Source organism: Phacochoerus africanus, chromosome 13, assembly GCF_016906955.1.
Source record: "Phacochoerus africanus isolate WHEZ1 chromosome 13, ROS_Pafr_v1, whole genome shotgun sequence".
Lineage (NCBI taxonomy): Eukaryota > Metazoa > Chordata > Mammalia > Artiodactyla > Suidae > Phacochoerus > Phacochoerus africanus.
Genome location: NC_062556.1, coordinates 67,707,357 through 68,245,435, shown reverse-complemented (window position 1 = coordinate 68,245,435; position 538,079 = coordinate 67,707,357). Strand labels below are relative to the sequence as shown.

Genomic DNA, 538,079 nt, shown 5'->3' with positions numbered 1-538,079 from the left:
CACAGTTATTTATAAAGGCAAGATGTACTTTTAAAAAAGTACATCTTGCCTTTGGCATATATTTTTGAAGTGATTTACTTAAATTATTAAAAAAAAAAGTAAGTGCTTAAGCTTTGAAGCCTTCATATATGTCTTTTTAAGCCAGTAAGGCTTTAACATAGTGTTTGCTGCTGTGTGATTTTCACAAAGAGCCATCACTGACGGGGAAAAGGCATAATTCTCTGGTTTTGAGTCCTGGCTAAAATATTTTTAGGTAAAAACAACTCCTCAATAGACATAAGACTAGATGTTAAAATAACAATGTGTGTTTAAGTTTTACCATCATGTCCCCCTTTATAATAAAAATGCCAAAGAAGGCTTCCTGTTGACTTACGAAAGAATTTCAGAAAAAACTGCTCAGTGTGTGCCTAAGTGAGCTATTGGATATTAAAGAACTTGTCATGAAAGACATCAGGATACTCTGAGGATAAGGTGCATTCTAGAAGCCGATGACTAGTGGAAATAGCCCACATCACTGGAACATAGCATTTCATAGCAGCATCTATAACTACTTTCTAAAGTACAACTTAGTGGCAAATGTAATTACAGCCTGAAAACTATTATGTGTGAGCATGTGAGAGTCACATGACTTAACATTCAAATCACAAAATGACTGTCAAGTGAGCTATCCAACAACAGTTCACTGAAACACAGCACTGACTTCATTTTCCACACAAATATTCTAGACATTAGAGTGCAAGAGCCTAGAGCTGAAAAATGCAAAAGTACTCCCTCAAAGCTTATGTTTATATGAACTACTGATGCAAAGCAGGAGAATGGAACCAATCGTGTTTTCTTCTTTAGCAGAACCAACTGTTGTAAAAAATCTGCCATTAAAAAAAAAAAAATCTCTCAACCATTCTGTTCAATTATATCGATCATGGTGTTGGAGATACTACATAGGCTCAGGTGGTCTTGGGTCATGAGCTCAGTATCTCCTGTGATTTTAAACATATTTACTACCATTCAGCGCTCCGCCTTCAACCATCCGTTGAAGACTACCAGCAATGGTGGGGGTGGAGGGCCTGCCATCCCCTGCGGTGTATTCTTATCATCCGCACCTTCCAGCTGCCTGCTGAGGCAACACGCTCATGGGGCCGGGGAGCAAGTGGGTGAAGTGCCCTGCCGTTTACCCGAGCTTGGTTCCTGTCTCTCCACACCACCATCCCCACCAAACTTCCCAGATTATTTCTTTCATGATCAGGTACGGTGCTTCCTTGCCACAACTGTCCTGTCCTGCCTGAACACCAGTCACCAAGCAAGAAGAAACTTTATTTTTGATCCACCACAGTATCTGTTCATGTCCCACAGGGGTTGTTGTTTTTTCACTAGCCTTTGGATTAAGACAGGTAGGGACTTAATCTTAGAAAAGGAAGTATAAATTTTTAACGAGGGTCATTTTAGGAACATCCAAAACTGAACTCAGAGGGAGAAAAACAAATTCATTGAGAATGAATTTCAGGCAAAAGTCTGTACTTCGATCTGTCTCCTGTAACAATTCTGACAGGTGCTTATCAGTATCATATTTCTTTCTTCTCACGTCCCCTGGGCTCCTCACTGCTCCCTTGTCCCTGATGCTCCCCTGGAATTCCCTGGGGATGGTGCCCACCACAGGCTGCCAGGAGCAGCCCTACAACCGGGCCCTTCAATTCCTGCCATTGATCCAGCTGTGTGCATGCTGGCTAAATGCTGCCAGGTCAAGCTGGAGAGCAGGACTTGAAAATTCAGTGTTAATTACTGTGATTACAATCTGTGTCTCAAGCAGCCAGAGCTCAGAGAAACTGTCTACAGGCGATCTGTCTCTGAATCAAAAATCTCAGTTTGAGAGATGCAGAATCTATACCCGAAGACCTTCTAGCTAAGTTACAATATGGGCGTCTAGCTGTTCATGATACCTTCTCCTGAAACACATGAACCAAGGCAAGCCCAGAACAGAGAATATACAAGACAGATGTGGAAGGGAAAGGATCAAACAAACCATAGCCATGAGAACTGCAAACGCCAGCTCTGCAACATGATGCTCAGATGGCGATTCTCTTGAGATGACTCGGGAGTCTCCGAACTCAATCAGGGACTGAATGTGGGCTTAAGGGAACACGCTCACATGCATTTTGGTGCAGAAAGAGCCGGAGCCAAGCTTGCTATGAGAACCTTGAACCTCTAGGGACCCATGCCAGTTGTGTATTTACCACTGAGCTCCCAGTGGCTGATGTACTGGAGTCAGAGAAGGTGATTTCATGAATATATTTACATGACATTAAAGAACCCCCGAAATGGTGATGGGAGGGAATGTGAAGATATCTGTTCATTTTCCTGGGCTCCCCAACATTTCTTTACATAAATTTGAATAATGTGGAAAGAGGCTGAGGAGTAAGGCAGCTATTTTTGCTCTGGAATACATGGCTCATTCTCCTTTCTTCACAGACTATGTGCAGATACGCTTGTTCCTGACCAAGTTTATATAAATAGAGTTCTTCTCGGGGCATGAAAATTAGAACAGAATTAATTGCTCTGAATCATCATGTGGAAAATCTACAGGGATTTCTATTCTCACGGTGACATCACAATGCTAGGTTTCCAGAAGCTGCCCAAAAATTGAGTATGATTGTGAATCTAACCCATCACAACAGTCCTGCAGCTGGCAGGCAACAGACAGACTTTCTATGAGCCCCGAGCAGGGACTGGAGGAAGAAAGGCTTTTCGGGTACACGCCAGCCAGTGGGGCCCCAAGAGAGTAGGCAAAGCCTGACCTGTCATTTTGAGCCTGGCCTGAATCGGCCAACACATGTCCAACACCACAGGGCCTTTATGAAAATATGACTTCAAATATTTTCCTTTCCTCCCCTCATTTCCTTCTTTCAAGTACTCAGTTCAAAAGGCTCGTCTGTAAGTATGTTTATTTGAAAATGAAACCACTTTTAAAGGGCTCAGTGGATAAACAACAAGGTCCTACTGTATAGCACAGGGAACCATATTCAATATCCTGTGGCAAACTATAATGGAAAAGGATTTGAAAAAAAAAAAATATATATATATATGTATAACTGAGTCTCTTGGCTGAACAGCAGAAATTAATACATTTAAATCAAGTATAGTACAATAAACCTTTTTAAAAGATAAAAAAATAAAGGGCTCCGTTGTTTTACACCGAGAACCCTGAAAATAGAAGGCAAAAATGTATGAACCCATTCTACAGAACATCATTATTTAAATTATTTGCTGATTACTCAATCTAAATAATTTTTTTAGAATAGAAGTGACTGTATGTTTTAAGATTTTGGTTAACTTCAAATGGTAATTTTTCTCTTTTTAAAAATTAAATAAAATCACAGTATTAGCAAAACAAACCATTCCTGTATTTAAACAATTTACTGAGCTGTGTCAGGTGCTCTACCACTTAGTGAACAATCTCGTAAAACTTTTGGATACTATAAGTTTTCATTTTTTTGTTTTTCTTTTTTCTTTTTTCTTTTTTTTTTTTTTTTTTGCTTTTTTAGGGCCATACCCATGGCATATGGAGGTTCCCAGGCTAGGAATCTAATTGGAGCTACAGCTGCCAGCCTACACCACAGCAACACCAGATCCGAGCCGAGTCTGCAACCTACATCACAGCTCATGGCAACGCTGGACCCTTAACCCACTGAGCAAGGACAGGGATCGAACCTGCAACCTCAGAGTTCCTAGTCAGATTTGTTTCTCCTGTGCCATGAGAGGAACTCCTGTTTTTGTTTTTTCTGTTGAGATAGACAGCAAATCTCCTTATTCTGTTTCTCAGTCTGGGTCTATAAATAGGAATCTCTGTGCCCGTTTAGTTGGAAGAACACAGCCCCAGAGTTCTTGCTGTGATGCAGTGGGTTAGGAATCTGACTGTAACGGCTCAGGTCGCTATGGGTTCGATCTCAGGCCTGGCACAGTGGGTTAAAGGATGTGGTGTTGCTGCAGCTGCAGCGTAAGTCACAGCTGCACTCAGATTCAATCCCTGGCCTGGGAACTTCCATATGCCATGGGTGCAGCCATAAAAAATAAAAAATAAAAAGAACTCAGCCCTTTGCCTCATATCCAAAATATACAAACAGCTCATACCGCTCAGTATCAAAAATAAACAACCTAATCAAATAAATGGCAGAAGACCTAAATAGATATTTCTCCAAAAAAGACATCCAGGCAGCCAACAGGCACATGAAAAGATGCTCAACATCGCCAATTATTAAAATAATGCAAATCAAAACTACAATGAGGTATACTGTCTCACACCAGGAAGAATGGTCATCCTCAAAAAAGCTACAAATAACAAATGCTGGAGAGGATGTGGAGAAAAGGGAACCTCCTGCACTGTTGGTGGGAATGTAAATTGGTACAGCCACCATGGAAACAGTATGAAAGTTCCTTCGAACACTAAAAATAGGGTTACCATATGATCCAGCGATCCCACCCCTGGACACCTATCCAGAGAAAACCCCAATTAGAAAAAAAGAGATGTACCTCAAGTGTCACAGCAGCACTATTTACAAGAGCCAAGACACAGAAGCAGCCCACATGTCCACTGACAGATGGATAAGGAAGATGTATACGTGTGTGTGTGCGTGTGTGTGATGGACTCTCACTCAGCCGTAAAAAAAATGAAATGATGTCATCTGCAGCAACATGGATGGACTTAAAGATTATCATACTAAGTGGAGCAAGTCCGATAAACACAAATACATTATTTACATGTATAATCTAAAAATATGACACAAATGAACTTATTGACAAAACAGAAACAGACTCACAGAAACAGAAAACAAATTTATGGTAACAAAAGAGGAAAAGGGAGCAGGAAGGATAAATGAGGAGTATGGGTTAACAGACATACAATACGCCACCATATATAAAACAGATAAACACAAGGATTTGCTATATAGAACAGGGAAGTACGTTCACTATCTCTCTCTCTCTCTTTTTTTTTTTTTTTAACTTTTTAGCGCTGCACTTGAGGCATATGGAGGTTCCCAGGCAAGGTCAAATCGGAGCTACAGCTACCGGCCTACACCACAGCCACAGCAATGCAGGATCCGAGCCATGTCTGCGACCTACACCATAGCTCCAGATCCTTAACCCATTGAACGAGGCCAGGGATTGAACCCGCAACCTCATGGTTCCTAGTCGGATTTGTTTCCGGTGCACCAGGATGGGAACTCCACATTCGCTCTCTTGTAATAACCTCTAATGGAAAAGAATCTGAAAAAGAATAGATGTATATGTATCTATAACCGAATCACTTTGCTGTATAGCAGAAGCAAACACATATTGTAAATCAACTACACTTCAATAAAAAAGAACTCAGCCCTTTGGCTCCCGGACATTAACACAGGTCTATCTGAAACCAGCAAGGCCCAGCATGGGGCCTCACCAGCTTGCTTACCAGCTTTCTTCCTGGTTAATGTTGGGACCATCCAAGCCATCATCACTGGGTTTCTCAAAGGATAAGAAACCTTTACATGTTTCCTTTCTCAGAAGGATTCTTCTAAAGAGTCTGCCCTATGCCATACCATAGCCATACTCTGTCCCCTGCAGGCTGAAAAACAGCTCACTCTATAAGACCACTAAATAGAAAACGCACCAAAAATAGGCTGTGATCAATACAAACAGGTACAATGAGGACTGTTCCAGAAGTAATTTCAATCAATTTCATACAATTGATTTGTTCTTGCAAGGAGCCCTTAATTTACTCAATCCCTGATTGAGTTGTTACATGAATCAGGAAGGATTAACTATGAAGATAAAGGCAGCTATTTCAATCAGGGAATACCCGCGATGGTTTAATTAAAGAATTTTTGCATCTCACTTACAGAACATCGCTGCTTAAGTACGGCACGGCATTTATTTAAAATGTCCCAGAGGCAATTAAGCCCTTGATTAACAATAAAATTTTCTTCCTTAACCTCATTCTCAATTAGCATGAAGCTCATTTCTCATTGCCTGGCACTTCAAGCATGTGGCACTCAGTTGCTTTAACTTGCATGTGATTCCACATAAGCCACCAAGAAAGGTTAGAAGGAACAGAGGGACACAGACAAAAGCCTTTTCTAAAAGTTGCAAGTCTTGCGGTTTGCCTCACTTATCTCCCTGTCAGCTGTAGCCTAGCCACGTCCGCGTCTGCGTGATGATTCCACTTCGAGTTACGGGAGGGACAAGTGGATATGGGGCGAGAACACAAGTCCTAACTCAGAGTTGAGGTTTTCATCAACTCAGAGCAGACCTGCATCTGGTGACACCATAAGTATATTCCTAACCCCTCCATCTCAGATTCATGTAACGAACTGGATATAATAATACAACTGTTGGAAGAAGTCTAATGAAATGATGCATGTGACATACCTGATAAAGTGCAGGGCACACAGAAGTCCAAGCAATAATAGCTACTACGATTAAGGATAAGACACGTGGGTCTGGAAAAGAGTGTCACCTAGGACACTGACACAGGTCTGCTGTTTACACACCTACACAGACAGATGGTGGCAGGCACTCTGTCACATTTGGGGAACATACCTACCAAGGTGGCCGGGGAGCCCACTTCCATGCTGAGTGTTGGCAACACAGAAAATAAAGAAGTCAGGTTCATGTCTCCTCTCTGATGGCCCCAAGTCTTCAGAACTGGACAAGCTATATATCTATTTCGACCTGTCTGTGAATTTATCATCAGCTCTATAATAATGTTTCGTAATTATCTATGCACATTAATCTGCAGCTGAAAATTCAGAGAGAAAAATCAAATAATTTTGCCATTCATTTTAACATTAGACAAATTTTCATTCAGTATTTCATATAGATTTCAAACAGATATTGGACCCCTAAGCCAGGCCAGTACATCCAAATGGGAAGGAGAGCCTCGGGGGAGGTTGAGGTCTCACCGGGGAGACCAAGGTATCTAAGGCAAAAGGGCAAATTCTAACACTGGCTGGAAAACAGTGGGAGAGGGGGTTCTGAGAAGGCTTCTCAGAGGTGGGGACAACAGATGGGGCCTCAGAGGGGGAGGACAAACTCCAGAGGCAAAAAGTGCACTGTGGACGCTCTGGAATGGGGAAGACCGAGTTCCTCTCCTCAAGGTCACCAGTGATTTTTTTCTCTTTGCAAATGCCACGCCCACCTCTAATTCTTATCTGCTGACTCTTGCTTGTGGCGGATTTCCAGGCATAAATATCAGCTATTTGAAACATCAAGACAGTGTCCTTCCTCCATCCTTTACTCTGTCACAGATGGTGACCAAAACAGTGACACCCAACATCCTAAAATTTTCTGAACTTTACTCTCCAGTAAGATTTATTTATGCTTTAAAAATCATCTTGGAAACACATGATCTGGCGTGGCTAAAGCTGTGGTGTAGTCTGGCAGCTGCAGCCCAGGTTGGACCCCTCGCCTGGGAACTTCCTTCATATGCCGCAGGTGCGGCCCTAGAAAAAAAGAAAGAAAGAAAGGTACCAGGACTCGTACGTAATAAGGCAAACAAAATTAAGTTCTCAATGGTTGACTTTGTTCTTTTCTTCTTTTTAACATCTATTGAGTCCTTTATTTGCATTATCTCACTTAATCCTTTCAAAAATCCTATGAAATGGGTACTGTAATTGCCATCTATTTTATATAGGGAAAGAGGTTATTTTATTCTTTAACCTCAAATTTTCAAACAGGCAGCAGCTGACACAATTATGCCACATTTCACAACTGATACCATTTTTTTCAGGGCATTGCACAAGCCAAAGAATAACTCACATCCACACTGGCTTTACTCTTAAAAAAGAAAACTGAAACAGATTCAGGCAAAGAATGACAGGAAAAATACCTTTTTTTCCCCTTCAAAATTTTCTCTATATGACAGTTTAGAACAGGGCTCAGAAAACTTTATCTGAAAGGGCCAGAGAGTAAATTATTTCAGACTTAGAGCTGAGAAACAAATTCAAAGATATTATATAGAAACTTGTGTAACAAGAAAGAACGCAAATTTCCACACATTTTTGTAATGACAAAATTGAAAATTAAATTGAGTTCAGTTCAATGTTTTGATCTACAGCTCTACTTATGAGAAGAATGACATTTCTTTCATGGGAGATAATATTTTGCATCACTGGAATTCAAACGTAATACTCCTATTCTGAAATCATTCATCCAAAACACAACCATTCTTAGCTCGAGGTCTGTACAAAAAAAGGTGGCACACAGAATTTGGCCCACGGACCCTGGTTTAGAACATTTCTCTAAGGGTTTAGCCACAGATGAATTATACACACTGGAGATCCAGAGTCTCACAGACACTGGACCAAGGCCACAGAGAAGTACCCAGATTTGAACTGCAGGCTGATACACTCCCAGCTATTCAGAGACATCACCTAGGAGAAAAGTTTACAGGGCTCCTGGCTCTGTTCTCATGAGATTCCCATCTTTTTAATATCATGTTATCTTGGGAGGTTTGAAGTCGCTGCCAAACCTACTAATTTGTGTTGCACTAAAGAAAGGTCAGTTTAGTGAAAATCACAAAAAGCAACTGTATATTCTCCATTTGTGGCATTAAAAAAAAATTTGATCTCTCTTATTCTCCTTATCCTCACACCAGTAAATTTCTTTTCTTGGCAAAGTTTTAACTGATCAGTTTTGTGTTCCTAAGTATATCCAGCATTTCACTCTCCTTTAAAAGATAAACCCCAGAAATTCAGTCTTTTGTGGGTCCCCTGCTCTTTGTGCAACCACAGAGTAGGGGTGGGTGAGGAGAAGGAGAGGGGTAAGTGGGCGGATGCTGGCTCACAAAAGCCCAAACAGTATTTAACTACAAAAATTCAGAGCAGGGCAGAAGAAATGAATCAGAGATCTCACAAACAGAGGAGGTTATTTTTCTTTTAAAAGATTAAGGATTGCAGGAGTTCCCATTGTGGCTCAGTGGTTAACGAGCCCGACTAGCATCCATGAGGACACAGGTTCCATTCCTGGCCTCGCTCACTGGGTTAAGGATCTAGCATTGCAGTGAGCTGTGGTGTAGGTCGCAGACGCGGCTCAGATCCAGCATTGCTGTGGCTCTGGCGTAGGCCAGCGGCTACAGCTCCGATTTGACCCCTCACCTGGGAACCTCCATATGCCGCCAATGTGGCCCTAAAAGACAAAAAAAAAAAAAAACAAAACACTAAGGATTGTAGGTTTTCATGTTTACTCAGATGGAACAAGAAAGTATTTGAACCCCTTTGCCTCATTCAGTTTGGGTCTGCACAAAATAAAGGCCAGGCATGGTCAAAATATCCATTAAAATTTTCTTCTTCCCTTTAAGACGATGAGACAACATCTGGCAAGAGACTCAGGCTTACACTCCGTCCGTAACAACCATGGGGAAGAAAAGTGGAAAGCACAGCAAGAGCGTGAAGGGAGACGGAGCTGGTACCGCTTTCCCCCACTCTTCACAGAGACAGAGATGCCCCAGGTGCGGTCCCTGGCGCGGCAGGTTAAGTTCTCGTTCCAGCATCAAGCGGAACCCTGGTCCAGGTGTGCGGAGCGAGCAGGGCAACGCGCACAGCCATTTTATAAGAGCCTTCGGAGGAGCAGGAGCCGTTCCTTTTGAGGAGAGGAACCATATTTTCCAAATTAGGCCAACTTGTAGCTGACAGGCTGAAGGCCCATTTATCTGCATCTGTAAGGAATGCGTGCTCCTGATGACTAATCATGCCTTCGGGAAGTAGTTAAACGCCACCGTGCTGTACACTGGTAGTGCACAAGATAAAAAGCAAGGGAAAGAGGCAAATGAGGAGAGGGAGGAACTTATGGCAGTAATTTCGACAATAAAGTGGAAAGGGTTTCAAGCATTCAAATTACGACACGGTCCATTCGGTCCAGCTTGAGCAGCCCTCCTTATCTACACAGACAAGTCTGTTAATTTTCCTGATAAAGCCAACTCCCCAGTAATCTCTTAAAGATTTTCTCTTCTTTAACCATCCCTACCACATAGCACATCATTGGGAATCCAAGATCCTAAAAAATTAATCTAAATTACGGGTCACAAGGATGAGGAAGAACAGGAGGTAATATCTGAAAGGGAGGGAAGAGAGACAAAGAACTGACTTTAAGAACCATGATTTTAAGGATATGTGATTTTAGGAAGCACTCTTTTTGCTGACCCTGGTGCTATACCTGGCATATAATATACACTAATTAAACATGTAAATGAGTAAAATATGAATGCAAAAGTCAAACATCTTTCTTTTTTTTTCATCTTATTTCATTTTATTTTGGCTGTGCCTGCAGCATGCGGAAATTCCCAGATGAGAGACTGAACCCAAGCCACAAGCAGTGACAATACCAAATCCTTAACCGCTAGGCCCCCAGGGAACTCCAGTTGGCAGTGTTTTACTTTTTACTTAACCATTAACTTTTTAAATATATTTTTTTGCTTTTTTGCTTTTTAGGGGCAGGGGTGTGGCATATGGAAGTTCCCAGGCTAGGGGTCGAACCAGAGCTATAGCTTCCAGCCTACACCACAGCCACAGCAATGCCAGACCTCCAACTCACTGATAAATATCTTAATTTAGCTTCACATAAATATCCATTCCTTAATCATTAGTCATAATTATTTATAAAGAATTTTAAAAATTAGAAGAACAGGAGTTCTCTTGTGGCACAGTGGGTTAAGGATCTGATCTTGTCACTGCAGAACTTCCACATGCTGCATTTGTGGCAAAGAAAAAGAAGAGGAAGTAGAATTACACTACTTACCTACTAACCAGTGTATTGTGTTAATCATGCAAATGAAAACAGTGACATAGCCAGGAAATTTCTAAGGAAGTCAATGTGTTTTTAAATTTCTCTGAGTGAAGTAGAAAGTTGTCCCGCAGAAACTGAACAGGACGGTGAAGGTAATGAATGCCTCTCTTACTACAAAACATACTTTCATCTTTTAGCTCTATTTTTAGGCTCTCGAGATACTTATAGCCCCTAGTTTACAGCTATGTTCTCAAAGATCAGGAACAGGAGTAGAGGTTTTATTCAAAACTCACTTAAAAGAGCAAAATTACAAGACAGTGAGTCATTATCATAATCCTCAGGTGACACAGCTTAAGATACACAGGAAACGGATACCTCTCTGAACAGTGAAGAAAGGTAAAAAAATCTCTTTAAAACGCTGACATGTAATGCTGAAATCCTTTAAACAATTTGGTCTGAAAGATTCAAGAGTCTTTACATAATATACTGCATCCAGAAAAGAAGAAGAAAGGAAAGAAAATCTCAAATATATACCCCCAATAAAAACAAAGCCCCAGCAGTATATACGGCAAAAATCCAAAACTTCTGACACTATTCATGAACGTATATCTGTGTTTGAAAAATGTGTCATCCCCTCAAGCCTCCAATGGAAAGCAAGTGACAGTTCTACTAAAGAATTGGCAGACGTGTTCCTGAAACGCTAAAGCTATGTGAAACCTTTTTAGTGCGGGGTTTATTACTCAGTTTACTTCTTAGCCACGAAACAAAGAAGTTGGAAGTGACAGCACACGCCTTCTTTCTATCAGGAGACTTCTAGGGCCCCTCCCCCGCCAGCACTCGGGACTGCCACTGTCCGCGTTTCCCACGCTCTGTTCATTACCCACGTCCATCGGTGCTCTCCTGCCAACATTCCCCCACCCACGACCCTGTCTGCCCACACTTCTGAACCCAGGGCATGGCCTTCTCCGTCACCTGTCACACTGCAAACTGCAATGTTTCTGTTCCTCTGGTGGAATTATCAATGGTTTGATGCTGTAAGGTGTTCTTATTTATTTATTTACTTTTATTTATTTATTTTTGTCTTTTTTAGGGCCGCACCCACGGCATACAGAAGTTCCCAGGCTAGTGATCGAACCAGAGCTATAGCTGCAGGTCTACACCACAGTCACAGCAACGTGGGATTTGAGCCACATCTGTGACCTACATCACAGCTCATGGCAACACCAGATCCTTAACCCACCAAGCGAGGCCAGGGATCAAACCTGCATCCTCATGGACACTAGTCAGATTCATATCTGCTGAGCCATGATGGGAACTCCCTCTTTCTTTTTTGAAAGCAAGCTAGAGAGTCATTTACTCTGCTCCTAGGCCTTTTGTGTTTTTTGTTTGGAAAAGAAATTTAAATCATCTTCAGCTTATAAGCAAGTTTTGCTAGCCCTATTTTGACCATACCAATCCTTATAACTTTCCCACCCAAGTTTACGTTTCTTTATAGAGTGCACCCTGACTCTATGTTGACAAGGTACAAAATACACAACCCTCGAGGCACCCCTGAAGGCCTCCTCCTGCAGCTCCCTCTGGGCTCTTGGGGCTTCTCTCACAGATGGGGGCTATGCTGCCTCCCTCTTGGCTGTGGGTTCCAGGTCCTCCCCGCTGTGAAGTCTACCCCTGGTGTCCCTGCAGAATCATCTTGGGCTGCTTTGCTACCCCCTGGGCCCTCTGGATCCCTGTGTGGCCAGCCCTCCTGCAAACCACTGCTCAGAGGCGGCCCTGTCCCCGAGTCTCACAAGGAGAGGGACGCACCTCGTCCCTGCTCTTGGGCTTGGCCTGTCCTGAGGGAAGATGAGCACAAGTACCTAAGGTGGCAGTCCCAGGTCCTCGCTAGCAAAGAGGTCATCAGGCATCCCAATGTTTTCTGCCTGGATTCAGCAGCTGCTGGGGCCGCCCTGCTAAGGTCCATTTTCTGGACCTCCTGCCTGCCAGCAGGGCTGCGTGCTGTCCACGCACTTGGAGGCTGAGCTGTGGTACAGCTTCAATTTGACCCCTAGCCTGGGAACCTCCATATGCTGTGGGTGTGGCCCTGAAAATACTAAAAAAAAAAAAAAAAAGAAAAGACGAAGAAAAAGAACTGACACTCAAGTGGATGACTGACAAAGGCGTCTGACCTAAAAGGTCATAGAAGAAAGGTTTAGTAACTGACTTGTAAGTACAGGCCCTTCAGGCTAAGTTCACATATACGTTATCCCCATACAAACAGCTAAGGACGTGTGCTGGTCACCAACATGTGTAAGGCACACTTAGCACGCAGAAACACCCTTCCCTCCTTGGGTCCTGTGTTTAAAAGACAAGAGAAATCAGGCTGAATCATTCTTTTCAGTGCTGACTGTTTAGGGCTTATGATGACAGAGAACTTTTAATGCAGTCCTTCATCCTAACTGCAGAGAGAAGACCACTGGCTGGTCCCTGCTATTATGCTTTCTCAAGCCCCCAAACAGCAAGGCCCCATAGAACTTTCAGAACATAATTATGCAGAAAATTTTTAGCATTCCGAGGCAGAAGTGACAATGTCTCGGATATTTTTAAAGACTGCTGTTTTAAAGTAAGTATTAAGAAGGACCCAATCATACTGAGTGGGTTTTGAGGAATGCTCATAGACACTAAAAGCAGTATAATGGGATCTGTACTATAAATTCTAACATCCTCTGTAAATAAAAACCAAAACATATCATTCTGTGTGAGATCTATCTTAAGGTAAAAGGACACTTCTCTGCAGCTAGCACTTTGGACAGCTGGCTGTGGGAGAGAGAACAAGGTATTTTTAAGCCCAGATCTGTGACTGGAGTATGTTTCAAAGGCCACGGTTCATTTGGCCTCCTCTTACTACTTTCTAGATCCTAGATGACCTGAGGCTGGTTTGGGGGAGGCTGAAATGTGCTTCTGTTCATTCTTTTTTCCACTTGGTTTTAGACAACAAGGTGCCCAGATGACCACAATCCTCCAGTTTTATGAGAGACCTTCCACCCTGCCTGCCCTGAGACCTTTATCTGAGAAAGAACCAGCAGCCCTGGCAGAAACGAGGTGGCAGGCTCGAATTTGTACAGGAAATGAAGGCTGTGGCCTCTTTCTTCCCAGCATTCACCATGCTGATTTTGTGAGAAAAGCAACATTTGGAAGATTTCCACTGTAGGGAACTATCTTAAATATCTGCAGTTATGCTTCGAAAAAGCAAACGAGGCAGGTATCCTCTAGATCGACAAAAGGCATTTGCCGCAAGAATGAGGTTCTAAGTCCACATCCTTGCTCTCTTGTTGGCGGCGGCACGGAGGCCATGAGCGGCTCATCTCCTGGCCCCTGAGTGTGCACGACGCGAGGAATGAGGATGTAGACGCCTGAGGTCCTGCAGATCCCATTTCTTAGGAATAGGGGTGCCGGTGCCCCAGAGGATCGCACGTAGGACAGCCAGGCGCTGGCCGCTTTACCACATTCAGAGAGCCTCATTCACACGCCAAGCCCTGAGCTCCTGCCTTGCAGGCAAGGAAAAGTGACAGCCTGTGTCCCTTCCGTGACACCTCTCTGCCTCCATGGCTCTCTCCAGTTTCAAATCTGGAAAAATCTATCAATCAAGCAACTTCAGTTAGCATTCCAACAACTATGGTCAGGCCTGAGTAATCTACTCATAGATACACTTCAGAAAGAACACACTCACCCTTCACAGAGAGTTAAAGCTGATTATTAAAAACTAGGACACTTAGGGGTTTCCAATATTTATAATAATCACTGTAAATATAAATCGAAAACCAATTACATTGACAATTATAATAATGGTGATATAATACTATGAGCCTGGCATGAAAGAGGAGCTTAATAAATAGTATTTGATGAATGAACAGATTTGTCTTTGGGCTCTTAATCTGGGAACAGTACCAAAAAAGAATCAGTGAGAAGTCTAACAGCTTATCCATGTAAAAATAACAATTTTTAAAACTCTTATGATTGGCTGTTAAACCTTTGGCAGGATAACAATAATTATCATGAAACCTACTCTAAAATTAGTTCTGAAATCTTGCCTTAACTCGTTTACATAAACAAATCTCACATATAAATTCATTAAAATAAACCCAACTACCCCTCTTTCAAATGAAAAAACAAAAACCAAGCGCTTCAACTGGGAAAAAAGCAATTCTATCTACCCATACCCCACACCTTCTTCCTAAGTGAGGACTGTTAACCTGTTGCATGCACGCGCATGTGCAGTGGCTGAATTAACAGGACAGAAAGCAGCAGCCCTAAGAACCGACCCAGCACACCTAGCGAGTGAACCACCAAGGAGAGGGGGGACTCACACAATCCCAGCTATGCTCCCCTGGGGGCAGCTCTGGTCCATGAGAACCCAAACCTAACTTTTCAATGGCACATAAACACATGGACACCTAAGAGACTTTGCATTTGCAATAAAGTAAATTGTATACCTTTCCAAAATCAGCCTATAAAATATGATAAATATGTGAATAAGTTTTTACCTGAGTTATCCTAACCTGTTTCAGATCACAAGAGCCAAGAGTTAACATTCGCCCCTGGTTCTCTGCAGCATAGTAAACGGCCCCTGTATCTCTGATGGCCTCTCAACAAAGTTGGTAAATAAAAGAAAGCAAGTGACAATAGCATCCAGTTTCCTACCTGATCCTGACCAGCCCGGGGCTAACCTCCCACCCTCCACAGCAGCCTCGGTGGAAGCCCGCACTGGCAGCCCTTCACTTTTCTTGCTTTTGTCTCCTTGGAGAGCCTGGCCGGAAACTTCCCCAAGCTGTGGGAGTTTCTGAGTAAGAGGCAGATGCAGTACCTTCTAAAAAGTTCACCGTGGTAAATCCCCATCATACTTAACTGTTCGTCCTTTCCTTCTCTTACAGCAAGAATTCTTTCTGCCGCCAACCTGAGAGCCGGCTCTTCCCTGAGCCAAGAGCCCAGATACCGGTCATGTTTAAAGACCAGCCCTGCTCGTCAAAGATTAGAGAGCTGTCTGCAGCATACGCGTCTCTTCACCATAGCCAAGTAGGCCCGATAAATGCTAATACTCAGCATGACGCATCAAGAACTTTAAGCCTCAGCAATGGCTAAGCAGAAAGTATCACAAATTTACTGAAATTATCTGTGGCACAAAAGAAAAGAGAAGGAATTAATCAAAGTCTCTCTCTTAGCGCAATGCTTGATTGAACTACCCCAATCCCTTTTTAAATAGGATACTGGTGGCAAGTGACCCTGACGGCAGGCCCTAGTGAGATACACAAGGAACACTTGTTCCATTTTTCTTTTATGACCTCATTAAGGAGGATTTGAAGATTGTTCCTGAATATGAGAACAAAGTGTCTTAAGACATCTCTAGCTTTTTATGTCTTTAGCCTTTTACTGCTGGGATGGCCTTTGGGTCTGTGTTTATAACTAGGTACACTTACGCTCACACGCATCTCCCCTCCACCCAAAACAAGAACCACGCAAGGTGATCTGGATGAAAACAGTCAGAGCTGCACACCTCTAGATGCAGAGATGTGCTGGTTTCTCACACCAGAAAGTTTTGCCAAGACCAAGTTGGGATCCGTTCTTTTTTCATCTCCTCCAAGTTGTAGCTGCCATTAATTAGCTCTGGCGGCTGTTTCAAGGCTCTTATCAAGGGAGGGCGCAGACTGCCAGATCTGCTAGTGTGAAAACAATCCTCCGCCAACAACATTTTTCTGAGTGTTTGTTGACTCCACGCTTCGATTTAATATGGAAGATTTTATTTTACGATCAGAAGCAAACAAACAGATTTATAACCGAAGACCTGAAAGGCAAACAGGGAGAAGGCAGCCAAGGACCAGGCCTAAATGTAGTATTTTTATTGACTTCTTAGAAACCAAATAACCTGGCATATTAGTGTGTGCATTCTGCAACAGACATTCAGCCCCATTGTACTACTTAGAAGAGAATAAAAAGAAACCCTACTGTTTGAAACCCAGCGGAACATCCCCACAACAGGGCACAACTGTTCCCTCATGCATGAATGGGAAGGAGATGAAAGAAAAGATGGACTTCTGAGGTACAGCAAAAAACAAAGACAACAAAAGTGCTGATCATGAGGGAATGACAAAACTCACTGCAGCAAAGAGGAGGAGAGAAAGGAACTCAGACAATGGTGAGGACAGCTAAGTGACACGGAGGAGAATTGAAAAATCTACAGAAGTGTCTTTTCTCTCCACCCTTGATGAAAAACAATTAAATGTTGGTACATCTGTCATAAAAAAGATCCTTGAAACCTGTTACCACCATTATGTCTGGTAAACTCAACTGCCCAAACTGTAACTCTCCAATTAAACGTCGCCACCTCTGTTTCTCACCCCGGCGAAAATGAAAAGTTTTCATTTCTATGATGCTTTACTACATCTGAATGTGCTGCAACAAATTATAAAGGCTGAGACGGACTGAAAATGTGTGTGTACACACGTGTGGGGCCACAGATACAAAGGCTGAAAACACTCTATGTAATAAAGATGGGCTTTAGGAAATTTGTATATAAGCTTAGCTTTTGTTTATATTGTCCTCTTGACTCACATTATAGAGATATTTGCTCTAAATTTTGGATTGGTTTTCAGCTCCAGATATTTTGGCTTTAAGTTTCTTTGCTCTCACACCTCCCTGAGATATTGTTCACAAACACTCAGTATGAATGAAAGCAGCTCATAATTTAAGGCTACTTTTAGGTAAATGCAGCCATTTGTATGTGATGGGAATAATTACCTTTTGATGTTTCTTTTTTTCTTAAACGGAGGCACACCTGTCCACACTTCACTAAGGCTAAGCCCTGCTAATGAAGTGTTCAGTGAGGAAAATCTCATCAACCAAACATACTGAAAAACCTCCGTATGAAATCCCCGCGAGATGTTTATTGCTCCAGAAGTCCACCCGCCTGGGAAAGTCACTCTGTTCTCAAGTGAGCTCCTGAGCGTTATTCCTTGCTTGATAACATGCAGCCTCTCACAAAACCCCAAAAGCAGTTATTGACCCTGTCAGAATGCCTGATTAATGGATAAACGCTGTAATTGATTACCAGAGAAGTGTGAATTAAAACGGGGCATGGCATCAATAACCAGCTTCTAACAAAGGTGGTTGATGGAAAATGTAAAACACGAGCCCGCGGCTATATCTCATCAAAGGCACGCTTTTCTTAAAACAGGGGGAGAGACGGGAAATAAACAGGCCTAGCCTAGCGTCCTGCTCCCTGCGATTCTTTAATCTTTCTCTTGGTAAGGATGCTGTGGAGCCACCAGCAAACTGTATGGGAACTCTGTCAGTCCACCTTCAGAGAAAAGCAGTATGAGGCAGTTAAATGTTCCCATTGTTCCAAAGCTTAAAGAAAAGCACGTGAAAAGTCCTATTCTCTCTTTGTTTTGTTTACTGGGAGCTCTCTTCACTTACGTCCTCATAGAAAAACAAAGTCAGCTTGCTCCAGTGCCCCTGGAGAGAGAAGCAACATTACTCATTAGAATATGCTTCCATCTGCTTCTGGAGATAAAAAATAAATTCAATCATTCATTCAGTCAGTCAGTCAGTCATCGAGCATCTGGTATGGACCAGTTATCCCTTTGAGGTGAGGATACAAAGATGAATAAGGTTTCTGGCAAGCTAAGTGGATGCAGACCCCACTCCTGATTAAAGCACGGAGAAATATCAGATAATCTAAAACAAAAAAATTTTAGGAGTTCCCATGTGGCTCAGCAGGTTAAGAGCCCTGACACTGTCTCTTCGAGGATGCTGGTTCAATCCCTGGCCATGCTGCGTGGGTTAAGGATTTGGTGTTGCTGCAAGCTGTGGCAGACGATCTGGTCCTTCTGTGTGGCGTAGGCTACAGCTGGAGCTCTAATTCAACCCATTGCCCAGAAACTTCCATATGCCACAGGTATGGCCATAAAAAAAGAAAAGAAAAGAAAAAAAAAAGATGAAGCAAAAGGTTTTTTAAAAAGGCTTAATATGTAGCTGAACTTGAAAAAAAAGGAAAAGGAAATCTTCAAGTGCTAAAACAAAGCAAGAACTCCAGGGCCAGAGCTCCTGGTGCTGATGCTGTGTCTACAGAGGGGAATCAGGCCTGAAACAAGGACTGGGGGCCGCAAGTGTCAACCTATGACACCTGGGACAGAAAACACTAACTTGGACTTATGCACAGTGAGAGAAGGGGACAAAAATTGGCCACTTAAAAAGACATTTAATTCACGAATAGGGAACTAGAAGAACTACGCCCACAAAAAAACGGCAAGGGAGCCTGAGGTCTGGCTTGGGCTCTGGGAAGTAAATAGATCTTTTGCTATGAGTCCTCAAAACTATGAGCCTGTGCTAAAAGCAAGTGCAGGCATTAAGTTTAAGCCACCTGAATGCATTGGAAGTCACAAAGAGAGAAATTAAAATTAAAAACTTGAGCTCAAGACCGTGAACTCAAGCGTGGCTGAAAGGAAACCACACAGAACATGGCACGGAGAGGCAGGTGATGGGAGTCATAAAGAAAGGAGAAAGAGATGGCAGAATGAGACACTACAATAAATGTCTAAGAGACAATGGAAAGAACAAGGATTCACAACTGAGAAGTTTTCAGAACTGAAGGAAATGTTTAAGTTCTCAGATGGAAGAAGTATAGTCATGAGCTAAACAAAGAGAAAAGGCTGATTACTCATGAAGAACAATTTTGCCACACAATATTCCAAGGCAGCAAAAGAAACTCAAAAACGATGGAACAATATTTCCAAAGTAGTAAAAAGGAAAATAACTTGAGCCTTGAATTCAACTAAGTTGTCCTTCAAGACAGGGGCAAACTACATACATTTTCCAGACAAAGGCGGAAAAAAGTTACTAGCCTTGTATCTTTACTGAGAAAAGTGACCCAAGGTACATTTCATAGTAAAAGAAACTGAATCTAGAAGAAGGGAGTGGGATCCAAGAAATAACAATGAGCAAAGGGACTGTAAACAGGTAAGTAGATCTAAAAGAGCCTGTAATATAAGATAAACGGCAAAAGCAATAATGCTGCCTCATTTACACAAAGTACTAAAAACAATAACAACAACAAAGAAAGCACTAGACTCTGATAATATACCAGACAGAGAACATGAAAGGCTGGAGGAGGATATGAGAACTAAAATATTCCAGAAGATTTTGTTTAGAAGGAAAATAGAGGTATTATCAGTTAACTTTAAATTTTTTAAAACCCAAACAGGCATATTAAAATTAAGAAAGTCATCACCAAAAAAAAAATTAAATGTATAACTTCAAGATCAATGTAAGCTTTATTCCATTTTATTTATTTTCTAAGTAAATCCAATGAAAAGCAGGAAAAGAAGAAAAATCTAGCAAATAAATAATTCAATAATCTAAAAATCTAAATAATCTAAAAAATTTTGTCCATCAAAAGACAGTATCAATAGTTAAAAGGCAATCCACAGAATATGAGAATATATTTGCAAATCATACATCTGATGAGGAATTAATATCCAAAATATAGAGGATTCCTAAAACTCGATAACAAAAACTAACAACATGATTCAAAAATGGTCAAAGGACTTGAACAGACATTTCTCCAAAGAAGCTATACACACGGCTAAGAAGCACATGAAGAGATGGTCAGCATCACTGATTACTGGGAAGGCAAATCAAAACTACAATGGGCTATTGCCTCACACCAGGTAGAATGGCTACTATAGAAAAAAAAAAGACATAGCTATTGGTATATATACATACAGTAGAATAGTACTCAGCCACAAAAGAATAAAATTTTGCCCTTTGCAACAGCCAAAAAAAAAAAAAAGAGAGAGAGAGAGAGAGAGAGAGAGGAACCAAAGCAGAAAATAACAAATGTTGGTGAGGATATGGAGAAACTGGAATCCTTATGTAATATTGGTAAGACGTATAGCTGTTATAGAAGAGAATATGGTAATTCCTTTAAAAATTAAAAATAGAATCACCATACCAGCAATTCCACTTCTGGGTATATACCAAAAAGCCCTGAAAACAGGGTCTTAAAGAGATATTTATACTCCCATATTTATAAGAGCATTATTCACAATAGATAAAATATGGAAGCAACCTATGTGTGTTCATCATGGATGAATGGATAAGCAAAATGTAGTATATACAGACAACGGAATATCACTCCGATTTTAAAAGAAGGAAATTCTCACATATGCTACAACAGGGATAAAACTTGAGGACATTATGCTAACTGAAATAAACCAGTCACAACAAGACAAATACTCCGAGACTCCACTTATATGACATACTTAGAGTAGTCAAATGATTGAGACAGAAAGTAGAATGGTGGAGGCCAGCAGCCAGGAAAGGGGGAATGGGAGTTATTGTTTAACAGGTACGATGTTTCAGTTTTACACGATGAAAAGAGCTAAAGAGATGGATGGTGGCGATAATCATAATTCACAGAATTAGTTCTCATTGTGGTGCAGTGGAAACGAGTCTGACTAGTATCCATAAGGATGTGGGTTTGATTCCTGGCCTCGCTTTATGGGTCGGGGATCTGGTGTTAACGTGAGCTGTGGTGTAGGTCACAGACGTGGCTCAGATCCTGTGTTGCTGTGGCTGTGGCGTAGGCTGGCAGGTGTAGCTCCAATTTGACCCCTAGCCTACGAACTTCCATATGCTGCAGGTGTGGCCCTAAAAGGGAAAAAAAATTTTTTTTTAATTATGAATGTATTTATTTATTTAATTATGTCTTTTCTAGGGCCACACTGGAAGCATATGGAAGTTCCCAGGCTAGGGGTCCAATCAGAGATACAGCTGCCGGCCTACACCACAGCCACAGCGATGTGGGATCCAAGCCAAGTCTGCGACCTATACCACAGCTCACGTCAACACCAGCAATGCAGGATCCTTAACCCACTGAGCGAGGCCAGGGATCGAACCCACAACCTCATGGGTCCTAGTTGGATTTGTTAACCACTGAGCCACGACAGGAACTCCAAAAAATTATGAGTGTATTAAATACCACTAAATTGGTTAAGATGGTAAATTTTATGTTATGTATATTTTACTATAATAAAACCAAATTGGGGAAGGTCAATAATCATTCATCCTTTTTTAAAAAAACTAGTAAAAGTTCATAATGCTGGCTGGATACTAGATCAAAATACTCAGATCAAAAGCAGAAACATGGCAGATGAACATGTGTTACTCCACTTCTTTTCAAAAACCCACATTAAAGTGGGGAGGAGTATGAACCCACAGAAATAGATGTTATGGAAGAAGAAACCACTTTTAAGATACGTCAACAAATTTGGAGCCTGGAAGGTGAATTAACAGGTGGAAAAGCTAACTGCTAACTGCCCCCAGTACTGGGGCTAAGGGAATGTGGCAGGTGCAAAAGAATGATGCTTCTTTACACAACAGAACTGCAAAAGCTTAGCAACTGAGGTTCCCGGTACATCGGAAGCCAAAGTTGTGGGTCTGAACAAAAGCACTGTTGAAAAATCTGTACAAGGAGCAATAAGACCCTCCCCCTGCTGGCTTCCTCATTTCATTCCAATAGCTAAAGGAAGTAATTTTCTTTGGAGAAAATGAAATAGAACCCTCTCCAACTTGTGAATGCAAAACACAGCCAACAGGGGGACTTAATCGAGGAGTTGAAAATTGGGACTAGGTGAAAGTCAGCACATGGAATGGTGAGCACTCCCCAGGCCTTGTCCTCTTGGCTTCCAGCATGCTGGCAGCCAGATTTTATCCCTGGAGACCGGAGGTTGGAGGATTCTTCTCTGAGAAGAACTGATATTTGGCAATCCCCTGGTAAAGGTGTCAGGTCCCTATCTGATAACCCTGCATGCGGCCCATCAATTACCAAGTTCAAAGAACTCTGTAGTGATTTTTAAGTTCCTCCTTCTTAAATACAGACTGACAGCCACAGATGACCAGACATTTGAGGAAAACCACTAACACGAAAGATAAACAGTAAAACAAACAACAAAGCAGAGCACTCAAGAGAAAGAGAAACCCTGAATCTTGTATTATTTCATAAAAATTTAAATTTACATTCTAAAAAATCAAGCAGCATTCTCACACACCAGCAACAGTCAAGCGCACAAGTCCTGTCTTTATGGCATTCAAATTTTAGTTGGATTGACAGACATGTAAAGAGATAAATCACAACACAACATGGTAAGTGCTAAAAGTAAGTGAGTCATCATTTAGACCCCAAATCAGGAACATGTGTCCTAAAAACCTCGTGAAGTCAATTTGGTATATACAAATTGTGGGCAGTGTTGCAAACATGCAGGCTGAAAGAAGAGTTTGGGAGGGACCATCCTAAGCGAAAAGGATGTCACCATCATTGAGGGGAAAAGGCTCTGAGCAGGATCGTGATTTTAGGATTCAAAGAAGGATGAAAAACCCTTCTGGAAAACCAAGACAGACCATTCAGAAAGCTGGATCAAAGTCCAGGGAGATGAGAATCCTCAATGCAGGCAAGATAGAGTTCTGAGCAGTGCGGCATGATCGACAGCACCAAGAACTGGAGAGTCAGCCACTATGAGGATTAAAAATGGGGTCTTGGAATTGGCACTTCTGAAGACATCTGAGACTCTGGGGGGCAGTTTCAGAGTCAGAGGGATAAATACGTTCCTCCAAGCTGAAAACTCAATAAAAGACTGGGAAGTAAGGAAGTGGACAAAGACCTCCTCAAGAAGTTAAGCATCAAGAAAAGGTGGGAGACCCATCACCAGCTTGAAGAAGTGGACACAAAGGAAAGTCTACATTTGACATGTGGCTCTCCTATCTGTGGATTCCACATCCAAGGATTCAATTAGCTTTGGATCAAAAATATTTGGGAAAAAAATTCCAAAAATCAAAACCTGAATTTGCCATAAGCTGGCAACTATTTACATAGCATTTACATTGTGTTAGGTATTATAAGTAATCTAGAGATGATTTAAAGGGAGGATATGTGTAGTTACATGCAAATATCACATCATTTTATATAAGGGACTTGAGTATCCTTGGGGTTCCTGGAAACCAAAATGACTGTCCTTCATTTATTTATTTATTTTTCATTGCAAATTTATTAAAAACAAAGACAGTCACAAAAAGGAGGAATAGATAATTTACAGTCTATCTCTAATTGTTTTAATTGTTATTTCCCCAATATAATTTTTTCTACTGTACAGCATGGTGACGCAGTTATACATGTACACATTCTATCTTCTCACATTATCATGCTCCATAAGTGACTAGACATAGTTCCCAGTACTACACAGCATGATTTCATTGTAAGTCCGTCCATTCCAAAGGCAATAGTTTGCATCTACTAAACCCAAGCTCCCAATCCATCCCACTCCCTCCCCATCCCCCGTGGCAGCCACAAGTCTGTTCTCCAAGTCCATGATTTTCTTTTCTGTGGAAAGGTTCATTTGTGCCTTACATTAGATTCCAGATATAAGTGATACCACATGGTATTTGCCCTTCTCTTTCTGACTTATTTTACTCAGTATGAGAGTCTCTAGTTCCATCCATGTTGCTGCAAATAGCATTATTTTGTTCTTTTTTACAGCTGAATAGAATTCCATTGTGTATATACACCACATCTTCCTAATCCAATCCTCTGTTGATGGACATTTGGGTTGTTCCCATGTCTTGGCTATTGTGAATAGTGCTGCAATGAATATGTGGGGCATGTGTGCTTTTTAAGGAAAGTTTTGTCCAGACATTTGCCCAGGAGTGGGATTACTGGGTCCTATGGAAGTTCTATGCATAGATTTCTAAGGTACCTCCATACTGATCTCCATAGTGGTTGTACCAGTTTACATTCCCACCAACAGTGCAAGAGGGTTCCCTTTTCTCCACAGCCCCTCCAGCATTTGTTATTTGTGGACTTACTAATGATGGCCATTCTGACTGGTGTGAGGTGGTATCTCATGGTAGTTTTGACTTGCATTTCTCTAATAATCAGGGATGTTGAGCATTTTTTCATGTGCTTCTTGGCCATCTGTACATCTTCCTTGGAAAAATGTCTTTTCAGGTCTTTTGCCCATTTTTCCATTGGGTTGTTGGCTTTTTTGCTGTTGAGTTGTGTAAGTTACTTGTATATTCTAGAGATTAAAGCCTTGTCCGTTGCATCATTTGAAACTATTTTCTCCCATTCTGTAAGCTGTCTTTTTGTTTTCTTTTTGGTTTCCTTTGCTATGCAAAAGCTTATCAGTTTGATTAGGTCCCATTGGTTTATTTTTGCTCTTATTTCTGTTGCTTTGGGAGACTGACCTGAGAAAATATTCATAAGGTTGATGTCAGAGAATGTTTTGCCTATGTTCTCTTCCAGGAGTTTGATGGTGTCTCATCTTATATTTAAGTTTTTAAGCCATTTTGAGTTTATTTTCGTGCATGGCGTGAGAGCGTGTTCTAGTTTTGCTGATTTGCATGCAGCCGTTCAGGTTTCCCAGCAATACTTGCTGAAAAGACTGTCTTTTTCTCATTTTATGTTCTTGCCTCCTTTGCCAAAGATTAATTGACCACAGGTGTCTGTGTTTACTTCTGGGTTCTCTATTCTGTTCCATTGGTCTGTATGTCTGTTTTGGTACCAGTACCACACTGTCTTGATGACTGTGCCTTTGTAATATTGCCTGAAGTCTGGGAGAGTTATGCCTCCTGCTTGTTTTTTGTTCCTCAGAATTGCTTTGGCAATTCTGGGTCTTTTGTGGTTCCATATAAATTTTTGGATTCTTCTAGTTCTGTGAAAAATGTCATGGGTAATTTGAAAGGGACTGCATTGAATCTGTATATTGCTTTATGCAGTATGGCCATTTTTACAATATTAATTTTTCCAACCCAGGAGCATGGAATATCTTTCCATTTCTTTACATCTTCTTTAATTTCCTCAATTAATGTTTTATAGTTCTTGGCACACAAATCCTTTACCTCCTTGGTCAGGCATATTCTCAGGTATTTGATTTTTTGTGGTACAATTTTAAAAGGTATTGTATTTTTGTATTCCTTTTCTAATATTTCATTGTTAGTATACAGAAATGGAACTGATTTCTGAATGTTAATCTTAATGCTACTTTGCTGAATTTGTTGATCAGCTCAAGAAGTTTTTTGGTTGAGTCCTTAGGGTTTTCTATATACAGTATCATGTCATCTGCATACAGTGATAGTTTTACCTCTTCTCTTCCTATTTGGATGCCTTTTATTTCTTTTGTTTGTCTGACTGCTGTGGCTAGGTCTTCCAGTACTATGTTGAATAACAGTGGGGAGAGTGGGCATCCTTGTCTTGTTCTGGATTTTAGTGGGAAGGCTTTCAGCTTTTCTCCACTGAGTATTATATTTGCTGTGAGTTTGTCGTAAATGGTTTTGATTATGTTAAGGTATGTTCCCTCTATACCCACTTTGGTGAGGGTCTTGATCATGAATGGATGTTGTACTTTGTCAAATGCTTTCTCTGCATCTATTGAGATGATCATGTGGTTTCTGACTCTTCTTTTGTTAATGTGCTGTATTTATTCATTTACTTATTTGTCCACACCTGCAGCATGCAGATGTTCCCAGGTCAGTGATTAAACCCGCACTATGGCTGCAACCCGACCTGCTGCAGTGACAATGCCAGATCCTTAACCTGCTACACCACAAGGGAACTCTGACAGTGCTTTATTTACAGTAAAAATATGTGTAGAATAACTCTGCAGGCTGTGGAGAAGAATTGCACAAAGGGGCAAGGAGGAAAACACCAGGAGAGAGAGGGGCTGAATTGGTGTATCAAGATTCTCCAAGATAGAACTGAGGAGAGGCCAACACTGGAGAGGGAGAATGACTTCTCATTTGAGAAAATTAAAGAGGCAGGAAGAAGTTTCCGAGTGGCGGAGTACAAGGAGACACAGAGGTATGACGCTGAGCCAAGGCCTGCACTTCTGGAGACCAATGATTACTCTTTTAAAAAAGGATATTTTTTTAACTTAGTGATTGTTTTTTTTGGCCTTTTTTTTTTTGCTATTTCTTGGGCCGCTCCCGTGGCATATGGAGGTTCCCAGGCTAGGGGTTGAATCGGAGCTGCAGCCACTGGCCTATGCCAGAGACACAGCAATGTGGGATCCGAGCCACATCTGCGACCTACACCACAGCTCACAGCAACACCGGATCGTTAACCCACTGAGCAAGGGCAGGGACCGAACCTGCAACCTCATGGTTCCTAGTTGGATTCGTTAGCCACTGCGCCACGACGGTAACTCCTAACTTAGTGAATTTTATTACATATATAGTTGTGCAACCATCATCACAACCCAATTTTACAACATTTCCATCCCAAACCCCCAGCCCATTCCTCCCCCTACAACCTGTCTCCTTTGGTAACCGTAAGTTTTTCAAACTCTGAGTCAGTTTCTGTTCTGCAAAAAAGTTCATTGTATCCTTTTTTTAGGATTCCACATATAAGTAATAACATATAATGTTTGTGTCTCACTGTCTAACTTCATCTAGCATGATAATTTCTAGGTCCATCCATGTTGCTGCAAATGGCATTAGTTCTTTCCTTTTTATGGCTGAGTAATATTCCACTGTGTATATGTACCACATCTTCTTTATCCACTCCTCTGTCTATGGACATTTAGGTTGTTTCCATGTCTTGCCTATTGTATATAGTGCTGCAATGAACACTGGGGTACATGTATCTCTTTGAGTCATGGTTTCCTCTGGAATAGATGCCCAGGCATGGGATTGCTGGATCAAATGGTAATTCTATTTTTAGTTTTCTGAGGAATCTCCATACTGTTTTCCACAGTGGTTGCACCAATTTACATTCCCACCAGCAGTGTAATAGGGTTCCCTTTTCTCTACACCCTCTCCAGCATTTATTGTTTGTAGACTTTTTTGATGACGGCCATTCTGGCCAGTCTAGGGTGGTACCTCAGAGTGGTTTTGATTTGCATTTCTCTAATAATGAGTGATGTTGAACATCTTTTCATGTGTTTTTTGGCCATCTGTATGTCTTCTTTGGAGAATTGTCTGTTTAGATCTTCTGCTCATTTTTTGATGGGGTTGTTTGTTTTTTTGGTATGGAGCTGCAGGAAGTGTTTATATATCTTAGAGATTAATCCCTTGTCAGTCACTTCATTTGCAAATATTTTCTCCCATTGTATGGACTGTCTTTCCATTTTGGTTAGGGCTTCCTTTACTGCGCAGAAACATGTGGTTTATATCAGAGAGAGTATGGCCTATGTTTTCCTCTACGAGTTTTATAGTTATATCTTTAATCCATTTTGAGTTTATTTTTGTGTATGCTGTTATGAAGTGTTCTAATTTCACTCTTTTACATGCAGCCATCCAGTTTTCCCAGCACCACTTATTGAAGGGACTGTCTTTTTTCCAATGTATATTCTTGCCTCCTTTGTCATAGATTAGTTGACCACAGGTGTGTGGGTTGACCATAGGTTGTGTGGGTTTAATTCTGGGCTTTCTATCCTATTCCACTGATTTATATTTCTGCTTTTGTGCCAGTACCATACTGTGTTGATGATTGTATCTTTGTGGTATAGTGTGAAGTTAGGGAGCCTGATACCTCCAGCTTCATTTTTCTTTCTCAGGGTGGCTTTAGCTATTCTGGATCTTTTGTGCTTCCAAATAAACTTTAAATATTTTGTTCTAGTTCTGTGAAAAATGTCCTTTCTAATTGCATTGAATCTGTAGATTGCTTTTGGTAGTATAGTCACTTTGACAATACTGATTCTTCCAATCTAAGAGCATGGTATACCTTTCCATCTGTTTGTGCATCTTTGATTTCTTTCATTAGTGTCTTATAGTTTTCAGAGTACAGGTCTTTTGTCCCTTTAGGTTTTTTCCTAGGTATTTTATTCTTTTTGATGCAATGGTAAATGGGATTGAAAGATACCACAAAAAAAACCACAAAACTACAGGCCAAACATCACTGATGAACATAGATACAAAAATCCTCCACAAAATACTCGCAAACCAAATCCTGCTATACAGTAAAAGGATTATATATCATGATCAAGTGGGATTTATCTCAGGGATGCAAGGATTTTTCAGTATCGGCAAATCAATCAGTGTGATACACTACATTAACAGACTGAAAAATAAAAACCATATGACCCTCTCAATAGATGCAGAAAAAGCTTCTGACAAAATCCAACAACCATTTCTGATTAAAAAAACCCTCCAGAAAGTGGGCATAGAGGGAACCTACCTCAACATAATAAAGGCCATATATGACAAACCCTCAGCTACCATCATTCTCAATGGTGAAAAGCTCAAAGAATTCCTGCTAAGATCAGGAACAAGTCAAGGACGTCCACTCTTGCCACTACTATTCAACATAGTTTTGGAAGTCCTAGCCATGGAAGATGAGAAAGAAATAAAAGGAACCCAAATTGGAAAGGAAGAAGTAAAACTATCGCTGTTTGCAGATGATATGATACTAAACCTAGAAAATTCTAATAAAGCTACCAGAAAAATGTTAAAGCTCATCAATGAATTTGGTAAAGTTGCAGGATATAAAAAAGGACATTTAATGACAGGGAAATTAAGAGGTGAACCATGAAGAACCTTAACGATCAAGGAGATGGATTTTATATATTCCATGGTAGCAGGAAAACTGATTGGGAGCTTCAGTGACAGTACAGATGAGAAGAGGCAGATCAAAAAAGGCAGTGGTGGCAAGTTCGGAGGTCACTGTAAAGCATGGGAAAGGACAGCATAGGAGAAGGGCAAAGAAAGAGATGGAGAAAATGGACAGAGCTTAGAAAGGCACTACCCGGGAAAGATAACCCCTCCTTTACCTTTCTTTCCGGCCTGGGGAAAAATGATAAAAATCCACAATTCCTTCCTGTCCTATGTTGACTCCGTAAGTCTCAATGACAAAGACCACTGACAAAATGCTGTGCAGTGTAAATAATAACAGCTTTATTATTCCCCTAGCTCCACTGGGGCAGAGAAAAGTAGCAGACGGTCTCTGGGAAGAACAAATGTTAGTGCTGCCCAGTCCAAGATGCAACCCGGCCACATTGCTCTGGGCCTCTGGAGAGGAAGGAAAAACACTGTCCAATCTCAAGTTTCTTTACAAATAAACAAAAACCCAAGCCACCAACTTCAGAATAGGTAAGAGTGACGTCAGCTACTGAAATGCAGTAAGAGGGCTCTCTCCACAACTAGCTCTTTCATCTTGCTTCATTTCAGACAGCGGCTCATCTGCATTTCCTTCTTATTCAAAGAATACACACACACACACACACACACACACACACACACACAAGCCTATAAACTCCCACCTCTCATCAAGAGTTTGAGGTTGGGGCAATCTCTAGGAGTTAACAATTTATAAGGTGTTGTGATCTTTCCAGAAAGAAAAATCAAACTGAGAAGGTGAGAAGGTAAGAGAGAAAAGAAACTTTTCAACTATGTTTTTTTAGGAAGAGACATAGGAATAAAAAGCATGGAAATTTTCTTGAACACCTGTTCTTGCTAGCAATTTTTTTGCTTGCTCTTTCATAAGAAAGAAAAGGGAAAAACACAAGTTGATGAGAAGCAGATGTATTTCCCATTGGCCAGGAAATAGACAAGGCTGGTTCTCAGATCAATGAGAAACATGGTGGGCTGAGGACGACAATGAATACATTAGCTAGGGCTGCCATAACAAAGTACTACCAACCAAGTGGCTTCAACAACAGAAATGCATTCTCTCACAGTTCTGGAGGCTGGAAATCTGAAATCAGGACCGGGCTAGTTCTTCCTGTGAGAGGGGGACCTGCTGCAGGCCACTCTCCTTGGACTGCAGATGGGCAGTTTCTTCCTGTGTGTCTTTACATGGTCTTCCGGCTATGCACATCTACTTTTGTGCCCAAATTTCCTATTTAAGGACACCAGTCACACTGGATTAGGGCCTCTCTAATCTTAAAATTAGTTCAAATAACATAATCTTAACTAATTACACCTGCAGCAACCAGACTTCTAAATAAGGTCACATTCTGAGTATCGGGATCTTAACGCATGCATTTTGGGGAGGAAGGTAACTCACAACAACAGCCGGTATTTGCTGAGTTCTTCCTGGGTGCCGGGCACTATGTAACACACATTTCATGTAATTGTCTGAAATTATTATCCCCATTTTATAAATAAGGAAGACTGGGCACAGAGAAATTAAGTAATTTGCCCCAAGTCAAACAGCTGATAATTAACAAGGATCTCAGAATCCGGTCCAAGTGGGTCCAATGTGCTAAGCACTAAACTTTATGCTCCTCTGTATTTAATAAGAGTGTTCCACCCATTCAGAAATCTTGGTGATAGAATCAGCCAATAAATGGCCAGAGAATGAATGAAGTACCTGAGTGAGGAATGAGCAAATTGGTGGGTGGCTGAGAATTTCTACACATTCAAGGAGGGCCATTGTGCAAAGCACGGAGCAGGTTTCTAGTAGCATCCTTAGGTCCTGGGTGGATGCTATGTGGCACCAGGCAGAGAGTACATAGGCCATGGAGGCCAACAGGATGTGTTTAGCGGCAGGAGATAGGCATTAATGCTCTGTATTTGCCCAACTCTAATGAAATAATTCTGAAATGATTTTTGAACATAGGGAACATGATGAGATTTGAGGAGACAGCCTGGGAAAAACACAAGTTGGGCAATGACACAGATTACCAGGCTTTATCAACACCCAAATGAAAGGTCAGCAATCATTTCAGCAGGAACAAGACTAAATGCCATGACAAAGAGAACTTTTTTTAGTAATAACTAGTGTCTCAAACTTTTAAATGTGTTTCGTTATCGGTCATAGCATTGTAAATGATCAGTCAAAATCATTAATCCAAAAATCAAGGCCAAACCTCGTTCTAAAAAGATCACCTCAGGCTTGCACTTAAGTACTCAAGTTCAACTACATGTGCTTGGAAGAAAAAAAAAGTTGGGAGAGAAATACTTTAAATCATATGTGCCTGGCCCTGCCAGCCACTTAATTCGCTTAGGAACAAAGATGTAAAGTGGCCTGTGAAAGGCTCCCAGACCCTCTGACCCTCTTATCCTAGCTTGGGGGCTAAGTGTGATAACTGTATTTAAAATCCAATTTCAAAACATGCAGTTTTCCAAGAGTCTGCCTCTAAATGTAGCCACCTTCCCCTTCTGACACCTAGCCGAAGGAATGGAGATCTGCTCCAGTGATGGAGAGAAAATAAACCTGTGATCAGTGTAATGACACATTGGTCTAACATAACATCACAAGAAGTTTGAACTTGACTATATGTGACTATCCCTTTACCAACTATCTTTATGCCGAATGCCCAAGAAAAGTGCCATTACTCCATACCGCCTTCACACAATGATACTCTGGTGGGAAGTCTTTGTCTCAGAAACACAAGGCAGAGTAATCCAAAATTACTAAAAATCCAAAAGCCACCTCAACCATAGTGCAGCCCCTGTGCCTCTCCCACAATAGCCTCATAATAACGGGAGCCATTCAGTGAGGGACCTCACAGGATGGAGACCAGGCAAGGCCCCTGGAGGGTGGCAGACTGAATTTACACTAAGTTTTCAGACAGCTTTTCTCTTTCGCTCTTCTGGGTATATTTGGCTCAGGGGCACATTGTATCTTTTCCTGTGGCTCTGCCTTCACTGTGTTTTTGTTCTTTTAATTGTGGTAAAATATACAAAACATACAATTTACCTTCTTAACCATTTCTTTTTTTATTTTTATTTTCATTTTTTGCTTTTTGGGGCCACAACTGCGGCATATGAAAATTTCCAGGCTAGGGGTCAAATCAGAGCTGTAGCTGCTGTCATATGCCACAGCCACAGCAATGCCAGATCTGAGCCACATCTGTGATCTATATCACAACTCATAACAACGCCAGATCCATAACCCACTGAGTGAGGCCAGGGATCGAACCCGCATCCTCATGGATACTAGCCGGGTTCCAATGATGGGAACTCCCACTTTAACCATTTACAATGGTACAGTTCTGTGGCATTAAGTACATTCTCGCTGATGTGCAACTGCTACCGCCACCCATCTGTAGAACTTTTATCATTATCCCAAACTGAAATTCTGTACCTGTTAAAACACTGACTCCGCACTCCCCACTTCCTCCAGCCCCTGGCAACCATTATTCATTGTTCCGGCTTTCACAACTTTTGGTAACTTACATAAGTAGAATCATACAGTATTTGTCCTTTTCCAGTAGGCTTATTTCACTTCATGTAATGTTTTCAAGGTTCATTCATGTTGTAGCACATGTCAGAATTTCCTTCCTTTTTAAGGCTAAATAACATTCCTATTGTATGGCTATACCACATTTTGTTTATCCATTCATTCATCAATGAACACTTGGGTTGCGTCTACCTTTTGACTATTATGAAAAATGCTGCTATGTACCTGGGTGAGCAAATATCTGTTGAAGTTTCTGCTTCTAATTCTTTTGGGTATACACCCAGAGATTGCTAGATCATATGTAATTCTTTATTTAATGACTTCATGGTATTTTGCTTACATATAATATGCAAACATGGTACATGTTGTAAAGAGATGCATCCTTGCAGTGTGTGTTGGGTACAGTGTGTGCTGAGGTTTCTAAATGGCTTACATAAGAGTCCACTCTGCATTTTCTAAGTTTGGCTGTATGTACAACGCTGAAGGAGATAAAAGACTAAGGATAACGTGTGGAGATGAAAGAAGTCTGTCTGTTGACAACAAAGCACTTAATAATCTAGGACAATGAAATGTTCTACCGCAGAGTGCTACTTCCTTTTACGTTAATTTCAGTAATCTGAACAACAACAATATTTAGTAAGTACTGACTGACAAACAGCCTCTAGACCTGGAGTGCGGACCTGTCCCTTCCGGAATTGTCCGCACACTGCTGAGCATCTGGTGTACAGAAGGTGCTCAGCGTGTTCATTGGTTTCCCTGTTCACGTGTCATAAGAAAGAAATGCACTGCATTAGAAAAACAAGTCAGTAAATGGATATATCACTGAATCCTACTTAGCATCCAAATTAGCTTAAAATTATGATTTAGATTTACAGGAAATCAATCTATGCCAATTAGGCTATTTTAAAATTCAGAACAGGATTTTAAATGTTTCAGGAACATCCCTGTAACTGAATCACTGAATTTCAAAAAAGAGAAAAAAGAAAGAAAGAAACCACCACAATAACATTTCTTACTCTTCCATGAAACGTGTTAAAGGAAAAAGACATCTGAAGGCCTGGAGAAAATGAATGGCACACTCACAGAGAAGGAGAGGAAAGATCTGAACGTCATTAACAGCATAAAGAAGGCTAACTTGCTTAATGACGGCTTGGGTATGGACATAAATAACCTCCACAGGTGCTTTTCTCCTTTACAGCAGCTGCTTTCTCTAGACATTATTGACAGCTGTAGACAGAGGAATATTTCTACATACATAAGTTTTGATTTTGTTTTATAAATATAGAATTTATGGAATGTATAACCATTCTACATATCTGTATGCTATACATTATTATAAATGCACCAGTTTTTTATGTCTGTTGATATAAAAGTAGAAAGTTTCCAACTAGTGGCTGGGAGAAGACTAAAGCCAAATTCTCCATTCTACCCTAAAGCCAGAAGATAAGTTTTCAAGGGGGGAGTGGGGAAGCTTTATATAAAAGGGAAAATACACCCACGAACACACAGAGATCTTTCTGAACTATGTCTCCCACGTGGAGAAAAAAACATACACATGAAACAAATGCCATCCAAAGAGATCTGTATATTAAAAACAAGTGTTGAGAATTGAGAGGTAGCAAGAAAAAAAAAAGCCACCTGACTTCCTACCAAGAGGCTACGGTCAATGAGAGGATGCACTATGGAGATAGTGGCCCAGGAAATAAGAGAAGAAGAAATGGAAACACAGACTGGGTGGTACAGGAACCTTCAACATAACAGAATAAATTCACAACTACTGATGTTTGTGTGACAGTCCGGATCCAATAAAACTTTCACTTCTAGGAGATTATCTGAGGTAGCTATTTAAGAGACAGTGTCCTCTTCTTTTGAAAAGGTATTATATTCACACGGTTCTAGGGCACCAGAGTTCATGGTGAAAGTCGTCTCCTCACCCACCAGTCCCCTCTTTCCCCCGTTCACCTCCAGGAAGCCAATCAACATTTCCATTATCTTGTGTAACTGGGCGAGGTATATAGATATACACTCAGAAACTCTAGTGGCATCTCCAGATGCCCAAAGGAAATGAACTGGCGCCACAGGGGGTATTTTTCCATAGCGCATCTTAATCTCTTCCCCTCACCCCTTCTTTAAGGCAAGAAACCTCAAGGCTCTCAGGATATTGTTTTATTCTGAAATCGCAGGGATTCTGCATGAGGCTTTGTGTTTCAATGGTGAGCCAGGTTTTTTAAAGCCCCAAATAAGTAAATTAAGTTAAAGAAGCAAACTTAAAAGGCCGAAGTGATGAAAACAGTGCCTAACACATAATGGCTAACCAGTAAGTCGTTGCTGAAGCAGTGTGAAGGTGGCTCTAAACTCTCTCAGACCTGGGTTCAAATGTCGACTGCCACCTGCCAGGGTGTGACTGAGTCTTGCTTTACCCCTTGGATAAAATGGGGAGAAACACACAAAGCTGCCATTATGTTGTTGGAATTAAATGAGACAATGTGTGTGAAGTGCTTAGAGCTCCGATACACACTAAGTGCTTTGTAAAAGGCTGCTCTCATTAGTGCTGCCATGAGCTAGTCATGACTTCCTATCGACTTTCAGTCACAGAGATCATCTGGGGATTTGGGCCCTATGCCACCCCCAGGGCACCCAAGGCTGTCACCGAAAGGCCTCTAAGCCAGTGCCATGCTGGGGTGAAGCGACGACCGCGGCGGCTTAGGCTGTCTTAGAGCAGCCTCTGAAACATCACCTCTGCACCGAGACAGGAAAAGCCACACTCGGGAACTGACATCAACAAAGGAATCCTGACAATCAGGGAGGGAAAAAACAAATCCAACCTTCCCATAATGAACAGTAAATCACTTGTTTTAAAGTTCTTTCGTGCTGTGCTCCGAGACAAGAGAACAGACTGACGGCGTTGCACAAATACCCTAACACCAAAAAGACCAGCATTAAAATGTTGATTCTTGAGGCATGACGTTTATCACGGTGGCAAATATACATGTGGATTCACTGAAGCCTTGGCCGAAAGGCCATCCATCAGACGCAAAAAGCCGTGACCAGCCGTGTCGTCAAGCGTCACAGTGTGAAAGGGAATAGAGATGCTTCTGTACCCTCAGCCACTGTGTCAAAGTTGTCTGTTGTGATGCTTGGTAGCAGAAGGGCTGTCACAGCTCTGAACTGCAAAGGAGTCACAACTCTAGACTCTACCACCGCAATACGACCACCGCAGGGCTGTCCGCACTTTCCTACATTACGAGTCCCGCGCCCGACAAGGGGGGTTTACAAGTAGCCATTTAGCACCTTCCTTGCAATATTTTTACACCACGCTCTTGGCTTTCCTGTGGAGAAGAGAAGCAAGGAAAATACTGAAAAATAGTTTCTATGCCCAAACTCAAAATAGGAAAATGTAATCACGTTGGATTTGTTTTTGTTTTTTTTTTAATGGCAATGTTTTCAATCTCTTCCGTGTCAATGATGAAGAAAAAAACTTACTCCCTAAAATGACTCTTTCATAGAACATCAGGGTTAGTTTGTGAGTGGCACGTTTTAAAAACATTTAATCAGTGATCTGAATATATGTCAACACCTTCTGGCGGTGTGCTAGAAAATGTGAACCTTGTCAACAGCAACAGAAAAAGGTGACACACTTGGGACACAGAGCTTTTATGCTGACACACAGTAATAATATAATTTTAAAATTTATCATCTGTTTAGCTGCAAGCAACAACAATTAATCTTTCTGACAACTCATACAATGCTTTAAATAACACCTGGGAAGAAAAACAACATATTCTAATATTTACTTTCATTGTCTCCCAGGAATTTGTAGCTTTAAAGGCATATAAAACCACACACAATGGATTTTGTGATTAGGATTAAAATGTTAGCAAAAAATATTCCCCTTGTCACCTCGTGCCCCTCCTTGCCTCAGTTAATAAAATTACTTAACACGAGAACTGTAAGTGAGAGCGAGTCCCAGAGGAAGTGTGGGCCTCTGAGGGTTCATTTCTGTCACATCAAATGACATTTTATTCCCAAATCATTTAACCTACGACTTTGCATGACTACTTATAGCTTGAACGGAATTCTGATGGGGGCCCAGAAATGACACTAATCCCTCTGCCAGAGACTCTACCAGGGTTTGACAATCCCAAGCCCATCTGATTACTAACAATTTAAAAAATACAGCCAGGCAAATTCTCTTCAAAACGCTCAGAAGCATGTGAATATCTGCATGTTGTATGGATGGTGGTTCGTGTGTCCTGTGAGGCTTCGTGGGATTTAGTGTTAGACTACATTAACATCCTTAATTAATCTCTTTCCTATTACACTTTATTAAACCAAAGCATTTTGCCAAATACACCTGCTGACCCAGTGCCCTGCTGACCCTGAGATTTAAAAGCCCACGGGGTAAAGGAAAGGAAACATCAGCACAAAAGAGGGTTGATGTTACTCTCACTAGTAAATCACAAGCTTGTCACATCTGCAGGTGAAACAAAATGGGAAGGTTGTTGCAAATGACCAGCGTCCACACACCTCTTTACAACCAGCCTTCTGAGCGAGACTCTGCTTGTACCCATTTGACAGATAAGGAAATCAGAGTGCTGCTGCTCCAACTCAGGGATTCTCCAAAGCCACATCCAGATCCTGGGTGTTTTCTACTGTCACAAATCCTAAAGTGCAACTATGACTCAAAAAATAAGAAAGTAGCTCAAAGAGCTTGGCGCAGTGAGTTCAATGGCCCATGCTTTGGAAATGTACTGGCAGCAGAAATACAGGGAGAACTATGAGCTCTGCCGTGGAGCACAGAGAAGACAGGGTCAGAGGAAGGCCTGGGTCAGGAGGTGGGGGCATGCACAGCTGCGAGGAAAACAGGGCTGAGTATGTACAGCGCTTTGTCTACAGGTATTGCCTTCTTTTCTAATCTTTGTTTTCATTCTTTTTTTTTTTTTTGTCTTTTTGCTATTTCTTTGGGCCGCTCCTGCGGCACATGGAGGTTCCCAGGCTAGGGGTCCAATCGGAGCTGTAGCCACCGGCCTACGCCAGAGCCACAGCAACGAAGGATCCGAGCCGCGTCTGCAACCTACACCACAGCTCACGGCAACGCCAGATCGCCAACCCACTGAGCAAGGGCAGGGACCGAACCCCCAACCTCTTGGTTCCCAGTTGGATTCGTCAACCACTGCGCCACGACGGGAACTCCTGTTTTCATTCTTTTTCCTTCTTTCCCAAGTGTGGGCCTCCTAGGATGTGATCGAATTGATTTTCACCATGTGCCATGTGCCATAGAGGTAGATGAGGACCTGCATAGTCAACTTTAATTCCAATGATGGTTCCTAATGAATGACCAATACGACATGGTTTTGGTGCTGGATTTTTATATGCCCCATAACTCTGTCTCCAGGTTTCTTAGAAAAAACTGCAAATTCTTTTTCAGAAAAGATTTCCAGAGGAGAGCTTGCCATTCTACACAGAATGGCAGACTTTCTCTAATGGCTATGCTGACTTGGGGGCCATTACTCTAAAATTATATTTTGAGCCTTGAGCAAAAACTTCACGAAGGCCTCCTTTGTCCTTTGTTAATTACTGATGAACTGCTCCCTCATAGGACATGTCCCCAGTGATACGTCCTCTGTGTCCAAGCTCTAATGAGCTGCTTGTGTAGCTTCTGAAAATGTAGCAAGAACTTTTAAATAGGGACCTGTTATTCTGAATGGTAGGTTTCTGGAATGAATTCTGGATCTGTGAGGGGACTGTGGCATACCCAAGCTACTCCGTTCTCACTGTGGGGACCAGGAACCTGAGACGGGGGACGGGGGGGGGGCCCTCAAGAATTTGCTGACATCTGTGCTCCTGGTCTCCCGACTTCTGTCCCATTTCCTCTCAGTGTCTAACCATTTTCCTAGCCCTAAAAGGCATAAAAATTACTTTCCCACCAAGGAGTTCTTCCCTAACTATCAAAAAGGGGAAAGCATCCTCCATACTTAATCAGCTGGTATACAAGCTTCCTTTTAATTATACCAAGTATTAATATTTACGTCTCAGGCCTGAAACAGGCCTCTCCCGCCAGTGGGAAAGGCACTGCCGTCCACAGCACATATGCAAGAGAACAACTCTTAAAATGTGTTTAATTACAGGGAGCCCCGCGCAGCATGGAACCGGAGCACAGGGATCTCAGAAAGCAATTTTCCATTTAGACTGGGCTCCTCAGCTAATTAAAAAACCAAACAGGCCAGCAATCTGGACAAGGAGACAACGCACACTCCAGACGTTACAACACAGGTAAAGGTACGTGTGAGCCTAAATGGAAATGAGAGCTGTAGGAACCCACATGTGAAAAACAGCCATTTATAGCAGTGGCCCTGATGGAGGGGACGTGCCTGACTGGCGAATGACACGCTGCCCTCTCGCCTCGTGGCTGCACCATAGAACAGCCCAGGCCATCTGTTGTATCTGCAGAGATCCCCAACACAGCCGAGAAGAGGAACCCGCTTCGGCTGCAGCTGGAACACACGTGCTTATTAGCGCTGATGTGGGCTCTTGGCATGACCCGGATTTCAGGTTGGAGCCCTCATGACTAATTCCCCCCCCTCCCCGGACTGTTTGATCAGGTTTCCCAGGAATCTGTTTGTGTGCGGGTGTGAGACGAATAAGGGAGGGAGGTGGTCACTGACTCTCACATGAGCTCAGTCCCCCCCTGACTACCGAAATGCCTCACGGATGGAGGACGGAGGTTCCGGAGACGTGGTGCAGGTCTGCGCCCACCATACGTCCTGCTCAGCTTCCTTCCATTTACAGTTTATTGCATTAACATTTCTTTTGTGCCGGCTGCTGCTGGGAGGCTATTGTAAATTTGGGCAATTACAACTTTTGTTCCATCTGTCCCTCCCCTCCTTGGTACTGTAACATCAAAGGTGGCCAATTCAGCAGAGGCTAGCTTTGTCTCTTAAATCCAACCTGAAACGGCTGTTATTAGAAAGAGCAGGCTCTGAGTGAAAGAAAGGTAGCAGAATAAATCATTAAGATGCTGCTCTAGCCTTCTGAGAAAGTCTTAAAATAAGCTTTCTTAAACCCCCTGCACAATGCTCCCAAGCCTCAGCCTGGGTAGGCGTTTGAGGGCCTCCTTGTCCAAATCCCTCTAAAGTAGACATGAGAACCACGCCAAATAGGGGCAGCCCCGGAATGGCAAGGTTGCCACCAGCCCTGCCTCTGCTTGGGTTTCAGTGGTACTTAAAAGAATCTCTCTCAAAGTCCCTGCAAAAACAGGAGCGGGTCCCAACTGCTGCTGTGGGGCTGAGGCAGCCTGGAGAAGCCCAAGATCCTGAGGAAGCCGCGCAGCGGGTAAGGAGAGTCAGCCACCAGCTGGCAAGCTTGATGGACAATCCGTCGAGTGTCACAGAGAAGAGAGTTTGTTTCAGGGGCGTTGGAGATTGCACTGGTCAGCTCCATTCTCAAGAACTTTCTGGAGTTCCCGTTGTGGTGAAGGGGAAACGAATCTGACTAGGAACCATGAGGTTGCAGGTTCGATCCCTGGCCTTGCTCAGTGGGTTAAGGATCTGGCGTTGCCGTGAGCTGTGGAGTAGGAACCTCCACAAAAAAAAAAAAAAAAAAAAAACTTTCTCAGAATTTACTATCCTTCCTTGCTGGGTACTGGGTTGGGGAGAGGGGCTGGGCTCAAAGATGAACAGAAAACAACCCTTGTCTCAAGAAGCTTAAAACCTAGTGGAAGAGACAGGCCTAATGATAACTGACTGTCAGTTGCTTCATAATGGGTTTCATAGCACAGGCACAAAATGCTACACACAGAGGTACCACACGCCCCAGCCACGTGACTCCCAGGTGTACCCAAGAGAAATGAAAATGTCTGCCCGCAAGGTACTCGAACGTTCACAGCAACGGTATTCACTGCAGCCAAAGAGTGGACATAGCCCACAAGTCCTTGAAGGATGAATAGATAAATAAAATGTAGCATATTCTTACAATGGGACATTATTTGGTCACAAAAAAGAATGAAATATTGGTCCATGCTACGACAGGGATGAAGCTTGAAAACATCAGGCTGCAGCGTAAGAAGCCAGATGTAAAAGGGCACAGCTCTACAATTACAGTTATGTGAATGTCCGTAACAGGCAACTCTATACATTCAGACGGCAGATCCGAGCGGAGGGGGGACCGTGACTGCCAACACGGACGGGGTCTCTTTCTGGGGTGAGGAAAATGTCCTGGAATTAGATGTTAGTGATCATTGATTGCACAACTTTGTGAACAGACTAGAAAACTCTGAATTGTACATTTTAAGAGGGTAAATTTGATGGCATTTGAATGATATCTCAATAAAACTTATTTTTAAATGCCATGGGAGGTGAGGGCTGTGAATATTGTGACCAAAGGAGCAGGGCTGTTATCCAGGCCACCTGTGCTTGGAGTAAGAACAGAGGCAGGATTCTAAGCATTTTCTTAACATGAAGGAATGAATGAAAGAAGAAAACAAGTCACTGGGTTCACTGCTCACTTGGATACCTCCTGGCCATGAAGAATGGACACTGGGTTTCTACTGTCTGAGCTATTCTGACTGCAATGTAGGCCACAGAAATAACCTTCTAAAAACAAAGGCACTCGGAGCACTCTGTTCAGTGTGAATTTCAGGCTTTGAGGATTCTAGAAACTCCTATGTTCCCACCACTCCCTGGGCTCTGTTTTCACTATCACATGGAGCAGCTGGTACTTATTTGTCTTTTAAGTGATTAGGGGGCAGTAACTATACTTTTATCCCTAGAACCGGAAGTACAAAGACAGGACCTAACAGGGGATTGTTGTATGGAGGCTGGGAGGGGGTACCGAGGGAGAGAGGGAGAGATGAGTCACTGTTTGCTTATAATGAGCTAATAATAAGTCTAATTCTTCAAACCTTCCTAAATTCTCCATTTTCTTATCAGAAGGTGTCGTTACACTGAAAAATCTGGGTACTCTTAATGCCATTTTTGTAAGTCAAAGGTGGTCGAACAGTGGCAATTTCCTATGGTTCAATTTAATACATAGTTACAAGAAACAATATCATTTTGGTCCTAGGTCATTATACAAAATGTGTTTTACACTTGAGGCTCTGAAAGCTCCTTGGGGAACACAAACTGAGAGGCAAGGGGGAGGGTCTCTGATCCCTAACTAACTCCTCCAAATAAATAAATCAGACTTTCTATACAAGTGTTGGTTTGAGGAGTTACCACTGTGGTGCAGTGGGTTAAGGATCTGGCATTGCTGCAGCTGTGGTGCGGGTCACAGCTACGGCTCAGATTCAGTCCCTGGCCTGGGACCTTCCATATGCCATGGATGTGGCCATTAAAAAAAAAAAGAGAGAGAGAGAGAGTGGGTTTGAACTAAAGACCTAAAGACACGTGTCTAAAAACTAGTAAATACAGCTTATTTAAAACTCTAGATCAACTTATTAAGAAAATGATCCTGGAGTCCCGTTGTGGCTCAGTTAGTGGTTAACAAATCCAACTAGGAACCATGAGGTGGCAGGTTTGATCTCTGGCCTTGCTCAGTGGGTTAAGGATCCGGCGCTGCCATGAGCTGTGGTACAGGTCACAGATGTGGCTTGGAGCTGGTGTTGCTGTGGCTGTGGTGTAGGCCAGCAGCTACAGCTCCGATTAGACTACTAGCCTGGGAATCTCTATAAGCCATGGGTGTGGCCCTAGAAAAGGCAAAAAGAACAAAAAGAAAAAGAAAGAAAGAAAGAAAGAAAGAAAATGATCCTTATGTCAATGAAACAAGGAGTAATGCTTAAGCTTCTTGCTTTTCAGTTCATGTGAAAACCATAGTGCTAACAGATTCTCATGCTGCCTCTCAGGGCATCTAAGAAGCAGCATCTAAGGAAGAAGCCATTGTGTTGGAAATTCTGCATGGGGCAGTGATAGTGGGTTCAAAATTCAAAGCAGTAATCCAAGGGTTAATCAGGAGAGACACTAAATCCAGAAAGTGCTTATTAACCTAAGCCTTTCTGCAATGTCTACACCAGCCTGCTGCCTCTAACCAAATAGGACACTGTAGGTCTCAGTATGACAGAAAGCTTTTGTTGAAGTAGGAGGTTGACAGCTATTTGTGAGAAAGGGTTTTTGTTTATTTGTTTGTTATTCAAATAACTTTTCCCCCTGAGGAAATTCAAAAGAAAAATGTCAGAAGTATGTGATTAATGATTTTTTAAAATAGATGGAATGCCCCCCCTCCCCCCGTGAAATGAAAAGTACATATTGAAAAGGAATCCACTCCATTAAATGTTAGATTCTCATATGTTAAGTTTGATATTAATTCTTTCAAAAGAGTTATGCTTGCAAGCCAGATAAATGACAGGAGGGCCTGTCTAAGCATCAACCTCCTCCAAAGGGCAGCTGTTCAGGAACATTCTCAAATCATAATGACAAACAGAACTGGAACACCAAGGATTTGATCAACTGGGGATGGGGAGTCATCCAGCCCTTTCTTCTCCAAGCTCTGCAGTATCAACGTGCTTCCTAAAATACCTTCCAAATTATTATTATTATTATTATTATTTAAAAGTACATGCTGTGGGGGAGGGGGTCGGAGACACGGGATGATTCCAGAAAGGAAAAACCTACACTAAAAACTATCCTCTATTTTTTTTTAAGGTCCCTTTTAATCAGCTCTTAAAGCAAAGACAGAAGCTGCAAACATTCCATGTAAATAAACAGCAAAGAACTCCAAATGCTTAGCAGACCAGAACACCGGAAAGAGTTTGCTTGGTACCGCCAGGCATGACCGGCTTTAGTGGATTTAACAATAAAAAAGAAGATGGCGCCAAATGACCAAGCTACATGCGACCTTCCCTTCCAGCAAGAAGAGTGGGTAACACTTTCCACTGGGGGTAGGGGGAGGGTCCAGAGAGATAAATTCTACTTAACACAACAATGTGGGTAGCTTTTAGGCCACATGCAAATTTGATCCGCCGAGCTTGCAAATGGAATGCAATTTACTGCTCAGAGGATGTAACCTATTTGAGTTAGAGAGCTAATTAATAAAACCTTCTAAAAAAGAATGCAGAGTTAATTGCCATCCATCTCCTGGGCTATTTCAACTTGGTTCTTTATAGTTGCTGTTAAACAAAATTCCAAATATTGTTATAGCAAATCATGTTTTAGCTATCTTAAGAAAAGGCAAGTTAGGTTTTGGTCAAATTTTAGTCCCTTTTAAAAGCATTTGAAAAGTTGAAGCTGCTTTTCTCCTCAAAGCTTGTTCTGTGGTGGATAAAAATTTCAACCATTATAAAAGTTTCAAGTTAGGTCACATCTAGAAAATAACAGTAAACAAATGTAACTGTTCAGAAATGGTGCTAGATCTTTTTTGTAATTACTGAACTTGAAATATTTGAGTACAACCTTCAAAAAGCATACTCTCACAGAGACAGCTGGGCACACAGGGTGTAAGCCATACTCCTTCTTGCTGTGAAGCATGGAATTAAAGACAGCAATGATTTTTATCTCCAGTCTTCCTCTTGACTTTTTCTTCCCTGGAGCATGCCTACCCTAAATAATTTTTGTTTTTCACTGATAACAAGAGCAGTTTGCACCAAATTATTGCTTTGGGGCAACCTGTCGATGTCTGTAGAGAGTACAATTCAAAATGTCCTACAAATAGTGCACTCATGGCTCATTCCTGATTCTGTTAGCCCCCGAAGCTTGCTGAAGGAAAGCACAATGCCTCCTTCTATCTTGGTATTTGTGCTTCTGAAGCCTGAAATTGAGAAGGAACTATATCCACTTTTCAAAAACTACGTTTAAAATAGGGACTTGAGAAGAGGATGTTGAGCAAAAGAAGATACTTTTTGAATCTGTATTAAACCACATGGACTACATCCTAAGACCCCCCCCCCCAACATTTCAGCCAGAGTATACCTGCTAAGGATGCGAGGGGCAATGCTTGGGAGAGTGAGGCTTACTTTATGGAGAGTCTTTCAAACCTGAGTGGGCAGACCTGGAAAATGCAGGTCTTACCTTGGCCACAGTCCCAAAGGTACATCTGTACCACTGGCTTTTGTCAGGATGAATGATGGGGTTGAGTAACATGAGGAAAGCAACTCATCTGCCAAAATAGGACTGCCAAGATATTTGGAATAATGTAATTTAGCACTTCAATGTAATTTTACTCCCTGAATTTACAAGAAGGAAGAAGTTGCCTCTGGCCACTAACTCCCAGGAACAGCTATTTTCACCATCCTCCATCCCACACAGAAGCTGGAAGAGATAAGGCTGAGCATACTTCTCTCTTTATGCTACCACTTCCTCATTCTCAGCTCACTTGTTATTCTTCTAGTAATGCCAAGTGTGTACACTTAAAATTTGTTTTGACTAAAGAAAAGCTTAAGGAATGATATCGTTAGCAAATGCAAATATGCTAATTCACATTAAAAAGATGATGCTTTAAAAACGCCAACCTGTCAAACCTAAAGTTATTTTAATGACATATTCAAGAAGAATCTGAAGATTACGCTGCCAAGAAGGGTAATACATTTAAGGCAATCTTACCAAGTATATGAAACCACAGGCTGTAATATTCTGCAACTATTTTAATTTTAAAAGCTTCGTTTACAAATATATACCAATATTTTTCTCACTTTTAATCACTCCCCCACTGTTTTAGCATAAGAGCGAAAATAACCTAAAACGGCCCCCTAAAACACACACAGCAAGTCTGTTACACAGATCGAGAAAATAAAAAATATATGAAGAATGTTTTAAATAATCTGAACCAGAGAAGCAAAAAAAAAAAAAAAAGTGTGCTTTCTAGGTTTAAGCTACTAATAAAGAATTTTCCTGGGAGAATTTTACTTTAAAGCAACTCCAAATGAAAATGCATATAATTAAGGGAAAGACCATTGCTTCAAACAGATTGACTGTCTTTAACAAGTTTCTCTCTTTCTAGCTACTCAGATATGCTATATTTCCTAATTATCACCTTTTAAGGGCCATCTGGGCCCATTCCTCCTCATCAGGGGGCAATTCCATTTGCATTGTTCCTGGGTTTAGTCATGATCAAGTAGTCTGGTGGTAAAGTTCATTAGAAATTAGAACAGAAGCATTCAACCCAACACAGTAAACCAAGTATCTGATACTCAGGCACCCACAGGAGAGATGATAAGCACTTCATACATATTCTCACATAACTAACAAGTCTTCCATGTGCATTTTATCAAATTGCTGAAAGAAACATTCAGCCTAGTCCCTGACCAGGTATGTAATGAAAATTTGATTAAGTCTCCTCATACTGCAAAGTATTTCTCAATTACGGTAATATAACCATAGTCCCTTATGTCTTTTGGTTCAAAAGTCTATTAAAAACCCTTTAATGATTCCCTCATTTAGCTCACCATTCACAAGCAGTATACTACTTCCTTCCTGTAGAGAACACACAAGAATTAGCCTAATTGTATTTTCTGTGAAACGAATGCACATTTCAGAGAAAGCGTATCCAACCCACGGACCGAAGCTGATGGGTATAGGTTCCAAAGACATTCCCTTTTGTCCTAATCCATAGATCATCCTATACATTCACACCCTCTTTGCAAAGATGTTTGTGTGCCAAAGGCAAGCCTGGCCCCTGGACATGCGAGATGGTTAGCAGCTGCCCTCAGCAGGGCTGATTGGAAACGGCGTGGCTAATTCAAGGCAGCCACGTATAAGGGTTCCTGCTTCATACCTTGTGAGGTCAGATACATAAAACCCAGGAAATAGTTACCTGCCTCATCTTGCAAATTTCTAAGCCTGGCTTGCAATGGCCATCTTAATCCGAAATGCCAGCCTATAGAGTTTGAGAAGGAGCACTCCCCGCTGAGAACCACAGCCTCATCGGGCTACACCTCAGTCTTGCAAATGAAGACAGCTGCAGCAGACCCTAATCTATGCGAGGCAGGTGTAGCCTGGGGCTCTCCGAAAGTGACCCTAGGAGCTCTTTAGGGCTGTGAAGTTAAGAAGTTACTGCTATAAAAAAAAAAAAAAAAGCTATTTCTTAGTCTCTCATTATTGAAGTTACTATGCTTTTTAAAAGAACAATGGCTTATTTCCTCCCACTTATACCTCGATTGTCTCCTCTGCCTTTCTGAAATTCCTTAGACAGTCCCTAATTCTCACCCCCCCACACTTCAAATCGATGGTATCACCCTCACCTAACCCAGGTTCTCCATGCAATGCTATGTGTAAAAATTCTATGTCAGGCTCTCTACTTTTAAAACCTGTCCTAAAGTCTACTCTCCACATGTTAGTAGAGGCTTCAGGAGAAAAATTTTTGCCTAGAGGATCTTCCTGGGATTCGATAATGAATACAAATAGTTCAGTATTGCTTTGAAAAAAGAACTACAGCAAAACATAGCACCACCGAAACTGAGCCAACAATAATTAACTCAAGAAGTAATCACTGAGTCCCTCTCTCACCACCACCCCCTTCTATGAATGTGTTTAAACAAATACATCTCTGTCCAAGGCCAGTCTCTAGTGTCCCCTTAAGGGCTGAGAAAACAGAACTCCAGAGATGTTTCTGCCTTAAGAGGTACTGGGGTGAACCAGGAGAGTCCCTGGATAGGTCACCAGCAAGGCCACCAGCTGAGCCAGCATATGTGTGGACTCAGCAAACCTTTAAAGCTTATCCTCTGGGAAAACACACGCACACACACTCTCTCTCTCTCTCTCTCTCTCTCACACACACTGAAGGGGTGAAGTGTTACTCGGATGATGCCGCTTAAGTTATTTGGGCTTCAACAAACAGCCAGGTGAAAACCCAAAACCTTATATGTGATTACTATACCGAAAGTTTGCCATTAAGTATCATCTTTAATAGTATTACTTTAGGGCATACTTTAAAAGTCTGGGGAGTTCCCATCGTGGCGCAGCGGAAAGGAATCGGAAAGGAATCCGACTAAGAGCCATGAGGTTGTGGGTTCGATCCCTGGCCTTGCTCAGCGGGTTAACGATCCGGCATTGCAGTGAGATGTGGTGTAGGTTGAAGACTCGGCTCAGATCTGGCGTTGCTGTGGCTCTGGTGTAGGCCGGCGGCTGTAGCTCCAATTAGATCCCTAGCCTGGGAATCTCCATATGCTGCAGGTGCGGCCCTGAAAAAAGACAAAAAAATAAAATAAAAATAAAAATCTGGTAACTCATTTGGATTTTGAAGTAAAGATGATAAATATTTTTAAACATTAAGATTTTCTTGAAGAATTATTTCAGAACTTTTAAAAAATAAGTTCTATTAGATTTTTCAATCCTTCTCCTTTGAAATACACATAATAGGCTTCCTCCCACCCCCCAATTCCTATAGAACTGTTGAGTCTTTATAAAAGTATAAAATTTGAATCAAGTGCAGAAAGCCTGTAAATGTGCCAGAAATACCGGGCTACACTTCCACACCCATTACTTCTAACAATTTCACAAGAAGGAGCACATTTTCATGAGTTGTGTGATGTTTTAGCAACAAGACTCCTATGGGCTTTAATGGAAGTCACACAGCTCAAACTCCATGTACCACTTTGAAAATTTAAGAGTAATTGCTAAGTCCCCCTCAGAGGGTCATAGAAATATTAAAAACCAAAGTATTTTCCTAAGAACTCCAATTATGCCTGAAGGCTTGCATCAGATTTTATAAAATGATTGGTCACATATATAATGTTCTCTAATACTGTTTTATTGGCTGGTTGTTTTCTTTATAAAAGAGGGTCTTTGTGAAGTCCTGTCTGAAAGGGAACATACACTACAGTGAGCTGCGGATCTGGTGTTCACTTAAACCCATGGCTCCATCTTGCAGGGGAGGTGTGTGTGAGAAATAAACGGACTTAGGAACATTTTATCTTGTTATTTGTAGACTCAGAGGGGATCATTTAGTTCGCTGCTGCATCAGGTTGGTAAATTTTGAAGAAATATATTAAGCTGTTGAACAAAACCAGTCTGCTGCCCTGGTCAGCATTCATCCTAAGAATCCCCTGCAGCTGGCTGAGTCAGGACCACCGACCCTCTGTGTGTGATGCAGTGGCAGCCTTTGTCTGAGGAGCCCTGTCAGAAGTCTACTGACTTCTTTCCAGAATTATGCACGAGAGGTTTTATTAATTTGTGGGAAGAATCCAACATTTCTATTTTATTTTTTAAAAATTTTTAATAATTTCAAACTAAAGCTTCAAGGATCCTACCAAAAACTCCTGAATACCCCTCATCCAGATTCACCAATTATCAACATTTTGCCACAACTGCTTTATCATGACTGCCCCTCTCAACTGATTGGTTGATTGATGTTCATATATTACGCACAGGTTTATCTTCTGAACCATCCATAAATTATACTCCTTGTGCCCCCAGACCCCTGAATATTCCCCCAAACCAAGGACACTCTCATACGTAACTGCACTACAATGTTTGAAACAGAGAAATGGAACACTGGTACAATGCTGTTATCTATTCTACAGACCTTATTTTTTTCTGGCCCATAATCCAATCCCAAATCACTCACTGCAGAGTTTTTATGCCTCTCTATAGATGGAGTCTACTGCAATATTACATCCTTTTTAAAGATTTTGTTCATTAAAAAAAAAAAGAAAAAAGATTTTTGTTCACGAACAAATGACTCCTCTCATAATCTTCTCGTGTTATGGCCCTGGTCCAAAATAATCACCAGGAAAAAATTAAAATTTATAGAAAAAAGTATCATTTTTATCTTCCTTTAATGGGATAAGAAGGACATGTAGGAGAGGCCACAGTAAGACATCATGAAAATGTGAAGCATTTTCACAACAAGCTGTTTATTTGGTTCAAGCCTGATGCCAGTCTGACTAAGCTTTCAGCCTAGTGAGAGAAACACAGGGGTCTGCAGATCCTTAATCTCAGCAGCCGCCCACGTCCGTGCCTCCTGGCAGAGAGCAGGCTGGATGTGGAGCACAGGAACTCCGCAAGGACGCAGGAGTAGCACCAAGAGCACACTCCGAAATCCTATCCTGCTGTGGTGGAATCACCATCATTCAATCCTGGAAACACACTGAGTAACTCAGGACCTTACCTCCGAATAAAACAAACAAGTTTTTCTACTAATAATGACAAACTCTAGGTTTGGGATTTGGGGGTGAGAGATTTGGTCTGTTACAGACCAGCTCTTGCCAATGGTTTTTGAAGGCCTCATGCAAAATTGCCTTTTATAAGACTTCTCTGGTGGAGCAGCGGGTTAAGGCTCCAGCACTGTCACTGCTGTGGCTCAGGTGCGGTCCCTGGCCTAGGACCTTCCACGTGCCGCGGACACAGCCAAAAAACAAAAAGGGACCTGGTCAACTTAGGTACCATCCTTTTATTTTAATGGGACAGGAAACTGCCCAGCTAGCTCAATCGGGAGAACACGGGACTCTTGATGGGATGGGACCATCAGGCAGGCAGCTGATATCCACTCTCTACTAATGACCGTTTCACAAGACTACATTATTCACCTTCTAGTTTGATTCACAATATATTTCACAGGGAATCTATGAAATGAGAATATATTTTTATAGAAGGGTGCACTGCATCCTCAGACATGCAGACATGAGTGCAGAGAAGTACAATGGGTGCCTTAGAGTCAAAGATGGTACCAGATATTCCCTTGTACAGGTGTGGAGGAAGATGCTGCTTCAGGAGAATGTCTTCCATTTGTTATTGTAGGCACTGCCATCATCAGATTCTCCCATCAGTAGGTCAACTTCAAACTGCCATTACCCATAAAAAGACCAGCCAGTGAAAGCTACTTTATACCAGTTTGCTTTCGGCCAAAGTCTTTTTTTTTTTTTTTTCCTTTGTCTTTTTTAGGGCCGTACCTGTGGCATATGGGGGTTCCCAGGTTAGGGGTCGAATCAGAGCTGTAGCCACCGGCCTACACCACAGCCATAGCAACGTGGGATCTGAGCTGTGTCTGCAACCTACACCACAGCTCACAGCAACACCGATGCTTAACCCACTGAGCAAGGCCAGGGATCAAACCGGAGTCCTCATGGATACTAGTCAGATTCGTTTCCATTGAATCAGGACAGGAACTGCCTTGGCCAAAGTCTTGAATGAAAAAGTTTCCAACACAAATATTGAAAAACGTAAACCAGGGATCCTAAACTTTCATATTAAATACTGCTCCCAAATAAAACATGGTTATTTAGATACTGTTATTTAAATTCTAAGTATCAGCACCAGAGAGTAATTGCTGTACATTGCTATTTTTTTACTTGTTGGTTGGTTTTCTTTTTCAGCCACACCTACAGCATATGGAAGTTCCCAGGGAAAGGATCAAATCTGAGCTGTAGCTGCAACCTATGTCACAGCTGTGGCAACGCTCAATCCTTAACCCACTGTGTCACAACGGGAACTCCTACCCTGTTTTTTAGAATGCTGTTTCTCACACCAGAACCTAGTGTGCCAAATGTTTTCTTTGAATGAAGTTTAACAACAAGCTCCTGGAAATGTGAGGACAGTTGCTGAATTTTGTATATGATTAATGGCTAAAGAAATCTCTAGGTTAAAAACATTTCTTCCCATTTCTTTTTTGTTTTGTTTTGTTTTTTGCTTTTTAGGGCTGCACTTGCAGCATGTGGAAGTTCCTAGGCTAGGGATCTAATCGGAGCCACAGCTGCCGGCCTACGCCAAAGCCACAGCAACACAGGATCTGAGCCGAGTCTAAGACCTACACCACAGCTTATGGCAATGCCAGATCCTTGACCCACTGAGCAAGGCCAGGGATCAAACCTGCAACCTCATGGTTCCTAGTAGGATTTGTCTCTGCTGCACCACGACAGGAACTCCTTCTTCCCATTTCTAACAGGCATTTCCTCCCTCCCTCCTCCTGTTCTGTAAACAGTAGAAGCATGGTTTATATAAAGTGGGTTGTGCTTTCTCATTACATGAAACTTGGACAGATGTGTCATTTGCAGATATAACAGGTCTGTGCTTCACTAACATCCACACAATTACTCAAATCACTGTCTGAGGAGCTCTAAGAATGATTCAAAAGGTTAAAAAAAAAAAAAAAAAAAGTCCCAGCAATTGGACATCTGAGTAACACTCCGGTAAAGAGAAACCCAGGTCACCAAGGAGGAAGACGAGCAGAAGACCCCAAAAGACCACATTGTTAGATGGGGGCTCTGGGACGTTAAATAGCATTTTCTTGAGGCCGAAAAAAGTTCAGTTCCCTCTTTATAACACGCATCCAGGGCAGAGTTTAACTAGCTGTACATTTAGGTCACAAAGGCTTTTCCTAAAGGAGCAGTGTATCAGCAATATAAACAGTTAAAATATTCCGATTGAGAGAAACCAATCGCCACACACATGCATGGTGGTTTTTCACTGCATGGAGCAAGGATCAGCACTTAGTAGGTCCTCATCAGATGCATGATAAGTGAATGAATGCTGGGAGAATTATCCTATATTTCTCATTTTTAGAGAGTTAACCGCATAAACATATCAGGAGAGTGAAATATTTCACACTATCTCTTAAACCGCCTACTTTTCCTTTAATTATACAAAAAGATGATAGTAACAAACCTCTCCGAAAGTCTCCTAAAACAAAAAGGATAATAATACTTTCCTTATTTTGGTTTGGTTGTAGAAAAGGCAAATTGGTGCATAATTAACAATTTGTTGGTGCAAATTTATCTGCATCTTTTAATTGGTGTTAATTAGATTAGGACTAAAATTTCTTTAATCCTCGTTCTTGCCTTTTTTGATGCAAACTAATTTTCTCAGCTGGATGTCAAAGTTTCCCATTAATTACACTTTTCTAACTGGAGCTTCTTCAGCCACAAAGACTCAACATATAGAATAACAGCAGCTTTCAGAAGGGCTGGGGACCAGCCTTTTGGGGAAAACAAGGCATGGTGAGAATTGACACTTTGGGTGAATTCATCCAAGTTCACTGGTGAAGTAAGGCTGCCACATTTAGCAAAATCAGGGTCTGATGAGAGCCTCTAGCATTTGGTTGCTGTGAATAACATCCTGTAATGTAACTCTGCCACGCAATGCAGATGTAAGAACCAGGCTGCGGTGACAAAATGTGTAGCCTTGCAGTGAAAAAGATAATCTGCTTTTGGATGCCAGCGACAACTCTATTACCTAAAAGCCATGCCGAACACCACTTCCAGTGGAACACAAACACAAATGGACACCACCTTAGGTGAACTAAGTTCCACATTTCATATGGTTTTCCTCCAAATACTATAACCCTTCTGCAATGGTTAACATGTCGGGGGGAAAGCCACATCATACATTCAATATCTTTTATGACAAGGTGACCCGAAATAAAATTTTATGTAGTTAAGGATTTTTGATAGTTCTTCATCCATCACGTTCCTCTCACTATGCAGCAGTGATGATTGAAACCCGATGTGCACTGCAAAAAAGGCTATAAAACATTTTATGTACAAATAAAACAGTAGCCATTAAGTTTTGCTATGATGTCTGAGTAGATATTCAGCATGAAAACCTGATAAAACAACTGTAAACTGATTGTGATCACATGTAATTACAATGACTTGTCTTCAGTGAATGACATGAACCAAACACAGTCACAGACTTCTCCAGAATTACTTTGGGCAAAGAACCAAGAGAACACTATATCCTTTCTTCACTAAAGGCATTTTGCCAAATAAATCTCAAGCACACAAGCTTTAATAACCACGGCCAAAAAAGCACTTGGGAACTCATTACAGAAACGTTTAAAACCACACGCACGCACACACATACAAGCATGTGCACATGCACACACATGCAATCATATGTGATTTCTTTCATAGTAATGTAATTCCACTGAAAAAGTCGCATGTTTGAGATTTTTAATTGGTGCTCCCCAGAAGTAAATCCAAGGACTGATAGACAATTACAAGTCTTTTTTTTTCCTCTCTCTCTCCTTGAAGTCAATGTATTTGGCTGCTTTTCCTGGCATCTTTATTTTGGAGTTTTTGTAGGAAGAGCTACACAAAGATTGTTATACAGCTAAAAGTAAACAATGACCTGGATCCTGAAATAACTTTATTTTTCTCAATAAACCCATGCAGGTAGATTCTCTCCCCTATTCTCTGCCCTTTTGGATGCTGCTTCATTACTACAGTATTACTTTTGAAACAGAACAAAGAAAAATATCCATCCATTGAGCCCTGCAGTATGGATGAACTGTGGCTGAAACAGCTCTAGGAACGCAGGGGCCAAGGAAAGAAAGAGAACAGCATGTGCTCCCGGCCCCCCCGTTTCAACTTCATCTCATTTCTTGACCTCTAGCCCTGAAATGTGGCAATATGGATACAAGCTAATTGGTAATATGAGCAAGACAGTAGAAATCTAATTCCACTCCTAAGAATATACCCCCAAAAACATGTACCCACAAAAACCTGTATTCTGAATGTTCATAGCAGTATTCCTCATAACAGCTAAAAAGCAGAAACAACCCAAACATCCATTAACTGATCAACAGATAAATACAATGTGGTCTATCCACACAACAGAACTTTATTCAACCATCGAAAGAAGTAAAGCACTGATACATGCTGGAACACAGATCAACCTTGAGAAGAAGATGCTAAGGGAAAGAGGCCACTCACAAAAGACCTTATTACATGACTCCATATACAGGAAATAACTAGAAAAGGCAAATCTATTGAAAAAGAAAGTAGACTTGTGGATGCTAATGACTGAGAAGTTGAGAAGGCAATGATTACTAATAGGTATGAGGTTTCTTTTTGGGGTGATGAAAATATTTTAAAATTAACTGTGATGGAGTTTCCACTGTGGCTCAGTGGGTTAATAAACCCAGCATAGTCTCCGAGAGAATGCTGGTGGGACCCCTGGCCTCACTCAACAGGTTAAGAATCCAGTATTGCCAGCAAGACGTGGCCTAGGTCACAGATGGCGGCTCAGATCTGGCGTTGCTGTGGCTGTGGTGTAGGCTGGCAGCTGCAGCTCCAATTCAGCTCATAGCCTGGGAACTTCCATATGCTGTAGGTACAGCCATAAAAAGAAAAAGAAAACTATGCTCCATCTAGCCTCTCCCATCTCATTTGAGGGCAAGTTGTTCCTTCCGGTCACTAGAGCCACACCTTCACCGTCATCCTTGTCTCCTCCTTTATTTCAACCGAGAAAATTCAATCCACCAGGGTATCTTGTTAGCTCTACTTCAGAATATATTCGAACTGTATCTCACCACTTCCCTCTCTGGTTTGGGCCCCCATCAGATCAAGGCAACATCTTCAGACTTGTCTCCCAGCTTCTATCCTTGGCCCCTATAGTTCATCCTCAACACAGGTTCTGGAGGGACCAGTTTACAACAAGAGTCCTTCCATGTTTCTTCTTTGCTCAACACTCTGCAAAGGTTTCCTCTTTGCTGGGAGTAGAGGTCAAAATGCTCACAATGACCTGGCCCTCATGCCCTCCTCATCTCATCTCCTACTGCTTTCCACCCTCTCTCGCTCTGCCAGCCTCCTTACTACCCTTGGACACCTGGTGCTGTTCCCTCTGCCTAGAGCACTGTTCCCCCAGACAGATGCATATGTGTGTGTGTGTGTGTGTGTGTGTGTGTATAATACATATATACACATAAGACATATACATATATACATATACACATAATACATACATACACATAAGACCCTCATTCCTTCCAACCTTTGCCTGCATTTTACCCTCTCAATAGGGCTTATCCTTGCCACCCCACTTAAAACAGCAACCTGCCTCCTGCCCCCAACTCTACCTACGCACTTTGCTCTGTTGCAACTTTTCCTTCACCATCTTCTAAAATTCTCTGTGATCTACCTGTCTATTATCTCTGGTTGTCAGGCTGCCAAAATGTAAGTTCCAGGAGGGTGGAGTTTTGTTCTGTTCACTGACGGAGATCAAGTGCCTAGAACATGATAGTTCCTCAATACGTATTTTTTAGAAGAATGAATGACTGCTGAAAATCCCACTCAACCCATCACCTGCCAACATGTGTTTAGTGGTGACTTTATGAGTCAAGGGTGGGAAACAACAAAAAAACAGTGGGGAAAATTGAGGTAAAGAGTTATTGCTACTGCCTAGTGTTTATTATATCCCCCAAACACTGGGTAACACAGAGGAGATTCTCTCAACTCCATGAGCCCATGTGGATGTTGAGATATTTACACTCATCTAGCAAATGAAAACTCGCAGGTGAAGGAGGAGAATGTGCGATAGGTTTCCCTAGAGCTTAAATCCCAGCACTTGGAGCAGAGATGAAAGGGTGGATTACAGACATGTCCATCTGACCCAAGTGACCTTTGAGATGTTCCAAGTCCTACGGTGGCACTTCTCCTCCCACGACATGTGAGATCGTCTTAAAACGGAGAGACTGACAACAGCCGATGCTATAAAAGGAGAAAAGTTAAAGCGACCCAACTATTTTATTTATAATAACACTGGTCTCCCTGTAAGCAAAGTGCATTGCTGAGTTTAGAAAAAGGAACACACTGGGAGTTCTCATCGCTGCTCAGTGGCAACAAACCTGACTACTATCCATGAGGATGTAGGTTCAATCCCTGGCCTAGCTCAGTGCGTTAAGGATCCAATGTTGCTGTGAGCTGTGGTTGTAGGCTGGAGGCTACAGCTCCTATTCAACCCCTAGCCTGGGACTTCTGTATGCTGTGGGTGTGGCCCTAAAAAGACAAAAAAAAAAAAAGACAGTAAAAAGAAAAAGGAACACACTGATCTTATGACATGCAATTTTAGAAATGTTATATGAAAATTTCCAATGCAACTGTGGAAGCACTGCCATATCTTAAGTCAAAATTTTATATATTCAGCAATGAGATCCTGCTGTGTAGCACTGGGAACTCTATCTAGTCACTTATGATGGAGCATGGTAATGTGAGAAAAAGAATGTATATGTGTATGTGTGAGTGGGTCACCTTGCTGTGCAGGAGAAAACTGACAGAACACTGTAAATCAGCCATAATGGAAAAAAATAAAAAATCATTAAAAAAATTTTTATATATTCAAAACATTGTTATGGAATTTTCTCATTAAGACTAAAGAAATTCCCAAAGAAAAAGATTCAAAGTAGCCACTTACAGTATTTGCTTTTTCTTGAGAAGGGCTCTAACAGAGGCTAATAATAACAAAGTTACTAATTATAATATTCATAATAATAATGGCTAACTGCTAAAAATACTATAGCTCTACATTAAAAGGAGCAGCATCCTCTAAAAGACATGAGACCGAGTCCACACTCCCACATCACCCAGGAGGCCTGCAGCGCCCCTATGGCGGCGACAACTCCAACCGGCAGCATCTCACCATCCCTGTGTGCACAACTGCAACTGGCACAGGTGGTGCCAGGAGTTAAAATTAAAAAATAAAAATAGTAGTGACTGATGACAATTTATACCTCTGGACCTTCAGCACAGCTTGTATCTTTTCTCTCAGCATCTTTTCCTCCTTTTTTCCAAAGTTTTTCTTCTTTTTTATAAAATGTCCATATTATTTCCCAAAACCAGGTCAATGGAATGCGCCCGGGCTACTCAGGAACCACTGTAGTCTACGCTGAGTAAAACTGGCCCACACATGAACATTTTTGACTTTTGCACTAGCTCATTAATCAAGTCCTCAGTATATTCTATATGGTTCTTTATAATATACTTTGGGGCAAACTTTAATGTTGCCCAGAAGTTTCATTTTTGTACACAAATATCATTTTATTTTATTTTTTTTTGTCTTTTTGTTGTTGTTATTGTTGTTGTTGTTGTTGCTATTTCTTGGGCCGCTCCCGCGGCATATGGAGGTTCCCAGGCTAGGGGTCGAATCGGAGCTGTAGCCACCGGCCTACGCCAGAGCCACAGCAACGCAGGATCCGAGCCGCGTCTGCAACCTACACCACAGCTCAGGGCAACGCCGGATGGTTAACCCACTGAGCAAGGGCAGGGACCGAACCCGCAACCTCATGGTTCCTAGTCGGATTCGTTAACCACTGCGCCATGACGGGAACTCCACAAATATCATTTTAAAAGATGAGTAGTAGAGTTCCTGCTGAGGTATAGTGGGTTAACAATCTGACTGCAGAGGCTTGGGTTGCTGCAGAGGCGCAGGTTTGGTCCCTGGTCTGGCACAGTAGGTTAAAGGATCTGGCGTTGCCAGACCTGCAGCATTGCAGCTGCGGCTCAGATTCAATCCCTGGCCAGGGAACTTCCACATGCTGCAGGTGTGGCCATGAAAAGAAAAAAAAAAAAGATGAGTAGAATGTGAAGGATTGTCTAAAACAATAATGCTTATGATCTTAAGCCCCAAAGTATCTGCTACTATCAGTAAACTCTGGATCCCAAATCTCAATGTATTATATGGCCTTCTACACTAATTTTAATTAGAATAAATTCTGATGAATAGTTTCATGTCTGAGTTCCAACCACGTGCCAGGAAGTGATCTTAGAGGTTGGATACTTGGTCTCATTTAATCACTATAACCGTATCCTCATTTCTCAAAGGAGAGAAATGAGACTCAGAAAAACCGAATCATTGCCTTAGTTTCACAGAACAATACGGTCACAGGATAACCACTTCCCAGGCCCAAGCTCAGCCATTAAGCACTCCTGCTGCCATCACGTTAAAAGCAGGGAGTGAAGGAATGTGCAATAACCGCTCCAAGGTCACAATAGAAATTACGCAAAGTTTGCGTAAGTAAGACGCTCAGGTTTGAATTATGTGTTCAGAAGTATTTTCTCCTGGACGTGGAAGAACCCAGTAAGACAGAATCGTTGGCCTTGATGCCCTAGGCCTGTGTGAGGCCCTCCTGCAGGGCAGTGGGCCTGAGGCCAGGGGCTGAGAAGGAAGGGGAGGGAGTGGTGCGGTGGTAGGGGCATGATTTTGGAAACCAGTCCAGGCAGAAGAGGAGTTGCTCATGCATGGCCTCCACCTACAAGACTTGGGTCCCTGTCACCTGATGGGACTCATACGATAATTTCCTTACTTAGGTTTTCTGTTTCAGGGCTTTCCCTTGCCTCCACCAAGCCCTTGACCACTGCCATGGATTCATCTTCCTAACATGCAATCACACCTGCTCCTAGTTTGAAAACTTTTAGAGGCTCCTCCCAGCTCAGTTCTAACTCCTCGGCCCAGGCAGTCCACAGTAAGCCTCTCGTCCAAAACCAAACGAACAAAAACAGCTGGTTCGATCCCTGGCCTCCCCAAATGGGTTAAGGATCCAGCATGGCCTCGAGCTTCAGCATAGGTCACAGATGCAGCTCGGATCCGGCATTGCTGTGGCTCTAGCATAGGCTGGCAGCTGCAGCTCCAATTCGACCCCTAGCCTGGGAACCTCCATATGCCGCGGGAGCGGCCCTAAAAGGAAAAAAAAAGTCTCTCATCCTTCATCAAGGATGGGGCTGGACACGCCTCTTTTTAAAGCATGTGTCTAGAAATTGTAAACAAGTTATGGTTCAGGAAATAATAAACTGCCATGGGAAATTCCATATAGAATTATTTGGATAGTGAGAATCTTTTTAGCATCATTTATACACAGGGAAATTTCTAGCAGACCTTTCACTAAAATTAAATAATGGAATGAGAAAACATGCCTATAAGGAAACCTAAGAGATTGGCTAAAACCAAACTTGTCTTACAGTTCCAGGAACTCCATCTCTAACCCTGACATGCGCACCGTGAGGGGCAGAATACTGTTTGTGTCTCAGCTGTAACAGCTCTTAAAAGCTAAAAATAGAAACCTCCATAGGGATTGAAAGAGAAACTTTATAATATTCATGCAACTGAAGGGAGGCTCTCAGTGAACTAGGAAATCTTTCAGAGGTAAAACAAACAAAACAGTAATTTTAAAACATCACCCAACTTTCCATTTCCTATTTGGAAAAGCAGGGTTCCTGAGGATACCCAACTGTTTTTTAAGGCTTACTACTCTTTTCCCCTGATTCTTAAAGGATCCTGTCAAAAGAGCCTGTGGATTTGTTTTACAAACGGCTAGAAAAGGCTCTGGGAGGAAGGAAGGAAAGACAGCTCACATGTTCATCACAGTATCTTAGGCCCTTAACGCCTCACTCCCCGTTCAAAACCTCGGCCCTATAAAAGCAGCTGGCGCCCCATCTCCTGCCTTCTACCCTGAACCCAGCCTGCCCGGCTCCCGGTGCTGGGAACCCAGCTTCTGACCTTCCAGCTCTTCATCTAGATTAACACCTTGATTCGACTGTACCATGGCCTTTGAGTTTGGTTTTATCCCTTAATCCTATTTCATGGACTGGCTCCAGCACCTTGGACCTGGGCAAGCCACCCTTAGCTCGCCCCTCCCGGAAGGCCGGCTGCAGTTGCAGGGCCAACCTCATATTCCGGGAGGAAGTTCAGTCGCAGGCAACGAGAGTGGCAGGTATCCTCTTTCTTCTCTCTCTCGCAAACACATTCAACTACGCCAAAGGGTCAACAGTTCCTTAACAGGAAAGCTTTATTTTTACTCATTTTTTCATACTTCTTTGGCAAGCATTACCAGAAAATGACGGGCAACAAACAGCCTTAGTTCTCAGATGGCCACAGAAATCCTTCAAATCACACGCACTTCCACATCCACATCCTTTTGTTCTCAAACAGACCATTTGCCAACTGGAATATTGGGGAGAGTTTAGTCTATAGAGGACACCAGGTGAATGTGGAATGAACTGAGGGCAAAACTTGAGAGAATGTTTGGCTATTAGGAATATCTATTCTAGTCAAAATGTAAGAAATTAGCTTTTTAGGTAACATCAACTACATTACAATACCAAGTACATGATACGACTTCATAAAACCAATTTTTAATGTGGATATTAGTCACTTCCACTAAAATGTTCAATTTTATTCTGTAAGCACCCAAAGACTGCCTAGGAAATTGAGGCCAACACACATACACATACACACAAAAGTGTGTCTTACTGATCACCACGGACTCCTAAACCTGTTACCGAATTAGATGCAGGGCAGCCTCTCTAGTCTTCCAGGAGCAGGTTACCATCTATAAAAAGCAATATCCTTTAAGCAGGACTATTCAGCAATCCTTAATCTGGCTCTCCGGGTGAGTATGGGGGTGGAGGGGGTGTGAGAGAGGGAGGGGGAGATGGGGGTGAGGGTGGGGGGGAAGAGAGTGAAAGTGGCAAGATTACAGTAGATGTCCATTGAAAACAACAGAGCATGCACTCGTGTTCGTCTGTTCAGAATTTAGCTGGCTTCACACTCACGGGATGACGACGTGGGGTGGGGGTGAGTTACAAGTGGCAGCTCTTGTATATTCTGGCAGAGCAGTAATTTCTGACAAAATCTGAGTCTTAGAGCTTCCCCCAAACCCTCCCAACATGACTTGTTTCTCTGCTTGCTTCTGGGTCTCCATGAAGGTCATTTAATATCGGCCGGAAACCTCCAAAGAATTGGAACAGTGTGCAGACAGTCGGGGACACAGGACATGGGGACACCTCGCCTCTGTGCTCTGCCCACAGACAAGGGGGGGACATGCCAGCTTCCATTAGCCCCCCCAGGCATGGGCAGCATCATGTGACAAATAAGACATCCACCATGGAGCAGCCTAAACACCAACAAGAACATCCTGAAAGTTGGCAGGGCACTTTACATTTTCTTTTTTTTCCTCTTTGCCTTTTTGTCTTTTTAAGGCCGCACTGGCGGCACATGGAGGTTCCCAGGCTAGGGGCTGAAGCAGAGCTGTATCCGCTGGGATCTGAGCTGTGTCTGCGACCTACACCACAGCTGTCGGCATCGCTGGATCCTTAACCCACTGAGCGAGGCCAGGGAAAGAACCCGCTTCCTCGTGGATAGTAGTCGGGTTTGTTAACCGCTGAGCCATGACAGGAACTCCATTTTATATATATATATATGTATGTGTGTATATATATATGTGTGTATATATATATATATTTGTCTTTTTGCCTTTTCTAGGGCCACTTCCCGAGGCACATGGAGGTTCCCAGGCTAGGGGTCTAATCAGAGCTGTAGCCGCTGGCCCACGCCAGAGCCACAGCAACTCGGCATCCGAGCTGCGTCTTTGACCTACACCACAGCTCACGGCAACACCAGATCCTTAACCCACTGAGCAAGGCCAGGGATTGAACCCACAACCTCATGGTTCTCAGTCAGATACGTTAACCACTGTGCCATGACAGGAACTCCTATATTTTCTTAATATAGGTGGGGTCTGCCTGCCTCTGGTGATTTGGGAGCAATGGAAATTTTTACTCTTTTTTTTTTGGTAGCACCAGAGGCATTTTGGCGGTTTCCAGGCCAGGGATCAAACCTGTGCTATAGTAGTGACAACACAAGGTTCTTAACCCGCTGAGCAACTAGGAAACTCTGGACATTTTTATTTTAATGTATATATTCACACCATATTTTGACACCTGCTACACCTGATTCAAATGCAAAAATAAGACAACTTGGGTCTGCATAATGAAAAGCCATTCATTTTTCTGTCTCCTGTCCCAGTAGGAACAGAAAGCAATTCCAAGCCACTCTGCAAATGTATCCAAGATTAAAAATTTTGGAGGGAGAAGCTTGCTGGTATCTTATGTCCCAAATCACTAAAGGATTTCAGTAGACTGAGTGATTCAAAATAACAATTTAAGAAAAGAAGAGAAAGAAAACCTTCAGGGAAAAACTTTGTGAGATTTCTGACAGTTCTGGTACACAACAGGTTAGTTCTAGACCCATCTCAGACCTCCAGGGTCTGCTCCAAGTCACACCACCAGAGCCATTCCCATTCAATGAGGGTCAGAAGCTCAATGCCAGCCTGGTGTGGTCAGAGTCAGCACTCAGCTCCTGCTGGGGTCTCAGCTGGGCAAAGCAAGAGTCCTCCAGGTGACAATCTATTTATCTCCAGCCCCCAGATCGTCCCCAAATGTCCATTCCCTCTTCCCCTAACCCCCATTGCTACTACTCTCTATGTGGCCTCCTCAGCCTGGCTGCCTAGAAAATGTCCCAGAGCCCAGGCACTCTGCTCCCCGGAGTAGGTCACCCTGGACTGGGAGGTCTCTCTTCCTGTCCTCGGCTCTTCCAAGGGAAGCCCACAGTAAATCCCTCCCCAGACATATCTTGGAAATGATTAATCTTTCAGATTAACCGAATGGGCTCAAATATAAAAATATTTTTTAAAAACAGTAGGGTCGTTAAAGAGTGACAGATTTAAGCGCCATCTGGGCTCGCTGGTCAGGGTGGCGCGAATTCCATCAAACGGCTGAACGGTGCACGATCTGGGAATCCCATCTGTTTTATCTAACATGAATCAGTCCAACGGTTTGGCCATTTTGATGTTAAGAGTTGTTTAAAGAAAACCCCAGACATAAAATACCAATAGGTTTTTCTCCCTCTAAACTTCTAAAATGCAAATTACATGCTTGATTATCACAATTAAAGAAAGAAACGAAGCTTGCTTTGATTTTAAGAGTGGCCCTAGTGAAATTTTAAATAGTCTTTTTTTCATAAAATGATTATTTTCCCAGTTTTACTTTTTTAAAAAACCTTTGGGACCCTATGTGGAGACTTTTGTTAGGGTTATCATATGTAAGTTTACTTATTTTTTTTTTCACTAAAAACTACATTGATAAGATTTTGGATCTTAGAGAATAGGAAATTTGGTGGTCTTATATGTCATTTTAATTCTTCCTTCTCTGCTCCCCTCAATAAAAATATTTTAATGAAAATATGAAATATTATAATGGAATTAGCCAAGAATGTCAGGTAGACAATTTTAACTATTCTTAAGAAACACGTATTTCTTATTTTTTTAAAACGACTGAAGTCTTTTCCTAATTTTTACCAATTGCTTTTAACCTTAAGCACTTTGGACTGCTTCCCTGTCTTGCTGTGCTATAATAATTCTTAGAAACACTAATCAGATTTTCCCGTGCCCAATATCATAGTTTTGTTTCTGAACGTGGCAGTAAATTGTCCCAAAACAAATACTCTGTTTACCTAGCCTTTAACAAGCGGGAGGAAATATTATTATTAAAGTAAATCTATTTTGGCTGTTTTGAGATCTCATAAGAAAAAAACTGTATTTTCAACCACAATTCAAAATATATTTTAATTGGAAAATACTCTTCTGCTATGATAATGTGATTATAATTTCTGTCTTTAAAAATATGGGGGATAATTTTCCTATCTTATTATTTTGCTATAACTACATAGCCTATTATGATATTTTACATGTAAAACATACAAAAACAAAGCAGTACAACCAAAATTCACATAAGTATGTGTCGAAAGGGGGACTGTACCTTATCACATGATTTTATTCCTATGTTTCTGCCACCTTTTATAGCTTAATGTGGAACCAAAATTCTTCAGTCCTTAGATTTGTGGTTTTTAACCATTTTACAAACCAAATGTATTTCCTAAAATACAGAATTCTCTGGAAATACAAAGCTGGCATTATGTGGTATGTTACAAGTATACGCATTTATTGTTTCCTCCTCTGTAAAATCAGGATATCTTCCTAGAGAACTCTTTCAAGGATTATATGTAAGAGTGTTTGTAAAAGTACATTAAAAATTCTAAAGTGCTGTGCACATGTAAGTTATCATCAGTAATCATTATAACAGTAATTTCATATTCTTGTGAAAGAAAAACTACTGAAAAATAAAACATCCTTTTCCCAAAGCCCCTTTATGATTAAATAAAGAGCACATTTACGTGAATTCTTTCTAAAGCAGCCCTTCACAATTGGCTTTAAATATCCACCTCAGGGAATTACAAAGATTCAGAAGAAAACTGACAAATTTTTAAATGCAGAAGCAAAGAGTCGAATTGTCAGAAACTTTATTTGTATCCTTTACATTCCTAAAAGATGCTGTGGCCAGTTCAAAATTCTAAGAGCACATGAAAACTTCTGTCTGAGGGGACTGGTCCCAGAACTGAATTGGGATTTATTTCTCTAAATGTCAGTGCCTAAGAGTTATAATTAATCCATTTAGGTCACTGATAAGGCAAATGCTGGGACCACAGACTTTCCCTCTTTTTGAAGTTTATAAAATCACAAAGAGAGAGAGAGAGTTTTTGGAAGATAAATGCTATTTACAAAGTTCTAAGGAAAAAAATTCTGATTATTAAATGTTCACTAAATTCGTAGTATATCCCTCCCTGCATCACCTGAAACAAAAGGAAAACAGGTCCCAGCAGCGGGCTGCTAGTGTATTTTCCCCCTTCACTTATGGTGACCAAGCCCGCACCATGCTCCTGGAACAGCAGTTGCAAACGGGATCCACCCAAACCCAGCTTTAGTGGCACTGGAGCAGCTCAGGTCATCCCTGTGAGAGGCCAATTGGTTCTGCACAAAGGTGATAAGCTTTGTTTGTTGTTAACTCCTTTGGCTTTTTCAGCATCTCCCAATCATGCAGACACACACTGGACACTTCCATCAGGCGGCCACAGACGTGTGGTCCCCGTAACTGTGTGGTCCCCACATCCCTAGGTGTACCCCCAACTTCAGGGCCTGGAGCCCTCACTCAGTGGGCAAACCAAAAAAGAGATCACTTACATTTACTGCGAGATGGTTCTGCTACCCCACAGCAGAAATGTGAGGACACACCAGGCCATGGGATGGGCTATGGGGGACCGGCAGCGGCGAGTGATTCAGTAAAAACGACAAGTAGTTACAGTCATGACAAAACTACAACAGCGACATTCTTCCTCCGCCAGGTAAAATGACCTTAATGAAGCAGTGCACATTCAAAGATGCCAATTGGAAAATGCTGTTCTTTATATTTGCGTTTGTGGCTAGTATCAAAGCCCTATTTGCTCCAGTTTCATACAGACATACAACTTGTTCCAGTTCAATCAAAGGATGCCTATTTCTAGGGTTTATAAAGTGTAAGAAAATATCCTTCTTGGGGTTCCCCTAAGGAGCACAAAGCGAACCAAGAGAAATAAAAAGTCTGCACTGCCCCATTTGCATTCTAGCATATTCCCTGACAAAATAATCATATTTTGAAACCATAGCTCATTTAACTGTATCTCATTCCCCACATCTGGATGTATCTGAGTAGTTTTATTTAATTTTGTTTATAAAGAAAATGCTCAGTGTCCTGCATCCAGCCTGAGATGTTTTTCCTTTGTATCAACAGTGACAATCTCAGATCTCAGCACTGCATTTTGGGCCACTGAACAGTAGTCCACTTAAAAGTAAATAGAAATTTGGAAACCCCATTATAAGAAAGAACAACGCCAATAAATAAGGAAAGTGCTTGTGTGATCTAAAAAAACACTTAATTCTCAAAAAAGTTTCATTATCCCTTATCAAAACTGGTGTAAACTGCCATGAGATTGGGAAATATTTTATAAATATGCAGCACCTCACACGTTATTAAGTCAGATGGTGGCAAGATAAAATGGTATGATCCATTTGTCAGGTTATCCCATAAATCTGTACTTTTAAATGTGACGATTTGTCAAGTTAGCAACACTAATGAAAAAATAAGCCCTCTCCTTAAAAAGTCTCTATTTTCTACTCATTATAACCACTGCCTGGCCAAGACAATGTTTTAAAGACTTGGAAGATATAAATCAAATTTTCAAAAAATAAATTCCACAAAATAGGACCAATGGTCTAACATCAGTAGCTAATTTGATTCTCTCTTGATGAAAGTAGCTACAGGGGAGGGACGCTTGAAGAGACTTAGAAGCTACTTTGGCTCAAGATAACTGATGAAATTCTACTTGCCTTTGTCTTTAGAAAAACTGTTAGCAGTTTTATCAGACTTTAAGCAATGATTTTGAGTGCTAACATCTAGTCAATTTACTAAAAATCACAAAGCACAATTAAACTTGTGCTGAGATGTATCAAACAATCCCAAACTTTCAAAACTTCTGTGGCTTTGGTAATAGCGTCATGAACTATGTGCCGCCCAGAGTAAACCTCTTTAAAGCGACAAAATAGCAAGGAAAGGTCAGAGAGGCAGGCAGGTCAACCAAGTCCTTCTTCCCCGTTGGGGTCATTCTTTCCTCCAGCACTGATTGGTCTCCCCATAAATTCCACATTAGCTCCTCCCTTCAGCGGCAGCAGAAACACTTGAACTGCCTTCCCTCTCCACAAAAGTTTAGTTTGCTGATTGGGCATGAAACAAAGGGAAGACAGCAGGGGTACAATTTATAAGGGGGCAGGCGAGGTTGACAGGCTATTGTGCTCTGGAGGCATCCACAAGCTGTTAATTCTATTTTAACATCGTTAATAAGACTGTTAACACATCAGACTTTGTTTCGAGACCTTGAAAACATCAACAAACTATTAAACGACCCACCTGAAATAAAATAGTATCCACTTTGGAAGTATCAAAATTATACTTAAAAAAAATCTTTAAAACGGAAAGACTAAAGAAAGGAAATTTACTACTGTAATATGTGTGCAAAGACTCTAAATTCTTATGTTTAACACTCTTGAAACATTCTTTTTTATTTTGATATCATCTTCAATCTATGGATTTTCCAAATAAGGAAGTTATATCAAAATAGAATCATTTCCTTGTGCATATGCAAAAAGGGATTAAAAAATACAGGTTTAATCAAATATTTAATATGAATAGTTTTTCAGATTAACAGCAGTTAATTTTGCAATAGAATAATGTTTTGATCTCAGTCTTTAAAGAATTAGGAAAACACTCCATTACAAAAGGGTAGTTTTTGTATATCCTCATGTCCAACTAAAAAAATTGTTGAGCAATTTCGGTAAGAGTAAAAACTTCCATTCATGACTCAAGGAAAATAAATTCTCTAAAAATCATTTTTCCCTTTTGCTTCACTTAGCTTAATTTTAAGAATTAAAACTATTCCAAGTAAAAAGTATTATATTTAAAATCAAGGAGACCAAATAACCAGTAATCTACATTCAAAAATAAATGTTTGTAAATGAGAGATTTTCATTTGAATTTTTTGGTGTAAATTTATTTTTCCATATTGAAATTTTCAATTAAAATAGCACATTTCTTATGGGATAGTCTACTAAAATTATTTTAAGTGACATTTAACTATCTTTTCATTCTAAGCAAAACAGCCCAGAATATATAGCAAATAATTTGTAATAATCTTAAAAACAATTTTTGGAAACCATGTACATCAGAAATCTAATAACAGGAAAAATTCGAAGCCTTCTGGATGTGGCTTAAGGTACTGATTTTCCAACACACCATAATGAAAAGTATGTAGGTGTCCATTTTAAACATCCTTATAATTTAGAAGAACAATTATTTCATACTCTTGCCAGCACGGGAGAGGAAAACTACAAAGCATAAGGAATTATGATTTATCAAATTATGTAGGAGGGAAATACAGGCGCTTTTAGAGGAGAGCAGAGAGTTCTTGGGGATACTGAAGTATTTTGACTCCTTTGAGTGCTGCTGTTTGTGGGTGGACTTGGGTGGGGGAAGATGGGGAACGAAAAGACCTAGAGAAGGGTCACAAACATGAATTAAGGGCATTAATGTGAGAACACAGAAGTGTAAACTTCTGGGCAAATGCTGAGGCAGCTCTAAACGCATCTCCACACTGAACACTGCTGCTACGAAGTGCTCTCAACAGGTCAAAGGACCAATGCGCAGAGGCTGTTGTGTACAAGGCGTGGCGACTTCGGGGAGCGAAGTCTGGGAAAGCATCAATCACCACATGTTCTGAAAAGTGGAAATCGAGGCAGTAACCCTGAATGGCGACCGCCGAAGGAATAATATTTGCCTGCCACTGTTCACTCGCCTTTCCCAAATACGATGCCGGGCTTATTTCTCCGGCTTCCAGCAATCTTTCATGTTTCAGACACACATATTTCAATCCAAGTGTTTCAGTTGCCATAACAACTTCATAAATTTGCTCTCAGATGTCCCTTTTAATCACATCATTTACAGAAAGCTGGATGGGTCAGGACAGTGCCTCGATTTATTCCCTTCACACCAAGCTCATGAGGAATCTCGGTATTTGTTCCTTCTTGCTAAGAAGCTCAAACACCTGAAAATAATGTCACTATTCCTCTCCCTCCATAGGCAAAGGAGATGGGTTTTTTTGGTTTTTTTGTTGTTGTTGTTGTTTTCTTTTTAAATCTGTTTGTGTGTGGCCTTATTATCAAGTTTTTAAAACCCAGGCGATGGTAATGCCCAGGAACCAGCCCTGTGGTTCTTCTAGCAGAGGGACTGCGGTCACTGCCCAGTCGGGTACAGCAGGGCCCTACGCACAGAGCGGCCGCTTTATTTCCACGTAGCAATTGTTTATGCCGCCAAGCAGGTTGTGGATAGAATCCTAGCGATTTTAATTGGCATCTGGTGACTACTCCTACCTAGTACCTTTAAAATATTATCTCCCTTACGATGGAAAAATACAACTATGCTAATACAGAACAGTTCCAACAGCATGCATTAATTTTTAAAATACTCTGGGATGTTTTTAGATTTCGTTCCAACAAAGAATAAGGCGAGGTATCCCTGGAACTGTTGAATAAATGACTTCTGCCAACTTCAGCAACCAAACAATGGAAAACAAGACTCCACCAACAAATAAAGAGGGGGGTGTCAAAAAATTCAGGCCAGCCTTTTTGCATATGTAGTGAAACCAAAGGCGCTTCCCCAGAAGGTATTGAAATGCGTAGATAAGAACACAAAAGGCCCTGAAGTGGTTTTGAGGGTCACAATTTGCCATTAAAGACAGCAGATGGAAACCTGTGAAAGTCCACTTAAGCGAACTCTAGAAAGCTCCAGCATAAAATAAAATCGAGAGTGACGGACAAGTTAGGATATTCTGTCGACTCTAGCGTTTTATTTTTAATTGCACTCAGTTTGTCAGAACAGAAATACCTATATTTAAACTTAGAGGAATGAGCTGGAGGGGGGAACACTGTTTATAACCCCATCTGTCAAAAATTAAAATGCAGGGTGAATGGTATGCAACTAAGTACCAGCAAAAAGCAAATATTGGTTATATTTAGGAAAGAGCCTAAGAACAGATGTTATATAAAAAGTTAGACCTTTTACTTGAGAAAATACTACACATGACTAGTTCTTTGCCACTGGGGGAAAAAAAACAAATCTCTTTTAATTATGTAAAGAGTGAAGAGAAGGTAGGATCCTTTACCTTTGAATACTAAATTAGGAAACAGCAGCATCAAAGGCGGGCTTGATCTGTTCTGCCTGAAAAATTAATAGGCTTGACAAGACCTTACAATATCTTCTCAAGTGGCAAAAAAAGAGGCTCTAGTGACACCAACAGTCCCGGGAACAAAATGCAGCTGTGGAGGGTGGAGGAGGGTCTGGGCTTGGGGGAGGGCTTTTTCTGTTTGTTGGGGGGGGGCGGGGGGTGTTTTTCTTTCCTCCCCACCGATCGAGCCTTCAGCCACAACCCTGCGGGAGGATCTGCTGGGCGCGCTCCCCGCTTCTCCAGGTGGCCCCCGCCCCACCGCCGGCACTGAAGGGGACAGGGCCTGCGGCTACAGCAGGCCTGGCTGGGAGGCCTGGCCACCCGAACCCCGCAGTTTCAAAGGGCAGGGAGTTGAAAGGAGGGGAGGACCTCGAGAGGGGCAGGGATGCCGAGGAAAGCCCTCAGCGCGGCATTCCTCGGTGGCTTCAGATCTCCACGCTTGTTTTCTTTCCCCTCTTCCCTCCTGGAAGGGTGAGGCGGGAACCAGCACTTCAAAGGGGCAACTTTCTGGGTCTGTGTGTGGAAGGATGTGTTAGCCGGCTCCGGCTCTTCCCGTCCGCATGATCAACACTGGAGGTTGTTAGCATTATTGACAAAAATGATCTTTCCTAAAGAAAGCCACCTTGCCAAAGTCGGCTGGGTCGCTTGCTGATGAAGCTGTTGGCGGGAGAGAGGGTGCGGAGGGTGACAGCACAATCGCTGGGCCCTGGCGGGGGCCCCATCGGAGAAATGCAAGGCACACCGGTGTAGAGCAGGGGCGGCCTTCTGCTGCACAGCAAACTCTCATCCTCGTCTTGGCCCACCACCTCTCTGCACCCCACTCCTGCGGCCCTGAGGAGGGAGGGCCTCCAGGGGCCAGAGCCTCAGCGGAAAGGGGAGGGACGGAAAGCGATTGCCAATTCAATAGTAGGAAACCAAGCGTACGGGGCAGGATAAGGGGGACCACAGACTCGGGCTCCGCGCCTGGGACTGAGAGGAAACGTGGAGGTTCAAGGCAAGTGCCTCCTAATGAAACAAACTTGGCTTAGTTACTGGGAAACGCTGATAAAGAAACTAGCCCAAGACGACTATTTAAAGAAGAAGAACCGCGGAGCTGCTTAAAGCACTCAATAACAACCTTAATTGCTCAAAACAAAGCAGCTGAGTTTCAAGAGCGCTTAAGATGCCTTTCAGATGCAACTTGCAGCACAAAGCCCATGCGATATCATCTTAAAAGAAAAAAAAATTTTTTCAGAATCAAGGATCGAATTAGAACTTTACCTTTTTAAAAAAGGCCTAATTTTTTTTCTATCCATCCCTTGTCCCCCCCCCTTCACAATTTGGTCAAAATTTAGATAATTTACTATGATTTAACTAAAATCCATTAGTTTACTGCCTTTTAAAAAGGAGATGGACACCCAAAAAGCTCAAAATCTGAATTTAAAAGAATAAAACATTCCTGAACAATTACATAGAAAGTCAAGAAGGATTTTTGAAGGAGCTATCAAAAGACAATATTTGTATAGAATTTAAGCATTAGCAGCTAGCCTGACACAGCAAAACCATTGTATTTTCCACCAGTTTTGTTTTGCTATATACAGCTGTGTTTTCACAGATGCAAAGCCATGTGTCTCCACCAAAAGGTCTAGCCTTCCCTTCAGATGTGAACGAAGATCAAAGGTTCAAACACAGAAATACAAGATCCTTTTCCCTTTGGAACATGTTTTTATTTTTCTGCAGTGGCTGCAAACCAGAATTTCCATCTGTTGTCCTTCTGCAGTGTACAGGTTAACCTTAACAGTGGGGCTCAGAGCACTGTTATCTCAGCTACGAAGCGCACAGATGAAGCACGTCTGCACGGACGGGCGCTCCAAACGCTCCCCAAGATGTCCACACAGCTGAGAGAGAAGTGAACCAGGCAGGAGCAGAATCCATTTCAGTTGACAGACAGAAATGTGTTTCTTTACACAGCAGAACAGATTACAGAACGTTCAGATGCAATTCTGCTTTTACACCACATGCACCTTGATAAAGACAACATCCATTGTGACTTCCTGCCTATGCTTCCTCCCTCCTACCCCCAGACATTCTGCATTCGAATCTCAGCGTACGGAAATGCCCCCTTGATAGAAAATGACTGGATAAAATAAATTGCTAACCTTAAGTGATTTTTATTTCTTTACGAGTTACTCACTCATAATTTTTCATAGAAATATTTTAAAATATTTCTTTCACTTATCTTTTTTTAATGACTTTTCCTCTCAACTTCCCTTCCCTTTACTGACACCCTCAAAATGACTGAAGAGGGCGACAAGTTATCCTGTGTTACCTACTCCAAAAATGGATTTACTGCCATGTAAAAAGGTGCTTAGGAGAATAATAAAAATACAGCACTGCAACTAAAAAGGTGGGAGGTGTTGAAGGCATTTTTGGAGGTTTTCAACTAGAACAATAGACTTATCTACTATCCGCATTAGATCCAGAGAGGTTAGAGGGAGAGAGGGAGGGACGGATGGATGTGGCAAATACAAAGCTTTGGCTACTCCCTGGAGAGATTTTACAAAAGCCCCAAGTGGAAAAGGGCATGGACCAGTCCTAACGCTAATGTGTGAGTGCCATCTAGTGGTCTGCCTAGAACTACACCCTAGTCAACCTACACCTAGAAACACTCCATCCTAAGGCTATGGCTTCCTACCCATTTTCCCCACTCTACTTTGGCTGGTTCCAGCACTTCCAACCCTCCTGCCCAATAATTGTAGCTTTTCTGCCCTAAAATAAACCAAAAAAACAATGGCTTCAGAAAATAAAACAATACGAGGGATAATCCCAAAGGTTGGGGGGTCAGCTAGTGTGGGGTCACAGGTGCCCCCAAAAAAGGACTGCTTGTGAGTCATATGGGGAAGCTTAAAGGGGTTGCTTCTACATAAGGAATTGTTGTGACCACACCTGAAGGAGCAGACTAAATAATAGCAAGCCCTGCTGTCTCCACATGCACACCCCTCTGGTGTGACCATGTTAATCTTTCTGAGGGAAAACACTCTAGACTGGACACTAATATTCCTCCATAGGTACAGAGAGGTAGAGAAAGAGGTAGTCTGTGCAGGTGAAAAATCCCTATTCCAGCTCTCACTTTCCACCTCAAGTCACTTGGAAAGGTAACCCCTCCCCCAGGTAACCCAGGGAGATGAGACTTGTTTCATCCACCCTCCTGCTCTGAGATCACCAAGAGGAGGGTAGACGCTCAGTAAGAAGGAATCGGGCACCCATATTCCTTCTGTGACCCACCTCACCTCTTCTCCCCTGCCCTTTCACTAGAATGATAAGAGGACAGAGTTATGTCACACTGACTGTGCTCCAGGCTCGCAGCTCACATGTGCTAATAACAAGCTCTCTCAATCTTATTCCCACGAAAAGTCTCTGAAATCCTCCCCATGTCACAGACAAGGAAACTGGACTGGAGAGAAGTGATGCCAGCTCGCCTCCAGCCTGTGGCAGTGCTGCGACGGAGGGGGTGCTGTGATGGACGGGGGAGGGGTGCTTCGATGGCGGGGGGCGAGGGGTGTACTGCGATGGAGGTGTCTGGCCCCAGGATGTGCTGCCTTCTTGGAAGCATCTTTGCCCTCTGTACAAAAACATGGACACTTAAAGCTTTCAGCAGTTAAAGAGGAGTTTTAGGGACCAACAGGGTCGGCTCTCAGATATGCAGGATGAGGGCTGCCGTGTGGAAGTGCTCCCGGGCTATATGACCTTGGGTGAGCCATGTAATAGCAAGTGATGAACTTGGCCATCTATTAAGTGCGGATGTGCTATCTGCCTATCTGTCTCAGAGAGAATTGCTAGAAATGCGATGAGATCTTGTGCGGACAAGCTCTGCAGAGTCAGGTCCAACGGGAGGGAGGTGGCATCGCTTTGATCGTGAGAGACAATCCCTGTCTGTGGCCACACCACCCTCAACGTGCCTGATCGCGGAAGCTAAGCAGGGTTGGGCCTGGTTAGGTCACCCCTGTGCCTGACGTCCATCCAGAAAGGGCTGTGCCACCAACTGACAACAGGCACCAGATGGTTGGCCAGTGGTCATCTTGGCCAGATACTTACTTTAAGATCTGCAGGGGACAACCCCTCCGACCTCTGCCAAGTGTCATTTTCTGGGCTGAGAGAGGATACCACTGCCAGTAAGCCAGGGCCCAATGTGCAAACTTAGAATTAGGAAGCTTGTCTTATGAATGATAATAAGAAAAAACAGTGCTGACAGTAATCCTATGGGGACCAACACAGTGGCTTCTAGCAGAGGCACGCTTCCTTGCAGTGGCCCCCACCACCAAGTACCACGTCCTGCAGGGAGGCCCAGGAGGAGGGGAGATGCCCAGAGCCGACTCTCCCGGCCCAGGCACTAGGGGCCGCTGTCCTGGCTTCTTTCAGTGAGTCTCACATAGAGATTCCAAAGGAGCACATGCAATCCTGACAGTAACAAGATGCAACACTGCGGCCCTCGCTGTGCTTCCACGGGTTCTTTCCCTCCCAGCTTTTCTGAGACATAACTGACATGTGGTACCATGTACATTTAAGGTGTACAATGTCACGACTGGATCTACAATAGATGGTGGAATGATTACCACAGTAAGATCAGTTGACACAGCCATCGCCTCACACGATTACTATTTTTGTAGGTGTCATGAGAACATTTAAGAGGAGTTCTCCTTGTGGCTCAGTGGGAATGAACCCAACTAGTATCCATGAGGATGTGGGTTTGATCCTTGGCCTCACTCAGTAGGTTAAAGGATCTGGTGTTGCCGTGAGCTGCGGTGTAGGTCGCAGACAAGGCTCGGATCCCGCATTGCTATGGCTGCGGCGTAGGCCAGCAGTTGCAGCTCAGATTTGACCCCTAGCCTGGGAACTTCCACAGGCTGAGGGTGCGGCCCTAAAAAGACAAAAAAAAAAAAAAAGAAAAAAAGAAAGAAAAAGAATGTTTAAGATCTACTTAGACCTGGCGGGGAGGTGAGTTCTTGAGACAGACTGACCACTACACAGAAAGGGTGGGTCTAGGCCAGAATCTGGTTCTGTCAAGCATCTGTGTGATCCTAGCAAGACACTTAACCTCTGGGTCTCAGGCTCATCCAGTCACAATGCCTGTCCTGCAGGGCTGGCATCAGACTTAAAGGAGATGCTCTCTGTGACGGCAGTGTGCCTCGCCATGGGAGCTGTACCATAAGGACTCGGGGCATTGCCCATGTGCCCCTGGCCCACGCTAAACAGGCCAGCTGAGCACAGCTGAATGCTTAAGAACACAGGTTCTAAAGCTGGGCAGACCCGGGCACACAGGTCTAGCTTCTCTACCTGTTCTGTCAGTAACCTTGGGCAAGTTTCTTTTCTTTTCTTTTTTTTTTTTTGGTCTTTTTGCTATTTCTTGGGCCGCTCCCGCGGCATATGGAGGTTCCCAGGCTAGGGGTCGAATCGGAGCTGTAGCCACCGGCCTACACCAGAGCCACAGCAACGCGGGATCCGAGCCGCATCTGCAACCTACACCACAGCTCACGGCAACACCGGATCGTTAACCCACTGAGCAAGGGCAGGGACCAAACCCGCAACCTCATGGTTCCTAGTCGGATTCGTTAACCACTGCGCCACGACAGGAACTCCCTTGGCCAAGTTTCTTAACCTCAGTGAACATATTTCCTAATCTGTAAAATGGAGCTGAAGACAGGGCCAGCCTTACAGGACTGTACTGAGGCATAAAGTAGGCAAAGCACCAAGTACAGATCTGGAATAAAAGTGGCAGCGTGCTGAACTATTAGCTACTGGGCTCGAGCCTATAGAATTACTATTATCCCTGTTATTTTTCATTATTATTATAAGACCAGCTCTTGCATTCCAGCTTTGCCTACTGGGCACTGGCAGTGAGGACCCTAGACGTTTTACTTTTGTTAAAATTCTACTTATTTAATGGAGTTCCTGTCGTGGCGCAGTGGTTAACGAATCTGACTAGGAACCCTGAGGTTGTGGGTTCAATCCCTGCCCTTGCTCAGTGGGTTAATGATCCAGCATTGCCATGATCTGTGGTGTAGGTTGCAGATGCGGCTCGGATCCCGCGTTGCTGTGGCCGTGGTGTAGGCCGGTGGCTACAGCTCCGATTAGACCCCTAGCCTGGGAACCTCCATATGCTGCGGGAGCAGCCCAAGAAATGGCAAAAAGACAAAAAAAAAAAAATTCTACTCATTTAAAACCTGTGACTTGTCTCAATGTGGTTCACCACTGGCTTTGAGGCTAAAGGCTCTGTGCTCTCTCCACCTTGTACCCATTGCTCTGATGGCTTTGGACACCTTGACCAAGGCTATGGTGACATGGGAATTCCCATTGTGGTGCAGCAGAAATGAATCCCACTAGGAACCATGAGGTTCCGGATTCTATTCCTGGCCTTGTTCAGTGGGTTAAGGATCCAGCGTTGCTGTGAGCTGTGGTGCAGGCCGGCAGCTACAATTCCAATTCGACTCGTGGCCTGGAAACCTCCATATACCGTGAGTACGGCCCTAGAAAGCAAAATAAATAAATAAGACTATGGCAACATGGAAGCAGCATAAAGTAAGTGGGAAAAGGAAGAGTCTGGACCAGAAGATTTAGGTTGGACAGGCCCACCCTGCCACATGTGAGGTTTGGGGTGAGGGTACAGAGCGCAGCCAGCCTCTCCTCTTCTCGCTCCCGGCTCAGTCCTGAAGGTGTATGGACACACCATCGGGCACATCCAAGCTCCACGCCTCACTTCCCAACCCCACCCCACCCTCCAGCTACCCAGTGGGTCTGGGGTGCAAAGGCTGCTACTGGTACTGTCTGCCCAGCTAATGATGGCATTTCCAGGTCTCTCCTGTCCACGTATACTCACGGGACAATGTTCTAGTTGGTGAGATGGGGTCAGAGTAAGAAGTATGGAGTCCCATAAAGGGAAGGAGCGCATCCTCCCATCTCCCAAGGCCAGGTGTGAGCAGCCTTCTCCGGTGAGATGTACGCTGTGGGCTACGGATGCAAGAGTCACAGGTAAAAGGAACCTGGGTCCTCACTGAGCCGCCACATGAGAAGTTATCTTTGATAAACACTCGGTGTTTGGGGGCCTTTTTGATCACAACACCCAAACCTATATCCTGACATATGTCAGTTACTGGATGTGTGTGAATGAAATGGGCAGCTAGCCCACTGTGCCTAGCATATTAGCACTCGAATCAATGTAATTTCGAGATGAAACCAGTAGACCAAAGTAAACAAACAAGTAAACCAAACAAGTAAACCACTGTTGACCCCCCACACACACTGGACTAGTATGAGAATCCAAAGTAAAAGAAGTTAACAAAAACTAGCCAGGAAAAGGAGAGAAAAGAAAAAAACAAAACAATAAATAAGACAGGAAAACAAATGGAAAGCCAAGGAGAAAATAATCATAGCAGCTTCACATGTAGTGTTTTAAAGTTTTCAAATGGATGTAGGTGTTGAGGAGGAGATATTTAAAAATGACACATCATCATTTCACTTGATCATGACGATACTGGTGAGTAAACAGAGGCACAGACACTTGCTCAGGAGTTACCAGTAACTCTACGTCCATATTCCAAGCCTCCTAGGTGCTCCTTCCCATAGATGATTTTATTTCTTCCATCCATTTTTGTCCCTAGATTATCAGCTTCGTGTCAGGGACCCCTTAGTGTCCTGCTACTTCATCCTGTTCTTTTGAAACAGCACATCCATCACAATACTCGCATTCTGAACCACCTACAGGTGCTCCTAGTTGCCTACGAAGCAAGAGCGAAAATCCTTAGCCTTGGGTGCAGGCTCTCCAAACTTCACCCCAAAGTGACTTTCCATCTCACTTTCCACCACTGCCGTAGGCACACCTCTGCCTTCGGTCGGCTTGGCTGTCCCAGCACCAGGCACACCTCCCTGTGACCCTGACTGTGCTCACAGGAACCCCCTCCCCAGCACTATCCCCCTTCCACCTCATTCAAAGCCTACTCAGCCTGGAAACGGTATTCTGTCGCCACCTGTTCGTCATCTTTCAGGTTGTGTCTCCCCCAGCTCGTGACTGCAACTCCTCCCACCCTTCTCTCCGCCGCCCCGGGTGGCCGGCACAGTCCTTCCCACTTGGTAGAGCCGTATCCATTGTTTCAGTTGATTGATTTACAAGGAAAAATAAGCTTCAGGAGCATCTATCTCTGCCTCCAAGGCCCATCCAAGAACCTGACTGTTCCCACACAGAGGCCTCTGAGAAGCTTCGCCCACCAGTGTGGGGGTGAAAGAGGACACGACCCCCTGGGGACACTGGGTGGTGTGAGGGGTACTGCGGGCGTCCACCCTGACCTTTCCCCCTCGCCCACAGTCTCCACTTTAGCAGATGGACGCTGACGCTGACAAGCAGGGGCTGCGTTCCCATGAGTATATGCATTTTAACAGAACTTCCCTCTTTTTTGGTAGAAAGCCTTGCTCAGAATCCCTAGCAGGTTACCCCAGACAGGCCAGTCTGGGCGCTCAAATGCTAGAAACAGGAGAGGCAGCCCCATCTGCCTCCCAGTCACTGACGGCCTCAAGATCCACGCTACCTCTTGAGAACCTGCCTCATCTGGCCCGCAGCTCACAGTCTGCTGGAATTACCATCCAGGCACCCAGCGCTCCTGAGTCAAGTGGCGGACACAGTCAGACCAACCAGACACTCCCTTCCTGGAGTCTGCGTGTTGTGCTGGCAGCACATCCATCCTGGGGCTGAGCTGGGACAAGACGGGGGAGTGGTGCTGATGCTGATAGCTGCCCCCTACCCATTCTGTGAGTTCCCAGATCCTGCCAATAATCCCCTCTTTTATGACTGGGACACCTTGCTGTACAGCAGAAGTTGACAGAACATTGTAAATCAACTATAATAAAAAATAAATAGACGGATAACCACAAAAGGGGGAAAAAAAAAACTTCACACTCTTTTGCCTAAAAAAGCTGGATTCATAACTGTTGCTTAAGAATGTTTTTGTTGGAGTTCCCATCGTGGCGCAGTGGTTAACGAATCCAACTAGGAACCGTGAGGTTGCAGGTTCGGTCCCTGCCCTTGCTCAGTGGGTTAACGATCCGGCGTTGCTGTGAGCTGTGGTGTAGGTTGCAGATGCGGCTCGGATCCCGCGTTGCTGTGGCCCTGGCATAGGCCAGCAGCTATAGCTCCGATTGGACCCCTAGCCTGGGAACCTCCACGTGCCGAGGGAGCGGCCCAAGAAATGGCAAAAAGACAAAAAAAAAAAGAATGTTTTTGTTGTTGCCTAAAAGAGCCAGATTCAATATCTTGCTTATCCAAGAATCTTAACTTATAGAAAGTCACAACCCAGAATTCCATTTCATTCAAAAACAAAAATGGATTCAATTCTTGTCATGCGCTCGGCATCAAAGTAAGTAGCTGTTTGAAAGCAGATACAGGCCCATCTCTACCCTCCAGGAGGTCGAATGTGATATGGGGGACCAAATAGGGAGCAAGGAACAACAACCACACACATGAGCAAAGCCATGTGCGATGGCTCTGGAGGCAGAGGAAGGGTGTCTGTTAGCCAGGGTGGGTGTGAGTGATTGGTAAGTCTTCGAAAGAGTAAGGTGATATTTCATCAGCAGGACCTCACCAGGCGGAAAATGGGGAGAAGGAAGAGCATGAAGCAGTGCAAGGACGCGGACAAAGAGCAGGGGTGTCTTGTTACAGTAAGAGTTTTAACGTGACTAGAGGATCGGGTAGGAGAGGGGAAGGAGAGAATTCTGGAAAGGTGATGTGGAATCGGGCTGTAAAGGACATGGTATGGCCATGTAAGGCATTCCTTCTTCAGTGCTGACAGCTATTGAAACTTGAGTAGAGCAACGAGCTTTGTATTCAGAAAGCTCCTTCTGGAAGATGGCCGAGAGGGAGGAGGGACCCGCAAGGGGAGACAGCAATGGGCCAGGACAGCATCAAGCAGGGGGATGGCGGCAGCCATGGCAGAGACATGAGCAATCAAAAGGGTTGGATGGAGTCAAGGATAAATCCAAAGATTTCAGCCACAAAACATGGAAATGTGGCTTCAGAGCCTTGAGTGGTGCAACAACCAGGATAACACAGAGACCTCCCCGCTAACCGGACTCCTCAGAGAGCGCATTTACCTTCGGCCAAACCAAGGTTCAGCTTTAGCCCCGAATGAGAATTTAGCGATACGGTTCTGTCTCCCAGGCAGTCAGAAGTGGCAAAAGTGGACGAGCACCGGATGTTTCTAACACTGTTCTCTATTACTTCCCTCTTGAAAAAAATTTTACATGCGGACTCACAACATTCAACACATAAGTCCTTCTTCACTGTTTCAAATTCCACCTACCTTTCATCTCCTTCAACAGCAAATAAGTAAGATTTGCCAAAGAAACCATGACATTGTAAAGGGACATCTCACTGACGTCTACTTAATTGTTACATTTGTTTAGCTTTTTTGACACAATTTTTAAGGGTGTTTATATTCTTCACAGAACTGCACCTGGACTATCATATGAAAAATGGGTGCCAATTACAAGTATTTTGGCTAAAACCGGTTCCTGCACATCATTGTCTCATGCTAGAAGTGAGCTGGCACGGACAACAAAGGGTTGCTATTAATAGTACAACAGAGAACGCAAGCGGAAAACTTGAGTGAAATTATGTTTTTAAAAACCCACTGTTTAGTGCCCAGAAAAGGGACAGACTGTGCAGCATCTGTGCTGGGGGGATATGGAACTAATAAATCATTGCCATTTTTACTACACACAGGCAGAATATCATGGTACATCCAAAGCCAAACATTTGCTGTCCGAGAAAAACGATTTACGTTCCAGGGCTTTTTTTCACTTGATTTGAAAGTTTATGCATTTAGGCATCCGAAATGATCTTATTAATTTAACTCTCCTGTGATCATTAACAGTTTTTTCCTTTAATTTGGGAGGGGTTACATTTATGAATGAAATATTACTTAAACATATATACATCCTTATGTTCAAACATAAAACAGATTCATTTCAAAATCTGATTTGCAGATACAAAGCCATATAAGATTGGACTGGAAAAAAAATGATAATTTGATGCATGTAAAAAAAAAAGACAAGTTTTTAAAAAACTATTTGTGAAGTAAACTTTCTATTATCCATGAAAGAAAGTTGTAAGAAAAGCGTATCTTTTCACTGAATTAATTTTATCGGATATCAAAGCAAGCTTATAAAAGACTAAACACTGATGACAGTACAACATCATTCTTCAATAAATAACTACCCTAGGACGATTTCTTAAGCCTGAGGCACACTTGGCCATCCTATCTGCTTGGGAATACATGCATGTAATAAAGAGGCGCTTCTAAATAGTAACACGGGCAGTTCCACTAATCAGATTATCGTCGTAATGTATTGCCAGTGAGAGAAGTCACAGAAAACAAGGGCTGACAGAATACTGCTCAGAATTCAAAGAACAATGGACTACTTATTTTGGCATTCCATAATCATTTTACCTACATACTCTTTTAGAAAACTGATAAAATTCAGGAAGCAGAGTCCAGAAGGCTAATACATATTTGGAGTCTTCTGCACAGTCAAAGGCATTCAGATTTTTGTCCTAGGACTTGAAAAGTTAAAGGCATGGTCCTGCCAATTGTGAGATGCCCTCTCCAACAGAGACCACCCACAACTGTGGATTTTCCATCTGGTGAACAAAACAGACAGCTCCCTAATTATTTTTAAAAAGGATTTTTTCCCTCTAACATACTTTCTTTATTTGCCTGTGACCTGGAACTTAATGGAAAACCTGGTGTATGCCAACTTCATTTCTTGTAATGAAACATCCTATTTTATTGTTTTAACTGGGGTTTTTCAAAGGCTGTAAGATAGAAATTACTCCCCCCGCCCCCTGCAACGCTAACATACCAACCCAACAAGACAATTCCAATGAACAACTATTTTCTCTGAACAGATAATAGCTTGTTTTAAATACTAACCACCAAAGTTTTTGCTCACAATGAACATGATGAAAATAGGAGGGAAATTATTTTCAATCATTTTCAACTGGGCACCCATACTGCTAATGTCAAAATCTATGGCTTTTCCAACAAGATGGCCACCTCTGCCAAAAGCATGCTCAGAAATGCCAACTGTAATTAAAATCTGGCACCTGTCTTGGGCACCAAATTTGCTTCAAATATCTCCATGTTGAAATGTGTCTCAGCTTTGAGAGGACGTGAGATGCTTCTCGCCCTCTGCCCTTCGGAAAAACACTCGAGTGGAAAAACTGACAGCTGTTTTCCCGAAAATTACATTTTCATATCTTAACTATCCTAAATCTTCTCTGCTTTCTTTCCTTGGATCTGTTTGTTTAATTAGTCCCAAGAGAATCAACATACATTCCCTTCACACATTTTGTTTTTATAAACCTCAGAAAAAATGGGCAGTGAAATAAGTTCTTCCTAGTATGGATATGTGCTTGGGGGTGGCAGTGTGGCATGGACAGATTTCTCAAAGGTTTAGATACTATGGGATTAGGAGGCTAGAGAAGGGGGTTTGCTTCTCTAAGAAGGTTTTTCGGAGACCAGAGCAATAAATCTTGATGTGATGCATGATGTCCTCTCTGACTGGGTCTATGAACAAGCCTGGGCCCCAACTATTGTTTTGCTGAGGTGGGGCCCTAAAAACCTAAGGCTTTTGTTTTTTAAAGAGTCTGTAACATTTCTCAAGGGAACTCCTCTCTTACAAACCTTTCACGTGCAGCCACCTGGCTCCTCTTAGGCAAGACCAGAGCGGTCCTCAGGTCCAGCTGTCACTTTGTAAGCTTAAATCTACTGCACAGCTCAGCCTCCACCCAGCCCAGAGGACAAAGGGCCAGAGTGTGAGTGAGATGGCCCAAATGCAGGCTCGTGCCTGCCTTGCTCACTGCCAGAGCCTAGGGCCCAGCAGAGTGCCTCGCATGGAGAGGGTGCTCAATAAATGCTACAGAAAGAAGAGGGGGTGAGTCCTGTGTGAGCGTGTCCTTGTGAAGTGCGCCTAATACTAAGACAATGTAAGGCCCCTGAGCTTCACCAGCGAAAGGAACTTGATGGAGTGGATTGTAAATCCTTCAAGTACGAAGATGCCCTTCTACCCAGACTCGTTAGGGGGCGCAGACACACAGACATTCTGACCTTGGGACTTGCCAGCCTTCCTCTCGGGCTGTCGGAAAGCAAGGCCCTAAACCCCAAACCCCCTGAGTTCCTGTAACACCCCACTCCTCATCAGAAATGAGAAAGAGGTAAGGAAGTGCGACACACCACTTAAGGAACAAACAGATTTTACCAGTGAATAAAGCAGAAAGTGAATAAAAGCACAGCCTAATTTATGATTAAATGCTCAAAAAAATTCACCACATCCTTAGAAAAAATTCACTGAGGGAGTTCCCATCATGGCTCAGCGGTAACAAACCTGACGAGCATCCATGAGGATGCAGGTTTGATCCCTGGCCTCGCTCAGTGGGTTAAGGATCCAGCATTGCTGTGAGCTGTGGTGTAGGCCAGTAGCTATAGCTCCAATTCCAATTTTTTTTTTTTGTCTTTTTGCCTTTTTGCTATTTCTAGGGCCACTCCCGCGCGGCATATGGAGGTTCCCAGGCTAGGGGTCGAATCGGAGCTGTAGCCACAGGCCTATGCCAGAGCCATAGCAACGCGGGATCTGAGCCGCGTCTGCAACCTACACCACAGCTCACGGCAACGCTGGATCGTTAACCCACTGAGCAAGGGCAGGGACCGAACCCGCAACCTCATGGTTCCTAGTCGGATTCGTCAACCACTGCGCCACGACGGGAACTCCTCCAATTCCAATTTGACCCCTAGCCTGGGAACCTCCATATGCCTCGAGTGTGGCCCTCAAAAGACAAAAAAAAAAAAAAAAAAAATTCACTGAGAAGTTTCTTCTTTGGAACTGAAAATAAATATTTCCCAATGGAAAAGATTACAAAGGAAAGGAGAGCTCACCAAAGCCCTCTAACCCCACAGCGACCCAGAGTGCTGGTTTAACTACACCCAACCACTCTTTGCAAGTGTGTTCAACGGACGAGAACATGAAATTTAAACCAGGCAAGCCCTCAGCTGCCCAGGACATGGCTCACAGCCTACGAATGCCTCACATACCCTAAACAAGGCCATCTCCCTGGATCAGAAATTCCCCTAAGGCAGCATTTTTTTTTTTTTGTCTTTTTGCTATTTCTTGGGCCGCTGCCACGGCATACGGAGGTTCCAGGCTAGGGGTCAAATCGGAGCTGTAGCCTCCGGCCTACACCACAGCCACAGCAATGCCAGATCCAAGCTGCGTCTGCAACCTACACCACAGCTCACGGCAACGCTGGATGGTTAACCCACTGAGCAAGGGCAGGGACCGAACCCGCAACCTCATGGTTCCTAGTCAGATTCGTTAACCACTGCGCCACGATGGGAACTCCCAAGGCAGCATTTTTCAAAAAAATTTTACTGCAACCCATAGGAAAAAATATTTTATACAGGGAGCCCATAAGCACACACACATCCACCATAAAAAAAAAAAAAGCTTCATCAAATGAAAATCTGTGATGTGCTCTGATAGAACAGTTTCTATTTTATTCTAGTTCATTTTTTTCAAACGCTCATCATGATCCATTAAATATACTGGGTCACTATGGTTGGGACCTTGGTCTAAAACAACGCATCCCTGACCTCAGGGACCCAAACTGAGAAGCAAAAGTGTAACAAGTGGTGGCTGCTGATGTGCCTTCCCACAACTTTTACTGCATGGCTAAATCTTGATGTGATTATGAGCAAAAAGATGAAAATCAGACAACTTCCTGAAAATGCGTCAGAAATGTATGTGTGCCTTGGTTCAGGCTCCCACCTGTTCAAGCAACTCTCACTTCCTTTTCTCCCCTGTTGAACTGTGGGTGTTAGCAGAAAACCTGAGGATACAGATAACTATAGATACGGGATAACCAAGACAGAGTCTGCAAATACTGCAGAGGTAAACCCTGCAGATAGATAAGCTTAAAAAACAAAACCAAACCAAAAACCCCTGGTTATGCAGAATACTTGGATACCACTTAATCAACACTTGGGCTTTTTGCCACCAGAGCAAGGCACAAACTGTGGCTGGTAAAGGGAACTAGTCATTACCATCCACCAGGAGCTGCCTCAGGAAGTGGAGAGCAGCAGAGTGCTCCAGGCCCTCGAGCCCTGGGATAGAGCCCTGCTGCATTTTCTCTCCAGAGAAAAGCCAAAAGATTCTGGGTGAAGGAAGGACTGGTGATGCCAGGACCAAATAAGTACCTAAGAGGAACGCCCTGAGCCTCAAGAAGGCCATGCCCAGAGGGCACCTGCTCTTAGCAGATTCGAAAGGAGCCAGTCCCCTGGTTTTCACCCCGTCGGTGAATTCAAGTCACTTCCCAATGACCACTGCCAGCTGTCCCATGCCTGGTCAGGCTGACAGTGACTGTATAGTCCCAGTGACCACGGCTGTCTTCACAGGAGGTGCACCTTAGCCAGAGCTCTGGTCCTGAAGGGTTAGTGTCCAGGGCTGAGGCCCCCACCCCTTCCCAACAAGTGTAGGTTTTCCAGCCAAACCTGAGGATTCTTAACAATCTCTCAGGACCATTTTGCACTGTGTCTGAGAACCTGGGACCCTTACAGGTGTTCCTTGGGAGGCGGTCCTCCTTGAGACAAGTCCTATGGGTTCTCATCATCACAGGTATGCATTTGCTGCATTCTCTCACATTTTATTTCAAAATTCCATTCAAAAGATTGGAGAGCATTACTAAGAAATTTAATTTTAAAAGGTTTAATTTGACTTAATTCAAAAAAGGAAGTGCACCAGTCCCAGAAACACCTGACTCCACTGAATTCACCTTGTACTTTTTACTTCTGTGTTCTCTTCTGCTGTAGGACTTTTTAAATAAATGAAGTGATTCGGAGCAGTTATAATAAATAATGGAAAGATGCACAGAGTGTCAATACCACAATCTAAAGAGCTTTAGTTCATTTGGGTTCCCACCTTTATCCATTAACAGCTCCTTTTAACCTATAGGTTATAAACGGCTAATTACTCATATTTTAAAATCAGCAAAAAAGTATATCATGTCAACTGGGTTTGTATCAACTGAAAACACTGTATGGTGACTGGCTTATACTGGTGATCTGAGAAAAAACTCCCAGCAGGATGGAAGGCAAGAATTTTCCAAAAAAACTCCATGGAAAAAAATTACATATTTGTTGTTTGGCAATATGGCTTATAAAGTCAATCCATGAAAATCCTATGTTAGAAAGATGATAAATGTGATACGAATAAAACTAGCCACTTATTTTTTTTGTTAGGTCTCCCATAAAAGGAACATTTTTAGGAAACAGATTAGCAGGAGTCGTCTGGATCTGGATCACCCACCATATACTCCTACACGTACATGTGTGTTTATGTATATATGCCCAGGTCTGGCTGCAGGCATGCCTACTCCAGAGCAGGAGCGATCCTACAGTCCCGAAGACAAAATAGCAGGGGGCACCGCCCATTAAGTTATTGGTTCCAGGCATTCACGTCCTAATTGACAACTTCAGGGCTACTTTCATCACTTGTCAACTTCAAACCCACACTCAATTTTTCCTTTTAGATGATGTTGCATCTGTAATACGGCAGTGTTTCTGACATATTGCAGCATGTCTGCTAGGAATATTTCTTCCGAAGCACAGCTTAATAAAGGGTGGAAAGGAAGGAAACCTGCTAAATGTTTTTCACATCTATCAACGACTCAAAAGAACACTGTGGGAAAAAAAACCCACACTTTTACATTTAAAATATTTCCCACTAGCCTTAGCAATAATTCAAAAGCAAGCAGATACGGATTTAAATAAATCACAAAAGTTTTTGATATAGTAAAAACAAAAAACAAAAAACAAAAAAAACCTTCAGCCTAACGTGGTGAAGCTAGTAAAACATTAAAGGTGATATTTTATGTCAATTCACATACAAAAACCATAATGAAATATATTTGGCTCCAAGCTGAATGACTGGTAAAACCCATAAAGAGATGATCAAAGATATTAATTACTTTAGCATACAATTGTCCAGTCTAGTCAATTGCCTGTTTGGAAAAAAAAAATTGTTTTAAGTTGATAGGTGCTTTAAGCATTAATTTTCATGATTAAAAGAACACCAAAAATAAACCAACAAATTCGAAATTTACTTTTTTTTTTTTTTTAATCTTTTTAGGGCTGCATCTGCAGCATATGGAAGCTCCCAGGCTAGGGGTTGAGTCTGACATGTAGCCGTTGGACTATGCTGCAGCCACAGCAACGCTGGATCTGAGCCAAATCTGCAACCTACACCACAGTTCACGGCAACGCCAGATCCTTTAATTCCCTGAGTGAGGCCAAGGATCGAACCCGAGTCCTCATGGATGTACTAGTTGGGTTCGGTACCACTGAGCCACAAGGGGCACTCCCTCAAACTTACATTTACAGTATCAAATGCCAGATCAAAATCACATCATTCTGTTTAATTAAACACTACAATACATAGAAAATAGAAGTTTTCAACTGCATATACATCAATCACATCCCTGGAACTTTCCAGATAATTTCATTTTTAAATATTTTGTCCAACGAGCCAATTCTATAAATATACTCAATTCATGCACTCAAACCCTGTACAGCAATTTGCAGTTCTAAAATTATAGTCGCTTTTAAAAAAATAATAAAACAATAAAATCACAGTCACTTTGTCTAGGCTAAAAGAGTAGGTTTTATGTTTTATTTTGATCTTGTTTTGTCTTTCATTTGTTACACAGAAATGCATTTATTTATTTTTTTATTTTTTTTGGTCTTTTTGCTATTTCTTTGGGCCACTCCCACGGCATATGGAGGTTCCCAGGCTAGGGGTCGAATCGGAGCAGTAGCCCCTGGCCTATGCCAGAGCCACAGCAACGCGGGATCCGAGCCGCGTCTGCAACCTACACCACAGCTCACGGCAACGCCGGATCGTTAACCCACTGAGCAAGGGCAGGGACCGAACCCGCAACCTCATAGTTCCTAGTCGGATTCGTTAACCGCTGCGCCACGACGGGAACTCCCCAGAAATGCATTTAAACAACTGCTAAACCACTGGGGCACTCCTTTAAGAATGATGCTAAATGATGTTCTAGAACTGGGTTTGGCCAAGCATTTATTGTTATGGTTACCAATATTTACGCAACACTGTACAAGTAAAGCAGAGTAATTTCTGCACTTTTAGAGGCTTGATGCTCCATATTGCCACTGTGACCGTAATGGAGTGGGCTAGGACATGGAGAGAATGCGAAACCATTCATTCTTCCTACTCGCCAGCGGAACTATCCTTTTATCCATACCCTAGCCAAGAAAATAAGATCCAAGGCACGCTGTACACAACAAGGTTAACGACCATTAATGTCCTCTGTTAGACTCTGCCCCTTAGCATTAGACATCTTTCTCAAGTGTGTGGGGAGGCAGCAATGCCCAAACATCTCTACTGAGAGGAATGGGTGCAGACAGCAGGGTGCTCAGGCCCATGGGGGCAGCCCACGCAGGCCAGGCATTCTGTGTTCAGGCACACTGTGTTCAGAATGCTTTTGCGGCCCTTTGTGGCCCAGACACTTGCTGACTCTGCATCAGCTGAAACTCAGCCAGATCCAGCAGGTCTTGCCTATGTTTTGAAGCATCACAAGCTAATAATGGGTGATCTTTAGACCACTCAATTCATCTCTTTTTTTTGGCCTTGCCCACGGCATGTGGAAGTTCCCACGCCAGGGACTGAAACTGCACCACAGTTGCAACCTGTGTCACAGCTATGGCAACACTAGATCTTTAACCCGCTGCACTACATGGGAACTTCCAACCAATCAATATTTTCTTAATAGGAGTTGAAGACCTTGATAAAATTTAATAATCCTATATAGCCAGACATTTAATGACTGTAGCAAGGGTAAGTAATGGAGAATGAACTAGGATATATCTACGATAAAACATTTGTCAAAGCTGGGGTTAGTGTTTTGCTTGGGGAGATTAAATTGTTTTTTCAAAAATATAAGTTGAGTAGTTTCTACTAAAAACATGCATAAAGCTCCAAATTTTACATTACATGAAATCTCATTATTAGAGTTAATAATAATCGGTCCTTTAACTTAGCAAGCCCACTCTCAAAACTCAAATTTATCGGTAAGAGTTCAATTCAACCACACTGCTTGGTCTCAAGGAATGTATAAAAGAGAAGACATTTAATCAGGTAGATTCAATACGAAATCCCAAGTGTTAGGAGAGGAATATCCTAACTGTAACAGGTACCATGCTAAGCACTTTACATATCTTTAGACCTTCTGTTTCAGCAAAATTAATAGCAGTACTGCCATCATACATATGAGGAAACTGAGGCTGGGGGTTATTAAATCACTGAGTTCATATAGCCAGTAGATGAACTAGAACCAAAGCCAAATTTGTCCAACTCCAAAGCCTGTCATTATCCCACCAACCTGTACAACCTCTCCAAGGGTAGGACAGAAGCATTAAAAAGAGTTATGGGAGCAGACAGGACCACATGCTCCAGCTTGGCAGGGAATAAGGAAGGCTTCTAGGACAAGGTATCTCTGAGGTAAGAAGAATTTTCTGTGTGAAGACAAGAGGGAATACAGAAATAAGGAATAACAGGAGAAAGGAGTGCAAGTGTGGAAAGGAAGCTGAAATGGTCTCGCTAGAACCTAAAATGTGGGAGCTAAGGCTGGACTAGGAGGCCTGGTGCTAAGGAACACAGACTTCATCCTGGAAGCGATGGGCAAGCGCCCGCTCGGCCGTGGGGAGGCAGCGCAGATTATGGAAGTAACGACAGAGAGAGGAGACAAATCTGAGTAGTATTTAGGTCACCAGCAGAGCCTGGTACTGCATGTATGTGGGGGTTGAAAAGGGGAGGCAAGGAGGACTCACAGGCTTCTGACTTGGGGGACAGCATCATCACCTGAGATGCAAAGCCCAGGAGCAGAACAGCCATGGGGCCCTAAGACCAGCCAGTCACACCTGTGGGCATGGAGCCAGACCGCATGTGGGGATGGCAATGTGAAGGAGAGGATATCAGAGCAAGGAGTGCTTCCCTGGAGTTGTCCCCTGAGTGAGAAGGAAAGTCTAGGGATGAAGAGGATTCCAGAAAGGGAAACAAAATGTCAGAAGGCAGACAACCCCATCACAGACTTAGTCAAATGACTGTCCTATTGACAGTAAGAAAGAAACACAGAATCCTGACTCCTAGTCTAAATTTTCTTCATTTCTGTCAAACGCCTTAAAAGGCAGAGACAAATATTATTTTCACACCTCATACTAAGTATCTCTGTTTTTCCCAGCTATTTTGTGACACTTTAAAATTATTTTTAAAGTGATTCACATACATCATAAAACACTCAAAACAAAATTTTAGTCTCCTTGTCCATACTCCAGTCTCTTTATCTGTTCATTCACTGTGCATATCTTTTCCATTAAGTCCCTAAACATACTCCAGAGAGATGCTTTAAAGACATTGTCTGTTAATTGCAACATCTGGGTGACTTTTTTTTCTTAGGGTCACACCCTCAGCATATGGAGGTTCCCAGGCCAGGGGTCCAATTGGAGCTGTATGTGCCAGCCTACACACAGCCACAGCAATGCAGGATCTGAGTCACATCTGTGACCTACACCACAGCTCACGGCAATACCAGATGCTCAACCCACTCAGTGAGGCCAGGGATCGAACCGGCAACCTCATGGTTGCTAGTCGGATTTCTGCTGGGCCATAATGCAAACTCCTGGGTGATTTTGAATTTGGCTTCAATTAATTGCCTCCTCTCTCCCCTCTATTTCTTTATCTATACAGTGATTTCCCCCAGTTTATTGGACATAATTGACATATAACATTATATTAGTTCAAGGTGTACAACATATACAGTGATTTTTGAAAAGACATTGGGCATTATGGTTAATATGCTGGAGAGACTCTGGATTCTATACATTTCGCTACAGAGAGATTTTTATTCTAGCAGACAGTAACTTGGCTGAACATAAACATCAAACTCTGTCTCCCCTACAGTGGGCAGTAGCTAAGATCTCTGCTCAGTTCTTTCAGCTTCAAGCTGCTGCTTTTTCACCAGTTCCCTTAGGACCTTCCCTACATTCAGTTTAGGGGCTAGCCCAGGATTTGTGCCATTTTTGTACAGAGATTGTGGGGTTTAACCACTTGGTAGCTCCCTCCCCTCTGGATTTCCCTTGTAACTTTCTGGCTGCTCTGCCAGTCTCCACATCTGCCTTCTAATACCTCAATACAGCTGTGGCTTTTTGCCACTTAAGTTAGGTGGATTTGGGAGTGCCTGTAGGTAAAAACTGCAAACGTGCAAACCTTACTCATTGTAGTCTTTCAGGGCGGAATTCTATATTACTCAGCCAAAAGAAAGAACAAAACAATGCCATTTGCAGCAATATGTATGGACCTAGAAATCATCATACTAAGTAAGTCAGAGAAAGACAAATATCATATCGCTTATATGTAGAATCTAGTAAAAGATGATGCAAAAGAACTTATTTATAAAACAGAAACACAAAGTCACAGATTTGAAAATCAGATTTATGGTTATCAAAGAGGAAACCACGGAGGGAAGGGATAAATTAGGAGAGTGGGATTGACACATATACACTACTATATATAAAATAGATAACTAACAAGGATCTACTGCATAGCACAGGGAAACATAATCATCTGTAATAACCTACATGGCAAAAAAAAAGACTGGATATAAGTATATGTGTAAGATTCACTTTGCTGTACAGCATTGTAAGTCAACTATACCCTAATAAAAAAATTTTTTTAATTTGATTTAAAAAAAACACACTTGGCCAGAATTTTTTTTAAATGGGGGGTGGGGAGTTCCCATCATGGCACAGAGGTTAACGAATCCAACTCGGAACCATGAGGTTGTGGGTTCGATCCCTGGCCTTGCTCAGTAGGTTAAGGATCCAGCGTTGCCATGAGCTGTGGTGTAGGTTGCAGATGCAGCTCTGATCCCGCTTTGCTGTGGCTCTGGCGTACGCTGGCGGCTTCAGCTCCAATTGGACCCCTAGCCTGGAAACCTCCATATGCTGCGGGTGCGGTCCTAGAAAAGGCAAAAAGACAGAAAAATAAAAAAATTTTTAAAAATAATAATAAAAACAAAAATAAAACAGAGGGTGGGTGGAATTCTGTTCAAGTTTCTGCCTCATTTTGCTCGCTCTCTAAGTGCCTTTAAATGAGTTCTTTTTTTTAAATGCTTTATGAAGATTATAAATGTTATACAGAGGATTAGAGCAATCAAGCTACTCCACCATTCTTGGAACATGGAAACTACCTTTATTATTATTATTATTATTATTTCTTTTTAAGGCCACACCTGGGGCATATGGAAGTTTCCAGGCTTGCGGTTGAATTGGAACTGCACCTGCAGGCCTACACCACAGCCACACCAGATCTGTGACCTATACCACAGTTTATAGCAATGTGAGACCCTTAACCCACTGATGGAGGCCAAGGAGTCAACCTGCACCCTCACGGAGACTATGTCAGGTTCTTAACCTGCTGAGCCACAATGAGAACTCCTACTTATTCTTTCCTTTTTTGCCTTTTTTTTTTTTTGGTCTTTTTAGGGCTGTACCTGTGGCATATGGAGGATCCCAGGTTAGGGGTCAAAAAGGAGCTGCACCTGTCAGCCACAGCCCCATGGGATCCAAGCTGTGTCTGCGACCTACACCATAGCTCATGGCAATGCTGGATTCTTAACCCACTGAGCAAGGCCAGGGATTGAACCCAAGTTCTCATGGATACTAGTTGGGTTCGTTACTGCTCAGCCACAACAGCATCTCTAGTACCTTATTCTTTTTAACAGCTACATCATTACTATGACTTGACTATACCTTAGTTTATTTAACAAATCCCCCAATTTATGGGCGTTTTATATTAGCATCTCTTTCCATAGCAGTAGAAGAATCCTCCTTTTCAAAGGTGTCCAGACTAGATGGCTGAAATGCAGTGGTTCGGCAAACAGGCTTCGGAAACAGATGTTATGAGCCATTCTTTTTTTTTTGTTTTTTTCCTCTGTTTTTCAGGCCCAGACCTGCAACATATGGAAGTTCCCAGGCTAGCCGGTTGAACTGGAGCTGCATCGACGGCCTATGCCACAGCCACAGCAACACAGAATCTGAGCCACATCTGCCACCTACACCACAGCTCACAGTAACACCGGATCCTTACTCCATTGAGCGAGGCCAGGGATTGAACCCCAACCCTCATGGATACCAGTTGGATTCTTAACCCATTGAGCCACAACAGGAACTCTGCCAATGTTTGTTTTTAAACTAACAAAAGTATTCGCTTTTACTTGTTCCTCTTATAGCAGGGCCCCCTTCCTCTCCACCCGCATTCATGAAGGCAGAAAAGAAAACAGTGTCACAATAACAAGAGGAAATAACTGGCCATTGTCTCCACCTTTTACAGTCAGATGTTTTCATGGGATTTGCCTCCAACACTTAAAGGCACATTTGTGATTCTGATAACCTAAGACTTTAAACTGTACTACAAACTGATTACTGTCCAGGGCCTAAAGCTAAGGTTTACAAGCCTGTTCTGCCTTCCTTCAGGCCCTCCCTGCTTATAAATGACACCTTCCAGTGTCTTAAAGCAGGAGAGGTAGCTAGCCCCAAATTCTCAGGCCGCTAATGGTTTCCCATAAAATGAGCTCCTACCATTTCATTACCATCCTGGTGTGAATTCGCAGGTGAGGGGCCACCAGGGAAAGGATGAGGATATGTCTCTCACTCTTGGCCTCCTGACTTCTCCAACTTTTCCACTCAATATTTCAAATGACTGCTCCAACTCCCAAGGCTGCTGATTAAGCCAAAATGGGCTCCACGCTGTAACTTAGAAAAAGCAGGAGTAAGTCATTAAGCCTCTCTGGAGAGAGAGGGGATGCGAATTCATGCCCTAACTTTACACCTGTAAAGCTGATTAAGTGACTGATCCTTTTTATTTTGACTTAAATATCCATTTAGTGAGTAGCTGTAGATTTGCTTGGTAACTACCGGAAAATATTAAATGTTACATCCCAATCAGATTGGCCAGACATCAGTGTTGAATACATCACACGTGATACATTTATCTCATGACACAAAGACTATCATACTTGGAAAGGTGATCATGTTAGCAAACAAGTAAATATGTCCTGATAGGTTCTGTAAACTGCTCGATCAGTAGCTCTGCATTCAGAGTTAACCACACACGACATGGCAAATACAGAGCCGATGAGGTGTTTTTGAAAGAACTCCTAGAAAGCTTTAAAACAGGGCTGCTTCCCAGAAAATACATGAAATTCACATGCTCAGACAGATCTAACTTTTGTATGACTGTTTCTGTACCTTTAGAAGGGACTTATGATGGGCTAAACAGATAAAGGGATAGATGGCAGATGTAAGAATATTTACAACATAAAGGAATAAAAATAAAAATAAGACCATACAATTAAAAATAATTTCTCAGTTTTCAAAAGCAATTGACTAATAAATAATGAATGCTTAGTGGCGAGGGTGTGGGGATATTTCTCGGTGTCTTTTAAAAATAGTAAAAATAGTAAAGGCAAGTTAACTTTAAAATGTCTAAATGTGAAAACAGTTCAATATGGCATGTTCTAACTACTTTTTAAACTTTAAAAAAATTTCAAATTCAAATAGAACAAAATTCCACATAAATGGCTTATATTTAAAAAGCCTTCAAAAAAGAGCTGAACTTAAAACTTACACACAAAAAGCTTTCCTTTTTAAGACCAAAGATTTTCTAAGATCCTTTGTCATAGGCTTAGAAGTGGTGAAAACCAAACCAGCTGCCCAAAATTATTTACTTTGTAGCACAAACGACTAAGGATGTAACACCCACTAAGTGACCTGCAGAGAAAATACAAGGTTAATTTATTCTGTATGCTTTGGGTTTTACTTTCTGTTAAAATAATCCTCATCACCATATTTAACTCTTTCTTTGTGCATTTTATCTTAATCAAAAATAGAGGTAAAGGAAGGAACACAGGGGGGGAAGTGGGAGTGGCAAGAAACAAATCAGAATTTTGCAGTCAGAAATTTACTGTTAACCTTTCATTAAGAATAAATCTACGATAAAGTATATCATGAACACTTTTTTCCTCTCAAGAGTGCAGGATTAAAAGTTGAAATTATTACAACATCTACTATATTCTCAACATATTTTTATATATGTAGCAGCTTAAGGCTCTTTCTAGATTCAAAAGAACCAGCCAAGATGCAGAGCTAGAGTGAATGCAGTGAATGGAGCCCCTGCCAGATAAGCCCGAATTGCAGACATCCTGCAAGTGTAGCAACAACAGGGCCTGGTTTGTTAGTCCTGAAAATATGTAAGTTCTTTGTGACTGAAGCTCCGGAATGGCATCTGTCTTAAATTACATCCACCTGGGATTGCCTTCCAATGACCAATATAGGCAGATTACTGGAACTTGAAAACCTCACTTTTTTTGGTAATTGACATTTAAACTGTTTGAAGTTTCTCATTAAGGTCTCTTAACAAATTAACTGCAGATGTTGGAAACTCAGTGCATGGTACTCAGAGAAATGAAGTCACCTGAAGGCTCCAAATAACCACAAGTGTTTCAATGTAGTAGGTGCATTGAAAGGCGAGGATGGACTGGCTTCCCCCCACCCCCGCCCCAAACTGCGGAGTTTCATCACTTTTCCTCTGTTCCAATTAGGTTTCCCAGCACATTTTAAACATAATTAAAAGAAGAGTGAGGCAAGAGGTTGAGATGACCGAGGACTACCACCCAGACCACAGAGTGAAGAACTGACTTGACAGAGGCTGAGAGCGACCAAACATCTCCCCTGCCTCCTGGTTACTAACAGGATGTAAATCTGAAATCGTGGGCTGGCCTTAGACACCCTACACAGCCTGACCCCAAGCGACCTGGGCAGCTTCACGCCCAGCCCCTCTGCCACAAGGCACCCCACACTCCACAGTGACCCACTCCTAACTCCCCTCAGCCAGGAATGCCTTTCCCTCTCCTTCCCTTTCCCGGTGAACAGGCCCCACACCCTCTGAAAGTCCCCTTCCCTTCTCTTTTCCCACTAAGACGACACACTTCTAAGAACAGAGTCTGTGTCTTACATGAAATGCATCAACTAAACGCAGGCACCTCTAGGTGCCCAGCACAGAAAAGACCTTAGGGAAATTGCCTCCCATTCCCGCTTCTTCGGAGTGGCTAAGGCTTAGTAGGGGCATAATTCTCATTCTTCACAAAGAATGTATAAATGAATGTCTGAATAATAGAAAGAGTTGTGTTATAAGGACATCTGACTTAAAAAGAATACCACTGATATGTTCTAGAATTTCCTGTTGAAAAAAAATGTGAAATACTTTTCACATTTACCTGCCTAATGAAATCAGTGAGTCCTACAAGAAAATGCTTTTGTCCTTACTCAAGTAAAAACCAAATCTGAAAACCTCAGAGAGAGAAAAAGAGCCAGATCCAGCAGGAAACCATATGGTTATGAAGATAGAAAGATAAGTTTCTCATCCCTCACTAACAATAATCCTGGAAATACTAACATTTTCACTGATTCCTCAAAACCAGTATCCTAATTAGGAAAAGGCACCTGTGTCAACAGTCCTATTTCCATTTTTAAAAGCCGGTTCTTCAGCTGACGCCTGGAGCCCTCACTTAGCACATCAAACGTTTGTAGAGCCTAAAAACTACTCCTCACTGCTGGTCACAGGCTAGTTGCTAATGCTCAGCGGTTCCCACACACGACAGAAGGTATGGAGCCATCCTGCTGGTTTCATACACTTGCCAGTTAGCAGCTCCACCCTGGCGGCGCGGCACCGCGGCCTGGAGGCAGAACACGGAAAGGTGGTGCCTGGTCCTCAGGGAGCGTACAGCTCGACGGGCCTTAGCCCACAGATGAGCAGTAGAGCTCCCGAAGCAACAGGGGATCACCCCAAACCAGCCCCTGGGCTCCTTAACTCTGGACCGAGAAGACATGAGGCTCTTCTCCAGCGGCAGCTCAGCAATCAGAAGAAGTCCACAGCCCAAGTGGGGATCCAGGGTGTCTGGGGTGGGTGGGGGAATGATGAGGACTAGGGGGGAAAAAAGCAGAAAAGAAGATTTCGGAATGGAAGAAATAGTTTTGGATCCTGCTAAGACTCCGTTAAGTTGAAGGCCATGGCTTTTTTTTTTTTTTTGGCCACACCCATGACAATGTGGAAATTCCCAGGCCAGGGACCAAACCCTCCCCACAAGCAGCAATCCCAGCCACTGCAGTGACAGTGCCAGATCCTTAACCTGCGGCTCCACAAGAGAACTCCGGCCATGACTTTTTTTTAATACACTTTCCAGATGCTGAGTTGGTCCTGAGTTGAAGTGGTTTCACAGGTGAGAAATCCCGAAATAAACAGAATGTACCTGGGACAGAAACACTGGCTTGGGAGGTGCTTTCACCACACAGACTTAGACTGACCGGGTTCTCCCGGTGACAGCTCTGTGCTGGGGCAAACTCCCATACTATCATTAAAATCTCATCTCCCTACCACAGCTCATGAAGGCAAATGATTAATGTAGATATGCCCTTTACACTTTTGAAAACTCTTTCCCTAAAAGGAGAATACTGAGGAATCTGAAAACAGCCCTGGACTGTGTTCAAAAACTCAAGCCAAGAAAGAACCTTCAGATTTGACATCTTAAATTAGCAGGAATGTTTAGACACATCTATAATCTAGGAAAACATACATACACCCACACTCACTCCAAAAAAGTGTGCCTTTCCACCCTCTCATGCCAACTGGATAATTAGTAATGAATTCTGTTTACTGTGACCGTATGATGATTTTTTTTCATCCAAGAATTTTAAAATAAGTGCCTACTATGTGTCAGACACTGTGCTGGGCACAGATGCCAAAGGGTGAACATGGAGTTTCCAGGTTCACAGAAGAGACCAAACGTAAGGAGGGAAAGGCACCCATTCGTACCTCACGACTAATCTGTGAGTGCGATGAGGAACAGGATGCCCTGAGAGAGGAAATCAGGGTGGGAGGGAAGACATGCTTGAGATGGTGGAGCTCAGATGGCTGGGGGGGCTTTCTGTGTCTAGCTTACTTACATTTTTCACATCCACTGCTTATTGGTCTTCTTATGAGCAGGACACTAGGTCCAGCATTCGCTGCATCATTCATATAATTCTAACCACTCTCTGTGATGCGTATCATGATCCCCTTTTACAGAAGAGGGAATGAGGGGGAGCTGGCTAGTAAGTGGCAGGGCAAGGGCTCTGTGTGATGTTGACAAAGTGTGTCAACCCCACTGGTCCTCAAAGCTCACAGTCTCTGCCTTCCTCGCTTAAGGAAGCAAGAGAAGGCCGGTGATGCTAGGAGTGGAGTGTGTGAGAGGGTGGAAGGAGGTGAGAAGCAAGACATGGAAGGGGCGAGGCCAGACATGCCCTGGGGGGCCACAGGAGGGCACTTTAAGGGTGCTAAGCAGGGCGGTGAGATGAATCAATTTGTGTATTTGGAAAGAGTCTGGAGGAAACCACAATGAGACACCACTTCACACCCACCAGGATGCCAACACTGGAAAATAACAAGTGTTGGCGAGGATGTAGAGAAATTGGAACTCTTGTGCTTTGCCAGTGGAATGTAAATTGGTGCAGTCACTGTGGAAAACAGTCTGGTGGTAGCTCAAAATGTTAAACATAGATTTACCATATGACCCAGCAATTATATTCCTAGATATATGCTCAAAAAAATTGAAATCAAGTACTCAAATATTTGTGCATGAATGTTCACAATAGCACCAGTCATAATCATCAAAAGGTGAAAATTACCCAAATGCCCATCAGCTGATGAATGGATAAACAGAATATTGTATATACGGACAATGGAGTATTACTTAGCTATAAAGGGGGATGAAATACTCACACATGTTACAACATCGATGAATCTCGAAAACATTATACTGGGTGAAAGAAGCCAGTCACGAAAGGCCACATATTGCATGACAATACTTCTACGAAATATCCACAACCAGCAGATGTGCAGAGACAGAAAGCAGACTAGTGGTTACCAGGGACTGGGAGGAGGAGGGAACAGGGAGTGACAACAGGTACGGGAGTCTCCTTCGGGATGATGAAAATGTTTGGAGTAAATAAAAGTTATAGTTGTACAACATTGGGAATGTACTAAATTGTACACTTTAAAATGGTTAATTTTATGTTACATAAGTCTTACTCCAAATTTTAAAGCTGGGTTGGAGAGGGTAAGTGGATGTGAAAGACCCTTTCACAGTAGTCCAGCTGAGAGATGGCTGCCAGGATGGTGGCACTGGAGACAAAGGGAAAGGGACAGACCCATGAGGTATTTCTGGAGGCAGACCCAACAAGTCCTGATAATATACATCTTACTATCTATGCAGGTGGCATGTAACACGAGAGGTGATGAGGGAGATGAGGCGTGCAGCTAATCAGACAGCTACTCCAAGGGCCCAAACCTGAAGCTAGGAGAGTGGGGTGGTAAGAAGAATAACGGTCTCCAAAGACACCCACGGGAGTCCCTGTCATGGCTCAGTGGTTAACGAATCCGACTAGGAACTATGAGGTTACGGGTTCAATCCCTGGCCTCGCTCACTGGGTTAAGGATCTGGTGTTGCCATGAGCTGCGGTGTAGGTCACAGACGCAGCTCGGATCCCGCATTGCTTGGCTCTGGCATAGGCCAGCAGCTACAGCTCTGATTAGACCCCTAGCCTGGGAACCTCTATATGCCGTGGGAGCGGCCCTAGAAAAGTCAAAAAGACAAAACAAAACAAAACAAAAACCACAAAGATGTCCATGGCCTAAGCCCTGGAACTTGGGAATATGGTAAGATACATGGCAAAGTGGAATTACGGTTGCTAATCAGCTGACCTTGAGCTGGAGAGATTAGTTTGGACCATCCAGATGGGCTCAATATCACAAGCACTCTTAGAAGCAGAAGATGGAGGCAGAAGTGAGAGAACCAGAGAGATGGCAATGAGAGAATTTGACCCATTGTTCCTGGCTTTGAAGGTGGAGGAAGAAAGAGGCCATGAGCCAAAGAATATGGGCAGCCTCTAGGAGCTGGAAAAGGCAAGAAGACGGACTCTCCTCCTCGTGCCTCCAGAAAGGAACACAGCTCTGCTGACACCTTGGTTTCAGCCCACTGAGACCCATTTCAGACTTCTGACTTCTAGAAGTATAAAATAATGAGTTTATGTTGTTTTAAGCCATTAAGTTTGTAGTAATCTGTTACAGTGGCAACAGGAAACTAAAACAGTGGGGAAGAGTTGACAACTGAAGGAGAGAATCAATGGACCTGACAAGAGACAGGGGATGAATGAGAAAGGGAGATGAGGGTGTCAAAGACAACTAGGAGGTTTGATCCTGGATAACCTTAACGGAGGGAAAAGATGGCAGCAGCCATTAGAGAAGATTCAGAAGGAAGGGCCGGATGGCTGCTGAGAGGTCTGGGGAAGGGGAGTTTCAAGGAGGAAGTGGTATTTGGGACAGGCCCAGAGGTGACAGGAGGGGGTAAGAGTGTGAGCAAATCAGAGAGCAGAAAGGGCTGAACGGATGTGAAGAACGGTGTGCATTCCCGCTGAACAGCAAGAGGTGAGCAGTGCTGGGAGATACCCTGGAAAGGAGGGTGACAGATGAGCTGGGCTGCATGTGCCACGTTAAAGGGTCCAGACTTACTGCAGCAGACACTGGGAAACTCTCAGGGAATTTGCGCTGTGTGTGGGGTGGGTAACAGGACTGGAGGCCAGCTTTAGGAAGCTAAGTAAGAAAGGACTGCATGACTATAGAAAACAGTACGGAAGTTCCTCCAAAAACTAAAAATAGAGTTGCTAAATGATCCAGCAATCCCACTTCTTGGCATATATACAGATGAAATTACAGTTGGAAAAGGTATATGCACCTCTATGTTTAGCACTGTTTACAATAGCCAAGACATGGAAACAACCTAAATGTACATCAACAGATGAATGGAGTATTACTCAGCCATTAAAAAGAAGGAAATAATGCCATGTGCAGTAACATGGATGGATCTGGAGATCATCATGCTAGGTAAAGCTTAAGACAGAAAGAGAAAGACAAATACCGTACGATATGTGGAATCTAAAATATGACACAAATGAACTTATCTACAAAACAGAAATAGACTCATGGACATAGGGAACAGACTTGTGGTCACCAAGCATGATAGGGGAGGGAGTGGGATGGACTGGGAGTCTGGGATTAGCAGATGCAAACTATTATATATAGAATGGATAAACAACAACGTGCTACTGAATAGCACAGGGAACTATATTCAATATTCTGTGATAAACCACAATAGAAAAGATTATGAAAAAGAGTATATATATATCCTATATATATATACACGTGTGTGTATATGTATATATATCTGAATCACGGTGCTGTATACCAGAAAGTAACACAACATTGTAAATTAAAAATTAAAATAAGAAGGGGGTGTGTGAGTATAAACAGGGGATGGGAGTGGGGGGGTCCTAAGGGTAAGGCTTCTCCCCAGTCTCAGGCAGGTCGCCAGGCCCCTGGCAAATTCCAGACTGTTCTGTAGCACAGGGAGAGATGATGACCTGAACTCACGGCTTGGACCTTCATTCAGAGGCTGGGGGACGTGGGAGGGGCACCACAAGCCTCTGAAGCCTACATCTGCTTCCCTGCAGAGGAGAAATTCCCTTTACAGGCCGATCCCTTTGTAGGTAAGGTATCTGCAGAAGGCATTCAATAAAATGTATGACACTTGAGTTCCCGCTGTGGCATATCAGGTTAAGGATCCAGCACTGTCTCTGTAGCAGCATGGGTTCAAACCCTAGCCTGGAGCAGTGGGTTAGGATCTGGCATTGCCACAGGTGCAACACAGGTCACAGCTGCAGCTCAGATTTGATCCCTGGCCTGGGAACTTCCATATGCCTTGAATGTAGCTGAAAAAGAAAAAAAGAAAAAAAAGAAAAAAAAAACCCCGTGACACTTGGGTGGGGCTACACACATGACACTCACACATTCTGGTTTTCTTAAAATCTCTAGGTATTAATAGGTAGACGGCTGACCTTGGGACCTAAGAACACTGTGCTTCAAGCACTGAGGCATTTGTGTGGCAGCTTGAGGCCTCCAGGAGGGCCGGAGGAAACTAGAAGGGGATATAAGCAGAAATCATGTCTCTACTTTACCAAGTCAATCTTGTGGATTACACTAATGTAGGACATCTTCCTCTTGTTACTCCTGAATTCTTAAAGGCTCTGTATCCCCACTACAGCCCAGTTATCTCAGAATCACAGCCCCTTTACTGTGGCCGGCCGTCAGCAGCCGCTTGACTGAGGCTTGAAGAGAGCGCCTGGAGAGGTCCCTGCTGCAGAGAGAGAGAAACGGTGAGGACACCTCCTGACCTGAGGATCTAAAGGACAAGGAAGAACAACGTACAAACAAAACTCTCCTAAGATGGCAGGAGGAGTGTAAATCAATTGGATGTGGGCTGTACCCACAAATTTGGGAGAAGCAGAGCTTTTATTATCTTCAATCTCTGGTCAAATTGAGCTGAAATGGACAAAAATAACCCAAAGCTCAAAAAGCCATATATTTTATATTTCTGAATTCTCCAGCGTTCTCTTGCTTTAGGTCAATGATTCCTTCCTAAATTATGGAATGTCAGTGGGCAAGAGACATCTAGTCCACCCTCCTTGTTTTAACTGTGAGAAGAATGAGGCTCAGTTTAGACAAGGGCCTTGAACAAGGTCAAGGGCTAACTGCAAGGTTAGCACTGGACTGGAACCACAAGTAACTACCCAGGATCTTCCTGCCTACAGCATGAGGTTAGTAATTCGATCGTATAAACTAGTTTTTCTTTTTTGACATTTGTAAGAAAAATCTGGATAGCACCAATAAGGCAGAAATTACCCAAGAGTGAACAGTGGCTCACTGGTATAATTTAAAGATGTTATCACTGTTTCAAAGAAATCCACTTTAGACTCAAAACCTTAACATCATGTTTCAGTGTTCTATACAATAGCCAAAGGGAGAAAACAACACTTATGTCCACTGACGGATGAGTGGATAAACAAAATGTGGCATGTACCTACAATGAAATACCAGCCAGCCTTCAAAAGGAGGGGAATTCTGATTTCCTACTATATGGATGAGCCTTTAAGACATTTTGCTAAGTGAAATAAACCAAAAACAAAAGACAAATATTGCATGATTCCCCTTACGTGAGAATACAGCACAGTCGCTCACAGAGACAGAAAGGAGAATGGGGACACTGGGGACTAGGGGTACAGGAACAGGGAGTTACTGCTTAAGGGGTACAGGGCTTCAGTTCGGGAAGACAACACGGTTATTATGAAGATGGATGGTGGTGATGGTTGTAAAACAAGTGAATGTACTTAATGTCTCTGAACTGTATACTAAAGTGGTTAAAATGGTAAATTTATGTTATGTATTCTTTACCACAACAAAAAGGGCATTAATGGAGTTCCTGTCATGGCTCAGTGGTTAATGAACCCAACTAGTATCCATGAGGACACAGGTTCAATTCCTGGCCTCAATCATTGGGTTAAGGATCTGGCATTGCTGTGAGCTGTGGTGTAGGTTGCAGACACGACTCAGATCCCACGTGGCTATGGCTATGGCTGTGGCTGTGGTGTAGACCAGCTACAGTTCTGATTGGACCCCTAGCCTGGGACCGTCCGTATGTCATGGGTGTGACCTTAAAAAGCAGAAAAAAAAAAAAAAAGGCACCAAAATCCAGATAAAGTATTTTTCATTCATTAAGTCTATATATTGGACACTTACTGTCTGCCAGGCACTGTTCAGGGCCAAAGTATAAAGCAATGGGATAAACAGACCAGGTCTGAACATGGGGGCTGGGGATGGGGGGTGCAGACAACCCATAAACAGATAATCATATGGCACAGCAGGGAGAAATGAAAGCAATGGAAAAAATCATCAGGCAGAGTGAGGTCGTGTTGGGGGAGGCAGTTGTGTGTGCTCTGTTGTACCAGGTGCTCAGGAAAGACCTCTCTGATGGGTGACATCTGAGCAGAGACTTGAAGGGACAGATGAACACAAGCCTGGGGAGGAGGCAGGGTAGCTGGAGAGGGTAAGAGGAGGGAGAGGGTAATAAGGAGGTCCAGAGCACAAAGGTGCTTCTTAAATTTCTCATAAACTGTTCAAGGGACGGTTTATAGGTCAGCGTAGAAATATGTCCTCCACATCTAAGTATCTTTCATTCATGTTAAAATGAACTGAAAAACCAACTCTGCTTTCTTTTACTAAGAGGTATGTTTGTAAAGAGACAATTTATATCTTCCATTGCTCGAGCGCCCTCCAGCGTCTCTGTATGAAAACACAGTGTCTCTGAATGAAAACATGGCCAGGATTTTTTCCCCCTAAAGGTTGGTATCTGGCCAAAAGGTAAAGTGGCATATTATCCTTCATCCTTCTCACAAAGAATACTGTGAGATTAAGTAGGAAGACAAGCCAAATGTAGGTACTTTAAATAAGCCTGCTCTATGTGTGAAGTGGTACAGCGTGTAATGTACAGGTGATGATGTTTTATTTTTTATTTATTCATTGTGCTTTTTACGCAAGTACAGTATATGGAAGTTCCCAGGCTAGGGGTCCAATCAGAGCTGCCACTGCTGGCCCACAACACAGCCACAGCAATACCAGATCTGAGCCGCATCTGAGACCTACACTACAGCTCATAGCAATACCAGCTCCTTAATCCACTGAGTGAGGCTAGGGATTGAACCCACAACTTCATGGATACTAGTCGGGTTCATTACCACTGAGCCACAACAGGAACTATAGCAATGATGTTTTCAAATGACAGTAAAGGAGTTTCCATCATGGCTCAGTGGTTAACAAATCATACTAGGAGCCTTGAGGCTGTGAATTCGATCCCTGGCCTCGCTCAGTGGGTTAAGGATCCAGCGTTGCTGTGAACTGTGGTGTAGGTCGCAGACACAGCTCGGATCTGGCATGGCTGTGGCTGTGGCATACACCAGCGGCTACAGCTCCAATTAGACCCCTAGCCTGGGACCCTTCATGTGCTGCCGGTGCAGCCCTAGAAAAGACAAAAAGATAAAGAAATAAAATAAATAAATAAAATAAAATGACAGTATAAATTTTATTTATTTATTTATTTTTGTCTTTTTGCCTTTTCTAGGGCCGCTCCCACAGCATATGGAGGTTCTCAGGCTAGGGGTCTAATTAGAGCTGTAGCCACTGGCCTATGCCAGAGCCACAGCAACGCGGGATCTGAGCCTCGTCTGCGACCTATACCACAGCTCTTGGCAACACCAGATCCTCAACCCACTGAGCGAGGCCAGGGATCGAACCGGCAACCTCATGGTTCCTAGTCGGATTTGTTAATCACTGAGCCACAACAGGAACCCCCGACAGTATAAACTTTAAATAGGTTCATATTTTTTAAATATAGTTTGTTTGTTTATTTTGCTTTTTTTAGGGCCACACCTGAGGCATAAGGAGATTCCCAGGCTAAGGGTCCAACTGGAGCTACAGCTGGCAGTCTACACCACAGTGACACACAGCAACACAGGATCCGAGATGCATCTGTGGCCTATACCACAACTCACGGCAACGCCAGATCCTTAATCCACTGAGAGAAGCCAGGGATTGAACCCGCATCCTTATGGTTCCTAGTCAGATTTGTTTCCGCTGCGCCACAACAGGAACTCCTAAAATACAGCTTTTTAGCAATGTAAAATTTGCAGTTAAAAAGAGAACACAGGAGTTCCCGTTGTGGCACAGCGGAAATGAATCTGACTAGCATCCATGAGGACACAGGTTGGATCCCTGGCCTCAGTCAGTGGGTTAAGGATCTGGCATTGATGTGAGCTGTGGTGTAGGTCACAGATGCAGCTCGGATCTGGCGCTGCTGTGGCTGTGGTGTCGGCCAGCAGCTACAGCTCCGATTTGACCCCTAGAGCCTGGGAACTTCCATATGTCGCAGGTGTGGCCCTAAAAAGACAAAAGAGAGAGAGAGAAAACAGTCTACCACTAAACTGTGACCCTAATTTTACTGGGGGTGGTAAGGATGATAAAGTACACAGTTTATCTTTAAAATTTTTCAATATTTGGGAGTTCTGAATATTAGTATTTGAAAAATGTCCTGCAAATACTTAGAGAACACTAGGGTCACTCTGATTTCTCAGTGAGAATACAGTACAGGGAGACACTTAAGACAGACTTATCCATACCAAGCGTCCTATTAAACAGAGTCCTTAAACTTTCTCATGAAAATTGCCCTTGATTCTTTTATTATGAAATCAGGCACTTTTATCAATCTCAAAGCCTAACCAGAAGGAAGATGTTATGTGTGGTGTAGTTCTGAAGAAAGTTGGCAGAAGTAAAATTATGGGATCATTCACAGAAATACCTGTAGGCTGGGTCAGCGTGATAGCTGAGGTCATCGAAGAAAAAGCCAGGGATGGGGTTCTTTTAAGTTTGGCACTGCCAGCCGTATGACCAATAAGACCAGACGGTCTGTGCTTACTTGACTGTGCATGAGCCTGCTGACGCCAAAGAAAATGGGCAAATAAGCCTCCAAAAGGCATACTGCCATCCAGGAATCACCATTTCTGGAGGCCAATTTGACAGCAAGCACCAAGAGGCTTAAAATGTCCATACTCTGATCCAGCAAGTTCACATACAGAAAATCACCTCCAAGGAAGTAGGTAAAGGTAGCCACAGAGATCTAGATACAGAGACATTTATCTCTGCAGTTCCGATCAAACTTGGAGATAGACCCCGTGAACAACTGCAGTTACACACAAACAAATATATGTGGCAGCTGTGGAACGACAGTGCTCCAAGACTAGGTTAACATCCCGAAACTTAACCAAAACATAAAATCAAGGCAACTAAATAAAAAGCTATCTTAAATCTGGCTCACATTTGGAAAAGGAAGGAAAGGAGGGAGGAAGGAAGGAGACAATGAGACAAAGGAGCAAAAGAAGGAAGGAAGGAAGATAGGAATCTCAATTCGGGGGCCCATTTACTGTCTGCGTAATTCAAGCGAGTTATTTAATTGATAAGCTATAAAATATTCAAGTAACAACATGAAATAAAATCTGTATAATTATAACAGATTTAAATTCATGTCCAAGTACACTATATGAAAACAAAAATACCATTTCCTTGGTATTTTCCTTATTGACTAAGAAAGTTCTAGACCTAACCTGTCAAGATCATCAGCAATGCACAGAGGAATAAACAAGAAACATGTAACCACAGAACACAGCCCAGCTACATTCAGAGGAAAGAAAATGCATTGTTTTCACAATCAACAACTCCTCCAATCTTAAGAATATTCATCAAACCCACCAATAACTGCTCCCTAAGGGGCCTAGTTTTCTCCTCCCTGGCCTCCTAAAATCTTCGCCCCATGCACCAGTGGACTTCCCCACAGGGAGTCTCGCATAAAATGGCAGCTCCTACGGAGTGGCCACTGCAACATTTAGTTAAGGAAACTATGACCAAAGGCTGTTTTCAGAAATTACATCAATCAGACCTTGGCTGTTGCAAAGCCATCACTGGAGAAAATAACCACTTGAGCAAAGGGCCGATGCAGAGTGGTGTCAGCCACTCCGAAAGCTACCTCGCTGGCCACGTACAATGGCTTCCGCCAGCCTCGACCACAGGCAAGCCTATGCGCTCCCCTTCTGAGCCTCGAATGCAATTTCAGAGAATACTCCATCCTCAGTGCACTACTATGGGGCATTTCTAGAAGAATGAGGTACTTAATGCCCTCAAACACTCTGCAAAACTGGGACATTCAGGAGAGTTTCCTGAAAGGAGAGAGACTTTGGCGGCTACAGTTATTCAGAGTAGAGTAGAGCAGAGCAAAGCACATGCGATGAAATTGTCCTCAACTCCCTTCTCGATCCAGGGGGCCCGGGGGGTAGAGGGGAAGGTTTCTGAGTCACGAATTCATCTTCAGGCCCCAGCCTTTCTCCCAACCCTGGCCTCTTCCTCGAGCTACTCAATGTCCTTCCTCCTCCAGGTCTGCACCCACACAGATGGTTCTAGTCCACAGCAAACTCTACACCAGGATCACGGTAGCGTGGGAGTAGAAACCCTGCAGAGCAGGAACGGACCCACAGCAAAGCTCATGCTATTCAGTAGGCTCGGAACGGCCTTGCTGGCAAACGGCATCTTGCTGGGGATCTCTCTACAGCTACATTTTCTCCAGGAGGCACCACCCACAAGCCTTTGCACCTTCCAGTTCAGGCCTAGTGACCACATTCAGTTATTGCTCACCAGCTCAGCTGTTGCCCATTAGTTTGGGCTCATTTTACCTCATTTCCCACCAATTCCTCTGTCCAACCCACCGGCATGTCCCCTGTCCCCAGGCTACTCCTGGTCTATATAACCCTTTCTGGTATTTCCTACTTCCTCAGTCTCCTCCCTCTCCCCCTCCTTTTCAGCCCTAATCCTAAAAGAAGCCCTTTTGCTCCATTAAGGCATTCTGAATAATCTGTCCCATCCCATTCTTTCAGGAGTCTGAATAGAAGGCTCTAGCTCCAATTCTTGAACCTCTGCTCTACCGTCTTAGACCATATTGACTCCACCCTTCACCCTTTACTTCTCTATCTCCAGGGTCAATTACCATCCTGGTTTGCCTGGAACAGAGGGCCTTCCTGGAATGTGGAACCTTCAGTGCTAAAACTAGGACAGTCCTGTGCAAGTTGAGGTGGTCGCCCCATGTCCCCGGACCACTTAAAGTTACTTTCTGCCTCACAACCCACAACAGCATTTTTGTTTACAGTATCCCGTTTAGCTTCTCACCATGCATGTGGGCAACAAAAGTTAATTTCTAATGCTAACAACAAACATTTAAAATACCTAACACCTCACACTGAACTTTTCATACTAATTCAAGTGATAAGGTACACATATCATTATTCTGAAGGGGTGTTTGTTTGTTTTGGTCACACCTGCAGCCTACAGAAGATCCTGGGCCAGGAATCAAACCCATGCCACAGCAGTAACTAAGCCATAGCAGGGAGAATGCCAGATTCTTAACCACTAGGCTACCACGGAATTCCTGTTTTTAAAGAAAATTCTGGTCTTCTTTCAGATGGTGATTCCACCCAGGTAGCTTTTAACTCCATGTTTATTTGTGGGCTGAACTGGGATCTTGCCCTTTATGTAAAAAGGACCAGGATGGAATGGGAAACTATGTGCACTCTGGATTCTGTTAATCTGGCAAATCAGCTCTCTTGTACTGTAGATGAATCACCTCCAAGGAAGATCACCAAAATTCTTCATCTACAACTCTAGCAAATGAAGGCTCCCAAACAAAACGAAAACCCTCTCTGCTATTATTACAAAAAGCAAACACACTAGAAGAGATTATTACAAATGTAAGCCTTCTAACCAGCTTTCTGAGAAGAAGTTTTGAGGGGTCTTTATGAATTCTGTCAATTTTTGTAGAGGCCCTCCAAATACTTTGGCCAAAAGCATTGCCATTGGTCCTTCTAAATGTAAGATCCACCTGTTTTGGGACTCAGAAACTCATACTTTGAAATAGTCATAGGATGACCAATGCACTTGGCTCTTTTTTCTTCTGACAATTGATAAAAGGAGACATACTCCAATATTGCGAAGGCCTAACTGGTGCTATTAAAAGTAACCATGTTTTGGTGGATGGAATTAGAGACTCTCATACTAAGTGAAGTAAGTCCGAAAGAGAAAGACAAATACCATATGATTTCACTTCTATCTGGAATCTAATATAGGGCACAAATGAACCTTTCCACAGAAAAGAAAATCATGGACATGGAGAACAGACTTGTGGTTGCCAAGAGGGAGGGAGAGGAAGGGGAAGGGAGTAGGAGAGACTGGGAATTTGGGGTTAATAGATGCAAACTACAGCCTTTGGAATGGATAAGCAATGGGATCCTGCTGCATAGCACTGGGAAATATGTCTGGTCACTTATGATGGAGCATGACAATATGAGAAAAAAGAATGTATACATGTATGTGTGACTGAGTCACCTTGCTGTGCAGCAGAAAATTGACAGACCACTGTAAATCAATTATAATGGAAAATAAAAATCATTATTAAAAAAAAGTAACCATGTTTTGGTAAAGCATCTTTTCACAGTGCGCCCTTGGGAGATGAAGACTTTAAGCTCACATGTTGCAACCTGGAGATTTCATCTGTTGAAAATGATAGCTCCAGAAGAATTCTCTTTGATCTCATTGGGAAGGCCCCATTAAGTACCATTAACCAACCCTTCTGCCACCAAATTCCGAGGAACAGACTCCTGGATTCATGTAATACACCTAAAGAAAGTGCCAAACCCTGACTGAAACTGCACTTATCTGGTGACCTGAAAGTAAAGATTTCCCAGAATTGAAGCAGATGACATCTGACAAGATAGCTTTCCCCAGAAATCTGGACCACGCCTACTGGAAGCTTATTGTCAAAGCTTGACAATGACCTAACACTTCAAATGATCTCCAATGTTTATGACCTTATTAACATACGGACTCAATAAAAAGCCTGAGAGTTTCCCCTCCTACCCCTCTTCTTACTCAAATGTGATCTTAACAGATTTCCAGCCTGTGTACTTCCCCTCTGACATGAAACACTGTGCCCAAGCAAGGTCCTTCCTGACACTGAGGGACAAAAACTTGACTCTTGATCAGCAATGCTTTCGGAGACAAATTTAGATCAAAAGAAGGAAAATGTAAAAAACCCAATTAAACAGAAACCTCAATTAAATAGAGCTGGAAGACCAGAATGGGGAGTCGTCGTGCCCAGGCACCACAGCGTACCCCAACAGGAAGGAGAACTTGCACATGTATCGCCATTGCAGACCCTGAATTGCAATTCTTTGCTGATTTTGGGAAAAAATCATCTTTGCTAGAGAAATATTTGGCAGTCTATTTCTTTCAGTTCAATACCCCTCTCCACAGTTTGGTGGGAGCCTTGAAAAACAATAGCCACAACCACAGTGAAAACTAGCAGCCTGTCAGATACTGGAGAAGGCAGGGCAGGACTGGAGCTCTTTCAAAGCCCCATTTCCAGAGAACTGTCACTGTTTGACCTGTCTGGTGGTTCCCTGGAAGGCCTCACTCTCAAGGCTGACTGACCCAGAACTGAACAGTAGTAATAGCATTTTCCCCAAGGGCATGTGTCAAAAACCATCAGAAGCAATTATTTAACATCACAGCCACCTGAGATGGTGGGTAACAGTTGGGGCAAACAACAGGCTAACAAAAAAGCTTAAATATAAAAGCTGGAGAATGAGACATCTGTAGGGGGCTTTGAAAAGCTCTGACATATTCCTGGAAACCTAAAAGGCTATGCACATGTGAAGGGCAGTTGATAACAAACCCACCTTATAAGAAATATTAACGGAAATTCTTCTGGCTGAAAGTAATCCCAGACAATAATTCAAATTCACATACATATACAAAGAGCAATGGTAAAGATAACTGTGTAATTATAAAACATGGTGTAAATCACACTTCTTGTTCCTTTCTTCTCTTACCTAATTTAAAAAGCAAATATATAAAAGAATATTATATAATTGTATTATTATTAAGCCTGTAACATATAGAAGTGAAATATATTTGCCAATAACAACACAAAGGACATGGGTAGGAGCAAAGATATTCTAGGCTAAAGAAATGGCACCAGGGAGTTTCTGTTGTGGCGCAGTGGAAACAAATTCGACTAGGAACCATGAGGTTGCAGGTTCAATCTCTGGCCTTGCTCAGTGGGTTGAGGATCTGGTGTTGCCGTGAGCTGTAGTGTAGGCTGGCGGCTACAGCTCCAATTCGACCCCTAGCCTGGGAAACTCCATATGCCATGGGTGCGGCCCTAAAAAGACAAAAGACAAAAAAAATTAAAATAAATAAAATTAAAAATTAAAAAAGAAATGGCACCAGATGGTAACTCAAATCCACAGGAACAAATAAAAAGAACCAGGAACAGTAAATAAAAAGGTTATTATCACAATGCTATAAAATAAGTGTGCATTTGTACTTGCATTTCCTTCTCCAAGCTTCTTTAAAAGACATAAAATTATGTTATAACTATAACCAGGTACTACTGAATTTTTAATATTTATAAATATAATATATATAACAATAATACCACAAAAAAGAAGAAAAGGGAATTTATCTTCTGGAATTAAGTTAGTATAAATCAAAAGTAGATTCTGGTAAGTTAAGATGTATCTGGCAATATACATACAATGAAATATTATCCAGCCAGAGAAAGGAATGAAGTTCTAATATATGCTCCCATACGGAAGATTCTTAAAAATATTATGCTAAGTGAAACAAGCCAGAAACAAAAGGACAAATATTCTACTTACATGAAACACCTAAAATAGGCAAATTTACAGATACTGGAAGTAGTTTAGAGAATAGCAGGTGCTGGGGGGGGAAGGAGTTATTGCTTAATGGGAACAGAATTTCTGTTTGGAGTGATTAAAAAATTTTGGAGACAGTAATGATGGCTGCACAACACTGTGAATGTGATAATGCCACTAAATTGTACACTTAAAATAGTTAAGATGGTAAAGTTTATGTTATATATTTTTTTACCACAATTTTTTAAAAGATTTATATGGTAAGCCCTGGAGCAACCATTAAAAAAATACATATATAGCGAAAAATTATTAAAGAAAAAAAGTACAGGAGTTCCCATTGTGGCTCAGCAGAAACCAACCTGACTAGTATCCATGAGGATGCAGGTTCAGTCCATGGGCCCACTCAATGGGTTAAGGATCCAGCATTGCTGTGAGTTGTGGTGTATATCACAGATTCGGCTTGGATCTGGCATTGCCTATGGCTGTGGCTGGCAACTGCAGCTCCACTTTGACCCCTAGTCTGTGAACTTCCATATGCCACAGGTGTGGCTCTAAAAAGAAAAAAAAAACTAGAAAATATTCTCTTAAGAAATAGAGGGCTAGAGTTCACGTCATGGCTCAGTGGTTAACGAATCCGACTAGGAACCATGAGCTTGTGGGTTCGATCCCTGGCCTCGTTCAGTGGGTTAAGGATCTGGCATTGCCGTGAGCTGTGGTGAAGGTCACGGACAAGGCTCAGATCCCACGATGCTGTGGCTCTGGCGTAGGCCAGTGGCTACAGCTCCGATTAGACCCCTAGCCTGGGAACCTCCATATGTCGCAGGAAGCAGCCCTGGAAAAGGCAAAACGACAAAAAAAAAAAAAAAAGAAAAGAAATAGAGGGCTAAAAAAGACATGAGGCATATAGAAACCAATACCAAATAAATGCATTACAAAAAAAGAAAACTACAGGAGTTCTCATGTGGAGCAACAGGTTAAGTATCTGGCATCACTGCAGTGGCTTGGGTTGCTGATGTGGTGCAGGTTCAATCCCTAGCCTGGGAACTTCCACACGCCGAGGGTGTGCCCCCCCCCAAAAAAAGGGAAAACTACAGACCAATATCTCTCGTGAACATGGATGCAAAACCCTCGAAAAAAAAATCAGCAAATAAAATCCAAAAATGTATAAAAAGAATTATATGCTATGACCAAGTGGGATTTACTCCAGGTATATAAGACCGGTTCAAAAATCGTTAATGTAATCTGCCACGTCAATAGGCTAAAAAAGAAAAACCACCTGATAATATCAACTGATTACAGAAAAAAAGCTTGGCAAAATACTGATTCATGTTAAAAAGAAAAACTCACCAAATGGGGAATTACAAACATCTACAAAACACCTACAGCTAACATCAGACTTAATGGTGGAACACTGGTTGCTTTCCCTATGATTGGGAACAAGGCAAGGATGTGCCCTCTCATCACTCCTATTTAACATCCTACTAAAACCACAACTATGCAACAAGACAAGAAAAATAAAAGGAATATATAGGGAAGGAAGAAATAACACGTTGTTTGTGAATGACATTACCGTCTATGTATAAAATCCCAAAGAACTGAGAACAATGGAATTAATAAATGATTATGGCAAGGTTTCATAATACACAGTCAATATGGAAGTCAACTGCTTTCCCATATACCAGCAATGAACAATTGGAATTTAAAATTTAAAACACAATACCATTTACAACAGTAACCAAAGAATTAAATGCTTAGGTATAAATCTAACAAAACGTACAAGACCTATATGCAGAGAACTATTAAACTCTGATGAAAGAACTCAAGAAGATTTAAACGAATGGAGAGATATTCCATGTTCCTGTACTGGAAGACTCAATACAGATCTGCCACGACTTACAACACGGTTATGTCCTGTTACCCACTGCGTGTTGAAAATATTATAAGTCAAACCGCATTTAATACACCTAACCTACTGAACATCAGGGCTTAGCCTAAGTTAAGCATGCTCAGAACACACATTAGCCTAAAATTGGGCAAAATCATCTAACACAAGGCCTATTTTATTTTTGTTTGTTTTTGGCCATGCCACAGCATGTGGAGGTTTCCAGGCCAGGGATCAAACCCGCACCACGGCAGTGACACACAGGATCCTTCACCCAATGAGCCACCAGGGAACTCCACAAAGCCTATTTTATAATACAGTGTTGATTATCTCATGTAAATTACTGAATACTGTACTGAAAATGAAAAACAAATTGGTTGTATAGATACAGAATGATAGCAAGTGTATTAGTTGTTTATCCTCGTGACTATGTGGCTGACTGAAAGCTGCAGCTTGTCACCTCTGCCTAGCATCATAAGAGAGTACTATACCCCATATTGCTAGCCTGGGAAAAGATCAAAATTCAAAATGTGAGGTATGGTTTTAGTGGAATGCTTATCACTTGTGCACCATCATAAAGCTGAATAATCATAAACTGAAATATGGTTGTAAACCATCGGTGTGACAAAATGTCAGTTCTCTCCAACTTAACCTACAGATTCAAAGCAATTCCAATCAAATCTTAGCAAGCTATTTTGTGGATCTCAACAAATTGATTCTAAAGTTTATACGGAAAGGCAAAAGACTCAGAAGAGCCAACACAACATGAAGGAAGACCTAAGGTGAAGGACTGACACTACCTGACTTCAAATATATAGCTACTTCAAATATATAGCTACAGTAATAAAGACAGCCAGATAGTGGTAAAAGCACAGACACATAGATCAATGTAACGGAACCGAGAGTCCAGAAACAGACGCACACAAATATCGAAATCAAGCATGGCCCTGTGGACCTCCCTGGGCACAAAAGCCTCTCCGTGTCCCCCACTTCTTGTTTTTAGGAAATGAGCCTCATTCAGCCTCCACGACCTTCCCTGAGATCCAAGGGGCAGGTTCAGATGGCTGCTGACCAGGGAAGGGAGGGGAGGCAAAGACTAGGGAGGAACAGTCAAGAAACAATAGTGCAGCCTTGGGGCAGGGTCCTGGTTCCCCCTCCAGGGATAGACATAAAGACGTAGAAATCTTATCAGCTAAAAGAAAAGATTATATTCCTCATGCTCCTTTGGAAGTGAATAGCTGAAAACTGAAAAGCTTAGAGTCCTTGTGTTTCTCTCTCTCTCTTTTTTTGTTTTGTTTTGTTTTGTTTTAGGCACACACCAGTGGCATATGAAGGTTCCAAAGCTAGGGGATTGAATCGGAGCTGTAGCCAATGGCCTACACCACAGCCACAGCCACAGCCACGCCAGATCCTTAACCCACTGAGCGGGGCCAGGGGTCAAACCTGTGTCCTCATGGACACTAGTTAGATTTGTTTCAGCTGAGCCATGATAGGAACACCTCTCCCTCTTTCGATTGCACCCTAAACACAATTACCTGTGAGCTAAAGATCGTGCACCCTGAGCACACCTGCTTGTGAGTTAAACTGTGCTAAACACCTGATGTTTTTCAGGAACTTTGCTCGTTTGTCCTAATCTTTGATCAATATGTCCTTTTCACAAGTACTGTCATTCTAGGAAAAGTCAAGAGGCCGTAACCCAGAAGGCCACCGCCAGGATCACACTGAGATTCCCCCGACACCAGCTTCAATGACTAAGATTCCAGAAAGAAAGGAAGCATGTTTGCCCACCCCTGATTCTTATCTGAAACCCTCTTTTTCTCCTTTTAGACTCTAAAACTCCTGGCAATTCTTCCCAAGGGAGGGCAGAATCTTTAAGGCATTAGCCTGCTGTGGCCGCCTGTGCCTGGCAAAGCAACAGAAGCACCTCCTTTCTCCTTCATCCCAAGCTCTGTCTCTGCATTTATACTTGGCACCAGTAGACAGAGGCCGCGTTCTTGCAACAAATTTTGGGGGCTCATCCGGGATCTGTCCTTGGGCAGGCAGCCCGCAGGGCCCTCAGTCAGGTGGGAAGCCCTGAGGTATTTCTCCACACCAGTTTCCCTTCGGGTGAGCAGGGGGTTGGAGGACTCCTCCACAGGCCAGATGGCTGAGGTCTGCCCTGTGGCAGGGCCATGCCCCAAGCACACCTGGCCAGCCACCTCAGACATCGGAACTCGGGGGTAGAAACAGCGGTCAGAAGACAAGGACTGCCCCAGCAGCTGCCAAGGCTCTCTTAGCCTTGGGGAAACTCATTCCTTCCTTCTGCTCCTGCCCACCCGCACGTCCCACTTGGAGAAGCTGTTCTGGGAAGGAGAAAAGCAGCTTTGGGACTGTGGCAACCATCCTCTCAGCATTCTGGTAAGTCTCCCGGAGTGCACTCCGAGGCCCCTTGGATCTGGTCCATTTGAGGGTTACAGGCTCTGACCTGGAAGGCTGTTTGGAAAGGCGCCTTTCAGACTCAGGTCACGAGTTTAGCAGGACTAGGAAGTCAGTCCATTTCGATTCTTTCCATGACTTCCGTTTGGCTGACAAGAGCTCTCAGTCTTGGTTTCAGTATCACACTCTTAGGGTAAAACTAAGGCAATATGGGAGACATTTCCTCTACAATTTCAACAGATAGTCAGTCCCCTAGGGAAGATCCTAAAGACTTGTCAACCTACAGTTGTGAACCAATGACTAAGAAAATGATGAAATTTTATGGTGATGTGGTATGGCCTATGTACGTTCTTGATTGTGGGGAAAGGTGGCCTCTATATGGTAGTCTAAACTATTATACCATCTTGCAATTAAAGTTGTTTTGTCTTTTTTTTTTTTTTGGTCTTTTTAGGGCCACAACCGCAGCATATGGAGGTTTCCAGGCTAAGGGTCTAATCAGAGCTAGCCTACACCACAGCCACAGCAACGCAGGACCTGAGCCGCATCTGCAACCTACACCACAGGCTCACGGCAACACCAGATCCTTAACCCACTGAGCAAGGCCAGGGACTCAACCCGCAACCTCATGGTCCCTAGTCGGATTTGTTTCTGTTGCACCATGACGGGAACTCCCCAATTAGAGTTGTTTTGTAACCAGAATGGAAAAATGGGAGAAATACTATAGGTCCAGGCATTTATGCAATGGCATAATAAGGAAAGCAAAGAATCAGGTAACAGGTTGATGGTACAACAAGAAGGAAAAGGAAAAAAGCCAGTTAAGATAACTGAGGATTCCAAAACCCCAGATAAAGGGTAAGAAGATGACTTAGTTGCTTTAAGGGTTATGAATCCCTTTAGTCCTAATTTCCAGGGACCCTCAGCCCCTCCTCTGTTGGAGAAAAGCGAGCCCTCATCTGGCTGTTCTCCCTCTCAGGGAAGAGATGCAGAAGCTCCTCACACACTCCCAGACTATGAGTTGGAGGAAGGAATGATCTCCCCATCAAAGACGCACCAGGGCCCTTATTTGGCCAGGGACACCCCAGGATGGGAGAGAGCAAAGCGGCAACAGGACAGTTCCCTTTACATCAATCGCCAATTGGGACAAATGGAGAAGGGAGACGGGCAGAGTATTATTGGACTTACAGAGCTCTGCCCTTTGGGCCTAATGAATTGGAAACGTCAAAATCCCTCCCGTCGGGATGACTTACTTGATTCCATCTTCTCAACCTACGCCGCCTACATGGGCAGACGTCCAATCAGGATTAAATATGATGCTTGCAAATGACGAGCGCCAGCTGGTGGGTACAAAAATCTGAGAAGAGGTTCAAAGCCTCTGCGACGCTGATCTACATCAAGCGCCACTTCTTAACGATGCACTTCCTCAGAATGAACCTAACTGGGATCCTGAGAGCCGTCAAGGGGCCCTTATGCTAAGTCATTACCGTCAGTGTGTGTTAGCTGGACTAAGAAAAGGATTTCCTAAACTAAAAAGTTTAAATAAAATACAAGATATTACGCAAGAGCTAAGCCAGAACCCATCAGCCTTTTTGGAACCTATCCACCAGGCCTACAGAAAATACACAGACATAGATCCAGAAACCCCAGAGAACACGAAAATGATAAACATGACTTTAATCAGTCAGCACTCCAGACATCCGGACAAAGCTAAAGTGAATAGATGGGCAAAAGCAATGAGTCCAGGACTTCTAGAGGCAACTACCTTTAAGACAAACAATGCCAGAGAAGAGCAAGGGACAAAACCTAAGTTCTCAGTGAGGCTCCTGCTAGAAGGATGATTCCCCAAAGAGGAAAAAAAGATAAAGTCGGAGTTTCTGTCATCGCTAAGAGGAAACGAATCTGACTAGCATCCATGAAGACAAAGGTCTGATCCCTGGCCTCACTCGGTGGGTTAAGGATCCAGTGTTGCTGTGGCTGCGGTGTAGGCCAGCAGCTACAGCTCTGATTCAACCCCTAGCCTGGGAACTTCCATATGCCACAGGGGTGGCCCTAAAAAGCAATCAGTCACTCAATCAACAAAGGAAAAGAGAAGGACGGAAACCAGAAAAGGCACAATGTGCTTACTGAGAGGAAGAAGGGCTTTGGAAAAAGAACTGCCCCAAACTAAGGAAAAAGTAGAAAGACACCACTGCAGAAGCTATGGTTCTGAGGAAAGAAAATTCTGAGGAGAATCTAGAGACCATGACTGGGGGGCCCGGGGCTTCTTGCTGTACTGGTAGCTCCAATGGCCAACGCCCCATAGGAGCTCCAGGTTCAACTAGCAGTGGGGAACCAATTAATAGACTTTTTTGCTTGCTTGTTTGTTTTCTTTTTTGGCCTCCCCGAGGCGTATGGAGTTCCCAGGCTAGGGATCAGATCCCAGCCACAGCTTGACAGGATCCTTACCCCACTGTGCTGGGCCAGGGATCAAACCTGCCTCCCAGTGCTGCAGAGACACCACTGCCAATTCCACTGTGCCACAACGGAAACTCCAATAAAAAGACTTTCTAATAGACAGGGTGCAAACTATTCAGTTCTCAACTGCAAACTGACATCAATAAGTAAATTAACCCCATCAGCAATAGGGGTATCTGGACAGACTCAACAGTGCCCCTTACTCCAACCCCTGGAATGTCAAGTTGCAGGAAAAAAATTTTTAAAAAATAAAGCTTTTTCTATGCTAGATTATCTAAGTCTCCTCTGGGGAGAGAGGGCAAACTAAATGCCCAGATATCTTTTTCACTAGAGAAACAGCTTTTATGCTTAGAAGTGCCTCCAGAAAATGCCTTGAGACTCCAAAAAAGCATTAACTCCTAAAACGGAACAGGTGCTGGAACCAGAACCAATACCCAAAGAAAGAGAAGGAAAAGTAAGCACGGCTGCCTGGGCAGGAGCACCTCACCCTAACAAAAAACAATACCCTCTTAGGGAAGAAGCCATACAAGGAATTCAGCTAACAGTAGAAACCTTTCTTAAGTGCAGCCTAATTGGACCTTGCCAGTCCCTACAACACAACCATCCTGCCAATAACCCCCCCCCACAAATGAATATGGAGTTGTACAGGATTTACAGCCATTAACGAGAAACTGGAAGAAATCCATTCACAGTCCCAAATCCATTCACGCTGCTCACCACCATCCCAGGAAATTATAGTCACTTCACAGTTCTTGACTTAAAAGATGCCTTCTTTTGTATTCCATTAAAAAAAGAAATCTCAATTATTGTTTGCTTTTGAATGGCGAGATGTGGAAACCAAGGCCTCCAGCCAATACTACTGGACAGTATTATCTCAGGGACTTAAAAACGCCCACAGTTTTTCAGTGAAATACTAGCCAAGGATCGGCTAGGGCTCCACCCTGATCAGGGTATCCTTTTGCAATACTCTGATGACTTGCTGATCACCAGCCCTGATGCCAAACACTGCTTGCCCAACACCATCACAGTCTTAAATCACCTGGCACGGTGCAGTTTTAAAGCTCCAGACAGAAAAGCCCAAATATGTAAACAAGTGACTTACCTGGGATTCAAACTTCAAAAGGGACCAAGAGCCTAATGGCTAATAGAAAACAAGTCATTTGTGGCCTTAGCATCCCAAAGAAGCACAGACAACTCCTCAGATTCTTGGGCATGGCTGGATTCTGTTGTATTTGGATTCCCAATTCTGGGCTTATCACCAAACCTTTATAGGAAGCTCTGAAAGCAAAGAATCTGAAACTCTGGTATGGACAGGCGGATGTCTAACAGCTTATGATACCATAAAACAAATTTATGACTGCACCAGCGTCAGGATTACAAGACTTACAGAAAGAATTCCAACTGTGTACTCATGAAAGACAGGGAATGGCCTTAGGAGGGCTGAGTCAGATGCCTGGAGAAATCCCTAGACCAGTGGTTTATGTATCAAAGCAATTAGACAACATGGCAGCCTAGATGCCTCCTAGCCTACGAGCAGGGGCAGTCACATGCAATCTGCTCAAGGAAGTAGAAAAATTCACCCGGGGCCAACCCACCACAAGTATATGCACCACATCAAGTTTTGGTGCTTCTGGAACCAAAAAGGGGGTTATTGGGTCATCGCAGGCAGGATGGGAAAATACCAAGCCATTCTCCTTGACAATCTGAACGTCGCCATTCAGTCACCTCCCTAAATCCTGCCACTCCGATGCCTACTCCTTCTGGGGGAGGACAAACCAGTCATGACTGCCTTAGGTATTAGAAATGGTCGTTCCAGCCGACTCAGTCTGTCAGACAGGCCACTAGAAAAGGCCAGTCGGGATTTGTCCACCAACGGGAGCAGCCTCATGAGCAATGGACAGAGAGGAGCTGGATATGCCACAACCACGGAACAAAAGGTAATCGAGGCCACCACCCCATCCCCTGACACATCTGCTCAAAAGGCAGGATTAACTGTTCTGACCCAAGCACTGGTACTGTCAAAAAAGAAAGAGGCAAACAACTCTACTGACTCTAAATATGCCTTCATGGTGGTGCATGCACACCGGCCAATGTGGAAAGAAAGAGGATTATCAACCTCAAATAACAAAGACATTAAACATGCCCCGGAGATCTTGGCACTTCTCAGGGCTGCTCTGAGCCAGAGCCCACTGCCATCATACATCGTTCAGGACATCAGAAACTGACCTCATTTGTGGCTCGGGGCAACCAGATGGCAGATAAATCAGCCGAACAGGCAGCTTTAAGCAAGCCTTTTGTTGGGGCCTTGCTGCCCAGGTAGCCTTATCCCAACATAAAACCCGTTACACTCCTGAAGATAATCAGAGGGCAAAAGATTGGGGTTTTGATACCTACAACCCCAGCCATCAAAAGAAAATGATGGACTAATTTTACTGTCTGCTGCCCTGGTATGGTCGAGAGTAAAACACAGGACAGCACACGTTATAGCAGAGATGCCCTACGGACCTCCTCAGACCTTATCTCTGCGGACCCAACTTACAACAAACTATCCAGAGAGCGACTTGAAGCTGTTATATCTGCTTAAAGAATAACCCTAAGATGAGAAAACAGGGGCTACTGGAAGGGACTCAAAATACCAGGGAACACCCCTGTGCTGACTGGCAAGTAGGTTTTACACAAATGCTGCAAACTACTGGTTGCATAAAATACCTATTAGTATTTGTTGACACTTTTTCACAATGAACTGAGGCATTCCCCATGAGGACAGAAAAAGCACAAGACAGGGAGTTCCCGTTACAGCATAGGGTAAATGAATCCGACTAGTATCCATGAGAACACAGGTTTGATCCTTGGACTCGCTCAGTGGGTCGGGGAACCGGCGTTGTCGTGAGCTGTGGTATCGATCACAGATGCGGCTCGGAACTGGCGTTGCTGTGGCTGTGGTGTAGGCCAGTAGCTGTAGCTCTAATTTGACTCCTAGCCTGGCAACTTCCATGTGCTATGGGTGCAGCCCAGGGGGAAAAAAAAAAAGGAGAGAAAAAAAAAAACAGAAAAAAGAAAAGAAAGCAAAAAAAATTCACGAGAGGAAACCAAGGCCCTCCTTAAAGAAATAATAACAAGGTATGGGCTTCCTGCCTCCATTCAAAGTGACAATGGATCAGCCTTCACGGTAGTTGTTACGCTGTAAGTAAAGCCCTTGGCATTAAAGGGAAACTGCGCTCTGCCTGGAGACCTCAATCCACAGAAAAGATAGAAAAGATGGCCCATTCCTTAGAGAAGATTCTTGCCAAGCTCTGCCAAGAAATCCATCTCAAATGGGACACGGTGCTGCCTACTGCTCTCCTCCATTTACGGGCAGCCCCCAGAAGCAAGTCTGGGCTGAGCCCTTCTGAGGTTTTACAGGGAAGACCATCCCTCGCCTCCACTGAGGGAAATAAAACTTCTGCCTTAGCCCAGGATTTAAAAGTTAAACAATACATTCAACACTTCAGTCAATTACTAACCACAAGTCATGAGTTTAGGTCTTCCAGGTCCCCTCCTCACCCAGAAACTCCATTATACCCCTTCTGAGCCAGAGACAAAGTGTTACTCAAGGTCTGGAAAGAACCAGGAGCTGAAGAACAAGTGCAAGAACCATGGAAAGGGCCTTAGGACGTCCTTCTCACTGCTCACACTGCCCTGAAGCTCCAGGGAGTAAAATCATGGGTACACCACCCCAGGAGAAAGGGGGCTCCCCTTGCTGCACATCCAGATCGCCCTCAGAAAGACAAAAGGAGCCACGAGGAGTGGACGTCTCAGCTGCCGGAGGACATCAAGCATCGGTTCCGACGAAAGAACGGAGCGCCTTAAGCTAGTCTTCTATGTCTCTCATGCTCCCAGCCTCGCCCCTAAACTCTCTTAAATATACTTTCCTACCCTGGGCCTATTCCTGTGCTGACTCTTTTAATTATTCTGACTGCTGGATATGTGGAAACTCCCTATTTCTGGGTCATTTGGGCTACCACAGTGGGTATCCCCCTTGCATGGATCTGATTGGGTGCATGTGGCCAAGTTTATTTCTGAAGTAAGACCGGAATCACAGGGACTCAGCACTGATGTCACTAATCTTCAGCCCTCTAAGTGGCCTATTAATGATACTCTACAAGAACAAGGTCACAACTTCCTCTTTTCCCTCAATGCCGCCATACAATCTAATAGAATGTCTGCCCAGAGATTAGATAAGAAAGGACCTGAAATTACACAAGACCCCACCACATCTTGGAGGGATTCACCACGTCCTGAAGGATGGCCTTTTCTGGCTGACTCCAGAATGTGAGAGATTAAGTTACAAGGCATCTCTATGCTGGGAACAAAGGAACCACACTTTCTATCATCAGACAAACTCCACCAGTTCCTAGGATGGACACCCCTAGAATAAGGTCATAATCTGGTTACATTAAAAAGCAGTGATTTAAATAAGCTATTAAAAAAAAAAAAAAAGGTAGTGATTGCTTTGCCACGGACTGGATACAGAGACCCATAATCTACCAGAGGCTCCTAATGGTACCCAATGGACCTGTGGAACCAGGCATAGCCATGCTTCCCCGAGGATGGACTGGCAGATGCACTCTAGGCTTCCCTTGGGCTCAAGGGAAATCACTGCAATTTACCAAAATTGCTTATCTCCCTTATCTCCATACTAGATGGACACCATCAGTTTTCAAAGGGTATGATTATTTAATCAATTTTTTTGTTCCTAGTGTAGGTCTTGAAAGCTTATCTCTCCATATAGAAGCCCTGGTGAAATTTACTCAACGAGCCTTAAATGACAGCCAGAGAAGCACTGTCTTATTAAACAGTGAGGTCGCCCCAATGAGAACGGCAGTTTTACAAAATCAGATGGCATTAAAATAACTCTCACTGCTTCTCACCATCACCCATTCAAAGTGCTGTACTTTCATACCAGATGAATCAGGAAATATCTCCACTTTACTTGATGATACAAAAACCCAGATACAAAAAGTAAGCGGTGCAGATGCTTTTGCCTCTGAAGTGATGAATGACGTTTCAAGCTGGTTTTCCAATACAATGGCCTGGATTCCTCAGGGCATTCATTCAGTTTTTTCAGTTATAATTAAATTTATTGTCTCAGTCCTTCTCATAGGAATAAGTGCCTATGCTCTGATAAAATTATTTCTATGTCGTATTCCATGTTTACGTAAAAAGACCACAAAAACTATCTTTCAGCCCCATCTGAATGGCACACAGTGTTCATTCCTTCCATGAGAAGCCCCCTTCGTCGCCCCCCATTCAGCAGGAAGCAGCCAGACCAGCACAATTACCTATTTCCCTTTTTCCATTGAGATGGAAGGAATGAATTGACAGTGTGGAATTTGATGCAGACATCTTATGCACCTCAAATAGAAAAATTACACCTCTTATGCCTTTTAGGAACAAATAACTTAGAGCTCTCCCTGCACCTTTTCCTCGCTTGACTGCACCCTGAACACAGCTGCTTGTGAGTTAAAAATTACACTAAGCACCTGAGGCTTTTCTGAGACTTTCCTAATTTTTCACAATCTCTGAAAAACATACTCTTTAGCACGTATATCTGTTCTAGGAAAGGTCAGGATGTCATATCCTAGAAGACCACCGGACTACACCAAAATCTCCCAACGCCAGCTCTGATGACCAGAATTCTCCAAAAGAAAAAAGAATGTGTGCCTGTCCCAACCCTGATTCTTATATAGCCTTCTTTTTCTCCCATAAGACTATAAAACGTCCCTCGGTTTTTCCCCAAGGGAGGACACAGTTTTTAAGGCATAGGCCTGCTGTGCCCTCCTCTGCCTGGCAAAGCAATAAATCACCCTTTTCTACTTCACCCAAAACTCTCTGTGTTTCAATTGGGACTGGGGAGCAGAGGCTGCTTTTCAGCAACAATATAGTCAACTGATCTTTGACCAAGGAATAAAAGCAATTTAATGGAAAAAGGGCAGGTTTTTTCCCCCCCCCAATAATTGGGCTAGAAAAACTAGATCAATATGCAAAAAAAAAAAAAATCAATTAGACAGACCTTACACTCGTCATAAAAATTAACTCACGAAGGATCCTAGACCAAAGTATAAAACACAATACTACAAAATTTCTAAAAGAAAATACAGGAGAAAATCTATGTGACCTAGGATTTGGCAATAAGTTTTTAAATATTTAACCAAAAGCATGATCTATGAAAGAAAAAAAATTGATAAGCTTGTCTTCAGAAGACTTATCAAAAATTTCAGAAGGCTTTAATCAAAAACTTCTGCTGTGTGAAAAATGCTGTTAAGAGAATGAAAAGACAAGTCCCAGGCGGGAAGAAAATATCTGCGAGACATATATCTGATAAAGGGCTTATATCTAAAATATGCAAATAATATTTAAAATTGAACAATAAAGAAACAACCCAAATAAGAAAGAGGCAGAAGATCTGAATAGGCACCTCACCAAAGAAGATACCCAGATGGCAAAAACAAACAAACAAACAAAACATGACAAGGTGCTCCCCATCCTCTGACTTCAGGTAATTTCAAGTTAAAACAAATTTACACCTTAAGATACAACATATACCACTATACACTACACATCTATTACAAGAGCTTTAAAATTTTTAACTAACGATACTAAATGCTGGCAAGGACACCAGCAACAGGAACTCTCAAGCACTGATGGTGGAAATGCAAAATGGTACAGCCACTTTGGAAGACAGTTTGTTATAAAGCAAAATATTGTCTTCCCATTCATTCATACTCGTAGGTACTTACCCAACTGATTTGAAAACGTATGTCCATACAAAACCTACACATATGTTTATAGCAGCTTTATTCATAATCAAAACTAGAACAACCAAAATACCCCTCAATAGGTTAATGGATAAATAAACTCTGGTACATCTATACAATGAAATATTACTCAGCACTAAAAGGAAATGAGTTAACAAACCATGAAAAGACACGGCGGAAACCTAATGCACACTGCTAAGGAGCTCAGCCTAAAAAGACACTGGATGACCCCAATTACATGCCATTCTGGAAAAGGCAGAATGATAGAGACAGTAAAATGAGAGTTTAGAAGGAGAAGAGAATGGATAAATAGATAAAGCACAGGGGGATTTTTAGGGATGTATGATACTGTTACAGTAGACATGATATTATGTACTTCTCAAAAGCCTCAAACTTTATAGTGAACCTTGATATATGTAATTTAAAAAATCATTTGGGAGATAGGGGGATCCCAGGAAAGAATGCAAACTGTGACAAGATTGTTTTAGGGTATTACAAATGTATGAATCAACCTCCCTGCAGTGGATGGGAGAAAAAGGTGACCAGAGCCTCTAAGCCTAAAGGGAAAGGAACTGCACCTGATTACTGACTGGACCCTCGATGGTAAAGTCTTCTCCCATGGAGTATGTATGGTCTAACAATACAGGTACTGCCACACGTGTACACTGAAACGGAATCACTGAGTAACTGGAAGGCATATGGTGGGAGCCAGGTTTCTCAAGGCTGGAGTGACGATTTACAATCAAGGGGAGGAGGCTAGAATGATCCATGTGGCAGTGGGTTGGAATTAGAGACAGTATGAAGTCATGTTTAGTTTAATACAGATACAGATGGTTACATGAGAAACATTTACAGATGTGTGTATGTGCACGGGTTACTATTCACACATACTTGTTTGTTCTGCCAGCTGAGGGAATTTAAAAGCCATCCCTGGCAATAGCACAAATACTCATGGGGAGTTACATTCCCCCAAGTTGAGGGCAGAGTATCTACATAAATCAAGCCGTGGCCACAGAGAGATGCACGGCTGGAGACAGGATGGGCAGGGAAGCATCAGGGACAGCACTGCAAAGGGGCAACTGTTGGAGGGTTGGGAAGAGGGGTCAACACCAGCCTACGAGCAATGGTGCTGAGACTAAAAACAGAAGAAAAAAGCCTCCAGAAGCAGGTCCGATGGCCTGGAGTTGAAGTGCAAACCAACTGGGGTAGAAATTAAGGCATCCCTAGGCGGGCCTTTTAGGTTGGCCTTCAGCTTATTTACTTTTCCCAGCCCCATGCGTTCTGAAGGCGCCAGGACCCACAGGACTTGACCTGGATGCAGGCCTGCATGAAAGCCTGCTGCCAGGGGCTGGGTGCAGTGTATGGGTATACTGAAAATTAGCCAGTGTGCTAAGGGAGGTGAAGAGCATCGTGGGCTGAGCCCCAGAGCCTCAAAAGTAGGTGACTGGGTGTGGCCACTGGACCCACTGTTGAACACACCACAAAAGCGGGCCCCTTCACAGTCCAGAAAAGGGACCTCCTGCAAGGGTCTGGGTATACCCCTTCGGGAGCTCCTCTGGCCCAGGGGTGATCCCATTACCAGGCCCAGGTCTAGGAAATGGGAAAATGGGAAGCGTAAGACTGAGCAGGCCCTGGCAGGGACACCATCGATTCAGGAAACACAGAGCAAGCAGATGTTCCACACCAGAAGCAAAGGATTTGGTTTCTGAACCCAACTCTCCTGTTTTGAGAGTCATGTACCTTCTCTGAGAGTCAGTTTCCTCATCTTTAGAGATGGGTCACCCAGCTCCTTCACATGGTAGTCAGGGAATAAAATCATGTGTGTGCATGATGCCGGCAAACAAGCTAGTCTCGACCAGCGGTTCTCAAAGTGTGATCCGAGGACACCTGAGGGTCCCAGAGACCCTTTTAGAGGGTCTGCAAAGTCTTCCCTTTTCTAACTAATGTGTGCAGGAGCCTGGAATTTTTTAGTAAACTTCTTCCAAAACAGCTGATTTGAGATTCCAATTGTCCTTTATTACACTGAAGAGATATTCAAAAATATACAGCCATGCCACTCTGCTCATTTTTCGGAAAATATATTTGTAATTAAAGATGCCATTTGTGTTCAATATAAATGGGTTTGCTATTTTTAAATGAGTAGTTTAAAATTTTGTCTTTCATTCCCCATGCTGTAAAAATGAACAAATATAAGCAAAAACTCTTCAGGGGTCCTCGTAACTTCTCAGTGTATAAAGGGGTCCTGAGAGCACACAGTTTGGGAACCGCGGTGCTGACAACTAGGGGGAAGATGGCATCATCAGACCAGCCTGATAATTTCAGGCTCCCTTTAATAAAATACCCACACGTTCATGGTTTCCATTTGTGGGGAGACTAGCTTTTTTTCTGGGTCTGAGAAATCCAATGTTTGCACCCATTTTCCGGGCCCAAGCAAAGGCCGGCCCCCAGGGAGGCACAGTCCGTGGGAGAGACCCTCGCGGGCCGTCGGCGACCCTGGCTGAGGTCGAGCCCGCGCGCGGGAGGCGCACGGTGCTCGTGGCCCGCGGGAGTTCCCTCCAGGGACGCGGAAGGCCGCGCTCAGCCCGAAACGCTGAGCCGGGCACCGACCCTGGGCGAGCTCGGCCGGGTGGCGAGGGGACTAGGGACCTGCACTCACAGCCTTGGCAGCGCCGCCGCTGCCGCCGCTCCACGCGCCGCCCTCCTCAGCGCCATCTTCTCAACGCGCGCCCCGCCCCCGCCAAGTCCGTCTCCACTTCGCCCCGCCCTCGTAGCCACGCCCCCACGTTGCCACGCCCCAGGATACCCCTACTTCGCCCCGCCCCGCGCACGGCCCGCTTCGACCTCGTTTCCCAAGCTGCCTGCCCCGCCCCCCGCAAGGCACGCCCTCCCGCTCTGCGCACCTGCCAGCTCGAGCGCTCAGACCTTCCAGGAATGTAACGCGAGGCAGAGTGGAGTCCAAGTGGATGGCTTCTTCTCGAGCATTTTTTTTTTTTTTTGGTGACTGAATCCAACCCTTCCCATTCTTCTGGGCTTTTTTTAGGACGGCTTTCGAGAGACCTTGCATTTTCCCAGCCAGACCTGGCCAATTTTTCTAGAGATTTTTCTGTTGTTTTTGTTAAAAGACTACCTAACAAACTTTGTGAGCCTCACCATGTGCGTGCCTCGGTTAACATTTAATCCGTCCAGGGACATACATGCCTGTAATAGGATCAGAATAGCCGTTGCCGGCAGCTTTCTGGGCTAGAGAAGTGCTTGTTGAGGACATGGGCAGCAAACACAACTCTTCAGCCCAGGTCCTTCCTGCCAGTCTGTCAGCAAATACAACCCCTCCGTCTTCACAGTTAGGAGAACGCTAAGGTATTAAAACGGAGCTTTCCAGATGTGCGACTTAGAGCAAATTTCTTAAGCTCTCCATGCTTCAGTTTCCTCCTTTAAGACGGTAATGGAAATAGTACTCACCTCATAGGGTTGTTATTAGGCTATGTTGAGTTAATATATATAAAGAGCTTAAAACTTCACCTAGCCCAGAGCTTGTGCTCAGCAATGTTAATTACTTATTAGTATTATTATCATCACACCAATTCCTTTCTTAAAACTCTGGCGACTTCCAGTGAAAAGCGCTAAAATAAAAACAAATGGAGACCAACCTTGAAAATTCTGTGAGCAGACAAAAAACAATGTCATCATACAAGCAACATCTGATTTAGCTTATTTCGCAAGACAGCTCAATCTAGGTCATTTCTTGCTATGCCTCTGGAAATCATACCCAAACCTTGAACTATTTCCCAAGGTTGAAATGAGGTAACCACTGACTAGTTCCCTATCATTTAAGAAAATTCTAATATAACCAATCACTGTGAAGAATAAACAATCACTTCCTTCTCACTAAATAAACTGCTTATAACAATATATCCCTGAGCCTTGTTCCATGTTTCAGTTTGAGCTCCCAGTTTGCAAAATGTCTTTTTGGTATGTGCACAATAAGTTTTGCTAATTACTACTTTGGTGATTCATTGATTTTACTTCTGTTATTATGAACTTTGGACAGAAGCAGTTAGAGTAAAACCCCAATTTTTCATCTGAAGTCCTTACTCTATCTGGCCCCTGCCCGTCTCTGCAACAGGCCATCCATCTTCTCTCTGTGCGTTTTTTTATTTCTTGAGTTTGATAAGCCCTCTCCCATTTAAGGGCCTTCACACATGCTGTTCCCTATACCCACAATGCATATGTCTACACCCGTCTCAGCATCCTGGACATTGACCCTACTGCCACCTGTTCAAAGGGCCCGCACGGACAATGCATAGCATTCCCCAGTCTAGTTCACTGGCACAGCCATCTGATCATTTCCATCACAGCCCCCATCACCATGTTTATCTATTGATTTGTGAATTTACTTTCTTTTTTTTTTTTTTTTACGATTTTTATCTTTGGAGTTCCCGTTGTGGTGCCGCAGAAATGAATCTGATTAGGAACCATGAGGTTGCAGGTTCTATCCCTGGCCTTGCTCAGTGGGTTAAGGATCTGGTGTTGCTGTGAGCTATGGTGTAGGTCACAGATGTGGCTCGGATCCTGCTTTGCTGTGGCTGTGGCATAGGCCAGTGGCTACAGCTCCAATTCGACCCCTAACCTGGGAACCTCCATATGCCATGGGTGAGGCCCTAAAAAGCAAAAAAAAAGATTTTTATTTTTTCCATTATAGTTGGTTTATAGTGTTGTGTCAATTTCTCCTGTACAGCAAAGTGACCCAGTCTCATATATATTCCTTTTCTCACATTATTCTCATCATGTTCCATCACAAGTGACTGGAGCTAGTTCCCTGTGCTATACAGCAGGATCTCATCACTGAATTTACTTTCTTATTTGTGCCTTTTCTCTGGTCTCAAGATGGGAGGGAATTACTACCCTAATCAGGTGACCTTTGGAGGCCATTTCTAGGCAAGGCTAGGGATGCTCAGGCAGTCCCACTCATAGAAAGGCTGCTAGTACTCTGGTTTAGAAACTCCATCTACAGGAATAGAATATGAGCTCTTTGAGAACAGGGACCTGATATACCTTGTCATTGCCATGTGTCCCTGACACCTGGCCCAATGGCCTGTAACCTGAAGGTATTTAATAAATATAAGATGAAAATAACCTCTAGCCTAATTATAATTCTGAGAACTGCCAAATAAATAGTTATCCTTATTAAAAATGCCCTGGACTTTATGGCTTTTTAGGTAAAATACAGCCTACAGTGATTGACTTCCTAACTGATTCATTTTCTTTCAGATTCTGCTTGAAGACATTGAGGCTGTGCCATTTTCACCAGGGCTACTGTGGCTTTACTGAGCTTCTTCGTGAGATGTCTAACTTAACGGGTTTTATCGTCTGCTTTCTAATGTTGGTAGACATTTAAATAAAGCTTTAGTAACTTTCTACCTAGCGTGCGCATGTCTGGAGGATGGATATCCAGATATAATAGAGAAAGGGATCAAGAGTTCCTTTCCTGAGACTAGTTGAATCTGGCATTATTCAAACCCCCAAACCTGAAAGAAAAATAAAAGTGCTCCAAGGGCACTAAAATAATATGAAATTTGACAGGCTGAAAAATTCTGAGTCCCATTAGCCTGTTGAGTCAAGCGGTGTGGGGAGGGAAGACCTGGCAGAGTTCTGAGAAGGAAGGATAAGCACAGAAACATCACACTTCCAGAGCACAGCGAGCTGACATGCGGGGATGGTGGGCACCAGACTAATCAACCAACACTGACCACCGGTGGGGCTGGGTGTTGGGTACACAGTGTGTGTGTGTGTGTGGGGGGGTTCACGTGGTCCTCAACTTTGAGTATGTTGAAAATACTTTTTTTTTTCTTTTTGGGGCTACCTGTAGCATGTGGACGTTCCCAGGCTAGGGGTCTTCCCAGCTTATGCCATGGCCACAGCAACACCAGATCCTGGACCCACTGAGCAAGGCTAGGGATCAAACCTGCATCCTCACGGACACTATGTTGGGTTCTTAACCCACTGAGCACAATGGGAACTCCTGAAACTATTCTTAATAAAAACTGAAAACAGGAGTTCCCGTCGTGGCGCAACGGAAATGAATCTGACTAGGAACCATGAGGTTACAGGTTCGATCCCTGGCCTTGCTTAGTGGGTTGGGGATCCGGCGTTGCCATGAGCTATGGTGTAGGTTGCAGACATGGCTCGGATATGGTGTGGCTGTGGCGGTGGCTGTGGTGTAGGCTGGCGGCAACAGCTCCGATTAGACCCCTAGCCTGGGAACCTCCATATGCCTCAGATGCGGCCCTTAAAAAAAAGGCAAAAAACCCCAAAAAACATGAAAACAGTAATCAAGGAATTCCTGCTGTGCAGCAGTGGGTTAAGAATCCAACAGCAGCTCAGGTTGCTAGACGCTTGGTTTTGGTTCTTGGCCTGGTGCAGTGGGTTAAAGGATCCAGTGTTGCTGTAGCTATGGCATAGTTTGCAGCTGCAGCTGAATTCAATCCCTGGCCCAAGAACTTCGATAGGCCATGGATGCAGCCTTTAAAAAAAAAAAAAAAAAAAAGCAGTAGTCAATTCAATTAAGGCCTTGCATAGAAAGAACCAAATGCAAATTTACCAAAGCCAGTTAAGCCTCAGAACTGTTAACTTGCACCGGCCCCTTCCAAGTACCCACCAATGTGTTCACAAGGGCATTTGTTTTTGTAAATCATACGAAAGTAAGATATCTTAATTAGCATTGGTTCTAACTACCTTTCTCTGCCCTGTTCTCTGTTCCTCTCTGACTTCCTTTGAGTTGGGTGGGGATGGAGCGGTTGCACGTATTTTAAGAGTCCATTGAAGGAGCAGTTGAGCTGGGAAATATTTAGTTTAGATTTAGCAGCCTGTGTTTCTGTGATTTGCACTTACTTCCATCTTTAGTTATTATTAGCAGTCCTGGTTTAGGAATGGCTTGTAGGAACTCAACCAGCCACTGTGCTGACTCACCAGCATAAAGGTGTAAAGGTCAGAGGTTATATAACAATAAGAAAATGCCCCCAGGGTACCTGGCACCAGAAGTGTGTGGGTTGTAGAAGAGAAACGAAGTTTGAAAGGCATGGAGCCAGAGACATCTGTGGCAAATTTGTCTGTTTATCAGCAAAACGCAAACTGTAAACAGAGTGGTTCTTATGTGTCTGGTCAACATGGAAGCTCTTTCCTGCCTGGAATATACTCATAGCATAGTGTCCGCCCAGCTCTACCGCTTCTTCCAGAATTTCTCCCAGAATTTTCCTTGCCTGTGTGGCAAGGGCTGGGGTTGTTTGCAAAAGAGATTTGCATGAGATCTGCAAGGTGGAGGTGAAGCAGCAGGTTGCATGGGGTGCCAGGCACTGTGGCTGTGTGTGTGTGTGTGTGTGTGTGTGTGTATGCCTGTCGATCTGTGGGCTTACCCTATTGACACACAGCAGTCAGTGTCAACCCCCTCTCTTTTGAGATTATTTGTAGATCTCATTGCTTGACATTTATATCCACCCCTTCTTTTTCCAACTCGAGCACTTACTGACATGATTCCTAAGCCCAAGAAGCTACCTGAATGAAATTCAGCCACAGGCTACTGTAGTGGGAGGGGGCCAGGCCCTCCTAGATCAAACGGAAGGCGACGTGCAGCACCTGCCAGCACCTGTGTGCACATGCCCAGTTCTACAGCAATGTATCTTAACCTCTATCCATGAGCGCAAGCATATCTATAACTGTCTGCTCAAGATTTACAGAGCAACTTATAAGGGAGACAAAGGAATTTAGATGTGGCGGGAAACCTAAGGGGGTGTATAAGGTGATGCCCCGCTGTGTTCGGGGCTCAGCCTCTGGATACTAATCAGCTGAGCCAGTGCCAGCAGGAGTAAACGCTGCTTCCTTCCTGGTGGAAAGCCTGGGTGACTCGTTTCTCTGTACGTAAGCCCCACTAACACCACCACATGGATGGAACTTGAGGACATCGTGCTCAGGGAAATAAGCGAGTCACAAAAAGACAAATGCTACGTGATTTCACTTACACGAGTCTCCCAGAGTCAAGTTCCTACAGACAGAAAGGAGACTAGGTGCCAGGGCTGGGGAGAAGGGGAAATGGGGAGTTAGTGTCTAATAAATGCGGAGTTTCAGTTTGGGAAGACAAAAAAAGTTCTGGGAGTGGATGGTGATGACGGTTACACAACATGAACGTACTTAATGCTACTGAGCTATACACTTAACATGGTTAAAGTGGTAAATTTTGTTATGTATATTTTACCACAATAAGAAAAGAGATTTTATTTATTATTTAAGCAAAGTATAGTTGATTTACAATGTTATATTTCAGATGTACAACATACTGACTCAATATTTTTTTTTTGGTCTTTTTGCTGTTTCTTGGGCTGCTCCCGCAGCATATGGAGGTTCCCAGGCTAGGGGTTGAATCGGAGCTGTAGCCACCGGCCTACGCCAGAGCCACAGCAACGCGGGATCCAAGCCGCGTCTGCAGCCTACACCACAGCTCACGGCAACGCCGGATCGTTAACCCACTGAGCAAGGGCAGGGACCGAACCCGCAACCTCATGGTTCCTAGTCAGATTCATTAACCACTGCGCCACAACGGGAACTCCTGATTCAATATTTTATATATTATATTCCATTTAAAGTTATTATAAAATATTGGTTATATTCCCTGAGTTATACATTACATCCAGGTATCCTATTTATTTATGCCTAGTAATTCGCACCTCTTAATTCCCCTGTACCTACCTTGCCTTCCCTTTTTTTGTGGCTGAGTAATATTCCTATGTATTTATATATTGCATCTTATTAATCCATTCATCTGTTGGACACTGAGGCTGCTCCCATTTCTTGGCTCTTGTAAATGATGCTACAATGAACACTGGGGTGCATATACCTTTTGTAATTAGTGTTTTCATTTTCTTTGGGTAAATACCCAGGAAGAGAATTTCTGGCTCATATGGCAGTTCTATTCTCAATTTTTTTTGGGGGGGGGAAAGATTTTTAAAAGAAGCTATCCATGAAAGAGGCAGATAGCTAAGCGGGAAAAATGGGTGAGTTCTGAGGTCTGCTGGTGATGATGGGGAAAGGGGTATGGAAATAGATAGGATGCTTCAATTTCCTCCCTGTGAGAAGGGCAGGGAAACCAGGGGGCTCTGCAGGGACCAGGATCGCACTTGGACCTGGAGAGTGAGCCTGAGAGTGTGATGGGATGAACAGAGCACGTAGAGAGAGCAGAGCCTCCAGACTATAAACCACATGAATGCCCAAGGCTCAATGCTGCGCTGGGACAGGTCTGAATGGAAACATTATTACCACCTGGTCTTACAGTTGTCATGAAACTCCAATAAATTCACTGCTAATCTTAGACAGATTGAGTTTTTGTATGGCTCAAGTACACTTTCCCAAAATAGTCACACCCAAGGAGATACTGGATAAAAATACCTAACCAACCAGTGGTTTACTACAACCATTTCAAGCTCAAATAACTTAAGTACCCATTTAAAGCAGTAACGATTAGGAAAATGAAGCTGCGTTATTCTTTTGTTACAAACACCAAAGGCTCTTTATCATAATTCATTTCCCCGTTCTTTTTGGTCTCTGGCAGATGTAGGTTATTTTCACCAAAGTTGTGTCTCAAAGGCTACAGGGCCAATGTCACTGATTTAAGACTTCAGAATGTTGCACTTAGAAAGAGGCATATTAGAAGCTCTGTGGAATAATTTTTCCGCAGTGGCATAGACAGAACTACACTCTGAAACCATCCATCCCGCCTGCTGCTCTGATACAAAACCCTCCCAGCCTTACCTCCCAGCAGGTCCTGCCTTTGATAACACGGTGACTGTGTCTGGCTTTCTTGGGCAGAGAGGAGACTGTCTCTCAAATTTAGGCCAAATGCAAAATAACTAGAGACCACATTGTGGACCTTCTGAGCCTTAGCTTTCTCTTTATAAACTGAAGAAGTTAGACCTCTAAAATTCCTTCTGCCTCCCAAAGGCGGAGTAACTAAGAACCTTGTCTAAGCTCAGCCGCCAAAACCGTGCTGCAGCGCCCCCTAGCGTCCGTATGCGGATGGTTTCCTGAGACCTCTTTCCTGCCCACCCCCACTCCTCCGACCCTTTCCGATTCACTTCTTTTTTCCCAAAGCAATTACCCACTTCGAAGTTACTAAATGATAGGCTTATTTGTGATGTCTTTGTTGAATGGAAGCCCTGTGAGAACAGGGATTTTTGCCTGTTTGTTCACTGATGAATCCCCAGCCCCTGGAACAGTGCCTGGCACATGGCAGATGTTTAGAATTGATTTGTGGAACTCAAAGTGTTGAATCTTGAGGCATCCTCTGCCAAGATTATCCTTTACATAATTTTCCCTGTTATTTCAATTCACTTTGTATGTTAATAATTATCTTCAGTTGCTGTTTCTGAATTGCCGACAAGGTGGGCTAAGCAATAGCCCCCAAGGGAATTCCCACTGGGGCTCATGGGGTTATGAGCAAGACTAGGATCCATGAGCAATGCGGTTAGATCCCTGGCCCTGCTCCGTGGGTTAAGGATCTGGAGTTGCCTTGAGCTATGGTATAGGTGGCGGATGCAGATCGGATCTGGCGTGGCAGGAAATCAAGATCAGAGCGATGAAGGGCCCGAGGCGAGGAATGCAAGCAGCTTCTAGAAGCCGCAAAAGGTGAGGAAGAGACAGCTCCCCTCCAGCCTCCACAAGAAATGCAGCCTTGCCGATGCTTTGATTGTTATCCCCTTAAGAGCTATTTTGGACTCCTGACCTCCAGAACTGTAAAATAATAAAGCTGTGGGTTTTTTTCTTTTTAAAATTTTTTAAAAAGACTAGTTGATTTACAATGTTCTGCCAGTTTCTGCTGCACAACAAAGTGACTCAGTCATACATATACATACTTTCTCTTTCTCATATTATCTTCCATCATGTTCTGCCACAAGTGATTAGATATAGTTCCCTATGCTCTACAGCAGGACCTCATTAAAGCTGTATTACTTTATTTCATTCGTCTTTTTAGAAGCCCTCACCCAAGGCATATGGAGGTTCCCAGGATAGGAGTCGAATCAACTTTTGTTGCTGGCCTACACCACAGCAATGCTGGATCCGAGCTGTGTCTGAGACCTACACCATAGCTCATGGCAATGCCAGATCCTTAACCCACTGAGTGAGGCCAGGGATTGAACCTGTGTCCTCATGGATGCTAGTCAGACTTATTTCCACTGAGCCATGACGGGAACTCCTAAAGCTATATTATTTTAAGCAAGGTTGTGGTCATTAAGCAGTAGCAATAAGAAGCGAATACACCCAGTAAAAAGAAAACCCTCCCAAGCATACCTCCGCGTACAACCCGGTTCTTGAAAAAACTCTTGTGGTTTCCAAAGGAGACAGTTCGGGGGGTGGGAGGATGTGCTGGGGTTGTGGGATGGAAATCCTATAAAACTGGATTGTGATGATCATTGTACAACTATAAACGTAATAAATTCATTGAGTAATTAAAAAAAAAAAAACGCTTTTAATGCCAATTCCAAGTCCAAAGTGACGCCATTGGTTCAAATGACCACAAACACCTCTGTTGGCATCAGAATCAACAAGTTTTCCTCCGGCCAGAGCCTCTCTGACTGAAAATTTCTAAAGAGAGCAGCTTCAGTAATTTTTCAAACGGGAATTGGAGTCCTTTCTGTGTCTGTCATTTGAAAAGGACTCTTCACCTCGAACTGATTAAACAGAGACATTGAGCACCGTCTGAAATCACATTAGACCCGTCTTTGCTCATTGCCTGCCGTCACTGTCATTCCTGTTTATGATGGGTTACTTTCCACTAGAATGTAAGCTCCATGAAGTGGGCACTGAGTTTACTTTGTTGCTACTATATGTTTAATGCCTAAAATGATGCCTGAGACCCAGCAGATACTAAATAAATATTTACTGAGTAAATGACTGGGAAGTTGAGTTATTAAGGTGATGTAAGAAATCATTCAGCACCACTTTGCCCCGCCTCTGAGAAGAAACAAATAATAGCATTTCAAATGCAGCTGATGAGATCAAAGGAAAAAAAAAAAAAAAAAGACAAGGAATTCCCGTTGGGGCGCAATGGTAAACGAACCCGACTAGGAACCATGAAGTTGCAGGTTCGATCCCTGGCCTCGCTAAGTGGGCTAAGGATCCGGCATTGCCATGAGTTGTGGTGTAGTTCACAGACGCGGCTTGGATCTGGCATTGCTGTGGCTATGGTGTAGGCCAGAAGCTGTAGCTCTGATTCGACCCCTAGCCTGGGAATCTCCACATGCCGCAGGTGCGGCCCAAGAAAAGACAAAAAAAAAAAAAAAAAAAAAGGCAAGCAGTCCCAGATTGTTAGTTCTGAATGATGTGAGGAAATGGAGTCACATAAGGATAAGAGTGAAAATGGGGGAGGCAGAGGAGTGACAGCCAGGCTTCAAAATGACCCCTTATCTGTCTCCTTATAATAAAAAGGATGTTTGCCTTCTATAAAAATCTATTAGGTCCAAGGATCTCACTCCTGGGCATATAGCCAGACAAAAGCGTAATTCGAAAAGATACATGCACCCCAGTGTTCAGTGCAGCACTATTCACAACAGCCAAGACACTGAAGGAACCTAAATGTCTATTAACAGATGAATGGATAAAGAAGATGTGGTACATATACATAATGGAATATTACTCAGCCATAAAAAAGAATGAAATAACACCTTTTGCAGCAACATGGATGAACTAGAGATTACCATACTAAGTGAAGTAAGTTAAAGACAAGTATCATGTATCATTCATATGTGGAATCTAAAAAAATAATACAGATGAACTTATTTATAAAACAGAAATAGACCCACAGACAGAAAACAAACTTATGGTTACCAAAGAGGAAAGGGGAGGGGGAGGGATAAATTAGGAGTTTGGGATTAACATATACACACTACAATATATAAAAGAGATAATCAACAAGGACCTACTGCATATCACAGGGAAATGTACTCAATATCCCCAAATTTTCTAATAACCTATAGGGGAAAATAATTTGAAAAAAATGTATGTATAAAGAGATCACTTTGCTGTACACCTGAAACTAACAAAACATTGTAAACAATTATACTTCAATTTTATTTTATTTTGTTCTTTTTGGCTGCACCCATAGCATGTGGAAATTCTTGGGCCAGATATCAAGCCCATGCCACAGCAGCAACACAAGCCACAGCAGTGACACTGCCAGATGCTTAATCCACTGAGCCACCAGGGAACTCCTACACTTCAATTTTTTTAAGAAATGGTCTATTAGGAATTTTGGTTATTAACCTAAGGAGCCAGGAAGAGATGCCCTTGTCTTGGCCAATACCAGGTAGCCCTGTGAAAAGTAAATAGTATTAATACGCTAATGTGCAAGGTTAGTCACTGTATCATTGTTATGGCAAAATATTGGGGGAAAAAACATAGATGTTCATCAACAGGGAACTGATTTTTCAAAATATGGTACATGAAACCACAGAAAAGTATGCAACTGTGATATAATAGACTAATGTTCTATTTTCTTTTTTTTTTTTTTTGGTCTTTTTAGGGCCACACCTGTGGCATATGGCGGTTCCCAGGCTAGGGGTCCAATTGCAACTGTAGCCACAGGCCTACACCACAGCCACAGTAACGTGGGATCTGAGCTGCATCTGCCACCTACACCACAGCTCACGGCAACTCGGGATCCCTAACCCACTGAGCAAGGCCAGGGATAGAACCCACATCCTCGTGGATGCTGGTTGGGTTTGATAACCACTGAGCCATCATGGGAACTCCAATACTAATATTCTAATGTGCTCACATAATGTACTAATGTTCTTATGTACTAATATAGAAGCTATTTTGTTATGTGTAAGGGAAATATTGCTAGAGGAAAAAGACAAGCCACAGAAGAATTGTATTATAATCTATCTTGGAGTTCCCATTGTGGCGCAGTGGTTAATGAATCCGACTAGGAACCGTGAGGTTGGGAGTTTGATCCTTGGCCTCGGTCAGTGGGTTAAGGATCCGGCGTTGCCATGAGCTGTGGTGTAGTTTGCAGATGCAGCTCAGATCCTGCGTTGCTGTGGCTGTGGTGTAGGCGAGCAGCTGCAGGTCCAATTCGACTCCTAGCCCGGGAACCTCCATATGCTGCAGGAGCGGCCCTAGAAAAGACAAAAAGACCAAAAAAAAGTCATTTGTGGGGGGAAAAAAAGAGTAAAAAAAAAATAAATGTTTCATAGTTTCTTATAGTCAATTATTTCAAAACCCTGAAAGGATAACATGATGTTGCTGACGACAGGGGTTACCAGGCAAAGGAGGCAGGAACAAAGCAAATGGGGAAAGGGAAGGGAAGGGTTTTCACTTTATCCTTTTTTGCAATTTTAAAACTTTTGAACCATGTGTATGTATTAGTTTTTGAAAGCACCAAATTTAAATCATAAACAATAAGGCAAAAAGAAGAAAAGAGAAACGGCAGTCTCGCCAAACTTGACTTGGGTCCCTAATTCAAGCTGACGCAGGAGCCCCCTGCACCGGCCTTGTATGTGGACAGTCGAGTTCCACATGCCCTCGGGCATCTTTGTGGCCACTGTGTCTGTTCCATATCCCGTATCGGATGAAAAACTCACAAAGTGCCAGCCTCTGTCCCAGAGTTAAGGGCTCCGTGATTTGCACAGTTGACAGAGTCTTCACAGCCTGTGTGGACAGGAGACTTGAGAAAATGTGGAATATGGAACCATATAATGAAGGCTGGTTAGTTAAGACCCTGTGGGTTTTGTGGAATAATCTTTAATGCACAGACAAGAAGATTGTTAACCAGCCTTATTACTGACAATTTCCTAATATCCCTGGTGGGGCAGGCAGCTGATTTGAGGATTATCCAGACACTGACAAATCCCCTGGGCCCTGACAATCTCATTTACAAAAGAATCAAATCTGTGTATTGCTGATAATAGACGGGAGGCCCTCAGGTTGGCTTGTAAGTAACTCGTGCCTGGCTTTTTTTTTTTTTCTTTTAGCAACAGGACCCAAACTTGGATTTATCCCGATAAACCAGGCACGTGGGACTTTATGTGACGAAATTGCTCTGAATGATTCCTTAATCCCCATTTGCTAAACCCTTGGCATCCCAGCTCACGATGGCATCAACGGCCTTGAGCCAGGGGCAAAATGGTCCATCTAACAAAAGTGCCTGTTCTTGTGGCTAACATTCTCTAGTGCTTTTTCTCATGTTTACCAGTTGTCCTGCTAATTATTTAAAACAAAAGGCCAAAGCAAATTTTGAACTTGTCTGATAAGTCGAACTCTCTGAATGCAAAGTCCATTATCTTTGTTTGCCTCTCTATTTCCCCCAACAGCTACTGCAGATGCTCCAAATCAATCGTGGGATTGTCTTGCTCATAAACTATCATCATCTCTCCTGTGAAAGATTCTCAGATATCTACATTTTAGCAGACTACATTTGGAAACCCAAAAAGAGAGTAATTAGTTCTGTGATTCCTTTTGATTTATAAGAAGTAAAATACCACCTGTCAAATTCCAAACCTATGCATGTTGTTAGTGTTTAATCTTATTCACAATACCTTTTGGGGGCGGGGAAGACCATGCCCATGGCCTGCATAAGTTCCTGGGCCAGGGATCGAACCCATGCCACAGAAGTGACCCAAGCCACGGAAGTGACAATGCTGGATGGTTAACCTGCTGAACCACCAGGGAACTCCTGTTTAAATCTTTTTCACAATTTTTTCATAATGTTTTTTTTTTTGTCTTTTTGCCTTTTCTAGGGCTGCTCCCGCGACATATGGAGATTCCCAGGCTAGGGGTCTAATTGGAGCTGTAGCTGCCGGCCTACGCCAGAGCCACAGCAATGCCAGATCCAAGCCACATCTGTGACCTACACCACAGCTCATGGCACCGCCAGATCCTTAACCCACTGAGCAAGGGCAGGGATCGAACCCGCAACCTCATGGTTCCTAGTCGGATTCGTTAACCACTGCACCATGACAGGAACTCCAATGTGGTTATTTTTTGAAGTATTGCTGCATAAGAAAAAATTTTTAGGATTTCCCTTTGTGGCTCAGAGGGTTAAGCACATGACGTTGTGTCCATGAGGATGTGGGTTGAATCACCCCTGGCCTCACTCAGTGGACTAAGGATCCAGTGTTAACAAAAGCTGTGGCATAGGTGGTAGATGCGGCTCGATCTGGTATTGCTGTGGTTGTGGTGGGGGCTGGCAGCTGCAGCTCAGGATTCGACCCTAGCCCAGGAATTTCCATATGCTGCAGGTGCAGCCATTAAAAAAAAAAAAAAAAAAAAAAAAAGGAGTTCCCGTCGTGGCGCAGTGGTTAACGAATCCAACTAGGAACCATGAGGTTGCGGGTTCGGTCCCTGCCCTTGGTCAGCGGGTTAATGATCCGGCGTTGCCGTGAGTTGTGGTGTAGGCTGCAGACGGGGCTCGGATCCCGAGTTGCTGTGGCTCTGGCGTAGGCCGGTGGCTACAGCTCCGATTCAACCCCTAGCCTGGGAGCCTCCATATGCCGCGGGAGCGGCCCAAGAAATAGCAACAACAACAACAACAACAAAAGACAAAAAAAAGTAGGAAAAAATTTCTAAGCATAAGTTATATCTCACTTAGCAAAATCTGCCTGACCCTTGCTTGGTCTTATGACAGTTTTCCTGTGTAAGTTGCACCTGACACTGATACAAAGGGCCAGACTCTGAGCACCTATACTTCTGCGCTTTGCATGAGGACCTGCGGGAGACGAAGGCAATCGTTGATAACCATACTCATCCCTTCCCATCTCTAATTTGCTTCATTCTAATTTTCTGCCTATTGAAATCAATACAGAAGTTCTGCTGTGGCGCTGTGGGTTAATGATCTGGCTTGTCTCTGTGGAGGTGCTGGATTGTTCCTGCCTGGGCAGTGGGTTAGAGGGTCCAGTGTTGCCACAGCTGCTCCATAGGTCACAGCTGCAGCTTGGATTCAATCCTCGGCCCGGGAATTTCCATATGCGGCTATAAAAAAAACCCCGAAAAACCAAACAGCAACAACACAGCCGGCCATACAGTTTCCAGCATTCAAACAACAACCCTTCTAAAGGTTTTGTCCTTAATTTTTCTCAAACTTAGAGGAGTTTTAGGATTCCAAAGGTTAAAAAGGCCCAACTGTTAAATCTCTCTCTTCTTTTTGTTTTGTTTTGTTTTGTCTTTTTTGCTATTTCTTTGGGCCGCTCCCGCGGCATATGGAGGTTCCCAGGCTAGGGGTCCAATCGGAGCTGTAGCCACCGGCCTACGCCAGAGCCACAGCAACGCAGGTTTGGATTCATTAACCACTGCGCCACGACGGGAACTCCTCTCTCTCTCTCTTTAACATATGACCAAATGAAACATATGGCAATAAATCGATAGAGACTTCAGATGAAAGCTAACATTCAAAGGTAATTGTTAATATTCTGATGTCTTTATAGATGTGTCTTTATGCATTTTTCTACGTGTATTTTTTTCTCTCTCCATAGATGAATAGATGATAGACATATATATATATATGTAGTTACACACAGCCATATAGATACACACACTAATATACACACACATATATCTCAACAAAAACAACATCACATATACACCATACTGGTTTGTTTTTTTTCTGTTGCACCCTCATCATCCAGGGATTGAACCCACGCCACAGAGGCAACCCAAGCCATACCAGTGACAATGCCAGATCCTTACCCTGCTGTGCCACCAGAAAACTCCCATACTGTTTTAAAACTTATTTTTTCCCTCTCAATAAATTACTGAGACGTATATTTAGATAATACTGTAACACTCCAACACACATAGAGATATTCAGATTTTGGTGAAAAAGAAACAAAATACATATATAAAAATACTAAAGACGGAGTTCCTATCGTGGCTCAGTGGTTAACGAACCCGACTAGGAACCATGAGGTTGCGGGTTTGATCCCTGGCCTTGCTCAGTGGGTTAAGGATCCAGTGTTGCCATGAGCTGTGGTGTAGGTCCCAGATGCGGCTCGGATCTGGCATTGCTGTGGCTCTGGCGTAGGCCAGTGGCTAAAGCTCCGATTAGACCCCTAGCCTGGGAACCTCCATATGCTGCAGGTGCGGTCCTAGAAAAGACAAAAAAACCCAAAAAACCAAAAAACAACAAAAAAATAAAATAGAAATATTAAAGACAAATATAGGGAGAGGCCCTACATAAGCTGTGAAAATGAATTCATAGTATTAAGAAATTAGTTTCTTCTAATTCCAGTTTTTTTACTCTGGTAAACTTTGAAAAATATTTTTCAGACCATAACATTTTTTACAGGCACATAGCTAGGAAATTCTCCTATTATCATGCAAAGCTTAAAGTTTGCAAAATCTGGTTTTTGCTGCTTCTTTTTCTTCTTCTTCTTTTATTTTAAGCCTTTTTATTTAACTTATTGACCCCGGTATTTTTGCTACATCCATTCCTAGGATCAAATCGTTATACTTTTCAAAAGCATTCCTTTACCTGGGGTCAAACAAATGTGAAATATGAGGAAGTTATAAATAGACTGAAATCTAGAACAACCATAACCCTGATGTACTTTATCTAAATTTTTCTAACTTTGAAGTGCACCAAATACAGAAAGAATGCCGGGCTTTTCTTTTCCAGTCAGAGAAACCACACACACAAAAAGAATAAAAACTGATCTCTTTCTCATTTCTGCAGTCATTCTCTCAATCCCAAAAAAGAAAGTGGGGGAGGATTTAGGTCAATCCAATAAAAATAAACTCTTGCTACCGTTTATTGAGAAAATAATTCCTTGAGATTTTTTTTTTCCCCCAAAGAACTAAAAAAAAAAAAAAAAAAAGAAAGAAAAAACCAAAAACCATAAGAAGATCTCTGGCTTAGTTTATCTCCTAGAAGAAAAATTGTTTACCATTTTTTTATTTTGCAAAAATGACCAATAACAAGTGGGCCCATAAAATTCCCCCCTTTTTGTGTGCGGTGGGAAAGAAGCAGGGCCAGGCTAAGTCTGGCCTGCAGCTGGAATATAATTTGCTGTCTGGAATTGCCCAATCTCACCTGATTCTATGAGACTCCCAACATCCATGACCTGTGTCCCAGATGAATAGCCCAAGTGGGGGCTTGGGTTGGATGATTGGCGTGGGTCCAGGCAATGGAAGACTGTGGAGTCTAGACTTGACCCTTGGTGCAGGAGACTGGCTGATGGCTCCAGTGGTCCCCTGCCCCTTGCCCTTTGACTTTGAACTTGGCCACTGCCAGTGTGTCAGCTCCAGCTCTAGGCCTTTGGAGGCCTTACGTTTTTCTGCCACCATCATGAGAAGAGCACGTCCTGGCAAAGCCCAGCAGGGTGAGGAGGAGGCGGGGAGAGCAGCTCCATGGGAGCTGTTCCGGCAATTACTGCCGATCCCAAGACAGACCACACACTGGGGAAAGTTGCAAGATGAACGCTTTAGGATTTCAGCTGCTTACCTGCTTAGCGCATTTGGGAACCAGGTACTCTCTGGCATGTGTTTGGAAGTGTTATGTTCTCAAGGGAAGAATCTCAGAAAATTGCCTACGTTCTAGAGATTTACCATCATTGCCTTTTTAATTTTTACTGTTTTTGTCTTTTTAGGGCCACACCCACAGCATGTAGGAGATTCCCAGGCTAGGGGTCAAATCAGAGCTGTAGCCGCCGGCCTACACCACAGCCACACCAATGTGGGACCCAAGCCACATCTGTGACCTACACCACAGCTCATGGCAACACCAATCCTTAACCCATGGCCTGAGGCCAGGGATGGAGCCCACATCCTCATGGATGCTGGTCAGGTTTGTTAACCACTGAGCCACGATGGGAACTCCCTGCTTTTTCTTTAATAAAGTTGGAAAAGTGGGGGGGAAAAAAAAAAAAAAGACCCAAGACCTGAAATAGAAACAAAGCTGTCCCAGCAGGAAGCAGAGCCTCCAGCCCAGTCCTGTCTGGCTGAACCTCAGCCGACATACAAACACTTCCCAGGCATGAATACTCATTGTTTTTAAGACTCTGAGTTTTGGGGGGCTCGGCTGTGCTGCATCATTGCAGTAATACAAACGGATACACTTTTTTTGTGTGTGTGCTATTTTAGGGCCGCATATGTGGCATATTAAAGTTCCCAGACTAGGGGTCGAATTGGCCCTGCAGCTGCTGGCCTACACCACATCTACGGCAATGCCGGATCCTTAACTCACTGAGCAAGGCCAGGGATCGAATCTGCATCTTCATGGATACTAATAGTCGGGTTGGTTACTCTTGGGCCATAACAGGAACCCCCTGATACACTTTTTAAACCAAAAGATCATTTTAAAAACTTTAAGAACCTCTACTTTAGGGAGTTTAAGGGCTGGCCGTGTACGGGACAGACTGAGACGGGGCACAGAGAGTACATTTATATGGATGGCAGGTGATAAGCCCAGAACGAGTGTGGAGACAGCAGGTCAGGGAAGCGGGGATTGGCCGTGGGATGAAAGAAAAGGCTGAATCAAGGAAGAAGACGGCAACATTTTACACCAGAGAGACAGCGGAAAGGGCAATAACTTTTGAGGAGTTTGAACTTTGGACATGATTTTGGGAAAAATGAGCTCACTCTGTGCCACGGTGGGTTTAAAGTGACATCAGCATAATCAAAAAGAGGCCGGCTTTGGCGTTCCAGCTGTGGCTTAGTGGTAATGAACCTGACTAGTATCCATGAGGATGCTGGTTTGATCTGTGGCCCCACCAGTGGGTTAAGGATCCACATTGCTGTGAGCTATGGTGAAGGTCAAAGACATGGCTTGGATCTGGCATTGCTGTGGCTGCGGTGTAAGCCGGCAGCTGCAGCTCTGATTCGACCCCTTGCTTGGGAACCTCTGTATGCTGTGGGTGTGGCCCTAAATTAAAAAAAAAAAAAGTGGCTTGCTTTTTTGTGTGTGTTTTGCCATTTCTTGGGCAGCTCCCACGGCATATGGAGGTTCCCAGGCTAGGGGTCGAATTGGAGCTGTAGCCACCAGCCTACGCCAGAGCCACAGCAACGTGGGATCCAAGCTGCGTCTGCAACCTACACCACAGCTCACGGCAACGCCGGATCGTTAACCCACTGAGCAAGGCCAGGGATCGAACCTGCAACCTCATGGTTCCTAGTCGGATTCGTTAACCACTGAACCACGATGGAAGCTCCAAAAGTGGCTTGCTTTAACATGGACAGACCGGGTTGCTAATGGGCCTCTTGCAGATTATGGGGCTTTTCCGAGTGGCCTAGACTCCCTGGGTCTTAGTGTTGCCCTGCAGCACTCCTCGGGGCTGTGAGGAAGGTGGGAACCAGCAGGCGGGAGGCGAGATGGACGTTTTGGTCAGCCCAGGCGCTCTCCTTTTGGGAATGCCCCTCCCCTAAAACCAGTGGGGCTGCCATTCACACGGCCACCTTCTCTGCCACCATGATTGACCCGGGGGTAGGCATGGACCCAGTCAGGCAATCAGAGTCCATTTTGGGGGGTGGATATGAAAGTTTGATGACACAGTAAGTCCCTGATGGTACCACCATCTAGGCTGCTTTGGGGAGAGAGATTACCTGAGAATGCAGGTAGCAGAGAAAAGCAGAGATGAGAGGAGGAGAGAGAAGGAGAGAGAGCCTTAATGATGTTATTTGAACCCCTAGATCGAACAGAGCAATTCAATAGCCTTTTCAGCTACATGAGCCAATGTGTGTGTGTGTGTGTGTGTGTGTGTGTGTGTGTGTATTTTTGGCTGCCCCAAGGCATATGGATCCTAGGTCAGGGATTGGATCTAAGCTGCAGTTATGACCTATGCCTCAGCTGTGGCAACGTTGGATCTTTAGCCCACTGGGTGGGGCCAGGGATTGAACCTGCTTCCCAGTGCTCCAGAGATCCTGCCAATCCCATTGCCCCATTGCACCACAGCAGGAATTCCTGTGTGTGTGTGTGTGTGTGTGTGTATACTTTTTTTTTTTTTTTAGGGCTGCACCTGCGGCAAATGGAAACTCCCGGAATAGGGGTTGACTTGGAGCTGCCGCTGCCAGTCACAGACACAGCCACAGCCACATAGGATCTGAACTGCGTCCGTGACCTACACCACAGCTCACAGCAACACTGGATCCTAAACCCACTGAGCAAGGCCAGGGGTCAGACTCGCATCCTCATGGATACTAGTCGGGTTCTTAACCCACTGAAGCACAACGGGAACGCCCAGATATTTTTAATTAATGTAGATTGAGCTGGGTTTTCAGCTCTTGAAACTAAGGGTCCTAATTCAGCAGGTATTCGAGAAACAATAGCTAAACAACACTTAATAGGGAATTGCCACTAAGCGCTTGCCTGACTTCGTATTTCATGTTTCCTTTTGTAAATGACTCGAGACCAGGGGGCAGCAGAAAAGGTAGAGGAGTCTGCATCAGTGAAACAGATGTGGATTCATGGGCCTTGAAAACAGTCATGACAAGAGTCATACATTGGATATGAAGATATACTGCAAAGCCATAGTAAAAACAAGACAAACCAAAAACAACAACGAGGTGTTGGCAGAGGGAACAATAAATAAATGTGTGACAGAATAAAAAGTTCAATAAACGATCCGTTTAAACATGAGATCTGATGTATGATTGTCAACACCACAAACCTTGGGGAAAGGACAGCCTTTAATGGATAGCGTTAGAAAAGCAACTTACTACGTGGAAAAAAATACACACTACACACAGGGGTCAATCTGGGATCATCTAAAATGTGAAAGGCAAAAACAGAAAACCAACAGAAAAAAATGTCAGATACATTTGCCATCTTGAGGTTGAGAGGAACTTCCTAAATACATTCTAAAAGCGCAAAGGGAGACACAGATTTGAAGCCATCAAGATGAAAGCGTTCTCATCAACCAAGGACACCACAGACAGAGCAGGAGATAAGAACTGTCACATCAAAATCCAGCAAGGAAGAAATAGGTAGAACAGAGGTCAGCAAGCCTGGCTCAGAGGCTAAACGCAGCTCTGCCACCTGTTTGCACACAGTTTTACTGGAACGCAGCCTCCCTCCCTCACTATGCACCACCCATGCCTGCCGCATGCTGCAGCCGTGGGGCTGAATGAGTGCAGCAGAGAACATATGGCTTGGAAAGCCTGAAATGCTCTCTGGGCTTTTACAGTAAAGTGCGTTGACATCTTATCTAGAATATACAAGAAAATTAACCCAAAAAAATCAGGGATCCAGAATTCCCGCTGTGGTGCGGTGAGTTAGGAAACTGACTGCAGTGTTTCAGGACATTATGGAAGTGTGGGTTCGATCCCTCCTGCCCGGGGCAGTGGGTTGAAGGATCTGGTGTTGCTGCAGCAGCTGTAGGTCACAGCTGTGGCTTGGATTCAATCCCTGGCCTGGGAACTTCCATATGCCACAGGTGAGGCGGGGGGTGGAAATTCAGGAACCCAGTAGAAGAATGGGTCAAGGATATAAATGGAAAAATAGGAAGACATGCTCAAACCCACTGCTAGAGACAAGCACATATTATGTAAAACAAGATTCCAGAGTTCCCGTGGTGGCTTAGTGGAAATGAATCTGACCAGTATCCATGGGGATGCAGGTTGGATCCCTGACCCTGCTCAGTGGGTTAAGGATCTGGCATTGGCATGAGCTATGGTGTAGGTTACAAAGGCGGCTAGGATCCCGAGTTGCTGTGCCTGTGGCTGTGTTGCAGGCCAGTGGCTGCAGCTCCAATTCGACTCCTAGCCTGGGAATCACAATATGCCATGGATGTGGCCCTAAAAAGACCAAAAAAAAAAAAAAAACCCAAAAAACAAGATTCTACTCTACACTGGCAACATAGGAATAATTAGAAAGTCAGGTGATAGCCCAGATGTTTAGAATAAAGAAATAAACTTTGTATTCACTACTAAAAAAAAAAAAAGTCAGGTGATAGCAATTATTGAGAAAGGTGTAGGGAGGTGGAAATTACCATGCAATTCAGATAGGACTGTAGACTATACCGCCTTCTGGAGAGCAGCTCAGCAGAACTCAGTAAAACTCCTATGTGTACACATGCTTATGTGGCCCAGGAGTCTCACACCTCGGGGCAACTCAGGAAGTTTGCCCAGGTCTCTAAGGGCAGGTGTATGAGGATGTTTGTCCCTGCAGTTTGTGGGAACAGGCACTGGAGTCAGCCTAGCAATATCAAAGGGAAGGGCAGAAAACTGTGCTGGGTGCGACCTGTGGGGGCTACGCAGCCGTGAGCAAAGAACAAGAGGTACCCACAGCTGCATGGGCAGGTCATGCTGTGCAGGAGAGAAAAATGGAAACAGAATGAGACCCAGAGCCCAACACTATGCACATGGACGTATGTATGAGTGTGTATAAAATACATACACAAAAAACAATTCTGTGTACTTTTCAGAATTCTGTACGTATTCGAGGGCAACACATAATATACTGCAGGAGAAGAAAGTGGCAGTGAGAGGGAGGCTTGGAAATTGAGAAAAAAATAAAAGGGCTTTATATATATATACACACACAAGATGGCAGTAATGGAATTAGCTAAATTCCGAACAGGTGGATGTGAACTTTCATCAGAGAAAGTGGGGGTGGCTTGCAGGCTGGACTAGAACTTGGGTGATGGGTGGGACGAGAGATGCTTTGCGAGTTCTCCATAGAAGGTTATCCCTGGAGTTCTAACGTGATGACTTCCCTAGGTATAAACATGAAACTTTATTGGCTCCTCCACTGCAGGATATTCCATTTGTACAATTTATGGCCTCAGAGCTCCACCTCCACCTCTCTTCACCCTGCCCTGTGACACTGCAGCGGGATCCCAAAAGCATTTCTGCTTTGCCTCCTGTCCCAGCGGTCAGTTTTATCAGGCGCAGGCATGGGAAGGACACTGAAAGCAAAAGAGACCTTTTTTCTCCCCTGACTCCAGCGTCTTTCTTGCTTTTACAGAATAAGAGCCATTGGGGAGTTCCCGTCGTGGCGCAGTGGTTGACAAATCCGACTAGGAACCATGAGGTTGCGGGTTCGGTCCCTGCCCTTGCTCAGTGGGTTGACGATCCGGCGTTGCCGTGAGCTGTGGTGTAGGTTGCAGACGCGGCTCGGATCCTGCGTTGCTGTGGCTCTGGCGTAGGCCGGTGGCTACAGCTCCGATTCGACCCCTAGCCTGGGAACCTCCATATGCCGCGGGAGCGGCCCAAGAAATGGCAAAAAGACAAAAAAAAAAAAAAAAAAGAGCCATTGGGACCAGCGAGAGACCCAGTAACACACACCCTCCAGGAAGTTTCACTGTCACTCCAGGATATTTCACCAGCACCCCAAATGGTAGTTCCCTGCTTTTCCAGGCCCCCCCCGTACCCCAGCCAACTACTACCCCATCCAGTGGCCACAGTCACCCCCTCTCCAATGAGTCCTTAATCTGTCTGTCTTCCGTGGATATTTTGCCTCTGCTCTAAGAGGTAGTGCTTGCTCCCTCCAGCTGTGACGCCGGCGTCTTTAGAGTTCTCGTTACACCTCTTTAGAGTTAACTCCCCTTTATTTTTTTTATGATTTCGCCATTAAATTCTCCCTGTTCAAATTACTGCTGTGGGTTCTACCTTCTCACAATAAAACAGCAAACAACAACACAGTGCAAGACTTTCCATACTTCTCACCCTTCACAGCTGACTTTCACTGCCTCCTTTGCCTGTTTTTCTTTTTTGCTTTTTTAGGGCCGCACCTGTAGCATATGGAGGTTCCCAGGCTAGGGGTTGAACCAGAGCTACAGCTGCCTGCTACACCACAGCCACAGCAACGCAGGATCCCAGCCGCATCAGAGACCTACACCACAGCTCATGGCAGCGCTGGATCCTTAACCCACTGAGCAAGGCCAGGGATTGAACTCGAAACCTCATGGTTCCTAGTCGGATTCCTTTCCCCTGCACCACAACGGGAACTCCTGCCTGTCTTCTTGGTTCATTGCAACTGAAACGGAGATATCACTGATAAATTCCTGTCCCAAGAGGCATACGTCAGACCTTTTCTCTTTTAATCGCTTCTCCCTGATACCTACCATGTTTCAGACCATTCCTTTCATTAAAAATTTTTTTTAAATTAAATCACAGTTGATTGACAGCGTTGTGCCAATTTCTGCTGTACAGCAAAGTGACTCCGTCATACATACACATACATTCTTTTTTATGGTTTTTCCATCATGGTCTCTCCCAGGAGATTGGATGTAGTTCCCTGTGCCATGCAAACAACCTGCTTATCCATTCTAAACGTCATAGTTTGCACCCACAGACCCCCAAATCCCAGTCCATCCCACTCCTTCCCACCTCCAGACCATCCCTTTTAAAGCCAGTGTGACATGTTAGCACACGTGAGGCTTCAATGACCACCACCTTCACTCACACAGTCACCAATTCCTCCTAGACCTCTCTCCCAACCCAGAGAGGGGTCTGGTGTCGCCTGAGCACCTGTCAGCGCCCACGGCTCCCTTGCGAGCCCCACAACACCGAGTCATCACTCGCCTGTGCCTCCACGTGTCCTGGCCAGCGCTGAGCAGCCAGGGGCTGGCACTCCAGCAGGAGCTGCACCTCCAGACTGGCCTCGGCAAAAGGGGGTGACACTGGAGACGCAGTCGGCCCTCCCTGTGGGCTCTTTCAGTGTGAGATGGAGAGGAAGGCTGCATTGGCCACCAGAATGGAAAGGAGACAAGAAAAGCCAACCTGCAGAGTCCTGGTGGCGCTCACAGCGGGGGGGGAAAGCAGCAGCACGGAGACGAGTCACAGAAGGAACCGAGAGGCAGCGGCGCCCTGTCGCATGTGAGTGGAGTTCCTAGAACCGGCGGCGAAGGACACCCCAGGCTGGGCAGCTGGAGCGGCTGGGAGCTTCTGCTTGCCATGGAGAACATGCCAAGGACATCCACAGGGTCTAGATGTTGAGATGATTTCCTGCCTTTTTTTTTTTTTTTGGCTGCACCTGCAGCATATGGCAGTTCCTGGATTAGGGATTGAATCCAAGCTACAGCTGTGACAATGCTGGCTCCTTAACCCACTGTGCCGGGTGAGGGCGGGGTGTTGAACCCGCACCTCTGCAGTGATCTGAGCCACTGCGGGCAGGTTCTTTACCCACTGCGCCTCAGCAGGAACTCCCCTGTCTCTCCTAGTTCTCATGCCTCTCTCCGTTCATTCATTCATTCTCCCTCTCCCTCTCTCCCAGAAAAAGTTTTCTTCAGCCTTTTCTCCCCGTGATTGTAGTAAGAGATGCTCATTATCATGGTTTCTTTACACTAAATGCTGCCACCTGGGGAAAGAAACCCAAAACCAAAAGGGTCTTTGCTCCTTCCAACCTGAAGGGGCTTAACAACATCCCCTCCGAGCTTCAGATCCATCTACAGCCATCTACCAAAATGCCTGTGGGAGACCCTTTCCTGGACGTCTGTTGAATGACTGTGTGAATGTACTCAAAAGCAGGCACATAAAAGAGGAATGAGCCAGGATGGGATGTGGTGAAGCAGCAGCTGGACAGGCAGGTAAGTGCCTTCAGACTACGCCTTGCTGCAGATGGCAGAAGATTCAAGTTTGGTTCTCAGCCATCAGTGGCCATCGGGGACACCTTGATGGCTTGTTGACCCTCAGCGTGCAGGGCGCCCCCCGCCCCCCCGCAGAGTTTCTGAGCCAGCAGGTCTGGGGCTGGGCCTGAAGATGTGCATGTGTAACAAGCTCTCGGGGGATGCTGATGCTGCTGGTCTGGGAACCAGGCTGAGAGCCACGGGAGTTGCAAGAAGTGAGCTGCTGAGAAAATCGGGTCCCTCAGAGGCTTGGCATGAAGTCCTGGACAGATTGGGAGAATGTCTCTGTTGTCAGTGCAGATAGTAATTTCCAGAGAAGAGCAGATTGGTAGCTTCCTGTGCCCTGAAAAAAGACCCCCAAACCCTCCGATTCCTGTCTGCTGGGAATACCCCATTGTCAAAAGCTGCAGGCAGCATGGGGTCCTCTTCATTAAAGCTGTCGTCAGTGGCACTGCCCCAGCGCCCAGCCCCGACGAGGACAGGCGGAGTGGGTTAGCCGGCCAGTCAGCAGCTGTCGCCTCAGAATCCCGCACTTTTAACCAAACCCTCAGGTCAAAAGCCTTCAGTGCAATAAAGGCATTCGTGGTCTGAATTCATATTTCAATAGAGCAGAAACTGAAAATAATCCCAATCCCTTTGAAAGGTGATGAAGAGAGTCACCCCCTGCAAACAGTTATTATTCGTGGTCCCTCTAGGCCAGAGTCAAAACAGGAAGGAGGCAGCGAAGGCTCTAGAGCGCCCTCAGGTGGACATTTTGATTTTAATTCTGTTCCCACTTGGGAGCACATTGTCCTCACTTACTGAATAAGCCCGCTATTGTTTGCCTGCTGGTTGAATTTCCTAGAGCTGCCGTAGCAAATGACCACAGATCAGGTGGTCTTAACCAGGAGTAATTTCTTCTCGCACAGTTTTGGAGGCTAGATATCCAAAATCAAGGGGTCAGAAGACCACGGTCCCTCTGAAATTGCAGGGGAGGGTCCTTCCTTGCTTCCCCCAGCTTCTCGAGACCTGCTGGCCCTCCTTGGCATTCCCTGGCTCTCAGCATCAATCCAGTGGCTGACTTAGTTGTCACACGGCATCTCCCTGTGTGTTTCTGTCCTCACAGGGCGCTCTCCTCTTCTTAGAAGGTCACAGGTCATGATGGAACAGGGCCTGCCCAGCACCAATATAGCTTCATCTCTATTTTTTTTTTTTTTTAGGGCCACACCCTCAGCATAAGGTATTTCTCAGGCTCGGGGTCGAATTGGAGCTGGAGCCACTAGCCTATGCCACAGCCACAGCAATGCCAGATCTGAGCCGTGTCTGCGACCTCCACCACTGCTTACAGCAACACTGGATCCTTAACCCACTGAGCGAGGCCAGGAATCAAACGTTCGTCCTCATGGATATCAGTCGGGCTCATTACCACTGAGCCAGGACAGGAACTCTGTCCTCATCTTAACTGATTACATCTTCAAGGACTCTATTTCCAAACAAGGTCACATTCTGCGGTACAGGGTGGGGGTGGCCATGGCTTGTCCCAATAAGTCATTCCTTGTACACAACAACAGGTACTCGAAGGAACTCACAGGCTGTGTGCTCCAAGGCTTACAGCTATGCAGAATTTGGGCAAAGCAACAGGCCTCTAAAAGGTGAGGGCATCAGAAGGCCATACGTGATGGTGGCATTTCTCAGATCCTCAGTTTGCTAATGATCTATTTCCTGGCTGTTACCCCCCAGATTGGAAAGGCTTTAGAATAAAAATCTATCTAAGCTCTTATTATAAAGCCTAACACAGAATAAGCACTCAAATTGAGTAAATGCTTCAAATATTGTTAAAAATGTTTATAGTGCTGGATCCTTTTTCTGCCCCATTGTGAACTGTTAGCTGCCTATGCCACAGAATGAGCGAGAAAGTATTGTACTAAAGGAGCAGATATTGGTTTTCCCACCCCAGAATGAAGGACGTGGATGCAGAGCATGAGGGAGGGCTGTGGGTGATTGAGCTGGGACCACAAGCAGCGTTTTGCCACAGGTAGATTAAATACGACAAAGTAGGAAATGCTGAGGCAGAAAATGCTGGAATGTTGGCAGAAGTTCAAGTAATAGTGGGTGCTCGGGGATGTAGACGTGAAGCTCAAGTGACCTTGGAAGGAGGTCGGCTAAAAGGGTGACTTCCGCTCAGCCCAAGACAGGTTGGACCAGACCCACAGCGTTGGCTGCAAACTCCCCCACTTAACACACTGCAAAATAGAGAGGCTAGGAAAGCTGGCCAAGGTTTGGAAATGGGCAAGCAATTATTGGTATCCTTCCCATGAAATGCGGGGTTGTTGTTCCCCAGACCACCCAGGAGCGCCAGATCCTCTAAGATTGTCTCTGGCTGGACTAGTATACAAGGGTTAGGGTTAGGGTTATCCACAGGGTATCCTTAGGGATAGAGGGAAAGGGAGGAAAGGGAGAGTCATGCAAACATGTCCTGTCTCTAGCAATGCCGCTGGGTCCCGCTCATGCAAAAGAATCTTGTCTGGTAGAAAATATAAATCCTGTAGGTCTAAATCTCATTTGCACTGGTTTCTAACTTCTTAATTGTTCTTTCATTAATTAACATGTTAAGCAAGCACTTTATATTTGTCTGAGTCACGTAACCTTTCAGAATATTACACTTTAATGGGTAAAGAGGGAAACAGGTGTGAAGTGAGAGTGCTGTGGGTGCCTGGAGGCTCAAAGCTTCCACAGGGAAGTACGGAGCTACGGAGAAAATCAAGCCACGGTTGGGAGAGGGGGTGAGAAAGGAACCTGCTGGGGGAAAAATTGAGAAGAGTTGAAATCTCTCATTGGACTTTTCCGAGCCTCTTCCCTCTGACCCCCTAGCACCCTAACTCTCCTCATCTCACTTCTTGAAGCCACACCAATCTTTTCTCTCAAAGACTCCCCCCCCCATTCATTGCCAAAATCCCAAATTCCATCTTCCTTTCCCAGTAAGACCTTCTGCTCAACTAGGAGGCTGAAAATGTCTCAGTACAATTCATTTTTGAGAAAAAAAATTTTTAACTTTAGATTTATGCCAAACTGGTAAAGTTGCGATAGACTATGTAACAGATTATTTATCATTTTTAAGAGCATAGTTTAGTGGCACTGAGTATAGTACTAACATCGTGTAACTGCCATGACTCTCTGTACCTTTTCATCCTTCCAAACACCAACTCTACCCATGTAATAGGAACTCCCATCCCTGGTAAGTCGTCTTCTACTTTCTGTCTGAACGAATTTGACTACTCTACGTACCGTATTAATGAAATCATACAATATTTGTCCTCCGTGTCGGGCTTATTTCCTTTAGCAGAATGTCTTCGAAGTCCACGCACATTGTATTGTAGCAGGTGTTGGAATTTCCTTCCTTTTTAAGACCGAATATTCCGTGGTGTGGTTACGCCACATGCCATCTGCTCCTCTGTTGCTGATTCTTTGCGGTGTTTCTTTTGGCTGTTGTGAACACTGCTGCTCTCAATTTTTTCTCTATTAAATTACTTGGTTAGAAGTAGCTTAAAAAGATCTCTCACTGGGGCAATGTGTGCAATTTGAGGAACAGAAATTCTGCTTTGCCCTGCCCTCATCTTCTCAGAAACCAGGCTCTGCCACCTGGCATCCCGCTGCTGGGAGATGGCCATTCTGAGCACACGTTCCTGCAGAACATGCCAAGGGGACATGCGCTACCTCCTTTCTGTCTCCATCTTATTAGCTGGTGTGTTCGTTTCCTAGGCCCGCCGTAGCAAAGTACCACAGACTGGGTGGTTTATAAACAGAAACGATCTCCTCCCTGTTGTGAGGTCGTTAAATCCAAGATCAAGGTGTTGGCACGTTTGCTTTCTCCCGAGGCCTCTCTCGGTGGCCTGTAAAGGGCTGTCTTCCCTCTGTGAGTCTGTGTCCTCACCTCTTCTTATAAGGACACCAGTCATATAGGATTTTCGCCTCTTTAAAGGATCTATGTCCAGTCTACATGGGAGAAGAATCCGAAGAAATAATGAACATGTGTACACGGATAACTCAATCACTTTGTTGTACAGCAGAAATTATCACAACCTGGCAAATCAACTAGACTTCAATAAAACTTTATTTTTTTATTTTTTTGTCTTTTTGCCACTTCTTAGGCCGCTCCCGGCACATGGAGGTTCCCAGGCTAGGGGTCAAATCGGAGCTGTAGCTGCCAGCCTACACCACAGCCACAGCAATGCCAGATCCGAGCCGCATCTGTGACCTACACCACAGCTCATGGCAACGCCAGATCCTTAACCCACTGAGCAAGGCCAGGGATCAAACCTGCAACCTCATGGTTCCTAGTTGGATTCGTTAACCACTGTGCCACGACAGGAACTCCAATAAAACTTTATTTAAATAATAATAATAAAAAAAGGACCTGTGTCCAAACGCAGTCACATTCTGAGGTCCTGGGGCTTAGACTTCAACATACGAACTTCTGAGCAGCTGGTAACCAGATTGAGAGCAAACACCTCTCACACACCCTGGAGGTTTTTAGTCTGCTGATGTGGTGAAACAGGGTTTATGGAGTAGGTGCTCACTTTTTTGATGTAGCCTGGAATCTCCTTAGTTTAGTTTGCTAGTCTGGTCTTTTTCTTTTTTTTTTTGTCTTTTTGCCATCTCTTGGGCCGCAGGTATGGCATACGGAAGTTTCCAAGCTAGGGGCAAATCGGAGCTGTAGCTGCCAGCCTACACCACAGCCACAGTAATACCAGATCCTTAACCCACTAAGCAAGGCCAGGGATCGAACCCGTATCCTCGTGGATACTAGTCAGTTGATTTCTGCTGAGCCATAATGGGGAACTCCAACGGGACCAGACCAAAACTATAGAAATTCCTGAGAGGAAACTGCACTAATTCATTGACTCAAATGCACCCTAGGGCAGGGCTGCTTCCTGAGAAGAATGTCACTTTCCCTAAGCAGGTGGTGGGGGCACGTGCTGTGCTGGCAGTGAAGGTGGGAGGGGAGGTGGTGGCGGACTTGGTGATTTTGGCTAAATTGCTTAACTTACCTGGGCTTCTGTTTCCTCCTCTCAAACACGGGCCAGGAGCCAGCAGCACTGCGTCACCTGGGGCCGAGAAGACGTGCAGAAGCTCTGGGCCTGTTCTAGGCCTCCTGAATCAGAATCTGCACCTTAAGATCTCCAGGCAATGCACATGTGAAGAGGAGTTTGAGAAGCTCTGATTTAAGGCTCACTGGGTCCGGAGGTCACAGAGGGAGATCCAGGAGCAGGTCCCTATGAGGCAGCCTCTCCCCTCCCTCATTTCCTCCCGAGACAGCAGCTTGCGGCAAAGACATTCGTCCCCGCTCCTCAGTCACTGTGAGCACACGCAGGAAAGGCTCCCTTCTCATAGGCAGCTGTTGCCCCACTCAGAGCAGAAAGCAAGGGTTCAAGTGCAAGGGCCCCCCGCCCCCTCCCTGCTACTAATGCTTGGTTAACAGACCCGAGGAAGGAGCGAGACCAACAGGATTACTGGGTTAACCTCAGGACCTCCACCCTCCCATCGGCCATAGACCCGTGTTATAAAAGTGGAGAACTGAACCCAACAGCAAAAACCCAACAATCCGATTAGAAAACGGGCAACAGACATAAACAGACATTTCATCAAAGATGGCAAATAAGGGAGTTCCCATGGTGGCTCAGAGGGTAAGAACCCAGCATAGTGTCTATGAGGACACAGGTTCAATCCCTGGTCTCACTCAGTGGGTTAGGGATTTGGCATTGCTGTGGCTGTGGCATAGGCCTCAGCTGTAGCTCCAATTAAACCCCCGGGCTGGGGAACTTCCACATGCCACAGGTGCGGCTGTAAAAAAAAAAAAAAAAAAAAAGGCAAATAAACACATGAAAAGATACCCAGTATCAGTAGCCATAAGGAAGCTACCAATTAAAACCACAATAAGGTGTCACTTCACATCTGTCAGAACATAAAAGACTGGCGAGCATTCCCCAAATGGTGGCAAGAACGTGGAGAAACTGGATCATTCATGTGCTCCAGTGGGGATATAAAATAGTACAGCCTCTCTGTAAAGCAATTTAGCAATTTCTCATAAAACTAAACCTGTAACTACCACCTGACGCTGGGATTTCACTCTTGGGCACTTATCCCAGAGAAACAAAAACCTACGTTCACATACAAATCTGTACGGAAATGTTCTGGGAGGCTTTATTCCTAACAGCCCCAAACGGAAAACGGCCCTCGTGTCCTCCACACGGGAAACAAACTGGACCATCCGCCCTCTGGAACGTCACTCAGCAACAGAGCAGAGTGAAGGGCTGACCCACGAAACAAGCAGGATGACTTTCCAGAGACTTAAGCTGCTGAGTGAAGAAAGCCCGTCTCGTAAAGTCACCTAGTGCTTGAGTCCATTGAAAAGACTTTTTTTTTTGCGTTTTAGGGCTGCACCTGCAGTGTATGGAAGTTCCCAGGCTAGGGGTCAAATCAGAGCTGCAGCCACTGGCCTACATAGATGGAGACCCATTCATTGTCCTCCCTCTGCCTCCCACCTTCCATCTCATGGACAGTGGCCACCCAATGGCCACATCCTCTCCTATATTTTATTCACGTTTTCTGTTCACCAGAAAGCCAGCAGACCTGGGCTCCTCCACCAGCAAGATGCCGTCAATGAACATGGCTTGGTCAACCTCCAGTGGTTTCCACCACTGTCCCCGGCCTTGGACTGGAGGGCACTCGGGCTTGCCGCCACCACCTCATCAGCAACTCAAACCTGCAAAACACACTGCAGGCCAGCTCCCAGCCGGGAGCAAGGTCAGCGTCCGGCTCTCCATCTGCCACCAGGGCTCACACCCTCCAGCAGTTCCCCTCCTGCCTACCGCGGTCACACTAGGATCTTAAGGAAACGAAGAGTAATGCGCCACTCTTCATAATGCATACATACAGCATCTAAACATGGCAGAAAGCCTGGTAAAACTAGGAGAAATACTGCAAAGCCAAACCATTGTGTTTATGTAACTAGAACATTGAGAGGACCACAGATAACTGCGGATTAATAGAAAATGACATCTTCACCCAATTCCCATTTAGCCTTTCTGTCACCTGCTGACAGAACTTCACACACATTTACTCACACGGCTTCCAGCAGCCCAAGGTTAGATATTTGAACGTAAATGGGAGTCAGACAGGATCAAAGTAGATTTTACAGACTTTTTTACAGCTCTAAAATCTTCCAGGGCATCTTCCCGTGGAAAAGGGCGACTCACGGGCACCGCCTGGCTCCTGCCGTTCCTTTCCTCGGGGAGCATTTTACCAGCCCCCCTGGGGCTTTGACTGGGGGGCTCGCCACAGCCTCCTGGGCCTGCCCCGGGCGGCCCGGGCGCAGTAGGATGCATCTGAGGAATTGCTGGAACCTGGAGCCTGGGCTGGGAGTGTCTGAGGCACCCTGGCCCTGGGGCTTCAGCCCCCGCCAAGGGCCAAGGACAAAGGCGGGCGCCCCCACACTCGGGGCGGGGTTGCTCCAGAGCGGAGAGCTGGCCACCTCAGGGAGCAGCGACAAGGCCGCTGAGATGGAACCGCTCCCCAGCTGTTCCCCTGGAAACTAAGCTCATTCCACAGTTTATCGCATGGTTAAAAATGCAACCAAAATTTTGTTAAACCATAATTCGCACGTGAGGTAAAAAAAAAACCTTTTCCTGAAATTGTGCTTTGATGAGACTAGGAGCAGGGGTGGGGGTGTATGCAAACTGTCAAGGGCACAATTTTGCCAGGCATCAGGTAGATTTTAAGGTGTTTTTCAAAAGCCAGTAATAAGGGCCCACATTTCTGCACAGCAGCTCATGGAATTACATGATGCATCCAAGAGCTGGGCTCTTGTGTTGGAGCCTTTGTCACTGAGCCTGTCTCTGGACAGTTGAGTTGGAGCCACTACCCAGCTACAGAGCAAGAGAACTTCCTCTTCAAATTTCTTTCCCCAAACAGGTCCTAAGAGGTGGCTTATGCCACTTGACATATTACTAAATATCAATGAGGTGTCTTTTATAACAGTGATGCTTTGTACTAATATACCAAACATACTCTGGCCAATAAAAACACCATCTCCACAGCTGCTTTTTTTTTTTTTTTTGTCTTTTTGCCATTTCTTGGGCCGCTCCAGCAGCATATGGAGGTTCCCAGGCTAGGGGTCGAATCGGAGCTGTAGCCACCGGCCTACACCAGAACCACAGCAACGCGGGATCTGAGCCGTGTCTGCAACCTACACCACAGCTCACAGCAACGCCGGATCATTAACCCACTGAGCAAGGGCAGGGATTGAACCCAAAACCTCATGGTTCCTAGTCGGATTGTTAACCACTGCCACGGCGGGAACTCCCACAGCTGCTTTCTTAAAACTCTCAGGCCAACTCTGAAACCAGACACTATTAACACTGCCAGTTAAACTGGTATCAAAAAGAGGTTTCAAGCAGTAAATTAAAATTTTAATTTTCAAGTAGTAAATTAAAAGCAAAGTTCAATTTCTGGAGAGAAATTATTAACAATGATTATCTCCAGGGGAGAGAAGGCAGGGACTGGAGGTCGAAAGCAAACCTGCTTTTCTTGATATCCTTTTTGCACATTTTAAATTGCTTACCCTGTGCACGGATTATCTATTCCAAAGAAAAATCGGAATAAGTGAAAATTAAATATTCAGAATTTAAGCTGAAACTGTGAACACGGACTCTTCCTGTTAAAGTGCTTCTTCTGAAATCTTCAAAATAAAGGGAAACAAACTCTATTTAAAAAAGCCCTCTCTTGTGCAACCCTCCGCATTTCAAGAGCCATATATAATTCCCTTAAGGAGCAGAAAAGCATGTGTGGGAGTTAAAAATGCATTTAATCACCCCCCCCAATTTAACAGAAGTGCGGCAAGGAGGGCCATCTGTTTTGTTTGAATGAGAAATGACCCAGCATTCTGATTTCAATTAGCCTCTTTGTTGCTTTATGTTCGAGCTGGTTCCACGGGTAACAGTTCAAACTAAGTGTAGAGAGAAGCTGGCCAAGTTCTGCCAGTGCTGATTTGTTTTAACAACTGTCTATGAACACGGAACAAGTGTAGGAGACAATGCTGCCGGATGTGCATGAAAATGCAAAATTTTACAGGATGAAGATAGATTGTTCTGGAATCTGAGAGCTAAACAAAACGTGGAACTGGTGTTTTTATATCATTATTATCAATGGGAACATTTTAAATCAATTACCCCTTATCATTTAAATTCCTGCTTTCAACCGAGAAATTCTGTTACACCAAACATGATCCAAGCAGTGATCCCTGCCCTTGGGAAGACTGTCATCTATTTGGAAGGATAAGCTTGCAAAGCTACACAAAAATGTGAGTAATATTTAAGACAATACAGGAGAGCTGTCAGACATGAGTATTTAATTATTATGAGTTCTGAGGGAAAGGGAACATTGAGTCAAAGGCTTCCTACTGGAAGGGATCTGCTCATTGGTGTAACACACCCCATCAGACACACCCGTGTGCCTTCCACATCACCGCTACCCACCTTTTGCGCACGCATGCACGCGCGCGTGCACACACACACAGCAGGTAGGTGTACACCCCCTAGAATGGTCACAGGTAACCAATGAGGCACCACTTCCCATGGCTGTAGGAAGCCAGCCTAAGCCTCATCTCTGGCTGTCACTGCCTCCCAGGGTAAGTTAGTCAAAAACACCCGACTCCCGAGCCCCCAGCCTGCACAGGCTGACCGCCCAGTTCTTTGACAGACTCATGTGATGGGTCTCAAGGCAGTCACGTAGAAGGGGAGGGAGTCTGCGCAGCTCTTCAGTACTGACTCACTGCCCCAGGGCACTAGGGTGTTCCCAGTCCTTACCTGTCCTGAAAGGCTGTCCTCATGTCCCCAAAGAAGATTCTACGACCTCGGTTCCGCAGCTTCAAGTTTCTCATCATATCCCTCCTCAACAGGCTGGCGAGTTCTCTAAAGCCACATCGTCCAGGGCACAGGAGTTAGTTAGGTGTCCTCTGAGTCACAGTAGTGATGGCCACCAAGAGGGGACCTGTGCTGGGGTCCTGGCTTGGTGGCAGGATCAAGGGATGGATTCTGAATACCCAGCTCCTTCCACCCTAGCACCACTGACCAGGGAACAGGCAACCCCCAGGGCAGCTACTCCAGCCCCACCGGCCCAGTGAACTGCCCACGAGGAAGTCCCAGTCAGCATGCTGCAACACAGTTACTTCTTGACCCTGAGAAATCCAAATTGAGACAATATAATCACAAAGAGGAAGACCTGTTCGTCATTGCTAGTGTACAGATCATAAAAATTGACTTAAGAATCAAAAATACTGTACTTTGAAAAACAGGTAAAAAAAAAAAAATGAAATCCATAATGGCAGCACAGTAAGGCTCATATTAACTACTATACTTACAGAATTTATCTGGCTAGAAATGCATGACTAAAATTTCTGTTACTAATAGTGGAAATTTTAGTTTTGCTAGGCTGGAATTTCATTTTGATCAAAGCTCAGAAAGTCTATTACATTAGCAAAAATCAGCAAAATCTGACAAAATAGTATGTAAACCATTTGAAAACACTACTGGTAAATAAATTTGTATTTACAGAATCTCTGACTATATAACAGGTAATGATGCAATGGAGACGTTTTTACAATATTTATTAAGATAACAAATTTATAAATTGAAAGACTCAGAGGCACATAGTTTAAAAGGCCAATACCATGGGAATAATGAAGTCAACACAGAAGATAGGAACACTTACAACAATACAAGGTTTTTTTAAAGCCACATCCCCCCAGTACACACCATACGAATCATCCTTCAAAATTACCATGATAAAAAGTCACTTCCTTCAAAGAAAAATAATTCTTCCCACCTACCGAGCCTAGAAAATCCTATTTACAGGGAACTGTCCTGTATTTCATCAGTATTGTTTAATACGGCCTCCTCTATTTGCCATTAGAAGTATGGAAAACTTTATAGCTATTGTATTTACAAATGCACATAATATTTAAATTTGCTCTTCATTGAGAACAACTGAATATATGCTTAATCAAATCACAATACAAATGTTTTAGTGTTGAGAACACATTCTGTGGGGACAGGTGTACGGGAAGAGGTTTATTTAGAATTACGTTGTTTCTGAAGGATTACTAGGCCAATAAGTCTGATAAAACTCAAGGTAGTCACAAAAACAAGTCTTTGTTGATGAAGAAGTTAATTTATTTCTGTTTTAACCAGACACACCGGGCTTCTTCAGTCAACCTTCACCACACTGTATATTTTGGTAACAAACCAAAAGCATGCAAAGAAGCCAATTGTTCCTATAAGAGAAAAAACAAAAATAAACCCCTTTTCAAAGGAAGTTTCGTGATTTACACAAAAGTACAGACTTAAAGTGATTGGTTCCCTGAGAAAAGCAATTCAACTATAAACTGTCACTTACCAGGGATATATCATAGCTGTGTGAACTTTGAAAAATACAGAACTACTCCAAATTTCTTAGAGAAATTGATAGAAAAACTTTTTAAGTAATCTATAAGATTACTTAAGCTTTCTATTAAAACATTCTTTTTTATTACATGGAAAAGGCTTAATTTAAAAGACAAAGAGGACACCTGTTTTACTTTCTTACTTAAGAATACTTTATCACAGGAGTTCCCGTCGTGGTGCAGTGGTTAACGAATCCGACTAGGAACCATGAGGTTTCCGGTTCGACCCCTGGCCTTGCTCAATGGGTCAAGGATCTGGCGTTGAGTGAGCTGTGGTGTAGGTTGCAGACGCGGCTCGGGTCCTGCGTTGCTGTGGCTCTGGCGTAGGCCAGTGGCTACAGCTCCGATTGGACCCCTAGCCTGGGAACCTCCATATGCCGCGGGAGCGGCCCAAGAAATGGCAAAAAGACAAAAAAAAAAAGAATACTTTATCACAAAATGGAAAACTGCTACTTAATTAATTTAACATAAGATGTGAACAGCTTAAATATCAGAATATCAGATTCACAAAGTGGTTAAATGGGGATATTTTCTAAGTATGGTTGCTGGGAATGATCAGTTAAAATTAAATAAGAATTAAAATAAGTCAGGAGTTCCGTCGTGGCTCAGTGGTTAACGAATCCGAGTAGGAACCATGAGGTTGCGGGTTCGATCCCTGGCCTTGCTCAGTGGGTTAAGGATCTGGTGTTGCCGTGAGCTGTGGTGTAGGTCGCAGATGCAGCTCGGATCCCGCATTGCTGTGGCTGTGGTGTAGGCCAGTGGCTACAACTCCGATTAGACCCCTAGCCTGGGAACCTCCATGTGCCACAGGAGCAGCCCAAGAAATGGCAAAAAGACAAAAAAAAAAAAAAAAAAGAATTAAAATAAGTCAAAAAGATTTTCCAAAGTGTTCAAAGTGATATGATTCAGACAACAACAAAGACCCCCCTGTGAAACGAGAGGTGGTGTGCTACCACAGGACACAGCAGCTCTGCCCCCAGACACTGTTACACAGAGCAAAATTCAGGGGGAAAAAAAAAAAAAATATATATATATATATATATGCCTTGATTTTCAGTTATATTCATCACTCTAGATTCCAAAAAATTTAAATGCCAGACAGGCGATAAAAATGAGGCTCCAAGGGGTGGGTAACAGCCTAATGGCCTGTGGCTCGTATAAAAGACCAGAACTCAAGTTCACTTTTTCTGACTTCGGGTGCAATATTCATTTAAACTACACCATGCTTAACTTTCCTAAAATATCAGAGACACTGTTTTGCAAATTGTGAAACTGCCTAACACATTTTAAAAAACTAAGGCACAGGATTTTTTCTAGATTACCCTCTGAGAAATGGTCAATAGGTAGGGTCAGGAGAACACAGAAGGGAATATACATGCTCCTTGTGGAACTTCTATATTTAATGTGCCAATGAATTCGGAGTGGGGCAGGGGTGCTGCACCCACAGCAGACAGAAGTTCTGGGGCCAAGGATCAAACACATGCCACGGCAGTGACCTGACCCACAGCAGTGATAATGCAGACTCCTTAACCCACTGAGACAACAGGGAACTCCAATGTTCCAATAGCTTTCACCACTGTTTTAAATGTAATTTAAACAGAGTATTAGATTTTCTAAGTCAAACTATACATGGGACATTACTACAGAAGTTATCAACCTCATACTCATTCTTACTTCACACATGTACTGAGTACCTACTCTGTGCATGTCACTGTGAGTATTTTGGAGGACACACAAGTATATCTTTTGGGTATTCAAAGGGTCATTAATAAGGCCTGGGAACAGGCTGGGGCTAATTTCAGAAAATGGAACGTATATATTTATGTCTGTGTATTTATACTGTATGCGCATTAGCAAGAACGTCCAGATAACAGAGAAAGGTACTCTGAGATCAGAAAGAACATTTTATCATCATACTAGCAGCCCTAAGGAAGTTTATTTTATTCTTAACAAAATACTTGCAGTATTTTATTTTGTTCTTAATGTTGGATATAGTGTACACACTAAAAGTGACATCTTTCCTTATGTGATGGAATTATTATTTTGCTCTATAAAATAGACTGACTTATTAAATTTAATGGTGTCAGGTCAGAGTTCTGAAATAAATATGGATGTCCCCCACTTTAGAAAAATGCAAGACACTGAAAGGGCTCACCATCCTATGTAGAAACCTTTTCCAAAAAGAGAAATAACTAAGTTACTGACTTCACTGGTTGATTCAATTTGATACAGCTCCATAATTTAGATTACAAAATTCATTTTACTCTAGGTAAAAACGCAACACTTTAAAAATCAAGAACAATAAGGTTGAGGTGATGGTTTAATTATCATTATATCATATGCCTAGAAAAACAATAAGATATTCACCAAGATCATTATTTTTTGTGTGTAGCAAGGAATAAACTGTTCTATATATTCATTCATGTTACAAATACAGATGAACAAAGCCAGGACTCCTGGTTTCAAAGGCTTTGACAGTTTCGCAGACGATTTATTAAGACTTATGGCTATGGACCAAAATCTCTCACACAGCCCCAAGAGAGGCACAGCCCCCCCGCCCAACAGCCCAGGTGGGAACCGACAGAAATGCCCAAAGCTTGTTATGCACAGTGATAGAGCAACAGGGGCACTTCAAAACCTCACCTAATTCTCTTAAATATTCGTAGATGAATAAAAAGTAGAAAAGTTATAATTAAAAAATTTTTTTTCTTTCTGACCCTTGTACTTCCTCACATAACATGCAATACAACTTAGATAAAATTTTAGATGTGCATTTTTTATGACAAAGAAAGGTCACCTGATTTCTTTTTTTAGTTTAGTCATTCCACAAATGCTGACCAAGTACCCACAGGGCTCTGAGATACAGAAAACTTATCTAGGTGGACAGAGAAGATATGTGAATATAAATACCAATATTAGTCACCCTGTATCCCATTAGGTGCCTGGATTTTTGTGTGTGTGTGTGTGTGTTTTTTTTTTAGGGCCACACTCATGGACCACAGAGGTTCCCAGGCTAGGGGTTGAATCAGAGCTGTAGCAGCTGGCCTACACCACAGCCAATGCAATGAGGGATCCGAGCCACATCTGTGACCTACACCACAGCTCATGGCAACACCAGATCCTTATCCCACTTAGCGAGGCCAGGGATCGAACCCCTGTCCTCAAGGATGCTAGCTAGCTGTGTTCGTTACTGTTGAGCCACCACGGGAACTCCAGGTACTTGGATTTTAAAGTGGAGACATGAACCTGTAGTTTAAAACTCCTAGAATAAGGGATGTACTATTGATTACTCTCTTTTTTTGGCCATACCCATGGCATGCGGAAGTTCCCAGGCCACATGCTGAGCCACAGCAGTGACGAGGGATCCTTAACCCACTAGGCCGCCAGGGAACTCCTGACTACCTTTTCTTACTATCATTTAATCTCAATCTCTTGACTCCACCTTCCCAATCTCTACTTACTCCTAAACTTAGGTAGCCAGAGCTTTTTACCCTTTTTCTGAAATGAGCAGAACAAAGTCTGTTCCATTAAGAGAGTAACAGGAGGAAACCCTGAGAGGTACTGGTGGAGGTGCGCCTGTACTTTCAGCACAACAATGGGCCCTGTTTAGTCCTCTTCCTTCAGGTTCTGTTTTCTCATCTTTGGCTTACTGATATTCACCTCAGGGCCAGACCAAACCACTTGGCGGCACTGAGAACTAAATATAGGAGTATTGAATAGCAGAAGCCTTCATGACTTTTATAAAAGCACAATAATTGTAAATGATTTGCTTTAAAACTTATTAACTAAAAATAAATCATTCTAATTCTTACCTGTAAAAAGAAAGAAGATCAGAACCATTATCATGGTATAACCAAAGTACAGAATTGTACTTGCTGTTCCTGTGATTTGCAGTTTTGAAAAGAAGTAGTGTATTGCATATATTAAGAAATAAACTGCAGTAAAGCCACTGGTAAGGAATGAACGCCATTGCCAATGATAATCCTGGGTAGAAAAGAAAAAATTAAAGATCAAGAATTACTTTCCAATTAACAGACAACATGTGGCAGAATAAAGTTATAAAGCAAACACGGCGAAGGGAAACCGCTCCCTAAACCTAATTTTTGCTGTTGGTTCCAGTCCCTCGTTCATACTGAACTTCGCCAATTTTTCTCCTCATTAAAGGTGCTGAGAAGCACCCCTACCTCTGATGGAGCTAAAGACTGGCTAAAAGCGTGTGCAAAAATCTTAAACAGTTAATGAATAATGAAGCATTTGGCTGTATGTTAAAATGTATGTTTCCCCAAAAGAAAAGAAAATATAAAAGAGCTTAGTTACATAATTCAAAATGGATATCACTCACAGTCTAGTCAACTCTATGTTAGGAAAAAGATCATCTATGAAGACCTAGCGGAAACCCATTTTCAGTTATTACTAACATAATTTAAATAAGATAGGTTTTAAAAACAGCTTTTTTTAAAAAAATTTTTACATAAAGTGGCTTATAGCTTAGCAGGAAATCTCATAAAAGAAAATACTTCACCATCTCTTCTACCATTTGGAATGTGCGAAAAATAAACACATTTCAAAAAAGCATACCAAGATTAGAAAATCCTGGAGTTCCCGTCGTGGCGCAGTGGTTAACGAATCCGACTAGGAACCATGAGGTTGCGGGTTCGATCCCTGCCCTTGCTCAGTGGGTTAACGATCCGGCGTTGCCGTGAGCTGTGATGTAGGTCGCAGACGCGGCTCGGATCCCGTGTTGCTGTGGCTCTGGCGTAGGCTGGTGGCTACAGCTCCGATTGGACCCCTAGCCTGGGAACCTCCCATATGCCTCAGGAGCGGCCCAAAGAAATAGCAAAAAGACAAAAAAAAGAAAATCCTGAAAAGCCTACACACAGAAACTAGGGTAGTAATAAATGAGTTCAGCAAAGCTGCAGGGTTCAAGATCAACGTGAAAATCAGTGTTTTCATACAATGAACAATCCAGCAAAGCATCTGCACTAAATGTACGAACAAAAGAAGACTGGTAGTTGCCAGGGTCTAAAGGAGAGAGACAACGAGGAAGGAACAGCTTAATGGACGTGGGACTTTATTCAGGGGTGACGAATATATTTTGAGACGGAAACAGTGGTTGGAGAACATTGTCTATGTCATAAGTGTCACTGAATTGTTTACTTTAAAATGGTGGATTCACTGTTACAGAATTTAACTTCAATTTTTTTAAAAAAGGCATCTCAAGTTTAACAGTAGATTTTATCTCCTTATAGAAAATAACTATAAAAAATGATTTAATACAATCTAAGCCTTTAAAAGTTAATTCTACCATCACCTAAGGACATCACGATTTTGTCATGCTGCCATGAACATAATTCATTACAATGTAATCTCTGAAATAGTTTAATAAACTTTTCCACATGAAATGTTTATTTTCGGGAGTCCCTGTTGTGGCTCAGCGATAAAGAACCCAACCAGAATCTATGAGGACGCAGGTGTGGTCCCTGGCCTTGCTTGGTGTGTTAAGGATCCAGTGTTGCCGTGGCTGTGGTGTAGGCCAGCAGCTGCAGCTCCAATTTGACCCCTAGGCTGGGAATCTCCATATGCTGCAGGTGCGGCCCTGGGGAAAAAAAAAAGTTTACTTTCATTTATAAATATCTGTGATACAAAAAGAATATTCATTCTAAAGTTAGTTAAAAAATAGAAATTCAGCACCTTCACAGAAAATTAACATTTGAAAGTTAAGCTCTAAATAAATATACTGAACTGGGATACCATCTTAGTTCAATCGTAAAGGTTACATATGGGAGTTTCCTGGTCATCTAGTGGTTAGGACTTGGTTTCCCCACTGCAGTCCAGGTTCAATCCCTGTCTGCGAACTGAGAACCCACATCCTGCTGCATGTCTGCAGCCAAGAAAAAGAAGAAAAAGAGGAAGGCTATGAGTTCCTGCTGTGGCTTGCGGTTCAGTAGGTTAAGGACTCAATGTGGTCTCTGTGAGGATGTGGTTTCAATTCCTGGCCTCACACAGTAGGTACAGAATCCGGTGTTGATGTAAGAGGTGGTGTAGGCTGCAGGTGTGACTTGGATCCAGTGTTGCTGTGGCTGTGGCGCAGGCCTGTAGCTGCAGCTCCAATTCAACCCCCAGCCCAGGAACTTCCATATGCCACATGTGCAGTCATTAAAAACAACATCAACAACAACAACAGGCTATATCTATATTTAAGAACACAGTCAATTTCTACCTTAATAACACATATTTACAGAAATTACTTCAATTAATAGCATTCAAAGCTGCCTTATGCCAAAATTATAAACACTGCCCACAAATTAACATAAGTGAAAATTGCTAATGCATACCTCTGCACACAGGTGGAAATAGCAAAGAAGTATAGTTGCTTCAGAACAAGTAATAACCAAAATGATAAACACCAGGAACAGGAAGCCAAACATGTAATACATCTGGTGTGACCTATAATCAAACATGTCAAGATAAGTACTTCCTCTTTGACACAGTAAGTGATACAATCTTTTCATTTCCTTAAACAGAAAATATCTGCTTTTTCTCCCGACGAATCAAAGAACAGTTCTCCTCGGTTTAGAAAGTGATAGGGTGGGGCTGGGGAAAGGGGGACAGGAACACAGCAATGTTACTGGACTCCGTCCTCCTGTTCAGGTAGGATCTGAAACGTTCATTTACATCCAAACATGCTTCGTCTGTCTACTGGTGAGTCAGACACATTTGATAAAAAATTAACGGAAAGGCAGAGCCAAACATTTTATCATACATGATAAAATCGGCTGAATTTGAAAAACATGGTAATAATCAGGAAGGGAAGATAAGGTTCTAATCACTAAAAAGCTCAAATTTAGTTCTGGTTACTGCTACCTGGAAGCCTGGTACTTTCTGTAACATATGTCAGTGTGATCTAATAAGGATCTGAATATTCTGCAACATATACACCCGAGCTCAGTGGCTCAAAATGACCACTATGAGATTCTTCATGTGAACAGAAATCAGAGGATCTTGGGTGAGAAACGATGTTAAAGGCTGTCTAGCTCCATCCTTCCTCCAGGGCTTGCATTCTTGAATCCCCTCCATCAAGAGCTCAGAGCGTCTCCGAAGCAGCACGGATCACTTACTAGAGAGCACAGGTCTGGAGAGACTGTGGTTAATTTTCTGTCACGTGGGAGCTGTGTGACACTGGGAAATTACTTAACCTCCAAAGCCTCATTTTCATCTCCATAAAATGGGATAATATATACCTCGCAGAAGTCAGAATTAAGTGAGAATTAAGTAAGAGTGAGAAATAATAAGCCCTTGATTAGTAATAGCTGCTATCACAATAGTTCTTTCCCACATGGAAAAGATAAACTAACCCTTGGTCTCTTAAGATTTCTGATTATTTGAAAATGGCTTAATTTACAAGGTCTAAAGAGTAAGCCATAGAAACAAAAAGAGAAAGCTTGCCCTGCATATCATGATAATGGAGATAAGAGGACGTAGTCCTTAGCTTACCAAATGCTATTCAGAATGAAGAAAAGCTGTATAAAGATGCAGCCAAAGGGCAAAATCCCTCCCATGACAATACCAGGCAGCGGCTTTGTGTAGAAGGACTGTTCAGGAATCTGACGTGGAATCTGATTGGTTCGAACTGGGTGTTCAATAGCCTTTGGTTAAAAAAAAAAAAAAAAAAAGGAAAGGATTCATAATTATATATTTATTTTTAGAAATTCTTCTCTGTACTAGATTTGCCTGCTTTTTGTCATCTTTCACAATGGCACTAATGGCAAATCTACTTAAGTCGTCAAAGTGAAATTTGTATTTAGAGCAACAAACCAGACACATCAGGTACAATATTCAGTCCGTCTAATGAACAAGCCACCACTGTCGCCAGCAGTGATCCAACGACTAATGGCTTTAGACAAAGTAGGAAACACACACGAGGGGATATAACACAGTACTCAGAAAACAGTAGTTAATAAAAAGGTAAGAATTAGGTTTTTCCTTTAATTATATACTTACTGTAAGAAATTGGCTGGTTCTGAAACTGCTGTCAGTGTAATTTTTTTTGGAGATGGACAATATCACCTTTATTAAAATTTCTCAATTTTACTAAGACTTAAGAACACAAAGAAGATAATGAATAGCTATAAGAAAGAAGCTTTACGATCACTAGTTGTTGGTGATGTTCTCAATTATTCTCCCTTTCGTAATATAATTTTACAATATGTGTGGTAGTACAAGAATAACTGGAACCTAAAGTGCCTAAACATACTTCCATGAGGGGGAAAGAAAAGAGTATACAGCAGAAATTCATTTCCTTGGAAAAAAGTTCAAAAACATACTTCTACAGTTTTTATGAAGATATATCAAAACTTAAAACTTGATATTCGCATTGATGTTCTACTTCTACGGACTAGATTATTCTACATGAAGATTTATATGCGTAAGGCAGAACATCACTATACTGTTCTCCAATTTTTATAACGTCCTTATTTAATCTATGTAATTAAACAATTTCAAACTACGTCAGTTTACTATTTACGCTATACAGATTTTACTTTATTATTTTTTTAGTGGCTGCACCACAGCATATAGAAGTTCCTGGGCCAGGGACTAAATCCAAGCCATAGTGTGACCCACACTGCAGCTGCAGCTACGCTGGATCCTTTAACCCACTGCCCAAGGCCAGGGAAGGAACCCACACCGCCACAGCAACCTGAGCTGCTGCAGTCGGAGTCTTAACCCACTGTGCCACAGCAGGAACTCCTATGCTACACAGATTTTAAATCATAAATTCAACAAACGACAAAGAACTGAAAAATCCTTTAGTAGCCTGGCATGGTAGGTGCAGTGGAGACTCTGAGGTCTCTAAAAAGTCGAAGTAGATAATTTTTCCAGGGCAGGACAGGTCCTGTCACAAAATGTACTATAAATCTTTCTTTTAACCTTGTGGACTGGGTGGGTACTTTCAGAGAAGAGCCAAGACAGTGAAGTTAGGAAAGGATACTGAACAATAAATTCTCATTTTCCTCTTGGGCCTGAGGGTGGAAAGGGGGCAGCAGAAGTGGAGACAGACAGACTGGAGGGAGGGACTAAGCCTTGATTATAATCTTTCTTAAAGTCAAATATTAGCAGGTAAGCATAAAAGGTTTACTCCAAAACAACACATTAAAAACACTGCTACTCTTACTATATAGTCACTTTTCTGACAGCTTTATTTCCTAACCTATATGTAGTTTTACCCAGTTTTATTATTTATTTATTATTTCTTTTTTTGGCCTTTTTACCTTTTTTTTTTTTTTTTTGCTATTTCTTGGGCCGATCCCGCGGCATATGGAGGTTCCCAGGCTAGGGGTCTAATCGGAGCTGTAGCTGTTGGCCTACGCCAGAGCCACAGCAATGTGGGATCCGAGCCACGTCTGCCACCTACACCACAGCTCACAGCAACGCCGGATCGTTAACCCACTGAGCAAGGGCAGGGACTGAACCCGCAACCTCATGGTTCCTAGTCGGATTCATTAACCACTGAGCCACGACGGGAACTCCTACCCAGTTTTAGTTAAGTAAAATAGACCAGAAACACTTACTGCTAAGAAAAAAAAATTGCATGTACTTTTAGGTTAAAAAAAAAGTAATAATTTTTCAGTTCCCTGGTGGTCTAGTGGTTAGGACTCAGTGCTTTCACTGCTGCAGCCCAGGTTTGATTGCTGGACTGGGAACTGAGATCCCACATCAAGCTGCATGTCACAGTCAAAGAAAAAAAAAGTAATAGTTTATTTTTAATGCAATAAATTCAAAGTTTTCATCAGTTTAAATTAGCATTTCATTTCCTGTTAGTCTATTTTAGTTTCCATTTACTTATAAAACTTCACAATTTTAGTTTACATCCATAATCTCTCTCTACCACACATTCTGAGTATATTTTAAGAATGACTGCAATCGAACTAAGAAGTTATCAATCTTCGGAGTTCCCGTCGTGGCTCAGCAGTTAACAAACCGGACTGGTATCCATGAGGATGTGGGTTTGATCCCTGTCCTTGCTCAGTGGGTTAAGTATCCAGCATTGCCATGAGCTGTGGTGTAGGCCACAAAGTGGCTTGGATTTGGCATTGCTGTGGCTGTGGCATAGGCTGGTGGCAACAGTTCTGATTCGACCCCTAGTCTGGGAAACTCCATGTGCCATGGGTGTGGTCCTAAAAAAAAAGACAAAAAAGGGAGTCATCAGTTTTCTATGAAACGGAGACCTTCAAAGAGTAGCCTCTTTTAAACACATATCTTTTAAGGTGGCATAAGCTAATTTCCACAGTTGAAAGTCATTTGAAGAAATCAATACCTATAAACTTACATTCTTCTTAAAACCAAAGTATGCACCAATAAATGTCAGAGGCACAGATATGCAGAACCAAAGAGCCAATATGGCAACCAGCGTCCCAAAGGGAATAGCTGCTGAAGATCCTTCTCCCCACAGAATCAGATTCATTATAAAGAAGTCAGCAAATACAATCCTGAAAGACACGACAGGCGTTTGGGTAAAACACGAAGTAGAAGCAAAATGGTACAGTAGCAATCATATGTAGTTAATGTCACAATTTCTGTGTTATACGAGTCACAGGGTGTGTGAATTTAAAACTTTAGTAGAGGAGTTCCCACTGTGGCTCCCAGAAATGGACCCTGCTAGAGACTAGTATCCATGAGGATGCAGTTTTGATCCCTGGCCTTGCTTAGTGGGTTAAGGATCCCAGTGTTGCCATGAGCTAGGATCCTTCATGGCTGTGGCCTGGTGTAGGCCAGCAGCTTGCAGATGCAGCTCGGCTCCTTCATGGCTGTGGCTTGGTGTAGGCCGGCAGCTGCAGCTCCGATTCAGCCTGGGAACTTCCATATGCCACGGGTATGGCCCTAAAAAACAAACAAACAAATAAATTAAACTTTAGTAGAAACTGCCAAATCACTCTGTGGACTGGTTTTGCCTAACTTAACCCCCTAGCGGTAATTCATGAAATCACCTCTTTACACATTTTCATCATGCTTGGGACTGTCGATTTTGCTGTTTTAATTTGAATTTCCTATTGACAACTGCAGCTGAGCATCCTGCATTTATTGGCTTTGGAGGTTTTACCTTCATGACTTGCTGGTTACGTTCACTGCTCTTTTTTCATGTGAGTCACAGGGCTTTTGTAAAGTCACATATGTAAGTTATTTATACACTCCAGCAACTAACTCCTTGTTAAATATCTTTTTGCTGGTTTATGCTTTTTTAAGAACCCAAACATCCAAATGTGTGTACTTAATTCTTTACATGAACCAAGTGTATGTACATGAGTTCATTCACATGAGTGCATTTTAAAAAACATGGCTATAATAATATTGTAATCATTTCTATATACCCCGCAGGTTTTTTACATTATCAAAGGCATCAAAATTTTCTTTTATCTTTTATGTAACTTGTTTGAGAAAACAAAGCCTTTCCTAATCTGGGCTCATAAAAATACTCTTCCATTTGTTGTCTAAATCTTACGCTTGCTACATTTAGGTTTTAATCCACCTGAACTGATTTCATGTGTGTGAGGTAGGAACAGAACTGTTCTCCCATCATTCGGACGATCAACTGTCCTGGCATCACTGAACAGATCCTCTGGCTTGTGATGCCACATCTAGCATCTTCCATCAGCCACCGGACCTCTCAAAATACCTGTGCAATACTTGGTCTTCTCATCAAGCAACATGGTGAACTTGTAGCTCTTACAAGCTTTGTAGACTTGGCATACGGCCCATGCTTGCTTTGAGATGTTATTTCAGGTGCTGCCAAGATTTTCTGTTGCTAATACTCCTGAGACTTCTTCCCATACAACTACCACTACCAATGAAACCGTTCATTTGTTATTGGTGGAATTCATAATCTTGAAGTATTAGCTGATATTTAGCCATTTTGCCCAAATTTTACTAATTCTACAAGTTTTATAGCTGAAATTTACGTTCTCTATATACAAACTATACACCAATAAATAATAATACAATCTCCACCTTTCTGAAATGTATTCCTTGTTTCATGACTTACTGTAACTAGAATTTAAAGCCATAAAAGTGATTTAATGAAATCTTTAGTATTATCAAATGCCATTTGTGTCTACTGCAATAATTATATAAAGTGCTTATTTATAAAAAATTACATGAGGAGTGCCCATCATGGCTCAGTGGAAATGAATCTGACTAGTATCCATGAGGACACAGGTTCGGCCCCTGGCCTCTGTCAGTGGGTTAAGGATCTGGCATTGCCATGAGCTGTGATGTAGGTCTCAGATGTGGCTCGGATCTGGAGTTGCTGTGGCTGTGGCTATGGCTGGCAGCCATAGCTCCAATTTGACCCCTAGCCTGGGAACTTCAGTGTACCACGGGTGTGGACCTAAAAAAACAAAAACCAAAATCAGCGTGAGTCAATTTCGTATTATCAAATGGTCCTTCCTTTCCTAGGTGAGTGGCAATTCCCTGTGCCCTGGGCAACTTGGGTTCCTGCTCTTTTCTCTCTCTACTTACCCGATAATCCCATTAGTGAACACCTATTCTCATTTGTTTTTTGTTGTTGTTGTTGTTTTTTAGGGCCACACCCTTAGCATATGGATGTTTCCAGGCTAGGGGTCAAATCGGAGCTGTAGCCAACAGCCTACACCACAGCAACTCAAGAACTCAGCCATGTCTGCGACCTACACCACAGCTCATGGCAACGCCAGATCCTTAACCCACTGAACCAGCGTCCTCATGGATGCTAGTCAGGTTCGTATTCGATGAGCCACCACGGGAACTCCTGTGAATGCCTATTCTTAAGGATGGGATGAGGACAATAAATCAGAGAAGGTCTGATCAGAGATGTAAAAGAACATAGCATACTTTCTATGAGGACAAAAAAGGAAGGAGTTTCAAAGAGAAGGGATCCCAATGTTAGTGTAAAGTGGCAAAGACTGAGAAAATGGTTTCTAGATCAGAAAATGGGAATGTCGTTGGTCATCTTAGGGACAAGTTCACTAAAAGATGGGGGCGGAGACAGATTACGTGGATTTTAAATGTAACCGGGGGCTACAGAAATAAGGAGTATAGTCCATTTTTTCAAGGTATTTGGTTGGGAATGGAAGAGAAAGAGAGTAGACTAGAAGATGCCTCTGGGAAGTTCTTTTTAGACTTGGGAAACCTAAGCATATCTGTAGGAATAAGAGATGAAACACAAATGAGTCTTCAATGGAGGTGAAAATCTGAGAATATTTATTCCAATCACGTATAAAAATTTCAGCTACTGTTGTTCTTTCATTTCTGGCCTGCAGACGGAACAGTCCTGGCTTCTAGATTCAACACTTGGCTTACTTTATTGTCGCTGACTATTCAGAGGCCAGTGCTTGCCTACCAGGACCGTGAGCTGGGGAGCTGGGGATAAACTGGGTTCTACTTGTAGGACTAGATGTACTTCAGATACTTGGTATCAGAAGCTATCTTCCAAAGCATCATGGTTGTTGTTTTATGCGGTGGTTGCTTTTTTCATTTTTGGCATATGTTGCTCTACTTAATGGATTATTCTAAAAAGTAGCTATAATTCTTTTTTTTTTTTTGTCTTTTTGCTATTTCTTTGGGCCGCTCCCTCGGCATATGGAGGTTCCCAGGCTAGGGGTCCAATCGGAGCTGTAGCCACCGGCCTACGCCAGAGCCACAGCAACGCAGGATCTGAGCCTCGTCTGCAACCTACACCACAGCTCACAGCAACGCCGGATCGTTAACCCACTGAGCGAGGGCAGGGACCGAACCCGCAACCTCATGGTTCCTAGTCGGATTCGTTAACTACTGCGTCATGACGGGAACTCTTTTTTTTTTTTTTTTGTCTTTTTGCCTTTTCTAGGGCCGCTGCTGTGGCATATGGAGGTTCCTGGGCTAAGGGTCAAATCATAGCTGTAGCCGCCGGCCTACACCAGGGCCACAGCAACTCAGGATCCGAGCTATGTCTGCGACCCACACCACAGCTCACGGCAACACCCAATCCTTGACCCACTGAGCGAGGCCAGAGATAGAACCCGCAGCCTCATGGTTCTGAGTTGGATTCATTAACCACTGAGCCACGACGGGAACTCCAAAAGTAGCTATAATTCTGATAAAAATCTGAAACTGTATAGTGCCTGAACGACCTTCAGGTGAGAATTCTTTTCTGTGATTAGGTCAAAAGCTTTATTTTTATACACACAGCGTAATATGACAACATGCCAGATTAAGAAATAGATTTTTTTTTTTGTCTTTTTGCTATTACTTGGGCTGCTCCCGCGGCATATGGAGGTTCCCAGGCTAGGGGTCGAATCGGAGCTGTAGCCACCGGCCTACGCCAGAGCCACAGCAATGCGGGATCCGAGCCGCATCTGCAACCTACACCACAGCTCACGGCAACGCCGGATCATTAACCCACTGAGCGAGGTCAGGGACCGAACCTGCAACCTCATGGTTCCTAGTCGGATTCGTTAACTACTGCGCCACGACGGGAACTCCAAGAAATAGACTTTTAAGAAAAAAAAAAAAAATTTCCTCATGTCTAAAGATACTTTTTCCAGGTAAGGGACGTAGTAGTCATTTTGCAAATGTTTAATACATATTGACTTCTTTCATTGGCCACACCCACAGCATACAGACGTTCCCAGGCTAGGGATCAACTCTGAGCCAAAGCTGTGACCTATGCCACAGCGGCAATGCCAGATCCTTAACCCACTATGCCAGATCAGGGATGAAACTTGCACTGCCACAGTGACAACGCCGGATCCTTAACCCACTGTGCGACTTCAGGAACTCCCATATTCACTTTTTAAAAATTAAATTTTCTTGGGCATATGGCTTAAAGATAGAAAAGATTAGACTTACAGGTTAGAAAATTTGGGAACTAAAATATGATTATGCTAAAGTTATTACTGAAAAAGTTCACTTACCCAGGACAAAGAAATGATGTCAATAAAACGTTTGTTTTCCACTTCTCACCTCCAAAGGCTGTAGAAGAAAATAAAAGTGGCATAAGATAAAAACTTTCCTTCAAAGCAAACCAAATATCCATACTGCAAGCCTGGTATGGGGCAAATTAACAGATGGCAATGGGAACCAATTCCTAGAAAACGACACTCACAAATGTCCTAATATTCCCTAATCAAAGAATCCAAATCAGAAATGCACATCGCAGACCTGCCCTGGACGAGTCCTGCTCGAAACATAAAATAAATCTAGTTATCAAAGGAAAGTTATCCAGATGAGTCTTTCTTTTCTAACCTTCTTCTTAACTTCAAAACAAATAAAACAAACTCTTAAATTCTAAACCAGTTTCAATGATTCTATAAAATGAAGGATTTTGTGACTAGGGCCACGTGACAATACCTCTCAGAATGCTCTGCCTGATTAATATGCTACTTGATGGGCAGCTAGAGACCAGAAGGATGGGGAAGAAAGAAGGGGAAGTGTGTCTGGCAGGCAGGAGCACGGGTCCGAACTCAGGCAGAGCGAACAGCGTGTGGGAAGGCCCTTAGGCAGGAGTGAGGGTGCACAGCCTGACTGAGAAGCTGAGAGAAGCCAGTACACAGAGCCAGTGAGAAGGGGGACAGTGCCGTGCAGCAGAGACCCACTGTATTGCAAGTGTGTTCAAACCCGCATGACCGCCCTAATAAAGAAAGAACAAAATTCACGGAAACACACACATACTCTCCCTCACACACACACACAGACGCATAAAAAACTTGACATTCGCTACATATCTGGCAAAGTCTAACTAATATTTCTCCTTGGGGTTGATTCTAGCCAACCACACCTTAAGGCCACCCATGTAGCCCTACTCTGTGTGTTTTAGCTCAAACCTCATTTCTACGAGAAGGCCCTGGGGAACCTTGGCCCCAGGTCCTCACCAACCTGGCATTTCATACCCAGAGTACCTGCGGGACCACATCAGCTAGACTACAGGACTCCTAAGCAGGGCACACTCTGGCATTTACTACTCCTGCAAAGCTGCTTTCTAGGCCACCTAGTCATACCCCATCCTTACTCCGAGGTCCTGAGCCTTTTGTTCACTAAACTTTATTTCACTTCTAGAAAAGCAAGAATACAAAAGACTGCTATGAAAGTCACTAACTTCAGGGCTTTTTATAGTGAGATCTAAATTCACTTTATTTTATTTGTATTTTTTGGCTGCACCTGCAGCATATGGTAGTTCCCTGGGCCAGGGATCAAATCTGAGCCAGAACTGCGACCCAAACCACAGCTGCAGCAACACCAAATCCTTCTCACTGCGCCCGGAAGGGGATCAAACCAGCGCCTCCACAGAGACAAGCTGGATCACTAACCCACTGCTCCACAGTGGGAACTTCTCAATGTAAGCACAGTTTACTTTTTTTTTTTTTTTGGTCTTTTTAGGGCCACATCTGTAGCATATGGAAGTTCCCAGGCTAGGGGTCGAATCAGAGCTGTAGCTGCCAGCCTATACCAGAACTGCAGCAACTTGGGATTTGAGCTGTGTCTGTGACCACAGCTCATGGCAACGCCAGATCCTTAACCCACTGAGCGGGGCCAGGGATCAAATCCACATCCTCATGGATACTAGTCAGGTTCGTTACCGCTGAGACAACAGGTACTCCAAGCATAGTTTACTTTTATAAATATTAAATCATAACGTAAGTACGTCCCCTTACATAAGGTACTTCTGCATCTATTCTTTGTTTTAGGGAATAAATCAGTGACACTCACTTATATACCTTCCTCCTTTATTAGCCTAAAGATGTTTCTTTGGATGGAGCAAATCTAAGTTGTTCAGCCAAACCTGTTAAGTCAAAAGTGAAGGCCAGAGGGGCTGACGGAGAAACAGCACCTGAATTTGCTTCTCCCATATTCAAATGTTTGGGCATATCTGAACAAGTGAATCTAGGGACATTCATCCACTTCACAAGCTTTTTTAAATAAAGAAGCAAACCTACAATACTTACTATTTAAAGGGCATCAACTACCAGACTCAAAGGCTCAGACCCCTGATGGAGCATTCTAGAATCTGGAGCTGACACTCAGCAGGGTGGCTTTACTTACACTTATAGAATCTGGCAGCGACATAGCCCGCAGGAGTGCCCAGCAATACCCACAAGACCACAGCACAAGTCATCAGTGCTCCTCTGTTGGCAGGTGACAAAAATCCCAGGCAAGCAAAGACTAAAAAAATAAGTAATGTAAAGTTAGAAAAATTCTATTACTATTTCCTCTGATGTGAAGTGACACAAGGCCCCTCTCATTTCTTAATAAACACAACTTCATGAAAATACGTGATCTGACCACAGAGCCACCTGAATGTTAGTGTGTTTCAGACACTGCATCATCAGGATGACACGTCTCCATCTGGAAGTTTCCTGTCAGAGTATCCGTACGACCCGCCTTGCCTGCTATCAGGGAGGTTAACCCAGATGCTCATGAGTGCTTTCGACTCTTGTGAGATTCAAGCACAGCTTTTAAAATTACCATCAACGAAAATATTCCCACTGTAAAACCTTCTCACTTTTTGTTCCTTTTAAAAACAATACTGAGTCCTTTGGGGTGAAAAGATCCTTATTATATTCAAACACAAGAGACAAGACAGAATCTAATCCAGGAACAAAATAGGGGAAAAAAGATTTCGTAGTACCATTAGCTTTTTGAACACAAGTTACTGAAGGACTTGGTCAACAGCTTGGGAAAATTCTGGCTCCTACCCTTATTCAGTTGGTTAGTTTTATTTGTTCTTTCCTATATAATCCTCCCGACTAATAAGAAAACACAATGCTATCTTATATTTATAGTAATTCCTAGCTTAAACTGGAAGTCTGACGTTATAATTTTTTTCAGAAAGAAATCCAAAAGCAGATGCAGGTGGCTTTCTAATTCCAGGAGCACCAAAGTTCCCAGTGTCCCCTCACCCACTCCCGGGGTGCACATAACCAAGCATACACCACTGATCAGCACTGAATGAAGAGCTGAAAGAGCAAAGACTCAAGACCACAGGATCAGGGTAACTTTAGACAATTAGAATTTCAGTTAAGGTGCACCCCTCCCCCAATTCCTCCCAGGCCTGAGAAATGGACTGCCCTGAGGCAAAACCCAAAAAACCCAAAAAAACAAACCAAAAAAAAACCTCTACTGGAGAACTAAAGGAAAACAGCCCCTATCATTTTCTAACCTAGACTCTGCAATTTCCTTCCTTATAAGTTCACTTTCTAGCTGACCCCAACAAAAATCAGAGAAGAGCAGAAGGCAGCTCTCAATAAAATTTTAAAGCAGAATTTCACCCTCCAGCATCCACTCTGCTCTAACTCCACCCTGGCTCTCCCGGGATTCTGTGCAATCATGGATCTGGCTGTGTCTAAACCTCTCCCACAACACGTTCTCCCGACCTGCCCTCTTGAGGATTAACATGCTTACGTATGCTAGCCTCACTCTTCACAGCAGCAGCTCCTTACCTAGGTGCCAGACACCTGGAATTGATCATTCTCTTTCCAAATATGTATGTGGTTAACTGCATCATAAAAACTTGGGACAATTTTACTAACAGAAAATTATTATTCCATTATGTATTTAATATGCGATCAAACATAAGAACAAATGTTTGCCAACAAAAATTATCGAAAGCTCAGTGGTTTCTGAATTCTAGTAACATTTCATGTGTGACTATTCATCAGTAGCAGGCAACAATAAAGGAAACATGGGGGAATAAACGCAAAATTTAGAAAATTTCTTTCATAAAGATTTTTTCTCTTATAAATAGGAAAACTGGAAGACCACGGAATTAACGTATCTCTAGAGGGTAGTCTCAGATTCACTCCTGTTACCTCTAAGAGAGTTCTATTTCAAAAAGAAAAGAAAAAGAGAGTCAAGTGTTTTCACTGACAAAAACTTAAGTGATGAAGTCTCTGAAGGTGGCACGAGGAAGAGTTTTGGGTTTTTTTGGTAGGAAGATCTTTCCTGAACACTGTCAGAGAAAGAAATCTGGCCAAAATGGAAAAGCCCACCAACGCGTCCTGCCCCACTCCTTTCTCCCTTCTGTCCCTCTCAATGGAAGCTGATCGCATGCTCGGGCGGGGCAGGACAGCCAGCCTGCCTGGCCCTGCTTCCCGGCTGCCCAGACCTCAGACCCAGGTGGCCTGCGAGGATCTGGTCGTCTGCAGCTCCAGTGTTCCCACGACAAGACCTGGCCTCTACAGAGCTGTGAGAGGTCCCGAGTCAGCTTCTGGCACAGCTAACCCTGCCCCAGGTCCCTGAGAGCCACAGCGCACAGACCCTGAAAACCAAAAGGACTCTCAGAAACAATCTAGCCTCACTACCACTTAGGAAAACTGCCTTCCGATCATTATTTAGAAGACGTATTTCCTACACTTTAATTTTCACTTCACACTTACACAGAGTCACAAAAGTCATGATTAAAATCTGCGTCCCTGATCCCAGAAAGACTGAGAGCAGCATCCCTTTTCTTGGAGGACGGAATATATCACCATGAACTAGTTTCCAGCCAAATTCTTCCTGGGCATCCTCCTGAAAAGGAATGACATCGTTTAATCGTACGTCGTATCACCGAAAAAACTGACCAGTTTCTTCACTGTTGAACATGCGGATACAGAAAAAATCTTTAAAAACTTATAAATATTAATGTTTATTTCAGTTCTGAAGTACAGAGCTTGATTCATGGAGTTTTATATGGCTTTCTTGATTTTAAAAGAATGTTGTGTGTTAAGGTCCAAAAATATAGTTACTGAGAACCCTTACTTTTTAATTTTTTTTATCTTTTTGCCTTTTCTAGGGCCGCTCCTGTGGCACATGGAGGTTCCCAGGCTAGGGGTCAAATGGGAGCTGTAGCCGCCAGCCTACACCAGAGCCATAGCAACGCCAGATCCAAGACACATCTGTAACCTACACCACAGCTCACAGCAACACTGGATCCTTAACCCACTGAGTGAGGCCAGGGACTGAACCCGCAACCTCAGAGTTCCTAGTCGGATTCGTTAACCACTGAGCCATGACAGGAAGTCCAAGAAACTTTAAAGATAATGTGATAGCTGGTTCTAGCTGAAGTCAAGCTTTATGTCCAACTTAATGACAATTTTTAATCATACCATATTCTTTTTAACCTACACTTACTAATCCCCAAAATAAGCAGTTGGTGTTAGGTCTCAAAGCTCCTTTGCTTGTGGGCTTGGCTTTGAAAATACTACAAGCTTGTGTCAACAGCCGAGACTGCTTCCCTGATCTTAGACACATATGTACACCTGCTTCGCCACCTGGTTGTTTAATGGACACCCGGAGCAGAATCACCCACACCGGAACTGATGCTCTCCCCGCCTCCACTTGCTCTGCCTGAAGTCCTCCTAGCAGATAAACGCTATCCTTCCAGTCACTCAGTTCCCAACCCTTGGACTCATCCCTGGTGTCTTTTCTCCCTGTACTTTACATACAATCTCCCTACAGCTCTGGCTCCAACATATATCCACAGGATCTACCACCAGCCCCTGGTTTAAGCGATTACCTCCCGCCTGGGTATCACGGCGTCCACTAAACTGGTCTGCTTCTGCCCTTGTCTCCATTGAGCTGATCCTCAATACAGAACAGGAAAGATCCTTTTGACTAACGGCGTGGTTCAGACCAGAAACGTGGGGTCATTCACTGACTTCTCTCCCTCTTCCGCCTTCTCCAGTCGACCTCTCCAGCAGTATCCCACCCGGCCTCCTGAACCCCTCTCTATCTCTGTGCCTGCTCCCCACTTCTTCCCTGCCACCACCCACCTCTGCCTTCCCTCTTGCCTGGCCCTGAAGCTTTCTCCACGTAATATTAGAGTGATTTTCCTAAAACACGAATGTGGCCATGTCACTACTGCTCAATATGCTTCGACAGTTCTCGATGCCCTTCAGACTGCACGGCTTGTAAGTCCTTCAAAATCTGCCCCCTGGGAAGTTCCCGTTGTGGCTCAGCGATAGCGAGCCCAACTAATATCCAAGAGGATGCCAGCTGGATCCCTGACCTCGCTCAGTGGGTTAAGGATCCAGTGTTGCTGTGAGCTGGGGTGTAAGTCACAGATGTGTCTTGGATCTGGTGTGGCTGTGGTGCAGGCTGGCAGCTACAGTTCCAATCTGACCCCAGCCTAGGAACCTCCATATGCCAACAGGTGTGGCCTCTTCTCCTAACGTCTCCTTCCGGGTACATCTGCATTCCTCCCTCACATTGCCACTTAAGTTTCTTTCTTAGCAAATAGTAGACAAGATTTAAAAATAACTCCCCATGGAGTTTCCATCATGGCACAGCAACCACGAATCCAACTAGGAACCATGAGGATGCAGGTTCAATCCCTGGCTTCGCTCAGCGGGTTAAGGATCTGGAGTTGTGACGAGCTGTGGTATAGGTCGCAGAGGTAGCTCAGATCTCTCCTTGCTGTGATGTGGTGTAGGCCAGTGGCTGCAGCTCCAATTTGACCCCTGGCCTGGGAAATTCCATATGCCGCCGGTAGAGCCCTAAAAAGCAAAAAAATAAAAAAATAATTTCCTATGTATTCTAGTATTTTATAGTTTCACATTTTCATTTAAATCATTTAATCATTTCAATATAAGGAATAAAGTTGGAATCTACCTATTTTTTCCCAGATAGCCAGTTCCACTTTATCCACTACTATTCATCAAATCTGTTTTTTCTTTAATACACTTTTTGTTACCCACCTAATTTAGACTCATTTTTATTATATACAGAAAATGTTTACTTGGAATTTCTTTGTTCACCAGTCCTTCTAAATCTCTCTTCAGGATTGGTATTTATTTATTTACTAATTTATTTTATTGCCTTTTTTTAAGGGCCACACATGCAGCATATGGAAGCTCCCAGGCTAGGGGTCGAACTGGACTACAGCTACCGGCCCACGCCACAGCTGCAGCGACTCAGGATCTGAGCTATGTCTGCAACCTAGAGCACAGCTCTTTGCAATGCTGGGTCCTTAATCCACTGGGCAAGGCAAGGGATCAAAGCCACAACTTCATGGATCCTAGTTGGGTTTGTTACCGCTGGGGCACGAAAGGAACTCCCACTCATTTATTTTCTACTAAAGTATTTCTATAAAAATTTCTTCAGTGAGGCTTGTTTGCAGTCAATTGTTTTTGGTAACCTAAAAAAGGTAGTTCACTTTCATTCTTGAAAAACAGCATTGCTGAGTACATGATTCTATGTAAATAGTTTACTTCTGGAGTTCCCGTTCGTGGCTCAGTGGTAATGAACCCAACGAGTATCCATGAGCACAAAGGTTCAATCCCTGGCCTTGCTCAGTGGGTTAAGGATCTGGCGTTGCCATGAGCCGTGGTGTAGGTCACAGAAGCAGCTTGGAGCCCCGTTGCTGTGGCTGTGGCATAGGCCAGCAGCTGCAGCTCCAATTCAACTCCTAGCCTGAGAACCTCCATGTGCAGCAGGAGCAGCCCTTTTTTAAGAAGAAAAAAAGTTCATTTCTCTCACCGCCAATTTAAAGATATTATCTTTTTGCACTTCCATTGCCACTTTGCTTTTCCTTTGCAGATGCTGAGTCTTTTTTCCCTCTTGCTGATTTTAAGAGCTTCTCTTTTCTCTGGTGTTCTCTGGTTCTGCCCAGTTGATCTACGTATGGGTTTCATTTTATTTATTCCACTTGGGATTCACTGAGTATCCTTTATCTATGGATTCTTATCTTTCATCTGTGCTGGAAAATCCTAGCTGTTATTTTTCATATATCTTATACTCTGTAACTAATAGTACTAATATGTGAAATCCTTGGGACTTGGTCTAAATTTGTGGCCTATGATAATTTTTTGTGAATTTCTGATTAACAGATCATATTAATTGACCTTAAGTCGGGGGGGGGAGCTATTCTGCAAACCGAATTTGGGAGACTTTCCTTCAGAGGATTTCTACTTGATTCTGCCAAGAGTCAGAAGGCATTTATTAACCTAGAACTGTTCTGGCCCCTCTTCAAGAATCCAGGCTTAATATAGGCGGAGACCAAGCTTTACCGCTGGCCCAGTCTTCCAACTGGCTAAGGACTTGATCTAAGTGTTGACCCAAAGGAGAACAACTTCAGCCTCTCGTGCTTGCCCGGCTTCCTGCTCTGGCCCCAACCCACTTTTGGAGGGAGGGGGTGGAGTTGGAGGAGTCCCGAGATACCTTTTTCTACCTATCATAAGCCCACTGATGCATCATTCTGGAACATCAAAGACTAATTATTCGTTCATTTAGCAAAGTTATTTGTTGAGCACCAACTCTATGCTTGGGACTGTTTAAAACACCAGACATACTCTAGTGAGGAGAACAGAAAAATTCCTCTTCTCATGAGAATATGTTCTCATTGGAAAGACTATAAACATGTATATAGTACATTAGATGGTGATAAATGCTAAAGAGAAAAATTAGGAAGTGTGGCTCATATGAGGGGTGTGCGCAGGAAGAGGATGTCTTTTTTTTTTTCTTTTTTTAGGGTCTCACCCACAGCATATGGAAATTTCCAGGCTAGGGATGGAATCTGAGCTGCAGCTGCCAGTCTACACCACAGCCAGAGCAACGCCAGATCCTTAACCCACTGAACGAGGCCAAGGATCAAACCCGAATCCTCATGGATACTAGTTGGGTTCCTTACTGCTGAGCCACATGGGAACTGTGGGGAGGCTGTAATTTTAACAGGATGGTGAGAAGGGAAGATCGTGTCCCAGGAAAGACCAGAAGGATGTGAGGAACAGACACTTGAGGAAGAGAGAAAAGCAACTGTTGGAGTTCCTGGTGTGGCTCAATGGGAACGAATCTGACCAGCATCCATGGGGATGCAGGTTCGATCCATGGCCTCGCTCAGTGGGTTAAGGATCCGGCGTTACCGGGAGGTGTGGTGTAGGTCGAAGATGTGGCTTGGATCCAGTGTGGCTGTGGCGCAGGCCAGAGGCTACATCTCTAATTAGACTTCTAGCCTGGGAACCTCCAAATGCTGTGGGTGCGGCCCTAAAAAGACAAAAAAAAAAAAAAAGGAAAGAAAGAAAGAGAAGAGAAAAGAAAGACAAACAACTGTAAAGGCCTGGAGGTAGGAACATGCCCAACGTGTCTGAGGAACAGCAGGGTGACCAGCACAGCTGGAAGCAAGCTCCAAGAGCCCTAGGGCCACTGTAAAGACACTGAACCCAACAGAAGTCACTGGCAGACGGTGATGGGGATGAAGTGACCTGATACATGCGAACAGGTTTGCTATGACTGCTACGCTAAGAGACCAGTAGGAGGAAAAGAATGGGAGCAAGACTGGACATAGGGTTGCCCTGGCCTGTATCCCAAGGCACTTCTGTTCAAGTTAAGAAGAACGTTCCACTAACTCAGTAATTATCTGGAATCACCAGTTATGCACAGAGTATTGTGAAATTATTATTCTTATTTTCATTTTTTTTTGGTCTTTCTCGGGCTGCACCCTTGGCATATGGAGATTCCCAGGCTACGGGTCAAATCAGCCTACACCACAGCCACAGCAACGGGGGCTCCAAGCTGCTTCTGTGACCTACACCACAGCTCCCTGCAACGCCTGATCCATAACCCACTAAGTGAGGACAGGGATCAAACCTGCATCCTCATGGATGCTAGTCAGATTCGTTTCTGCTGAGCCACGACAGGAACTCCTGAATTATTTTAATAAAACTTTTTCCTTTATCGGCGCTGCCCCTGCAGTGTACTTAAGTTCCTGGGCAAGGAGCGAAGCTGAGCCGCAGCTGCAGCATAACCCCCTTCGCCAGGCCAGGGACTGAACCTGTGCCTCAGCAGTGCCTTGAGTCGCTACAGAGACAACGTTGGAACCTTAACCCGATGCGCCATAGCGCAAACTCTTAATCAAGTATTTAATAAGACATACAGTCGATAAAAATCACGTAAAAGAAACTATAGCATATAAGTGCTAAAAAGCTTCTAAATATTTATATGTTCCTTTTTCTAATTAGAACAGGAAAGAAAGACTGGGGGGGAGGCTAAGAAGCTGAGGAAGAAAAAAATCTGAGTTTTATGGATTCATTACAAGTCACTGTGATTGTTGTGGAAATTTTGTTAAAGGGCTGCTATAAAATGAAAAAGCGTAAAATATGTACAATACATCATGCACTTAAAATGAAAATAAATGAACCTGACATATTAAACTACTTTATACACCAAAAGGCTGAAGTGATAAAGATTCAGTTAAAATTATTTTAAAATTAAACATCCACACAAAGAGCTGTGCACCTGCACCTATTCTGCATCCTCTACTGAGGCAGATGAGCCTGTGAACCATCAGCTCTGAAAGCTGTGGTCATTAAATGTCTACAGAATACCAATACTTAAAAATCATTTTCTTATTTGAAAATGTAAATGCAGGATAAATTTTGAGAAGAAATTTTTTTGCCTTTTAGGGCCACACCACAGCATATGGAAATTCCCAGGCTGGGGGCTGAATCAGAGCTGCAGCTGCTGGCCCACACCATAGCAACGCCAGATCCAAGCCGCGTCTGTGACCTACACCACAGCTCATGGCAACATCAGATCCCTGACACACTGAGCGAGGCCTGGGATTGAATCTGTGTCCTCAAGGATAATAGTCAGATTCATTTCGGCTGCGCCACAACCGGAACTCCTGAGAAGAATGTTTTAAAGGAAGATTCTAAAGAATTTTTTCCAAAGGAAAAATAAAGACTATCCTTGGCAGACCAAAGCACGGCTCAGATGTTTCACTCACTGTAGAATCCATCTGATTATATCTGGCAATATCTTTATGCAGTGTCCGTAGCATAATCATAGCCACCATTCCAGACAAGAAGAGGACAATGACCAGGGAATTCATGATGCTGTAAAAATAAGCATGTCAGCTTAATCTTCGGAACAGCAAAACTCTTTTTAAAAACTACTTATTGAATAACATTAAAACAGCATTAATCAAATTAAAAACTTAACCTAAAGTCAAACAAATTCAATGAGCTGTGTTCTGCTATGTGGTCTTGTAGTGGATACATAGCTTTATATACTTATCATAATATAATTTTGTGGTCTGTTAAAATCTAGAATTTTTTTTTTGGTCCATGGTCAATATTATTAAATAACTATTGTACCCGAATCAGGGCCACATAAGCTGCAACGATCAACAATGGACTAGTCTGCACCCTCAAGAAATCTACTAAAGAACAACAAAAAAATTTATTTAATAAATTAATGAGTATCAAAAAGATTAATCAGCAAAGTAGGAAAAGGAGCATGATGGTACCATGAACGGCTTTCTAGATAAAGGTTTTAGGTCATGCTTTGAAGAGATAGCAGTAATAATAAAAACAATAATAAACAGTGATAATAGCCACAGCAGCTTGTCTATCGAGCTCTCTTCCATACCAGGTAAGGTGCTCAAATTCTGTTTCATTACTTCCCTCAGTTTTCAGACAGTCCCATGAAACAGGTTATTTCTAGATAAAGAAACAGACTCTGAGGAACTGGGTGATTTAGCCTGCCTCACAACCAGTGACTGAAAGCCAGGGACTGAACCCAAGTCCATCCAATTCAAAAGCCCAGCCTTTTGAAGAACTGGAGAGAATCAGAGGGTGAAGGAGATATTCAAAGGGACAAAGAACAGAATAAGGAAGGACAAAGCATAAAGGAAAAACTCTATCCTCTTACCTAAACCACTGAATGTGGGTATGAGGCATAGATTCCAAAATGTAGTCCCATCTAGATGCCCATCTGATCTTCTTATCTTCCTAGAGGGATTTAAAAAAAAAAAAAAAACCCAAACCCCAAAAAACTCTTTAAATAAGAATTTGTCAACAAAGTGTATTAGGAATCTAAAAATTTCCATTCACAGCTTAACCCTAAATACAATTTCACATTATCATAACCTGGGTTAGTCATGAGACTCATGGAGCAAGAATTACTCAAGTATCAGGAAAACTGGGATGAGATTAAGCAGTAAATAAAAAATAATAAGAGTTCCTAAAAGTACCTGGCTCCTTGTATTATTTTTAAGGTCTTATTTTAAATTTTAATTAGGAAAGGCCATTTTAAAGCTCAAGACTTCGAGTTGTATTTAATGTCTTTCAGAAAACTGAATGGAGTGGCTTATCCTTTCTTCTCTTTGATGCTACTATTTATTTCTATGAGACACCTAACCAGACCAGCATCATAACCTAGGTACCCTGAGCATCTGGCAGGTGTCACCCACATTGAGCTCTTAATACCTAGCGAGAAATATGTACTACTTACTGCACTAGGCTTGCAAAATCACACACTATATGGGGAAAGTAAGGGTCATAACTACACTGGATTGCCAAGATAGTTTATTAAAACAGAGATGAAAAAATTGCCCAAGATTCTCATAAAATCAACATTTACTTTCCTCCTAAGAAAACCTTCCCTGAATTCCCTAGGAACCAATATAGATCATCCACATCAGGAAACTCTCCATTTAAGTTTATACTCAAATCCTGACTTTTATTATTTTTTTTTTTGTCTTTTTGCTATTTCTTTGGGCCGCTCCCGTGGCATATGGAGGTTCCCAGGCTAGGGGTCCAATCGGAGTTGTAGCCTCTGGCCTACGCCAGAGCCACAGCAATGTGGGATCCGAGCCGCGTCTGCAACCTACACCACAGCTCACAGCAACGCCGGATCGTTAACCCACTGAGCAAGGGCAGGGACCGAACCCGCAACCTCATGGTTCCTAGTCGGATTCGTTAACCACTGCGCCACGACGGGAACTCCTCAAATCCTGACTTTTATAATGGTGTTTCCCCCAAATGCTTGTTGCAATCTCTGACATTTTCACACCTCCCTCTACGTCTATTTCTGACATTTTGTCTTGTTTGTAGCTCTTAGGGCCTAAACACAATCAGGCTCAGCTCTCCAACTTGCTATACCTCTGATTTAAATGAAGACTTAGTCTTGAGTATGATTATGCACTGACAAACTATTTCAAAAATCAGCTCATTAAAAGCTTATCTATTTGTAAAACTGAATCATTTATATTTTTAATTAAAGTAATATGAATTTAAGATCACTTTCTGTGTTATACTAAACATAAAATCACACTCACCTCAAAGCTAACAGAGTAAGTATAGGCAATTTTGATCTCCCCAGAAGCCTTGTTACTTATATCCATGGGGGGCCCGGAGCAGTCTGGTTTATCTATGTGGGTGTGTTTGAAGCTGTGGGAAGAAACATTTTGGCAAGATGCTGATAAAGCAGTTTTAAAAATGGGGTAAAGTGAAGGTTAGAGATTTTGTACATATTTCACAATGCTGCTGACAGTCGAAGGTGATTCATGTCACAATGAACAGTACAAATATTTACTTCATATAAATAAAAGGCTTAGTTATGTGTACAAAATTGTCACTCAAAATTGGAAACAAACTTTTGAAAACATTACTTGAAGAGCATTAACTAATCTTTAAAAAAAAACAAAACAAACACTGGCGAGTTCAACTGCCATCATATTATGGCATGTGTTTCTCCACCACATGAGAAAATGGCTACATCAATTGGCCGGGGAGGTGGGGGTACAATGAAAAACAACAAAAAAAGAATACACAATCGGAAAAGGGTCTCACAAACAACGTAGGTATTTTCAGACTAAAAAAAGCTGACAATTTGAAGAGATGCCCTTTCAATGACTTGTCACATACTGGCATCTAACCGCATGGAGACTTTGGAAATGACACACTAATTAGCTCATCTGGGCCTCATGAGAGGTCAGGTTGCAAACATCCGGGGCAGTGCTTTTGCCGCGAAAGGGAACACACTGTCCTAACCACTCACGGCCTCCAACCTAGGCTGACACGGAAAGGCTGTCAAAAACTGTCCGAGAAACCAAACAGAAAGGCATCTTGGGTTTGCCTACTTACTACAACAGGAAGATACCTGAATGGTTTCTTTGGGAAATCCACAACTCAATAACAAATCACCAAAATCCAAAAGACCAGATCACACGTCAGAATACTGATTAAGGAAAAAGTTAATTTAGCCCCAAATATTTATTCTTTGGGTCCAAATTTTACTTACAGTTATTTACTTTTTTCTATTGTCTAAGTTACCTTTTTGGTTCAAGTTTAGCAGCCACTAATCTTGCTCCCATGGATCCAGTTTCAACAACATGATAGTGTATCTTGATGTCAACATGGTTGAAGATGTAAAATGTATCTCTTTCGTGGAATTCTGACTGTGGAACAGAACTTAAAGTTAATGGTAGAAAATGGACTGCAAGAGTCAAAACATAAAACTTTTTTTTTGGTCTTTTTTTTTGCCATTTCTTGGGCCGCTTCCGCGGCATATGGAGGTTCCCAGGCTAGGGGTCGAATCGGAGCTGTTGCTGCCAGCCTACGCCAGAGCCACAGCAACGCCAGATCCGAGCCACATCTGCAACCTACACCACAGCTCACGGCAACGCTGGATCGTTAACCCACTGAGCAAGGCCAGGGATCAAATCCGCAACCTCATGGTTCCTAGTTGGATTCGTTTCCACTGCGCCACGATGGGAACTCCTATTATTTGTAAACTCTTCGATGATGGCCATTCTCACTGGTATGAGGTGATACGTCATTGTGGTTTTGATTTGCATTTCTCTAATAATTAGCAATGCTGAGCATCTTTTCATGTAACTATTGGCCATCTGGATGTCTTCTTTGGAAGAAATGTCTATTTAGGTCTTCTGCTCATTTTTTATTTTTATGGCCACACTTGCAGTATATAGAAGTTCCCTGGCTACAGACTGAATCTGAGCTGCAGTGCTACCTAGACCACAGCTGCAGCAAGACCAGATCCTTTAATCCACTGTGCTGGTCTGGGGATCAAACTTGCACCCCTATAGCAACCCGAGCAGCTGCAGTCAGATTCTTAACTCACTGTGCTACAGTGGGAATTCCATTCTGCCTGTTTTTTGTGTTATTTTTGTTTTGTTTTGTTATTGAGCTATATGAACTGTCTGTATACTTTGGAAATTAAGCCCTTATCAATCATATCATGCGCAAATATTTTCTTCCAGTCTGTAGGCTATCTTTTTGTTTATGGGATTCCTTTTCTGTGAAAAAGCTTATATATTTGATTAGGTCCCATTTGTTCGTTTTTGCTTTTATTTCTACAGCATTGGGACCCAAGACTGATGTAAAGAAACACTGTGTGATCTACATCAGAGAATATTTTGCCTACGTTCTCTTCTAGTTCTATGGTGTCATGACTTATTAAGTCTTTAAGCCATTTTGAGTTAATTTTTGCGAATGGTGTGAGGGTGTGTTCTAATTTCACTGATTTACATGCAGCCATCCAACTTTCCCAATACCACTTGCTGAAGAGACTGTCTTCTTGCCTCCTTTGTTGAAGATTAATTGACTGGAGGTGTGTGGGTTTATTTCTGGGCTCTCTGTTCTGTTCCACTGATTTGTATGTATGTCTTTGAGCCAATACCACAGTGTTTGATTACCATAGCTTTGTAGTATGGTATCAAGTCTGGGAGGGTTATGGCTCCATAAGATTAAACTCTTTATAAATATAGCCAAAACTAACTGGCAGAGGCACAAATTATACTTCTTTAATGCTTTACATCCTACATAAATCTTTAAAAGTACTTGAGAAAACATCTAATATTGTTTAGCTTTTTCCCTTATGATAAAACAAATAAAATAAAAATTTAAATAATACATGTTAAGAGCATGGTCAGTGTTACATATGTGAACACTTTTCCTCTATGGAAGTTTAAAACTTCAGAACAAACCAATAAACTAAATTATTCAAGAGTCCTTGGTCAACTCTCACAGAAGCATTAATCAAAATAACCAGTTTCATGACTGAGCTAACTTCTACTCCAGGTCATATTCATTAAGAGATTATACAACATTATACAACATTTGATATATATAACCCAATAATTTTAATTACTTTCTAAATTAATGTCTTTGTTATTTTGATTTTTTAAATTATAAAATAATGTTAAGATTTGTTACCTTTTTAAAAAGGCATAATAGGAGTTCCCAGGGTGGCTCAGTGGTAATGAACTCAACTAGTATCCAGGAGGACGCAGGTTCGATCCCTGGCCTTGCTCAGAGGGTTAAGGATCAGGCGTTGCCACAAGCTACAGTGTAGGCTGCAAATGCGGCTTGGATCTGGTGTTGCTGTGGCTGTGGTGTAGGCTGGCTGCTGCAGCTCCAATTTGACCCCTAGCCTGGGAACTTCCATATGCTGCAGGTGTAGCCCTAAAAAGACAAAAAAGGCATAATACCAAACTTTTGCAATACAATATTTTATGGATTGAAACTCGTAATACAAATTTCATGGACTTATAATGAGGTTTTTTGGGGCAGTCCTCTATGAATATATTTTTTTAATATGTAAGATTTATGAATCTAACTTTTTTTTTTTTTTTTGTCTTTTTAGGGCCACACCTGCAGCATATGGAAGTTCCCAGGCTAGGGGTGGAATCGGAGCTGTAGATGCTGGCCTACACCACAGCCACAGCAACATGGGATCCGAGCCACGTCTGTAACCTACACCACAGCTTATGGCAATGCCATATCCTTAACCCACTGAGCGAGGCCAGGGATCAAACCAGTGTCCTCATGGATACTACTCAGGTTCCTTACCACTGAGCCATGACGGGTACTCCTGAATCTAACTTTTAATACAGTTAGAACATACAAAGTCTTAGCCCACAGCATAGTGTTTAGTATATAAGAGTCAATGCCAGTAAATGCTGAACTGCACTCGAATTATTTTAGTTCTAGAGCTTTTTGTTTAAAAGGGTTGCTAGATTTGACCTTTTTTTTTTTTGGCCAAGCTTACAGCCTGTGGACATTCCTGGGCCAGGGATCGAACCTGTACCACAATGCAGGATCCTTAACTTCTAGGCCACCAGGGAACTCCTAGAGTTAAAAACTGTTAATCTGGTTTAAATTTAAAGATCTAAGTAGCTGTCCTTCAGAACATCTGAACTGTACTTACTTGGTGGATATAACAATTTTTGTCCAGATAAAGACTGACTTTTTCTGGAGTTTCAGGGTGGCTTCTTGGGTTAACAGTCTGGTAATGTTACTGTAACAGCTTGGGTTGCTACTGTGGCCCAGGAACTTCCACACACCACAGGTGCAGCCAAAAAAAAAAAAAAAAAGACGGACTCCTTCTACCAAAAAGTATTTTTAAAAGTAGTACAGGGTTAGTTCATCAGCAACTTACATTAATAACACAGGCATCTTTTGCATGGCCTTTATCTGTAATGTAACAGCCAATAGGAAATCCAGGATTACAGTACCTCTGACCATCTTCAACATCGTAACACCATGTTACAGGCATATTATCCACAATCCTATGCAACAAAGAAATTCAGGTTACAGATCAACAAATATGACCAAGAATTACTCCCTAAAAGTGTGTCATCACTTTGTAAATTTAAATGTCTACAAATGCCTTAAGATGTCAAAACTACAATCAAAGAATTTTGATAAAATACAGTATTTTATAAGTAAAAGTATTATGCTAATACCTGACACACTGTAGTGAGGAAAAAATTACAGCTTCTTTGAAAGAGTTTTACAAATTAATTTATTGCAATTACTTATTTAACAATATTATTACCTAGACACCTGAGGGTAATTTATCTTCAGCACAACACACAAAAGCTCTAAATAGATACAAAACAATACATTCAGTTCCTTGGGAAAAGTACAGAAACAAATGTCTTTTATTACTCAGGCAATTCAATAAAAAGGAGAATAATATAACCACAAGACATGGGAAAATGTTCAATTTGAGGGCCAGGTGGAAAAGCGAAAATTATAGTATCATGTATTAAAACTGTGTAAACCTAACTTATGTCTAAAAGAAATGCTGCTATAAAACTAGAGAAACAAAGCTTTCAAGTTCCATAGTGAAAAGAAACATTTTAAAAAAAGGATAAAAGAGAGGAACAAAGTGCTGCAATACTGTAAACTACATTACAGTCCAAGCATGGGGTCCCTATGCCCAGAACACACTGCGGGATACAGATTTTAAAATTTACTAAAAATAGACTTGCTGTATTATAGTCATAAGACAACATTCCAGGGCATGTTTTATTTGTTAATTAATGTATGCCTTAGGAAGTAAAATAATGATTTTATATTCACCCAAGGTGTACATTAATGACCTAATAAAACACGTCTCATCACATAAAATGCTATTTAATAGTACCCAATGCATTAAATTTTAGAATCACCTATACTATTAAGCTGCTTATAACCAGGTTAGTAGTTCCCATGAAAAGACTATAAACTATTAGAAGCATGAAAAACATGCTACATAATATAAATAATACACATTTTCTGGAAGCCTCAACAATCATTTTATTTTATGATTTTAATTTTTTCCCTTACAGTTGATTTATGGTGTTCTGTCAGTTTCTACTGTACAGCAAAGTGACCCAGTCATATATATATATGTGTATGTATATGTATGTATATATGTGTATATATATATATATTCTTTTTCTCACATAATCCTCCATCATGTTCCATCAAAAGTCACTGAATATAGTTCCCCGTGCTATACAGCAGGATCTCCACTTGCTTATCCACAAGAATCACTGATTGCTTTAATTTTTTTAGACAATGAAGTTCAATCAATGAATATATACTAGCACTATATTAATTAAACTATTTATATGCTTTCATAGCAGAAAAAGCACTATAGAAAGTTATATTGCTAGTTACAAAATGAGAAATTAAGGATCAATTTAGGTTTTTTAAAGAACATCCTAAATTTATCACTTATATAATGGCTTGACATAATAACCTTTTCCTGGTTGGAAACATGAAAACAACAAACAAAAATAAACCTTTGGAAATAAATGTAATAAAATTTAAAGAATACAATTTTCAATTACTGTCTTGCTAAATTCAAAATTAGTAGTTATTGGAATCTGTAACACCATGAAATAGTAAGAATCCTATTTTCAACCTGATACAGTGAAAAAAGTATAAGAGGACTCAAAAGGTTAAAGGTCAAATGACTGGCCCTAATTTTTACCGTTAAGGACTCCTTTCCATTATTTCCCTCTACCCTACATGAGCTCCACTGAAACACTTCTATCAATCAAGCTTCATCTATTAATAACTCATTTTCCCAATAAATTACTTTCTAGAGTTTCTGATCAGAACGGAATAGCCAATGCTGCCACAATATACTCAAAAAGAAACGACATTTAGGTTATTCTATGTAGTTTTAACATAAGTTAATTTAAACTATCCATTAGGATTGTGAATTTCTGAAAACTGCACATCATTCCCCTTTGCCAGCCTAAGGGGATCCAGGATTGGAACTCACTAGACTAAAATATCTCCAAAGACCCAATTTCTGTCCAATAAGCCAGTCTGATGGTTCTATTACACACAAAAAAAGCACTTTGGTAATTAAACAAATTATACTTTTATAAATAAAATGACACAGACTTGGAAACAGGCAAAAAGTATAATCACAAACATGCAAAGTAACAAGTAATTCAAGTGTCTAGTGCTGATATCAAAACATCACAGACAGTACAAAGAATCAAGAAACAGCCTAGGTTATTGACAGAACAAGCCAAGAAGATCCTCCAGTTACGTTCTAAAGTCCCAAATATGAATTAGAAGTATTCATCAATTTAGATATGAAAATTAACTACTGTTAACTGTTCTTTATAATGAGAATGAGTAGGTGCCCCAATAATCAGTTATTTTAATCATTCGAAAGGTAGAATGGTTAAAATGCTATGGAGAAAAAAATTACACTTCATTCAAGGGATTGAATGCTGTACAATTACGAAAAGAATGAGGTAGGTATAGATCTACAATGTGCTTTACGTGAGAAAAGTGCCCATATTTTCTTAAACAAAATGACCAATCTGCAGAATAGTGTATACAATATTTCAGTTATTTTAAAAGGTACACACTTTTTTTTTTTTTTTGGTCTTTTTGCCTTTTCTAGGGCTGCTCACAGGGCATACGGAGGTTCCCAGGCTAGGGGTTTAATCAGAGCTGTAGCCGCCGGCCTATGCCAGAGCCACAGCAACACGGGATCCGAGCCCCGTCTGCAGCCTACACCACAGCTCGCGGCAACGCCGGATGGTTAACCCACTGAGTAAGGGCAGGGACCAAACCCGCAACCTCATGGTTCCTAGTCGGATTCGTTAACCACTGGGCCATGACGGGAACTCCTACACACTTTTATATACCTGCATGTGCACAGAAAGTCTGGAAATACCTATGAGAAATAATAGCCCTGCCCCTAGGGAGTAGGATTAGAGAAGCCGAGGGTAATAGAAAGCTCTCATTTTTTTATTTAATATTTTCCTTCATGGCTTAGGTTTTTTTCACAGTCATGTAGGTATTGCTTTGTAACTTAGAAAACGATGTTCTCTTCAAAATGTCTTAGTGCAAAGGTTAAATTAGATGTGCTACATTCACAATAAAATTCCCTAACAGAACATTGTACTTTTTTAAGATCTCCCAGATTTCTAAAGTGGCATGCTATTTTATCTCTAATTAACTCCGCCGTGCGTGCTTAAAATCTCATTAAAGAGTGAAAATTTCTCAAGGACAGAAATATACTCAACTAATGGTTTACATAAATTCATCACTGCGAATCAACAACTTCCGAAAGTGTAATGAACTGATCTAAGGATGAAACCCATTGCCTAGAATTACCAGACTGTATATTTGTGATGTGGCTTAGATTTTTTTAGGCAGAATAGTTTAAGTTTGCAACTGATAACACCTATCACAAATTTACCATCAAATGCTTCCTAACTTGGTAAACCTTTTCTTTCTTTTTTAGGGCCACACTTGCAACGTGTGGAAGTTCCAAGGCTCGGGGCTGAATGCGCGCTGCGGCTGCCAGCCTACACCACAACTCAGGATCCAAGCTGTGTCTGACCTACACCACAGCTCACCGCAACACGGCATCCTTAACCCACTGAGCGAGGCCAGGGGTGGAGCCCACATCCTGACAGATCCTAGCTGAGTTTGTTCCAGCTGAGCCACAATTGAGATCATGGTTCCTGATCTCCCAGAGTGAGAGCAAATGGGCCAATCTGGGAGAGTGATCAGACAAGCATTCCAGAGGAAGTGTATGAAGATGGGTTTTCTGATCACCACCTCCTGCACCTTATACTTCTTGGAAGAGGCAACACATATGGAAATCATGACCACCACAGAATTCAGGCATTTAACTGGAAAAATAACAAGTTGGTTTTTTGAGACTCTTTTTTTTTTATTTTAATATTTTGTTTGAATCTTGTATATAAGTAAATACTACTTGGGAAGCTAAAAAAAAGTTTTAAATGCTTTTTGATTATGCTACAAACTGATAAAAACCATGTTAATGTTTTATTACATTTATAAAATAAAAAACAGAATACACAAAATACAAGTATTTTTATTTGAAGTAGATGCTATTTCTCAAACATCAAACTAAAGTTAAATTTTGTTTTCCTATGGTCTTTTTCATGGCCTGCAAGTATAAAATGGTGTTTTGCCAGAAAACTGATCCAGGTCTATTCCCCAAAGTGTAAATATGCTCCTTTTAACTGTGTATGAGCAAAAGAAGTGCTCTAGATACCCGGTCTATGTACCAAAACAAGTAACAGATATTACAGTAATCTAAGCACAGTTAAATAATGATACTTTAAGCTAACAACCTTAGTAATCCTCTGGCAAGCAGAAATTACTACTTCATATTATTACTAATAACAAAAATAGGGCATAAATTAATCTGCTATGTTTTATAGAGTCAATGAAGTAATTCATACATTCAATAAAACAGGGTTCATCTTAAAAAGGAAAAAGCCCCAAATCCCAAATCTCCATGTCTTACCAGTGATGTTGATAATTCAGTAACATGCTTTTTTTCAAGAATTCTAATTTTTGTTTGTCTTCAGCTTTCTCTGTGTGGTATGTTTTTGTACAAACAAGCTTACAGGTCTCCTCCTGATTAAATTTGAACTGCATGAAAATAAAGTGGAAAGCAAATTTAAGAAAAAATATCCAAGTCCTTCATACCTATAACATAGAGTAAAAACACTAGTCTCATTAAATTACTTAAGCTCATTAATATTGATAATAAACATTTAAAAATTCCTGGAGTTCCCGTCGTGGCGCAGTGGTTAACAAATCCGACTAGAAACCAGGAGGTTGAGGGTTTGGTCCCTGCCCTTGTTCAGTGGGTTGACGATCCGGCGTTGCCGTGAGCTGTGGTGTAGGTTGCAGATGCGGCTCGGATCCCGCGTTGCTGTGGCTCTGGCTTAGGCCGGTGGCTACAGCTCCGATTGGACCCCTAGCCTGGGAACCTCCATATGCCGCGGGAGTGGCCCAAGAAATAGCAAAAAAAAAAAAATCCTCATAGCTCAGATTTAAACTTCAATCTTATTCTGTTTCTCTAAAAATTGAAGTCATCAATTTTTCTTTTGATAAGTGATAGTTTTTATCTTAATTTTGATAACTTCAATCTACCCATCTTTTAAATGTAAATGAACTCTAGGAAGGGAAAAACCCCACAGGCAGAACAAAACAACATCAGTCTCTCCATAGTAATGGCCCCTGAAAATGTTTCAGAAATTATGGATTTGAAGGCTTTCTAGTAATGAACAGATAGTCTTTATGTCTCTATATTCATTCAGTGGATATTTGTTAAGGGCCCCCTATGTACCGGGTGATGGAGATTCAGCAGTGAATAAACACAGATGTGGTGACACAAGAAAAACTCAAATCTGGATTCTATAATCAGAATAAATGTGATTTTTACTCACTTTTGAAAAGACTGTCAATTTTCAGGAGGTTACGTAATGATAAAGTTGAAACAATTTGATAATTTTTTTAAACGAAAGTTTAAAATCTAAGGATTCCTCCCATTTTGGAGTCCAAGACTTATTTCATAAGCGTGGAAACGCACATATTAATATTATTCACAACATATTATATACAGGTTTACGTTACTAGGGGCTCTTTATTTATTTAGGCCATACCCACAGCATGCATAAGTCCAGGGATCAAACCTGTGCCACAGTGTGACCTGAGCTGCAGCAGTGACAACATACCCAGGCCTACTTATGCCTTAATTTAAAAAATATATTTCCTAGTTTTCTTAAGGCTGTAATTTACTACACTAACTATACAGAGTTTTACTTATAACATAAATATGTATAGTCCAATATACCTTGTAATAAATTCAAATGTTATTATAGGGAATTAAACCAATTTGCGTATGTTTCACTTCAAAGTAATCCATTCGTTTATACATTATTGAATAAAATTCCCTAAACCAGTTTCTGGACATCAGCTGACAAACCAACACTGCAAGTGTAGCCCACTGCTGCCACCTGTCAGCCAACAGTTTCATTCTGGTCACACTGCTACTTCCATAAATATCGCAATATTTATGTAAATACCTAGTATTTGAAATCTTATATGAACCTTACGACTTCCAATTTAAAGAATGGGAAATGAAAAAATAAAAGCGTACCTACTAAGGAATCTGAGGAGTAAGTGTCAAAGCAGACAGACATCACTAGTTACACCAAAAGCGGCAAACCTTACACCTCAATCCAGCTCACTGGGTTCAGGCAAGTCAACTAGTGTTCAATTGTGAAGGAAAACAGGAAACCTAAAGATGACACTTAATCATAACAATAAACACATATTTACTATCTCATGCAACCCTCCCAACAGCCTATGAGGAAGACTCCTCCTCCATCTTCCTGGTCAAGTAACACCAATTACCCCAAGGCCCAGTCCTTGGAATTCTCTTCACTAAGCATATCCACTCCTTCCACCAATTCCTGGCTTTAAATACCACCTATACACTATTGACTCTCAAACATACCTCTCCTTCAAACTCCAGACACATCTTCAACAGCTAAGTCGACATCCCTGCTTCACACCATGTCCAAACTAACTCTCTCCATTCTCTCCAAACATGCTCTTCCCACTGGCTTTCCCCAAAGTCTTAGAAAACAGAAACTCTAGACCCCACATCTTAGCCCTCAGCAAATTCTGTTGGTCCAGTTTCTGAGATTCTGACCACTTCACAACCCCCTCCCTTCCTCCAATGGTCTGAGTCACTATCAGATCACACATATTTTCATGACGGATTGTGAGAGCCCCCTAACGGGTCTCCTGGCTTCTCATTCTCCAAGCAGCAGCCCTGGTGACCCTGTTAAAATCTAAGCCCACCCTAACCTTCAAAGCTAACCACCTTGTCTGATGCACAGGTCACCGTCTTTCCAGTGGCCGAGGAGACATGACCTGATGGGGTCCCTTTACATCTTTGCCCTCATTTCCTCCTGTTCTCTATCTTGCTCAGCTGCTCGAGTCACACCAGTCTCTTCTGGACCTGGCTACATCAGACAAGTGGCCCCAGGACCCTGGCTTCTGCTGCTCTCTTCACCTGGAACATCGCCCCACCGCCTGCCCACATAGTCACACAGTTCACTCCCTTATGTGCTTCAGGTCTTTTGCCCAGATGTCACCTTCTCAGGTGAGACTTTCTCTGGCCCATTTAAAACGGCAAATTCTCCATCCACCTTTCCTGATTCATCTTCAACAGTTCTTTCATCAACAACTGACACGCTGTGCATTTCAGGAACTCATTTTGTTTCCTTCCTCCATCAGAATACAATATCCATGAGGACAGAAATCTGTGTCTTGTTCAAGCTGTATCCCACACCTACCACAGTGGGCCTGGCATGAGAAAGGCATTCAGCAGCTGTGTGAACTGAATGAGTGAATGAATGAATACGGGTAGTTAGACTTGAAATTTTTGTGATCCTATGATAAATAGCTCCAGCTTCACATAATGCACACAATGTCTTGCCTTGTTTTTCTCCTGACCTCAACGAGTCATAGATAAAAGACAGCAAAGCAGATTTGGGGGTTTTTTGGTTGTTGCTGCTAGTTGTTACCATTGCTTTTATAGGCGATCTAAAATCAGGCAAAATTCTTTGAAAATGAAGGACAAAGAATCAATACTGAAATCAATACTGAAAAATATGTCAGTATATTAACAGCTGGCTTGGGGGAAAAAAATTTAAATCTTAGCTCTACATTTCTGTTAACCTATGCCTTAGTCTTAAGAAATGCTTGCTGTCTCTTTAAGCTTGAGGCTTAAAAAATTTGTTTCAGCACTAACCTTGATCCTAAAAAATTCTAAACAACTCATGGAAAATGTTACATGCACATTCTCTCTCCATTTTAATGATTTCTTTTTCTTTTGCTATTTCTTGGGCCACTCCCTCGGCTTATGGAGGTTCCCAGGCTAGCTAGGGGTCGAATCGGAGCTGTAGCCATTGGCCTACGCCACAGCCACAGCGACACGGGATCCGAGCCGCGTCTGCAACCTACACCACAGCTCACGGCAATGCCAGATCGCCAGATCGTTAACCCACTGAGCAAGGGCAGGGACCGAACCCGCAACCTCATGGTTCCTAGTCGGATTCGTTAACCACTGCGCCACGACGGGAACTCCCTCTCTCCATTTTAAAACACTCCTTCTGTTCTTCTATTTTACCTTAACTCCTGGGACGAAATTAAATCTGAAAAGCACTAGACCTAAACGAAGGGTCTTCTGTATAAGCAAGGCATGGTCTTTACATATAAGTAAGTGTCCCGTAGTGGAGTCTTACTAATAAGAAATAACGTGCCTTTCAAGTCTGTACCAAAGGGACAAAACTTCTCCGTGGACTTGAATATTTTGCTGTTTACTGCTAGAGACTCCTGCTGCTCCTCAACTTCACTGCAGGTGTTACTCTTTCCGCATCATTTTTTTCCTTTTTTTAAAATTTATATAATGATTTTTGTTTTTGTTGTTGTTGTTGTTGCTATTTCTTGGGCCGCTTCCGTGGCATATGGAGGTTCCCAGGCTAGGGGTTGAATCGGAGCTGTAGCCACTGGCCTACGCCAGAGCCACAGCAACGTGGGATCCGAGCCGTGTCTGCAACCTACACCACAGCTCACGGCAACGCCGGATCGCCAACCCACTGAGCAAGGGCAGGGACCGAACCCGCAACCTCATGGTTCCTAGTCGGATTCGTTAACCACTGCGCCACGACGGGAACTCCTGATTTTTTTTTTTTCATTATAGCTGGTTTAGTGTTCTGTCAATGTTCTACTGTACAGCATGGCGACCCAATCACACATACATGTACACATTCTTTTTTTCTCACATTATCACGCTCCATGGTAAGTGAGTAGACAGAGTTCCCAGTGCTACATTCTATCATTTCTTAAGGTCAGGGCATAAATAAACAGAAAGATGGGACTGAGAGACCACAGGAATATCTTAAGGTAGATATACAATTTATAAAATGCCTGAAAACCACCCTTTGCTACAAAGGGAATACAACAATTTCCAAAGTAATCTTTCAAAGTATCACATCAGGGAAATGTTACATAATTAATATGCTTGCGCCATATCCATATATTCTGAGTTCCTTCTTTCCATGACTTCATTTCATTAGGCCTTCAATCTACTGTCTTTGAAAATTTTCTAAAAACTTCTGCCATTTTTAAGGTACAAAACCTCAAATTAAAATATTTTACGAGGATATACTTATGGTTAAAAATTATAAACCTGTAGTGGATTAAATTGCACAATTATATGTCTTATCCCCAGTGCTTCCTGGTGCAGCTCCGGTGTTGGAGTAAGAAGGTTAGTGGGACTAATCTAGGCTTGGGGATTGGCTGACAGATGCTCAATGTAGTAAGTGCTGGGGAGACAGCTGGTGGTGCTTAGGGAGAAAGCCAGGGAGCTGGCTAATCACAGGGTCACAGAAGAGAAGGAAGTCCCAACAAGAGAGGGAGCTGTTAGGCTGGAAAATAAAACTTGGGGTCAAGTTACAGCCATTAAAATGAACGTGCTCACGTGGACAGATGCCCAAGGCAGAAAGTTAAAGAAAAATGCACAGTGCACAATATGTTTAAACATAAACACACATATTTAATTCTATTTACACGTGCTTGTAAGTACAGGGAAAATTTTAGGACAGATTAACAAGAAACTGTGATGTGAAACGGGGGGAAGGGAAATTTACTTTTCACTTTATATTCTTTTTTTTTTTTGCCTTTTAGGGCTGCACCTGCAGTACACGGAAGTTCCCAGGCTAGGCGTTAAATCAGAGCTGCAGCTGCAGGCCTACACCACAGCCACAGCAATGCCAGATCCGAGCCGCGTCTGCAACCTACACACAGCTCGCGGCAACACCAAATCCTTAACCCCCTGAGCGAGGCCAGGGATCAAACCCAAGTCTTCATGGATCCTAGTCAGGTTTGTTAGCCACTAAGCCACGACAGGAACTCCTTATTTTATATTCTTGATGCTTCGTTGTTATTATAAACTGGTTTAATTTTTCTAAAAGAGAGATCCATTATCCTTTGCATAGCAGGAGAGCAGATATAAAATGAACAGGGGACTATGAAATTCAGGATAATAGGCTTAAAAGATAACATTTAAAAGTCAGAATAATCTGTGTAATGATGAAGTTCACATCCTGAAGAGTGTATCTTATATTGTGCTTAAGCCTGGTTTAACTGATGTTCTAAAAATGTACCAAAGATGAACCAAATACACTTTCACTGGTCAAAATAGAGAGGTGAGCTCTCCCCAAACCCAGTGGGAAACATGAGGTAATGCTCTATTTGCTAATAGAGAGGATCTAGGGATACTGTTTTCAAAGAGGGGGAAGGAGATGTGAGCAGCGGGGGCAACTCTTCATCCTTGAAGGCTGGGTTCCAGGTCCCTCACAGGGTGAGGCAGGGGGTCTGAGCTCCATCTTTTAGGCCCCCACCTTACCATTTGCAATACTGATTGCACAAACGTTCCTTAAGCTTATCCGTGACATATCATGAGAAGGGGAGGGATCCTTTTAAACTGTGACTTCAAGAAATTATTCCTGGATGCAAAAGAGATAGTAATCCCTTCTTAGCCATAAGAGCTAAGTTATCTTGGGCTTTTCTGTAAGGGAGTAGAAAAAGAAGGATGCAACCAAATAACTTTTATATAACACAGAATACAAACCTTATATGGTGATGGTTCAATTCTTTCCCCGAATAATACCTGACCAAGATTTTCAGATGGGCGTTTTCCTTCTGACGCTTGGCAAAAATCAAACCTGCAGGTGAAAATATTTAAGTTTTTAAGCATAAAAGGAAACAATGAAATATCAAACCACTAGCCAATCTAGAGAACAAATTACGTACTAATCTTTTCAGACATTCTACTAGATGAATAAGAAGTACATGTGCACCCTGAGTTCCATGTACTGTATCTCCCAAAAATAAAAAACAAAGACATCTGAAAATTATGCCTTAGAATGAGTTTGATTTTTATTTATTTTCTTTAAAAAAATTTTATTAAAGTTGATTTACACTGTTCTGCCAATTTCTACTGTACAGCAAAGTGACCCAGTCATACATCTATAAACACTCTTATATTATCTTTCAGCATGTTCCATCAGAGCTTGATTTTTAAATAATACTTTTATTAAGATGTAAGTTAGAGACATTCCCATAGTGACACAGCAACCTGACTAGGAACCGTGAGGTTTAGGGTTCGATCCCTGGCCTTGCTCAGTGGGTTAAGGATCCGGCATTGCCATGAGCTGTGATCGCAGATGCAGCTCAGATCTGGTGTTGCTGTGGCTGTGGTATAGGCTGGTGGCTACAGCTCCAATTAGACCCCTAGCCTGGGAACCTCCATATGCTACGGGAAGCGGTCCTAGAAAAGGAAAAAAAAAAAAAAGACAAAAAACACAGATAGATGTCCACACAGAAACAGTGAGAAAAACAAGGTGCAAATAAAATACATAAATCTACTTTTATTTAAAATGAAAATGTATAAATGTGATTATGTACATTAGAATATGGCGAGAAAAAAAATAGGGAAGGCAGACAATAAGGCAGTTATTTCTGGGAACTGACCTAAGGATTTTGTTTCAAATTGTGTGGGTTTTTCAATCATTAAAAAAATTAAAGAAAACAAAATGGCTACTTGTCCAGTCAGATAAAAAAGGAAATTCACTGTTTTAACTGGTGTTTCTGCTATGATGCAAAACAACATTTCACATTTTAACCCGACCTTTGAAATAAAGAATACTCCTTTAAAAATGTTTACAGGCTCTGCACATTTTTAAAATGCATGTGAATTTATCCATAAGTGTGGAGAAAATAAAGCTCTAAATGTACAAAATTCTGGTGAATCAGAAAGTTGTGTATAAAAATCAAGATGAAAAACTTACGCTGTATATTCATAGGGAAGAACAGATTCCACTGAGTCAAGCCTGTTCACAAATAGTTCTATTTCAGCCTGACAATGAGAAAACACAGAATTAGAATGTAAACTGGAGACCAAACCTAAGTCATGCTTAGAATTGAAAATGAACCTGACATTTGAAATGTGAAATTCTACAATACTCAATTTAAACAATTCTCTCATAAACCATTCACTGAGTAGATTTATATGCAGTTAAATTATGACAAAATAATCTTCAAAGTGGCAAATGTCTTCAATATTTTCTAAATGCTTTTTAAGTTCTAATAATTTCTATTTATTTATTTTGTCTTTTTGCCTTTTTCTGAGGCCACTCCCAAGGCATATGGAGGTTCCCAGGCTAGGGGTCTAATCAGAGCTGTAGCCACCGGCCTACGCCACAGCCACAGCAACGCCAGATCCGAGCCGTGTCTGCAACCTACACCACAGCTCACAGCAACGCCGGATCCTTAACCCACTGAGGAAGGCCAGGGATTGAACCCGCAACCTCATTCTTAACCACTAAGCCTCGACGGGAACTCCTAATAATTTCTAAAAAATTAAGTAAGACATTTCAAATAAACCATTCATCACATCAACATAGATGCTATTTTAAAAATCTGGTTTTCAAGTTCATTATTTCATTCTACAACACAAAAATCATTTTTATTTTTAAACAATTAAAAAAATATTCTCACAGCATTCAAGAAATATCAAAGAGAAGAAAGAGACGATGCATCCAAGAAATATTTTGAAAATAAACGTGATAGGACTTTGATGATTTGTATGTGAGAGTATGAGAGATGCCTTAAGTTTAGAGATGAGAGATGCCTTAGGTTTCTGATTTGGACAAATGAACAAAAAGGACACTATGAGAGGATCGGGTTTGGGGAAGAGAGATCATGACTTTGTTTTTACCCATTTTTTGTGCCTTGGAGATATCTAAGTGTAGAAGGGTAAACAGTCATGGCATTCAAAAAAAGGAAATCTGAGAATGAGTGAATCTGAGACATCCACGTTCAAACTGAAGATAAGACACCACCAAGCTTTGGCTAAAAATCTGCAAAACCTACATCTATGGCTCTTTAAAATGTGAAGTAGTCACAGCCTTTCGGAAAGCGAACTAACAGCATTTTTAAATTAGTAACATATTCTTCTACCCAGTAAGCCTACTTAGGAGAACTCATCCCCTAGAAATAAAATTGTCTGTGCGTAAGAGATCATGTACAAGAATGTACATCGCGGAGTTCCCGTCATGGCGCAGTGGTTAACGAATCCGACTAGGAACCATGAGGTTGCGGGTTCGGTCCCTGCCCTTGCTCAGTGGGTTGGCGATCCGGCGTTGCCGTGAGCTGTGGTGTAGGTTGCAGACGCGGCTCGGATCCCACGTTGCTATGGCTCTGGCGTAGGCCGGTGGCTACAGCTCCGATTCAACCCCTAGCCTGGGAACCTCCATATGCCGCGGGAGCGGCCCAAGAAATAGCAACAACAACAACAACAACAACAAAAAGACAAAAGACAAAAAAAAAAAAAAAGAATGTATATCGCAAACGTGTTCATTTTAACAAAAAAATTAGAAACACACTGCAGTATGCCTATTGACAGTAAATTAGCTATTAAAAATAAACACCATGGGACCATTAAAAAAAAAAAGAAAGAAATGCTGCCAGGTAGGAAAGAAATTTCTGAGGCCTGTGGCATGCATACGTTCCCAGGCCAGAGACCCAGCCCTCATCATAGCCAGCGACTGAAGCTGCAGCCAGGACAAGGCCAGATCCTTAATCCATTGCACCACAAGGGAACTCCAACATGGTTTAACTTTGGAGGACTGCTTTGATCAATTTGAGAGTGAGGAGCTACAAAGGTAATAACAGAGAAGAAATTCACAGAGACCAAATCAAGTTCAACCACATGGGAGAGGGAGAAAAGAGGTATCAACTTCCTAGTAAATATGGGCTAATTTAAAGCCATACCTTCCTACTAAAGCTCCCAAAATTTCTTCAAGGTGCTTCTGAAGTCCTAAAGGATCCAACAGGAGCTCATTGCTTTTCAAGACAGAATTCTTTACTGAAAAAGTAATTTGTGCCCTGAAGTACTTTTGATGCTAACAAAAACAAACAGGAGCCATTTACCTGTATTTTTATAGGGTTAGATCACTAACGGCTGCCTCTGGACCCTGATCATGAGGCCACCTGGAACGGCATAAAGCCACACTTGCCACTCTGATCTCATTCCCTAGTGCCTCAGCAGTCCTCTACAGCTGTTTACACCCTGAACGTGAGACAGGAAGTTCAATGAACAAAAACTAGTAATACACTATCACTGGAAAAAGTGAAACACAGCGGCAGGAGCAGACTCTGGGGCCAGCGGCCTGGGTTAAAACCCCAGCTCAACTGTTTATACACCAACTATTTAACATCTTAGTTTCCTCGTGGAGGCTTCAGTTTCTTTATCTGCCAAATGCAGATAACAGTATTTACCTCACAGAGGTATGAAGAGTAAAGGAATTAACAGTTCCTAATACATGAAGTGCTATGTATTTGTTAAATAAATAAAACCAAATAAATTTAATGACATTCAGACTAGGGAATGCCCAAACTGCACTGCTTATCCATTAAAATGCTAATCCAACCTTCATGATATACATGGAAGACACTGGCCTTTGTATACAGTCCTAAAAACAGTATCATATAAAACCCTTAAAACTGGTCTCTAATCAATGACTGCTCAATGGTTAACACTATCAAAGACAAAAACACTTTGTCTCCTTGAATAAAATATTTAAGACTATATCATTGGTCGTTTTAGCAAAATAGACTTACAGAATGCTTGAGCAATTATCATATACATAAACTTTTGTGAAGGCAAAATTCCCAGTTGAGTGCTCTGCGGAAATAGTTTTCACTAATTATAAGGGGTCAACACTGCTATGAACAAACACCAGAATCCAAGTGCTCTATTTAATATATCTCAATGAAGACTGAAAGTTCCTAAAAAGCCAATCCAGTTCACATCTTTAGATTTCTAAGAAGGAATGTAGCTATTGTATTCTATACAACTTTCTATGTTTAGAGTTTCAAAATCATACAGCCACACTTTCAGTACACAAGCTAACTCCTCTGTGCTACAATTAAGCATCCTCACTCTCACCCTTGCTCAATACAAAGTGCTTAAGATACAGACTCTGAAATGAGCCTGCCTGGGTTTAAATCCTGGTTCTAACAGTTCTTAGCTGTCTGATCTTGGGCAAGTTTCTTCATTTCCTTATGCCTTGGTTTTCTCATTTGTAGAATGGCGGTAATAATAATCCCTGCTTCATGTGGTTTTTGAGAAGATTCAAGAGCAGTGCCTGTCACAAAGTACTATTTAAGTATTTACTGTCATGTAGGAATGTCCAATTGAACTTTAAGCAATGATAAAAACACTCTTTATCGGCACTGTCAAACACAGTAACCACTAGCCACATGGAGCCACTGGTCACTTGAAATGTGGTCAGTGTGGCTAAAGAACTTAAACTTTAATTTCCCATTTAAGAAGTCACAGGCGGAGTTCCCGTCGTGGCGCAGCAGCAACAAATCTGACTAGGAATCATGAGGTTGTGGGTTCGATCCCTTGCCTCACTCAGTGGCTTAAGGATCCAGTGTTGCCGTGAGCTGTGGTGTAGGTCGCAGACATGGCTCGGATCCCGAGTTGCTGTGACTGTGGTGTAGGCTGGCAGCTGTAGCTCTAATTCGACCCCTGGCCTGGGAGCCTCCATATGCCATGGGTGCGGCCCTAAAAAGACCAAAAAAAAAAGAAGTCACAAGAGGGTAATGGCTTCTGTGTGGGACAGTACCGTAACTGAAATGAATAAAATGCTGCTCGGTGCCATTTATATACCTTCTTCACCTGCTTAATATTTTTACTCTACTTCATTACACTCTTTACCTAGAAAAAAAAACCTCGAATGTTAGTCTATTCCAAAGGCTGGCAATTTTTTTTCTTTTTAAAGGGCCAGAGAATAACATTTTAGGCTTTGCTAGACAAGCAGTCTCTGCAATTATAGTGTAAAAGCAGCCAGAAACATGATATAACTGAATGGGCCCAGCTACAGCCCAATAAAACTATCTACAGCACTGAAATTTTTCATGTAATTTTCTCTCATCTCTAAATATTCTTCTTTTTTTTCTAATCACTTAAAAATGTGAACACAATTCTTAGACCAAGGACCCTACGAGACAGACAGCAAGCGAGATTGGACTCCTGGTTATACTTGAGCTCTGTTTTCTAGGTATTTTTCCTTTTTTAAAAAAAAACCTTTTAGGGCCACACCTTCAGCATATGGAAGTTCCCAGCCTAGGGGTCAAATCAAAGCTACAGCTGCTAGCCTACACAACAGCCAAAGCAATACCAGATTCCAGCTGCATCTGCAGCCTACACAGCTCATGACAACACTGGATCCTTAACCCACTGAGTGAGGCCAGGGATTGAACCTACGTCTTCATGGATGCTAGTTAGGTTCATCATTGCTGAGCCGTGACAGGAACTCCTCTAGGTATTTTTCAATGTTCTCTTTATGCAGCCATGCCTGAGGTATGCATACGTTCCCAGGCCAGGGATCAAGCCTGAGCAAGCCTGAGCAACCGCTGTGACAACTCTGGATCATTAACACACTGAGCCAGCAGGGAACTCCCCAGTAGTCTTTAAGTTCACACCTTAGGCATTGCTCTGGCTCTGCTGCAGGCCAGCAGCTACAGCTCCCATTCAACCCCTAGCCTGGGAACCTCCATATGCCACAGGTAAGGCCCTAAAAGACCAAAAAAGACCAAAAAAAAAAAAATTTCACACCTTAGGGGACCCAAAACAGGGCAAAAGGTCCAGAGATCTGATACCATGTAAAAAAAATTCAGGACACTGTTCAAGAGGATATAAATTTAGTGTAAAACTTTCTTCCATTTCTACCCATGGAGAAGGCAAGAATTTCTGCTTAGCCTATGATGTTCTCTGAAGTTTCATGGTACATCTTTCAGCTGTAGGATTATAACATTGAGGGAAAACCCTATTCTCATTTTCTGACTTCTCTTATCAATCCTTTTAAAATCTTTTTTTTAAATCTTCCAAAATGAAAAGGTCTTAATTTTCTGAGTCATCTATCTCCTTGATCATGCCGGCTACTTTTCTCAGAACCTCATTCAACTCTCATATCTTTCTTAGAAGGTATATCATTGAGAATTACAGGCAGAATTCAAGGAACAAACATCAAAGTTTCATACATGTGTACAGAATGACACTGTTACTTTTCACTAGCCTTTTTACCAACAGCATAAATTTTTCAATGACACTCTTCAACTCTTTCCAATGTTCTGTAACTGATAGCTTAGGACTCATCATTTCAAAAATACAATTGTTAATCATTTTTCTTCAAATATACTTTAACTTGTCCATGACCAAATTAATTTACTACTTTTTGTTTTCTGATATAACTTTAAGAGGATTTCTGGAAGCATATTCCCATTGGCTATATATTATGTTAAATACAATAGCTTAATACCACTAGCACATTGAAACATTTCATATTAATTCTCTTGGCTAAATTTCAGATCCACGTTAGCCTTAGGTACTCGTTCTGGAAGTCCGTCTCCACTTCTACCACTCCCCAGGGTTTATTCCCTACTCCATTCCACCCTCAGGCTAACCCACACCACTTTAAATTCCAATTTAATCCTTTTAAAAAACACTCTTGTCAAAACTTCTGTAATCAGATTCACTGGCTCCAAGTCTACTGTAAATCTCTGATTCAAGCTCTGGAAGCCAGGAAGAGTTCTCTTCTAGCCACCGTACTAGTCTCCTGTTTATATAATTTAACATCATTTGTGATTATTACCACATCTACTCCATTTTAGTCTCTAACCCAAAGACCCACACACCCTTCCCTATTTTCCTATTTGCACAGTATTAGTTTTTTTCCATCTTACATTTAGCATTTTGTCTATTACCAAATCCCCACTAAATCTGCCCAATCTGTCAACTTTTCCTGACCTGGTGAAGTAGCTTAAAATTCTACTCCTAATAACAAAAATGTTAACAATGTCACCTAACAAGCATGTTTCAGCCTTGCTTCGTGATTTATAAAGATGCCTACAATTATCAAGGGCTGTTCACAAAGTTTTCCAAAATAGCAATATGCAAAAATAATTCTCACTAATCTTTCACCTAAAAACAAAATTAATTTCATTTTTAAATTTTATTTTCTATTTTAGGGCCGCACCCATGGCATACAGAGGTTCCCAGGCTAGAGGTTTAATCGGAACTGTAGCCACTGGCCTACGCCAGAGCCACAGCAACGTGGGATCTGAGCCGCGTCTGCGACCTACACAGCAGCTCATGGCAATGCCGGATCCTTAACCCACTGAGTGAGGCCAGGGATCTAACCCACATCCTCATGGATCCTAGTCGGGTTCGTTAACCACTGAGCCACAAAGGGAACTCCAAAAACAAAATTAATTTTAACATGCAGCATATAAATAGGGAACACAGCTTCAGTTTGGAGGCAGAAAAGCATCAGACTGCTGAGTTCATTTCAAATCCTAGGTCTGTTGTTAATGTACATGTGCTCAGGGGCAAGTACTTTTGAATGTAAGGAATTAAATAAAAATAAAACAGAAAATACAGAAGCTGCTGTATTTAGTTGGCATACAATAAGTTAAATATTTAACTATAAGCTAGATAAAGACAACTGCTATCTCCTCTTTTAGAGAACTGGAAATTCTTCGATTTTAGTATGATAAGGATAACTTTGAGGGTTTCTATGAGAAGCCCTCACATTAAAGGACATTAAGGACAGTAACTTCTATTTACTGTTTATGCCTATTCATTACTTACTTCTTGGCTATTAGCCTAGAAAATGGGAAAATAATAATTATCAAGCTAGGGAGTACTTGCTCTACTTTAGGACATTTAAAAGACTGGACTACTGGCTCAAAAAAGTAAGTAAACACAACTGCTGCTACCACTGTTAATTCTGCTGTTCTCAGTCCTCCACGTTTCTTCCTTCTACTCTCTTCTGTCACTTTTCCACACTTACTTTTACAGGAAAGTTAGTCCATCATCAGTATCACCAATAAATTATGGACCTTTCTTGTTGTTCAGTGAACTAATCAAAACACACCTAGGGAGTTCCCGTCGTGGCGCAGTGGTTAACCAATCCGACTAGGAACCATGAGGTTGCGGGTTCGGTCCCTGCCCTTGCTCAGTGGGTTAACGATCCGGCGTTGCTGTGAGCTGTGGTGTAGGTGGCAGACGTGGCTCGGATCCCGCATTGCTGTGGCTCTGGCGTAGGCTGGCAGCTACAGCTCCGATTAGACCCCTAGCCTGGGAACCTCCATATGCCGCGGGAGCGGCCCAAGAAATAGCAACAACAACAACAACAACAGACAAAAGACAAAAAGACCAAAAAAACCCAAAAAAAAAACCCACCTAGGATAGTCAGTTCATCTTGGCTATTTTTGTAACACTTTCATTCATTCTTCCTTTTTTAAATTGTGAGAATTTGAAGATTTAAGATTTAGCTTATTTAAAACAAGCTTAGAAATGTAAATTAAAATTAATAGCATCTTTAGTACAGAATAGATTTACAACATACTTGTAAGTACACTACATGTACAATACTGTTTTAAATGTCGACCCTTATAGTGAAACAAGGAAATTTCAAAGTGTCCTAAGAATAATAAGATCCTCATAATATAGTAGAAGAATAAATGTTAAAAACTGAAAGAGAAGTTCCCGCTGTGGTACAATGGGATCGGCGGTGTCTCTGCAGCGCCAGGATGCAGGTTCAATCTGCTGTCCAGCACAGTGTGTTAAAAGATCTGGCACTGCCACAGCTGCAACTGCAGGTCAGATCTGATCCCTGGTCCCAGAGCTCCATATACCACAGGGTGGCCAAAAAAGGAGGAAGAAAGATGTAAAAAAAGTTGCAAGAGAGGATAGAGAAGAGATGGAGTGGGAGTACAGAGTTAGCAGATGCAAACTAGTATATAGAGAAAATGGATAAACAACGAGGTCCTACCATACAGCACAGGGAGCTATATTCAACATCTTGTGATAAACTATAACAGAAAAGAATATAATACGCACACACATATATACATATATAAAACTAGATCACTGTTGTGCAGCAGAAATGAACACAACACTGCAAATCAACTATACTTCAATTTAAAATTGCAAAAAAGGAGAAAGGAAATGAGACTACTAGTGAGCTTATGCAGTTTCATGAAGGGCAAAACTGTGCTACAAACATCATGACATTCATCCCCCAAAAATATAAATACATACACAGATAAAAACAAATAGGGAAAAATACAAACAACTGTTGCCTCTAGGTGTCTAGGTGAATATACAAGTGATCATTACACTATTCTTTCAACTTTTTTGAATTCTGAAAATTGTCACATTTAAAAGTTGGAAAAAGCAAAGGCTGTAAAAGTGAGAGGAGACTTTATTCATATTATGATGTGATGGAAGCCAAATCAAAGCAATAAGAAAGACTAAGGAGTAAAACTTAGTATGAAAAGATGTTAGAAGCAGGAAAGAGGATTTCAAAAAATACACAGGGGGAGACAGTAGAATTTGCAACATATGTGAAAAGTGAAGAACATTCACAGCAACAAATCCTGAAAAACCCTGAGAAATTCATTCAATCAACACATTTATTCAACGCCCACAATGTCCTATATAGACACTGTGAATGCTATAATAAAACAAAATACATGAAGGCTTGCCTTTCAAAGAATTTATAATCCAGATGGGGAAATAGGGCATACATTCAAGGAAGTAAAAGAGAAAAGAAACAAATCTATTTATATGTTCTTGGGATAGTTACTGAATCTCTATGGGGTTTAGTTTTTCTTATTAAAATAGCAATGTGCTATAAGGGGGCAGTATTTCATTAATTTTAGGTCATTTTCCACTCTAAACATCTTCTTTATTCCCCATCCAAAAGTTAAGTGCATCTCCTCCTGGAAATTTGCCTTAAATAGAGACAGCCAACTCTCAAATATCACCGACATGACTTGAAAGAGCCTTAGAGGTCACTTTCTCACATTCCTACTTTCACACTGTTCCAATGAGTTATTACAATCATGAGAAGTTGTGACAACATTAAACATTTTAAGAAAGTTACAGACTAAGCCTAAAACAAGACTGTAAATTCAAAAGCAAGACTTAGATAAAGCAAGGCTGACTGCAATCCCACTCTAAGAAATTTCTCATGGAAACAGTTTATTTAATTTAGATTCTATTGTCTCCCTTCTAATTCCTCTTCCTCCCAAACGTACAATTTTACTTCCAGTCCCCATCTGCCTGCTCTGCGTAAGATCCCAACTTCGGTCAAACCACACCCTATTTTATTGCCTCAGGCATGTCATGCTAGAGGACTGCAACTCTCCCCTATTTCCTTGTTCCTTTGTTTGGGTTCAGCTTTTACAACCACCATCCCATTTGTCCTACCTACAATTGTTTTTCAAGGTAGGAAGGAACTCAGTGAAGAAATGTATACATTGACTTTATACACAAATATGTACAAGGTATACAAATGACTTTGCATAATGATCAAAGGAAGTAACTAGTCACAAAAGGGTCTGAGATACAAAGACACAGCCATAGAAAACCATGGAAGCCTGCACCTTATGCTACATTTAAGTTCTCGCCTCCTAGTTTACTTCCTGTAGAAGTAACAAAAGAATACAGCTGTCTTTTGCCCTACCACTACTTTTTTTTTTTTTTTTTAATCTTTTTGCTATTTCTTGGGCTGCTCCTGCGGCATATGGAGGTTCCCAGGCTAGGGGTCTAATCGGAGCCATAGCTACTGGCCTACACCAGAGCCACAGCAACGTGGGATCCGAGCCACGTCTGCCACCTACACCACAGCTCACGGCAACACCGGATCCTTAACCCACTGAGCAAGGCCAGGGACCGAACCCGCAACCTCATGGTTCCTAGTCGGATTCGTTAACCACTGCGCCACGACGGGAACTCCTACTTTTTTTTTTTTTTTTAAACTTTTTGTCTTTTTAGGGCCACACCCTTGGCATATGGAGGTTCCCAGGCTAGGGGTCTAATTGGAGCTGTAGCCGCCGGCCTACGCCAGAAACACAGCAACGTGGGATATCAGCCGCATCTGTGACCCACACCACAGCTCACAGCAACGCTGGATCCTCAACCCACTGAGCAAGGCCAGGGATTGAACCCACAACCTCATGGTTCCTCGTCACATTCGTTAACCACTGAGCCACGACGGGAACTCCGCCCTACAACTGCTTTAATATTGGAAAAGTCTATAGTGGGAAAAAGTCTGAAGAAGGAAAACCTTAATTCAGATATAACTGTACTATCCAAATAGAAATGCTGAAACTCACAAATGCATGTTCATGAGCTTTGAGTTATCCTCTAACCAATAAAGCCCAGAAGCTGATCTCCTAGATACTTAGGTTCTTCTTCGTCTCTCCCATCAAAAAATAAAATTTCAACTTTAGACTGTACTAAAGAAAGGAATAAATATAAAATCTGGCTGCTTAAAATTGATTACATATGTCACCAGCTCTTTGTTGATAACTGCAGTAATTGTGGAAGTCCAGGATCATGGAAAGTAGCCAGGGATCTGCAGGGCAGGGCAGGAGAAGAGGCAGAGGGCTCAGCACTATCCCCATACAGTGAAGAGCCCAGACCTTGGACTCAGACACTCCTGGAGTTGCACCTTAGCTTCGCTATTTACTAGGTATCTCTGCTTGAGAGAGTACTGCATCTTACTCAGCTTCAGTCTCCCTGTCTAAAAATCACAGGGTTGTTTCAAAGATTAACTAAGGTTAATTATATACCTGGCACACATAAAATACACAAACTGTAGTCTTTATCATTAGCCAAGGTTTGAAAAGTGAGAATAAGAAGAGCAAAGAAAAAATATTCACAAATTTCTCATAAAGATTTTCATAGATAGGAGTTCCCGTCGTGGCGCAGTGGTTAACGAATCCGACTAGGAACCATGAGGTTGCGGGTTCGGTCCCTGCCCTTGCTCAGTGGGTTAACGATCCGGCGTTGCCATGAGCTGTGGTGTATGTTGCAGACGTGGCTCGGATCCCGAGTTGCTGTGGCTCTGGCGTAGGCCGGCGGCTACAGCTCCGATTCAACCCCTAGCCTGGGAACCTCTATATGCCATGGGAGCGGCCCAAGAAATAGCAAAAAAAAAAAAAAAAAAAAGACAAAAAGATTTTCATAGATAGTTAATTTTCACAGTAATAGAGAACAGCGTTGTAGAGCACAATTAAAGTATAATTAACTACAACACTTACTAAGAGGCCACTGTGATAGAAAACTGCAAGGAAGAAGAGGAAGGAAGGTTTGGAAACTGGGCGCCAACGTTGACTAAGCTCAGACCAGTCTCTAGAATTTGTGAGCGTCTGCAGGCAGAGCATACCTCTGCGGTTTTGTTTCAGAAGGTCAAGTAACACCCTTGGAAGGGCTTCCCCTTGTGGAGAGAGCCACAGGCAGCAGGACAGAATTTCATCCAAATGGACCATGCTTGCTTTCCTAATCCTAGCTCTCAGATCCACTATCTGAGAGCAATCAGCAACAAGCACAGGTTCAAAGTAATTTTATTCAAAAATTTAATTTCTGAACAAAGACCTTCTAACTCAGTTCCACATACTTTTTCACAGGAAAAAAGAACAATCCCTGGAATGTGAATTTATCACGAAGTCACTCTTTCTGATGCCAGATTTTGTATTTGAAACAGTGTTAGTAATCCTCACACACTGATTAGTTGCCAGAAGCTTAGAATCAGTGCTCTTATTCTAGGAAAAAAAAAAAAAAAAAACTATGAAAAGACAAAACTAAATATAAGTAAATTATATCAAGTACACTGTTAATTTTACATGTAAATTATATATTTTTTAAATATTTCAAAATCTTCAATCTATCTCTATGGTCAAATCAAAACAGGTAGATATACACTCATTCTTGTATCTGTTCAGAGCAACATTCAGAATTGTTTTCTTAAATTTGACTAATTCCATATACACACTGCTCCCCAAATAAAAGACAGAGAATTCATTAAAGCTTCTAAAAATAACTACCAGGGGAGTTCCCTTCATGGCTCAGTGGTTAATGAACCTGACTAGTATCCATGAGGACTCGGGTTCATTCCCTGGCCTCGCTCAGTGGGTTAAGGATCTGGCACTGCCATCAGTGAAAACTCAGCTCAGAATCTGCGCTGCTGTGGCTATGACGTAGGCCAGTGGTTACAGCTCCGACTGCACCCCTAGCCAGGGGATCTCCATATGCCATGGGTGCAGCCTTAAAAATAAATAAATAAATAAATAAATAAATAAATAAATAAATAAAAATAACTACCAAAAAAGGAAGTTTAAAAGCACAATTTTGGGGAGCTCCCGTCGTGGCTCAGTGGTTAACAAAGCTGACTAGTATCCATGAGGATGTGGGCTTGATTCCTGGCCTTGCTCAGTGGGTTAAGGATCCAGCGGGGCCCTGAGCTATGATGTAGGTCGCAGCCATAGCTTGGCTCCAGCATTGCTGTGGCTGTGGCACAGGCTGGCAGCTGTAGCTCAGACTGGACCGCTATCCTGGGAACCTCCACATGCTGCACGTTCCAACCTAAAAAAACTAAATAAATAAAAGCATGATTTTGATTTTCTTTTTTTATAAAAAAGCTATGAAACCAATTCATCGAAAACTTTTTTTTTTTTTAACCACCAGGGGGTATATTTAGTCATTTTTCCTTCCTAGACAGAAAGAAAATCTTAATCTTTCATCTAAGAACATGACCTATATATCAAACAACAAAAAAGTGGCAAATGTTTTCTAGAATTTAGTTGTTCATGTTGTCAAGCCACTAAATAACTGCTTCAAAATTAAAAGCAGTGTGAACTGCTCACTGATCTTCAGGTACTAGCCATTAGAATGCACTCAGCACACATAAGACTCAATCTAAAGCTAACTGAAATAGTCAAGAACCTGCCCAGGGTAGATTAGAACGGTACATTTTACTACGAAGATCAATTCACTTCTGATCAGTGCTGATTCTACTTCTTGCCATCAACATTATCATCCCTTGATTTTAAGAGAGTAAAATGGATCACAGAAGAAAGGAACACCACGGTTCAATTTCTTTAATGCTGTGGTCTCAAAACCTAACAAAAATAAGACAAACGAGAGAATAAAATAAAAGAGGAACCTCAATAGCAACAAAAGTAATGTGGTATTAAAAGATATCTTAGGTACTCTCATGAAGCTATTAAATTGATAAATAAAAACTATAAATACTGTGGCGACACAGGGAATTAGCCAGCGAGTAGCACAGTGAGTCACACCTATCTTTCTTCAGAGAAACCTACCAATACTAAATAGAACTATAAAATCACTTCTAGCCTTTGACCTAGCAATTTGTGAATATGCTAGTAATTCCTGCTAAATACTTGTTGTACACCTAGAAATGTAATAAAATTCATTAAGTAATAAAATAAATAAATAAATACATTCTAGCAAAGAATTTTTTTTTCTAGAAAAAAAACTAGGACCAATGTAAATGCTCTACAAGCAAGAAACAGTAAGCAAAGTATAGTAAGTAATGGAATGAAATACTACGTCATCAATAAAAACCAGCTGATATTCAAATATATATGTAATGACAGCAAGTTTTTAAAACTTGCCACAGAACAGTCATACTATAAAGGCTAATAAGGACCATAAATCATAAGTTAGAGGAATATGAACAGAATTTTATGTTCACTGGACTTTTGGTTCTATGCTAGTAAACTGAATATAAAATAATTTAAGGAGGAGAAAATGACTAAATCCTCAGGGTTCTTTTGACTGTCTTTCAATATACATAACGAACTAAGTACTGGACTTGGGCTTCACAGGCTATGTAAAGACTACATTCTATGATACACTTATGTTAAAGATAAACGTGTTTCATCTCTACCCTTATGAATGTCTCATTATATTACGACAATGATAAACATTGTACTTTCTCCCTAAGAAATGCAAGATATCTTTAAAGAGGAATATATAATAAGCAAATGTGCTTATCTTTATTTCACAGACGGAAAAACTGGTGGAAACAGTATCAGTGACCTGCTCAATTCATCCAACTCCTGGTACCATAAACTAACAGCATCTTCTGGAAATAATTACTCCCAGTTCACAATGCCCACTTTTAATTTTTAAATTCTCTTCAAGTTTTCTAATCGTATACACAAGACTGTACTCCTTAACAAATACGGAATGGATGAGAAAAAAAAAAAACTGTTAATACCCTGATTGAAGTAATGAAAATTTGAACTATTTACTCTTTTTCTCCTTTGAGAGGCAAAGAGAAGAAATATTAAAGTGTCCTTCAAATTCCACAAGCAAGAAATTCTAGGGAAAAACTGCTAAAAGTACATCTTCCTTAAGATCTGTTTCTACTGACCAAGCTGTAAAAGCAGCTGGCAACGAAGAGGAAATTCAAACATTTCTGAAAAATGATTTGTCTTGTCTGTTTCATCCTTATACTTTTGGAAATTAAAAATCAAAAGGACCCCTGAAATTAATCAAACGTGAACTAAAAGTAGCTACCTAAAGGAGGACCTGTTGAGGAAACAAAAATTATCTAACTGGCAGACTACCTGTAAATTTCACTCATCCTCAAGTTTGAGGTCCCTCTCAAATGTCACTGCCTTTGTAGCTTTCCCTGAAGACTCTAATACATAGCTGTTTCCTCGTTGGTGTTTCAGAGCACTTTGGAGGGACGGCTTTTGGAACATATCAGATTTTGATAATCTGTCATATGCTTATGACATTTACTTTGACATTCCTAGAAGAAAGAAACACATTTTTTTGTCTCTAAGGCACTAGGAATACAAGACTGCTATTAAATTTATATTTTTGGGGGAGTGGGGTTGGTCTTTTTAAGGCCCCACTCGCGGCCTATGGAGGTTCCCAGGCTCGGAGTCGAATCAGAGTGGTAGCCGCTGGCCTACACCACAGCCACAGCAACGTGGGATCCGAGCCGCGTCTGCGACCTACACCACAGTTTACGCCCCACCGGATCCTAAACCCACTGAGAGAGGCCAAAGACAGAACCTGCTGTACTCATGGATACCAGTCAGATCTGTTTCCGCTGAGCCACGACGGGAAAGCCCGATTGCTGTCAAATTTAAATTCGAAGACCAAATTCTAAGTTTTAAAGGCTGGTAACTAAAACATTTAATGGAAAAACCAGGGTGCTTACAGGACTCGCGCTCTCCTCCACTTGGAAGCACTATTTTCTTTCAGTCATAACCCCCAAAGAGTGAAAGCTTCCTGCACTGCAAGTGTATGGGAGTCACAGTATTCAAGTGCTAACTGTTGAGTAACCCATAAATATCCTTAGACATTTTTAGAGATCCAAGTTTTGAAACAGAAACTGTAAAATGCCATGAAAAAATTTAATAGCTTCTTTAGTGCCCTAAAATAAGCTCAAAATTCACAGCTATAGTAAAGTTAGCAGTAATAAAATAAACACCAGCTTTAAAAAAAGCAAACTTAGTAAATAAACCTATTTATAGATTGTAAAAGATTGCTAAATGATTACTTGAATTGTTAAAATTATTAATGGTTTCAAAGAAATTCTCATGCCCCAAATGTTAAGTTTTAGCAATCCAAAATAATTGTATATGTTTCCTGTGCTGCCCTATGCCCAATAATCTAGAAGCAGGTCACTTATTTCTCTTTTACTAGTGGCTAAAGTGAAAAGCTTGAGTTTGAGGTCGTAAGAGGTCAAAGTTTTCAAGGTTTAGCCTAGAAGAAAAGGCCAGCTTCTCCTGTGGTCTGCTCCTTTTAAGTGTTTCAAACAACCTCAGAGAACTAAACAGCGTCATCTTATGTATCTTCTGCATATTAAAAAATCTTTTAATTATGTCAACCATCACAACAATTCTTTATTAATGCACTTTACGCGGCTCTGGGCGTTAAATTCCACAAATAAGGAAGTAATCGCTAATCGTGAGGTTTAAAATGCCAAAAACCTAGAAAGAACGAGCTCGTAACCAACCAGGAGTTCTAGAAAAGTAGCAAATTGGAAGCAATGAACTTAAAAGTTGCTGGAAGATCTGGCCGCCCCCTTCCTTGCAGAGCGTGACCGGGCTGTAAGCGAACACCCCCACTCGTGGAACGCTCGCTGACCTGCACGCATCCAACTCCAAGGGAGCGCCGGACACGCACAGTCCCCGTTTCGGGACAGCTGCACACACACTAGCTCTCTGCCAGACGGGAGGAGAACCCGAGGCCCACCGAGTCCTGCAAAATCCACCCCGATACCAGGCCGTTCCGGAGCCTCCGGCGCACAGCCGCGCCAACCCCAAGCGCTTCTGGGGACACTCGACCGCACCCACTGCTACGCCCCCTTCCCCTCGGGCCCCAGCCGCCCAGGCACGGAGAGGCTTCCCCTTCCGACAATGCACCCGGGGGTCCGTCAGGCCGCACCCACCTTGCACTCGTCGCTCTTTTTTAATTCGTCGCAGAAGTTGACGGGCGCCAGGCCGGGCAGGTAGAAAGCGGCGCCCCGACGCGGGCCCGGGGCGGCCCCCAGCAGGAGCAGCGACAGCAGCCACAGCCGCGGCCACCGAGATGGAAACGACGCCGACAGCCTGGCGCTCATGACGGCTGTTGCGGGGAAAGGGCAGCCGAGCCGCGGGGGTGAAGAGGGAAGGAGGGACGGGGAGGCTCGGAGACGAGGACCAGGCCGCCGGAGCTGAGGGAGGCCGGCCCCGCGACGGACAGTTCCGGTTGCGCTGGGAGACACCACGGGTTCCGCAACAGAAACCGAACCGGGCCTCGACGGAGCATGCGCAACGCCGCCTGCACATGCTCCGTGAGAGCGGCCGCAGGCGCCCCCAGGAGTTTCCGGGAGCCGGAGTGCAGGAAATCCACTTTCCAGGTTTTCAGCGGTCCGGCTGGAGTGGTTGCTGTGAGAGAGGTTCCAGCACTCACGTTCCGATTCCAAATTCCGATCTAGACCTCCCTTGGGGCCCGGCGCCGCAAGCTTTCTGCTTTGTCTCAGTTTCCCGCGGTTTCCGCACCCCAGTAAGCAAAGCAGTTCCAGCAAAATAGGAATCTGGTATCATCATCCTTGAGCACGTTTCTGTTGCTTTTCCTATTGAAGTGATGCGATGCCCTTCTTTGCTGTATACAGACGGATTTGTGTGTTTGTGCGGTGCATTTTTTGAGTATTTTTCAGGGAGAAACTTGTGTTTTTTGGTTTTTGGCAACACCTGAGGCATGCGGAAGTTTTGGGGGCCAGGGATCAAACAGGGGCCACAGCAGTGACCATGCCAGGTCTCTCACCCGAGGAACTCTGAAACTTGCTTTTGGTGACCAAAAAAAAAAAAAAAAACAGAGACAGGGAGAAGAGAAAAAAAATGCACAAAAGTTGTGAGTTAAGTTTTATTCAGGAAATTTACTGAGGACTGTAGCTCGGGAGACGGCCTCTAAGCTCTGAGCAACTGCTCTGAAGAGGTAAGGGAGAAGCCAGGATATATATGTTTTCCTGCTGGAAAAAAAAATAATCAAATATTACTGATATCAAAGATTACTGCTAATCAGGAAGAAAAGACATCTCAAGTTAAGGATTAGTGCTTTTCTAGGTATGAGAAGATGCAAGAATCTGGGTTCACTGAAATTATTCCCTAGATATCCTCTTAACTATCCAGGGTCAGTATCCAGAGCACAGAATACTCCTGTTTTTCTCCATCCTGAATTCCCCTCAGGGCACCCTGTCGGTGGGGGACTGGTTTGATCATTGTAGAAATGGAATGGTGGACAGTCTTTGTTTAAAAAGTCAATTCAGCTGAACCTTAGAGTTCAATCGAATACTTCAGAAGATGGTATTCATGTAGACTTTCTAGCAAGGAATCAACCCAGAAGTACTTCAGCTGAGAAATCAAACAGGGGCACGTTTACTAGATGGACAATTCAGAAATTTGTGGGGCCCCAGGCAATCCTATCTAAATTCTTGTGGGTATCTGCACGTTTTCTCCTGGACAGTTTATAACATTAAATTTTCAAAGGAATCTATGTGCAAAACAGGCTAAGGACCACTGTTCTATGCTGGGGAGTAAGCAGAACATGCTCACAAAGATAGTTCCCACTAAGAACTCCAGCTTTGGAACAGCACTATTAACTTATGGGGACCTTGAGCAAGTTAAATCATCAAGTCCCAGGAAGTATAATAGGATGTCCATTGCGAATGAAAAATGGTACCTGCCATATCTGTCATCAGAGGATGTTGCAGCCATGAAGACAGTACAGCCCCAGCTGACAGTGAGCCCTGAGGGAACTCAGGATGGAGACAAACTGCCAAGCCCTCAGCCACTGCAACTACCGCCAACTGTGCACCCCGAGGGGATTCCGGATGGGGAAAAGCAGGATACTGGTCCTGGATAGCTAAGGCGCATACTGAAGGAGTATTTCCAGTGAGGCCAGACTCCTGCATCTTCCCATACAAAGAACAGTGCTAAATTTAATTAACTCAAGATGTCTGATTTTCTTTAACCGTAATCTTTTAAAGTTCTTACTACCTGGTCTTTCACAAAAACAGCCATTATATCCTGGCTTCTCCCTTGCCTCTTCAGAGCAGTCCTCAGAGCTATCTGAAAGGCTTAAGTCCTCAATTCTGTCCGCCAGATAAAACATAATTCTCAACTTTAAGGTGGTGCATTTTTTTTCAGTCAACACCATATTCTTTAGGTGGTTGTGAAGATTAAGGGGCAAGGGTTAAGCACTATACAGAGGAAAGGCATCAAGTGTTATAATAGAAACTGCAGGTGTAGGGGGTGGGGGTGGTTGGGGGGCCTGAGCAGTTGGATTGTGTTTAGGTCACTTCTCCTTTGAGCAAACAATTAATATATTTGCCCAATGTATTTGGTCTAGGGAAAAAGAATTTATAATGTTCTATTGTTGAAGTCATAGAGATTTCCAATATAATACGAGGAAGCGATGTTTCTCTCCATTTAGAAAGGTAGCAGAAGAAAATTAACATTATTATTATTATTTGCTTTTTAGGGCTGCAATTGTGGCATGAAATTCCCAGGCTAGAGGTCCAATCAGGACTGTAGCTGCTATCCCACACCGCAGCAACAGCAAAGCCAGATCCGAGCCACGTCTGCGACCTACACCACAGTTCACAGCAAGGTAGGAGGATCCTCGACCCACTGAGTGAGGCCAGGGGTCGGACCTGTGTCCTCATGGATACTAGTCGGGTTCTTTTCCACTGAGCTGAGTTACAAGAACGCCAACATTTTTTGTTCACTACCTTCTGTTTATCCAGTACCACTAAATACTTGAACTTCACTATCTCAGTGCCCCCCATCACAAGAAAGGGCACTGCTGACACCCCCCGCCCCGCGCCCCCTTGCTTCTCAGGCCTCAAACCTGGGAGATAACCTAAATTTCAAGTTCCTTCACTCTCCACAAACAGTCCTTCAACAAGTTGTGCTTGCTGGACCGCTGAACTAGACTAAATCCTCCGTACTTACCATGTCCACAGCTACAGCCTAGTTCAAGCCAAAATCTTAGTTCTCTTGAACCTGTACTAAATGCAATAGCCTCTCAGCTTGCACTCTTGACAAAGCGATCTTAAATCTTTAAATCCCTCCGTTCTACTTTCTGCTTAACCCACCCCCCCAGGCACTCCTCACTACTTTATCACTACCTGGAGTTAACGTGGTTATTTGTTTACTGCCTCACTCCTCGTTTATACGTACACCCCGGGGGAGTAAGGACCTGGTCTCTGCACCCCAGAGCCTAGAGCAGCGTATGGCACATAAAGGAGACAAGAGCAGCAAGTAACTAGAAAGTACTGCAGGTTTGGTACCGGCTGGACCATGTAAATTCTAGATCTGAATTCAGAATCGAAGGCTTTTGAGCGCTGAAATAAACCTGAGGTTTTCCAGATGCGTTTAACCTCTTCCACTGACAGAGGAAAGAAGGCGGACTGAGCGCCCGCAGACGGTTACTCCTTGAGACTCAGCGGACGGAGCCGGGGAGTCTATGGCGGGGGGTGGGTCCTTCTAAATCTCACCGCCCCCTCGATCCTCCGAGCTCAGCATCAGCAAAAACCCGGATAAGTGGAGTTCTTCCTCAATAAAAATGATCTCCGGACTTCAGACGCAACCCGGGCCGCCCAGCGCCGAATCGCGCGTGCGCAGGGCCGGCCAGCCTCGCCTCGCCAACTCCTACCCTGGCGACCTTCTCCCCGCTTCCGCCTCCAGAGTTCAGACACGTCATCCCGCACGGCCGGGGCCTGGTGGGAGGGGCCGGGGGCGGAGCTCGGCCGCGGGGCGGGGCGGACTCCTCACTTCCGCATCCAGCCTTGCCAGGGTTTCTTTCTGTTACCTGGGGCAGGTGACACCCAGGTACCGGGAATCTGGCGTGGCGACATTGCTCTGTCCCTCACCCAGGCAGCAAAACGGAATCCCTGGCTTGTGGGCGCCTCCTCCCTGGGCGCTGCCACGCAGAAGGGCTGAGTGAGGATTCTAGTTCCAAACTAGGAAGAAATGAAGTTTTCCTTCCACCCTCCCCTTGACTGTGACGCTCCCTTTCTCCAAGGACTAAATAACACTTCTGACTCGGCCATAAAACTTGAGGGACAGGATTTTCTCCTTTGCTACAGTAGCATTTGCTGGCTCTGATTTAAAGCTGTTAAAAATCCGGTGTTTATTTTTTCCACGGCTTTATGCCAAAATTATTTGGACAGCTGTTTTTCTGAATTTCCCATGGCTTCTATGTATTTCTTCGCAAGTGAAAGCATAGGCTGCCCAGTTAGATTTTAATTTCAGATGAACAATGAATCATTTTTTGGTCTGTGTATGTCCCAAATATTCCATGGGACATGCATATGTTTTATCTGGCAACCCAGCTTCTGGACACGGTGCAGGAAGCATAACTGTAGTCTGCTCATTACATGCCTGTAGCGATTTTCTAGAAGATAAAAATCACCTCATTGCCATTCTATTTCTGATATGAAATTGTGATAGTTCATGGAACCAAAAGTCACCCATAGTCCTTTTTCCTCCCAGTCTAAACACTGTAACTTGGGGAGTTCCCCTTGTGGCACAGTGGTTTAAGAACCCAACTAGTATCCATGAGGATGCGGGTTCAATCCTTGGCTTTGCTCTGTGCATTAAGGAGCCCACATTATGGCAAGAGGCAGTAAGGGTCAAAGATGTGGCTTGGGTCGGGCACTGCTGTGGACAAAAACACCAGAACTTAGAAACGAAAGTGGCCCTTAGGCTATAAACACAACCCTTGGTAGCTCAAAGCCAAGGGTATCTTAAGTTTTAAGATGAAAAATGATTCCCAGGACAACATGATTTGATGTATAGGCCAAAAGTAGGAGAGGTAACCAGAAGAAGGATTATTTGGCCAGCAAAACCTTGAAAAATGAAAGCGACAGAGGCAAATACCGAAGTATAAAGACTCCACATCTGCAATGGTTGTAATCTCTGTGATGTAAACGGAGGTGTTTTAATTGTGTGGCCAGTTCTGCTTGCTCTGAATTTATGCCTTAACCGACTTTCTGCTCACAGGGTGGCTTGTCACATAGTTTGCTTACAGAGAGAGGACATTTGCTGGATTCATGTAGCTGATCTCCTCTGGAGTTGTTGTTTTAACAACTTTATTGATGTGTAATTTACATACCACGCAGTTCACTTACTTAAGTGTACAATTCAGTGGGCTTTAGCAAATTTATTGTTATGCAACTGCCGCCATAATACAGGTTTAGAACATTGCTCCAAATAAAAGCACCTTTAACATTTAACCCCCTTTTCCACACAGCTCCAGGCAGCCACTAATCTACTTCTGGACTCTATGTAACTTTGCCTTTTCTGACTCTTCTGGGTTTTTTAAAAAAAAATTATTAAATAATAATTTTATCTACCCATCAATTTCAGTGTCTGTGGCTAATGTAAATTCACCCTAGTGATAGGTCTGTTTTTAAAGTCTTGACAGGGGAGTTCCCTTCGTGGCGCAGTGGTTAACGAATCTGACTAGGCACCATGAGTTTGCGGGTTTGATCCCTGGCCTTGCTCAGTGGGTTGAGGATCTGGCGTTGCCGTGAGCTGTGGTGTGGGTCGCAGATGTGACTCAGATCTGGCGTTGCTATGGTTCTGGCGTAGGCCGGTGGCTACAGCTCTGATTAAACCCCTAGCCTGGGAACCTCCATATGCTGCAGGAGTGGCTCAAGAAAAGGCAAAAAGACAAAAAAAATAAAAAATTAAAAAATAAAAAAAATAAAGTCTTGGAGTTCCCGTCGTGGCGCAGTGGTTAACGAATCCGACTAGGAACCATGAGGTTGCGGGTTCGGTCCCTGCCCTTGCTCAGCGGGTTAAGGATCCGGCGTTGCCGTGAGCTGTGGTGTAGGTAGCAGACGTGGCTCGGATCCCGAGTTGCTGTGGCTCTGGCGTAGGCCGGTGGCTACAGCTCCGATTCAACCCCTAGCCTGGGAACCTCCATATGCCGCGGGAGCGGCCCAAGAAATAGCAACAACAACAACAACAACAACAACAAAAGACCAAAAAAAAAAAAAAAAAAGTCTTGACAAGAAAATAATCTCTGGCTGTTAGATTATCCTGGATTCCCCAATGTCAATGCCCTCCAACCAAAGACCATGAGGAACACACCAGGGGTTGAGTCTATCACTAGTGGAGTTTATTGTCTGATACAGTGAAGGGAAATGCACACCATGGGGAACCATGAGGTCAAGAGGGGGTGAGGAAGGGGCTCATCGGATTTGGTGCTTGTGCTGGATGATTTGGGGGAGTGTTTAAAGAAATGGAGCTTTGCTCTGGGTTGGATGCTCCCAGGAAGCTGGGGTAATTCTTAAGACTTGATATCTTCTTAGGAGTTCCCTGGTGGCTCAGTGGGTTAAGGATCCAGCATTGTCACTGCTTTGGCTCTCGTTATGGCAGTGGCACAGGCTCAATCCTTGGCCCAGGAACTTCTGCGTGCCGTGGGCATGACCAAAAAAAAAAACCCCAAACCAAAAAATATCTTAGTAAGTCTTGTCTAGAAGGAGGGCAGACTAGTCTGAGGCTAAATCTATAAAACTGGTACAGAAACAACAGTCTCTACTCTTAGTCAAAGTGGGGGATGTGTGGTCATTTTGTGGTATGGAAAATGTTCAGGGTTTTGCCTATGGTCTAGACATAATTACAAAGGGTTCCTGTTTTGTGTTGATCACGGTCAGAGTGGTTCATGTTCTGTGAAATGGTTTATACCCAGCAAGGCCTCACTGTGATTACCAGGCCAGCTCCTGTCAGGGTCTGCTTTTCGCTTGTTCACCAAGATAGTGCCTTGTCTGGAAAACTAGCCAGCCATTCACTCGTCTGTGCCACTAGATATATTTGCCCTTTTCCTGAAACTTTTGCAAAAACTATAATCCTCTGGGTAAAACCCCAACCCTCAAACTCAGATTGATCATTTTTATGAATTTCTAAATGGTTCACCTCCATCTCATAAGTGAGGCAGTGAACAATATCAGCGTTCTACTTGTTTGCTTTCTTTCATGACATGTATCTCTTTTTTTTTTTTTTCTTTTTTGGCCACCCCATGGCATATGAAGCTCCTGGCCCAGGGATCAGATCCGAGCCACAATTGCAACCTAAGCCGAGGCTGTGGCAATGCCAGATCCTTAACCCATTGTGCCAGGCTAGGGACCAAACCTGCGTCCCAGTGCTCCCAAGATGCTGCCAATCCCATTGCACCACAGCGGGAACTCCCATGACCCTCTATCTTTTAAATATAGTTTACCATTATTTGCTGTGCATATAACAACAAAAGGTCCTATCCAGGATACAAGAACTCTTATAAACTCTTATAAAAGATAACTAAATAGAAAAATGGGCAAAAGATAGAACAGGTGCATGAGAAGAGTAGACAGCCCATGGTCAACATGAGTGAAAACATGTTTAACACCATTAATCATATAAGAAAATTGCATATTAAAACTTCAGTGAGATATAAATACTCACACAGCTGAAGAACTAAAATTTAAATTCTGACAGTACCAAGTGTTGACAAGGATGTGGAACAGTTGCAACAGTCGTACTCTGCCAGTCGGCATGTAAATTGGTGGGAAATTATTTCGCCTGCAGGTTCTATAACCCAGAAGTTTCACTCCTAGATCTAAATGCTTACTTACATTCACCAAAAGATGTGTTCACCAAGAGGGAACTCTCTAGTCCATCTATGGTAGAATGGACAAACAGATTGTAGGATAGTTCTACGATAGGATACTACACCACAGTGAAGACAAATTATTGTTGAACACAGCAACGTGCCTTCATCTCATTTGTATGGTTCCACTTATATTAAGTTCAAAAAATTTCTACGATGTCAGAAATTAGGGTGGTGGTTACCTTTTGGAAGCTATGAAGAGGGAGTGAGTAGGCCGGCCTGTGGTGGGGACTGCATGGGGCTGGATAAATGGTCTATAGCTTGATCTGGGTGGTGGTGACCTGGGTGAAGTCACTTTGTAATAGTACATAGCTCTGTGCTCTCATGCACTTGTCTGTATGTATGTTATACTTCCAAAGAAGTTTATTATTATTGTAAATAACATCATCAAGAAGTCGGGAATCACTGAGGTTAGGTGTTGGGTACAGGAGATGCAAGAGGATACCCTTCTCTCTATTCTCATGCGTTTGAAATTTTCCATGGTAAAAATTAGTGTATGTATAATATATATATATATATATATATATATGTTTGTGTGTATGTATACATGTGCAGACAAATGTGTATATATGTATATATGATTATTTGTAAATATTTGAGTTGCTCCTTGACTCGCCAGTCCCTTCAAAAGGGAACAGGATTTTCCAGAAACCATGGCAATATGACTATGTAATAGTCACGTAATTCTTTTATACTATGTTGAATTTGGAAATTAGCATATCAGAAGGCCAGCATGTTTAGACAGTATTAACCAATGAAAGCAATATATCTAATATGTGAAAAAAATTTAGTGAACATTTTTATACATGTATTAATGTAAATATGTTTAATATGTATTATATGTATATAGATAAAAGATATATTGAAGAGAACACAGTATCTTTTACTAGTAAAAGACTAGTAAGCCAAATCCTATTAAAATGAACTTTAGCAGGGAATACAATTTTTTTTATTTCATTGTTTTTGTTTGTTTGGGTGGCTTTGGGAGGGGGCCTGCACCCATGGGATACAGAAGTTCCTGGGCCAGGAAACAAACCCATGCCCCTGCAGTAACCAGAGTCACGGCAGTGACATCGCTAGATCCTTAACCCACTGAGCTACCAGGAAACTCCTGGAATGTTTTGAATATACTAGAATTCAATGAGATTTGAATGTAATTCATGAATTGTGTTTGAGAGAAATCAATACATCATTCATTTTGTTTTTTTATTTTATTTTAATTATTTTTGCTTTTTATGGACGTTCCCAGGCTAGGGGTAGAATCAGAGCTGTAGCTACTGGCCTACGCCATAGCCACAGCAACGTGGGATCACAGCTGCATCTGTGACCTATGCCACAGTTCTGGGCGACACTGGATCCCCAACCCACTGAATGAGGCCAGAGATGAAATCCGAATCCTCTTGGATCCTAGTCGGATCCATTTTTGCTGTGCCACAAAGGGAACTCCCATTCCGTATATTTTGATTTGGACTCCTGACTACTGATTGATTTGAAAATTCTGAGTATCCCGAGGTATATTTCACTAAAGTAAAATATTGGGCAAGGTTTTTAGAAAAATATCGAGAAAGAGAAATTAAGAGAAAGGGTATGTGAAGAAGGGGAGGGACTGGGAGTTTGGGATTAGTAGATGCAAACTATTGCATTTGGATGGGTAAGCAATGAGATCCTGCTGTATAGGGAACTATATCTACTTACTTGTGAAGGAGCATCATGGAGGAGAATGTGAAAAAAAGCCTGTGTATATTTATATGTATGACTGAGTCACTTTGCTGTATAGCAGAAATTGACAGAACATTGTAAAGCAACTAGAAGAAAAAAAATTTTTTTAAAAAAGAGAAAGGGTATGTGAACCAGGACATGATTGCCCAAAAAACCACATCGGACTGTCACCACGGTTCCTCTTAAGCAGCTGTTGATTGATCCAAAATATACAAGTTCCCCCCAAAGAAAAATACTTGAGTAATTTGGGGTTAGAATGTTTATTGAAAATAAAACGTGGACCGAGGGAGTTGGGGAGCGTAGATTGAAGGGTAACTGTCTAAAAATTCGGTGGCGTCACTGGGTGGTCACGTTTTTCTTGAGCGCTAACTTTAGAACATATTACCCCTGTGAGATGAACCTCACCACTGTAACTAGATGAACCATTACAACTACCTATAAGCACTGCTGAAACATTTCAGAAGCCTGATACAAAACAGAAAAAGCCTGTAGGCAAACAGGAACACCTGAATACCCGCCCCCTTACCCTCCCAAACCCACTTGTCAAGAGGGAAATGGTCTGATGACCAGACTTTTCTCTTACTCCTGAGAAGTTCTTCACCTCTTGGAGCCTAAGAATTACCATATAAAGTCGGCCACAGTACTCCATGCATTCTGAACTTTGAAAGCCACTTAAAGGACTTTTAGGGAGTTCCCGTCATGGCTCAGTGGTGAACGAATCTGATTAGGAACGGTGAGGTTGCGGGTTCGATCCCTGGCCTTGCTCAGTCGGTTAAGGATCCAGCGTTGCCATGAGCTATGGTGTAGGTTGCAGATGTGGCTTGGGTCCAGCGTTGCTGTGGCTGTGGTGTAGGCTGGCGGCTACAGCTCTGATTAGACCCCTAGCCTAGGAACATCCATATGCCGTAGGTGCAGCCCTGGAAAAGGCAAAAAGACCAAAAAATGAAAGGACTTTTTTTAAAAGGCACTTTGGGGTCTTACGAAATTTTTGCCAAATGTGCTGACTTTAGAACCCAACACCCAATTCAGCCACGTTCCACTGCAGTGTTTCCTCCTAGTTAGGGGTGTAGATAAAAGGTAACAGGACATCCAGTTACCTTTACAATTCAGATAATAATTTTTGAGTATAAGTATATATGCACCATGTCTACCTGGAACTAATTATCTAAAACGTATTTGTGGTTTGTTTTTTTGCTAAATTCAGCAACCCTAACACTGATGGATCCTTGGTTAACAGAATCACACAAGGACTCAATAGGGGCTTCCCAATTAAGGTACATTAAAATAAAACTGGCAGGGGATTTTGTAATGAAAGAGTTATTATAGAATAAGAAAAAGATGAACTAACCTTATATAAAAAGGTACAGAAGTGAAGAGACACTTCACACACATACAAAGATATACAAACAGCAAAAAGCATTTTAATATTCAGCCTTGCTTGTAAAAAAAAAGATAGCAGATTAGAAAAAAACTTTTTCTTAAGCTACCAAGGAAGAAAAGATAAAAAGTAATGATAGTGCCCAATGCGATTTCATATCGGATCATGAGACTTAAATATCCTTTCTGGAGGACAACTTAGCATTTCGTTTTTTTTCTTTTTTTTTTGTCTTTGTCTTTTCTAGGGCCGCACCCGTGGCATATGGAGGTTCCCAGGCTAGGGGCCGCCAGCCTACACCACATCACAGCAACGTGGGATCTGAGCCACGTCTGCAACCTACACCACGGCTCACGGCAACCCCAGATCCTTAACCCACTGAGCGAGGGATCAGACCTGCAACCTCATGGTTCCTAGTCAGATTCGTTAACCACTGAGCCACAACGGGAACCCCTGTGTATTTTTTTAAGACTTAAAAATGCATATAATCTGATAGAACAATTCTTCTCAGGCTCTTTCCTAGAGAAATACTTCAATGTGAAAAGATTTAGCTCTAAGTATGTTCACTAGCATAATGTTTTATTTTAGTAAAAAACAAACAAAAAAAGCCTACATGTTCGACAGAAGAGTTTATTAAATAAGTTACAGTACACCATTCATGCAAGGGAATGCTCTGCAGCCATTAAAAACTATGTTGAGGAGTTCCCGTCGTGGCGCAGTGGTTAACGAATCCGACTAGGAACCATGAGGTTGCGGGTTCGGTCCCTGCCCTTGCTCAGTGGGTTAAGGATCCGGCGTTGCCGTGAGCTGTGGTGTAGGTTGCAGACGCGGCTCGGATCCCGCGTTGCTGTGGCTCTGGCGTAGGCCGGTGGCTACAGCTCCGATTCAACCCCTAGCCTGGGAACCTCCATATGCCGCAGGAGCGGCCCAAGAAATAGCAACAACAACAACAACAACAACAACAACAACAACAAGACAAAAAAAAAACTATGTTGAGAAGTAATAACATGGATAGAGGTTTAAGATACATTGAGAAATGAAACAAGTATATTATTAAAACAGCATGTGCATTCTGATTTCAGTTTTGTTTTTAGAAAATGTATACACACTGTTAAGAGAATGAAAAGACAAACAAAAGACTGGGCGAAAATATTTTAAAATCACTTAGCCAACAAAGAACTCGATTTCAATATATAAAGTACTCTCAAAACTCACCGGAAAGAAAACAACTCAAAAAATGGTGAAAGACTTAACAGACACACTGTCAACGAGGGTGTGTGGCTTGCAAATAAGCTTGTGTTCAACATCATTAGCCAATAGGAAAATGCAAATTAAAACTGTGATGAGGAGTTCCCGTCGTGGCACAGCAGTGGTTAACGAATCAGATTAGGAACCATGAGGTTGCAGGTTCGATCCCTGCCCTTGCTCAGTGGGTTAATGATCTGGTGTTGCCATGAGCTGTGGTGTAGGTTGCAGATGTGGCTCGGATCCTGCATTGCTGTGGCTCTGGCGTAGGCTGCCACCTACAGCTCTGATTCGACCCCTAGCCTGGGAACCTCCATATGCTGCAGGAGCGGCCCAAGAAATGGCAAAAAGACAAAAACAAAAACCAAAAAGCCGACCCCCCCCCCCAAAAAAAACCAAAACTGTGATGAGATTCCACTATGCACCTATCAGAATGGCTAAAATCAAACACACTGGCAATACCAACTGCTCACAAGGATGCAGAACATCTAAAACTCTTGTAGTTGCTGTTGGGAATGTGAAATGGTCCAGCCACTCTGGAAAACAGTTGGGCAGTTTTTTATAAACATACACTTACCATATGATGCAGTAATCCACTCCTAGCATTTAAAGTCTAGAGAAATCAAGGTGTTCCCTCATGGCTCGGAGATTAAGAATCTGGTGGTGTCACTGAAGTGGCAGGGGTTTGATCCCTAGCCCAGGAACTTCCACATGCTGAAGGCATGGTAAAAAAAAAAAAAAAAAAAAAAAAAAGAAAGAGAAATGAAAAGTTATGTTCACACAAAAATCTGTACATGGGAGTTCCCATCATGGCTCAGTGGTTAACGAATCCGACTAGGAACCATGAGGTTTCGGGTTCGATCCCTGGCCTTGCTCAGTGGGTTAAGGATCCAGCGTTGCCATGAGCTGTGGTGTGGGTCACAGACACAGCTCGGATCCTGCCTTGCTGTGGCTCTGGCGTAGGCCGATGGCTACAGCTCTGATTGGACCCCTACTCTGGGAACCTCCATATGCTGCAGGAGCAGCCCTAGAAAAGGAAAAAAGACAAAAAAAAATCTGTACGCAAATATTTATAACAGCTGTATTCACAATCACTAGAATTAGAAACAACTCAAATGTCCTTCAATCCATAAACACATAAACTGAGGTACATTCGTACAATGAAACACTACTCAATACTCAATACTACAAAGTAATGAGCTGTTGATACACACAACATCTTGAATGAATCTCATACACACGGAGTGAAAGAAGCCAATCTCAAAAGGTTATAGACTCTATGATTCCATGTATATATTCCCCAAAACCAAAGCTAGAGTGACAGAGAAGTGTTTGCGAGAGCCAGGCATTGGGGCTGAGGGTGTGATTACAGAGGGATAAGGAGGGAACAGGGGGAGGGATGGCACTGCCATGTACTCTGCTTTTGGTGGGGGTAGCATGAATCTAGCTATGTGTTAGGATGCCTAGAAACAGGTATTTAAAAATGACCAAAAAAATAAACAGAAAAAAAAATGGAAGGACACACATTAAAATTTTTAAAGTGGGAATTTTTTCTGTGCAGTCCAATACAGGCAATTTCCTTCCTCTAGATTCTGTAGTATTTCCATTTTTCAAAATAATAAATATTTGTTTCATTTGTAAAAGGATTTCATATAGACAGATGATATATGGTTACATATATAAATATATACTGTATATTTACACATATGTAAATGGATTTTATAGGAAAACTTGAGTGATGCCTGCCATTATTACACATTGGTTCAGCCTTTTGGGGGCCAAGAAGTTTCACCGTGCTTTTGGAAAAATATATTTTAGAGAAGATGTTTCTTTTACTTTTGTAGGAACTGGCAGTGCCATCATCTTCCCAGAAATCTGGTACTTTGTCATAGACCATAGCACAGTGCCTTGGCCTCTGTGGCACCATGAGGTTTGCATTAGCATCCATTAACCAATTTCCACTTTGTGGTATGCAGCCAGAAATCCTTTTGAAATAGATAAATGTGGAAGTGATGATGCCATCATAGACTAAGTATTTGTTTTCCTTTCTTATCAGTTCTAGCATGTCTTCCAAGCGGATCAGAATCCTCATCAAAAATTAAGCATCAGGCAAAAAAAAAAAAAAAGAATTAAGATTTAGGAAGCGGCCAGACGTTTCAATAGCACTTGGCTTATTTGATTTTGCTCTGCAAAAGTAACCAAAGTTGGAGTTCCTGTTGTGGCTCAGCAGAAACGAGTCTAACTGGTAGCTATGAGGATGCAGGTTTGATCCTCAGCCTCATGCAGTGGGTTAAGGATCTGGCATTGCTTCGAGCTGTGGCATAGGTCACAGATGTGGCTCTGATCTGGCGTTGCTGTGGCTGTGGTATAGGCTGGCAGCTGCAGCTCTAATTCGACCCCTGGCCTGGGAACTTCCGTATACTGCAGGTGTGGCCCTAAAAAGACAAAAAAAACAAAAACAAAAACAAAAAAAAACTAACCAGACTTATGCTAGGTGAAATTTCTAAATGGTTTCATCCAAAAAAACCAAAGTGAAGAGCTGAAACCAAGAGCATGAGGTCCCCTTAGTCATTATTTGCCACTTCCAAGACAGAAGCCTGAGCTTCTGACTGCAGAATCTTTGGCACTGAGAAGCAGACTCCTGCTGGGCTATGCCAGTCAAACCTAAACACTCCTTGAGGGATCCCAGCCTCCCTCATCCACGCGTGCCTGGGGATGGGACGGTCCTAGGCTGCCAGGGCCCTGGGGGACAGTGCTTCATCTGTGCACTTTGGCTGATATGAAACTCCTGACTTTGTGTATAGCCCTCTGGTCCATTTCATGAAACCATTTCTCAGCCCTGTTTTCTAAATATATATGGAGGAAAAATAAAGCTATTGATTTTCTTAAAGTTAAAAAACAAAACAAAACAAAACAAAAACCCTGCCATGGCCTCTAGCAGGAAGTGAAGCCACAGGAAGTGAGGCCAACTTGTTTCTCAAAAATCCACAGCTGTTATCAGACATTATGCCTCCCTTTGGCTGTTTGAAAAAATAAAATAAAAGACCAAACCCTTAAGAAATGATACCCTGCCCGTCCTAGCCTTTTGTAATATCCTTGCCCCATGTGGTAAAGTTTGACTGTGAGTCATTGGCTGTCTTGAGAACTTTACCACACGGGGCAAGGATATTACAAAAGGCTAGGACGGGCAGGGTATCATTTCTTAAGGGTTTGGTCTTTTATTTTATTTTTTTGCCACACCCTCAGCATGCACAGGTAGTTACTGGGCCAGGGACTGACTCTATGCCACAGCAGCAACCCAAGCCATAGAAGTGATGATGCCAGATCCTTAACCCGCTGAGCCACCAGGGAACTCCATTAAGGGTTTGGTCTTGACTCCCATTAATAGCTTTAGAACTCAAAAAATTCTACATATTTCCACAGCTATTCCAACATATATGTACATGCATAGATAATGGTCTGGGAGTATACCTGCCAGTCTGGTGACAAGAGTGAAGATCTCGGGGTGGCGGGGTGGAGGATTGGGGGGGCTTTAAATTTGTCTCTAAGTATCCATGTTTTTACAGCTTATATTGTCTGTGTAATTTAAGTCCTAGAATCCTTTGAGGGGGTGGAGAAAGATGGAAAAATTCACCATTCGGTCATTTTATAAGAGTCGCTGCTCTGAAGGCACCACAGACAGGTGAATTTGAAAGAAGTGAGGGGTCTTCCATTCCCTCCTCAACTGTGGCTGTTGGGAGGAGTAGCTGGCGCCGGAAGAAGGAGCTGGGGTTTGAGTAGCTCTGAACAGGGGAGGTAGTTTCGTATTCAGGGAAAGAAAGCCTTGGAGAAATGATCCAGCAGGGGTGGATGGTCTAGTGATCAAATAGTTCCCAGACTGGATTATTTCTGATCTAATTGCTGAGTGCAATTAAGATCCAGAACAAAGTGGGATCACAGGACAGAAGGAAAGAGATGAACCCTGGAAAGAGGGACACACTCGGGACGGTCCATGGAGGCAGGGAGGCCAGCTGGGCACGAGAGGCAGGGGTAGCTTCAGAACCACCCACAGCCACCTGAGGGTCTAGACTGCACCCGAGCCCTTGGAGAAAGAACCTCACAGAATCTGTGTGTCAGCCGGGAAGGAAGGAGGCAGCGTTTTACTGGTAGAAAAGTGAAAAGAAAGGGCTTTCACTGACTCCACGCTGAAGGGAGAGGTCAAAGGCTCCTGCCCTTGAGGAGCTTACTCTCTAGTGAGGAAGCCTGACAGTGACAGCGATTCATTGTGACACATTCCATAACGAAGTGCAAAGTGAGGAGGGAACAGAGGAGAGACTGTGACAGATGTATCTGGGCAAGGTTTTAGGAGGACTTGATCCCTGGGCTGGTGCTGAAAGCTGAGTGTGATGGCAAGGCATGGAGGATTCCACCTGCAGGAGAAGAGCCAGGACCACCGGGACAGGACAGTCCGACCTGGTAACAGAGTTTCAGAGGTTCTGAGTAACAAAGAAGAGCCTGAGTTTGCTTAGAGGAACCTGTAAGAGGTGGTGCCTGAGATGTTAATAACTCCTGCAGCAAAGAGGAGACTGAATGAAAGACTCAGTCTCACGAAAAAGCTGAAGGCTTGAGTCACTGCTTTGCTTTTGGAGAAGCTTGCTTCCGAACTGGTTCAATGATGCTAAAAGCAGAAAGGCAGCAAGAGGCTTCTTTTTTTCTCCCTCCTTCCTGTCCTCCCTGTCTCTCTTCCTCCTTTCTTCCCCCCCCCCTCCCCCGCCTTCCATCATTAAAGAATTCTTTTTTTAGGAGAATCGGGAATGAGAATATTTCAAAGGGACCAGGACAGATACATGTAAGGACCTTTTATTATGCAATTACAGTCAGTGATTCAGGGCAGGAGAAGGAGGGGCTGTCTTAAGCTAAGAGCAATAGAAGTTCACAGGAGAAACAGGGGTGAATGTTCCACCAGGGAGGGAACAAGTCACCAAAATAAAATACCATGACTATTGCATACCCCCCACTGTTATGTACCCAGAATTTCCCAGTAAGAAAATCAACTCCTTGATGATGCCTTTAAATTCTATTATTTGTATTCTGGGGACAGTCTGACATATTTATTAAGAAAAAAATAAAGTAATGGAATAGTGAATATGACTCTATTTGTACACACATAATTGTATTTTTACCTTTATTAAATTTTAAAATTACATACGTATCCTCAGTATCTCACAGAAAACAGCCTTCCAAGAATGGTGATGGGTCCTTCTCTACTTGAAGAAAAATATCTGTTTTTTAGAATGTAAAATATCCGTTTTCTTCTTGAATGCATTTATATATTTAGTTTGTTCCTTCAGGTCCTCTGCATGGTTCTCTTTGGTAATAAAATGAAGGAAATTATCCAAAGAGTAATATTTTCTTGCTGGTCTCGGGGGCATAATACAGCTAAATGTGCAGCTGTGGGCACAGAGCTTCAGGGAGAGCCTTATATGGGGGTCAGAGGAGAAAAGCAGCTCAGAAAAATTACTCTCCTAGGATTCCCCATGTTTACTCTCTCCAGCTCCCTGAACTGCTTTCTGTCCTTTTTTTCCCTTTTTCAGCCATTCCCGTGGCATACAGAAGTTCCTGGGCCAGGGATCAAATCCAAGCTGGAGTGACACTGGATCCTTTGCCCACTGCACCAGGCCACCGGGCACCTCCACAGAGACCAGCTAGAGCATTAACCCACTGTGCCACAGCGGGAACCCCTCTGTCTAATTTTAAAGGCTTCCATTCTTTTATTTGTTTTTAGCGCCACACCCTCAGCATATGGAGGTTCCCAGGCTAGGGTTTGAATCGGAGCCACAGCTGCCGGCCTACACCACAGCACAGCAATGTGGGATCCGAGCCGTGTCTGCGACCTACACCACAGCTCATGGCAACGCTGGATCTTTAACCCACTGAGTGAGGCCAGGGATTGAACCCGCAACCTCATGGTTCCTAGTCGGATTCACTAACCACTGAGCCACGACGGGAACTCCAAGGTTTCCATTCTGTTGAAGAGAAAAAACATGAGCTGAGTAGGAGGGCTGCTGGGAAGCTAAGAAGGACACCGAGCAGACAGGACAGTCAGTGTCCTCTGAGGGCTCATGATCTAATGAAGGAAAAGGACTTCTGATTAAGATGATCATTAGAGATAAGCAGCAGAAAGTCCAATAATCAGAGGTACAAACGGAAGACATCTGTCTGTCCTAATCTCTTCTTTTCTCTCTCTCTTTTTTTTTTTGGCTGCATCCTCAGCACGTGGAAGTTCCCAGGCTAGGGACTGAATGAGAGCCGATGCAGTGACAACACCAGATCCTTAACCTGCTGTGCCACAAGGGAACTCTTGCACCTTTTCTTAAGAAGCTACTAAAGGAGTTCCCGCTGTGGTACAGCAGGTTAAGAATCCCATATTGTCTTTGTGGCAGGGCGGGTTGGGTCCCCAGCCTGGCACAATGGGTTAAGGATCTGGCTTGCTACAGCTGTGATGTGAGTTGGAACTGTGGCTCAGATTGAATCCCTGGCCCAGGAACTTCCATATGCTACAAGTGTGGCCATAAAAAAAAAAGAAGAAGAAGGTACTAAAGTATGTCCTTTTTCAAAAGGAAAGAATAGGCCAAGAAAGGAAAAGAAATAGAACTAGATTATGTGACACAGAACAAAAGGGGAAAACAATTCTCCAACAAAGAGGAGTTCCCTGATGGCCCAGCAGTGAAGGATCCAGGGATGTTCCTGTGGCTTGGTTCACTGCTACGGCACAGGTACGATCCTGACCCAGGAACTTCCACACGCTGCAGGTGCAGCCAAAACAAAAAACAAAGGATCAAAGAACTCTAAGAACAACAAGCAAGAAGACAAAGGAATTTATTTTTTCATTTTTTTTAGGGTCACATCTTCGGTATAGGGAAGTTCCCAGGCTGGGGTCAAATTGGAGCTACAGCCGCTGGCCTACACCACAGTCACAGCAACACCAGATCCGAGCCTCATCTGCAACCTACACCACAGCTCATGGAGATGCCAGACCCTTAACCCTCTGAGTAAGGCCAGAGATTGAACCCAAGTGAGTCCTCATGGATACTAGTTGGGTTCGTTACCACTGAGCCACAACAGGAGCTCCTGACAAAGGAATTTTAAAAGGAGAAAAGAGATAAGTTTCCATGTATAAGACTAATAGAGGTTGGAAGAACATTATAATACAAGTACATAGAAACCTAAGCAAGTGGGAAAAAAGTTTTTAACTCTAGGACAGCCAACAGTTGTGCAGGAAAAAAAAATAATTACAGTATACCCTGTGGCTCAATGGGAAGGAATATTTACATTGTCATAGAGTAAGTTAAGTGATGTCAAATTATTATTTTGAGAGGATTATGGAGTGTTTGTGATGATATAAGAAAGAAAAATACTCTTTGACATAGTAGGAGTCAATTGATACCTCAACTAGAAAAAATTTTAATTTATTATATGCATATTGTTTAGCTATTCAGGCATAAATACCAGAAGAAATAATGAGAAATGTTTCAAGTGGCTGCCATTGGGAATTTGAAGTACAATAGCGACCAAGCCAGACAGAGTTCCTGCTCTTATGGAGAATGGAATTTAGCGAGAATTGCTCACAATTAAATGAGCAATTGTAAATTAGTGTGATAGTAATATGAAAAGCACAGGAAGCAAAATGGGCCACTTGAGAAGTGATTGCTCTGTTTTATTGGGTTCTATGTTAACCTAAGCTTTGCCAAGAAACTGTTTTTATTTATACCCTGATTGCTGAAAAACTTCGTTAAAAGCATCTGTTCCTGTTGGGGAGCGTCACTGCGGTGGTGCCTAAATGTTCACACGCAGGTGATGAAACTGTGGAGGACTAAACACACACACGAGTGCAAGTAAAACAGGAAATCTGAATAAGGTGGTTGGACTGTATCTATGTCAATATCCTGGTCGTGGTATCCTATATAATTTTGCAGCTTGTTGCCATTGAAACCGGGTAAAGTGTACACTGCAATCTCTCTGCAGTGTTTCTGAAAACTGCCTGTGACTCTGTCCCTATCTCAATAATTTTTGGTTAAAAATATTGTTCCCTTTGCAGATCCGGGAAGATCTTTCAGGTTGTAAGGAACCGGGCCACGTTCAAAGCAGCTCAGGTAATGGGGAAAGGTCTTGGTATCGAGGCCAGCAAGCATCAAAGGAAACCAAAACAGTATGCAAATCTTAAAAGACATGGAAGTTGGGAGTCTGTTGTCCCCTATGTTAGGGCCCTGTCCTGTGGATACTCAACCACCAGCATCTCTTCATCCAGTGCTCCTGTCACTATGGATCTACCAACTCACTGAGCCCTGTCACTCTGAGAGACAGCTGATTTAGCCATCACTGTCCAGTAGAGGGCGTCTGCGGCAGCGTTCTTGGTTGCATGTAAGAAGCTGTGTTCTTTGCTAGGGTTGCCCTGGCAAAGTACTACAAACTGGGTGGCTTAAACAACAGAAAATCTATTATCTCACAGTTTTGGAGACTAGAAGTCTGAGATCAAGGTGTCTTCAGGGTTAGTTCCTTCTGAGGGATGCCAGGGAAAGATCTGTTCTAGACCGTTCTCTTGCAGATGGCTATTTTCTTGTTCACATGACATTCTCCATGTATGTGTGTCTGTGACTGAACTTTCCCCTTTTATAAGGACACCAATCCTCCTGGATCACAGCCCACCCTAATGACCTCAGCTTAACTAATTACATCTGCAGTGATCTTATTTCCAAATAAGGCCATATTCTGAGGTCCAGCAGCCTAGGGCTTCAACGTATGAATTTGGGGTGGACATAATTCAATTGATAACACAAGTCCAGATCAAAATAGTTTATGTTACAGAGTGGCCATTATTAGCAAGTCTGCAAATAACATGTCGGAGAGGGTGTGGAGAAAAGAGAACCCTCGTACACTGCTGAGCAGAATGTAAATGGGTACAACCACTTTGGAGAACAGAATGGAGGTTCCTCAGAAAACTGAATATAGAACTACTGTATGACCCAGCAGTCCCTCTCCTGGGCCTATATCTGGATAAACACTACAATTCAAACAGATACATGCACCCATATGTTCATAGCAGCAGTATTCACAGTAACCAAGACATGGAAACAACCTAAATGTCCATCGCCAGATGAATGGATTAAGATGTGCTTCATATACACAATGGAATACTACTCAGCCATAAAAAAACAAAATAATGCCATTTGCAACAATATAGATGCAACTGGAGATTCTCATACTAAGTGAAGTCAGAAAGGGGAGAACAAATAGCACATGATATGACTTATGCGTGGAATCTAAAATATGGCACAAATGAACCTATCTGTAGAACAGAAACAGACTCACAGACATGGAGAACACACGTGTAGCTGCCAAGAGGGAGAGGGGAGAGAGTGGGATGTACCAGGAGTTTGGAGTTGGTTGATACAAACTTTCACATTTAGAATGGATAAGCAATGAGGTGCTGCTGGTCAGCACAGGGAACTATATCCAATCTCTTGGGATAGAACATGATGGAAGATAGTATGTGAAAAATAATGCATACATATGTATGACCGGGTCCCTTTGCTGTATAGCAGAAATTGGCACAAAAGTGTAAATGAATTATACTTTAATTCCCTCCCCCAAATGGTAAAAAATATAGTTTAAGTTAAAAAGGGATATGATTGCAGATCTGCAGGAAGGATGGGGGACCCAGGAACAGTGGGAACCAGAGCCTGCAGGACCGCCTTAACTCTTCATTTCTTTATTTCTTCTTCGTTTACTTCTCTTTCACATAGTTCACATCCGCAGGGCAGGGGGTGTGCTGACGGACAGCTCCAGGGATCCCCATTTCCATCAGCAGAGAAGAGGTGAATCATAGACCCTCTGGCCCCAAATCAAAACATCTCCAGATAAGGGCTGTGATTGGTCCAGTGTGGATTCAGAGGCTACCTCTGGATTAATTGCTGTGGTCATTAGTTCTTTCCAGATACATGGCACATGGTCAGAAGGAATGTGTCTCAGAAGAAGCAGAGTATTTCTCCTTGCAGAATAAACAAAAAAAGACCTAATATCTTGTGCCTGGTGGGTTGAGTTCTCACAAAACACCACCTCCCAAGCTGCTTCCTGCCACTGGACCGGGCCCCTGATAATCATCTAATCAAAGTGGCCATGGCCATGCTGTGCTATGAAATCACATGGTACCAAGCATGGCATCCCATATACAGGGAGCACTTTAGTAGGCATATGTGGACAAGGCAAGCATCCTAAGATATCTCAAAACCGCACGACACAGCCAGAAAGCCCATCATATGGATGGATTTTATAAAATCAGTTTACAATCACTTATTTTCTTATATGTTTGCACTCTCTACAAGTCAAATGCGGAAGAAAATATCCTGGTTAATTGAGCATTGCACATGTAAATTCTGCTTCATTCAGGTTTTACCATGTTTTATCTGGCTTATTCTGAAGTGTTCGGGTGACTCAAGATGATGTAGAGGAGAAAACCAAACACTCCATTTCCAGAAAACTGAGGTCCACAATAACACCTGTGCACAAATGTTTATAGCACCTTTAGCCATAGTTGCCAAAACTGGGAAGCACCCAAAATACCCTACAACGGGAGAATGGAGAAGCAAACTGTGGTCCATCCAGACAGTGGAATGTCATTTAGTTCTAGAATGAAATGATCTGTCAAACCAGGAAAGGACCTGGAGGAAACTTAAAGGCATTTTGCTAAGTGAAAGAAGGCAGTCTGAAAAGGCTACACACTGTGTATTCCAAGTATATGGCACTCTGGAAGAGGCAAAACTATGGAGACAGTAAAAAGATCAAAAGCCGGATGCTAGTTCAAGCAATAAGACAGATTTTAGTCAGTTGCAATAGGGAAAAGAATTCAGTGTGGACTGAACTCAACCTTGACCTGCACAGAGGTGACTGGGCATTTAAAGGGAGAATGAGGTGTGTGTGGGAGGGGACTTGAGAAGAGTCAAAGAAGTGAAAAATTGCAAAAAGCAGGAAGGGGGTTGGTCCATGTGAAACCACCCGGTTTGCTAAAGTTAGGCTCCTCCCCTCCCACAGAGGCTGGGAGAAGGGGCCCTATCTGGATTGTCATTTCTTTGGGCAGCTTTGCGTTTTCTCAGGCAGGCACGTTTGGGGGGGCGGTCATCCTAGGGTGTGACCTTGAAGTGTTAGAAACTGTGCTAGTGTTTATTCAAGTCTTTAAAAAGTTAAAGTATAGCTGATTTACAATGTTGTGCCAATTTCTGCTGTACAGCAAAGTGACCCAGTCATGCATGTATATACGTTCCTTTTCTTGTGTGATCTTCCTTCATGGTCTTTATGGACCAAGGTTGAGGCCTGATGGAGAGAAGAGCTCAGAGGAGCCTGGCTAGAATCTGGAGAGAATTATCATCAGCGGTTACCAGGGCTTTTGGTGGTGCACAGGGCACTTTGGAGGCAGTGAAATTATTCTGTAGAATCCTGTCGCACGGTGAATACATATCATTATACCATATATTTTTTTTTGCTTTTTAGGGTCACACCCAAAGCATATGGAAGTTCCCACGCCAGGGGTGCAACCGGAGCTGTGGCTGTGGGCCTACACCCCAGCCACAGCAATGCAGGATCCGAGGCGCATCTGCAATCTACACCACAGCTCACGGCAACGCCAGATCCTTAGCCCACTGAGTGAGGCCAAGGATCGAACCTGCATCCTCATGGATGCTAGTCATATTCATTAACCACTGAGCCACAACGGGAACACCTCATTATACCTTTGTCAAAACTCACAGAAGCTACACCGCCAAGAGTGAACCCTGAAGTAAGCCATAGGCTTTAGTGAATAGCAATCTGTCAATATTGGCTCATCCATTGTAAACAAAGGTGCCACATTAATGCAGGATGTTAATAATGGGGACAAGATGTGTGGTGAAGAGGGAGGGTATGGACAGACTCCGAATTTTCTGCTAATTTTTTCTGTAAATCAAAAATTGCTCAAAAAATAGTTTATTTAAAGAAGGGAATTTTCAGATTTTTTTTTTTTATGTGTTCATGAGGTTTGAACAGAACCATTAAATTTGAAGTGAACAATACTAATTGTTCTATTTAATATGTCACAGAACATATGAAGATTCCCTTAGCACGCTGTGTCAAGGAGATTATGGCTGAAAAGTGGGTTGCTTCAAGCATCCTGCATCATGTTAAAAACGCTGAAAGCAACAGGTAGCTCCTTATCCCACACAGGTGACTTCTCTAATCACACAATTTGAAATACATCCCCCCCCCCGCCCCACCCACCTCCACTGCTCTTGTTAATTTGGTCCCCACAAAATCCTTGTGTGTGTGTGTGTCACAAGCAGGGACACTATTGCAGTTCCTGCTCAGAGTTGGTGAGACAGTTTTCAGAGGGTGGTACCCATGAAAAAAACACCCAAAAGGCACCTGCTCAACACCTGGCACAGAGGTCCTGAGCGGATAATATTCTCTCTCTCCCCTGTAATGAATATTGGAAAATGGATCTTTTCATTTGAGGTAAAGCATTTTAAAACATGCATCAAACAAAAAGACTGAGGCTCTATGAGAAAAGGGTTTACACAAGCCTGTATCTCAACAATGCTTCAATTACATAACACAACATAAAAGATGAGCACAAGTAGCGAAGGGATTTAGGAAGAGGAGCGACCTGCTCATGTCCCTCTGGACGCAGTGTAATTGTCCTAAATAAAAAAGAGATACTAATTGTGTTCTGGGGGAGAAAAAAGCAGGAAGAAGAAAAAAGTTTTCCCCAAAAAGGAGACAAGATGCTGAGGAGCTGGCCAACCTCCTTCTTCATTTCCAGGGACTAACTCTAAGGCATTGGTAGACCCAGTGCCAGGAAGGCATGGCCTTTTGAATGAAAATACCCAGTATTCGGCGAACATGCAGGGGGCGCCCTATTTGGGGAATGACTCCGATTAGACATCCAGCCGTCAGCAGTTCTAGCGTTTGCTTGGCTTTATCACATCTTTTACTGAATTCGATATTCTGGTTCAGGTCTTGCTTTCTCAGTCTCCACCTGTCTGTGGGTAGATTTTTATGACTGGTGTGGAATTCCTTATTTTACATTTACTTACATTTCATGCACGTATTTGAGGAAGGAAATTGCGCTGCTCTTTCTGCTACCTTTACGAGCAGGAGACCCTGGGGTGAACGCTGCTGTGTGACAAACCCGGACCCGTAGAAGGACTAAGGAAACAAGCTTTGAAAAGAGAGGTAATTACCTAAAATTAGGTCAAGCAAGAACTATTCTATTAGGTAACTCCTGTTGGTAAATTGCCTACAGCAAGCTAAGCATGGGCTAATACTGTATTCTACTGGAAAAAAAATTTTTTTAAAGCCACAGCAACAGGAAAATGTGTCCAATGTCAAGTGTTATCAAATCCTCTCCTATTTTTCTTGATTATTTCTCCAACCCGAAAGACGACATGGCAACTTATAGGGGCAGTTGATTCAGGGCAGGGGGCAAGATGACCCCGTTTTTAAACATGTTCAGAAGTAAACAAGTTAGTCACTTTGAGATGAAGTGATGGTTCTGAGAAGTGCGTGATCTTTTTTTCTAGAACTTAATGGAAGACTCTGTTTTCAAAATTAACCATTTGTTCTAGTTGCCCTACTTTCACGGTAATCTTCGTACTTCTACAAAAAGCTCTGAGGCATCGTGGGGATTGAACATCCCCAAGAAGAGGGCTGTAAAACGAGTAATGTAGAACCAGGAAAAATCGTAATTACAGCTATTTGCCAAGTTCTACAGGCATTTCTTCCCTTGGCTGTGAACTTAGCCCAGTCGGAGAACTTCGGAGGACAGACTGTGTCTAGCTCTCTGACACCTGCTGGGGAGATCTCTAGGCTGAGAGGGGCCCCAGTCCAGGAGGATTTATTGTATTGGTTTTCTTTTCTCTCTTCCTCCCACCCCAACCCCCCATAATGTTTATAGTCATCTGGCTTAAGTCAAAGTAAGATCTGATAAATCATTAAAATAATAATGTTGAAAACTGCACACATTTGGGAAAAAGCTTATGACATCATGTTACCCCAAAGAAGCAAGACACACAAAAAAGGAATCTGCTGTGATTAAAACCATATAATTACAGAGACATGAATTCAGTCTCCAAGATAGCAGGGCAAAATGAAAAACACTTGATTTCTGGGGAAATCTGAAAAAATCTTTGAGTTGCATTTGCAAGATTAATCTTGCTGTAGTGGGTGTGAAAAAAAAAAAAAAAAGACAAGAACAAGAAAGGCAGGGTGACATCCAAAATCTTGAATAACCTGTATTATACACCACGGAGGCCGCTCCAACAAGCAGCTGCCATAATTACAGGGGGAGCCAGATGGTGGCAGGTAAACACAGCCTTGCAAAGCCAGGTCCCACAGGGCCTGGGGGTTGGGAGGTGTTGCAGCCCCAAGAGGAAGCTGGTGGGTAGATGCCTCCCTCCGCCCAATGCCTTACCTGGAGCCAGAGTGGCAGATGGGGTGGGTGAAAGGCACTTGGTGGACTCAGGCGTCCCCTAGCAAGCAACCAGCACTGTGGGAATTCCACACTTGAACAACTGGCACAGCTGTAGCAGTGCCTGCCGGCTGATGGGAGTCCTGATTGAGAACCACCCGAAAGGGAGAATGAACTACTACTACCTGCCGAGCCCTGGCGATCATGGCCAACACCTGGTAAATACTGCATACACGTTAGCTGCTGTCACAGTGCTGCATTCCTGCTCACGCAAGCAAAAGAGCACACAGCCTAGAGGTTCCTCGAGGAAAGCATGGAAATAGGGTGTGGCCACGACGCCTTTCTTTTTTTTCTTTCTTCCCTTCTTGTACAGAAGGAGGCTTGGCATCATTAGTCTCACTGTCCCTTTCCCCCAAATCTGCCAATTAGCTCTCGCCTCCCTCATCAGGCCTCTGGTCTTTGGTGCGGAGATGGGGACAGAGAAGAAGGGACTGCAAGGCTTCTGAACCTGGCAGGTGATCCCAGCCACGTAATGTCAGCATCGTCCTTCTAAACAACATTCACAGAAATATGTGTCCATACACAATTGGGACAGAGTCCGGGAGCTGGGGAAAAGCACCTCAGAAAAGCAGACACGAGAGTTCCTATTGTGGCTCAGCGGGTTAAGAACCCAGCACAGTGTCTGCAAGGATTTGGGTTCGATCCCTGGCCTTGGTCAGTGGGTCAAGGGTCCGGTGTTGCCGTGATCTGTGGTGTAGACTGCAGAGACGGCTTGGAACTGGTGTTGCTGTGACTGCGGTGTAGAGCGGCAGCTGCAGCTCCGATTCGACCCCTAGCCTGGGAACTTCCATATGTCACAGCTGCGGTCTTTAACAAAAAAAGAAAAAAGAAACTACTATATACTGGGGGCTTAAATAACAGACATTTCTTTTTCTTTCTTTCTTCCTCTTTTTTTTTTCTTTTTAGGGCTGCACCCGAGCCCATGGAGACAGAGGAAGTTCCGGTGTCTCTTCCTCTTCCTATGAGGGCAATTATTCCATCATGAAGGTCCTGAGCTTATGAGCCCATTTAAACCCCAATACTCTGAGTTACTTTAGTAACCAGAAGAAAAAAAAAAATCTCATTATAAACAGGTATTTGCTTTGTGGACAAAAGAGTATTTTCCTTGAAACCCCTCACCAAGACACAATTCCACGAGAGAGGTATTATTAATTGCATATTATAGATAAAGAAACTTAGGATCAGAAAGTAATTTACTCATGTGTCTTACACACTTGCCAGATTCAGGTGACACCCTTCTCTGGAATAGGTATACTTTGATTCTCTCTCTCCCAGACTTTTTTTTTTTTTTTTTTTTTTTGATTGAGCTCACAGCATGCGGGAGTTCCTAAGCCAGGTATCGAACCCACGCCACAGTAACACCCACGCCACTGCAGTAACACCAGATCCTTAACCCACTGCACCACAAGAGAACTCCTCTCCTAAACTTTTCATTGTGGAAAAATTCAAATTACACATACATTGAGAGAAACTAGAAGAAACTTCCATGTACCCATCGCCCAGCTATAAGACAACTCATGGTATGTCTTCTTTCAACTAGGATGCTTTTATTTATTTATTTATTTTTGTCTTTTTGCCATTTCTTGGGCCGCCCCTGCAGCATATGGAGGTTCCCAGGCTAGGGGTCGAATCGGAGCTGTAGCCACCGGCCTACGCCAGAGCCACAGCAACGCGGGATCCGAGCCTCATCTGCAACCTACACCACAGCTCACGGCAACGCCGGATCCTTAACCCACTGAGCAAGGGCAGGGACCGAACCCGCAACCTCATGGTTCCTAGTCGGATTCGTTAACCACTGCGCCATGATGGGAACTCCCTAGGACGCTTTTAAACACTCAGGGAGATGGAAGTTTCTGCAGAATGATAAGGAGCAACTGGTCACATGGGTGGTGTAGTATGCCTTTTTTTTTTTTTTTTTCCTTTTAGGGCCACACCCGCAGCATAGGTGTGGAATCAGAACTATAGCTGCCAGCTCAGGCTACAGCCACAACAACGCAGGATCCAAGCCATGTCTGCAACCTACACCACAGCTCATGGCAACACTGGATCCTTAACCCACTGAGCAAGCCAGGGATTGAACCAGCATCCTCATGGATACTAGTCGGGTTCATTACTGCTGAGCCACAATGGGAACTCTGCCTTTTATTTTCTGTCTCGAACAATTTGCTCAACAAAATCTAGCCTATATCTATATAATTCTCCAGCTCCTTGCTCTGAGATGAATCTTCCAAATGTCTAAGCCCTTCAGGGACTCTGCTTATTTGATCTTAGGGGCAGATACAGAAATGCTGCTTGTGACTCAGAGCCAAGCTCTGAGGGGAGAGCAAGGTGCCAGCTTCAAAAAGAGGAAGGGCTTAATTCCCCAGAGGAATTAAGGGCAGGAATGATGGGCCATGTGACAGCCAGTCAGAACTCTAAATGAGGAGTTCCCGTTGTGGCTCAGTGGTTAACGAATCTGACTGGAACCATGAGGTCGTGGGTTCAATCCCTGGCCTCACTCAGTGGGTTAAGGATCCGGCATTGCCGTGAGCTGTGGTGTAGGCCGCAGATGCGGCTCTGATCCCGAGTTGCTGTGGCTCTGGCATAGGCCGGCGGCTAAAGCTCCGATTAGACCCCAAGCCTGGGAACCTCCCATATGCCGCGGGAGCGGCCCTAGTAAAGGCAAAAAGACAAAAAGACCAAAAAAAAAAAAAAAAGAACTCTAAATGAGTATTTCGAGCACTTTGGGTGGACATGTCCTTGTTTATTCTTTAGCAGAAACATGCAAACAGTAAGAAACATTTATAGACATACTGTAGCATAGGGATTTGGTGACTCTTATGCAATCTCTTTTCTCACTGCCATACGTATAATTTATCTTCTGAAAAAAGACATAGTACTGTGGCGTAATATACCAACATACAACAGTCACGATTTGTTCATCCTTTTTGTTCTTCACAAAGAGGGAAAAAATCATTAGCTGTATTTAATTTATAAGCTTATAAGCTTATAGGCTTTTGGCCAAAGTGTTTGGCCAACAGTCTTCCAGAACATAAGCTCCCATCGACAAGCAAATGGCACAGACGCAACTGGATACCAAGGGACGTCTCTCTCTGCACCTTTCAGCTTTGTTAGAGTCACAAATGGCCCCTGTAGAGAAGGAAAGACGTTCCCTTCTATTCTCTTAGGCTCTCTCCCTGTGGCATGTGAATTAAACTGACAACCGAGAGATAAATAGGAGGGAAAAATAATTTACCTACCTGTGTCGCCTGCGTGCACATGGGAGAACAGCGTGGCTCACACAAAGGGTTGGTCAGAATCTGGGGCTTACGTCCCATCGTGGCAGGAGAAAGAGAGGGGAGGAAATGCACTTATGGGGACACAAATGGCTTTTTGGAAAGATGCAGGGTTTTCAGGAGAAGGAACAGGAGACAAAATGTGAAAATATTGGTCTAGATAGGCATGATGGATAGGTCTTGCCATCTCCTTCAGGACAAAAAACTCCCCTGGAAAGGGGATGTGGGGAAGGTTTTTTGGTCTGTTTTTAACTAGAGTATGACGGACCTACAACACTACGTTAGTTTCAAGCACACAACATAGTGTCCATACGTTACACAGTGGTCACCACGGCGAGTCTAGTTACCACCTGTCTCCACGCAGAGTTACGACGACACCGTTAGGGACTCGGTTCCCCACGCTACACAGCTCAACCCTGTGACTCATTTATTGTATTTGGAGAAGGTTTTGTTTGTGTTTTCCCTTCGAGGAGTGCACCTGCCCTGAAGAGGAACTAAGGCGGTCTTATTTCCCAGAAGCTGCTGTGCACCTCCCCCCCATCTGTTGAGTCTCAAATGTCTTCAGCTCAAATCATCTTTATACCAACCCCGGGGTTCTGCGTTGGTTCCCACACCCCCAAATCTTGGTGGCTTTTAACCACAAAGGTTTATTTCTCAGTCCTGTTGCGTGACAGCTACTGCCATGTGTTTCCTTCACTCCAGGTTCTAGTCTGAGGGCAGCCTCTCCTGGGGACATAGGGTTTGTTATGGCAGAAGGATACCACATTTCAGGGTCTCTCGCCTTCTGAGATGGCCCACATTCTGTCTACCTCTCAAAAAAGCTACTTTTTTAAACTTTTAAATTTTTTTTTTTTTTGCTTTTTAGGGTCGCATTTGCGGCATTTGGAAGTTCCCAGGCGAGGGCTCGAATTGCAGCCGCAGCTGCTGGCCTACACCACAGCCACAGCAAGGTGGGATCCGAGCCGTGTCTGTGACCTCAACCACAGCTCATGGCAACACCGTGTCCCCACACCACTGAGAGGCCAGGGACCAAACCAGCATCCTCATGGATACTAGCCTGATTTATTTCCACCGTGCCACAACGGCAACTCCCTATTCAGACCTTTTCAAGCACAAAAAGCAAGTTATAACATAGAACATAATACCATGAAAACAACATATAAGTGTAAGTAAATAAAGCATTAGCAGGATGCACATTAAATTGTCACAAGTTTTAAAGCTACAGCAAAATCAGTAGGTGACAGAAGTGGTACAGGACTTTACTCTCCACTCCAAATACTTCTGGGTTATTTGAGCCGCTTATGAATAGAATATATTCATGTATTATTTGGTGTAATTAAATTAAAATGCCTAAAATTAACATAACACCAACTTGTTTTATTATATTGTAAAAGTCAGGAAAAAAATAAAAAGATAATAATCACTAGAGTCATTGGAAAATGACCAAAAGCAAACTCATTTGAAAGATTGGTTTCATATAGGATTTTCTTGTTCTGCTAAGCTTTATTCTGAAAATCGGACACTGATAAGATAATATGTCATGAAACCCACCTCTAAATGGCTTTAATCAGTTGACTTAATTTGGTTAATAGCGCATAAAGCCCAGTTTCAAAACACTTCTTGTAACCACAGCTGATGGAAAGTATTGAGGGAATATTGTGATAGAAAATGGAGCTAAGAGGTGTCTCATGCAAGAGAAATTTCTCAACTGGTGTTTAGAAGAGTTTGACTAAAGCTGAAGCCCACATGGCCCAGTTCAACCAATCACATGTGGCATTCCAGCCAGTTGATTACTTGCTTACATCAAATCAATAATCTTGGTTATATAAAACACAGTTCAGTGGTTTCAATTTTCTTTTGTCATCAGAGGGACTGAATAAGAGCTGGAGTAACTCATGGAAATTCCTTTCATTCTTCATCAAGCCGAGTTAGAGATTTCCTGAAGCCAGATTGTCTACCAACCCTATAAATTGGTAAAAGCCTCGTGCGCAGAAAGCCGTTCGCCTCTGTTTTCTTCCCTGACACACTTCTCCTTAGACCTGCTCTGGGCTCTGCTCTATTAGCACCGTTGCATTATTCATTTTCAAAGTCCCGTTCCTCTCATTAGTGTCTTGGGGCTCGGATGCTTCTCCAATGCACTTTGGATGGCTCTCCCATTTGCATATTTATGTCGTCTCAGCCAAGAAATCATCCTTAATGGCACCATGTGACAAATCCAATTTTATCAGATGTCGAGGTGCTAGGACTCCTGTGATCTTTAGAAAACACCCAGCACTGTCCACAGGAAGAAAAGGAAGCCCAGGGAGCCTGGGTAACTTGTCCAGCTCCTGGCAGTCAATGTCTGACAAGTGTCCAGCTTTGAAGTCACTTCACACCAGCACCACCTGGATTCTGGTCCGGGCGCAGCATGGTGCATTGACAAAGGATGGAGGCTGGCCCTAAACCCTAGCACCTGGAGGCAGTTTTAAGTCTCTCTGTACCATTTATTAAAAACAGCTTTATGAAGGTATAATTTCCAAACCATAAAATTCACTAATTTTAAAGGGTTCCAATTCAATGATTTTTTTAACACTTTGTGAAAGTATTGTGCAGGCATCACCACAATCCAATCTGAGAACATTTCCATCAAAAAAAGGTCTTCCAGCCCATTTATAGGCTCTTCCTGGTCTCCCCGCCCCCATGCTCCATGGATCTACCTCGGGTCTCCGTAGATGTGCCTTTGCTGGACACCCCATGTAAACAGATTCCTACAATACGTGCTCGTCATTTTTGTCTTTCTGACCACACAATGTTCAGATCATCATTTTGGCATGGCAGTGTATTCTGTTTTTTGGTTTGCTTTAGGGCCACATCTGTGGCACATGGAAGTTCCCAGGTTAGGGGTTGAATCGGAGGGGTAGCCGTCAGCCTACACCACAGCCACGGCAATGCCAGGCCTGAGCCACGTTTGCTACCTACGCCACAGCTCATGGCAATGCCGGATCCTTTAAATCCACTGAGGGAGGCCAGAGATGGAACCTGCATCTTCAGTCAGTTCCTAACCTGCTGAGCCACAGTGGGAACTCTCGCAGTGGCTTCTGCTTGACTGCTCTTCCTGCCACGTGGTCACATCTTGTCTCCTTGAGACTTCAGCCCCCTGAGGGCAGGTAGGCACGGTTTCACAGCCCCTGTAGGGCCCTCTCTCAGTGTCCTGTCTCTTCCTCCTGTTCAAACCATGAGGAGTAGTGCATGCCAGCCCAACTTAAACTGGCAGAAACTTCTTTCTTTCTAAGTGGAGGGCTGTCCCTGGCTATCTTCACGGCAGGGGCAGGGCATTGGCTTACCCTCCGGGAGCAATCTCAACCAACGGCCAACTGGACACGGGTGTATAACTACCCCAACTCTCTCACCTCTCAGGAGATCTTGTGCTGACCCTCAGAGAGTTCCTCTAGAGGCCCAGCGCCCCCTGCCCACTGTAGCTCTTGGCTTGATCGCTGACCCCACAGTGGCCACCTTGCCTTCTGCGTCTCACTCTCCTCCTCTCCTCCCAGGGTCCTCTTTTCTTTCAAAATACACTATTGCACTGGGATCTCTGTCGCGGTGTCTGATTCTGAGGGAGCCCAAATTCGGACCATCCCCCACCAGGTGCTCAATTCATGGGGGGCCCAGTGTAGACGTCTGGGCCACCCCAAGCTTCCTGCTCTGTTGCTTTCATCAGTGGAGCCGGTTACCTAACAGCCAGATGGGCTAGGAGGCTATAATAAAAAAGACTGGAGCAACATGTGTTGACAAGGATAGGGGGAAACTGGAGCCCTATCTATTCCCATCCGAGGTTCGTGCCCCAGAAAAATGAAAACATACATCCAAACCAAAGCCTCTGCATGTATATCCATAGCAGCATTATTACAACAGTCAAGAGGTGGAAACAATTCATTTATCTATCAACTGGTAAATGCAGAAATAAAATGTATTGTACCCAGACAATTACTGTAAAAAAGACTGAAGTACAGATTCGTGTTTATCACATGGATGAACCTTGAAAACAATGTACCAGAGGCTCGTCACAAAGGCCCACATACGATATGCTTCTGTTTTTATGAAATATCAACACAGGCAAACCTACGGAGACAGAGATTAGCTGACGAGTTGCCTAGGGTTGAGGGACTGTGGATGGAGGGTTTGCGAAATGCTGACCAAGGGGAATGATGTTTCTTTACGAGGCTGATGAGAATGTCCTAAAATTGACGGTGGTGATGGCTGCACAACTGTGTGAACCTAGCAAATTCACACGGAATTGTACATGTTAAATGGATAAGGCCTACAGCATGTGAATTATCGTTCAGGAAAGGTCTTTTTAGTTGCCAAGAAGTGCGGTTATTTAGGCAGCTGCCCAAGCCACACTCCAGTCACATTCACAAACATGCCTCTGCATCCTGGCTCTCAGATTTGGCATCAAGACATACGGATGGATGTAAGTACGTGAAAAGATGTTCATAACATCATTAGTCATTATTTTTTAAAAATTTTTATTTATTTAGTCTTTTTTGCGTTTTCTAGGGCCGCTTCCCACAGCACATGGAGGTTCCCAGGCCAGGGGTCGAATCGGAGCTGCAGCTGCCAGTCTACACCACAGTCACAGAAACACCAGATCCGAGCCTCATCTGCGGCCCACACCACAGCTCACAGCAACAATGGATCCTTAACCCACTGAGCGAGGCCAGGGATCAAACCCGCAACCTCATCATTCCTAGTCGGATTCGTTAACCACTGAGCCACGGTGGGAACTCTTTGAAATACAGTTAATAAACAAGAAAGCTGTGTAAGGATGGCAGCTAAGGCATGGTGTACCATGGTTTCTCCTTGTATAAACTTTAATTTTCTTGAATTTAATAATTGTCATTTTTGTTTTTGTACTGTACCTATCCCAAGGTTACCCCCACATTTCATATTGGAAATGTAAGTCTTTTGTTAATTATGCAAACCTATTAACTACTTTCAATTTGCTTTTTTTGGACGCTCTTGTTTGCTGAGCCAATGTTGTTCTTTTGTTATAAGGGAGGTCCTTTAAGCAGGAGGAGCTAGAGCTACAAGGAAAACCCAGAGCTTCCCAGGGAAGTGCTTTCTGTCTCATCGCCCTGTCTCCCTGCCTCTCTCCTTTCCTTCCTTCTTTCCTCGTAATGAGTTAGATAGTAAAAATAATGAAAATATTAATAACACAGAGGAGGAAAAATAATTTTTCCCTGCCCTTCCTGGTTCTCAGCTGCAACCTCCCTTTGTTCTCATTAACAAATGACAAATGAACAAGAGAAAAACAGAAGTTTATTAACCGGTATATCTCATGTATACACATGTGAGATATCAATGGAAGGATACGTAGCTCTCAGAGGTGGCTTAGAACTCAGGCTTAAATACCATTTTCAGCTAAAGACAGAAGGGAGAAGGGTCTGGAAGAGGCCACTTCTGGGCAGGTGTCAGGAAAAGCATGGTAAATAGAAGTAGATTTGAGTTGATGTCTGAGGAGTGACCTTTGTCCTTCCTGTTGGAGGAGGGAGGAGGGACACTTTTATACATTTGTGTCCTGCTTTTCGGCAAACAGTGGGAAGGCAGAGAACTTTTCTTATAGCTATTTCTTCTCAATTGCCTTCGGCTCGAAATAATTCTTATGCCAAAGTGGCATATTTTGGGGTAGAATATACTCCTACCCTTCCATAGCTAAAAACCATTAAATATCGGAAAGATCTGTGTTATGCTGGGGGCACGACATATATTGCACGCCCTTGTAATGCAATAGATCGAAACCAATTCTGTGTCCTATTATCACACCCTAAGCGATGTCAGGGCTTCCGAAAAAGAGAAAAAAGTGCATAGTGGTCCTTACATAAATATTGGAGACTTTTGCCGCAGAGAACCGGGGCGTGGTCTAACACACGACACTGAGGACAGTAAATCTGCTTTACTTAGAATCAAGTCCTTAACATTTTCTACTCCTTAAAAGACAAGGGAAAGTAAAAAGTACAAGATCCTTGAATTGGGAGCTGGTGATCCCACATTTATCACAACATACACTGAATGTATACATTACTCCATATAATTCTAAATACTGTTACATTTCTAAAACTACCTTGAAAGATTTCAAACATACAGCAAAGCTGAAAGACCTTTACAGTAAACACCTATATACCCACCACCTAGATTCTACTATTCCCATTTTAATATATTTTATCAGTATCTGTCCCTTTATTCTCCCTCCACCCATCCATTGGCCATCTTTTCTTTAAGTGAGAATTGTAATGATTTTCATTTTTTAAAATTTATTTTTATTTATTTATTTTGCTTTTTAAGGGCTGTATCCTCAGGATATGGAGGTTCCCAGGCTAGGAGTCAAATCGGAGCTACAGCTGCCAGCCTGCTCCACAGCAATGCAGAATCTGAGCCACATCTATGGCCTACACTGTAGCTCATGGCAAAGCCAGATCCTTAACCCACTAAGCAAGGCCAGGGATCAAACCTGCAACCTCATGGTTCCTAGTTGGATTCATTTCTGCTGCGCCACGACGGGAACTCCAAGCCATCCTTTTCTTTAAAAGACAAATTGCAAACATCAGTACACTTCCCCTTAAATATTTAATTAGAGTTTATTAGGTTTAGCTTTTTTTCTTCTAGTGTAAAATTTACTTTCAGTGAAATGCACCTCTTAAGTGTGCATTCACTGTGTTGAAAATGTACATTTACCTCTGAGAGCCTCGATTCATAAGCAGCAGTGGGGCAAAGTTTGAGATGCTACCTGCCTGCCTGACTTTTATGTAGGCTAGATGTCAGGACCACGACTCACCTTCGGATCCTGCATATACAGCTGGATCCTCTTTTTACTTAAAATGTTTATATTTTGTTCATTATGGGTTGTTTGCATTGATTTTGGTTTCCTAAAATTGTATGGAAGTATTATTCACCTTAATTGTGGAATTTTTTACACCCTGGTGCCCCTTAAATTTTGCATTAAGAGCAAATGCCTTATCCCCACACTCTACTCCCTTCTCGGGGAATTAGGAAGCCCAAGGGGAACGCCTATTTGGAGCAGAAAAAAAAAAAAAGTCTGGAACAGTGGCTGAATGCACTTGCTATTCAATATACAAGCCAGGTGGCTTGATCAATAAACACCAGGGCTCCGCATCACTTCCCTTGTGTATTTAACTGCTAACCCTGAGTGATAAACAAGGCACTACCCGGCAGTGACCGTCACAGACCAAATGCCCATCCATGGACAACGCGCAGGAACCGCTTTAGGACTAACATTTCACCATCTCAGGCATGGAGATGGGAGGGTCCCAAATCAGTTGGCGGGGCTCTGTGGTAAGTCCCAAGAATTGGAGAAGACGCAGGGGAAAGGATTTGTTCTGTATTAGGAGACTGATAGAGCTAGAAACTGGGAGCTGGTGGTGCCGCTGTGCTGCGCGGAGAGCCTCACCTGAGGAACCCGCTGGGCGTGAAATTGACTAGGAGCCGGCCTTGCTGGTCAATTTCCCTCCCAGTGGGCAGAGGGCGGCCGCTTCGCGTGGGGCCGATCCGGCAAGCAGCCCACCTGCCCCAGCTGCAGTCCGGACACGGAAGACGAGCTCTGGGGGCCAGAGGGGCTGTGCGCTCGCTGCTGGGGCTTGCTTTGTTGCAAGGCATTGATTCTTAGCAAACAGCTTTGTTTGCCCCTGGAGCCCGGGACTTGATTTTTAGTGATTTCACAATCTGGGCCCCAGAAGGGTAATTTCTGTATGATCCAATTCTAGGAAGTAGGAAATGAAAACGGAGCCCATTACTGCTACACACTTTCAGCGATAGGGGAAAAAAAAACAAGTGTATTCTAATGGAAAGCTATGCCGTGTCGTCTATAACACACCTTTCCGTCTTATCTGATTCTGATTGTTTTCCCTTCTGATTCTGATTTTGAGCTATTTTACAATGCAAAGAGCTGCAGATAACTGGTAAACATGTAAATCCCCATCCTGTCTGGAGAGGTCCAGCTGATTCCCTTCTCCAACTGGTGGGAAAAAAAACCAAACAGGGTTGCTTCCTTTATAATTCATTTCAACATTTCTTTTACTCCATATCATGTGAGGTTCTTGACTTCTTTATTGAAACAGTTATAAAGTCTACCTGACTCCCTGATTGAATGAGGGGCCAAATAGTATCTTTAACATTTGTCCATTTTTTTTTTTTTCTTTTTAGGGCCACGTCTGTGGCACATGGAGGTTCCCAGGCTAGGAGTCCAATTGGAGCTACAGCTGCTGGACTATGCCACAGCCATGCCAGATCCAAGCCTCGTCTGCCACCTACACCACAGCTCAGGGAAACAGTGGATCCTTAACCCATTGAGCAAGGCCAGGGATCGAACCCACAGCCTCATGGTTCCTAGTCGGATTTGCTTCCACTGTGCCATTACCGGAACTCCAACATGTGTCTGTTTTTATACTTGAATGAGAGTCATGGGTTTATCTTTCCCTGAAATTTAGCTTTTAACACCCCCTACTTTCTAAGACTCTCCAGGACCATGAGGTAACACTCAAAGTTGATCTGTGCGGCTCTTCCAAGGGGAAAGCATGTGTTTTCGAAAAGCTGGAAGGGATGGGGGCTCTCACTGACTGAATATGTTTTCAAACAAAATTGAAAACATATAACCTCATGAAACAGTTGTTGCTATTCCATTTTATGGAGAAGACATCTCATGTTCAGAGATAATTTCAGAGATAAATAGTATTCACAGGTAAGTATTATTGGAGATAAATATTACTCAGAAATAATGCTCAAAGATAAGTAATTTGACAAATACCACTTAAGATTTGCAGTTAAGATTTGAAGTCATATCCATCTAAACCCCAAATTATGCCACAGTGTTGCCATAACAGTGTGAGAAGGTGGCCCTGCCTATGTAGAGTTTTATAGGTTTGGGGACTATTCCTCCATGTCCTGGGCCATGGGATGTGGGTTTGACATGCTGAGAAGACAGTTAATTTGTTAATCAGAGGCTTTAACAATGTTAAAAGAAGGAAAAGGTGGGGCTTACCTGTTAATTGCATTTCCTTCATTCTCTGATCCTGTTCCACCAGAGAAACCAGGCAGAAAGCTGTCTGTGGTTTGCCATCTGTGAAGGGCCATGAAATAGAGGTTAGACAATGGATGGGAGAAAGAGGACAAACAGGTCTTGTCTTCAGATTGACCTCCCTAACAAAGCTGTTGTGTAAAGTAGGTGGTTGAGTAGCCGAGCACCCAGTTCACTGGAGTAATTTAATAAATGTCAAGGTGATCAGAGTCTCTGACAAAACACAACTGGAAAGGGTTTCTTTTGGCAAGAAAAAAAGGAATATGTTATGTACACTAGGAATTCTCTACATAATGTTCTAGGTGGGATGGCCAAGGTCGCAGAAGGCGTTCCGTGCCATTATCTCTATGGATCACATTATTTGGCACTTGGTATATTTTTTGTGTGTTTGTAATATGGTCAGTCTATTCTTTTTTTTTTTTTTTTAAGGCTGCACCTGTGGCATGTGGAAGTTCCCAGGCTAGGGGTCAAATCTGAGCTATAGCTGCCAGCCTACACCACAGCTACAGCAACGCCAGATCTGAGCTGTGTCTGCAACCTACACCACAGCTTATAGCAGCACTGGATCCCTGACCCACTTGAGCACGGCCAGGGACTGAACCCGCATCCTCATGGATACTAGTCAGATTAGTTTCTGCTGCACCACAATGGCAACTCCTGGTCAGGCTATTCTTTATGTTAATTTCCATTTTATACTCACTGCATACTTTCTTTTTTTTTCTTTTTTTTTTTTGTTGTTGTTGCTATTTCTTGGGCTGCACCCGCGGCATATGGAGGTTCCCAGGCTAGGGGTCGAATCGGAGCTGTAGCCACCGGCCTATGCCAGAGCCACAGCAACGCGGGATCCGAGCCGCGTCTGCAACCTACACCACAGCTCACGGCAACACCGGATCCTTAACCCACTGAGCAAGGCCAGGGACCGAACCCGCAACCTCATGGTTCCTAGTCGGATTCGTTAACCACTGCGCCACAACGGGAACTCCTCACTGCATACTTTCATTTAGGACACAGACATTACGAAGCAGCGCCAGTTATAAGATCCAGTTTAAAAATAATTCAGTACCAACTGTTCATTTAAGCATTTAAAAAATGGTATGGCAGACTTCTGTTGTGGCTCAGCGGTAACAAGCCCAATTAGTATCCTTGAGGATGCAGGTTTGACCCCTGGCCTCACCCATTGGGTTAAGGATCCGGTGTTGCCGTGAGCTGTGGTGTTTGGTCACCAATGCAGCTCATGTCCTGAGTTGCCATGTCTGTGGTGATGGCCGGTAGCTCCTGCTCTGATTTGACCCTTACCCTGGGAACCTCCATATGCCACAGGTGTGGCCCTAAAAAGAACAAAAAACAAACCCCCCCCCAAAAAAAAGAAGAAGAAGAGATTAGGACACAAGCACACGCAGCGGGACAACCACGTGAGGACCTGGGGGGAGAAGATGCATCTAAAAGTCAAGGAGAGAGACCTCGGAGAAAACCAACCCTGCCCTATAAGATACCCCCCCAAAAGTATGGAAATTCTAAGAATCAGCAAATAAATAGGATAGCATGCCTGTAAGCATTTCCATATTCTTATCACTGTGCATACATTAATATTCTAAAAATAATATGAATTTACAGGACATTTCTGTTTCTGCAATGAGGGAAAATAATAGTAAAACAGGCAGTAGCTTATACGCAGCTTTGCACAGGTGCTCTAGTGTCCTCTGCTGGCTACATTCAGTACTGCAGGCCAGGCTCTCCAGGGTCACGGACTTTGACATTCTGGTGATGCCTACCCGCTTCTCAGAATCATGTTTTCCAAAGCGTAAAATAAGAGAATAACAAAGAAAATAATCACATTGAAAATGAATGATGAAAATCTAAAAATGGTTTAAAGTAAATGCATAAGTTATGTATTATTCCATGAAATAAAAAGATCTAGCTTTGGATCTAATTTCATTTTTTTTTTTTTGTCTTTTTAGGGCTACACCTGCAGCATATGGAAGTTCCCAGGCTAGGGGTTGAATCGTAGCTGTAGCTGCTGGCCTACAGCAACGTGGGAGCTGAGCTGCCACTGCGACCTATACCACAGCTCACGGCAACCCTGAGCGAGGCCCACAACCTCATCATTACTAGTCGGGTTCGTTAACCACTGAGCCATGATGGGAACTCCTAACTACTTTCATTTCAAAATAGTGATGATCTCAAGCAATATTTTGAGATGTGTTCAGCAACCATAATCTTGCATGAAAATATCTGCGATTTCTGTTGGTGACAAGGCTTTTGGTCGTGTGTGTTTTACTTTCCTGGGGCTGTGAGGATGAAGGACCACACCTTGGGGGCGCTTAAGGAAGAGGAAATTTTCATCTCACAGTTGTTGTTGTTTTTTTTTTTTTGTCTTTTTGCCTTTTCTAGGGCCGCACTCACAGCATATGCAGCTTCCCAGGCTAGGGGTCTAGTCGGAGCTATAGCCGCCAGCCTACACCACAGCCACAGCAATGCCAGATCTGAGCTGCATCTGCGACCCACACCACAGTTCATGGCAACGCTGGATCCTTAACCCACTGAGCAAGGCCAGGGATCGAACCCACAACCTCATGGTTCCTAGTCGGGTTCATTAACCACTGAGCTGTGACGGGAACTCCTCATCTCACAGTTTTGATGGCTAGAAGCCTGAAATCAAGGTGTCAGCAGGGCTGGGCTCCTTCCTTAGCCTCTAGGGGAGGATCCTTCCAGCCTCTCCCAGCTTGTGGTGGCCTTGGCCTTTCCTTGCCTGATGGCAACGTCACTCCAGCACCGGCCTCTAACTTCACTCGGCCGTCTTCTCTCTGTGGCTGTATGCGTCTCTCACTTCTTATAAAGACATCAGTAATATAATTAATATAATATGATAGGATATAATCTTTCATTCTAATTTAGGATTCCCTGAATTCTATCCATGGAACATAGGCTAAGAAACTCTAAAAGTTATTTCCAGTTAATACGTATTTGTAATGTTCATGCTTGGTTCATGCTTGGTTTCCAGGAGAGTCTTAGATGGTGAGAAGAGCATGAAAAATATCCCAGCTTCCTAGAAGGGATGAGGTGTCTGTAAAACAACTAGAAAACAATATTGGGCAGTGGGAAGTTTTGTAGGGTAAATGTCTTTATCTTTCTTTCCTGTGTGTGTGTGTGTTTTATTTTATTTATTTTTTAATTTATTTTATTTTATTTTTTTGCTTTTTAGGGCCACACTCTCAGCATATAAAGGTTCCCAGGCTAGGGGTCAAATCAGAGCTACAGCTGCCAGCCCACACCATAGCCACAGCAGCATGGGATTCGAGCCGCACCTCTGACCTATACCATAGCTCATGGCAATGCCGGATCCTTACCCACCAAGAGGCCAGGGATCAAACCTGCATCCTCATGGATACTAGTCGGGTTTGTTACCGCTGAGCCACAACAGGAACACCCTGGAGGATGGAGTTCACACTCGCCATGCTCAGAGGCTGAAAACTGGGAGGAGTCATGTGGATGGGAAGAGCTGGGCAAGTTTTGTTAAGGTCGCGGCACTTAGTGTGGGTTTAGGATGACGGCAAGGTGCGAATGATCCAGATGCTTGTCAGACCATGGAAACAGCATGAGCTAAAATAAAACCTCCAGAAAGAAAGTCAGACTCCACACAAAGATTTCATAGTTAACTAACTTCAAAATTAAGTTCGGGGAGAGTTCCCTTGTGGTGCAACTGGTTAAGGATCCAGCAGTGGCCCGGGCTGCTGCTGTGGCACAGATTTGACCCCTGGCCTAGGAACTTCCACGTGCTTCAGATGCGGCCAAAAAAAAAAAAAAAAGTTTGGAAAAGCTTACCAATTATTAAAAGCTTGTCATTATAATCAAAACTATTAGGGAGTTCCTGTTGTAGCTCAGTGGGTTGAGAACCTGACTAGTATCCATGAGGATGCAGGCTTGAATCCTGGCCTTGCTCAGTGGGTTAAGGATCCAGGGTTGCCACAAGCTGCAGTGTAGGTCGCAGATGTGGCTGGGATCCCGATTTGCTGTGTCTGTGGTATAGACCAGCAGCTGCAGCTCCGATTCAAACCCTAGCCTGGAAACTTCCATATGCTGCAGATGAGGCTGTGTTTAAAAACAAACAAACAAAAAATAGACCGGAGGTCCCTTCATGGCTCAGCGGTTAATGAACTTGACTAGGATCCATGAGGATGTGGATTCAATCCCTGGCTTTGCTCAGTGGGTTCAGGATCTGGTGTTGAGCTATGGTGGAGGTTGCAGATGTGGCTCAGATCTGGCATGGCTGTGGCTGTGGTGTAGGCCGGTGGCTGCAGCTCCTATTCAACCCCTAGCCTCAGAACCTCCATTTGCTGCAGAGGTGGCCCTAAAAAAGGCCAAAAAAAAAAAAAACCCAAAAAACCAAAAAACAAAAACAATAATGCATGGATATTCTGGCTCATATATGCATAAAATATTCTGCAAGGATACACACAGTCTGGTTGCCTCTACAGCACCTGGGGGCAGGGGACATGCATCTTTTGCAACTTCTGAATTTCCAAATCTGTGGGTTCGTGACGGATGCAATAAGCAGAATGCATGCTGGTAAGATGTTCAAATTACAGCGTTGAAGTTCATGTATTTTTGCTTCTTTATCCACCCAGCCAGTAATTATGTGGCGGGCAGGTAAGCACAGTGGGAAGGCCCCGTGCGCTCCCGGGAGGGCAGCTTTCATTCACAGGTCTCTAGAGTGTCAGGCGTCTCAGAGGGGACACCAGCCCACTGGCCTCTTGTTTCCCGCCTGTGGGGGCTGAAAAATGACCCCCAGAGGTCTCTCCACGTGATAAGTACCTGGAAGCTGCAAATGCCCTCTCGTTTGGGAAAAGCGTCTGCAGCTGTGATTAAGGAGCTTGCGATGAGAATCGTCGTGGACCTGAGTGGCCCTCACCGCCGTCACGTGTCCTTACAAGACCGAGGCAGAGGAGGTCCCTGGTGGCCTAGTGGTTAAGGATTTGGCATTGTCACTGCTGTGCTGCAGGTTCAATTTCTGGCCTGGGAACTATTTATTTTTTGTTTTTAGCAAGGATTTTTATTTTTTCCATTATAGCTGGTTTACAGTGGCCGGGGAACTTCTGCATGCCGCAGGAGTGGCCAAAACAAAAATTTTTTTGAAAGAGTTTGTTTCTTTTATTTTTAAATTTTCTTTTTTGGCCACACGTGGAAGTTACTGGGCCAAGGATTGAACCTGCACCACAGCAGCAACCTAAGCTGCTGCAGTGACAACGCTGGATCCTGAACCTGCTGAGCCACAAGGGAACTCGTGTTTGTGTTTTAAAAAAGAAAAGAGAGAGGCAGAGGGAGGTTTGACACACAGAGGAGAAGGTGACGTGAACACGGGGGCAGAGATTGGAGAGTTGCAGCCACGGGAACCTGGAAGCAAGGAGTGGGTTTCTTCCTAAAGCCTCCAGAGGGAGCAAGTCTCCAGGATACCTTGATTCTGGGCCCTGGGTCCTGACTTGAGGCTTCTGGCCTCCAGAGGAACAGAGAGAAGTCAATGTTTTTAAGGCGCCCAGTTTGTGGTGCCTTTGTTACAGCAGCCGCAGGAAATGAAGGGACCACCCAGGGCATCTCTGGAGCCTGGTGCTGGGTTATAGCCCCCGGGGGACCCCTTGACAAGTGGGGTACGGGATAATGAGCCAAGCAAGGGATGGCCCTTTCCCACTGCTGCCTGGGCAGGTGCCAACCCCAAGATCATTCGACACCCCTCGCAGTGCGAGCTGGATTTGTGGGGTTTTCCTCGTCTCGTTCCCCCTCCCCCATCCTTTACACCTGCCTCCCGGGATCACATCCCATCAGCCGGATTAACCGCAGCACACAGCCTCTGTCTCAGCTCCGCCCTGGGGGGACTCTGCCTAAGGCCAGTCTGCACCTCCAAGGCTCGGATTCAAAGGAAATCCAGGAAAAGCCTTACAGAATTAAAAAAAAAAAACGAGATTAAAGGGCCAGCCAGTCAGGAAGGGTTCTGTGAGCTCTATCAGACCAACCACTTTCTTATAAACGTGTTTCTCACACTGGCAGAGTTGATGGAGGAGGCAGTGCCTTGCCCACATACCCTTGGGCACTAAATTTGGCTATGTTTTCATTTCAGTGATTATCTTAAAAAAAAAAAAATAGGTTTATTCTGGACCAAGGGAATGGCCCTTTCCAGGGAAGCCCTGTGCAGGGGGCCTTTGTGACATCTGGGTGTCTGTGGTGGCTGTGGTTACAGGGCTTTGCGTTTTTGTAGTTGTTTTTTGGCTGTGCCCACGGCATGTGGAAATTCCTGGCCAGGGATCGAAGCCGAGCCACAGCTGTAACTAGAACCACAGCAGTGAAAGCCTTCACCTTAACCTGCTGAGCTGCGAGGGTCCTCCTGCAGGGTTTCACTTTTAACTCCGCTTCTCAGAGAAGTCTCAGTTTTTTGGTTCACAAGAAAGGATTTCTTTACTTATTGTCTCTTTAGGGCTGCACCTGTGGCATACCCTGGACGTTCCCAGGCTAGGGGCGCAATCAGAGCTGCAGCCACCGGCCTACACCACAGCCCCCGGCAACGTCGGATCCTTACCCCACTGAGCGAGGCTGGGGATCAAACACGAGTCCTCAAGGACACGGTCGGGTTCGTTACCGCTGAGACACGACGGGAACTCCAGGACTTTCTTTTACAGGGGTCCTCTTCTAACTCAGATTTGAGAAACACCACGCTAACCAGCTGTGGTGGGACCGGGCGAAGTGGGTAAGTGGTTAAGGCCTCAGGTGACGTCCTAGACCCATTTCGTAAGAGCTGTGTGACTCTGGACAAGTTACTCAGAGTCTCTGAGCTGTTGCCTCCTGCCCTATAAATGGCAGTGCTGACACCCATTACACTACAAGGTTGCTGTAAATCTTTGATGAATTAAGCATGTGAAGTGCTCACTTAGCACAGTGCCAGGATGTATGGCCACTAGTGTCCTCAAGAATAGTAACATTCAACCAGTAGAAAATGTAGTGGTAACAATACTACTACTACTACTACTAACAATAATAATAATAATAGAGATAAGTCACATTCACACAAGGAAACCTGTTCGGTGCCACAGACCAATCACCCGGTCGTGCTCCGTTTCCACCACAAGGGGGCAGAGGCGTGAGTTCAAGGCGACTGAGAAAGAGGGGGACTCTGCTTTCACTTAGGTAGCACTTTCGAATCACCACTCTCCTGGGTGTCATAATCGGTCTGAACTCCTGGGGCCTCGTTTTGTTCACGCTGGATCTGGATTCTAAAGGTGCAACTCTCATCCAAAAAAATCACAACAATAATAGCTGTAACCTACTGCCTACCTGCAGGGAATGGAGTCCAGACGAGAGAGAGAGAGAGAGAGAGAGAGAGAGAGAGAGGGGGCGGGGGGGACAGCATGGAACTTCCTTAAATAACTGAAAACAGCGTTACCATGTGATCCTGCAATCCCACCCCTGAGCACGTATCTGGAAACAAGGAAAACTCTAATTCAAAAAGATTCATACGCCCCAGTGTTTATAACAGTACTAATGGCAATGGCCCAGACGTGGGAACAACTCAAGAGCCATTCAACAGATGACTGGCTTAAGAAGATGTGGTACATACGTACGACTATTGCTCAGCCATAAAGAGAGTGCAGTATTGCCATTTGCAGCAACATGGATGGACCTAGAGAACAGCATGCTTAGAGAATAAGTCAGACAAAGACAAATGTATGATGATATCACTTATAGGTGGAACCTTAAAAAATACAAATGAATCTGTATACAAAACAGATATAGACTCACAGACATAGAACACAAACTTACGGCTGCTAAAGGGAAGAGGAAAAAGGAGAGGGACGAATGAGGAGGATGGGATTAACAGATACCAGTGACTCTACGTCCACTAGGTAAGCAACAGGGATTGACGGGCTAGCACAGGGCATGCAAGAACCTACAGTGGAATAGAATCTGAAGAAGAAACACACAGCACTGAATCACTTTGCCGTATACCTGCAACTAACACAATATCGTAAATCCACTGTCCTTCAATTTTCCCACCAAGCCAACTTCGATGATGTGAGCATCACCCACCAAAGCCATGGTTCTTTTCTCACTTCTGGTGTGAAATTGTGGCCCCTGCCCCAAATCAGAAGGGATGCAGGGCAGCTCTGCTGGAATCCACACCTGTCTCACACCTGAGCGAAATGCTCTTTGCATTATTTCCTACAGAACCTTTGGATCGGATTGATTTGCCCAGCCCCGTAGGCCTCCCGGCTGGGTGCCCTGGTTGACTGTCACCCTTGAGAGGTGCAGGGGTGCTGGCACCAACAGCCTGCCCTCTGCTTTCCTCTGTGAAACCTGATCTGGGGAAAGGACCAGCTCAAGGGCCCTGCCGCTAGTTTCTCCTCCACTGGACTAAAGCCCAAATTACTGTTTCTTCATCTAAACAACGGCACAGAAAAAGATGCCAAGAAACCCAGAGAAATTCTTATCTCTGAATCATCTGCCTAACTTAAAAGGTACTCAGCACAAGCTGCCACGCTGGAAATATGCTGGCAGCTTTCTCAGTTGTGTTTTTGATACGGGAGTGATTTTACTTCCTCAAGGCAAGAGCGTGAGATGGGTTTCGGTCTATACAGATATTTCAGCTGTTGGGAGTCAAAGATCATTCCGCCACAGGTAAGGGCTTGTCTCTGTGGCCTTAGATGCCGAAGGGTTTCTCTGCAATGTTCTGGGGCAAAGGTTCAGGCAGCTGAGTAACAGAGACTTGGCTACACACACGCGTAGAAAAAACACCGCAAAGAAAGACCGCAAAACATTAACAGTGATAATCTCTGGTTGTTGGAGCTGGCTATAGTATTTATTTTCTTCTTTATGCTTGAGTGCCTGTTCCGAACTGAATGCAAGGAGCATCACTTTGATCAGAAAAATAGTTTTGTTTTGTTTTTTGTCTTTTTCGGGCGGCACCCATGGCATATGGAAGATCCCGGGCGAGGGGTCAAAGCAGAGCTGCAGCTGCTGGCCTACACCGCAGCCACGCAGATCAGAGCTGCATCTGCGACCCACACCACAGCTCACGCAGCGCCAGATCCCCAACCCACTGAGCGAGGCCAGGGATTGAACCTCACCCTCATGGATACTAGTCCGATTCATTTCTGCTGCGCCACGATGGGAACTCCCTTCATTTTGTTTTTTTAAAGCATGGTTTATTTACAACGTTGTGCCAATTTCTGCTGCACAGCAAAGTGACCCAGTCATATATATATATACACACACACACATACATATATATACACACACATGCTCTTTCTCATATTACCTTCTTCATGTTCTATCCCAAGGGACTGGACACAGTTCCCTGTGCTGTACAGCAGAACCGCATTGCTCATTCATTCAAATGCAGTATTAGTTTGCATCTACTAACCCCAAATTCTCAGTCTATCCCACCCTCTCCCTTCTCTCAGAGAAACAGTTTTACATTCACCGTCCTCAGGGGTTCCTTGGTGGCTCAGGGAGTTAAGGATCCAGTGTTGTCACTGCTATGGCTCAGGTCACTGCTGTGGCGTGGGTGTGATCCCTGGCCTGAGAGCTTCCGCATGCTGAGGGCACGTCCCCTCCCCCCAGCCAAGTTTCCCCTCTTCAAAGGCTGTCCCGGATGAGCCAGACACAGGTGAGTGACAGGTGGAATGGGGGTGAGACCAGGACATCGATTCATCAATATTCTTTTTTTTTTTTTTTTTTTTTTAGGGCGACACCTACAGCACATGGAAGCTCCTGGGCTAGGGGTTGAATCACACCTGTGACCTACGCCGGAGCTTGAGGCAACGCCAGATCCTTTACCCACTGAGCCAGGGACTGAACCTCATCCCCATGGAAACGTCGGGCCCTTAACCCGCTAAACCACGACGGGAACTCCCATCAACACTGCACCCTGGTCTCAGCGTGCACCAGCATTGTGCTGGGCAAGGTGGGGGGAGCCCAGGAGAAGCCACGGTTCTGCCTTCAAGGGGCAGGATGGGGAAGGAAGGAAACAGACCCTGAGTATTTACTAGCCTAATTCCTGCACAGGTCCTGTGGCTGTTACTATTTTTCTGCTCTTTGCAGAGGAAAACAGAGGCCCCAAAAGTGAAGCGATGGGGCCAGGTAGCCGCAAACCCTGTACCTCCCGCCCTGGAAGATGCAGGCCGTGAGCGTTCACTCACCTGGGCATCGTGGCCCCCGGGGAGGTGACCCCACCTGCTGTGGGCTTCTCGCAGGACTGCGGCCACTTACTGCGGAAACCAACAAAATCGCCTGGACTTTCTCAGGAGGCAGAGGCAGGTTCGGGCTTAGGCAAGCAGAGCCCAGCTGGAGGCTGTTATTTGCCCAGCAATTTAAGGCAGAGGGAGCTGGGGTGGGGGCGTGAGGGGTGGGGCGGGCACGTGTCCCCAAAGCCCGCAGAGGCACTGCCGGGTCATCAGTGAAACGCCCTGAAATTTAAAGTGCTGCCGAGTACCTTGTAAAATGGCAAGGTTGGACTTCATTGTATTATTCTCTCTGTGCTGTCAAGTCAGGCACATTTCTAAAAACCCTGGTCAAAGCCTAAGGCAGCCATGAGTTTTTTTGTTTGTTTGTTTGTTTGTTTGTTTTGTCTTTTTGCCATTTCTTGGGCCGCTCCAGCGGCATATGGAGGTTCCCAGGCTAGGGGTTGAATTGGAGCTGTAGCCACTGGCCTACGCCAGAGCCACAGCAACGCGGGATCCGAGCCGCGTCTGCAACCTACACCACAGCTCATGGCAACGCCGGATTGTTAACCCACTGAGCAAGGGCAGGGACCGAACCCGCAACCTCATGGTTCCTAATTCGGAACCATTGTTCCGGATTCGTTAACCATTGCGCCACGACGGGAACTCCGAGTTTTTTTAAACTTTAAAACCCACGAACCTCCCCACAGACGTCAGCCCTTTAACGCAACTCTGGACCCGTGGTTCTTCTTCTCCCCGTGGAAAATCTACATGCGCCAACATCAGCTTCTGCCGAGCCTGGTCCTCTGACATCAGCAAGAGCACGTTGTGCTTCTGGGAAATTCAAGCTCTGAAACCCTGGTTGTCAGTAAGGGCGTCACATAACCAAATAACCATCTCCGAGTCCCGAGGCCTTTCTGACTTATGAGTCTTTGAAGGGCACTTCTGTTTACTCGTCCCTCGTGGCCACAGAAGAGTGTGGGCTTATCTCTGGGAGCTCACTGCAACCTTCACTGAGTGAGGTCATTTGAATGAGTCGGCTGGCGCTGTCATAACAGAGGCCCACAGACTGGAGGCTCCAGACAATGGAAATTTATTTCCTCACCAACCTGGAAGCTACAAGTCTGAGGTCAAGGCGTCAGCAGGGAGGGTTTCCTCTGGGGTCTCTCTCCTTGGCCTTTTGTTGTTGTTCTTTTTAGGGCTGCACCTGCGGCATATGGAAGTTCCAGGCTAGCAGGATCCAAGCCGCATCTGTGACCTACACCGCAGTTCATGGCAATGCAGGATCCTTAACCCACTGAGTGAGGCCAGGGATCAAACCTGCATCCTCATGGTTACTAGTCAGGTTCTTAACCCACTGAGCCACCATGGGAACTCTATAATCTCCTCTTCTTATGGGGACATCTGTCATATGGGATTAGGGACCCCTTCTGTGACTTCATTACAACTTAGTCACCTCTTTAAAACCCTGTCTCCAAATACAGTCACATTCTGGGGTGCCAGGGGTTGGTTAGAGTTTCAACAGGTAAAGTTGGGGTGGGGGGGGACACAGCAGAACCCCTAGCATTGCCGGGAGGAGAAGTGTTGCCATAGAAATGCCCTGCCTTATCCTTTATGGATCAGGGACCAGCCTAGGTGAGGCGCTGGGAGGAGGCGCCATTCCGCACCCACTGTGAGCTCAGGACAAGGCTCTGGGGAGGGTGCTCCCAGCCCCCCACTCCCACAGCCCAGGACTCATCCTTCCTGCTCGGACTGCGCACTCTCTGAGGAAAGAGATCCCTGATCCAGGCAGCTCAGGCGCCCGCTAGGACCCTGCAGGTCCCTGCGACAACACCTTGCCACCCTGGAAGAGGGCAGAGACCCGTTCACACCTGAGCAGCCCAGGTGCTGGGCACTCTACCTGCTCACCGCCTTGATGCACTTCCGTATCCCTGGGAGTCTGGGGGTGGGGAGGGGGTCTTCCTGGTCATCCAGAGGTCAGGCCACCATGGAGATCCGGGGACACAAATGCCACGCAGAGAGGCAGAGTCATGGCCCCTCATCCAGCTGCCCGCAGTAGCCCCGGAAGGCTGCGGCGGGATTTATTTACCATCGCCACGGCCATTTACCATTCTAGTCAACAGAAACCTGCAGGGACCATATCTGTGCCAGGTGTGATTCATCAGCAAGTGAAACACAACAATCCGTGAGCTCATGCAGCCTTCATTCCAGCGCCAAGGGACAGGAACAGGTGCAGGCTGCACCCAGGGGTGCTTCCTGTGAAATGTCCACTCAGTCCCAGGGACCTGGGGACTCCCAGCCTCCTCTGCTGAGGGTTTCTGGGTGGTTTCCTGTTTCAGCCCCACAGCCAGGGGAAATTTCTGCTTTTTGCTCTTCTGAACGCTCCGCTGAGACACGCACATGCTTGATGAGGGAGTTTTTTTGTCTGGTTCAAGGAAAGTTTTACGTCCTGTGTGCACTTCTTAATATATCCTGAAAAACTCAGTTCAAAGGTCACTTCCCGTGAGAAACCCTGTGTGACCCTGCCATCCCCTCTCTGCGCTCTCACCGAGTGAATCAGCATGCCCTGCACAGGGTGTCTGCGCTGCGTGCCTCCCCCAGGCCCGGGTTCCTCTGGGCAGGCTCTGTCTTACTGTCGTGGTACCTGGCACCCAGTGCAGAGAATGCCCTGGATAACAGGACAAAATGGAAAACCAGATGGAATCCCACCTCCTTGACCTCGGTCTGGTCCTCAAGGCTCAGCACCATTGTTCTGATGCCCAGAGGGTGGGTCTATGACTGTGTGCCTTCAAGGCAGCAATAACTATCAACAATACCTGAGATATGGACGAGAACTCAAGTGTGGTATAAAAATCTGTTATTTCTTGTGGCGCGGCTAAAACTTAGAAATTGTCGCCTGTGTTCGTAGTAGAAGGTGAATGAAATTTCAGTTAGAGGAGACTGCAAATAATCATGTAAATTTTTCTGGAGTTCCCCTTGTGGCTCCGAGGGTTAAGAACCTGACATAGTGTCTCTGAGGATGAAGGTTAGATCCCTGGCCTTGCTCAGAAGGCTAAGGATAAGGCATTGCCTCGAGCTGTGGTGTTGGTGGCAGATGGGGCTTGGATCCTGGGTTGCTGTGGCTGTGGGGTAGGCCAGCAACTGCAGCTCTGATTTGACCCCTAGCCTGGGAACCTCCATATGCCGTGGGTGCGGCCATAAAAAGAAAAAGTATGTAAAATTTTCCCATTTGAGTTCATGGGAACTGTCTACCCTTGAAAGGATCCACAAAAACGTGATTAAGATCCTCCAGACTTGAACTTTTATCTCCCAAGTCATACTTAGCCCTTTCACCTTGTGACCCCCCCAGCCAGCTCCAGTGCAAGGTTCTGCTACCTCCTTGGGGTGGCCTGGAAGTCAAGTGCCCTCAGCTCCTGTGTTCCTTAGCTCATGGTGTCCCCCAGCTGCAGACAGAGCTCAGACCTTGTCCTGCTCCCCCAGTGGACCCAGAGTTGTTTGTTTGTTTGTTTTGGCCTCGTCCATGGCATGCAGAAGTAGTTCCCGTGCCAGGGATCAAACCCACGCCGCAGCCGTGACAACACCAGATCCTTAATCTCTGGGCCACCAGGGAACTCCTGGACTCAGTTTTGCCAAAGCTTCAGCTGTAGGGACGGGAATCACAGCAAACAACCTCAGAACCGAGGAGAGAGAGTAGACAGTCCCTTCTCCTCGGCTGCCCCAGAGCCAGGGTTTGCTTCCCTTTCTCTTCCCCCTTTTCCCTGGCCCTGCCCAGCCTCTCTGGCTCCTCCTTCTACCTTTTCTTCACCTCCTTTTCATGCCACAGACATAAGCCCCAGCCCTGTCCATTCCAGCAGCTCAGGTTCTCAGCCCAACATGAGGCTCTTCTTGGGTAGACAGTTCAACACGTGCAAGTAATTTATGCCAGTGTTTCTTCCAGACACACTCAGAGCTCCTCCGGGAGATACACTGGGGTGAAAGCAACACTCTCCATCTTAGCCCAGAGGGGTGGAGGCTTCTTCGAAGAACTGCTCCTTTGGGATTTCTCCCCAGGGATGTGCCCTTTTTGGAGCAGAGACACGATCCATACCCATCACTCTCTCTCCTGTTTCCTTGGCCAATGGCCACCTGTTCTTTTGGGGTGATCCAGACGAAACACTGCTACTTCATGACAAGGAGGTTTATCCCACAAATACGGGAAGAGGCTTTCATAAGAGAATCTATCAGTGTAATTCACTGCATTGAGACATGCGGTTATCTCAATGGACACACCCCAAGTTTTGACAAAGTTGGATGCTGTTGATAAACCCTTAGCAGTGGCGGCACAGAAGCCACATTCTACCAGAGCCTTGCACAATCATGGCATGTAATAGTGACGGTGGAAAGAAGGCGTACCTGCCCCACCACTTCTCTTTGATCTTGTAATGGGGGGTCCTTGACAACATAGGAAAATAAGAGCAAGGGGCTCGAGTCTAAAATGAGAAAAAAACGAGTATTGCCGCTATTGCAGGGGATGTGAGGAACTTCCGAGAGAATCCAAGACCCCAGGTGAAAAACTAGTGGGAGAATTGGGGGAGGTGGCTGGGTATGGTTTCTGTTTGGGAAGATGAAAACATTCTGGAGACGGAGGTGATGATGGTTACACAAAAAGGTGAACAGAGCCACAGCCACTGAACTCTCCACTTAAAAATGATTAAAATGGTCGATTTTATGTTATGTGCATTTTACCTCAATTAAAAAAATCTTTTTTTTTTTTTTTTGGCTGCCCTGACGCACATAGAGTTCCTGGGCCAGGGATCGGGGATCAGATCCCAGCCAGTGTTGCGACCTAAGCCGCAGCTATGGCAACACGGAATCTTTAATGCACTGTGCCGGGCTGGGGATTGACCCTCTGTCCCAGCGCTCCCAAGGCACTGCCAATCCTGTTGAGCCACAGGGGGAACTCAATTTTTAAAAAAATCTCTAACTATAACCAACTGGAAAATGTAGAGGGAAAGGGAACCTATTCATGAGAGCAACAGAGTCCGTATGTAACCAAGAGTGAAACCACCAAGTTTCATTCACGTTACAAGAACGAATGTAACCTCCTGATACAGACATCACAGCACCACAGGCTTGGAAAGAGGCAAATAAGTGAACGAAGCGGGATGCAGAGTCCAGAACTCCCAGACATTCTACTTCCGAGAATCCACCTATTAACCAAAAAAGTGGACGTGTGTACGGGTTTATACACATACAAGGAGGCTCACAGAAATGACACTTGCAAAAATGAGCAACGCTGAGGGCAATGCACGTTTTCCTCACTGGAGGCTCAGTGCAGAAAGTCACCTCCCATTTTGCAGCTGTTTTGGAGAGGAAAAAGATGCAGGTTCTGACATGCAATGATCTTAATGATATCCTAAGAAACAAGTTTTTACATAATTCCTCGAGTATAATCTCTTTCGTTTATAGACAAAGTAAAAAAGCTATGTAGTCGCATATTTACCTAGAGAGGTAAATGCATGGAAAGGTATCTAGAAGCATACGTGGCAGACTGTTGTGACTAGTCCTGGGGAATGTGTCCTTTGAGAATTTTCTACAAGAATGTATTCAGGTAGTACTTGTGATTTTTTTTTTTTTTCTTTCATAATATAGGAAGAACCAGCCTTCCCAGTCCTGTGTCAAGCTGGCCTTGTCTGTGGATCCACCAGGCTCAGCATCAGGGCATTGGTGGAGGAGGTGAGGACAATAGCTCCCTCTCCTGGTGGCCTTCCAGAAGAGGAGGTTTGCGTGGGCTGTTGGGGGAGGGGCAGAATCCCACCCTTGAATAGGAGGCCACCAGACCCTCCCTTCTTGTAAGGCAATCAGTCGATTATCTGGGTGTCCTGTAAACTTTAATACAGCCATCCTTGACTTCGACCTTGGCTGTACGTTGAAATCACGTGGGAGGATGGAGAAGCTTCTGATCCTAATCTAAACCAGGGGATTCCAATTTCTTTGGTCTGGGGGCGGCCCTGGCCTTGGGTCATGCTGATGTGTAGCCAAAAGGCCACCTCTCCCATGACAGCCCCCAAGGTGTTATCTAGCCTGGCACTTCCCACTTGTTCAAGTGATATTTGAAACCAAAGGAGAGATTTTCTGACATTTGACCTAACTGGTTTCTGCTTGTCACTCTATCCCATGGGGATGGTTTCAACTTTTTCCATCCAGTGATTTTTTTCCATGTCTGCATCACCATCATGGGACATTCTCTTGGTCTGCCAGGCACAGAAACCTCACCGGGGCCAACCTCCCTTTCAGTTGGGTCCTTGGAGGAAGGCATGGTTTCTGCGTGACTGAAAAATATCTTTCCATTAACAAGAAACTGAGGCCCAGGAATACCATTCAGCAACAAGAAGAAACAAACTGCCAACCCACACATGCTGCACCATGACCCTCAAAATCATTACGGTCAGGAGTTCCCGTCGTGGCGCAGTGGTTAATGAATCCGACTAGGAACCATGAGGTTGCGGGTTCGGTCCCTGCCCTTGCTCAGTGGGTTAACGATCCGGCGTTGCCGTGAGCTGTGGTGTAGGTTGCAGACGCGGCTCGGATCCCGCGTTGCTGTGGCTCTGGCATAGGCCGGTGGCTACAGCTCCGATTCAACCCCTAGCCTGGGAACCTCCATATGCCGCAGGAGCAGCCCAAGAAATAGCAACAATAACAACAACAACAAAAAAAAAGACAAAAAAAAAGACAAAAAAATCATTACGGTCAGTGAAAGGAGCCAGAGGCCAAAGGCCACATACTGGATGATCTCATGTACATGAAACAGCCAGAAAAGGTGAATCTATGTGCAGAGAGAGCAGATGAGAGGTTGGCTGGGTCTGCAGTGGAGGCGGGGGTGTGTGGCTGAAAGTGGACACAGGGATCTTTTTGGAGTGTGGATTTGAAACAAATAGACTGCCAGATGATTCTCCATTAAGGATGGATTTATTCGGGATCAGCAGAGAACTGTAATTCAGCATCTGCAGCCATGGAAAACCACAGGCAAGTCCCCACACAGCAAGGGAAGGAGAACCTTTTATAGAGGGGAGAGGAAGTTGGGAGGGCTGTAGGAAACAGGGCCCACTGCTTTTCATTGGCTGAAACCCTGCCAGGAAAGAGAGCTCCCCCTGCTGGCCTCGTTTATTTAATTGCAGGTTCCATCCTTTTTTTTTTTTTTGGTTATTTTTGGCTGCCCTGCAGCATAAGGAGATCTCCAGCCAGGCATCAAATCTGAGCCACAGTATAGACCTAAGCTGCAGCTGCCACAAAGCTGATCCCTAACCCACTGAGCTGGGCTGGGGCTCGAACCTGTGTCCCAGAGGCTCCCGAGGTGCCACAGATCCCGTTGCACCACAGCGGGAGCTCCTGTTCATCCGTGTTTTACAGAGGGAGGAGGATGTTCCAGAACTGGATGCAGTTGATAGTTACACAACTCAAAATGCACAAAACATCACCGAATCACACTTTCATGGTTTACAAATCATACTTCCACTAAGTGCAACAGGCCAATGAGGACCAGGCCCTCTTGCAAACGGATATTCCTTGATAATGTCAGACAACGGGGGGCTGTGGCCGCTGCTTGGTTGAAGGGTGCAGCTTAGGATCTAAAACAGGTCAGCCTCGGCTCCCAAATCACACACTCCTCTCAGCAAACCCGAGCCCTGGGTCAACGGGACCCCCACCTTTGTACACTGCCCCCCGGGGCCTCCCTCTGTGCCCCGCCACCTTGGCAGAGGCCCCCTCCTAACCCTGAACCTCAGGCAGGACTCCCCCCAGGCTGTGAGCTTCTGCATCTCCACCAGGTCAGCAGGGCCTAGCCCGCCTCTGGCCGGTGAGGAGTGTCCCTGCGAAACCCGTGACACTTGTTCTCTGAGGACATACCACCCACTGGCTACAGGCTGACTGGTTAGAACAGGGGACACGGTAGACTGGTCTTCACAGAGTGACCGGGGGTGGAGGGGTGGGTGGTGGGGGTAGACGGTGGGGTGGGGGGAGCTGCCCAGTTCTTGCTGATAACCAGCCCTGCCCCTCCCCTCGCCCGGTCTGTCCTTCCCTTTCTCCCAGCACCCCCTCTTCTCCCCTTCCTCCCCCTCCCCCCCTCCCCCAGTCCCTCTCCCATCCCCTTCCCGCTGTGTAAAGTACTGGGCATCATCTCCGGGCCAACTCTGGGCTAGAAGGAGGGCATACGGCCGTGAGCAAAACTAACCTGGACCTGTCTCCAGAGTTCCCAGTTTGCTGGGGGAGAGAGATGAATCATCACACAGATCAAAAGCTGACTCACATGGAGTTCCAGCTGCGGTGCAGCGGGTTAAGGATCCAGTGTTGCTGCAGCTGTGGTGTAGGTCACAGCTGTGGTTCTGACTCCATCCCTGGCCAGGGAACTTCCGTATGACTCGAATGCGGCTGGAAAAAAAGAAAAAAAGAAAAAGCTGACTCACATACATGAGGTGTTGGTTGGAAGGAAGGGCCCATCTGGCAACAGGGGTTCTAATTTCTCTAATTTAGAGGGTCCTTGAAGAGCCCAAGGGGATGCCAGGTTTGAGGCTTGAAGGCCGAGAGAAGCTCCTGGTGAGGAGAGGGAAGGCCCTGGGGATGGAGGTTCACCGAGAGGAGTGAAAGGGGATCGGAGCACAGGTGGGGGCAGCAGGTGTCTGGCCCCTCCCCCAACAATCGCCACGAGTTTCTGCCTCTCCCCACGAATGCCAGCCGCCCAAGGAAACATACACTCCCAGTAAAAACAGGGGATGCTGCGCAAATATAGCCTCATCTGTCTTCCTGCCTGCTGCGCCTACCTGGTCAAAAATGATGGCTTGCTATCTACGGGCTGTGGGCGGAGTTTATTCTAAGACTATGGGAAGACGCTGCAGAAATTTGACTTGGGTGTGGCACACCTAACTGATGTTACGACACCACTGGCCAGGTGAGGGGCGAATGCCTTTTGATCTGGATGACCCTGGGAAGCTCAGGTCCAACATGGGACAGTTCCCTCTCCTCGCAGGGACTGCCTTGGGTGGACTTGGCGTGGTGACTGGCTGGAGCTAGGCCGTGGGGACCTAGTCTCCAAAACCAGAGCGCTTGGCGCCAGCCATGGTTTTGATGATGGGGAAGGGCCCTCTGAAAAGCCCCACCAGGGCCCTAGGTTTGGCGACTAGCAGGTGTTCAGAGTACACTTCCGCCTCCCCCAGCCCTCCCTCCCCCAACCACTGGGCCACTTCTATTTATAGTGCTTCCTCTCCAGATCTCTGCACTTGAAAAGTGTCCTTGAAACACACACAAAAGAGAAAAAAAATTCTGAAAAATGTCAAACCACAGGTCCTTTCCCCACTCTTTCTTTTTAAATTTCGAGGTTTGTACTATTCCTGGTTGACCCTAAAGTAGACAGAGTCAAAGGGTGCCCTGAGTTTTAAAGGTTTGGAAGGTGCTGGTTGCTGGGTCCTGGCTCCAGCAGCCTACTGGGGACCAACTCAAGGGGCAGGGGACTTGAGATCCTTTCTCACCGCTCAAGTAGGAGGCCGCACACAGACTGCTCCACCTCGCCTGCAAGTTGGACAAGATCAGCGGCGATGACCTCAGCGGGGGAGATGGAAGGTGGAAAATACACTGAACGGGAAGCCAGGATGTCACGGTCTAGTTCAAGCTGTCTTTGGTAATATCGCTTAGGTCTCCGAGTGTACCTTCCACTCCGTAACTTTAAAAAGTTGGACGAAGCCCAGTGTTTTACAAACGTTTTTGGCACACCCAATAATAACGAAATAGTATTTATGCTTACTGCCGTGCGTTTTCTTTTGTATTCTGTTCCACTAAAAAAAAGATTCTGATCATGGACCCACTAAAATAACCTTCAAAACCTACTATAAATGATTAAAATAGTAAATTTTATGTAATGTGTATTTTACCACAATAAAACTTTTTTTTGAAAACTTATTGTGAATTTCACAATGGTCAAAAAGTACTGAACTACGCAATATCTAAGTTCTACTCCAAGTATTATTTTTAACGTCTAATCGTGGGAGTTCCTGTTGTGGCTCATTGGGTTAAAAACCCGACACAGTGTCTATGAGGATTCGGGTTCCATCCCTGGCCTCACTAGTGGGTTAAGGATCCGGTGCTGCCACAAGCCGTGGCGTAAGTTGCAGATGTGGCTCAGATCTGGCGTGGCTGTGGCTGTGGTAGAGGCCAGGAGCTGCAGCGCCAATTTGACCCCAGGCTAGGAAACTCCATGTGCCGCAGGCAAGGACCCACAAATATATAAATGAATGAATAAATCAATATAATTGTGCAGTCACAGAGGGAAAGTGCCTCTTTGATAAAACATTGATTAAACTTAAAATTTTTTTGGAAATTAAAAATGTTTTCTCCCTTGCCCTCTGCTTCTTCGAGATATCAACCAAGTACGGCAGTAACTAAAACTGCACCCACGCATATTCTGTGGCCCAGCATTTCCCCTCCGGGAACATCCCAACGAAATACGTGTGTCTGTTCACTAAAGGGGGCGCTTGGGAACGTTTGTCGCGGCGCTACTGGTAACAGCGTCAGCGGGATACAACTCAGATGTGCATCAGCAGGAAAATGAATAAATTAGTGTTGATAGATGCAAACAAAGGAATAATGGGAGGGAATAAACAATATGGATGCATTGCACCAAAATAATGTTGAGTGAAAGAGGCCAGAGCTGGAAGTACACATACCATGCGATTCCATTTATACCAAGTTCAAAACCAGGCAAAAATAATCTAGCGCATACTAACCTTGGGAGATAGTGACAAAGGGGGCTGCCAGGGTGCACAGAATGTTCTGGGTATTTCTTATCTAGCTGCTAGTACATGGGGTGTTCAGAACGAAACCCCCCTACCAATGTGTCATTTTTGCATGAGGATTATTTTGAGCTAAAGGCCATTGAGACCCTGTAGGTTTTAGAGTAATTACTGCCCCTCCCCTAACTACCTCGAAGAACTTACACTGGGGATTTTTTTTTACAGAAAAAGTTGTTACCAGAGACAAACTTTACCTAAGTGGCCTCATCTCTATATGTCAGGGAAAACACATCTACTGACCCAACATCTGCTCTTCTTCTTATCACCATGTGAGTGGCCCTCCTGTCCTCAGAAACCCCAGGCCCCTATTCCCCTGCTCAGCTGGGGACGGCCCACCGACCTCCTTTCGTCTCAACCTCTCATGGACGTGGGAGGTAAGAATTAAAACGAACCCAACTAGTTTCCTTGAAGATGCGGGTTCGATCCCTAGCCTCGCTCGGTGGGTTGAGAATCCTGCATTGCTGTGGGCTGTGGTGTAGGCAGGCAGCTGCAGCTCCGATTCGACCCCTAGCTTGGGAACCTCCGTATGCCACAGGGGTAGCCCTGAAAAGATGGAAAAAAAATTTTTAACGCGATTTTCTCCTGTTAATCCTCATGTAAATTTAATTCTTAGACCAGCCAGCTTTTCTTCCTTCCCGACAATTTAATGAAAATTGACTGGGTTTATGATTTGCATCCTTTTCTGTTATATGTATACGTAACATATAGGAAACAGATTTCAGCAAAAGCTTACTATAAGAACAACAAAAGTTTAAGGAGATACTTTTTTTCCCCGCTTTTTAGGGCCGTACCTGTGGCGTATGGAAGTTCCCAGGCTAGGGGTTGAATTGGAGCTGCAACTGCTGGCCTACACCACAGCTCACTGCAATGCCGGATCCTTAACCCACTGAGTGCAGCCAGGGATCGAACCCACATCCTCATGGATACTAGTGAGATTCGTTTCCACTGCATCACAACAGGGACTCCAGGAGATACTCCTTTTGAGGTCAACCTCTGCAATGGAAAAACCTTAGAAAGAAGAAGGCGTGCATTCGTCACACATGCACACCCACCTTGATTCTTGGTGACAGAGTCAGGTGCCCCTGGGGGCCCTGGGCAGGACAGCACCCCCATCCTGCCGGCAGAGCGCGGGTCTAGGAGAAAGCCCGACACAGGGATGTCAACATCATCTAATTTTGTTGATTCTGCGCTTTTTCAGCTACAGGCTCGTCGGCGAAGTCAGGGTTGCAGGTGGGGGTTGTCAGGGCTGGGAAATGAGGAGACCCCAGGGATCTCCCTGGGAGCTGCTTTTCTAACTAAATCTCCCCTGGGGGCATTTTCTTGTGAAAATTTTGCAAACTATCTTCCTGGTCTGAACCATTGGGCATTTCCCTCGCATTCTTGGTTAACATGCAGCCACATGGGCTCATCCCCGCCTCCCGCCCCCCCCCCCCACCCCCCCCGTCCCCTGTCCCCTCCGGCCGGCCTGAGGCAAGACGGGTGTTTCTCGTGGATCACGGGCTGCCCCCAGCACAGCACCTTGAGCCTGGACTGTGCTTAAATAGCAATACTGACCGAAAGAGAGAAAGAAGAAAGAATTCAATTAAATCATGGTTTCCTCCTAAAGGAAGAGCACGGGGTTGGTTCCAGTAAACTGAGGGCTTGCCTGCATTCTTGGGGTGTCCTGGAGTGGGAGGCACCCCTGCCTTCTTGAAAAGCATTTGCATGGGAGGCTGTAGCCTGGACTTCAGGGTCCGTAGTGACCTGGGTGACGGCAGGTGACTCACTTGACCTCTCCCGGCTTGCTTCCCCATCTACAAAGCGGGCAGGAGGCCCTGTGGAGTTCCTCTGGCAGGTGACTCTGCAAGGTCAGGAAAAGACAGAAGGGTGGCTGTTGTTCCAGGTTCCACATGCAGCGTCACAGGGCTCTCACTGGCCTCAGGGTACCACACTTCCCACCCAGACCAAAAGCTCCTGTGGGCGTGGACTACACTGCCTCTCTGCCCCTGGGGCCAGCACAGGGTACCAAGCAGGGGCTTGATGAATCTTTTTTTTTTTTTTTTGTCTTTTTAGGGCTGCTCCTGTGGCATATGGAGGTTCCCAGGCTAGGGGTCAAATCAGAGCTGTAGCCACTGATCTACGCCAGAGCCACAGCAGAGATCCGAGCTGCGTCTGCGACCCACACCACAGCTCATGGCAATGCCAGATCCTTAACCCACTGAGCAAGGCCAGGGATCAAACCCACAACCTCATGGTTCCTAGTTGGATTTGTTTCCATTGTGCCACAACGGGAACTCTTAGGCTCGATGAATCTTTGCAGGCAGAAGGCTTTGGACGTGATGGGAAGATGAGCCAGCAGCAGCTGTGGCAGGAGGATCTGGGGCAGCAGTACCTCACCACTGGTCCTGTGTTTGGTAATCACTTACCAAGCACCTCTTCCATGCCAGCCCCATGTCAGGCCCTTGAGAGACTATGCCTGAGGGCTCGTCACTTCCCACAGGGGCCCACAATCCCACCAAGGGTGGTCATTTGCTGTGTCCACTGATATGGAGACAGGCGGGCTGCTGTGGGAGGTCAGAGGAGAAGCGTCTGGCTTAGGCGGTGGGTGGAGGCAGTCAAGGTAGGCTGCCTGGAGGAGATGGTGCCAGAGCTGTCTTGAGCAAGCAGGAGTTAAGCGGAGTGGACCAGGACACACGGAGGGGGCAATGCATTCCCGGCAGAAGGAGTAGCAAACTCTAGGTCGGGGAATTGGGATCGGGCCCTAAGGAAAAGCAGGGCCATTGCACTTTGCAAACAGCCGCATACGGGGATGGGGAACATGGCGGGGACTGGAGGGTCAAGTTTGAGAGCCAAGACTGGGACATAGGAAAGCTGTGGCTGTCTTCCTGGAGAGAGATGGGAGACCTGGAGTTCCCGTCGTGGCTCAGTGGTTAACGAATCCGACTAGGAACCGTGAGGTTGCGGGTTCGATCCCTGGCCTTGCTCAGTGGGTTAAGGATCTGGCGTTGCCGTGAGCTGTGGTGTAGGTCGCAGACGCGGCTCGGATCCAGATTCGACCCCTAGCCTAGGAACCTCCATATGCTGTGAGAGCAGCCCAAGAAATGGCAAAAAGACAAAAAAAAAAAAAGAGAGAGAGAGAGATGGGAGGCCTGGACCACGGCAGTGGCCTCCAGGAGATGGAGGGGGTTCAAGGGCTTGAATATGCCAGCCTGACCCCAGTGTTCCAGGTGGTGGTCCCACGAGTCCCGGGTGGGAGATGACAAAGTCTGTGTGTGAGAGTCTCTGGTTTCCTGACGTTACTCCCCTGCACTCGGCAGGAATCCACCTCCCTGCCCCTCAAAGATCTAGGTGTGACCCATGGGTCAGTGAAATATCAGTGAAAGTGACACAAAGAGCCAGTGCCCAGGAGTTCCCCCTGTGGCTCAAGGGGTTAAGAACCCAGGATCCATGAGGATCCTGGTTTGATCCCTGGCCTTGCTCAATGGGTTAAGGATTTGGTGTGGCTGTGGCCAGCAACCTCAGCTCCGACTCGACCCCTAGCCCAGGAACTTCCATATGCTGCAGGGGTGGCCCTAAAAAGACCAAAAAAAAAAAGCGCTAGTGCCTGGCTCCCATTCTCTCCTTTCCTCTGTTGCTGTGGCCGGAAAGGTTTGGCAAATTGTTTCTCATCCTTGTCAGGGTTCAGAACAGGCTTCCCCAAGTGTGCCTCTTTTGCATGAGGATTATTTTGAGCTAAAGGGAATCGAGACCCTGCGGGTTCGAGAGAAACTGCTGCTCTCCCCAAATTACCCAGAAGAGTCGAAATTGGGGATTTTTCCCAGGAAAGTTATTACCAAAGAGAAATGTTACCAAAGTGGCCGCAGCTGCATGTCAGGGCAACATCTGTTTCCCCGTCATCCGCTCTTCCCATCGTCCTGCCAGTGGCCCTCCTGTCCTCGGGAGCCCCTGGCCCCCGCCCCTTCCTCAGCGCAGGGTGGCCTGTGGCCCTCCTGTGACCCTTCCGGGGCGGAACCTCTCGTGGACCTGGGGTTCCCGTAGGTAAGAATTAAAACATGATTTTTCTCCTGTTCATCTGCCTCATGTCAGTTTAACTCTTAGACCAGCCAGAAGAACACAGAAGGATGGAGGAAATTTCCTTCCTCCCAGCATCTGCAGCATTTGTCTCTGGGGGACCCCAGTGCCTGGTCCCTTGGTGCCCTAAACTCGCTCTCTCCCCTGTGACTGCCTCTCCATACGGGTCACCTCCTGCTCTCTGTCCATGCTGGGGTGTCCCTGGCTGCTTCGGGAAGTTCAGCAGAGTGAAGGCAGTCACCACGGCAGAGGGAATAAATATAGAAGTCTATCAACGATTAAATGGATTTTAAAAACGAGAAAGAAACAAATATCACTGTTCCCACGCCCAATCCTTTTCTTCCTCCATCACTTGGGAAGAAAAAAAAAAGGATAAGGGAGTTCCCGCTGTGGTGCACTGGCTTAGGAATGTGACTGCAGTAGCTTAGGTCCCTGTGGAGGCATGGCTTTGACCCCTGGTCCAGCGCAGTGGGTTAAGTAAGGATCCCGTGTGGCTGCAGCTGTGGTATAGGTAGCAGGTGTGGCTCGGGTTCAATCCCTGGCCTGGGAACTTCCATATGCCTTGGGTGTGGCCATTAAAAGAAGGGGGATAAAGGCATGAGCTTCCCAGACCCCTGCCCCCCACCCCCACCCCCGGGGGATGGCTGAACCTGGTACTAAACCACATGGTGCCTCTCTGCTTACGCTCTGGGCTGCAGATGCTCATGGAACACAGATGAACAAACCACAGAGATGAGATAGGGGCGCCACGCCTGCTTTCCTTGGGCAGGTACAGATTACATCAGAAATCAGTGCCCTGTGAAGCTGCTGTAAGGGTAACACCCAGGGGGTCGCCAGGCTCAGGTGTCACCAGCCACAGCTGCAGGGGCTCCACCCTCCCCAGGATCAGCAGGCACCGAGTCTTTCTGTCCTCCGGATCTGGATGACACTATCCCTTGGCCACCTCCTTCACCTCCAGCCCTGGCTGCAAAACTCCTGGTCATTGGACCTATTAAAATGTGCATCTGGATCTTTGATGCAACGGGCTGTGTGGCCTTAGACAAACTGCTTAACCTCTCGGAGCCTCATTCGCCTCAGCTGTAAAATGGGGAAAACAGCCGTAATTACATAGCAGTGACAAGCATACATTATATCTCAAAGTACCTAAATCACCTGAGGAGTCATGACGTCTGTCAGGGACAGAGTCGCAGGTAGGCTTCATGCCGCTGTGTCGGGCCGTCCTCATCCGTCACTGCAAAGTCACGTTGCATTGAGAGCCTGGCGGGAGTCAAGAGGTAATTGTTCTCCTGCCCATGTTCACGGGCCTCCTGAATCCTGGCGCCCCGTGGACTGGGTGATGCCTCCTACACCTTCCACTGTAGCAGCCCCTAAAGATAGAAGAACCCGAGCAGTATCCACCCCTGCAGAGCTCATCAGCTGGTTGAAATGAAACAGCCCTGCCCAAGAAACAGGGTGAAATCCAGGTGATAGGCACAGGGTGGTGGGTGCCAGGGGTGGGGGTGGGGGGACTGCTCCTTGGTCAAGGGCATAAATGAGCGGGCAAGATGCTAAGTCATAAAGGATCTGCTAGGTTCCAGGCCAAGGTCGCGTGAAGGGGCTCACAGCTGTGTTGCTATGAACACGATGAGGGCCCGCCCAGTGCTGTCCAGTCTCACGTCCCCGTGATGGAGACCTGAATACGCCACCCACATGTGCCACTTGGGCAAAAGGATTACTTTGGGCTGAGGGCCATTCAGAAAAACAGCAGAAGCAGAGATCTCCGCCCTCTGCCTATCTGGCTAAAAAAAGCAGGACATACATTTCCCTTTGTGAGGGCATTCTGCCCCCAGACCAGGAAGAGAGCAACTCTTCATGGCCGGAGAGGGCCTGAGATGCAGCCCTGAGCCGTGCAGAGGAGTGTGCACTGCAAACCTGCCCGACAGGCCTCCCCCCCCCCCGCCACCCCTCTGCCCCCCTCTCCTCTGTCTGTTAGTGTCCACCATGCAGCAGCGCGCGTGTGATCTGGGCCTGGGCCCTTGGGGTCCTCACGTCTTTTCTGTGAAGGCTCCCAGGCCACGTGGAAGGGAACACGAATGCCAAATAACATGGGGGCGCCTCTTCTTATATTAAGCTGTCTTTCGTCAGTTTAATGGGCAGGGCCCCAGCCCGAAGCCCAGGAGGGCAGAAGAAAAATGTTTTCCCTTCCCTGCACACACACACACACACACACACACACACACACACACACACGCGCGCATGCACGCACACAAGCCCTCCTAGCTCGAAGTTGGCGCTCAGTAAATACTTGGTGAATCACGAATGACCAGTGTGGGAGGATCCTATAGCGTCTTGCACTTCTTGGGCCTCTAGGCCTCTCCTTTCTGAGGGAGAATCCTGAACGCCTGGAGGACACAGATGAAGGTTCTTCTAGGGTTGAAGTCAGGCACCTGCAGAAATTGCATTCGTTCTTCTGGGCTGTGGGAGGGAAGTTTACGGTCAAGGTTGCAGGGAAGACAGGGCTTCTTTACTTCTCTCCAACAGATCTGCAGCTTTAGGGGGTGTCTTTCGGGGCCCAGTGCACACAAGGGAACATCAGGGGCCCTGTCAGTGGGAGGCCAGTTAGGGGAGTGTGTAACCCACATTCTGCACTGGGGGGACCGAGGCAGGAGTGAGGCCTTGCCAGACACACAGAGCTCGGGGGCCGAGAGCGTCTCTGGCCTGGCTGCTCACCGAAGCGGCTTCTCTGGGTGCTGGAGACAGCTCAGAAGGAAGCACACACTCACAGCCCCAGGACGACAGGGAAATGAGAAGAGGAAAGTGGTGGCAGGAGGCAGCTGCAGACACCTTGGAGTCATTTGCCGTCCAGCCCACCCGGCCCCTGCCGAGAGCAGCCCTCGCATCAGGGCTGCGAACGGGCTTCCAGGCGCCTGTTGCCTGGACCACAGACCCAGGACACCCCGAGCCGGGCTGCATCTCCCCTCGCTCCCCGGTCCCCCCAGCCTGGGCTTGGCAGGGTCCCCAGACTTGGCAGGCACATCTTGCTTTGCTTTGCTCCTCGCCCCCGGGTTTTTGGCTGCTTTTGAAGTTCCTGGCTGGGGTGTCGTCACAGCTAGGGTCTGATGCGGGGGCAGAGAAATGGCACAGAAGGGACCCTGGTTGCTCCTTCTCGGGAGAGCAGAGGCCAGGCCCCCACGGGAGGCCTTGTGGCTGAGCCAGCTGGTCCTGTGGCAGGGAGATCACTTTGGCTGATACCCTGGGTGGTTTCTTTGCCTTTTCTTCTTCTTTTTTTTTTGCAGCAGGACTGGGTGAACGGAAGAGAGTGTGGAGTCCAGTGCGGGAACTGATTCAATTCCTGTTGAGGGGCGCGGGCTCGGGGCCACCTGGGAACGCACCTGGCCGAGGGACGAGGCCCTGCCAGGCGCCCTGCGTGTCACCCTTGGGAAACAAGGTAAGCGACCGGGTGAGGCTGGCCGAGCAGGGGAGAGGGCGGCCCGCGGGGCTGAGAGAGAAAGGCACAGGTGGCAGCTGTGCCTCACACAACCCTCTTTCTGCAGCAGGTGCAGCATCCCTGCCCAGCCCCCAGCACCCCCCACCGTTTCCTGACTGGGCAGAAGGACCCAAGGCCTGCATCAGCCTCACGACACAGAGGGACACCGCTGCTAGGACCGGGCTGCCTTCCTTGGGCCGGACCCGGGGGTGTAACCCTCAGAACCCTCTGGACGCCCTTCTGATCTCTCTCCTCAGCATGGCTGTGCTAGGTGATAAGCCCTTAACGAGGGCACACCTTGGCCTCCATAATCACAGCTGGGTGAGTCTCGAGAGGTAGATACTCCAGGGAGTGGGAGATTAGCGGTCACTTCGTGTTAAGACGGGAAAGACTGCAGGGGTGGGGACATGTCCCTTCGCCCCTTCTGGCTTCTTCGGCTGACCTGATCACTGAGTTGACAAGAGACAGCTTCACAGGAGAAAAACAAAGAAAAGCTTAATGACAGGTAGCCTGGGAACGAGCCAGGGAAGCCGAGTAACTTGCCGAAATGGCTGGAGCCATCCCCACGAGCGCTCCTTCCGCTAAAGACGCGGTGGGGGCCGTGGGGGTGGGAGAGGGACCAGGAAAAGAGCACAGCAAACAGCGCCGGTAGCTCTGCATGTCCAGGTTGTTGCCTCTGCCCCTGCTAGAGTTGCTAGATCTTGGGTCCAGCAAGGGAGACACTTCCAGATCGAAACGCCTTCTACCAAGGGTAACTTCACTTGGTTTTCAGAGCTTCTCCTGGGCCTGTGGTTTCTTGAAAATAACCAGCTTAAAACAATCCTTAGGCCGAACGAAGAGCTGCATTTTGGGATGGAAATTCCGCTCTTCTGCGAGACCCGCAGTGGGACATGACCTGGAGAAATGTGATGCTCTGTGCTTGCGGCGGGGACCCCGGGATGGGGACGACCACGCCTAAGGGCTGGGGAGCGCACCTTGGGCAGGTGTGGGCCAGCGCCCACGGGGCACAGACTGACAGGCCAGGCCCTGGGCAGCTCGTGCCCACGGTGGGCAGGATGTTCATCCCGAGGTTCGTACCTGCCTCAGTGAGCAGGGGGAGGGAGGACAGGCCAGCAGGTCGGAGGCGTTAGGGCCCCTCTCTTGACCACTCTTAGTTCGGGTCCTATCCCCAGACTCAGAGCTGTGACAGCATTCGCCCAGCCCTCGGGGGTGGATGTGACTTCTCAGTGGGTGCCCTGGGAAGGGGCATTGCAGGGCTTCCAGCGGCACCCACCGTCCAGGGAGCTTGTTTTTGTGCCATATACCAAAAAGGGAAGAAGAGGCCCACGGGCCAGGGTTGCTGAGGTTGCAGGGGCCCAGCCGAGGAGTGAGTCAGGGGAGAAGGGACCTGCCAGTGGCCCTCAGATGCTGCACTAGCGTGGGAGGGGGGTGAACACTGCAGCGGCTGGAGGATTCGGGAGGAGGTGGCACTGAGTGGGGCCCCGGGGTTATGCCTGCCTGAGGGGGCATCTCTCTAGGGACCAGTCCTGTTCTCATGCCCAGTGAGTCCCCAGCAGACAAGGAGGGGTTCCCCATTACTGCTCTGTGATTGCAACTGCTCTGTGATGTGGCCTGAGGACCGGATTGTTCTGGGAAGAAAAGGGTGAAGAAGAGCCTTCCCTCTCATTCGGGGCTGGCAACACCTCTGGGGAAGCCCAGGCCTGGTGCCCAGGCCACATGGCACATGGATGTGTGAGAGGGTGTGTGACCACGTGTGTGTGTGTGTGTGTGTGTGTGTGTGTGTGTGTAAGTGGGTGTGTGAGAGGGCGGGCAGGCAGGAGGCTATCCTGGGGCTGTTTCTCCAAAGACCTCTGGGCTCGGGGACTCAGAGGCAAGGGCTTTGGGAAGCATGGGGGTCAGAGCCCTGGGCTGGGAGGCGAGAAGGGAAGCGGTCCTTTCTCTGGAGGGTCAGTCCCTCCCTAACTCCTGAGCTGGGCAGGCGCAGTGCTCCAGAGACCCTCCCTCCCCCGCCTCCCCTCCCTGGAGGCAGCTCAGGGACAGAAGTGGGAACAGGTGAGCCACCTTTTCACTCCGGTCCTCCAGCCCGGCGAAGGCGGCTCCTTCAGCACCGGTCCAGACGCACACGCCTTTTTACACACTGAAGGGCTTGGGATGCTAGAAGAACAGCCCTCTTGCGGGAGCCTATTTTTTTTTTTTTTTTTAGGTTTTAAAACCCAACAATTTTAAAAAATTAAAGTGTAGTTGATGTACAATTTTGTGCCAATTTCTGCTGTACATTCCTTTTCTGATATTATCTTCCCCCATGTCCTATCCCAAGAGATTGGCTATGGATGTGGTTCCCTGTGCTGCACAGAGGACCTCCTTGCTTGTCCATTCTAAACGTAGTAGTTTGCATCTCTCATTTTTTTTAATTATTATTATTTTTTTTAATTTTTTTTATTTTCCCACTGTACAGCAAGGGGATCAAGTTATCCTTACATGTATACATTACAATTACATTTTTCCCCCACCCTTTCTTCTGTTGCAACATGAGTATCTAGACAAGTTCTCAATGCTACTCAGCAGCACCTCCTTGTAAATCTATTCTATGTTGTGTCTGATAAGCCCAAGCTCCCGATCCTCCCACTCCCTCCCCCTCCCATCAGGCAGCCACAAGTCTCTTCTCCAAGTCCATGATTTTCTTTTCTAAGGAGATGTTCATTTGTGCTGGATATTAGATTCCAGTTATAAGTGATATCATGTGGTATTTGTCTTTGTCTTTCTGGCTCATTTCACTCAGTATGAGATTCTCTAGCTCCATCCATGTTGCTGCAAATGGCATTATGTCATTCTTTTTTATGGCTGAGTAGTATTCCATTGTGTATATAGACCACATCTTCCGAATCCAATCCTCTGTCGATGGACATTTGGGTTGTTTCCATGTCTTGGCTATTGTGAATAGTGCCGCAATGAACATGCGGGTGCACGTGTCTCTTTTAAGGAGAGTTTTGTCCGGATAGATGCCCAAGAGTGGGATTGCGGGGTCATATGGAAGTTCTATGTATAGATTTCTAAGGTATCTCCAAACTGTTCTCCATAGTGGCTGTACCAGTTTACATTCCCACCAACAGTGTAGGAGGGTTCCCTTTTCTCCACAGCCCCTCCAGCACTTGTTATTTGTGGATTTATTAATGAGGGCCATTCTGACTGGTGTGAGGTGATATCTCATGGTAGTTTTGATTTGCATTTCTCTTATAACCAGCGTGCATCTCTCATTTGTAAGTAGAACAACATAAAACAAAATAGCAGAAGAGGGATTACATGGGTTCCAATGTATTGATTATTTACTGGTATTTTACCAGTCAAGCTTAGAAGAAAGCAAAGTATAAAGAGTGCTGGTAATGGCTTCTCTATTTAGCAGGTTTTCACCTGCACTCTTTATCTTTTCAACCAGAGCATAACCTCCAGGCGGTGAAGACTCGATTCTTTTGCATCTTCTGACTGTAGCCAGTAGCCGGCATAGCTCTGGGGAATGTCTTGATAAAATCTAAAATGTTTCTAAATCATTTTTTAGGGAATCTGACTTTATCTACAGTCTATCTACCTAATCATCTCTATATTTATCTAATCGCTATTATCTATATCATCTATCTATCTGTCTTTTATCTACCATCTATTTACCTAGCTACCTAACTGCTTATCTATCTATCATCCTTCCATTCATCCACCCACCATCCTGAGGTTTGAAGGGCTTTTCAGGGCTTCTCTATCTACCGCCAGCCTGGCTCCTCTTACTTCCCATTTGAAAGCTGCCCCTTCTCCATCTGTAGATGCTGGACAGAGCTTCCTATGCTTTGATGGTATGAGGCACAATCTACAGCAGGCTCCTTTCCAGCCAACCTCCAATCAGTAAAGGAGGGGACAGAAAGCTGTGTTCCGACTCAAGTGAGGTTTGGGGGCTTATGGAGCTGGTGCCCTGCAGGCCAGCGCCTGGGTGCACAAGTTCAGCATCTCCACCTGGATCTCTGGTCTGGGTTCGAGGAGCTGCCGCGGCCCCTGGATAAGCCACACACCTGAGGCACGGCTCAGGGCTCACATGTTCATCACCTGGACTGTCACCCAGGCTGCACCTGCTGCATGGAGAGCATGGGGTAGACAGGGCCTACTAAAACGAAACCACCTGCGACTCACCAGCCCCTCTCCTAGCTACGTACTCAGCAAAATGTACACTTCTGTGTCACCAAAGACACAGGAAGGTACATGCGTAGCTGAACCTGATATAACAAAGGCAGAAACGTTCATTAACTGTAGGACGGCTGTATCTAGTCGTCATACAGCGGCCCGCCACACTGCAATGAGCAGGAGTGAACCACAGCCACACCCCACAGCGGGTGAACCTCACAAACTGACGCTGACCCCAAGGAGCTCTAGGTGTAAGAGGGCACAGGCACAGAGCGTGTGATTTCACAGACTCAAAGTTCAGAAGCAGGCACGACGCGCTGTGATTTTAGAAGTTAGGGCAGTTGCCCTTGAGTGGAGGTAGAGATTGGGGTGGGGGCCCAAGGAGAGCTTCGGGGGTGGGGGCGCTCGTGAGGTAGTTCCTGATCTGGGTGCTAATCACACAGATGCGTCCACTCGGCAGAAATGGTCAAGCTGTACTTTTATGATTTGTACCCATCCTTGCATGTGTGTGGGTTGTGAATTTCAAACGGCTGCAAATTCCTTGACATTCCTCCTATGGAGAGGGAGGGGCTATGTCCCCTCTTGATTCTGGGTGGGCTGTGACTCGCTTGTAATGGATAGAAGGCGGCGGAAACGATGATGCCACCCTTCCGAGGCTAGCTGAGAAAAGGTGAGGCAGTATTGCTCTTGTGTAAATGTATGGCCGCACCTGCGGCACATGGAGCGTCCCAGGCCAGGGGCCGAATTGGACCTGCAGCTGCAGGCCTACATCACAGCCACAGCAACACCAGATCTGAGCCACGTCTGGGACCTACAATGCTGCCTGTGGCAACACCAGATCCTTAACCAACTGAGAAAGGCCAGGGATCGAACCTCGTGGATAGTATCCTCGTGGATACTATGTCAAGTTCTTAACCCACTGAGCCACGATAGGAACTCCGACGCAGTGTTTTTAAATACGGTGTGTTAGTAGAAAATCTGAGAGTCAGTAAGGCCAACAGATCAGCAGCTGATTGCTACTGAAAAAGATAACTTGTTGATGCCAAGAAGAGAGGGCAGGCTACGTCACGGGGGTGACAGGGGAAGCGCTGGGGTCTGTTGGGAGATGGAGGGGGAGGAGCCTTTACTGTGCTTTCTGTGGGAGGGAACAGGGCAGGCAAGGCAAGCACGCTTAAGACTGGCTAGGCTGCATCATCTCAGGGGGCTCTGGACAGAGGGGCCGCCCCTGGTACCTGGCTCTGGGGTGATCAGGGCAGGTGGATAGCAGCCCAGAATGTAAGAGCCTAATACAGGAGGTGGCTGGGGTGTGACCCTGGAATGGTTGGTTTGCATTGGAAAAGTGTGCTCAAGGAACTGGCTAAGCCAGGGAAGGGCCGTCCCTCCAGGGCCAGCCAGGCCCCAAGGTGTCAAAGCATCCGAATACAGAACATGAAGGACGTAACTAACACGTGGAGCTTCCACCTAGTTCCTGAGACACTTGACTGTGGAGCCGAAAGCTGCTGTGTAAGAAATCGAGCTCCTTTCAGGCCGTCATGCTGTGAGGAAGCCCCCACCTTGTGAGGCACCCTCAGGAAGGTGCTTTAGCCCCAGGTGAGGCTTTGGCCAAAAGCCAGCATCGATCACTACTCGTTAGAGTAGAATCACCTCCAGATGGTCCCAGCTTCTCCTGTGAGTGACCCTCAAAGACGGATTCTTCCCAGCTGAGGTTCCCAATGTCGGGGAGCAGAAAAAGCCATTCCCACTATGTTCTATTCAAACCCTGACCGTGAAGATAGTAAATATATATTTTAAGCTGATAATCTGGGGAGAGATTATCTTTTACACAGAAACAATGCTGGAATAGTATGTTACACTTTAGCCAAAAGTTTTCTTGAAAAGAGCTATGTGGTGGTGTTCCTGTCATGGCTCAGCAGTAACGAACCTGATGAGCATCCATGAGGATGTGGGTTCGATTCCTGGCCTTGCTCAGTGGATTAAGGATCCGGCGTGCCACGAGCTGTGGTGTAGGTTGCAGATGAGGCTTGGATCCTGTATTGCTGTGGTTGTGGTGTAGTCTGGCACCTGAAGCTCTGATTTGACCCCTAGCCTGGGAACTTCATATGCCGTGACTGCAGCCCTAAAAATACCAAAAAAAAAAAAAAAAAGAGCTATGCTTTTCATAAAATTATGATTGCTTCAGTAAATTATGATTACTACATGGAAGCAGAACTCCCCCCCAGATGCAATATTACATTTTAATTTCTTTGTCTCCCAAGGACCTCTATGCCCCGGCCTCCAGCACGGCTGACCGTCTTGTCCACCAGGCCAACTCCTGCCTCTCTCACCACCCACCCCGGGCGGTCAGCGTGGCGCTCTCTCTGTTCTACGCAGCCCTCCTGGTCTTCAGCGCCCTGGGAAACATCCTTGCCCTTTGCCTTGCCTATCAAAAGGGCAAGAAGATCAACTCAACGGGCATCTACGTGGTCCACCTGGCGGTGTCCGACCTCCTGTTCACCCTGGCCCTGCCCGGAAAGATCGTCTATTACATGCTGGACTTCAGCTGGCCTTTTGGGGACGCCTTCTGCAGGCTGACGGCCTTCCTCCTCTACCTGAACACCTACTCGGGGATCTACCTGATGACATGCGTGAGCGTGGACCGGTACCTGGCTGTGGCCCGCGCCCGCCCGTGTCCCCGGCCCCGCGAGCCCGGGCGGGCCAGGCTGGCCTGCGTGGCTGTCTGGGCCCTGGCGTCCCTGCAGACGGCGCCCCTGCTCTTGATCCCCATGAGCAAGCGGGTGGCCGGCAGGCTGACCTGCATGGAGTTCGAGAGCGTGGAGCCGGTGCTCGGGCTGCCCGTCCTGGTCCTGGGGACCTCGGCCGTGAGCTTCTGTGGGCCGGCGGGCATCCTCCTCTTCTGCTACGTGAAGGTCACCTTGAAGCTGTGCCGGACGGCGCAGGACAACCCTCTGACGAGCGGGAAGCGGCACTACCTCCGGGCCTGCCTGCTCACCCTGGTGGTGCTGGTGGCCGTGGCTGTGTGCTTCGTCCCCTATCACCTCAACGTCATCCAGTTCATGGTGAGGAAGCTGCTCCGCCGGCCAACCTGCCCCGAGCAGAGGGCTTTCAAGCTGTGCCTCCAGCTCACCGTGTGCGTCATGAACTTGAACTGCGGCATCGACCCCGTCATCTATTCCTTTGCATCCACGCGGTACAGGAAACGGCTCCTCGGCATTTTGAAACTCAAAGCCTCAGCGTCTTCCTCCTCTTCCTCCCTGGGGAAAAATTCCTCAGAAACAGGAAGTGTCAACCAGACGGGGGGCTCTGCTCCCTTAGAGGAGAACGAGGTCTAATAGGTCATGGGCTTTAAGACTGGATCCCAGGCTGGCTGGCTGGGTTTGGGGGCCTGAAGCTTATATACTTTCGAGGGTGGGTTCTTTAAGAAAAAGGATAAAAGACAATAGGTGCAAAATCAGGTCCAAGGTCTTGGATGCTAAGTGAGGAGCCCAGAAACGTGAACTCACCAGCTCCACAGTGAATCCACCTCTGATGGGGCCTAAGAGACGCCTTGCGTCCTTGGCCTCAGAGGGCTGTGCCATTTCTTCCAAGAAAAGAATATTTTTCACAGCAAATGCAGACAAGACTGGGGCTTGGCTGAGCCCCAGACCCGCAACTGAGACTAGGTTTCCAACGTGGGGCGGCAAGCTGGTGTGGAGAGCGAACATGCTCCTGCCTCCACAGGGAAATTTCCAGGAGCTTAGAGTTAACATGTACAAAAATGCCAGAGTTTTCCTGAGAAAGTCAGAGAACGCGGGGAGGACGCGCTCCAAGTTGTTGCCCTGGGGCCGCCTCTGGGGTCGGGGCGGGAGGTTGGGGGGATGGACAGGGTGTTTGCTTTCGTAGGAAAAGTCTGGATCTGGTGCAGGGGCGACGCATGTCCCGCCCGTGTGCGCGGGGACAGGGTTGCGGAGGAAGAAAGTGGGAACGCGGACCCGGGCTTTTCACGTGTCTTGTGCGTGTCAGGGGAGTGTTGTTTACATTCGAGCAAAGAACCCTTTCACGGCACCTGCTTGTGTTTACAGCAAAGCACAGAGCATTTCGACCCGGGCAGTTTCGAGTTTTGTGAAATAAAACACCCGTTTCCCTGCCAAAGTGTGGGGAGCGCCAGGGCGGGTGTGGCGTCTGTCTCAGCCCGACCTGTTCACCGTCCTCACGGCCACCCCCCATCCCCAGACCTCGTCAGCCCCTTGCTCCCCGCGTCTCCCCAGCCCTCGAGCTTCAGACGGGCCCTCCTTGAGGTCATCCCGGCCTCTAGCCTACAGGGACCCTCTTCTGCTCCGGGTGAGGTGCTTCCTGCATCTCACAATTTCAGCAGGGAGATGCGCGTCATCATTACCGGGACCACAAGGTCCCAGGGTTCAGTCTACACCAAGGCCTCTAGAGCAGTGGTTCTCAAAGTGTGGTTCCTGGACCAGTAGCATCAGCACCACCTGGAGACTTGTTAGAAATGCACATCCGGAGTTCCCATCGTGGCACAGTGGAAACAAATCCGACTAGGAACCATGAGGTTGTGGGTTCGATCCCTGGCCTCACTCAGTGGGTTAAGGATCCGGTGTTGCCGTGAGCTGTGGTGTAGGTCGCAGATGTGGCTTGGATCTGGCGTTGCTGTGGTTGTGGTGTAGGCCGGCGGCTACAGCTCCGATTTGACCCCTAGCCTGGGACACTCCATATGCCCTGGGTGCGGCCCTAAAAGGACAAAAAAAAAAAAAGAGAAAGAAATGCCCATCTTTGGGCTGCAGCCCAGACCTGCTGAACCAGCTGCTGTGTGTGCGTGTGTGGGGGGAGCCTGGCCTCAGCGTCTTAACAAGCCCCCTGGGTCATCCTGCTCAGGCCTGAGCAGCACCGGTCCTCCTTGGAGATGTGCCAGCCTCTCTCCTGCCCACTGGAGGGTTTGCAGGGGCTGCTGTAATCAAGTACCATCAACTGGGTGACTTAAAACAATAATGGACTCCCACAGTCCGGGAGGCTAAAAGTTCAAAATCAAGGCAATCCGGGGCTGGTTCCTCCTGAGGCTGTGAGGGAGAACTCGGCCCCCGCCTCTCCGAGCTCCCGGCGACTGGCAGCATTCTCCGGCTTAGGGCACCATCCTGACCTCTGCCTCCATCTTCGCCTGATGTTCTCCTCGTGTGTCTCCATTGTCATGTGGCATTTTCTTGTTCTTTTTTTATTTTTTTTTGGGCTGCACCTGCAGCATATGGAGGTTCCCTGGCTAGGGGCTGAACTGCAGCTGCAGCTGCTGGCCTACATCACAGCTCATGTCAACACCGGATCCTTAACCCACTGAGCTGAGCCTGGGATTGAACCCATGTCCTCAGGATACTAGTCTTGTTTGTTATCACTGCGCCACAGTGGGAACTCTCCAGGTGGCATTTTCTTCTCTTCCTAAGGACCTGGTCATCCTGGATTAGGCCCACCCTAGTGACCTCACCTGAACTTGACCACACCTGCGAAGACCCTCTCCCATTAAGGCCATGCACACAGGTATTGGGGGTAAGGGTGTCACCCTAGCGTGTGGGGGTGACGAAAGTCCAACTCATCACACCCGCCCTTTCTGAGCACCCCCTCTTTCCAGACACTCTTCTGAGTCTCACCCTACCCCCTGAGCCCTCCCAGCTCTGAGCCCCTGTAACCACATCAGAGCCCCACGGCCAAGGTGAGACTTGGAGGGAGGCGTAAATGGTCTGCCTTAAATGCTAGGTGGGTAAAAAATAAAGCCACGGTCACGGTTTGTTTTTCAGGTCCAGTCGAAATACTCCCATGTTCAGGTGGAACCGTCAGAGTGACCCCCTGGGAGGGTCCCCTCCCCTGCGTGTGGGAGCTTCGTCCAGAGGAAGGCACAGGCCCAGGGGGCCCTGTAGGTCGGGGCTCTATAGCGAGGTCCCCGAGTCCCAATCCTGGGGCGTGGGCAAGCAGCAAGGCGTCCGGGAGATTCTACCCTTGGGTGGAAGGTCTCGTGACGACTTCTAAGAATTTTAGTCACTTGACATTTTCAGGAGGAAGAGCAGAGAGTTTCATAAATGTCGTTTGTAGGTGCCCAAATGCTCCTGCAGGTGCTTGGCTTTCTCCAGAAAGCACGTGTCCACTGAGAAGTCCTCTTCCTCGGCATCGCCACACGCCGCAAGTCAACCACTGCCCAGCTTTCACTACGGTTTTCCTTCTCACCTCGCCAAGGGACAGCACGCGGGACAGGCACAGAGATGAAGTCCCTCTGGCGGTGCGGGGGTTGAGGGCAGCCAGGCTCAGGACTGGCCACACACATCCCTCACGACAGGGACGCCCTGGTTCCTCTGCCCTTCAAAGCTGGTTTGGGAGTTCCCTTGCGGTGCAGCAGGTTAGGGATCTGGCATTGTTGCAGCTGTGGTGTGGGTTTTGATCCTGGCCCAGGAACTTCCACGTGCTTGGGGTGAGGCCGAAAAAAAACAACCCCCAAAACCCCCCAAAAAGCTGGCTTGCCACTTGCGGTTCCCAAGAGGAGGGGCGGCTGGGCCACGCAGGGGAGCAGTGGGGGAGGGAGGGTCCCGGGGCAGAGGGAGGGGGCGAACATGGGCAGGAGCTTTTCCCGTGGGTCTCTCGGGAAAGGCAGGGCAGGCTGACGACTGGCTGGTGAGGGTCGCCGTGGGGGCTGTTTCCCCGGCCTGCTTCTTGGCCCCGCGGTGCCCGGTGCCCGTGGACAGCGGCCTGGAATGTGAGTCTGATAGAGGAGGTGCGGACGCTCAGGGCCCCGGGTGGGAGGTTGGCACTCGGACAGTGCACTCAGGGGTCCTTTACCATCTCAGGAACTGGCTACGGAGGCCAAGGTGCAAAAGCCCAGGGCGAGGAGCGCACGAGGGAGAGGGCCAAGCGGTCTGAGGAGGGGCCTTGCGTTTGGGGACAGAAGCCAGATGTTGGGGGGCTGAGAAGCTGGCCACAGCAAGGGTCCCCATGTGTTTGGAGAAGGAGGCAGAGGGGATGGGGGTGGGGATGGGGCTTTTTCGCCCAGAGAGAACTTGTGATGGTTGGAATCTTTTTGTTGTTGTTGTTGCTATTTCTTGGGCCGCTCCCGCAGCATATGGAGGTTCCCAGGCTAGGGGTTGAATCGGAGCTGTAGCCACCGGCCTACGCCAGAGCCACAGCAACGCGGGATCCGAGCCGCGTCTGCAACCTCACCACAGCGTCTGCAACCTACACCACAGCTCAGGGCAACGCCGGATCGTTAACCCACTGAGCAAGGGCAGGGACCGAACCCGCAACCTCATGGTTCCTAGTCGGATTCGTTAACCACTGCGCCACGACGGGAACTCCCTGATGGTTGGAATCTTGAGGGGAGAGACCAGAGAAGAGAGGCCGCTGATGACAGAGGCGCAGGCAGGAGATGGGGTGGCGCCATCCGGGGGCAGCTGCTGCTCTGAGACACACTCTGGGGGAGGAGAGAGGGGCGGGCAGGGGTGGCGCCTCTGTCCTCCACCCCGACTCTCTTCTGGTCACTTCCAGACCGAGCTCAGCCAGTGCGGTCACACAGTATGAACTGTTTCCAAGTCTTTTCTATTCGTGTTCAAAACCAGATCACGGCTTGTTGTCAGTATCCTGGCACGTAAAGAATATCCCGCACATACGGTGGTAACAGTTTAGGAAGCCGGTCCACGCTCCCCTGGCACCCTGTGAGGTGGGCAGAGCCGGGCAGGAAGCCAGCCCATCCCTGTCTCACAGCTGAGGGGGCCCGAGGGTGGTGTCTGGGGAACCAGCCTTGTTCACACGCCCGGCCTCCTGCCCTGCGGGTCCGTGGGTCCAGTTCTACCCGGGCTGGAAAGTGCCCTGCCTCCTTTCCGCCCCAGCGAGCAGCCTCGCGTGGAGGGCGTGGAGGTGTGTTCTGCCAGCAGGCGCGTCCTTTCACGTCGGCCCCACGGGATGTGTCACTGGGTGAATCGCGCCCCAACCCCATTCACGGGCTGAGGCCCTGATGCCGGGTCCCCCGAATGGGGCTGTATCTGGAGACGGTCTTTCAGATGAGGTCATCAGGTCCTAACCCACTGGGACTGCTGTCTTTCTGAGAAGAGAGCAGAGAGTTCCTGTGTGGCTCAGAGGGTGAAGTAAGGATCCAGTGTTGTCACTGCAGTGGCTCAGGTCTCTGCTGTGGCATGGGTTCGATCCCTGGCCTGGGTACATCCACATGCTGCAGGTGCGGTCAAAACAAAGGAAAAGCAAAAAAACAAAAAACGAAACAAAAAAAACCCAAGAGGGAATGAGGACCCAGGGGCCCACAGAGGGAAGACCAGGTGAAGCCGAGAAGGTGGCCACGTCCCAGCCAAGGAGGGGGGCTTCAGAGGAAACCAACCCTGCCAACACCTTGACCTCAGACTTCTAACCTCCAGAGCTGGGAGGAAATGAGGCCGTCCAGTCTGCCGGCTTCCTTACGGCAGCCTCAGCAAACTGACGTCAGTTTCTTCTCCTCTCTGCCAGATTTAAGGAAACCACGTGGATCCTGGTCTCCCTTCAAAGTTCACACCTCCTACCATCTGCTGACAGAATGACAGAAGCCCAAAGAGAGTAAATGTTATTATTCCCATCAGCTTCCTCAGGCACCTCCAAGAACTGAAAATGTTACAGTTAAAGGGAGTGTGGTGTTTGGGCTGTGCGTGAGCCTGTGGTCGAGCCTTCCAGAAGGTCAGGTGACCCCAGAACGTAGGGCCAAGCGGAGGCTGGAGCAGTGGGAGGAGCGGGGACGCCCGCAGTGCCGCGTGTACACAGGTCAGGTGGCCGCGCTTTCTCTCGCTCGGTCAAGTTGATGACCCAGTTTAAGGGGCAGCCTTCCTGCAGTGCCCTGTCCATCCACGGCCTGAAGATGATTTTCCCAGCTTGCTCCACGGCCTCCTGCGCTGAGCCCACTCATCATCTCTCTGGTTGCATCCCTGTGCTCATCTTCTACATTCACAGAGGGTTCTGCTTCCTCGTGTGGGGACGTGACAGAGGGACCCACGGCAACGGAGGTCCTTTCCTCAGACACTCCCGCAGCAGCCCTGCCGCCGAGCTCGTGAAAGCAGCCGACTCAGGAACCGGGAAGGAGGTGGAGGTCAGGTCCCTAGAAGCACCTTCCGTGGGGAACGTGGGCTTGAGCTCAAAACATCTCGCCTCAGTTGTTATCAAAATTAAATGATTACGTAAAGTGAAACGTGTAAAGACAAAAAGGAAGAGGTGTTTCGATAAGAACTAAGTTGAACGCTTTGGAGAGTTTGAGAAAGATGACTTGCTGTACTTAGTCTTCGGAGGCACCTTCACACTGTTCTCCATAGTGGCTGTCCCAGCTCACATTCCCACCGACAGTGCAGGAGGGTTCCCTGTCCTCCGCACCCGCTCCAGCATGTGTCATTTGTAGACTTATTAACGATGGCCGTTCGGACTGGTGTCTGTGGTTTGACGTGCATTTCTCTAACGACTAGGGAGGGCGACCATTTCTCCACGTCCCTGTTGGCCTCCATAAGTCTTCTTTGGAGAAATGCCTGTTCAGGTCTTCTGCCCATTTTTCAATTGGGTTGTTTGTTTTTTTTGCTGTTGAGTTGTATGAGGTGTTTGTATATTTTGGAGATTAAGCCCTTGTTGGTTGCATTGTTTGAAACTATTTCCTCCCATTCCATAGGTGGTTTTTCTATTTTGTTTTGTTTTGTTTTTTTTTAATGGTTTCCTTTGCTGTGCAAAAGCTTTTAAATTTGATTAGGTTCCATTGGTTTCTTTTTGTTTTTATTTCTACTGCTTTTGGAGACTGACCTAAGAAAATATTTGTATGGTTCCATATGATCCAGCAATGCCATTCCTGTGCATATATCCAGACAAAACTTTAATTGAAAAAGACACATTCACCCAAGTGTTCACTGCAGCACTATTCACAAGAGCCAAGGCATGGAAACAACCTAAATGTCCATTGACAGATGAATGGATTAGAAAATGTGGTACATGTACACAATGGCATACTACTCAGCCATAAAAAGAACAAAATAATGCCACTTCCAGCAACATGGATGGAACTAGAGACTCTCATATGAAGTGAAGTAAGTCAGAAAGAGAAGGACAAATGCCACATGATATCACTTTTATCTAGAATCTAATATACGGCACAAATGAACCTGTCTACAGAAAAGAAACAAACTCATGGACTTGGAGAACAGACTTGTGGTTACCAAGGGAGAGGGGGAGGGAGTGGGATGACTGGGAGTTTGGGGTTAGCAGATGCAAACTATTGCATTTGGAGTGGATAAACAATGAGATCCTGCTGTGTAGCCCAGGGAACTATATCTAGTCACTTGTGATGGAACATGATAAAGATAATGTGAGAAAAAGAATGTATATATATGTATAACTGGGGCACTTTGCTGTACAGCAAAAGTTGACAGAACATTGTAAATCAACTATAATAACAAAGTAAAAAAAAAAGATGACTTCAAACCTGCTGTCAAAATAGATGTGAGTGTAACATTTATGGGATGTTTGGAAAAATGTTAAAATTCAAGATGACACACAATCTGATTGCTTTGCTGAGTTCTGGGGCTAACTTTAAAAAACCTAAACTGGAATTCGTAAATGATGCAATATGGGTACGGACAATGAAAGAGAAATTTCTAATCATTGATTATTACATTATATCATATTATAATATATTATATTATCAGCAATTTTTAAAAAAGGCCTTGGTAACAGTAACACCAGAAGATTAGTGAATTAATCACATTGACATGTTTTAACCTAAAATATTTAATATATGGGCCTCTGTGTATATGTATATGTGTACACACACACACACACACACACACACACACACTCACACACACGGATCTTCCCTGGCTTACGATAAACCCATTGAAAATAGCCTAAGTCGAAATGCACTGATACACCTAAGCTACCAAACACCACGGCTTAGCCACACCTACCTTAAACACGCTTGGAACACTTACACTAGCCTACAGCTGGGCAGATCACCTAACACAAAGTCGATTTTCTTTTCTTTTTAGGGCCACACCTGTGGCACATGGAAGTTCCCAGGCTAGCGGTTGAATGGGAGATGCAGCTGCAGGCCTATGCCACAGCCATACCAGATCCGAGGTGCATCTATGACCTACTCTGAGGCTTTCGGCAACAGTGAATCCTTAACCCACTGAGTGAGGCCAGGGATCAAACCTGCATCCTCGTGGACACTATGTCAGGTTCTTAACCCGTTGAGCTATAGCAGGAACTCCTTTTTAAAAAAGTGTTAAGTATCTCATGTAATTTACTGAATACTGTACTGACCATGAAAAACGGAATGGTTGTCTGGGCGCACAGTGGTTGTAAGCGTATCAGTTGTTGACCCTCGTGATCACGTGACTGAGCAGGAGCTGTGGCTGCCGCCACCCAGCATCACGAGAGAGGATTGGACTGAAAAGAATATTGCCAACCTAGAAAAATTCAAAATTCAAAGTATGGTTTCTACTGAATGCATGTTACTTTTACATCCTCCTAACATCGAACAATTCTAAGTTAAACCACCATAAATTGAGGCTCATCTGTGGTACATGTTTTGCATTTTGCCATGTGTTTTACTATTGACTACCAGTTCCCAGCCTAGGAGAGCCTAGGAAAGAGAGCTTTTGGCATGTGCCATTTATTTTATTTTATTTTTCTTTTTTTTCTTAGGGCTGCACGCGAGGCATATGGGGGTTCCCAGGCTAGGGGTCGAACTGGAGCAACAGCTGCTGGCCTACACCACAGCCACAGCAACACAGGATTTGAGCCATGTCTGCAACCTATACCACAGCTCATGGCAACGCCGGATCCTTAACCCACTGAGGGAGGCCAGGGATCGAACCTGCATTCTCATGGATACCAGTCAAGTTTATTCACCACTGAGCCGCAATGGGAACTCCTGCCATTTACTATAAATTAGTGCTGCAATACTGTGTGGTTCATAAGAAATTCATGTTTTGTCATTCCGGTGACCAAACTTATTTCTCATATATATTTGGTTTTCATCCACAATCCCTGGCTTTGGAATGTTCTAAGTGGCGGAAATGACGTAGGTGTCTTTCGTTACATGAATGAGGTGATTTTTGGAAGCACCTAAGGATGGGGGTGGATAGCCAGGAGAACTATATGATTAGAGGGTTGGAACTTTCCGACACATTCCCCGACCTTCAAATGCCAACAGCTCGCAATTCAATCAAGCGCACTTCTGCAATGAAGCCTCCATAAAAACCCCAAAGGACCGGGTTTGGACAGCTCCCGGGCTGGTGAACTGGTGGAGGTTTGGGAAGAGTGGAGCCCAGGGAGAGCCTGGAAGCTCCTCGCCCCTCCCCTGCCCCTACACACCCCTCCCTCGGGCCATGGATCCTATCCTTTCGCACCTTCTAAAATAAATCAGTAAGCTAGTGAGCAAATGGGTTTTCCTGAGTCTGTGAGCTGTTCTTGCAGATTCATCAAACTCGGGAGAAAGTGGTGGGAACTCTGATTTATAGCCAGTCGGTCAGAAGTACAGGCGACAACCTGGGCTTCTCACTGGCCTCTGAAGAGGGGGCATCGTGTGGGACTGAGCCCTCACCTGTGGCATCTGATTCTATCTCCAGGGAGACAGTGTCAGAACCGAGTTGAAGTCCTGGACACCTTACTGGCATCTGAGACTTGTTTGTTGGGGTGGGGAAGCCTCCACACACGATAGAATTGGGGCCAGGACCCCTTTAGAGTGGCCTCCCCCGCAGGGGGCAGGGGAGGCACATGAGGGAAGCCTGGGCAGAGCCCTTGCCCACAGGGGGTTTCTCATGGTGATTCCAGCCCTTAGGCGTGAGGCGGCCAGCGCAGGATCACGGCATTTGTTGAATCGCCGGTCCCTTGAGCATCACTGAGCTCAGGTTCTGGGAGGATCCCTGGAGGGCTGGGCCTTGTTCTGAAACACTGCACCCTGCTCTGTGGGGTGCTGGCCACTGGCCCCAGGAACCAGCCTCTCTCCCAGTCCCAGCAGATCTGTGTCCCACCCGAGGCCCTTCTGGACCCCTGCGTGGTTAGGCTGGGAGCATACATGGGGCCAAGGTGCATTAATTCCCACCCAAACCACAAGCCTTGCCATACATCACAGTCCAGGGACAGCCTGGGTCTGGCAATCTGAGGATATGGATGGAAGGTATAGAGTTTGGGACTGTGGAGGAAACTCCTGCATCCAAGGTCAGGTCTGAGGACAGGTTGTGCCCTCCCCAGGGCCCACTAGGGGCTCAGCTGAAGTGTCTTGGCGGTGAAATGAGGGGAACAGTAAGAGCAGTTCCCCAAGGATGTACCTGCACACACCTGCAGACACAAGGTCTGCACCTGTAGCATATGGAAGTTCCCAGGCCAGGGATGGAAATTGTGCTGTACTTCCAGCCTGTGCCACAGCTACTACAGCGACATGGGACACTTAACCCGCTGCATCACAAGGGAATTTCTGCAAGCCCTTGACGGGGGATGAGAGATTTCTTTGGAGGGCTTCAACTTTTTAATGACCATTTCATAATACAAAAGATTCCCGCTGGGAGGAAGAAAACTTTCCTCTGCCTTTCAAGGTCCTTCTGGCTGGTCTAAGAATTAACCTGACTTGAGACAGAGACAATAAAATTTAGCTTTGTACATATGGGAAACCCCGCCTACATGAGAAGGTCAGAAATCCCTACATATATGAAAGGCACAGCGCCACACGGGTCATAGGCGCTCTAGCTGCCATCCTAGCTGAGGAAGCAGGGGGTGGCTGGGCGCTTCCGAGGACAGGATCACAGGAAGAGCAGAGATGCTGGGTCGCCAGACGTTCACCCTGACATACAGCTGGGGCTCCCTCAATAAAATTTATCTCTGGTGATACCTCTTTCCTGGGAAAAATTCCCCAATTTAAATTCTTCTAGGTGGTTAGGGGAAGAGAAGTGGTTTCCACTGAACCCAGGGTGGCAACTGCCTAGAGCTCAAAACAATCCACATGCAAGAGCAGCACATTTGGGGAGGCTCATTCTGAACCCTGACACCATGCATAGTATTTATGCAAGATATTTTATTTTTTGTCTTTTTGTCTTTTTAGGGCCGCACCTGACGCATACGGAGGTTCCCAGGCTAGGGGTCGAACTGGAGCTATAGCTGCCAGCCTACACCACAGCCACAGCAACACAGGATCTGAGCTGCGTCTCCGACTTACACCACAGCTCATGGCAACACCGGATCCTTAACCCACTGAGCGAGGCCAGGGATCGAACCTGCAACCTCATGGTTCCTAGTCGGATTCATTTCCACTGCACTATGATGGGAACTCCTATTTTATTTTTATTATTATTATTTTTATAGCCGCACCGGCAGCGTATGGAAGTTCCCACACTAGGGGTCAAATCTGAGTTGCAGCTTCTGGCCTACACCACAGCCATAGCAACGCCAGGTCCTAGCTGCATCTGTGACCTACACCGCAGCTTGTGGCAACGCTGGATCCCTAACTCACTGAGAGAGGCAAGGGATCGAACCTGCGTCCTCATGGATACTAGTCGGGGTCTTAACCCGCTGAGCCACGAGGGGAACTCCTCTATGTGAGATACTTAAAACAAGAGGGAAACAGATCCCTACACACCCAGGCCCCCTCCTCATCTGTCTGCTTCCTTTCTCTGCTCAAAGCAATGGCATCCTCAAATTTGTTTTCAGCATTTTGGAGTGGTTTTGAGCTCCGAATTTAGACACTTCATAAATATTTAAAACGGCCCCTCACGCAAACAATCAGAAATAAGACAGGCTGGGGGTGGCTGTTGGGCTTTATTTGCGGCTCTGCTCACATTGGGGCCGCCCACTCTCCCGAGGGGGCTGGTTGGCTTTTTAGTTGTTTGCTTGACTGTTTTCGTTAAAAATATCAGTGCGCTTTCCCCCTTTAAATAGGTCCTCACGGCACCAGCAGGTGTTGAGGTCACACTGATCTCTGCAGATTTAAACCGGAAGGGACCCAGCCTGCTGAGGAGGAGCCCTGGCCCACTGTTCTGAGAAGACCTCTGAGCCTGGCCGCTCGGTGCATGAGGCTGGGGTCGGTCACAGGATATGGAGATAAGGGTTTACACAAGAGCTGTAACACAGTACTCGGCCCAGCATCAGTACATGCTCTCACAGCAAATACCAACCAAGCCCCCAGCTCTCAGGGTAGCAGGGCAAAACCGACCTCGGTCCCCTGGGAAGAATGACGTGGACATCTTGGAGGACAGAAAAGCCAGCTGCCTGGGGCAGGGGGGTCAGAGGAGGCCAAGAGGCACGGAGTTGGGACCCCCTTTTCCACCACAGGGACCCTCTGAAAACCCCTCCTCTTTTGTGCCAGCCTGCAGCTGAGGGGGAGGCGGTCACAGGGCTTAGCTGACAGCCACAACTTCGCACTGAACTCACATGCTAGGTGCGGAATGAGGGGCCTACGGAGGCTCAGGGGTGGACACCAGGGACCCAAGGTGATGGGTTAAAGGGCCCAGAGATGCTGAGTCCAGTTTGCCCTTAAGGTTCCAAGTCAAAAAGTGGACTTGTCCTTAATGCCCGCCTACGCCCCTGGGGAGACACTGCATCGCCACCAACGTTCCTGGGAAGCCTGGTCTGGGGGTTAACATCCTGAACTTGAATCTCTGCAGTGTTCGGAGAGCAGCCGCCGTTTCTCAGGAGCATGCTGGGAGATGGGAGCAGCCTGGGGAGAGCGGGCTGGGCCTGGCTTTGGGCACGTTTAGCGGTTTGGAAAGAAATTCTGGCCCCACACGGAGGAATCCTGGCCTCTCGCAGTAAGAGAGGGGGGGCCCGCAGCAGCCCTCAGAGGCCCCGTCTGTGCAGGGAGCGGGGCGCCAGCTCGCAGGGAGGGCCCTGCGCCATGGTCGGGGCAGGGGGAGTGGGGCACTTGGCAGGCCATCAGGACGGTCCCCAGGCAAAGTTTGGAGGTGGAACCCGTGCAACTTTCCTTCTCTCCTGCCACTGCTCCTGTAGGCTGCCAGGGGCTGGAATTCTCTGGCAGGACACCGGAGCTCAGGTCTTGAGCAGAATGTTAACTGTGGGGAGCGTGACCCGGATTCCCTGAGCAGCCCTGGGGAGGGGGTGGGGGCACACGGAGGTTCTCAGGCTAGGGGCTGAATTGGAGCTGTAGCTGCCGGCCTATACACCACAGCCCCAGCAACTCAGGATCCGAGCTACAGCTGCGACCTACACCACGCGGCAACACCGTATCCTTAACCCACTGAGTGAGGCCAGGGATTGAACCCGCATCCTCATGGATACTGGTCAGGTTCATTTCTGATGAGCCGTGGTGGCAACTCCGATGCTACTTTTCCAATTCCAAACTCCACCAGGGATTTGGAGGCAGGTTTTCCTTTGTCTGGGAAGAGGGCGTGGTTCCCTGCACACAATTTCCCCCTTCTTCCTCTTATTTTCCAGCCTGGAAAATTTTCATCTGAAAATGAGGCCCAAACTGCTACTTTCCGCACAAAATCCAAAGCCTAAATGGGCTTTTCTTGACCTTAGGAAACCAAAGCAAAAGGCTTGCCGATGCGCCGCTGGCACAGGGCCCCAGGCATGGCCCCCCCTCCCCCAGCCTGGGATTCCCAGGTGTCTGGACAAGGCGTGGGTGCTCTGGGAACTTGCTTTCCAGCCTGGGTGCCAACTGCGTCCCATGCACAGGAATCGAGAGCAGGCGGGGGAGGGGGGGAGGTGCCGTCAGACACTCGAGGGTTGAGGAGGACCGGGGTGTCCCAGAGGGTGGTGACAGATGAAGGGGATGCTGGCCGGAAACTGCAGGAAAAGGATGGACGGTAACGGACCACCACTGGGCAGGTGAGACCTCAGGGCTGCAGGGAGCTGGAAAAGAGGCCGGAAGAAGCCAGGACAAACCTGAGGGGCCTCCTGGCTCTGCCACCAAGGGGCGTGGCCACTGGTCACGCCGCCACCGCCACCGGGACCTCAATTCCCATTAAGTTAAAGGGCTGAAGAGGCGGCGGCGAGGCTTTCAGCCGGACAAAGCTCTGTGCAATGTAAGCACATTCGCGAGGGAACCCTGGCCAGAAAACAAGAGCCTGGGGTGGCGGTTAATCCTCTTTAGCTTCGGCCTCACCCTGTGATCCTACGGGGGGCTCTTTGCTCTCCATCCTCTGGGAGAGCAGTGAAGTCTCGAGAGAGAATTTTGCCTCTGGTTTGGTTTTGCTTTGCTAGGTGCTGTCCGGGGGTGGGAAGGAACGGAGGAGACGGTGTGTTTTGGGACACGGTTGCTCTTTGCTGTGACCTCTGGCACTGGAAGTGCACAGGGTGCATTGAGATTTGCCTCGGAGATGACACACATAACTGCACTCTGAGGCCGTCTTGTCGCCCTGCCAGGGAGCGCGGTCGAGGATGTCCCCACAGCCTGAGCTGTTGACACTTGGGTCAAGTTGAGGTCTGTGCTTGGGACCAGCTAGACCCCCCCAGAGTCACCTCAGTTCCTACTCTGAGCAGCCTGACGGCCCCGACAAGCCTCAGGATGGGCCTCCCAGGGCCAGTCCTACTTACAGAAGCAAAAGGGCCCCTCTCACTTCAAAAAGAGCAGCCATAGACATACAACTCAACAACGACAAAAACAACCCAGTTGAAAAATGGCAGAAGACCTAAAAAGACATCTCTCCAAAGAAGACATACAGATGGCCAGTAGGGCACATCAAAGATGCTCCACATCACTAATTATTAGAGAAAAGCACATCAAAACCACAATGAGGTACCACCTCACACTGGTCAGAACAGCCATCATTAATAAGCCTACACACAACAAATGCTGGAGAGTGTGGAGAAAAGGGCATGTAACCCGGTACAACCATGATGGAGAACAGCACGCAGGGTCCCCAGAAACCTGAAAACAGAACAACCCTAATGAGCCAGCAGTCCCATTCCTGGGTGTGTATCAGGACAAAACTGTCAGTGAAAAAGATCACATGCACCCCAGTGTTCACTGCAGCACTGTTCACAGTCGCCAAGACACGGCAACAACCTAAATGGCCCTCCACCGACAAACGGATTGAGAAGATATGGTACATATTTACAATGGAATACTACTCGGCCATAAAAAACAATGAAATAATGCCATTTGTAGCAACGTGGATGCAGCTAGAGAGTATCATACTATGTGAAGTAAACCAGAAATACCATATATCACTTACATGTGGAATCTAAAATATGGCACAAACGAACCTGTCTACAGAACAGAAACAGATTCAGACCTGGAGAATAGACTGGTGGTTGCCAAGGAGGTTGGGGGAGGGAGTGGGATGGACTGGAAGTTTGGGGTTAGTAGCTGCAAACTGCTGCATTTGGAGTGGATAAGCAATGAGGTCCTCCCTGTACAGCACAGGGAACTGTACCCAGTCTCTTGGGATAGACCCGGATGGAAGATAATAGAAGAAAAGGGATGTACCTATGTGTGTGACTGGGTCACTTTGCTGTACAGCAGAAACTGACACACATTATATTTCAACTATACTTTAATGAAAAACAAAAAGCCCCAAACAAACAGCACCCAAATCTTCTGAAGAAAGATGAGCAGCCTGGCAGAAATTTTTTTTTTTTTTTTTGGTGGTAAAGAATAGATCAGCCTAGAACAAAGTTTTATTTAGTGAGTCTAATAAAAAATACCAAAAAGTAAAACACATTAAAAAGTTTATTGTATGTACCACACATGTCTAAATTTGCATCAGTCTGAAACATCTCTGCTCGCTCCGCAGAACACAATAGTTGCACGGTTTCCTTAAATCTTCCTAGTCACCTGCTTTAGATCTTTTCAGGCTCGTCGGCTCTGGCCTCCCCCCCACCTCCGTGACGGCGTCCTCTGCAGCCTCCTCTGCCCCAAGCTGACATCCGACAGCCCCGGAGCCAGGGAGGACCTGCACCCAGAGGGGCTGGCCTCGCGGCTGGGACCCGCACGGGGCTTTCTCCAGGGCTGCGCCCACACGGGGCTGACGACGGTCTCCTCCAGGAAGCCCACTCTTCTCTTGGTTTCCTCTTTGTTCCATTTTTACCCCAGCCCGAGTGGCTAACGGTGGATATTCTACGCAAAATTAACTCCAGTTAAGTTTCATGGAATATGCCAGAACCTTGAATTGGCACCCGATTACCATCATCGTTCTCCAGTGGAAGCGGGGAGAGGCTGGGGAAAGTCCCCGGGACTGGAGTGGGCTGGAAAGAGGCTGAGGAGAGCCTGGCTCACTGCCTCTCCCTCGCCGCCCAGGCCTGGCCAACACTGCGTGTCGCACACACGAACTGCTCGCCCCCAGGGAGTGGGAAGCCTCAATAGCCACTGGGGTTGGAAAGCAAATTCGAGAAAAAAAATAGCAATGAAAAAAGTCCCTAAAGAATAAAATTTGACAGGTCCCTTCTGAATAGCATTCCCCTTTCTCCTTTCTGGCCCTGGGGATCAGATATAACGTACGAAGATGCAGTACAGTCAAAGGAATATTACAGTAGCAGTAACTTCCCATCGGGAGGGCTATTCAACCACTTGCAGAAATCTGCTATTTTAATGCATTTAAAACACATTAGGAAGGAGGGATGATTCTCAAACCAAGGAAAATGCCCCATAAAAAAATAAAGATAGAAAATACATGCTACTTTAATGGCAAACTGATTTTTGATACTTAATGGTAATGACCTTGGAATTAAAGGAGGGAGCAGTGGGGACCACCCTTTGCCCAAGGGGACAGTGAGAACATTGCTCCAGGGGGTGCTGGGTCCTTGGGCTGGTCCGGTGGCATGGCGGGGACGGCGCCCGCTGTGGTCAGCAGCCCGGCCAGTCCCTGTGCTGTCGGCTGGGACGTCACTGCTGCAGCAGGAAGTTGGTAGCCACATTAAGGTCATTGTTTGAAGCTCTCAGGGCTTCCAAAGCGTCACCTCTGGAAAATCCCATTTCCATGAGCCGGGCAACCTGAAAACAGAAATAAAACCAGAAGCCTGATGAGGCTGACGACACCGCCACTGATCTACCAGCCTCTGAATGTTGGTCACGTGAGTTTGGCAGGACAGGTTAAAAAACCCCACAAATTTTCATTTCAGTGTGAAATCTGGTGTTTTTAACAGGACAACAGGTACAACATTATAAGGTGCTCACTATACAAAGCCAACAGATGTGCACCTTCTCACTGAATCCTTAGAGACGAGGAAGGGGGGCTTCCGAGGGTCAGCGACCTGCCAAGACGAGCAGAGGGTGGCCAAGCTTGTGGCAGGCCACCTGCAGAGCGGTCTGCACAGCACCCATGCTCACTGGCCTTGCACACGCCTTCAGGGTCAGACTGCATTCTGGAGAAATAACTTATCCAAGTCGAAATTCCCTCTGCACGTGAAGAACTACTTAACTGGGGATTTACTCCTGATGCCCACAGATTCCGATGACAAGTATGCCCTGGAGCTCCTGGTGTCGCACAGGTGGAGCAGGGCCCAGGGTGGCCGTCCCTCCCCAGCTCCACAGCAGGTGCCGCATCTGTAGAGTTCGCTGGGCTATGGGCAGCAGGCGCACAGAGAGGGTGAAGTCGGGGTAGAACCGCGAGGGGGAGGCAGCTAAAGCCGCCAGGGGTAGGGAGGACGAGGCTTGTATTTGTTCAACCACAAATCCTGAAGCTGTGAATGTAGGGGTTTCCTGTACTTATACACACAGGTGGGCTCCAAGGTCGTAATGGGCAGTGTTACTGTGGTTTATTCACAACCTACTTTCCCACTTAGAAATGTATGATACAAACAGTTATGACCTTGGACTAGCCACAGGCATCAATCTTTTGCACTAATGTTGAAACACACTACATTTGCAATAATACACAGTGAAAGGTGATACTCTTACACATAGTGAGATTTACTACACGGTGTGAGTTAACAAGGGACTGGGGACTTGGTCACCACTTCTAACCTTTCCTGGGCAGCTTGGAGCTGCCCAGTGGTAAAGCCATGCTTCCTCTCCTGCCGGGTGAAGGGCAGGGGGTGGGTGGGTGGGGTGTCAGGGGAAGGAGGTGCAGAGTCCTCTGAGCGGGACACAGGGCCACTGAGACCCCAGACTTCTCGTCCCTCAGGGAGCCTTTGGGAGACGCTAACCTGGATGAGAGGAAATTCAGAAGCTGGGGTTCTGGCCAGTGTTTTTAAAATCGAGGCTGTGATCCGTCATTTGTGGGTCATGAACAGCAGTGCAGCAAGGGTCTTCCATCCAGGGACCCCCCCCCCCCCCCGCCGACCCCAGTTCTCACCACCGCACATGCAGGCTGCACATGAGCGAGGCAAGGCGGTTTCCCGTGCTGATGGCTGGTCCCAGCACAAAGGCAGGGGTCTCTGTTTCTATCTCCTGCTAAGGAAAGAATGGCCTTTTCTAGAATATCAGGAACACTCCACTCATTGGCCAAGATGGAAAGCTCTTGCTCACGTGAGCAGAAGCTACATCTCACTAGCCTACCCATGGGACTTCAAAGTCCCTAATTTCCCCTTTGGAGCTACAGGAAACAGCCCTGTTCCCTTCTCTGCACGACGCTCTGAGTGTCCTTCTCTCCTTGGCGGGCACCCCCCCACCAGGTCCGGCCCAGGCTGCATGGTGTCCGTCTCCCACCTTTGCTGGGAGCGTGTCCTCTGCTGCAAGACTCTCCCTTCGCCCTTGGCCTGGTTAACTTGTCTTCATCCTCTGGATCTCAGGGTGCGGGGCCCTTTTCCACGTCTCCCAGCCTGGCGGAACCTACAGAAATCTCGTGGCTCCACTTGACCTCTGTCCTGCGCTCCTCGCTGCTGTGCCTTTTACCTGGATCTGTCGGGCCAACTGCTCCTCACTGAACCGTAAGCCTCCTGAGAGTAAGGGCTCTGGCTGCCTGTGTTCACTCCCGTGTTTCAGCATCCAGCACTTTCCCGCCAGCCCCTCTCCTTCCAAAGCCCGCCACTTACGGCACTATTGGCATGGTTTGCCAGGGCAAAGGGCAGACTGTGCTGTCCTGTGGTCCCAGCTCTTGTCACAGAGGATGTGCACGCGTGTATGTGCATGTACACATGGCTGGAGTGTGCAGCTCCAGCAATGGGGTGCGAGTCAGGCTGGGGCTGCCATAAATCCTGAGTGAGATGTGCTCCAGCTGGGCCCTGCTAAGTTTACACCCCATCTTCTGGGCTCTGGACCCAGCAATCTCTGTCGAACTTCTCTGGTCAACCAAAGCCATGCACACACCGAATTCCAGCAGTGACCCCCGTCTCGGTCAGTGCCCTCAAACTCGTTTTGAGCCTGTGGCTGACGAGCACACGGTGCAAACCTGTACCCTGTCACTCAAGTTCAAATGTCAAGCACACAAGATCAAAGGCAGAGCCCGGAGCTCATTAGAGCCCTCCCCTTTCTATCCAAGTGGCTCAGCAAGTTTTGTTTCGTTTTGTTTTTAACTTTAACCAGTTTCAAACTTACTTCATATTATTATTGTCCACTGCGATGTCACCAACATCTTCTCAAAGTGACAAGAAGTGCAGGTGTCTTGGTGGCATCCTGTGTCAACTGGCTCACTATGGTGCCTCAGACCACAAGGCTCTCTCTCAAGTCATGAGGCTCCTGCCAGACACGAACTGTCAGCTTTGCCGTCAGTTCTCAGAATCCACACCTTCCCGTCTCCTGGGGGGCAGTTCGCACCGCGTGCCCCTCGGGGAGAAGGAGCCACATGACTCGTGTTGGACTCGAGTCAATGAGGAGAACCCCTCCCTGGTGCACGTGCTCTTGCCAGGCTACTTCTTCTCCTGGACTGAAACAACCTCTTAGGACCTTTACACCAATGACTTCCTGCTAAGGACACGACCGTGGAGCTGCCACGGCCTGTGAGGAGGCGGGCAGCTCTGCCTGCCTGGCTCTGATACCCCCGGGCAGGACACCACGGCTCAAGGCGGGGCCGTTCTCAACGATGCTGAAGGGTGCGGTACACGCTACACTCCTGTCACCTCTGGCACCTTAGCAGCACAGCTAAGGCTTGGCTGCTTCTTTGCCTCCAGCTGGCAGAACAGAGCTATTTGCTCGGCAAATCATGATTCATAATCTGGAGCTGCTGATGTGTGAGCCTCGCCCCGGCGCCAGGGCCAGGTGCGGTGCCAGGCCACAGCTTCCACCTTCCTTGGCTTTCCCCTCCGCTGACTCTGCCCTGGTTTGGAATCCAGGAGATGCTGAGGATGGGCTGCTGCACACGTGGGGCAGAGGGCACTGTGAGCCCGGGTCTGGGGTGGCCGGGCTGCGTCCTAGGTCGTGACATCCGTGTGAAGAGAAACCAACGTGTTCTCTGCACGCAAGGCTGCCTCCCGAGGTCATTCGCTCTCAGACACGAACGACCACATGTGCCGTCACTGGTTCTGACACCTGAGCTGGGTTTTTCTCAGGTCTCTGTTGCAAAGGGTGTTCACTGTTCCGTGTGAGCGGCTGCCCGCCGCGCCCCCGGGGCTGAAGCGGCTTCGGAGCTTCTGCCATTTCTTCAAGGGGGAGAAGGAACGTGTGATGAGAGATTTGCACTGCTGAGTGACCTGGTGCTGTGACCAGAGGAGAAGGCTCACAAGGCAGAAACAGGGTTCACACTATTTAAAACTGAACAATCACACGAAGAGAGGGCACCTGCACGTTTCCCTCAGGGTCCAAAACTGGAAAGGTCCACAGAAAACCGAGATGGGTGTGGGCACGAGGATAAGTGTCAGAGAACCAGAGGAAGTCGGAGCGCGGTCCCACTGGGCTTGTCTAGCTGTCCCACCCCTCGGGACAGCACCGGCTGGGGCGCCCGCACCTGGCAGGGGCCATGCCTGCTGCTGCCCTTCCCAGGCAGCTTACGGCCTGAGTGGCGAGGAAGGTGGCAGGAGCCAGCACCATGGGTAGCAAAGGTGCAGCCCTTGCAGTGACACTGAGAATCACTGCCTGGACCGTCACGCTCATTGGTGCCTGGCTTGCACAACCCTCATGTGTTTGTAACCGTCTCGGTGTGTGACGCCTTCCTGATCAGCACGTGACCATGAACGCCTGTGCTCAAGAGCAGCAAAGAGAAAACGGCCCCGTGAAGACCCGCGGCCCGGTGAGCAAGACGCGGGCAGGGCTCTAGAGGGTCCCAGCTCCTTACACGTGAAGCCGCGGCGGAGGCGGGCAGCAGGTGGAGCATCACCCAGCCACGGCCGCTGGGAGGCAGGGACCCTGCCAGGCAGCAGAGGGGGCTCCGAGGCTTCACAGTGGGACCCCTGGCCAGGGACTAGAGCCTCGGGCTCTTGGCTTCCTCAGCGTTCGGAGGCTAACAGGGACGTGCACCAAAGGCCCAGCGTGGGGCTGGCACATAACACCGGCCCCGTGAGAATTTCTGTCCCACTGGAAAGCGCTCGGGCCGGTGTGTGAGGCTGGCTCCCCCTCCAAACCTCTCTGGCCTCAGCTCAGCCTCCAGGGAGACCAAGCTGCCCTGGGTTTTGTTTTCAGCATTCATCTGGACTGCTTCACTTCGCCAGCCTTGTATCCTCTGTTGGTCCAAGCAGTGACATGTCTTTTCAAATACCAAACACCGGCTGGTTGCTGGGGCGGGGGGCATGGAGCGTGTAGAGTGTCTGGAAGGAGGTCTCGGAGCAGAAGAGCCCCCTCCTGGCTGCCCCCACCTCCCAGACCCGAGTCCCCGGCATCCAGGGAGAGGCCCATGTTCACCAGATGACAGGGCCTGGATCACACCCCAGCTCCACAGCAAAGGCCACCCACACGCACACCTACCTCCACGCCCAACAATGAAGCAAGTGACTTTTGCGACCTCTTTCTAGGGTTTAAATCACAGAAGTCAGAATCGACCTAAAAGCCTCAGGTGGACGGTCTGAATGAGGAGGGACAGGAGAGCAGCAGAGTCCAGAGCGTCTTGGTGCGCGCCGGGCTGGCGGGTCTGCGGCTGTCTGGAAAACTCACAAAACGCCCCAGGAGGACCTTCCTAAAAGGCATCTCCTTTAACAGCCCTGCTCCATTTCTGAGCCTGCTGAGGGCTCTCCTCCTTCTGCTTGTGAATCACAGGAGTTTCTGTCGAAAACTTCTCACCACAAAACATCAGAATAGAGTCCATCTTGGCTTCTAGTCTAAAGGCCAAACGATCTTTTTCTCTGACTTCTTGAGAAACCAGGGGTAGGTGGGTGAACATCCAAAGAGGATGGCATGTTCCTCCCGTTTTCTCCATCACATCTTCATAAAAACTGAGGTTACTCAAGTGCAACATCTCCAAGGCCTGATTCTTGTGATTGAAAACTCAACTACCCAGAGGCGAGATCAGCGGCACAAGACGGCAAGGAGAGGCCAGCCCCGGAATTCTAGCTCAGCCTCATCTCTGGGGTGGGAATGCCTCTGTGTAAGGTCCCCCCCAGTGACTCCTGAGGCTTCCAGCTGGCTGGCCAGAGGTACAGGAGCAGGTGACACAGCCCTGCCATCGGCATCTGACAGTGCTGCAAAGCAGGACAAGGCAGAATGTTTTTCCTAAAATAGGCTTTCCAAGCAGAGATGACACTGGATGGGAAAAGAAACCTTTAGAGACAGGAGATAAATCTATTTCCTTCCTTTTTTTGTCTTGTTAGGACCACACCCGCATGTACAAGTCCCCAGGCTAGGGGTCAAATCAGAGCTACAGCTGCTGGCCTGTACACAGCCACAGCAACACCAGATCCAAACCGCATCTGTGACCTACACCACAGCTCACAGCAATGCCAGATCCCTGACCCACTGAGCAAGGCCAGGGATCAAACCCGCATCCTAGTGGATGCTAGTGGGTTCATTATAGCTGAGCCACGACAGGAACTCCCTTTTCTTTCTTAAAGAAAAAAAAAAAAATCCTCTGTGGTTGGGACACATGTCCCTACTATCTCAAGATAATTCTTACTCAAGAAAACGAAGAAGATCCCTCTGTAACATTCTGCTTGCAATTCAACTACCCTGGGCCGCAAATGAAATGGGATAATCACTGTGATCCCTCTCAGTGAAACACCCCTCTGCTTGTTTTGTTCAAATAACACTGTGGTTTTCTTTAACTTCCCTTTTCTAAGGGTGTCAAAAACAAATGGTTTCTTGGGTTCTTACTTCCCAAATTCTGTTGCTTGCAGAAAGTAATGCCCACCTGAAAGGTGGTCCCGACCAATCCCAGGCTGGGCTGCGCTGCCTACGGTCGAGGCCACTGCCCAGGCTGTGTGTGTACCGTGCCAGGAGGAGCAGCCCAGAGACGTCCTGGGAGATGTGACGTGCCTTTCCCTGACCTCAAGAGAACTGTCATTTGTCAGCTCCCAGGGCAAGCTCAGTGCCAGATCCCTGTGGGTCTGTGCTGCTCTCTTTCCCTCTCGGCTGACGCCTCTCTCGTCCTCTTGGGAGCTGCTGAAACCCTTTGGTCACGCGGTTGGCTGAGCAGACTGCACCTGGTTATCCTACCTTCCCGGCTGGCTGCAGGTGGAAAGTGGCCTGCTGTCCTCGCACCCTCCTGCCTGCCTCAGGGTCTGGTCCCAAGAAGGCCCTGATACAGGCTGGAAAGCACCTCTGCTGACTGCTTTCGGTACTCAGTGGAACTAGACACCCCGGAAAGGTGGTTAATTATTGGACAGCCACTCAGTATTTCATTCTAACAAACGCTGCGCTCTAAGACCAGCATGGGAGACCAGAGAGGAAAGCTGGATGCAGTACCACCCGCTAACACATTTTTAAGTGACAACACGTGGCCTTTTGAGAGAACAGCCCTCCAACCACACTTCAGGCTTAAATGCCGCCTGGGCACCTGCTGGGTATCGGGTTCTCTGTCAGGCGGGAAATGAGTTGGTACCAGTCCTCGTGGAGTCACCGTCCACCAGGGAAACAGACGACATGGGTGTCTCATTCCAATGGGATCAACACTCAGCTCACTGCAGGTCCATATCCTCGGAGCAGAAGCACGAAGGGAAGGCATGGTTTCCATAAAGTGAGTGCTCTGGAGCTCAGGTGGGTTTTGGGGGGAGGGTGGTGAGGATTTGGGGGATGAGAAGGCAGCCTCCCTGGGATATGGAGTCTCATACTGAATACACCTTGCTGGTTATCAGCTAAGACTGAGTGTCTGTGTGCCACCCTCTCCCTACTTGGCTGATGGGTGTGTCAGACGACGGGAATGGAGCCCGCAGGGGTGGGGGGGGGAGGGTCTGTGGCACCATATGTCACATCTCGTCTGGGCAAGAGCCGCGTAAGCACCTGGGCAGAAGCTACAGCGGTGATTATTGTGATCCTAACACGCCCCTCCCTCCGCATCCAGGATGAATGATTCCCTGTTGAAAACCCTGCGACCAGTCCTACAGCACAGATGCGGAAGCCCTGCTCTGCCGAGGGCCGCCGGGGGGCTGTCCGGCTTCTTCCCAACGTGGTGCCCCTGCCGTCTGCTCACCCTCCACTCCAACTTCAACCACCTGCGCGCCCCCAAATCCGCTGCACTTTCCACCAGGCCCCGTCTTTCCAAATGCCACTGTCCCCAACCCTCCCAGCACTGGCAACCCTTCAACAGCCCCAGAAGACTTGTCTATAGCTGACGAGAGCTGCCCTGCCCTGTGCCTGGCTCCCCACACTGGGCTCCATGCCACATGAGGGCAGGAAATGGAGCCTCGCTTATCTCTGTATTTCAAGAACCTAGCCCAGGGGCTGGGCCGGGCAGAGGGACCGCTGATACCTGCTGGCTGACTCAAAGAAAGGACGGCGTTGCCGTCTGGGCTCATCTTCCCTTTAAGTCCCAGCACTGGTTTAGTCGGTCTTGGTGAACGCCCTTGTCCGATTTCACCTGTGCGCCCCATTCAGCTTAAACCAAAGGGTCACTTTCTAAGCTCAAGAGAGACAAACTTGTAAGTTCTTTTCCCTTTTGATTAAAAAAATTTGAGGCCAATATGACAAAATTTCATTATTTGCTAATTCTGAGTATGGGAATTACATGAAAATCCCCAGTTAAGAAGAAAAAAATAAAAAGAGAAGCACAGTAATGCATATACTCATTTTTAAGACAGGAAGGGAATGGGTGGCATCGGGCAGAGGTGCTCATTGAAAAGCAGGAGGAGTGGGCTGGGAAGAACTAAAAATTCAGAAACTTAGCAGCAAAAGTGGAAAAGGTGGCAGCCATTTCTGCGGCTGTGTGTTAGACCCTGAGCAGACTTCCTGAGGGAGGCACATTCTTTCTTAGGATATTCTTTGTTTTCAAAACAGACATTTCCTATCCTAAAGAATGCTCACTAAAATTCCTAAAGTATTTGCTCATATCAGAAAAACACTCACAAGTAATCATTTCTTTTTTTCTTGGTTTAGAAAATTACTGTTTCTTAAGGCATTACAATCATATGACTGATATTTAAATGAAGAAACACAGCCTATTTAAATGAAAAAGAAAAGCTAAACATAAAAAGGTTTTGTTAATTTAAACTATCTTAAAAGGTTACTAACAAATACCCTTTTAGACAGAGTCTAGCCTCAGGTTAACCCAGAGATTACACATAATTACACATCTGTAAACATTATTATAAGTGTCTTGAGGTAAGAACATCTTTCTTCCCTTTCAGTCTCTCCAGCACCTACCACAAAAACTACTGAGCGCCTACATAACTAACGCCAGGAGAACCCCAGGGGTCTTACTGGGTGACAGCCTCTAACGGCCATTTCAGGATAATCAAGAAACGCAAAAGATAAGAGTTAGAAAATCAGTGAATAAGGAGGCGTATGTTAAAGACAACCCCTCAAGCATTTACATCTTTTCATAACAGAGCCAAGAAGAAGTAAATGTTATTTTAAACTCATACCCACACCATGCTAACCTCACTCTTGTTATTCTGGGAGGATCAAGGAAAATGATTCATTAAAACAACCCTAAAGACTTGAATTACATTCACCTTGTTATCAGTTTTTGACATTTTCCCCGCCAAGTGTCAAAACTAAGAACGATTTCACCTTTAAATACTTCCTATCGTTAACGGCTGCTCTGGGAGGGATGTGATCTGGGTTCTATCCGGTAAACAGTAGTATAACAGAACTTTCTTTTCATCTCATTTTAAGAGTATTAATTCATTTTTTAATCTGTCACCATAAATACCTTACAAACACTGAGTTTAGTGGCTTTATTTTCTTATCATGGGGCTGTGTTTTTGGACATGCGCTAACAGAGGTGGAAGAGAATGACGGCTTGAATCCATCTCTCAATCCTACCGAACTGCTGAAACGATCTGTCTGTGCTGAGAAGGTGCAAGGGCGAGGGGCTGGGTCAACGCCTCAAGCACATTGGGTTGCTTGCTTTCAAAAGCTCTTGTCACGACCTAACCCAGAGAGGCCCGGTGGGGGGGGGGGCCCGGCCCAGGAGCCCCTCCTGAGTTCCAGAAAGAGTCAGAATACATACAGCTCTGCCACAGAGACTGAGTGCCTCGGGTCTGACTGGCGTGTGTGTGCTCTGGGGACAGATGGGGGAAGTGCGTGGTGTGGTTGCAGCTATGAAACACTGACCTTGACCTGCTTCTATGAGAAGAAAGCACGGTTTGCAGAACAAAATTTTAAAGGGTTGTTATTGAAATGAAATGCTCTTATTTTTATAGATTTTCAAAAACTTTGTTCTTGTGTGGAATAATTACAAACTTCTAGAAAAACGTCAAGAGGAGCACTAAGAACCCAATTACTCTTCATCCGGATTTGCCAATAATTACCTCTCCACAGCTGCTTTCTGTCTAAACACACACACACACACACTCACTCATGCCCATGTACTTTTCCTGAGCCACCTGAGATAAAGCCACATGCATCCTGCCCTTTTACCCCTTAGTACTTAAGTGTGAATTTCCTGAGAACAAGGATATTCTCTTTCCTAACCAGTCAGAATAGATATCAAATCCTGGAAACTCAACACTAATACAAAATTATCATCTAATCTACAATCCCATTCCAACAACTTACTCGGAACTGTCCTTTCACCAAAACCTCTTGCAGTCGAGCCCAGCCCGGGACCACGTGTGGCAGTTGGTCAGCACGTGCTCTACCATCGCCTCCTTTAATCCGGAACTGTCGGTGGCATCAGTATTGCTGAAGATCAGGTTGGGTATCGTAGAGAATGTCCCTCAAACTGGGTTTGTCTGCTTTTCCTTTATGATCAAAGTTAGGCATTTTTGTTTTTTTATTTATTCATTTTTAATTTTTTAATTTTTTGCTTTTTTTTCAGGGCTGCACCTGTGGCATTTGGAGGTTCCCAGGCTAGGGGTCCGATAGAAGCTACAGCTACAGGCCTACATCACAGCCACAGCAACGACAGATCCAAGCTGTGTTTGTGACCTACACCACAGCTTACGGCAACGCCGGATCCTTAACCCACTGAGTGAGGCCAGGGATTGAACCCCTGTCCTCATGGATGCTAGCTGGATTCGTTTTCTGCTAAGCCACAAAGGGAACTCTCCAAAGTTAGGCATTTTTAAATGTAAACTCAGAAGGACTGATGTGTCTTTTTCAGGGCATGCCCAAAATGCCTCTTTGTTCCATTACTGATAATGTTAATTCTGACCACTTAGGTAAGCAGGAGTCCAATTTCTCTCTGTATAGTTACTGTTTTCATTTTATAATTGATAAGAAACTTGTGAGGAGATACTCTGAGTTTATATAACAGCCTGTTCTTCAGATATTGGAGATCTTCCCCTGGGTTGACTTTTACTCTGAGAGTTGTAAAACTGTGATTTTCCAACACCATCATTCTTTCTTTTCTTTTCTTTTTTTTGGCTTTTTAGGGACGCACTTGCAGCATATGGAAGCTCCCAGGCTAGGGGCTGAATCAGAGCCGCGGCTGCCGGCCTACACCACAGCCACAGCAATGCCAGATCCTTAACCCACTGAGCGAGGCTGGGGATCAAACCCACAACCTCATGGATACTAGCTGGGTTTGTTACCGCTGAGCCACAATGAGAACTCTTCCAACACCATCATTCTCTCTCTATTTGCTACTTTCCATTCTACAGAAAGGAAGAGCATTCCCTTTCCCTTGTAGGAGTACAAATTTATGTAAACATTTGTTTATTACTATCAGTATGAACGCATGGTTCTTTTTCTCCCCCAGTGGATTATAGTATGGCTCTGTCGTTATTTATTTTGATGCTCAAATCTGATGTCCAGTGTCCTTGCATCCTATCCCCTCAGATATGGAGCACAAGGTGGTCCTGGGTCACCTTGTCCCCTCCCTGGGCCTGGGCCTCACCACTTCTCTAAATGGTTCCTATTAGAGGGCAGAAGTATGAAGAAATTAGATCTGGGCCGGTGAGCTTAGTGCTACGGGGATGCCACGGACGCTGAGTGCTTCCGGTTGACGAAGCTAAGGTACACATGTGCGCTCGCACATTTCCTAACGCGTGAGCCTGTGCTGGCATCTCTAATCCCAATCCGGCCCCACAGGGCTCTTCCTTGTCTTCTGCTGTTCTGTAGTTTGCACTTTTCTTCCTCCACAATAAGAGCATCCTATTTCCTCATTTGCTCAAATCTACAGTATATACGACATAATTTCGGAATTGCTATGGTCATCCCACCATGAAAAATAAACCCATGAAGAGTTTGAGATATGTTTCCTGTTCTCTTTTGCTTTAGACAGAGGGCATGTTATGCTCAAAAGTTACTGAAATTAATCTCCCCCCTTCCTTATGATTATATTTAAGATATGTTGGGATAATGTCAGTTTCTTTTTTGTTTTCTGGTTGTCTCCGTCATGGATTTGCTTTTTTTTTTTTTTTTGTCTTTTTGCCATTTATTGGGCTGCTCCCGAGGCATATGGAGGTTCCCAGGCTAGGGGTCGAATCGGAGCTATAGCCACTGGCCTATGCCAGAGCCACAGCAACACGGGATCCGAGCCACGTCTGCAACCTACACCACAGCTCACGGCAACGCCGGATCGTTAACCCACTGAGCAAGGCCAGGGATCGAACCCACAACCTCATGGTTCTTAGTCGGATTCATTAACCACTGCGCCATGACGGGAACTCTGGATTTGCTTTTTGAATATGTAAAACATTAACTTGATTCCTAAAGTTAAAACGACACAAACGCACTCAGAGAAGCGCCTCATCCTTCTGCCTCCTTCCTTCCCAGCACTTGCAGGGAAACAGGAAATATTATAGATTTATACAATCACAATGCATTTCTTTTTTCAATCTATGCTTTCCTCAAACATATAAGACCCCCAATAGCCAATAAAGGGCCCATGTGTCCATCACTGGTATAGGTGGTGGTTTATCTGATATCAAAATCTCTGGATTTATATGCTTGATTTCTTTCAAATCTTGTTTGCCCAAATTGCTTGATGTGTGAGGCATGGGTTTAGGGTAAGTACCAGGCATTACTGATTACCTGCTCCTCTGAAACCTCTAGAGGAGGGGACGCTTGTGGTTCAGACCGCCGACCATCCTGATAGTTGACATTCCGTCGCTGTCGTAAAGGAGGGAAAAGACGATTCCAGTTGATCATTCCTCCCTGAAAAGAGATCAGTGCACAGTGGTCAGACACAGAAGGAGCAGACCCATCACAACGCTCGGAAGAACGTTCTCTTGCATCCAGTCCCAGCTACAGGCTGGGAAACTAAGCGCCAGATGGATCTGCTGGAAGGATCCAGATGGATCTGTGTGCAAGCTGGGAGGATCCCATCGCGCTTCAATCAGCAGGCTAAACTGGCAGCCTGCAGATGCAGAGACACAAAAGAAGGGAATGGGTACTGCCGAAACGATTTGTGTGGTTTGGCTCTGGAAGGCAGTGCAGGACACGTGCGGACACTTCTAACCTCTGTCCCACTGCGTTCACACCAATGCTGCCCCAACTCGGCTGGAGTCGGAGAGGAAGACGGAGAGGAGGCCAATTCGGGGCGGGCAAGCAGAAAGCCGGAGCTTCCTCCAGCAGCTCAGAGAATGCTCCTCTCCCCTGTCTCTGCCTGCCCCTCGGCTCCCGCTCCTTGGTTTTTGTTTTGTCTTTTAATTTAAGTAAATCCTGAGCACGGTCAGGGGAGAGAGTCTGCAGGTGGAGATAAAACCCAGGCCGAGGGACAGGATTGAGAATCTGAAGGTCAGCCTCACACGCAGGGACAAGAGTTCGGACCTGCCCTCTTCTGCGGCCTTATGGAACAGCATTGATGGGGATGTCACTTCTCACTTTTTCTATATCATCAGTGAAAAAATGCCACGACATGAAGAAAAAAACGTACCCCATGGAATGCCTTTAAAAAATGAATTTTTAACCTATATGTCAACTTTTTAAGTTATCCACTTAAACCTGTTTCTAGATGTCTTCTAGTTCTAGAAGATTTAGAGACTGAGAAAACCTAAAAAAATTTCTTACTATAAATACCTAAAAATGCTAGATAAAATTTAAAAGGATTTCCTATTCATGGGAGAACGTAAAGGGAAGAAATGGAGGCCCTTGTAAATCAACTATACTTTAATTAAAAAAGAAAAGAAAAGAAAAGAAAAGCCCCGAGGGTGCCAAAAGCAAGCTCTGGAAAACCAAAAGCATAACGAAGCGAGGCCAGGGCACGAGGAGAGCATACCTGGCTAACCCCGAGCCTCTTAGCTTTTTATCACCCATTTGGTTCAGGAGGTGAGGCTCTGGGTCTGAAAGAGGCAGTGACTTTTAAGCTCATTTCCTACTTAAAGGCATAACCCCAAATGGCAGCACCCCCAGTGAGACAGGATGAGAAAAAACCACCCAAACAGCAGGTCTTCCTGAGGGAGACAGCAGGATTCTCAGTCTGCCCAAGGATGGAGAACTGCAGGCAAGTCTGGGGTTCAAGTTATGCTCCCCACTTGCTCTGAGAACCAGTCGAAAAGTGCATAAAATTGGTTCTGGGATGGAAATGGATACACCTCAGGAGTCAAGCAGAAGTAAATCTGAAGTTACGCTGCAAAGACACTCTCTCATCCGGGGATTACCTGGGGTATACGGGTACTGCTCCAGTGGGAGATAACTCAGAACCCAAACTACAAAATCCAGGAGGAAAAAACCCATCACAAAGCAAGAGTAGGTGTGTACAGTAAACAGGAGGATTAGATTCCCAAGAACTTAAATTTACAACATTCTAAAACTATAAAAGTTTTAAGATGACAGATATAGAAGGAGTAAAAAAAAAAAAGAATAGGATACTATTAAAAAGAAGATTTAAAAAAAATAAGGGAAACTTAAAATAGGAACATTATACAAAACTGTTCTGGAGAAATACTGGCAGAAATAAATTCAAATATATTAGGGATCACACGAAATATACACTGGCAAACACACTGGCTAAAAGGCTGAGATTGTCAATTTTGAAATCTCTCCCATCCCTCCCACACAACAACAAACCCAAAATATAAAGACATCGATAAGTTGATGTATAGAGATAGAAAAGGAAAAATCAAAGGAAAATGATGCTGCTACATTTATGTCAAATAAATAGAGGCATCATTAGGGATAACACCACTAGGATACATTGATATTTTTTATATATAACAAGAGGGTCTCAAAAAACAGAAAGCAAAAATTAATAAAACTACAAGGGAAGTGGAAACATTCAGAAACATACTTAACTTTTAGCATGTATTGCTAGAGCAATCAGAAAGGAATTAATGATACAGAATATAAATAACAAGATCGTCTAAACGGACATTTACAGCTTACACTCAATTTTTAGAGAATATTATTTTCAATTATAAGTGAAATATTTTTTTAAAAAAGTAAAGAGCATTACGTCCCATATAAAATGTCCAAAAATACCAAAACATAAATGTCACACATAAGATATTCTCTGACTACAATGGAATTAAATTAGAAATAAATATCAAAATTATAATTCAAGTAAAAACAAAAATTCACACATTTGGAGATCAAAAATGAAAAAAATCACAATGGAAATTAGAAGATACTCAAAAGTGAATAAAATTGAGGCTATTGTAATTAGTTGATATAATTTTAAAATACTGAACTTAAAGAAAATGAAGATTGAAAATTAAACAGTTAAATCCAATTTAAGAAGTTAGAAAAAGTAACAACAGTCTGAAGGAACTGGCAAGAATGAAGTGGAAAGTTGAGAGCAAATGCTAATAAAGTGGAAAACAGAGACACAACAGAAAGAATCAGTTAAAAACCCAATTTTGGTTGTTGAAAAAGCCAAATGAAAGGAATAAACCTGGCAAGCTTAGTGAAAGGACAAAGAAAGAAGCATAAATTATATTAGAAATAATACAAGGAGTATAATAATAGATATTAAAAAAATAAGAATACTTTATTCATACCAATAACTTTGATGAAACAGAAATTTTCTAGAAAAACATACCTTGCTAAAACTCAAGAAGAAATAGAAATTGGCAATCAGTTTCGAAAATGGTTCAAGAGGGTTGACCAAAGCTGGATATGTGAATGCCTTAGCAAATTCCAGTCCTGGACAACAGAATTGCAAGCACATGTTTACCAAGGGCAGGGACTAGAATGTTCTGAACAGCGTTATTTTGTAATTGTCAAAGACTGGAAGATACCCAAATGCCCATTAAGTAGGATGGGTACATTATGGTAGAGTCACACAATCTAAAACTATACAGCAGTTCAAATGAACAAACTACGAAATATGCAACAATATGGCCAAATCTCTCAAATGTAATGTTGAATAAAATAAACATAAAAAAGTACATTTGCATGAATACTTTTACATAACGCTAACTTTTCTCTATGTTATACTTCAAACAGAAAGTTATAAAAAGAAATAGAAAACCAGACTAGACCATTATCCATTAACATAACACAAGTAATACTTAAAAATCCTTCCACCAAAGATCTACAGGTGAAATCTATGAAAAATTTAAGGACCTGCTATCTTATACAAATTATTCTAGAGAACGGAAAAGAAGAGCTCCCCACCTAATTTTTTGAGACTATATAACACTGTTTCCAAAGTCAGAGAAGGAAAATGATATTATGAGAAAGAAAAATTACAAAACAACCTGTTTTTCATTTATGGACAGATGTAATTGTCCTAAATAGAATGTAACAAGCAGTCCACAACACTGTTCAAAGAAATCATCTTATCTGGTTTGATAGACTATATTAGGATTTATCTCAGGAATCTAAGAAAATATAGCAATGTAATACACTAATTAACAGATTAAGAGAGAAAAGCCAGATGCTCACTCAACAGATATGAAAGTAATTTGATAAAATTGGATGGAGAGACAAGAATACCTATTTACCACCTCATACATCAACACAAGTCACAGCATAATGAGGACAAAACCAACCAGTCATGAAGAAAATGCAGCAAAGGGAGAAATAAGACTGTCATTACACATGATGACCGTCTACCTGGAAAATGACAACTAAAAAGAGTATAAGATAAAAAAAAAAAAAATCAGGAACATTCCTTGCCTGTGATCCCTGAGAAAATTTAAGTGGAAAAAACTACTATTTACAAACAGAAATAAAAACCTTTAGGTACACAGGAATTAAATATAACAAAAGATTTGGAAGACCTCAATGAAAAATGGTAAACTTGATTTTTTTTCTTTTTTATAATGATTTTTATTTTTTTCATTATAGCTGGCTTACAGTGTCCTGTCAATCTTCTACTGCACAGCAAGGCGACCCAGGCACACATACATGTTTACATTTTTTTTTTCTCACATTCTCATGCTCCATCACAAGTGACCAGACACAGTTCCCAGTGCTACACAGCAGGATCCCATTGCTTATCCATTCCAAAGGCAACAGTTTGCATCTATTAACTCCAAAGACGGAAGGATATCAGAAGACCTAAATAAGTGGAAAGATGGCACATCTCTGCCTGGGAAGATTCAAGACTGTCACTTTTTTACACTCTGCTAATTCCAGGCTGTAACGGTGAGCACTGGGTGACTCTCAACTTCCACGTTCCCTTCGCTTTAAAAACAGGATTTCTTTCGGTGACTCGCAGTTACTGCAGTTCTCAGCTTCCCCCAGGGGGCTCAGCTCTGCCAATGGTCTGCAAGCAGAAAGGGCACCTGGCACCTACAGAAGAGATGCTGGAGGGAGGGACACACCCTTCCTGGTCGCTTCCTCCTCCTCTCTGGAGCCCAGGCTGCCATCCTGGCCCCGCGCTGAGGACCCAGGACTGGGCAGCAGCCGGAGGAAAGGAGAGCCTGGGGTGGGGCAACTTTCTGCGGCTGCCCCACCAGCCAAGGGCTGTCAACGCCTGACTTCTTTAACATGAGACAAACTTCTACCGTGTTTAGGGGTCTGTTATTTTGTGCTTTCTGTCATAGGGAGCTAAACCCAAATGCCACATGCTCAAAATTCATGTGTGTGCGTGTGTGTTTTGGAAGACTGAGACAATCTGAAGTTAAGGGTCAACACTAACCTGAATATTTTCAAGATGTATAAGGGAGGATTTTTCTCTACCATTTATGAGGACTTATAGTTAGACTTCAACTAAAGCAGAATGGTTTTAGCAAATGATAGGCAAACACTGCAAGGGAAGAGGAGAGACAGATGAGAAATCAAAAGTGGGTCACTTGGCTGTACAGCAGAAATTGACGGAACACCGTAAATCGACGACAATAGAAAAAACAAAAATCCTAAAAAAAAAAAAAAGGAAACCTGGGGGAGTTCCTACTGTGGTGCAACAGGATCAGGGGCATCTTTGCAGGCCAGGATGCAAGTTCGATTCCTGGCCAGGCACAGTGGTGTGTGCTGCAGCTGTGGCTTGGATCTGATCCCTGGCCTGGGGTGGCCAAAAGTGAAAAAAAAAAAAAAAGGAAACTTGGGTACTCAGGATATGATGGAAGAGGCATTGAAAATCAGCAGGAGGGAGTTCCCGTCATGGCGCAGTGGTTAACGAATCCGAATCCGACTAGGAACTGTGAGGTTGCGGGTTCGGTCCCTGCCCTTGCTCAGTGGGTTAAGGATCCGGTGTTGCCGTGAGCTGTGGTGTAGGTCGAAGACGCAGCTCGGATCCTGCGTTGCTGTGGCTCTGGCGTAGGCCGGTGGCTACAGCTCCAATTGGACCCCTAGCCTGGGAACCTCCATATGCCACAGGAGTGGCCCAAGAAATGGCAAAAAGACAAAAAAAGAAAAAAAGAAAAAAAGAAAATCAGCAGGAGGAAAAACGACCATTTAGTAACCAGTTTAGAGACATGGAAAAATATAAAATTAGACCTTCACTTCACACAAGAATAAGTTTATTTAGAAACAAACCCCACAGATTAGAGATTTAAATCTGGAAAGCTAAACTGTGAAAATTTTAGAAGAAATAAGAGAATATCCTTTGTGGTGTTGGGCTAGGAAAGGATTTCTTTTTTTTTAATTCCTTTTTTTGGCTGCCCTGCAGCATACGGAGTTCCCAGGCTAGGGATCAGATCCAAGCTGCAGTTGTGACCTACACTGAAGCTTGGGCAATGTGAGATCCTTAACCCACTGCGCCGGGCTGGGGATGGAACCTGCATCGTGGCGCTCCAGAGACACTGCCGATCCTCGTTGTGCTACATTGGGAACTCCTAGGAAAGGACTTCTACACAAAAATATAAATCATAAAAAAGGATTGCTAACAATTACTGCAAATAAGAAGTTTCGATTGGTTTAAAAGAAGAGAGTTAGAAGACAAAGTACAGATTAAGAGAAAACGTGTGTGGAGTTCCCACCGCGGTTCAGCAGAAACCAACCTGACTAGTATCCGCAAGAATGCAGGTTTGATCCCTGGCCTCGCTCGGTGGGTTAAGGATGCAGCGTTGCAGTGAGCTGTGATGTAGGTTGCAGGTGCAGCTCAGATCCTGCATTGCTGTGGCTGTGGCTTAGGCCGGCAGCTGCAGCTCTGATTTGACCCCTAGCCTGGGAACTTCCATTTGTTGCACCTGCTGCCCTAAAAAAAAAGAGAGAGACAGAGACAGAAAGAGAGAGAAAATGCTTGTAACATAAAACTGATGAAACAATATCCAAAATATAAATATAAATATATATATAAAGAATCAATGATGAAAAAAAAACACACGAGAAAAGTTGATAATGTGTATGAATACCAATTTCCAGAAGAGGAAACCCTGAGTCAATAAATATCAGACAAGATGAAGTTCAACCTCACTAACATTAGGAAATGCAAATCAAGACAGCAGTCAGTCATTTCATACCCGTAAGACTAACAAAAATAAAACGTCTAACAATACCAAGGATGGGGATGATGTGAAAGAAATGCAAAGCATACACTGCCAGTAAGAGTATAAATTGGCAAAAGCATCTTAGAGAGCAATGTGTCAAGATCAGGTAAAATCGAGGATGTTCTATGACCCAGCAATTTCAGCTGCAGGGAGCTGTGAGTGCCTAAAGCGCATTTATGAGGCTCTTCTGTGAAGCACTGATTAGAACATTAAGGAAGAGAATGTAAGAAAGCCAACTGTCCTCAAATAGGGAAATAAATTCATAAGTGGTTCTTTTTTTTTTTTTGTCTTTTTGTCTTTTGTTGTTGTTGTTGCTATTTCTTGGGCCGCTCCCGCGGCATATGGAGGTTCCCAGGCTAAGGGTTGAATCGGAGCTGTAGCCACCGGTCTACGTCAGAGCCACAGTAACGCGGGATCCGAGCCGCGTCTGCAACCTACACCACAGCTCACGGCAATGCCGGATCGTTAACCCACTGAGCAAGGGCAGGGACCGAACCCGCAACCTCATGGTTCCTAGTTGGATTCGTTAACCACTGCGCCACGACGGGAACTCCCATAAGTGGTTCTATTATATAAAAGACTATTACATGTAGAGCGAGAATAAATGAACTAGATATAATGGATAAATCTCAAAAACACAATGGTGAATGAACAAAGACAATTGTGTAAGAATATGTGTACACAATACCATTTACATAAATTGTAAAAATATTTAGAACTGTATGTACAATTTAAACTATTTTAAGGACATTTACATACCAGTGGTGATTGCTGCCCCCGAGGGGCTATGTGGCAATGTCTGGGGCCTTTTTGGTTATCCTGGGGGGAGGTAGGAGGATGGGGAGAGCATGGTGGTGCTGTTGGCACTTGGTGAGTAGAGTCCAGGGGTCCTAAAATGCACAGGACAAACCCCACGACCAAGGCTGGACCAAAACGTCCATGCTGTCCAGGCTGAGAAAGCTGTGGCGTGCTTACAGTGGTGAGGATACAAACCCGGAAGGCAGTGGACCCCTTCCAAAGGCATCAGACACGGCCTGCCTGCTCCAGGATGGTGGCAAGAGGAGTGAACCCTTTGGTTCAATCTGTAACATGTTATTATTCTTCAAAGGGAGTGAGAGTGAAAGAGTAGGCACAACAAAACAAAAGCCTGAGCTGTGATAGTAAAAAAGTGCTTAAAAAGCAGAAAGTTACGGGAGCTCTAGGTTCGGGGCTGTTTTGACAGAACCCTTTGCGAGCCTCTGCAAACAGGAAACACTTCCTTCACTTTGTCTTCTTCAAAAGCAATAACCACATATTTAAAAGAGGAAAAAGGAAATGGCTTGCATTTTGAACAGCCACTGTATGAAAGACATGTTATTAGCTAGTAAGGAGATTGTCAAATAAAGTAAAATTTCTTGTGAAAATAAAACAACTACTTTCCCCACTGAGAGCAGTAATCATTTTTTGGGTGTTTTATCAAACGGAAGTAACGTAGATCAGCACGCCACCTCTCAAGGCTTTGGCAGGTTCTGGAATGGATGATCTGTTCAGGAAGTGTCCGTTCTGTGAAGAGCTCCCCGGGGGCCTCGGGGCCCTGGCAGCTCCCACGGGGGAGAAGGGCAAGGCGTGCGGTCTGGTGCGTGCTCCCGTGGAGCTCCCCATCTTCTCAGGCAGACATCCAGCGAGAGAAAAACCGGAACTAGGCGGGGTGGCATGTGACCAAGAAAGAAATGTTCAGAATGGGCACTGACCATCCGCAGCCAGAGCTGGAGGGGAACCTTCAAAAAGGATGGGGGCCTGGCTGAGCTGTATTTACTTTTGGCCACGCCCATGGCATGCAGAAGTTCCTGGACCAGAACTTGAACTTGCGCCACAGCAGTGACCACGCTGGGTCCTCAACCTGCAGAGCCACCAGGGACCTCCTTGGCTGCATTTTAAAGGATGGGGGTGATTTCAACAGTGGAGAGGAGAACCAGGCCTTTCTGTCAGCCTGTTTGAAGACCGGCGACTGAGAATGGGTCCATTCCTCCTTCTTGGGCGGAAGCAGTGCTAGGGAGTAGTGACAGCGGAACAGAAAGCTGAGGACCTGAGTGCTGAGAGCAGTCTCCAGAGGCAGAATACTGGGTTCAAATCCCAGCTCTGCCGCTTCTCATGTCACCTTAGGCCCCAGGGTTTTTTTTTTTAAACTTCTCGGAATCTCAGTTTTCTCATCTGTGATATGGGAGTAATAATGACACTATTTCACAAGGATATGAGAAATAAATGAGTTAATACTGTAGAGCATTTAAAACAGAGCTTGAGAATATCTAAAAGCTTATTACATATATAACCTATTCTTACTATCTAGTATCTGCATCACATCGCACAGTCTTACTCCTTGTCTTCCCAGCTCGACCACAGGACCCTGGTGGGCTGTGCTGGGGGGAGATGTGCATAGAACCCCCCCCCCCCCCCCCCGCCCCAGCTGGCCGGCAATGCGCTCAGCCCCAGGCAGCCTGAGCTGACTCCCCACCAGGGAGGGGTTCCACCGAAGAGTGAAACGGAGAACAATCACAGAGTGGGCGTGATGAACGGGACGGTTGAGATCAATTACGTTTCTTCCCCAAAGCATCTTTATCTTATTTTGAAAAGGTTGCTCACTGGGAAAAAAACTGCACCCTTTCTTCGCAGTCTTCAGTGACCTGTGTGCTATCAAGTGGGCCACCTCCACTGCACTGCCTGCCTGCCTGTGGACCGAGTCGGGAAGGTTCCAGGGGAGGGGGTGGGTTCATCAGGAAACAGTGATGTGACCGCTAATGATTCTTGCCTTAGGCATGGAGGAGGCAAGGTGGCACCTCTACAGGAATTACTAATCCTGCGACAGACTATGGCAGATACAGGAAGACAGATTTATGTGACACACGGGACAGCCAGAGCTGCTGGCAATTAGCCTGGCAGCTCTAGGCTCTTCCTAGCTGCCCTGGGGGCTGCGGGGATGGACATCTCAGCCCATCTGTAATCATGACACAGTGCTGGGGAGTTCTGCCAGACCCTCGGGGACCACCTGCACATTTAATGTGTGGGGATGGGCTAGCATGGAGTTCAGAGGCAGAAAAGACCAGAGTGTTTCAGCTCATCAGTTAAGCTAAAATCAATGGAACTACTGAGTGTCCACTCAAGTACCCAGCAGTACCCAAGGCCACAAGCTAGAAAGAGAACTAAGACAACATCCGGCCTTCTAGAAGCTCCCTGTCAGGTATCTGACCTTCTAGAAGCTCCCAGTCAGGTATCTGACCATCTTTGCTTTGTCACCAGGTTACCACTAACACCCGCTGCCTGACCAGTGGCGCCTCCTCTGGTCTCAGCCCAACCCCTGGCTGCTCCCTCCACCCCCACCTGATGCCCCTCCCTGGCTTCCGTGGCATCACACCTTCCTGGTCTCCGAGCCTTCTGGTCACACCCTCAGAGCTGCCCTCGCCAGCCCGTATCCTTTACAGGTTGCTGTCCCTCAAGGTTCTGATAGGCGTATTCCTCTTCTCCTTCCACGTCTGGACCCCGACCCCTCCACCCCAGACTGGGTTCTGTGCCTCAGAGCCACAGAACTGGCCCTCCCCACTACTTCCCCTGAGATGCTGCAGCGCCATCTGAAAGGGAACAGGTCCCAGACAAAACTTATCTTCAACCCCACATCTCTTCCTGTGTTCCCAGCCTCAGCAAATGACATCAACGTCCCCACTGCACAAGCCAGCTCCCCAGGCTCAGCCGACTGTAACTCTCAAGTACCTCTGGGGTCCATCCAATTCTCTCCACCCTGACTCTCCCTGTCCTATGTAAACCACCATCATTTGGGGGCTGGGGGGAGGGTGTTCAGAGTGATTTCTCTGAGTTATAAGTCTCACCATGTCACCTCTCTATTTAAAAACCCTTCAGTGGTTCCCTGCTGCTTTTTTATTCATCTTAAATTCTTTCTTCATCAATAGCAATCACAAACGCGCTACTTGCTAACGTACTTTTATATAAAAAAAATCAGTGTTCTCCAAAACAGAAAAATACTTAATGAGAAGAATATCACTAGTTTCTATTTTTGTAAATCTCTTTAATGTCTGACTTAATGGAAGATGGCTGGACTCCTATCTCCTTTTGCACTCAATTCTGTTACATGCTACTCTGGCTTCTCCAGTAAATTAAAAAAAAAAAAAAATCCAGCCACATGTAGATATACAGTCAGGGGAAAAAAGCAGAGCACATGAATGGCCTTTTCGGATCTCTGCAGATACTCTTCTTTGACCCTCCTCGGGCCCCGCTGGTGTTAGGACAGACTTCAGGCTTCATCCCAGAGCCGCCCGGCCGCCCGTCTGCGCTGCACTGGTCCCTCCCCGACTCCAGACTCTCGTTCTGGACTCCTGGCAGAGCCCTGTCTACGCCGTCTGGGGTACGTGCCCTCATATCTCACTGTTCCTTTCCAGGGAGGGGACATGGCACATTACACTTCGGTGATGGGTTCCCAGGCAGGAACCTCACGGCAGGGACGAGCTCCCTGAGGCCCTCGGCCATCTGTCTTGTCCCCGTCGCCGCAGCCTCATGGGCACCTGCGCGTCTAAGTCCTGAAGAAGTGCTGGCTGAGTGAACACACCAGCGGACGTGTCCCAGAGGGAAGTTCTGTGGGACTGTCTTGAGCAAAGAGTTCCCGGTGAGCTGTAACATGGGGCGCAAGTGTGGGACGGACCGGGACGAGGGGCTGCAGCAAGGGGCCCGAGAGCAGACACACGCTGACAGATCTTGAAGGCAGGCCGGGCTGCCCTCTCCCTCGGACACAGGAACCAGCAGTTTCAGAGGCAACCCCCCCTCCCGCCCCCGGGAGACCCGGTGGTGGCAGTGACACTGCACAGGGGACCCTGGGAGAGGAGGGCATCTTAACGCACAGTGCTGCTGCCAGGGCCTCTGGAAGCCGCAGCTCGCAGTGTAGGCATGAACACGCTTTGCCGCAGGGCTTATCTTCTACATGCCATGCAGGGCCCTGCGGCCAGGTAGACGGGGCTGTGACTCACAGAGAAGTGACTAATTTCCTAGGGCCTGAAAGAGCTTGGCTGGGTTGACGAAGCAACGGCACATTAGCAACTAAGCCAGAAGCGCCGAGGCTGCAGCATGTGACTGAGGGCTGGGGAGGTGGCTGACTAGACGGAGGCCCGACAGTGAGCGCTGCTAACGCGGGGCACAGCAACCATGCCAGAGGCTGCTGCCGTCAGCAACAGCTTCGTGGAAAACAAAGAAAAAGAACCCCCCCCCCCCAACACACACACACGCAGACTAGCAACCCGTCCATCATGGGGACGAAGGACAGAGGGACAGTCTCGAGGCTCGGGAGAAAGCCCATCAGGCATCCGGAAACAGCTCCTCAGTCCTGCCTCGGGAACACGCGGCAGCTGCCACCTCCTCACGCTTGCGTGGCCGCCACAAGCGGTCCCTCCAGCATCCTTCTGGGCTGCGGGTGTTGGGAGAAAACCATCAACTAGAGGGAAATGAGCCAAGTCCCGGGCTAGTTCTGCGGTTTCACGTTTTCCTCCCACTGACTAGTTCTGGGGGCTCAGACACCTGGGCATCCAACAGAGCGGTTTTGCCAGGAGTAAGATCGGCACGGTCTCCCTGCGCGGCTGCCCTCTGCCCGGCGCCTCCTCCTCCTGGCTCTGGTCCTCACGTCGGCTGGAGCTCGGGGCCCTCGGCCTCTAGAGCCCACCCCTTCTTGGCTGGGAGGTGCCGGCCTAGGCACTGAAGGGGGACCCGGAGAGCCTGCGGTCAGGAAGCGGCGCGGCCCCCAGACGGTGCCCTGAGGCCGGATTCTGCGGGAAGCAGGCTCGCGCTTCCCAGAGGCCGGCCGCGCCCCCTCCTCCGACAGGGACCTTTCTCCCCACCTTTTGGGGGGAGGCTTGGTTTTGCGCGTGTGGGGGGACGGGAGGGCTCCGTCTCTTGTGAGGAGGGAGGGGTGGCGTGAGGGAGGCAGCGAGCTGCCCACAGCCCGGCCCGGGTCGTGGCCTCCGGGGGAGGAAGACGACGCCCCCTCCTGCTTCAGGGCCTTTTGACGGTCTTAATTTGATTCACCGGCAGGTGAGCGCGAGCTGCGGTGAGGACGGCGAGGAGGGCGGCTGAGACACAGCTTCCTTGAAAATACGAAGGAAGGAGCGTCTCGGGGCGCGCGGATAACTGCTTCCTGTGTGACTTCTTTGGCTTCCTCCCTTCTCTGTCAATTTTTTTTCCTCCTCAACTTTAGCTCTACATAAAAATTATTAAATAAAAGCCCAAACTAAAACTAGGTGTGGTACTTGTTACCAGTAGGTGTTTGGGTAGAAGAGGTGAGGCTGGTTATTAAAAGTGAGACTGGGAGGCTACTCACGACGCCCCCTCTCTTTCACGTCTCTCCCCAGAGAGGTCACCCACCTCACCCTGCAGTGATCTCCTCTCGTTGCCTCACTCGTCCTTCAGCCAACGCCGGGCCCAACGCCTGAGGGCCTGCTGACTCTCTGGGACTCACGCTTTGCTTTGTACATCAAATCTGGCCAATCCTCAAGTACCACCGATCTCTCCTCTGAAGGAGGGAGCCTGACACTGTTTCAGTCTTCATGGCCCCTCCTGGGACCATACCAGCAGCCTCTGGATGGCATCACTTCTGTGAACGCAGGCGTATCTCGATTTGCTGGGCTTTGCAGGTGCTGCACTTCTTACACACTGAAGGTCTGTGACAGCCCTGCACTGGGCAAGACTAGGCGTGACATTTTTCCAATATCACTTCGTGTTTCTGTGCCACATTCTGGTACTTCTTGTAATATTTTAATCTTTTTCATTTTCATCCTATTTGTTATGGTGATCTGTGACCACTGAGCTTTGATACACTGTTGTAACTACTGGGGCGCCATGAACACTGCTGTGTCATTTTTAGGAACTGCTACAGCCGCTCCACCCTTCAGCAACCACCACCCTATCCCCAGCAGCCACTAGCATCGGGGCCGGACCCGCCACCAGCAAAGAGACTGACTGATGGTGCTCACATGGTGGTTATGAATGTGTGTGTGTGTGTTTTCAAGCAATAATGTGTTTTTTGATTAAGGTATGTACATTTTTAAAGACATAATGCTACTGCATACCTGCCAGACTACGGTATAGTGTAAACCTAACTCTTACATGCACTGGGAACTAAAAATGTCACAGGACTTGCTCCATGGAAGTTCCTGCCTCAACGCGGTGGTTCTGAATGGAACCTGCAGTTATCCCCAAGGTGCGCCTGTACCGCCCCAGTCCAGTCTGTATGCCAAGGCAGGCAAATCGAGCCTGTACGGCCTCTCACAACGCCACTGCCTCAACTCAAAGTCTGAACACATCGCATCCAAATTATTCTGTCCTAGAGTTCCCTCATGGCTCAGCGCGTTAAGGATGTGGCGTTGTCACTGCTGCAGCTCTGGTTACAGCAATGATGCAGATTCCATTCCTGGCTCAGGAACTTCTGAGGGCCACGGGTGCAGTCAAAAAAATTCTTTTGTCCTGTTTTGTAGGTCCTCCCAAACCAGCCTCATCCTAATTACTTCTTACCTCTCCCTGCGTGTTCCTTGTGCTCCTGTGTCTCTACTTCAGACTCCATCTGCTCAAATCGCACCTGTTGCTCAAAATGCTTCCCCAGTCCTCCGACCACCCGCTGCCCTGCAGTCTGCTCCTTTTCCATCCATCACTGGCTTCTTTCTTGACAATCCAAACTCTTCCTGCTCCCCTCCCCTCCCCCCATCTGTGGAACTTGTACAGAACTCAGTTACGCTGCCCATCTAAGAGGACATAAGGAGGAGGCGGTTTCCTCCTCTGGAAAAGGGAAAACTGGACTAGAGGATCCCGACCAGTAATCACGTGCTGCTTCTTCCTAATCAGTATGTTAGGGCCAAGCAGTTCTCCCACAGAGATGACACTGCTGTGGCAGGAGCCCAGTGTCCACGGGCCGGAGCCACTGTAGAAGGGCCGCCTGGGCAGACGGGTCTGGAGGGCCTCCACTTGTACGCTCCAGTACTGCTTACAGGTGCACCTGCCCTGATCGAGGCTCTCTAACCAGTATCTCTAAGGATCAAGGATTCTTAACCAATCAGCCAACTAGAATGGCAGCGATGAACAGCTCCCTAATGAGGAGGGCGGATCTGCTGGGTGAAGAGCTGGGCTGTCACAGCCCGAAGCTCAGAAGCTCACGCTCGGAAACACCAACAAGCCTGCACCTGCGCCCACACCTGGACCCCCCCCTCACCCTCCCGCCCAGGAATCCAGGCACAGCAAGTGCACACACCACCATCACTTCAAGAGTATGCTTTTTAAAAAATCTCGGTGCCGCTGATCTGAGCCCTGATCTCAGACAGGATATCATGACTCATGACTCTGGAAATTCCTGAGTCTGTCACCCTCAGCGTCAGGCTGCAGGGTCTGAGGTTGGGGTGGGTTCTATGAAATTCAAGCCTTCGTGAGACGATCAGAAGGATTTTTCCTGGGAAACTCAGGTGGGCAGCCCAGGGGTCTGTCCTGCACTAGAACTGTCTTCTGGCTTTGAAAACCTAGAGGGATGGCTTTTTGGGGGGAGGAAAAATTTGCAAAGTGATTATGGGGACAATTTTTCTAATATTCCCTGTTTAACACTGCATCTGCTTCAAGGTACATCTCTGAATTCATTCTGGTTTTAAAAAGTGATTAATAGGTGAGAAAATAAAAGACTATGTAAAGATTTAGAACTGGAGATCGTTTTTCTCTCCTCAAACACCATGGGCATCATCGTTTACCTGTTTCTTTAAGCACCATGAGACTGTCCCACACTCTTCTTTCTCATGAAGACCAAGGCAGAATGGAAAATAGAAACGATTTTCTCAAGGTCACTTAATGAGTCAGTCTTGGAACGGGATTAGAATGTAGATTGATCCTATCTGCTCTGAATTTTGTCAAAAAGGTAAGTCTGATCAACTACATAACAGCAGTTTCTGCAAAGATGTACAGATTGAGATAAACAGCTTAGCTTTAATTTCACTTGAAAATAGAGTTCTTGCACCTAATTTTCATCTCATTTGCAGATTTTTATCAACCAAGCGCTAGTAACGTATTCTGCACCATAAAAGAAAGAAGTCATAAAAGAACTATCTCTAACTGATTAGACTGCTTTGTTGACAGGGCAGCACAGCAACCTGACAGGAATGGTTTTTAAATCAAATTGCACCAAAAAGTGAAAGAGCAAAGCTAAAAAGGAAAAGTGCTGAAAAGCAGGCCGCGTGCTCGTGTGTTGTCTTCAAGGACACTTGGGTTCATCTAAGGCTGAGAACTTGCTCCCTCTGGGCTCAAGGTGGACGCCTTCGCGGCACACACACACACACACACACACACACGTGCGCACACACATGCACACACACATACACGTGCACACACACACGCACACACACATACACGTGCACACACACATGCACACACACACACACACACAGGTTCAGGGACAGTTTTCAGGGCTCCACTCGAGACGTGCGTTCTTGACCTTCGCCGGCTGGGCGAGGGGCTTCTCCTATGGGGCGCTGGTGCCTTTCTCCTGTAATTATCTCTTCCTCCTCTCAGCTAAGGGCGAGGAAAGCTCTGGCCGCCTTGTTCGCTGGGGTTACTCCCCAAGAGCCTGGCTGAGCACTGAATCTATTCTGTGAGAAGGATGTTAACGGAAACTGTTGGGGAGGCCGAGAGGTGAGTAAGCCGCTCACTCAGAGACCTAGCCAGAAGGGGGGGCGATGACAGAAGCTGGCTCCATGGATGGCACCTGCCAGGGTGAAGGTCTACTAGGGGGTCTTGCTGCTGAAACACAGTGCGGGATAAGCACGCTGCACCATGGGCAAACCTCAAAAACATGAGGCCGGGTGAAAGGAACCAGTCACATAGGCCCAGACTGTATATGGTTCCATCTTACGTACAGAATAGGTAAATCTATGGAGCCAGGAAAGAAATCCGTGGTTGCCTAGGGCTAGGCGGGTGGAAGGATTGGGGAGTGTCTGCTAACGGAAACAGTTTCTTTTTGAGGCAATAACTCTAAAATTGAAGGTGGCGATGATGGTACAGCCCTGTGCATATACTAAAAATCACTGAGCTGCACACTTGAAGTAGGTCAACTATACGGGGTATGAATTTTAGCTCAGTAAAGCTATTCAGAAACTCAAAAAACATACTGAGAACTTGAGAGCACTTTTCATACACTAAAAATCTTTTACTAAATTAAAAATCCCTGATTAATGAAAGCAACTCTCATGATTTGCAAGGCAGATATGACTCATAATAATGCAAATGTTGACTGCTACCTAACAACTGTTTCTGGGGTGGCTAAAGAGAGAAACAATTTTCGCAGCCACAGAATGTTACTAAGAAGAGGGTGAGAGAACACAGCGAACTCAACTCAACCAAACACGGAGAAACTAACTGCAATGCAGGTGTGAATAATGGTGAGCAGCTTAGGTATCAACATCCCCTCTCCCCACACGTCCAACAGACCGCTTGTTACCGAGACAGAGGTGATAATCAACCAGCACTCACAGGCGGCCCGGGGAGGTGAAGGGGTGATGAAAAACTCAGCACCAAGCGACTTCAATGCTTTCAGACACAATTCCTGCTCGGTTTACACCAGGCATGATGCATTCATAGGGGGCTTCAACATAATTCCACTTCTAAAGTAAATGGAGACTTTAGGGAAATGTCTTACGGGAAGCTTCAGCACCAAGTTCATGCCGTGCTGTACGACGGCAGCATCACCACCAGCCAACACAGAGAATGGTGGGCACACAAGTAACGGATGACCCAAACTCTGAGGATACGGACTTCCTGGGAAACAGAGCTGCTCTGAGAGTTGCTGGCTACATAATCTTCTAGAGCTGGGTGTGTGTGTGTGGGGGGGGGTGTGTGTGTGTGTGTGTGTGGCGCGGGTGGGTCAGTTAGGAAATGTTTTCGGTGTTGAAGACCCACAACAAACAATCAAAGATGTGATGTACACACTTACAGAACCGCTGAAAATGTAAAGACCATTCTCAGCGTTGGGCCTGGAGCAGGGCCGCAGCTATGGACCCTTGTCCCAAAGGTTACAGGGCTTTATGAACAGAGTGACTATCAGGTTAGCTCCTAAATCAGGACTCTCTCAAACTTCCTGAGAGCCAGAAGACAGATGCCCAACGCAATCATACTTACTAATATTTGACAGATCTTTCTGGTACAGCAGCTAATTTTCACAAATTACTTAACCCTCATGACAAACCCATTACACAGATTGTGCACAGGTCTTCCTGGTCACCAGGGGTGACTCCTTAACTACAAATGCCTTCCCCTTCTCATTTACACCCTGCTGCTTTTCCATCGTGACGGCGCCGTGACCTGCATAAAGAGGGGAGGACACGCTCGGAGGCTGCAGCCCCGCTGTCCACACGCTGCTCGTCGTGGGGGGACTTCAGTGGCTGTCCTGGAGGGCCGGCCGCCAGCCTGAGGCTCCGCAGAGCCTCACCGGCTACACCCCCTCCCGCCACGGCCTCACCGCCACCTCGGCCTGGGAACCTGGAGAAGCCCCGCTGCCTCCCGACGCCTCTTCTTCCTCCAGCACCAGCTTTTCCAGGGACCTTCACGTCATGCCCGGAGTCGTCTTTCTTACAGACAAATCTGACTGACTCTCCTGCTTGAAAGCCTTCACGGACTCACTGCTCCTTACAGGACGAAAGAAAAAAACGACTGCTGCTGGAGCAGAGACCCGCTGTGTCCTGGCCTTGGCTTTCTCCCAGCCCCACCCTTCACCGCCTCTTCCTGGGGAAACCCTGGGCTTCAGCAAATGCACTGATTTGTTCCCTGGCTGGCTCAAGCCCTGCTGCTTTTCTTGCAAGGTTCTCCAGGCTGCCAGGCCTGCCTGAATGTCGGCCCCTCCAGGTTCCCCGGAGACATGCGGGGCTCTGCTGGGTCCCTCAGGGTGAGCCGGGACTCTCTTGCTGGTACCAACTCCCACAGAAACCCAGCACCGGGCACGGACTCATCTCCCCCCAGGCAGCAGGCTTCCTAAAGGCCAGGCCAGGGCCCTGCCACTCTCTCCCTCAGGCTGCACCCTGCGGTGGCTCCAAGCAAGGCCTGAGGTAGGCAAACGCGCAGCTCCTGTCCCTCAAGGGCATAAAGGCTACTGGGCGAATGAATAAAGCACGAACTCGTGGAAAGTTATGTAACAGTCCCAGCAGTGGAAAAGTGACCCGCAGCTGCTAGCACCAAAGTGACTACGATGTCCCCAACCCTGGAGGAGGCACCCTGGTTAGGGCAAGGAGTGAGCCTGAAAGCAAGGAGCTGGTGGGAGTTGGGGGAGTGTGCAGCTCGCAGGCCGCCCCTTCACCGACGTGCAGAAGCGCGGAGAGCTCTGTGCCAGGAGGGCAGTGAGACAGAGGGAAGGATGGCGTTGTGACAGTCACCTCGGCCTTCCCCACCATGCGTCCATAAGACCATCGCCCAAGAGCTTCTGCGGAGTGACTACCGTGGAGTGACTGTGCCTGATGACGAGCTGAAAGACACTGGACACTGACCCTGTGGGCATCTGGTCTCAAGCTCCAGATGAAGGAAGGTCTGTGGAGCCGTCCCGCTGCTCACCGCCCGCCCTTTAGCGCCGTGGAGAGTTGGACACGCTGCAGAGCCCGGTAAAAGCGCTTCAGGAGCTTAAGGGCAGAGCGCCCTTTCCAGGAGAAGGAATGTGACTTCTGCAGCCATGGCCCGGGACGAGGCCAGCTGTCAGAAGAGAAGTGCTGCTTGTCCTTCCTCTGCTCCCAATCCACACACTACTTTTTTTATGGCTGCGCCTGTGGCATATGGAAGTTCCCAGGCCAGGGACTGAATCCAAGCTGCAGCTGCGACCTATACTGCAGCTGTGGCCACACCGGATCCTTTAACCCACTGCACTGGGCTGGACCCTGCACCTCTGCAGGGACCTGAGCCGCTGCAGTCAGGTTCTTAAGCCACTGTGCCACAGTGGGAGCTCCCACACATGACTTCTTAACTGCTGCATTCCCACAGGAACACCTTTCGAAAGAGAACCAGCCCCTGCTGCCTCCTGGGGTCTGTTCGCCACCGTCACCTCTGCTGGCTTTTCAGGGGAGGGGCGGTAGTAGAACCTGCAGAGCACCCGCTCTCCCATCCTCCCCACATGCCCGCCTCTCCAGGCCACCTGGGCCCTGCCCTCTTCCACACTCTCCTCTCCGCTCTCTCTAGACACGGGTCTTGCTTCATACTCATCCTCTCAGAATGTCTGAACCACTTTCCAGCCCTGATGATTCACCTGTATTCAGCTGGCACATTAAGAAATTCTGTTAATATTTATTGTATACACACTGAGTCACTAATTCCTCAAATACATGAGTTCCAACCGTGTGCCAGGCATTATTCACAGACTGGAGACCCAAAGGAAACAGCCTTCTGCCCCCGCCCCAGACACACTGTCTGCAGAGACAGGGCAGTGAGGCACAGTGAGGGCGACAGTGGCGAGCGCCAGGCGAGAAGCAGGGGCCGTCGGAGGGGCACAGCTGGGAAGCTGGAGAAGGCTTTCCAGAGGACTCGACTTCAGAAAATACTAAAGAGCGAACAGGGGTTGGGCAAGCGAAGGCGGTGCATGGGCTGGGTGTGGTGGGGAAGTTGGTACAGGGGAAGTTTGTTGTTGGCAGAGGAAAGGGCAGATGTGCAGGCAAGAAGTGAGAAACAACTGGGCTGAGATCAACTGCAAACAGTTCAGCATGATTAGCCCAAGGCTGCTCGGGGGCCCTGAGGAGGAGAGGGGCTGAAAAGCAGGAAGGCGCCTCTCGTAGCCTTCACCACCCTAGGTGCTCAGGAGGGCCTCTGATGGATTTGGGTGGGCGGGAAACAGTCAGATTTGTGTCTTCACGGAGGTCCCTCTGGGGCTAAGTGTTGTGGGTGGGGCGGGGAGAGGGGGGCAGCTGGGCTAAGACTGTATTAGGTAATGATGGTGGCCTGAACTAAGGCAGGGGGATGAAGAGAGAGGAAGGGCAGGCCTGTACCAAGAAGGCAGACGTGGGGACTCAGATGACTGAGGGAACGAGAGGGACACGGACGCCTGAGGGAAGAGGCCAGGGGAAGCCACGATGTCCACGTCTGGGCCTCGGGGTAGATGACGGTGCTTTTCACCAGGGAGGGAGGGAGCAGGAGAAGCAAATACAGCAAAGAAACGGTACAATTCTGGGGCCTGTGGAACAGCCCTGTGGAGATGCCCAGCAGGTGGCAGGATGTCCAGGTCTGGCGTCCAGGACAGAGGAGGTCCAGGTGGCAGGCCTAAGCCCAGGAGATAAGCTTAGCACAGGTGAGCCAGGGTCTGGGCGGCCACCTGCTGCGTGTGTGTGGGGAGCGCACAAGCTGGGTCAGGACAACGCCGGGAAGGAGCCACTGCTCTGGCCCTGCATCTGCTGGCTCCCTGAAGCTGAGCACAAACTCATCAGGGAAAGGATGTGTTTCCCACTTCTTAGGTGCCCACGGAGTCCCCGCCAGTCTTGGTCAGAGTCTCAGTAATGAGACCTGAGACAAGTTGGGACCACATGCAGGTGGCTGAAGGTGAGCATGGAGCAACTGCCAGGTGGCGAGACGAAATCCCACAGAGGCAGGCGAAACAAGCATAATGGCTACACTGAAACAAGACTGTGGCATTAGTTTGGAAGTTAAAAACTGCAGACAGGGAGAACCCACTAAGGTACAGTGGGTTAAGAATCCAACTGCAGCAGCTTGGGTGCCTGTGAAGGTGCGGTTCGAGCCCTGGCCTCACACAGTGGGTTAAAGGACCCTGTGTTGCTGTGGTGTAGGTCCCAGGTGTGGCTTAGATTCAATCCTCAGCCCAGCAACTTCCATATGCCGTGGGTACAGCCATAAAATTAAAACAACCAAAAAACTGCACACAGGTCAATCTAATGTATAGGAACTGAACGGTTTTTTGTTTGTTTTGATAGGCAAGAAATTTATTAGGATAGGACGCTTGTGAGAGATGCAAGGAGGCAGGCACAGAAGCTCTGTGCTGAATGGTTTTTTGATCAAATCAATTCTGAGTTCTATGGTAAGCATTTAAAAACCCAGTTGTAAACCAATGACAGACTTATCTTAAATGCAATAACAGAATCTGAGGGTGCCTATAGTAAAAGATACAAGGACCCTAAAACAATCAAAAAGATACTTTAAAAACATTGACGATGGAAGCCAAAGTTCTAACTTTGGGTTAAACAGTTAATTTGACTGAACATTAAACCTGACACTGAGTTTCCTGCCAGCCGAAGCAAAAAAGGAAAGAAAAACAGTCAGCAGGAGTTCCCCTTATTGAAGGCAGTCCAACAAAGGACCGGGCAGAGGCCCTGGAGTCAGACACATGTGGGTCCTGTGGCAGGCATATGTCTCACCCCAGCCTCAGGGGACACAAAGGACACAGCTGGATCTTGAGCCTGGCAATGGGAATAAAGGAGGAGGGAACCGTGTGAGCCCAGGACGGCAGGGCCTGTGTGCCCTCCACTCTCCAGCAGACCCCTCGTAAAGCCCATAGCGGAGCCCAGGGGCTGGGCTTCCGACCTGGAGGTAAGACCAGCCTTGGACAGTGGAGGAGCCTGGCGGGCAGTGGGCAGAACCACAGACCCAAGGAAATCACTTCTCAGCTGCCCGGCTGGAAGGCTCCCTCCAGGAGCACAGGGCCCTGGGTCTGCTGTATTCATGGATGTTTGGGCTGTGCCACCTGGCAGGTGTGCTGGGGAGACACTGGGTGGAGCTTGTGGCGGCCACAGGGGATCCCTAGGGTGCTCAGGCAGGGGCACCCGCAGCAGAGGATCATACACCTTCGAAAAACTGCTGCTGGACCCTGGGGACAGAAGTGCCTGAGCACAGGCACAGAGTGAGCAGTGGTGAGAAGTGTGCGACCTACGTCAGAAGGAAGTGGCGTATCCAGGGCCAGCACGAGCAGGGCCGGGGACACAGGTGAGCTGCCCAAGCAGGTATGCTGAGACACCATGTCACCGCTCTGTTGCACAAAAACCTCTTCCCCGGTTCACACCTCCTGCCACATGGGGGTGGGTCTCTTACAACCGAGTGACAGAGGAGGCAAAGCCAAATTTGGTTCGTGGATGGGTTGGCTCGGTACATAAGTGAAAGCATACAGCTTCGTCCACTCAGAGGTCACTTTAAAAGACAGTGACAAGGACAAATGCTCCCAGTGGGTAGAGCCTGGGCAGTGCATCAGGTCATCCACTCTGCGTGGAGAGAGAGGTGGCCTGAGGTCACAACGTCTGTGGATTCACTGGACGTGGTGAATGACTCGGTCGGGGACCAAAGGTAGGCGACAAGGAGGCTGGGGTGGGGGCAGGCACGAGGACGCAGCTGAGGAACGGCACGAGTGCGACATCTATGTGCTGCTGGTTCACGTTTACCAGGAGCAGCCAGCCCAGAGGACGAGACAGAATGACTCGGCAGAGTGACGTCTGCCAGCCTCTGCCACCGGCCACCCCAGGGCTGGCACGTGAACAGAGCAGCCAAGGTGGCAGGGACGGTGGCCAGCCATGGACCCCGCTCTCTTAAGGAGGACCTGGCTTCTGAGAGGAATGAGACCAGCGCTGTGCCCTGCCATGCCGCCACCGCTCGAGGAGAACCAAGCATCACCGAGGACTGGCTCTACTACACTGGGCCCTTCTCGCTCTGCAAGGGGCACTCATGTGGACTGAACCACGTCCCCCCAGAACTCCTAAGTTCAAGTCCCTAAGCCCCAGTGTAACTGCACTTGGAGACAGGCCCTTTAAGGAGGTAGTGAAGGTTAAAGGTCATGAAGATGGGGCCTAACCCAACAGGACCGGGGTCCTTATAAGCAGAGACACCAGGAACACGCGTGTGCCAAGAAAAGGCCACGTGAGGACACGGCCAGAAGCTGGGTGCCCGTGAGCCAAGTAAGGTCCTCACCGGAAACCAAGGCTGTCAGAACCTCCGTACCGTGGTCCTGGACTTCTGGCCGCCGGACACTGAGAAAAAGTTTTCTGTTGCCTAAGCGCTGAGTCTGTGTATTCTGTTAGGGGAGACGGAGGTGATTGACACAGGCAGTAATTCATTTTAACCAGAATTGACACGGGTTCTGAATACAGGGCTGCCTGCCTCTTCTGTCACTCGGCACTACCATCTGTGAGGACGTACTGACCTGGGTTCCAAATGACACCACATCAGACCATGAGGTCTGCTTACAGCCCAGGGGGCATGGCAGTCACAGGACTATGGCACAGCCTGACCCTCACACGGCATGTGACCAGCTTGCCGGTCCAATGGGCCAGCCAGGTGGAGGTGTGAGATGTCAACCTGGAGACAAGGCCCCGCGAGGACCTGGCGTGCAGTGCAGACCTAGATCAACACGCACAGTGCGGGTGCCGCGCCCCCAGCCGTGCGGACCCGGACCGACACCCGTGGCGCGGGTGCCGCGCCCCCAGCCGTGCGGACCCGGACCGACACCCACGGCGCGGGTGCCGGTCCCCAGCCGTGCGGACCCGGATCGACACCCACCGTATCGGTACTGCGTCCTCAGCAGCTAGAACACACAGATCTTGGGACAAGGGGTGGAAGGAGAACGGACCCAGATTAGCCTGTCCCCCAGTGACCCGGCTGGGAATCTAGGCTTCCTGTCCTGCAACTCTGGATTCTACAGTTTACATACCTTGGCTCACAGGAAGGGAACGCGTCCATCAGGGGACAAAGCAAGAATACCACGACATTTTAAATTTCTGCCGTTGCCCGGTCCTTGTGGGATTTTGTGTCAAAAGACCAGCAGGCAATGAGAGGAGTCATTATCCCGGCAAGAGCGATTAACCGTGATCAACACAAAGGTTACGGCTACGGGCACAAAAAGAGGGGAGAAGACCGGGTGGCCCTGGGTGACCTGCTGGGGCATCTCTTGTACCTCCTTACCCAGTGTTTACAGTAAAGAGCAGACACAGCCTGAGAAGGGCACGGGGACCCGGGACCCGGGACCCAGACCCCCGGGGATGAGAAGATGTGTCACTTCATCAAGGAAGCCCTCCGGCCAAGGCGAGGAACTCTCAAGTGGACAAGAGCAGCCTTGAGACCAGCTGCAGCAGAAGGGGACGCGTCTGTCCTGCTAACCTTCCCCTGGAAGGTGTCTCCTGGGAAAAGGCTGCCCCTGTGACCTTGGTGGTGCCGCTTCCAGAACGTATAAACCAAGAAAGAAGATCCAAGCAGCGCCCTGCTGCCCCCATCCCCCACCTCCCGCAGGCCTAGCACTCCGTCTCCCGTCTCCCCGCGGCGGGGGTGCTGGCGCCCGACGGTGCCTCAGGGACAGCCCCTCTGTGGGGCGTGTGCGTCTGGGGACAGCGGTCAGTCTGCACGAGGCCTGCTGGGGTCCGGGATACCTTAAGGGCACTCCCGGCTCCAGCGCTCGCCGCGAGGTGGGCTCAGGCCTTCTCGGCGATGCTGCTCCGAGTCGTCCTCTGTCCTTCCCCCACAGATGCCGGTCCTGACCGCGCTCCCCGACAGACTTCACGCACGAGAACCTGCCTGGCGCCGCCAGCCTCTCCGCTTGGCTCCCCAGCACCAGACCGCGGCGATCCGGTCTCCCAGAGGCCTCGGGCAGCGCGCCTCCCCTGTCCGATCCTCGGTGTCAGCACGACGGCGCTGGTGCTGGCATCGCCTAAGCCGGGCCTCAGAGCCACGAGTTCCTTCTTCCCCCCCCTCACAGGTGAGGCCCTTCTACCTGGAAAATACTTAGACTCACAATTACTCGGTTTTTTTGGACACTGATTATTCTGAGTTCTCATACTTTTCATTCTCCCTCTGCTTCCGCCTCTTGCCAAGTGCAGGCTTAGCCCACAGCCCACGTTCAGCCTGGGTGTGATTCCTTGACAGACCGCGTGCCAAGCCTGCACCCTGCCTCTGCCGCGCGCCCCTCAGCTCTCTGCCCTCCGTGTTCAACTGCGTCAGGGCGACAGTCCAGAGTCACGTCAAATTCAAGCACACCTGCAGGGGACGGTCTCCGCTTCTCTCTCTCACCTGCATACATGACCCACTGAGAAGGGGCCCTTCTTCCCACCCCGGATAGAAAGCCTGGGCCCCTCCAACGGGGCACCAGGGACGTCACACCTGATTTCACTTTCCCAGACCACACTCAGTGAAGACTACTCCTCACAGGCTACGCAGGCAGCGGACCGGGAGAGGACAGGAGAGGACAGTACCCTCTCCCACACCCCAGAAGGGAGAGGGCTGGAGACGAGAGACAGGAGCCCAGTGTGCTGGGTCAGAGACGTGTCAACAAAGGATCAGCGGTGGGGGTCCGGCCTGACACGGAGTAACCCTGGAAAGACAGGTGTGGCATGGGACTGTTCAGACATGGCAGTTTTGGCGGATAAATGCTCAGAATTTCTCTGCTCTATTCCTTGGCTGTTCCCTTGAGAATGTTCTTACTTTCATATTCTCTTCATTTCAACCAAGGAAAATCAAGAAGTTCGATACTCACTCTTCACTCCAGAGCACATGATAAAAAGCATTTTAACAGGAAGACACTGTGGCTTTTTACAAGATTATAAAAACAGATAAATATCATGTCTTAACTAGGTTGGTGTTTCTCTAAGAAGTAATGCTTATTTAATAGAAGTGGAACAAGAATGTCCAGTTTGACCCGTCTCTCAGCTGCAATGTACTTTTTTTTACCTTAAAAAAAACACCTAAGAACAGCCACTGTCAGAAACTTCTGTTTGGAAACAAACACGCACATCGCACTGCACGGGAGTCAAATGCAGTCTCTTTTGCACATTCGGTCGCAGAGGAAAAGGGTACTTGGGCCACTGAGTGTGTCTGAAGGTGACTGTTCTCCTTTACCTGTTGCTGCCTCTGCCGCCTCGAGTGTGCAAACTGCGCCAGCGTCAGCTGCCGATCCAGCAGCTCCATCCTCTGCTGCCTCTGGATGTCGACCGTGGCTCCCATGCCGATTCGGGCCTCGGTGGTGGGTTCCGAAGATGAGAAGATGGGCTCAAGGGCCCAAGAACAGAACTTTGCCATCCAGCTCGGAACACAGAGCACCTCGTGCACTTGCAACACTTGGCTGTTGTAGCAGATGCCAGAAACCTGCAAGGAGAGATGCCAACTTTTCTGGATTGCTGAAATGTCATCAGAATTTAAAGCCCATGTTTGATGCAGGAATCGATAACCACCAAATACCTCAGATGGTGTTTTTCTTCACTTTCGTAATGCTAGGTGATAACCAAAACCCCTACCAGGTTACAGAATTCTAAGCAGTACAAACCAACAAAAAATTTAATTTACTCAGTAAACAAATTTGTTCTTATTAAGTTGGAAGAGAGAGCAAAATCCTAGCTGCGTGACCCTCAGAGTACTGGTACAATATTTAAAAAAACAATGTTTTCTTTTGAAAAAAGAGCCATGAAATATCTGATCATCAAAGCACTTTCACACTGTACTACCTCTGTGGTTACTCTTATTGGCAGATGGCCATCGATGAAAGATACTGGCAGAAAACAACTAATAGCCGATGATGTGACCCAGCCATATAATAAATTTATCAGAAAATAAAGATAATAAAAAATGTATACATAGTTTTAATAGATTTTTCAAATATTGATTTTTTTCCCAAGATTTTGAAGTCTTTGCCAGTAGTCAGCAATTAACAATTCTGTCTACAAATAAGCCTATCTTTCATCTCTACGGCAATTTATATGGCCAGAGAAAGTCTAAAGAGTTTCCATTGTTTTCCAGATAAATATGAGAGTGGCTATTCCTTGGTTAAAGAGAAATCTTTCATACTGTGATCTTGATTTTTAGGGTCAGAGTTTATGTGTACCAAATTAGAGCATATTTGACAACTTTCTGTCAAATACGGAAAGTATACTTTAATGTTTTACTAATAAAATTTAAATCAGGGAGTTGCCATCATGGCTCAGTGGTTAGCAAATCCGACTAGGAACCATGAGGTTGTGGGTTCGATCCCTGGCCTTGCTCAGTGGGTTAAGGATCTGGCGTTGATGTGAGCTGTGATGCAGGTCACAGATGTGGCTCGGATCTAGCGTTGCTGTGGCTCTGGTGTAGACCAGAGTCTGTGGCTCCGACTGGACCCCTAGCCTGGGAACCTTCATATGACAATAAATAAATAAATAAAATTTAAATCCGGCAAAAATTTATTCAGTATCTGCTCTATACCAGGTGCTCTTCCAGGCACTTAGGATACAGCAGAAGCCAAGCTAAACAAAGCCCTCTGCTTACAGAGGCAGTCAACTGTGTTCAATGTGGATATTGGAGAGTAAACAGACCAACGCATGGCGCAATTCCAGACAAGTTCTATGGAGGAAATACATGGACTTGGAGTAGTGACCTTCTTTATGTTGGGTGGTCATGGAGGCTTCAGAGGAAGTGGCACTCGAGCAAAGGTCTTAAGGATAATGAGGTGCCCGGGACTGGATGAGCTGGAGGGAGAACATTTCAGGCAGAGAAGGCAGCAAATGCAATGCAGGAATGAAACTGGGAGTACTGATTAGAAGTCTTAGTGGCACTATCCAGTGGATTGGAGAACTCAAGGGAGGAGGGAGCAAAGAGAAAGATGTGGGAGTCCGTGGTAATAGGGTGGATTGAAAGCAGCGGGATTAGATGAGATAATAATGAGAGTGGCGGATGTACGGCAGAAGAGAAAGGACTTGGGATTGGGCCTGGCGTAAAACAATCTTGGGGACAGAGTAGGAGAAGTCGGCAAAGAAACCTGAGAAGGGGCTGCCAGTGAAAATTAGGAAAACTAGGAGAGTTTAGTACTGCTGAAGCCAAGAGAACAGTGTTTTAAGATGGGAAGAGTCACCTATGTATAATGCAGCCAGAGTTCAAGTAAGGCAGAGAGAGGAAAGTGACCGCTGGATTTGGCAAAGTTAAGAGCAGTATTGGTGCAGTGGTCGGAGCAAAAGACACACTGGGGGAGTAAAGAGGGAGTGGAAAATAACCCCTGGTTTCAAGTAATTTCCATGCCACTTCTCTCAACAATGGTATAAAACAACAAAGAAAATGAAAACAGAAACCAGCTCCACATTCACTGAAACCAGAAAGCCTCCGTAATCCTCAACCACACTAACAAAATGGAAAACACACTGAGCAGCCGAAGTCGCCTGGCATCTGCGCAAAGGGGGAAATCCAAATGCAGGCGGAAGGTTCCCAGGACAGAAGGACAGACGGCGAAGGCAGGAGCCACGTGGAGGACTGTGTACGTCTGTGCAAGAAGCCACCCCAATTCCGCCCCGTCCGCCCTCTGCGTCTCTAGTGCGGGAAGGTAAGGGCTGGGCAAGGCCCGCGCCAGAAAGGCTCCCGAGAGGCGAGGCCCGGGGCTCTGCACAGGCGGATTCCACATAGGCAGGCCCTCTGCCTAGGTTCCCCAGACTTTCCAGAAGAAGACAGCAGAGGAGATAAAGGAGTAAGAGGAATACATTTCAAGAGATAAGAGCTGAGAGGTTTCCAGAATTAAGAAAGAAACACTCAGATTGAAAATGCAAGAGTCCCAAGAAGGATAATAAAATGCACTTTACATCTGGATCTATTAGGGCGAAACGGGGAAAGAGATCCTTCCAAGTGTGAACAAAAGAGAACTAAAGAGCACACACAGCTCACTGCACAGGGGTTAAGCCAGTGGCCCTGCCATCACCCCGAGGAGAATCCAGGATGAACACATAGGATGAGGCATCTGTGCTCTAGATAAACAGGCCCCTAGGTGCTTAGATCCTTATCTCAGGAAGAATTTCCATGACTCCAGATTCCTGTACCTTCACATACATAGAAAAGCACTAAAATTAACTGCAGATAACTGTTCCTTGTGATTAGCAGACTCTTTTACTGAGAGGTATGCTCGACTACCTGTATTGCCTAGCCAAAAAAATTCTCACCAAGGTCTTCAGAGCAGTTCCTCCAGCTGTTTCCGGGGCTAGAGTCTTCTGAAAGACCCTGAATCAAACTTAAAACTCGCAACTCTTATCTTGTGCATTTTTCTTTAAGTCAACAAAAGGAACCAGAAACCAAATACTGACTGGCTGGAAAGGAAATACAATTAACTATGAGCAGATAACAGCAACAAACTATGAGATTCTTAGGAATAAACTTAATAAAAAATATATAAAGCCTTTATGGAAAACTAACAAATTGTAATTGGGGACATGAAAAAAAAAACTCTAGTAATAAATACAGATATCACAACATCACATTGACAAATGGGAAGATGCAAAGTTAAGATACCAATTTTCACCAAATTAATAGAAAAATTCAATACAATTCAAAATAAAGTCTTAGGGCTTCTTCATTAGAACTTAAATCCCAATCCTAAAATTCGTATGGAATATTAAGGTTTACATTTTTAAAAACATAATGTTGAGAAAAAGAAGCCAGGCACCAAAGACTGCATTTACTTATTTACTTACTTATTTGTCTTTTTAGGGTCACACCCATGGCATATGGAGGTTCCCAGGCTAGGGGATGAATCGGAGCTGTATCTGCCAGCCTACACCTCAGCCATGGCAATGCGGGATCCAAGCCGCGTCTGAAACCTACACCACAGCTCACAGCAACACCGGATCCTTAACCCACTGAGTGAGGCCAGGGATCAAACCAGGCCAGAGATTGAACCTGCGTCCTCATGAATGTTGGTCAGATTAGTTTCCGCTGAGCCACGATGGAAACTCCAAGACTTCATATATTATAGTTGCACTTTTGTAAACAGATTGGTCTAAACTAGATATCCAGTGGGAAAACCATAAAGTGAAGCATGGAACTGATAACCATAAATGCCAGGAGGGCAGTCACAGGAGGGAGGGTCACCAGGGCTCCAGGAGTGGGCAGTGCTCTGACCTGCGGGTGGTTTTCTAGGTGTGTCCACTGCATAGGGCTCTGTTTGGCTTCATAACATTTATTGTGGATGCACATTTTCGTGTGTTATATATCATAATAAATAAATTTAAAAATAAAGAATAAAGGGGAGTTCCCATTGTGGCCCAGCAGGTTACGAACCTGACTAGTATCCATGAGGACGTGGGTTTGATCCCTGGCCAATGGGTTAAGGATCCGGCATTGCTATGAGCTGTGGTGAAGGTCGAAGATGTGGCTTGGATCTGGCGTTGCTGTGGCTGTGCTGTAGGCTGGCAACCATAGCTCCAATTGGACCCCTAGCCTGGGAACTTCCAGATGCCATGGGTGTGACCCTAAAAAAAACAAAAACCAAAAACCAAAAAAAAAAAAAGAATAAAGGATCCAGAATAGTCAAGATAATTTTTTAGGGAAACATAAGGCCTATGAGATTTCAAAGTACACTATAAAGTTCAAGTAATTAAAACAGCATGGTCTTTATGTAGAGCTACTCAAACAGATGTAAAAAGTAAGAATGCAGAAATAGACTCCTGAGCACAGGGCCCCTGGTACTCAGCAGAAATGGGAATGGTGGGGAGGTGGAGGGGAAGAATACATTGGTGACACAGGAGGACAAAGACAAAACAAGGGCCCTCCTGACACCACACATAGACTCCCAACGTATTAAGGAAACAAATATAATTTTCAAAACTATAAATCTTTCTGCAGAAAATACAGAAGGATTATTTTTTTGGCACTGGGATGGGAAGGATTCTAAAATAAGGAACATAAAGCCCAAACCATAAAAGAAAATGTACATTCGTCTGCTTTCCAATTTAAAAGCTACAGAGTGCCCCAAACTACCATAAATGAAGTGAGACAAAAGCGTCTGGAAGAAGGCACTCAGGATTCCTGTCCCAACAAAGGTAGCATCAGAACATAAAAAAATGCCCAATTTGTAAGAAGAAAAAGACAAGTGATTCAATTCAAAAATGCAGATGAAAAGGCAATTGCAGAAAAGGAAATCCAAATGGCCAAAAGACACAGGAGAGGATATTACCCTCCCTTGTCTCTAGGGAGATGCGATCTAAAATGAAGAACGTGAAGTAGAACAGTGATTGGCAGACACTAAAAAATGTGGTTTCAGGTTTTGGTGAGGCTGAGGGGAACTGAGAACTCACACACACAATCCTGAGGGACGGGAAGGTGGTACAGCCACTCAGGCGGGCAATTTGACAACAGCAGCAGAGCTGCGGGAGGCAGGCTTCGGGAAGTACTCAACGGCAAAAGCTCTGTGTGACGGCTAGGAAACGGGACCGTCTCCCAGCAGAGGAATGGCTACAGAGAGGCTTATGCATCCCACAGAACTTGAAACAGAAGTCAAATAAACTGGGTGCACATGTATTCATGTTTCCATAAAGGTGTCACACATTGTATACATCTTTTTGCAAAATTTCAATACACAAAATGCTAGTATTTGCTGTTTATAGACACGTCCTTATGTAGTAAAAGCAGAAAACCATAGAGAGTGGTTTCTTCTGCAGCAGGGGGGCAGCACTATGTGTAATAAATATGTATGTGTATTTTTAACAAAGAAAGAGATAGGAAATAAATACAGCAAAAATATGTAATTCCCACTATGGCTCAGCTGTGACGAATCCGACTAGTATTCATGAGGATGTGGGTTCGCTCCTTGGCTCAGCAGGTTAAGAATCTGGCATTGCAGGGAGCTGTGGTGTAGGTCACAGATGCGGCTCGGATCCCCCGAGTTGCTGTGGCTGTGGTGTAGGCCTGCAGTTGCAGCTCTGATTAGACCCCTAGGCTGGGAACTTCCACATGCTGCGGCAGGGCCCTAAATAGAAAAAAATATATATATATACACACATACACAAATAAAAGGAATTGGAGGTAAGGAAGTAAGAATTCCTTTTGTGAAGATCTGGGTAGAAAGGAAAACGGAACGGTGTAACAGTGAAATCACACTGATTTAGCTGAAGTCGGCAAAATGTGGTTATAAATATAACAAAACATGAAAAAAAATTGATCAAATCAGGATGGTGAGATTTGAATTAAGTAAAAAATTAAACATTTTTATTTTTTAGTCTCAAAGTACACAACTGTGTGAATGTGTCCATTTCTCCCTTTAGTTCTGTCTGTTTTAACTTCATGTATTTGGAAAGTGTGTACTGGGAAGCTGTTATGAGGCACACATACGTTTAAAATTGAACTTTTTAGCATAATAAAGTATCCCTCTTTGTTTTAAGTGATACATAGAAGTCTATTTTGGCCATTTCAGCTAACTGCATAATTAATCTTTCTTCAGCTTCTTACTTTCAACCTTTTTTGTGTGTCTGTGTTTAAGGTATGTTTTCTAAATACCTTATAGCGGTGTCTTACTTTTGAATCCAGTCTGACAATCTCTGTCTTTTGATTAGAGTGTTTAGCTATTCACACCTAATGTACTTCTCTTGATATAGTTGAATTTTGCTATTTGGTTCTATCGCATCTTTTTTTTTTTTTGGTCTTTTGTCCTTTTTAGGGGTACACCTGCAGCATATGGAGGTTCCCAGGCAAGGGGTCGAATCGGAGCTGTAGCTGCCGGCCTACACCACAGCTCACGGCAACGCCGGATCCTTAACCCACTGAGCAAGGGCAGGGATCAAACCTGCAACCTTATGGTTCCTAGTCGGATGCGTTTCCACTGCGCCACAACAGGAACTCCATATCTCATCTGTTTTTTATTCTTTTTCCTTTCTTATTTTCTTTTGTGTTAAGCAAATATTTTTTGGTTTTTCATTTTAAAATCATTTAACGGAATTTTTCAAAGCAACGTCTTGTATTTTTTTCTTGTGTTGGCTCTAGGAATGACAATACACATCTCTATCACAATGTGCTTAAACACGGAATTACCTTATCACACCAGAAGCTTGCAAGAGTGTAATCCCATTTAACATCACCCCCATCCACGGCACTCCTTTCCTGTCTTATATATCATACCTACATGCCTTAGGAACCCACTGACACCGTGTTCTTTGTGCTTTATGCCATCATGTGTCTTTTAAATAAAGAAGGAAAAAATAATGAAAAGGAATAACTGTTGTTGTACTTAAGGAGCCCACAATTTAGTGTGTGTGGGGTTCTTAATGGGGGTGGGAAATAGGTCACAGATTCCTTCAAGGAACTGACCAAGGTGAAAGAGTCTCTTTCTCTTGCCTCATCTATCCTCCCATCATACATACAGTCATGACATTACGTACCCAATGTTAGTAGGAACATCCTATGAAGAATCAGGACATCCCACCCAGGAATAAACATACGACTGCAAATTCTGGCAGGGATAAAACAGGGCTTTTGTGCTCACTGGCTCAAAGTCCTATTCTAAGGGTTACTTATTAGAATGAATGCTCTGGAAGGGGAAGAATTTTGGTGGGTCTGGATCACTGTTTGGCCTCTGTGTCTAGAACTGTGCCTGGTACACATTAAGTACCTTAGAAGTAGCTGCTGGGACAATACGGTGTTTGAATGAATGAATGAATGAATGCTCCACAAAAATAAGTAAGGCATCTTAGGGTCTTTTAAAGGAAACTGGAAAGGTGTCAGAAGACATACTTTTTTGGTTCATACTTTCTGTAGGATGAAAAGGCAGGGTCTACCTGTCTAGGCCTCTGGAACATCAGCAGGACCTCAGGGTATCAAATAAACAAAGTGCTTCTGTAAAATGTTTCAGGTGATGAGACAAAAATTCGTATTTTAAGGCAAGACAAGAAAAATTTAAATGCAAAATTTCCTCCGCCCTTTGGCCTCTCCCTCCCCTCCAGTGCGTGTTGTGCATCTGTGTGATGTGTTAACCAGACTCCCCAATGGCAGAAATACCTGCTCCACCATAAAGATCCATTTTCCTCCTCTGGCGCCATTTGTGTAACTCCTTAGAAGATAACACTTCCTTACTCAATCCTGTAGGAGCCACAAGGACCGGGCCCTCGCCTTGTGCATGCAGACACCTCTGGTGAACCGTATGGACAATGCGCCAATAGACCATTTCCCTTAAAGACAGGGGTGTGAGCAGAACAGATGACCTGGGGAGATCCTGGGCTACCCCCAACGGAAATTCTTAGCTGAAGTGCCTCCTTATGATCTTAGTAATTTCACTGGCTACATGACTTGATTCTGCCCACTTTAAAAAAGATGACTGTTTTTTGCATTACCAAATGTGTAAGCCTTTGATAAAACTAATGATGACTAGGTGACTTGAAACAGTTGACCAACGCAGTCCTATGAGGTCAGCGACTGTCACTGGGTGAGTCTATATTTGGGAAGAGGGAACAAGACGGAACCCTTCCCTGCACCAGAGACACAGGTGGTCCAGAGGCGTGTGGGGCTGAGGGACAGCACCGGGTGACCTGCCAGCAAAATCCTCGCCTGACCTGGGAACAAGCATACCTAGCACCGTGGGAAAAACTGGTCACGAAACGTCTCCCCAACCTTGGTCAAAATTAAGACTGAAAGGGAAGGCACTGTAAAATAAAGGAAGCTGCCCACTACCCAGTTCTCCAAGAATCGAGCCATCAGCCACTGCAGCCCGTGACCTCCAGCACACTCGGAAAGGAATGCAGGGCGAAGGTCAGGACGAGGCACTTTGTGCTCTGGGAAAACTGACGGAACTGGCCCTCAGAGAGTGAGATATTCCAGGAGAGAATGGGATGAACAGTGTTTTCGCATGTCCCCATACTTAGAAAAGCACTCAAACCAGTAACTAAGGTCTCCGTTCCCTGTGAGCAGCAGAAACCTTCTACCAAGCACCCTTTGTCAGGACCAGTCCCCATCGCCTCTGTGGAACAGCTCTCGGAGCTCCCTGGAAGAGTCTCCTGGCTATAAGCCTCAGGTTGGCTTGGATAAAATTTCCATTTCGTTTTGCCTTCTTCTTTAAAAAAAAAAAATCCCCTGGGTGTATGTTTTGTTCATCCTTTTTTTTTTTTTTTGGCCACATTCACAGCATGCAGAAGTTCCCAGGCCAAGGATCAAACCCGAGCCATAGCAGTGACAACACTAGGTCCTTATCCCACTGAGCCACAGGGGATCTCCTCCATTTTTTTCTTTCTTTCTCTTTTTTGGCTGCTCTCATGGCACATGGAAGTTGCTGGGCCGAGTTGAAGCCGTGACATACACCATGACTGTAGCAATGCCAGATCCTTAACTCACTGCACCAGGCCAGGGATCGAACCAGTGCCTCCACAGAGCCAAGCCAGGTCATTAATCCACTGCACCATAGGGGGAACTCCCTCCATTTCTTTCTTAGACTGATTATTAATTAATGTTTGTATCAACACAGGTATTCACAAAGGATTAAAATATAGGGAGCTTTATTTAAGAGCATAGACTGCTGTAAGTATGTGATAATCACACCACCCTATTCCGTGAGAAGATGGACGATAAGGACATTAAACTTCGCCCACGTGAGACCTCATGACTACCAAAAGCCTTGAGAATACGGGTATCACTTACTTATTCGCCTACCTTACATGGAGCATTACTTTCAACTTAATTTTCATTATCTCATAAACCCTTCTTATACAGGGACTTCTAAATGTGAGTTTTTTTGAAACCCACAGAGTTTGTCAAAAAGAAAAAAAAAGAAAAAAAAACACCTTTAAAAATAGACCATCTGCTCAGATTTGCATGTCAAGAGGCCAGAGGAAATTCTAACTGGGGGGACCTGGCAGACCCCCAGAGCTGAAGCCCAAGGTCAGGCTGAGAGACCCAACAACAAGGGATGAAGCAGCAGCAGTGGTCTCGGGCAGCCGGGAGTCAGGCCCAGGGGGCTCAGACACAATGGGAAGGAAGAGGAGGGCTGTGTCTGTGAAGCCAGCTTCAGTTGGAAGCAGGGTTATTCAGGCAGCAGGAGGCAGGAATCCTGGCCAGGAAAAGGGCCCCCGAGGTCAGGGAACCAGAGAGCATTCTGGACCACTTGCAGCTGAAAGTTCAGGCCAAAGGGCCAGGCCACAGCTCTAGGATAGAGCCAGGAGCTCCCATGAGCCAACAGTAGAAGCTGTGACCCCATATATCTAACTGAGAATGTAAAACAACAGGAAGCTGATTTCTTTGGGGCCACTAATAAACATGAAAACAAAACAAAACAAAAAAACCCCAAACATGGAATCAATTACACAGATCTGATTTTGTAATCTAATGACGAAAATCTAATTTTGCAGATTATTAGCCCTTTTAAAAAAGGAATCATGAAATAATGCTCTTCAGAAAAATAAAGAATTTAATTTGCTGGGCGGAAACATGTGAAACTGTCTTGATTAGAGAGTAAACCTCAACTGTCCTCTGGTCTTGTTTAGTGTTAGCGTGAAACCACAGGCAGCAAAGGTGAGAAACTATGACCTGGCCCCGACACTCAGGTTTCTGCTGATCTTGTTCTCCAGCCAACCATGCCTGAACAAAACCCAGGGGGCAAACTGCACTGCCAGGGCCCTCATGAACCGTGGCTCCAACCTGCAAGAAATCTGTCACCTCAAGGGGCACTGGGACAGGCACAGGGGCTGTTTTCCTGGGGGAAAACACTGCTGTCGAAAGACAAAGATGAGCCAAGGCAACAAATGTCCCTTTGAACCTGGACCGCTTCACATGGACGTCACACGAAGTCAGACTTCGGACTTCACAGATTCCCTCAAGTCCTGAGGCAATCAGGCCAAAGGAGGCCTCATTTACTCATTCAATGCACATTTACTCATCTCCTTCAGGTGCCAGGCTGTGTCCTAGACACTGGGATGCAGCAGGAAGCAGGACAAAGAAAATCCCTCCCCTAATGGACCTGACATTTTCCCATTCCTCTTTCTTCACTGAAATGCTAAAGAAAGAAGGAAGACACTTTGGAAAGTACTTATTACACAAATAATATTTATATAAATTAGAGATGCCCAAAGTTATTCCTGCCATTTGTGATTAATTATGAAATAACTGTTCTCACGACAGACGGAATTACGTGGGTTTAGCACTTATCAAAGAGTCTTGCTATCATGTTCTTTGTCAAGTACAACAGTAATTCGGATGAATTTCCTATAGCTCTCTTCTCTCTCTCTTTTTTTTTTGTTGTTGTTGCTATTTCTTGGGCCGCTCCCGCGGCATATGGAGGTTCCCAGGCTAGGGGTTGAATCGGAGCTGTAGCCACCGGCCTACGCCAGAGCCACAGCAACGTGGGATCCGAGCCGCGTCTGCAACCTACACCACAGCTCACGGCAACGCCGGATCGTTAACCCACTGAGCAAGGGCAGGGACCGAACCCACAACCTCATGGTTCCTAGTCGGATCCGTTAACCACTGCGCCACGACGGGAACTCCCCTCTTCTCTCTTTTAATATCATTTTGAAGTATCTATTTAAAATACTGGGTACCCATCTCTGATTCCTGGGAAGCTGAATCAGAATAGGAACAGGAGTTACTTAGAGTAACAACAGATTGTTTCTAACAAATTGTCTTAGAAAACTGCTCTAAGCTTCTTCTTTTAGAAAATCATGCACCAGGAGGATTACATTAACTGCATAAAGCAGAAAACTGCAAATAACAGTGAATTAAATACAACAGAAATTTATTTCTCCCTTAGGTTAGAAAAGTTTTGACCATCTTAACGGCATTCTAGGCAGTGGGGAGAAGAATGAGGAAGGGCAAAAGGACAAAAGGCTACTTTAAGAAGCCTTCCCAGAAGTCCTACCAATATGGATGCTTACAGCTCGGCTCATTGGCCTGGACGCCAGAATTTAGTTTGACAGCTATACCTAGATGTAAAGGAAACTTGAACATGTGATTTTTTTTCTTTTTTTTTTTTAGTTGCCCCAAATAAGATGAAGGTTCTGTTACCAAGGAGTCTCTAGCACATGGAAAAAAGCCTTAATCAAGTAAGAAAATGTAAATACCCTTTAATATCCCTTTCAACAAAAAGACCATCCCTGCCCCCTTTAAAATTATATTCACTGTCATAAACTGATTCGACAAACTAAAACTACGTGGAAAACAGGTTTATGCTGAAATTTTGAAATTTGTTTCTTACACTGGATTAAAAATAATAAATTAAAAACAAGTGTAAAGATCAAAGACAATTTATGCATTTACAGATATACAGTCAACAGGGAAAAACTCAATGCTTCCGAAGACCATGAACAAGGTCTATTCCCTACTTTTATTTAACATTATTTCTAGAGGTCTTAGCTTGTGTAATAAGGCAAGAAAAATAAAAGGCACAGATTAGAAAAGAAGAAGTAAAACATTATAAACCAAACATATTTCCTGATTATATATGCAGAAAACCATAAGGAATCCACAAATAAACTACCAGAAATAACAAATTTAGCAAAACTGCAGGAAACAATAGCAATATACAAAAGTCAACTGCATTTCTATGAAAAGCAACAAGCACTTGGAACAAAAATTATAAAAATAACTTCATTTAAAATAGCATGAAAACCCCACAAATACTTGGGAATACATTTAATGAAAGCTATGTTGGGCTTGTACACTGAAAAATTAAAAATTAAAAAGAGGAATTAAAGAATTGCTAAATCAATATAGATACATACTATGTTCATGAATTGGAAGACCTAATATTGTTAAAATAGTTGTACTAGTCATCTATTACTGAACAACACATTACCCAAAACTCAGTGGCTTAAAACAATAAGCATTTATTACACATACAGCTTATGTGGGTCAGAAATCTAGGGGCACCTTAGTTGGGTAGCTGTGGCTCATGGTCCCTTAGGAGGCTGTAGTCAAGATGTCATCCTACATGCATTTATTTGAAGGCTCGACTGGGGCTGAAGGAGCAGCTGCTAAGGTGGTTCAAAAACAACCGGTTTTTGTGAACTGTCAGTGCTAACTGTGGGCAGGTGTGGGGAGAGGACAGAGAACAAAAAGAATGAAAAAAATGTGTGGGGTAAGGGACTGGTTTCTATCTTGATGGTGGTGGTAGTTACACAACTGACATTCACCAAACTATATACTTAAAATTAGTAAATTTTATTGTATATAACACTCAAACAAAAAATTCATAAAAAAAGTGAATGTGAAGACCTAGAAAGATTATGACATTTCTGGATATATAAATCTTCCTTTAAAGTATATAAAAGAGGTGGGACACTAGCACACTAAAACCAATCTTTAGCAATAAAGAAGTTCTGGTACCTTGAAAATATCCCCAGCTACCATAAACTAACATAAGAAGAGTTTTTGATAATAAGCTACACTGTTGTGTATGATGAGTATATTCAAAATCACACGCATAGATTGTACCATAGTCCTTTCCTAGAGGTTATCATCAAGATACAATATCAACAAAATCAGCTCCAAAGAGGAAGGAACACTGGACATATCTATTTTAAAAAATCATTTTAAAGAGATAACCAAAACAGATTCAAGGCTTTCCATCTCCTGATAGGAAAACAATGTGAAGACCCTGTGGGAAGCTGCTGTGTGTGGTAACAGACATGTAATCTACCAGTAATCCTCTAAAATGAAGCAGCAGAGTGCTTTCTTGGTCACCCCTTCCTTATCTCCCCTTGTTTCCTTTGACCGCAACAGCACTGACCCAGCTTAATATATTTTACACTGTCCTTCAAAACTTTCTCAAAGTCATACTTTACTTCATTTTCTTGTACATGACAATGCCAGGAACACAAAAAAATGAGCTCCATTTTTAATCCATTCAATAACTGGAGGGCCAGTTAAACATCTCTGATGATCTTAGAAGAGAAAGTCTGCTACAGCTACAGACTAGATTCTTCACATCAGGAAGAAAGTAGAGGCTGCCAACATCGTAAAGCTTTCTTGGAGGCTGGTCAGCCCACACAATTCCTAACACGGGCTGCAAGAAGCTGCTGTGGATATGTGCCCTTCAGGACCTCTGGGTACTTTTAAAACTTCTTCATGGCCAAGATCTCCCTCCTGAATCGTGTTTGCATTGATGATGCACAGGGTCTCGTCTTAGCGGTGCAGTCAAGGGAAGAGCTGGGAATAGGTTTGTACTTGGGTATCTGATGGTTGAAACAGATGTGGATGAGAGCCTTGAAGTGTGCAGTGGGACGCACCGGACCCACTGGACCTCTGAACACTGAGCTCTATTACCCACCAGCTGTGCAGCCTGAACTTCTGCCTCCTCATCATTTAAATGGGAAGCCCAAGATTTCCACCACCACAGAGAGCATGCCAAGTACACGCTGACAGCATCCTGACAGTTACACAAACTTACGGTGTTTTATAGCATACAAAGTATTACTTTGATAATAGAGAATTTTAAAACTTAATTATTTAAAGAATATAGATTAAATGTGAGACATTCTGCTAGGCACCAAGGATTATAAAAAATAATGGATAATTTCTAAACTGAAGGGGCAGACTCAGAAAAGGTTTCAGGGTCAGATCTTAATAACATTTTTCAAAGAAAGGACCTAACGGTAAAGGAATGGATGTAGTTGGAAGAAACTGCACATGGTTATGCAAAGCTACCTAGTAAGAGTACAGACCTAAAGCCCGAGCTCCTTCATCTGAATCTTGTCCTCACTACTTATCGGCTTGCATTCTTGGCAAAAAAACTAAGCTCTCTGTGCTTCAGCTTCATCATCTATAAAAGGGGGACAACAGTTCCTACATCATCAGGTTTTTAGGAGGACTAACGATGTACTATTTGTAAAGCGCTCAGAAAAGAGCCGCGTTAGACCGCTTTCTCTAGGTTATACTGTGGTAACAAATGACCCCAAATTTCAGTGGCTAAAACAAAGGTTTATTTCTCCCTCATCTTACGTGCTGGCCTTAGCCCTGCTCTGTGGGTCTTCTTTGTTCTGGGGTCTGAGCTGAAGGTGCCGTTTGCAGCGGCACACGCTTTTCTCATGACCGAAGGAACAGCGCAATGGTGGAGCTGTGAGGCATCCAGCACTGCACTCAGAGTCTAGTGGCTCTTGGAAGTCACCGAGTAGGGCCTGACGTGCCCGAAGAGCCCTGTAGGGAGGGGCCTGCAGGGAGGGGTCCCTAGGGAGGGGCAGCACATATTCTCAACAAACAAAACAGCTGAAGAAACAACAGAATCTACCACAAGTGCCTGGTACGGAGTAAGGGCCATGTGTGTTAAAAAACAATAAGCGATGGCACAGAACCCTAAGAAGGCCCCGCGTGCCTGGGGTACCGGTGCACAGGCCAGAGAGGTGTGTGAGGAGACCTAATTCTGAAAGGAGGCTTGGTTTTTGCCTGTAAACAGAGGATAAGTTACAGTAATGAAAATGTTACAGCTCTATTTTAGGAGGCACTTTGGTGCCAGTTTTATCCGGGATGAAAGTCTACTAGCTGCTCCCTGTGTAACACTTGTCCAGTAAGACATTCTCTGTCACCCTGGGCTGAGCGGCAACTGCCACAACAAGGCAGAGGACAGAAGGTATATTTCAGGAGGTCCAGGTTACCTAAGGTCAGGATAGGGAAAGAGGGCACAGAGAGGAAGGGAGTGGAATGGGAGGGGGGTGGGGAGAAGGTATGAATGAATCCGTGGAAGAGAGAGGAGAGGATGTGTGTGTGTGTGTGTGTGTGTGTGTGTGTGTGTGTGTGTTGTACAAGGAACTGATAAGCACTCAGCTCAGCGCTGGGACTGTAAACACTGCGTTAACTGTAAGGTGAAAGCACCCTCTAAACACGGCTGCTTCCGAAGGATCCAGGTCATCCTCTACACTAGGTTCTTTCAAGCCCAACCCACCTCACAGCTCGAACCAGCCTTGACGTCCCTCGGTAGCTTCTGTCCTCATTTTCAATCAACTGCTGGAAAATCATCTCAGTCTCTGGAGTTCAAGTGAAAAACCTTGGGCATCAGATGAGTTACCTGACCTGCTACACTGTACCCTGCGTTGGTCAATCGGAGGGGAAATCTACGGGAAGAAAGAATAAGGAAAAGAAGAAAAGCAAGGGTGGAAAGCGGAGAAAGACAGGCACCATGGGGGGAAGCACAGCGGGCCCAACGCCCCAGCCTCACTCCCTCGGGACACAGGGGAGGATGATGCTCGTTCCACAGGTTCCCTCTTAATGATATGCCACGATTTGGAAAGCCCAGCGACATAAGGTCCTGCTTGACGCTTTTCTTCTATAGCTACCATAAGGCAAATTTTTTTTTTTTTCTTTAGAACTCTGTGGAGGGAAGAGAGAAACACAAATCACAGCCCACAAAGGGGCCAGCCCGATTTCTCTGAGATTGCTCAACTGTCCCCCTTCCTCTCATCTGTGACTTACCAACCCTAATAAGACTTCTATAATCTTGCACCATCATGAAATTATTTGTTTGAAAAGCTTGAAAAGCTCCCCACTCCCTACTGAGACCAAGTACCAACTCAGACCACATCCAAATTATCTGGTGTGAATCTATGTCTCTAATCTTGTTATTGGGACAGATTTTCTTTCACACTCAGACTGTGTGACTGCCAGATAATCAAAGTCTGACATACTGTACAGAACAGGTACCCAGTGCAGGAAATGGCAGATCCTAAAGGCAGCTGAAGGGGAGAAGCCTGGAGTCTGAGAAACACAGGCCTGTGTGTTCATCTGCTCCCAAACAGCTTGAAAGACGACCGACTGATGATAAATATGCGAATTGGAAAAAGAGAAAATTGGCAAAAGCAGGCTCTTTCTATTTTAATCATGCCAGAATCAGCTCAGGGCCGAGACTTCAGCTTCTGAGATTAGGGTACATCCCGGTGGTAATGACTCACTACTATGATTCATAAAATGGCAGAAAATGAAGAAGTGCAGGAACGTGGATGGACCGAGGGCTCTCTGCAGAACCGCAAAAAGAACTTAAAGTTCAATAAGTAACCAACGCTTTCTTTAAGGAAAAAAGTGTTAATGTGTAACGGGACTAATGGAACTGTCTCTCACCAAAGGCATGACGAATAGGTAGACATGGGGTGGGAATATGGTGGAGGAAAGTGTACCCTGACATTTCTGAAGGACTTGCTTAAACTGAAACATTTCACTTGGCTACTATAGCTAAGCTTTCCAATTGTAATTTGGCAACCCTTCATGAAGTCAGTCTCATTTTAGATATTAAATGTTAGTATTAAAAACTAGACTTGCCAAGGAGTTCCCTGGTGGCCTGGCAGTTAAGGACCTGGCATTGACACTGCTGTGGCTCAGGTTGCTGCTATGGTGCAGGTTTGATCCTTGGCCTGGGAACTTCCACATGCTGTGGGTACAGCCGCAAAAAAAAAAAAAAAAAAAAACTCCCAGAGGAAGAACAATACAGCATTAAAACATGCATCAAGGGAGTTCCCTTTGTGGCTCAGCAGAAACAAACCCAATTAGTATCCATGATCCCTGGCTCTGCTTAGTGGGTTAAGGTGTTGCCATGAGCTGTGGTGTAGGTTGCAGATGTGGCTTGGATCTGGTGTTGCTGCGGCTGTGGCATAGGCCAGCAGCTGCAGCTCCGATTCCACCCCTAGACTGGAAACTTCCATATGCTGCAGGTGTGACCCTAAAAACAAAACAAAACATAAAGACCCCAAAACCATGCATCAATGATAGATGTGAATAACCTCAAAGTAATCTTTATGCAAAACCGAATGCCCCTTATCTTTTCTGGGCAGCAGCTGGAATCCCTGCTGGATTGCAGAATGGAACTGTAGAAGCATGGCTGTTCTAGGCAAGTTAACTCATTATCATTCCTGGTAAGCCAAACACACTTCCCCAACCCCCTCGGCCCAGGAGGACTATTCAGTCCTCATTCTTTTCTGTGGTATCACTCAAGACAAAAAGTGGGCTCCCATCTGCAAAATACCAAATTGATGTAATTTACCCTCCTCTACCTTCTTTAATCAGTGGGCTATTTTAAAGTTACGTACTCAGAAACATTTCTAATCATGAAAGAATAGGTGTCACAAGGAGAGAGGAAAACCAGCCCGAGCAAAATAAATCCACCAATAACTAAATATAATAAACTAAACCCCAAACTGGCGGCTTTCCAGAAAAGCATGAGTAAAGGTTTTGGTTTCTATGACAGCAGATAACACATGACTTATGTTTTATACAAATGTCCTTTTATGAAAAAAGCTCTTTCTCTTAAAAACACAGATTGAAATAAAATTATTTCTTCACCACATACAGTATGGTAAGAGACCTCTCCGTTTCAGCGCTAAAAGGTGACACTTCATCAAAAGCTTTTCTAACTTTCCTCCAAAACACTGAATACCATCTGTCTGTTTCTTTTTGGTAGTAGTTAAAATTTTATTTTCTTTTTAGTATTTTATTTAGCATAAAAAAGGGGAAGTTACTTGATAAATGTGGGGAGAGGAGAGGAGAAGTCCTGTTGAGCAAGAGGCATCTGGGACAAGCTGTGGCTGCGTGAATCTCAGACCTTGATCCCTTCATCGGTGGTACGTAAACCGAACATCCACAAGTAATTTTAATACCCTCCTTCGTAATGATCCTTATCCACTAGACCACATTATATTAAATATCTCATAATAACAGTGTGATTTTCTGGAAAAAGTCAGAAATAAGATATTCATTAAATTCAAAACAAGCACTAACATCTACTGATATTAATCACTTTAAGTAAACACAGGTGGAAAAACTATGGTGAATAATAATAAAGGTTGATATCAAGATGTATCAGATTTGTATAATGGTAGGAGGTCAATAATACCGGTTGAATTAATTACGATAAAGTGAAAATTCAACTGGCTCAGAGGTGTTTATTAATAATGGGATTATTCAAATGCTAAATTCATCTGGGAACTATATGCCAAATACTGAGCAATTCTATTCACTCTTCTGAAACTAGGAATTTTAATGTTAAAAATATGTTAAGCTTCTGATCCCAATAAAAAATTAAATCAAGCACCTTACCACCTGTTCAGCATGTGTACTAGAAAAGACTGACCACAACATGCATACTTCAGAGTTTCAAAAGACTAGAAAGAGATGAAAAATGCAACCTCCAATTCTAGACCACTAAGTGTCAAAAAATGAATCTTTCTAAGGGGATAGCAAGAACTCATTTTAAAACCAAGAGTCTGAAAACAGGATAAAGAAAAAAATGGGATGTCTTAGAACAAATGAGTCACCTAAGTTATTAAAGAAGGGCTCGGATAATGAAAGCAAATCCATCAATGGAATATAATATGATATTTTTCAAGTTTTTGAATGCTCTAGGAAAAAAATCCAAAAAAGGACTCAGGATTATCACTGCCAAGAGAAATAGAACATATCATGAACGAAATAGTAAATTCTCATGATGCTCTCATTGTGAAAGCTGGCTGGTTACTGTGCAGGCTGGTTAAGCAGCCGTCAGTCAAGCTGGCAGTTCAAGCAGGGATGAGATTGGACTGGGCAGAGCCTGGGCAGTGCCCCCATAGGATGGGTATGACCCCAGGCTGTCCTTAAGTCACTGAAGTCTCAGGAGTGCCAGGTGGCTTAGATGGTTTGAAGATCTCACAATAGCGTTCGGCTCTGCGGTCCTGAAGCAAAGCTGGGCCTCTGAGAAACAGGTTTAGGCAGCGGGAAACAAAGTGACTTCAGTCCCCAGGATTTGGGCTGGAAGCCGTGAGGAGTGAAGGATTAAGAATCAACAGAAAAGGAGTAATACAGAGAGCATAAAAGAAGGAGAGGAGTGAGCAGGCTTAAAGGAATGGCCCAGAGGCCCCAAATACCATTCATCCAGGAGACAAGAATAAGTGGTGATAACTTACTCAAAATATCTGCAGTGGAATACAGAGTTTTTCCAAAGCCTTTCCCTCTGATGGTATTTACACATATTACCATGCATCCAGTCTGTTAGTTTCTTAGTCTTTTCTAAGAAAGAAATTAAAACTATACTCCACATATCCTAGTTATAAATTTCTTACATAAATTTGGGAGTTCAAATTTAAGCCATGGATGAAAACTAAAGCTTAATTTCATGTTCTAGATTTTTTCAATACCTTATAGAGTTTAGGACACATGCTTATTAAGATAGAATAAAATAAAATAGAGCAGTGTGGGCCGGAGGAGAGGGAGGCGGTCTGGCACACAGACGGGACGTGCCCACACCCTTCCACTCACCCCCTTCCCTTCTCCAGCCACGCACCCTGATGAGTCTTCCGTCAGTTCCAATCCACCTGACTTTCCACTTAACCTTGTTTTTCCACTTGCACGACAATGTCCCTTTCTAAAACAAGCAGACTCTCTCTCACTGTTTTCAGGAAATCCAACTTCTTCATTTTTTTTTTTTTTCTGTCATTTCTGTCCTACTATGAGTTCGACTACTCATGTAATTTTAAAATAACATTGACAAGAAACTCAGCTAAAACGTTCATCAAATTGACCTTGAAAACTGAGACAAACGGGCCTCTTTCATTTCAACTATCCATGGAACTGACTTTTTCATCACTAAGGAAGTAGCACTGAGATGGGATCTGACATCTGAAGACAACTGAGTATGACCCACAGTCAAAATAGGACATTTTCCCTAAAGTTTCTTCAGCAAAGAGGGGGAATGAGGGGATGGCAGAAATCACACTTACAAGTCCACTTATGGCTACAATCCAGATGTAGGAACCAGAGGTGAAAAGCTATAAAAGAAAAAAAAAGGCAACTAAAAATGAAATTCAACTGCCAATCACAGCACACTTATTTTTATATAACTATAGTCATAGCCATTTGTTAAGTCTTAATTATATATCTTAATATAAACTAATAGAAAATTAATAAATATCAATTCTGCTATTTAAAAGAAAACAATACATTAATTTTTCTTTTTTTTTCTTTCTCTCTCTCTCTCTTTTTTTTTTAACCAAGACCTCACCCAGCCTTCCAACAGACTTAAAACAGACTGGTTGAATGCGGCCCACTCCCATGCAAAGAAAAATAAGTAAAATTCAAGCGTATTTGTATTTAAAAACATGAGTTGGTTTCAACAAAGTAAAACACTATATAGAAAGAAATTATTAGCATTAACAACATACAAAAAAAAATAGGTAGTCACCATCCAATGACTAAGTATGACATGTAATATCTGTCTACATAAATCCTCTCATTTCAATTTCCCGTCACGGCTGCTCTAGTTTTAGATGAAGCCATCTGCCAGCACACAGATCCACGTCCGGTGCTGCTGTGAGTAACCACTGATATCCAGTTCACTCAAGAGCAGACCAAGGAACAGGGTCAAAGTTCAGTAATGGCAAAGGTAATTAGAAGTGGGTCTCGGGAAATTTCTCCCTTTGCTTTCCAAATCACTGACATCCAAGGGTTGTGCTCAGGGTTCCAAAAAAATAAAATAAAGTCATGAGACATCTCAAGGTGTTCCTGCAAGAAAGAAAAGATTTGTAGCCTAATAACAGGATATTTTGGGGACAATTGGTGAAACGTGAATGAGATAAAAATTTGAATAAGATTTTATCGACATAAATTTCCCACTCCTGTTAACTGAAAAATGGTTATGTAAGAGAATGCCTTATTTATAGGAAATATACACTGAAGTGTTTAGGGATAAAATACAGTCATTAAAATACAGTCATTTAATACAGATTAAAAAAAAAAAAGATTTGTAGCCAAAAGTTTATTCATGTTTTTTTTTTTTTTGGCCCTGCCTAGTCCAAGTCTAGGGATTGAACCTGTGCCACAGCAGTGATAACGCTGGGTCCTTAACCTGCTGGGCCACCAGGGAACTCCGCTGTTCTTATTTAGATCATTAGGTGGGGAATTTAAACACTTCTGCTTTTAGAGAAAGACGCTGGTTCATTGCTGACACTGTGCTAGAGGCAAACTTGAAACTTCTGCACATTTATCAAGCACACACAGGAGAAAGATCCATAGAAGACAGACACGAAGGTAAGAGATGCCAAAGCCCAGGCGAAAAGGAGTCTGACAAGCTGTGCTCTCACGTTAGCTTAAGTAGAAATGAGCACTGGTTGCAACCTCAAATTCAAGCCCTCGATCTAAAATGTCATCCTTTGTTCTGGCATGGACGCTCGCTCAGTGTGAATGACCCGGATGATGACAAGGAGGGGAATGACGTGGAAAAATATTTTTCTGTAGTTTTCTCCTACAAATATAAAGATCAATGAAAAAGCTTACTTTTGAAGCATTTACTCTGAGCCACACAGTGACCAAATATTAAACTTAGGACTCCTCCTCATCACCCCAGTAGGTTGAGTCTATTATTAACTCTATTTCACCCATGAGAAAACTGAGAAAGTTGAGCAATTTGAAAGAACTAGTGGGTGGAGGAGCTGGGAGTATTCCCAGGGGGTCTAGCCCCAAGGCTCATGACCTCGTTACACTACCACGCTGCATACACAAGCACAAAGAGCACACTATTAATTCTGTCAGTAAAGATTTATTTCATTTGGACTCTTAAGCCCTCTGCCTTACTGCACTTTGGTCCCAAGCAAGTCTGCTCATATTATGACTACGTGTCCTCTCTCGAGCCGGGGCTCCTTGTGGGCAGGTGCCACATCCCATGCTCCATCTTCTCCTCCACGGCCCTCAGCGCCAGGCAGTACAGGACTGGCTCTTGAACCATATAATACTTAAGTGACCCTTCACAAACATTTTCGCTCTTCTGATAATGATCAAAGTCATTCATTCTCTCATCTGTTCATCCAACAGACAGCCCCGGTTTCAAAAGCCGTCGTGTGAGAGACAGAGGCACAGAAACATGTGCGAAGGTCCGGGGGTGGGGAGGATGGAGGGAGAGAACAGAGGTTTGGGGATAAAAGGTTCATGCCCACGTCAAGGTGGGGAGAGTGGGAGTTGATAGTGGGTAGGCAATTAGAAGCCCTGGTTGCCAGTCATGCTAAGAATGGTAGATTATATCAAAAAGCCAGAGGCATCACCACCTCTATTTTCTGATACCAACTTCTACCTCACCAAAAAGAAAAAAAAAACAAAAAAACAAAAAACCTCACAATTTCAGAAAAACCAAAGGTGGCAGCTAGAGAGACATAAGTTATAAATAATAGGAACCGAATGGCTTACTGTTTAGATTATGCTAAAAATCCAATACTATAATCTCTAATCCTTTAAATGACCGTGTAAGTTAGATACTGTTGTCCCCACTTTACAGATGGGCAAATGGGGGCTCAGAGAAAGTGACAGAGAAGGAAAATAATTACCAGAGCAAGTACTTGAGCCAAGGCCCACTTGGCTCTAAAGACTTTCCACAGTGCTCCCTTGAATTCCTACCCCAGGATTAATAAAACAGTGTTTTTCACCATCGAAGATGCTCTATAACTTTAGAGCTGGAAGGAACTGTAGGATCAGCATGAGGCTCAGCAGCTTCCATAACTTGACCCAAACATCCAGCTAGTGCTGCCATGTCAGAACGAGAACTTGGGTCTCCTGCCCTGGGTCCAGGGTACTCTCCTGCCCCCTGCATTCTGCCTCCTATGGCAACATCTTGAAAAAATTCAAGATGCCACAGCAAACCCTAATGATAAGACTAAAATGCAGAAACGGGCCCTGGGTTCTCTGAGCGCTGGGAAGGACAGGGGAGAGTGTGACGCTATGCAGGTCCAGAGACCAAGAATAAACACATTTCATGAGAAATGGTTGTAAAAGCGGTAAGGAAACACCCACCCCAGATGAGCCATTGATAATACATGACAGCAGAGCAGTGAAGTTAGAGGAAATGCTAAAGGTTAAAAGGGGAGGGAGGAGGGCATCTCACAGCGACCTGAGTATCCGGTTTGATGTGTGTGGGATAGGGAATGTTATGAGTATTAACGGTGGATCAAAAGGCCAAGCGACACATGGTACCACAGGAAACAGCAGAATAAAAGTTTACATCAAAAGGTGTGAGAGTGAAAGAAAAGTGACAAGTATTACAGGTAGAAAACTGAAAATCCTACGTATCCTCTGTTACCGGGCCTGGAACCCAGCAGAGAGCGATCAGCATGCACGGAATACTGGTGGAGAAAGCCCTCCTCGATTTAAGTCCAACAGTAAGTCCTCTCCTGGTCTTCATGGAACCATTTAGCAGAAGCTGACAGGCCCATCAAGCCTGCGCAGCATAGGAGTTATGCTGCTGGCAAAGCACATCTGGTTCCTGCTTCGAAGCTTTATTTGCGACACTGTCTTCAATACATTAATTTTGAGAATGGTTTTCTACTTTCCACCTGACTGTTCTCAATTGTTTCCACTTCATACTATGATTTTTTAAAAGCACTTACACACAACTGTACAATGAAATTAAATATTTTCCACTGATAAAAATTACAGTGAAAGCTCTTATCAGATATCTAAAGGCTCTGAAAGTATTCTAGTACCTTATATACCTTGATGTTCTTGTTCTGTATCACTTCCTTTGAACATCTGATACAGATCATGAAGCCAAACTTATGGGGAAAAAAATTGTTTTCAAGGAGATCAAAAGAGAAAAGACCAAAAAAAAAAAAAAAGATCTGATTAAAGAAACGTGAGCATAAAAATGCATACTGTACCTGTAGTCCCAGTATATAAATCAGTGTCTTGTTTGTGATGGACAGCGGGCCCAGGATGTGTGCCACTTGGACTCTCGGGATGGAGCAGTAAAATGGTACAAACAGAGCAAATACAGGTGCCAGGCTATGTAAACAAACAAACAAACAAAAAAAACACTATGGTATAATACTCAATTTAAAATACCAATGGCAAATGTTTATTTGAAGTTAACACTGAAGTAAAATGAATAACATCATTTTATTTTGGTTTGAAAGCATGATCTTAGATACACAAGTTGGTTTCTATATGTACATCAACATCTGAAATAATTTGTACGTTATATTTTATGAGAACTCTATAATTATCTAATCCTTATCAACTCTCCCAAAATTACTGCGAAGAAGTGGTTTGGCATCTATTAATTATCAGGCACTGTGAGAAAATTTAAAGTTGATGCATTAGTTTTCTTCTCAGAAGCAACTTAAAATCTAATGAAAGAGACTAGACAAACCAAAAGTAACAAACATTATAATTCATGAAGGTCAAATCCAAAACTTGCATCTCAGACTTTGTCCAATTATACATCACTATAGCACGACACCGATCACCACTCCTGCCCTCCCTTCCTCAAATTTCTCCCTCCCTTTGTTTTTGTTTTTTTTCTTTTTTTGCTTTTGCTTTTTAGAGCCACACATGTGGCATATGGAGGTTTCCCAAGCTAGGGGTCAAATCAGAGCTGTAACTGCCAGCCCTACACCACAGCCATAGCAATGCCAGATCTGAGCTGCATCTGAGACCTATACCACAGCTCATAGCAACACGGGATCCTTAACCCACCATTCGACGCCAGGGATTGAACCTGCGTCCTCACGGATACTAGTCTGGCTCATTACTGCTGAGCCACGATGGGAACTCCCTCCCTCCTTTTGTCTTACACCCTGTCTCTTGCTGGTTTCCCCATGATTTCTCCTACCACTCTTCTACCCTCTCCAAGGTTCCAAGACAGTCTTCTTTTTCTTGCTCTAGTCTTTTTTTTTTTTTTTTGTCTTTTCTAGGGCCACACTGTGGCATGTGGAGGTTCCCAGGCTAGGGGTCTAATCGGAGCTGTAGCCGCTGGCCTACGCCAGAGCCACAGCAACGCGGGATCCGAGTTGCATCTGCGACCTACACCATAGCCCATGGCAACGCCAGATCCTTAACCCACCGAGCAAGGCCAGGGATCAAACCCGTAACCTCATGGTTCCTAGTCGGATTCGCTAACCACTGCGCCACGACAGGAACTCCCTCTAGTCTGTCTTTGTATACCTGCAACTATGGCTTCAACTAAGAAAATGAAGTGAGTCCCCAAACTGTCTGCCTGTCCCCTCACCTTGGCTGTGAAACTCAATTTGATAGCTTCAACCTGACATTCAAAAAGTCACAAATGTCCTTCTTCTTAAAGTCTTGTTTCTCCTTAATCCATCGCCTAACACTGCCAACATGTCCTTCTTCTTAAAGTCTTGTTTCTCCCTAATCCATCGCCTAACACTGCCAACAGTATTCTCTTCCCCAAACACCACTCTGTTCACGACATGCCTTTGTTTAAAACCCTTCCTTCCACAAGCGCCCAGTATCTAAAGAGGAAATTCAACATCAGCATGAAACAGCAAGTCCTGCGATTCCTTCTTACCAGTGTGGATTCCCACAACCTCCCCCTTCCCTGGACCCGGCCTCCCCCACCCCCGGCCCATGCTCCCTGGAACCTTGGGCTCTGTTGACTATTTGCTGACACAGGTTATTCTTTCAATACAAAATATCCAGTCCACCTCTCTGCTTAGGAAGCTTATGCTAATGGTGTAGGACAGAGCTCAACACTTCAGCTCAGCAATTTCTCCACCCTCCTGGTGGCGGGCTCTGTTGACTATTCAACTGAGTGAGTGAATCAGTGAATCACCTGGGCACCACATGAGAGGCAGTGGGCCAGGGACAGGAGTTCCATCCATACCTCCAAGTAAGAAGTGGTCCCTGACCTCCAGAATTGAAAACTCAAGGTGACAAGGGCGAGGCGGGCAACCTGATGAATGCTGTGGTTTGGACATGCAGTCACGTCCATTCGTCATTAAATGCCTGCCTCAGACTGGAGCCACCTAGGCTTGAAAGCTCCTCAGAGGAGCTGAAGGCTGGGCCCCATTTATGGCTGTGTCGGCTCCTGGTTCCCGGCCCTCAGCGGCATGGTGTGCAGGGCTACAGTGAAACAGCCCGTGGAGTCCCAGGCTGCGCTGCTGAGCCCTGGCTCCCCTCTGCCTCTGCCCGTCCCCGCTCCAGATCTCATGCCCTGGGATGCCCAGCCAACACCGCCACTGCTTCAGACACAGGCCCTACTGCCCAGTCTGGCCTGGCAGAGAGCGGTGCCTTCCAAACTCCAAAGCAAATTTTTCAGAACATAAAATAAGAATACGGGAGTTTTCTGATGGCCTAGCAGTCAGGGATTCGGCATTGTCACTGCTGTGGTTCAGGTTCAATCCCTGGCCTGGGAACTTCCACATGCCATGAGCGGGGCCAAAACAAACAAACGAACCAAGAATACAGTCAGTCATTATGAGAGGTGGAGACATTAACAACTTCTTCTTCTTCTTTTTTTTTTTTTTGGCTGCACCCACAGCATGCAAAAGTTCCTGGGCCAGGGATCTAATCCAAGCCACAGCAGTGACAATGCCGAAGCCCTAACCACTAGGCCACCAGGGAACTCCATGGTTGTTTTTAATCAGTGAGGCTTGTATTTCAGAAAGTCAGCTTCACTCCTCAGCACTCACAGCACCTATTCTCCAGGTTCCTCTGAATGAAGGAGGACAAGGTCTCTTTACCCTCTGACAAGTCCGAATAGTACCTGAGCACCTCTTAAAAGGTTATGAAGATTAAACGACTACATTTAGAATGGATAAGCAATGAGGTCTTACTGTATAACACAGGGAACTCTATCTAGTCTCTAGGGATAGAACGTGATGGAAAATAATATAAGAAAAGGAATGTGTATATATATATGTATGACTGGGTCACTTTGCTGTATAGCAGAAATGGGCACAAGATTGCAAATCAACTATACTTTAATTTTAAAAATGTTTAAAAAGAAGTATGAGCAAATCCTGGGAGTTTCCGTCGTGGCTCAGTGGTTAATGAATCCGACTAGGAACCATGAGGTTGCGGGTTCGATCCCTGGCCTTGCGCAATGGGTTAAGGATCCAGCCTTGCCGTGGGCTGTGGTGTAGGTTGCAGATGTGGCTCGGATCCCGAGCTGCTGTGGCTCTGGCGTAGGCCAGCGTCTATAGCTCCGATTAGACCCCTAGCCTGGGAACCTCCATATGCTACGGGTGCGGCCCTAGAAAAGGCAAAAAAAGACAAAAAAAAAGTATGAGCAAATCCTTAATATGACACTAGCAGAACAGCATGAATCTTTTGTGAAATTCACACATGTCAGATTATGTGACGATATGGGACAGGGCCAACAAACTCTGTGTCCTGAAGCTTTCTTGTACATCTGGGTACCAGGTTTGAGCTCAAGGGATGATCCACTTTTTGCAGCTGGTTTGATATCGTCTTTCAGCTCCAACTTTACATCCTTAAGCGTTTCTGCAGGTCCATTTTATACAACTTGAAAGATCTTCAAATTTTCTGATTATCATAAGCATATCTGGGAGTTCCTATTGTGGCTTAGTGGATTACAAATCCAACTAGTATCCATAAGGACCTGAGTCTGATCCCTGGCCTCGATCAGTGGGTTAAGGATCTGGCATTGCTGTGTGATATGGTGTAGGTTGCAAGTGCAGCTCGGATCTGGCATTGCTGTGGCTGTGGCACAGGCCGGCAGCTGCAGCTCTGATTCAACCCCTAGCCTGGAACTTCCACATGCTGTACCTGCAGACCTAAAAAGTAAAAAAAAAAAAAAAGAAAAGAAAAGAAAAAACCAAGCATATCTTTCTTTTCTGCTCATCCAATAAACAGTGGTGCTCTACTGTGATATATTTTTCAAACAAAAATATCTGATGAGCAGCAGCTTAGCAAAATATGTCCTGTGGCACTCAACAAATGGAGTTTCCCCAAGCACAGCTCTGTAAGATGTGGCTGTGGGAGCGTGTGTACACGTGTGTATGTGTATTTTAAGTTATTATTTGCATTGTGCAAATTTTGTTGATCTTGGGGATTCTCACTGTGAATCTGATGCACGACAATTACGGCTGAAAGCATCTGCTTGGCCTACAGAAGATCATTAATGTTTTGTGACCACACAGGTTGTAAGAGTGGATTGTTTTATGTGTAAGTATTACTGTTAAATACAGGAACCGATTCCAGCCACAGAACATGAATCATAAGTTAGGATGGACATTACATGTGATCATGACGACACAGCAAAGGTCAGTGGTCTTAGGGCTACAAATGCGTGATGAGGAATTAGAACAAACTAGAGACAGGCCATTTGACACAGGATTCTTCCTAGTCGTTCAAGAAAATAACTTTGACTCCAAGCCTTAAAAAACCACGTGGAGCGGAGTTCCTGTTGTGGTGCAGTGGAAACAAATCAGACTAGTAACCATGAGGCTACAGGTTTGTTCCCTGGCCTCGCTCAGTGGGTTAAGGATCTGGCGTTGCCGTGAGCTGTGGTGTGGGTCGCCGACGTGGATCAGATCCTCCATTGCTGTGCCTGTGGTGCAGGCCGGCAGCTGTAGCTCCGAATGGATCCCTAGCCTGGGAGCTTCCATAGGCTATAGGTATGGCCCTAAAAAGACAAAAACAAAAAACAAAAAAACCCCAGGTGGAGTCTGTGCTCACCTCATTCACACAAGGAGTTCCCGGGACACTGAAGCTCTAAGAAGAAAAAGTGTCCTGCAGCAGGAGCAGGGTTTGCGTGGGGGTGTAACAAGGGGAACACAACAAGGGGAGCGCCGGGCTGGGCCTGGCCCCAGAGGCCCCGCTACTTGGGAGGAGCCACTGCACCTTTGCACGGCTGTTGAAAATAGGATTTGGATCCTTTGGTCAGGTTCCCCCAAGTTCTTTTAAAAGGTGTCCATGTTCAACTGCTTGAGCTTTGTTTTGGCACCCCTGCCCCAAAGTGCTTATGGACTGTTGTCCACCTTGCTTCCAAGGCTGAGGAACAGAAAGCAGCCTCTGTTTGGAGGTGGTGGAAGTTAAGTATACACTTATTTTTTACTGTGACTTGTTCAGGACCAAGTTTACAAAATGCCTTGTTTCCTTTATTATTGTTTCTGGAAAGGGACGTTCTATTAAAATTGTTTTAGTTTGAATAGAGAATAGTTTGTTTTTTTTTTAATTAAGACTTATTTTGAAAAACTCTTAAGTTCAATTCAAACGTATGCCAGGACCTTGCAAAATAAGGTAATATTCAGATACAAATGTCCTGATCAGACGGCTCAGCCCCAGCCAGTGGATACCTAAGTGCCAGGCACTGGTCAGAGCTGGGGACACAAAGACTGGTCAGATGCAGCCCCTCATGGTCTTGGAAGGAGACGGCGGGGACAGGATAGCTGAGGTCTGCAGACGGCACAGCAATGGGGCTGGAAGGCTTCCCTTCTCTGGCCCCGCACAGGGTTTTTAAAATCTCCCTTGAGGAGTTTCTGTTGTGGCTCAGCGGGTTAAGAACCTGATGGGTATCCATGAGCATTCGAGTCTGACCCCTGGCTTTGCTCAGTGGGTTAAGGACCCAGCGTTGCCGTGAGCTGTGGTGTAGGTTGCAGACGCGGCTCAGATCCCACGTTGCTGTGGCTCTGGCGTAGGCCAGTAGCTACAGCTCCGATTAGACCCCTAGCCTGGGAACCTCCATATGCCAGAGGTGTGGCCCTAAACAGACAAAAAAAAAAAAAAAAAAATCTCCTGTGAGATTACTGATTTTATGAGGAAGCACCACGTTCTAGTTAGTATTCCATCTCCCTAGTGCCTCATGCAGACCTTACACAGAATCAACCCTCACGAGGTATAGGATTAAAAAAAAAATAACAAAGCTACTGTAATGAATAGACTTATTTAAACTGTCGTACAAATACTACACACACACCAAAAAAATCTGTTTTTTTTTTCAATTAAATTCATCTAAACTCGAATACAGTTATGATGCAGCTGTGCATTCTTTTCATTAAAAAGTACAAGTTACCATTACGGAAAAGAATATGGAAAAGAATACATATATATGTGTACACACATGCGCATACATCCATCTACATACACATATATGCATATAGAACTGCTCTGCTGTTAACCAGAAACGAGCACAACACTGTAAATCAACTATACTTCAAAAAAAACCAGTTGATCACTCCGGGCTTAAAATCCTCCTCCCTAGAGGAAAAGCCGAAGTCATGACAAAGACCCACAGGCCCCACGTGGGCTCTCGCTGCTCCAGCCACACGGGACCAGAGCGCATCTCCCTCCGGGGGGACCAGGCACGCGCACCTGCTTTCTCTCTCCAGGCCATCCTCCCACAGGTAAGTGCGTCACTCCCTTCCTCACACCCTTCCCATCTCCACTCCAACGGAGCCTTCTCTGGGAGGCCCTCCCTGACTGCCTCGTTCCAAACTGCAGCCCCTGCCCACCTCACAGCCCCACCCCACTTTGCATTTTCTATTTCCTTTCCTCATGGCACCCATAACCGCCTAATTTTACTAATGAATCCATGGCCAGAATGGAAACTCCACAAGGGCAGGGATCTCTGTCAGTGTGCTGCTCTATCTCTATCCTCTAGAGCCATGTCTGGCACAGGGTAACTGCTCAATGAATAGTTGCTAAATAAACTTCTCTTTAAAATGGCAAAACCATACAGCAGAATCTGTCTTTTGCTTTAAAAAACAAAAAAAAAAACCCTTTCTTGCTTTATTATTTTTAATGATGTTAAAACAACAGTTTCATACATACACTCAAAATACGACCTATTGGTCTCTTGGTAGCAAAATTCTATTTTGGTTGCACTTGAGTTTCACACTATAGAACTTATCTTTAGGTACTTAATTTATAGAAGTTCTTCTATTTACATTTAGCAATAAAGTATAAAGAATCTGAAGAAGAGTCCTTGCTTGAAGTTACATGTCAACGTAAACTAAGAAATAACGATAGGAGTTTTAATGACCACAGCTCACACCTTATGTACTAAGAGAAGAAGCTGCAAAATTCCTTAGAAGTTATTCATCACTGTGTAGTTTTAAACGATGACTAAATACTAAACCACATCTACCCATAATATAAAAGCCCGTATTTCAGACCATGGTTATATAGGTTGTTTTGCAGAAAATTTCCATTGCTATTTCTATACACACTGAATGTTATTAGTCAGTGACCCGTTTTTTTCTTTTCCTTATTTTATGACAACATTTGTCCTTTATACTGTCAACAGTATCTCAGTCTGACCTTTTTGTATTGTGAACAGCTGACTTTTGAAAGCCCTACCTGGCTTAAGCATTTAGGGCTGAGATAGAGAAAAGAGGAACACGGGTTCCAAAGAATTCATTTATTCCTTCAACTAAAGTCACTAATATTTCTTGAGCATCTACTATACACTCACAACTGTGCTTGACAGAACAAATATAATCATAGAAACGGTCCAGGTCACAAATGTCCATTTTATCTCTTCTACAGAAAAGGACGTTGACTCCACTTGTATAGCACCACTAAAGGAATCTTGGTAACTTTCAACAACAATAAAAATAAGGTTTGTGAACTCATGAAATTATCTCACACTAAACACCAGCAGCATCTCAGAAGACAAATTACCCCACCACTTCTTTTTTATACACTTGATGACTCTAATACCAAAAAAAGGGGAGATCTAGTTTGCTAGAACATTTACTTTACCTAGTTGGGTTCGTGATATAACAATGTTTGCTTAATAAAAACTATTTTGAAAATTAAAAACCAAACCCCCCACCAGGATGACTTTTCAACAAACTAAAAAACTTCTCAACAGTGTCTTTTTCAAGGATTCTTCATTCCGAGTTTGAAAGGAACTAATTCTAGAAGATTTTATCATAATGATCCACCAAATCATAAAATCTCTACACTTCCCTCTTGTAGAATTTTTGGGCAATCTTGGTGATCAATACTTCAATACTTTTATTTTAGAGGCAGTGGGGTAGGGGCCCAAGGAATTTGGGTAAGTTGTTGCTCTTCTGTTTGACAAGGTTTCTCTACAGATCTTCAGGACTTTGGAGCTTCTGAGAACGTACCAAGCTTCCCAACGGAACATCACCACTGAGAGGCTAACGGTACTCGGTCACTTTCACAGAATCCTGGAGTGGAAGGGCCTCTGAGGTCACAGAGTTACAAACTCCCACCAAATGACTCAATTCTCTCTACATCATTCCTCAAAGCAGTCATCTGGTTTATGCAAGCACCTAAATAAGAGACAGCCTATGTCATTTTTTTATGATCCCAACTCTTGGGAACTACTTTCATATTTTGATTTGAAAGCTATCTCCTGTAACCTCGTCTCACCGGCCTTCCTTCTCCTCTCTGGGGTTAGGGAGATTGATACATGCAACCTAAACCCTTTTCCCTGAGAGCTTCCTAATGCACAAGGATACGTATGACGTCTCCACTGAGCCCAGACGTGCTCAGTTTATTCTATCATTTCTCCTAACACCCGATCAAGACCCCTCGCCACCCAGGCATGCTCTGGGTCATCTTGTAAAATGCAGCCCCCTGAGCTACTGGGAAAGGCCTTCTCTCCTATTCTGAGCACTGTATTTCCATTAATTCAGCCTGCAAATCAACCGCACTTTGATAGTGACATGACATTGTTGGTTTAAACTGTGTCAATGAAAACTCTAAGGCGAACAGGGCAGGACTCCTTCACCTTGTGCACAAGAGGCAATTCTAATCATAAGATGCTCCCTTTAACAGTCATGGAGTCAGTCGGTTGGTCTCTTGCCTGAAAACACCAACTAATCATTGTACTTATGCAAAAGAGCATCTTTCTTCCACTCACCACAGAAACTTCTATTTCTTCCTCACAAGCTGTTGATAAGATACAGAATGAGTAAACTACTCCTTGGGCCAAGTTTCCAGGCAGACAGAACTGTCAAAATTGACACTTTTCCCTTAAAACATTTTAAAATTCAAACTTTACACGTAATATGGGTACGAAAGCATCAGTAACTATGATTCTCTTTTTTTTTCCTGGTTAAGGTTTATTACTTCCGTCTCTCCCAAAGAATTTTTTTAATACTTAAATCTTTACAGAAAAATTTATAAAGTTCCATAGATATCAACAATTCATAAATTCCAAGGGGGTTTTGGATAACTCTTTAAAAAAAAAAATCACTAACAGAAAATTTTCACTTCCCATTTAAAAAAAAGTGCACATGCACACATGAGGCTAACTGATCATTACTATGCTCAGTCACAGGGTGACAAAAAAAAAAAAAAGCCACCACCATAAAAGGATGTCTGCATAATCTCTCTTAAAACAACATGCCAAAGGTTAACCTACTTCAGTTCGGGTGAATACTGACGGCTACCACACAGAGGCCCCAACAAGGCACTGAGAGGTAAGTACCAGATATTTTGCTTTTTCAGCAAAGTCTTGTGAGTTAAGAAAAACCCTGAAAGCCTAAGGTTTAAGATAGTAAAGAATCTGTTCAACAAAAACTATAAACGTTTCTAACAAAAATTATGTCACTAATATAGTAAATATAGAGACTCTCTGGTGAACAGCAATTCTAATAAGTTGATATTAAGTTGGGTGAAAGCAATGGATCATGCCAGAAATATCTGACAAAAAACAGAGCTTACTTTGTACTTCTGCATGAACTTGCAGTTACAAAAAAAAAAAAAAAAACAGTATCCAGAATTAATCATCAAACAATGCCAGCATTTCAGGATACTTTAAATATCAAGAGAAAGGAACAAAGTTATTTTAAAATGGAGTTATTTTAAAAGGAACAAAGTTATTTTAAAATAATTTTTAAGTTATTCAGTACAATTTAAAACAAGAGTTAGTACATTTTACTACTTGACCATGTATCTCTGTACATAAAAGTCTTTGCTACACTTCTACTACTTCTATACTTTGATACTTTCTATTATTTCTCAGGAGAGAATTCCAGAGGTAGAGTTCTTGGAGCAAAGGGTACAGATACATTTTTTTAAATTTAGATATAAATTGATACTTTTCAGTTTACAGAAACCTTTCACCTATTTACCCTCCCATCAGTGACAGTCTGGGCTTCAACCGCTTCTCAGTCAACATGAGCATCTTAATTCTAAATATAAACTATTAATCTAATAAGAGAAAAAAGAATATCTTTGTTTTATATTTATTTAATGATCAGTAGGGCTAACCATATCACCATATTTTCCCTAGAACTTCTGTGTGCCCCAAAACTTCTGTGTGTCACAAAACAATGAATTATATGCAGTGAACTGTCACTGGTTATGTCCAGGATAGGAATGAAGGTAATACAAAGTCTTGGTAAAACAGAGGCTGTGCAGAGACTTCCTCTACAGGAGGGTGTGTTTGGGGGTCTTTGGTGGGGAGGCCTCATTTGAAGCACACTGTAGGGTACTGGGTAAGAAGAGCCTGGGCTCTGGAGTCAGGCTTGAATTTGGGCTCCGTTATTTCCCAGCTGTGTGACCCTGGACGAGTTACTTCTTGGGCTTCAACTGCTTCATTTGTGCAAAGGGGAGTCATCCTACTGCCCAGGGCTTAGAACACTGGCTGTCATAGCAAGTGCTGGAAAACTGCATGCTGTCACTGCTCTCTCCTCGCTCGGCCCATTAAACCAACAGGCAAGGGAAGGACCAATCCAACTGGCAAAGTGTCCCTGCCCTCTTGTTTCTGTGGGACTTATTTTTCTTGGACTGACTTGCAGATCTTCAGGGAATATTTTACATATGACTGGGTCTATGCTTGCTGTCCGGACTTCGCGTTTACTAGCATGTCAGTGCATGTCTTCTCTTGGGGGGTTGATCGTACCTTTGGACGCGCGGCTCTGCAGAGCACCCTGCTCCGCAAAGCAGCCTCACAATGCCACCTCTCATGTGCTGCTGGTGGTGGGGACTCCTTTCACAAATCACTCTCAATTGGCTTCTGAGAGCTTTTCGGTAACTTGACCAGTCATTCAATGGAATGAAGATTAACTCAGGTCACTACATGGCTTTAATTTGTTTATGTCTTCTATAGGCATTTACTGCATGTCTGTTGCCGGCCAGTTCTGAAACACTCAATGGGATAAAATGTATATGAGATAAAGCCATCATCCTTAAGAAGTTTACATTTTAAAAAAAGAGTTCATCACCAGTTAGGGAGTTTACTAGGGGTAGTTTTCTCCCTGCTCCAGCAAAGGGGCTGCTGGAGCTGTTAAAAGGCCCTGGTTGTCTATGTCCTGAGGGTGTGTGGTACCCTCCAGCCCACAGAGCTGCCTCACTTCCCAAGAGGTTTGTAAAATACAGGGCTTCCATGCAAGATGAAATAACACTGGTGAAAACCTTCTGAATACTACAGAGGTGCCAAAGATCCTTGTGGTATCTCCAGCCCCAAGAGAAGAATAAAAATACTTTGGTAAATATCTGTGAATATTTAAAAAGCAGTGTAAAAATAAATTAACAGATAAAAGTATCCTAGGAATGTATCATCTTCTTTCAATGGAAATTTCAATCCAAACTGTCTTACAGAAATGTTGTTACAAGTAGCAAAATCGAAATTCAATTATAAAACTTTAGTGACTTTAAAATATGCTATAAATTAATGAATTCCTCATTCATATCAACGTATTTTCCTCCTCTTCCCTCTGGTTCAGAAAGGTGTGTGAGTTGGTACGTGTTACAAGTTTTGAGATGCCTTCCTGTCTTACTCGTTTCCTACCAATAAATGTCAGACCGTGGTGGAAATATGAGCTAGGGATATATTACATGAAGTGTGATTTCTGTTGCTAAACTGCCTGGATTGAATCCTGACCCTTAACAGCTGTGTCTGAGGGCAGGCTCGTAAGTGCTGGTGCCTCAGGGTCAGCACTGGAAATGGATCCGTGAAAGTTTTGTGAGCTTCAGAGAGTGAATACACGCAGAGCGCCTGGGGTAGTGCCTGGGACACGGTCTGTGCTGAATAACACTGGTTGCTTTTATTAATCTAATGCTTCCTATGGTCTAATAAGGAACCTATGATTGAGGATCAAGAGAGCTGCGATTCTGCTCTTGGTTAATGGGTAGTTACTGAGCTTCCAGTGGGGGCAGCTGGATATAGACGGAGTTTACCACACAGTCCCCACTCACGGGGCTGCATAGGCTACTGGGAAACAGGAAAGAAAAATCGACAGTACAGATGCTATTGCAGAGCTGCGGGGCCGCGCAGGACACCCCACCCTGCCTTTCAGCACGGCGGGGGAGGTGCTGTCGAGGGAGCAGGAGAAGATAAAACCGGGACGCTTCCAGGAGCAGCAGATTCTGAAGGAAAGAAGGCACTAGAGAGAAGGAGGGGGGTCAGAGCCTGCAAGCCACCCAGCAGGGCCGGGGCAGGGCACCGCGAGAGGGGAGCCTCCAGCGCTCCCGCAGAAGAGGGAAGCAGAGCCCCTCGTGGAGGAAACAGTGTGTCACGACAGCCAGCTTTCAGTTTCCCCGGGTCCACTGGGCACACTGGGAGGGCCTGGGGAGGGCTGCAGCTGCAGTGACGGGTGAGGGTGGCTTGGGGGGAGCAGCACACAAACAGGACAGACAGAAGTGCCCGGTGCAGGGGACAGGCCAAGGGCCAGGGGGCTGAAGGCCCAGGAAGTGGGCCTGGCAGGACTGGCAGGAGGTGGCGGGTGAGGGAGCACACGGAGTCCCAGGGACTTCGTGGCCCCTGGCCTGGCACCTGTCTGGAGGGAGGACCCTGAGCAAATGACCTATTTTCCCTGGACTTCTGTTCATCTATAAAAATGAGGATACTTAATGTTTCTAATTCTATGAGGTAACAGACAAAACCCTAAATTTCAAATTCCCTTGAACTTTAAGGACGAAGAGTACGTGTTAGTTCTAGAAACACTCTGGATTCAGAGGATAAATATACGGACTCAGTCCCTCATTCTAAGGAGTCCTTATATATTATGCAGCAGGTTAGCCTACCCACAGGTCACATGATGTCACAAGGAGACACGTTATTTGTCTTCTTTACACTGGAATCAGTACTGTGGTGAGATTCTTTTTTCTTACAGTTTCTTCTTTTTTTTTTTTTTTTCCCGTCATTTCTAGGGCCACTCCTGCAGCATACGGAGGTTCCCAGGCTAGGGGTCTAATCAGTGCTGTAGCCGCCAGCCTACACCATCAGCCACAGCCGCGTCTGCAACCTACACCACAGCTCACGGCAACACCAGATCCTTAACCCACTGAGCAAGGCCAGGGATCAAACCCGCAGACTCATGGTTCCTAATCAGATTCATTAACCACTGCGCCACGATGGGAACTCCTTTTTCCTTACAGTTTCTAAGTATTATGCCATCTATTTCAAGTCCTGGGAGCTACCAGCTCCTTTGTCTTCATCTCTGATAACTTTTGCACCATCCTGGTCAGTAATGAAGGTGACAAAAGCCACACAAGGAATAAATGATCAGAGAAAGGTGAAAGAAAAATAGCTGGACCATGTCACACCCCAAATGTCCAAGTGGGTGTGTGACTCCATAACACACAGGTCAGGCACCTTTCACTTGCCCATCACTTCCAATGCACCTGTTTACAGAAAGTGACATGTCTCCGAGTGCCCACTGGGTCCAGGACACCACAGCAGCAAAGTGCAGACTGGGCAACACTTTTCTGCTTTGTTTCTGTCTTGCAGAAGGTCCCCGTGCACGGTCCTATATATGACCCTGGGCAGACCTGCTGAGAGGTGGTCAGGACTGGGTCACGGGGTCAGCAGGAGGGTCACCCTTCCCCCGGCCAGAGAAAGCGCGCTCCCCAGGAGGCAGGGCAGAGAGGTGCCCTCAGACAGACTGACCAGACAGCTGGACTCCTAACACAAACACCCGGGCACATGTGAGGTTCCGGCGGAGAAAGTGTAGGCGGCTGTCAGTGTGTCACCATTCTGGACAATGTTCCCTATGTACCCTCCAAACACAGAACAAAAACAAAATCTTGGACACAGCTATCAATTTAGGACTCAAAGCTGGTTGGGGAAAAAGAAACAAAACACCTGCTAGTGTAGAAAGATTTCTAGGTTAGCTGGGTGTGTCCTGACTGTCCCCGCAGTTGAGCAGCAGCATGCTAGAGGGACGATCTGACCTTGCCAAGGAGGTGACGGGAGGCTAGGCCTGTGCTGGTCACAGCCTGTCTGTGCCTTGAGCTCTTTCCACAGTCAGGAATGAAGGGTTTGCACCTGCCTATTCTGCAGGCCGTGGGACACATGACTGCTCAGGTGGCAATCGTTCAGTTAATTTAAAAGTAGGTGAGAAACACCACGGGTTGAGTGCTAGGCCCTGGCGTGTGTGACAGTGGATCAAACTCAGATGTCCCGGTTTGCTCAGCTTCAAGAACAAGGGGGCTTTCTGAAATAACTGACAAATACTTATAACACTAAGAAACCGGAGGAAGAAGCAATGATTTCTTTCTTTTGCCTCAGGGGCACTGGACAGCCTCAGCCTGCTGCCCTGATCCACCCGTTTCCTCAGGAGACCGAATCCTTGGGACTCCACCGAGCCCTGAGCCTTCCATGGCCCCCTCCTTTCCCAGTGACTTTATTCCCCCTAACCAGAAATAGTCCTCAATCTTACCTCTCCTCAACAAAACACCCAAAGGACAGCGTATCAACAGAAATCAGAGAACCACACCAAACGATGTCATAAGTCTTCATCATTTAACAACAGACACATGCGACTGGTACCGGCACGTCCATCCTATGGCCTTTGGGGGAGCGTGCCCCTGGAGCTTCCTCTTTGGTGCATACGCCACTGTGGGCACCATGAGTCATATTATCTCCAGGTGTAAACACGGGCCTGTGCAGACTTCACCGCACAGAGAAGTCACCTTCACTAATGATCATTTCAGCATGACCCACTTGATTCACTACTAACGCCTGCATTTAAACAAAATTACTAGAAGTTCAACCCCTTCTTGTTTTAAATGTTGATGATTATTAAGTGAACAAATATTAGGGGAAAAGGTGACATTTCAGGAATCTTAAAGCTAAATGCCAAAAGCTGGTATTCTAGTGTTTTACTAAACCTTTGAATATAATAAAATTTTATTGTTTCTGCCACAAAGAAGAGCTAAGAAAATAAATATTCAAACAAGTAATTGAGGACTGCAGAAAGTATACATAAGTTCCCTATGAAAAACCACAAATGCCTCCATGTTGGCATCCAGGGTAAACAGCTCCAGAGCACAAATTACACTGGCTGAAACTTACATTTAAGTTTTCTTAAGTTCTAATAAATGAGTTTGGGGAGGGCCTTTTATTTTTTCCTTTCCGTGGCCAGAAAGTACTTGACAGTTCATGTCAACATGTCCGGTTATGCAAAAACGAGACGATAGTATCTTAAGAAACACTAGCTGCTCTACTAGTAATGAAATCAACTCTCGAGAAAACTACGTAGAGGCCCACTTCCAAAGACATCAGTGAAAATACTTTGGAGGATATTGTGCTGTGGAAGAACCTGCTGATTTACACGTTAGGATAACAGTAAAACTAAAAGGACCAGCACCGCACGATCGAGACAAAACCACAAAACCGAGAGCGCCTCCTTCACTTATTAACAAAAACAGCAAGAGAACGGGCACAGATGGCCACCACGGTGGCCGTCGCCCAGTTCAGGAGGAGGTGTTCCTTGAGGGGAACCTGAACAAGGACCCACACTGCCTGCAGCTCAGGTCCTATCTGTGTCCTCAGGGCAAAGGTCACCACCCTCATCCTTGTCGCTCAGCTGGGAGGCACTAAGGTGCGCTGAGGCACACTGCGTGTCGGTGCATTAGAAAGCATTATGAAGAAATTCAAACTACAGGTATAGGTACTCTTAGGAAAAAAACTGAAACTTCTTTGTGCTTTTCTCTAAGCCATAAAATGATGCACCATACTACTTTCAAGTACAATCAGCATATCTATCCCAAACAACAGGTCAGATGCTGCTAATGATTATGAAAATGGAACGCAGTTAAAATATAGTCTAAAATAGTCAGATAAAGAAAGGAAGGATTTAGTTATGACTCAAAGAGGAAGGATTAAAAATAGTTAAGAGTCCCCTGGTGGCTCAGTGGGTTAAGGATCTGGGGTTGTCACTGCTGTGGTTCTGTTTACTGCTGTGGCACAAGTTTGATCCCTAGCCCGGGAACTTCCACACATCACGGGCAAGGCTTAAAAAACTAACAAACAAACAAACAAAAGTTAAAAGAGGAATTTGCAATCCAGAGGTTGATAAAGGAGCCGAGTAATGCCAGCAGAACCAGGGGGTCTGTGAGAAGAAACACAGCAGAGAATGCTGAGCTAATACGTCATTCAGTGAACAGCAGCACATTCCCAACAGCATACCTGCGCCAGTTTTAGGTCCTGGGACATTAAAAGGTATCACTTCTGTATTTCCAAGATTTAGCACATGGAGAATGGACTAAAAAAATTTTTTTTTTTTTAATTTTTATGGCCACACCCGCGGCCTATGGAAGTTCCCAGACTGGGGATCAGACCCATGCCTCTGCAGCAAGTGCAACTGAATCCGCTGCAGTCAGATTCTTTTTTTTTTTTTTTTGGTCTTTTTGCTATTTCTTTGGGCTGCTCCCACGGCATATGGAGGTTCCCAGGCTAGGGGTGAAATCGGAGCTGTAGCCGCTGGCCTACGCCAGAGCCACAGCAACGTGGGATCCGAGCCGCATCTGCGACCTACACCACAGCTCACGGCAACGCCGGATCGTTAACCTACTGAGCCAGGCCAGGGATCGAACCCGCGACCTCCTGGTTCCTAGTTGGATTCGTTAACCACTGCGCCACGACGGGAACTCCCCTGCAGTCAGATTCTTAACCCACTGCACCAGGGCAGGAAAGCCTAAAAACAATTTTGGCTGAATAAAAGAATGGAATAAGAGAGCAAAGAGGTCTTGCTGTATAGCACAGGGAACTACACCCAATCACTTGTGATAGAAATGTGTGTGTGTGTGTATATATATAGAGAGAGAGAGAGAAAGAGAGAGAGAGAGAGAGACAGAGAGACAGAGACAGAGAGACAGAGAGAGAGAGTGTGTATGTGTGAGAGAGGGAGAGAGCGAGCGAGCTGGGTCACTTTGCTGCACAGCAGAAATTGACAGCCCACTGTACATCAACTACAATAAGAAAAGAATGGAGTAAGGCAAGGTTCAGGAAAGGTATCTTGAATCCTAAAATGCTTAAAGGAAGGTATGAAATAGTATCTCTCAGGGAAGATAATAAATTGGGATTGGCTGATGAAAGAACAGGATAAAAGTCAAGTATGTGAAAGAATTTTTCTCTCCATCTGGAAAAAACAGAATGTACTAAAACTAGAGCATTAATAACAGAGGATACGCAACACTTAAGGAAACAGAGCAGAGCTGCTGACAGATGGACCCAACCTTCAGAGGGGACTAAACATCCGAATGCACCTGTTTCAGGACAGCCCAGAGCCCCCTTCACCTGAGCTCATCGGGTCAGCTCAGTGACGCGTCCAGGTTGTGCAAGCGCCTCTCTCTGGCTCAGCGGCCTGAGGGCGGGCAGTAACAGGCCCCTGGACGGTCCCTCCCGCAGGGAAGACGCTCTATGACACAGCGTCCCCAGGCCTGGCCTCCCACTCGGGAAGGCACCTGTCCTGGAGCGGAAGCCCCGCTGTCTTCTCGGAGGCTCCTCTCCTGCCCCGGAGCCCCCGGCTGCCCTGTGCACAGGTGAGGCCGGCCCTAGGGCCCAGCCACCCTGAAACCACGACGTCTCCATTCCTGAAGGGCGGTGGGAAGCGGCTGCCCGGGTGAACACTGGACAGAGTGGGGGCTTGGAGCCAGGTGGGCAGAGAGAAGGTTCCGGATGGCTTTTACCTTCTCTGGCAGCGGTCCTCTCGCGTGGAGCGTGGGTAGGTGACGGCAACACTCTGCTCCCAGGGGAGCTGTGACGGTTCCTGCAGACAGAACCGAAGGCAGGCTCCGAGCAAGAAGGAAGGCGCAAAGCTGCCTGACGAGCACGGAGGGGCTGGCTCGGGAAAGAATGTCAGACGACAGGGCTTTGGCGAAAGAACTGAATTTAAAATAGATTTCCTCAGATTGAGAAAAATCCTTTACCTAGTTACTCATCTCATGGTTAACTCAGGCCTGGCGTTAAACTGCCGAACATATGAATGAAACTCTAAGATTACTCGTACAAAATTATGTTTTGGCCTATACGTCCACGCAGGTGTGTGTACAGCTGCTTTTTCTCCCCTGAAGGGGTCAGTTGTGCCATCTGCCTTCCTTCCTTAACACGCTTCCCTGTCAGAAAGCAGGCGTCTTGTCTACACGGCCATGTTCAGCGGCTGCCCAGGTCTCCACTCTGCGGCCACACCGTGGCATGCCTAACCAGCCCCGACACCGGGCATTTGATTCGGCAGCAAATTTTCACTTTTAAAATGAACACTGGGCCAGACATCTTTCCCTTACGGTGAGTGTTCTGAAACCGCGGGCATTGCTGGCTCTGGCGGATGCTGTGTTTCGTTCAGGGAGGCAGACGGGCCTGCACCTCCAGCGGGCGGGCAATGGCACATTCTTCTCCGGTTCACACGCTTCCTCATCTCCGCAAGAACTGCTGTTCGTGCGGAGATGAGCAGACTCCGCAGTGTGTTTCTCCCCACCAAGTACGTCAAAGGCACTTCTCATGAACCTGTATGGGAAGAGGCCTCAGAATACAGTATATGCATTGTATATACATTGAGATTGTCCGAAAAAAATTTTTTTAAACAGAAATTAGAAAAATAAAGGCAGCTCTTAATGCCTGTTCTGAAGCTGCGACCTGTGCCTGGAATTTCCACCTCTTCCCTCGAGTCCAGTCTCAGTTCTTAAAAAGTTATTTCTCACATGAAGCCTTTCCCAACTAACTGGAGAAAGATTTTTGCTATTTTTATTCTACCATTGCAATTCCCACGATTTCCCTTTCAAGAATCATTCCATTTTTTTTCCCCCCACACAAAATATAAACTCCACACTTACTGGGTTTTATTTTTTTGGTTTCTTTTCTACTTCATTAATACCTGCAATTATTTTCATTATTTTTTTTCCGTTGGGCAAAGTGAGTTCTTTTCTAGCTTCTGGAGCTGAATATTTAACTTATTTATTTCCATTAAAAATAAAAATGCATTCAAGGTTTTGCATCTATCTCGGGTTAATTCTTAGCTGCGTTCCACAGGGTTTTGTTTTGGTTTGTTTTAGTTATTTTTGTCATTTAGTTCTAAAGCACTTCAAAATGTGCACTGTGATTTCTTAATCCATGAGTTCCTAAGAAATGTACACTTTTAGATTCCAAATGTATCCTTTGTCTTTTTATTGTTAATTTCTAATTTAGTTGCACTGTACTCACAAAAAAAAAAAAAAATGTGAGCTGCCAGCTAATGATTTTCTGAGACGTCTGAGATAGCTCTGATGACTAGTACATGGCTAAATTTGAAAATAATGCTCATGTGCCTCAAGCACAAATTCTTTTCGATTTTAAGTCATGCTGGGTAAATCTTCTTTGTCGTATTTTAATGAAAGTGTGTTAAAATCTCCCATTATTTTTGCGGATTTGTCCACTTCGCCTTTAAATTCTGTCAAATTTTGCTGTAACATGCACAATTCATGATTATTTTTATGTCCTTGGTGAACCACACGAGGTTTTTTTTTTTTTTTCAACTTGTGACATTTTTTTTTTATCCCTATTGACTGTGCCTTGAATTCTATTTTTTCCTGATGTTAATACTGTTACTCTAGTTTTCCACCGGGGGGGTTGCCTGGTATGTGTTTTCCCACGCCTTTATTTTCAACCTTTCTGAAGCACTCTGACTTCTCTCTCTTCTAAGCAGAATTACAGCTGGATTTTTAAAAATCCAAACTGACCATCTCCATCTTCTAAGAGATGGGCTCAATCTGTTGTGAACACTCCTACCCTCTTATTTTGTGTTACCTACCACCCTCACCGTCTGCTTGTCCCCAGTCTCTTTTCCTGTCTTCTCTTGGATCTACTTCCTTTTTTGCTCCCTTTTGCTTCCGGTCGGTCGTATTTGTATTTTCAGGACTAACTTACCGTAGGAAGTGCACACCTATGGTATCAGTGCAATCCTCTGACAATTACTCTTGTCTGTGGACATCACTGATTTCAGACTGTCAGAACTACGTTAGCAGAGATCCAATTCATTTAATGCGGCAGTCAGGGAGGCAGATGGGTAGTCGGTGCTTTGATAAAGCTATTAGATAGTGTTTTTTAATATACAGTATCGGTATCAACAGATACATTGAAATTGTCCCTCCATTTGGGGGACTCTCATATGAGATGAGTGCCTAGAGTCAGACCTATGAGAAAATTATTTTTCTTCTAAAAATAACCCCACAGAATTTATTGTTCTGCTCTTCCTTAGTTTTACCAAAGTTCAGCCTCATACAGGGAGGTTTTTCCACTTTTCAACTGAGGATGTGAAATTTCAGCTTGGACATTATTTGTAACAAGAACAAACAGCAGGTAAGCAAGTTACGCATTCACACGGTGGAATACCGCAGAGTATCTTTCAGACGTCTCCAGAGAATCCACAGAGATGACAAGCACATTACACTGACCCATGAACACGTTAAGTGAATAAAGCAGAACACAAAATACCGCACGTAATGGTTGCTACTACACGTGTGTGTAGGGAGGTACACTGCAGGCATCACTGGGCTATCTGCAGAACGACAGAGTTTAAACTTAATTTGAAAATTTTCCCCTTGAAGCACTTAAGTTTGTCTTTGTTTCTTTTTCTTCTTTTTTGTTTTTGTCGTGGTTGTCATGGTCATCACCTTTTCTTTCGTTCGTTTTTTTTTTTTTAAAGAAAACCCAACTTTCAGTTCCTAACAAAGGCCTTAGCTTATTTCTCATAATCTTGGGGTTAACACAAATCAGATCACTGTGGTAAATTCATATTTCACTACATAAATGTGTGACTGATTTCATTTCCTGGCAGTGATACACATTTGGAGGGAAAAAAAAAAAAAAAGTCCAACTGATATTCAACTTAAAGGCGAATAAAAGTGAAGTTTTACGCCTGTCCTGTCTGAAATGTGGGTTGTTATATGTGATTTTACTATAAACCAGATAATGATTCAGAAAAAGGAAGGGGAAATTTCTGCCCCAGAAAGCTAGTGCATCCCCTCTAGTCACAAAAATACATTTGCCCTGTTTTGATGCTTCTATTTCCTCTGCCAGAGCTTTGCCCAAATTGCCAAATTGTGAGAGTAAAACTGTAAATTTTACTCTGTTCTTCCTGTTACTCCATAGTATGTAACTACATACCATAGATTTTTAAAAATTATAGAAATCTTGAAATTTTAGAAATTAGCTCTAGAGGAGGCAGTTACACTGCTTTTAGTTAAATATGCTTTTCATTAAATGCAGCCTTCCCGGTTTTTTCCTAGAGACCCTGAACACTGCCGACGGATATAAAAATGGACAATTTCACGACCCCCTCGCAAGCTCCTCAGGAAAGTGACTGTGACCTTTACGCCCACCATGACACAGCCAGGATCCTCATGCCTCTGCATTACAGCATCATCTTCATAATCGGGCTCCTGGGAAACTTGTTGGCCCTGATTGTCATTATTCAAAACAGGAAAAAAATCAACTCTACCACTCTATATTCAACCAACTTGGTGATTTCGGATATACTGTTTACCACTGCTCTGCCTACACGGATAGCCTACTATGCGCTGGGCTTTGACTGGAGAATTGGCGAGGCCTTGTGCAGGATAACTGCTCTCGTGTTTTATATCAACACATACGCAGGCGTGAACTTCATGACCTGCCTGAGTATTGACCGGTTCTTTGCTGTGGTGCACCCCCTGCGGTACAACAAGATAAAAAGAATTGAACATGCAAAGTGCATCTGCATATGCGTCTGGATTCTTGTATTTGCTCAAACACTCCCTCTACTCATAAACCCCATGTCAAAGCAGGAGGATAAAAGGACTACGTGCATGGAATATCCAAACTTTGAAGAAACACAATCCCTCCCCTGGATTCTGCTTGGGGCCTGCTTCATAGGGTATGTACTTCCTCTCTTAATCATCCTCATCTGCTACTCTCAGATCTGTTGCAAACTCTTCAAAACGGCCAAACAAAACCCGCTAACTGAGAAATCTGGTGTAAACAAAAAGGCTCTCAACACAATCATTTTTATAATTGTTGTGTTTGTTGTCTGTTTCACACCTTATCACGTTGCCATTATTCAGCACATGATTAAGAAGCTTCATTTTCCTAATCTTTTGGAATGTAGTGAAAGACATTCATTCCAGATAGCTCTGCACATTACAGTGTGCCTGATGAACTTCAACTGCTGCATGGACCCTTTCATATACTTCTTTGCGTGTAAAGGGTACAAGAGGAAGGTCATGAAGATGCTGAAACGTCAAGTCAGCGTGTCAATTTCTAGTGCTGTGAAGTCAGCCCCTGAAGAAAACTCCCGTGAAATGACGGAAACGCAAATGATGATCCATTCGAAGGCTTTAAATGGAAAGTAAAGAGGAATCAAATCTTGGATTTACAGCAAAATAAACTATGTGAGGAACTTTGCAGGACTTTTCTCATAAAGCAAAATAGTTGTTCCACTTCCAGTGAGGATTCGGTTCCATTCCTTTCACTCGGTACCATTTCTCACCTCCAACTTGGAAGTAAAATGGTATTTATGTATTTTTTACACTTACAAGAACAACATTAAGCAAAGTTCTAATTTGTAAATGAAGTCCTACACCAAAGGGAGAGTATGTGAATAACTCTCAGCGAAAAAAGACAAGTTTGGTTTTAATGAAAAATTTAGTCATTAATATTTCCCACCAATACCTTGGCAAAAGAAAAAAAGACTGTTGGAGTTCCCGCCATGGCGCAGTGGGTTAAGAATCTGACTGCAGTGGCTCGGGTCCCTGTAGAAGTGCAGGTTTGACCCCTGGCCTGATGCAGGGGGTTAAGGATCTGGTGTTGCTGTGGCTTGGGTGGCAGCTGTGGCTAACATTCAGTCCCTGGCCTGGGAACTGCCACATGCCATGGGTGCAGCCATAAAAAGAAAAAAAAGAAAAGAAGCAGAAGAAAGACTGTTAAAAACTGTATATTGCCAATGTAGAAATGTTAATATTGTAACATCTTTCTTTTTTCTTTTTTTTTGGGGGAGGGGGATACCATTTCTTCAATTTCTAGTTCTTTAAATCTTAGACTTTATCTCCTCAATAATAACAGTCTTGTTTTGTTCTGAGTCATAGAATTTTGTTTCTAAGAACTCTTTTGGAATAAAGAACAGGATGCTACAAAATTATGAGTATGTCTTTCAATGCTGTCAACTCTCAGCAGAAGTTTCAGGGAGATTATAAGTGGCAGTAGACAGATCTGGGTAGCAACGTTATATGATGATGTGACAAAGGCGATGAAAGCACTGAACTCTTCCCAAACAGCCAGCACAGCATTTAAGGGCCATGGCTCAAGAATATGACAAGGGCTTCATGTGGAAGGAGAGTCCACCTGCTAAACTTCTCTTGAGAATAAAAAATACAAATAAGCTTGTCTTTTCTGGGGTCCCTAGGGTATTGTTTCTTCTTTATTCAGAGGTTGGCAATATCTATATGTCAATGGCTTGGGTCACCAGAAAGGACAGGGAGGATGAGCAGCGGGGGTATAGTTGTTGCCTGCCTAAGACAGACAGGGAGTACCGTGCAAACTCATAAACTTCAGAAACCCCAGGATTCTTTGTAATATTATACATTTGCTCAGATAAATACCTTATATAACCTCTGCAAGTATAATCACCCATCTGTCAGCTTGAATTTGTTTTACTGAATCCCCAAATTACCCCAATATAGTATCAATGTTGACAATGATACCAATTTTGATAATGGAACATAATGAAATAAAATATATCATGAGTTATACTTAACATTTTTATTAGGTTTCTGATCCTATAACTATTTCTTATCTTACTCATTTTCAACTTTTACCCTGTAAGAAAATTAATATTTTTTAAATTAAAAAAAATTTTTTTCATTTTTTGCTTTTTAGGCCTGCACCCGTGGCATATGGAGGTTCCCAGGCTAGGGGTCAAATTGGAGCTACAGCTGCTGGCCTACCCCACAGCCACAGCAACGCCAGATCCGAGCCGTGTCTGCAACCTACACAACAGCTCACGGCAACGCCAGATCCTCAACCTACTGAGTGAGGCCAGGGATCAAACCCACAACCTCATGGTTCCTCATCGGATTCGTTTCCGCTGAGCCACGATGGGAACTCCAAGAAAATTAATCTTAATGGTGGATTCAACACAATTTACTGAGTGCTTTCAGATCTGTATTTTGTTAATTTCAAAGATAGCTACTTGAACTTAAAGCCATTGTCAAAAGTAGGCACTGGTATTTGTAACACCTTATGGAGACAGATGAGACCACATGGACGGAAGTTAGGAACTTAGGTCCTTCCCTTCACCCCATCTATAAACCTGCCTAAGTGAAGGAGAAAAAAATGGCAAAACACTAAATTTTGGAGTTCCCGTTGTGGCTCAGCGGAAACAAGCCTGACTAAGTATCCATGAGGATGCGGGTTTGAGCCCTGGCCTTGCTCCGTGGGTTAATGATCTGGTGTTGCTGTGGCTGTGATGCAGGCTGGCAGCAGTAGCTGTGATTTGACCCCTAGCTTGGGAACTTCCCTATGCTGGGGGTGCAGCTCTAAAGTTAAAAAAAAAAAAAATTTAAAAAAATTATGCAGAGTGACACTTATGTAGTCATTTGAGTTATCGCAAAAGAGAAACCATTGTGAAAGTTACTAAAGGAAATCCAGAAACAAAGCTTCCTGAATTTCAGAGCATATCTATGGCACATTAGTTTTATGAGTACGTTCCAGCACTGACTCGGTGTGTGTGAGACATCACGCTGTTTCTGAGCAGATGAGAGAGTCCTCACTGTGTTCACTCGTTTGAAGACCCTTCAAACAAGAAAGTAAATATCTATGACACCTGACAAAGGAATAACACATGCTTTTTTCTGATTAGTTTTCTGCCTCCTCCTTCCATTGTATCACAAGTTCATATAAATGATTTTACCCAATTATCGGTAGCCACACTGTCAAAAAAGGTAAAACTTTAAACCTACCTTCAACGAATGTTTTAAAAAAAGGTCTGTGCTCTAGTCAAACTCAGTTCTTCACCCTCCTTCCAAAGGCCCTTATTGCCTATTTCATTCGTAAAGTCAGCTGGTCACACATGGCCGTAGGGCACCCTCCCATTGTTCTGTATTAGTGGTTGGCTTTAGGTTTATTTCCCATGCATCTCCCTCAGGAATAGGTAAACTTGGAGAATAGGGACAATGCTGTATAATTTTTGTATTCTGTTAGAGAAAAAAGGAGGTGGCCTTACATATAATACATTATTTGAAAATCACAACCTATAATTACTTTCTAAATCCATCAGAAGATATATTATTAATCACTATGATAATAGGGAGCTAGAAAAACTCATATAGGAAAGCTGACAGTTAAATGTCAGCTAACCATATTTAAGTCTTTCATAATTTCATTTTTATTCCTAAAAGGATCATTTGGTTAATTTAAAAAACTCTCAAAGCTATTTAGTTTGAATTAGTATAGAAACAGACTCTTCAGTGATAATCTAGAATAAAGAGTATAGACTAGGAGTCCCCATTGTGGCTCAGCGGAAACAAATCTGACTAGTATCCCTGAGGACTCAGGTTCCATCCCTGGCTTGGCTCAGTGGGTTAAGGATCTGGAGTTGCCATGAGCTTCACTGTAGGTTGCAAACGCAGCTCAGATCCGGTGTTGCTGTGGCTGTGGTGTAGGCCAGCAGCTGTAGCTCCAATTCCACCCCTAGCCTGGGAACTTCGATATGGTGCAGGTGCAGCCTAAAGAGAAAAAAAAAAAAAAAAAGACATCAGGCATGTATAAAAAGTGCAATAATCCACAAAATAACCCATGCATTATATAATGTCTTCCTTTTCACAATCCTGTGAAACAGGATGAGCAGACTGTATCACCCACACTTTAATAAGAAACCTAAATTCAGAAAAAGCACCTGGCAAATTAGAGGCAGCATCAGGAACAGAACCCTAACTTTACATCCGAGCCATGAGAAAGACAACTGAGTAACACAGACCCCGAAAAAGGTATCAGAAGGCTTGTTTCATCATAGGTAGACCAGCTAACCCTTAACTAGGACAAAAAAGCAACAGCAGGTAGATTCTGTACTCAGCTAGGCTGTGAGTTCATGAGAATGAGGATGTTGGAGGTTATATACCCAGCACCTGGTACTGCGCCTGGACCGCAGAAAGCTCTCAACCATCCATCTAATTGAACAGCACTGTTTTGTAATATTACCAACAAAATACTAAAGCCCTACTGAAATATCTGCAAGTTCTTCATTTCTCAGTGAAATGAAAAAGAAACACTCTAAATGCTTAATGATATATGCTGGAGAATACGTAATTGTGTAACTGAAAGCAGGGACCCTCTAGGACTCCTCAATTTAAACTCGACATGTTAGAGAGCAGAATGAATCACCCAAGAAGCCAATTTAAATCTAGACTGAGAAACATGTTCTGCTTGAAACCAGTTTCACATTTCAAGAGGCAGGGGCAGTGACTCCCACCAACCAGTAAAAAGTACCGGGCAATTTTAAAAGAGGAAGCATTGATCTTAAATTAGCCTTTCAAATGCTCTATTTGGGTCATTCTTAGCCCACTGTAATTTGCTATTCTTTGAAAAGCTAAAAACATTTGCTCATTGACTATTCAGGTAAGGATGACAAAATGAAAAGCTAATCGGGTGACAACACGGCCCACCCTCCTACATCCAGGGAGGACTAAATACGCGCGTGGGAGCCACTGCCACTGGAAGTTTGTTTTACGTTAAACTCGGAAGAGCTGATCACTTAAAAGATAATCCTCAAATTTCTATTCAACTAAAAGCTCAATTTGCTAAGAAGGAACAAGTATTGACATTTACTACATGCCACTTTTCCCACCACCTGACAGGCACGTTCTCACTTAATCCTAGTCACCTGAAGAGGTGGGTATAACTATTACTTCCACTTCGCCCAAGAGGACACTGGAGTGCCAGGCCATGTGGAGAGGTGGAGCAGGAATTCAATCCGACCCCGGTGCCTGCAGCCTGACTCTTGGTAAGAGCACGTCCCCGCTTACAGAAACATGCTCACCAAGAGATGGCTCCATTCCTCCCCTTGCGGAGGCGGCCTGTGCCTCGGACACCTCCAATCACCGTCTCAGAATTGCAGCTCCTTTTCCCTCCCTGCTGGGGCCGTGTCATTTCTCTGCAAACCCAAACTCCATTCTCTCAGTCGCCCACCCTTGACCACCACTCTGCTTCACCGCTTTTGGCCCCGAGCCCTGCTTGGTTTCTCCTCTTGCGCGCAGTCTTGCCATCTTTTCTTTTTGCACAACATCATCCTCCTGGTCCAGACTGGCTGGCATTGCACACCTGAATCACTACCACTTCTTTCTCACTGGTCCCCTCAACCAGAGTCAGAAACTTGAGCCTTCCTTTCAGACGCTAAAGTGGAAGCCAGCAGATTAATGCTAACAACAGCAATGATAAGTAACGGCTAACAATTACATGGCATAATGCTCTACGCGCTTTATGCATATTCAAGCCTTGAAATAATTCTGTGAGGCTTGTCCTATTACTATCACGGTTTCTACAGATGAGGAAATTATGCCCCAGAGAAGTAAAGTAACTTCCCCAAAGTCACACAGCTAATAAGTGGAGGGAGACAGGCTCTAGACTCTGGCAGTCCTGCTCCAGGGTCTGTTACCCCCTTTTTTTTTTTGGCTTTTTAGGGCCATACCTGAGGCATATGGAGGTTCCCAGGCTAGGGGCTGAGTCGGAGCTGTAGCTGCCAGCCTACACCACAGCCACAGCAACACAAGACACGAGCCATGTCTGCAACCTACACCACAGCTCATGGCAACACCGGATCCTCAACCCACTGAGCAAGGGCAGGAATCGAACCCGCATCCTCATGAATATTTGTCAGATTTGTTTCTGCTGAGCCACTACGGGGAACTCCCGTGACTCTGAATCACTATGTTACCTCTCTTAAACAAGAAGAATTATGTGTCCCAGGTCCTTAGAGAACTTTGAAAGAGACACTTTACTGATCACTGAATAGCCTCGACTTCCCTCTGGGGACACACGTGATTACTCCTAGCCAATGGGTTGGGGACAAAAGTGATACTTCCAGGCTAGAGCTTTGGGTTGCTGGGAGGAATACTCCCTACTGCGAGTCTCTCCCGCCACAGTGACCTGCGAGGCTCTCGATAGTGGGATCTGTGTCAGCCTGGGTCCTTGAATGAGTAAATGGAGAACTCCCCACCTCCAGCCCCATCCACCTGTGGTGGCCAAGCAGCACACACAAAGAATGTGTCTACGTATTCAGCCACTCAGATTTCAGGGTCAACTTGTGACTACAACACTCGCCAGCCTTCTGATTAAATCAAGGTTTAATCTATATAGAATGAAACTGACCAATACCCTGAGTGTAAGATAAGAGAAATGCACGCACTGTGCAGTTCTCCCGGGAAACAAACCATCTTCCTTAATGCCACTTTCATTCTGTCATTTCACGCTCCCGGACTGAGAGCAGTTCCCCACCGTCTACCACGTGAAGTCCAAGTTCCTCTCCCACACTTTCAAGCCCCTGTAACCTCATTTCTCTCCATTGCCCAAGAGGCACCTTTCAAGACAGTCTAGTGGGTTTCATCTGTGCCATGAACATAACAGATATTTGCTTCTCGCGGTGGGGTATTTCTGCCTCTGCCACTGACCCCTGCCTCTCCCGTTCCAATGGCGCCTCCCCCTCTCATTCTCCTTTGACTACTCAAAGCCACCCGGCTTCCCTTTCCTCAGCTTATTTTGCTTTTTACAGCCTATGCCACATAGTTTTCACTTTAGACAAATATTATCTTGCAACAAAGGAAGAGGGGAAAAAAACCAAAAACACTGGCCTGGAAACCTGTGGCCTGGTTCTGGTTTGACTACATATTGGCTATGTCAGCCTCTGTCCAGTCTTTCAGCCTTTTCTAGATTGCAGTGGTCTTAGCAGTGAAATAACAGTGCTAGATAATAGGTACGCTCTGTGCCAATCATCACACGGCCTTGGGTCTCTTATTTCATGTGCATCACCCTTATACCCCTCAACTGAAACATAAGCGCCACTGGGCAGAGACTGACTGACTGCGACTCCGGGCGTCTCTGAGCACAGCACCTTCCATGAAGATAATGCTCAAAAAATATGTCGACTACAGATCACCAAATATTAGCTGAGGATACTATAGGACTAGCACCATTCAAGGATGATAGATTAGACAGCAATCAACGACTATGGTATGTTTGGTATTGAACTGTTAATCCTGGAAAATGTATTAGGTTGGAAACTGGAATGACATTTAAATTAGTCAAGATTTCTTTTCCGAAAAGAAAGTTTTCTGTTGAGAATGGACTAGGACTGCCGCCAGCCTCCCCTCTTGTTCCACATACAAAGAAGCAACAGACGACTACATTTATTTAACTTTTCCCTGATAACACATATCCAAACTGTTCAAACTTAGAGAAAGCTCTGCAACACAGGAGTTGTCAGAGAAGAAACTGTGTGAGAGGGTCGTGTACGTGGGAAAATACACAATTTTCTTTTATTTTTCAATAGTTCATCTTGCTTCCAAACGGTTACGCCCTCCCCCTTTTCTTTATTTGCACGTGTACGACATTGCTGCTCACTGTTGACAGCACTGCGCTCTTCAGAGGTCCCGTCTCCTCCAGTGAACTGCAAGCCACTCTTAGGCAGGAACCGCACCACCTTGTCTCACGTGGTACCCACCACAATGGGTCCAAGCACTCAGATAATTTTTGATTGGCTTTCACAGTTTTCTCAGAGTGTAAGAACGTTTATTTCTGGTTTCCATATCTTGTAAGAATGACTTTTCCCATGCAGGTTTTGAGAAGAAAAATGTATGTCAGAATGAAACTATACAGAGGCTACAAAAAGTTTTAATCCTACTCTACAAAAAAGTAGCATTTTGATGTGTTCTTGTTGCCTGAGTTCCACAGTTTTCCCCCTAAGTCCTATACTGAAACATCAGCTTTTTTGTAAACACATAGTGAAAATACATGGGGTTACTGCCTGTATTGGGGTTTAAAAAATTCAAAGTGAACTATACTACCGGTCTATCACATAATTCAAAGAAGTCCTAGTTTTGAGTCCCAACAATCTGGTAAGGGCTCTAGCTGAGACAGAGCCTTCAATGGGGTCTGAACTCATACACTCAGGTCCCCAGAGACCCAGGGAGGGGGGACTCTGAGAGGAGAGAGAGACCCCGGGAGGAGAGACGCATGGAGAGGTCGGTCAATTAAAGGCAGAGCAAGGCTGAGGGATAGTATAGGTCTTGGCCGTGAAGAATTTAGGAAGCAAGTGGCAAAATGAAAAAGAAAGAGAAAGTGTCCCATTAGAGAGCCAGCTGTCGAATGACTTGAAGTTTGCAGGTTCAACGAAATGCTAAAAGGTTGATGGGTATGTGGTGTTCATTACACACTTCTCTCTGCACTCACGTATGTTTGAAATTTTCTGTAATAAATTAAAACGATTGGTAAGTGTGGTCTCTAACACATTTCCCATCCTGCTGTTACATCAGAGGTGGAAGCAGAAATCAAGGGATGGATTCAGAAGGGACTGAAAAGGAGAGGCAGGTGGAGGCACGAGGAGGGCCACCTCAACTGACCTACAAGAAGTCCTGGTAGGAGACGGCTTTTGGTGACAAAGGCACCAGCCAAGAAGAGGTTATTCCAGAAATCGGCATGAAAAGACTGTCAGGGTTTCATAGACACATACACGCACAGGCTTAATGCTCCAAGAGTAAGCTGATCTAACACAGACAGCTGCTTCCTTTCCCTCAATCCATGACCCAGTTCAAATCTAAATGGTTCCAATTCAGGTATGCTGCTCCCTAGAAACACATCTGAAGTCAAAGATAAAAGTTACATTCTTCTGATGACCAGTTCTGCCAGCCAAGGTTCACTGCCACGTAACAGAACCCCCTTGAGCTGTTTGGGGCAGGGAAGGAGTACACAGAGCTAGGTGCTTATAAAATTCTCAAAGGTCCAGAAGAGCAGACCCAGGCTGTGCCTCCGGGAACAATATATAAGGACTGATCGACCATGAAAGCTGCGTCCTCTGGCACATTCAGGGCGCTGAGAACCAGGAAGTCATCACATCACTTCAGCAGAATCAAGGAATTGGGAAGCTGTCTGAACTGTCAGCTCAGGGCCCTGCTGGGTCCGTAGAAATGGACTGGCCAAATGGCCTCCTCACGTGCTGCTGCCTTAGCTCGCACTCATCTCAAGCACCATTCACGTTCTTCTGATTGTCAGAACCTAAATCATATCCAGAACTCTGGATGCAAGAGTTGAAGAATGACGGCATGCAGCTTTCCAACTTCTGTTTTACATGGAGATACACGAGGAGGACCTGAGCAGACAACGAGCAAGCCAATCCAAGCATATTCATCCTAGCATACAAAATATTGCAATACCAAAAGGGAGGATGGAGTGTCTAAAAAAGAGGGAGAAATTTAAGAGGTATCATAGCCAAATGTAAAACCAGATATAGAGGGCTTTTCCGAAGAGGAAAAATGGAATATCGGAGAAATTTGAATATAATTTTGGTATTATGTAATATTAAGGAATTTAAAATAATTTTGTTGGGTTAAAGAAGTATGTTTATATGAGCAAAAGTCATTACTTTTTTTTTTTTTTTGCTTTTTAGGGCTGCACCTGCGGCATATGGAGGTTCCCAGGCTAGGGATCTAATCAGAGCTGTAGCTGTTGGCCTATGCCAGAGCCACAGCAACGCTGGGTCCTTAACCCACTGAGTGAGGCCAGGGATTGAACCCACAACCTCATGGTTCCTAGCAGATTCGTTTCCACTGCACCACGATGGGAACTCCAAAAGTTATTACTTTTGACTTCACTTAAATACGGAATTCATATGTAATCAAGGTCCAGAAATTGTTGCAAAATGCTTAAAAATGTTTCATTTTTAGAAGAATAGGGTAAGAATAAGTAAGTGTGGCAAAAATATTGATTATGAATTCTGGGTAGTAAGGCTCATTTTATTATTCTGCTTCTGCGATTGAAATTTTTCATAATAAAAAGCTTTAACAGAGAGTTCCCACTGTGGTGCAATAGCACTGGCGGTATCTCTGGAGCACTGGGACACAGGTTCGACACCTGGCCTGGCACAGTGTAGTAAGGATCCAGGCTTGCTGCAGCTGCAGCGTAGATCACAACTGTGGCTCAGATCTGATTCCTGGCCCAGGAATTCCATATGCCATGGGGCAGCCAAAAAAGAAAAAAAAAAAAAAAAAGCTTTAACAGGTTATACCTAGAGAAACAAGTACAAATTATCTTCATCTAATGCTTCCTTCAAAAACTTGTATTTTGTTGCACTAGAAAGTGATTAGCTTAATACTCTTCATGTTAAATCACAAAAGACAAAGACAGCCAAACACTCTCTGACATAAACGACAGCAACATCTTCTCAGATCCACCTATCGGAGTATTGACAACAAAACAAAAATAAACAAATGGGACCTAATCAAACTTCAAAGTTTCTGCACAGCAAAGGAAACCCTAAACAACACAAAAAGACAACCCACAGAATGGGAGAAAATCTTTGCAAGTGAATCGACGGACAAGGGATTAATCTCCAAAATTTATAAACAACTTCTGCAGCTCCATACCAAAAAAACAGACAACCCCATCAAAAAATGGGCAGAAGATCTAAACAGACAATTCTCCAAAGAAGACATACAGATGGCCAAGAAACACATGAAAAGATGTTCATTCAGCGTCACTCATTATTAGAGAAATGCAAATCAAAACCACAATGAGGTACCACCTTACACCAGCCAGAATGGCCATCATCCAAAAGTGTACAAACAATAAGTGCTGGAGAGGGTGTGGAGAAAAAGGAACCCTAGTACACTGTTGGTGGGATTGTAAATTGGTGCAACCACTGTGGGAAACAGTATGGAGATGCCTCAGAAAACTAAACATAGAACTACCATTTGATCCAGCAATCCCACTCCTGGGCATCTATCCAGAGAAAACCACGACTCGCAAAGACACATGTACTCCGATGTTCACTGCAGCACTATTTACAATAGCCAAGACATGGAAACAACCTAAATGTCCATCGACAGAGGAGTGGATCCAGAAGATGTGGTACATATACACAATGGAATATTACTCAGCCATTAAAAGGAACAAAATACTGGCATTTTTAGCAACATGGATGGACCTAGAAACTATCATGCTAAGTGAAGTCAGCCATACAATGAGACACCAACATCAAATGCTTTCACTGACATGTGGAATCTGAAAAAAGGACAGATGGAACTTCTTTGCAGAACAGATGCTGACTCACAGACATTGAAAAACTCATGGTCTCCGGAGGAGACAGTTTGAGGGGTGGGGGGATGTGCCTGGGCTGTGGGATGGAAATCCTGTGAAATCAGATTGTTATGATCATTATACAACTACAGATGTGATAAATTCATTTGAGTAATAAAAAAAAAATAGGAAAAAAAAAGGACAAAGACAGAATGAGGACCGTTGCAGATTAAAGAGTAAAGGCACATAGCTAAATGCAAGATATAATTCTTTTTTTTTTTTTTTTTTTTTTTAGGGCTGGACCCTCGGCACATGGAGGTTCCCAGGCTAGGGGTCAATTGGAGCTGTAGCCACCGGCCTACACCGCAGTCACAGTAACACAAGAACTGAGCCTTGTCTGTGACCTACACCACAGCTCACGGCTCGGCATATGGAGGTTCCCAGGCTGGGGGTCAATTGGAGCTGTAGCCACCGGCCTACACCGCAGTCACAGTAACACAAGAACTGAGCCTTGTCTGTGACCTACACCACAGCTCACGGCAACGCCGGATCCTTAACCCACTGAGAGAAACCAGGGATCAAAACTGTGTCCTCAGGGATGCCAGTCAGATTTGTTTCTGCTGAGCCACGATGGGAACTCCACAAGATATAATTCTGAGTTATCCCATGGACCAGACTTTTTCTTTTTTGCTATAAAATAGGGTGTTATTTGGACAACTGCCAAATTTGAATAAAGTCATACATACTGATGTATTCGGGGGTAAAGGGGCATTACACCCACAACTTTCTCTCAAATGATTCAGAAAAATATCCTATGTACATAGAGAGAAAATTAAAAAGCGAAATGTAAAAAATGTTAATTAGGGCATCTGGGTTTTGGTTCTATTCTTGTAACTTTTCTATAGCCTGAATTACTTCAAAGTTTTTTTAACCAAGTATAAAACACAGTGGCAGCACTGGGAGTCTCTGAGGAGAAAGAGCACAGTTTTTTTCTGTCTTATTAAATTAAAATGAAAATTAACAAGCTAAATAACTGGAATACTGTGTAGTTAGTGCTTTATTCAGATACCATTTCATGGGGGATTATTTTTGTACTTCTCATTTTAGCAGCAAAATTTGAATGTAATCATAAACTGTCTTTAGAGACTAACATTTACTTTCATAAACATTTGCAACACTATAGCTGAAAATCCATATAGGAAGCCTCAGTTGGATGAGTGTATACATTCAAAATACTTCCTAACAGAGTGAACAGGTGACCATTAACTGGAGGTTTTACCTAAAAAAAAGAAAACAGCATTATGGCTGCGTTGCACAAAGAGAAATCTTGTGTCAGACAGGCATGAACTTCAGTCTAGGCTCTGCCACTTCAATAGCCATGACCCCGGAGACTCAATCAATTCTCAGAACCTTCGCTTTCTCGTGAAGGACACAACAGTATCAGTGTCTACTCTTGCAAGACTGCTGTGGATGTTCATTTAACTCAGGAGCATATGTAAAATGGGGCTCTATGGTACACAACAGGCATTCCATACGTTTGTCAAGAGCACCAAAGAAAAAGAATAAATTCTGTTTTGTTTGTTTTTTTTTTAAATCTCCCAAGGGAATGTCTAATCTTAACATTTCATAACGTTACTCTGTGCTTTTTCTCCATGTTGTTGCTGATATTAAGGAATATATCCTTTGTCTAGTAACTTATTTATACAAAAAATATTTCTTTTTTCTTTCTTTCTTTTCTTTTTTAATGGCCAAACCTGCCGGCATATGTAAGTTCCTGGGCTAGGGGCTGAATCGGAGCTGCGTCTGCAGCCTGCATCACAGCCACGGTCACACAGACAAAAAAAATACTTATTGAGGCCCTACTATGAGCCAGGTACAAGGCTGAGAGCTGAAAACAATATAGACCAAGAAGCCTTCAGGAAATTTTTGTCCTATAAGCCAACATAAAATATTAAGCAAATAATTATCAGTTTAAGGAAAGGGATAAGTCCGAGTGTCAATTATGGTTTTGTTGCATCCAAGGCTGGTTCTATACCCTCTCAAGCAGTCTCTGAAGTACTTTAAGAATAAATCCCCTTTCTGCTAAATAAGTCAGACTTGATTCTATTACTTCAACTAATAGGTATGCCTGTATCTTGTAACCGAGAAAGGCTTTTTTCCTTTGACCTCAGATAATAAAAGCAAATTAGATACTTCAGAACCCAATACACACCACATACAAAAAATTTCTAGCCTAAGATTATCTTGGTGTGCTAGATCACATTTTGCTATGGTTACCAAAACGTGGTTAGCATTCTGAAATTTTTTTCTTAGAATAATACAATGATCTGAATCTAAAATCTTTCAAAAGGTGCAACTTTCCAATGATAAACAAGAACAGGAAGTGAATCTTGAAGAAAACCAGTCTTCGAGTTCCCTTCACTGCCGTCTGCTCTGCTGTCATCCAGCCTGATTTAACAACATTAAACTTTTCACCATCCCATCCTAATTTAAAGTTATTGACATTTTCATTTCTATTTGAATAAAACATATTTCCTATTGAACTGGAAAATTTGACATATATTGAAATATTTTAAGTCCTAAGAGGAAGATGGCTAAAATAAAGGAATTGAGTAGCAAAGCAACTTACAAAAGCAGAAATGAAAACAGATGTTAAACTTCTTTGAAACAAAGTTTTACTAAGAACCTCAACCAAAAGCTATTTGAGTCAACTACTAGAAATATTCTACCTAGCCAAAAGGTCTCAACAAGCTTCACAGGCCACTGGCTCCTCAAGGGTGTGGGCTAACTCTTTTCAAGGTTCTATTTAGCACCCGAGCACTAGGCATGTTATGGGACGTCAAAACATAAATGACAAGCTCTGCAAAAGCTGAGTTTCGCTCAGTGGCCCTCCATCAGAGGTGATTTTGTGTCCCCGACGTCATCTGGAAATATATGGAGACATGTTTAGCTGTTATGACTGAGGGGATGGGTGCTACAGGCATTCCGTGGGCAGAGGCCAGGGGTGTTTCTCAACATCCTATGAGGCACAGGACAGCCCCCACAGCAAAGAACTATGCAGCTAAAAGTGCCAGTGGACGCTGAGAAAACTGGTTTAGGCCAATGTATCACTGCCCTTCACATTCAAATATAAAATCACCGATCCCGTGGTGCCTTTGCAAGCCCTGTGCTGAGAGCTTACAGATTCTTTCAAACAGGATACATTAACTCTGTTCCCTGGAAAAATGCTCTGGCCACTGAAACTGTCACTAAAATCCCTGTGGATGAAAAACCCGAGTCTCCTTCACAATTAACCAAGGGCAAGAACTTGCTATTTATGCCACTTTGGAGACACTGGGCCCCACTGTTACTGATACTCTGATTACAGTGAATAGCAACCGAATCATCCCTTAGACAATGTCACATGCATTGTCTAGTGAAGCAACAGAAGCCACTTCCTCTCCTTACGTACCTTCTAACATCATCATGATTTTCCTTTTACCACTTTACGGAAAATGGTGCTCGAGATTTCTGAGGCTGCTTCCTCAAAGACGAGTTCCCACTGCAGAGAGGATTAAAGTGACATCAGTGTGTAAGTGGAGCACCTGGGACGTGCTTGGTGTGTGATTCCTGATGGGTGACGTCACACACACAGCACTAGACACCCAGACACTAAACTGGCAGGAAGTCTGAGAACTTTCCAGTGAAGAAAAGAGGTATTCTGAGAATGTAAGAATGAATGGATTATATGTTTTTCTCTAGGTAAGACCCTAAAAATTACTTTATAAACCTGTAACCATTCGATCCTTTAAATACATCACTGAACTCAAATCTGAAATTCAGTGTTTACATTTTTCTTCTAACAGATATGAGGTGACTTACCAGACACACAAAAAAAGGCAAAGAAAAGAAAGGAAAGGTGGAGTTCTCGTGGTGCCTCAGTGGTAACGCACCTGACTAGGATCCATGAGGACGCGGGTTCAATCTCTGACCTCACTCAGTGGGTTAAGGACCTGGCGCTGCTGTGAGCTGTGGTGTAGGTCACAGCCATGGCTCAGATCCCGCACTGCTGTGGCTGTGGTGTAGGCCTGTGGCTGCAGCTCACATTCAACCCCTAGCCTGGGAACCTCCAAATGCTGCAGGTGCAGCCCTAAAAAGCGAAAGAAAGAGAGAGAGAGAGAGAGAGAGAGAGAGAGAGAGAGAGAGAGAAGGGGGAGGCGGAAAAAAGGAAATGGCATTAGTACAAAAGAAAAGTCAAAGTAACCTGCGTGTGGCACATCACAGCTTCAGTCATAGCCAGATCTCTCCAGTATTCAAGAACATTCTCTCACTCGCCACGGTGTCTCCCAGAGGCTCCACGCTGAGGGAGCTTTAATAAAAGGGAATAAGCTTTTGTTCCTACAGGCACTAAGCTGAGAGAAGAGTCAGTCAGGTAAAGAATTACAAAACTGAGCAGAAAACGTGCTCTGTAACTCATAAGCGGAAAGTCAGCTGTGAGCACAAAAGGACGGAGTGGCTACGTCGGGCTGGGGAGGGTCGATGGAGTAGGGACAGCCAAGGTCAGCCCTGAAGGACACGCAGAATTCTGCCAAGCAAAGGGGAGGGAGGATGCTGCAATCACAACCGTCTGACTGATTAACAAACGGAGGCATAGAGAAATTCGTAAATAAATTCAGAGATGTGAAAGGACACAGGAGTGCCGGGCAGTAGTAAATAACGTCGTTTCGCTGGTATGGCGAGCACACGGGGGAGTGAGAGCAGACGAGGCTGGAGAGGTCGGTAGGAACGCAGCTCTGAGGTGCCTCACCAACAAGGTAAACTTCTTAAAACTGCACCAGGAAGGGACAGGTTCATGAGGGTGTAAAGGAATGAAGGCAGGATCTCCTTTGGATGTAAAATCATGGGGGGGGTGGGGACTGCAAATGACAGCTCTGAGTTGGCGACAGGGAGAACAGCTGGGAGGCTACTGCAGCAGTCCAAACAGTCCAAACGTGAAAGGAAATCCAAAGACCAATGACTTTTCATTCACTTACTTACTCCACCCACCCGCCCACCCACCATCATTCACTCATCTATCCAACCACCCAGCGAACACAGTGCCCGCTACATGGGAGCCACTCTGCTAACTGAGGCACGGTCAGCAGGTAAGGTTGGCATGACCCCTGCTTGCATAGAGCTTACATGCTGATGGAGGAGACAGATACTCGACGTTTACCACACAATTATTTAATCTCTGTGGGGACAGGTGTTACGAGAAATGCTAAGAAAGCATATCACAAGAGACTGCAACCTGATCTGAGGGTGGAGGTGGTCAAAGAGAGCTTTGAGAAGTGACCTTTAAGCTCTTTCTGAAGCCTCTGAGTTGGGACTCTCACCTCTCATTCTAAAAAAATTCTGAGGAGTTCCCATTGTGGCTCAGTGGAAATGAACCCAACTGCTATACAGAAGGATTCGAGTTGGATCCCTGGTCCCACCCAGTGGGTTAAAGGATCTGGAGTTGCCATGAGCTGTGGTGTAAGTCGCAGACATGGTTTGGATCTGGCATGGCTGTGGCTGTGGTGTAGGCTGGCAGCTGTGGTTCCAATTTGACCCCTGGCCTGGGAACTTGTGTATGCTGCAAGTACACTCCCCCCACCCCCTCCCACCCCCCAAAAAAGGAGTGGGGCATGGGGGCAGGCAACAGAGCTCAAGATCCAAAGGCTTTACCTATGCAACAATAGACTTTTTAAAGAGTGACTCATTAAGGAAAGAAAGTCTAAACCTTTGCTGTGACCAATACTCAGAAACATAATCCTCTGCAGACTGATAAACAGGACAAACCAGAACCTGTCAACTTCCATTGCTTCATTTTGACTGGGAGGCATTCTGTTTTCAGAGTGGAGTAATCTAGGCCAAAATTCCAATGGATTTATGTGCCTCTAAGCAGATTTTTTAGTCTCCCCGGGAATCAGTTTTCTACCAATAAAACAGATACAGTCATACCAATTTCAAAAAGTACTTTTGAAAATAGGAATTCAAGAGGTTTCCATGTTAAGGATGGAACAGCAGGTTAAGGATCTGGCATTACCGCAGCTGTGGTGCAGGTTGCAACTGTGGTGCAGGTTCAATCCCCAGCCTGGGAATTTTGACATGCTGTGTGTGTGGCCAAAAAATAAATAAATAAAGTAAAGTACGACTCAAAGGAGATACAATATTTTAAATATCTATTCATTCAACTCATATATTAATCTAAACACATTAATGTGATGACTTCAAATCTGGAGGCCCTACTGGCTCTATCTTTGAGAGGTATCACTTCTAACATAAAGATATTAATCATTATTCAAGCTATGGAGATTATTTGTGTGTTAAATATTTAGCCCGAGTTCAAACCAGAAGGACAAGTAATTTAGAAAGCTAACTGTCACTTATTGTTAACTTTGCCCACAATACCCACTTCCCTTAAAATATCCCAACGGTTGATATTCAAGATGACCACAGATGATTATAGGTGTGCTGCTACTATCCAATTGGCCCTCAGTGCGAGAGAACCCAACCCCTTAGCACTGTTAAGATTAAAAGTTAAAACTATCTCTTGGTACCAACTCTGTGACTGCAGTTAACACTGCAGCCCAAACGAGTTTCATTTAGAGCAAAACATTAAGAATTACATTAAATATCTCTGACTGATTCTTTAATATAGGTCTAAATAACCAAGTTAATCCACCAAACAACTACGGTGGTACCATAATACTTGTTTCTTAGCCTCTTGAATCAATTGTACCCAGTCCTAGAAAGTTTTACCCTTTGCAATGCCAAGAGGCAGGATCAGATCCATGTCAAAAATAGAATCTGATCATCAAGAACAACAGGAAGGTCCCTTTATGATAAGACCGGCAGGAAATTTATCCTGTTGGTAGCTGTGTATCTGCAGAAATTCGAAGAACAGTAAATTCCAGTAGACAGATCCTAAGACAGAGTGTGTGTGTGCATGTGCGCGTACACACACACACACACACACACGCGCGCGCGCGCTCTCGCCGGCTCCTTTCATCACCAGCTCTCCAGCAGATCGCAGTGAGTAGTATGTAGGTACCTAAAACACAGCCTGCAAAGAAACAAAGGAGCAGCCCTGAAGAGATCATGGCTCACTGTTGCCGGGACTGGGTGAGGGGCTGGGATGAGATAAAACTGACTGCAATGCTCAGAGTCCAAGGAAATAGGCTCATGGAAGTTAAGACAAAATAGAACTGTGATTACAAAGTCTATCTCACTTTGCGTAAAAGAATACTGTTGGAGCATGATATATACACAATGACTTTAATGAGATTTCCGAACGCTTATAGAGGTAACCTGATATAATAACAGATGGAGAAAAAAATCATTTGATTTCACTATTTTAAGTGTTCTTAAAACACACACACTTTAAAAACCACAACATTGCCAGTTAAAGAAGGTGGATTTAGCACACGTACTTCCCTCCCTGTTTCTCTCCTAAAGCCTCATGAGAATGGCATTAAAAGATTTTTTTAAAGGCATAAACCCACAAAGAGTTAACGACCTTAAAATTTTTTCCAACTGGAAAACATGAGTAGAGTGATAACTAACCTGAAAACCTGAGAAAAGGAAATGCTAAACCAGCAATGGTCAAATCTGAGACACAAATGGAGTAACACTGGAGCTTCCTAAGGGTGGCAGGATTAGCAGCGCCACATTTTCCCAGATCTGCTGAGAGGTGGGAGGTGGGTGGGAGCACTGACCCCTCCCAGCCCTCTGCCCACCTGCGACTCTCTGGCGGGCAAGGGGGAGGGTAATTATCTAGAAGAGGTAACAAGGAGGGGCTTGGACTGGGGGACTCCTTTGCATGGCCAAGCATGCAAATACAAGACTAGAACTCAAAGTTTACATACTAAATGTGCAGACCCCCAGACCTACAGCCCAGGTTGCAGACTGGAGAGCAGGCCCTGGGGAATGCGACAGTTCCTGAGGGAAGAAGGGGGCGTATGTTTTAGATTCTGATCCTGGGGGTTCACTGAGAACAGCCCAGGGAGGGGACTCTACCATGAAGCCTGCGAGGGGCATTCCGGCCTTGGCACCCAATCCATTTCCTCAACCAGCTTTTTCAAAAACTGGGTCTGTTACATATAAACAGCCAAAGGCTCAAAGGTGTTTAAGGAAAGCCCCTAACATCAAAAGCAGAAAACAAGGAGGGAAAAAAGGAACTCAGAAGAAACAGACATGGTGCAGGGAAATGAAAACCTTGAGGTGGGGCGGAGGGTTATCCTTAAGCTCACGAGAGGAGGAAAAGACTGCATCCATGAGACCCAAACAGGGCGCCCGCAAGAACAGACACTCAGAAAATACGAAGGAACTCCTGGAAACTGAAACTAAGATAGCACAAATATTTAAAAGGTACTCAAGAGAGGAAAAGGTACTTAATGTCATTAGCCGTCAAGGAAATACAAAGTACAAGCCCACTCATCTGTCCCTGCCCATCCACTAGAATGACTAAAATGAAAAGAGCTGCTAAGTCTTGGACCGGCCGCGCTGGGGGCAGGCAGCTTCGTGCGGGGGAGGAGAGGCTTCCTGCTGACAGCCCTGTGACGGCGAAGTTTTGGAAGAGGGTCTTCCAGGCAAGGCAGGCCTTCAGGTGACCATTCTGACTGCAACCCCACGAGAGACTCAGGGCCAGGGCCACCCGGCTAAGCTGCTCCCAGATTCCTGACCCACAGAAAAACTGGCCAAAGGTTCGTACACCTTCCAACTCAGCTTTCAACTCCCAGGTACACCCAACAGAAACGCAGACGTCCACCTCACAAAAGACAAGTTCAAGGATGTCCACGGCAACAGTACTGATAACCATCCCAAACCAGAAACCACCCCAATGTCCACCAACAGTAGCAATTCATAAGAGACACCACACGATGATAAATAAAGCGGGAACTACCACCACGGGCAGCAATGTAAACATGATGTTGAGAGAATGACACCAGATACAGAAGTCCCCATCTTCATTTACATAGAGGTCAAAGCCAGACAAAATTACACCAGGGTTCAAGTCAGGACAGACTCTGGGGAGGAAGCATGCCTGGGAGGCAGCACAAGCGGGTCTTTTAGGATGAAGTGATGCTCTGTTCCTTCATCTGGACAGTGTTTAAAAGGGGGTCACTCCGTAAAAATTCCAGGAGCTCCAAACTTAGATATGGACACTTTTCCATGTACATGTTGTACTTCAGTAAACGTTTATTTTAAAATAATAATTACAATAGGAAGACAGAGTTCAAGATGTCCCCTGGCAAGGAGAGTAAAAATACGAAAAGAAAGAAAAGAGAAGGAAAAAAAGATTAAACTAGTCCTGTCCAAGAGGCTGAACACCCAGACGGTAGGATTTTTCAGAAAGAGAGAACCAAGAAAATGGAAGAGAGATGATAAAAATAAATCAGGAAAAATTCAAGAAGAGAAACGTGGGAGTTCCCTGACGGACAGTGGCCACCAGGTGGACAACCAAAAGAGATGAAAGCAGAACTGCCCCAAAGCACCTCATCACAAATGGCCACAAAGGAGGAATGAGCAGATCTCCGGGCAACCTGTCAACTCGGCAGTTCTGGTGACAGCACTCCCTCAGCTATTTCTCCCTCCCTGCCCCCACCCACCCCCGCCCCATACACATTTCCATGTAAAAACTGCTTCTTCTCAGCACTGTTTATTTCGGAGAGCTTGAAGGTGAATCCTCAACTAGACTGCACGTCTGATGGAATGTCAGCAAACAGGCTCTATGGTGACTGTGGGCTCTCTCTCCTGGGGGGCTCACGCACCCCCAGCTGCTCTGACATTGCCAAAGAGGTTCAGTGGCCTTAGTGGAACATGAGTACAGAGGCCAAAATGACTAGACAGCCTCAGAATAAACCACAGTGAAGGAGAAACACAAGCTGAACAATATTATTAATGAAAGCAGAATGTTGAGACCAGATTAACCCCAGGTTAAAATATGTTCCCCATTATACTGATGTAAGAAACAAAATATTAAAATATGAAATCAGACTCAGAAACATTAGAGATAACTTATACATAGACACATTATGGTGGTATTTAAGAAAGACAAGGGGATATTCTAAAAACTTCCAAACTTTTGTTATAAACAAATGACAAAGGAACAAGGCCAACCTCAAATTTCTCAAAAGACACAGGGAATTCAATAGGGTAGTACAGAAATACTATTAAAATGTTGAAGAAAGAGAATTTCAACCTAGAATTTTTATCCATCCAAATTATTTAAATGTGACAGCAAGTGAAAAAATACCTTCATGTATACAAGGACTCAAAGCTTTGCCACACAAAGGCTAACTTTGAAAACACTTGTGAACAAAGTACTCCATTAAGAATTAAGGAGGTCAGTTGATTCAGCAATCCCACTCCTGGGCATCTATCTTTCCAGAGAAAACCATGAGGTGAAAAGACACAGGTACTCCAATGTTCACTGCAGCACTATATACAGTAGCCAAGACATGGAAACAACCTAAATGTCCATCGACAGAGGAATGGATAAAGATGTGGTACATATACACAATGGAATATTACTCAGCCATTAAAAGGAAAAAATGACAGCATTTGCAGCAACATTGATGGACCTAGGAATTATCATGCTAAGTGAAGCAGACAATGAGACACCAACATCAAATGCTATCACTGACATGTGAAATCTAAACAAAAGTCACAATGAACTTCTTTGCAGAACTGATTCTGACTCACAGACTTTGAAAAACTTATGGTTTCCAAATGAGACAGGTTTGGGGGTGGGGGGATGCACTGAGGGATTGGGATGGAAATGCTATAAAATTTGGTTGTGTTAATTGTTGTACAACTATAAATGTAATAAAATTCATTGAGTAATTAAAAAAAATTAAGGAGACTACAGAAAGCTGAAGTTTAGTCAAAAAGAAGAAATAGACACATTCACAATTAGAGTTCAAGTACTCAACATTTCTTGCTCTGTAACTAACAGAACAGGTGGACAGAAAACCAGTAGGGTTACAGAAGATTAAAAACATATCAACCAACGTGACCTACTGACATTCACAGAACACCAATAATATCAGAATACACACACTTTTCTTTCCTTTTTTTTTTTTTTAAGGGCCACACCTGTGGCATATTTAAGTTCCCAGGCTAGGGGTTCAACTGGAGCTGCAGCCGCAGGCCTACACCACAGCCACAGCAACCCCAGATCCGAGCTGCATCCGCAATCTACGCTGGCAGCTTGCGGCAATGCCAGATCCTTACACTGAGCAAGGCCAGGGATTGAACCCACATCCTTATGGATATCAGTTGGGTTCTTAACCTGCCGAGCTACAAAAGGAATCCCAGAATACACACACATTTTCAGTGCACTTGGAATATTCAGTAAGGTAGACCAAAAAACAAACTTCAACAAACTTAAAAGAATTGGAATCATAAAAGTAAGTTCTCTGTCTACACAGAAATAAATTGGCATTCAATACCAGAAACATATTTGGGATATCTTGGAAATTAAAAACTCTTTTGAATAATCCATGAATTAAAGATCAAGTCCAGGGGATACCAAAAAACATTTTTAGTTGAATGAAAATAAAATACAACATAAAACCAGTGGGATGCAGCTACAGCAGTGCTTAAAAAGAAATGTATAGCACTGAATACTTATATTAGAAAACACAAGGTTTTTGTTTTTGTTTTTTTGGTTTTTAGGGCCGCACCTGTGGTACATGGAAGTTCCCGAACTGGGATCAAATCGGAGCTACAGCCACAACCATGCCAGATCCGAGCTGTGTCCGCAACCTACACCACAGCCCATGGCAACGCTGGATCCTTAATCCAGTGAGTGAGGCCAGGGATCAAACCCACAACCTCATGGTTCCTAGTCGGATTCATTTTGGCTGTGCCACCTCGGGAACTCCTAGAAAAGCAAGGTCTTGATCAATGAGCTAGGCATCTGGTTTAAGAAAATAAAGAGGATCAAATTAACTCCAAAGCAAGCAGAAGGAAGGAAATAACCTAGGAGCAAAAATCTATGACACTGAAAAAAGAAAGTGGAGAAAAATCACTGAAACTTTTTTTTCTCATAAAGACTTTACTCTTTCTAGAGTAGTTTTAGGTTCATGGCAAAATTGAAAGGACGGTGCGGAGGTCTCCCCCAGACGTGCAGAGCCTCCCTATTCTCGCTGGTTGACACTGATGGACCTACACTGACACACCACTATCATTCAGTCCAAAGTCACATCGTGGGCCACTCTGGGCAGACATTCTGTGGGCTGGACGAATACATGAGAACATGTATCCACCACGACGGTATCATGTAGAGTATTTTCACGGACTAAAAATCCTCTCTGCTCTGTCTAGTCATTCCTCTCTCCCCCTTAACTGCTGATTTTTTTTCCCGTTTCCACAGTTTTACCTTTTCCAGAATGTTACACAGGGTCATAGGGAGGAATCATACGGTGTGCAGCATTTTCAGATTGCTGTCTTCCCTTAGTGATATTTATTAAGGTTCCCCTCTGTCTTTTCATGGCTGGTTAATTTCTTGCTAGCACTGAGTAACAGTCCCCATCGTCTGGATGGACCACAGTTTGTCTGTCCGTTCACCTACTCAAGGACATCTTGGCTGCTTCCAAGCTCTTAGATGGGAAAACTTAATAAAGGTATCAGTTTTCTCCCAAATCAATCTATAAATTCAATACCATCAAATTCCAACTGAATTTAAGATATCCAAGGACTCACTCTAAAATTTATATGTAAAGTACATGAGCAGTTAGGTTAATTTTGAAATAGATGAGTGAAAAAGTGACTTGTTCTACTAGATATTGACATATACTAAAAAGCAAAAAAAAAAGGACGTTAAGGTATGGGGCACACGATCGAATAAAAAGACCAATGGCATAGAATAGAGAGCAAAGAAAGCACACACGCATGCACACACACACACACCCCTATGACCCTATACTTCTGCTCCTGGATGAATAGGCCAAAGTGAGTCCATTACAGGTCGATTAGAATTACATAAGCGTGAGTGAGGATATAATAAAACAAGATGTTGAGGTGATCACTGCTGAAGCTAGATGAGATTAAAACGAGTCCATTACACTTTCGCATATACTTAACATTTTCTGTCATAATCCCAAATATCAGAACAAAAACAGAAATCAAAGCAAGTGCTGCTTCAGGGACCTCCAAGGGATGGAAACCAGATACAGGCCCCTGGTGCTGGGGGCTGAATTTTTCAGCTTAGGCATAGCCTAAGAAAGAAGACACGGTCCCCACCTGCCTGAGGAAGAAGAGCTGGGACTGAGCACAGATGCTCAAAGACCTGGCCTTTGACAGAGGGCTAAAAATATTCCATTCAGTCTGCTGGAGTGGGGTAGACATTTAGCTTACAAGAATGGCCTCGGGAAAGAAAACTATAAACTGTCCCAACAAATAATTGAAATCCAAGGCCAATATCATATGTCAACTTGTAGTCTAGATTTACCCCCACTTGAATGGCATGGAAACCATAAGGTAAGAAAATAACACAAAAGCCAGACCAGGACAACAAAACCCACTGGAGACCCAGCAGGAGCAAACGCAAAGTCCCTTGGAGAAATACTTTCATGAGCTTAGGCACTTGGGGGTCCCGACAGCAAACAAAACCCAGGGAAAGTGAGTTCATGATGAAAAATCACAAACCACAAGATGCAACAGAATGCCCTGAGGGAGAACTTGATAATATGAGAACCAGAAGGAACAGAACAATGTGTAAATGTGCAAAATGATTACACACTTTTCAAAAGGAATAGGAGCCATAGTAACAATTAAAAAAAAAAAAAAAGGAGTTCCCCTTGCAGCTCAGCAGTTAATGAACCTGACTAGGATCCATAACAATGCAGGTTCAATGCCTGGCCTCGCTCAGTGGGTTAAGGATCTGGCGTTGCCGTGAGCTGTGGTGTAGGTCGCAGATATGGCTCAGGTCCCGAGTCGCTGCGGCTGTGGTGAAGGCCAGCAGCTGCAGCTCTGATTTCACCCCTCGCCTGGGAACTTCCACATGCTGCAGGTGCGGCCCTAAAAAGCAAATAAATAAATAAATAGTACAGACCAGGGTGCCTCTGACCCCCAAAGAGTCATGACTGGCTCCTAGCACGCTCTGAGTGCAAGCTCGAGTTGGCACAAAGGCCTAGGAGGCCTGGTGACCTCTCTTACCCCAGTTTCATCACCCCCCTCCACCAACACACTCTGCTCCTCACACAGCTGCCTGAGGGAGGGCCTTTGCACTGGCAGTTCCTTATGCATGGAAGACACCGCCTCCAGATGGCCTCACGGCTCACTCCTCCAGGTCTCCTTCAAATGTCACCCACTCCCTATGGCCTTTCCAGACCATGCTGTTTGAAGCGGTATTCCCTTCCCCGCTGGCTGGCTGGTTTATTTTTACACGGAACGGATCATCATCTGACGTGGCCTCTATTATACCCCCTCGTTTACTGCCTTCCATTCCCAGTGATAATGTAAAGTCAATGAGAAAGACTGTCCGGTTTACACAGCATAGCGTCCTCAGCCCAGAGCAGTCTCTACCATAAAGCAAGTTCTTCATATATTTGTTGGATGGAAAGGTGGGGAAATCAGGGAGCTTCAGCTGTGGCTCAGCAGGTTAAGAACTCATCTAGTATCCATGAGGATTCCGGTTCAATCCCTGGTCTCGTTCAGTGGGTTAAGGATCCGCTGTGGCCATGAGCTGTGGTGTAGGTCGCAGACACAGCTCGGATCCCGCGTTGCTGTGGCTGCAGTGTAGGCCTGCAGCTGCAGCTCCGATTCAACCCCTAGCCTGAGCACTTCCATAAGCCACGGGTGCAGCCCTAAAAAACAAAAAAAGAAAAAAGAGAAAAAGGAAAGATGGGGAAATCACGGGAAGCTAACCACTCTTGTAAAATGCAAGGTGGACTTCTCTCACTCGTTCATGAGTGTGTATTGCACACCCAATCACTAAGCTGTTACCTCACACAAGGAACACCTCAGGGCATGCCTTTCCTCATTGTGGAAATTCTTCCTTCTTTTCCTAAAAATCAACTAAAATTGACTTTTCAAAAATTTACATAAAACATTAGCACATTCTGTAAGTTATCAAAGTTCACAGACAGTACAGTAAAAAATCACCGTTCACAGTTCAGCTTCCTGTTCCTTATTTTTATCCTTCCTTAGAACTCATATGTATGTCCACGCCATCAACCAGCAATTTCTATAGAATTATGCATCTTAAGTACAAACTCTTCATCTCCTACTTCTTCAGTTTATGGGTTTTGGGAATATTCTGCTTTTTTTTTTTTTTCCTTTTTTGGCTGCATCTGGTATTCTCAGGCCAGGAATCAGATTCGAGCCAGGACAGTGACTTACACGACAGCTGCAGCAACGCTGGACTCTTTAACCCACTGTGCTGGGCTGGGGACTGAACCTGTGTCCCAGTGCTCCAGAGACACCCCTGATTCCACTGAGCTGCAGTGGGAACTCCTCCTACGTGTTTTTGATACCTACACCCTTGGATATTGATATAGAAATGCTAGGAGTGGGCATTAAAATCTACCACTCATTCTGTGCCCAGGAATAAGCTAAAGCACATTATTTGGGAAGACAAAAGCTGATGACTCTAACATGGTATTATACTATTATCTCTGCTAAATTCTAAGTGTTTTCTTATTAATGTTTATGCACATGTGCATTCTGGTAAAAATATAGTTTGTGCCTCATATAAGACTTCAGAGATAAAAAACATAAAACAGGAGTTCCCGTCGTGGCGCACTGGTTAACGAATCCGACTAGGAACCATGAGGTTGCGGGTTCGGTCCCTGCCCTTGCTCAGTGGGTTAACGATCCGGCGTTGCCGTGAGCTGTGGTGTAGGTTGCAGACGCGGCTCGGATCCCGCGTTGCTGTGGCTCTGGTGTAGGCTGGTGGCTACAGCTCCGATTCAACCCCTAGCTTGGGAACCTCCATATGCCGCGGGAGCGGCCCAAGAAATAGCAACAACAACAAAAGACAAAAAGACAAAAAGACAAAAAAAAATAAAAAAATTAAAAAAAAAACATAAAACAATATTACCATATCCCTTTGACAAAAATCTGCTTATACCTCTCTTTGGTTAGCCCAGATAATAGTACATTTTTTCCTTGAGGTTAGTATTGGGGCCAAGTAGGGTACTGCCTCACTCTGCATAGTTAAAAATTTGAAATTGTGCTATATTGATTCCACTCATAATCAGAACATAAAATTATTCTTATATTACATCATAGGCTTTTCACAATTGTTATAACAATGTGTTTGAAATAATCTGCCATGTAATTTAGGAAAAAATAAATACATACAATACCAGTTCTAAATTCTAACTATAGTATACATGCTCTAAATATTGTCACAGAGTATCCAAGATGTTCAGGCTGTTCGTATAAACTATAATACTTCTCTTTTATTTATTTGATTACAAACTATTTCACCATTGAGCCCCATTTAATAACTTCCAGAGTAGATTTACATCTTTTATCAAGGCCTGTCTAACACTGCCATCTAGTGGTTCAGAGTGTGACTGCAGGCAAAACCAATTAAATTGCTGATGCACTTATTCTGAAAGGGAAAAATATCCTTAAATAGTTCTTCTCAGGGTTCTGTAAGGCTTAGTAGATCCATTTAGAATGGATAAGCAATGTGGTCCTACTGTATAGCACAGGGAACTATATTCAATCTCTTGGGATAAAACATGATGTAATTATAATAATTGACAATATGAAAAAAAGAATATGTGTATATATACATGTGTACGACTGGGTCACTTTGCTGTACAGCTGAAACTAGCACAACAGTGTAAATAAACTATATTTTAATTTTTAAAAGTTCTGTAAGAATTGGTAATAATATATGAAAAACAAATTATTTTGGATATTCTATTTTACAAATGTTTTAAAGATGTTACAGTACCAGCTCATTATTTACAGCCAGTCCTTTTACCTTTAATTCTAACTTTTAAAATGTTTTGCATTCTGTTCTTCTTTAATTTCAAGTATTTATAGATGATTTTCTCAAAGTATACACCTCAAAAATTGTTAAATATTTTAGAGTTCCCTGGTGGCGTAGCAGTTAAGGATTTGGCATTGTCACTGCTGTGGTTCAGGTTTGATCCCTGGACTGGGACTTCTGCATACTGTGGGTGCATCCAAAAAAAAAAAAAAAAACGAAAACAAAAAACGAAATTAAAAACATTCTTTGCTCATGAGCAAAATCAATTACTTAGATTACACAGGAAAAAACTCTTCATTTTCAAATAGTTTGTTTCACTAGTGTAATAATCCACTGCAATGAGCTATGTCCTTGTTATTTTGTTTTTGTTGAATATAACTAACATCTTATTAATTTCAGCTGTATAACCCAATGATTCAATACTAGCATATACTGCAAAATGAACACCACAGTAAGTCTAGTTAACATCCACCCACCATACATAGTTACAAAACTTCTTTCTTGTAATGAGAACTTTTACGATCTCAGTGACTCTGAAATATGCAACACAGTATTATCAGCTACGGTCACTATGCTGTACACTGTATCCCCAGGAGTTACTTATTTTGTCACTGCAAGTTTGTACCTTTGACCCCCTCCATCCATTCTGCTTGCCCCGCCTCTGACAACCACCTACCTATTCTCTTCATCTGTCATCCCATTCACTTTGTCATGTTGTCAGATTCTGCGTATAAATGAGACCATACAGTGTGTCTTTCCCTAACTTAGTTCACTCAGCATAATGCACCCAAGGTCTGTCCATATTGCTGCAACTGAGAGGATTTCCTTTTTTTGTGGCTGAGTAAGTATTACTGTGTGTGAGAGAGTGAGAGAGAGAGAGCGTGTGTGCATTTTCTTTGTCTGTTCATCCTTGGATGGACACTTATGTCTTTGTTACTTAGAGACCAGGAGAACAAATTTGCTGTCGTGGTCCCGGGCTGCAGAGCTTCCTGGCAAATACTGCCCCTCTGCTGGACTCCTATTAATGCCTCTCGTTCTCTAGGTCTACCGGTGGTTCCCACAGTAAGAAGCAGAGACCCAGAGATGCTCAGAGGGCTTTCCCAGGATTTCCCTCCTGCCGCCCACCCCATGTGGGGATGTCCTGCCCATCCCACCCCGTGCTTTCCCAGCCACTGCTCGAGCATCTTCGGATCCGCGAGTCAGCAACTCCCAGGGGAATCACTCTGCCTGGAGACAGGGAGTGCCTTCGAGTTACTCCTCAGCAAGCCCAACAGCTTCCTGCAGCATCTCTGTAGTCTCAATTCACCCCGGCCTGTGCCCCACCCCCGCCCCTTCATGGACAGCTGAAGATTGTTCTCCCGCCCCATCTTCTCTTCTCCAGCATCAGCCTGCCTGTTCTCTCAACTGTTCCTCGCCTGGCAGGTCTGCATCCCCTCCCTGTCCTGATGCTGACCAGACCAGGACAGGACCAGAAGAGCCATGCCTGCTGCCCTGCAGTACTACCTACGGCATCTAGCAGCACACCGGTGTTAATTGGCAATCACGTGGCAATGCCATCTCACAGGCTCCCTGGGCTCTTCCAGGCACATGGCTGCCCAAGCAGCCATCCTGCTGCTGGTGTCTCTGCAGGTGATGTTTGGGGCTAAAGAACCTGGTGTTCCTTCTCGTCAGCATTTTATCCACCAACTGCAGAGCCCTAACTCCATCGTGCTAATCTGGTGAATGTGTTACAGCTACTGCTCTTGGAAGCCCACTGCTAGCAGTTCCCCCTCACACCCAGGGATCTGGCTGCCTCACTCAGGACACTTTCCCAGCCTCCCTATGATTAGATGTGGCCACACGACCATGTTCCTGGGGTGTGAGCGGGAGTGACATTTACAACTTCCACAGCCCCTGGTCAAAGGGCAGCCCCTTCTCCTGGGCTTCCCTCTGACGGCTCCCTGTCAGCTGGAAATAGAAACAGTGGAGGCACAAGGTGAGGGTGCCAGAGCTGCCACCAGCTCAGTCCCCAGCGACTTCCTAGAACACAGCCCGCCCGCCTGCCCACCAGGGATGTGACAAAAGAGAAACAGACGCCTGTGTCCTTGGAGCCACTGTTTTCGGGGGTTTCTGTGCTCTGCTATTACTAAAATACCTTCGGAAGCTGCTGTAACTCGCGAAGTTGATGAGCATGCTATGTTTTCAAAGCAATCATTGACACATATTAATCAGGACAAGCAGGGGACAAGCAGGACACTGAAAAAGGTAAATGTTGTCCCTTCCTTTTCATATTACTGTCATGATAGACACAAACAATTTCCAGAGCCTAAGAAAGACGCCCTTGTAAGTGGACGGCTCTGAAGGGAGCCAGCTCTGGAACACGGCTGCTTCTGCTCACTCACCCTGCTTCACGTCCTCCTGGATGAAGGGCAGGTCTTGAGGACTGGAGAGAAACACTCTTCAGATTAAGTCCCTGAGAAAAGGCCCTAAAAGACAAATGGATTCTGAGGAAGACCTATCCCACCCTCTGGTAACACGTACAAATTTAAAGCTTTTCAGTTCATCCTTATCATGAGAATATGATAAACGAGTGGACCTAAAATCACGCCAAAAAAACTTTCTTACATCAAAGGCCACAATCAGAGTAAGAAGCTAACCTATGGAATAAGGGAAAATATTTGCAAATTACACTGTCTGATAAAGGGTTACTACACAGAAAACAAAAAGAACTCCTACAACTTAACAGCAACAGCAAAAAACTGATGAAAAAATGGGCAATAACAGTTCTTGTCGTGGCTCAATGGAAACGATTCTGACTAGCATCCATGAGGATGCAGGTTCAATCCCTGGCCTTGGTCAGTGGGTTAAGGATCCAATGTTGCCATGAGCTGTGGTGTAGGTCTCAGACGCGGCTTGGATCTTGTGTGGCTGTGGCTGTGGTGTAGGCCAGCAGCTTCAGCTCTGATTCGACCCCTAGCCTGGGAACCTCCATGGCGACCCTAAAAAGATAAAAGGGGGGGGGGCAATAAACTTGAACAGACATTTCTGCAAAGAAGATACACAAATGGTCAACAAGCATATGCGAAGATGCTTGAAATTAATAATCATCAGGAACTGGAGACCAAAACTACAATGAGCCATCACCTCCTACCCATCAGGACGGCTATTATCAAACCCAAACAGAAAATAAGCGTTGGCAAAGATGTGGAGAAACTGGAACCCTGTGCATTTCTGCTGGGAATGTAAAGTGGCACAGCTGCTGTAGAAAACAGTAAGGTGGCTCCTTAAAAAATTAAAAATAGAATGACCACATGACTCAGCAATTCTATTTCTGGACATATACCCAAGAGAGTTGAAGCAGGGTCTCAAAGAGATCTCTGTACACCCGTGATCATCACAGCATCATTAGTTACAACAGCCGAAAGGCCGAAACCCAGGTGTCCATCAGCAGGTGACTGAGTAAATAAAATACAGTATATCCATACAACCAAGTGTTATCCATCCTGAAAAAGGAAGGACATTCTGACACCGGTCCCACTGGATGAACTCTGAGACATTATGCTCAGTGACACAAGCCAGTCACAAAGGGCAAGTACTGTATGACTCCACTTACGTGGTGTATACAGAGTAGGCAGATTCACAGCGACGGAAAGTAGAACAGTGGTTGCCGGGGGCCGGAGAAGGGAGGGAGGGGAGTTGTTTAAGGAGTGTGGCGTTTCAGTTTGTGAAGAGGAAAGGAGTTCTAGAGACGGCTGCTCAACACTGTCAACGCACTCAACACCTCTGAACAGTACCTCGCAGACGAAGACGGGAACTCTCATGTTGTCACGTTTCACCACAATTTAAAAAAAGTTTAAATGTGTTCCAAGGTGACTTTTATGTTTGACTCTTAGTAGCATATCTGGCATAAATAACATCGAAAGTGGAATTTGGAGTTCCCGTCGTGGCTCAGTGGCAATGAATCTGACCAGCATCCATGAGGACGCAGGTTCAATCCCTGGCTTCACTCAGTGGGTTAAGGATCCAGCACTGCAATGAGCTGTGGTGTAGGTCACAGACGCAGCTCGGATCTGGTGTTGCTGTAGCTATGGCATAAGCCAGTGGTTACAGCTCCGATTGGACCTCAGCCTGGGAACCTCCATGTGCTGCGGGTGTGGCCCTAAAAAATAAATAAATAAATGAAGTGGAATCTTCTCAAGGTCCTAGCCCAGAAGTACATGGTTCTACAGAGGAAAACAGTGCTCTAAAAACAACAGGAAGTTTCCAAACGCTTTAGAGGAATGAGGACATGTCTATTAGAGAATACTTAATAATATAGGAATATTTAGAAACTAACAGTAAAATATCTGTACTATCTTCTACCAGTGAACAGCTTTTTTAAAACATTATTTCAATCTCAACAAGACTTCACATCAGGTTTTGCGAAGAGCGCCATGACCGGCTGTCACCTGTAGGTGGCAGTAAGAGCACAGTGTTCGTGTCAGAGCAGCCTCGCCGGACTGTCCATGGGCACGGGAGCAGCAGAAAACAAAGAGGAGCGATTGTGTAAGTTCTCCCACGTTAAATGAGTTGTACTAACTGCTCTGGTACAACAAACGTTTATCTTGCCCAAACATGTTCGCCCAGGCCTCTTCTCAACCACCTCGAAGCGCTCTCCTTTTGGTCTCATTCTTTTGCTTGATATGCCTTTCCGATCAGAGCTGTTTGGAAACATGAGGCCTTCATTTTGGGGGGACCTGGCATAGTTTTCTGTCTTGTAGAAAAAGAAACACACCAACACTAGTTGAATGAAGAAGGCTCTTTCCTGAGGGCCCACTGCGTGTGAGGACGTGCTGGGGCTGGTTATACGCGGGGCCGTACGTGCCACACTCTGGTCAACAAGACAGATGCCGCCGCAGGTGAGACACAGGAAAGACGAGCAAACAGTCAAGGGCTGGAGAACAACACAACTGTGAAGGAGCGAGACACCTAAGTCTGCCTCTGGAAACCCCTGGCCAGTGACCCCCGATGAAGAAGTGCCCCCCCCAAGGAGCAGACTCCTCTAGTAGAGGTGGGCTGCAGCCGCCCGAGGAGCCAGGTCCCCCCGTGCCAGCGCACACCAGCAGGCGGCCCTGCAGGTCTCTGAGGGCGCTCCTACCCACCCAGGTCCTTCCCTTTTCTGCTAAGGTTCCGCTCACACGGCATGGCTTGCTGATGGCAAGAGGAGTAGGAGCTGAAAGTCCAGCTCCTGGTGAAGAACGCCCATGCGAAAAGCATTAGCAATAAGAAGGTTAACATGGTCACAAGAATTCAACTGATTTGTCGCAGTGGCTAGACTCATTTTTAAACATAAGAGGGAGAGTATGGATAATCCTGAGTAACCCAGATCAGTACAGATTTGTCATCAAGAAAATTAAAAGCCCGCCCAATTTTTATGTCTTCCTCTGCAGGCTGATGAGAATGTCCAGGAGGCTTGCCGTCACCAAGAATGACAGCTCTCCTGAGAGAGGGGGAGACAAAAGGGACCAAGGGCGGGCTCATCCTCACAGCTGCACTTCCTGCTTGTCATATACAAAAGTAATAGTTAAAGGAAAAGGGTTAAGAGTGGACAGGAGTTTCTGTTGCAGCTCAGCGGTAATGAACCTGACTAGTATCCATGAGGATGCAGGTTCAATGCCTGGCCTCGCTCAGTGGGTTAAGGATCCGGTGTTGCCGTGAGCTGCGATGTAGGCTGCAAATGTGGCTCAGATCCCACATTGCTGTGGCTGTGGTGTAGGCCGGCGGCTACAGCTCCAGCTCGACCTCTAGCCTGGGAACTTCCATATGCCATGTGTGTGGCCCTAAAAAGACAAAAATAATAATAGTAATAATAATAAAACTGGATAGGCAGACTAGCTGGAAGAATTGAACAGACTATTAGAAATGGATCAATGTCTAGACAACAAATAAAATCAAATAAATATGTTAAGAAGCTGACTTAAAGATACATTTTAAATAAGATTAAAAATAAACTCACTAAGATAAACAACGATGTCCCATGGTACAGCACAGGGAACTATATTCGATCCTGTAATAAGCCATAATGGAAAAGAACATGTATGTTTCTGTATAACTGAATCACTGTGGTGTATGCCACAAGCTAACACAACACTGTAAATCAACTACGCTTCAATTAAAAAGAAGCTTTTCTTAAATACACAGCACAGAAATCAATACAATAAAGGATGTGAAAGGGAGGCAAAGGCCAGGACTTAAAAGACTCCCTCTGGGTTCTGGGTGCCTTTGCGTGGAGTAGACCCCAAATACCCACACACGCACTCAAGGCTCCCTGGGAGGAGGTCCAACTAAATGAATGGACGCGCTCAGGTTTCCAAGCAGAAGATGTGAGTCCTATGTCTCTCATCTCCAGGCCCGTGGAAACTCAGAGGGAGACAGAGCTAAAATACTGCAATGGGAAGCGTTACAAGTGCAGAACGCTGGAGGCGAGGCCCTCTGGGAAAGCCTCGACCAACGAACTCCCTTTCTTCCAGCTGGGAAGAGTCATGATCAGCGAAATGAACGGGTCAGTTTTGGGTTTTTTTAAACATTAACTCAGCTAATTAATTAGCGGCATAGACAGGACGCCTGCAGTGCTGTCCCTTTCCAGCCTGACAAGTCCCAGGAAAAACTTAAATATGCTGTGGGGGGTGGGGGGGGGAGAGAAAAAAAAGGACATTTCAGGCAGGAGAGAGATGAGCATTAGTATTTGGTGCCTAAACCATGTACAAACTATAAGAATGAGATGATTCATAGGTAAAAACCGAGACTCAATTTACTCACAGAAACAGCTCAGAAGAAGCAGATACTCTCAAACCCAGGTCTGCGCCACTCAAAGCCTGAGCTGCGACATGAGCTGTGACACAGACAGAAAAGCGCAGGTGGAAAATCCGCTTGCTCCTTCTCACTCGCTGGCCCTGTTCGGTTCCAGAGGCTGAGGTACGGGTCCCACCCAAAGGCTCCAGGGCCCTGGGGGTTCTGCTGAGTTCTGCTACTAAGAGGCGCCTGGGCGGATCTTTACGTGAGGAGGAACCTGGGGCCGGGGTACATATTCCCCTGGTTCCTTCCTGCAAGTTCCTTCAGGCCGAGCAACCCTCAACAGAAAGTCACTACTGTCCCCAAGGCAGCTGACTCAGCAGGGTGCCTCTCCAGGTTCTAGGAACCTCTCCCTGGCCTGAGCTCTCTGGGCATGAGGGCGCTGGCACAACAAGGCAAGAGCCCTGCCAAAGGTTCCCCTTTTGTCATCAGGTTCCACTTCTGTCATTAGACCTTTATAAATAAGCCCTCCTTGAATTATTCCAGTTTCAGGGTGCCATCTGTTTTCTACTGAGACCTTTAGAGGAGGACAAAACAAAAACAGACGCTTAATGAATTATCGCAGAACAAACCCTACAGCAATTAGCACTCAGGTCGACACACAGAACCTGCCAGCATCCTGGAAGCGCCCCCATGCGCCCTCCTTGCTCCGTATGACGTGCTCCCTCTGTATGACATGCTTTATCGCCTGCGCCTGAATCCCTACACATTTTATCTCATTTGGTCTGCCTTCTGAAAGTCAGATACGTGGAGTGTACATTATGAACGCCTTGGTGTCTGGCTTTTTTCACTGAATACCGTACACAGGAGATTCGCCCACTCTGTTACGTGTGCCTTCTACGTGATTTGTGTTGATTATGAAAAGCACCCAATGTTTGTTTACACAACTGATTTATCCACTCTACACCTACTGAACACATGGGCTGTTCTTAATTTGGTCCGATGAGAAATAACGCTGCTGTGAATATTCTTACCTATGTCTACCTAGGAGTGGAATCTGAGGAGGTGTGTGTGTCTTCACGTCAGTTCTTAATATCCAACTGTTTTCAAACTTAAGCCCCCACTGGCACTGCACGAGAGCTCCCAGGTGCCCTTGGCCCTTGCCAACACTTCACCTTGTCGGTCTTTTTCTTTGCACCCGTGTTGGTGAACAGGGAGTAACACCTTAAGGTTTCAATTTTCATTTCCCTGATTACTTCTGTGGTTGAGCATACGTACAGGTTTACCGGCCATTTGGAGATACCATTTCGGGGGTGCTTAAAAAGTCTTGACCCACGGACTGGCAGAGATCTTCCTTCCAAAATTGAGTTTACAGGCTGACGGAAGCTGCCGCCGAGGCTTTCCTTGGGAGCATCCGCTCATGAGGGAGAAACAGGGAAAGGACAGGACGGTCTACTCTCTCAGGAGGTGTTTTGTTTTTTTTGTTTGGTTGGTTGGTTTTTTTGCTACAGATCACATTACCATTCTGATCATTCTCTGTTAAGAAGGACCAACTTCAACAAAATGCACTAAAAGAAATACCATGGTACCACAACATAGAAAGAGCACAACACTGGAGTTCCCGTCGTGGCGCAGTGGTTCACGAATCCGACTAGGAACCATGAGGTGGCGGGTTCGGTCCCTGCCCTTGCTCAGTGGGTTAACAATCCGGCGTTGCCGTGAGCTGTGGTGTAGGTTGCAGATGCGGCTCAGATCCCGCGTTGCTGTGGCTCTGGCGTAGGCCGGTGGCTACAGCTCCGATTCGACCCCTAGCCTGGGAACCTCCATATGCCGCGGGAGCGGCCCAAGAAATAGCTAAAAAAAAAAAGAGCACAACACAATCTCGAAGTCATGAGCAAATATCTCTGGGTCACACCATCCACACCACCGCTGTATCCTTAACGTACTCTGATGTGGGCACGAAGATGAAATTCAGGGACGTGTGTAAAGCACTCAGACCTCTGCCTGATGCTTACTCACCTCTGATAATGCAGCTAGGAGTAAAGGCAGAGATAACAAAAAATCCCAAGTAACTCTCTTTAGACCTTCAACCTTACAGACATGTAAGTACTTGTTAGTACACAGATGCTTGTACACTAAAACCCTCCATCGCACACATTAGAACACAAGTTTGGATTCAAGTACCTCAAAACACACCTCTCATTTCATTCCCGAGCCCGGACTCTGTTCTTCTAAACAGCTCCTTCAGCATATTACCAGACATTTTCCCCTATAAACGCATCTCTCTATGTATGTAATTGTCTCTTTAACTGTGAGCCCAGAATCTGCAGGGGGCGGCTGCGTACATCACAATAACCAGAGTTCTGCTCCATCAGTGCCCTGGGGACCCCGAGTGGACTTCCAGTCAGTAAGTGAAACATCACCCTGCAAACTCTTGGCCTGGCATCCTGTACGATTTCAGTGGGCCCAGGACTGATTTTGCTGCCACGTGGCAGCCTTCTCCTAAGATCCTCTCAGTGAGAGAATCCTCAGGTCTCTAGGAAACTACTCTCACTGTCAATTTAGATCTGTTTTAACTAGAACTATCGACTGCTTTGATTACCAGCGTTCAACGTGTTTGCTGCAAGTAAGTAATCGTCTGATTGTCCATTTGTCTGTAAAATCATGAAACTGCACAAAAACCGTCAAGGAAAAGGAATGTGGCAAATGCCGAACTTATAATACAATTCAGGAAAATAAGTGGAAAGGAGGTTCATACTCATTTGGCTCTAAGATTATAGCTGTAAGTTGTCGCTTTAAAAAAAAAAAACAGATTTAGACAAACAATATCTCAATCTTCTTTATCCAGAAATCACTATTCAACATGACTGCGCCCTAAAAATAAAGAGCAGGCAGTTTAGGTGCAAGTTTGAAAAAAGAAAGAGGTGGGGACCAAAGCTCCCACATCAAAGGCAGAGGCCATCAGGGCCAAATGCTAAGACTCTCGGCCTAGTTCGGGCTCCCGCAACCCTCACCACCTCTTCCTTCCAGGGACTGGCTGCCGCCCAGCCGCTGTGGGCGTGTGTGCTGATGGTCACCAGCGCCAGGACACATAAATAGGACCTGCCTGGTCCTCTCATCACAGGATAAGCCGGGCAGGGAGAAATGTGTGAAGAAGGAGAAATACAATTTATCTGTGGCAGAGACAAATCTCTGATCTAAGAGCATCTTTTTACAATGGGAGTTACTGTGTGGGTCTATTATCTACATCCTTTCTAATAATTATAAAACTGGAGAAACTAAATTATATTCACCCTAAAACTGGGCTTGAGTGCTAAAATAAAAATTGACTTAGGGCTTTTAACATCTTAACAGAATTCAAAAATGGAGCTCTTAAAGTGAAGGGATGATGATTTCTTAAAGTGAAGGGAACGCTGTGAAATCCCTCTTTTGCAAAGTGAAAAATGTTTTCACCATATTCCAAAATAAGTGAGGAAATTAAAGCTGCATGAATGGTCCCCGAATACGGCAAGTTCTCCTATTTGAATAAGCAAATCCATGAGGTTCAAGTATTAAAGAAGCAAACTATAAAAGTTTAATTCTTGATCCACTGTTTACTGACCTGCTGCCAAATGCCTGGGAGGAATTTTTTTTAACTGAAATTCTTTTCCAACATAAAATTCCCGGGACAAGCCAGGAACACAGCAGTGCCGGGTGCTGCAGGGTCATGGAGAGGAGGAGGGGTCACTGCTGGGCGGGCCCTTGTGTTCTGTCTGCCTTGACTGGCAGGTCACAGTGGCCCTGATGCCGACACTGGGCTCCACTGCCACAACGCCCTCAACCCTCCACGTCTTCACCTCCTTTCAGTATTCACTCAATTTCCAGGGTCGACTCAAGGCCTGATGTACTCATGCAGCACACACAAACCCTCAGGGACCTCAATGTAGTGGAGGATGCAAGGCAAGCAAATACACAATGAGAATACAAACACGGGCCACTACAGGGCTGAGAAACCTTACAGGGGTGCAGAACCAACTCGCTTCAGAGGTCAGGAAAAACTTCATTTAAACTAAAACTTTAAAAAGTAGCCAGTCAAGCCAAGGGATGGGAATGCGGTGGGAAGGAACGGGTGGGAAGGGATGTGATGGGCTGGTGGGACAACGTGTGAGCGGCCGGGAGTAAAAGTCCCCGTGTGGCTAACATGCAGAGGAGGCTGGCACCGCCCTAAACTGGGCCCCTGGCTGCTTCTCTCTGAGTGAGACAGGGGCACTGGTGAGTCTTTTACGAGACTTAGTAAGACAGACGCCATCATTCTGTCTACTTGAGCAGCACAGGGAACACTAATCGGCACTTAATTTTAGAAGACTGGTTACAGGCTCTATGAAATTAAGGCAATGGCCTTTTCTGTCGAGGGCGGCGTGGACTCGGCTCATGAATCTCTGAGACCCGAAAATTAAGAGTTCTTCTCGTGCCCGCGGCTGTGCCGGGTGGCTCGGCGGCTGTCACCATGCCACAAAACGAGCATCTTGGGTTACACCGTAAGCGCGATGGATACCGTCTGGATTACCACGAGAAAAGAGAGAAGAAGGAAGGCCGAGAGAGGTTCGTGACCGGTCAATGAAGGCAAAAAAAGATGACTGGTCTGAAAGCTAAGCTCCACCATAAACAGCGCCATGCTGAGAAAAGAGAGATGAAGAGAACTATGAAGATGCATGAAAAGAGAAACACCAAACAGCAGGATGATGAGAAGACTCCACAAGGCGAAGTCCCTGCATGTCTACTGGACAGAGAGGGACAGTCTCAGGCTAGAGTGCTTTCTAATGTGGTTAAACAAAAACGAAAAGAGAAAGCAGGAAAATGGGAAGTCCCTTGGCCCAACGTTTGTGCCCAGGGAGAAAGCGAAGTATTCAAAGTCATTCGAACGGAAAGGAGAAAGAAAGACGACAGCCTCGAAGAGGATGGTCACTGAGGCGCGCTTTGCTGGAGACGCTTTACTGCAAAACCACCTCATGTGAAAGACTCATTGGGCCAACGGGCTTACGTCTCAAGAAGGCCCATGTAACACGCCCTGAAAGCCGTCTTTTGCCTGCCAATACTTGGCGTAACGAAGAATCCCTCTTCGCCACCGAATACAACTCTGGGGGTTACCACCAAAGGTACTGTCATTGAGGTGAGCATGAGCAAGCTGGGCCTCGTGACGCAAGGAGGCAAGGTCATTTGGGGAACATATGCCCAGGTTACCAACAATCCTGAAAATGATGGATGCATAAATGCAGTCATAACTGGTTTGACAGCAATTACTTACAGACAACTGCGTATAATTACTGAGGACTACACACCATCAGCAAACCATTAGTCTGATGTTTCTGAATACTACCAATCAGCCTTACAAGTCTGCTGTCATCAAGAAACTATTCATTCTAGTGTTTAAAAAAAAAAAAATTAAAACAGCCTAGTTTTACAAAGAAAGAAAAATTAAAGTAATGAAGAGATGGGATCTGTACATAAGAGGTCCCAATCTCCAAGGGAAAAATCAAACTCCTATCCTGCATGTGAAACAAAACTCTGCAAACAAAAAATCGATTAATGTAATTCAGCAAGGAGCAAACCAGGTCCCGTGAAAAAAATCAATGTAGTCCCCTTACCGGAAGTCAGCGTGGCAGCTGGGGCAGGCAGGGGCGGGCACTGGACTGGCACCTGAGGAGGCAGGGCCTGCTGTCTGGCATCCTCAGGAAGTCACTCATCAGCGGCCCTCTCTGCCTAGAATCCTCATCTACACAAGAAATCAGCCTTACAAGTCTGATGGTTGCCCAAGCTTCTAAAACCTATTATTCTGGCATTGTCACAATCAAAAGTACTCTAATCACCACAGGAAAGGACTTAACTTTTCTTTCCTTTTTTTAAAAAATTAAAAAAAAAATTTATTATACTTGACTTATAATGCTGTGTCAGTTTCTGCTATACAGCAAAGTAACCCAGTTAGACACATACATACTTAACTTGTCTAAGCCACAAACTTACTACGGTTTTATCTGAGGAAGAAAAAGAGCACGCGCTCTCAAACTTTTAAATTAAAAAACCGTTAAGTTCATGTACATTTTACAAGTTGACAAACCACACAAAATCAAATATAAAGATAATTAAAATTTTAGAACACGCAAATGAAATCGTAATTTTTTTTAAAGAAAAAGTAAAAAAATTATTAGGCAAGCAATGACTGGGTTTCTCACTTCCTTTTTCACTGGTTTCATTTCCTTCTTAGGTTAAAACACTCCCAATATGTAAATTACTCCACTGAAGACTTTCAGAGTCCTTTCTTAGCAATGTGTAGGCACACTTACACAAAAGGAATTACTACTAGACTTCCTGTGACAGAAAAGGGATCTGAAGCACAGGGGACTTAAAAAGCAAAGTGAACTAAAGGAGATAAATGCACATGCAGAGCAGAAGCAAACAAATAATTGGATCCTACAAATGTAACCATTTAGAAACAGTTTTGGAGTTCCCTGTGTGGCTCAGCGGGTTAAGAACCCGACACAGTAAGTCCGGGAGGATGTGGGTTCAATTCCCAGCCTCACTCAGTGGGTTAAGGATCTGGCATTTGCAACAAGCTGCAGCGTAAAGTCACAGATGCATCTCGAATCTGGTGTTGCCGTGGCTGTGGCACAGATCCCTAGACACAGGTGCAGCTGTAAAAAAAAAAAAAAAAAAAAAAAAAGAAGGGTTTTGGCAGTAAAAAGTGGCTATTCCATGATTCTAAGAACTTTGTAGTAAAGGGTTAACTGTCTGGGCGGGCGTTACCTACTAAGTGCCAGGGTAGCACTTGGTTTTTTCTGGTTTAATGTTCTCATAATCCTATCAGATGGGTATTATCTCAATTTTAGCTCTATAGGAACTACATAGGAACAAAGGCTCAGAGTGCTTAAGTGATTAGACAAAGTCACACAGCTTAGAAAGTGAAGAAGTTCTACTACGAATTCCATCCTAGTCAACATCAAATCTCATTCTCTTTCAACAGATGATGCAGACTTTAAGCACCAAAGGAAAACAAATTGAAGACATTTCCCCCTTTTTGTATGATCCTCTTAAATATAAGCCATCATGTCAAAGGGAGCTTATGCTATGCATGACTTCATAAACAAATCATTTGTGAAAGAGAAAAACCACATCCAGGGTAAAGTCATAAGCTGAAAAGCCTTATTTCACAGAGTACTTCCTGAAAGAGACAAAGCAGCAATTACAGCTGAACAAGTACCAACTCCTACCGAGTATTATATTTGAAACAACCTTTTAAAGCAACAGAAGATCCTAAAACAAAAGAAATACAGCATTTCTTAAATACACCATTTCTAGAAAGCTATTTTGACACAAGCGACTCAAAGACGTCTCTTTTACAGAGCTGGGTGTACTGAAAAACCTTCCTAACACAGCCTTTTGATGGACAGGAGGTGAGTAACATTTCATTAACTTCATCGCAGATTATCAGAAGTAATGCTGTACTTACTAAATCTCGAAACACTTGTTTTATTTTAATACGTTACCAAAGTGTGTTGGTGAAGGATCTTCAAATGGGTCATACTGTCGTCTTCCTGCATTACTGATATTTTTCATTTATTTTCAACCCTGTTTTACATTAATAGTAAATGTAATCTTTTTCAACATAAAGAAAACGCAGGTATGAAAAACCCTCAACATCTCTGGGAGTCTTTGTCACTTGGTTTCAATTACACTGTTTCACAAAACGTACTTAAAGGCTTTTAAGAGAAGGCTATAGCTAATCATGGAATCTAAAGCTTTTAAAATGCTGGCTTAACAGTCAATTGCTTCAATTTATCCAAAAATTTATGGGCTCTGAGTACAACTTGCATTGGTAATGCCTTTAAAACACATGCATCACAAATATTTTTTTCAACCCTAAGCAAATAAACATGACTGTTGGTGACAAAAAAGTAATTTGAGCCCAATGAGGAGAAAAGATTTATTTAAAAATGATTCGTAAGTAAGGAATTTCTGCGACAAAATCCGGAGATTAGAATGGGTGGAGGGAGTTCTGATACAACATTAAAAGAGGAAAAAGGACTCAAAATGTCATTTACATTACAATTGCTACTATTTAAAATTTCACTGAAAGTTAAAGAGTCAAGTCTCTAAATTTATTTTCCGTTGTGTGATACTGGAGATGTAATTTTTCTATGTAATATTTTTCTCATTTGATAGCAATTAATATTCTACTCACACAAATATTTGGAAATTTTAATTAATATGTGCTTTTAAATATATAGAATTCTACTCCAAAATCATACTTAACCCTAAATATTTGGCAAATTCACCACAGTCAGGAAGGTAGGAAGGAAAGGAAAGAGGGAGGGAGGGAGAAGAAAACAAATTTTTATCTTGTGTTTATCCACAGCAGTTGCTCGAGTTAATTCTAAATTACCAACAGCCCATGATGCCACTGACCAGATGGCTAATCTCCGCCCACAGTTTTCACTAAAGAGAGATTCAGGCTGAAAGAGAGAGAGACAGAGAGAGACCATTCTGCAAAGTGACATTTTTGAAGGAAACTTTCCTTAACACCTCCATATTTCAACCAGGTTGCCTCAAGGTTCCATCTCTTTGTAGCGAGTCTATTTTTAAAACCACTGTTGCTGGCATTGCATTCTGAGTAATGCAAGTTTCATGCTGAGGGGGGGTTAATGATATTTACAATCACAACCGGATTCCTTTCCATTGGAAATGGACACGTGGGGGGTGGGAATTAATTTCTGCAAACACATAAAGTCAACGACTGACTTAATAACTACTTGTCTTTGATGGTCCTTTTTAAAAATTAAATTTGACAAATAATATGTACGCTTCTGTATCTAGGCAGAATGAAGGCATGAAAGTAATGTGTGTGTGTGTGTGTGTGTGTGTGTGTAGTAATGTCTTATTCCCGAGGCGGTGCTTTCTGCACACTATTGCAGCAGTGAAATCTGCTTCCAGGACACTGGAAAACGCCATCTGGAAGACAGCACTGGCGCTCCCAACTGTGTACGAAAAAGTAGCCCATTTATTGTTTTGAGAGTCAAGTTGTTGATGTGGAGACCTTGGCACAAAACATGGCTATTTCTAAACCAATGATAGTTGAGAGAGTACATAATACTATGAAGAAGTGTTTACCCCTTGAAAAACATAGGTTTAGTGGCCAAGTAAGCAGGTCTTCATGGACAAACCAGAGTCGCTGCTGTGGATCACTCTGCCAAGCTCCCCTCCTTCACTCATCCATCAATTCAGCAAATATCACTCATTGAGTATCTACTATGTACTCACCAGGCAGTGGGGATAAAGCAGTAAAGAGGAAACGTTCCTGCTCTCAAATGAGTTTACTGTGAATAATCAGCAATCAATCAGTTATATGGTTCCTTTATTAGTTTCTAATACATATTTTATATGTTAAAATTATATTTAATGAGTAAAAATTCATTACTTGAACATTACTAATCTGGGTTACCAAATATTTAAAGAGAAGGAAGATGATAAAAAGTGGCAAAACTCCTTTGTAAGATTCAAAATTCAGCATGGCCTTTCCCCAGTTAGTCCCAATCAAAGGATAGCTATTACAGGAACAACTGCTACCCAATTCCACACTTTGGGGGAAAAATACCATAAAGAAAAGGTTATTCTTTAGGGGAGAGAGGGAGGTAGGCAGGAAGAGAGAAAAGGAATAAATTTGCCAGCCTTATGACACACCAGGCCATTTAATAGATTAGTACCTACTAGTAATAACACCTAGGGAGTGTGTTTCTTAAATACCAAGACACATATATTGACTCATGACATGAAATGTCTCAAAATTAAAATCCACTGACATGCCCAGTGGAACGTGAGAATGTTCAGCATTTATTTTTCAACACAGGCTTTTATTCCTCCTGTTCTTAACTATTTTACAGTTTCTAAGTGTCATGCCTACCAACAAACTATAAGATGACCACCCCTCACAACCAAACTCACCCTGGCCCTTCTGACAACTCACATCCCGACGAATACAAAATCGCAGCCCTTGTCTTCTACAGCTGTATCTTCATAATTGGATTATTTGTTAATGTCACTGCATTATGGGTTTTCAGCTGTACCACCAAGAAGAGAACCACTGTAACCATCTATATGATGAATGTGGCGTTACTGGACTTAATATTTATATTGACCTTACCCTTTCGAATGTTTTATTATGCAAAAGGTGAATGGCCCTTTGGAGCGAACTTCTGCCAGATTCTTGCAGCTCTCACGGTCTTTTATCCAAGTATTGCACTATGGCTTTTAGCTTTCATCAGTGCTGACAGATACATGGCCATTGTACAGCCCAAGTACGCCAAGGAACTTAAAAACACGTGCAAGGCCGTGCTAGCGTGCGTGGGTGTCTGGATAATGACCCTGACGACCACCACCCCACTCCTACTGCTATATGATGACCCAGACAGAGCCTCCACTCCCGCCACCTGCCTCAAGATTTCTGACATCATCCACCTAAAAGCTATAAACGTGCTGAACTTCACTCGACTGATATTTTTTTTCTTGATTCCTCTATTCATCATGATTGGGTGCTACTTAGTCATTATTCACAGTCTCCTCCATGGCAAGACGTCTAAGCTGAAGCCCAAAGTCAAGGAGAAGTCTATACGCATCATCATCACACTCATGGTGCAGGTGCTCGTCTGCTTCATGCCTTTCCACGTCTGCTTTGCTTTCCTGATGCTGGGAGGGGACGAGAACAGCTACAACCCCTGGGGTGCCTTCACCACCTTCCTCATGAACCTCAGCACCTGTCTGGATGTGATCCTCTACTACATTGTTTCAAAGCAGTTCCAGGCTCGAGTCATCAGCGTCATGCTGTACCGCAATTACCTTCGGAGCGTGCGCAGAAAGAGCTTCCGCTCCGGTAGCTTGCGGTCACTGAGCAACATAAACAGTGAAATGTTATGAATGGTCGTTTTTTGTCTCCCATCTCTTTACGTTCACTTAACTATCTTAGGGTCAATGGATATTTGTATGATATTATCGAGTCCCTTCTCCCCTGGAGGAAAAAAATTAAAAACTTTAAACTCTTCTTTGTAGAGTCTTATTATTGTGGCAGCATAATTAAATATACTTAAGTATTCTAATAAATTCATTATTTTTATTTTTAAAAGTTGTACAAACTGTGTTCAAGAAGTATTGGGGAGCAAAACATCCAATTTGTCTTTCATACTCAAGCCTTATCTAAATACACGGTTGACCTGACTTCTTGGATTTAATTCTATGTGCGAATCATGATGTCAACCAAGCCAGGAGGCAAAATAATGGAGCTGCTGATTTTTGGTTTATGTGGTTTTTTGGCCACACCCACAGCATATGTAACTTGCTGGGCCAGGAATCAAACCCATGCCACAGCAGGGCCTGAGTCATTGCAATGACAATGCCAGATCTTTAGCCCACATAAAAAAACTCCTTGAGCTACTGTCTGAAATACTTTCTAGCTAGATGTAGCTCCTCTTGTTTAACTTACATGCAGAATTGGTGGTCTAAATCCAGTATTTTGTGTTCTAAACACCAAACTTCCAGGATTCCTACACTAACAATTATTTTCAACTCAACACCTGCAGCAGGACAAAATTTGCAGGAGCCAGCAGCTGAGGGTGCCTGTAAAGGCCATGGCCATCAGCCACCCCCTACTCTGAATTCATTTTCCTTTGGAAACAGACTATAGTCATCACAAACTATTACAGAGAGCCCAGAACGCACCACACTCTACTTAAGACCAGTGAGGGGAACCAAACCAGAGATCCAATTTCTGCTCAATAGTCCAAGTTCATTCCTATGACATGGGGTTTCTACTCTAGGGTGAAACAGCTTCCTCTAATCTAAGGAGTTTGCTCTTATATGATTAAACATCACATTACAGAAGAGTCTGATTTTTTTCCAGGCCATATGTCACAGTATAAATAGTACTAGGGAGGGACCTTGAATTCTTCTCCTGGCCTTGTCATTTAATTCCTCCTAATGAAGTAATTTCTCCACTTAAAATGGAAAGGAAGGAGTTCCCATCGTGGCGCAGTGGTTCACGAATCCGACTAGGAACCAGGAGGTTGCGGGTTCAGTCCCTGCCCTTGCTCAGTGGGTTAACGATCCAGCGTTGCTGTGAGCTGTGGTGTAGGTCGCAGACGCGGCTCAGATCCCACGTTGCTGTGGCTCTGGCGTAGGCTGGCAGCTGCAGCTCCAATTAGACCCCAGCCTGGGAACCTCCATATGCCGTGGGAGCGGCCCAAGAAACAGCAAAAAGACAAAAAAAAAAGGAAAGAAAGTAAACTATAATCTGTAAACATATTATTCTAAATATTATGGAAGACAACAAATACTCAACCATAACTTCCTCTTTGCTGATCATCTGTATTATTCTTCACATTTAAGGATCAAATAAACACATTAGCTATAAATAGATTTCTATAACCTGGGCAAATTCATATTCTTTAAAAAAACATAAACACAAAGGAGTCCAATCATCGAATAGCATTTTAGTACGAGAGGATCCCTTAGATGATCTTCCAATCCAATTCTTCTGCTTCAAACATAAAGAAAATGAGGTCCTAAGAGGTTATGTACTTTCTCAGCTAAAGCCCCAGGATCAGAAACCAAGCTCAGTTCTCCTTTCACGTCAACCACCACATTTTCAATAATAAAAAGTAAACAAGCTCACAGCAAGTAAACATTCTCATAGCCACACATAGTAAAGGAGTTATCAAGACGGTAGTAGGACGGAGCTCTTCAACACAGAGAAAACTTTTTTTTTTTTTTAATCTTTTTTAGGACTGCAACCATGGCACATGGAGGTTCCCAGGCTAGAGGCTGAATCAGAGGTGCAGCTGCCGGCCTACACCACAGCCACAGCCACAGCCACAGCCACGCGGGATCCAAGCCATGTCTGCAATCTACACCTTGGCTCACTGCAAGGCCAGTGAGGGAGACCAGGGATCAAAACTGCATCCGCATGGATGCTCGTCAGATTCCTTTCCACTGAGTCATGACAGGAACTCCCAGAGAAAACTTCTTGAAGTTTTAAGCTTGACTAGTCAGGTGGCAAGATACTTTAATAAGCATCATTAAATGAATTCTTATTTCAAAAACAAGGGAAATTACTCCTGTATTTGATATGTAGGTTTACGGTATATGTAACAACAGTCATTTGCCTGCTCTCCACTGTGCAGATTAATCTGCTCTTACATAACTGATTAAATGATGAGTTCTTTGCAATGACATTTTCTTGATGAGAAGAATCTGACAGCACAAAACAGAACTAAAGACTCTGTTGACACAAAGTCCAAAAAGTGAAAATGTATGTCATGATTCTCACGATAAAACTTTTAAGAGTTCCCATCGTGGCTCATCAGTTAATGAAGCCGACTAGCGTACATAAGGACGCAGGTTTGATCCCTGGCCTCACTCAGTGGGTTAAGGATCCGGTGTTGCCCTGAGCTGTGGTGTATGTAGGTCGCAGACACAGCGCGTATCCCACATTGCTGTGGCTCTGGTGTAAGGCGAGCAGCTATAGCTCTGACTAGACCCCTAGCCTGGATACTACGTGGGCGCAGCCCTAAAAAGACAAAAAGACAAAAAACAAAAACTTCAGATAATCTAGAACAATTAATTAAAAATAATTTTATTCAGCATTCTAATGATAATGATGCTATGATGCTATAAATGCTAATAGGGATCTTAATGTGTTGGGCTATACATAAAAGGACAATTAACCCTGCCAGAGGGCAACAGGGTGCAGAAAGAAAGCCAAGCAGGCAGGAGAATACAAACACACAGCATGTTCAGAGAGCTGAAGACAGATGGGGGAGTGGCTTGAAACACTGGATTGGGGTCAGGTTACCAGGGCTTTGAAAGGAAAGAAAAAAAAATTTATGCCTGGAGAGGTTGCTACTGCTAGGCTCTCTCCATAGATGAGCTTATTTAATGCCCTCCACTGCCCTGTGAGGTACAGAGTATAGTCCTCAAGTCACATATGAAGGTCATCTATAAACTGAGCTCAGGAAAGGGAACTTGAGAGAAGTAACTTGCTCAGGAAGACCCACAAGTAGTACATGGCAGAGCTGGACCCTCAGATAAATCTGGTTTATGTAATGGCAAAGCTTCTAGCATTTGCACTGCCTTGATGACATTCTAGAAGAGTTGATTTTTATTCTGAAGAAAATGGAGATTTAAAGGCTAATTTAGGAGTTCCCGTCTTGGCGCAGTGGTTAACAAATCCGACTAGGAACCATGAGGTTGCGGGTTCGATCCCTGGCCTTGCTCAGTGGGTTAAGGATCCAGCGTTGCCGTGAGCTGTGGCGTAGGTTGCAGACGCGGCTCAGATCCTGCGTTGCTATGGCTCTGGTGTAGGCCGGCGGGTACAGCTCCGATTAGACCCCTAGCCTGGGAACCTCCATATGCTGCGGGAAGTGGCCCTAGAAAAGGCAAAAGGACAATAACTAAATAAATAAATAAATAAAATAAAGGTTGATTTAAAGGTTTTGAAAAGGATGGTCAAACTTGTATTTTAGAAAGATAACTTCCAAAAACCTTGCATAAAATGCTTTGGATTGATAGGAAGACTAGTTGGAGAATTAATGCAAAAACTAGGCAAGAAAGGATTAGTTAAGACTGAGATAATCACATGGAGTTCCTGAGTGGCCCAGCTGTTGAGGACCCAGCATTGTCACTGCTATGGCGCAGGTTCGATCCCTGGCCTGGGAACCTCTGTATTCCATGGGCATGCCCCCCCCAACAAAAAAAAAGACTGAGATGATGACAGGAGGCATGAAGCAAGTGGGATGAAGGGATGGTTTATAGGGCTTTGAATGAATACATGTTGGTGCCCTACTCCAATGATGAGAAAAGGGAACCATTTTCAGCTTAGGTGACTGAGTAGATGGAAGTGCCATTGAATTAAAGAGTACAGAAGGAGGAAGAGATGAGAATAGAGAAAAGGGCCATCAGATGTACAGGTATAACCGTATCACTTTGCTGTACCACCTGACACTAACACCACATTATAAATCAGCTATACTCCAATAAAATTTTTTTTAAAAAGAGGTGATCAGAAGAGACAGGAGTGTCTGAACATGATGGGTTTTCTTTCAGCCTTAGAAGTCTTTAGGAAATATGTCCAAAGAAAGATCAGAAAAATTACACAGACTAGCAATGGAGAGCTGGGAGACAAACAACAGATGCTAAGGTGGCTGAAGTCGTGGGAGTGGACAAGATGGCCCAGACAAAGCACCAGGGGTAAGCTTGAGAAACGGGATGTCAAAAGCATTGAATGTGCTACTGAAAGGTCAAATAGGACATGTGAAAATAAGCCATTAATGGCTTCAGCAATCACTTGGTTAATGGTGACCTTTCTAAGAGAAGTTTTAATACCAGTGAGATTAAAAAAAAGCAAGAGAGAGAGAGAAGTGAAGAACTGGAGGGAATGAGAATAAAGTTGGCTGAGAAAGAGAAAGGCAGCAAGAGGTTATGTGGAAAACACTGTAAATTATAAAACTCAGGAGAGGAAACACTCTTTTTAGCCAATGTATTTTATATTTACAAAATGCAGAGTTTATTTAAGAAAAGATTTATGTTCCAAGAAGTCTATGTTTGAGGATGCTTCAAGATTCAAAAAAGCCATACTGCAATGTTTCGTGATTTAAGAGGAAGGAAATATACATTCTCACTCAGGTGATGTCTAAATTAACATTCAATTGTCCTTTAGCAGGAATCCTGTAACTTCAGAATTTACTCAAATTTGCCAATTCTTGCTACAACCCAAGATTTAAATAGGTAGATACCGTCTGGCTTCAAGAATTATTAAAAACATTGCCACCAACTTCAAAACTGAATCTTCGTTATGTGTACCAGTTAAGATTCCATAAAGAAATAAATGTCATTCATACAAAGATATACCTGTCACGTGACTCTATATGCAACAGAGAAAAATTATCACACAAGGGGACAACGTAAATAAGGATTAAAAGACATGTTACTCCTCGTTCCCCAAATTTATTCTTTTTTTTGTCTTTTTGTTGTTGTTGTTGCTATTTCTTGGGCCGCTCCCGCGGCATATGGAGGTTCCCAGGATAGGGGTCGAATCAGAGCTGTAGCCACCGGCCCATGCCAGAGCCACAGCAACGCGGGATCCGAGCCGCGTCTGCAACCTACACCACAGCTCACGGCAACGCCGGATCGTTAACCCACTGAGCAAGGGCAGGGACCGAACCCGCAACCTCATGGTTCCTAGTCGGATTCGTTAACCACTGCGCTACGACGGGAACTCCCCAAATTTATTCTAACACAAATACACAAGACACACACGATCCTTCCACAAACTCGGTAGGCCATATAAAGAACAAAAAAGAATCAGCCTGAATAAGAAATATCTAGGAAAAACCAATGATTTGTGATTTTGCTTCATTCCTAATGACCCACAGTATTTTCCACAATAGCAAAACAGTCAAACTTCTCAGTCTAATGGCAATTACAACCTGTAGAACTCAAAAACTGCTTGATAATTATCACACAGAACTTTATGGGTGTCCACTAAAATATTATTCAGAATTACATACAATTAAGACAGTTAAAGATCACTCGTGCCAGTCACAGTTGAGTAAATCTCATGAAGGGCAGCTACAACCACTAATATTGACAATGTAAGTGTGAAAACTATGAGATCACTACCCATATTTTAAAAAAGAGATCCAAACTGAATTTTTGAATTAAGATACATTAAACAGTCTAATAGTTCTCAAAAAAATACATACTGAAAATTAAAATAAGGCTGACGTTAGTATACACAGAATTTTTTTTTTTTTTTTTTTTTTTGCCTTAGCGTGCAGAGGCTTGATGTGGGAACTTGATTCCCAGACCAAGGACTGACCCTAAGCCACAGCAGTGACAAACGCTAAGTCCTAACCACCAGATCACCAGGGAACTCCCTGCACACAAAGAATTTTAAACATGTACACGTAAGTAAAATTTGTTCTTCACAGTGTCTCATCCCTAAATACAGTCTCAGATATTTAATTCAGATATTTAAGGTCATTTACACGTACTCGCAACTCTGCTCCTAGACACCAGTTATCATAAACTAAAACATGTTTTTTGGGGTTCTGTTTTTAAAGAAGACCAACACAACATGAAAGCACAGACGCTGGGAGTTAGGCTGCCCATTGCAGGTGCCTACAAAGTTCTAACCTCTGCAACACTTTTCTTTTATCTTTTGTAGAAACATATAAACAGTATCATTTTAAAAAGCATCATTCTGCAGAAACGTAACTTCAGACAAATCAATTTTGTTTCCTAATCTAATCCAATTAAACTTTGTACTTTTGTGTTTAATTAGTTCACAAAGTTACAAAGACAAGATTTCACTATGAAAACACAATTTTATCTTTCAGACCAGAACAGAAAATTCATTAAAAATTCTCTAAAATACGGGATTTCAAAGTTGAAAAAGTGGGTGTAAAAACAGATTCTGTTTCAAGAACATAAAGAAAATGTTAAGTATATACCGGATTTTTTAAAACACAAAATCAATTTTACTATATTCAAAAGTTGTAAATATTATTTTACTGACTTTCATGTACAATAATGCTCTGCAGCAGATTTAAGTAGTTAGGAACCGACCTAAACTTTTGAGAGCTACTTACAATCCAGAAGGCAAATTTCTGGCTGCAGTGATACCAAAGGAATACTGCACAGCTTCCACGAGAATGAAGTCACCCACGGCTGACAAAAGCCAGGAGCCCAGCAAAAAGGACTAAAAATAAAACAGGAAGAACATTACAGAGAGGAGTCTTCTAAAAATAAACTAACTTTTATTTAATTAGAATCAGCTCAGGTATATACACATTTACACTTTTGAAGTCTGAACAGATTTTTCAAAATGAGGGAGTAAAACCAAACTGGTTAAATATATTAATAACTTCCATAATTTCTAAGTGCATTGAAGAAAAGACATTTAGAGCATGACATTTTTGTAAGTAACACATGAACCATTACCCAAAATAAGTGATCAGAATCTTATTGAAGTAAAACTCTCATTTTTTTTTTTTAGGGCCACAGCTGCAGCATATGGAAGTGCCCAGGCTAGGGGGTCAAATCCAAGCTGCAGCTGCCAGGCTACACCACAGTCACAGCAATGCCAGACTGGAGCCTCGTCTGTGACCTTATGCTGCAACTTGAAGCAATACCAGATCCCTAACCCACTGAGCAAGGCCAGGGATCAAACCTGAATTTTCATGTACACTAATCGGGTTCTTAACCCACTGAGCCACGACGGGAACTCCAAAAACCCTTAATTAAAATTTTTACTGCCCATTTATACTAATATTATTATCTATTATCATTACCATCATTATTATTTTACTAGTGACTTAAATTTAATTATTTCCTTGAGGTAATGTTCATGTTCCAAACCTGAGGATCATGTAATTAAAAGATAATTGTTAGGAGTTCCTGTTGTGGTTCAGTGGTTAACAAACCCAACTAGTAGCCATGAGGACACGGGTTTGATCCCTGGCCTTGCTCCGTGGGTTAAGGATCCGGCATTGCTGTGAGCTATGGTGTAGGTCACAGATGCGGCTCGGATCCCGTGTTGCTGTGGCTGTGGTTCAGGCCAGCGGCTACAGCTCTGATTCAAGCCCTAGCCTAGGAACTTCCATATGCCCTAAAGAGACCAAAAAAAAAAAAAAAAGAAAGAAAGAAAGAAAAAAAAGATCATTGTTAACAGTAACACTAAGTTTAACCAAATAAAACTTTTTAAAAATGATGAAACAACTTTTTTTCTACAACCTAAATAGCAAAGGGAAAATACATAAAAACTTACTGCAAATTTCCTGCTTCCATATCTTCTTTCAAATATCCTAAAATTATAAATAAGCAGACTACTGCAGAAAGTATCTTTCAAATCGAGGCAAATTATTCTTCCACATATCAATCTCCAAATCTAGAAAGGAATTTAAAAAAGAAAAACAAAAAGAGTAAGATAGGTCTCTTCCTTAGCAACTTATTGTATTTACTTTATACTGATTATTTTTTTATACTCTAAACAAAGTAATGACGCCCACAAAAAAGGTAAACTGTTACATATGTGACTTCCCTAAGAAATGAGATTGACTCTCTCATACTAAAATCCCTTCCATATAATGGTACTCAAAATTTTGTGTTTATTATAACAGAATGTATTTTCATTAAGACAACAACAAAATTTCCTGGAAAAAAATTTAAGCCTGTGTTTAGTAAGATTAAAAAAATTATTTATGGGAGTTCCTGTCGTGGCTCAGTGGTTAACGAATCCAACTAGGAACCACGAGGTTTCGGGTTCGATCCCTGGCCTCACTCAGTGGGTCAAGGATCCGGCGTTGCCGTGAGCTGTGGTGTAGGTCGCAGATGCGGCTCGGATCCTGCATTGCTGTGGCTCTGGCGTAGGCTGGCAGCTATAGCTCTGATTAGACCCCTAGCCTGGGAATCTCCATATGCTGACGGAGCAGCCCTAGAAATGGCAAAAAGACAAAAAATAAATAAATAAAATTATTTATGAACTGGAATGAAAGGCTACCAGATCTTCATTTTTATGTTACTAAATAAAGCAAAACCATATCTGAAATCAATTTAGAGATAAACCCAAAAATACAAATTTCTGAGTTTAATTTTATTCACATATTTTTAAAATTTCATTGATTTATTTAGGCTGCACCCATGGCATGCAGAAGCTCCTGGGCCAGGGAATGAACCTGAGCCACAGCAGTGACAATACTGGATCCTTAAGCACTAGGCTACCAGGGAACTCTGAGCTTAATTTTAATGATCAACCTACTTCATAGCAATTTAAGACAACTATTGTTAAATATTACTAGGTTCAAAATTTTAAAATGACTTTTAGTTTGTTTAGATCATTCTGGTTGGATAAAAAACATAAAAAGGGATACAGAAGGAAGAGCTATTTGAAGACCTATATGAGTCTTTTTAAATATTTTCTACACTTTAAAAGATACACCCAATGACCCCTGCAAAACATTCTGATCTTACTTCCCCTTCACAATTACCTTATAAACAGGTAAAAGAAACATTAACCCTGTTTTTCGGTATTGGTTTTATTTTGATGAAATATACATAAAACTTATCATTTTAATTATTTTTAAGTGTACAATGAATGCCATGGCATTAAGAACATTCACAGGGAGTTCCCTGGAGGCTAGCGGTTAAGGATTCAGTGTTGTCACTGCTGTGGCTCAGGTTCAATCCCTGGCCTGGGAACTTCTGCATACCATGGGCATGCCCCTCCCCCCAAATAAAACAAAAAACAAAAACATTCACACTATTGTACACTCATCAACAGAACTGTTTCATCATCCCAAACAGAAACTCTGTAGCCATCAAACAATAACTCTCCATTCTCTACTCCCCTCAGCCCCTGGTAACCATTATTCTACTTTATGTTTCTATGAATTTGACTATTCTAAGTACGTCCTGCATATAAATGGAATCATACAATACCTGACCTTTTGTGTTGGCTTATTTATTTCACTTAGCGTAATGTCATCAAGGTTCATGCCGAAGTGAGAATTGGAACTTCATTCTTTTTAATGGCCAAATAATATTCCACGTACGTGGAGTTCCCGTTCTGGCTCAGAGGGTTACAATCCTGACTAGTATCCACGAGGGTGTGGGTTCAATCCCTGACATTGCTCAGTGGGCTAAGAATCTGGCGTTGCTGTGAGCTGTGGTGCAGGTTACAGATACACCTTAAATTCTTCATTGTTCTGGCTGTGGCGCAGGCCAGCAGTTGAAGCTCCAATTAGACCCCTAGCCTGGCAACTTCCATATGCCACAGGTGCGGACCCAAAAAGAAAAAAAAATCCATGTATGTATATACCACATTTAAAAAATCCATCTATGGCTCTAGTCACTGTTGTGGCATGGGTTCAATCCTTGGCCCGGGAACTTCCGCGTGTCACGGGCGCAGCCAAAAGAAAAAAATTCCGTTTGTCTTCAATGGGCATTTGTATTATTTCCATCTTTTGGCTAGTTGTGAATAATGCTGCTACGGACACTGGTACTACTGGCATACCTTGATTTATTGTGCTTCACTTTATTTTGCTTTGCAGATAATGTGTTTTTTACAAATTGAAGGTTTGTGGCAACACTGCATGGAGTAAGTCTATTGGCACCTTTTTTTCAACAATATCTGCTTACTTCCTGTTTCTGCTCATATTCTGGTAACTCTTACGATACCTCAAATTTTTCTATTATTTTATTTATTTTTTGTCTTTTTCTAGGGCCGCTTCCCCATGGCATATAGAGGTTCCCAGGCTAGGGGTCGAATGGGAGCTGTAGCCACTGGCCTATGCCACTGCAACGAGGGATCCAAGCCGCATCTGCGACCTACACCACAGCTCACGGTAACGCTGGATCCTTTACCCACTGAGCGAGGCCAGGGATTGAACCTGCAACCTCATGGTTCCTAGTTGGATTTGTTAACCACTGAGCCACGATGGGATCTCCAAACTTTTCTATTATTATTATATGTGTTATATTATGTGATTATCAGTGATCTTTACTGTTACTATTGCAGAAAGATTACAACTCACTGAAGGCTCAGATGATGGTTTGCATTGTTCAGCAATGAGGTATTTTTAATTAAGGCCTGTGCACTGTGTTTTAGACATAATGTTACTGCACACTCAACAGACTACATACAGTGTAAATATCACTTTTATTTGCACTGGGAAACAAAATAATTCATGTGACTTGCTTTATTTTTGTGATATGGAACCAAACCCAATGTATGCCTATGTTCATTCTATCTTGAGAAGAAAATTGAGGCACCAAGAGAGTATTTCACTTGTATCAGGTCATCCACCTGTGCTCTTGCTAACAGAAATAATAACAAGAATACAAATGCAAAATGAACTATCCCAACTGTCAAAACATTTTGCATCTGTCTCACCTCCAAGCAAGGCAGCAGGCTGACTTTACTCAACAGTAATGAGTAAACTATCGGGGCACTGGACCAGTTCAGGGACGGCCACTAGAGTTCATTTCACCTGCCAATCAAGCCAAATTGGGGATGGCTGCCTACAAATCTGTGCTAAGGCCATAGCTGTGTTCAAGAAGAAATGGCACCATGATCAGTTAGAAATGACATCATGGACACACACGTGGAACAGAGGTGACATCTCCAAACTAAATCTCTCCTCCCTCAGAAATTCCCTGACTTTGCAGCAGACTCACATTGGGACTTTAGAACACTTTAGTGTTCTATGCCACTGTGATGGTGTGAGACAGGCTGCATGAGAGCTTTGTAAGCTGTGCAGTACTCTGCAAATGTCCGAAGCTGGTGTCTATCGTCTTTGCAGACTGGCAGATGTAGAAACCATGGAAGAGCGCCAAGTCTCCTTCCACACGTTTAAAGTTCCAACGAAGGGATTCTACTCAGGGCCAGGCCCTGAGAGCCGCTGGGAAAATCTAGGAGATGAAGACTTCATGAAGCAAGACAAATTGGGGCTACAGAGGCCCGTTTCTTGTTTTGTTTTCAGTTAGTGACACATGATACTAGAAGCTACATTTTAAAGTGATCTGTGTTTTCTAACTACACTCAAGGACACACAAGCCTGAGACCTGGTATGAGAAGAAACCACCAGGTACTGGCGGGAAGGTGGCTGCTCCCTGTGAAGACGGACCCACAAGGCACTGCTTCTGCATTTCAACCTGAGGAAGATCAAAGGCAGGGTCGCCCAACCACCAAGATCCAGGAGATGCTGAACTTGCAACATAAAGGCCTTCATCAGCTGCCCTCCTGTCCTCATCCAACCTAATCTCACATCAGTCTCCAACCACACCTCCCACCCAGCACTCCTGAGAGTCTGAAGTTCTTACTGCTTCAGCAAGTCAAATGCTCTCCTCTCCCAACTGGCAATTGACACTTACTCCTCCCTTTAGACCAAATGGGGAACTCCCATTGCTAAGGCTCTGCAGGGTTGCGTCTGCCCCCGCCCCAAAAAACATACACGCTGGTCCCTACTTACCAGTCACAGAGGATTTAACAGGAACTTGTGCCCTACCTTCTTGTGTATATGCATGCTTAGATTTCCCGAGGCAGAACTGAAACTCTCCGCATCTCTGCAGCTCTTAGAAACACACAGCGAGGCTTCCTTCCTAAGAGGTTCCAGCAGCAGAATATGGCTACTCAGCCTTGTGGACACAAGGGTGGCTGTCCTCCATCCAGGCAGGTTACCACCTCTGAGCACAGATGCCCACAAAGTGGTGCAGTAGAAGGGAACTGCTGCCAATTTAACCAGTTGAATCAATTGTGTTTCTTTTCTTTTTCTTTTTTTTTTTTTTGGCCATGCCTTTGGCATATGGAAGTTCCCAGACTAGGAGTCAAAACAGAGCTACACTTGCTGGTCTACACCGGAGCCACAGCAACTCAGGATCCAAGCCATGTCTGTTACCTACACCACAGCCCATGGCAACGCTGGATCCGTAACCCAATAAGAGAGGCCAAGGAGAGAGCCCACATCCTCACGGATGCTAGCCGGATTAACTACCACTAAGCCACAACAGGAACTCCGCAGGTGAACCAATTTAATCTCCCCAAATCAGAAAGGTACCAACTCAGGGGCAGAGGCCTTACGTTCCCTTACAGAAGTGGTTCTCAGGGCTGGCCATACACTAGAGTCCCCCGTGGATCTTTCTAAAAAGTACACCAATGCCCAGGCCCCAATCACTAGGCTCTGTGACTCAGACTAGGGTGAGGTCTTGGCATTAAAAAAAAAGCAAAAAACAGGAGTTCCCGTTGTGGCTCAGTGGGTTAAGAACTCAATTAGAATCCATCATGAGGATGCGGATTCCATCCCTGGCCTCGCTCAGTGGGTTAAGGATCCAACCTTGCCAGAAGCTGCAGTGTAGGTCAAGATACGGCTCAGACCCACTGCTGCCGTGGCTGTGGTGTAGGCTGGCAGCCACAACTTCTATTCCACCCCCAGCCAGGGAACTTCCAAATGCCACAGGTGAGGCCATAATAAGGAAAAGAAAAAAAAGAAGAATGTTTATCCAGGTGATTCTACTGTGCAGCCGGGGTTGAGAACCAGAGCGTCATAGTAACTAAAATCACACTCTACTGTATTTGGACAGAGGGCAGTAGTGTAGATAAATAACCGAATCACAGAAACTTGGTGAAGCTCACTTGAGCAATGACAAAAAGGTGTCAGTGTTCAAGAGTGAGTGGTTATCCTTCAAATGGCTAATCAAGCATTTAGTAAAGAAAAAATGGCACGTTATAACCATGATTTGCATTCAAACTCTGTGACATAGTGATTTATAAGAAATGTATGTTTGGTCTCCCCCGCCCTCTGCCCCAACTCTTAAAATCCTTGGAATTTCCAAAGTGAAGAAAAAATGAGGAATAGCGGCTGGCTTCCAGGGGAACCAGTCTTTCAGCCCCATCCCCTGACCTCTGGCCTCACCCCCTGACCTCTGGGGAAGGAGTGGGGTCGAGGGTGAATCCACTGCCGATGGCCAGTGATTTAATCAGTCGTGCCTAGGTAATGAAGCCTCCATGAAAACCCAAAGGACTGGGAGCTTCCTGGCTGATGGACACGGGGGGAGTGGGGCTCAGGGAGAGCTCAGAAGCCCCGCACCCTCGCCCCTCATCTTGCTCTGCACGTGCCCTCCATCTGGATGTTCATCTGCGTCCTTTCTCACATCCTCTAATAACAAACTGGTAATCCAGTAAGAACAATGTTTCTCTGAGTTCTATGCACTGTTCTAGCAAACTGACTGAGCCTGAGGAGGGAGCCATGGAAACGGATTTACAGCCAACCAGTCAGGAGAGGTGACAACCTGGGCTGGGGACTGGCATCTGAAGTGGAGGTGGGGTGGGCACCTTGTGGGACTGAGGCCTCACCCTATGGAATCTGATGCGGGCTCCAGGAGAAGGTGTCAGAATTGAGCTGAATTGTAGGACAGACAGCCAGTGTCTGCGAATTGCTTATTGTTGGTGTGGGGAAACCCCTGCCAGGTTGGACTTGGTATCAGTACACCCCTTTTGGACCGCAACTCATAGACAAGACCCAGCACCACCATTTTCAATGAGATCAGGCCATAAATCTCAAAAGTCGTAGACTTCCGCTCTTCCCAGCAACAATACCCAAGAGCAATTTCCTACTTGGTTTAACCACCGCTATAAAAGTAACTCACAGTAATTCACGATCTATTAGAGCTGAAAGAACTTGGCTCACATATTCAAACTAAGGCAAGTTTTTTTTTTTTTAAATGTTAAATAACATACGAATCATTCAAAAACCAGATCTGACATTAATTCTCCTGAAATTAAAAATTGCATTTCCATTAAAAAACTGCATTTCTGTAAGCAAAAAGTGAAACTGAAAAGATGTGTAAAAGCAAATATTGCAACTAGTTCATTCTTATCTGCTTTGCTAAAATTACCAATAAATGCAGGGAGAAAGGTTACTTGTTAACGGAACATTAATAATACATAATATTTCTTACAACTTGAGAGGCTTTGAGAGACCAAGAATGGCAGAAAAGAAGGTCAATCAAAGAAACAAGTCCACCTTCTCCCCTCCCAGAACCAGCGGGGCAGAGCTTACCTGGAATTCGTCCTTGACTGCCTGGAGGTCGTACACAAAGAACCTCTGACAGTGCGGCAGGAGAAGGGCCAGCAAGAGGGACAGGGCGCTGGGGACCAGTAAAAGGCTCTTGGACAGAGGTGCCTTGTCTGCAGGGAGAGAGAAAACTGCTTTCAGAATGACTGTCCCTAAGATTTTAAAAACCACACAAGTGAAAAGCAAGAGAGGTCACTTCTTTTGAATTAGAATGAAGACAAAGTTCACAGAGTCTGGAATTTAATCCTTATTAATGTATTGTTTCAAAACATCCTCCCGCAGAGCTAAGTGATCGAGGGGCACTGGGCAGAGTGGACGTCGCGGTGGTGGCGCTTCACTGGCATCTGGCTCTAACATGAGACCAAACCAAGTTTACACTTTGAGAACACGGTCACCAAAGCGTAAAGGAGTAGACAGAGGCGGATGTTCTCCGTGGAATGTGGCCAGTGAGCTCCTGAGCATGACTGGGATTCACATCCATAAACATTTATTTTAAGAAATTTAAAAAGCCACTAACAGTGCCGACACTGCAGAGACAGCGGCCTGCAGAGACCTTCCACGGTCCTCCTGGGGCCCGAGTCTGTTTTCCAATCAAGAGCCTGGTCTAAACCTCATGTAGCCTTCAGAGCATAGCTGGGTTCCACCTCCTCCTTCAGCGGCAGAACCTCCCATGTTAGCCTGGGGCTCCCCCCCCACCCCCGCCCCCATGCTCAGGTACCACTTGAGGAGTCTGGGTCTGGAACCTGCTTGGCCTTTCCGACTACATTAAAGAGTCCTGAAGGAGGCCCTGCCTTCTCTTCCCTATGTTGGCCGTGAAGCCCAGCACAGCTCCTTGGGTGGATGAAATGTCCAGATCAACAGGCCAGACCCCACGACAGTGTCACCGACAGGGACACTCTCAGACTGTGCGAGGTGCACTTCAACAGCACTCATGAGAAATTCCCTGGGAGTGAATCTACTAGTCACGGTTGGTGATGTGGTTACCGCACTTGGTCGAGTATACAAAAATAGCCCAACTGTTTCCTCTCTGGTAAGGTCTCACTAACATCTGAACTGGTTAAGGGGCTGCACGCTGTCTTCACCACCAAGACGGCTAACAGAGGCCCCCCACCCCACCCCGGGAAAGCACTGCAGCTGTGAGCTGGACCAACCCAAATTCTAACTAGATCAATTTAAGCCTCAGTTCTCCGCAAAATGAAGGTAAGAGGAGCTACCTCAAAAGTACTATGAGAAGTAAAGGCAATAAAGAATGGACATGGGGAAACTGCTCCAACCGCCGCGGTCACCACCCCAGGGGAATGGGCCTCCCTGGTTAAAGACAAGCTTCTCCTTCATTATTCTGCCAGGACCAAAGTCGGAGCTGGGGTGCTGGTGGTGCACTGTGAAGGGGCAGCTAAGATCACGTTTCCTCTTCAACTTGGCCTTCATCTGCCTCGTGAAATGGACCCTGTCGTTCATTCCTGCCTCTTCCTTGCTGGCTTCTGAGTGACTCGATGTTACTGGGGAAAAAGCACACAGCTGAGCTGCAAGATGCCCCTGCCAGGTCCTGGTCTCTCATCGCCACTGACCAGTGACTGTACTGCTTTTCTCTGGAAAGTGTGCTCTCTCCTCAAACCTTCCTGCTCCACACTGCCAATGGCTTCTGTGTCACCACATGAATAAAGGAGTGATTTGCTCTGGCATTCTCCCTCCTTCTCTGCAATTCATGAGCTCCTCCTCCTGCAGACCATGCATTATCCTAGGCCCTGGGACACAGCGGCAAAGGATGGACAAAGTCCATCCCCTGGTGGTACTTACAGTCTAGACAGTAGAGAAAAGAAAATACCCAAAGCAAAGTAAATATGCATCATGTCAGAAAGAAACAAATGCCACAGAGCGAGGCTGTGTTATCCACCACAGACCTCCTGCTCTCTCCACACACCCGACAGGGCTGCGACCCTCACACCTGGCCCTAACTGAAGCTGGCTATGACAACGTGACTTGCTTTGGCCAAGTCAACGTGACAGACATCACTTCCAGGCAAACACTAAAGAGCCAGTGAGCGGTCCTTCCCTGGGCCGATGCTCAAGATGGGGGCTAAGCTACCTGCCCGATCCTGGAGTTGAAGACAATATGGAAGAGGCCCTCCCAGGTGACTCTCAGTGGCAGGACAACATCAGTGAGAATCTACCCTTGTCATTTCAGGGCCCTGATATGTTAGAGGTGTTTGCTACTGCAGCACAACTACCCCATCCTGGCTTAGGGGAAAGCAGAAGGGTCATTGGAAGGCCTTTTGATAAGGGGAAATTTGAGCAGACACCTGAGGACGCTGGCCTTGCAGATATCTGGGAGAACAGAATTCCAGGCAGAGGAAGGAGCAAGCACAAGTGCTCTGAGACAACACCACACTCAATGACTAAGAAACAGTAAGGCTGCCAAGGCAGCTAAACCCAGAATAAGCGCAAAGCACAAAGGTAGGTCAAAGCTGGGAGGGAACAGAGCAAACAGTGCAGAGCCCGACAGGCCGTAAGGACTTTAACCTTTCCTCGGAGCCTGGTGGGGCGCTTTGGGGGACGTTGAGCAGAGGAGCAACATGATCAGGCATGTTTGCAAAGGATCGCTTTGGCTGCTAAATTGAGAAGACGTTACAGGATGGCAGCACAGAAGAAGGGAGACCCGTCTGGAAGCCACCGCGATAATCCAGACAAGAGAGGATGCCGGCCTGGACCAGGGTGGTCTGGGTGGGGACGGTGAGAAGAGTCAGAACTGGGGTAGGTCTGGAAGGTACAGCAGGCAGAATCTGCAGGCTAACTGGGTGCAAAGTATGGGGCAAATGGAGAAAGCAAAGACGACTCCAAAGTTTTGTTCTGAGGAAGTAGAAGAACTGTTGCCAGTTTTTTGGGGTTTTTTTGCTTTTTAGGGATGCACTCGCAGCATATGAAGGTTCCCAGGCTAGGGGTCCAATCCGAGCTATAGCTGCCAGCCTATACCACAGCATCACAGGATCCTTAACTTGCTGAGCAAGGTCAGGGATCAAACCCACAACCTCATGGTTCCTAGTTGGATTCATTTCCACTGTGCCACGATGGGAACTCCTGGGCCCGGTCTTAAGATGGGAAATTCTGTGAGCCTCACTCTTACCACGCCTACAAGATCTGGGCCCATTTTGCAAAATGTTCCCAAACCCCATCTTCACTGCCACCTACCAGGGCTCTACTGGCTACACCATTGCTACTCAGTCACATCCACAAGCTGTTACCAGTGCACAGTGAGAACCAGAAGGTGAACCAACACACGACATCCTTCAGGGAGGAAGTCCTGCTATGAAAAAAATATCTGTACTGAACACGTGCTCTGCTCAAATGTCACCTTATTTGTAGATACCCTATGTAACTCTCTATCCCTTCTGTTCTGGATTATCATCTTTTTTTTTTTTGTAGCACTTATCAACAACTGACTTATCAGTGATTCACCAAATCTATCACTCCAACTGACTGAAATACATCACTATTTTAGGTGCCACTAAAAAAAGAAACACTGTCAAATATAATTCTAGGATGTCATCAATTGTGAGGTACGACCCGATACTAGAAACACTAAAATGTGAAAAAAATTTAGAATCAAGAAATACATTTATTAGGAGTTCCTGTTGTGGCTCAGTGGGGACAATCCGACTAGTATCCATGAGGATGCAGGTTTGAGCCATGGCCTCACTGAGTGGGTTAAGGATCTGGTGTTGCTGTGACTGTTGGCATAGGCCAGCAGCTGCATCTCTGATTCTACTCCCAGCCTGGGAACTTCCATATGCTGCAGGTGTGGCCCTAAAAAAGAAAAAAAAGAAAAAGAAAGAAACACATTTCTTTGTGTATTGTCCATCTCCCCATCCTCAGTCCCCATGAAAAAATATGGTTCCCGAGGGCATCAATTTTGTCTGTACAGTCCCTGCTGCAGTCTCTCTCTTGCCTATGACAGGATCAGGTCCACACAGGCAGTCAGTAAGTGTCTGTCTAATCAAAGATGCTCAATAAATACTGGTGAAAGCAATCCAAGCGTTCACTGATGGATAAGTGGATGAGCGAAATGTGGTACATTCATACAATGGAACACAGTGAATTATATTCAGTTTCTAAAGGGAAGGAAATTCACACATGCTACAAGATGGGTAAAATATTTTGGACATTATACTGAAGGAAAGAAGCCAGACTCAAAAAGAGAAACACTATGATTTCACTTAGATGAGGTACCGAAGTAGTCAAATTTAGAGACAGGAAGTAGAACGGTGGTTGTGAGGGGCTAGGGGGTGGGAGGAATAGGGAGCTGTCTAATGAGTGCAGAGTCTCAGCTTTGCAAGATGAAAAGAGTCGCAGACACAAAAGCACACAAGGTGAATGTACTTAACGCCATGGAATTGTACACCAAAAAATGGTTAAGAGGGCAAATTTCACTATATATATATAGTGTTATATATATAACACGATTAAAAATAAGGACTAAAAATAAATAAAATATTTACTGAATTAATAACTGATTCTATTTATACAACCATTTTAATTCTGCCTAGGACTAAATGCCTAAAAATACAGACCTAATTACTTAAATCAGATATCGCTTCCATTAAGTCCTCCTAAGGTGAGCAAAAATCAGATCCAAGAAACCTAGGAGGAAAGCAACAAGATAACATACAAAAGTGCAGGAAGTCCCATATCACAGGACAACTATACAGTATTGCTACAGATAGCAAGATTTACTGACCAACGGAAGCTCTGTACACTTCACCATATGAAAAGTTTACCTCAAAACAACAACAAAAGAACTTCAAATAATTATTAAATTCTAGTTAACATTTCTGCTTAAGGATTTAGAGATAAAGGGACCACAGCTCACTTTGAAATGCATCAAAAAATATGAAATGATGAAAAAGAAAATGGATATTTAATGCAGCAAATATGTAACATGTTAATTGTAGAATCTGGGTGGTAGGTCTATGGTGTTCACTATATCATCCTTCAACTTTACAGCATGTTTGAAATTTTTCATTATAAAACACAGTGGGGAAGGCACATCATGGATCACAGAATTTGAGGGCTGAGAAAAGACTTCAAAAACACAAAGCAAAAACTTACAGAGACAGATAAATCCGCAAACACAGTAGGAATCTTCAGTACCCCTCTCTCAGTAACCAATAACCCAAGTAGACAGAAAATTAGTGTCACAGACTGCAACCTCCCTCCCCTCCAGATTCAGAGGCTGAAGCCCAAACCCTCAAGGGGACTGTATTTGGAGAAAGGATCTTCGAAGAGGAAATTTAGGGTTAAGGGAGGCCCTAAAGACGGGGCCTTAATCCAATCTGTCCTTACAGGAGAAGGAAGAGGCACCAGGGAGTCACACGCACGTAGCGAAAAACCAGGAGGACACACGGGGAGAAGACGACGGCCATCCACAAGCCAAGGTGCGAGGCCTCCGGAAAAACCAAATTTCCCAACACCTTGATCTTGGACTTAGAGCCTTCTGACATGTAAGAAGATAAACTTCTGCTGTTCAAGCCACCGAGGCTGTGGTATGTTGTTGTATGAATCACCAAGATTATGGAAGATTTGAAAAACACTATCAATCAATTTGACCTGATTGACATTCACAGAACACTCCACCCAACAACAGAAAATTACACATTTTTTTAAAATGCATATGGAACATTCCCCCAAAGAGACCATATTCTGGGCCCTAAATATCATCTCAGTAAATTTAAAGAAATTAAAATCATACAAAGTATGTCCCCTAACTGCAATAAAATTAAACTAGAAAACAATGACAGAAAGATGGATGGAAAATCCTCCAAATACAGTCAACCCTGGGACAACACAAGTTTCAACTTCAAGGGTCTACTTATAATTTTTCAATATTTATTACAACACTACACAATCCATAGTGGGCTGAATCCATGGATGAGGAACCTGAGATATGAAGAGCCGACTGTAAAGTTTCCCTCGGATTTTTGATGTCATGGAGGCTGGCACTCCAAACCCTCACACTGTTCAAGGATCAAATGTACTTGAAAATTAAACAACATACTTCTAAATAATATCTGGGCCAAAGAGAGTCACAAGGGAAATTGGAATATCTTTTAAACAGAATGAAAAGTAAAAGTACAACCAAGCAAAATTTGTGGGCTGTAAATAATGCAGTGCTTAGAGAAAGTTATAGCATTATATGCTTATATAGGAAGAGAAAAAGTCTCAAATAATGACAGGGTACAAGCTTCAAAAAAAGCTAGAAAAAGAAGAGCAAACTAAACCCTAACTAAACATATGGAAAGAAATAATTAAGATCAGAAAACAATAAAACAGAAAACCAAAATATAATAGAGTGAAGTTAAAAAGCTAATTCTTTTGAGAACATCAGTAAAATTAATACACCTCTAGCAGGACTGATCTAGACACAATTAACAGTATTAGGAATAAAAGAAGGGATATCACTAGGGATGCCACAGATGTCAATAGGCTAATAAGGGGCTTACAGCTTTGTGAACTGCACTTAATGCCACTCGTCTGTACACTTAAAAATGGTTAGAGTGGTAGATTTTATACATGTGGTTTTTAATCCCAAATAAATAATTTTTAAAAGGATAATATGGGAATATCAGAAACAACATTTTGGCCATAAACTTAACAACTTAGATGAAATAAGCAAATTCCTTGAAAGATACAATCTATAGAAGCTCACTCTGAAAGAAATGGAAAACCTGAATAGTCCTATACAAATGAAGAAACTGAATTCATAGCTAAAAGTCTTCCGACAAAGAAAACGCCAGGCCTGATGGAGAACTGTAACCAAGCATTTACATCAAAAAGAATACCAATCCCACACAAACTCTTCCACCACATGAAAAAGGAGAGAACACTGACTTCCCAATTCATTTATGAAGCCAACATTACACTGATACCAAATATAGACAAAAATGTTAAAACAGACCAGTATCTCTTAGATGCAATATTTTCAGCAAAATATTAGCAAACAGAACCCTGCTATAAAAGGATAATACATCACAACTAACTGAATGCAAAGCAAATCAATGTAACTCACCACATCAACAGAAAAATGTACTGTGCAACTCCGTTCACATCCTATGCATATTCTATTGAGCCAATTTTTGTCAAGTGATGACACAAAACTGACTACTTACTGCCATGTAGTTAGCGACAGTCTACCCCTTTGATCTAATCTTACTGCTAATACTGTCCAACATTTATTGAGCCCTTAGCAAGTGCAAAGTCCCATCCACAGCATTCTGTGTGCACTACCTGCTCCTGAGGCTCCTCCATCTCGGGGCCTTTACACCTGCTACTCACTCCACTCAAAATGTTCTCCTCATGTCCAGTCTGTCCTCATCATTCAGAGAGCATCTCCTCTGAATGGCTTTCCCTCGTGACTTTTTACTTATTTCACAGCATTTTTCTCTATTTGAAATTCTTCTTTGTTTACTTCTTTGTCTGTCTCCCTCATCAGAATGTCAACTCTATGAAGGCAGAGTCCTGTTTCTCTTGCACACTGCTATATTTCCACACCCAGGATAGTACTGGGCCTGTAGCAGTCTTTTAACAAGTATTTGGTGAATGAAAGAATTATATGAGGTAGACACTATCCTCTCCAAATTTATGAGAAAACTGCGACTCAAAGAGTAAGTTACCTGTCCATGATTGCAAATGACTTGGCCTGGGTTCCATTAAAGTAAAAGATAAAACAAAGGTTAGCAGGCAGGTAGTTCATTTTGGAATGTGAGTGCAGGGAGCAGGAGTGAAGGACTCGGGGAATGAAATAGGGAGGGAGAGTCAATACAAGGATCCATTAGGAAGCTGGTCACCACTCTGAGTGACAGATGTTTCTGACAAGTGCTAGATCCCACAGGATTTTCTAAGAAACCTCGTGAATGTATCTCAGAACCATCACCCAGAGAAGGAACAGAAGGTATTTTTATCCATTATCCCTCAAACGTCTGGAGTTGCCACAGAAAAGAAGCCCCAAGGGAGGAACAGAGAAATAAGCTTTACCAAATCCAACCAGCTTACACCAAACAAGAGTATACAAATACATGGAATAAGAGGTGAGGCTAAGCACACAGAAAGGCTGTGCAAGAGGAGGTGTCTGATCTAACGGCCAGGGACCAGGTACAAACCCTGACAACCTGACTACAAATACAATTGCTTCCTATGCTACACAGCCACAGAGCTCCATGGTCCAAAAGGATTTTTGCCTGCATGGTGGGTATTTAGTAAAAGATATATGTCATCACTACCAGCAATAACAGAAATCAAAGTGGTACCCTGTGTAACAAAAGTAAATGCAATTATGAATGGAAATATACAAAGACGGACGTCTGGAAGGATGCACCACAGAGCGGGGTGCATATTAAACGCTAAACTGAACAAACGTTTGAAAAATATATGTCAACGCTCTGATCCAAAAACAAAACAAAACAAAAAAACCCTACATCTAAGAATTTAGCCTACAGTTAATCACCATGGATATGTACAAATTCTGCTGCAAAGACGCTCATTACAGCATTGTTCATAATAGTGAAAAAACCTGAAACAACATGGATGTCCAATAAGCGACTGAATAAATTATGCTCTATCCATAAAATGGAATAATAATCAATTTTAACAAGTAGGTTACAGAGGGAGTTCCTCTGTGGCTCAGAGGGTTAAGGACTCAATGTCACTGCAAAGGCTCAGGTTGTTGCTGTGGCACTGGTTTGATCCCTCACTCAGGAACTTCCACACGCCACAGGTGCGGCCAAAAAGAAAACAAAAACTAGGTTATGGAAAAATATTTCATGCCTTGGAAAGATGTTTCTAAATAGTAAGTACAAAGTATTTCTAGTAGCATTATTATATGGTACTTTAAAAAAACAGTCCATAAATATATGTGGTTTTTTAAAGCACCTATCAAAATATTAACAGTGGTGCCCTCTGAATTATCTGTTCATAGGAGGTTTTAATTTTTTATGAAAATATTTTAAGAATCAGAAATGTAATTTTGGTTTAACTAGTTACTAATTCAGTGAAACATTTCGTTAAGTCTTTGTGCACTGAGATACGGCAAGTCACTAGCTGTCTTCCTTGCCCCTCTGTGAGCAAGGAAGTGGTTCACACATGAAGAGCTCAAGCAGTGATCAAATGGAAGGTTTAAAAAAAGTCACTGCTTTGTAATGAGTCCTTCTACTTCTGAAAATAGGGATATGTCTCAGATTTTGAGAACAGACAATGCATTTAGCTAAAAGTAAAAATGCAAACCATTTACAGCAAAGACAACACAAAACACCAAAGTTTAGGGTGTTTCCTTCTGGGTCATTTACCTCTTGGGTCTATGACTGCACATGGCCATCACTCTGTGGCAATGAATAGCAATCAGGCTGTGGTGACTGTGTATTCTCCTAAAATAATTATTACATTATATGTGGGTTACTTAATGCCAAGCACTGTACTAAAAAAACCACTTTCTGTGTAATGCCATCTCAGTGAATGCTTACACTAAACCCCGGGCAATAATTAGTTACCTGCATGCTCTAGGTGAAAAGAAAAAAAAAGCGTTTCTAATATATAACAAGGAAAGCTGATATCTTTCTACCTTGGTCCATGGTCCAAAGGGATTTTTCACTATTACTATTTTTAGTACTTGACTTTTATCTTTTGGTTCCTCAAAAAGTTTAACATAGAATTACCATAAAACCGTGCTCGCTTCGGCAGCACATATACTAAAATTGGAACGATACAGAGAAGACTAGCATGGCCCCTGCGCAAGGATGACACGCAAATTCGTGAAGCGTTCCATATTTTTACCACCAAAAAAGAAAACTATCGGCCAATATCATTGATGAATATAGATGCAAAAATTCTCAACAAAATCTTAGCCAACTGAATCCAACAACATACCAAAAAAAATTATACACCATGACCAGGTTGGGTTCATCCCAGGTTCACAAGGATGGTTCAACATACGCAAATCAATCAGCATCAACAAAAAAACCACATTAACAAAAAAAAGTCAAAAATCATATGATCATCTCAACAGACGCAGAAAAAGCATCTGACAAAGTCCAACATCCATTCATGATCAAGACCCTCGCCAAAGTGGGTACAGAGGGAACATTCCTGAATATAATCAAAGCCATTTATGAGAAACCCACAGCAAATATAATACTCAATGGGGAAAAACAAAGCCTTCTCACTCAAATCTGGAACAAGACAGGGGTGCCCACTCTCACCACTGCTCTTCAACATAGTGTTGGAAGTCCTAGCCACAGCAATTAGACAAACAAAAGAAATAAAAGGCATCCATATAGGAAGAGAAGAGATAAAACTGTCACTGTATGCAGATGACATGATACTATACATAGGAAACCCTAAGGACTCAACCCCAAAACTACTTGAACTGATTCATAAATTCAGCAAAGTAGCAGGATATAAGATGAACATTCAGAAGTCAGTTGCATTTCTGTATACCAGCAATGAAATATTAGAAAAGGAATACAAAAATACGATACCTTTTAAAATTGCACCTCACAAAATCAAATACCTCGGAATACACCTGACCAAGGAGGTAAAGGACCTATATGCCAAGAACTATAAAACTTTAATCAAAGAAATCAAAGAAGATGTAAAGAAATGGAAAGATATTCCATGTTCCTGGATTGGGAAAATCAATATTGTAAAAATGGCCATACTACCCAAAGCAATCTACAGATTCAATGCAATCCCTATCAAATGACCCAGGACATTTTTCACAGAACTAGAACAAACAATCCAAACATTTATATGGAACCACAAAAGACCCAGAATCGCCAAAGCAATCCTGAGAAACAAAAACCAAGCAGGAGGCATAACTCTCCCAGACTTCAAGAAATACTACAAAGCCACAGTCATCAAAACAGTGTGGTAGTGGTACCAAAACAGACAGACAGACCAATGGAACAGAATAGAGAATCCGGAAATAAACCCTGACACCTATGGTCAATTAATCTTTGACAAGGGAGGCAAGAACATAAAATGGGAAAAAGAAAGCCTATTCAGCAAGCATTGCTGGGAAACCTGGACAGCTGCATGCAAAGCAATGAAACTAGAACACACCCTCACACCATGCACAAAAAGGAACTCAAAATGGCTTAAAGACTTAAATATAAGACAAGAAACCATCAAATTCCCAGAAGAGAACATAGGCAAAACATCCTCTGATATCAACCTTACAAATGTTTTCTCAGGTCAGTCTCCCAAAGCAATCGAAATTAGAGCAAAAATAAACCCATGGGACCTAATCAAACTGACAAGCTTTTGCACAGCAAAGGAAACCAAAAAGAAAACAAAAAGACAACTTACAGAATGGGAGAAAATAGTTTCAAATGATGCAACTGACAAGGGCTTAATCTCTAGAATACATAAACAACTTATACAATCCAACAGCAAAAAAACCAATCAATCAATGGAAAAATGGGCAAAAGACCTGAATAGACATTTCTCCAAAGAAGATATACAGATGGCCAACAAACACATGAAAAAATGCTCAACATCGCTGATTATAAGAGAAATGCAAATCAAAACTACCATGAGATATCACCTCACACCAGTCAGAATGGCCATCATTAATAAATCCACAAATAACAAGTGCTGGAGGGGCTGTGGAGAAAAGGGAACCCTCCTGCACTGTTGGTGGGAATGTAAACTGGTACAGCCACTATGGAGAACAGTTTGGAGATACCTTAGAAATCTATACATAGAACTTCCATATGACCCCGCAATCCCACTCTTGGGCATCTATCCGGACAAAACTCTCCTTAAAAGAGACACATGCACCCGCATGTTCATTGCAGCACTATTCACAATAGCCAGGACATGGAAACAACCTAAATGTCCATTGACAGAGGAGTGGATTCGGAAGATGCAGTCTATATACACAATGGAATACTACTCAGCCATAAAAAAGAATGACATCATGCCATTTGCAGCAACATGAATGGAACTAGAGAATCTCACACTGAGTGAAATGAGCCAGAAAGACAAAGACAAATACCATATGATATCACTTATAACTGGAATCTAATATCCAGCACAAATGAACATCTCCTCAGAAAAGAAAATCATGGACTTGGAGAAGAGACTTGTGGCTGCCTGATGGGAGGGGGAGGGAGTGGGAGGGATCGGGAGCTTGGGCTTATCAGACACAACTTAGAATAGATTTACAAGGAGATCCTGCTGAATAGCATTGAGAACTATGTCTAGATACTCATGCTGCAACAGAAGAAAGGGTGGGGGAAAAAATGTAATTGTAATGTATACATGTAAGGATAACCTGATCCCCTTGCTGTACAGTGGGAAAATTAAAAAAAATATTAAAAAAAGACATAAAACTGTAAGCTATTTCAAGTATACAATGTAATGATATGATTTAAATATACATTTTTTTAAATGGAAAAAAAAAGGATTATCATAAAACCCAACAATTCCTAGTTATATACCCAAGAGAACTGAAAACAGATGTTCAAACAAAAACCTGAACATCTATCACAGCATTATGACAAGAGCCAAAAAGTGGAAACAACGCAAATGTCCATTGACAGATGAATTTTTAAAATGTGGTATATCCATACAACGGACTATTAGACGTAGGACAGGTGCCACTGACTCATGCTACAACATGGAAGAAGATTCTTGAAAACATCAGCTAAGTGAAAGAAGCCAGACACAAAAAGCCACATATATATATGATTTCATTTACATGCAATGTCCAGAATTTAAAAGCCCACAGAGGGAGTTCCTGTCATGGCGCAGTGGTTAACGAATCCGACTAGGAACCATGAGGTTGCGGGTTCGGTCCCTGCCCTTGCTCAGTGGGTTAACGATCCGGCGTTGCCGTGAGCTGGGGTGTAGGTTGCAGATGCGGCTCGGATCCCGCGTTGCTGTGGCTCTGGCGTAGGCTGGCAGCTACAGCTCCGATTGGACCCCTAGCCTGGGAACCTCCATATGCCACGGGAGTGGCCCAAAGAAATAGCAAAAAGACAAAAATAAATAAATAAATAAATAAATAAATAAAAGCCCACAGAGACAGAAAGCAGATTAGTGGTAGGGAGGGGGAGGGAATGGGAGGCAATGGGAGGGACTGTTTAGTGGGTACTGTGTTTTTTTGGCTGGACCCACAGCATGCAGAAGTTCCAGGGCCACGGATTAAAGCTGTGCCACAGCAGAACCCGAGCCGCTGCAGTGACAACACTGAATCCTTAACCTACTGAGCCTCCAGGGAATTCCTTCAGGGGTAAAAATGGAATTAGATAGTGCTTGGTGATGACTGCACAACAATGTACACCTGCTGGAAGTCAGTAACTGTACACTTTAAGATGGTTAAAATGGTGAGTTTTACATTATGTGAACTGCACCTGGATAAAAATTCTATGCATTTTTTATGTACTAAAGACACTAACCACAGGTCTTGCAAAGCTTAGCCATGTGGGCTGTTAGAGAAGCACTGTGGCAGACGATATACACAGGGATGGATGAGGCGAAGAAAAAGGCAGCAAGCCAGCCACTCCGCCCAACCCCACAAATCAGCCGTGTCAAAGCACACCCATCAAAACCCCCAGTGTGGTTCACACCGCTGCAGAAGGGGCCTCCATATGCTACTACGTTGGTTTTCCTATTATTGACTACTTAACTATCTGGTAAACTTCTCAGGGGTCCCACAAGAATGGGGTGATTTGGTGTTTTATGACGTTAACTTCTTTAAGGTTCTTCAGCCCAAATGGGCTAAACCAACGTATGGAAGTCCACAAAAATGCAGAAACCCTTATGTTGCAAGGGACACTTTCTGCACCCACCATGCTTTATTCTTGGGCTCCAGGAGCTTCCTGGAAGAAAACTTAAGGCAACTTAACCTCAGTGACCAAGAGATGGAGAGCAAGTGCCTTCTGGTGACCATCTCAGCAAAGACATCCATTAGACGGCCCAGGATCGAAAGGTCCCAGGTTTACTACTGTTGTGCTCAGTTACCTGCAATGTTCAGAAGTAAAACGCTCTAAGCCAGCCATGAATGCCTGTTACTGGACCTATGCTTGTTAAAACTTACCCAGAAAACGAACAGGAGAAAAGGCTAGAAATTTCCAGAAAAGAACCCCCCAAAAAGGCAAGAAGGAGGAAGACGTGCCCTCTAGATACAAGAATGCATTCTACATCTAAAATATTCAGGCAGTAACACAACATTGTAAATCAACTACACTTCAATAAAATAAAATTTTAAAAAAATATTCAGACAATGTGAAGGGGTACGGGGAGAGAATGAGCAATGAAATTGAAAAAGAAAGTTCTAAAACAAAGCCAAACACAAAGGCTCCCATGCCACAGAAAAGTGTGTCAGACCCGCCCATCATCAACAACGGCACTAGGCGCCTACACTTTTAATTTTGGTCCTGTCGCTACAGTGAACACTTTACTCTTCTTGGGGCAATTTTACACAAACATGTAAGTGTAAAAATAAAAAAGGCAGTCATCGTTAAAAGAGCTAATTAGATAAGGAATACAATTATAATGAAACAATAATTTTAAAGGCCAAAAGAAGTAGTAAAACTATAAATGTTATACATAAATAATGATGTTACTCAACAGTAGGAACAAATCTGAAAAAGTGCATCAAGAAGCTTGTAGATAGTTCTAGACCCATATGATAAACTATAAAAGAAAAGAATAAAACATTTAAAGAGAGGAGTTCCCATCGTGGCATAGTGGAAACAAATCCGACTAGTATCCAAGAGGATATGGGTTTGAGCCCCCAGTGGGTCAGGGATCTGGCGTGGCCATGAGCTGTGGTGTAGGTTGCAGACGCGGCTCGGATCCTGCGTGGCTGTGGCTGTGGTGTAGGCTGGCAGCTGTAGGTCCAATTCGACCCCTAGCCTGGGAACCTGCATATGCTACAGGTGCGGCCCTAAAAAAAAAAAAAAAATTAAAGAGAAAATGTGTGGCTATTGGCAAGAAAGTGTGTTGTAAATTCCAGTGCCTAAGGAAGCCATAATGCACCAGGGGAGGAAGATGGCAAAAAGTGCATAATCATGGGGTTTTGTCACATAACAATTCAGCCCTGGAATTCCCAGACTGTCCCCTCAGGAGATAAGAGGAATCTGGATTTCTGTCTGAAAGACTCCAACTTTAAAATGTTGGAAGGCGATTCTTCTCCCACCCTCCACCCTCCCGATCGACCAGAGGTCAAGCAAAACACGTCTGCGTGGCCTGCCAGTGTTCAGTCTGGCCTAGACAATCATCACGGAGCTGAATGCGTATCAGAGAAAGGCTAGTTTAAGGGAAGGCTGGAGTCATAAAGGCCAAGGCTGGTGAAGGGGCTGCCCTAACAGTAACAGCTTCAGGACAAAACAGGGATGGTTCCGTATGTTCAAAGACCCTATGAATCTTTGACTCGACCAAGGTAAACTGACAAGTAAGGATCCCATACATATAAAGACATACACTAGAACATCTGGGAAGATAAACAGAACAAGGAGCTATCTGCTCAGCAGACTTTTAACATAGACTCATCTGGTTTACTGGAGGGAAAGATGCAAACAGAACATATGTCTGCAAGGCGGAAAAACCCAAATCTGATGTTAAAGTTTGATAATCCAAGGAACCTCTTCCATTCCTATCAGGTGGACAAGCCTATGAAGAAAAACAAGCTTTAATTCTTTTTTTTTTTTTTTGGTCTTTTTGCTATTTCTTTGGGCCGCTCCCGCGGCATATGGAGGTTCCCAGGCTAGGGGTCCAATCGGAGCTGTAGCCACCGGCCTATGCCAGAGCTACAGCAATGCGGGATCCGAGCCACATCTGTGACCTACACCACAACTCACGGCAACGCCGGATCATTAACCCACTGAGCAAGGGCAGGGACCGAACCCGCAACCTCATGGTTCCTAGTCGGATTCGTTAACCACTGCGCCATGACGGGAACTCCTCTTTTAAGTGTGGATGTGCACATGGCCTTTCAGCACCTAAGCCACTTATGAGGAGAGATGCTACTAAACATCTTTAACCACTGGTGCCAAGACTGGCTTGTTGGTGGAGACCAAAAGCCCCATTGAAACTCTGTAAGTACGAAAACTAATTCTAAATGGATTCAAGAATTGAGTAAAAACAATGAATCCAAAAAGATAGCTAGACAAAATTCCAGTTCAGGATGACAGACTCTTACACCTGTCCATTTTCCCTCCCTTTCAAAGTCATGTCGGAATAAAAGAACTGCTAAAACACCAGAGAAACCTCCCCTTCCAAATGAGTCCAGGGAACTAATCAAGAAATACTAAGACCTAGGGAGGCGTATGAACAAACAGAATTACCCACCAGAATAATTTAGAGTATTTCTCAAGCTTCAGTCATTCCTTTACAGCACCACAATTTTTGCCATATCTCAGTATTATCTAGCCTTGATTCATTTAGTATTTATATCACATTACTATGTTTTAAATAAAGGTATCTTAAAGGAAACTTCGAGCTCCTACAGTGCTCTGACTTCAGTGGCCCAGACTGCTGTGGAGGGGCAGGTTCGAGCCCCAGCCCAGTACAGTGAGTTAAAAGGATATGGCGTTGCCACAGCTGCAACTTGGGTTCAACCCCTGGCCCAGGAATTTCCATATGCTGTGGGCAGGGCCATTAAAAAAAAAAAAAAGGAAACTTCCTATCACTACAGTAAATGTAAAACAAGTATCACTTTGTCATCAGTAGGTGGGAACTATAAATACATTCTATTACATTCTAACATTGTTGTTGACATAAAAATCTGAGCCTGCCTCCCTTTCTCTACGTTACACTATGAAACTAGCTGCTATTAGCGGTTTCTCAGACTAGCACCTGAGACTTTCTCTTTGTTACAACTAAGAGGAAAAAGAACTGAAAAGGGAATTATTATCTTATGTTTGCTTCAATGGCCCTTGGTGTTGGGCCCACATCCTGTTTAAACCATCAGGGTACAAATGCCACACGTGTCTGGTGCTTTGACAGCTGGGCCAGGCCCTTCCACAAAACCCCGCCCCCAGTTCACTCTTTTTTTTCTCACACACACAGCCATTCATTCGACCACCCCAGCTGAAAAAAAAGGCTTTGCTTCCAAAATAAAATCGAATAAATGCTCCGAAGAAAGTGGTCATCCACCTAGGACACCGTAAGGGTCTGAGGGTTGAGAAAGAGAAGAAAAGAGCTTGGGCATCATCAGACTCCCACAGGAGATGCCAACCTGGGTGACGGGGCACAGGGGGAGGGGGCGGTGAGAGGAAGGGTGGCTTTACTCAAAGTGAGATTCGCACACTCACCCACCAATGCCAAGCCCACCTAACCTGGCCCACGGTAGGGGATTTTCACTGTCCTTTGCTCGCCTCTGCTCCCCACCTCTGCACCCTATAAGGAAACCAGCCTGTTCACAAGCTCTGCAAACCTGAACAGAGTCTACACTGCTGTTTGAGGTGTGGGCCTCTTGGGGACAAAGACCTACCCACAAATAAAGAGAAAACCCACACCAGCTACTTGTGAACCAGCCTTTCACTAAGTACAAGGACAGCCAAGGGAGCATCTGGAAAGCCACCAGTTGTGTCCTCTACACCAAGACCATCACTGCAGGAGGGGTGCCTGGGAAAACACGCAAGACTCCAAGAAGAGAAAGAAGCAAGGGCCAAGAAACAGGAGTAAGTGTGCGTGACCTTAAGGAGTGAAGAAATCGCAAAAGAATGAATGAACTCCTTGAAGCAGCACAGGGTTTCTAACCTAAGGCTCTAATTTCTTCTGTGGCTCCAACAATAAAGACCTCGGTTCAACAATAAATACACAATCATACTCATGTTAATATAGCTATTTTTATGATCTTCCATATAAAAATCAACCTACAGACAAAGCACAGAAGACTTTATTATCATAGAACAGACTGTAAACACAGCATATTAAGAATTGAAGAGGACAAAAGACTACATGTTCTTGGGCTAATTTTTCTCATTTTCCTGGTGGAGTCTACTGACTATGCCCAAAATTGATAAATCAAAAAAAATAAAGGGGTTTTGTCCATTGTTTAAGATTATAAAGGTAACCACTACAGGGGGTAACCAAATCAAAACTAAAAGATGGGGAGAGAAAAAAAAAAAAAAGATTAAAAAAAGGGGGATGGAGTTCTGCTGTGGTGCAGTGGAAATGAATCCAACTGGGAACCATGAGGATGTGGGTTCAATCTCCAGCCTCTTTCAGTGGGTTAAGGATCCGGCGTTGCCGTGAGCTGTGGTGTAGGTCGCAGACGCAGCTCAGATCTGACGTGGCTGTGGCTGTGGCTGTGGCTGTGGCCCAGAAAAGCTACAGCTCCGATTCGACCCCTAGCCTGGGAACCTCCATGTGCTGTGGGTGTGGCCCAGAAAAGCAAATAAATAAATAAATAAATAAATAAATAAAAGATGGGGAGGTTGGTAACATGCAAATTCCTCATCTTTCATTATGGGGAATCTATAAGCAGAACCAGTAGTTGACAAATCAAGAAAGGAATAAATACATCATTTAAAGCTTTAATAGTAGAGAAACAAAGAAAGGGGAACTCAAAAGCGGCTACTCCTAGTGAAGAGAATTCCTATCACCTCCTTTAAATTTTTATCACGTGCTTATATTAATCACAGATACACATTCATACACACACTGGATTCACAGGGGAAAAAACAATCTACAGGATTGAGAAGAAAGAGTTCACATTTCACTTTCTCCTCTTCCAGATAGTCTGAATTGGTACCAACAGTATATATTATCTTCATAATCAGAAGAAAATAAGATGCAAAAAATAGTAAATGAATATTTAACAGATCTTAAGAGGCCCAGGACTTGTTAAAGAAAAAATGAATTTGGCTAAATAAAATTTATGAGCTAACCCATTTATTTTAATGACTATGAATGAAAAACTTTATGTGAAAAAAATTCATGAATAAAATTAAGAAACAATTAACAAATGGTTAAAATATTTGTAACATATACCACAACTAATGCTAGTACCCTTAAAGGGCTTTTAGAAATCAATTTGTAAAAACAAAACAAAACACTAACACTCTAATAGGAGGGGAAAAAAAGGCAAAGGATATAAGTAGTCAAACCAGTTCAAAAAACACATTAAAATCACCAATAAATATGAAAGATGAAAATAAGTTCATTTTCCCAGGCATTCAAAGAAATGCAGATTAAGACAATAATGAAACATCATTTTTCAATCTCTCAATTGGCAAAAATTATTTTAAATTATCATACTCAAGTGCTACAAGAGCTTGGTGAGAAAGATACCCTTCTAAACTGCTGAAAGGTGTAAAAGTGTTACATCTTTTTTGGAAGGATTTGACAATACAGATCAAAAGCTTTAAAGTATTCCTATTCTTTGACATTATAATTCCACATGTGTGACAGTTTCTTCAGGATGAAGTCAAAGATGAGATTAATACTTAGTTCTAAAGATGGCCCCCAAAATGCTGTTTAAATGGGTAAATACTGGAGACAAACATTTTAATATAACATGTTATAATCCTTGGAAATCATGATTCTGTACCTAAGATAATGTTAGGGGAGCATAACAAAATGTTTATTTGACCACCACACACATACATAAGTGTATACACGTGTGTGTCTGAGAGAATGCATAGGCAAGCACTTGCATACAAAGTGTCTAAAAGAATGAGGACTAAACTATCACAGGTGGTTATTTAAGTGGGAGAGTAACGTGTCTATTCCTTTATTAGGTTGCACTTATTAAAATTCTACAGAAATGCTTTTTTAAAGTAGCTTGATTTAAGGTAGATTCCACCCTCACTACTAAAACTAATACTAAGACAAGGTGAGAGTGGAAAAAGCTGGAGAAGGTAGAAAATAACTTGACTAATACGAGAAGAGTTGGGAAAATGAAAAACATGCAAGTAAAAACAGCTATAATGCATCAGCTTGTACAAAAAGATCCTAATTAGGACAAAAAAACATCTCTACTGAAAACAGAACTGGATCCTGGTTCTGATTTAAGAAGAAAGAGGCGGGGCTCATGGACTGAAATCCATCAGAAGGAACACGGTGGACAGACGCACGAGGAAACAGCTGTGGCGGTCGCAAGGGGAGGAAGGAGAAGCAACCTGCCAGGGTCCAGAATGAGCTTTCAGTGACCAGGAAGTAAGCTCTGCTGCTAAGCTGAGCTGCTATATTCATCATCAGCCTATGAACACAGTGGTCAAAAAATGTAAATACATGTCCTCGAGTCTGAGAAGCATTCAGAACACACAGCATGGAGCCAGACTGGGTTCAAATTCTAGTCCTGCTTATCACCAGATGAGCAATCTTGGGAAAATTGCTTAAATATCTGTACCTCACCCTCCTCATCTGCAAACTGGCCAGAATAATCCCACTACCTAACAAGGTTGTTCTGAGAATTAAATGAGTTAATACATATATAAGCTGCTTGGACAGAGCCTAGTAGTGTTACATAAGTAAAATTTACAGTTACATGGAGAAGAGCATGGAGGTACCTTAGAAATCTATATATAGAACTACCATATGACCCACCAATCCCACTCTTGGGCATATATCTGGACAAAACACTCTTTGAAAAAAACACATGCACCCACACGTTCATTGCAGCTCTATTCACAATGGCTAAGACATGGAAACAATCCAAACGTCCATGACAGACATTTGGATTATGAAGATGTAGTATATATACACAATGGACTACTACTCAGCCATCAAAAAGAACAACATAATGCCATTTGCAGCAACCAGAGACTCTCATACAGAGTGAAGTAAGTCAGAAAGACAAATACCTTATGATATCACTCATATCTGGAATCTAATATAAGGCACAAATGAACCTTTCCACAGAAAAGAAAATCATGAACCTGGAAAATAGACTTGTGGTTGCCAAGGGGGTGGGGAAGAGGTGGGGTGGTTGGGGAGCTTGGGGTTAACAGATGCAAACTATTGCCCTTGGAATGGATTAGCAGTGAGATCCTGCTGTGTAGCCCTGGGAACTATGTCTAGTCACTTATGATGGAGCATGATAACATGCAAAAATAGAATTTGTACATGTATGTGTAACTGGGTCACCATGCTATACAGTAGAAAAAAAAACTGTATTGGGGAAATAACAATAAAAAAATAAAATAAAATAAATGAAACACAAATTTCATCCTATGTACTAAAAAGGAAATGTCAAGATATCCTTAGTGGAAAAAAAAATTTACAGTTACAATGTTACCGTAAAACGAGTAACTCATTCTTACTGTTGATTGAAAAGTTATAAGAAATTATAGAGGTATGTAGAACTCCCATATACATTATAATTCTTTTCCCCAAATGTTTTTCCTAAGGCTTAGAAGTCTTACTACCATTGCTCCTAGCCAAATGGAAAATTCCTTAAAGAGACTAAGTTCACATCAATTTAATCTCTATAGGAGTTCCCGCTGTGGCTCAGGGGTAATGACCCAGACTAGTATCCATGAGGACACGGGTTTGATCCCTGGCCCCACTCAGTGGGCTGAGGATCCAGTGTTGCCATGGGCTGCAGTGTAGGTCATAGATGCAGCTCGGATCCTGTGTTCCTGAGGCTGTGGCAAAGGCCGGCGGCTATAGCTCCAGTTCAATCCCCAGCCTGGGAACTTCCATATGCCACAGGAACAGCCCTAAAAAGACAAAAAAAAAAAAAAATTTAGTCTCTTTAATGTAGCATGACTCAGTGGAAAAAAATTAAGGCTCTTAAAGGAAGGGAAACCTGAGTTCAAGTCCTAGCTTTTCAACATATTAGCTATGTGATTTTGGACAAATTATGTTCTGAGCCTCAACATACTCATTGTGGAAAAAAAAACAGAATAGCAATACCTGGAGTTACTGTGAAAATTAAATGTAATAAATAAAGCAATCTTTTCTCTTTTAAATTGCTGGTAAAGTCATAGGTGGGGCTAGATTTGGCAGTATCAAAAGTTATAGTACACTTTAATCTTCTTTTACTTCTCAGAATATCTGAAAATTAAGATGCTCTCAGTGTTACTATAAGAGAAAGAAAAGAGGGAAGCACCAAGCTAAGTGTGAGAAGAGCATATGCTTATGACAAGGAGAGAAAAGCAGAATACACAGTGTCATTACAATCACATTTTAAGAGTATTATATGAAATAAAAGCAAGTTACAAAACAGTATTCAAGTGTGATAAATTTATTTTTAATTATTTACTTGGATATTCATTTTTGCAATGGAAAAAGTATGAAGATAAATACCAAGATGTCAATAAATGATATTATTTCTTCCTACTACTTTCCCATAATTCAGAATTTCTTTGGTGAACATGCATTTGTTTTTATAACAATAAAATCAGTCCATTTAAAACAAAAACATAAATGTATGGGGTGGGAAGATGAAGAAAATTAACTGAAATCCTAACTGTGGTTTTTCTCTATCTTGCAACCTTTCTATAATGTGGTTAATCTTACTTTTAGACTGAAAAGAAAAACACTTTTTAAAAGCATCCTCCCTCAGGCTTGCCCTTCAATACCTGTCTTCCTTCCTCAACCAAAATTCTTAAATGAAGAGTATTGTATTTCTCAGTTTCAAAGATATACCCCCCCAAACTTAAGAAATGTGGGACACAGTTTATCCCCAAGAGTCAAGCATTAAAGACAACTGTGCAGGAGTTTGGGTAACCTAGGCCTGCTGAGCTCATCCTTTGCTGCAACAAATGAATAAGTTAGAGCAGAATTACATACATTCTAAAGCCACCCCTAAAGAGGCCTGCCAGGAGATCCTACTGTGGCGGGATCCTGGAGTTAAGGATCTGGCACTGTCTCTGCTGTGACTCGGGTGACTGCGCAGGTGCAGGTTCCATCTCCAGTCCACGTGCACTGGGTTAAGGATCCCACATGGCTAGAGCTGTGGCTCAGATTCAATCTCTAGCCCAGGAACTTCCACGCTGCATGTGCGGCCAAAAAATAAAAAAATAAAGAGGCTGGACAGATGATCCCTGGCCTGCAAAACAGAAACCCAAGTAAAACAAGAGGGTAAAATTGCAGTCTCCACAAGGGCTGCTGCATACCAGAGGCAGACTCCACATCAAAATGCAGATTCCACAAAGAGAACCAAAAGTACTGCCACAAGTCAGGCTCCTCTCAGCCAGATCATGACTATAAAGAGTAAGTGGACGGCTCAGAGTCCTGCCCACCACTGATGCGCTGTGGGCACATCCAGCAAGAGGGGGGTCAAAGGACCTACGCGGTGAGCTGAAGGTATGACCCCTGAGGGGCAGTTTCTACGGTGCAGGAGGAGGAGAAGCCGTGCTGATCAATGAGATTAAAATGCACAACCGGGGCAAAGGATCGGCAATTCCAGCAGAGCAGAGGTGGGCCACGTGCCAGAACCAACAGAGGGGCCATCCCTGATTCATTCCAACGGTGCCCTCAGGCAGGCCAAACAGGCTCCAGAAGGAGGAAAGCCGTGGGTGGACCTGAGTTCCAAGGAGCTAAAGATGCAACCCCCCCAGGTCAGGGGAGTAGCTGGAAACTCCACGGCGCCCGCTGGCCAGAGTCAGCTTCCACCGCGTGCCAGGCTCAGAGCCAAGGAAGAACTACCCTAGTTCCTCACCATCCCATCTTCCTCCCTCTCCGGAACCCAGTAAGGTCACAAACAGGAAACCTGAGGGTCACAGGGGACACAAATGGACGGAAGCCAACTACACCACTTTCTTTGATGGCAAGTGGCTGCCAACGACAGATCTTAACTGGGAGACGAAGCCTTACCTTCGAGTGAAGACCAAGTGTTAATACACAACCGGATACTTTTAATCTTTAAATTGAGCCTACGTTTTGTGACTTCTAGTTCCTGAGATCACCGCCATGAATGTACCTTCTGTCCTTCATTTATTACTAAATTTCCAGCACCTACAAGAATGGCTGGGTCACAGGTGTGCTCGTTAAACAGTGGCTGAATCAATAACTTGAAGAGTAAATAAAAAGTTCTGGGGCCTGATGCCTTTTCATAAAGGAGAAAAGCTTTCCACGCTGAGTGGATTTTAAAGAGATGGTGAAAGATAAAAATAAAGATTTATTTTGATCGTCTCCCACAAGCTATGCATTCAACACACTTAAAACATACCTAAAGAAAGAATACATCAGTAAGAACATGGTTTGGCCTCTCCTGAGAGCACAGCAGCAGCTGCAGGAGGAAATTCTGCAGGTGTCCACTTTAGCATGATGCTGGGGGCAGGATATTCGGCAGGATCCTAACGCTGAAATGAAGGTGGGGGTTGTAGAGCCTGACTGACTCCCCTTAGAGCTCGCCCACCTCTAGAGTGAGAAGAATGCCCTTACCACAGGCTGGCACCACTGGGCCTCAGACTCTTCAACCTTCTCTAACTGCATCTGACTCCAGGCTCCCTAACTAATGTTTCGGATCAAAAAGAGCTTCACTCAAGGGAAAGCTCCAACTTAGTTGAAAACTGTATTTCTCACTCTGATAAACTTGCACTGGTTCCCACCTCAGGGCTGCGTGTGTTTAGTTAGCCTGAGACTCTAGATGCTGACTCCAGCTGTGCTCCCTTACATTTACCCAGCTGGCCATCCCTGCCCTCCGCGCTATTTCTGCTCTACCTTGTTCACTCCTTACCTGGGCAAAAGTCGGTTTTGGCCTTAATGATCCACGGAAACTGCTCTTCTGGGTTTTTGTTTTGTTTTGGTCTTTTTAGGGCCGAACCTGAGGCATATGGAAGTTCCCAGGCTAGGGGGTGAATTGGAGCTGTAGCTGCTGGCCTACACCACAGCCACAGCAGCGCCAGATCTGAGCCACGTCTACAACCTCCACCACACCTCAAGGGAACACTGGATCCTTAACCCACTGAGCGAGGCCAGGGATCAAACCTGCCTCCTCATGGATACTAGTCAGATTCGCTTCCACTGAGCCACAACAGGAGCAGGGAAATTGCTCTTCTTAAAGTAATAATAACTTAATGCCAAATCCAGTAAGCCCTGAGAATATGAAAGAAACTAAATAAATGTGGTCAGGAAATAGGAAGAAAAAGTCAAAGAACAAGGAATTTTGGAAAGGCACAAACTCCTAGGTATAAAACAAATGATTCCATGTGTAATGTACAGCACAGGGAATACAGCCAATATTTTACAAATACTTTTACATGGAATATCGTCTATAAAAGTACTGAATTACTATGTCACATACCTGAAACTAATATAATGTTGTAAATTAACTATACTTCAATTAAAAAAAAAAGAATTTTAGAAAAAAGTGTTCATCAAGGCCAGTGAAAGAAAACATTCTACTAAGATAAGGACTCAGAGGCACCCACAGATCTGTCAACAAGGAAGTCCCCAGTCATCTTACCCTCAGTGGTGTGGTGGGGCAGAAGCAGGCTGCAGGGAGACAAGAACAGCATCACACCACAGTGTCACAAGTGGGTGACCATCAAAAAACACATTAATTGCAGAGGGCTAGAGAGTGAAGGGAAGTGAGAAAGAGAAGACATTTTTTTTTTTTTTCTTTTTAAGGCCACACCTGCGGTATGTGGAAGTTCCCGGGCTAGGGCTTGAATTGGACCGTAGCTGCCAGCCTACACCACTGCTCACGGCAACACCGGATCCTTAACCCACTGAGCAAGGCCAGGGATCGAACTTGCATCCTCTTGGACACAATGTCAGCTTCTTAACTGAGCCACAGCGGGAACTCCAAAAGACATCTTTCAAGAAGCTGGGTTGTGAAGAAGAAACCAAGGAGTCAGCAGCTGGGCAGGTAGAGGACTTGGCCAATAGATGGAGGGGTTATGTGCCTGTTTTTTTTAAGAACAGACTCCAAAGAAGGATGCAGCTAAAAATACTTAACCCTGACAAAACTCCAGGAGCTTTACACATAGGAAATCTTTCAATCTTCACAAACCACCCAAAAACACAGGAATACTACCTCCTTCCCACAGATAAGGGATCTGAAGTACTCTGGAGTCTCTGAAGAGCCCAAGCATCAGCTTTCACCCTGTGCCAGGCAGAGAGGGAAGGAGGCAGTGTCACTAGAAAAGGCAGCAAAGAATGACTTAAGAACAGGTAGAGGTTGGGCCTGTTAGGGGAGGGGTGCCTCCTTCTCTGAGACTAGAAAAACGGAACTAGATTCACATGCCTGACAAACTTACTCATCCCTCAAAAATCGGCTCAATGGCCGACATCAGGATGTCTTCTCTAACAACCGTTACAGTGTGGCTGCAAACAAGACAGCGAGAAGCCGTGCCCAGGCGGTGGCCCTCACAACTGGGATGGGTTAAGAGTGGGATGGCTGGTGGCAATGGTCCTGACAATGAAACAGGAAGAGCACAGGGAGATGATCGAATCCAAGGGACCTAACTGAGCGATCGTGCCAAGGACTCTGCTCAGACTGGACACCACACCTGAACATGAGGCTGGGGTTTTGCTGGGTGAGCAGAGCAGGTCCCAGGCGGCCAGAGTCTGGATGAGAATGCAACACGGGTAACTAACCATGGCTTCCAGACTGGATGTGGAAGATGCTAGAAATGGGCTGTAAACAGGAGACAGAGGCATCAAGAGTCTGATGATCAGAGTCATCGTGAGAGACAGTGAAGAAGCTGCAGGAGTTTGTTTACAATGAAAGAGGGCAAATCAAATTAGGCTGGGGAAGGCGGTTTTCTCCTAAAGAACCACCACCTTCGCCTTCTCTACCGTTGCCTTTCTCCATCAGGCCGTAAACACAGGACTGGAACTGCTTCAAGTTCTGTCCTCAGCCTTCTAACTCCATGCACTGCTTCCGGTGTCCTCAGTGACACCCACGGCATTCCTCCCACCGAACCACCCACATCCAGGCCAGCTCCCTCTCTCCAGATGTCCCTGTGAATCTCTGAATGGACGTTTCAGCTCCTCTGGCATCAAATATCTTCCCCCAAAGGAGCTGCTCCCTCTCGACACCCCCCCACCTTAGCCCCTTCTGCTGGTGAGCCTCTTGCCTTGATCTAAATCTGTCCATCAGAACCTCCCCCTCAATGTTTTAAAAATTCAGATTTAGGAGTTCCCGTGGTGGCGCAGTGGTTAACGAATCCGACTAGGAACCATGAGGTGGCGGGTTCGATCCCTGTCCTTGCTCAGTGGGTTAAGGATCTGGTGTTGCCGTGAGCTGTGGTGTAGGTTGCAGACGCGGCTCGGATCCTGTGTTGCTGTGGCTCTGGCGTAGGCCGGTGGCTACAGCTCCGATTCGACCCCTAGCCTGGGAACCTCCATATGCCTCGAGAGCGGCCCAAAGAAATAGCGAAAAAAAGACAAAAAAAAATTCAGATTTAAAAACTGCCCACACTAGCCCTTCTGAATGTGACTCTCTTGGGAGGGGACCCAGGAATCTGGACATTGGGATGCTTTATGGCCGCCGTATTGCAGCAGGACACAGGGAGCAAACATGGCAAACCCTGTTCACATGCCCAACAATAATCTCTTGCCTCCCCCGGCAACATGACGCCTTCCCAAGGAGTGTTTTAGATCTTCACCTGTTTCTGCTTCCGCTCTGCCATCCCGTCCCGTCTGTGTTCCTGGTGAGGCAGCACAGCCACGCCTCTTCTCTCTCTTGAGTGCTGTTCCCAGCTCTCAACTCACCTGCCCTCTGAACGCCGTCACTGCACCCCCTCCGTGCAGGGACTGCCCCCTTCAGCCATAATCAACGCTCGCCTAATGCCTGACCCCCTGCCTCGCTGCCAGGGTTGCCCAATCTCTGCCCCTCCGAGAAGCCCTCTCCCCACCTGCACGCCTGACAAACTCTAACTCATCCCTCAAAATCAGCTGAAATACTGCCCACGCTGGAAGTTAACAGTGCCTCTCCCCCACCTGCCCTCCCTCTGCAATAAAGCCACAGGTCCTAGTACAGAAGTCATTTCATTTCTTTTTAAAACACACTCCCCCACCAGACATGGAACTCCTTGAGGGTGGGAAGGACACCTGGACTCCCTTAGACACACAGTTAACCTCAGTTGAGTCCACTGTTACACAGTGACTACACTGTGAGGTGACTACCTCTCAGGAACACTTACTGATAAATGTTAAGAAATGATACATCTATTACTCAACATGCAGCTGAGTGGCAGCACTGGTCTCCAAGCAAGGATCTAAAATAAGGCATGAACACGATGTCTATGCACTTCTATCCTGGCACAGCTACATGCCAGGCGGAAAGCAATACAAAGACATGGCCGCAAATGCCCTTCCCCTGATTTACTGCCTTGGCGGCACCCGGAGGACGCCCTGCTGGGCCTCTTTGAGAGTTTCTGTGCTGCTTGTTCCCTCTCTGCAAGGTGCACACTTTTCAACAAAAACTGACATGCTGGCTCCGTCACACCTCTTGGGTCACCTCCCCAGACACCTTCCCTGACCACATGTGTCGCAGCAGTGTCCCCGGCGCCCTGAAGCATCCTGCTGGAGTCCTTTGTAACTGCAGCCTACACCACGCGTTTCTTCAGGACACGATGTGAATCCCGAGCTAACGTACTGGATGTTGCTCTTCCTTCTCCTGTCTTCCACTTCATCCTCTGTGCACGAACAGTGTGGGGGCTCAACAGACACCAACTGTGGAATAACTAAATGAATGGGGGCGAAGCAAGTGTACGAGGAAAGCACCACCATCCCGCAGTCACAGATGGGAGAAATGCACAGGTGGTAGGAAATGGCCAGGATTTTTCCCTCGAAAAGACAATGTTATTCAGCATCCCGAGGGGCTGCGCTTGGCGGATTATTCATCCTCAGGACACTCACTCAGGATCAGAACTCTGACTTCCCAAAGGGCCACACGACTTATCATCAAAAGGAACTCACTTCCCTCTCAGTGGGTAGCCTTGCAAAGAAAAATTTCTCACCCAGACTTGCCATGAGATGTGGGAAAATGGTGCCTCAACACCACTGTATGCACTGCAAACACTGGCATCAAGGCTTGTCCAGTGTGGCCATCTGAGCACCCAGCAGTGTGCAGCCCACAGCAGAGGTTCAAAATGTTTGTTGAGTGAGCATATAAGACATGGCCTTCTGAGGAATGGCCATTCTATCAGTTCTTATGCTGCAGATACATTTATTTCAAAACAGGGCAAGACAGCTGAGGAGGAGCCTTTGGCCTTGGCCTCTCCCTAAGCATCAGTTTGGCTCCTAGAATTCAATACTCATCAACCATGTGCCACAGGTAATCAAGCATTACCTTCCCCAGAGTCACCCTGTATCAAATTTGCATAACCTTTGTCAAAATCATGGCTCATACAGAATAGTAACCAATAACAGACTTTGCTTGCCAATTAAATTTTTAAGGTGTTTTGGTCAGCAAGGAAGGATACTTCCAAATGATTAAAGAAAACAAATACAACTGAAAACTACCGTTCATTTCACATTCACAATGCACAGCTCACGTTATGATTCCAGGAAAATCACACCCCACCTTCTTGACTATCAATTTCAACAGTCATAATGTTCTTTACCCAAAGGGCAGTTTGGGGAAGATTAATTACCTAGTAGTTGTAACGTACTCTGAGGCCAACGCTTGAAAGCTGCCATAAATCAAATTAATTATGAAACCCAGGAAATCACAAATATTAAGCCCGCTTCAAAACATAAAAAGCTGAGAAGGCAGAGAGATGCAAAATTATGCCTGTGGCCCTGATACTCACTCCCAAACTAAGACAGGTATTTTCAGGAAAAGATTCCTAACATTCACAACAGTTCGTTAATATCTGGAAGTATCTACTGCCTCCGCAAGATTGACTTCAAACGTACAGACATGAAGTACCAACAATGACACCAACTGCAAAAACTATAGCTGTTCCAAGAGTTCACTGCAGCTGATGCGTGCCTAGTCTCGGCACTGTTTAGTTAGCATACATGGCACCTTACCAAAAGTCAATGAAGCCACTTTAGCGAGAAAAAGAAAGTTCTTTAAAAAGCTATATATACTTCTTCGCTCTCTATCTTCTGACCACCACTGACAATCCAAAAAAAAAAACATCTAGCAGAAATGTTCCTGCTTTCCTGCCAAACTACCTCCAAACTTGCTCCCACTTTGAAGTACTTTAATTAGTTTTTGTTTATCTAAAAACTCCTAAGGGAGACGGGGAGGGGGGGCCGTAAAAAAAAGTCAAAGTAAATCTAAAGGGTCAGCTCCAGAAACAGAGGCTGTAATTTGCATCGTTTGGGGAAAAGCCAGCTTGGTCCCTCTGCAGCCTAAATGAATGGAACAAGGTGATGGGGAAGGGGGCGAGGTTCCAACACCACCTCCACTCGGACAGCCTCTACTTTCTACCTGGCAGGCGCGCCGCTGAGGGCAAGGGGCAGGGCCAGGAGAACACCAGAACAACCCAGCCCGACCCTAACCGCCTGGCCCACCTGCAGCAGCCCCGGGAACACCTGAGCATCGCACCTGGGGCTCAGAGGTGGGGGGGCTGGGAGCGGGACTCACTCCCACTCGTCCCTCCAGGCCGAGATGGGGGCGGTGTCCCCTGCCCCGCCACAGACAGGAACTACCAAGGTTCTGGCAAGGGGATGGAAGATCGGCCCCCAAACCTCCTGCAGCCCTGAGAGTCCCCGCAGCCACCAGCCTCCTCAAGGAGCTGCCCAAGGTGGCGTGGAGGAGCCAGCCAGGATGGCGGCGGCCGGTACTCACAGAGCCCACTGGAGCCGGTGCTGGTGAACATGGTCCCGCCGGACCCAGAGCCCCAGCGGGGGACAGGGGGAGGGGAAGCGGAGGCGGAGGGAGCCCGGCGACCGCGCAGGCGCACTCCCGGCGGGGCGGTGAATCCGGCAACTCAACTCCACTCCACTCCAGGGGCCGCCCGCGAACAGCGCATGCGCAACTCCTTCTCCACCTCCCTTCCTGCCGGGGAAGGGAAGTGCATCCGCGGCGAAAGGGGCCGCTTCTCTGGCTTTTTCCGACGGCCGCGGGAGCCTTGGAAAAGGAGTAGGATGGTTTGGCAGGAACAAGTGTAACTCCTGGGAGCCTCACACTAGTGCTTAGCGCTGTCCCCAAGCCCCTCGGAGCCGCGAAAGCAGCGGGTCCCCCTGGAATGCCGGTGCGGGCGCATTTCCGGCGGCGACCTCTAACCTCTCGCCGGACGGGACGCCCGGCGCGCACCACGCATGCTCAGTCCTCCCGTGCCGGCTCCGGCGCTCGCTCCCCTGCCGACTGCTGACAGCTTGTGTCGAGTTCCGGTGTCCAGCGAAGTGCGAGAGGCAGCTCTGCGGACGGAAGGGGAGCAGAGCTGGGAGGCCTTCCTGGTCGCTGAGAGTAGGGCTGTCCTGCTGCCCCTCCGCGTTCCCATGTCGGTTCCGCGCGAAATCCCCAAAAAAGTGCTGAGGGTCGTGGCCCCTGGACCCTCGTTCCTCTCCGCCGCGGTGGCCGGTGTCCAGGTGTCCCAGGCGCAGTGAGTCTGTGGCGGAGCAACGGTGCTCCCCACATCTCTGCCCTGGAGTCCTTCTGGACCCATGCCATTTAAATTGTTTTCCCTTGCAAAAATTTTACTCCCTGCTAAAGCAAAGTTACGGTTTTTTAAGTGAGTTTGAGCTTGGAAACTTTAATGTTGTGCAGTCTTTAAGAAATACATACGGTGGAATTGACCAACTACGAGGCTGAACGAAAAGGATAGGCTACAAAAAAAGGTAGTATTTGACTGCTTGTATGGGCCAGGCACTGGGCTAAATGTGAACTTTGTAGATCAACAGAATACAGTTCCTGCCCTTAAGGAGAGGTGCCAGTGGGCCAAAATATTACCATTTATACTGTGTAAAGTGACTTTTCTTTAGGCTTTATTTGTAAAGTTTGTTCACACTTTTGAAATACATATTATGTTTAGCTTGAGATTCATCCAGTTGACTTTTTTTGCCATAAAAATGATACTTTCAGGGTATCATGTTTGCAGAAAGCCCTTGGCGGTAGCCAGCATAGGACCTCCTGAGTGGTTCTCATAGTAGGTGTGGGGACCACCATCCCTCCACTTAAGCAGTACAAAAGGCTAAAGGTATCTTTACAGTGGTACAAAGACATTGTTTGCCATTTACTCTTAAATCACTCAGGAGTATACAGAAGTTTCCTTCCCTCTGTACAGTTGGAAAGATTAACTTAACCAGTATTTTCCAGGTGACCAGTACATGATGTCACAAAACTATGCATGGCAAATGAACCTATCTACAGAACAGAAATAAACTCAAACAGACATGGAGAACAGACCTGTGGTTGTCCCAAGGGGGAGGGGAGGGAGTGGGGTGGACTGGGAGTTTGAGGTTAGTAAATGCAGACTATTAAATTTAGAATAGATAAGGAATGAGGTTCTGCTGCATAGCACAGGGAACTATATCCAATCTCTTGTGATAGAACATGATGTAAGATATCAGAAAAAAAAATACATATATATATGAATGACCGAGTCACTTTGCTGTACAGCAAAAGTTGACACATTATAAATCAACTGTATTTTAATTAAAAAAAAAAACTCAAAAAAAAACCCATTAATGGGTAAGAGATCAATTCAAACTGCAAGTTAAACCAATAACTTTTAGGTTTAACAGTACACAAGATAAGGTTGCAGATTTCTCATTGCAACAAACGTTTAAGAAACCTTAAGAAACTACTTTTGTTAAGCTATGGTGTTATATCAAAAAAGAATATCCATATTATCTGAAGTGACTATGCAGATGCTTCCTTTTTCAATCTCATATTATCTCTGTGAGGCTGGATTTTTTTCGTGTACTTCAACCAAAACAATGAATCACAACAAAGCATCAGTAGATACGAGGAACCAGCTGCCTTCTGTTAAGCCAGATGTTCCATATAGGTAAGAATGCCAAATAATGCTGTTCTTCACCATAATTTTTGTTTGGGAGAGTACAGTAATTTTTCACGAAAAATATGTTAACATGCAATGAGTATATTATTATTATTTTTAAATGACTTTCAAATAGTAGTTCTCGTTGTGGCTCAGCAGTAATGAACCCGGCTAGTATCCATGAGAATTCAGGGTTAGATCCCTGGCCCTGCTCAGTGGGTTAAGTGTCCAGTGTTGCCGTGAGCTGTGGTGCAGGTTGAAGACGAGGCTGAGATCTGGCAGCTCTGGCGTTGCTGTGGCTGTGGCATAGACTGGCGGTTACAGCTCTGATTCAGCCCCTAGCGTGGGAACTTCCATATGCCTCAGGTGCAGCCCTTAAAAAAAAAAAAAAAAAGTTAAACAATTTTCTCAGTTTCTTAGTTAATTTCTAATATGGTAAATACCAATAGATATAAACCCTTGTTAACAAAAGTTCTTGCAGTTCTCAATTATTTTTATGAATGTTAAGAGAATCTCAAGACCGAAAGGTTTGAGAACTGCCGAAATAGGAAATAAAGCACTCTGAAGTTTAAAAGACAGACACAGACCCTTCACTTATTTATGTTCAGTTCTGCAACCATTCTTTTTTTTTTTTTGTCTTTTTTTGTCTTTTTGTCTGTTGTTGTTGTTGCTATTTCTTGGGCCGCTCCCGCGGCATATATGGAGATTCCCAGGCTAGGGGTTGAATCGGAGCTGTAGCCACCAGCCTACGCCAGAGCCACAGCAACGCGGGATCCGAGCCGCGTCTGCAATCTACACCACAGCTCACGGCAACGCCGGATTGTTAACCCACTGAGCAAGGGCAGGGACCGAATCCGCAACCTCATGGTTCCTAGTCGGATTCGTGAACCACTGCGCCACGACGGGAACTCCATGCAACCATTCTTAACTAAACGTGTGATGATGTAATATGGTACGCAGATCTTGCTTGAAAGTGTTTTCAGCAATCTGTAGCTTGCGTGTACCTCTGCTTTGCATTCTGAGGACCCATCCATGTTGAGTGGTAGAGGGCTGCAGGTTTGCCTTCCAGAAAACAGGCAGCCTTGACCTCACCTGGGATCCTGTTTGGACCAGAGAGTGCCAAGCCCTCCTCTAGTCCTATTAAAGCAGCATTTAATAAGACCCCAGCTGATTTCTGCACATTGAAATCTGAGAAGGAGCACATTTCAGGTGGTTCCAAATGGGCTGATTTTAGCTTCCAGGGAACTCTTGTCAATATTGGGAGACAATTTTGGTGTGAGAATTGGGAGAGGGGGCTACCACTGGCATCTGTTGGGCGGGGTCCAGAGAGGCTCTTCAGCATCCTACAGTACACAGGCAGCCTCCCACAGTGTCCCACCATCTCCTGCCCAAAATGTCAGTGGTGCAGGTTGAGAAACCCTGCACTAGTGTAATTCATCCAGCCCTTATCACAGCCCCAGATCGCTTCCTGTGTATCATTTCTGTTGCCAGAGCCTAGGTTCCCACTTTGTCTCTTCTCTGGATCATATTATGGAGAGCTAATTCTGTCCATTATAGGAATCATTGTTTGCCTCGCTATGTCGTGTTGAATCTGTTTTAGTTTGGGTCTCCCCAGAAGCAGACTCTGAGACCAAATTTCAAATTCATTTGCAATTCTTGGAAAGTGGTCCTAGGAAAGACCCCTGGGAGAATGGGAGGAGAAGGATGGAAGCCAATAGAGATGAATTATCAAACAAAGTAGCACAATGGGCAGCTGGAGCCAGTGCCCCACTCTCATCCCACCAGAGGGGGAGGCAGCTGGGATATTTATCCACTGATTCCCATCAGTCACTAAGGGCTTCCCCCACGCACTTGAGCCCCCCATGGGAGTGGGCAGAACCAGAGCTGCAGTTAGGAAGTTGCCCCCAACACGTTAAGGCTCAGGACAGGGGCTGACACTATTGTACCATCCAGCCTCTGCTTTTCTTGTCCGTGTAGCACAATGATATGAAAGTGATGCTGAGCAAAGTACAAATGGAAATCATAGTGTGGGGAATTTGTTAAGGGAGTGATGGTTGGTGTGCCCCCCCAGTCCTCCTCCAGTACCCCCCTTAGAAGTCCACCACATCATTTCCCTAGAGCTTTTTTTCTTTCCTTTTTTTTTTTTTATTCATATCTGTTTTCCATCACACAGCAAAGGATGTGATCTCCAGGGTCTAAGTTCTAGAGCTAGAATGTATGCCCTTTCATATGGTGAGATTTCAAAACGGGAAATCAGTTTTCTATCAGATTTCATCACTACTCCTCAAAACATAGGGAAATATTTTAAAGCAGCTCATATGCAGCCTCATCTTCTTCACCCTGACTGTCTGCTCTTTCTTGGAGGCTAAGTGAAGGTTACTTCCCTTCCTCGTGTCGCATACAAACATGCTGGTCTGTTGGCACCGCACTTGAACCTTCTCGTCCTCCATTACTTACTATTCTACCGCGTGTTCATTTTTCTGTATATCCCATGTGGCATCGCTTCTCATCTTCTTACTTCTCTTATGTACAAACTAATATATTTGTAAGTGAATATAAGCATTATGTCTTTTAGTATAGTCACATCCAAACACCTGTAGATCAAAATATATATTATTTTCTTACACATTTTCCCCTTATTTCATGACATCAAAGGAAGGACGTTATATTGGTTATGAAAATGTTGTATAGTTTTCTTGAGTCTCATTTAGTATATTAGAATTACAGAAGATTTGTTGTAAAGGGAAAGTTGGGTCTCCTAGGATTGAGAATGGTTACATCAGATGTATACATGTATTCATACATCTATACCATGCATACATTTAACAAGCTAATTGGCTTCTGAATAGCATCATGTGTAATTTTCAAAATTATATATAATCATAGGTAATTTTCAAAATTATATATCATGTGTAGAAGACATTTTCCTATGTCTTGTTTTTAGGTATATGACTTTTTTATTTTTGCTTTTATTTTTGGCTGTGGCATGCAGCAGCCTGTGTGAGATCTCAGTCTCCAGATCAGGGATTGAACTCGGGCCACAGTGGTGAAAGCACAGCGTCCTAACCACTATACCACCAGGGAACTCCTGGTTTATGACTTATTAATAGGAAACAGAAGCTTTTAATTATCCTGATATATGGCCGTATATATTCCATAACACTAAACATTGGTTAGAATAGTTATAATTGTTCACAATTGGTTAGAATAGTTGTAATTGTTCACAAATAGGATTACTCTGTTCCTTATCCATTTTTCCTCTCTGAGGGAAAGTTTGATCAAGTGCACAGGATCTTGCCCACAGCCCAGGATAAAACATCCAGTGGATTCCTATCCTTCCATTGCAGGGTTGTCAGTACCACCTTAGCCTGTCCATGTTGTTTAAACAGATTGAATACTCCTAATTAAAAGGGGATATTGGATGTAATGCTATTCACCTATGTTCTCCCAAAAGCCAACCTTGAGACAAGGATTTGGGTGCAAATCTCACCTCTCTATCTGAGAGGCAATCCCAGAAAGCAGGATGAGTGACCCCCAGGGGAGTGACACAGGCAGTAAGTAGTGAGTGGGTTACAGCTGCGGGCCCTTGGAAGTGAGTCCTAGTGGAGACCCTGTGAGAGACTGAGCAGAACACACCACAAAGCCGTCTCCTCAATGCGCAGGGAAGCTGCGCTGTTTTCACACCACCTTCTTTTCTCCTTGGGTGAAGCTTGCTCCTGGAGGTTTAAACTCCTGCACTTTCAGCCTGCTCCATGCGTGGGCCGAGAACACTCCTACATCCAGAGAAAGCCCTCGGGCAGAGACACAGGTACTTATACAGCAGTCGTCCCCTGAAGCTCTAGGTCACCTTCAACGTGGCAAAGAGGATATGATTGGGACAACAGCAGCATCTGCTAAAAGTGGACAGAAGGAAATAAGGCCAGATGGCCAATTCCCCTTATCCTCTCCACCCAGGCCCTAGGGCAGGACATTTTTGGGGGACTGGCATTTCCCTCCTCTTAATGGATATGGCCAGGGCTTGATGCCATGTAACTGACTCTTCTTGGACCATGATGTTGCCATGATGTTGCAGCCCTGGGTCCTTGGATTTCAGAGCACCGTCAAAACAGGACAGACATGCCAAACATCAGAATCTCCCCCTCTGCCCAGGATATATCCTCTTGCAGAACTGCCCAGCTACCTCCTGTCCATCAGAGCAAGGCCAGGGCCCAAGATCTGCTTCCCCCAGGATTGTATCAACAGAAGTAGGAGCTTATCTCTCCTACTCAGAGATGTTAGCATCACCATGGGCTCAAACATTTAATTTTGCTCGTGCAGCTTCACGGCCAGATCGTGCTGACCGGTAGTAGCGCATTGATTTGAACTGACACGGCCAACATCATGTTCTAAAACAAATCATAGTCATTTAGTCATTCATTTCTTCTTTTCCCAAGGTGAGACAATCCCAGTAATTTAGGACATCAGTGTAGGAAAGTCCTTATCACTCTTGGTCCCATTGTTGGTAATATTTGTTATTGTAAATCTATAGAAATGCAATAGAAATAGGCATACACAGGCAGCTGGTGAAAAAAGAACACATGAAAATATTTCCTAACTTTTAGGAAGTAAGCTGGAAATTCACAGTAAAGTACTAAAAACTGACCATCGTATGCCGCTTAATTTTGCTGATTGATTTTAGCTTTTCTATTTTTCTTGAAAACTAAACTCAGGACTCTTACCTACACCTTCCACTCTCTCCCTGTTGTGAGTTGAATTGTATACCCCCCCAAAAAAGTATGTTGACGTCCTCACCCCCAGTCCCTGGCAGTGTGGTCTTATCTGCGAAAAATGTAATTGCAGATGTAACTCGTTAGGATGTCAAGATGGGGTAGAGGGGAACCAAAGTCCACCATGACCGATGCCTTATAAGAAAATGTCACAGGGCCAGTGCCATGTGACAACAGAGGCAGAGATTGAAGTGCTCTATCTCCAAGCCAAGGAACACCAGGAATTGCCAGGAAAAGACCAGAAACTGAAAGAGGGAAGGAAGGACTCTCCCTACAGGTTCCAGGGGAGCACAGCCTCCAGAATCACGACAATCTGTTTCTGTTATTTTAAGCCACCTACTTGTCTGTGTGCTTTTAAGGTAAACTAGCAACGCTCACCTTTTCCTCCTTATTTTTATTTTATTTATTTATTTATTGTCTTTCATCTTTTCAGGGCCGCACCTGCAGCATACGGAGGGTCCCAGGCTAGGGGTTGAATCAGAGCTGTAGCTGACAGCCTACACCACAGCCACAGCAACACGGATCCGAGCCGTGTCTGTGACCTACACCACAGATCACAGCAACGCCAGATCCTCAACCCACTGAGCAAGGCCAGGGATCGACCCTGCATCCTCATAGATGCCAGTCAGATTTGTTTCCGCTGAGCCATGACGGGAACTCCTATTTTATTTTATTTTATTTTATTTTATTATTTTCTTCCACACCTGTGGCATGTGGCAGTTTTCAGGCCAGGGATGGAACCTGCGCTATAGCTGCTGCCTGCACCACAGCTTCGGCACTGCCGGCTCCTCAACCTGCTGCACCACAAGAGAACTTCCTCACCTTCTCTCTTTAACTCATATTTTTATTCCATCTGCTGTTCTTCTGTTACCCCTTTCCTCTTTCTTAATTTCCATCTAGGTTAAAGCTGAGATTTTGTCCCCCGTCCCAACGGTTAATCTCATGTGCCACGTCTCTGGCGATAAGAACGTGAACCCAAAAATTGCGCTGGTAAAAATCTTTCTGCCAATGCTGTTCACCAAATCAGAAACTGCTTTAAGTTAAGGCTCTTTTCTGATCGCATCAGCACCAAGGAGGAAACTAGCCACTGACTAGTGAGTCACTGACTCACCTGGCTTCAGCACTGCCTTACCTGGCACCTGCTGCTTCCCACCGTCTCGGCAGTCCTTGACCTGCCTCTGCAGATGAGCGTGTGGCACACTCCTCGGGTAACTGCCACCCTCCCCACTCAGCTGCAAGCAGGGCCTGTCTTTCATCTTTGTTTTCCCAAGGCCGGGCACGGTGATTGGCACACACACAGTAGGGCTTCAATATACATGTTTCTTTATTGACTTCAGTGAATGAGCCGCATGTGCTGCTTCTTCCAGTTCTACAGCTGGGTGGGCTTCAGCTTTTCCGGGGATCCAGCGTCGGCTTCACGCCGCAGTGAAGGAGCAGGGCGCACAGGGTGCTCCCCGCCTTCTCACGCTTGCAGTTGCACTGCACCACCCCATCTGTGATGGTGAATGTTACATGTCAACTGGGCCAGGGACATTTCGTCAAACACATCCGCAGTTGCTATGAAGGTCTTTTTTATTTCTTTTTATTATTTTTATGTTTTTTTTTTTTTGCTTTTTAGGGCCACACCTGCGGCATATGGAGGTTCCCAGGCTAGAGGTTGAATTGGAGCTACAGTGCCCACCCACACCACAGCCACAGCAACGCACGATCCAAGCCGCGTCTGTGACCTATACCGCAGCTCTCGGCAACGCCGGATCCTTAACCCACTGAGCGTGGTCAGGGATCAAACCCACATCCTCATGGATACTAGTCAGATTCGTTTCCACTGCGCCATGATAGGAGCACCCTTTGGTGAGGAGTGTGTCAACTGGTCTAGGCCTCGATACCCAGACATTTGGTCAAACACATCTGCGTTGCTATGAAGGTATTTTAGATGTGTGATGAATACTTAAATCAGTAGACACTGATTTAAATCAGTAAATCAGTAAAGCGGATCAGCCCTGCTATGGACTGAATATTTTCATCCCTCTGCCGAGTTCATGGCAAAGCGTTAATCCCCAATGTGATGGGTTCGGAGGTGGAGATTCTGGGAAGTAATTAGGTCATGCGGGCAGAGCTGGTGCCCCTAGAAGAGAGGAGAGAAACGCTGTCCCTCTCTGTGCCCTGTGAGGACACAGCAAGGAGCTGTCAACTTGGAAACCAAGAAGAGGGCCCTCGCCGGAAACCAACTTGGCCAGCACCTTGATCTTGGCCCTCTTAGCTTCCATTATGTGGGAAATAACGTTTCTGCTGTTTAAGCCACTCAGTCTATAGCATTTTTGTTGTAACAGCCCGCATAGACTAAGACAACCCTCCATGGGGGCAGCGGTGGCGGGGGCGGATGTCACGCAGTCAGTCGAAGGCCCTAAGAGGAGGACCGGCCTCCTCTGGAGAAGAGGGACTTCTGCCAGCAGGTGGCCTTCGGACTCAGCTGCAGCATCAGCTCTCCCTGAGTCTCCAGCCACAATCAGGTAAGCCTGTTCCTTACAGGAAATTTCTCCTTTTGGCTCAATAGATAGATAGAGAAATGGACAGATAAGGAGAGATATGCATCCTCCCTATCCCATTTCTCTGGAGAACCCTGATCAATACGCCATCCATGCCCTTCCAAGGACCAGTGACCTTCCTGGGAAGGCTGGCCTCATCAGCTCCCTTGCTAACAGATGCTGCCTGTCTGCTTGGCTCTCCAGGTAGCGTGCGCTTGTGGCGCTCCCCACGCTCTGATCAGCAGTCAGTCCCGCCCCATGTTGCCATTGCACCGCTCCTGGATTATGTGTGCGGCCTGTGTGACTAGACTTGCCCTCAGCCTTTCACAGAGGTCAGCCAGATCTGGTTCTGGGACACCAGGCTCCTGTATTCATCATGGTTGGGTTTGGTTTGGTTTTGTGTGGTGTGTGCTTTGTGATGCGTTAACATCCTGGGGTTTGGAAAGACTGCTCCTCTCAGGGCTACAGATTCCTAGAAATAGTAAACAACTTGCCTGGAAGCACGCCTTTCACATGCAAACCAACCAGCCCGAACCCCTTAACCCTGGCCCCTCCTTTATCTAACACCCACAACCCAAACCAATATTCCCCTGCCCTAATTACCCCAGGGCCGGTACCAGACAACTGGAGACCACCCCTATGGTTCAGAGACCACCCCAGTTATTCAAACCATCCAATCCTAAACTTGCTCAAATTTGCCTGCCCTTCTTCACCCATTCCTCCCTGCAGAAACCACAGCAGACTCTGGACCACGCTCTCTCCCCACCCCTTCTGCCTCCTGATGGACCCCAGGACATCCCCCTGTGGCCTGTGTAGCCTGATGTGCTCCCTCCTCTCAGGAACAATAAGTATTAAGGCTTTCCTCAAAGGCAGTTGCCTCTGTGTCTGTCACCATAGCCTATCTGATTAAGACCAATACCCAGGTTTCAGGGTAACCCCTCCTCCTTCCTCTCCATCCCACCCTCCCTTCCCCCCACCAGGTATGGACAAATGATTTCCAAAGTCATAAGTTAGGTTCTAGGAGAATCGCAGAAAAGTCTCCTGATAGAACTGCATAAACAAGAGCATTTAGCATTCTCTTTTATATTGTTTCAGTGATAATACATATGTATAGGGGTTGGTTAAAATGTTGGGGTTTTTGGTCTTTTTTCTTATTTTTTTTTTGGGCTGCACCTGTGGCATATGGAGGTTCCCAGGCTAGGGGTCGAATTAAAGCTGCAGCTGCCAGTCTACACCACAGCCACCTCAATACCAGTTCTGAGCCACTTCTGTGACTTACACCACAGCTCACAGAAACACTGGATCCTTAACCCATTGAGCGAGGCCAGGGATCGAACCTGTGTCCTTACGGATCCTAGTCAGATTCATTTCCACTGAGCCATGATGGGAAATCCCACACCATGGAGTTTAAATTGTATATGAGACTCTACACATAAAATAGAGGCATAAAATATGGATCATGATACATTTGTCATGAAAACCAACAAGGTCTAACCCCTTAGTCCGGATTTCCTAAAGGAAAAGAAAAGAAATTCTAACACAACCTGTCAATAAACTCAAGAGTTGGATGGTTGAGGGAAATTCTCAACCTCAGTTTTTAAGACAAAAGGCATCATTTAAAAAATTATTCCAAACAAACTCATGGCGGAACAACTCTCTCCCCTCCTTTGGTTGGTTATGTAAATTCCAGCTAACAGTCCAAGTGTAATAAGGCCAGGTTTGTTTTGTTGAAAAGAAATGATTGGTATACTGTTACCACATACTGCGTGTCCTCTATCATCTTAAGACGTGAACACCAATGTGTTATGTACATAAAACATAAATAGGTAGTGATGTCCCCTTGAATCTCGCTGTTTGGTAAGAGGTGAACCCCTCCAGGTATCTGCTCATCTTTTGGGAGGGCCAGCATAGTAGAGGGTCCTGGTCAAGCGCTCAGAGCCAGGAGTGGGGTTTCAAATCGCTCTGCTCCCAGCAGTGTAGACCCCTATGTGGGTGTACTTAACCCTGAGCACCTCGCTTTCTCATCTGTAAACAGGGGATGATAGTATCATAGTATCTGCTCTGTGGGTCTTCCGAGCATTAAAGTTAATAGATTTAAACACGCACATGCCCTTTGAACAGGTCCTGCCTAGAGTGATTTCTTGCAGTTATTATTATTGTCATTTTCATAATTATAGCCTGAACATTGGCAAGGAGGCTGAGGCAGTTGTCAAAATTGAGTCTATTTGTGACAGAGCCCTCCTGAGACGGTCTGTTCCTAAAGCAGTAATTAGGAGTAAGGAATCGGAACAGCGCGATCACGCCATCTGACAAGGGAGCTGGGAGGGCAGGTTCTGGCTTAGCTCTGCCCGGTCCTGATTCTCTGTGGGGTGGAGCTGCTCTCCCCAGGGTGTCCCCAGGGTGTGCTAAAGCAGAAGGGGGCGTCATTCTCCCCCTCCTTCTAAAAGGCCTACCTTTGCTCCGTTTACGCTGTGGGGTCTCTGGCTGCCCGAGGGCCAAATGGGGCCTCCAGTGTCCACAGGGGCCTTTGCTGAAGGAGAGGCCGGGCCGTACACTTAGCTTGCACGGCCATCACACAGGAATAGTCTGCCAGCTACCCAAATAAAGACTCTCTTCCAGTTTTTAAGGACACAGGCTCACTTCATTTATCTTTTTTGGTTCTTTTTTAAAGAACCAAACATTTTCCAGCAGATCTTATTCTTGAGAAAAGATTTAGATTTCTAGGAAAATGGAGAAGATGGTACAGAGAGGTCCTATGAAGCCCTATGCCCAGCTTCTCCTGTTGTTATCATCTGACGTGACTGTGACGTGCTCGTCCCAATTCGCAAACCAGTATTGATACAGTATTATGAACTGAAGCCCAGACTGTAGGCAGATTTCCTTTTTACCTCCTGTCCCTTTTCTGGCCAGGATCCCATGCAGGGTAGCACAGGAGTTTAGGTGTCACATCTGTTTGGGCTCTTTTTGGCTGTGACCGTTTTTCAGACTTTGTTTTCATGACCTTGACAATTTTGAGGAGGATGGTCAGGTGTGTGTAGGGTGTTCCTTTATTGCAACTGGTCCGATGCTTTTCTCATGGTAAGATTGAGGCTGTGGATTGTTGGAAGACCCAGGGGTAAAATGCCATTTTCATCACCTCATAACAAGTGTGCCCACTGTCAGCCTGACTGCTTGACCTTGATCACCTGGCTGGGGTTGTGTTATATTTCTCTACTGTAAACACACACACACACACACACACACACACACACACACTCGCCTTTTCTTGTCCTCTTTGAAAGGAAGCCACTGTGTGCTGCCCACACTTGGGGGGAGTTAGGCTCCACCTCTCTGAGTCCGAGTATCCATGTAAACTTGGTGGAATTCTTTGGCACAGATCTGCCTCTTCTCTGTTTATTTGTTCAACCATTTATTTATACCAGTATGGACTCACGGATATTTATTTTGCATCTGGAGTTATAACCCAATACTACTTTGTTGACAATCTGCTCCAATTGTCCCAGCTTTGAGCCCTGGGAGCTCTTTCAGTTGGCTCCTGTGTCCCTTGGACCACCCTGCCCCCGCCCCCTGCCGCCCCCACGTGGGTTTTGGGTCACCGTTTTTAACAAAATTCCCCAAGTGGTTCTGGCGCGGGTGGTTCAAGAGCCGCCCTGGGAGAAACATGGCTAGGGTGTGCCAGGAGCTCTCACTGCAAAGTCCCACCCGCCCCCGATCCCTCCGTGGGTCTTACCATCCAGCAGACACACTGGCTGTCATCCCATCTCCTCCTCTTACCAAACCTGCTCACCCCCGCACAGCAAGGGAAAACGCTGAGATTGGCAGCAAGGAGAGGGCTTCTTTGCAAGGCAGCCAAGTTAGGATACAAATCTTAAATCCACCTGCCTAAAGGGAAGGGGCTCAAGGCATTTATGGGATAGCGAATAAAGAAGCAGTGCAGTCTGAGGCATGGGGAGCGTGGGGCAAGATAGTTGCACAAAGGTGTGGAAATTGTGGTTCCATGCAGGCGTTAACTAGGCTACAGTCCTCTGCATTGGAAAGGTCACCCAGCGGGCACTCACGCATGCCCAGTTGGAGGGTCCGAGGGCCTATCCAGTCTTAGCAAGCTCAACTCGAGAACTAGACACAGCTGACTCCAAGTTTCTGGAAAACAATTCTGGCAAATATCTTATTGTTTAGGCTAGGGACTGCTTGGAGCACATGCAAGTCTTAAAACAACTTTGATTAGTGAAGGCAGGTGAGATGAACTTGACTCATGACCCAGGGTTTCACGCCCGGCCAGCTCTGCGTTGGATGCTGGGAATGCAGCGCTTGCCTGGAAATTCACACTTGGGGATGGACGTGCCATGAGGGAAAACGGATGTGGTTAAAGGGGCAGAGAAGAGAAGCACCTACCACTGCTTTGACCCGTGCTTACTCAGCTCCCTGGAGACTCTAGAAAAGAGCAAGCTAAGGATTGGGAGTGGAGATAGGGACAGAGCAGGAGCCCAGAGGGTGGCGAGGGGATGGGGTCAAAAGCACCCACGGAAAATTTGCAATTAATTAGGAAGAAAATGCTTTTTCCTTTGAGACTGAAGATAAGCAAATTGGATATAGACATGTTTATAGATAGGGTGGGGGGCACATTTGAGGTCACCTATAACAGATGTAATTTTCTGGATGACACAAGAGGCCAGGTCATCCTTACTTAGAGTGAAGGGTTTGAGTTCAAACACGGGGCCTGGGAGGGCATTGATGATTCGAAATAGTGGTTGGAGGTGTGTCAGTTTGACTGTAGTCAAGAGACAAAACCCACAGCAATAATTTGAAAAGAGAGAACAAAATACAAAGAATGTTTACTGTGTGAAAGTTAAGAGAACACTGAGATACCCCAGAGGAGGCAGCTACCGCCTCTGGGGCCTTCACTGATGGGTGGAATTACTAAAATCTTAATCTTAAGAGGAGTGGCCCCACTGAGGAGGGGCTGCTGGCTGGCTGGCCATGGTCAGGGAGCAATGAAACTGTCTCTTTAAGTGTTGGAACAACTGGAAACAGGATGCAGCTGCTGCTTCAGGAAAGCACAGCCCGCGCCCCCCCCCCTGCCCCCAGTGGGGTGAAGACGCAATGCTGGGGGTGTTGCTCCAAAGAACCACAGCAGGAAGGAGGTCGGGGGCCCTCCTTCTCCCCCCCGGCTTGGCTCACAGCCTCACTGTACCCTGCACTGGTTGAGCCCCACCGTGTGGTTTGCAAAGTTTCAGCCCAGCATCAGGAAGCTAAGTAGAGAAGCATGGGTTTGGAGCCAGAGGCAATGACCACCATGGGGAAGCCACCTCTCAACGGTATGAGTGACTTTTAGGGCCTGTGCACACTTGTGAGTCTGTATACTGGCTGAATTTCTTTCCTCCCTTGTCTGAGAATCATTTCTGTGGCCCTTTGCTGCATCAGAGCTTTCTTCTTGCCCCAGGGCTCAGCCACTGGTTCCCTTGGTTGGTTTTCCTCTCCCAGAAAGTTCCTGATGGACTATGGAGTTCGAAGAGAACTAAGGGTTAAAAGTATCCATGGATGGATGAATGGATAAGCCAAATGTCATAGACACATACGGTGGAATTCAGCCTTAAAAGGGAAGAAATTTCTTTTTTAATGTAAATATTGATTTTTATTTTTTTCCATTATAGCTTGTTTACAGTGTTCTGTCAATTTTCTACTGTACAGCAAGGTGACCCAGTTACACATATATGTATACCTTTTTCCTCACATTATCATGCTCCATCATAAGTGACTAGATACAGTTCCCAGGGCTATACAGCAGGATCTCATTGCTTATCCATTCCAAAGGCAATAGTTTGCATCTATTAACCCCAAGTTCCCAGTCCATCCCAATCCCTCCCCCTTGGTAACCACAAGTCTTTTCTCCATGTCCATGAGTTTGTTTCTTTTCTGTAGATAGGTTCATTTGTGCCATATCTTAGATTCCAGATATAAGTGATATCATATGGTATTTGTCTTTCTCTTTCTGCCTTAACTTCACTTAGTATGAGAGTCTCTAGTTCCATCCATGTTGCCGCAAATGGCATTATTTTGTTCTTTTTTATGGCTGAATAATATTCCATTGTGTGTATATACCACATCTTCCTAATCTAATTATCCGTCGAGGGACATTTGGGTTTTTTCCATGTCTTGGCTATTGTGAATAGAGCTGCAATAAACATGCAGGTGCATATGTCTTTTTCAAGGAAAGTTTTGTCCAGATATATGCCCAAGAGTGGGATTGCTGGGTCATATGGTTGTTCTATGCATCGTTTTCTGAGGAACCTCCATGCTGTTTTCCATAGTGGTTGCACCTATTTACATTCCCACCAACAGTGCAGGAGGGTTCCCTTTTCTCCACACTCTCTGCAGCATTTGATATTTGTAGACTTATTAATGATGGTCATTCTGACTGGTGTGGTGGTACTTCATAGTAGTTTTGATTTGCATTTTTTTCTAATAATCAGTGATGTTGAGCATTTTTTCATGTGCTTGTTGACCATCAGTATATCTTCCTTGGAGAAATGTCTATTCAGGTCTTTTGCCCATTTTTCCATTGTGTTGTTTCCTTTGTTGCTGTTGAGTTGTATAAATTGTTTGTGTACTTTAGAGATTAAACCCTTGTCGGCTGCATTGTTTGAAACTATTTTCTCCCATTCTGTAAGTTGTCTTTTTGTTTTTTTTTATGGTTTCCTTTGCTGTGCAAAAGCTTGTCAGTTTGATTAGGTCCCCATTGGTTTATCTTTGCTTTTATTTCTGTCACTTTGGGAGACTGACCTGAGAAAACATTTGTAAGGTTGATATCAGAGGATGTTTTGCCTATGTTCTCTTCTGGGAATTTGATGGTTTCTTGTCTTATGTTTAAGTCTTTAAGCCATTTTGAGTTCCTTTTTGTGCATGGTGTGAGGGTGTGTTCTAGTTTCATTGATTTGCCTGCAGCTGTCCGGGTTTCCCAGCAACACTTGCTGAAAAGATTGTCTTTTGGCCATTTTATATTCTTGCCTCCTTTGTCAAAGATTAATTGACCATAGGTGTCTGGGTTTATTTCTGGGTTCTCTATTCTGTTCCATTGGTCTGTATGTTTGTTTGGGTACCAGAATCACACTGTCTTGATGACTGTGGCTTTGTAATACTGCCTGAAGTCTGGGAGAGTTATGCCTCCTGCTTGGTTTTTGTTCATCAGGATTGCTTTGGCAATTCTGGGTCGTTTGTGTTTCCATATAAATTTTTGGATTATTTGTTCTCATTGTGTGAAAACTGTCATGGGTAATTTGATAGGGATTGCACTGAATCTGTAGATTGCTTTGGGTAGAATGGCCATTTTTACAATATTAACTTTTCCAACCCAGGAGCATGGAATATCTTTCCATTTCTTTGAATCCTCTTTAATTTCTAAAAGGGAAGAAAATTCTAACGTGCATTCTAGCATGGATGCACCTTGTGGATGTTATAAGCCAGCTACCCACAAATACTGTGATTCTACTTACATGAGGTACTTAGAGTATAGAGTGGTCAAATTCACAGAGACAGAAATTAGAACAGTGGTGGCCAGGGGCAGAAGGAGGGGAGTTGTTTTAGGGGTACAAATTTTCAGTTTTGCAAAGATGGAAAGACGTTCCAGAGATGGCTGGTGGTCATAGTTGCACAACACTGTGAATGCAGTAAATGCAACTTAAAGTGGTCAGGATGGTGAGTTTTATGTTATGTCTATTTTACCACAATTATATACTTTTAAAAAAAGAACTCAAAGGTTCCAGCTGGAGGCTCTGGGTGGGTGGCCCCTCGCCAATATATCACGGGTCTGCATCTTTCCACAGTGATTCATTCCTCAACTCACCTTCATGAGCAGCATTTTCCAGGCTTTGCCTCATAAGTTCCAGTGGACCGTGTCCTCTTTTGCTTCATTGCACACCCACCTCCTCCCCAGACATATATGTGCAGGGGGCAGCCTTCTCTTCTAGTCTTCCTGTCAATGATGTGTTATTTCAGTGGATGATAGTAATAGCTAATATATATATATTTTTGCAGTTAAAGTTTAGATTAATACTTTTATTTATTTTTTGCAACTCTTAAGTTTTTATTTTAAACCACTGGATTATTTTTTATTTTTAATATTTGTTGATCTGTAGTTGCTATACACTATCATGTAAGTTACAGGTGTACAATAAAGTGATTTACAATTTTGAACGTTTATAATTATTACAAAAATACTGGCTCTATTCTCCACGTTGTACAATTTAGTCTAGTACCCTATTTTACACCTTAGAGTTGGTACCTCTTAATCCCCTATCCCTGTGTTTCCCCTCCCCTCTCCCCTCTCCCCCCTGGTACCCACTAGGTTGTTCTCTATATCTGCAAATCTGCTCCCTTTTTGTCTAGTCACTAGTTCGTTGTATTTTTTACATTTCACATAGAAGTGATAGCATAGAGTATTTGTCTTTCTCGGTCTGACTTATTTCACTCAGCATAATGCCCTCCAAGTCCATCCTGTTGCTGCAAATGACAAAATTTCATTGTTTTTAATGAATGAGTAATACTCCATTGTGTGTGTGTGTGTGTGTGTGTGTGTGTGTGTGTGTGTATCATGTCTTCTATATCCATTCATTTGTTGATGGACACTTAGGTTGTTTCCATATCTTGGCAATTGTAAACAGTGAATAATAGCTAATATGAATCAGGTATTTACAATATACCAGGCATATTTATTAGCCGCACAGCAAACCTCTGTTGTAGACACTGTTCCAATCTCCATTTTACAGGTGAAGAAACTGAAGTTCAGAGGGGTCGTGACTAGCTTTAGGTCACCCACCTGCTGAGTGAAGAAGCCCAGACTGATCCCGTTCTCTGGCTCCAGACAGTGCCTTTAACTACTGGACTCTACTGCCCTCTAGTGGAACTCCTGGTATTGCGTTGTCTCACTGACACCTTGCTCTCAGGTAGGACTCCAGCTTCTCTCCCACTTGATTAAGACGTCCTTATTTTATAATGATTCTATTATTTCATGCAGAACACCCCTTCTTTCAGTCCTGGCACCACATTTGCTGTGTTACAGTGAGTGGCATCAGGCTGAGTTTTTTTACTTGCCTAGTGAGCATCCCCAGGTTCTCACCTCCCACTAGCAGCCCTGGTTGCTTTCAAGGCTTGTGGCAGGATTATCATTTGTTGGTTATAACAGGCTTGAAATCCCTGCGGGAGCATCCCTGATAGATTTCAGGGTTTTCCAAAGCATCTGTAGCTGTATTTATTCTTAGGATGGTAAAGAAACTCCTGGATTTATATGTCGCAGCTATATGAATGGGTATTTTTGTTTGGTTTGGTCTGGGGTTTTTTTGGAGTAAATAACTCTCCAAGTTTCTCTCTCGTTCTCTCTCTCTCTCTCTCTTTTTTTTTGGGGGGGATGCATCCCCTGGCACATGGAGGTTCCCAGGCTAGGGGTCACATTGAAGCTACAGCTGCCAGCCTACACCACAACCACAGCACCGCTAGATCCGAGCCATGTCTGCAATCTGCACCACAGCTTACAGCAATGCCAGATCCTTAACCCCACTGAGCGAAGCCAGGGATTGAACCGGAAACCTCATGGTTCCTTGTTTCTGCTGCACTGCCCCGACGGGAGCTCCCCAAGTTTCTCTCTTGATCTGAGTCATCGGTGTGGTGTTCTGAGTCAGGGATTTATCCCTTGACAAGTGCCCTTTGCAATTTCTGGCAGGGAAGTCCGGGTGTCCTGGGTGATGCTGCTATCTTTTGTTGCTTGATCCAGGATTCAATGAGGTTCACGTATTTCATTGGGTTGTTGTGTTTGTTTACTCCCTTTCAATCTCAAATAATCCCCTCTCTTAACTTCTTGGTTATTTTCTTTTGTCACATGGAACTTTTTGAAGGTCCAGGTGAGTTGAAGGTCCAGAAGTTGTCAAATAGTTTCTTCATGATTGGCTTCAGGTTAAATATTTTTGGCTGGAGTTCCCGTCGTGGCTCAGTGGTTAACGAATCTGACTAGGAACCATGAGGTTGCGGGTTCGATCCCTGGCCTTGCTCAGTGGGTTAAGGATCTGGCGTTGCTGTGAGCTGTGGTGTAGGTTGCAGACACAGTTCGGATCCCGCATTGCTGTGGCTGTGGTGTAGGCCAGTGGCTACAGCTCTGATTAGACCCCTAGCCTGGGAACCTCCATATGCCGAAGGAAGTGACCCTAGAAAAGGCAAAAAGACAAAAGAAAAAAAAAGAAAAAGAAATTTTTGGCCAGTATGGTTTGTACTTACCATCTCATGTCTGGAGGCCCCCAAACCTCATCTGGGAATTGCACATTCAACAAGCATATCTTGAGAGTGTATCATGTGACATGCTGAGCGCTCAGCTACCCAGTGAGGACACGTGGAAGCCACTGATAATGATTGTGAGGTGAAGTGATAAGGAAAACGAAAGGGCGGGTTTATCAAGTGGGAATCGGTTTGGTTCGGCTCTGCTTAATAGAAAACTCAAGGTAGCTGAACCAAATAGAGGTTTGATTTTTCTCACACACCTGCAAGATGGGAAGCAGGTCGTCCGGAGCTGGTATGATAGCTCCACCACGTTCAGGGTCTCCTTCCCGCTCTCTTTCCGTCGCCGCCATTAGTGTATGGCTGTAGTTCGCATGGGTCCCAGATGGTGCCTGCCCCCCAGACAGTGTGACCCCCTCCCAGGCCACAAGGAAAAAAGCGGCTTGCCCACTGACGCTGCTCGCCTTTGAAGGAGCTCTCCCTGAGGGCACCCAGTGATTCTGCTCACAGACTGTGTCACATGCTCAGCCCAATAGGCAAGGTCGCTTAGAAAGTGTACTTGTTTGGAACATGGCTACCCTGGATAAAAACAGGGCTCTGTGAGTAAGGAGGAAGGGGGCAAGGGGTATTAGGTAGGCAGTTAGCATTCTTTGCTGTGGAAGATAAGGCAGATTTTTAGTGGCTGGAAAGACAGCTATGCAGATAATACATGAGAAATAAAACTTTCCCACCAACCAAGGGAAAAACTGGTTATCTGTAGCCATGGTAACAAGTAGCCAGAAAAACTAGTGTTACATCCTTTGAATTGATCAATGACAGCTGGTCTCAGTGACACACTTTTACAAGGTAACCAATCAGTTCAACCCCTCGCTGTGAGAATCAGCCAATCAGAGATCGCCTCACTTTACACACCTCCCAGTGCCAACCAATCAACAATAGCTCAGCCATCACACTTCCTACAGATGATGTCAACCCGTTTATCCCTCTGAAAGTCTCCCAGTCCGAGTTCTGTGCTCCCAAATCCTGTATCAGTCAACCCTGTACTCAGCTCAGAGAGACTGAGCCTAACCAGCAGAACTCTCCCTTACTATAGTAGTCAGCAAATTCAGCTTTTCCTTATTTCAGGTCCTGTTATAATCGAGCAGAATCATGCTCTTTAATTTGTTTGTATCCACAGAGCACTCATTCCCCAAGTGAAGCCTTCAAACATCTCCATCTATAGCCTCCGTGGATTAGGCCCCAAAGCCCTCAGAGATGTCGGGAGCTCTGATGTCGATGTCAGGAGACAGGCTGATGGAGAAAGAGACAAAATGAGGCCCCCAGAGAGCCATCCAGGCGCAGGGTTATCCCCAGAAGTGAGCAGCCAGGAAGGTCAGAAAGAACATGATAAATTTGGGCTTGACTTCCTCTCCAAAGGGTGCCATCTAGGAGGGGCAGAGGGAGAGGTATTTCCAGACTGTGGTCCTCATTCTTAATGGCACATGTTGATGGTTACAGGTGACCAGTCTCTTTAGAGGAGATCCGTGCTTGTCGTTTAGGGTCCAAGCAAACAGCTTAGGGGGGGAGTAAGCACTACAATCTAGGGGCCAATCCGATTCCCCTCCCACCCACCTGCTCCCCCCCACCCCATGGTTACATTTTGCGGGGTGGTAAACAGTACATATTCATAACATTTACCGTTTTAGCTATTTTTAAGAGTACAATTCAGTGGCATTAAGTGCATTCTCAATGTCAGGTAACAATCACCAGGAAGCATTTCCAGAACATTTTCATCATCCCCAACAGAAACTCTGTACCCAATTAACAACAGCTCCCCATTCCACCCTCCCTCCAGCCCCTGGCAACCCCTACTTTTTTGTCTTTACCTATTTGTCTGCTGTAAGTACCTCATATAAGTGGAATTGCACCGTATTCGGCCTTTTGTGTCTGGCTTATTTCACTGAGCATAATGTCTTCCAGGTTCATCCGTGTTGTAAGCCTGTGCCAGAATTTCCTTCCTTTTTAAAGCTGAAGACTATTCCATTGCGTGTAGAGACCACAATTTGCTCATCCACTCATCTGTGCACCAGGGTTGGATGTTTGGCCCTTTGGGCAATTGGGAAGGGTGCTGCTGGGAACATGGCGAACAGGTATAAGGGGTCCCAGTGTAAATGGTTATATAAGCAAGAGCGAGAGATTTTTCTTTTACCCCTTGGCATTCAACGCCTAAACTGTTTACTCTCTGACCCTCTACAGAGGAAGGTTGCCACCTCCTGGCTTGAGGGAAGGGTTTAGGACAGAGAGGAACTTCTGTCCTAAACCCTTGAATGGGGAGGAGAGAAGAGTTTCCATTTGGTGGCCGGAAAGCTTGGGGCTTGCATTGCTTTGCTAAGGCTGCTATAACGACGTACTGCAGACTGGGTGCCATAACGCAGCAGAAGCCTGGGTCCTCACAGTTCTGGAGACTAAACGTCTAAGGTCAGGGTGTCCGTGACCATGGGGTTGGTTCTTTCTGAAGCCTCTCTCCTGGCTTGTAGAAGGGTGCTTTGTCCCTGAGTCTTCAGCAGTCTTTCCCCTGCGTGTTGTGTCCTAATCTCATAAGAATGTAACCTGTTAGGATCAGGCCCTACCTCAATGACCTTGTTCAATCTTTATTACTTTTCTAAAAGCCCCGTCTCTAAATCCAGAAACATTCTGAGCTACTGGAGGTTAGACCTTCAGCACATGAATTTTGAGGGGATACATTCAGCCTGTAACAGGGGCCCATACTCCACAGAAGAAATACCAGGCCGTAGCTCCCATTGTGGCTCAGCAGGTTGAGGATCTGATGTTATCTCTGTGAAGATGAGGGTTCAGTTGCTGGCCTTGCTCGGTGCATTAAGGATCCAGTGTTGCCAGAAGCTGTGGCATAGGCTGAAGATGTAGCTCGGATCCTGTGTTGCTGGGGCTGTGGTGTAGCCTGGTGGCTGCAGCTCTGATTCAACCCCAGCCCAGAAACTTCCATATGCCACAGGTGTGGCCAGGAATAGAAAGAGAAAAAAAAAAAGGGTTACCAGGTTTTTGGTTTTTTTGTCTTTTTGCCTTTTCTAGGGCCACTCCCATAGCATGTAGAGGTTCCCAGGCTAGGGGTCTAGTTGGAGCTGTAGTCACCAGCCAATGCCAGAGCCACAGCAACTCAGGATCTGAGCCGAGTCTGCGACCTACACCACGCTCACGGCAACACCAGATCCTTAACCCACTGAGCGAGGCCAGGGATCGAACCTGCAACCTCATGGTTCCTAGTCGGATTCGTTAACCACTGAGCCACGACGAGAACTCTGATACCAGGTCTTTAACAGCACAACGAAGTCTTGACCTGACCTGGTAGCCACGGTGTTGGAAGTGAGGAGATAAACTGCCCTCACAGGTGTCGGCTCAGAAGCCGGCCAGGGCTGAGTCAGCCAGTGGAAAAACCTCACCGTCACAGGGCTTGCTGAGGACAAGTGCTAAAGATTTCCTTTTTGACAGACTGTATTTTTGTTCATCAAGCAATTCATTGCAGAATTTCCTAGGTTTTTTTTTTTTTTTTTTTCTGATGACAGTAAAGAGTAAAAAGAAATCTGGTATAATTTTAGCAGCAATTAACCTGAATTCTCGTCGGAGCGCCCTTGCCCGGTGTGAGCCAGCTATAGCAAGTGCAGCCAGTCCAGTTTTCTGCTAGGAATTCTGCTCCCACACCCCTCTTGGCCTGCAGTCAGCATCACCATCCTCCCCCACTCCAGGGTTAACTTGTCTCCTGTTTCAAAAAGTCGTGAATAGAGGACACTTTGAGGGAACCTGACCAAATACACTCTGGGGCTGAGAAATGACCCTGCTCCTCGGTGGAGGCAGCTGGGGCCAGACTCAGGTCACATTTTTCTTTCTTCTGTCTGGCTCGAAAGCAGATAAATGCTATAGTTTCTGACCTACGACATGGGAAAAAAAACAACAAAAACCCACAGGTCCCCACTCATTAAACCCCAACCAATGGAACGAGACTAGAAACTTTGAAATGTTTTGAACAAAAATTTCACATAGACTGACCTTGTTTCATTTTAGGGCACTGGGATGGATTCTAGTCAGGTGAATTTGAAGCAACAGAGATAAAAGATCCAATTACAAGAACTGTAATAAGACAATCCTTAAAAAATACCTGAAAACCAGCAAAATGGCTCTAGTACCCCCACACTGGCTTGGCGAAGGTAGAATGGTTTGTTTTAGGTAGTGGTTCTTGAGGGGAAAGAAGCAGCTACTTGCTTCTAGATTTAAGTACCGTGGACTAGATATTTTAAAAGGGGGATGGAGGCAGCCAATGTATAATTTCCAACACTTAATGCACTTAGGAAGACAATGCTTGTTTGACTTACATCTACAATGCACTCCGGCCTGAGCATCCTCTCTATTCTTCATTCCCTGGAACTATTGTTTTCACTCTCATTCTCTCTGTCTTTTTTTTTTTTTTTTTTTTCTGGCCACCCCATGGCATATGGAGTTCCTGGGCCAGGGATCAGATCCAGGCCATAGCTGAGGCAATTCCAGATCCTTTAACCCAATGTGCCAGGCTGGGGATTGAACCTGTGTCCTGATACTGCCGAGATGCCACTGATTGTGTAGAGCCGCAGCAGGAGCTCCATCTCATTGTCTCTCTTTGAATACAATTTCTTGGACTCTTTTTTTCTCACCTTAGCTTTTCCTAGTTCTTTTGGGGATATATATATATATTTTTTTTTTTTGGCTGGGCCTGCAGCTTGTGGAAGTTCCCAGGCCAGGGACTGAACCCACACCTCAGCAATGACCCAAACCACTGCAATGACAATGCCAGATCCTTAACCCGCTGGGCTGCAAAAGAACTCCACCTTTTCTCTGTTCTGACTTCATTCGTTTCTCTCAACTCTCAGGTTCAATATCATCTCTTATTCGGATCTTACAGCTCCTGTGTAAGGAAGTACTGGTGCCTCCAAATTTAGTCCTAGAATTAGAATCTGGTGCTTTGGGGTGGCTGATCTGTAGGGTCTTTAATTCTATCCCTTGAGTGTCCCCTAATTCACTAATTCACGAGGCGGGGCTGTCACATCCTCAGGTGCCTTTATGCAGCATCTGGCACGTAGCACGTACTCAGTAATGTCAGATATCACATTGCGGGGACAGGTCGGACCTTGCAAGACTTCACTGGATTCCGGTGAAGATGAACAGGTAACTAACACAGGGAACCCGAGGCATATAAATACAATCTATCTTAGAAGTAAACTTAGAGGCCACCACAGCTTTCCTTTTGCTCTCAAGGCTGACAATCCCTTCCGTTTGCTCACGGGAACCCACAGAAAGTGTGCTCCTGGCCCATCTCCCAGGTGGTCCCAGCTGATCTCCTACCAGCAGGACCCGCCTGGACACCTTGATCTCTCTGTGATTAGACCCAAAAGAAAAGGTCTCTTCTTATCACGTAGGGCTTCCCGATTCTAGTTTCTAGTCTGAAAGATTCACCTTTCTCCTGGGTACCGGACATCATGGGATGATTTGCCCTCCTTCCCTACCCTCCATTCTCGGGTGTGGCTCCCGAGACTGGAGATGGTCGGCTCCAGCTCTAGCATTGCTCCACTTGCATAGTATCTTGATCACAGGACACCCATGGCAGACCCATGTAACTGCACCTTTACAATAAAGAGGGTGGCTCCCTCAGAACTGGGACGCATGCTTTATCATTTAAAGTATAGTATTAATACCTGCCTTCCAGATTGATTTGCATTGGGTTGAGATGATGTCCACTCACTTGTTCTAAGGACTTCAAGTTCATGGAGTCAGACAATGTTAGAAAGAGGAGAGACCTAGAGACTCAACACTAGAACTATGGAATTCCAGTTCAGCTATGAACTTGAGCCATTGTTCACATTCAACTATGGGGAGTTCCCAGGGGACGTAACAGTTAAGGATTTGGCGTTGTCACTGCCATGGTTTGGGTTCCATACCCCGGGCCTGGGAACTTCTGAATGCCTCAAGTACAGCCCAAAAAAACAAAAACAAAAACAAAAAAGAAAGAAAAAAGAAAAGAAAAGTAAAGAAAAGAAAAGAAAGAAAGAAAGAAATTCAACCATGAATTGGATTAGAGTACCAGACCCCCCCCCCCCAAAGGGAGCCATATGAATTTGCTACTTCTTATATGTGATTTCATTAACTGAGATCAGATTGTGAAAACTTGTGTCTGGAAAGAGAATCTGAAAAGAAAGGAAAGGAGAGAGGACCACAAGGTCAAAGGAATAATGAAAAGATGGATCCTGGGAACTGTATCTGCTTCATAGCTTTGTCCGTATCCCTGTCCTGAGATCCCGGGGATGGTTTGATGTCTTCCCATCACCCATGGCCTGACCTGAATTAAGACCATGTACATCTGCGTGTTCCATTCTCTTGCATGAAGAATGCTGTCCACCCCAGCCTCGGTACCATCACTAGTCTGTGACTATCAATATACATTTCTTGCCTCTCCCTCACTCTGAACTGTATTTCATTATCTCTCAACTATTCAAGGAGAGACACAATTCTCACTTTCTCCCAAAGCAACTATTTTTCACTTCCTGTATGATCCTTTCCAAGCGTCTCACCCCAAATACATATCCTTTTATTCTCCTGCTTTCACACTCTTTCTCTCTCCTCCGTTATGAAGAATCTCAGAGTCGATGGCTGCTGTGTCCATTTCCTCATCTTCCATTCTCCCGCCTCCCATGCCAAGCACACCTTTGACACATGATCCCCTGAAATCATGCTCCTCGGGGTCATTAGTGGCCTCTGCCTGCCAAGACCCAGTGGTCAGCCCTTTGTCCTCAGCATAATTGACTCCGCAGTTTTGGTTGGAGTCACTTATTACCCCCTTCTTTTTTTTCATTTTAAAAATGTTGTCGAAGTACAGAGCTGATGTGCAGTGTTGTGTTGTGGCAAAGAGATCCAGTTATACATAAACATCCATCTCTTCTTTTCAGATTCTTTTCCCATATAGGTTATCATAAAATATTTGAGTTCCCTGTGCTCTACAGCAGGTATTATTCCCTTCTTTTAAAAAAATAATATTTTCCATACATTCAAAAGATCTAAAGATTAATATGATAAACATCAAAGGACCCATTAGTCAGCTTAAATGGTCAAGCACTTCCACTAGAAATTCTCCTGTGTCTTTCTCTGATTGCTTCCTTCCTGGATGTACCCAGGATCCTGAATTTTGTGCTTAAGTTTCCCTTGCCATCCTGCATCCTTTCACTCCATATGTGTATCTCTCGAACAATGTATTGCTTCACTTTGGTTTTATGAACCTTACATAAACAATAACGTACTGCAGGTGTCTTTGTAACTTGCTTCTTTTCTCTCCACATTATTGTTATGAGATTTATTCATGATGCTGCTTGTAACCACAGCTCGTTTATACTGCTATGCAGTATCTTTTTTTTTTTTTTGTCTTTTTGCTATTTCTTTGGGCCGCTCTGGCGGCATATGGAGGTTCCCAGGCTAGGGGTCGAATCAGAGCTGTAGCCACCGGCCTACGCCAGAGCCACAGCAACGCGGGATCCGAGCCGCGTCTGCAACCTACACCACAGCTCAGGGCAACGCCGGATCGTTAACCCACTGAGCAAGGGCAGGGACCAAACCCGCAACCTCATGGTTCCTAGTCGGATTCGTTAACCACTGCGCCACGACGGGAACTCCCTGCTATGCAGTATCTATTACCTGCCTGTGTCGGTTATCTACTGCTGTGCCACAAATTACTCTGAAATTGAGCAGCATGAAGCAACAATAAACAGTTTCTGTAGGTCGGGAATTTAGAAGAGTCTTAGCGGAGTTGTTCTAGCCCAGGGTCTCCCATGAGGTTGCAGTCGAGACATGGCTAAGTATGCAGTGGTCTGAAGGCTGGGCTGGGGCTGGAGGCTTTGCTTCCAAGATGACTCACTCCGGATACTGAAGTTGGTGCTGGTTGTTGGAAAAGCCCCCATTCCTTGTCTTAGGATTATCTCTACCAACATGGTAGCTGGCTTCTTCCAGAGACAGCAGTCCAAGAGAGCAAGGCAGAAGGCACAACGACTTTTACTATGTAGCCTTGGAAGTCATCACCATTGTTTATACAATATCGTGCTGGTTACACAGTCAGCTCTATTCAGTGTGGGAGGGGACCCCACAAAGCAGGTGAATAACCAGGGTTGACATCGGTGGCCATCGCTGAGACTGGCCGCCACAATGCCTGTACCTTGATTTATGTCTCTCTTCTCTTATGAATGACATTAGTGTTATTTCTATTTTTAAAATTACAAACAGCGCTTCTAGGCTCATTCTTGTTCACGCTTCCTGGCGCCCACGGGCAAGAGTTTCTCTAGAGGGAGACGGCTGGGCCACGGGTTATGTGCATCTTCAAATCGATTAGATAAAACCAAAATTGCCCCAAGGTAGTTCACTAATTTTTACTTCTACCAGTAGTGAATAATATTCCCTATGCTTTATATCCTTGTCAATACTGGGTATTGTCAGATTTTTTAATTTATGCCCATCTGGTGGGTATAAAATGACATCTTTTGCAGATTAAAATTTGCATTTTCCCAAATTACTAATGAGGTTGGACACCTTTTCATATACTTACTGCCTAGTCAAGCTTCCACTGATGAGAAATGCCTATTTGTGTTATCTGCCCATTTTTTTATTGGATTATATGTCTTTGTCTTACCAGTTTGTAGGAGTTCCTTTTCTATTCTGAATTACTAAGAGGCTTCTGGGGATTATATGTGACGCAAATAATTCCTCCCAGTTTGTGCTCTTTTTACTTTTTAATACTGTTTTTTAATGACTAGAAATCTAAAATGTCTTCTTTTTTCCCTCTGTGGTATGTGCTGCTTTTGTCTGCCTAAAGACACACTCCCATTGACTGAGGTCATAAAAATATTTGTCTGTACTTCCTCCATAAAGCTTTGAAGTGTTGTTCTTCACACGTAGGTCTTTGATCTGGTGGAACCTGTTTTTGCATGTTAGCGGAGGTGAGGGTTTAGCCATGATGCCTGCTTCTGTGTGGGTAACCACTTGCTCAAGCCTCCTTCTTAAAACCCGTTCCTCCCGTGGCTTCAGGGACATCCCACGCCCTGTTTTCCTCCCAGCTGGCTCGTTGCTTCTTCTTGGTTTCTATTGCTGGCTCTTCCCCTTTGTGACTGACCTCAGAGAGCCCGATTCTCTTCTCCATCTAGACACTCTCACATTCTCATCCAAGTGCACAACAGAAATACCGTCTGCAGGCTGAGCGCTCCACCTCCCATCCTTGTCTGCTCCCTTCCTCTCTCCACGTGGCTCACTCCTTCCCTTCTCTTGGGGCTCCCAGCAGATGTCACCTCCTCAGAGATGCCGTCCCTCCCCACACTATGTAATAGCAGCCCCTTTAACTCCCCATATACTCGTCTTGCTTAATTTCTTATCAAGCATAATCAGTCACCTCCTGATTTCATATTAGAAATAGGTGACATGGGAGTTCCCATTGTGGCCCAGCGGTAACAAACCTGACTAAGATCCATGAGGAAGCCTGTTTGATCCCTGGCCTCGCTCAGTGGGTTAAGGGTCCAGTGTTGCCATGAGCTGTGGTGTAGGTCTCAGATGCGGCTTGGATCTGGCACTGCTGTGGCTCTGGTGTAGGCTGGCAGCTGTAGCTCGAATTAGACCCCTAGCCTGGGAACTTCCATATAATGCACCTGCAGCCCTAAAAAGCAAGAAAGCAAGAGAAAGCAAGAGAGAAAGAGAGAAAGCAAGAGAAAGAGAGAAAGAGAGAGAGAGAGAAAGAAAGAAAGAAAGAAAGAAAGAAAGAAAGAAAGGAAGGAAGGAAGGAAGGAAGGAAGGAAGGAAGGAAGGAAGGAAGGAAGGAAGGAAAGAGGTTATATCCTATCTGTCCAGCATTTAAATATCTATCATGGACTTTGAACTATTTGCTAATGCATCTAAATAACTAAGAACAGCGCCTGGCACATTATGGATGCATGATAAATATTTATAGTCAAATAAACAATGATAACCTTTATAATATCACACTTGATATCTTACGGAGTTCTTTTCTATGCAATTATGTTCCTCCTAGCGTCAATTTGATCCTCAGAGACACAGTTTTGCCTACATTGGTGAATATCTGGGTAATGGCATCTCTTCCTTTGGAGGTCTGTTGCATTTTTTTTACTCAGAACACTTAATTTTACCCTGAGTTCTCTGCATTATTAGGTATGTGACTGTCACTTGAGGAGACTGAACTATAACTTCTCTGGGATGACTGTGGACCACGCTGTCTGCTATTTGACATCTCACAGAAAAGGACTGTGTTTCTGAAAAGGGGACCAGCGATTCAGATTAATTCATTTACAAAGGTATTTGAATGCGGACTCTTAAGAAATCCAGGGTTATTTAGACCAGTGGTTCTCAATTGTTTCTTTTCAGCCAAAATACATGCCCATGGGACACTCTGATTTTTATACAGCCATAAGCATGTTTTGCTCAAAGCGAAATACTGTGAAAGATCCACTACAACTGCCAGCCCGCGGGGACATGGGGTTACCTAGCAGACATGGTCCTTGCTTCAGAGCCCCTCCAGGAGACGTGCACTCAACACCATCCAGACCTCCGTCTACCTTACATCATTGCTGTGCCTGTAAACTCTGGGCAGCTCTGTTGACAAAAATACACATAGGAGAAATCTGAACAGCCAGAGAAATTCATTCATATACTCTCTCTACTGAGGGTTTTTGAGCCTAATACATGAGAATTTGGTCACTTCTGTCCAGTTACTGATTTGCACTCTGACTCATCCCACAACCCAGAGAGAATGAATTTGTCCATATCTCTCCCTGGAGACACAAAAAGTGAACTGGGGACCAATATTAAAATAGATTTCTCACTCTCTGGAAACTCAGGGGGCTGGTTATGTTCTCGAAAGTTCTGACACTGTGGATCAGGCCTTACCCGGTGCTAACAGTTCACAGTCTCAAAGCACACATTTAAGAAAATGTGGGAAAGATTCTGGGGCTTTTCAGGGGGTGGGGAAGCCCTAAGGCCTGTTGACAGAGCCGTTGAAGACAGCAGGGCACCTTGGATGGTCTAAGCTTCTTGTCAGCAACACAGCTCACTGTCCTAACAGATATCTCCAGCAAAGGTGGTTGGGCTGATTGATAGTGAAACAGAAACTAAATCAAGAGGAGTGGCTTGCCTGGGGCCCCAAAGAGCAAACACTAATGTTAAATAAATCCGAAAGAGCAGCTGTGTCCTGTGCTCTAGGAATTCAGGGTTCAGGCCTGGGATAGGTGTCCCCTATAAAGTCAGAGTAATTTCATCAGAATCTAAGGGGAATTGTGTATATTGGTCAGGAGAGGCCCACATACCATGTAATAGTTTAATCCAATCAGCTTAACCAAAAAAGAGTCCCAATCTAATGAGTTGGTGGGGAGCAGGCTCTACTCCACAGAGTCATTCAAGGACTCAGGCTTCATTCACCTGGTGGCCCTTCCATCCTCTGGAGCCCAGGAGTCCTCAGAAGACTCTCTGCATCCAGCCAACAGACAGGACAAGACGGACACATGAGACTCCAAGGAGGGGTTGGGGCCACATCTGGAAATGCCACACATCATTTCTGCCCACATCCCTTTGGCCAGGTTATATAACCACCCCTAGACAATGGGACCTGGGAGGAACGGTCTGGCTGTGTGACCAGCTTGATCCTGGTGAGCACCAGCAGCCTCTGTTACAGACGTTTTGTATAAGAATGAAACTCAAAACTCAGTTTTGAAAACAAATTGGTTGAGTTTGAGAAAAGCCAACAGGACTGACCTTCACAGCGGGCTCTGTAAGAGGTCACGAATCTAACTCAAGCTGTGCTGTCTGTTTTCAAAAGTGTTCTCTGGACCACTGCTCTTGGAATTTCCTCAGGGAAAGCCCAGAAGCTCATTTTGTCATAGTCACCCTGGTTGAAGCCAGTCCTCTAAGGTCTGAATTTATCCATTAATTAGATGATATCAATCGTTGATTTCCACCAATTTGATACTCGCTTCTAAAGGAACTGCCCTGAGTTGCTCAGATTTTATGCAGTCAGAATGTATAAATAATGAACAAGATATTAATGAACAAAGGCAAGTTTATCTTCCCAAGGGTATTGTCATTCTTTCAAAGGGATCCTGGAGTTCCCCTCGTGGCTCAGTGGTAATGAACCCAACTAGTATCCATGAGGACATGGATTCCATCCCTGGCCCCTCTCAGTAGGTTAAGGATCTGGCATTGCCGTGAGTTGTGGTGTAGGTTGCAGACGTGGCTTGGATCCTGCATTGCTGTGACTGTGGCATAGGTTGGCAGCTGCAGTTCCAGTTTGACTCCTAGCCTGGGAACCCCCATTTGCCATGGGTGAAGCCCTAAAAAAATAAAATAAAAAATAAAGGGGATCCTGTGGGGTGATGTCAGCAAACTGGCTGAATAGGAGTTTTCTATCGTTTTCTCCCTAAAGTACACCAATCTTGACAGTTGTCCATGAATAAGAGTGTGTTTTTGGGAGTTCCCGTCATGGCACAGCAGAAACGAATCTGACTAGGAACCATGAGGTTTCGGGTTCGATCCCTGGCCTCGCTCAGTGGCTTAAGGACCTGGTGTTGCCCTGAGCTGTGGTGTAGGTCACAGACATGGCTTGGATCTGGTGTTGCTGTGGCTGTGGTGTAGGCCGGCAGCTACAGCTCCAATTAGACCCCTAGCCTGGGAACCTCCATATGCCACAGGTGCAGCCCCAAAAAGCAATAAAATAAAATAAAATAGTAAAAGCGTGCAATAGCATTATGTCTAGGAGTTCCCATCATGGCACAGTGGAAACGAATCCGACTAGGAACCATGAGGTTGCGGGTTCGATCCCTGGCCTTGCTCAGTGGCTTAAGGAGCTAGCATTGCCATGAGCTGTGGTATAGGTCACAGACATGGCTTGGATCTGGCGTTGCTGTGACTGTGGCATAGGCCAGCACCTACAGCTCCAATTAGACCCCTAGCCTGGGAACCTCCATATGCTGAGGGTGTGGCCCTAAAAAGACCAAAAAAAAGTGTATTTTCAGAGGAGGTCTAGGAGTTCAGCAGAGAAGCTCCAGTGCATCATTGAAGAAAAAAAATGAACTGGGATTGGACACTTTGAAGATGGCAATAGGAGCAGTTTTAAAAAAATTTTTTTATTGTTGATTTATAATGTTCCGTCAATTTCTCCTGTAATATGACCCAGCTATACATATATATACACTCTTTTTCTCTCATCATCCTCCATCATGTTCCATCACAAGTGATTAGGTGTAGTTCCCTGTGCTGCACAGCAGGACCTCACTGCTGATCCACTCCAAATGCTGTAGACTCACTTCCCCCTTCCCCTAGAGGGTCCAGCTCTGTGCCAAGATAGACCTTCTGGGCTGGCAATTTCTCCCGTGGGGGAGAATAGGAGCATGTTCGGGAGCACCTGGCGTCCCCAGCTGTGCAGGAAGGACACTGCGAGGCCCACTTCTTTCTCTGCAGAGGTGCATTGCATGACTGGGGCGGGGGGTTGCTGCTGGGAGAACAGCAGTCAGGACATTTGGAGAGCATCAGAGGGATGCAGAGTCTACTAAGCATCTCTCAGAGTCTATCAGGAAGCCCACCAAGAGCCACTGGGACACCTTGCCTGCAGGTGCCTTACAGATACAGTAGCAGTGACAAGATCTTAACAAGGTGCTACCAAAGCAGAACAAACCTTGGACTTCAAGTCTGAAAGCCAAGGGCTGGTTCCCGCCCAAGGCAAGCCAGTGACCACATCTGTGAAATGCAAACTAACCATTTTCCTATACAGAAGGCATTTTCCTCTTTATTTCCACAGAGCAGAAGCAGAATGCTTACAGACCACAATTCCTAAAACTTCCTCTGCTCATGTTTTTTTCAGGTGCAAATACCTTCACCGAGTCCCCTTCTCTCAGAATCAGAGGGATGCTCTGAATCTGAGATCTCCACGCTTTGGCCCCAACCAGCCCTTCCAGGTTCACCTCCAAGAACTTCCCGACCTGCCCTCCTCTCTGCACCTGTAGTCTCCCCACTCCTTCCACCTAGAATGGCCCTCACCTGCCTCTCTATTTGCCACTCGACATCCCATCCAGCCTTTAAGGTCCAGGATAAATGCCATTCCCTCTGTGAAATTTCTCCTGATCTATCTGAAGCTCCAGAACATTTGGGTAACTCTCTCTTGTGTTGTATAATTTGTTTGTCGTATAATTGTTTTCTCTTCACCCCTAGGGGAATTGATGTTTTTCTCAACGGTGCATGCATTTTCTTCAATATTCTGTCCTCCCGTACAGCCTAGCAAGAGAACTTTTACCTGTTAAAAATGCAATAAGTAGGAGTTCCCATTGTGGCTCAGTGGTTAACGAATCCGACCAGGAACTTGGTTGATCCCTGGCTTCGCTCAGTGGGTTAAGGATCCTGCGTTGCTGTGAGCTGTGGTGTAGGTCGCAAATGCGGCTCAGATCCCGCGTTGCTGTGGCTATGGTGTAGGCCAGTGGCTACAGCTCCGATTAGACCCCAAGCCTGGGAACCTCCATGTGCTGTGGGTTCGGCCATAGAAAAGACAAAAAAAGACAAAAATAAATAAATAATAAAAAATGCACTAAGTATTTATTATATTTCATGGACTTGAAGCAAACTGAAGGCATCAACAATGTCAGTAAAAACCAATGTTTACTGAGCGCTTACTATGTGCCAGACTTTGTTTTAAGAACTTTTAATATATCATATAATTTGCCATATAGGCATTTCTATATAAATAATATTTACTTCGGTTTGCTTGACTTTTTTTTGTTTTGTTTTTTTTTGTTGTTGTTCTTTTTAGGGCCGCACCCACAGCATATGGAGGTTCCCAAGCTAGGGATCAAATCAGAGCTACAGCTGCCTGCCTACACCACAGCCACAGTAGCGCAGGATCCAACCCCCATCTGTGACCTACACCACAGCTCACAGCAACTCCACATCCCCAACCCATTGAGCGAGGCCAGGGATCCAACACATTCTCATAGATGCTAGTCGTGTTCGTTTCCCCTGTGCCACAGTGGGAACTCCTGCTTGGCTATTTTGTTTGTCTTTGTTTGTTTTTTCTTTTTTGACTGTACCCATGGCATATGGAATTCCTGAGCCAAGGATTGAATCCATGCCACAGCAGTGACCTAAGCCACTCCAATGAAAATGTCTGATCCTTAACCCACTCAGCCACAGGAGAACTTCAATCCATTATTTTTTTTTAAGTAGTCTTTAAGGAGAAATTGTAGAGAATTCCTGCTCTGTGAGAAGAATTTTTTTCCTGACCTTTATTTTCCCATTGCTAACATAGGGCACAGGTCAAATTTTTGGCATGTTATCCTTAAGAGTGCTCTCTTAATCACATTCTTAATTGTCTTATCTCCAAGTCAGAAAATGAATTTATATTTTATAATGAAAACCACAGCAATACTCCTTCAGGCTGTGAGTTTTTGTAATCAGTCTGGCCAATCATCAAGCTCATTGTCTGGTCATTGCTAAGGAAGTGGTGTAACCCCTGAGTCACTCATTATAGCTGAGTTTCTACAATAATTTTTTTGACTGGTTAAATATATATATAACGTAAAACTTACTGTTTTAACCTTTTTTTTTTTAGGGCTTCACCCACAGCATGTGGAGGTTCCCAGGCTAGGGGTCCAGTTGGAGCTACAGCTGCCACCCTACACCACAGCCACAGCAATGCCAGATCAGAGCTGAGTCTGTGACCTACACCACAGCTCACGACAACACCGGATCCTTAACCCACTGCACAAGGCCAGGGATCAAACCTGTGTCCTCATGGATGCTAGTCAGGTTCGTTTCCCCTGAGCCACTACGGGAACTCCATTTAACCATTTTAAAGTATATAATTTAGGAGTTCCTGTTGTGGCTTAATAAGGACCTGTCTCTGTGAGGATGTGTGTTCCATCCCTGGCCTCACTCAGTGGGGCAAGGATCCAGCGTTGCTGTGAGCTGTCGCGTAGGTCACAGACTCGACTTGGATCTGGTGTTGCTGTGGCTGTGGCGTAGGCTGGCAGCTGCAGTTCAGATTTGACCCCTGGCCCAGGAACTTCCATATGCTGCAGGTGTGGCTATAAAAAAAAAAAAAGTATGCAATTCAGTGGCATTAAGTACATTCGTATTGTTGTGCAACCATGACCGCCATTCATCTCCAGGGCATTTTCATTACCCAAACCTGGTATCCATTAAACAGTGACTTACTTCTCCCTCCCACTAGCCCCTGGCAACAGCCACTCAGCTTTCTGTCTCTACGAATGTGACTATTCTAGGTTACCTCTCATAAGTAGAATTAAGCACTAAATGTTTTAAAATCATCTCTTAAGCACAGTTCATGTGTTATATGCTGTTAAGTTTTAAGCATCTTTAGGTGCATTGGCTGAAGTTATTAAAACACCTAAATAAATCTCTAAAAAAATTTCTGCTCGAAATGGGCTTGCAGACAAGGGGTTATTCCGTCTGTATGTATCAGAACCGTATTAACACGAGCTCGTGCCGTCTGGACTCTCTGAAGATGTTTCTCTCCGTGTTTCTCTCCTCAATCCTAGAGAAATAGCCCAAGAATTCTGGGATTTCTCCAATTTCTACGAGAAGAGAAATTTATGCTCTTTAAATTAAAGGTTAAAGGTTTCGTTTTTGTTTTCTCCCATCGCCTCTTACTGGGAGGAGCACACACTTCATAGCGATCAAGTGGCTGAACGTACCTGGTTAGACACTGCAGTGCTCTTTCAGAGGTCTTCTCATTTGACTGAAAATGAATAATTGGTTTTAGTTTGGCTCAAAAATATCTTTAGGAAATGCATATTTTTTCCCCAGGCTTTCTCTAACTGCTGTGGGTATACAGACCCCCTTTGGGTTTCTAAATATTAACTGAGACAAATGAAGCCATTTGCTTTGGTTTTTCTAACCTGCTTTTTCTTCACTGTTGAAAAAAATACACATGGCGTGTGGTTATATTGGAGATCTCAGGACCTCACATCTGGTCCCCTCTCTAACCCCTGCAGCTACTGCAGCAGAAACTAGCTTCTTGCAGGTGTAGATTGGCAGCCCCCTGCCTCAGCTTCTCCTAGCACTTCCTGCTTTCTGCCGTGGCAATGTCTATCTACTTAGCACTCAGGTCTGTGAACCTCTAAGTGTGGCGAGATGTCCTGGCTGATTTTATGTCTTGACTTGGCTGGCTCATGGTGCCCAGGTAGCTAGTCAAATGTTATTCTGGATGTTTCTATGTAGGTGTTTTTTGGATGAAATTAACATGAAATTTGGGGGACTTAGGAGTAAAGCAGATTGTTCACCCCATTGTGGGTGGGCCTCATAGCCAGACAGTTGAAGGACTTAAGAGAAAAATTCTGACTCAGAGTTCCTGCTGTGGCCCAGGGGTTGAGAACCTGACTGCAGCTCAGGTCCCTGCAGAGGTGTGTGTTTGATCCCCACCTGGTTCAGTGGGTTAAAGATCTGGCATTGCTACAGCTGCAGCATAGGTTGCAGCTGTAGCTCAGATTCGGTTCCTGGCCTACAAACTTCCGTATGCCATGGGTCTGGCTGTAGAAAGAAAGAAAGAAAGAGAGAGAGAGAAAGAAACTCTCTTCTGAGCAAGAAGGAATTCTACCAGCAGATGGCCTTTGGACTCAACCCTTCCCTGAGTCTCCAGCCTGCTACTCCACCTCCTCAGATTTTAGACTCACTAAACCTGTACAATCACATGAGCCTATTTCTTAAATCAATGTCTATCTATCTAGTAGCTGAGACATGGAAGCAATCTAAATGTCCATCGATAGAGGAATGGATAAAGATGTGGTGTGTACACACACACACACACACACACACACACACACACACACACACAATGGAATATTACTCAGCCATAAAAATGAATGAAATAATGCCATTTGTAGCAATATGGATGGACCTAGAAATTATCATACTAAGTGAAGTCAGCCAGACAGAGAAAGACAAATATCATATGCTATCACTTACATGTGGAATCTTTAAAAAAAATGATACACATGAACTTATATACAAAACAGAAATAGACCCACAACCATAGAAAACAAACTTATGGTTACCAATGGGGAAAGGAAGGAGCAGGATAAATTAGGAGTTTGGGATTAATGTATATACACTACTATACACAAAACGATTAACCAATGACCTACTGTATAGCACAGGGAACTATACTCAATATCTTGTAATAACCTATAAAGGAAAAGTATCTTAAAAAGAGTATAAATATATATATATATATATACATGTATATATGTATATATATATATATATACACTGAATCACTTTACTATACACCTTTAAACATTGTGTATCAACTATACTTCATTTTTAAAAAATCTATCTAGTTCCCATTGTGGTTCAGTGGTAACGAACCTGACTAGTATCCATGAGGATGCGGGTTCATTCCCTGGTCCCACTCAGTGGGTTAAGGATATAGAGTTGAGTGAGCTGTGGTATAGATTGCAGACAGACCTGGTGTTGCTGTGGCTGTGATGTAGGCTCATAGCTGCAGCGCTGATTCAACCCCTAGCCCAGGAACTTCCATATGCCATGGGTGCAGCCCCTAAAAGCAATCTATCTACCTATCTGTCTATCTATCTACCTACCTACCTACCTATCTACGTACCTACCTACCTACCTATCTATGTCTATCTGTCTTTCTATCTCCTATTGTTTCTGTTTCTCTGGAGGATCTTGGCCGATAAAGGTGTGGTGGAGGGGTTAGTGTGGAGCATCCTTTGAATCAGCAGGAGATGGAGCCTTGGATAAATGCATCCCCTTCTGAACTCTCCCGAGGTGCTCACTGTGGCTCCTTGGAAGATGTCCATGGGATCCAGCCTCAGCTGATGACAGCAGTTAGCAACTGAATAAAGCGTCTTCCAGTTGTTTCTGCCTTCTCTCTGATTTCACTCTTTCCGGTTGCTTGCCCTTCCTGAGGATTGCTTCCCAAGACAAACCATCCTCACACCAGCTCTTCCAGAGACAGTGCCATCTCTGTCTCTCTGTGTCTCTTTGTGTCTCTCTGTGTCTGTGTCTGTCTCTCTCTCACACGTAGCCCCCTCCTCTCTGCTTTCCTCTGCCTTGGTTTCACTTGTAAGCCAGTTTAGCTCGCCACAACTGGAGTGGACACCCAACCATGTTTTTAGGCTTCTATCTTACTAACTTAGAAAGCTCAGAGTGGAGAAAAGTCTATTTTTTTCCCCCAGTAGAGCTGGCAGAATTCCTGACATGATGCTTCCTGACTCTTGATTGTCTGGCCTAGGTCATGAGCCCCCTCTGAACCCATCACTGGCTTGGGTCAGGAGTAGGTGGTGGGTCAGCCCCCCGCCCCCAGCCCATATACACTGAGAATAGAAAAGGTATGCTGATCCAGAGGTGAACTGGCGAGTCCCCGTATGGAAGCAAATCCATGGATTGTGGAGGTTTAATTCCTCTTCAACCTCATCTCTGCCTAAATTCACTCCACCTTCCTTCAGGACATCCAGGAAGCCCTTCCTGTCCCTTTCTGGATGACCTCCTGGCTTAGTGCCATGTGCCAGACCTCACCGGATGTGTGGGCAGCTCTGTTACCAAAGTGGAAAAGCGCAGGAGACAGAGGTTCTGATCTCATCAAAATGCCTCCTTCCCCTTTATTACGCAAGAGAAAGGCCTTATCAACACAGGACTTCATAATGACAGTGTCCCCCTTCATAATGAGACGTCACCTATGTCACCTCTCCCCGTGACCACTTGTGTTTCCCAGCACCGACGGAGTGTCCTCCGATTCAATTCAGTTCTGACGCTAACTGCCCAGAGTTAGTGCAGACGCCACAAATCAAGGGCTCAGTCCTCCAATTCTGCTTCCACTTCAGATGCTATAGCCACAAGTCCTGGGGCCACCTGCCGTCCCATCCCACTGAAGGAAAATTCAGGCAGTTCTCGCCACACCCCTCACACATTTAATATTTTGCTACAAGAACTCATAAACTCAGGAAAGCTCTACACTTATAATTAGCATTTTGTTATAAAGGATACAGTTGAATAGCCAGATGAAGAGGTGCACAGGGCAAGGTCTGGACGGGTCCAGAGTACAGGAGTTTCTGTCCCTATAGAGTCACCCAACTGGTACATCAGTTGCTCACTGTCCAGGAAGCTGTGGTTCAGCTGTTTTTCAAGTCAAGGTGTCATTCCGTAGGCATGGTTGGTTACATCATTGATCACTGGGGCTTGAACTCAATCTCCAGCCCCTCTCTCCTCCCTGGACGTTGGGGGTGGGACTGAAAGTTCTGTCTAATCCCAGGGTCTCTTTCCCCAGAAACTAGCCCCCATCTTGAAGCTATCTCACCCTCCAACACCCCAGTCACCTCCTTAGCATAAAAAAGACACTCTAATCACCCAGGAAATTCGAAGGGATTTTGAAGCTCCATGCCAGGTACCAGGGACAAAGCCCAAACATATTTTTTTTACCATACTACACCCATCTTTCAAAATTTCCAGCCTATTGACCTACCCCTTGCCATCAAGAGTAAACTATTCTGGCTGCAGAGGGCTGGGGATGGTGGGCTCCAGACTCTTGTGTTGGGAGCTCAAAGTTCTACCTACCAATGATCAACGCAACCAATTTCCTTCCTATAAGAGAAGAAGCCTGCATGCTCACCAAAGTAAGCGCTGGTCCAGGCTCATAAAAGAAGAAAATAGTCTTCTTATTAATATGACCTTGAGCTTACACATCCCTTTGTGCTAGACAGGGAGATTTCGACCCTCCTTCTACCACTGCAAGGAAGGAGCCAATGCCCAGCTGTGGGGAGCAGGGTCTACAGGCAGCCACCAGCTCCATTAGGATCTGTCTCAAATGCAGAGGGCCACGAACCCGAGGCCCTGCCCTGCTTCCAGGGGCAGCCCCCACCCAGTGATGAGTGATATGTGGTGATAAGGCCCAGCCGAATGCAAGACAACCCTAACAGGCAGGGTTCCCGCCAGAGCAGCCCGTCAGGCCGGCCAAGGCATTGCCAGGTCTGCATTGCATTTCAGCTTCTTTCTCTCCGCTGAACCCTATTTTCTCAGGTGTCAATCCCTCGTAGGTATCTTGTCCCCCCCGGCTCCATCTCAGTATCTGCTTCCAGAACATCCACCCTGGGACACATTTGCAAAAGCACAAGCCTAGTGCATTTGGCTAAGCAGCTGCTGGCTGCTTTCTGAAGCTGACTTCAAGAGTAACTGAAATAGCCAGCACAGCTCTGTCCTCGGAAGCTGGATCCGTGCTCTCAGCGCCAATTAGATTGCTTTTGACTCCCGGATTTCTCCTTGGTTAAGATCCAGACTGTTGTCCTTCTCTTCACCAACAATCATCATAAGAGCTTCTCCTTCCCCAAACGGTTCTTTTTCCTTCCCCTATTCAAAGTGGAGTGGCTTTTGAAGAAACTGGATTTTTTTTCCAAGAAGGAATTATCAGCGTAAAGGACCACATACTCCCACAAACAAAGTTACTTTAAGGCTCTTTTCCTTAGAAACCTTATCTCTGTGGTCTCACCTCTCACCTAAGCACAGGTGGCTCTTCAATCCTGAACTCTTGCTTTAACCTTTCTCTTTCTTTTCTCTGTTTTTTTTTTTTTTTTTTTTTTTTAGGGCCACACCCACAGCACACGGAAGTTCCCAGGCTAGGGGTCAAATTGGAGCTACAGCTGCCGGCCTACACCACAGCCATAAACACTGCCCGATCTGAGCCGCATCTTTGACCCACACCACAGCTCATGGCAACGCCAGATCCTTAACCCACTGAACCAGGCCAGGGATCAAACCCAAATCCTCATGGATCCTAGTTGGGTTCGTTAACCACTGAGCCGTGAATGGAATGCCCAACCTTTCTCTTGAGAAGCAGTTTAACCTGTTATTCCAGGTCTATCTCCAACTTTATCAGCTGTTACGTAAAAAGTGTGTAAATCCTGTGTTCCAGCCAAGCTGATCTAGTCAGTCTTTAAGCTTTAGCTACCTTTGGAAACCACACCTCTGTCCTTGCCTCCCCAGACCTCCCTCTTCGTCTGCTTGCAGGCATTCCCCTGTCTTTTAATTCGCACTTTAAATTCAGTCCTGGTGCATGAAGACTCCCAGGCTTCACGGATCTTTTTGGTCCCTACACACACATATCAAGGAGTCATGTGCTGCTTTGAACTGTCTCTTACTCTTTGATATGTGTCCCTGCTCCCCACCTCCACTGCACACATAGTCTCGCACCTTCAATAGAGTCTTTTTGTTTTTTTGGTTTTTTTTTTGTCTTTTTGCCTTTTCTTGAGCCGCTCCCGTGGCATATGGAGGTTCCCAGGCTAGGGGTGGAATCGGAGCTGTAGCCATCGGCCTACGCCAGAGCCACAGCAACATGGGATCCAAGCCGCATCTGTGACCTACACCACAGCTCACGGCAATGCTGGATCCTTAACCCACTGAGCAAGGGCAGGGATTGAACCTGCAACCTCATGGTTCCTAGTCGGATTCGTTAACCACTATGCCAAGACGGGAACTCCCCATAGAGTCTTTTTTTCTTTTCTTTTTCTTTTTTTTAGTGGTTTCAAACATCAACATTTATTATTATTTCAGATGGTTCCAGTAGGTCTGGAATTGGCTGAGTTCATTCAGATACTGCCGGTTCAGCCTCTCTGATGGAGGTGCAGTGGGAAATTCTCTAAGGTCTGAGTTCCCGTGGTGGAGCAGCAGAAATGTGTCCGATCCATGAGCAGGTGGGTTCGATCCCTGGCCTCCCTCTGTGGGTTGAGGATCAGGTGTTGCTGTGGACTGTGATGTAGGTCTCTGAAGTGGCTCAGATCCAATACTGCTGTTGCTGCAGCATGGATCATCCTCTGAAGCTCCGACTGACCCCTACATAGACTGGGAATGCCCATATGCCACAGGTGCGGCCCTAAAAAGATACGTACATAAATAAGAGAAACTGGGTGAGGTTGATGTCCTCAAAAATTGCTTATTCATACACTAGATGTATAGACTGTAAAGCCTTGAACAGGGGAGACTAAAAGAGCTGTTGCTTCTTAATATCCTAAGGGTGGGGCAATAGCAGACGAGACCCGGGCTTACATGTAGGCTTAGAGGAAAGGCCGTGTGAGGACAGAGCCCGAAGGAAGCCATCTAGAAGCAGGGAAGAGAGGACACCCTAGAAGCCACCCCTGTTGTCATCACCTTGATCATGGGGGTCCAGCATCAAGAACTGTGAGAGAAGAAATGTCTGTGGCTTAAGTTCCCCAGTCCATAGCATTTTGTCGTGGAAGCCCTAGCCAATCATCTGAGAGTGACAGTGACAAGGATGATGCGGATGAGCACATAGAAACTGAGGTGGTGAAGAGAGAACCCATAGAGTCTTATGCTCAGTGTGTGTTTGTGATTTTACTTTCCCAGACCCCTGTTTCTCCCAGAGTGCCAGATGTTTCAGTAACCATTGCTACATAACAAGCCATTCACAGTTTTGCGGGTCAGCTGAGCTCAGCTGGGAAGTTCGGACGTGGGGCCTCTCACGAAGTGGCAATCAGATATCAGCCCGAATCTTGGTCACCTGGAGACTCAACTGGGCTGAACAGCCAAGGCAGCTCGCTCTCACGGCATGTGGAGGAAGTTGGCTGTTGGCAGAGAGCTCAGCTCGCACTGTCAGCCAGAGCACCCAAGTCTGGCCCCACCACATGCTTTTCATTGCCTGAGAGCTGGGTTCGTAGAGGGAAGATCCCAAGAGCAACAGCTCCAAGCAGGTCCCCTCGTGGCTCAGTGGAAATGAACCTGACCATGAGGACTCGGGTTTGATCCTAGGCCCTGCTCATTGGGTTAAAGGATCCGGCACGGCCATGACCTGTGGTGTAGTTCGCAGACGCAGCTCAGATCTGGCCTTGCTGTGATGGTGGTGTAGGCCGGCAGCTGCAGCTCCAATTCGACTCCTAGCCTGGAAACCTCCATATGACATGGGTGTGGCTATAAAAAAAACCAACCAACCAAACAAAAAACAGCTCCAAGATTCCCAGGTAGATGTCACAAGGCTTATTGCAAATTGTCTATTGGAG

The 538,079-nt window shown here is 44.7% G+C and overlaps 5 protein-coding genes, 3 long non-coding RNA genes, 1 other non-coding gene and 1 pseudogene across 16 annotated transcripts; 7 read left to right on the top strand and 3 right to left on the bottom strand.

Annotated features, from left to right (window-relative positions):
- Positions 1 to 164,151: 164,151 nt before the first annotated feature.
- Positions 164,152 to 226,141, bottom strand: TM9SF2 (transmembrane 9 superfamily member 2). Its single transcript, XM_047755699.1, has 17 exons — positions 225,745 to 226,141; positions 209,230 to 209,297; positions 208,011 to 208,104; positions 201,819 to 201,946; positions 197,169 to 197,298; positions 194,042 to 194,166; positions 193,045 to 193,156; positions 191,637 to 191,716; positions 190,711 to 190,819; positions 184,385 to 184,517; positions 182,052 to 182,171; positions 179,927 to 179,984; positions 175,330 to 175,489; positions 172,497 to 172,648; positions 171,338 to 171,449; positions 168,815 to 168,986; positions 164,152 to 164,834 (listed from the first exon to the last, which is right to left on the bottom strand). The coding sequence occupies exons 1-17, from the start codon at positions 225,913 to 225,915 to the stop codon at positions 164,767 to 164,769; spliced, it is 1,992 nt and encodes a 663-aa protein (XP_047611655.1). The 5' UTR covers positions 225,916 to 226,141; the 3' UTR covers positions 164,152 to 164,766.
- A 36,025-nt stretch (positions 226,142 to 262,166) lies between these two features.
- Positions 262,167 to 283,267, bottom strand: LOC125113544 (uncharacterized). The gene is made up of 3 exons (XR_007131487.1): positions 283,118 to 283,267; positions 264,671 to 264,748; positions 262,167 to 262,196 (listed from the first exon to the last, which is right to left on the bottom strand). It is a non-coding gene; the product is annotated as an uncharacterized LOC125113544 (long non-coding RNA).
- A 9,144-nt stretch (positions 283,268 to 292,411) lies between these two features.
- On the top strand, positions 292,412 to 301,547 carry LOC125113560 (G-protein coupled receptor 183-like). Its single transcript, XM_047756363.1, has 3 exons — positions 292,412 to 293,202; positions 293,309 to 293,562; positions 299,658 to 301,547. The coding sequence occupies exons 2-3, from the start codon at positions 293,500 to 293,502 to the stop codon at positions 300,729 to 300,731; spliced, it is 1,137 nt and encodes a 378-aa protein (XP_047612319.1). The 5' UTR covers positions 292,412 to 293,202; positions 293,309 to 293,499; the 3' UTR covers positions 300,732 to 301,547.
- A 14,492-nt stretch (positions 301,548 to 316,039) lies between these two features.
- On the bottom strand, positions 316,040 to 494,579 carry UBAC2 (UBA domain containing 2). 4 transcript variants are annotated; one of them, XM_047755766.1, is made up of 10 exons: positions 494,297 to 494,579; positions 463,637 to 463,764; positions 456,850 to 456,969; positions 455,672 to 455,781; positions 433,637 to 433,720; positions 380,757 to 380,880; positions 376,839 to 376,886; positions 356,317 to 356,562; positions 329,702 to 329,824; positions 316,040 to 317,317 (listed from the first exon to the last, which is right to left on the bottom strand). In XM_047755766.1, the coding sequence occupies exons 1-10, from the start codon at positions 494,325 to 494,327 to the stop codon at positions 317,210 to 317,212; spliced, it is 1,122 nt and encodes a 373-aa protein (XP_047611722.1). In that variant the 5' UTR covers positions 494,328 to 494,579; the 3' UTR covers positions 316,040 to 317,209. The 4 variants fall into 4 exon arrangements, with proteins under 4 accessions (XP_047611722.1, XP_047611725.1, XP_047611723.1 ...); XM_047755769.1 differs by lacking the exon at positions 356,317 to 356,562; XM_047755767.1 differs by lacking the exon at positions 376,839 to 376,886.
- On the top strand, positions 323,151 to 325,243 carry LOC125113215 (uncharacterized). The gene is made up of 2 exons (XR_007131384.1): positions 323,151 to 324,299; positions 324,624 to 325,243. It is a non-coding gene; the product is annotated as an uncharacterized LOC125113215 (long non-coding RNA).
- On the top strand, positions 390,110 to 404,153 carry LOC125113212 (G-protein coupled receptor 183). 4 transcript variants are annotated; one of them, XM_047755772.1, is made up of 3 exons: positions 390,173 to 390,260; positions 401,241 to 401,341; positions 402,271 to 403,795. In XM_047755772.1, the coding sequence occupies exon 3, from the start codon at positions 402,301 to 402,303 to the stop codon at positions 403,369 to 403,371; it is 1,071 nt and encodes a 356-aa protein (XP_047611728.1). In that variant the 5' UTR covers positions 390,173 to 390,260; positions 401,241 to 401,341; positions 402,271 to 402,300; the 3' UTR covers positions 403,372 to 403,795. The 4 variants fall into 4 exon arrangements, with proteins under 4 accessions (XP_047611727.1, XP_047611728.1, XP_047611730.1 ...); XM_047755771.1 differs by lacking the exon at positions 401,241 to 401,341 and having other exon boundaries at positions 390,110 to 390,260; positions 402,271 to 404,153; XM_047755774.1 differs by lacking the exon at positions 401,241 to 401,341 and having other exon boundaries at positions 402,251 to 403,796.
- On the top strand, positions 442,465 to 443,009 carry LOC125113214 (ribosome biogenesis protein NSA2 homolog; annotated as a pseudogene).
- Positions 444,971 to 449,070, top strand: GPR18 (G protein-coupled receptor 18). Its single transcript, XM_047755775.1, has 2 exons — positions 444,971 to 445,432; positions 447,917 to 449,070. Exon 2 carries the CDS (start codon positions 447,951 to 447,953, stop codon positions 448,944 to 448,946), a length of 996 nt encoding a protein of 331 aa, XP_047611731.1. The 5' UTR covers positions 444,971 to 445,432; positions 447,917 to 447,950; the 3' UTR covers positions 448,947 to 449,070.
- Positions 473,358 to 473,464, top strand: LOC125113663 (U6 spliceosomal RNA). Its single transcript, XR_007131530.1, has one exon. It is a non-coding gene; the product is annotated as a U6 spliceosomal RNA (small nuclear RNA).
- A 1,591-nt stretch (positions 494,580 to 496,170) lies between the features above and the next one.
- Positions 496,171 to 536,759, top strand: LOC125113604 (uncharacterized). 2 transcript variants are annotated; one of them, XR_007131512.1, is made up of 5 exons: positions 496,171 to 496,460; positions 503,548 to 503,727; positions 512,505 to 512,681; positions 524,212 to 524,354; positions 527,909 to 528,390. It is a non-coding gene; the product is annotated as an uncharacterized LOC125113604 (long non-coding RNA). The 2 variants fall into 2 exon arrangements; XR_007131513.1 differs by lacking the exons at positions 524,212 to 524,354; positions 527,909 to 528,390 and adding an exon at positions 536,620 to 536,759 and having other exon boundaries at positions 496,173 to 496,460.
- Positions 536,760 to 538,079: the final 1,320 nt, after the last annotated feature.

Coding starts and splice junctions, on each gene's coding strand:
- LOC125113560 (XM_047756363.1), top strand. CDS start 293,500: ATGGCTGTGCTAGGTGATAAGCCCTTAACGAGGGCACACCTTGGCCTC. Junction 293,563..299,657: donor GCCTCCATAATCACAGCTGG/GTGAGTCTCGAG, acceptor TTGTCTCCCAAG/GACCTCTATGCCCCGGCCTC.
- TM9SF2 (XM_047755699.1), bottom strand. CDS start 225,915: ATGAGCGCCAGGCTGTCGGCGTCGTTTCCATCTCGGTGGCCGCGGCTG. Junction 209,298..225,744: donor AAAAGAGCGACGAGTGCAAG/GTGGGTGCGGCC, acceptor TCTCATTGTCAG/GCTGAAATAGAACTATTTGT. Junction 164,835..168,814: donor GATCTTCTTTCTTTTTACAG/GTAAGAATTAGA, acceptor TTTCTCTTATAG/GAACAATTGGCTTCTTTGCA.
- UBAC2 (XM_047755766.1), bottom strand. CDS start 494,327: ATGTTCACCAGCACCGGCTCCAGTGGGCTCT. Junction 463,765..494,296: donor CACCGGCTCCAGTGGGCTCT/GTGAGTACCGGC, acceptor CTCTCCCTGCAG/ACAAGGCACCTCTGTCCAAG. Junction 455,782..456,849: donor ATGGAAGCAGGAAATTTGCA/GTAAGTTTTTAT, acceptor TTTTATTTTTAG/TCCTTTTTGCTGGGCTCCTG.
- GPR18 (XM_047755775.1), top strand. CDS start 447,951: ATGACCACCCCTCACAACCAAACTCACCCTGGCCCTTCTGACAACTCA.
- LOC125113212 (XM_047755771.1), top strand. CDS start 402,301: ATGGACAATTTCACGACCCCCTCGCAAGCTCCTCAGGAAAGTGACTGT.